At 41.5% G+C, this 576716-nt stretch overlaps 3 protein-coding genes, 2 long non-coding RNA genes and 2 pseudogenes across 6 annotated transcripts in view; 4 read left to right on the top strand and 3 right to left on the bottom strand.

The window, feature by feature from the left end:
* The first annotated feature begins 5310 nt into the window (after window positions 1-5310).
* Window positions 5311-22871, top strand: LOC138925431 (uncharacterized). Its single transcript, XR_011441591.1, has 3 exons — window positions 5311-5409; window positions 8486-8590; window positions 22548-22871. It is a non-coding gene; the product is annotated as an uncharacterized lncRNA (long non-coding RNA).
* A 6892-nt stretch (window positions 22872-29763) lies between these two features.
* Window positions 29764-249277, top strand: PHLPP1 (PH domain and leucine rich repeat protein phosphatase 1). Its single transcript, XM_014727844.3, has 17 exons — window positions 29764-31423; window positions 137457-137653; window positions 144471-144596; window positions 162834-163000; window positions 188484-188630; window positions 189238-189468; window positions 195917-196119; window positions 198173-198233; window positions 201071-201166; window positions 205234-205389; window positions 215459-215659; window positions 218730-218892; window positions 229454-229584; window positions 233934-234038; window positions 241197-241391; window positions 244005-244233; window positions 247123-249277. Exons 1-17 carry the CDS (start codon window positions 29911-29913, stop codon window positions 248278-248280), a joined length of 5079 nt encoding a protein of 1692 aa, XP_014583330.3. The 5' UTR covers window positions 29764-29910; the 3' UTR covers window positions 248281-249277.
* A 242-nt stretch (window positions 249278-249519) lies between these two features.
* On the top strand, window positions 249520-251875 carry LOC138925430 (uncharacterized). The gene is made up of 2 exons (XR_011441589.1): window positions 249520-249635; window positions 249752-251875. It is a non-coding gene; the product is annotated as an uncharacterized lncRNA (long non-coding RNA).
* Window positions 251876-361192: 109317 nt separating this feature from the next.
* LOC111774759 (glutamine synthetase pseudogene) lies at window positions 361193-363168 on the top strand (annotated as a pseudogene).
* A 2710-nt stretch (window positions 363169-365878) lies between these two features.
* On the bottom strand, window positions 365879-539548 carry BCL2 (BCL2 apoptosis regulator). Of its 2 annotated transcripts, none has more exons than XM_001490436.5 (3): window positions 538714-539548; window positions 537654-538500; window positions 365879-371576 (listed from the first exon to the last, which is right to left on the bottom strand). In XM_001490436.5, the coding sequence occupies exons 2-3, from the start codon at window positions 538215-538217 to the stop codon at window positions 371442-371444; spliced, it is 699 nt and encodes a 232-aa protein (XP_001490486.1). In that variant the 5' UTR covers window positions 538218-538500; window positions 538714-539548; the 3' UTR covers window positions 365879-371441. The 2 variants fall into 2 exon arrangements, with proteins under 2 accessions (XP_001490486.1, XP_023503707.1); XM_023647939.2 differs by lacking the exon at window positions 365879-371576 and adding an exon at window positions 418306-418512 and having other exon boundaries at window positions 538714-539540.
* On the bottom strand, window positions 459491-484480 carry LOC102148652 (proteasome activator complex subunit 1 pseudogene; annotated as a pseudogene).
* A 6102-nt stretch (window positions 539549-545650) lies between the features above and the next one.
* KDSR (3-ketodihydrosphingosine reductase) overlaps window positions 545651-576716 on the bottom strand; it is a 44903-nt gene continuing 13837 nt past the window's right edge. The window contains exons 6-10 of the mRNA XM_023647941.2: window positions 566073-566264; window positions 560129-560212; window positions 556446-556529; window positions 553448-553549; window positions 545651-549530 (exon numbers count right to left, since the gene is read on the bottom strand). Coding sequence (XP_023503709.1) covers window positions 549411-549530; window positions 553448-553549; window positions 556446-556529; window positions 560129-560212; window positions 566073-566264 — 582 coding nt within the window. The 3' untranslated portion in view covers window positions 545651-549410. The remainder of the gene's footprint in view (window positions 549531-553447; window positions 553550-556445; window positions 556530-560128; window positions 560213-566072; window positions 566265-576716) is intronic.

Raw genomic sequence — 576716 nt, forward strand, 5'->3', positions numbered from 1 at the left:
CTGTGGGAGCTGAGAGCTGAACCAGCTGTCTTGACCACCTGGCCCTGATGACTGGTGTGCCCCTTCTTGCCAGCCTTGCTCACTCTGGATATTATTATTTTGCAAATCTTTACCAACCTGTGGTGTGAGATGGCAAGAGTGGTGCAAAATGAGTTTTAAAAGCATTTTGTCTATGTTTTACTTCCAGGGGAACACACTAACTGGTAGCTGGTGACTAGGGAAGCTCTATGTCCCCAGATGTGATAAGAATGATAAGGGCTTCCTGTGGCTTTCCATTGGGAATAGAGTTATAAGAAACAAACAAGCAAAAAATCGAGGGATAGAGGTCCTTGTCAAAAGGTGAAAATGAGAAATAATCTCCTAGTCTTGATGCCCTCTTAGAAATGGATCATTAAAAAAATTTTTTTTGCCATATTTGGTCAACACATTTTCTGCTTTGTGTATTCGAGTAAGACCTCAAGATCCTTACAGATTGCAGTTTGGAGAAAGCCTGCCTATACTCTTATCTTTGAATTGAAGAAGACAGAGAAATCTACTGTTAAGAAGACAAGGAGAAATATACTTACCTCAATGACGTATGGTAAAATTCTATGTACAAAATGAGTACTTACTCAGGATTAATTAAAAAGAAAGTTATTCCACAGAGCAGCTGTACACAAATTAACGAAAGGTATTTACACAAAAGGACTTCTGAATTTGTGTGTTCGATAGAATGCTATTGGTTGTGGAAAAGTTAATCTTCTAATAAAAGTTCATATGCTTTCAGTGGGGGCAGGCATGGCCACTATAACCAACATAAAAACACTTGAGTTTGGTGTCTGTCAAAGCTAGGAGATGATAACAAGTACCCAGAGAATCAACTTCCATATGTATTCCAGTTGTTCACTCAAACACAGACTCCATAATAGTTGAAAGGATGCCCGTGTTACCCAGTAGATTTTAAAAGAGAAAAGTTGGCAATGTAATAAAAGCCTACACAGTGTGGTAAAAAGTTTATGGTTTTTAGAGTCAGACAGGCCTAAAATCCCAATCCTCCTACTTATTAGCTAGGTGAACCTGGACTCAGTGGGATCTTTCTGAGCCTGTTTGGTCTTCCGTAAAATGGAAATATTCATTCCTCACTCACTTAGTCATTCAACAAATACTTATTTTGTGCTACTAATATGCCAGGCACTGTTCTAGGCACTAGAAACCCAGCAACGAACAACAACAATAACCCATGTCCCGTCATAAGGAACATATGTCCCAGGAGGAAAAGAGAAAGACAACAAACCAGCCAATAAATAAATATACATCAGGTGGAGACAATGCCGTATTAGTTTCCTTGGGTTTCTGTAACAAAGTACCCCAACTGGTTGGCTTAAAAAGACAGAAATTTATTCTCTCACAGTCCTGGAGGCTAGAAGCCTGAAATCAATGCGTCCTCTGGGCCGTGCTCCCTCTGAAGGCGCTGAGGGAGAATCCTTCCTCGCCTCTTCCAGCTGCTGGTGGTTGCAGCTGCATCGCTCTGATCTTTGCTTTGTAGTCACACGACACTCTCCCTGTGTGTCCTTTCCTCCTCTTAGAAGGACATCAGTCTTAGTGGATTTAGGGCCTACCCGAATCCAGTATAACTTCATCTTGGCTAATTACATCTGTGAAGACCGTATTTCCAAATAAGGTCACATTCTGGGTAGACATAAATCTTTGGGGACATTATTCAACCCACTACAAATACATGAAGGAAAATAAAGCAGGGTGAGGGAAGAAAGCATGGGGGAGGTGCTGTTTAAATAGGGAGGGGTCACGTGCTTGAAGTGAGGGAGGGAGCCCTGTTGCTCACTTAAGGAAGAGCGCCCAGACAGTGGGACAGCGCGGCTGTGCAGAGTTCCAGAGGTGGAACCTGTTTGGTAGCTTCAAGGGACAGTCAAGAGGGCTGCATGGCTGGGGCAGAACTAGCCAGCAAGGGGGGGAGAATGGTGGAGTGGAGCCAGAGAGGCCGCCAGGAGCAGGACAACTTATCACCTGGTAGACAGAGACCAGGATTTTGGAATGAGCCCACCCCCCGGGGGTTTTGCCAGAGCGAAGTGAGATGCAATTTGTTAAGCACTTAAGAGGACCCTGCTAGGGGCCAGCCTGGTGGTGCAGCGGTTATGTGGGCATGTTCGCTTCAGCAGCCAGGGGTTCACCGGTTTGGATCCCGGGTGTGGACATGGCACCGCTTGGCAAGCCATGCTGTGGTAGGCGTCCCAAATATAACATAGAGGAAGATGGGCATGGACGTTAGCTCAGGGCCAGTCTTCCTCAGCAAAAAGAGGAGGATTGGCGGCAGATGTTAGCTCAGGGCTAAAATTCCTCAAAAAAATAAAAATGAAAAATAAAATTAAAAAAGAGGACTCTGCTAAAAGCAGCCACGCGGAAATGTCAGTTCTCTTCTTCGTTGCTCACCTCACTGTCCCAGCTCTAAGACAGCACATTAAGAAATGCTTCTCTCTGGATTTGGTGTAACTGACTTCTCCAACTGAGAAGTTCTTTTCTACTTAAGTGGTCACCCGATTAGGAATCTTATTCTGATAAGTAATGAGGACATTTTCCATTGCTGAAGGGACTGCGTTTCAGGGCTCGCATCAGATAAACTCCAAGTAACCTCTAATAAGGAAAGTACCTGCTAAATCGGGATACCTGCAGAGCAAGGATTTCTTGCAGTACCTGCAGAGCAAGCAGAGCCACTTAGGTGGGAAAGAAACGTCTGGTCCTACCCTCCATCCTCACCCTAGTCATCCCTGAAGACCCCCCAACCCCCCTGCCTTGACACTGCAGAGGAGCAGGGCTAGATTCTAGAAAAGCCTCTTATGTCTTTTATTTCCCAAGTGGCCCTATGACTGCTCTAAGTCAACAGACTCGGAATGTTCATGTATCATTTAAAACTGATCTCATCATTGTACTTTTTGTTTGAAAAACATTTTAAAGAGTGAAAGAAGTGTAAGATGATATGATGTATGAATATATTGCCCACCAATGAATCTTCATTCATTCTATCCCCATTCAATTCTCATTCTATCCCCAGGTCTCAAGCATCATATATATTTGCACATTTCTAATTTATCTGTGTCAATTTCATCACTCCCTCATTTGTGTTCAAAATATGCAGTTTAGAAAGATGTTTCAGCTAGTCACAGCTTTACAGACATTCCTATGATTTGTCTGGGAAAACAGACACCTAACAGTGGTATTGTGGGGCATTCTGATGCTCCCCTCCAGAAACTCTGACCTTGGGGAAATATTGCTTTGACCCCTGAAGAGTATTCATTTGGTTGACATTTAGGGAGAAACTGCTAAGTATACTGGCACAAAAAATGTTTGCTCACCATGCTGTTTTGGGTGTCCTTAGTGGACTTGTGTAAGCTTTTTGAATTCCAAATTAATACCATTCTTCTAACCATTTGTCCCTCTGATACGTGAGATGGAATCTTCTGGAAGGCAGCAATAACCAACATAAGCAAATGGGAAAATTCAGCAGTAAAGTGTCTTGGTGGGCTTTTGAAAAATACAAAACTAGGCTTTTCTGGTCGTCTTGCATCTGTTTGGAGGGTGTGTAGCGCAATCTACACTAGAAAGAGAAAATCACTTGTGGTGAGATTAGGGAACATTTGCTACCAATTATGCTTTTAGTCCTGAAGCCAAGCCCTGAATTCGACTCAGCAAAATGTAATAGTGAAATCTTTCCCCAAGTCTGCTTTCGTCTTAAGATGAGACTTAATATAACATTTGGTATTTTGAATGTAGCCTTTGACATGCTTGCAAGGAAAAGCAGCCTCATTTTGTTTGTTTTCTTGTGCTTCTATCTTGTTTGGGGTGTCAGTAACACCACAGCCTATGACAGGCAGCTGATCAGAGGGGAAATGCAGCCAAAAGGAAGATCCTAGGCAAGCCATGAACTTTAGCTCAAACGCTCATCACTGACACAGACAATGCCATCCCTTGTGTGGAAAAAGAAACAGGGACAGAGCTTTGTATGGGAATGGCAATGACAATATGCCCTAAGATTCACTTTCTTATTAATGCAGGGTTTGTGCAACTGCACCATGAAAGACAACTGTGTATTTATTGAAAACAGGGTCACTGTCATTGTGTGGTGACCTGGAAAAATACAAGATCATTCCAAAACCCAAAACCTATTTTTAATTTAAGGCTCATTACAGGGTGTGAACTTAATCCTTAGATGAGAATACCCTCCTTAGAAATTTCATGGTTTATTCTAATGGTCTGGGCCTCTTTGACCCCCTGCGCACTTGACCTTGTTCACCCTCCCTTCCCCCAGCATTGAAACTCCTCTTTTCCTTGGTTTTCTTGGCAGCTCTCTTAAGGGAGTCTCTTTCTCTCCTGACACTCTAAACGGCACTTACAAAATGTTTGTGTTCAAGCCCTCTTCTCTTTCTTCTCAATATCATTTTTCCTATAGAGCTAATTCTCTTCCATGTAAATAAGTACAAAATCTCTACTCCAAACCTCGACTTGCCTCCTGAGCTCTAGTCTCATATCTCAGATTGCCTGAATATCTTGCTGCTACTGCAACCTAAGCTTGATTTTAAACTCAGTTTATTTCCCTTCTTCCCTCTTTCCAACAAAAGTATGGGTGGGCCTTGTGATTTTTAAAATTTAATCTTGGTTTCCATCAGTGTTGTCCATAATGAGTCAAGTCGTTTTATTTCATAAGCTGGCAGCTCCCTGCTCCCCTTTCCTTCTCCCTAAAGGCAAAGGTTTTCAATCCTTTTAGCTATTTCTTTTGGTATTTCCTCCTTATCACAAAATAGCCTGTCTATGTTGCTGCTTCTTGCATTTTTTCCATTTTTGGCATTCTCTCTCTTACCACCACCACCACACACTTGCATTCTCTGTCCATGCACCCTCCCCAAATAGTTAAATCACAATTTGGGTTAGATTAATTGCAACAATTCTTGTGACTATGTAACTCTGCTGAGCTATGTAATACTGCTGAGGAACATAGTTTAAGACTACTTTTCCTTTCTTCTAAGACTTTGTTTTCCCTGAAGTTAATAATTTGCATTTTGTTCACACAGTTGTCTTATCACGAATTAAGCCCCAGACTCTTTACTGGGAGAGCACATATGTTCTCACTGTGTTGGAAGCCACCAGGCATTTTATCAATTTTATCTTGTGGAAGCATCTCCAGAGGAGTCTATCCCAGACAGGCCACCCTCCAGGCCTGCCGCATGTACAGCTCCCGTATTGAATCTCCCGTCACCATGGAGTCTCCCGTCACCACGGAGTCTCCCCTCACCACGAAATCTCCCCTCACCACGGAGTCTACCCTCACCATGGAGTCTCCCCTCACCATGGAGTCTCCCCTCACCATGGAGTCTCCCATCATCATCAACCCAGGATCTTCTTCTGCTCTCTTGAATTGGGGTGTGTGTTTTCTGGATCCCCTAACTTCCTATTTCTTGGCACGTTCCTTCATTTATCTGTAGCGTATTCTTTAGTAGGTTCCTAAGAAAGAGAAAGTGATAGGTAAAGTTTGTGGGATTTTGCAAACCTAAAAAAGTATCTTTATTCTACCCTAACTCTTTTTTGTTCCTGTTTGTTCATTCATTAGTTCATTTCTACTGACCCTAACTTATAATTAGTTGTTTTATCAAGTACCAAATTGTAAGTTGGGAGTTCTGTCCCTTCAGAAATGTGAAGGCATTACTCCATAGTCTGTTGCTTTGCTCCTGAGCTGTCTGAAGCAATTCTGATTGCTCAGACTTTTTTTTTTTTTTTTGAGGAAGATTAGCCCTGAGCTAACATCCACCACCTATCTTCCTTTTTGCTGAGGAAGATTGTCCCTGAGCTAGCATCTGTGTCCATGTTCCTCTGTTTTATATGTGGGATGCCTACCACAGCATGGCTTCATGAGCGGTGCATAAGTCCAGCCTGGGATCTGAACTCCTGAACCCCGGGCTGCTGAAGTGGAGCACGCAAACTTCACCACCACGCCACCCGGGGGCCCCCTGATTCCTCAGATTTTGAATGGAACTTGTCCCCCCTTGCCCACCCAAGAAATCTTTAAAGTTTTTTTTCTTTGTCCTTAATATTTTGACATTTCATGATGATATGCCTTGATCTGGATCTGTTTTTTCAATCTAGTGTGCTGGGTACTGGATGGGCCCTGGCAATCTAGAAACTTATGTCCTTTAATTCTAGAAATTATCTTTTATAATTTTTGTTTCCTAGTATTTGACTATTAACCCTTCCCTAATTTTCTTTTCTGTTTTTCTCCTATTTCCTCAACTTTTCTCCCAAACTTTCTATTGAAAATTTCTCTTCCTCTATCCTATTTTAATTTCAAAAAGCTCTTTCTTGTTCTTTGTTTCTTTTTCTACCCTCTAGTTCTTGTTTCACGCAGGCAATGTTCTCTCTTCTCTGAATCAGCAATGAGTAGCTTTTAAAAGTCTGTTTCCTTCAAGTTGCCTTTTTCAGCTTGCTTCCGTTGTTGTGAAAGGTTTTCCTTGGGTCGCATTCCAGGCCGGCTGCTCCTTGGGAGGGGTGAAGCTGTGTGCACGCAGCTCCTCCATCTTGGGCTTTGCTGCAGAGTCCCATGGCAGAGGCCCCAGGTGGGTGCTTTGGGGGAGGTTGGTCAGACACCCCTGAGAAGGATCTTTCATGAAGATTGTAAGTTTGACTGCCAGAGCCCTGGGCAGGGTCACCTCAAGACCATGCTAGGCTTTGTAAGAAGTAGGCAAAGATGCTTTCTCTGGGAGGTGGCTCTGCAGGAGCAGGGTTTGGTGATCAGATGGTACCTTCTGGAGAACGAGGAAAAGGTGCAACTGGGCAAAGCCTGCACCAGGGCATGTGGCTGGTGAGCAGAGCAGGAGCTGGAGTTCAGGCCCACTCACTCCTTCAGCCAGGTGCCCTGTGTTCAACCGCATGTGATGGTTTTGGGTCTGGAGGCTGGGTAGAGCAAAAGGACTGGGTGTGCCAAATTCCACTTTAATCCCAACTTCAATTATATTTAGTGTCCCCCATCCCAGAACTCCCTATTTTATCTACTTTTTCCAGAGAATAAACTGGGAAGGGCAATCAGTTTTACCAAAGGTGAAGGGCACAGATCTACTGATATCATTGCTTTCTAAATAGATTAGCAGCTTTCTCTTAAGTCCCACCTTTACTCCCTCTGAGAGCCTGTTGTCACCAGTTCCTGTGTTTTTAGAAGGTTCTGCATTGCAAAGTACATTCCTTCTCAGCTTTCCCCACTGCTGCCTTAGAATTCAGTTTCTTAGTTCTGCTAACTTGATTACCACTCATCTCTCAGATTTTCAGCTTCAAAATTTTATTGCCATGCTTCTTCCTCTCTATCTACCTACCCATCTATCTATCATCATTTTTTAAAGTCCACTTCCATTTCTGTGGGATTTCTTGAGAGATCAGAGTTAAATGAATATTGCAGTCTGCTTTCTTTAGCCAAAAATTGGTCTAGTTTTTAATAGAAGTATATAAGATGATTTTATGACTTTTTTTTTTTCTCAGTAGTTTCTTCCTTGTTTGTATCCTTTTCCACTTCTCCTTGGTCTTTACCCAGATTTAGCATGGTGATAACTGGTTTCTGGGATGAATGTGCATGTGGACAGTTGTCCTGTTAGCTGTACTGTACTGTTAAATCAGGCTGCACACATTCAGTGTAGATGACATATTTTTCTTGCACATCTGGACTACCTGGCCACTTTGCTGACTTTCGTACTTTCCTTGAATGACTTGGACTTCATCATTCTTTGAGATGGGTGTAGAGAAAACATTGTACTTCAGTATTAGCACATTGGCAAGGGAAGACATAATCTTCCTACTAATAGGTAAAAGTGCATTGAAATGCTTTTTATGGTTTTGCTAGGTGAGAAGCCACAAAGGGACTGAACTTTATGTTGGCCACTAGAGGAAGATTTCTGATTTTTTATTGGTGCACTTGGTCACCCAGCATAAAAAGCAGAGTCAAGGAGTCACAGGCTTTTATAGACAGGAAAGTGAAATCCAGAGAGATAACCATCACACAGTAAGTCAGCCATATGCTCTGGTGGGACCCCCTCTCCTTGCCATGACTAACTTCTCCTTGTCCCTCAGGACTCAGCTCAGATGCATCTCTTCTGGGAAGCTTTCCTTCACTACCAGCCTTCCCTTCTAGGTTGATTCAGGGAGCTTTACACAGATGCTCCCAAAACAACTTATGCTTACCTCTATTATGGAGGAGAACATCTTTTTCCTAGACGATGTGAGTCAATTCTTATTCTTTGGCTCCCTTCAGATTATAACAGTCCTTCTCCTAAAACATCCTTCTTGCAGACAGTTATACGACTACACAGTTGGCAAGGTTGCAGTACATTCTAGTCCTGAGCACACACTGTAATCACTTTGATTTAACTTGGTTAGTTTTCAGGTCTCTGTAGCAATATATTTACATCTTAGTATGGGCTATTTCTATAAATGTCTACTTTCAATATTTCTTTATTTTCAGAGACTTTGTCCTCGAATTCCATGAGTGGGAGCACCCAATCAGAATTGCCTGTATCTGGATGATGTCTGTCATTTATCTACCTCCCAGACTTGTTGGGATCATCAGGTGAGGTGACGGACATGAAAATGCTTTGTCAACAGGAATGTGCCATAAAGATACAAGGTATTATTTTTGCAACACATGTTATTCTTGGTTTATCATCCAGCCTGAAAAAAGTTGGATGGATTACAAAATAATCTTTAATCTAAAAAAACCATTCTACAATTTAATTGATCTTTAGATGTAAATTTAATGCAAGCTATCTTACTGTTTATGTAAAACAACAACAGCTAGAATTTGTTAGCTTTTCTTTCTTTTTTCCATTTTTTGCAGTGGGCTTAAGATTTTTTGTTTGAAAGTGCCTTTTCCCCCTTAATTTTAATATATAAATCAAGCTTGTTTGTGCTCAGTCCTATATAGACATTATGTCCATTTTCCAACCATGATTAGTTTAAGATAGAACTGAGGTAGACTGCAGATACCATAAAATACTATAAATTGATATGTATTTTAGAAATTCTATGTGGTTCTCTCTCCCTGAGTCTTGTAATCTTGGATTATGAATCTCCAACCTTTCAAAAATTTTTAAACACATTACCTAAAACTTGTTTCTCCCTGTGTTTTGATATCACTATTAAGTATAAATCTTATCAATCAACTTTGACTAATACTGTTTATGTACTTACATTTGAGTAGGGAAAATATAAATACGACCTTTCCCACATCGTTATCTTTCATGCCCTTTGCCTGATTTAAATGTAAACGCATTAATCTCACAGTTAGGTTTTTATAATTTTAAGCACCAGTGGTAAAGTAGGTCATAATTCTAGAAAGTTATGTTAATAGTCGTGTCAACCTTTAGAATACAGAAAAGGTATAATTACAAAACGTTTGTTCGTTCTTTGCAATATTCAGGGGCAAAAAACCTCTTCTATTGTCAGATTTTGAGTTTTTCCTATTTTTTAATTTTAAGAACTGCATACATAGCATTCTAACCCAATGGAATAGTCACCTCCTTCCTCCCTTACTTCCTCCTTCCCTCTTGCCTTTGCTGCCTCCATCCTTCTTTCTGATCTCAGATTATGTGATTCTAAAGGACAGAACTGAATCCCAGTTTGAGAAGTTGATTCCTGATGGACAGTTGAGGGCATCTGTTTTTATAGGAGCAATGCTGGTTGGCAGAGTTTCCCCTTGTAAAGCTACTAGATCCAAGAAGCGAGAGTCTATGGATGATGTGGTCATCAGTGGATTCTTTGTACTTACCAAAGTGCCTGGCAGACAGCTAAGGCTCAATCAGAATTTCTTTAATGAGTTAATCTGCATAACTAGACCATCACAACTTATTTTATTTTATTTTGTTTTACTTTACTTTATGCTGAGGAAGATTCGCCCTGAGCTAACAACTGCTGCCAATCTTTCTCTTTTTCTCTGCGACCCGCTGCTACAGCATGGCCACTGACAGATGACTGGAATATGGACCATCACAATTTCTATCATAATATTGTATTGCCCAAAGCCAATAAATACAACTCATTTTAAATCCAATCTGTAGGTTCATTTGTAGTTCAAATAAAGGGAAACAGGTCCTGGTCCATGTGCTTTAGCACAGAACATTTAGCTTATAGGAAAAATGTAGAAGTTATGACTCATGGACAAAGTTGCAAGGTGAATGCCATTCTACCCCCTCTTCCAGATTTTGCTGCCTATTTTGGCATTTTCTCCATATATTCACCCCAACTTTGTCCTTCCCTGGGCCTGCCTATCCTACCCAACACACCACCTGTCACCTATCTCACACGCTCAAAACCCAGAGTTTTATGTAATGAATGTGTTAAACAAATCCAATGTTCCGTGTCTTAAATAACAACAACAAAAGACCAACCTTTTATTAAAGGATTATGCATAAAGAACTCATATCACACAGATCTATGAACTTTCACACCTATAAGCCACAATCCAGGTAAAGAAATAGAACACTTACCAGCAGCCCAGAAGCCCCCTCCAGTCACTGCCCCAGATCAAGGTTAACTTCTATTTTAGATTAGTTTTGTCTATTATTTTTTTTAATTGTGTTAAAATAGACACAACATAAAACTTACCATCCTTATCATTTTTCATTGTTAAGTACATTCACACTGGGCAACCAATCTCTAGAACTCTTTTCATCTTGCAAAACTCAAAACTCTACACCCATTAAACAATAACTCCCCCCTGACAACCACCATTTTACTTTCTGTCTCTATAAATTTGACTATTCTAGCTACCTCATATAAGTGGAATCAAAGTATTTGCCTTTTTATGACTGGCTTATTTCACAGTTTTGCCTATTCTTAAACTTGATTCATATACGTGGAGTCATATAATCTGTGCTCTTTTCTGTCTTTTTCTGCTCAACATAATGTCTTTAAGATTCATCCAGGGGCTGGCCTGGTAGCGCAGCAGTTAAGTGCGCATGTTCCGCTTCTGGATGGCCAGGGGTTCACCGGTTCGGATCCTGGGTGCGGACATGGTACTGCTTGGCAAAAGCTATGTTGTGGTAGGCGTCCCACATATAAAGTAGAAGAAGATGGGCACAGATGTTAGCTCAGGGCCAGTCTTCCTCAGCAAAAAGAGGAGGATTGGCGTAGTTAGTTCAGGGATAATCTTCCTCAAAAAAAATAAGATTCATCCATGTTACCACATGTTTCAGTAGGGTGTTCTTTTTCATTGCTATGTAATATTTCATTGCATAATTATATGCCACAGTTTATTTATCGATTCTCCTATTGATGGATATTTGGGGTGTTTTCTACTTTTGGCTATTTATGAATGAAGATGCTGTGAGTATTCATATTTTTGTACTTACTATTTGGTGAAAATATTCACTCATTTCTCTTGGCGATCATATCTGGGAGTGGAATATGGCATATGTGTAGCCATAGTAGCTACCTTGAACAGTTTTCCAGGGTGGAATGCAGGAGAGTTCTAGTTGCTCTACCATCTAGCCATTACTTTGTATTGTCACTCTTAATTTTAGCCATTCTAAGGTGTGTAGTGGTACGTTAGGTAGTTTGAATTTGCATTTTCCTGATAAGCAATGATGGTGAGCACCTTTTCACATGCTAGTTGGCTTCTTGATATCTTCTTTTGTGTAGTGCCTGTCTAAGTGTTTGTATTCCCTGTTATCTTTGAAAATTATTTTTCTTATTAATTTGCAGGAGTTCTTTAAACATTCCGAACATAAAGCGTTTGTCTCTCCATGGTCTGTGGCTTGCATCCTTACTCTCTTGGTGATATCTTTGGATGAGCAGAAGTTCTTTTGTGTCTTAAGACATTTGCCTATCCCAAGGTCACCTTCAGTAGTTCTGTTATTTTTCTTTCACATTTAGGTCTAAGATCCACTCAAATTAATTTTTTGGTACGGTGCCCCATAGCATCTTAATTGTAGCCTAAGAGTGGTGAGATCTCTCTCTCCCTCAAGGACCTTGTCCTCATGTCTTTTACTTTATCTGATTGTGGTCATTTCAAGTCAAGCTAGGCTACTGGAGAAAGTGTAGAGATGTTCTGGGGAAGGAAAGCCTTTCTTCTCAAGTCACATCTCTTAAGTGTCCACTTTTGCAGCTTTAAATCTATGTCAAATTCTGTTCCAGGGCAATTCTAATTTACCAGCATGATGCCAATGTGCAAAAATTATAACTTGTTTAAAAGCTGGGGTAAAAATCAGAAACTAGATTCTCCCTTCCGAAGCTAAAATTGCACCAAAGTTAGGCAGGCAAGGAAGACTTTGTTTAAGGCTATAGCAATAAGGGGGAGAGACCAGAACTCAGTCTGCGCTCCACTCCACTAAAGCAGGGGTGGCCGGGTTTTTAAGGGCTGGGGGTGGGAAAGTGGAAAAGTGCTGGAGTATGTTAGGCCATCTCTTAGCTAACTGACTTAATCCAGGGGAGAAATAAACTTCTCCTATTTTTATGACAGGAGGTAGTTTTGCAACTTGGAGCAAGACAGCCACTGAAGTTAGGCTCCTATCCTCCCACGGGAAGTGGGAGATAGGACCCCTGTCTCCTTTGATGATGACATTTCAAAGAGGTACCTCCCATGTCTTTGAGCAAAACATGTCTAGGTTGTAAAACTGGCAAGAGGCTTTATAAAACATTTACATATACCTCAGAGGAGTAGAGAATCGACAGTGACAAGTTTTCTAAAGAAAACACTCTAATTAAAGGAGGTTGGGGCCTGCAGTCGGAAGAAGCCTGTCTGAAGTTTAGTCCAGCAGACAGGAACATTAAGGTTGTCTTTGTCACCTTTTCTCCAAGACATAGTGAAGATGGAATTAATAAACTCACGCTGGAGTTGCTACCTGCTGCCTGGACCGACTACCTTATCTGCCCACAAGTTGGTTGAGCTTTCCAAGAGTGCCAGCTTCGCTGGGGTTCTGGGACTCTGAGCTGCTTTGGGGGTTGATGGCTATCGGGACTTCAGGAGGGCGACTGCAATCGCTGGCTGCTCCCCCTGCCCCGTGCGGAAGAGAGAGCCTCTGATCCTGTGGTCAGAGCTGTCTGCCATTGGCCAGATATGTTTGCCTGGAGTGAGGACTGGCAGCCTCAGTGGGAGGCACGTTGACGTCTGTGTGCTTCTCCAAAACTCTACCACATACCTCACCTGGCTCTGTCACCAGAGCCACACCCAGGGTATCTCAGGAGCATAGCGGGGGGTTGTGGACTTGGTCATTTTATCCTATTTCAGCTCCACTCTGTCTCCTGCAACCACTCCCCTCCAAGCACCTCCTCACTTCACCCAGGGAGGTTTCACCTCTGCCTGAGAGCAGTAGAGAATCTGGGGGACTGGCCAAATGGCTTGTCTGGAAGGAATCTGTGTGCGGAAGGAAAGCAGTAAGGCTAAAAGGGATCAATGAGGAGGAGCAAGAGAGACAATCCTGGTTGTTCTGCTAGCTTGGCCAGTGGTCCTGCCTGGACTGGAGAAGATGAAGATAACTTACACCCTGGTCATGCTTCCTTCCAGACTCCAGAGGAACCACTTCTGGAAGGTTCACCCTTTGCGTTATTTATGTAAAACCGAAAAAAAAAGCCCATCAAAAAACAAATACGCAAACACTCCCGGGGTTTCTAGGAGCAACTGAAATAAAAGTGTTCCAAGTGGTTGTCATCAGAAAGTATGATGGTGGGTGAAGGGGTCGGGGGTGGGGGGTCAGATCCCTCTTGCTGCTCTGTGTCAATGAAAAGCCTCTTTTCCTGGGCCTCATTGTCGAATCACGTTCAGTAGCTTGACCCTGTCACCTGGGTCCAGTACTTTTTTTTCTTTTGGTACTCGTTTTTAACATAACATTACAAAGGAGTGATGAGCACTTTTAAAAAAAGGAACAACGGCAACAAGTGAGAACGAAAAACACCCTCCCTCAGTGAGGGAGAGTTGGGTCCATATTACCCAAGCACTAGTGGGTGGACTGCCAAACATGGAGCCCTAATCCTGGTGTCAGAAAGCTTGGGTTTCTATCCTTGCTTTGCCTCTTTCTAGCTGTGTGACCTTAGAAAAGTTACTGAACCTTTCTGAGTTCTTGACAATGGCAATCATATACAACTCTCAAAGGGGACAAAGAAATTAAATTAGAAAATATATGCAACAGGCATGCCAGTGGCCCTGGCATAGCGCTGCAAGAAAAAATATGGGATGCTCGGTTAAATTCAAATCTCAGACAAACAATGAATAATTTTTTCATATAAGTATGTCTAAATATTGCAATTACTGGATGTCCTGTATTTTTATTTGCTAAATCTGGCCACCCTACCGTGGCATGTTACAATCTAAGTAAATGTTTCCTCAATTCCACTTCCCCATAAGCTCACCTACAAAGCACTTCAGACTCTGCCTGATTTAAATATTGCTAAATTGCGGTTGAAGGGTGGGAAGATAAGGAAAGATGACTGTAGCAAAAGTGGTTCTAATCGTATTCATATTTCCACAAGTAGAAGACTACAAAAAATAGCATAAAAATACTGAGGGCCAGCATAGTGTCATACCTGATCATTAATTCACTCTTTATGGAGGTGCTTAATTGAATTATGGATCTCCAACATAATGCTTTTTTTTTTTTGCTGAGGAAGTCTGGCCCTGAGCTAACAACTGTTGCCAATCTTCCTCTTTGTATGTGAGCCACTGCCACAGCATGGCCACTGACAAATGATGTAAGTTTGTGCCTGGGAACCAAACCTGGGCTGCCAAAGTGGAGTGCACCCAACTTAACCACTAGGCCACCAAGTGTGGACATAATGCATTTTTTTTTTTTTATTAATGTTATGATAGATTACAACCTTGTGAGATTTCAGTTGTACATTTTTGTTAGTCATGTTGTGGGTACACCACTTCCCCCTCCGTACCCTCCCCCCACCCCCCCTTTTCCCTGGTAACCACCGATCAGATCTCCTTCTCAATATACTAAATTCCACCTATGAGTGGAGTCATATAGAGTTCGTCTTTCTCTGACTGACTTATTTCGCTTAACATAATGCCCTCGAGGTCCATCCACGTTGTTGTGAATGGGCCAATTTCGTCTTTTTTTATGGCTGAGTAGTATTCCATTGTGTATATATACCACATCTTCTTTATCCAATCATCAGTTTCTGGGCATGTAGGCTGGTTCCACGTCTTGGCTATTGTAAATAATGCTGCGATGAACATAGGGGTGCAACGGACTCTTGAGATATCTGATATCAGGTTCTTAGGATAGATACCCAGTAATGGGATGGCTGGGTCATAGGGTATTTCTATTTTTAACTTTTTGAGAAATCTCCATACTGTTTTCCATAGTGGCTGTACCAGTTTGCATTCCCACCAACAGTGTATGAGGGTTCCTCTTTCTCCACAACCTCTCCAACATTTGTCGTTCTTGGTTTTGGATGTTTTTGCCAATCTAACGGGGGTAAGGTGATATCTTAGTGTAGTTTTGATTTGCATTTCCCTGATGATTAGCGATGATGAACATCTTTTCATGTGTCTATTGGCCATATTCATATCTTCTTTTGAGAAATGTCTGTTCATGTCCTCTGCCCATTTTTTGATCGGGTTGTTTGTTTTTTTGTTGTTAAGCAGTGTGAGTTCTTTGTATATTATGGAGATTAACCCTTTGTCGGATAAGTGGCTTGTAAATATTTTTTCCCAATTAGTGAGCTGTTTTTTTGTTTCAATCCTGTTTTCCCTTGCCTTGAAGAAGCTCTTTAGTCTGATGAAGTCCCATTTGTTTATTCTTTCTATTGTTTCCCTCAACTGAGGAGTTACAGTGTCCGAAAAGATTCTTTTGAAACTGATGTCAAAGAGTGTACTGCCTATATTCTCTTCCAAAAGACTTATTGTCTCAGACCTAATCTTTAGGTCTTTGATCCATTTTGAGTTTATTTTGGTGTGTGGTGAAAAAGAATGGTCAATTTTCAATCTTTTGCATGTGGCTGTCCAGTTTTCCCAGCACCATTTGTTGAAGAGACTTTCTTTTCTCCATTGTAGGCCCTCTGCTCCTTTGTCGAAGATTAGCTGTCCATAGATGTGTGGTTTAATCTCTGGGCTTTCAATTCTGTTCCATTGATCTGTGGACCTGTTTTTGTACCAGTACCATGCTGTTTTGATCACTGTAGCTTTGTAGTATGTTTTGAAATCGGGGATTGTGATTCCGCCGGCTTTGTTTTTCTTGCTCAGGATTGCTTTAGCAATTCGCGGTCTTTTGTTCCCCCATATGAATTTTAGGATTGTTTGTTCAATTTCTGTGAAGAATGTTCTTGGGATTCTGATTGGGATAGCATTGAATCTGTATATTGCTTTAGGTAGTATGGACATTTTAACTATGTTTATTCTTCCGATCCATGTGCAAGGAATGTTTTTCCATCTCTTTATGTCATCGCCTATTTCTTTCAAGAAAGTCTTGTAGTTTTCATTGTATAGATCCTTCACTTCCTTGGTTAAGTTTATCCCAAGGTATTTTATTCTTTTCGTTGCTATTGTGAATGGGATAGAGTTCTTGAGTTCTTTTTCTGTTAGTTTATTGTTAGTGTATAGAAATGCTATTGATTTATGCACGTTAATTTTATACCCTGCTACTTTGCTGTAGTTGTTGATTATTTCTAATAGTTTTTCTGTGGATTCTTTGGGGTTTTCTATGTATAAGATCATGTCGTCTGCAAACAACGAGAGTTTTACTTCTTCGTTACCTATTTGGATTCCTTTTATTTCTTTTTCCTGCCGAATTGCTCTGGCCAGCACCATGTTGAATAGGAGTGGTGAAAGTGGGCACCCTTGTCTTGTTCCTGTCCTCAGAGGGATGGCTTTCAGCTTTTGTCCATTGAGTATGATGTTGGCTGTGGGTCTATCATATATGGCCTTTATTATGTTGAGGTACTTTCCTTCTATACCCATTTTACTGAGGGTTTTTATCATAAATGGGTGTTGGATCTTGTCAAATGCTTTCTCTGCATCTATTGAGATGATCATGTGGTTTTTGTTTTTCATTTTGTTGATGTAGTGTATCACGTTGATTGACTTGCGGATGTTGAACCATCCCTGTGTCCCTGGTATAAATCCCACTTGATCATGGTGTATAATCTTTTTGATATATTGCTGTAATCGGTTTGCCAAAATTTTGTTGAGGATTTTTGCATCTATGTTCATCAGTGATATCAGCCTGTAGTTCTCCTTCTTTGTGTTGTCCTTGTCAGGTTTGGGGATCAGAGTGATGTTGGCTTCATAGAATGTGTTAGGGAGTTCTCCATCTTTCTCAATTTTCTGGAACAGTTTGAGGAGAATAGGTATTAAGTCTTCTTTGAATGTTTGGTAGAATTCTCCAGAGAAGCCGTCTGGTCCTGGACTCTTGTTTTTGGGGAGGTTTTTGATTACCGTTTCTATTTCCTTACTTGTGATTGGTCTATTCAGATTCTCCATTTCTTCCTGATTCAGTTTGGGGAGATTGTAGGAGTCTAGGAATTTGTCCATTTCTTCCAGGTTGTTCAATTTGTTGGCATATAGTTTTTCATAGTATTCTCTTATGATCTCTTGTATTTCATTGGTATCTGTTGTGATTTCTCCTCTGTCATTCCTGATTTTATTATTTTGCGATTTCTCTCTTCTTTTCTTGGTGAGTCTGGCTAGGGGTTTGTCAATTTTGTTAATTCTTTCGAAGAACCAACTCTTTGTTTCATTGATCCTTTCTATTGTCTTTTTTGTATCAATATCGTTTATTTCTGCTCTTATTTTTATTATTTCCCTCCTTCTACTGACTCTGGGCTTTGTTTGTTCTTCTTTTTCTAGTTCTGTTAGGTGTCGTTTGAGGTTGCTTACGTGAGCTTTTTCTTGTTTAGTGAGGTGAGCCTGTATTGCGATGAATTTCCCTCTTAGGACTGCTTTTGCTGCATCCCAAATGATTTGGTATGTCGTGTTCTCATTTTCATTTGTCTCCAGATAATATTTGATTTCTTCTTTAATTTCTTCAATGATCCATTGTTTGTTGAGAAGCGTGTTGTTTAGTCTCCACATTTTTGCACCTTTCTCTGCTTTTTTCTTGTAGTTGATTTCTAGTTTAATAGCGTTATGATCAGAAAAGATGCTTGATATTATTTCAACTCTCTTGTATTTATTGATGTTTGCTTTGGTTCCCAAAATATGGTCAATCCTTGAGAATGTTCCATGTGCACTTGAGAAGAATGTGTAACCTGCTGTTTTTGGATGAAGTGTTCTATATATATCTATTAAGTCCATCTGGTCTAATTTTTCATTTAATTCTATTATTTCCTTGTTGATTTTCTGTCTGGATGATCTGTCCATTGGTGTTAATGGTGTGTTGCGGTCCCCTACTATTTATTGTATTGTTGTTGATGTCTTCTTTTAGTTCTATTAAGAGTTGCTTTATAAATTTTGGTGCTCCTGTGTTGGGTGCGTATATATTTATAAGTGTTATGTCTTCTTGGTGGAGAGTCCCTTTTATCATTATATACTGTCCCTCTTTATCTTTCTTTATCTGTTTTGCTTTGAAATCTACCTTGTCTGATATTAGTATAGCGACACCTGCTTTCTTTTGTTCATTATTAGCTTGGAGTATTGTTCTCCATCCCTTCACTCTGAGTCTGTGTTTGTCTTTGGGGCTGAGGTGTGTTTCCTGGAGGCAGCATATTGTTGGATCTTGTTCTTTGATCCATCCTGCCACTCTGTGTCTTTTGATTGGGGAGTTCAATCCATTTACATTTAGAGTGATTATTGAGACGTGGGGGCCTACCACTACCATTTTGTGTCTTGTTTTCCGGTTTTCTTCAGTTTCCTTTGTTTCTCGTCCCATGGTTTAATCTGTTCTGATGTAGAGCTGCTACTCTCTGTTGTTGTCCTTCTACTTATCTCCTCTGCTCTTGGTTTTGTAGCCCCTTTCCTTTTTTGGATTTTTCAGGAATGAGGGTTTTCCTGAGGATTTCCTGAAGAGGAGGTTTTGTGGCAATGAACTCCCTTAATTTTTGTTTATCTGGGAAAGTTTTTATTTCTCCATCGTATTTGAAGGATCTTTTCGCTGGGTAGAGAATTCTCGGCTGTAGATTTTTGTCCTTCAGATTTTTGAATATATCATTCCACTCTCTTCTAGCCTGTAAAGTTTCTGCTGAGAAATCTGCTGATAGCCTGATGGGGGTTCCTTTGTAGGTTAGTTTCTTTTGCCTGGCTGTCCTTAATATTTTCTCCTTGTCGTTGACTTTTGCTAGCTTCACTACTATATGCCGTGGAGTTGGTCTTCTTGCATTGATAAAGTTTGGAGATCTATTGGCTTCTGTCACCTGAAGATCCATCTCCCTCACCAGATTTGGAAAGTTCTCAGCCATTATTTCTTTGAATAGGCTTTCTGCCCCTTCCTCCTTCTCTTCTCCCTCTGGTATACCTATAATCCTTACGTTGCATCTCCTAATTGTGTCTGATAATTCTCGGAGAGTTTCTTCATTTCTTTTAAGTCTTGCTTCTCTCTCCTCCTCTGCCTGCAACAATTCTATATTGCCATCTTCCAAATTGCTAATTCTTTCCTCCATATTATCGGCCCTACTGTTCAGAGCATCTAGATTTTTCTTAATCTCCTCTATTGTGTTCTTCATTTCCAATATTTCTGTTTGGTTCTTCTTTATCGTATCAAACTCTTTTGTGACATAGCTCCTGAACTCGTTGAGTTGTCGGTCAGAATTCTCTCTTAACTCATTGAGAATCTTAATGATGGCTGTTTTGAAGTCATCATCATTTAGGTTATATATCTCATTTTCTTTGGGATTGTTTTCTGTGTATTTGTTACTTTCTTTCTGTTCTGGAGATTTAATGTATTTTTTCACATTGCTTGATGTTGTTGATTTGTGCCTCCGCATGGAGATAGAGTTTAGTTGCTCCTTTCACTTGTTTCAGCTGCTGCGGTGGGGGGAGCAGCTGTTTATACTTCCCCAACCAGGAACCCTGTCCGTAGTTGCTAACTGGGCCTGGGCCCCTCTTCGTAGCCACAGTGGCCCTTTGGATTCCCTCCTCTCCCGTGGGGGCCGTCACAGGGGGGCTTCAGGCTGCAGGTGCCTACTGTTGCAGCCCACCTAGATGTGCTCTCTCCTTGGGGTCTGCAACGGTGTTATGGGCTTTTCCAGCGGCCAGGGGTGGGATCACTTATATTTGTCGCTCCGTTGCTGTCGGCACCCACCAAATCTCACTTGTCCTCTATGGGTCACAGGAGAGCTATTGGCATCTTCTATAGTCTGTGGTTAGTACACCTAGCTATGCTGCTTTTGCCCTGGGGTCTTCCAGCCTTGTGGCTGGTGGCTGGGTGCCTTCTACTGATGCTGTGCAGAGGCTTTCCCTAAGGCTGCTGTGAGCCTGTAGGGTTTCCCCCTAGGCTACTAAGCTGGGTCTCTGGAACTCTCTCCAGCCCCAGTCCTCTCCGAGATCTCCGGCAATCCCTAGTCTCACGGGGCGGGCAACGGCAGCTGGGGGTCACCCCGCCCTCTGGGCTTCTCTCCGGGCCTCTCCCGGGAGCCCTGAATGCTGGGCGTGGCCCCTCTGCTAATGGCAGACAGAGAGTTTTGTCTGCTGCCTGGCGGAACTCCGGCGCTTCCCCTCCGGGTCGCAGAACCGGCCTTTGAAAGTTCCCCCCGCCCCGGTTCTCTCCGAGATCTCTGGCAATCCCTAGCCCCACGGGGCAGGCAATGGCAGCTGGGGGTCGCCCCGCCCTCTGGGATTCTCTCCGGGCCTCTCCCGGAGCCGTGAATGCTCGGCGTGGCCCCTCTGCTAACGGCAGACAGAGAGTTTTGTCTGCTGCCCGGGCGGAGCTCCGGCGCTTCCCCTCCGGGTTGCAGAACCGGCCTTTGAAAGTTCCCCCAGCCCCAGTCCTCTCCGAGATCTCCGGCAATCCCTAGTCCCACGGGGCGGGCAACGGCAGCTGGGAGACCTCCGTACCCTCCGTGACTCTCTCTGGGACCCTCCGGGCGCCTCGAGCACCAGGCTGGGTCTCCCCGCCAATGGCGGGGAGAGACTCTTCCCGCGGGCTCAGGTGTGCAACTCCAAAGTTTCCCTCTGCGTTTAGGAGTAATTGCGGGGGGTTTAGGTAGGGTTCTGGTCACCTGTTTCCACCGTCGCTCCTCTGTTGTGTTCTCGCTCCTGCCCTAGATGTGTGTGGATCCTCTGGGGGCGTCCATTGGAAGAAAGCCGCTTGCGGGTACTAGGCTGCCCGTCGGGGTCAGAGAGTTTTCACCTATTTCCACATCCTCCCGGAGGAAAGTCCGTCCGCCTTCCGATGTATAGTCGTGTGGGTGTCTCAGACGTCCTGAGATGCTGTCTGGATATCCTTTGTCAAGCGATAAGTGTCCAAATAATTGTAGACTCGAAGGGCGAGAGACAAAGAGGACTACTCACGGCACCATCTTGGATCTTCTCTCCTCTAGTCCTTTCTTATCATGATTTATTTTGAGCTTAAAATAGCAAACCTTACATTCTTGATCTTGTCCTCCTTGCTCCCTTCTCCCACCAAATCCCTTTCTTTAATTGTATAAAAAGATTTTGAAATTCTTCCTTGATTCTTTCCTGCCTCGAGGGAAAGGGGTGAATTGGCAGGGCTTTATTGCTACAGCCGCGATGTTGATCTCTCGGACATAATGCATTTTTATCTAGAAATTTAAAATGATGTTTATGATGAGTTTCGAATGACATGGAAAAGTATTTAAGGCACAGTTTTGAGTGAGAAAAGCAGGATAGAAAATTGTAGCTACATTGTGATCTCTATTACATTAAAATGCATAGAAAATATCTGGGAGGAAATATGTGAAAATAACTCTGGGTCCCTGGATTTTTTTGTTCATCCTTTCATCTTTATAGTTGTCAATATTGTCTAAACTTTCTATAATGAACTTATTACTCTTAGAATTGTAATGTTTGAAGTTCTCTCCTAAATTATATTAGGTTTATAATTTATCAAATTTTTAAAATTATAAATGAATTAAACAAGTGGTGGGAAATAGCATAATTTTAAACTCTTAATTATGGACAAAATGTAGAAATTCTGATTACCACAAAACCATATGGTTGATCTTTAAAAAAAAAACCCTTTGTTACAAAGTATAACACAAACAGGAAGGGGTATAGAACACAAATGTACAGAGGAAGACATTTTTTTAAGCAGAGACCCAGGTAACTACCTACGTCAAGACACAGACACTGTCAGTGTACCAGAAGCCACCCATATGCCCTTTCCCAGTCACAACCCACTTGCTTCCACCTAGTTGATTTGTGTGATTTACTTCCTTTTCCTTTCATTTCAGTTTTACCTCCTAAATTCCATCCCTAAGAAAATATAGATTAGTTTGGTTTGCTCTTGAACTTGATATAAATGGAATTACCTATGGTAAGTATTCTATTGTGTCTGGCTTCCTCTACTCAACATGCTTTGAAGATTCATTCATATTGCCTTTATTCATTTTTGCTGCTGTCTTGGTATTTCAGTGTAGGACTATGCTAGTACTTTTTTATCCATTCTATTGATGGACATTCGGCTTGGTTCCAGGTTTTGGCATTGTGACCTGCAGCTGCTATCCACATCCTTGTCCATGTCTCCTGGTGAATATGTGCTCCCTGGGGCTGACGTTCTAGCCCTGGGAGCTGACCTTACTTTGTGCTAATGAGATTTCTACCCATCTGTGACCATAAAGGGAAAGCTGATAAAGACCCTGGAGTTTGGGAATCTGAAGCGGTGGATCTTATTGTCATGGATTGGTTCCTATTCATGACAAATTCATATTGCAAAGGACCGAAAACCCAGCAGTTTTCTTAAACGTCAGAATAAACCTGCTGTTATTTTAAAAGCATTAAAAATTCTTTTAAACGGCAAGAATCACTCTTAAAAGTCTTTTTATTTCAAATTAATAGCTTCTAAATGTGAAGGTCTCTGCTTTGTGACTAACAAAAATGTTTGCCAATATTCCAAATTAGATTATTTTGTTTTTAGCAAGAATCAGACTTTTTTTTTGAGCCAGAGGAGACTTTAGAGACACTATCTATCTAGTTCAACCCCTTCATTTCATATTATCAGTAACAGAAGCCTCCTTGAGGTCAAATGTCTTCCCAAGGTCATACTTAACTAGTTAGGATAGAACGAGGACTAGAATGAGGACTTCTGACTTCCAGCCTTGTGTATTATTAAACTCCCGCAAAATACTACACAGAGCCACCTTTCAAATTATGGAATGTGTAGAAGACTGAGAATGTTATTCTGCCGTTGTCACCATCATTATACCTGACTTATTAGTACACCCACTTGAGCATGAGCCCATCTGCTTGACTGTCCTGGCACCCCGTTTTTCCCACAGAGGAATGGTAAGCTCACACATATTCCATGGCACTGGTGCAGTGGTCATTTTTTGTAATATTTTGATCCATATGGCAACAGATGGCTGTAAATTTTTTTTTTTTTTTGAGGAAGATTAGCTCTGAGCTAACACCTGCTGCCAATCCTCCTCTTTTCACTGACCAAGATTGGCCCTGAGCTAACATCTGTGCCCATCTTCTTCTACTTTATATGTGGGATGCCTGCATGGCTTGATAAGGGGTGCATAGGTCTGGCGCGGGATCCAAACCTGCAAACCCTGGGCTGCTGAAGTGGAGTGTGTGAACTTAACCACTATGCCACCAGGATGGCCCTGTAAATTGTTAAATTCTTGCTCTGTATTTACTGTAACCATCTATTACTGGCTATAGAATGGAAGAGCACTAGAGACAGCAGCTCTTTGCAAGCTCCAGTGCTGAGATTCTCAAATGCCACTTTGAGATGGGGTACTGGTTTGGGATGGTATTTTTCCTGATCTATGGTAACACGAGAAAAAAAAAGGGCAAGGTAATGAGTTTTTCATAAAGTTAACTTTCTTCCATTTAAAGGAACTACCTTTTATGCTGAGATTTGTCTTCCCACTTTTTTGTGTGGGTTAAAATGTTCTTTCTTGGGGCCAGCCCCATGGCCTAGTAGTTAAGTTTGGTGGGCTCCGCTTCAGTGGCCTGGGTTCAGTTCTGAGTGTGGCTCTATACCACTCATCAGCAGCCATTCTGTGGTGGTGACCCACATACAAAACAGAGGGAGACTGGCACAAACATTAGCTCAGGGCAAATTTTCCTCAGCAGAAAAACAAAAGAGTACTTTCTTTAATAGTATTTTAATAATATTTATAATTTAAAAATGTTTTTGAGGGCAATGTGTATGACTTTTACTCACTATTATATACTCAGCTCCTAGCACAGTACCTGACATATAACAGAGACTCAATAAATATATAAATGAATGAGCAAAAAGTTAAAAGCCCTAGTCTGGTCACCAACTTTTTTTGAGGGGGGAGGATTTTACTAATCCTTGAAATCCAGAAGTCTGGTAAATTTCACATTGTCACTCTTGAGGAGTGATATAAAGCACTTAGAGTGCTGAAGTGTCCCCCCCGCCCCAAATGTACATCTACCTGGAACCGCAGAATGTGACCTTATTGGGAAATACAGTCTTCGAAGATGCAATCAAGTTAAGACGAGATCCTAAGGGATTAGAGTGGGCCCTGATCCAATGACTGGTGTCCTTGTAAGAAGAGGGATATTTGGACACAGACACACAGGGAGAAGGCCATGAGATGACAGATACCAGAAGGCAGAGGCTGGAGTGATGCCACTCCAAGCCAAAGAATGCAAGCAACTGGATGAGGCAAGAAAGGATCTCCCCGCTGGAGCCTCCAGAGGAAGCCCGATCCTGTGGACACCTTGATTTTGGACTTGCAGCCTCCAGAAGTGTGAGAGGATAAATTTCTGCTGTTTCGAGCCACCCAATTCATGGTACTTTGTTGCAGCAGCCCTAAGAAACAATGTGTCTAGGAGTCCAGACCAGTGGATGTGGTGGGAAACAGAGGGGAAAGGCAAGATTTCTAGGGACTGATTGTGTCTCATAATCTTTCTATTTTGGGGCAAAAAGGAGAATAACCATGCTGCCTCTTCAGAGTATAACTAATGACTCTAAGTATAGAGAAATCATTATTGGATACTTTTCTAATTTAGTCATGGAAGATTCAGGGGACATGCTTTGGATGACGTAAGAATGATTTTTGTTAGATATGAATCTTGATGGAAGCAGTGTTAGGCACCTGTTAGAACCCAAAATGGGTTTCTAAAAAAGTGGATATAAATCAACTTTTAAAATTAACATACTTTAAATGCATTAATATTACAGGAGCCCAGTAGTTAAAACAATTGTATGATGAATTCACATATGTATAAGAGGAAGAGTAAAGAATACTTTGGGAAGAAATATTTATACTGTATGTTATAGATGTAGATTTTCATTTATTCCATTTACTTAAAATAAGAACCATCTATACAAAAGAAGAAGATAGGTCAATTTTAACTAAAGATTAAAAAAATGACAATGCCTATACATAAACTTCCTTAGAAGAGGTATTTTCGTCTATACTATTTACTGGAAGTGGTGCCTACACATAAAAGGTCAATAAATACTTATTGAATGAACGTCCCAGATGATTTACATTGTTACCAGAAGTGGTGGGATTACATGATCTCTATTTCTTGGTCTAATAGTTAGTTGTTGTGACACAGATATACATATCTGTTTATTTCCATAAGGCTGGATGTGCGAAATAAGATAAAGAATTATGGGACTAAAAAGGGCACACTAAAATCTGAAAAGCTATCAAGCTGTATCTATAAAGTGGACTACCTAAGATGATATTGGCAATCTAAGTTCTTGATAGAGTTGAAAGGATAAGTTTTGTGAGGGAGGGGTAAGGCTTTAGAGAGCCCAGACCATCTCATCCTGCAGTGAGCAGGGAACATGTGAATTCAGTTTGGCCACCTGGGCCCCACTTAGTGCAGTAGAGCAGTAATTGGCTAAATGGGTCCCTCCTAGTAAAAAAGAATGAGTAAACAGTGAGCAATTTGGGCATGGTAAACCACTAGTAGCTCAAGGGATACAAAAATGTGAAACTATAATTAGATTCCTTGCTCATAATGTACTAACTAAATGTATTACATTGTATATTGCATCTTTCTGAGTTTATTTCTGGACACAGCTGAGCCCTTAACAGTTCAGACTGAAACCATCCCAGCTATCAATTCATGCCTCTATTAAAATTCCAACTGCTATTATTAAGAAAAAAATTTCCAGAGATGGTTTCTTTTATCTTGGATCTAAGGATGCAAACAGGATTAACCTAGATGCAAAACACAGCAAGTCAGTTATAAATCGCACAGCATAAAATAAACTGTGGCAGTAAATTGAAAATTATGTTCCCTTTTTCTATACTTAGCTGTGAAAATATTTTAACAAGTTGGCATCAGGGTTTGCAACTTTTACATCTGTTGTTTCTTTTCAGGATTATCTTTTAACATTTTAAGATGTGATTCTTTGAAAAGTGTGGCTAGTCAGAAATGTCGTATTAGATTGAACATTTGGAACACTTTAACGGGTGGGAGACATTCATGAGTTAGTTACGTGGTTTCAGGATACGGGCCTATTCCCCACTCTTCTTTTAAGTAGGAGAAGCTGCTATTTCATGAGGGTCTGGAAAACATTTGTCCTTGACCAAAATCCTTTCTTATTCAGAGAAGTTATACAGTATGGGTTGGCAGATGGTCTGGATGAAGTTCCACGATACCAGCAAGCTCTTAGTACAAGTTTCATTGTCCTCATCAATGTCTGTTATTTCAACTACGAGGTTCCAGTTGATCTAGACTGTCCTATTCTTTATGAACTCTCATCTTCTTTCTCTCTCTCCTCTCATGCCCAAGTTTAGTAACTTTATTAAAGATTTGGAAGTGGAACAAGGGATGGAACACACCATAGACCCTTGCTTTTCTACTCTCCTCTCAACTCTGAGTTTTATTATTCTGCGTACAATGGAATATGGCATCTTTCAGATTAAGGACACTATGCATGAAATAGTTTCTCTATGTAGAAATTATATTCTACGTTCTGCCCTCTTCCCCACCCCCCAACAATGTTTTTTTGAGTCTGGAATGTACTTCATTTTTCTTGATGTTGAGATACTTTACCAGTATTCATTATTCCTCTCCTCCTCCCAATTTAGAAATCTCTTGTACCAAGTCTGGCAGGTGTGTATGTTGACTCCCCAACCCCTCCCCCCTCCAATACTTCGGATACTAAATTCTCTGAGTAATTCAGAGAATTGCTTTTTCTTTAATTTTTTTCCCTTTTGGAGGAGGTGTTTTGGTTACAGATGCCTTCAAAGAGTAAATAAAATTCCTAGAGGATAAAAAGGCAGAGTCGTGGTGACTGTAAAGCTAAATGACATAAACCAGAGATAGATTAAGTACACTATTATAGTTTCTTGGAGAGGATGCACATGGACATTGGCCAAATGGTGACAGTATTTATGATTAAGAAAAAACTTTCCTTGAGTTTGTTACATTAGCTAAAGAAATATAACTCTAGAAAGCAGATATTTGGGAGTTAATATATATTTCTTAATATAGCAAACATTAAAGAGGTTTGTAGGAAATCAATTAAGGAACCAACAAATATAAAGGGATACAAACAGTCCACGTTTTAGTACTGAACTTTAACATGCTCTGTTTTTTAATCTTATTAAAGGAAGGCTAAATTAAAATACCATTCTTTTCATTTCTAAAACTAATTGTTTAGGGGCTACTGAAGGCAACATATGGAATAGTATAGTTGAAATTTACCTTTAATATCTTACCTCTTTCTCTGCCTCTTTGCTTTCTCTCAGAGACTAATTCTTCATCAACTGCTCCATTTCATTCATTCCGGAAAATATCATCCAAAGTTAGGTCTCTATTGTCTGACTTCCTACACTAGGTCAGTTCCCCTTGTTTTATTTTTGTCTCTTCCCATGGCATCTTCTATTTTCCCCTACCCTACACCCTTCTCACTTGTTGAATGCCTTTTTCTCTAATCTATAAACTCTATGAAAGCAAGGACAGTGTCTGATTTATTCGATTGTTGTAACACAGCAACTGGTATATAAAATGTTATATAATTATTTGTTAAATTAATTGACTTGACTATCTTATCTCTCTTGGGAGAATTTGCATTCTCCCTAATTTCAAAACATGGAACTCTGTGCTGTTGATTGAATTGAAATGCAATAAAAATTAGTTTCATGAGGCCAAGGGGTAAGACTTCAAAGGAAAAATACAGAAAATAATTTTCATAAATTTTAAGAATCAAGAGAAATATTTTTTGCCCTACTAGCTACCCACATTCCTCTTCAATGAAACTATGTAGATAACCTAAGCACGACTTTCCTTGCCTGTATCAATTTCTATTTCAGCTATAAGTTCCAGTTGATCTCTCTCTGTCTCTCTCTTCCCCCGTCGCTCGCAAGTTTAGAAACTTTAAGTTAAGGCAAGCCCTGGATAGTACGCAGCTGAGTCTCATATGTGAAAATCCAGATTTATAAAACAATCTGAATGGTAATTCAATTAAAAAGGTTTACTAAATTCTTTTTAATAGTAAGCTACCCTAGTCTAGTTCACAATAGTTTTAACTAATAAGAAAGAGCAACTTTTCAGACCACAACTAAACACCGCAGCAGTAGAAAATAAAATTTTCTGAATATTGAAAAAAAAACCCAAACAAGGGAAGACGTAAGAGAGAACACACAAGACCAGCCCATCTCATATCCCACCGTCTCCATTCTAACGTTTCTTCCACTTTCCACTGCTTTCTGTGTCGTTAAGTTACTTCAAACTTTAAGATCAATGGGCAAAAATGCGATCTCAGCCCTTTGCCCTTTTCCTTCTCAGATATAGGAGAGGGAGAGGATTGGTTCGGGATTGCACGATTTCCACCAAACACATTCAACAATCGTCCAAGTTAGAAGTTCCGGACACTGCCTGTCTTACCCGGCCTTGCAAAAGTGGGGAAAAAGTGAGGTTGGCCCACTTTGACGGCCAGTTATCCTGCCGTGAGCTGATATAAATAGTATCTCATATAACGGGTGGAGATAAGGACCAAGGACTGGGGACCTTCGTACCGTTTACAGTCCCTCAAAGCCCTCACTTTCAATTAGCAGAAAAAAATGAAAGTCTTCTGGGGAGCGGGAGTGGCCAGGTCGGGTACAAGTTAATGAACAAGAACATTCCTGGCCACAGAGTTCAACAGCAGGGGGCACAATACACGCTGTCCACCGCCAGCTGCCGGCTGCAAGGCGGGGGGGGGGGGGGGGCGTAACCTAAGGATCTCTGGGGCTTGTAGTTCTCCATGTTTCCCTCAGGTCCGCCCCTACCGGCAATAGAACTACAACTCCCAAGGTGCACAGCGCGCCTCTCCATTCTCGGCGGACCCTCTCTGAGGTCCACGCAGGAACCTCCCGGGAAACTGCCCCATCGCCCCTCCCTCGTACGCACGCGTAACGTTTGTTTACCCTGAAGCCCCGCCTCCCCGCCGTCCTCCGGCTGTTCCCACTCCTCCCTGGAAGGCCGTCATGCTAATGATGCATATTCATGAGGCCTGCGTGGAGCTCCGCCCCGCCCGCCTCCCGCTTTCCCGCTCCCGGCACGTGATTAATATTCAATAAGCCCAGCTTCGCGGCTGGTTCGCCCGGGTAAGGTGGGGGGAGCGGGCGGGGCCTGCGCTCGGGAGCCCGCGACCCGGGCGGGGAGGGCGTGTGTGGGGGGGCGGTGGCGGCGAGGCCGGCGGGCGGGCGCGCGGGATGGAACACCGAGACATCGACGGAATGCTCCGAATTGCCACATAATCCCCTGGAACGGCCGCGCCGAACGCCATTGGCTTCTCCCTTCTACCCGCTCCGCCGCCGCCGCCGCCGTCTCCCACCTTCGCCTCTCCGCCTCCCTCTCCGCCCGCTGCCTCCGGAGCTGGGGGGGAAACGCGAAGCCCCACTGCAATGGAGCCCGCCGCCGCGGCGACGGCGCAGCGACTCCCGGAGCCCAGCGGGGAGGACCGAGCTCCTGCTCCGGCGGCGGCTCTGGCGGCGGCGGCTCTGGCGGCGGCGGCTGGGGGCGGCCGGAGCCCGGAGCCCGCGCTGACCCCGGCGGCCCCGAGCGGCAGGGCGCGGGAAGAGGCCCCCGGCGAGGCGCAGCCGGGGCCGCTGCCGGGCAGGGCGGGAGGCGCGGGGCGCAGGCGGCGGCGCGGCGCGCCCCAGCCCCCCGCCGGCGGGGCTGTCCCGGGGCCGGGGGCCGGCGGCGGCGCCAACTCCCTTCTGCTGCGGAGAGGGCGGCTGAAGCGGAATCTGTCCGTGGCCGCCGCCGCCTCGTCGTCGTCGTCGTCGTCGTCCTCGTCCTCGTCGTCGTGCTCGGCCGCCGCCGCCTCGCACTCCGCGGGCGCCGCCGGCCTGTCCGCCTCCTGCTCGGCCTCGGCATCGCTGTGCACCCGGAGCCTGGACAGGAAGACGCTGCTCCTGAAGCACCGGCAGATGCTGCAGCTGCAGCCGTCGGACCGGGACTGGGTGAGGCACCAGCTCCGGCGGGGCTGCGTGCACGTCTTCGACCGCCACATGGCCTCGACCTACCTGCGCCCGGTGCTCTGCACGCTGGACACCACGGCCGGCGAGGTGGCCGCCCGCCTGCTCCAGCTGGGCCACAAGGGCGGCGGCGTGGTGAAGGTGCTGGGCGCCGAGCCGCCCCCCGACGCTGGCCCGCGGCTGGCGCCCGCCGAGCCACGGGACCCCGGGCCTCCTGCCGTCGGGGGCCCGCCGCGCGCGCCTCCCGTCGACCTGCCGCTGCCCGGCGGCCCCCCGGCCGGGTGGGCGCGCCGAGCCTCCCGCGCCAGCCCCGCGCCCTCGGACTCCAGCCCCGGCGAGCCGGGCGCCCCGCGGCCCCTGGACGGCGCGGCCGCGGGCCCGGCCTCGGACACCGAGAGCTTCAGCCTGAGCCCCAGCGCCGAGAGCGTGTCCGACCAGCTCGACCCCTACAGCAGCGGCGGCGGCTCCGCCTCGTCGTCCGAGGAGCTCGAGGCCGACCCCGCCCCGGCCCCGACGGGGGCTCCGGTCCAGCCCCGCCTGCCCGGCCGCTCCGCGCAGCCCCGGCCCGGAGCGGGCGCCCGGCCGCCTTCCCCGACGGCCTCCCCGCCGCCGCCGCAGCCGAAAGCGCCGAGGGGCGTCGACGGCCCGGCCGGGGCCGCCCGTGATCGACTTCGGGAGGAGAAGGCGACAGCAGCCGTGGCCCCTGGCCGCCCCCTGTCGACTCCGGGTGGGCCCGGGGCCACCCCGGAGAAGGCGCTGCCGCCGCCCACCCTGTACGTGCAGCTCCACGGAGAGACCACCCGGCGCTTGGAGGCGGACGAGAAGCCATTGCAGATCCAAAATGACTACCTCTTCCAGCTGGGGTTTGGGGAGTTGTGGAGGGTGCAGGAGGAGGGCATGGACTCGGAGATCGGCTGCCTCATCCGCTTCTATGCAGGTAAGGAGCTCCCCTGCGCTGTGACGGGCGCCTGTCAGCACTTCCAGGCACCGAGAAATGAGTCGAATGGCCGTCCGGTGGCCCAACCCGAGAGGAAGCGCAGGTCCTCGGGAGTCTTTGTTGCTTCTTTATAGCTTTCCCGTGCCATCTGTGTAATACTAAATTGAGCAATTTTAGAGTCCGCGAGTTGTGTCAATCTTGAGGGTTCAGAGGTTGGGAAGCGAGGTGGAGGAGGGGGCCGAACCACCGGGAAGTCGGGGAAGCAGAGACTGGAAGAGGCAGTGGTACGTTCAACAATGAAGGTGCTGCCTTCGGGCCTCTCCTCATGGCACGTTGGCTTTGAGGCAGTTTGGGATTTTCAGGTAAACTATCGCGTGCAGTTAGTACCAACAGAGGAAAATGACCACAGAAGCGCCCTACAACACTCTCCCTACGTTGGACTATCCTTAGTTGCCATTCTAGCTGTGATATACCCCGGCAGCTCGTTCCTTGCCACCCAGTGCACTCGGGCGGCCCTCTGTCAGGCTTAATTGCCCATTTAGTCCTCGTTAGAAACTTAACAGATATGATCCTTTTTAGTGATACTTTTCCCCAGCGCTTTTTTGCTGTATTTCAATCTCCTCTGCAAGTTTGATTCTTGCATCGAAAGTGATTTTGCCTATTTCTTTCTCTCATTTCTGATTTCCACCCTTTATAGCCAGAACTGACCATTGCAAGGTGGCTTGGAAAAGGGATCACAATAAGACTTTAAGTGGTCAGCCTCTTTTGAGATGTGATCTAAAATCCTCCTCATTCTTTTTTTCAGTTCTAGATTAAAATCCGTTTTTATTTTTCTATTATTTGTTCATTCCAGCGTTATTGAGATATAATTGACATTAGATCAAATTCTTGACTAGGGGTAACTAATGTTTCTCTTTTGCTTGAAGGCTTGGTGGATACTAAATTAGGGATCTATAGATCCTGGTTGTTCTATTGGAGGTTTGTAAGTTGTTTGCATCCTTTTCTTCCTCTGGTTTGAAGCATTATGTTCTTAATGATAAGCACTTTTATTTAAAATAAAGTTAGCATAGCAAAATTAAATCGGAAGAGTTGTATCTTCTCCAGCTTTACTATTCTAGATTGTAGGTGATGGTGGAAAAATAATCGTACTTGTAACTTCATTAAGCTGTAGCCATTCTTTCTAATTTAATATGTTTTTGGTCCAAGTTGTGTCTTAGTGGCAGTTTAGTCAGTTTGAATGAAGAAATCTTTACTCTCACGTTGAAATATGCAAGACCAGTAGAATTCCTGGTGAGGTGTTCCTCTAAGTTTCATTAAGTTTTTCTGTAATTCAGGTGGATATCTGATGGATTTTTGCCTTATAAAGAAAATCATATCATAATACAATAGCATTTGCAGTGTCTGAAGATAATGTCCCAACTGAATGACATGCCTTTAAAAGTTTATGGCTTAGAAAATAGGTGTGTATTCTTTTTTTTTTTTTAACATAAGAGCTACATCTATGTCATTTTCTCCGGTAGCTCATGTAATTTGTAAAATAGTTATTTTACAAAAGCATTATATGGTAATCGTACTTGGAATGAGAATATTTTGTTAACATGAGAATGTTAAATGCCCTTATAACCAAACTAATTACATTGAAGGAAATATATATAAAGCAGGGATATGTTAAATAAACAGTATTGAACATATTTTATATGGAAAGAGCTCTGCATCCCTTGTTTTCCTCATGATTGGATATGTTGATTACAGTAAATGTCCATGGGATAGGTTTTGGGTGTCATAGTCATGAAATTTATCTTTGAATCTCGTCGATTGTCTCTTCAAGTGTGTCTAAAATATTCTAGGTGGATGATACACAGTTTTTTTTTTTAAACTTATCTCAACAAAAAAGGGACAAATTATCTTTGGTTAAATCTTAAATTTCTGGTGTGGTCATTTAAATCTTGTTGGATTTTTGTTTATGAAAAGCATTAATTGTTACTTCATTCTGAATTTATTTGCTTTATTTCTGTATGCACAGCATAAATACATAGATGCCTCTGTGTATACGCTCGTAAAAATGACTAGTAAAATGGGAAAGCCACACACTGACCTCTTCTTGAATGTGAAGCCGGTGTACAGGTGTCCTAGAAGGAAGATGCTTGATTGTTATAAAGATGTCTAGTTGCTTATTTTGGTTTTTATACCAAGTTGAAGTTATTTTAAGTCTAAATTAGTGTATCAAATGTCTGTGTTGATATTCATTTGCCATTGAACAAAATTTAGCATATAGTGAGTCCACTTGAACTTTTGCAAGGAAGTTTAGTTATTAATGAACAAAAGGGCCTTGTTATAAGGTGGTCTCGCTAATTATGGGGACGTTGTCAAGACTTCACATGTAACGAAGATTTGCACCAAGCTGGAGGAGATTCCTAGAAATTACCCCTATGCTGCAATGGAATGCAGCACACCCAACAGGGAACTGTTACATTTTGATGGTAATTCTTTTCCTTAGGAAGAAGAGAATTAGTGTTTGTTTTAGAGGACACCCTTTAAGGAGGTGTTGTTTACCACATTTGTTTTTATAATTTTACATATAACGTACTCTTAAATTTATTGCTGCGTATCTTTTTGTTTATATGTGTAGTTGAAGTTAAGGATAGAGTAGGAAGTTGCCTTTGAGTCCTTTTGAATCTTTTCCTATATTTAAATTGAGCTCATTACTTGCTGTCCATCTCATTTGTCTAGGCAGCTGTTTTTTTGAGAGGTTCTTGTCCAGTAGAGAACTTTCATTCTCATGAGGGTGACCTTTCAATTAAATTTTAGTATTTATAACCTGATTCAAGTTATTCTTAAAAGGCTTTGAAAGCCATTTGTGGTTGCTTTGAATTTTTAAATACTTATTTGGGTAAAGTAAAATGAAAGTAATGAAGTAGAAGGCTTTGGACAAAAGGTACTATCTTATTACCAGAGTTGTTAATGAAAACTTAGTTTCAGAATTGTTATTGCACCTATCAAGCAACCAGATTCTTAGCTGATTTAAAATATGAAAAAATTTAAGTGGCTTTATCTGAAGTTAACTATCTTAAGTATGTTAAGTACATTAAAATTTAATTTCCTTTTAAAATCAGTCATAAATTTTCCCTGAAAGAGAGTAATTTTAGGTTAAAAAGATTTAAGAGTTTAGATTGCTTGATGTAAGTTATGGACTTCAAAACATTAATGAGCTTGTGTTTTGGACTCCCTGGGGAGTCTGAGTCATTGATCAAGGGCAGTATGAAACTATATTTTTTGACTCTTTTCTATTACCCTTTAGATTTAGTAGTCTAGCTATTTCAGTTCAAATTGTCATAGAGGGGAAGGATGTTGACAGAATGGGGAGCACACCCCCTGTGCCTAGTGAATCTGGACAAGGTATTTTTATGTGTGACTTCTTGGGATTGCTCAGGAGAACAATCTCCTTACCCCTCTCATATTCTCTTTTTCTCTTCTGGAAATGATCAGACCTTACATGGTTTCCTACGGGGAAACCAAGAAGGGGTGGTTCAGCATTAAGCTGTAATATTGACGAGCAGGCTCTTATTACTATAATTACAGCAGTATTGGGTATCGTGGTATGAACATGTGACACTAGTGTGTGCTTGAACACTCCTTTTGGTTTTAAGAACAAAGGGTTTAACTTTATTTTTTTATATTTAAATTTTATATTTGTTGTTTTTGATGGAAAGTGCATTCTGTCATTTCCTTCATAACTGTGGTGTGATGACGTCTATTAATATGATGGGTTTATCTTCAGAAATCTTAAAGGGCTTTCACAGAAATCATCTCATTTGTCCTTTCAGAAGCATTCTTAGGGAGGAGTTGGTGTCAATCCTCCTTTCACATAGAGAAACTGGTGCACAGAGAGGTTTGACGCTCACTTGTGGTTTTTCAGTCCTTGGCAGAGCTGAGAAGAGAGAGCTTGGATATTCTGTTTTGCAATTCATATCACTTTCCATGAAACAATGCTGAATTTCATTTACACTTGAATTTTTCACTTGGTTAAAAGCATTCAGAAAATAGGCTATTTTTGTTGATAATGAGGTGATATTATCCTCTAGTCCAAAGTGATATTCCTCGTGAAATGTGGATGGTTCTATTTTTATCATGCTGCCTTTAAAAATGTAAAGAACCAAAACTGGCAAATCAGTAGGCAATACAGAAAATATATTAAAGTGTTCTAAATATTCTGGTTGCAAATAGTCATACTTGCATTTAAGTTGATATGAAATTAAGTTTACCTAATGATTCTTTATTCTCTTATTCAAGCATATCTCATTTGTGAAACCTTAAATCTTCATTGGGTTTAGAGAATTAATACTTCATCTGAAAAGTGGATAAGCTTTGAGGGTGAAGGTGTGACAATTCCGTTCCTTTAAAACATAGCCTTGCTTGTAAGGCTTGAATTGTATTGAAAATACTGATTGTGAAAGAAAGGTTTGTTTAAACCTTTCATTTTAAAATAGAATTATTTCTCCTTTTGTGATCATTAGTGCTTTATTGGTGTTACTATGCTATTTTACAGTTTTTGTAATTCATATGTTATATAGAGCTAGAGAGTAAGCTATTCTCCCTGAATTTCATAGTTATTCCTAAAGTGGTGTGTCTTTTGTGCTCATTGAAATAATTATAGGGAGTTTGTAAAGTTTCTGTGTTGACAGTTGTATCTTTTTGTTAAATCAACCACCTTAAAATGATTGGTTATCCAAAGATTATTAGTATTTTTTGAAGTGTAAGGTGTTTTTGTTGTGACTTATTCTCTTTCGTTTTGAAACTCTGAATTTGATTTATTGGTAACATAACATTCCTTGACATTGTATGTGATCCAAGCCTTGAATAATATTTGGCATTTTAAACATTTGTTGAATTCAATTTGTGGAATTTTGTGAAGCAGCTGGTGGTGTATGCCCTGATTCTTCAGCCTTCCATCCTATTTGGGTCCCCAGGGATGTGTTAAACACACAGACAGCACAGAGGCATTTCTCCCGTGGCAGGAGACTCTGGATGTGCCACATACTGTCAATATCTTCTGTTTCACGTGAGTGAAGCTCTCTGTGGGTTTTGAGAGATCAGTTCTCTCTCAAAGTTTTCTTAAGTTAACAGGTGTCCCCGCACCCCCGCATTCAAAGGTATCTCTTACCTCAGCTCCGAGATGAATTTAATGAGACATCTGTCAAATGAGGCATCTTAGATTTAATGATTTTGTTTTGTGCCAGGGTTGAACACAGTTCAGACTATCTGGACAGGAGAAGAGTTTAATTGTTGTACTGTGAAAGTGGAGCGACCCTGAAGCCACTCAGTAGAAAAGCATTTCCTTTAAAAACGCTTGACATTTTGAAAAAGAGAAAGAGATGTTATCAAAATGTCCAAAACAGTCTGGGAAAATGAAGCCTTTTTTAAAAAAATCCCGCCTTTTAAAACCCACTCCACCCCTTTAATCCCAGGCATCTGGTACAACACTGGTAATGAGGGGTTTTGAATCTGGCCTCATGTCTTTGTGCTTCTAAGGAAAACCATTTTTTTTATACTTACCTTTGGTTTTCTAAAGATGGTATGATTAAAACAAAACAAAACAATAGACCATGTGGATTCTTTAGACATATTAGGTATTTATGACATAAGTCTGTGTCACTGGTTGTGTTTGGATTTGTATGAAACTTCAGCTCTAGGCTTTGGAAAATTTTGATAAGTTGAAACTCAAGGATCTGGAAAGAATAGACTTTAACGATACTTTGATTAAAGAACATTAGAATATTTAGTTAACTGAAATAGCTCTTTCAAGTTGTGTGATATGATATTGTGCTTTAGAATTGAGCATGATAACAGTTACTAGTTTGCTGAAGTCTTGTTATGTTATTACACTTTGATTTACAGCTGATTTTGTTGTATGTTATGTATATAATATATATATCCCTGGTGTACCTTTTAGTATGTTAAATGAAACAAAGCAGACCATCTCATAATGCCACATTCATGCTGAGATAATTGTTTCCCTGTTGTATTTTTACATTTGAGACTGCTTTAATATATTGTAAAATGTATTTAATGGTAAAGTGTCTGGTTGAGGTACAAGTCCAGTGGCCTCTGAGTTTGGAACCTAAAAGTTCTATAGGAAACGGAGAGAAATACTCTATTTGTGGGTTGTGTGTATTTTATGAGTTTGTAAATGTCAATACTTTAGCAAAAAACAAACAGAAAAATCCAGAATTTTTGGTATATACTTTCCCAAATGAAGCTTGCTAAAAGTAAAGTAGTTTCATTTCTAGTTATGTGAAAGCATTCAGTTGAAGACTGATTAAAATTTGAAATAATTTTATTTTGGACCATTTCAATAATGAGTGAAAAATCTAATTAGAAATTTGAAGTTCGAGGTAATTTGAATTGGTTGATTTTTATTTTTAGGTTTTTTTCCTGCATTCTTTTCAAGTGGGAAGAGTGTTGTATTTGTTGCTGTCTCTTTTTTCTCACTTATACATCTGAGGAAGAGCTGTTGGAGAATGAGTCTTTTCATATACTTGCCTCCATTCACAATATGTTAGAATGTTTGGGCTTTCTTTTCACATATGAAGCATGTTTTTAAATACAACAAAAGGAAATATGATCTATACTTGTGTTCATTGCCTATTTAATAATTATCTGGAGTTTACAATCAGTTCACTCCTGACATATGGTCCAAAGTGTGACGTTTCAGACACAGACCAGTTTTTTACCTTTATTGCTAATTATGAGAAATATATTCCAAATATTCCTAAGGAATTCTTTCTTTGTTCCCATCCATCCATTTTGAGAGCTCGTCGGGCTGTACCTTAGTGCTTGAATGGGTGCTACATTATGGTTCTTGAGTTTGGCTGATGTGTCCTGGGGTTGAGTGAAAGTAACCTTGTTCTTTTCAAAAACAGCTTTGGGAAATAATTTGTATTGTCTTATCTCACACTTTGGGAGAAAATGGTCTGTACTTTGAAGAAACTAGTCTGAGAGTTGGGAAACTTGGTATGACTTTGGGCATTCATTTCAGCCTGTCCTGGGCTTTGCTTTCCTCATCAGTAAAACAGTGAGCTTGGAGTAGAATAAATCTAAGATCTCTTCCAACTCTTAACATTCTGGTGCTCCATTAGAGAGCCTGTTCTTCAAATTAGAAGGACTAAGAGTTGTAGTTGTTTTAAGTTCTGTAAGACCTGTCCATGGGTTTAAAACAGTCAAATCCCCTGCCTTTTCCCAGGGAGAAAGGAATGGATTTGGACCTAATATACACAAGCCAGCTGAGGTTGCCAACCAAAGCAGACCACCTTTTTGGTGTAAGTTAGGACTAATGACAGAATAGATAATGTTTGATTTACCCTCTCCCTGCCAGCCCTGCTCCACAAAGCAGACTTCAGCATGCTAGAGATGAATTTAAAGAAATACATCCTTTTTAAAGTTAACGTAAGATTCTTTTCTTAAGTTGACTTATAAAGCAAGATACTTTCGTCAACCAATTTATAAAGTTTACTATACTGATGACTCTGTATCCAAATGTACAAAACTTGCTGGTTTGTTAACTTTAATCACAGTGAGCTGTGAGCCTGTCTACTTCTGCCTAGAGTGAGTAGAAGAAAAAACCCTTAAAGAAAATGAAATTTTCATATGGTTATTTTGATTAGATTTAGAATTTAGGATCCTGTAGAGATTCTAACCTCTGTATTTTTATAGATGGGGAAAGCAAGTCCATAAGGGTGAAGTGGTCCAAGATCATTGATCAAGTCAGTCTCAGAATTAGGAATAGCACTCAGGATTTGGATTATCTGTCCATTCTTCTTTTTCCCCCACGCTATGAATTTGTATACTTAATGTCTTTGGAGCATCCTTATATTTACTATTCAAAATGAAAGTTTAAAAAAATGGAGTGTCTTACACATTTGGTGGTTTCTCTATTACTTCAAGGTGTTTCTAGTTTCTTTTCATTCTAATCAGTGCTTTTGGGAGGTTGCATATCCCTTTGACAGATTATATGGAGCGAGCTTCTAATGGAATAGTTGGGTGTTTTAAATGCATAGAGGGAAATTAGACTTTGTCAGTGATCTTCTTACCCTTTGGGGGATTTATACTAGAACTTTAAAGTTGACTGAGAAGAGTTACAGTGATAGGAAATCAGAAAGTCAGTGGTGATTTGTCTAGTACTTTGAAATTGAAATTATTAGAAGAATGGAAATACTGAAAAAATAAATCACTGAATTTTTTTTAATATTTGGGAGAAAAATTTAAGAATAGATTTTGAATGAAAAAAATTCCCATACAGACATATGTTTATTAAAAGGATACAGTCAGTATTCATTATATTCTTTATTTCAGCAATTTTTTTGAAAGAAAAAAACATGTCTTCTCACAATTAAATGCACATAGCTTATTCAGGTACACCTACAGTTCTACTTTTGTGTGATTTAAAAAATTGAAAGAACTTAATACAGTAATCTTTGGGCTTTTGCTGTTTGCTGGTTTTGGAAGTCTCTATTATGAAATCTGCTACTGCTTTGAATATCTCCTCTCCCTCTAAAAAAAAAAAAGAGAGACAGAGAAAGATATATCCTAATCCTATTAGCAAAAAGACAGTTTGTGAATCTTTTTAGGGGTGAGAGAGGGAGATTCCCTTTTATATTAGGTTTCATTTTAATCATTTATCTTAGCAAAAGTTTTCGCTTCCCTTATATGGAAGTTAATCTCCTGAGTCAATTAATTCCTCAGAGATGACTGAGGAAGGAGATTTTTAAAGTGCAGAAGCACAAAGGGGTAAAAATACATTGCATCTGACATATAGAATATGTACTCCAGATGCTGAAGCAGAGGAGAAATTTCTCTTGATGGTCTCTTAGAGAGGGGGTATGGCTAGGGGCGGCTGACAGTCAGTTTTATGTAATAAGGATCTCTCCTTATGGGAAGATGTAAACACTACTGTAATTCGAGGAGACCTGTTCTCTTTCTTACACCTCCCCACCACATATGTGATACGTGCACACACACATGTTCTCCTTTGAATGTTGAGGTAGGATGTGATGGGAGGTGGTAGTCATATTTATGGATGGGAGGGGGTGGTTGGAGTAAATAGTCTTGGGGGGGAAATCTCGATTTAAAAAAATTGGCAGTTCTTAATTATGTACAACTTTTTTTTCACATATTGGTAACATATTTCTTTTGTAAATAGCTTGTTCATATCCCTTGCCTCTTTTTTTTGGATATTTGCCTTTATCCTACTAGCTTATAGATTTGTTTCAGGGGGTATATTTAGGGAAACTAGATTGTTTTTTTGTTTGTTTGTTTTTATTTTTGGTGAGGAAGATTGGCCCTGAGCTAACATCTTTTGCCAATCTTCCTCTTTTTTTCCATCCCCAGAGCCCCAATACGTAGTTGTATATCCTAGTTGTAGGTCATCCTAGTTCTTCCTAGGTCATCCTGTGGACGCCCCCACAGCATGGCTTGATAAGCGGTACTTAGGTCTGCGCCCAGGATCCAAACTGGTGAACCCCGGGCCACTGAAGTGGAGTGTGCTAACTTAACCACTTGGCCACGGGGTCAGCCCTGAAACTAGATTTGTTTTATAAGTCACTAATATTTTCTTTATCTGTTAACACTTTTATGTTCGTCTTTTCCTCTAGATAGTCAAGGTTCTGGGTCATGCTTAGGAAAGCCTCCCCATCCCAAGATTTAAAAAGTTTTTTCCATGTTTTCCTGTAGTATGTTATAGTTTTATTTTCTATGCCGAAAATTTTAACCTATCTGTTGTTTAAGATAGGAACAAGGAAAGAACAAATTGTCCCCACGCTTTTTATTGGATAATTGAGTTGTCCAATTGAGTGAGTTTTTTCACTGATTTAAAATGCCACTTTTCCTGAGAGCTTACACCTTTTTTTTTTAAACTAACAGGCAGGGGTTAAAACTTATGATATAGAGCAGTGTAGGTTTCGTAGCTGTTTTGCATTTGTTGAGGAAAAATAGGGAGAAAGGGAAAGATCTTTATCTGACTTCATTTCTTTTCTTTACTCCCTAATAGCTGTCTGTCACTGTTGCTTTCAGGATGACAACTCTTGTCTTCTGGAACGTGGATGTATCAGGATACTTCTTTCCTGTGGATACTTTGTCATCCCTAACTGGCTGGGGTGGGAGTGGGGTTTGCTAGAGTATAAAATGCTGCTTGGATGTGGTTTCTTCCTTTACGTATTGGAAATTATATACATTGGAAATTTTTTAGCAGAGACATAAAGCAGTGATTCCCATTCTCCAAATTTTGAACTCTGAATAATTTAACTTGGATTAGGCAGCAATCTGAGCTGCTTATTTATGCTGAAGAAATTCCTTTTTTCCCCTCCTGGGGAAATTCTGGGGACTACTCTGAAGGTCACTGAAGCACACGTGATGTATCTTTTAAATATAGAAAAATGAAGACTAACATACCCATTGAAATCAGTAGTGATCCTGCCAGTGGTACCTTGAGCTTTTCTGTAGTTGACCTGAGAAGGGATTTGCATGCATAGTCTTGAACTGAGATGACAAGAATATAATGCAGAATAACTCCGTGATGAGATAGCAGGAAATTGTGATATGGGACCAGTGTTCTAATGGTACCTGTCATACTTTTGTGCTATGAGTAAGTGAACTCCCAGAAAAGATGAAGTAGTTTTAGTGGGGAGGGAAAAGTAATGGATGGCAAACATTGAAAAATCAAATTAGAACATCTACCACCTTTGGTAAGCAGGCTTTCATGGTCTGGTGACCAATTCTTAGTTATTAAGTGACCACAAGACAAAAATACTACTGCTGGATTTGATGGCCTTATACGAGTCCGTCTGGTGGAGAACTAGGTTTCTCTTCTGCAGGCCTTTAGTTGTGTTGTCAAAGTTCCAAATCATCTTAGCTGGAGAAGACTTGAATGCTTAAGGGACAGCTAAGGGGACAATCTCCAGGCCCACTGCCTGAAACAGTGAATGAAGTAAAGCTTCAGTTGTCAAACTTATTTAGGTGTTTGCGAGTAACATTTCTTTCTTCCACAATGACAGTCCAATAATTTGAAGAAACAATTGCAAAAGAATTCAACTGCCTCAGCATCATTGTATCCTGCTGAATAATGTTCGAGAAATTGAGTCGCATTTTGTTATTTAGCAAACATTTATATCATCCTTACTATGTGCTAGACACTGTTTTAAATGCTTTATAAATGTTAACTAATTTAATCCTTGTAACAACCCTATGAGGTAATGTTATCACCCCAGTATTGCGATAGAGAAACTGAGTATAGAGTTACTTAGTAACTTTTGTCTGGATTTATACAGCAAGCAAGGCACAGGCAGAATTCAAGTCCAGGCTTCTGACACTAGAGTTAACTAGTTAACTATGTAGTATGTAACACCTCGATTTACTGAATGTGGAAAATGTCTCTAAGAACCTTCTGGGGCGTTTGGGCATAGCAGCATTTGGAAAGCTTAGACTTGAAGGAGTTAAGGCCTGGACTTGAGTTCTGGCTCTGCCACTGACCCCAGAGCTCTACTTCCTTCTTTCCTTCTCTATAGAAAGAGATCATCCCTTTGTGCTTCCTGAGGTTGTTGAGAAGATCAAGTGAAATGAATGGAAATGCCTAGGGCAACAGTGCTAGTTGTTATAAACCGAGCCCTGGTCTTAGGGTGGAAAGAGCGCTGATGGAAGAACTAGAGACCTAGATTTGATTGTGAACTGCTTCTTTGCTTGATGGGAGATCTATAATGAACCCCTTAACCTCCTTAAGCCCCATTTATTAGAGAGAGAGGGAGAGAAAAGGTGGTAAAAAAAAAATCTGTCTCAGAGAACTTTGTGAGGTTCAAGATTTGGTGATATATGTGGAAGTGCTTTGTAAACTGTGAGATGTTATACAAATGTAGTGTGGTTTTATTATTTTTAGCAATAGTAATTGCCACAAATGTTAATTAGAGTTAATTGGGGCTCATTAGGGAAGATGGGATATACTTTTGCTCAGTGACACTGGCAGACTGTACATTTTCACTTGTTCATTGATCTAGTAATTACTGTATCTACTATGTCAGAGGTGCTTTTGATTCAAAGGTGACTAATTTGAATTTTCTAGGATCCCTTGAAATACTTATAGATTGGAAGGCATGTTTGTGGAAATAAAGAAGCAAGCCAATGTTTACAATACAAAGGTGAAAAGTGTTCTGACAGAGGCCCAGTGTTCACAGATTACTGTAGTAGCAGTAAAGGAGAGAGGCTCCTAAATCCACTGTGTAACTTCTAAATCCCCAAAAGATTCTAGAGGCAAATCTTGAAGGACCAGAAGGAGTAGACTGTTGCCGTAATTCTGAGATGCTGACTTGTTTTAGGAGCACCCATAAATTACTAGTTCAGAGTCCAGTCAGACTGAATTTAGGATTAATAAACTCATCCAGCTTAATCCTTTAAGATTTACCAGGTACCCTTCTCTAGGCATCTAGGCCTTTTTATCCATGTGAATCATTTGGGCTCCACTTGATGTCATAGTCTGTGAAAATCTAAGTTCTGGGTTTTGCTTTTTTGAAAAGAGAATGCAATTGTGCACATGATCAAGGTTGCCCTGAAGCCTGGCAGGGGGCCTACATACACTTGAAAGACATTCTCTTCTTTCTTTTTTTAAGGGCTGGGAAGGTTTTGCTTTCCTTGGGTTTAAGGGAAATGCTGTGTTTGTCTTCTGGAGGCAGGTGTTTTCTTTTAGTGTAGTGCACATTAGTGTAAAATTTGGAAAGTGAGGGATTGGTCACAACCTGGGTTAGGTTTGACTTTGCCCATCTGCTGTCTGGATCTTCACTGATGAAGGAATTTTTAAAGAAATTCTTTCTTGTGAGGAAACACAGCTCTTAAATGTTCATATGAGCAAAAGTAACTTTTCTGTGCATGGCTGTAAAATCTGTACTACCTATGGCAAGTTGTCTTTACTGATGGTCTGTTGTAAATCTTTTTGAAGTGAAAGGCAAATGTCTCTGTGAAATATTGTCTCATGTAGTAATGTTGAATGACAACAATGGGGAAAAAAATCTTCATTTTACTTTTTATGTTAGTTTTAAAATTATGAAAAACACCATGGTAGAAAAAGGTTATTCAAATCCTGTCTGACTAAAAAATAAGTCACGCTTCTAATTCAAATGAAAATACTTCCAATTCAGATCAATCAACATTCAGGTTAATTACCTGCCAATGTGTATTTTCCACTGTGATTAGCACCTTTCTGTGCCCTGTGACAGATTTTTACAGAGACCTCAGTTAACTCATTAGAGCATTATCAACACCCGACAAGCTGATTTTCATGGGGAATATTGACAGAAATGTTAGCATCCATGTAGTCATAAGGAGAACAGTTACCTGTCCTTGTGATTACAAAGTGGACACTCAAAATCCCTTGCTCTATATCCAAGTCATGGGAGGGACTTGGTGTTTTTAACAAAAACTGAATGGTATTGTCTCGTTGATAAATAAGTACATGATGACAGAAGTTGTATAAACAGATATCTTGGAATTGCTTAAGATAATGTCATTCTGAAGATACCACACAAAAATCCATTTCTGAGAGTAGGGATCCTCTTGTAGTTAGTACCTTTGGAATGTTTACTTTTATCATGAATCGGCTTGCAGCTGCTAATACAGAATTGGGAGCAGTCATTGCTTCCTGCTTCTGTAGATGTGCACTTGATCCCGCCCCCACACCCCCATACCAAACACCAAAACAATACAGTTGACAACCCTCTTGGTTCTAAGAAACTGATAGATTGACCCGAGTGGCATCAACCTCCAGATAATACTGATGGATAAAGGGAAGTAGTGGTGTTCATTTATCTTTAAGGTACTATCATAAGCACAACTACACTTACCCCCTGCACAATATCTTCTTTATCTTTTAAAAACATTTGTAATATGGGAGTAGACTAAAGCAGAGTTGTCTGTGGATAGTTAGTAATTCAGAACCTGGTGAATGTGATAGTTGAAGTAATACCTGCTATGGTATAGCTTTACCAGGCTTCTTGGGTGAGAAATGGATGACAGTGTCACGGATATCCCAGGAACGGCATAGAATCTGAGCGCTGGAAGGCACTGGGGGCATCTAGTCCGGTTTATTACCTAGCATAGAAATCTGTGCTTATACATTCCTGATTGAGAGTCAAGCATCTGCTTGTTGACTACTTGCTAGGCACTTTATTCCAGGACAGCATTGAATGGAGTCTTGCTCTTTGAAGTGTGTTTGTGGATCAGCATCATCAGCATCTCCTGAGAATGTATTAGAAATGCAGAATCTCAGGTGCCACCTCAGATTTAACTGAATAATCGGCTTTTTAACAAGATCCCCAGGTGATTTGTCTGTACAATACAGTTTAAGAAGTACCAGCATTGGGTGAGATTAGAATTGGAGGAGAGAAATTATTAGGAGCTTGGTGTGGTTCAGTGAGATGCTGAGGGCCTGAACTAGAGCAGTAGCAGGAGGAAAGGAGATAGCTGCAGACCTTATGCTAGAACTCAGTAGCTAATTGGCTCTTTTGGTGATAGAAACTCAAAGATGACAAGTTTGCAGTTTGAGTGATGGGAGAATTGTGGGTCAGTTCATGAAAGTAGGAAGCAAGAGGTTGTGCAGGAAAAGTCACTAATTAATTCAGTAAAGCTTGAGGAGCAGGCCTGATAGCTAGGAGTTGGTGAAATGAGAATGAATGAAGGTGTATCTCCTGCTCTTGGTATTTACAAATATTTAGCAGTTGAGGACAGATTTTGCTGAGGATGAGTTTGAAATGGTAATGCACATTAAGCTGATTATAATCATCCGTTTAGCTGGTAAATGGACCTGGCTCACCACCCAGCTTCCGGATCTCAGTGGGCCTTCTTGCTTTCTACTGCTTACCATATGTGCGGTAACTCTCAGGAAGGTAATATAAACATTTATGTACCTGGTTTCCTAGTAAGAGGCATTTTTTTCACACTCTGAATAAATGCTGGTGCTGGCCATGGCCATGGACAGAAGTGAAGAGGTCTGAAAAGAGTGTTTGTATTAAACTTATGAGGCTCTCAGGATGAATGCCTTTTGAATGTTGAGGCTTCCCTATCTGGTGTGTGTGTGTGTAGGGGGGCATTTACATAAACAATTATAATAAAATTTGAAATGCCTAAGTGAAGGCATTTACACAGTACCAAAGGAACCCAGAAGCCTGACAAACCAACTCTTCCTGGAAGTGGAATGATCTGGAAAGGCTTCCTGGGAAGGATTCCCCATGTAAACGGGGGACTAGCATTGCATGAAAAGAGCATGTCAAAAACTAAAGCATGAAGGAAAGGGCACGATGTGTGTACGGAGTGGTGAGATGCTCGAGTGGTGGTGTTAGGTGATGAGATAAAAAGTGGGAGATGAGACTAAAAAGCGGGTTGGGGCCAGATGACGAAAGGCCTTCCATGCTAAGGACTTGATTTGATAAGCAGTGGGAGCTACTGCGCATTTTAAAGTGGGTAGTGACATGATTATATTTGTTAACTGGCAGCCAGCTCGGGGATGGAGTGGAAAGGGAGCTGCTCGAGACTTGGAGACTGCCCTCTCCTGGCCTTTAATAAACATTTAGAGCACTCTTTTAGGAGCTGGAAATCCAAAGAAAGAATGTCCTTGCTTCAAGGAGTTCAGCCTAGTAGGTGAGAAAGAAATCATTGCAATCCAGAGTGTGCTGCTTTTGAGGTTTGTATAATGTGGTTGTTGTACCAAATAGGGAATCAGTCAACTCTGTTGCAGTTGGGGTAGGTGGCAGATGGTTTTGACTATTAGGAGGAGTAGACCAGGAGTAGGAGTACTGGATGGGTTAGGGCATTCCTGGCTTGGGGAGCAGGGAGCTGCTGAGGAAGATCTGGACTAGATGAGCGCAGATGAAGAGCGGCGGACATAGGAGAGTTGTTTAGAATGTAGAACTCTTGGGTCTTATTGGATGATTTTATGTTGGGGAGAAGGAACAGTCTGGGATTTATTATTCATTCCTGAACTAATGTGAGTATGTCTTCCATGTCAGGAAGTTTGTCACTATATTCTATGCCAGGGATATAGTGTGAACAAGACCCACAGGGTTTTGTATGTTATGATGACTTGGAGGTTTCTAGTTTGGTTGACTGTAGTCTCATTAACTAACAGGCAGAATGTAAGAGCAGGAATTGACTTTAGGGTAAGGAGGAGAGATGGTGAAGTAGATTTTGGATTTGTTAACTTAAGGTGCCTGAAGGACATCCAGGTATGTCTAAAGAGCTCAGGGATCACCTATATTTAGGTAGTAGTTGAAGTTTTTGGATTGAATGAAATTGCTAGATGGAGTGGGCAGAATGAGGAAAGGGTTGAGGGAGCAACTCTGAGAAATGACTGTATTTAAAAAGTGCTAGTGGATTATGTTGAGTGAAAGAATTCGGATATAAAAGAGACATACTGTACGACTATGTGAAGGCCAGTTAACAGGCAAAACTAGTTTTTGGTGACAGATCCTAACAGTTGTTACCTTTCAGAGGGATGTTGATGAGAAGGGGCTTGAGCCATCTGCTATTGATAATGTTTTTTGTATTTTTCCAGGTTTTAGTTTCCTGGGTATAAACATATATGACAATTTGTTGAATGTATATGTAGGGTTTGTGTGCTTTACCAGATGTAAGTTATACCTCGATAGAAGAAGGGAAAAGGTCCTGAAGGAAGAAACTCGAACACTGTTTCTATCCTGAAGGAAGAGAGAGGGAGAGGCTAAGGATGAAGGACGAATGGAGAGGGAAAAATAATCAGGAAAGTCCTGGAAGAAGTAAGAAGGGGTGGAATCATGAACACCCATGAAGGAGTTAACCGTGGGTGGAAGGAGGGCTGCCTATTTCTTTGAGGCTGCTAGGAAGGATGGGTAAAGATAAAGATTCATTTAAGTGACAGTTCAGGAAGTTGGGCCTCAATTTTCTTAGTGAGTTAGAAGGTAAGGAAAAACCACGTGTCAATATTTATTGTAATATGCTTTTTCTTGAGCAATCAACCAACTAATCATAGTTTATAACCTCTTTTGGGAGTTCATTACTTTGATTTCAACCTATGCTGAATTTTATGTGGGGTGATCCTTTCTTGGACTAGTGTAAAGCACCTTACTGCACTGGAGGCGAGGGTGGGTAGTAAACTGAAGGTGGAGGAAATGATTGCCACACTCGGTTTTACAGGTTTGGCAGTGCTTGCATTGGGCAGGTTTGTTTTGGACGGTTTTGATACCATGGTTTTGGTTCCCTACTCCCACTCTCTATGACTGTGGGTGGGGTAGATATGGAGACATGATGCTCAAAAACCAGTAGAAAATTTGCAACTAGTAAATGACAGAGCTTGAATTGTCTCTTCCATTATATCCCATTTCCCTTCTGTTTGTAAAATCATTTATGGAATAATAGAACTTCTGAGATAGTTTGATTTTTTTTTTCCCATGACCTATTGCTTATATATTAATTCAGAGATAAGAGCTGGTTCTGAAGAATGCGTTTTCCATTTCTAGATTGTTAAAGTGACTTGTGGCTTAAATCTGTTTATGAAGTGAGCATGAAGATGTGATAAATTGTAAGTTTAGATAGATATAAACCAAATTGTATAGGGGACAATCATTGTTAAATAATAAATACTATTTGAAACCATGTTAGGGGCTGGCTGAGTGGAGCAGTGGTTAAGTTCACATGTTTTGCTTTGGCAGCCCGTGGTTTGTCAGCTCGGATCTCAGGCATGGACCAATGCGTCGCCCATCAAGCCATGCTGTGGCAGCGTCCCATATATAAAGTAGAGGAGGATGGGCACGGATCTTAGCTCAGGGCCAGTCTTCCTCAGCAAAAAGAGGAAGATTGGTGGCAGATGTTAGCTCAGGGCTAATCTTCCTAAAAAAAAAAAAAAAGACAGAAAGAAACCATGTTAAACCTATTGTTTTTCCTCTTGTTGATTGTAGTAAGCATTGAATTTCTGTTTTGTGCTAAGTACTGGGCTAGATGCTGAGATTTCAAATTGTCGTTACTGAAGCAAATGAAAAACTAGCAGTTAGGTCTTTCTTAAGAATATAATTGCCTGAATATTTACTGAAGTATTATATTCAGTTGAAAAGTTAGTTTCTGTAAATTTCTAATAAAGATGTTTCAGGGCATAGGATAGAAACTCTTGAGAAAGAACCGTAATTGTTAACTCTTCATATCAAACATGGTAAATTGCCAAACTCGTAATATTGGAGGGAAAAAAAAGAGCTTTGCTTTTGATTTGGAGAGCCTAGTAGAATGGGAGTAGAGTTGTTTTTATGTATTTTTTTCTTGTTTTATTCCCTTAGGAACTTTATATTTATTGGGCTGGCAGTTGTTGGCACAAAATTTTGTTTATGTTCAAAAGTCACTGATCAGTATAACAGAAACTGTCTTTATATGGGATACTGTCTTTTTTTCTCATCTACTTAGTCAATTCACACAGTTGTAGAGTGCTTGCTTCCAAAAACACAAGGTGCTTTGAAGGTTGGGGGAAGATGAGTCAGACGGATCCTCTGCCTTTTCAGAAGCTTAAGCCAAATTGCACAAGGACACATAATCATTAAACGGCAGAGTAAGACTGTACAGGGAGAGCTCTCCCGTCTCCCTTTCTTACAAATAGTTCTTGAACCTTATGCCTACTACATGCCAGTCTGTAACAAGACAAACACGGTCCCTGTCCTTGTGACTTCACAGCAAGGAGGAGACTTGTCAAACACATACTTGTATAGTAATTGTGATGTGTGCCACTGAGGAAAAATATGTATTTCTATAGCAGTGAATCCTTGTCGTTTAAGCTGAGACCTGAGCATAAATAGTGGTTTAGGGGCTTGGGGTCTAGGGCGTGTGGAAGAGTGTTCCACGTGGGGGAATGGTATGTGTGAAGGCCCTGAGGTGGGGAGCCCAGCATGTTTAAGGACCTCGGGGAAGGCCCACTGTGAGTGTGGTGAAGTGAGAGTGTTACAAGGCGAGGCTGGAGGAATAGTCAGGGCTGGACGGTGGGTGTGTGTCATCTGGGGCCAAGTTCTGCCGACATCAGAGTGATTTGCTCATTAAAGGTTTTTTCCCCCCTTTAAGTTAAATACAAAATAGGTAGATATGCCCTCCAGGTTATGTCTGGCTGTGAGGGCCTTATAGGCCACAGTTAGTGTTTGGAATTAATTTTAAGAATAATAGGAAATCATTCCATTGGGTTGTCAAACATTATTTAGATTTGTCTTTTGCAAGGACAGGTGCCATAACTATCATTTTATAGCTTCATCTTATCAATAGGAGGGATAGAGGGAGGATAAAAGTAACTCTGTCTTTTCTGTATTCGCTTGAGCCTTCTGTTCTGGACACACTCAGAACAGCTCCTTTTCTCCCCTTCCTATATACACTCTCTACATGTACCTTCTTCATCTATCTAGCTCTCCCAAGCCACCTAGTTCTTTACCCAGCCACACTGACTGTGCACTGAGAACCGAGATGCTCCCAAATTAGTGGGCCATGGTCTGATAACAAAGGCATAACCTTTTACCGGCCTCACATTCGTTTTTACAGAAAGCTTTGTTTTACCCTCTTTTTGCCCCACCCACACATTTTGCCTTTCTTAGAAAAGAAAAATTAGTACTTCTCGTTGAATGAGTATATAAACATTCCCTGTTGTATACTCCGTCTTCCCCTAACTCACCCCCGGCAATGATGAGCCATGCTGAACATCAAGCATGTTTGACTGAGGAAATTAAAAAACACCAACTCAGTTTGTTCTCTTGGCACTTTAGCAGCCGACTTCCATTTTAATGAAGTTGGAATACAGCATTACAATTTTTATGTCCTGTTAGGGGGACATTCAATGAGATTATGCTGGCATAGGATTTCTTTTTTGTACATTTTTATCCATAAATGAGAGAGGTCCTGGGGTCATTTGTGCACAAAGTCAATTATTTTTCAATTAAGGGCAGGTTAATTAGTTTCTTTATAGTTAGTACTGAAGTGATTACTCTCTGTTCTCCTTTTCCCCTCTCTTGGTCTTTATCTTTTGAATTGTTTTCCTACTTTTGATAAAATCAAGTGATAGTAAACAGGAAAGAGGTAAAAATTTTTTTATTTTAGGATTTTTTTACTTATGGAAAATTTAAAAACGTTTTAAAAGGTAGGCAAAATAGTGTCACAAACTCCTGGGTAGTCGTTTCCCAGCATCAGCAATTACTTCCTCCTGGCCAGTCTTGCTTCATCTTGAGCCCCTTCTACCTGATTATTTTGTAGCAAATCCTAGACATCATATCATTTTACCTATAAATTTCTTTGTACTTAAGTATCTCTAAAACATAAGCACTCTTTTTGAAAACAACCGTAACTCTGTTGCTGTAAAGAAATTAACCCTATTCCTAATTTTCAACAAATATTTAGTCACTGTTCATATTTCCAATTGTCTTAAATTTTTAGTTTGAATTATGACCCAAATGTGTTCCCTATCTTGTGATTGGTTTTATGTTTTTTAAATTTCTTTTAATTTTAGGTTATCCTTCTCTCTCTCCCACCCTTGCCCTCTTCCTCTCTTTCTCTTGCAATATAGTTGTTGAAAAAACCAGGTTATCCGTTCTGTAGAGTCTCCCACAGTCTGGATTTTTGTGACTACAGACATCCTGTGGTGTTAACAGGAGTACATTTAAAGTTTGGGTATATACTTTTGGTATTTTTTTTTCTTTTGAATTTTGCTTGACTTTTACTATCTTGATCGGGAGACTTAAGTTGGATCATCTTTTGGAGGACTTGGAGCTCCAAACTGGTGCCCATGTGCTGCACGTGGCTCACAGACCTGTTTTATTTGGTGGACACAGTTTGAAATATTTTTAAATGAATTGCTATCAGTTAAGCATTGTAAAGTTTCCTATTAAAATCAAAATTTCTTTTTTTTCTTTCTCTTTTTAATCAGAACATCTGAGCATACTGGGCTTCTGTGGCAATGCCTGCAGGTACAGCTGATGAGTGCTGGCAGCTCTCTTCAGAGGGTACCTGTCCTCTTCACGTCCCCCTGAGCTCTTCTCTCATGCAGGTTTCCTGCCTGGTCCCAAAGGGCTGGGGGGCTTCTGAACCCTGACTTAGAGCAACAGGAGTTACTTTTATCTGTGTGGGGTTGCTTAAATTCTATGCATGATAGTTAACTTCTAATTTTTTGCTACATGTTTACTCTGAGCTGGTGTTAGAGCTGTTTTTCTTTCTAACAATTGATGTTTATTCAGACAGGAGTCAGAGTGCCAGCTGATTGTACTTTGTGTATCTGTGGTAAGACTTATTTAGTGCATTGTATGAGTTTATTCTCATACCCGTTTGGAAATTGATGTTTATAGTTTTAGAACCTAACAGAATGCTTGACACTTAGTAGATACTCAATAAATTCTTATAGAGTGAGTGAAGGAGGAAAGGAAGCAGTAAACAAGCTACCAGATAAAACATAGGAGGAGGAAAAAATCATGTAATGCATATCCATGTTTGAGCTTCAGTGCTGTTTATCTCTGCTTCTTCCATTGGCATGTATTATCACAAAGTGACTGTAATTACGGTATGTTATACTACACTATACAATATTAGAAATAACTACTGTATGGATTTGCAAATATTTATCACATACATTAATAACATGTAAGTCAGGGATAGATTTCTTAATGAGAGATTTCAATTGACATGTGGTTTGTAACACATACTAGCTAGGCTTTCCTATTTTGCCCCCCTAAGAATTTGGATTTTAATTCCTCCTTTGGTTTATGTCCTCTGTTAACAAGGACTTGCGGCAAGTGTGAAAAAGGAAAAGGGTACAGCGTGGACAGAGCTCACAGACTTGAGGAAAGTTTAGGAAGTATCTGCTATAATTTAGTAAGGTTTGTAAACCTGGCATGTGGATATTACTGAAAACATTTAAAAATTCTGTTATGTTTTAGAGTTTAATAATCTTATTTGTGTTATACTAATACGTACTTAAAAAAATTATAATCGAGAGGTTGGGTTTTTTTTTTTTTGGTTTGTGTTAAGCCTACCTGAACTTTTCCTTGCTTACTGACAGACAGCCTTTCATAAAAAGTGTGGGTGAGGTTGAGTTCTGTACACTTTGACTCCAGAAGACTATTTAATTTATCATAAGTAAAAGAAGAGGAGAAACAAATACATGTTACCTGTAGCATGTTCTAGCACAGTCTGAATTCTTATAAGCTAGTGATAATGTATGAAAATGTAGTTTGGATAACCCTGAACCATCAACAAACTCACATGTCATTAAGAATCCAGCTCATTTTACATTTTTTATTGTGAACTGAAAGGAACAAGTTGCATTATTAAATGTAAGGGGTGTCAGTTTCAGAGTCCTTCAGTGGCATATTTGTGGGGGGTGAAGTGATAAACTCTTATTGAAAGTATGTGGTATTTTCACATGAGGTTGTGAGTATTACAGAGAAGTGCTGTAATGTTGACAGATATTAGGGGATTTTTTTTGAGCCGATGATTTTAACAAGAGCAACAATGATAATAGTAATATCACCATTCTGTATTTACAGAATGCTTTACATTTTCAAAGCACTTTCAATATTGAAATGATAATCACTGGACCAAATCTGTGAGAAATTCCTGATAAAAAGAAAAATTCTTAATGTTACTGTTGCCCCTTTTAGTTACTGTGTTTTTAAAAAATTAGTTACTGGTAGTAAATGTTAGCCAATATTTCTTTACTACATAAATATAAAAGGAAAATTATGATAAGAGTCTTTACAATTTGGAGGAAAACTATGATTTAAAGATTTGAAACTGAAGTACTGTACTAATTTCAAATGAACCGTGTCAGAGACAGGCTGTGTCAGAGGTGTTAAATCTATATAGCTGACTGCCGGATTTATTTCTGGGCCCCCAAGGGGAAGACTATAAGCCACGCTTAATGGATTGCTTTAATATTAATAGGTGGAGGAAGATAGTTGGAAGAAAAACTAATTTTTTGTATAGTGAAGTTTCCTCAGGTATTAACACTTGCCTGCTGTTGTTACCTTTTGTTTATGCAATTTGATTTTCTTCTTCGTTTTCTACATATTGCCTATACATCCTTTGAAAATTGTAAGATGAACACTATTTGAATGATGTGCTTAAACAGCAATTAATTTATTTTGATTTTGCCCAAATGATTTTAGCTTTGCAGTATTTCTTTCTTTTAAAAAATTTTGTCGTGAGCCATTTCAAGCCTGAAGGTAAGTTGAGAGAGTGATGTAAAGAACTCCTGGGTCACCACCGCCCAGCTTTACTGGGTTGACTCTTAACATTTTGCTGGCTTTGCTTCACATGTGTTTTTTCTCTTGTTTAAAGAAATAAACCTGTGTACACATCATGATCTCAGTAACCTGCCACATGCTTTGTGAGATTCATTCCTATACAGCTTATGGTTATTTTTTTTATTAAGTGGTGGACTCAAGTCTTAAATTGTTTGCTGGTGCATAGCAGTGTAATTTATTTTTGCATTTTAATCTTAGATTTATCAGCTTTGCTGAGCTTTTGTTCGTTTTAGTAGTTTGTATATCTGAATTATTTTGTGCAGTCAGCCATATCCCTTGTGAATGGTGGTGGTGTTATTTCTTTCGGGTCTTAGACATGTAATTTCTTTTGCTTGTCATGCTGGCTAGGACTTCCAGTACAGAGTTGAAAGAAAGTGGAGATAGGAGACTTCTCTGAATTTTGTTTCTTTCTTTAAAGGGAATTCATTTTGCCATTTAATTTGATTGAAGTTTCTCGTTGATAAACTTTATAAGGTTAGGAATGTTATGAGAAGTTTGTTTTTAAAATCATGAAAGGAGTATTGATTTTATTGATTATTTTTCTGTACCTAGAGATCTTATGGTGGTGTTTATATTCTGTGGAATGTGATAAATTTACGTATTTAGATTTTCTAATGTTAAATGATCCATGTGTTCTTGAGATTTTAAAAAATTATCTTGCTGAATTTAATTAGCTAATATTTTATTTAGTCATGTTTTGTTATACAAGTAGAATTGGCTCAAACTTCCTTTCTTGAACTGTTCTTCCCCTATTTTAGTTGCAGAGTTGTACTGGCCCCAGAAGGTGAATTGGGGAGTGTTCCCTCTTTTTGTTTTTTCTGGAACCATTTGTATAAGATGGGAGTTATGTGTTTGTTCCCTGAATGTTTGGTAGAACTTGCTTAAACTTTCTGGGTCTGGTGGCTTTTAAATTTGTGTTTCAATTTATCTAATGGTTATAGCTATATTCAGGTTTTCTAATTCTTCTAGAGTCAGCTTTGGGAAGCTGTGTTTTTCTAGAAAATATTCCAGGTTTGTTTTTCAACATTATTGAAATCTCTACTACCTTTGCAATGTCTTCTTTATATGTGCCTTCTCTTTCTTGTTGGTCTGACTATGGATTTGTAAGTATTATTGGTGTTTTGAAGGAATCAACGTTAGATTTTATTGAAATCCATTGTTCCGCTCCCCCCATAGCTAATTAATGTATGCTCTTATTTTTAATCTCATTAATCAATTTTTAGGCATTCTCTTTCATTTTATTCCTAACTAAAGTTGGATGCTTAGCTTATTAATCTTCAGCCCTTCTTTTCTAAGATCGTATTTTAGTCCGTTCCCGGCTGCTATAACAAAGTACCATAGACTGGTGGCTTATAAGTAGCAAAAATTTATTTCTCATGGTTCTGGAGGCTAGAAGTCTGAGATCAGGGTGCCAGCATGTTTGGGTTCTGGTGAGAACCCTCTTCCAGGTTACAGACTGCTGACTTCTTGTATCCTTATATATCTGAAGAGAGAGGGAACTCTCTGAGGTCTCTTTTATAAGGGCACTAATACCATTCATGAGAGCTCCACCCTCAAGACCTAATCATCTCCCAAAGGCCTCACCTTCTAATACGACACACTGGGGATTAGTTTTCAACAGATGAATTTTAGGGGGAAACATGCATTCTGTCTACAGCAGACCATAAATATCTCTCTAATACCACTTTACTGGCATCCCACAAATTTTAATATGAGGTGCTTTAGTTTTCATTTGATAGGCAGTTCATTTCTAAATATTTTTATAATTTTACTGTGATTTTTTTTATTTTGTGAATTAGTTTGAAGGGCTTTTTTTTGTTTCTTTTTTTTTTTAATATTTTGTTTTTCCTTCTTCTCTCCAAAGCCCCCCAATACTTAGTTGTATATGTCTTTTTAGTTGTGGGTCCTTCTAGTTGTGGCATGTTGGGACACCGCCTCAGCATGGCTTGATGAGCAGTGCTATCTAGGTCCACGCCCAGGATCAGAACCCTGAGCCGCCAAAGCAGAGCGCACGAACTTAACCACTCAGCCATGGGGCTGGCCCCTGAACGGCATTTGTAAAACTAATTTTTTGTCAAGGTAACATTGGTTTATAACATTGTCTAAACTTTGGTACATCATTATATTTTGACTTCTGTGTAGGCTAACGTGTTCAACATCCAAAGCCTAGTTGCCATCTGTCACGGTATAAATCTGCCCTTTTACCCACTTTGGAGGGCATTTTAGTGTTTCCAAATATATATATATTAGAATATTTAAAATCTAAAATGCGTTATTTCTAATTTTACGGCATAATTGTTAGACACGGTGCCTGTGTGATACTGATTTTTTGGTATTTGTTGAGGTTGATTTTGTGGGCTGGTATGTTTTTATAATTGTTCCATGTTTGCTTGAAAAGCACATATATTCTAATTGTTGGGTTGTTTGGCTATTATATATGTTTGTTAGATCATGCTTGTTATATCATTCAGATTTTCTGTAGTCTTACTAATTTTTGACTGTTCAGTTTATTGAGAATATGTTAAAATCTTTCTCACTGATTGTGAATTTATTAAATTCCTCCTTTAATTCAGTTGATATTTGCTTTATATATTTTGAGGTTATTTTGATAAATTGCAGGTAAATTCAGAATTTTAATCTTGTTGGCTGAATCTTATTATTAGATAATGACTTTTTATTTCTAAAGTGACTTTTGCCTTAATGAGTATTTTGTTTGATTTTAATGTGATTATTTGAGCTTTCTTTGGTTAATACTTGATATACGTTCTTTCCTTTCTTTAACATTCTTTCTGTGTTGTTTTTGTTGCCCATCTTCTAAACCGCATACAGCAGGCTTAAAATTTAATCTGAGAATCTGTAAATTCAGTCTGTTGATTTACATTTTGGTGTATTTATTAACTGTTAATTTTTTGCTCCTCCCACCTTTTTAGGTTTTGATTTTCTCTTGATAAGGTTTTCTTTAATTCTCATTTTACTTTCTGTTCATCTGGAAGTTTTGTAATTTGTTTTATTATTTTATTGGTTACTTTAAAATATTTAACTTGAATATGTGACCTAAAAAGCCTGTAGTTAATCACCATTTCTTCAGCACCCTCTCCTTAAAAACCAAAAAACAAAGACTTTAGAATACTTTATCTCTGACACTTTCTGTTGTAGGTCTTATTTTTGGCTGATGGCTTTTGTTCTTTCTTGCTTATTACCCTTGAAGTTAGACATTATTCCTTTTATTTAGTTAGCACATGTTTAGATTAACTCAGGCGTATAGGTACTCTAAATATATAAGTGTATAGGGGATTCTTTTTTTTAAGGAATTTAAGTTTTTATAGCCTCATATTATCAAGCTCCAAAGCTCTTGGAATTTGGAAAAAAAGAACAGATTCTCCTCCCCGACCCCTAGTCCCACCACTGTTATAAAGAAAGGTACATACTTCTTGTCAAAAAATATTTGTTACAGTGTGGAAAAGTATATGGCAGAGAGCGTAAATTTCTGGAAATTTAGAGCTGACACCTGGTTAACTACTTAACATCTTCCTTTCCGTTTCTCTGTCCTTCCCTGTTTCCCTCTTTCCCGTTGTATTAGTCTCCTAGGGCTGCCATAACGCAATACCACAGGCTGAGAGGCTTAAATTACAGAATTTGTTTCCTCGCACTTCTGGGCATTGGAAGTCCAAGATCAAGGGGTTGGCAGGTTTGGTTTCCTCTGAGGGCTGTCTCCTTAGCTGCAGATGGCTTTCTTCTCGCTGTGTCCTCGCGTGGTCTTTCCTTTGTGCACTTGCGACGCTGGTGTTCGTTTGTGTGTCCAAATTTCCTCTCCTTATAAGGACACCAGTCAGATTGGATTAGGGCCACCTTAATGGCCTGCTTTTACCCTAATACCTCTTTAAAGGCCCTGTCTCCTAATACAGTCACATTCTGAGGTACATATGAATTATAGAGGAACTAGTTCAGCCCATAATACCCATCTTCCAGCTTCTTTCTTTTGGCTAATTGTTGATTGCCACTGTGTGCAGATGTGTGTTCACTGGGGATTTAGTAGTGAATGAGGCAGTAGTTCATGTCCTCAGGAGGCTTCCAATCTTAGCCTAGTCTAGTGACAATGTCTCTACCTCCCTCCCTCTCATCCATTCTTTGCCTCTCTCCCTCCACCTTTCCTCACACACACACACCTACTTGTTTTGTGTTCATTTAATGTAACCGCTCTGTTTTACGTAGAGGAAAAAGCCTTTACAGTCTTGAAAAACTGCCACTTATATCTTGATAGTTTTTCTCAGAGCTCTGCTCAGATTCAAATTGGCTCTTAGATTTCTGACTACTGAATTTTTGTCTTTTGCATTTTTTGCTCTTCTCTTCTTTTTCCTATGTTTGTAGCTTCTTGTGTGACTTGCTGCTGTCATGTAAAGTCTGTATTCTACAGTTTTAATGGTAGGGAGGGTGAATTTCTTAGGTTTTTGTAAGCTATTGGGATCTCTACTTTCTTCTGCTATTCATTAATACATTTCTTTTTTTGCTGCATCTCAAAAAACTGTCTCCTCCTCCTCTCCTTTTTAAGTTTTAGCTGTCAAGTCACTGCATTTTAGGGGGAGGGCCTGGGCAGAAGAATGAAAAGAAAGAGAAAATGAAAGGGTTCAAGTACAATAGAGGGGGGAAAAAAGGTCATTTTGTGGGCTTGATTGTCTGTGTGTCTGTTCACTTTAAATCCTGTTTCTCGGGTTCCCCTGATTGCTCAGGTGCCCAGAGTGAGAGCTGTGTGTAAAAAGAAGATACAGTGTTAACTGCCTTTGGGTTTTCGAGTCCTGCGGCTTACGTGTAGGTGACCCAGAGTGGATCTTGGGTTGGTTCTTCACACAACAGCGCATTAGAGATGTGTGCTAAGTTTTTCCCACTACTTATTCGTCATCCTGATAAGCAGAATTGGTCTGGAAACATTTTCTAGTATTATTATTCTGGTTAAAAAATAAGTGTGAAGCATGTAGAGTGTTTGTGGGGGGAAGGAGGCAGTCGTTCCCTATCTGAACACTTCTCTCAAATAATGCATTTGTATGGGAATCTATAAAGGAGTGAAACTTGAAGGTACCTCAGAATTTGACCTCTAGGTAAGAGATAATTTGTACTTCTTGAGAAGGGTGGGCTGAATTATTATATCTAGCCAAGTTCCTCCTGAAATGTTTGTCTAAGACTAAGAAAAGCATCAACTCAAGGGGAGAAATGGGGAGTATGGAGGGGGGAGTCATCTGGCCTTGTTAGTGCAGGCCAGCTCCTTGGGAAAGGCTTTCATTTGTATGCTGCCTAATTATACGTAAAATAAAAGACTGAATCCATTAAATCGCCAGGCCCTTTGTGCAGCTCCTGAATTCCTTTAATTTAGTGGCTGCATAGAAGCTTTATTCAGAGCATTCATAGTCCTGTACTATCTTTCCTGTCTGGATGCCAGGTCCTATTCATGGTGTTCTCACTGCAGGAAGTTCTCACATTCATTTAGGGGTGGGGGAGGGGGGAGGGGAAAGGGGGGGGCAGGCACAGGACTGTGAGGATCTCTTTTTCCCCTCCATTTCCTGCTCTACTCCTTAAAAACAAAACAAAACAAAACCCTAAACAAAAAGCAAACTCAAGAGGATAGCTATGAAGGAAATTCTCAAGTGACTCAATGGATTGATAACTCCCAGTAAATCACAGAAAAGTTGTGTCTGCGTCTGGCATCTATTTACAAATAGTACTAAAACACCAAGAAAAAGCATTTCAGGTCGGATGAGGGTAGGAGGCATCGGAAGAATAGATGGCAGTGTGCTCCAAGGGATTTATTTCCTTCAACTGAATGTATTTTAAAGGATTTTCTCTCTTTTTTTTGGGTGAAGAGTAGCTCTTAAGGTGGTATTAGCAGTCAAGTTGGGAGTTGACACAGACAGGAGAGAAGTTCAAGTGAACATCTTAAAATCTAAAGGGGGAGTATAAAGAGGCCAAGGAGTGCTTTTTATCCCCTCCTTCTGCAGAGTTTTAAAGAAGAAAGAATTATTTTAGGTTTGGTTTTGGATATATGACCTTTTACCAATAGATGCTGAATTGTTGCTTATATTTCCAGTTTTTTAAAATAGATATGCACATAAGGAAGGGAACCTGAATGATCTGAGTTTTGTTTTGTTTTTTGTTTTGACAGGCTGGTGGTGGTGGAAAATAAATGAAGGAATGATGAGCACAGATGGTTTCTTGAGAGGAAATCAATAGTGCGTCAGTTTTGAACTGCCAGGTTGTTATATCTTGGTTAATGGTGGTTCTGTAACCCAAGGGAAATTCCATCTTTTTGAGTTTTGTTTGCCTAGATCTTGAAAAGTGGAATGGAGAAGTTATTAGGTAGGGGTGGTCAAGGTTAGATTCTAGTTACATATGTAGTGTCTTTTTCAGGACTTTTGGGTATGTGGTATCATTTCAAGTTTCTGATCCCTAGTAGTCTCAGTAGACTCTTATTGAAATGGGCCATGCAATTGAAAAACAAAAAATCAAACAGCCCCACATCTCTGTAACATCTTCAGTAGAAGACAGGGCTGCATAACTGGATGAAAACTAAAGGGAAGTGAAGAATGTAGCTGCATGTTGTACCATGTTTTGTACTGTGAAATAAATTCTTTTTTTTTAAGATTTGCCCTGAGCTAACATCTGTTGCCAATATTCCTCTTTTATTTTCTCCTCCCCAAAGCCCCAGTACATAGTTGTATATTACAGTTGTAAGTCCTTCTAGTTCTTCTGTGTAAGCTGCTACCACTACATGCCTACTGACAGACGAGTGGTGTAGTTCCATGCCTGGGAACCAAACCTGGGCCACTGAGGTGGAGAGGGCCAAACTTTAACCACTAGGCCATCAGGGCTGGCTCATGAAATAAGTTTTTAAAAATGATAAATACATAAACAAACAGGTGTTTAAGGGATATGGTAGGAAGAGTTCCTGACATGTGGAGTCCTTGACTGGATACAGAGGAAACCAAGTAATAGAATGGAGTAAAGGCAAAGAACCGAATATTCAATAGTTTTCATTGAGAGAAATAATGCAGAACTTTTGTTTTTGTTTTTTGGTGAGGTAGGAATGATAATGTGTTGCAACGTTTTATAACATTTAAGTATATAATTAGGTAAAGTTGTCTTTTCTACTATGGGAAGATATCAAAAATGTTTCTAGTTAAATTTGAAATAAGTCTTGCACCAGAGATTGTCCAGCATGCTAGTGAGTAGGTTATTAAAATAATGTACGAAAGAGAAACCGGTCATATTTTCATGTAATATTCCCAAGCATTTTTGTTACCATACCTTGTGAAAATAATTTCTGAGATAAAACTGTAATGTGTAAATTAGTTTTCCCCCATTTTTGCATTACCTTTTTTTTTTTATCATTGCTGATGTTTGCTAATAAATTTTATGACTAATGAGAAACTAGATCTCAGCTAGTACATGCTTTAAAGCTATTCGTGGTATGATGTTTTTCTTCTAGGGTATGTGCTTATATGAGCCTTAGATGGCAGCCTTACACAGTATGTGCTAATCTAGAGTGGGCACTGTACTACTAACACTTTCTGTTGGCTTTCCAGTCTGATGATGGGGATGGAAGTACCATGGGACCAGAAGCTCTGCCTGTTTTATTTACTGCTCTGTCCCCAATGCTTGGAGTAGGCACTTCATACACAGGAATGTGATTTTGTTCATATAATTATTTTCACTCACCCTTTGTTTTAAATTTAGTGAAATTAAACTGACTTGATTAAAAAAAGGTTTATTTCTCTTTAATCTGCAGTTGTCTTGTTAAAAGACTTTTCATTGGACAGTTGCTTTTAAAGATGTCTGTAATTCACTTCAAATTGTTGAGCCAGGCACTTGGGAAATAGAAATGGAAAAGAAAATGGTTTCTACCATTTTGAATATTCTGAACGTTTTTATATTAATGCCAGGATTTTTCTTTGTTTCACTAAAGTTATGATCTTCATCACATTGAAATAAAGTTTTCAATTTCAAATGGAGAATGGGAATATTTCTTCATTTTTAGGAATATTGTCTAGAGTAGTGGTTCTCAACCAGGGGCCATTTTGTCCCCCAGGGGACATTTGGCTGTGTCTGGAGACATATCGGTTGCTACTGCTTAGGGAGAGGGAGGAGTTAACTACTGGCCTCTTGTGAGTAGAGGCCAAGGATGCTGCTAAACATCCCATAGTGCACAGGACAGCCGCCTACAACAAAGAATTATGTGGCTGTAAATGTTAGTAGTGCTGAGGTTGAGGAACCTGATCTAGAAAATGCCTAAATAGAGAAAATAAAGGTCTTTGATTTAATCCCGCAGAATATGCCTGCCTATCTAGAACTTTAAGAGAAGAAGTTCTTATGGGAAGAACACTGAGATTCCCAAGGCTGAAAAAAAAATTGGAAAAATAGTGCTATGTGAGGTACTTACATTAAACTGAAATGACCTGCAAGAGTTGCAGCCTGTTTTTATTTGTTTCTCATGCATGTATCTTGTACTGTGTTCCAGGCAGTGTTAGGCACTGGGGAGAGGATACAAACATGTAAAAGACTGGGCCCCTGCAGCTCAGAAACCGACACTGGCATCCTACAGATGCTCTAACAGAGGTATGTACCAGATGCTATGGGAGCACAGAGAAGGAATAAAGAACTCAATCTGGGGAGGCAGAGAACCCGTCTTCATAGAAGACATGAAATTAAACTAAGTGAAAGGTGTGAAATTAAACTCACAGGAGGATGTCTAGAAGATAATGGGATTTTGCCAGATGAAGAATGTAGGGATACTAGCATCATTTATGTGGAAGAGGAAACGTGTACAAAGGCCCTGACGCATTGAGAGAGTGTATAGAGTTTGGGAAAAGTGGTTTAGTTTTGTGTGACTGGAATGTAAACTGCATTGGAGGGGATGAATGAGGAGGGGAAAGATAAGGTTGGAAGAAGCAATATGTGAAGGACCCTGTTTGCTGTGTTCTGTAGAATGTGGACTTTATTTGGTAGGCATGGGGAACCTTATAGGTGAGTGATGTGGGGTATTCATTTCAGAAAGGTGAATGGGACCAGTAGGAGTCTGGCTGGATCAGAAGTAAGGGGATCAGTGGAAGTCTAGCTGTTTAAGTTCATTTGAGAGAGAATGAGGCAGTGGGAATAGAAAAAGGGGATAGAGTCCATCAAGGTAAGAGCTGTTTAGACAAAACATCTACAGGTTTTGTTGAAGGTAGGATGAGGACTTTGGAGAAAGGGAAAAAATTGAGACTGGCTTCTAGCTCCTATGGAAATGAAGAATATGAAAGAAGCAACTTTGGGCACGGTGACAAGGGAGTGCCTGGTGTTGAGGTACTCTGCTACCTGTTTCTCCTTACAGCTGAGGCCCAGGAAGGTCAAGAATCTTATTTAAGTCCATACAGGTAGGTTTGTGGCAAGGTTGGAATTCAACTCTTGCACGTCCCCAGAGTAGACCGCTGACTACAGCTGTAGGGGCTGTGCACTGCACAGCAGTAGGGGTGCCGGGCATGCACGAGAGGCTGTAGAGCCGCACCACAGTACTGCTTCCTTCTGCCTAAAACAGAAGAGCCATAGCTACTTTCCATAGAATTTTAGTAACATGCACTTTTATTTAATCCTTAAAATAACATGTTCAGATGGGTATAATTATTTTTAAAAAACTGAGATGTTAGGAGGTTAATGAGTTGGATTGTGGATATGTTGAGCTGGTTGACCACAATAGTGAATTTGGAGTTGATCTCTTACTGAAGAAGAGAAAATACATTGTTAGGGACTAGACTATAAATTTTATTATTTTAACTGGTCCATATAGATATTGTTTTAGGATTAAAGAGTAACAACTTAACCAAATTTATTCTCAGATGAAGCACAGTTTGTTTTAAGGTAGAAGCTCTCTTAATTGACCTCACTCTCCACTCTTTGTAACATTAACTGTTTCTCCCAAGTGTTGGAGGCTGGGAGGCCGTTTTCTGGTCTGTCTGTATAGTTCTCTCCTCCTGGTTGAGTTGAATATTACACTGGCTCCATCTTTAAAATATGTCCAGGATTTGACTTACCTCTACTGCCGCCTCCTTAGTTCAAGTCCCGTCATCTGTCTCCTGGATTTATCATAATAGCCGCTTACTGTCCTGTCTCCCTGCTTCCACCCTCCCAAGCAAAATGATCCTGATAAAGTTAAAGTCAGGTCATGTCACTCTTCTCAAAATCCTCCAACGGTTGCTGTCTCAGAGTAAAAGCCAGAGGCCTTACTAAATCTTAGGACAGGGCTTGGCTTGTAGTGGGCACTCAGCATTTGTTGAATAAATGAATAATCCTGCTTTAAAGGAACAGAAACTGAATGTTTTAGAGAATGCATTGCAAGTGTGGTTTATGTAAGAACCATGAGTTTATACTTGGCTCTACATCAAAAATTGATAGAATGCACGTTTATGTTTTATATTAAAATGCAATGGTTTAAGGTAGTTATGTTTATATTATTCTAAATGTTTAATCATTTTAATAAGCTCTTTTTCGATTATTAATCAGCTGAGTCTATATAAGTCATATAAGAAGACTTTTTCAATGTGGTATATCTGGAGAGTTTGAAAATAAGTGAGGGCTTATTCTATAATAGTATTTATAGTGACTATCGCTTACCAAACCCATCCAATGTCACATAGACTGCACAGGCATTTTGCATGCCTTATTGGTATCTGGTGCTGTTCCCTGACAGATATGTGAGTCCTCTATTCACTGCCACTAAGAATTTGATCAGTTCTGTGTCAGGAAATGTGTGTAGCTGCAGTCGGCTGCCCTGCAGGGAGTGGGACTTTTGAAGTTCATTAGTTACTGCTTGCAGCACAAACTTTGAAATAGGACATGCCATACCCACGTTACCGACTCTCTTGATGGACTTCACCTTACTCAGGATGTGACATGGGCTAACTGTTGTTTATGTACCTTCCAAACAATTATATTAACAAAAAGAGTAGATTCCTCAAGATAATGACGTTAAAAGTTTGGCAGTTTTTTCTCTGCAACTTTGCTCAGAGAAATGGACTGTTTTGTAAAGTTCCTACCTTGGGCCAAGGGAAAAGACACCGCAGTGATTTCTGATCCTGTGGGTTTGAGGGTTTTGCTTTTTCTTGAAGTCAGCTCTTTTGGAGTTGGATTGATTTCCGTCATTTGTCACCTATTCTTGATTCCCAGTGAGGGCTGTGTGGTAAAAGCATCTTGTTTCAGTCATGAAACTAGCCCTTCTGCCTGCCTATCCCACCCATCCTGTCCTAACGCTGCAGCTGTTCTTCTGAACTGCTTTCCGATCTTACCTTCTCTGGGGGGGTGTGCCCATTATGCTCTGACTTAGATATGGGGCTCTCACTTGTGCCCGAGTTGCTTGCTCAGCTGTTCCTGTTCTGCTGTGGAATTCCTTTCATCCCTGTGCAGCAGGCATTCCCCATCACCTGTTTTGTCACTCTGGCAGACTGCTTGGGACCAGGGCCAGGCAGTTGTTGGGTACAAACATTGGGATAGCAATAGGGTGTGCCTGTGTGCGCACAAGAATGTGTGCGGGGGGTCCTGTCTACCTCTAGGTCTTGTACTAGAGCTAGAGGCTGCTGCCTCCATACTTTACTTTTCTGAGCTCTTCTGCCAGGGTGTCTGTGTAGTAAAGTGTATTTGGCTGTCAGAGAAGGCTTTCTGGTAAGAGGGATGAGTAGATTTGAGCTTTGCAGTTTTGCAGAGAGAGGGGAATGGTCCTTTGGGGAGTATGATGGAACAGACTAAAAGGTGTCTGAGAAACCTTCGCCTACTTTGGATCGACAGTATCAAAGGTGGGATCTCTTGACAAAGTTCAGAAGGCAGACTGCTCAGCTATTGTATTAAAGGGTAATAGAAGCTGTTGTTTCCCCTCTAATTTGCTGTAAGGGTAACTTAATGACATATGCAATGTACATAACAGCATTTAGAAATAACTGATGTAGTCAAATGAGCTAATAATTATTTTTTTGTAGGCTATAAAGATTAGACATTTTATATTCCTTTCTTTGTTGTCCTCTGGATAGATGATCATTATAATCCTTTAATTCTGCGTGGATATGGAAAAGTTGAAAAGCACTTTGCTTCTGTAACTAGCCAGAATGTCCAAAATCTGATACTATTATGCTCTGTTAGCCTGTTGGCCTCATTCTTTTCCTTTCTTCAGGTTCTTACTCTTCTTCTTCATAAATAACTCCTTTCCCTCTAATGACTCCCGTGGGGAATGAAGAGGGAAAAGTTTAGATAGAAAATTCCTTCATATTGTGCTGGTAAGATAGTTTGTAACTACTTTTGTTTGAGTGAACTGGGCATTTACTGTGGGAGTTTCTTAGAAGATATTATTCTCTCTTTGGGTGCAATTCTCTCTTGTTTTCCCTTAGCAAACTTTCTGCCATTTCTTTAGTGTTGGTAGGGCAAACAGAAACACGATTGGTGAGAACATAGTTTTTTCCTTCTACTTGTGCTAACTGGGAACTCAGATAAATGTTTGTTTATTTCATTCATTTTTTTAAAATAAAATGTACTAGACAGACTAGCTTATTTTACACTAACAAATAACTCTCAGATGATTTTAGTGGCTTAAAATAATAAAGATTTAATTCTTACTCATGTTATGTGTATTCATTATGGATTAGCAATGGGTAGGGAGAGGGGGGATCTGTACATCATTATTACTTAGGTATCCAGGTCAACGGAGCAAACACTGTCTGGAACATTGCTAGTTGCTGTGCCAAAGGGAAAAGAGAGCCATCTAGAGGACTCCAGTTCACATGGATGATGTGACATGGCCCCACCTAACCACGGGGGGCCAAGAGGGGTAATCCTACCATGTGCTCAGAAGAGGAGGCCTACACCATGGTATGGGTCATCTGGGATGCCTTTGGCTGCAAGTGCTGGACAGCCTGAATCAAGTATACCTAAATCATAAGGGAATTTAGTATTTCACAACACTGAGAATCCAGAAGTTGGTGGGATCCAGACAACAGGTCGTGTGATCCAGGACTCAATGATGTCATCAAGGACTTGAGCCCTTTCTGTCTCTCAGTTCTGCCATCCTTGACCTGGTCTTTGTTCTCAGGCAGCCTTCCCTCTTGGTCATAAGCTACTTCAGCAGTTCCAGATGGCACTTCCGGAAATGATAATGTCTAAAGAAGAAAAGGGTGCAGGAAGAATCGAAACATTTTCTTTCTTTTTTTTTTTTTAAGAGATTGGCACCTGAGCTAACAGCTGTTGCCAGTCTTCTTCTTTTTTTCTTTTTTTCTGCTTCTTCTCCCCACATCCCCCCAGTACATGATTATATATTTTAGTTGTGGGTCCCTCTAGTTGTGGTTGAAACATTTTCTTAGGGAATATTTCCCAGAAGCCCCCAGTTAGATTTCTTATGTTTCATTGGAAAGAATTGTCACTTGTCTATTCTAAACCAGTTACCATGATAGGTTTAGAAATCACAGTCTACTTGTTGGAGCTAGGAGTAGGGTTGACTTTCTGCTGAAGAACATGGCCATAGACAGGAGAGGTGAGTACTTAAAAAAAAAAAGTGGGGTTCAATCAAGAAGAGGAATGTAGGGGCCGGCCCCATGGCCGAGTGGTTAAGTTCGCACACTCTGCTTTGGTGGCCTGGGATTTCACCCGTTCGGATCCTGGGCACGGAAATGGCACGACTCATTAAGCCATGCTAAGGCAGTGTCCCACATAGCAGAGCCAGAAGGACCTACAATTAGAATATACAACTATGTACTGGGGGGCTTTGGGGAGAAGAAGAAGAGAAAAGAGATTGGCAACAGATATTAGCTCAGGTGCCAATCTTCAAAAAAGAAGCGGAATGTAGAATGAGCCACCAACAATGTCTGCCACGCTTTTTGCAGCATGGATGCATACGGTGGAGGCTTTCCTCTCTAGAGGTGATGATGCTCATTTCTTATGGGTGTAAGATGGTACGTAAAAGGAGACTTGAGTGGAAAAGGGGTAACCTTAACTTTAAAACCTTTTTTTTCAGATAGTTCAGCAGACACAGGATATGATTGTTTTTACCTAAGTCAACATGATGTGCATAGCACTGCAGTAGGTGCCAGATAATGCATTTTAGGAAAGAGAATGCCTTCAATGCATCATCCGTCATCAGTTTATAGAACTCCTCCCTAAAAGCAGAAACCGACATGAAGCAAACCAGAAATTGGCCATTGCATGTACTCTGTCTCTCTGAAAGAGTTCAGTTTTTACTTGGATGAGATAACACTCTAGTGTGAATTTAATTAGTTTTTTATGTCATTGCTTGCTCTCTATTAGAGATGTGTTAGTAATGTTGTAGTGATTTGTCATACTGTGTTTCAACGGAGGCTTGGTGTTTTTCTGGGGTTTTGAAAAAGCCATGTTCCACCTTCTCCTTATCTCTCTAGCATGGCCTAGGCTGGTGATACTTAACCCATTTGTATGGGGCACGGGGTAGGGTGGGGTTGGGGGGCATTTTAACTTCTGAAATCCTTGTTTCTTCTCTCAGAATTAAGCTTCACTGTCTATCCACCATCTGAGGGAACTGGAAAGAGTGCTGATCGCTAAACTGGCAATGTGCTGGTGGAGGTGTGCTCCCTCTCTTTATAGTTTTATATTTATTTCTTTTCTTTCAATTCTTCAGCAGGACTCCTGGTATAACATACCCTGGGCATCCAGTAATTAATAACATAGATTTTTTTTAAAAAAGAGAGACAAAGTGGAACACCTCATTCAGGACCAGTGAACTGACGTTTCAAAGATGAGGAAATAGGCACAGGGAAGCGAAGTAGCTTGATCATGATAAAGCAGTTAGTAAGTGGGCCGCCTTCTGTCCTTAGCCGTGCTGTTACAGCATCAGTCTCTCCTTGTCTTTTCTTTTAGCTTTGCTTTTTCTTTCTTTTGTTTTTCGTTTGATATAGTTCATATCTTGTGTAGAAAAGTGAGAGGAAGGTCAGAACTCTGTTTCTTGCACATTTTTATTCTTGTAGGCTGGTGACAGTTAGAACTTAAGAAAAAAAAGATAAAGCAAAACCTTTATTCCTCAGTGCATTTTTAGGTATTTACAGAAACCCATAATTACCGAACCAAGAAAAAAATCTAGTTTCTTTTTGCTGAGGTAAAGAACCTCTGGCTTATTAACTTTCTGGGTATTATTTAGTGAACTGGTCTGAGGCGGAGATGAAACATCTTATTGTTAAGTTTATTACTTTCCTCAGTAAGCCCGTTGCGGAAAAGAAAATTTCAGTTAATGACCACACTTGCGTTTTGCATGTGGAAAATGGAAAACCCTTGCCACCGGAATGAACTATTTTCTTAAGAGTTAAAAAAATAAAAATAAACTGTCTTCTCTGTTTCTGAAAATTCTTCCCTTTTAAGGATCATGACACCTTACTAGTTTTACACGAAAATGAAATGCAAATTCATGTCTTATCACATGGTGATTTCAGTGATGGGAGGGTTGTAAGGTTAAATCCCTGTGTAGATTAGAGGCTCTTGTTGAATCCAAGAAAAAAGGAAATTTTGTGTGTACCTATGTAGTGTTTATAGAACTGACTGTGATGTTTATGAGTCAAAAACAGGATTTATATGGAAATATTTATTGGTTGAATTTGTGAGTCTACTTGTTGGAAAGTATAGAGGATAGAGAGAAGCATCCTTAAAATAACTTAACAGCTACTTTCTTTTTTAATCACGTATATATAGTGACAGAAAGTGTTTCAGTAGTTGTGGTGGGATTTACAGCAAGGGTCTGAGTGCATATAATGATGTGGAGTCTATCAAATGGCCATGCCATTTAGTGAGCAGATTGCTGTAGGAAAAAAAATATAGGTGAAAAGAATTGTCTTGGGGCTTCAAGTAAAAAGTTTGGAAAATGTTTTCTTTAAAAGCTCAAAAAATTGCCATTCACCTGTAAAATAAAAATACTTTTTTATTCTTAGTCCACTTTCTACTTTCTGAGATTCTGTTGTGTTTATAGCTAAAATGTTTTGAATTTATTCACAAATGTATTTCTTTGAAAATCCAACAGATTGAGAATGTGTAGGGAGAAGAGAAGAGGTGGTATACTGATGATATTCTCATTTGTATCTTTGGCTTAAATAATATTTGTCAAAATCTTTATGAAATATTTCTGTTTAAATTTCAAGATCTTTCTTGCACTGTAACATACTAATGTGCTTACTTTCCCTTGGTTATGCTTTGTTGGCTAAGAAATGACTAATTCTATACTTTGTTGGTAAACCCACAATGTAGTATACTGGTTTTGGAGATCAGTTTCTTCCACACTTATGTATGGACCTCATTGATGTTTGTTGGTTACTGACTATTTTATGGCTTACCCCATTTATTTGTTTCCAACCCCAGACTGCTTTCCTTTTGGAGTCTGCAGGAAGGATGAGTTGAACTAGTGAGATTTTCCCATTTTGGTTTTAAAAAAATGAACCACTTCAAGTACATATGTCCAAAGTGAACAGCCTTCAAAATAGTGAAATAATTGGGAAATATATAAATATAATTGTTCAAAAATTTTTCCACCCTTTCTGATGTTTTTACCCTGCCCGGTAATTAGCTTTTTAGGCTATTGACGTTCTAGCCTCCTAAATATCTAAATCTAAATTACAACATAAAATTATTTTTCCTATATTGGAAATTTCAACTATATCTTCTGTTTGATTACATTTTTGATGTTGTTTCAGACCTATTACATATATACTTGTATGTGTCTTTTCAGGAATGTCAGTATTATTCTGAAACATATTAGAAACTTATTGAGAAGGTGATATGACACTGGGATTGCCCACCGCTACCGAAATTAATCCTAACTGGTTCAGAATTAATGGTATTACAGTTTCTATAACTGGTGGCTTGACTCACTTAAGAGTAGATTTTTCCTGGATGTTAAAATCATTACCATATAGCGCATCCATCCTCCCTCACTCTTTCTCTTTTATCTTTCTTTCTTCAACTTTGGGATGTTGAAAACCAAAAAATTGAGAATGAAACATACTGCTGATAACTAATTTCATCTTAGATTAAACAGATACAGTCATTCATCTAACTTTATAGTTTTCCAGATGTTCCCAGACCTGGCCTCTTTGCCCCTTGGGTTCTATACTTGTCTGTTTCTACTTCCGTTAGAAACTGTAGTACAGCCTCCAGACAGAACTTCAGTCTGGCAGTTCCAGGGGCTGGATGCTGGTGGTCACAGATGTATCTTGTTTGAACAGTATAGTGTTTAGTTTTAAAAAATTAATTGTATTGTTTTAAAAATGAGATTATTTCTAGGTCTCTTGAGAAAAAGCAGGAATTCTGGCAACGCCAGGCGCCCATTCCCATATCAAGTGAGACATAGCTGCCTTCTTTAGATGGTACACATAGTCTCCTGTTCCCCAGCTCCATTGAATTCCCTTTATTTTATATTGCTTGCCTGGCCCTTGGAGGCATTTTCAACTTGCAGTCCCACTCTAGAAGAATTCCTGCTACAGGTGCTTCCCCATTTTTATAGCATTAATTTTCTTCCTTTATTGTGGCTGATTCTGTGCTTACTATGGCTTGCGAACTGGTGGGAAAAAAAGTATGATTTTTGGGAGCCGGATATAATTGGTTTTGAATCCTCCTTTTACCATTGCTTAGCTGGGTGTCTTTGGACAAGTTTTCTCTCACCTCCCTAAGCCTCAGATGCCTTGTGTGTGTCGTGAGTGTAACCCCCCTCATGGAGTGGTCGTGGCCCTCTGTGCGAGGTTCTTTCTAGTACCCTCCTCTATTTTTCTTTCTCCACTTCCTCTCTCCTGCAACAGTATGTTTTGTATTATTTTAATTATTTACATTGTAAACTAGGTAGCACAATTTAATTTTGTAGGAAATCCAGGGTTTTGGGAAGGGAAGGGTGAATATAAAATAAGATTTACACATAGGTGGGATTTTTGTTGTTATTGTTAGTGGTCTGCTTAGCAAAACTTGATGAAATTTGCACAGTGAGGCCCCTTGGAAATGGGTGTCCTGGCGTTTTTAATAAGAGCAGACCTGCATATGTGCAGGTTCTCTGGAGATGATTAAATCTTAAAACTTAAAAGCAATACATCACTTTTAATATTCTAAGCAGTATAGTGACTGTTAAATAGCACAGTTTTCTAAGCAAGGTGCTAAAAGAATATGGTTTATTGAGAATGTAAGGTTATCAACATCGTAAAGAAAAAACTCAGGTGTTTTACAAGTTTGAGCAGGGATACTGAGTACTTGTTTCCGTAAGCATTTTTTAAAGATTGAGAAAATGCTAACAGAAAAACATCCTAGACTGTATTCTCATTTATAATCAGATGATCTAAGACCTGATGAAGAGCTACTAGTTTTTACTTAGTAATTACTTAAGTGATAGCATTTATTATCTTTAATAACAATTAATATTGATTGTTAATTAATAAATTATAGGTGCTGTGAGAATATTCCTGACTGTCTAACTAAATAGAAGCCTGTTTTTGTGCTAGAAAATTAATTATCTGTGTTTATAAAGCTGCGGTTTTGATGTACTATGAATCTAGTCCAAATCACTCATTGACAGTGAAGAGACTGGCGCTTAAAGAGAGCTCTGGATTGTTTAGGTCCCACAAGTAATTATCGACTGAGCCTGAACTATGACTCAGGTCTTCTCCGTTCAGTTTATATTCTTTCTGTAACTCTTCACTAACTTAAAAAAGAACAAATGTTTTTCTAGAAATCATTTCTGTTCTCTTGACGTTAACATGATTTTCATGTAGATTTATGCTTTGAAATTAAATTTAAAACATTAGAACTGTTCTTTAATTTTTTGAATGGGTTTTACGATTGATCCAAGTAGGGTACAAATTGCTCAAGGGAAATACCTATATTATGTATGTATAATCTGCTTAAAAATATTGACTCCTTTTCTGATTTTGCCATCATGGTTGTGTAGAGGTGTCTGTGGGAAAGAGTTCTTAAGTGTTTTTACCTTGGAGATATAAATTGTAAAATAAGGTATCTAAAACACAGCTGTTACCTTTTAACACCCTTTAATACCACTTTGCAGCTAAATCCACAAAATCTATCCGTCCAGGGTTCCACCTAGCCAATTAAAATTTCCATCCAGAAATTTTCCCAGTGTGACTAGCTTACTCATTTTTTTGTTCTCTAACAATTGGTTCTGCCTCCAGGGTATTCATGAGCTCCCAGCTACTTAAGAAAGCCGGGCCTGTGAGCCAAACTGTTGCACCAAAGTGGTTGCAGTAACTTGTCTGCCACCCTTCTCCACTGCTCTCTGAGCATTCTTCTCTCTCTGTAACTCTGTGTGCTTCTGAATTAATTATAGTGTAATGACCTGTGACCATGCTATCTGACCTCCTTTGGAATTCAGAAGGAAGCAGGGTGCTCCCAAAGAGAGGAAGATCGCAAGTGATTTCCATATAGGGTGTAAGTGGGGCACTGGGCACCTACTCTCCTCAGCCACGGCTTCCGTCCTTTGGTCAGGTACATGCATCTTGCCTGCAGGAATCATGGGCATGCCTCTTGCAGTCTATACTGAACCAGTGCTGCTCACCCCACCCAAGGGCTGGGCCAGAAGGAAGACAGAGACTGTTACACAACTGCCATTTCTGTCCCATCCGCTCTCAGATTTTACTATTTCTCAGTCCCTTCTTTTTCATTTCTCTCTTTGCAGAGTCAGCCAGTCTGTGGCACTGTGACATTGTTGTTTGGTGGTGCTGTGCCAGTCTCTCCTGTGTGTCCTTCCTTACCTGCTCCCTGGACTCTTGGTAGCATGCCCCCGTCCTCTCTAAATGTGACTTTCCCAGTGACACTAGGATATTTTTCCTATTGAGCAGCCCTAGATTTTATTGCTTCAGTTGATAAATGCTTAAACCTTCAAATAGCCTCAAAAGACCCAAAACAAAACCACTTTCACCTCCAGCTACTGTTCTGTCTGCTGTCCTTTTGTTTTATAAGCAAATCTTTTATAACTCGTCTTTCTCAACTCTCATTTCTTCACAACCCTATCCAATCTGGGTTCTACCTCTGCTTTATTATGGAGGCAATTTTTTTGATGATCACCAAAATGAGGATGGTAATATTTACCTCATAGGGTTCTTGGGAGGGTTAAATGAGTTAGTACTTGTAAAACATTAGGACAGTATGCCCGGTGGGTGGTAAGCACTCAGTAGGTGTTAGCTTTTATTATTAGTTATTTACCACATCTACTAATGTCTTTGTCCCTTGTCTCCTTTAATTATTGACAGTGTTTGACATAGAAGATCATCTCATCCTTTTATAATGCTTTCCCCTTCCCTTGGCTACTATGACTCTTTACTGTCCTTGTTCTTTTCCAGTGTCATTGATCATTTTTAGCTCCTTCATTAGATTCTGTTCCACTTTTCCTTTAAACGTAAATATTTCTCAAGTATCTCTCCGTGTCCTTCCCTCAAATTGCTGTTTGTGCATTTTGATTAATGCTATTACATTCTCCCAGTCATTCAGGATTGTTACCTTGAAATCATCCAAAATTCTTTCTTCTCCCTCACTTCCTTTCTCCAAACCACCCCCAAATCTAACCTTTTGCCAAATCCTGTTGATTGCACCCCTGTCATCGAGTGCATAGCTTTGTCATGTTCATTGCCACTATTTTATTTTAGGTCTCAGGTCTTTTAACTGTTACCTCTCCACTTTGCTACCAGAGTTATCTTTCTTAAAGCTCAGCTCTGATGTCACTCCCCATTTCTTCAAGTGGTGGTCTCCCAAGAGGGGTGCTCACATCATTGGGAGTATGCAGATAGATACATTTGCATGTAGGAAGAAAATATGAAAACTTGTCTTTATATTTAAATTAAGCTTTAGCAATATTTGATGTGTGCGTTGACTTTGGTACCTTCATTGGATCTGTAAGTCATTTATTTGATCATATGTCATAAAAAGGGAAGAATGCAAGATGAGTTAACAGTGTCCATTGTTTCTTTTCAGCGTATTGCAGTCTATTACAGTTTACATGTGCCTGCTTAAGTGGATTTATAGAGTATACCACTTAGTTTTTAATAAGCAAATGCTCTCAAAATGGATAAATACTTATAAGGATTCCTACAAAAAAGAAGACTGAAGACAGTTTTTTGTGTGTGTGTGAGGAAGATTGTCCCTGAGCTAATATCTGTTGCCAAACTTCCTCTTTTTGCTTGAGGAAGATTGTGCCTGAGCTAACATCAGTACCAGTCTTCCTCTATCTTGTATGTGGGACACGGCCACAGCATGGCTTGATGGGCGGTATGTAGGTCTGTGTCCAGGATCTGAACCGCCAACCCTGGGCCGCTGAAGTGGAGCACACAAATGTAACCACTCCACCACTGGGCCAGCCCTGAAGATAAGATTAATAATGCAAGATGAATAGGTTTTAGATAGAAGGAGAGGAAAAGCGTTTCAGTCGGAGAGAACAAGGTGTGGGAACTTGGGAATGTCCTGCTGGATTTGGGGACAGCTTGAGGTCCCTTCGATGCTACATGTTGGGTGAGAACCTCCTTTACTCTGGTTTCGTGTTTGCTTGTATGGAATGATCATTCTTTATGGTAAAACTCCTGGCCTCTCTAGGAACCGTCACTTACTCTTCTAGGGGAGGAGAAGTGACTTATCTTTCTGGAGTTTGGAAAATGGCACTGGGCATATTTAGTGCAGCTCATCATTTCCTGCAGAGAGCCTGCATTCTGCCCTGCCCGTTCATGCTGTAAGTTTTACAGGGGCGGGCCTGTGCAGGAAGACCTGTGGTGTTGAGCTGTACCTTGACTGGCTAGGTAAATTGGCTTAATTCTGGGCTGAAATATTAGCAAGATCACTTGGCTAACTGACCTGAGCTACCTTTTCCCACCTAGGCTTTGTTAGTAATAAAGCTGATATTTTACCTCTATCTGTCTGGCATCCTGTTTGTTTCTCACCGGTTCTAATCTTGGGGAGGTAGGGGGAGTAGGGGTGGTAAGTACTGAATCTCTTTCACCTCGACGCCAAAGCCTCCATCTCTAAAATAAGTTACTGATTAGTTACTAACTGAGAGTTGTTTTATGAGAGTAAAAGATACAGAATGAAGTTTTTGAGAAATAGACTGTCTACAAACGTATAGATATTATTAATATTCTTGGGAGAGGAAAGTAGAAACAAGTTGGGACCTGTTACTTTTGTAATTAACTGCCATCCACAGATTAAATCCTGGCTCCTGCCAACCAGCCCCGCCAAATCCTGGGTTATGGGAAGTGGTAGTGGGGGGGGGGGGTAAGTGGAAATAACAAATGAAAAACATCTCACGTCGAATATAATCTGAGTATCAGTCTCTAAATTATAGTATTATGATATCACAGAATATGGAAATGAACAAATATCAGATCAAGAAAATTAATTTTCCAACAGGAAATGGGGAAAGGTAAAATTAAAATAATAATTTCAAAGGCGACCAGAGATTGCCTCATCTTTTCAAAAGTGCCACAGTGTTATTTGGCCCTCTTGCAGTTAATGAAATTTAGGACATGTGCTTGCGTTGGATTATGGGAGCAAAACTGCAATTCCTACTCCCACTTGAGAAAGTCCTAGAGTTTGTTAGAATACACCCATTACTATATAAGACTAGAAAATCATTTCGAGTTTTCTGTTGGATTTTATCCTTTCCTCCATACATGAAAAGATACAGCACATACATGGCAAAAACGAATTCAGTTTTTGAGAGTTTAAGCGGTTTAGGTTTGGAGCATGACTCCCTGGTGGCATAGGCATAAAATCTTAAGTCATGACTCATGAGAATTGCTACTGCCACAGAGTTTTAGAACACAGGGACTGAACTCTCTCTGAAAATATTTATATTTATTTGCATTTCCAAGTAGGTAAGTAGGTAACAGCTGTTTGAATCTGGTGGTAGCATGTGTTTGGGGGCGTGGAGGAAAAGACAGAGTATACTGCTTTTATGTTAGATTGTGCTCCCCACGTCATCTGTCTGGTTTCATAGAGGACAGTAGCAAAAAACTAGTCAGTTCAGGGAGCAGCCCATTTAAATCTGGCCCTCTTTATCCACAAAGTGTTTTGGAACAAGGATGCTAAGATGCAGTATTTGGCTGGCACTAGTTAACCACATTAGAATGTAGAAAAGAGAGTGGATCTGAGGCTCAAGTCATCTTAGGGCTTCAAGAGAGGGATGAGAACCCATTAGCACCTCTGTATCTGGGAAAAGGAGTGTTGCCAAGAAGCCCTGTTTTGTAAGTTTATTTAATTTCTCTTTTAGAAAGAAACTATCCAGAGAAGTCTAAAGTTAGAAATTTGAGAACTGCAGTGTAGTGGTCAAAGAAGCCACAGCTTGGATGAAAAATTTCAGCTGCTATGATTAAAGAAAAGCAAAAATGAAAAGAAATTACGAAAACAACATTCTCTCCCATTCCTCAAGTCTCAAATCAGTGAGTAGGCACCTTGAGAATGGAAGAGATTGAATACAGTGGAGAAGATCCCAAAACGGAACCAGATATAACCTGTATGGCAGGAAGTACAGCTTGAGCCTCTATTGAAAACAACTCAACAATGATATCATTGGCTGGGGATGGAGGAGGCTATTTTATAAGTCTCTGGGATATGAGTTTAATAATTACATTACTCTGTAAGCAACAGAAACAGCACAACAACAAAAGGCTGTGTAACAATCTTACCTCTCTGGAATATAGGCAAAAGTAGGAAAATAGGCAGAAAATGTCTCTGAATGGTCTAAATTGATGTCGCTAAACCTTACCTAGCTCAGATTTCATTATCTTTAAATATGATTCTGCTAAGCTTGGTTCTGTGGTTATATTAGAAATATGCAATTGGGAAAGAAGCTGCTGTACGCGTTCACAGTGACAGTATCAGGCAAGTATGTGGGTGGGGATGAAAAATTATATGATTACCTAACAATGAAAAAGGAGATGAAAAAAACTATAGAAAACAAATACAAGTATTTAAAATCTCAGAAGCTGCAGTCTAATTAGGATAAAAGCGAAAAATTTATATCTTAGTAAACCTTTAGGTGTCAGAATTACAATTGAGTTATTTTATAGATATCAAGACAATGGTTTATATGTTGTGTTCTTTAGGTGGGTGGTGGTGGTGAGGATGGCAATCTATCAGTGGTGTTTGCTGCACTCATTGATCTTCATAGCTGAATAGAGGATAAACTTTTGAAAGTTTAATGCATCATGTATAAAATGATTACTAACAATAAGGATAATCATAAAGATTGAGTCCTTAAAATAACTCTGATGTCTAGAAAACTATTAAGAACTGTTCATTCACTCAGTATTTTATATGCAGAGTTTCAGAGATAATTATTTAGTTGAAGGAAAAAGAAAGTAGTCAAGTATGATTTGAAGTTGTAAATTAGAAACACCTTTGAATTTTAATGGACTGTTGGATGTAAACCTTGACTAAAATTTTTGGTATTATGGCATCAGAAGTCTAGAGATAGAAAGGAGTTAAAGAAGATTTCTTATAATCCCTGTTTTCTGCCAGGATGTTTTATAGAGTTTTGAAGCCTATCATGTTAGAGGTAAAAATTATTGACCAATTGAAAAAAAAGGTTTCTGATTTTCAAGTGAGTAGAATAATTAGCCGTGATTGCTGTGGGGAGGGACGATAACCATAATTTTAAACAAACTCTTGTTTAATCACGCTCAGATTCAAAAATGTATATTCTGTCTTTCCAAAAACATCTTTTAAACTTTCACAGAAATGTCCCAGAGCTGCTTTATCTTCCATATGCCAGGAAGAATAGTCTGTTACCATTCACTATCTGAATTCAGTGGCTCCTTAAAATTTTTTGTGTGTTTTTAAGTTTGTTTACAAATAATTCACAGAACAATAAAGGGATAATGAGAAACAGATTTATTGAGACTTTTAAACAAGAATTTAAGCATAGCAAATCCAAATTCTTATTCCATGTTTTCCAGGTTTTGAAGGTATGTACCTCCAAAATGGGTAACATTCTCTGAATGCAACTAACTGCTCATCAGCTGTTATGCCTGAATCTATAAATATCCATCTTGTAAATACTGATTCCAGATTTCATATATACCTATAACACCTTATCATTACTTCTTGTTTTTCTTGCACTTGCATCATCAAATGCCATGCTTAAAGAATTTCTTTGCAATCTTGGACAACTCATAGTTCTGTTGAAGGAAGAAGGCCATCATTATCTTTGCTCCTTAATTGCAAAATATTTTTATTCCTAGGTTTGTAAATGCCAATTAACATGGTCAATCTAATGAATATTTTTGATTTTCATATCATGTATTTCCTTTCAGTCCCGTCTTCAGCATTTCAACCTGCAATCTACTAACGAACCATATGAAGTAAGTTTTGGCATACAAACATCATAATAGAAGAACAAATACTGTCACAGGCCCTTTTAGCAAAATGGTATGGTCCATGTTCTTGTTGCAAAATAGTGCATGACTTACTGGGTGAGAATACCGTACTTTCTTTTTGTACTTCAAAATATATTGTTCATGCATCAGTTCTTGAATTTGAGAAAAATCCATCTAGGCTGTCTTCATTTGAAGACTTATAGTCAGAGATTTTGCTTATATAATTAATTTCATCATCATCATCATTAGAGTCGGGAGTGCTGTCATCTGTCTCTTTGCATTCATCATTAGATTTGTCTAATTGTGACGTCTTCCTTTGTCAGTTTTCTTCTCTTTGCCATTATGGGCAGAAAGCGAAAAATTCTGGATTCTCCACTGTGTTCAATGAATGCTAAAAGCAGATGACAAAGTCAATGTCTTCAGTCTAAAACTTTCTTGAAAGATCATGTAATGCTTTGGGCAATGCAGTAAAACAAGTGAAGGATGATACAATAGTAACAGTTTATTTCATTATTATATCATCCTTCTCTAGATGATTCCACCATTCTTCTGTTTTCTTATTTTAGTCCTTTTTAAAAAGTGTATTTGGAAATAATTGCTTATTAATAATGAAGTAATCTTAGGGTGATTTGCAGGCATGAAACACCTTGCAGATAGCAAAGTGTTTCAAGATACATGAAAAATAAGATTACTAGATACAATATCCATTTATGATAAAAACTCTAAATAAAATAGGTATAGAAGGAGAGTACCTCAACATAATGAAGGCCATATATGACAAACCCACAGCCACCATCATACTCAATGGGGAAAAACTGAAAGCCATCCCTCTAAGAAAAGGAACAAGACAAGGATGCCCACTTTCACCACTCTTATTCAACATAGTACTGGAGGTTTTGACCAGAGCAATTAGGCAGGAAAAAGAAATAAAAAGGAATCCAAATGGGCAATGAAGAAGTGAAACTCTCACTGTTTGCAGACGATATGATCTTATATATAGAAAACCCTAAAAAATCCATCAGATTTAGAAGTAATCAACAATTACAGCGAAGTTGCAGGGTACAAAATCAACTTACATAAATCAGTAGCATTTCTATACTCCAATAACAAACTAACAGAACTCAAGAACACAATCCCATTCACAGTTGCAGCAAAAAGAATAAAATATCTTGGAATAAATTTAACCAAGGAAGTGAAAGACCTGTACAATGAAAACTACAAGACTTTCATGAAAGAAATTGATGACAATGTAAAGAGATGGAAAGACATTCCATGCACATGGATTGGAAGAATAAACATAGTTAAAATGTCCATACTACCTAAAGCAATCTACAGATTCAGTGCAACCCCAATGAGAATCCCAGTGACATTCTTCACAGAAATAGAACAGAGAATCCTAAAATTCATACGGGGCACAAAAGATCCCGAATTGCTAAAGCAATCCTGAGAAAAAAAGAACAAAGCTGTAGGCATCACAATCCCTGACTTCAAAATATACTACAAAGCTATAGTAATCAAAACAGCATGGTGCTGTTACAAAAACAGGCACACAGATCAGTTGAACTGAATTGAAAGCCCAGAAATAAAACCACACATCTATGGGCAGCTAATCTTTGACAAAGGAGCTGAGAACATACAGTGGAGAAAAGAAAGTGTCTTCAACATATGCTCTTGGGAAAACTGGACAGCCACATGCAGAAGAATGAAAATAGACCATTCTTTTATGCCATTCACAAAAGTAAACTCAAAATGGATCAAAGACTTAAAGGTAAGACCTGAAACCATAAGACTTCTAGAAGAAAATGTAGGCAGTACCCTCTTTGACATCAGTCTTAAAAGGATCTTTTTGGACACCATGTCTTCTCAGACAAGGGAAACAATAGAAAGGATAAACAAATGGGACTTCATCAGACTAAAGAGCTTCTACAAGGCAAGGGAAAACAGGATTGAAACAAAAACACAACCCACCAACTGGGAAAAAATATTTGCAAATCATATATCCGACAAAGGGTTAATCTCCATAATATATAAAGAACTCACACAGCTCAACAACAAAAAATCAAACAACCCGAACAAAAAATGGGCAGGAGACATGAACAGGCATTTCTCCAAAAAAGATATACAGATGGCCAATAGGCACATGAAAAGATGCTCATCATCACTGATCATCAGGGAAATGCAAATCAAAACTACACTAAGATATCACCTTACAAAAAAAAAAAAAAAGATATCACCTTACACCTGTTAAAATGGCTAAAATAACCAACACAAAAAATAACAAATGTTGGAGAGGTTTTGGAGAAAAAGGAAGCCTTATACACTGCTGGTAGGAATGCAAACTGTTGCAGCTGCTATGGAAAACAGCATGGAGATTTCTCAAAAAATTAAAAATAGAAATACCATGTGACCCAGCCATCCCGTTACTGGATATCTATGCAAAGAACTTGAAGTCAGCAATTCAGAGAGACCCACACACCCCTATGTTCATTGCAGCATTATTCACAATAGCCTAGACATGGAAGCAACCTAAGTGTCCATTGACTGATGACTGGGTAAAGAAGATATGGTATATGTATACAATGGAATACTACTCAGCCATAAAAAAGGATAAAATCGTCCCATTCAGAACAACATGGATGGACCTTGAGGGTGTTATGTTAAGTGAAATAAGCCAGATAGAGAAAGACAAACTCTGTATAACTCCATTCCTGTGTGGAAGGTAAAGAAACACATGGACAAAGAGAACAGATTAGTGGTTACCAGGGGGAAGTGAGGTGGGGGTTGGGCACAAAGGGTGAAGTGGTGCACATATAATATGACTGGCAGATGATAATGTACAACTGAAATTTCACAAGGTTGTAAACTGTCATAAGCTCAATTAAAAAAAAAAAAGATCGCTAAGATCCCATAGTGTATCTTAGTTTCATAAAATGGTCCATTGGACCTGTCTAGTAATTCTAAGAGTGAATTTTATTCTGCTTTTAAAAATAATTAGATTTTTCTCTTTGTTCTTTGAAAGACCTCTAAGAAAGAGTAACTCACGAAATACAATCCTTACAATAGTTAGAACTGCTCAAAAAAGAAACTCAACTAAAACTGGGTACAGTGGACCCTGCTGGTATGACAAGGGTCAATCAAGATGGCAGGCAGTATGTGATGGTTTATGGAAGCAAAAGAGAAAGGATGGGTGCCAGAAACACCATGAGCAAGAAAGGTCTGGATATGGTCACTCTGGGAACCTTATGCTGCTTGCGTTTTGAGAGTATCTTTTCAGCTTCAGTTTTGTGGTACTGCTGAATTGAATCTACTCTGCGGTGCCCCCCCCCCTTTTTTTTTTTAATGTTTCATAGGTTTTAGCTGCTGGAAAACTTCAAGAAATGCAATGGGACATTTGCGTTAGCTAGTCAAAATCTCAGAGTTACGTAGAAGGTGGGACCTTGTCATAGCCCTTCAAGACTGTTAATGCAGTCTGGAGCTTTGTGCATGAGTGAATTCTTTTTTTGGTGCTATCTGCCTTGATTGAGTATGTGTTTATTGTCTCTCTCTGGAAGTGTAGTAAGTTTCAGAGACCGGTGTTGGTAAGAACTTTGGCTATATGTCAAGTTCCTCTTTATTTATACTTCTTTGTCACCACACGGTGCCAGATTTGGGGAAGGACTATTAAAAACAATTTTTTAGGGGGAGGTAGGTATTGTATTTCTTTGTTCTTCGCCAAAATTGAAGAGTATTTTAACGCTGAGGAAGCTCAAAGAAATGAAAAGCCATTCCTGATGCTGCTGTGAATTTGGTAGAAAATGTCACAAACTTTTTGTGATGTGTGTGTTAATTTATTGGTTCATTCTGCCTGTTGTCCAAAATCTGATTAGCTGGGCTAGATTCAAGGCTGTGTAAGATGTGGCTGTAGGCAGTCTTTTTCCTCTTCCCACATATTATTCACTACAGCGGAATCAAAGCAGTGTTGTTTTCCTATGATACTTCCACACTCTTAGGCGCATAGCATGGCATGGGGAAGTACAAGGGGATTGGAGTCAGACCAGCTTCCTTTTGAGCCTTACTCTGCTGCCAACTGGATTTTTGACCTTGGGAAAGTCACTTCTCTGACCCTCTCATTCTTCATCTACAAATGGATTGCGAAGTTGTGGTGTTTAAATGTGATAATAAATGTGAAAGCCTTTGACATAGAGGGCACTTAGGAAGTCGTCTCTTCCCTTACCCTTGACTGAGCTAATATCATAATGATCCCTACCCCTTCTTTTAAAAGAGGCAACGCACACACACTTAAAATTTCAGTAAATGTGAAAGTTGTCCTGAGAATTTGTAGTACCCGTTGAGAGGATTATTTAAGGTAACACTTCCACCTGTGTTCTTGATCTCCCATTTAGAAACCTTGCCCTTCTCTTTTGTATCACCAGTTTATGTACATTGTGGGCTAGTTCTCTCAGGCTATAAAAGCACTCACATTTTTTTAGGTGTATAAGCAAAACAAAATAATATGTCAAATCAAATGAATAGCAAAAGCAAAATCCAAGCAAACAAAAATACCTCCTCAAAAAACCAAAATCCTTCTTGGTTCTCATTCCCATTTATCAACCTCTTTTTCTTTTGCTGTGATAGGTAGATTTTTAAAAAATAACCCATAACATTACTGTCACTTTTAAAAATTTTCCTTTTCTTTCTAAGACTGCCTTTGGTGCAACTTTCAGCCCTACTACTCTATTGAAACTGCTCTCCCTGAGGTCGCAGAAGACCCAATAGCATAATCCATGGGACACCAAGGCATTCTTTTTCTTGCTATCTTGTTCTCATCCAATCTATCCCTAGTCATTCTTATCACTTTTGTATAGACAACTCCCAAAGCAGCTCAGATTTCTCTTTGAAAGCCTGGACTCATATTCATAGGTTTTCTTGCATTGAAGGAAATGCGTTGACATTTCAAACGTAGGACATCCCAGCAGGACCATAACTTACCGGGGTTAAAGCTTAATCCATTTCAGCGTGGACCTCTTCTCGTATTCTTGATCTCAGCCAATGGTACAATCATTCACCCAGTTGCCCAGTTTAGGTATAATTTATTGAGGTGTGATTTATGGACATTTAAAGTATACCCACCTAAAGTATATAATTCGATTAGTTGTGACATATATACCCCTGTGAAACCATCACCACAGTCAAGATATGAATTGGGGCCTGCCCCGTGGCCGAGTGGTTAAGTTCATGCGCTCCGCTGTGGCGGCCCAGGGTTTCGCTAGTTCGGATCCTGGTCTTGGACATGGTACCACTCGTCAGGCTACGCTGAAGCAGCGTCTCACATGCCACAACTAGAAGGACACACAATAAGATATACAACTATGTACTGGGGGGATTTGGGGAGAAAAAAGCAGGAAAAAAAAAAGATTGGAAACAGTTGTTAGCTCAGGTGCCAATCTTTAGGAAAAAAAAGATGAAATATTTCTATCACCCTGAAAAATTTGCTCATGTCACTTTGCAGTCAGTTTATCCTTCCCTTCCTTGGCCCTAGGGAACCAATGATCTACTTTCAGTCACTCCATATTAGTTTCTGTTTTCTGTAATTTTATATAAATCGACTTGTATCTGTATTGGGGTTCTCCAGAGAAAGTGAACTAACAGGATGGGTATAGGTATAGATATATGTGCTCTCTATCTCTCTCTCTATATAGATATATAAAAAGATTTCTTTTAAGGAATTGGCTTACCTGATTGTAGGGGCTGGCAGGTCCGAGATGTTTAGGGCAGGCCTGCAGGCTGGAAGCTCAAGGAAGAGTCCATGTTGAAGTCTTGAGTTTGAAGTTTGTAGGGTAGGCCAGTAGGCTATAAACTCAGATCGGAGTTGATATTATAGTCTTGAGTCTAAAACCTGCAGGACAGTCTTGAAATTCAGACGGAATTTCTCTATTACTGTCTTGAGGCAGAATTCCTTTTTCTCTGGGAAACCTCAGTTTTTGTTCTTATGGCCTTAGATCCCCCCCATAATCGAATGTCATGTGTTGTAAATTTCTTCTTTTTTTTCTTCTCCTGGAATAAGGACTCTCTCCTTTAAACTCTTTTTTCTGTGTTCAAGTGTTCCTTGTCTTTAACCTTCACATTAAAATATCCTTCCCATTGATGTCCTGTGTATGGTATCTTCCTTCTCCGATCTGTTTCTATAATGCCACAAGTTATTATTCTCAACCTCAATCTGTTTGTATTACTCCCTGCTGAAAAATCCTCAGTAACTATCCATTTCCCAAAAATTGCCTAAGTCTAGGTGATGTCTCCTGACAGAATTTCCATTTTACAGAATATGATGTGGAGAGAGACTGAATCAGCCAGTTTTCTATATGAAAGAATAATCCCAAACTTGGAGGACTTGGGCATGATCTCTGTTATTGTATTTACCACATTCTGTTGTCATTATTTCTTTTATTAGCCTGAACTCTCTTTACATTGCCTTTGGTATTCCCGCTGGCTCCTAACACAGGCCACACATTGTGATATAGGAGACTTTCATACCTGTTTTTTTGAGGGAATAATTAGAGAAACTTTGGAAATTAAAAAACCAGTGGTAGAAATCATCGACTTGAAGAGAAGACTAGGCAGCCTATAATTTTTGGGTGTTATATTATTTTTTTTTAATTTTGTGGTTTTATATTTAGAGGCCCTAATTTAAAGGGAATAATCTGGAAGACTAAATGTAACCTTCAGTTTAATTAGGAGGTAATTTTTGTTGAACTGGCCATGGAGGATGTGTTGAAGAGAATTATGAGTATCATTGGTTCATTATTCTGAATTTTCTTTGACACGTGTATACTGTGGCTATTATATCAAGTCCTTGCTATGTTTTGGTTTGAGACATAGATTTCTAAGCAGGAAGATTACATATTTTTAGAAATGTAGAAAGAAGCATGTGTTCAGAGTAAGTTCTTCGGAGGTTTGTTTTTTGTGGAGGTAGCCTTAGAATTCTAATAGGCATCTCATGAAACTATTTTATGACTGCTTTCTAGGTTGTACACAGGCTAAGCGTCCAGTAGATACAGTAATTTAGCTTGTAGAGTAACTGCGTGTTAATGTGTTGATTTAATGTTTATAGCTTGATGATATGGTGTCATGCCTTGCGTGTTTGCTCAAACTGTGCTTTGGAAATATTTTAAATTAAACTTTCTGACTCCTGTGTTCCCATGAGCTTAGCTGTGGGCTTGTGCATCTTTAGTTCAGGGAATGAGAGTTGCTGGGGTGATAAACTCAAAGGCGTGTTTAGAATTTGTAATGATTCTGTTGTATTCGTAAGTAATCAGATCCTGTTGTGCTCCTATTAAAAACCTTCGAGGGGTTTCCCATTGCAGTTAGAATGAAATCCAAACACCCTGCCAGGCCTGCAACCTCCTGCCTGCCTCTCAGCCCTATCTGCTATCCGTCTTCCCTCATTAGCCTGGCTTCAGCTGCCATGCCCTCTGAGCAGGTGAGGTCATTCCCTCCTTCGGCCTTTGTACTTGCGGTCACCTCTGGCTGTAATCCTCTTCCTTCAGACCTTCAAATGCCTTTTTCAGGTTTCAGATCAAATGTCACCTTGTCAGAGAGGTCTTTACCAGTATCTCCTTCTCCCCAGTCACCCTATCTGATTACACTATTTTTATTGTCTTGGTAGTATTCATCACCATCCCTCTCATCATTGGTCAGTAATCCTCAGGAGAGCCTGCGCCTTGCTGTTTGGTTTACTCGCTGCTGTATCCCTGTGCATGGAGACACATAGTGGGTGCTCTGTTAAGTGTTAAGAGGGATGAATGTAATCCTTATCATTATCCTCACTGAAATAAAGTGATGAGTTAAAAACAACATATGACTAAACAGGTACTAATTCATACGACTGTCTATTTAAATTACTCGATAATTGATTCATCTTTTCATTACATAGTAGAGAATTCAATTATGGTAGAAACAGATACTGTCTCTTGTGGCTGGATCTGTATGCAGATACAAGATCCTATCTTTTATTCAATTTGTCAGGTCATGATTACTATCAATTCTTTAAGAGAGGTAGCTGAATAATAATTGCCTGTTTTTTTAGACTTTAAGTTTATATTAATTCTAGAGGCTTTTTGGAAATTGCTGAAATGTCATTAGATCATGCAGTCTGTTTTTTATTAAGTTAGATTATGGCTGAGGCAGGGTAGTGGATTGAGAGCATTCTGGACTGGAGGTCAGGAGGCCCAGGCTCTGGTTTTAGTTCTGCCAGTAGCCAACTCTCCACATGAGTCTTTTGGCCCTCAGTTCCCTAATTTATAGAATAATAGGGTTGAATAAAATGGTCTTAAATGTCTGTCCTCTTTTAACAGTACGTAGTAATTCCAGACACAAACCAGTCATTTTTTCACTTTGGGGAATTTTTATAGGTTGCATGCATATGTGATACCTATGATAGTTGTCCAGATATCATTAAGCTTTTGCTAGAATGGAAAGGCATATTTGTTTAATTTATCAGAACATTAAAACACCTAAAAGATTCAGAAGTGGTCTGGTTTATTTCACTTGCTTTTTTTTTTTTTTAAGTAACAGCTGTGGTAAGAAATCCTGTGCATGATTTTTTGGAGGTATTGATTTTAAAATTGATACTATTATTTATGTAGGTAATAAAGGTTTGTCTTTAGCCAGTACTAATTAGCCAACACTAATTTTGGCCTTATCACCCTTCAAGGATCCCAAACTTTTTCTTCTTTGGAAATCACTTAAGAATTGTATAAGTGACTTGGCCTAATGTGTCCCACTTTAGCACATCTCTTTTACTTAAAGTTAATATAATTCTTCATTGATCTTAGATACATGTCAGTTTTAAGAAAGACTGTAGAATACTGTATGTTCCAGTGTATATTCTGTAGTTCACTGGTCCTCAAACTTTGTTTGAGCATCAAAATTGCCTCTAGGATTTGTTCAAACACAGGTTGCTGCTGCCCTATCCTGAGTATGTGATTCAGTAGGTCTGGGATGGGGCCTGAGAACTTGCATTTCTAACAAGTTTCCAGGTGATGCTGATGCTGCTGGTCCGAGACCCACACTTTGAGGACTGCTGGAGTTTGTCAAGTTCTTTCTTTGTACTTGTTGGCATCCTCTTGATCCAGAAGAGTCTAGGTCCTTCCATGTTGTGTCAAGATGCATCTTGACAGCACTGTTCTCCTTCCCCTCTTTACCTTGTGGTCATTGGATTCCCTGGGATTATATGGTATCTCAGATCCTTTCCAGCCTCCTGGTAAATAGGATACATAACAAATGGTTAAATGCAGCTGGAACCCTCAACAACAGCATGCTGTCAGTAGCTTAACCTTTTGGATTGTGTGCTTAAATGGGAAAAACATGCATTTAGAGGTGATGGGCAGTTTATTCTTGTCAGTTTGACAACATTGGCTTTAGAATCAGAAATACTGTGGCTTGGAAGTTAGCTCTATCACTTATTGGTTATTTGAGTTAGGGAAAATAATGTAACTTTTTTTTTTTTTTGAGGAAGATTAGCCCTGAGCTAACATCTGCTGCCAATCCTCCTCTTTTCGCTGAGGAAGACTGGCCCTGAGCTAACATCCATGCCCACCTTCCTCCACTTTATATGTGGGATGCCTACTACAGCATGGCTTGCCAAGCGGTGCCATGTCTGCACCCGGGATCCGAACCTGTGAACCCTGGGCTGCCGAAGCAGAACGTGTGAACTTAACCACTGTGCTTACTGGACTGGCCCCAATGTAACTTTTTTGATTCTTAGTGTCGGTATTTCTAAAATGGGTTTGATAATGCCTGCCTCATAGGATTGCTGTGACGACTGAAGTTAGATAAGGTATATAGAGTACTTCATAGGTACTCAATAATTGGTGGTTTTATAAGAAGTCATATGTCAGCTGAGGTGGTCATAGCTTGCATCTAGTTTTGGATAGTTTGTTACTCTCACAGCACTATTCATGTCTTCTTTAATATGAGGGTTGCTCACCCAACCTGTTTGTGGGAGCCTAGCCATGGGCAGTAGACGTTTGCTGTCTACCATGTTTGCACAGATCCCACTTCTCTTACTTGTTTGGAAACGCCGTCTTGTTTCTGTCTGACCTGGCTCGATATCCCTGAGCACTTAGCTCTGGCTTCTGGTGCCCGTATCAGGCCCTTCCTGCTCTGAGGACCTGTCGCAGCCTGTTTCTCTGATTCTGATCTTCACTGTCTTCCGGCATGATTTTATGCTCCCCTTTCTGGCTCCACATGAAAACCAGTGTATTAAGAGGCATGTAGCTCCACCCCCAACCTGGGATGGGATGATTTTTTTTGTCACAAAATGAATTATTCTAATCTTAAAATGTCTTTCAAAATGTGAGTTATTTTAATTTTATTAGAATTAAAGAACAACCTTTTCTTGTGCATTTAAGCTCCAGTTTTCATACTGGATGTTCGTTAGGCAGATAGCCCAATGAAGAGAACCCTGATTTGCTGTGTGTCTTCTTAAAAAGTACCTATATTCACCAGATTTTAGGTAGCTTGGAATATATTGGGGAAATTTTCAACCGTGAATTCTGTTGATTGAGATGGAGATCCCCTAAGAAACGGTTTTGGCTACTAACAAATGTTTTGTGAGCAAGTGCCAGTTGCTCCCGTCACAGATTATGCTTGGTGGCAGTGATGAGGTTTCAATGACTCTTCATTGTTGTTTTACATTCTTTTTTTGGATATGACTGTGAATTCTCTATTGTCCTAAGGCCTATTGTAATGATGGATTTTCAGCCATATTGATGATTTCATGCTTTTCAGAAACAGAAGAGGTTTGTCTTGTTACATGTTTACACAAACACTTTGCTTCCCATTTCCTTTTCCATGTACCGGTACTCATCTGGCTCAACTGAGGGCGGGGGGGGGGGCCTGTCTTAGCAAATATCTATGAGTCTGACTGAGCAGCTGTCTCCTGAACATGATTTTTGCTTTGCATTTGCGAGCATGTGGCAAGTCTCATGCACTCAACCAAGTGAGATTCATGGAGAGAGGGCAGAAGCACCAGATATAGACTACCATTTATTTACAAAATTAGGAAAAATGTATAATAGATGTAAGGAACAAGAAGTAGTAGTTTTACTTGATTGAATTATGATATTTGAATATTGGCAGAATAATTCAGGACTGGCACACAATATTGTCATCTAAAGAGATATAACTTAGTCTGAAGGGTTGACTAGTACATAGTGGAGCTCTCCCTGCCATTCGTATATTCTTGCTTAAAATAGTTTTATTATAGTGCAGACATATCATATATAAATTTAATTTACATATGAATTCAGCTATATGTACCCCATCTTTTGTATAAACTATAAATGTTGTTTACGTCAAAGAATTTACAAATGGAAGGAATTTACAAGGATAATTTCAATAATGTGATTTTTATTGTATTCTTCACTGACTTTAATAATTATCCTTGAGTAAGGTGCAACTGATAGTAGAAGTAACAAGGATAATGACTTTAGTGTTGTTAAAGATGGTATAGCAAAGAGCAATGTAGTGGTGTTTTTGACAGATTAAGATCAAATGTTTTTGGAGCAAAATGGTATTTGTTTTTTGACTTTCTGTAGTCTGCTTTTCTTTTTTGTGAGGAAGATTGGCCCTAAGTGAACATCTGTTGCTAATCTTCCTCTTTTTGCCTGAGGAAAATTGTCTCTGAGCTAACATCTGTGCCAATCTTTTTTTTTTTTTTTTTTTTTTGTGGAAGATTAGCCCTGAGCTAACTACTGCCAATCCTCCTCTTTTTGCTGAGGAAGACTGGCCCTGAGCTAACATCCATGCCCATCTTCCTGTATTTTATACATGGGATGCCTACCACAGCATGGCTTTTGCCAAGCAGTGCCATGTCCACACCCGGGATCTGAACCAGTGAACCCTGGGCCGCCGAGAAGCGGAACGTGTGAACTTAACTGCTGCGCCACCAGGCTGGCCCCCAGTCTTCCTCTATTTTATGTGGGATGCCGCCACAGCGTGGCTTGACAAGTGGTGCTAGGTCTGTGCCTGGGATCCAAACCTGTGAAACCCGGGCTGCCAAAGCAGAGCATGTGAACTTAACCACTATGCCACCAGGCTGGCCCCACACTAGTCTGCTTTTTGGCATTTGTTTGTGCTGTAGTAAAATAAATTTATTTGTTTTTGTAGTGTTTTGAATACTTACCATGGTTTGGGTTGATTTCAGCTTTCATAAGTAAATAGCTTGGGTGAAAGTTTATGAGAATCTCTTAAGTAGTTTAGGGACCAATGAAACATCATTCTTGCCAGAAGATGGAAATGGTATGGAAATGATACCCATCCATGGTACTTGTGCTAAAACTTGATGAGTTAGACTATTTGTTTTCAGAGTTTAAAAAGATCAAGGTCAGGTGAGTCGCCTGCAGTTACTGGATTTCGACAGTACTCCCTGCATGCCTTTCGATAAATGCTGTATTGTAATGCTTGTTGCATCAAGAAGCTATTGGGCTGCACTCATGAAATATCTTTTCTGATCCGTGAATACTACCATTATAGAGGGGACACTTGAAGCCTTGAAGAAAAGCTTTTCTTTTGCCCTTTCTTTTTGATGCAATTTTTTCTCTTAGAGCCGCTGCTGGTTCATGTTTTGCAATACAGCCTATAACTTGTGTCTTAACCTAATTAAATCATCTTTCATACATGGTGAAATGAGTGACTATAAGCATGACAGTCCCCATACTGGAAAGAAAGAGGGAACATTTATACTTGTATTTTAAAAAGCTCATACTTCTCGAAACTTAGGTCTGATCTCTCACTCAGGGGCTTCAGTGAGGAGGGGCCTCTTGTCTGCCATCTAGTCAGAGACTAAGCAGCTGGTACACTATTAACTCCAGAGCCAGGCTCACAGTCTTCAAGGATTTTTATCTTTAAAATGCGAGACAGTGCGAAGAGTCTTGCAGTTATTCTCATCCTTTGATTACACTTTCCTCAGCCTAGACTTTTTACAGAAGGAGACAGTAGAATACCTCTAAAGCAGTGGTTCTCATTTGGGCCAGTTTTGCCTCCCAGGGGACATTTGGCAACATCTGGAGACATTTTTGGTTGTCACACTAGGGGGATTGCTCCTGGCATCTATTGTCATTGGACAGCTAACCATCCTGTAATACACAACAGCCTCTCAGGAAAGAATTATATAGTCCAGAATGTCAGTAGTTCCATGGTTGAGAAACCTACCACTAAAGCGTCATCTCAAAGAAGGAAACAAAAGTTTCTAGTGGAATATTCTCACCCTGAAGGGTAGTTCAAGCAGGAAAGCAGGATCAGAATTCTAATTTTAGTTTCTGCCTTAAAATGAGGTAATAGAAATTGGTATACTAGGATGCCATGATATAGGTTTTGTGGTCTCATCCACCAGTCCTCATTTTTAGAAGAAAGAGAAGTTTACAGGCTGAGTTAGTTCCAGTGCAGGTCATCTTGCATTTAAGTGAGTAGTGCAAATTCAGAGAGTACTGAAGCCACAAATTTGTCTGTGTGCTGAAGAAATGAGGGAATCAGCACCAAAAACCTCATTTGGTTTGCAAAATGGTATATAGCCAGCTTCAGTATGTGGTACATTGTTGGATCCACACTTTCCTCTTATTTTATTCAGTCTTAATTTGATTTTTTCAGAATGAATTGAAACAGAGCACAAATCTACTTTCACTGACACTTCAATCGACAGAAGATTATAGGGATCTTTTTTTGGAATTTAGTAATTGTGGTTTCTTTTTTGATGTAGTTGCCATAATCAAGAAATTGAAGCATGGCCTGCTTAAGGCAAAATGAGTCACGAAGTCAGAAAATATATAGATATTTGTGGAAAAAGATTAATATGACAAGTGCTAGAGGAGGGGAGAGTAATTTGAATACTCATTATTTATAACTTGAGGCAAATAAATCATAGTTCCAAAATTACGTTGTTCTAAAACATGGAAAACCAGATAATTGGTATGTTTTTCTGTTTGACTCTCAATTTTAAAGGACTCTAATTGATGTATTGTTTATATTGTTCACTAAATACAGTGTTTGGATGATAGGGAGGGAGCAGAGAATGCATGTGATAGCAGCTCAGAGATGTAGTGCTTTTCCCCAAAACAATTATAGTGCAGCGGCTGCCAATGGTGATGTCACAGCTGTAGATAAAGAGCCAGTTAAGACTCTTTAAAACTATCATTAGAAGGACAGAGAGAATTTGTGCAAAATCCAAAGCAGTGTTAAGATTCCTACTGTATTCCTCTGTTTTGTTGCCTTAACTATTAATGTTATCAACAGTTAATTACTTACATAATTTACAAATTATATTTAACACCATCCAGGAAAAGAGGGAGTGCTGTTTATAGGGGGCAAAGCAGTTGCTCTGTTTGTTGAAGCAGCAGAATAAATTCAAAGCAGTACTTTGGGACTGAGAGAGAAAAAAGAATGCTCGTTTCTAACTTAGTAATGTGGCTATTGGATGTGGTATTGGGCTAGACTGATCTGCCTAGATTGTAAGTTTTGATACTGTTTATAGATAAGTAACATCCCTTTGGGGAGAGAAAAATGGCATTGATATAGACTTAAATGGTGTGTGGGGGAAAAAACCATCTTCCTTAGAAGTAGAAAGAGCCTAACTTAAAACTAATTTGCTGAATGCCAAAGGCCTTCTCCATCAGCTGTCCCTCTACCCTGTGCTATTTCGCCAAGATTTGGGCATGTCTTTTTCCTGGATCATTACCCTTCATGCTTGATGTGCAGCTTAAGTTGGAAAGGAGTATGTTGTCTATCATTTATATTTTAGAGATGAGGAAAACCATGCCATCATTTGTATGGCAGGAGCAGACAGTGCAGGGGGAAGAGTGGTGAGCGATGAGTCTGGAGAACCAGGTGAGTTAGTCCTTGAATTTTACCTCAATATTTTCTTTTCTTTTTCTCTTATTAAACCTTGGCATCTGAGCTAACAACTGTTGCCAAGCTTTTTTTTTTTCCCTTTTTCTCCCCAAATCCCCCTAGTAAGTATATAGTTGTATATGTTTTAGTTGTGGGTCCTTCTAGTTGTGGCATGTGGGATGCTGCCTCAGCATGGCCTGATGAGTGGTGCCATGTCTGCACCCAAGATCCGAACTGGTAAAACCCTGGGCCGCCAAAGTGGAGCACGTGAACTTAACCACTCAGCCACGGGGCCGGCCCCTATCTCAATATTTTTAGTCCATAGCTTAGTGCCTGACCCATAATAATTGCTTTGTCAGTAACTATAATAATTTATAGGTAATAATAGGTAAATACTTCTAGAGAGATTACTACTTCCTAAATAAATCTTTTTATCACCTTCTTTTCTCTTTCTGACCCTGTCTTAAATCAGGCTATCAATTAGAGAGAGAGAGAGACAGAGAAAGAGAAAGACAGTGAATACCAGTACAGCAGAAAGAAAACTAAAGCACATTGGGCCAGGCTTCATGTACTGTGTTTCAGTTAATCCTCACAGCCACCTTGTGATGTAAATAGTAGTATTCATGTTTTATGGATAAGAAAACTAAGGTTCAGAGATGTTACCCAAGTTATAGTAAATAGCAGAGCTGGGGTTTGATCCCAAGTCTGAAGAATTCCAAATCAAGCCACTCTTTTTTTCTTTTTTAACAGAATTCTGTATCTTGTGGTAGTTTGGAATTCTCCTAAGGACAGGGTGTGTTATTCATCTGTGTTTCTCCATAACTTAGCAGGTTTAGTTATAGAGAAATGCCAAAAAAGTGTTTGTTAAAGGATCTGTTTCAATCTAGAAACTTGAATTTTCTTTGGAGGAACGTATGAAAAAAGGGAAGAGTTAGGGCCAGTCTTAGAGATAAGATGAAAGGAGAGAGAAGTAAGCATGTGCAGTACATACAATGAGTGCCTGGCAGTGGCGGGCCCCTGCTAGGAGGGAAATGTGAGTGGTGAAAGCAGGGCCACTGCACAACCCCTTGGGATGCCTTTCACGGTGCAGTGTGTGGTAGGGCCTCCTGGAGTTGTGCAGTGTGTGGCTGGGTGTGATGGCTTGCCTGGTGAACATCTAGGTGTGTGCTTTGAGGGGAGGAGTCAGCACCTGCTGCAGGCGTGCGTATCGCTCCCATTCTGGAAAAAGAGAGAAATGCCTGGAAGCTTAGAAGTTAGAGTTACTAAACAAAACAAAACAAAAAACAACTTGATTAAAAATGAGCACAGGACTTGAATAGATGTTTCTCCAAAGAAGATACACAAATGGCCAATAAACACATTTAAAAAATGCTCAACATCACTAGTCATTAGGGAAATGCAAATCAAAACACAGTGAGATACCACTTTATGGTCATTAGGATAGCTACTGAAAAAAAGTGTTGACGACGATGTGGGGAAATTGGAACCCATGTGCACTGCTGATGGGAATGTAAAATGGTGCAGCTGCTATAGAAAACAATGTGGCAGTTGCTCAAAAAATTAAAAATAAAATTACCATATGATCCAGCAATTCCACTTCTGGATATATACCCAAAAGAACTTCAGGCAGAGTCTCAAAGAGCTATTGTGCACCCAGGTTCACAGCAGGATTATTCACAATAGCCAAAAGGTGGAAGCAACCTAGATGTCCATTAATGAATGAATGGATAAACGAAATGTGGTATATACATACAATGGAATATTATTCAACGTTAAAAAGGGGGGAAATTCCGACACATGCTACAATATGGATGAACCTTGAGGACATACTAAGTGAAATAAGCCAGTTACAAAAAGGACAAATACTGTATGATTCGGTTTGTGTGAGGTGCCTAGAGTCATCAAATTCATAGAGACAGAAAGTAGATGGTGATTCCCAGGGGCAGGAGAGATGGGAAGTTAGTGTTTAACGGATACCAAGTTTTAGTTTGAGATGAAAAAGTTCTGCAGATGAATGGTGCTGATGGTTGCACAACAGTGTGAATGTACTCAGTGCCACAAAACTGTACACTTAAAAATGATTAAGATGGTGAATTTTATGTTGTGTGTTTTACCGCAATTAAAAAAAATGGGTAGCTGTTCCCATAAGCTTTACTATTGTCTTCTCTTTTTGCCACAAACTTTTCATTTAAACATATAATTTTCTTGGTCAATATTAAGAAGAAAAACGTCATCTATAATTTGAGTGCTATTTACAAAGGAGAGGAATAACATGTTGACTTTTCCCACATCCACACTTAAGGAATGTCTGAAGCTGTTGCCCTTAATAGTAGCTGCCTTTGGTAGAATTAATTTGGAAAAATGGTGCTGGTGTCCTTTCCCTTCACAGTCTCCTGACTTTTCCCTGGTGAACGACCTTCTCAGCAAGTTACACAGCTGCCACTTGTGTCAAACAAGTAATGACATTTGTCGTTGTGCCTTTGGATGGTTTGTGTTAAGTTTATTTAATATAAAGCCTCTCACGTCATAAGATTGGAACTAGTATTTAGTCAGTTAATTGAAAAAGTTGGTTAAAGCAGAACATAAAATGTTTTAAGGTAATTTTTTGTCCTTTCCTCTGCTATAGAGGCCAGGAGGGAGGATACCTCTGAAGAATCATTTTGAAGAGAGGATCTGAGAGGAGCAAAGAGCAGCAATTTCTAGTGGAACATTCCTAGGCTAACAGGTAGTTCCAGGAACTAAAAACTAAATCAGGAACAGACTTATTTTAGTTCCTGCCTCAGAACCAGGTGACTAGATTTTTATCAGCACCCCCCACCCCGACTATTTGCAGTTTCTCCACAAACCTACTTTAATATTATTTTTATTAATTGATTCACTTTATTTTCTCCAAAGCATTCAATTTAGTTTTCATAGAAATCATTTTTCCTTTGCATTCATATTTCCCTGTCTATACGAAAGTTAATATAATTACAACGAGTACCGGTGGCGTTACAGGTTTGGTTCCAACCTACCACTCAGCAGGTGGGGGCAGAAATGTGCCGTGATGCTGTGGGAGCCTCAGAGCGCTGTGGGCTTCACTGGTATATTTTACCAAAGGGATCGAGACCAGCTTAAGGTGGCTTGGAAGAGGAGATTTGTTAAGAGAGCGTTTTCTCTGTTCAGAATCTTTACTAAGTCTCCTCCCTTTGGGAGAATATTTCTAGTTTCATCAGACCTCAGTAGTGCAGTATTCATTCAGTACCCTCCTGTCATAAACATTTCATGTCTGTTTTATTTGATATTTCCAATAATTTGTCAATGAAGAAGTTATGCCAATAGCATTTTCTCTGTTTAAGGCTGTGGTCTCCTGAGCTCAGCTGAAAGGCTCTTTTATGTTTGTTTTCTTTAAATTCCTTCCTTTGAATTGACTGTTAAGAGAACCCTGGGCCATATCTCTGGGAGATGGATCGTCTTTCACTGCCCCAATGTTGTATGCTTTGGCACGCTTGTGTTTTTTCTGTATGAGCTGGATACTGGGAGTGCAGAGCAGGATCTGAAATAGTGGGAAGAGGCAGGAGGACTGTTGTCAGAGACAGCCAGGACTAGACAGGCCCCGCAGTGGATGTGTGATCCTACCGTAATTACCACGGGCGAGCCTAACGTGAAATCAGTCCCTTCTCTTCTCACTTTATATTAGAATTGTGCCTTCTGGCAAAAGGTAAAAGCTTTTTCCTTTTTTATGCTATTTATAACATCATCATTTTATGCAATTTAAGTGAACCTTCTAAAATAGATAGATAGTGAGAGGTGGGTTGGTTTGTTTTTTAACTAGGGGCTGTTCTGGTTCAATCGACTGTAGTGTGTCATCATAAATTGTAATTAAAACTTGTTATATCTTATGTGTTTAAAAACACCAATCTTGAGTTTAAAATAACCATACCAAGCCGTTGATAAGGCACAGCTTCTGTTTTTGATACTGGATAGATAAACCTAAAACAGACAGATTTATGTGAGAAGATAATTCTGGATTCCAGGGAAAAGATGGTTTACTTAGGATGCCTTTTTCTTTTTCTTTTTTTTCGCTTAGCAAATGCTCTCAATTTTTGAAATATAGTTAACCCCAATTATCTTTATATGGAATGCAGGCAAGTAGAAACTTCCAGAAGATCTTGGCTACTCCCACCCACTCCTTGCTGTCTTTCCTCTTGCAGTCATTGGTTATTATATATGTGCATGGGGTGCAAACTAATATTAATTTTGGCCTAAGCTTCAGAAAAATCACAGTGCATTAAAGAATGATTTTTTTGGAGTATTCAAAATTTTACATACCATTTTTCCTTCTGTTAGCATGTTTAATTGACTGTATGCAGAAACTTCTTATATTCCTTTTTTCTATTTGCATTCTTATGTCTATTTCTGTATTGTGCAAAGGGAACCAGTTCTTCCAGACCCTTCCATCTAGGTGCTAGCAAATAAGGAGAGAGTGAAAAACCAGCTTTAACCTGCTATTGAGGTGGCTGGCTTTATTTCCCATCGCTGGAGATGTTGATGTTGTGGCAAGGAAGCCCATAAAGCTAAATTAAACAAAGCCACATCAAGGCTTGCGTCAAGGCAATAAACCAGGCAGGGAGGGCTACTCTGATACCACGTCAGATGAACACACGGGGCACGTGGGAGAGGAAGGTTAACTAAAAATACTTTAGGAGTCTGAACTGTGCTGTGTAATTTCTTTCCTTAAGTTAGTGAATATATGTAAAACTTTTTGTTTTCCCAGAAACAAATGTTAGCAGTGAACATTTTCATGTTAGTAGGTGGCATTGCTGTCCTGAGAGAATCATTGCTTGAAAAATCTGAGATGGCTCTGTGTGTGTGTGGCTATATATTGATCAAATAATAAATTTAGTTGTTTGAGTGAAAGCAAAACAGTGCCTTTGTTTTTGAAGAAGCTAACACACAAGTACATGTCAGATTTCATAAAATACTGAAGGTTTACCAAAATTTTCTAGGCTATTTTAAAAAAAGTTTTATGCAGAGGTGAAATACTGATTCTGCTGCCTGCCATGAAGGGTGGAGGTGCAGTAGGAAAGCCCAGCAGCAGGAGGGGGCCCACATCCTCCTCTTCATCACTGTCTCCTTACTCAGCATCAGACCTTCTGCACCTCTGATGTCTAGTCTCTAGGCACCACGATCCTGCTGTCTGGCTTGTGTTTCTTCATGTTGCAAATCCCTGATGCCCATTTAAAGTGTAGCCTTCTTCTCCTGTGGTGCAGAAGTTCTGACTGACAAAGGTAAATAGTGGTAAATAGTTCCAGGCTGTACTTGAGGCCAATTATATGTATATATAATGTGTATGTGCATACATGTATATAAATGTAAAATCTAAACATGCAAACCTTTAATGCTTTTCATAGCAACAAGTTCAATTCTCTGGCTTTTTCTCTTCTTTAGCACTCTCCATATGTCATTTATTGTGGTTGTAGTCCTATGTGTAAGTACACTTATTTTCCAGCTAATTTTTTTTTTTTGGTGAGAAAGATTGGCTGTGAGCTAACAACTGTTGCCAATCTTCCTCCTTTTGGTTGAGGAAAAGTGGCCCTGAGCTAACATCTGTGCCCATCTTCCTCCATTTTGTATGTGAGACACCTCCATAGCATGTCTTAATGAGCGGTGTAGGTCCGTGCCCAGGATCTGAACCTGCAAACCTGGGCTGCCTAAGTGGATTGCGCTAAACTCAACCACTATGCCACCATGCCAGCCCCTGACTTAATTTTTTAATAAATTCTACGTGAGGCTAGGAAACATAGATTGCATAATATGGGGTCATTGCCTTCACAGTTTTTCAAAGAATTTGGAGAAGGAAGACTTTATAAATAAGAAAGTTAAATAATAGGTACACCTTGCTTGTTTGGTTATCAGGTAGCATTGTCAATTGCAAACACAACTTTAAGCCAGGAGGCTAGCAAAAATGGCCTCTAAGCAACCCAAAGAGACACTTCAGAATTTCAGTGTAAGCACTTGATATACTTGGGGTATATCAGAGGTAGCAATCATAAAGTGGGAGCCAGGCAGCCTGAGACCTCAGTAGTCCCTGAGGACGTTTTTATGAATATCATTTATTGTACTCTTACATATCCTTTAATAATGATGATGCAAGGCCATCAAGAAAAAGTATTCATTGTTTATTTGATTTTTGACAAGGCAGGACAAGTTATGGTATATTCAGAAGTATTGAAATAAAGCTTATTGCCAAAAGAAGAATGTCTTGGACATATATAAAGCTCAGTAATCTAGAACAGGACGTGATCCCCAGGTTTAAGAAAGCCAAGATATTATTGTTAACAACTACAAAGATTTAAAATGTTCCAGAAAAAGTCACAGGCTTTAAGTGGGACAGGAGAAGGTACCCTCCTGGTGGTGGTGCGTATACTGGTGGTGTGTGGTGGGGAGAAACTGGAGGCAGGAAAAGTAGTTAGGTGGCCGTAGATAAGAGGAAAGTGGAGAGTTCAGGTCAAGAACCTTAACCTGGGTAGTGACATGGGGAAGGGATAGACGCAGGAGGTACTGTGAAGGCTGCAGGGTGAAGTGATTAACTGGATATGGAGCAAGAGGGAGGGGAAATTTAAAAGTGACCCTTCTTTTGCAGCTCTTGAGTCTGGGCAAATGTTGTTCAACTGCAGAGATGTGACAGGCAGCCGATTTTGCAGTGAGGGAGACTGGCTTTGTTTTCGGGGTGCTGAGCTGGGGAGCTGGCCTGAGAGCAGGCCAGCCTTTGGACTTGAGAGCCTGGTGCTCTAAGAGGCTTTTTTCAGCTGTTCCCAAGACAAGTGAAGACAGGCATGCTTTCAGTGTTGCCCTGGTAAGTGCTTAATAATTACTGGCTGGTTTGTAGTTCTTTTGAATTTTGTGGGATGATTGGATTTGCTTGAAAACAAACTTTGTTCAGATACATAGTTTTTAGTTACAAGTAAGAAGTCAGTAATTAGACCTGCTCATGCATTTGGAGAGAGGGAATAGAAGCCAACGCAGGCATGCTAGCCTGCCATCACTGTAAAGTCTCAAGTTTTCTCTGGAGATGTTTTGTAAAAATCTCCATTCTACTCCATGATGTTTATTTAAATGTAGTTTTTAAGATATGAAAGTATTAGTAATTGCCATCAATCCAAAATGAGGAGTGTCCTACCATGTTTCTCTTGAGGTGTTGCCTGGCTCTTCTTGGTTCTACATGGGTATGCTTTGCTGCTGACTGTTTGAACTGCAAAGGGAAATGCAGTTTCCTGCCAGCAATATGACAGCCCTTTTGGTTCATCATTGAATGTTCTTGCTTTGTTATTTCCATCATCTTTACACATAATTTTAAATTAGTCGAGCATTATGGAATTCTCACCAAAAGATAGTACAGCTCACGTTATTGGGACTTTTTTGTGGCTGGATTTACAATAGGGTAATAGGGAATGCCAGAAGGGACTAGGTAAGACTTTTGTCTTTATGGAAGATGGTGCTTAGTTTTGTTGAAAGGGCTAATTAACAATTTAAGAGACTGCCATTTAAGGGCTGAGAGTCCAAGTGGTTAAATAGGTAGACTTGAGGGAAATCAAACCTTAGGTGACTTGGATAACTGCCTTTTAAAAATTACTACCCGTCAAACACTACTTTTTCCTGGAGTGAGATATTTTCTCTCTTTCTGAATAAAAAAATTGTACAGATAACTTCTTTTTCTTAGTCTGAATATAATCAGCTTGGATTCCTATAGCCAAGGAGAAGAATTTTGTTCTTCTAATGTGTTTTTCTAATCAGAGTGATTAAATTAGGCCCTTCTTTCCATGCTACGACTGTATTTTAAGTGAATGCTACACAAATAGGAAACTAAACTCAAGGGGAGTGTACAATATCGGCTAAGCTTTACTTCTAGACTTGGAGAGTTTCCCATCTTTCAGAGTGCTGGAGCCTGAAGGCAGTTTAGAAAAGAAGTGTTTTCCCAGGCATAGCTTATTGAATCTCTAGTGATTATTTTTCAGTATCAGGAGTGAAGCTGTAATTTGCTATCACATTTGTGATCCGTGGACACTGATGTGAACAGTTGATTTTATTGCTGATGTCTTTTTAGGATAATTGATTTTTCATAATTTTTTCAAATGGCATCGCTTTTCCTTGGGAAAATAAATTCTGATTTTGCTACCCATTTCTCTCTAAATGACCGCTTTTGCTCTCTTCTCACTTTCTTCTAACATACCTCTCACCTTTTTATCCTGATGACTCTTCTAAATATTGGCTTCCCCAAACCTAATGCAAAGGAGCACCTGTTGATAAACAAGTTTAAAAAGATGTCTTCCCTTTTACTGTCAGGCTCTGAGTTTGAATTGTTCTTATAATTCAACAATCCCAACGAGGGTTTTCTTTTTAAATTTCCCTTTTTTTCTTAGCTCTCTTTTGAAAGTGTTGGTTTTCGCCTATATTTGATGCTTTGTAAGTGTCACACAAAGAAATTCCCTGGCAATTAAAAATAAAATTTACCCTTTGGAATAGAGATGAGAGCATAGTCCCATTAGAAATCTGTATAAGATTTTACAGTGAATGTTGATTGCAAGGGGGTTCTTGTCATGGTCTGCAAGTTACCTAGATATTTGCATAGAAAAATCAGTTCTGAAAAATTAATAAGAAATTAATTGGATGGGATTCTGTGTACTAAGAAATACGGCTTTCAGGTACCTTGAAGGGCCTTTCTAACAGTAATCAGTACATATAAGGAGCCAGATGCACTTTAAAGTTTTTCCTCTGTAACATGGAGATACTAGGGTCTGCCTGCTGTATAGTGTTGACAGCAAAGCACGTTCATTCACTAAGTTCTGTGGATGCCGAGATGAGCGAGACAACCCTTGTCCTGGAGAGCGTTCTCAAGCAGATATCTTGGCCGAGTTTTGTAAGGTGAGAGGGGTAGCTAACCTGGTGAAGGAAGTAAAGAAGAGCATTCCAAGCAGGGGGACATAGTGAGACATGAGAGCATGTTGGTGCATTTAGGGTTCTGCAAGTGGGTCTAGTGTGACTAGAGGGATGGAATGTTAAAATAAAACATGCAGAAAGATGACAATGCAGACGTCACCAGGGATAGGGTCCTGAAGAATTTCCTTTGCCATGCTAGGAGTTTGAGTGAGGTAGTATGGTCCAGTGGTTAAGAGCGGGGCTCTGGGTGGGATTCTGGCTTTGCCTACTGCTAACCTGCTTTGTGATGTGGGACAACTCCTTTGGTCTCTGTTGTCTCATCAGTAAATTGGAGCTAATAATTGTACCTACCTCACAGGAATGTTGTGATGATCAAATTAGGCCAACATCTGAGAGTGAGCACTCAATAATTGTTACTTCCTATTATTGTTGTTGATGATGTAATTATTGTTACTGTCATCTAAAGGCTGTGGGGGAATCATTAAAGGATATCATTAAAGGATATTAGACAGAGAAATTGATGACATTAGCATTTTAGAAAAACATTGCTGGCAAGCAGTGTGGAAAGATGAGGTATATCGGATTAAGTAAGATGGATAAGGCCCATTGTTACAGTAGTCATCCAGGTAAGACAAAATGAGGGCCTGAACTGAAGCAGTTGCACGGGGACTGGAGGGAGGAAAGGATGGGCTCGAGAGACTGAGGATGGAGATTTGATTGATGGTAAATTTGATACGGAGGAAAAAACTCCAGTGTGTCTAGGGTAACTAGAGGCTTTACATTTGAGTAACAAATGAGGAAGCCAGAGAGAAAATATATGAGGAGGGGAGAAGATGGTGAGTTTAATTTGCATTTGGATTTCATGTGCTTGTGGGTCTTCCTCGTAGAGAGATCCAGCAGCCAGTTAGGTACCAGTATATAGTTCAGGGGAGAGATCCAGGCTGACCTTGAGATATGGGAGTTAATAGTAAAGTCATGGAAGTGAGTAGAAGTGAGGAGCCTGAGAAGCTAGGGCTGGAAACCACCCACGTTTATGGAAACCCCCCATATTTCAAGAACTTGACGATGGGGCCTTCCACAAGAGGGATCCCATAAAGAAGATTAAAAAGAATCTGGAGAAATAGGAAAAAACTGGAGAAGAGGCATGTTACACAAGTTGGGATTGGCTGGGGGTGGGGCTGGGAGAGAGAGGTTCAAGAGGAGCTTGTTATGGAATAGTTGGGGCCAGTAGGTCGGCGTTGAAGGGTGGCGCTAAGTGCCCTTCGAAGACTTGGGTCTGAAGGGAAGGAGAGACTCTTAATTTATCAACATGGTTCCCTGCTAATCTGGGGCTGAGGCTCCTGAACAGTCCCTCTCTCCTCCACAGTCTCCCAGTAGTTTCAGCTCCATTCGGTATTTTGAGACCAAGCCTGCCCAAGATTGAGCCAACATGCCCACAAGAGTGCTCTTTGAGCCTCCTTTCCTCCCCGTCAAACTCTCCACCAACTCCTGTGCACTATCCCCCCACCCCCGCCCCGGCCCCCCGGTTGAAGTCCTTTCTCTGCTTTCCAGCCTAGTACTTCAGTTGCTTGGAGACAGAGGTTCCACCTTTTCCACTCAGTTTTTTCTCTTATGAATAAATCTTCAGAGCTGGGTCTTTACCACCTACAGCTGATTCACCTTCATGTCAGCTTGCCTGTTTGAACTATCTCATCTCATCTCATCCTAACTGCCAGATTCACCTGGTGATGGAGCTTGATCTACCAATTGTTTAGCCTCAACCATTTCTGACACTGTCTGTTGTCCACAGTCTCCTAGAGCCTGCTACTCAGCTTTCTCCTGACAACAGCCATGACCTGTGTTTATTGAGCACGGAGCTTTATATACATTAGAACAGTAATTTGGTTAACAGTGATTGAGTGCTTGCTATTTATTAGGCACTATGCCAAATACTACAAGTATATGATTTAGATGGCAGTTGTATGTGTTTTACAGATGAATAGATGGAGGCTTGGTTTAGTAACTTGCACAAATTCACACAGTTAGGAAGAGGTGAGCCAGCCCTCAAGCATAGGTCTTTCTGATTCCAAAGCAGGTACTACTCTAATTGTCATACCATGTTGGCAGTTCCCTGCTCTACCGCTCTGGTTCGGAGTAGTTGAATGTTTCTCAAACTGGGGTCCAGTGGCCTACTATTTGGGTCTTAATTTCCATTGTGTCCAGTCCTGCATCAAAGTTAAGTTTTACAAGTTTGGTTTTCTGATATGGATGGTTCTCTATTGTTGTTATCCACATGTTTAATGACCTTTGCCATAGTTAACCAGTTTGCTTTCCCGAAAGGTAAGTATTGTTAAAGAAATTTTGAATCAGCATTTTTATTCTGGGGGTAAGTGGCTCTCTGCAAGCTTGTGATAAGCCTTCTTTAAAAACTTCAGGAGAAATGTCATAAATATACACATACACACATAATGTGATATATTTGATATATGTTTGAAGTGCTTGGGTTTTTTGTTTAGTTTTGAGATGTTGGGGGGGAAGTCCTAAGTCCTTGTCTAGAACTTTTAACAAATCAGCATACTAGTTTGTGATTTTGGAGATGGGCAAGAATGACTTTTCATTCCACAAGCATATGTTTTTGTGGATAATTAATTAGTCCTGTTTTAATCTACAATTAACAATTTAAAGTACTAGTTTTTCCCACAAATTGCTGAGATTTTATTTGTAGATTTATTGTTGATAACAAAAAAGGATTAAGGACTCAAAACTGGCTGATGTTATTTAAATATTCAAAGTGGGCTCTGTAGGCCTGGAGTTTGCAATGCTGAGGAGGGGGAGGATTCTTTTTTTTTTGAGGAAGATTAACCCTGAGCTAGCATCCACCACCAATCCTCCTCTTTTTTGCTGAGGAAGACTGGCCCTGAGCTAACATCCATGCCCATCTTCCTTTACTTTATCTGTGGGACACCTGCCACAGCATAGCTTGACAAACGGTGCATAGGTCTGCACCTGGGATCCGAACCGGGGAACCCCGGGCCGCCGATGCGGAATGTGCGAACTTAAGAGCTGTGCCACCGGGCTAGCCCCAAGGATTCATTTTTAATGAATATCAGTACTTTTTACTAATATAACCATGTCAAGGATTAAGTGGATGGAGTAGAAAACAAAACTCTTCTATTGAGGCAACAGAGTAAAGAGTAGAGAAAATGGAAATCATGGACCCTACACTACTCTTCATTATCTATCAATTCCAGCTTATTTTGGAATCTACCGTAATATTACGTTAGGGCATGAGTTGGCAAACTTTTTGTGTAAAGGGCTAGATAGGAAATTCTTTAGGCTTTGAGGGTCACATAGGTCTTTGTTGGATATTCTTATTCTTATTTGTTTTTGTTTTTTTTTACAACCTTTTAAAATTTTATTTTAAAAATCTAAGAACCATGCTTAGTTCACTGACCATACAAAAACAAACCACAGTCTGGACTTGGCCCCTGGATGATAGTTTTCTGACCTCTGCTCTAAAGGAAGCTTTTCAGCTGAGCCCCATGATCACCTGAAATAAATGTAAGCTCATCTTCCATCCCATCCTCCAGAAAGTATAGACTTCCCTTCCACCCCTAGTGTCCTGTTGCTCCTCCTCACTCTCAGACTTCTGCTATGGCCTATCTACCCTTCCTTTCCAAGTTTACCCTCTAATCTAAACCCTGATTGCCCTGTTGCCTGAATTATTGCAGCAGTTGCCTGCTGTGCAGGTTTCTCTGCTTCTACAGAAGTTTAGTTTAGGCTGGTCTAAACTGTCTTACACACAGCAATGAATGTTCTGGAGATACGGTTATACTGTGTCATCTTTTTACTCAAGGTATGTTAATTTCTTGTTGTATGACATTGAAACTCATCATTCTTATCTTTGAGAGGTTACTGGGCTTCCCATGCATGGAACATTTTTCTTATTCCTTTCCTATGTGAGCTCACAGTTCACAAAGCAGGTTATATTTTGTGATGACTTTCTGGACAAACCTAAAATTATTGGTCATAATGGACTTTGTTGAAGTACGTTGTTAAAAGTCACCTCCAAGTTTGTAAGATTTAGAGGTAACATTCAGAGGCTCTAATAGTGATGGTAAGTGTGAAGTGTCAGTCACTGTGCTTTACAGATATATTGGCCTCTGTGCCCTCACAACCAACTAATGAGGAAGGTGCTGTTGCGTTCACCATTTTACAGGGAGGATGCTAAGACAGAGAGGTCAGTAAAGGAAGTGAGTGGCAGAGTTAGGATCTAAACTAGGCTAACTGGCGCCAGAATCCATATTTTTGAACGACTGTGCTGTATTGCTTCCACAATGAATTAACAGTGAAAAAAAGACTTTGAACCTAGTACAGGAAAGGAAGGAATCGTTCAAACATGGCTTTAACCTTCATTCCTTTCCCTGCCAAGGTCCCAGGTCTCTTTGTATTTGTTGTTTTGCCAGATAGTTTGTGAACTTGGCTGAACTTTATAAATGGAAGTATTTGAATGTTTGAAGTCGGGAAGAGTTGAAGGTTATCAGAAAGAAAAAGTACAGCTCTTTTCCCTCAACACAGTTAGGTGCCTTTAGATAGAGTGTGTTGGGGACTCTATCCATAGTCAAAGAGAAGAGAAGGCATTTGAGTATGATTATTCATTGTGAAAATTTGTTAAAAACATCAACAAAGCACTGTTTTGGTCAGCCATCTGCTGGAAGATAGAAGTGAACTTGTTAAGAATTTGCGGTTGTTTCAGAAAACTGTTGATTGCTGTTTTGTTTATGGATTACATATTGTCATCTGGATTGTTAATTGCTTGTGAAGAGAAATTCTATTTTCTGTTTCTTTTGCAATCCAAGCCCCAGTTGCTCGCTCTTAGAATTCTGAATATAGGTGGGTGATCTGTGAATGTTGACAAAGTGAGGTACAGATGTCTGATCCTAATAAACAGTAGTTAACTTTGATCTTCACCTGTTTGTTTGAGTTAAATCCTCAGATACTTAAGGTAAAGAAAACTGATAAATAAAATTCTTACTTTCCAACATATTTGGTTAAGAATAGATTATTCTTTTGTACCTAAAACACTTTTATAATAATAAAACAAATAGTACCAAGCCATTCTTTGTACAGCTTTTTATTGAGGCTACTATGTGTCAGGCATTGGATGACTTCTCTGCTGCAGGCACTGTTGTAGGCACTCAGGATACAGCTAAGGATAAAACAAAGATCTGTGTTCCCACCATAAAGCTTAAATTCTAGTGGAGAGAAGAGATGATAAGCTAAAACAGAAGGAAATTATGTACTATATTAAGTGATAGGTGCCATGGAAAAAAAGAGTGGGGCAGGGTAAGGGGGTGCCAGCACCCTGGGAGGAGGCAGGGTGTTATAAATAGGGTCGTCGGGATAGGCCTCGTTGCGATTTGAGCAAAGGCTTGAAGGAATAAGCCAAGTGGCTAATTAACTGTAATGCTTGTCACTTCCTCTTCTTTTATTACCACTCTTCAGCTTATTGTAGATAGACCATGATTAATTTGAGTCCCTGTTTTATTCCACTGGTTATAATCTGTGATGGCTTATTTAGTGTACATCGTGGAATTTTGAAGTATCCTCCTCTACCCTCTGCTACTATAATCAGAGCAAATAAATTAAGGCTTTAGGATTTTTCTCGTATAAATGTAATTTATTTGGGCCAAATCTATAGTTTTTGTGGTTTGATTATTTTTAGCAAGTGCAGTCTTCATGTTTTTTAAAAACTTACTCTAAAGTTATTAATATTAGATAACTGTACAGTGGTAGGCAACTTTTTTTTTTTTTGCTTTTAGATTGATCGTATGTAGTACATACAAACTCTCACCTGTAACGTCTTTCAGTTATGCAGTTAAAATTATTCTCACTGGAGGAGGTGAAGTGAGGATGGCTGAAGAATGGGGCTTTCCTCCAGGGGAGCACATGAAAAAGAAGGAAGTGTCTCTGTTGTAAAAGAGAGAAATTCAGCTGAAATTGATTTTATGAAGTCCTTTTATTATCTACTTTCACTCCATGGGAAATTTCTCTTCTTAGTATTTGTGCAAATTGAGAGTTGAATTAAAGCTAATTTCTAATGTAATTATCCAGAGTAGTTAATTCTTAACTGTAGGTTTGCCAAAGTGACATGTTTTACATGATAGTTTTGGTTTGGAGCTAAAGAGATGCATTGTGCAGAAATTGTTTTTATATAATTTCACCACCAAAATTATTCAGCAGGACAACTGAGACAAATGTGTTAAAAAGTAGTTATAAAGTACTTGGATAGTTTAGTATTTGGGATTAACTACTCTGATAGTGTGCCAATGTTTATCTTGAAAATGGGACCGCAGGTCTCTGGAGTTAGTTGACTTTTGCACTCTGTTGTAAAACTTCTGAATGAGCCTGCAGGATTGTGTTTTAGTTCTTGTTTTTCTAAAACAATTAGTAAGATAAAGTACTACCATTTGTATCATTGGTGGTCATCTTTACTAAGCCTAAGAGCTATTTCAAAATATTTATGTAAGTTTTTTATCCAGATTTTAAAGATTGTCATCACCATACCTTGTAAAATAAATTATTTGAAAATTATGTTGTTGATAATTTTTTCTTCTCCAGGGGTGTGCTCTAATTTCTTTAGTTGTTATAGCTTGATGTCTAATCAAAAGCTCACTTTATTGAATTTCTGTGATGCCTGACATTGTTCTAAATGCTTTACATGTGTTCATCTTCACAACAATCTGGTTTGATGTAATCTTCATTTTATAGCTAAGGAAATTGAATCACAGAGAGGCTAAGGGTATTCCTTCATTTATTCAGTAGCTATGTTTTGAGTTTATATGATGTGCCAGGCATTGTTCTGGGTGCTGTGGATACAGCACTGACAAAAACATTAAAACAGAGAGGAACAAAAACATTCCATTTAGGGAGCTGTTAAGGAACTTGCCCAGAGTTGCACAGCTGCTAAGGACAGAGCTGGAATTCGGACACACGCTCTTCACACCAAGCTGTGGGCATGTCCCATTTGTTTTTATGTCCAGAGTTTCCCTTCTTTCTCACCAGGTCTTAGGGAGTTACCCTCTGTCTCTTCAGCAATTTAACATGTTTTCTTACCAATTTCTTGTCTTTCCCATATTCCCTATTTTATTTTACCTTTTATGTCATATTCATATTTGTGCGTGCTGAGGCTACCATTGCTAGTCTCCAGGAACACTGTTCTCTTTGTGTCGTTTTCCTGTGTATCTGTACTATTTATATTTTTATGTCCTCTCTCTCCCTCCTCCTCATCTTCTTGTACCTCTTTTCCTTTTTGTCTTCCTTTTTCATTTCCCTGACTACCTTCCTTCCTTGCCAGAATGCATGCTAGCACCCAGAGGCGAAGAAGGCCTGGGGGAATGAGCAGAGGGGAATGTGAACATACCCCTTCTTCCAGTTGTTGATGGGAAGAGAGGCCAGAAGAAAGAACAGCAGCAAACTCCCCAGTGGTTAGGGAAAGGATGGACTGTGTGCCCGGGGAGAGAGGGAGAGGTGGGTCTGCTGAAACTGAAGAGCTGAAGTGGAACAGCAAGAGAGCAGCAGGGCCAACCCAGGAAGCAAATGAGAGCAGACCCCAAGTCTCCTTGGAGAGCGCACACTGGGGAAAAGGGCAGATTAAATTCCATGGAAGGAAAGAGCAAAATGGAGCCTGAGCAAATGGGGATTAACCCTCTCCCAAATAGAATATGACTTGACTAAGGTTGAGGATTCAAATTGTTCTAAGCATTTCAGTCGTAGTATTTGTGGCTCTAGAACATCATACAGATAACTAAAATAAGTAGACAGAGGTAGCAAGATATGGACTACAAAATGCAGCTGAGTTAAAGATTGTTTCTAATCTCCTAATTAGGGCTAAATATCTTAGGTGAAATAAGCGCTTAAATACTGGTTGAATTGAAAGTAATTTGGTCTCATTCTGTAACTTTTTTTTTTTTTATCATGCACATGTGAATGTTTTCATCCATCTTTCTGCTGTGTGCCAGGCACTGAGAATATATAAACAATGAGACAATGCGTTCTGTAGGTGCTTGGAACTTAGTTGGGCAGACAGACGACAACTTTTAAAGTTGTCCAAGGAGTATAAATTAAGTAGAAGCCTACAAATTATGCCTTTTGGGTGGGAAAGTCTAGTTTGGTAGAATCCAAATTAAAAATTGGATTGGGATAGGAGTTCAGAAAAGCCATTTCAGGCAGAGAGAATAGCAGGATTGAAGGCAGGGCAAGTGTGGAAAGAAAGGTGTGGAGAAGCCCAGTTAGGGTTGGATACATGGTGAGCCGCAGAAGATGAATTGGCAGAGTAGGCTGGAGAATGGAGAATGCATATTGCATGTTCCTTAATCACTTCTATTTTTGTTTTTTTAAAGATTTTATTTTTCCTTTTTCTCTCAAAGCCCCCCTGTCCATAGTTGTGTATTTTTAGTTGTGGGTCCTTCTAGTTGTGGCATGTGGGATGCCGCCTCAGCATGGCTTGACCAGCCGTGCCATGTCCTCACCCAGGATTCAAACCTGCGAAACCCTGGGCTGCCAAGCAGAGTGCACGAACTTAACCACTCGGCCACAGGGCTGGCCCCTCTATTTTTGTTTTTATTTATTTTATGCCGTAAAAGTCTCTCTTAAAGTCAGATTTAAAAATAATCTCAAAATATTTAGTTCTTAAAGAGTGTGCCCTCTGGATATATGAAGGCTTCATATCGGTGTTAACACTTTACGTACTAGAAATTTTAATTATCTTTAATTTAAAAATTTGGTTAGTTTTCTAAATCAAATTACTTTTTTGAAAAAAATCAAGTCTTTTATTAAAATATATATCCAGAAAGACGCACAAGTCTTAATCACCAATTGACTACCTCTGAGCTCAAGAAGTAGAATATTAGCAGCATCCCAAATCCTCTTATGCCCCTCCTAGTTACTACCTTCACCCTCCTCCTCTAACATAACCACTATCCTGATTTCTAACACTATTGATTAGTTCTGCCTGTTTGAACTTTATATAAATAGAACTATATCATATGTACTCTTTTGTGTTTAGTTTCTGCTTGAGGTTGTTTGTGAAATTCATCTATGCTTTTGCATGTAGGAGTAATTCATTCATTTTCATTATGTGGTATTACACTGTATAATTACACCACAGTTTATTCCTTCCACTGTATACGCAAAGTTGTATTGTTTCCTTTTTTTTTCTAATTACAGTTATTGCTGCCATGAACATTCTTATGTGTCTTTTAGTGTACTTCCATATATGTTTCTGTTGGGTAAAGCTCTAGGAATGGAATGGATGAGTCCTAGGATATTCATGTTTTAACTTTAGTAGATCCTGCCAATAGTTCCAGAAGGTTGTACTAGTTTATGTTTCTATCAGCAATGTATAAGACTTCATATTGCTCCACTTCCTTGCCAGCACTAGGTATTGTTGGCCTTAAATTCAGCCATTCAGGTTGGTGTATAGTGTGATCTCATGGTGTGCCTTTTCTAGTAACTAAGGTTGGACACTTTTCTTATGTTTATTGGCTCTGTAGATATATATGTGTGTGAGAGAGAAAGGTGTGGGGGGATTCAGTTTTTTACTGGATTGTTCTTTTAAAAACTTATTAGTAATTTGTTAGAGGTTCTTTTTATATATTCTGAACATGAGCCCTTAACTAGTTAAATGTTGCAGATGTCTTTTTTCCATTCAGTAGCTTGCTTTTTTCACTCGCTTAATGGTGTGTTTTGCTGGCAGACATTTAGTTTTAATGTTTTCTAATATGTCCATCTTTTCCTTCTGATGATTCCTTTTTGTGTCCTATTTGAGAAATCTTTGCCTGTGTTAAGGTCATGGAGATATTCTCCTATGGTAATGTCTATGTCTACTTATGGTTCAAGGTAGAGGTCAAGATTCTTTTTTTTTTTTTCTTCTTCTTCATCCATATAGCTAGCCAGAATTACCTTTTTTGTTTGTTTCCATCATAGGAAATAAAACATTTCAAATTGTTTTATCTAATTCAGTGTCCTCTGCAAATAATTTTAAATAATTTAAAACGCTGTCTTAATAGAAATAATGATTGTTCTGTTTCTGCTAGTTTATAGTATCCTAACTTGCAAGTACACTGGTTTTTCTGCCTGCTCATCCACTTCTCCTCATCTGTCTATAGAGAAAACAAAAGTTCAATCTCAAGAGTTTTATCTAGTGTCTTTACCGTCAGAAGTCATGTCTTTTTGTTGAACACAAGAAAAATCCTCTCCCTTTGAGGTCATCATTGGGTGTGTTTATGCATAAATAGAAGATGGAGAATTGGTAGATAAAATTTAGGTAAGACTATCCGGAAAACCAGTAATTTCTCTTACCTGGCTCCTTTCTATTTCTTCTTTCTAGACTGATTTCTTACAGTGATTCCAAAAAGGACTTACTGATAGATTCAGAAGGAAAGGAAACCTTCTATGTTATTCCTTCCTAGTATTTATTATGTATACTTTATCTTTTCTCCTGCTTTCCCCATTTTTTAGGCATAAGGTATAAAAATGGTTATAGCAGTGGGGCTGACGAGCAAGTATATTATACTTTCAGAATAGCTTGTTGTTTGATTCTTTTTTTTGGTTAGTATTTGTATTGGTCCTAAGATTTTGAGAAAACTCTTTTCTTCCAAAAGATAGATAATACTCACTTCCAAACATTTTTTAGGGAAATAAAAAGATTTTAAATAAGAATTTTGTAGTGTGTTGTGTGTACACTACTTCTCTCTGTAGTTGAACTATCTAAATGTTGTTTGCAATGTTGAAATCTTTGAGGATTAGCTTAACATCTGTTTTGAAATCCATAATTTCCTATTTATCTAAACAGAACTTTGCCTTCAGATCTTAGCATGAGATTATATTCTTTAACTCTAAAGCTCTTAAGTAGAGTTTTATTTTCCCTGTAAATTTGTTTGGGATTACATGAGCTGAAGTGTTGTCTCAGGGAAGGAGGTAAGATAAAGACAGTCAAAAGCTGTGTGAGGAAACTCTAAGAAATAAAAACCTTGAGGTAAAAACTCTCGGTTCATCAGGAGTTAGTTTAAGTCAGTATGTTATTTACCCAAAAGTTGTCACCTTTTAGGTTAAAATACCTTATATGAGTAAAGTTACCCTCACTCCCTTTCATCATGAAATTTTCTGGTTTAATATAAGTTGAATATATTAATTAGGTTTTCTTTTTTCAAGTTAATAATCTTTAGGAATTATTGTAGAATGCAACCACCAAATAATTTTCTCCTTTATCATTTGAGAAGAAAATTCTCACATCTTTTTAACATAGTTATTGGCAAAGTATAATGGTGAAGGAGAGTCCTTATTAATCATAATCAATCTGGGTTTGTCTGGAAAGTTATATTTTCCACTAATTATATTTACTCTAAAACTCAAGGACATAAAATTTAGTTACTAGGCTAAAATTTTAAGGACATTTCTGTTGTGTGTCTTAAGCATTCATTCTAAGGCTTAGGATTTCTGGGGTAGAAGCATAAACAAGATGATACCATTGTTGTACTCGCGTAGTTGATAAACTAAAATAGAACTAAGACATTTGTATATGTGGGTTATTCTGAGGTGAGCAATTAGGAATAATTGCTTCAGTGATATATTCCGGAATTCTTCTACTCCTTGGGATGTAGGGAGTGGGCGGGTCCAGTGTGGTGCACGAAGACTCACTAGGACGACTCCAGCATGCGTTCAGTCTCAGAGGGGAGCAACATCTGGCCTCCTGTCAGGAACAGAGAAGTTTCCTCTCCACTGTAGCCTGCAAGCTCAATGACTCAAGCAGAACTGACTAGGAAGATAAGGCTGATAAACAAGAGATAAGTGAATGAACAACTAAACTTGGGGTAAAAAAGCTAGTCATATGACTAAAAAGCTAATTATGCTGCCCTGAAGGAGTTTGTCACCAGTAACAATGATAAATGTAGAAAATGAAAGATATTTTTGGATATAGAGTAAGAAATGGATGGATTTGTCACATTCATAGTCTCTTAGGGAAGAAAGTTTTATGCTTGATTGTCTTTGATCACTGCAGTCTAGAATTTTGTATCCATAACTAGTAATTAGTTTTTCTTTGCTCCTAAAAATGTAAAAAGTTTTAAATTTAGTATTTTGTGTGTATGAGGGACAAGTTATGTAATAGATTTGATTGGTTGTAACTCCACGCTTCTTTCTGAATAGTCTATTAGCTAAACAGTTCTTCCTGTTCTTCAGCTTATGTTGCCTTTATATTTCAGGTAACTGAGGCAGTTTCTTTTATATCCAGTTTATTATCAGAAAATACCATATATAAATTGAATTTTTCTCCTCATTAGAAGTGGTTTCTTATTTTCTTATCTCCAGTATTTCAGTTAATTTGTTTAGACTTTTATTGAATGCCTACTGTATGTTTGTCATTGGTTTAGGTCCTTTGAGACTACAAAGAGGAATGGCATGATTCTTGCTCCTGAACTAACAGAAGATAGAAAGGTTAATACTTTTGCCATTATATGAATCATGTTTTAAGTAGGAAGTATATGTAAAGTATTATTGGAGGATAGATGAGGGAGAAATTAATTTGGTAGGCAAAGAAAGGTGCTGATATGAGATATTTAAGCAGGGACTTGCAGGATGGGTAAGAATTGGGTTTGTGATTTAAATACAGACCTTAAGAGAAAATATGCTTTACTGGAATTATATAGGCTGAATTCCATTGCAAAAAATATAACAAATCTGAAAAATTCTCCCCTCAAAATTCTAAATTACCGTTAGTAGTCTTCTTAGATTAAAAAAATATTCTGTTAAACAAAAAAGTGTGAATAATTCTCAGTGAGGTTTCCATAGAACGGATTTGACCAGACTTGAGACAGTTTTAAAAATATTTAGTTATAGTTGTAATCCATACTTTTGGTGTAATTTTAAGAAATCCATGCTTTTTCTGAAAATAAGTTAATTCGTTTTCAGATCTGTGTTTGTTTTGTGTGTGTGTGTATGTGTATGTGTGTTCCCTTGCTGTTCTGTTGACTCAGGACTTTTTTGTCTTATTTAATAGCCATCAGATTTTATCTAAGCTGATGAAACAAAATGTGTAGATTCATTCTGCTGCATGATGTAATTTTTAATTTTTACTCCTTGGTAATTAGTGAATTAATTCTGTTAGTGTTAAGTACCAATGGCTAAGAATAAATGCCACTTAAAACTGCTTGTAATTGTTGATATGGAAGGCTCCAAATTCCAAATGTGAAAACCCAGAATTAATGTAGAAGTTTTTAGGTGATTAGCCTGAGAAGTTAATGATTTAGAGTAGAGGGGGCAAGGTTGACCAAATAATCAGGTATAGTATTTGGGGGCAAGAATGGGTACAACTAGTTCAAATGCCTTGAGACAAGGAGGGCTGTCTGACTGGGAGGACGTGGGCCAGGGTGAGTGTAGTAGGATATTAGATTGAAGAGTTAGTAGAAGGCCAGGTCAATAAGAACATGCCAGGCTATCACAGACTTTGGCTTTTACTCCGAGTTGGTAAGGTTGGTAAGTCATTGACGTCTTTTGAGCAGAGGAGTGAACGTGATCTGATCTCTTTAAAAGTATTATTTTGGGTGCTGTGCTGAGAGTAGACTAGTATGAGGCAAGGGCAGAAGCAGGAAGACCAGCTAGCAGGCTATGGCAGAAATCTTTAGAGGGATGATGGTAATACATCTGGTGTAGATGGTAGTAAGGTTGGTAAATGGTTGAATTCTCGATGTATTTTAAAGCTAGGGCAGAGGTGGAGTTTGGATTGGATCTGGAGTGTGTGAGGGAGAGGAGTTGAGGAAGACACCCTGGGTTTTGACCAAGACACTCGATGGAATTGCCTTTTCTGCAGATGGGTTAATCTTAGGAAAGTAGGAGGAGACATTCAAGTGGAGATGTGGTTTAGACAGTTGAATGGAAGCTGGTGTTCAAGGGAAGAAGATTGGGCTGGAGATACAGATTTGGGAAGTTAAAAGTCTGATGTAATGAATCCATACTTTGGATTCCATTCATGCATGTAATCGTGTAATTATCATACTAATTATATGCAAATAGATACTTGTTAATAGTTGTCTTATGCTAAATATCTGTCTAAAATAATTGTTTTTGTTTGGAATCAGTTTCTCATGTGATTCCCCAGCACGCCGTACTTTTTCTATCATGATTTCTACCAAATTATACTGTAGTTCCCTTGTTATCTTACCTAGACTGTAAGGCTTTGAGGGCTGGAACCCGCCTTCTTTTATAGTGGCTGCTGGATACAGAGGTGCTCACACAGAGCATATAAAACTGCATTCACTATGAATTGAAATTTAATGGTGAGGACTGGAAGACCAAGTGTTACTAAATTTGAATTTTTAAGACTATATCTTACATGAAAGCTAGAGATTACCATCTTTCCATTTTTACACTTTGTAGCTGCAAACAAAAAATAATTGAATTTTCTTTTCTCCCTGAGGAGCTTACCTTTGGGGAGACAAAACCCAAGTGGTATCACAGTGGAAATTAAGTCGTAACCATGTAGCTTTTTAAAGGACTCTAAATCATTAATTTGAGAGAAGCTCAAAATAGCTCCACTATGACTATCTTATTCTATCCAAAGTTGACTATTTCTGAAGGCATACACAGTGTAAGTATTGGAAAGGTTGTAAAAATGAAAATGTTGTGTTTTTCCTTTTGCTGTTGAGTTTGACTCCTCACCGTATCCTTAATTATAATGCCACAGTTGGAGAGTTGGAAAGAACATTCTTCTGATCTTTAAAAACTTGCTTGATTTTAGCAGATTGCACACAGGAATGATTAACACGTTAAACACCTCAGCTATTGCAGTCCTCTGACCTCTTACAGAAGAAAATAGCACCAGTAAAAGGTATAATAACAGTGAAGGAACTGTCACTCTTATTTACAAAAATAAGGAACACTAAGGAGCCACCCTAAATATAGATGGGGAATAAAAATATCTGAGGAATGGTTAATATGTAAATCATAGAAAACTAGGACTTTATACCAAGAAGGAACCTTAATCAGGTAATCCAGTGTGTGTGTGTGTGTGTGTGTGTGTGTGTGTGTGTTTCCCCTCAGAGCAAGCCAAGTCTAGAATTCTAATTCTCTGACTTTCAATTCAATCCTGCCATCTTAATTCTCATTTTAGACTTAAATATTAATATTTATTTAAAGTAATAATAATGTATTTATTATTAGCCTCTATTTAAAACTGTGGGAAATATATTCTATATATTAAGTTAAAAACTTTTTTCCTTTCTAAATCCATGAGAGGAACCAAAAATCACTACCTAAGATGTGAACAAAAACACACAGTTTGTTTTTGGTTGCGTTTTACTTGTATACTTGACTGTGGATTCAGAGGCTATATATTGTTTTGTAGGTGAAAGACTGGACAGAACCAGCACAGATATAGTAGCAGTTGTTCAGTCAATAGCACAAAACCCTGGGATGTTCTGGTGTGGATGGAGTGTCTAGCTTACCGAGCCTGTTCTCATGCCATTGGACCAGGTCGTGGTGAAAGCATGACCTTGTCTCTCGCTCTTAAAAGAGCTGCATGATGTGCTGATGTTGCAGATTTATCTTGTGAAGGCATATGGTAGTGATGGGAACTCAAGGAACTTCCATAATTTACAGAAACCAACTAGAATCCTTTTTTGCCTTTTCTCAACTGTAATGGTGAAATTAACAGAAATCTCCACTATTTTCACTGGTAGTTTTTGAAAGTTTTATTCTCTTTTATTAAGTAAGGTAACTTTTATGAAACAATAACTAAATAAATTTTAGCCTTATTTCTACTTCCTACTTTTTCTCACCTACTGTGCCAATTTCTGAAACATGAAAGATGAGTAAGAGATGGCTGCTGCCTTCAGAGAGTTTGTATATAGTCACAGAAATTGGGGGTGGAGGGGTAAAGGAAGATAAGGATAAAGATATGAATATAGTGGTGGGACATGGGAGCACTTCTGCCCTTAGGAGGTGGGAGTTGGGTAGGGCTTTCCAGAGGCGTCATCATTTGAATTGGGCCTTGAAAGATGGGTAGGATCTTTCCTGGTCGAAATGATAATGCCACTGGAGAAATGGTTCATAACCCTTGTTCTCTCTTCTTCTCACCTTGCCTCATTTCTTCAGCCCTCTTTCCTCTCTCTTTTCCCCCTTCCTTCTCTTTAGCAAAGATGTATTCATTTGCTTGACACACTCATGAGATTCCTAGGACTATATGCCTGTGATGGTAGGGTGATAATAGTTCCCAAAGATGTGTCCACGTCCTAATCCCTGGAACTTGTGAATGTCACCTTGTTTGGAAAAAGGGTCTTTGCTGATGTAATTAAGGTCAGGATCTTGAGATGGAATAATTATTGGATTATCCAGGAGGACCCTAAATTCAGTCATAAGTGTTCTTATGAGAGAGAGCAGAAGGAGAGTTGAGGCACTCACAGAGAATATGTGAAGATGGAGACAGAGATTGGAGTGATGTGGCTACAAGCCAAGGAATGTTGACAGCCTCCAGAAGCTAGAAGAGGCAAGGAACAAATTCTCCCCTGGAAACTCTAGAGGGAGCACAGCCTTGTTGACACCTGTTTCCTGGAGCTACCATAACAGATTACCACAAACTGGGTGACTTAAAACAACAAAAATTTATTCTTTCACAGTTCCAGAGGCTAGAAGTGCTTCCTCTGAAGCCTCTGGGGGAGGATTCTTCCTTGTCTTTCCTAGCCTCTGGCGGTTGCTAAACCTTGGTGTTCCTTGGCTCTGCAACTGCATCATTCCAATCTACCTCTCTTGTCACATGGCCATTTTCCCTCTTTGTGACTGTGTCCAAATTTTTCTCTTCTTATAGGAACACTAGTCATTGGATTAGGACCTACCCTAATCCAGTATGACCTCATCTTAAACTGATTGGGTCTGCAAAGTCCCTATTTCCGTATAAGGTTTTGTTCATAGATACCGGGGGTTGGAACTTGAACATATCTTTTTGGCAAATGCAGTTCAACCTACAACAAGGGGTGTAGATGGCTTCCACAACAAGCAAGGGAACTAATTGGGAGTTTGTTGCTCTGTTGGCAAAAGATGATGGCTGTTACATTTGGAATATATTTGGGAGATGGAGCTGGTAAGATTTGCTGAAGGTAATGAGGGAGAGAGAGAAATTGATGATGACTTTTCTACTGTTATGTTTATACAGTTGTTAATCCAAGGTAGTGAGAATGATAGGTTTATAGTGATGACCTTGAATACATTTAAGTGATTAAAAATTTTATTGGCATTTCTCAGCACACCTTACAACTAACTGAATGTCAGGTACTATTTTTTGATAATTTTTTTTTTACTCTGGATGTTAGTTAAATGAATGTGTATGCTAAGTAAGTATGTTCTGTTTAGTGTTTTACAACTAATGTGCAAATCATTTGTTTATGTGTGGGCATTTTAATTCATCATCCAGTTGGTTTATTTAGCTGATGGATGCTACCTTTATTTGGAGTTCTGAGTATGTAGCAAAAATATGTAAAATTGTTGAAAAAATATGGAAGACCGTTCCAGTCTGCAGGGTTAATCTTTGTGGTTTTTAAGTACTCTTCAAGTGCTAAGAGTTTCTCTTGAAGACAGTTAAATAAACAGTGAGGTTTGTTGAGCTGAGGGAGGAGAAGTGCTACACTGGCACAGTCTACTAATGTACCGATTACTGGACTTTGGCTAGCCATTGCTACGCCAGACAGAAATCACAGAATGCTTCATGTAGCGTTAGTTCGAATTTCCGGATACAGTGCTCAGAGACATGATACTTTTGTCTGCCGAGGCATTTGCCTTTAATATTTAAAAGTCAAAATGCCATCTTGTACCTAGCAATCTTTTTAGAGCTCTGCAAACAAGAATTGCTTGATTCTAAGTGATACTTCCTGATTAAGTTTTATTGTAAGCTTAATATGCTCGCTGCGTTGTATTGAAAATACACTGTGACAATACTGAACAAAGATAGTGTTATAAATATTAGCAAATTAAAAAAACTGTAAAACCAAAGAAAATTGGACTTGTTTAGATCAAAGATCAACAGTGTAGTAGGTGTCCTTAGAAAATTTGTGTCTACCCAAAACCTCAGAATGTGACCTTAGGGTCTACGCAGATGTAATTAGTTAAGATGAGGTCATACTGGAATAAAGTGGGCCCTAAATTCAATGACTGGTGTCCTTATAAGAAGAGAAGAGGATACATAGAGATACACAGAGAAGAAGGTGATATGAAGACAGAGGCCAAGATTGGAATTACGCTGCCACAGCCAGGGAATGTCAAGGATTGCCTACAACCACCAGGAGCTAGGAGAGAGGCATGGGACAGCTTCTCTCCCAGAGCCTCCAGAGGGAACCAACCCCACTGTCACCTTGATTTCAAACTTCAGACTCCACAACTGTGAGAAAATAAATTTCTATCGTTTTAAGTGCCCAATTTGTGGTAGTTTGTTATGGCAGACCTAGGCAACTAATACAGATAGTTTATGATTCCAAGACAGATTTTCAATGAAAGATGGATCATTTGCTGCTCTCAGAGCCATTCTACTCTCTTCTCAAGCTACTGCTCAGTCACTCTTCTTTAGAATTGGCTGCCCCCATTTCCCTCATGTGTCAGAAGAAGGATGGGAAACTTGGTACCGACTGCTTAGGAATATTGGTGTTCCCAGTTCCAGATGTTTGCTCGTGTGATATGACAGAGTTTATTTCACTTCCAGATAGAGTGAAATTTTGACTTGAATATAACTGTTAGGGAAGTTTTAGCTACGGCAACAACTAACCATACCAATCTTATACTTTACCATAATACAGGTTTCTTTTGTTCTCATGATCAAGTCCATTGCTGTTGTTTCTGGTCAGGCAACTCCATTCCAAGTGACTCTGAAACCTGGGCTCCTTCATCTTGTGGCTCACCATCCCTTTGAGGCTCCTCAGAGAGTTCTTCTGGACTATCTTTATCCAGCTGGCCAGTGGATATAGTGGAAGAGCGTGTGTAGTATAGGCAGATCTAGAAGTGGCATATATATTTCTGCCCGCATTTCCTTGGCCAGAACCTCTTGCATGGCTCTAGCCGAATTCCTAGAAAGGCTGAGAAATGTAGTTATTGTGTGTGTCCAGGAAGATGAAATGGGATTGCTGAATATCTAGGTAGTCTCTACCAAAATAGCATATGTAATATATGCTATTATAAGCGAAATAGCATTTTGGTCCATTCCTATTAAAAAGGTCAGTTTAATATATTTTGTAACCATGAAGGTTTTATTTGATTATTTTGAATGTGGGATTTAGGTTTTCCAGTGTGTTCTAAGTCATTCCTCTGAAATTCCCCTGTGTTGTTTTGAGTAATTACATTTTATAATTTGTTGCCCTACTGAAATTAAAACTTCTCTTTGGTAGTTTAGGATTGAAAAGTATGACCTAGAATCATGGTCTAGTACAATACGATATATTACTTCTATAAATCACAATGAAAATGAAGAGCAGGCTTTTAAATTTCTGATATGAGGTTTCATGGTACCTGGGAATGCATGTTTCTCAAAAGTTTTTGTTCTTCTGGTCACTTTATTTGTAGTCTGAAAAATGAGCTAGGAAATACTCCTTTCATATAGTCAGTAAGTTTTGGAGACAGATTTTTCTTTCTCATTTCCAGGGACACTAAAAATGACAAATGGACATTATTCCTGTTGTGAACACATGCCTCTCATTTATCCATCTTTCTGATTCTTCCTGGTGTGATCTCTGTTACTCATTCTTTTGTCCCATCTACTTCACTTGAGTGTTTATATATGTATCTATTTTCTACTCCCAATACGCTTTATGATGAAAATAAGGACAGCTTATTTTTTCAAAAATGTATACACATTGTAATCAATTCAGCCGAATGACTTTTATTTGTCCATTGAAAATATCCGTTTTCCTTAAAAAAAAATTCTCTTATGTTTCTAGAAAAGAAGCTTGAAATATTTGGCTGATAATTCTAGGCAAATGTTTTCCTCAGTAATATAAACTAAAGATTGTTAGAGGCTGTAAGTTTGTTTTGAGCCATCCATTTTCTCTCCTATCTTTCTTCCAAACACATAGCTGTAGATTGTATAGTTTTAGTAATTTGCTGTATGTGTTGAGAAGTGGCTGTTTTCTTTGGTCCAGACATAGGAGTGTTTTTGTTCATTTAACAGACGCTTTTTGAGCACTCAGTCTATTCCAGATATTGTGAAGGCTTTGGACTTGTGCATCGTAGGAAAGAGCCTTACCTGGTAGATATGTGTTTGGCTCACCCTGGAATCTACAAACCAAGGGGTGGGGTCAGTTGGAGGAACTCAAATGCCCAGGAAGACTGGAGTTCTGGGGTTCTAGAATCCTCTGAAGATCAAAAGACTTACTTGTGAATAAGTGATTTGGTCACCAAGGTCTTAAATCATTACCGCAGATCTGAAAGACTTACGAAATATGCTTTTAGGGTAGCAAGCACTATAAAAATCCATGACAGTCATTTACAGCTATTTTCTTTTTGTTACACTTGTTTGGAAATGTTTTTTATCATTGCTAAGTGTTTTGCCGCTCCGTCTAATCGCAGTTAGTGACTTACAGCAGAGTAACCCTCTCCTTCTTCCTTTCCCCATTTGGTAAAAAGCTGTTCCTTTTTGGAGTTTGGGAACAGAGAGGAAAAACAGTAGAGAGTGCTAGATAAAATTAGAATGCTATTTGTCTATGTACAAATACAAAAAGTTTTCACCAGAAAAATTATAGGGCTTCTTCCTTTCACTTTTTTAGTCTGTTTTCTTTTAATCATTCTTTAAAAAGTAGTGACTTCGTATGTCTTATTCAAACACAACTACTGGTATCAACAATGTGAAACCTGTTTCCATTATGGGTAGTGCTTGTGGATTCATTTTTATTAATAATATGGTTTATTGTGCAGTCTTTTTCTTGCATATGTTCCTATGATACCTGGAAAGGTTAGTCATTCCTTTAGGAAAAATAGTCAGTAGTGGAGGCATGCTTATTTTTGCTCATTTTGATTTATAGCTGATTTTGAGCTACTGGCTAGAAAGAACTGGTAATAATAAAGAGGGATCAAGAGTCGTAAAAAAGTCTTGCACTTTGATTTAGCAATTTATAGAATGAAAATTCAGAAACAGCCATCAGTAATGAGGAAATGGGTAAACAAATGATAGCTCATGCAGTATTTTGCAAGTCTTTGAGATATCAAGAGTGACAACTTGGAAAAATATGTATGATACAATTTGAAGATGCTGAAGCATGATATAAAATGCATATTATGATTACAATTAGGTAAATAATTTGTAAATTACAACTGAAAAAATTCACTAAAATGTTCATAATACTATGAAGATTGTTTATTTTGTTGTTTTTTTACTCCCTTTTACTCTTTTGGTGATAGAGCTGTATTTAAAATAGTAATTGGAAATAATTTGTGGGAAGTTTGTGGGTTTTTTGTGCAGTTCTGAGAAAGTTTAAAATGAGGAAGGACCCACAGGAAGATCCTGAAGTTTCCTATAGGTAAACCATAGGACTGAGCTAATAATGGGAGGTTTTGTAAATTTATTTTTTTGAATAGAAATTCCTAATAAGTTGAGGGATGTCGTCTGTTTGGAATGGATGAGTTTTAGACATCTCTGAGGTGACATTTGTATAAGATAGTTTCTTAAGGTCAGTTTTAGAACTTTTGCATCTAGATTCAACATCTTTAGTCTAACCAACCTGATAAGGGGAAGGGCAGTCAACTGAATATTATCTAATGCAGTAGAGAGGAGTGGAAAATAATGTTTTTAGGAAATTGTTTTGCCCTTGAAATCTTTGTTTCTGTTTATAAAAGTCAAATTTAAACATTGTCAGTATGTATTATAAAGAGGAAAGTAAACTTTAATCCCATCTCCGAGAGAGAACCACCATGAAATAGAATTTTGAATCATATTGTGTCTTATGTGACTATGTAGGCATTGTTCTTTGTAACCTTCTCACGTCATCTCCACTGAAGTCTGTTCTTTGCCGCAAAGGAAACTGAAATGTAGTTGGTTTTTTTCTTTGTCTCAGGAGGGAGGAATAGTGGTAAGGATTATCTAAAAACCATTAGTGCTTGACTATAGAATTTTCATTTTGGTACTTACTTATGAATGTGTGTATGCCTGGCTGGAACGTCACCACTCTCCTAATAAAAGTGTCTCACAGTGAAAACTTGACTCAGCTGGAGCTGTGGAGCTGTCTAGTTTCATCATCCTGATTTCCACACCCATAGCAGTATGCATCCCTTCGGAAACAAGTCACAATTTTTATCTAAAGGAGGTGGTGAGTATACTGGCTGTTGTTTTGAGAGCAGTTAGAGTAAGTAGGGGTATCCTGGACCTTAGCATTCTCAGATTTAAGGTTTAGTCATTCCTCAGGCTTGCTGCCCAGCTTCATCATTTCAGCAAAGTTCAGCTGTTTCTCTTCACTCATGGTGTTTTATGCTTTAATGTTTGTGCCTTGTGACATTGTTCTTTGTGGAGAAGTACCACGAAATAAAGCCAGCTGGAAAAGCAGGTGATGAAAATTCTGAAGTCTACCAAAGTGATGATTTTTAGCCAGAAAATAGAAATTGTAGGTAATTTACAAATGTTGAGTATGGCAGAAGCTTAAGAAACCTATGAACCTGAACAAGTCTACCATCCATTATAATGGAAATGACAACAAAAAGTTAGTAAACCTATTTCAGTGATAGTTCTGGCCAAGGAAAAAATTATTCATAAAATGAGAAAGAATACTCGAGAATGTTGAAAAGGCTCTTAAGGTATGGTCTGAAGTTACGCACAGGAAAAATGAGACTACCATTCTGGGATGTAACAGATGGTGAAGACGTTGAACTGACAGGTGAAGGTTGCTTTGATGAAATTTTTAAAATGTGTTTTCTTTGCCAATTGTGAGATTAATAAGGGGAGGCCACACCAGCTAACCATATATTGCTCCTGGAATAAGCTGGAGAAGTTCATAAAGCAGGGAAGGGTTATGGTCTCTATGAATGCGAAATTGTAATGAAACCCACATTTGAAGAAAATATTTTTTCTAAATATACATCCCAAGAAGAGATGTGAGCATCAGATATTCAGACAACTAAGAAGTAATTTTGATGATGGAATGGAGGGAACTTTAAAGATGCTGAGAAATGAATCTAGTTCCTTGTGAGGACAGGTGACGAGAGCAGCAGGAGGGAAGGAGGGGAGTGTCAAAGGCAGCACCTGCTCTCTAGTTCATTCCCAGTTGCTTCTCTCATCTTCTCCCCAACTCCATTGGTTTGGTTTTTTGGTCAAGGTTAGTCAAAATGCTTACGATCCACCAGGTCAATAAGAGATTGTTAACCTGATCCTGTAACTCAGTGGGTCTCAAATTGTGATCCCGAGACTTAGAGCATCAGCACAATCTTGGGCCTCACCCAGAATGACTGAATCAGAAACCCTGGGTGGCGGTGCCCTGCAGTCTGTTTTTAGCAAGCCTTCCAGATGATTCTGTTGCTTGCTAACGTTTGAGGCCCTCTGCTGTACCTCATCTTCATTCAGCATTTCCTTTCAGCGTTTAAATTTAGTGTAGTTTGCTACACCATGTTGTCATGATAATCATCTTCACTACTTTGATTTTTCTGGTTTTTGAAGTTCGTGGCTAATTTTACGATAGTTTATATTAGAATATGCTTTGGTGGATTTTTTTTTTCCTTTTAAATTACTTTGGCCCTGTGTTTACAGAATCTTTGAGTATGAAGGGGTAGGTCACATTTTCCAGGTATTGTTTAATAAATATTATAAGGGAAATTATAAGCTCTAGTGGTATTCAAGAATTTAGAGATTAGAGAAAGGTTAGGGGCATGACATTTCTCAGGGATAAGGGTCTACAGTAATTTGGGAGATATAAATAAACTTAATCAAATTGAGTGGCTGTCAGTAAGAAGCAAGATTTAATGGGCAATTGACTTTATATATTTTGATCTAATGCATAAATTAACCCTCCCCAAATCTGTGTAGCAGCTGGTTGTCACTTCCATTAGCTAAAAGCAACTAGTCCTAAATCTGTTTCAGAGCTCCTGCCAGCACGCCTTGCTGAGCTTGTTTAGCCTTTCAGCTCTGAGACAGAATTCCCAGGTGCCGGTTCAGTGCTCAGGTCTCTAGACCTTGTTTTGGGGTCATTTAAATCCTCCTGCTAGCTCTTGAAATGACCCTGGGCAAGTAATTTAACTCAGTCTTTCTGTCACTGGAGGTAGTCAAGAAGGATTTAAGGATTTATATGCAATAAGAAACATGCTGTAGAGTTTTATCAGTCTAAGCTCTAAAGGTAGAGGAGGTAAGGTAAGAGTTGAGAATTTTCGCTCACTTCTGACTATTTTCAGCTCCAGGGACATGATAAATTCTTCCATTAACTTTTATGTAGTGTTCAAACTTTCTTAGTTTTTGGTGCCGTATCATCACGAATACTTTCATTTTCTAAAGTTTTGGAATTTGTGTTTGCTTAATGTGCTGTTCTAGTCTTGCTTTTGACTATTTCAGGTGATGGTAGACCTTCACTAGTTTAGACAAAGTCCTGTAAATACTTTTGTAGATTACTTCAGGGAAATGTAAGTTATTAACATTTTACTATGTTGAGATAAATAGAACTAAGTGAAACCAACATAGTAAAGTGGTATTAGTTATTGCCCCAAAACTTAGTGACTGAAAACACCACACGTTTATAATCTCCTAGTTTCTCTGAGTCAGGAATTCAAGAGTGGCTTAGCTGGGTAGTTCTGGCTGGGGGCACAGTTCTTTGGTCTTGACAGGGACTGGAGGATCTACTTTCCAATATGGCTTGCTCACATGTCTGCTGAAAAGAGGCCTCAGTTCCTTGCTGGCTGTTGGCAGGAAGTTTCAGTTCCCCACCTTGTTGGTCTTTTCATTGGGTTCGCAGAATGTCCTCAGGACTTGACAGCTGGCTCCCCCAGAGGGAGTGATCCTACAGAGAGCAGAAAGGAAACTATATGCCTTTTGCCACTCCGTTTCAGAAGTCCCAGGCAGCCATCAAGTCGGCCACGTTCTACTTGCTAAAAGCAAGTAACTAAGTCCAAGTATACTCCACATGCACGGGGAGTGGAATTAGGCTCTGCATTTTGAAGGGAAGAGTTTAAAAGAATTTGCAGACATTTTTAAGCTACCACGGTGATAGATACTAGGATATATTTAGCAACGAGGTGTAATTGGCAACAACCAAATTTGTGCTTATTTCTATGTTTTAGTGGTCTTCTAAGTTCAAACAGGTGCTTCTGCTATTTATATATATGTTCCTGAAAATTCTCATGTTCTCCAAAATTGTAAATTAAAAATAAAAGGGTCTGTGAGAAAATAGAGTTGGGGAATGGCAGGACTGTAAGTCCATGCATCTTTGTAACCGAAATACCAACCAAAATTACATTGGGCACCTCAGGAGATAACCTGGACAGCCTAGGCAGGCAGCTTGGTGTGTCTGGAAGTTGATCTGCTTTAGGGAATATGTATGAAAATGCACAATAACAGAAGAGTGGAAATGCTGGCTTGCAGACATTGCGACAGTGCATTTACTGTGGGCTTTTTTCTCTGCTTTTCTGGCTCTCTTTGCCTGGAGTAAACCTTTCAAAACCAACATAATATGCTTATTATACTGACATCATTCCCCTCTTTACAATCATATATGAGGTAATTAGTATTAACGAAACACATATTGTAGCAGAACAGGTTGTAGTTTCCCTTAAATTAATAAACACTTCTAATCATGTTTATTAATTTATTTAGTAAAATTCCCTGCTGAAGAGACGTAAGTAGACTTAATTTCAAAAGCTCCTGGTCAAAATTCTAAGTTAGTGAAGTCCAAATTAGTGATGTTTTATCATGTTCTTTTTCCCCCTCAAAGTTAAAATCCTGTCATCTTGTGGAATGACATGTAAGTGTAGACTTTCACCTATAGAATGAAAGAAAGAAGGGGCCGACCTGGTGGTGTAGCGATTAAGTTTGACCGCTCTGCTTCGGCAGCCAGGGGGTTTGCTGGTTCAGATCCTGACTGTGGACCAACACACCGCTCATCAAACCATGCTGTGGTGGCATCTCACATAGAAAGACTTACAACTATGATATACAACTATGTACTGGGGCTTTGAGGAGGAACAAAAAAAAGGAAGCCTTAATTTCAGAAGAAAGGAGAAGAGAAAAAAAAAGGAAAGAAACAAGCAAAATCCCACTCTTGTTTTTAAAAGATGGAGGGGTTTGTCTAATCATTAAAATGATCTTGCTGTTCTTTGAATCAGACAGTTATATAGGGCTTGTTAAAACACAGATCGCTGGGCTGCACCCCTGGAGATGCCTCTTCAGTAGTTCTGGGGTGGGGCCTGAGAATTTGCATTTCTAGTAAGTTTCCAGGTGTTTCTAGTACTACTGGTCCTGGTACCACACTTTAAGAGACACTGTGTCTAAAGCAGTTGTTATAATAATATGCCCTACTCCCACTTGAGTCAGTAAAGAAGGCTATTTTAGAATTCTCAGTCAAGAGTTTTTCCACCAGAGTAGTTCTGTCCAGTTATCTTGGTTTTTGTCTGTTAAGGTTGGAATTCTAATATTTGTGGCAGGGAAGAGAGATTAATGAACTATGCATTATTGTTTTATTTACCTTTGGTTTCAAAAGGTAGTATAGTGACACCCATCTTAACCAAAAAAGTGAATTATGCACATGCCTGAACTATTTAGATAAATACTTACAAATATGGATGTCTAGAAGGACCTCTGAGTAGAGCAAAAGACTTAGCACAAAGTTCACTCCTTTACTATGGAAAAGGGTAGAGAGCTAGCTTTTTAGGATTGAATGTAAGTAAGGCAGCAAATTAGAAGTTGCTTATATATTCATTACAGTCAATAATTGGAGGAGAAGAACTATGTAAATACTGAAGTTTGGAGCCATTTTTTGACAAGGGCAGATAACTCTTCCAGTCCACTGGTCTGACAGGGCTTCTCTGAATATAGTAATAAATGTATTGATAATCAGCACCTTTGAAGAAAATCTTTAATTATGTTAAACATACTTTTATAATCTATAAAAGTGAACAATAGGTATTAGAAAGAGTTAAATTAAGAAATATGGCACTTTGTTCCAGCCAAGATGAAGTAACAGGAACCACCTTTACTCTTTCACCCAAAACAACTAAAAATCAGATGAAATACGTGAAACAGCTTTCAGACATTGGGCATCAGGCAGCACAGGACACAAAACCCTAAAACAGATGCCCCCTTTGAGAGAGAGGAAACAAATTAGAAGAACCCTACAAATGTACCAACGTACCAATGGGAGAGAGGTCCAGGCCTCACTTGCAGACAGGAGGAACCCAGACAGAGCCTGGTATTCACCCTGTTCAAGAGACAGAGCTGGGAGTCCATTGAGGCTAAGCAGCTTGAGTTTACAAAGCAGAGTGCTGGAGAGAAAAGAGCTTCTAAGAGAGACGGAGTCCTGGAGATGTACAAGGCGTCCTTGAGCCTTCAGCTGTGTACTGATCAGTGTGGGCATGTGAGGAATCTCTCCAAGGCTGGGGGGAAAAACCACTGAAAAGGAGCAGAGCGAACAAGCTTGAAGCTCACACAGGGCTAAGAATAGTTCATGTTCCTACCAGCCAGAGTGGAAAATCTTGTTATTTACAGGGTATCAGAGTACTCAGCAGGGTATTGCTTGCTAATATTACTGTTAGCTCTAGACTTAAGACTGCTCTGGTCTTATATGACAAATCTTAGAAAGCAAGCCTCGTCAGAACCAAACTTTTTTCCAACTAACTTAACTGTGTCTTAGAACAACACTCCATAATGTTTACAGAAATACAAAAATATTCAGCACTCAACAAGATAAAATTCATGACTGGCATTCAAACAGAAATTGCCAGATGTGAAACAAGCAGTCAAATATGACCCATAATGAGGAGAAAACTCAATGAAACGAAACTGACATGGAAATGGTACAGATGATGGAATTAGTTGACAAGGACATTTAAGCAGCTATTTTAATTATGTTCCATGTATTCATGAAGGTAAAAGAAAGCATCACATGTTAAGGAAAGACATGGAAGATATATACATATGATATGTGTGTGTGCCATGTGTGTATATACATACACACACAAACACATATACCCAAATTGAACTTCTGGAGATGAAAAGTACACTAGGTGGAATTAACAGTAGATTAAATACTACAAAAGAAAAGATTAGTGAACCTAAAACCACAGTATCCCAGAATTCATGGAATACAGCTAAAGCAGTGCTTAGAAGGAAATTCATATAACACTTAAATGCCTATATTAGGAAAAAAGCCTCAAATCAGCCACCTGAAATCAGTTTCTACTTTAAGAAACTACAAAAAAGAAATGTAAATTAATCCCAAAATTAGTAAAAGAACCAATAATGATAAAAAGAAGAAAAGACACCATAAACAGAAAAACAGGGGTTGGTCTGGTGGTGCAGTGGTTAAGTGCTCACGTTCCGCTTCAGTGGCCTGGGGTTCACCGGTTCGGATCCCAGGTGCCGACACTGCACGACTTGGCAAGCCATGCTGTGGTAGGCGTCCCACTATAAAGTAGAGGAAGATGGGCATGGATGTTAGCTCAGGACCAGTCTTCCTCAGCAAAAAGAGGAGGATTGGCAGCAGATGTTAGCTCAGGGCTAATCTTCCTCAAGAAAAGAAAACAAAAAAAACCCCAGAAAAACAATACAGAGTGAAACCAAAAACTGGTTCTTTGAGAAGCTTAATAACATGGGTAATCCTCTAACCAGACTGATCAAGAAAAGACGAGAGAATCAAGTTACCAATATCAGGAATGAGAGAAGTAACATCACTACAGATTCTATTAAAAAGATAATAAGGGAATATTGTGAACTTTATGCCAACTATATGACAACTTAAATGAAGTGGACAAACTTTCTGAAAGTCAAACCACCAAAGCTTACTCAAGAAGAAATAGATACTGGAATAGCCCTAACAAGAAATTGAAATTATTGTGTTATTAAATTGCTAAGTTAAAAACCTTCTCTCTCTCTCTCTCTCTCACACACACACAGGCACACACAGGCACACACAGGCACACACACACACCAGAAAAAACAAGCCTCCAAGTCTGGATGGCTTCACTGGTGAATTCTACCAAAGGTTTAAGGAAGAAATAATACTAATTCCAGCCAAACTCTTCCAGAAAAGTAAAGAGGAAAGAATACTTTTCAACTTAGTCTCTGAGGCCAGCATTACCCTGACACCAAAGCCAGAAAAAGACAAGTATAATTATGAAAAAAGAGAAGTATAATCTGAAATCCCTCATGAACATAAATGGAATAATTATTGACCAAGTTTTAGCAAATTGAATCCAACAGTATGTGAAAATAATATGTCATGACCAAGTGCAGTTTATCCTGGAAATGCAAGACTAATTCAACATTTAAGAAGTGATTGAATTTATCATGTTCCTCTCCATAGATGGTAGAAGCAGTATTTGAATAATTCCAACATCCCTTTCTGATTAAAAAAGAAAACAACTTAGCAAGTTAGGAATAGAAGGGAACTTACTCAGCTTGATAAAAGGCATCTATGAAAAACATACAGTTAATAGTGTTTTTACTGGTAAAAAAACTGAAGATTGGGAAAAAGGAAAGGATGTTTGTTTTCACTACTGCTGTTCAATATTGTATCTAAGGTTCTAGCTAGTGTGTCAAGGCAAGAAAAAGAAATAAAAGGCACCCAGGTTTCAAGGGAAGAAGTAGAACTGTCGTTCTTTACAGAGAAGGAATCATGCTACCTGATTTCAAGACTAATTATAAAGATTCAGCAAATCAAGAAATGTGATACTGGTTGAAGATAGACAAGTAGATGAGTGGAACAGGAATAATCAAGAAATTGACTCACTCAACTATGGTCACTAGTTTTGTTTTGATACAGGTGCCAGAGCACTTAAATAGGAATGGGTAATCTTTTCAACAAATGGTCCTAGAATAATCTAGATAGTCATTTGTTGAAAACAACAAAAAAAACCCTGAACCTCTGCTTATTTCTTGCTATGTACAGCAGTCAACTTGAAATTAATCATAGACCTAAATGTAAGAATTAAAACTATAAAGCTTCTAGAAGAAACCATAGGGGAAAATCTTAGTGATCTTGAGTTTTTCAGAATTCTTAAATACAACACAAAAAGTGCTAATTATAAAAGATAAATCAAATAATCGGACTTTATTAAAATTGAAACTTTTGCTTTCCTAAAGTACTGTCAAGAAAATGAAAAAGCAAGCCAGACCTAGGAAAAATAATTTCAAGTCATATATCTGACAAAGGACTTGTGTTCAGAATATATGAAGAACTCAATCCAAGTAAAATTGGACAAAAGGCTTGAATTAGTTACCTCAGCAAAGAAGGTGTGTGGATTGCAAATAAGCTCTGAAACATGATCAGCATCATTAGTAATTAATGGAAGGCAAATTAAATCTATAACAAGATACCACTGCATGTGTACTAGAACAGCTGAAAGTATTGACCAGGAGGTAGAACAACTGAAACTCTCTTGTGCTGGTGATGGGGATGTAGAATGGTACAACCCAGCCATACCAGTCCTGCGTGTTTACACAAGAGAAATAAAAGCATATGTCCACACAAGAACTTAACAGTACACCAGTGTTCTCAGTTAAAATAGGCAAAAATTGGAAACAATCCAAATGTCCATCAGCAGATGAATGGTTAAACTGTGGCATATTCATACAATGGAATACTTAGCAATAAAAAAAAATGAACTGTTGGCACAGTAAACAATATGGACAAAAAGTGATAAAAAGCAGATTAACAGTTGCTTGAGCATGGGAGGCACTGGCTGCGGGTGAGAGAGAGAGGGAGAGATCACAATGGGGACAAGGATGATATTGGCAGTGATCAGTGTGCTCATTTTCCACTGGTGGTTTAATGGATGTATGTCACATCTTATCAAATTGCCATGTGCCAAGTGAGTAAGAGAAAGTTTATGTTTTAGATCATCCTCTGTTGTAGTCAGGTCTCTATCTCGGTTTGAAATACTTACTTACTCTTGCTATCTTTGCCTCCTGTATCATGTAAGAAATGCCTTAAACCTGTAGGGCATTAAAGTAACATTTCTAAAGTAAAAGTTATAACAACTGATCCAACTTCAAACTGGCCAGCGTTTGTTACTTTGGTCTTGTCAATATTCATTAGAGCATAGGACAATTGGAATTCCTCTGAATTGAGAAGTTTGAGACTTGGCAGGGAGAACTAAAACAATTCCTTCTGCCATAAAATAAGAAAGTCTGACACAAGGAGGCTGTGCCTGGGTGATTGCCCAGGTTTATGTTGCTCATTCATCTCCATTTTCTCCAGAGCCCAGTTGGTACACAGCCGAGTACTGAGGGTGTGTCTGATCTGGAACACCCAGGGAGGAAGCGGACAACAAGGACATTGAAATTCACTCAGAACAAGACAAGAGGGATTTGATTCAGATTGGGATGTTCAGGGCTTTCCATTAGGCTCTAGCACTATTAAGGCCCCTTGGGAATTTTTCTAACTAGGGAATAAAAAGCCTGTCTCTGATGTCTTCATACTTTTATGTATCCCTTCCAGCCTTAATCCACTCTATCATGATTTGCTCTGGGGCTTTCTCTAGGATTTTTGTGGAGTTGGACAATTTGAAGGGCTGTTCCTTATGTACCTCTGTGGTCTTTTTCTTCAGTCTCTAATTACTCACTGATCTACATTAATGTGACAGGTTAACAAGTGTCCTTGAAGCCACTCTCTGATGTGGCTAAATAAGATGCCTTATTCTTTACATTCATTAGCCTGTGTGTGTGTGTGTGTGTGCGCACTCATGCGTGTGTGCATGTGTGTTTACATATGTATTTGGATCAGATCTCTTGTTAGAGAATGTTAATTTATTACAGTCATGGAAATTGGATTTTAGAAACCTAATTGCTGTTGTCTATTGTTTTTAGCCTTGCAGTTACCTTTTATTTTTCCTCTGAGTCTTCTCTCTCGTTTCTTCTCTATAGGAAGAGTCTGTCATGTAGACAGGAACTCTTAGACTGGGAGCCTAGGCGTCTTTCTCTGTGAGTGTAAATGAACTTGTACATAATGGGACAATTGAATCACTGCGATCTGACCCATCACTGGCAGCCTTTGCAAATCACATGTATTTTGAAGTCTCCTGCGCATCCTACCCCTTTGTGGGAGCGTTAGCATTTTGTGGACAGACAACTCAGTGGAGCACTGTCTGTGTGGCTGTTTGCTGGGTGCCAAGTGCGAATAGCTAAACCACGGTTCCACTTCATTCTGGCCCAGCCCAGCAAAATGATGTAGTTAGTGTGCAATATTTTATAAAACATTCTAATATACTAGGAGAAGAAGGAAGTGAAATTCAAACCTGCTGGTTTTGTTAGTTACTAACATTTCTGCCCAAAGGTATGTATTAGGAGGATTCAAACACTCTTTGGATCTTCTTGAGGTCTGTTTTTGGTGTTGCTCTTCCTGTCTCGTTCTCCAGTAGGTATGAGACATATATCCAAACTACTTGATATTTATATTAATTTTTAATATTCACAAGAACATAATTTGTCTTGAATCTGTTTTTTTTTGCTAGCCCTTGGCATCTAGGCAAATAAATGTTACACTTCTGGCTTGGGCCCTATTCAAGGACGCGTCTCCCTCATTCATTTATTTCTGAGCATGGGCTTCAGTACCCTCTGATATTATACATTCAGTGTCTACGACTGGGAGATATTTTATTCCTTGTTTATACAACTCCATCATGTAAATCACAGTAGTTCTCCCATTCAGTTGATAGGACTTGTCTGAATGTCATTCTGCCAAATTCATTTTCATCTAGGAAAGAAGACTCTTCAGATCCTTCTGAACTCTCTCTTTGTCTCTGAGTCTCAGTGCGTCTCTCTGTGTCTCTGTTCCCTCCACGAGTCACAAGCACCACAGCACACCATGCTTCATAGATGAATGTTAAGTTTATCTTTGAGGACTTAGCCTATGGTTATTGGGTAATATTTTCTTATTAGGAAAGTCATTCATTTTTTGATTGTCTCCTTAAAAGTAAATATATATTGACTATCTGTAGGAGGAAGAATATCAGCAGTTAATTCCATTAAAACTGATTAGTTTCATTAAATGCATCATCTTGAATGTTATTTTCTTCTGTCTTCAATTACAGTACTTAAATTAACTCCAGCCATTCATAAAAATCTTGAAGTCATCTCTCTTTTAAATGTAAAATTAAATTGTGAAGAATATAGAAGAAAATAAAACGGGTTACAATGGAGGAGTTAAAACGGTCTTTTCCTGGGGTTTAGAGGGAAAGTGTAATATTAAAACCTAATATTCTTCACCTAATATTAAATTGTATATGTGGAGTAGATGTGGTCGTTCTTACCATAATTGTATTACTGCAGGCTTCAGATTCCCTCAGTTATAAATTAGATTGTTTCCTTATAAGTAATCTCTGTTGACCAAGTAATCTGTCCATTATACCAACGAATAGAAAAAAACCTCATTTCTTACAGACTAAAATATTTGCGTGTGTTTGTTTCAGGAAAACCTCACAGCACCAGTAACTCTGAACGGATTCAGCTCTCAGGAATGTATAATGTCCGTAAAGGCAAAATGCAGTTGCCAGTGAACCGATGGACCAGACGCCAAGTCATCCTGTGTGGGACCTGCCTAATAGTATCATCTGTGAAAGACAGCTTGACCGGAAAGATGCATGTTCTGCCGCTAATTGGTGGAAAAGTAAGTTTAAAACAAACAAAATACCATCAGGTTTCCCAGTGTCATTGAGGAGCTTATCTTGAGCCATTTCTGTAATAAAGGGTAGGTGGTTTTCGATTTATCTAAGGTCTTATTCAGTTCCAGTTGTCTTCCTCCAGTGGGCATTGCTGGTTGGTGAAGTTGTGGAAAATGACAATGCCATTGGCTCACATAAGAACCTGGTGATCTTTGCTTCCTTAGTACATGAATCTTACCTACAGAACTGAAAATAGAACAGCTAGAATTTCAGTGTAATATTTTAGGCTGTAGATGATAAAATATTCTTTATGAGTAGATGTCTTTTGATATCTTGAGCATGTATTTTGTAGTTTAGTGTAATGACCCTTAAGTCCACGACATTAGGGTCATTCAAGCCTGCTTATCAAAGGTTAGACTTTCTGGCGTGAATCTTTGATCCCACTTTGCCATACCTCTTTGTTTGTGTTTAGTGAACAGTGGGGTTAGCATTTTTAGTTTATCTCTATAGCTAGTCATAATTTTTAAACCTGAAATGTTACTTATTTCAGGGAAGACCTGTGATACAGCTGATAGATCTTTCTGATATTACTGGCTGCCTTTCCTTGGGAGTGTTAACTGTTTTATTCTTATCATTTATAAAATAGAAAGAGCCAGCTTGCTTGAGAAAATATTACATTCTTTTTTTTGGGCCAGATTTATTTATAAACTCCAAGCATTGGTAGGGTATAATTACCATAATTATATGTCAGTATTTCCTCATTTTTATATGATATGGTAATCTGTTAATAAGCGGGAAGGCATATTTAGATGAAGAAATGAGTTTTTGGAAATCAGGGGCATATTAAACAAATATTTTCTTTACCATTTTTTCCCCCTGTGTGGGCATGGGAAAGAAGGTAGGATGTGGAGAATATAGAGAGGAAAAATAAAGAACCAACTTTTGTTAAAGTGAACTTTTTAAAGTGGCAGATGTTTGATCTGCTGGTTTCAAGGATTAGAAATGACGAAGGTGAGACCAGATGTGTGCAATAAGAAGTTGTTTTGTTGTTCACCTGCTATGTAGCAAGTTCATTCTTCATTCATAAGTTTAAATTAGTCTTTCCTAATGAGTACATAGCCCATGTCAGGTTTTTCCTTCTACTATTATACATTTTGGTCCTAAGAAGACTAATACTTGATCATTTTTAAAAATAGATTTTAGCCAGGCTGCAAGGTATATTTAGATCTATTTCAGTCATCCATTTCAAACTCATTGCTTCTTAACTTTTGTCTGAACGTTGAAGAGTTAGTGATATTTTATTACTGAAGATTTTGTCCTTTGGTCAGATTGCTGAAAAATTAGTCAGCATTATTACTCCCATAGGTCATCATTAAAAATGCGTATTTAATGTTTGATGCCCTGTTAGGTCAACAATCTGTTTCTTTCTTTTCTCTATTGTTAGACATTTGCATAGGTATATTTAATATAACTATTTATTAAATGTCCTCTGTGGGGAAGCCACTTTGCTTGGCATCCCAGAAATCCAAGATGGGTAAGTCACCATCCCTGCCTTTGAGTAGCTTATAATTTACTATCTAGAGATGAAGGATGAACAACAATATCTGCTCTAAGAGAGGTGCAAAAAAGTAGTGTGGGAGATCAGTGGAAGGAGAGATTACGTTTTGTGGGGGGAATCAGGGAATTTTGTAATGAAGGAGGTAACAATCATGGTAGAACTTGACGGGTGAAAAATCTCTTGACATATGAAGGACATGGGCAGAAAGAGTATTGTGCTCAGAGAAGCCAAAGCAGGAAAGCAATGGTATGTTCAGATAAGGTCAGAAGATCCAGTTATAATTAGCATTTTCATTCAGAGCGAGGGGCTTGTCCTGTTTCCCAGGCCTGTTATTGGATGGATTTCTACCATTGAGTGAATTGAAAGTTATTAACTTCCTTTTCTCACAGACAAACCTTGTAAAATCTGTTTTGCATTATGCCTTTAAAAATAGAGTTTGTTGAAAAATTGGGTCTTTTAAAACCTGTTGACCGAGTTAGGACAAAATAATTCACTCCTTGCGCTTTGAGTTTTCATTAATGTTTGTCTGTTCCCTTTTTCATTCTGTTCTGTTGTTAAAAGAAAAACAGAGTAAATGGAAGGTTTTAGTTTTTTAAAAATTTATGTAAAGAAGAGCTAGAACTGAAATGTGAGATAGATTGGTCATAACCTAGCCATAATTGCTGTGATAATCAAATTTGACACACCACTTGAGTATGAGTTTACATTTTCAAATGTAGATTTCCAAATGTGAAGTTAAATAAAACTCTCTTAAAAATGTAATTGTTGAAAAAAATTTGTTTAAATGATAAGTTTTTATTCCTTGTATAATCATTGTTATATTTAAATCATCCTTGAGAAATTAACACAGATTTTTAGGGGGCCAGCCCCGTGATGTAGTGGTTAATTTTGGCTTGCTCTGCTTCAGTGACCTGGGTTCATGAGTTCAGATCCCAGACACAGACCTGTACCACTCATTAGCCATGCTGTGGCAGCAAGCCACATATGAAGTGGAGGAAGATTGACACAGTTGTTGGCTTAGGGCTAATCTTAGTCAAGCAAAAAAAAAGAGGAAGATTGGCAACAGATGTTAGTTCAGGGCTAGTCTTCCTCAGGGAAAAAAAAAAGTTAACAGATTTTTAGATAATTTGCTTTATTTGATATTTGTTAAATTATGATGCATGATAACTTGAATAGCTGTTAACCTACTCCTCAACTTAGGAACTGTAGCAGGGTTTCTGCCTGTGTTCTCTTTACATCTGTCCCATTGCCTCTCTCAACCCCAGAGGTATCTACTGTCCTGGAATATGTATTCATCACTTTCTTACTTTTTGGAGATAAGTTTTATCATGTAACTCTGTTTTGCTTCTTTTTGATCTGAATAAAACTGGTATCATACTGTGTATGGTCTTCTGTGATTAAATTTTTTCATTCAGTCTTGTGTTTCATAATAACATTCTGTGTTGCTTGTTATGTGGTTTTGATTTCTGTATAATGTTCCACTCTGTAAATGTTCTAAATTCCCATGATTTCTTAAGTAGTTTTCCTGTTGATGGACATTTGAGCTGATTCTAGTTTTTTGTTGTTATGAATAATGCTGCTGAATGTCTTATGTTGGTATGCAAGTAGCTTTCTAGGGCAGTAGTTCTCAAGTAGAGTTACTATGCCCGAAGGGACTATTTGGTATAATGTGTATGTTTTGACTGTTGTATGATTGAACAGTCAACTATCAGTTCACGTAAGCTAGGTTATGCTGTAGTAACAAAACCCTGCAGATCTCAGTGACTTATAACAACTGTTTCTCACTCATACTGTGTCCCCACTGTGGGTCAGTGGAGTTTTCTTTTTTCACATAGTTTTACAGGGGGCCCAGCCTGATGGAGGCTCTGCTCTTTTATAACATTTGGAACATGTGGCCTTCCTTTGTTGCTTAAGCAGGAGAAGAGGTAACTGGAGGTTCATTAACTGGCTTTTGTATATTTGAATGCAGAAGTGAGCGTGCCACTTCTGCTCATGGATCATTGGCCAGAACTAGTCACATGACTTCACCTTCATTGCAAGAGGTCTAAGAAATGTGGAGAAGTAGATAGTGATTGGTTAATACCAATGTCTTTGTTGCAAGCGTACACTATTAGCATTTACAGGGCCAGGGACTCAGAGAGTAAAATGTCATCCAAAGTATTAGACAGTCCTGCACAATGCGCAATGAAGAACCATTCAATCCAAATTCCTACAATGACCTCCTTGAGAAATGTTGCTCTTGGATGCACACTTAGGAGTGCAGTTAGTGGGCTGTTGGGTATATGCACATTTACTTTTACAAGATAATGTCAAATTGTTTTCTAAAGTGGTTGTACCATTTTACACTCACATCAGTGTAGAAGTGTTCCTCTTTCTCTACATCTTCACCAAACTTTATTGAGATATAATTGACGTGCAATAAAGTGCACATTTTGATAATTTGATAACTATATCACCCCGTGAGTACAATAGCTATATACACCCATTAAACCATCACCACGATCAAGATAGTGATCATATCACCCCCAAAAGTTTCCTTGTGCTCTTTTGTATGCCTTCCCTCTCACCTTTTCCTCTCACTTCTCCCTAGCCCCAAGAAACCACTGGCCTGATCTCTGTCAATATAGATTAGATTAAATGGCATCTTAAAAAATTTATGCTTTCTCTTTAGTGTATAGATATGTAGTTGATTTTTGAGTATTGATCTTATATGCAGCCATTTTGCTAAATTTTATTCTAATATAATGTCTGTAGATTCTTTGGAGTTTACTATGTAGCTAATCATGTCATATTCAAATAATGACAATTTTCTTTCTTCCTTAATACAAATCTTTGTCTTATTGTAATGGCCAGGACTCCAGTACAGTATTGAATAGGAACAGTAGATACTTGTCTTATCAGTGGTCTTGAAGAGAGTGATATTTCATCATTAACACTGAAGTTTTCTTTAGATGTTTGATAAATACCCTCTGTCAGCTTAAGTGAGTTATTTGTGTTTTTGGTTAGTTAAGAGTTTTTATCATGAAGGATGAATGGGTGGTTCATTGATAATATGCTTTTTCTGCAACTCTGGGTATGATCTTATGGTTTTCTTTGTAATCTGTTAATGTGATTAATTTTATAGTTCCAAAGATGTTACACCATCTTTCTTTTCATGAGGTGAATCCAACTTGTCCTTGATATATTTTTTTCTGTATTATTGCCTTCTGATGCAACATTTTATTCAAGATAAGTGTTCATGACTGAGATTGGCCTGTAATTTTCCTTTCTTTTTCTTTCTTTTTTTTTTTTTGAGGAAGATTAGCTCTGAGCTAACTACTGCCAATTCTCTTTTTGCTGAGGAAGACTGGCCCTGAGCTAACATTCATGCCCATCTTCCTCTACTTTATATGTGGGACGCCTACCACAGCATGGCTTGCCAAGCAGTGCCATGTCCGCACCCGGGATCCAATCCAGTGAACCCCAGGCCACCAAGAAGTGGAACGTGCGCACTTAACTGCTGTGCCACTGGGCCGGCCCCAAATTTTCCTTTCTTTTATTCCTGTGATCTGTTTTTGATTAGACCAGCCTTATAGAATAGATTGGGGCGTTTTTGTTTATTTTTTGTTTGGTGCATGAGTTTACACAAGTTTGAAATGATCCATTTCTTAGAACTTTTGTAAAACTTACCTGTAAAACAACATAGGCCTGATATTTTCTTGAGAATTTTTTAAAATATTCATTCAATTTCTTAAATGGTTTTAGGACTATTTAGACTTTGTTTTTTTCTTGATTTAGTGTTGGTAGAATACTTTTCTAAAAATTTACCACAAAATTATTTGTAGTATCCTCCTTTTAATCTGCTTAATCTGTAGTCATGTCTTCCTTTTTGTTGTTAATATTACTTATATCTTCAATTGATGTCATTCATCAATATGAATTGCTATTCAATTTTGTTAGCTTTTTCAAAGCACTAGTGGTTTGCTTTGTTAATGTCATTGTTCTTTGTTGTATGTTTGCTTTTCATTTCATTAATTTCTGCTTTTTATTGTCGCTTTTATTCTACTTTGAGTTTATTCAGTTTTTGGTTTGGTACTTTTTCCCTTAAGTTCTTGAGATCCATGCCGACTAAATTAATTTTCTGCCTCATTTTCTCATTTGAGCATTTAAAATTATAAACTTCCATCTATGTACCACTTTCATTGCCTTCCATAAATTTCAATATGTAGTATTTTTCATGGTTTAGTTCTAAGAATTTCTAAATTTCGATTATGATTTTTTTTTACCTGTGAATTGTTTAGATGTGTATTATTAATTTCCAAGTGTACTTGGATTTTTTTTTTTTTTTTGGTGAGGAAGATTCGCCCTGAACTAACATCTGTGCTAGTCTACCTCTATTTTGTGTGTGGGTCACCCCCACAGCATGGCTGACGAGTGGTGTAGGTCCACGCCTGGGATCTGAACCCACAAACCCGGGCTGCTGAGATGGAGTGTGCTGAACTTAACCACTATGCCATGGGACCAGCCTCAGTGTTCTTTGATTTTGAATTGATTTTTTTTTTATTATTGACTTCTAACTTAATTACATTTTGGTCCAAGAATATAGTCTGCATGATATAGACTTCTTTGAAATTTTTTTAGTTTCTTTGTAACTTGATTTGTGGTCATTTTTGTAATTTAAACATACGAGTTTGTTTAATATCATGTTAGTTTATTGTTTGGACTTTTATTCCAAAATGAAGAATTTACTGGGAGTGGAAATTTGATTTGACTCTAATACTGCATTATTAGGACTTGAAAGTTCTCATGGTAGGGTTTTATTTCGGCTTAATCTCAATTTCACATTAAATTTTAAAACTTGTTTAATATGCTTGAAAACCTCTTTAATAAAGGTTGTAATTCAGAGTAATACAAAAGTCGCTTAAGTAAAAATCCACCTGAAGTAAAAATCCTTAGGTGGAATCCTCCCAAGAGAAAGTATGAGCCCTGGCACCCTATTGTGAGGATGAAGAAAGAGAGGAAAGGGAGTCGGTGTCCATTTTAAAGAGGAAGAAGAGAATTTCACTGGGGAAATCTGATGAAGATAAAACTCCCCTTTTTTGGTTTCCTTGTAATTCAGATTGTTGGTCAGCCTCCAGAACTTACATATTTTAAGTAATAAGAGGACCATATATAGGGAAGGATGCAAATCTCTGCAGCCTCGCTGATGGAAGGTGTAGTTAGTGAACTGTGTAAATGGTTCTGCTTTCTGACTTGTTTTTGTGTCTCCTTGTTTGTTGTTATAGGTAGAAGAAGTGAAAAAGCACCAGCACTGTTTAGCATTTAGCTCCTCTGGACCCCAAAGCCAGACTTACTACATTTGTTTTGATACATTCACGGAGTATTTAAGGTGGCTTCGACAAGTCTCCAAGGTAAGCACTCACCCAAGAATTCTGTTCAGCTTCTAGCTGCCTCAGGAGTTGCTTTCTGCTTTACCCAGTTCCAAAATATAGTCATGAATTCAAACTTATTTTCAGATACTGCCAGTAGTTGGCAATTTTTATTTATTTAAAAGTTCATTTTTCCTGAAAAGTAGCTTTTTAAAAATTGTGTTTTGTTTGCCAGGTTTTGTTTATATTTAAAAAAAGAGAATTGAGTTGGTAGGCTGGCATCACTTACTCAATGTTATAGATATGCAACATGAGATTGAGACTATTTCAGGGACTGGCCCAGGGTAGGCCAACTACAAAACCACAAAATACCCAGAAATGGTTATAAATTTCCCCTCTTCCTCTGAATATTTTTTCTTAAAGCAGTCTAATCTTGTGCCATCTCTTTTTCACCTTTTCAGCTTCTTCCTTTTGAATCATTTAATTTCTTTTCTCATCTTAATTATTTTGACCATTTTATAGTCCCTTGATTAAATAAGATCACCATGACCTGTGAAACAATATACCTTTGTGTGCACGTGTGTGTGTGTGTTTGTGTGTGTATAATGGAAACCAGAATAACATGACAAATATGCTGGTATTTCAGGTGCACACGTGAGGATGTTTTTATATTACTTTTATAGAATTATGTGCAAATGGGTGGATTGCAGTACTTTGTGCCTTGGTTTTGGGTGTGTTTGTGAAATGATGAAACCTCCAGGGTGCAGAAGCATGACAATGGAATTTGCTTTCGTATTTTTAAATTTGTAATCCAATTTGTTATGCAAGTTCCCTGTGATTCAGACTGCTGTCTGATGTAATTATTTGTCAAGTGAATGAATTGCAAATAACTTTGTAAAACAGTTAATAGAAAATTAGGGAATAAAGTCTAGAAAGTCTTTCTGCAATATCGGCCACCTTTGATTTGTCGGGTAAAAACTCTTCTCTGAGGATGCAATATAGTTAGGAACATTAGTTTCTCCTCCTTTTAGAGAAGAAGCAATGGGCAGAGTTTAGGTTGACAGGATTTATAAGATGCTGTCAACCTAGTAGGCAAATGGAGATTCTAAATGTACAGGGCAGCACCCTACTAGAGAAAATGGGCAAGATGACGCTTCTCCTTCAGATTTGCATGGAGAATTAATGTGATATTGGAGGTAATAAGTAAATCTGCCTAGATGTTTTAACATTACTCTTATGGTTGCAAATGTGAGGAGACAAGTATTAAGTAATATTGTGCTTTTATATATAAGTGGTTGTATGTGTTCAAAGCAAAAAGTCAGTGGCCTACACTCTGCTTTATTCAGAATAAAATGCCAAACTATGATCAAAGTGCAGTAAATTTCTTTTTATATGGAGATGTTGATTTTTTTTAATAACGTTTTTATTTTGGAATAATTTTCTATTTACAGAAAAGTTGCAAAGATAGTACAGAGAATTTCCATATGTCCCTCACCCAGTTTCCTGAATACCATATAATACCATGATACATTTGTCAAACTAAGAAACCAACGTTAGTATATTACTCTGAATTAAACTCCAGAATTTATTTGGATTTCACTAGTTTTTCCATTAATGTCTTCTTTCTGTTCGCTGATCTAATCCAGGATACTACATTGCATTTGGTTGTCATGTCTCCTTTGTCTGCTCTGGTCTGTGACAGGTTTACATGACCTTGACAGGTTTGAGGAGTACTGGTCAGGTACTTTATGGAATGTCCTATATGGAGATGTTTTGATCTTTTACACCAAATGCACAGTGTAATAGTCTGCTGCTTTACATTCTTTTTGGAACAAGTCAGAGGTATAAATTCTTAAACAAACGTGAATAAGGATGTAAATAAAAGTATATGTAAACTATCAAGCTTATCAATGACAGATTGTTCTTATTGAAACAATAATAAAAAAAATTAATAGGTATTGAGTTTAATAGTTTTGTAATTAAACATCCACACAATTGATGTCACTGTTCTAACACCAGCAAGCATTTATTAAGCACCTGCTATATGTCAGGTATTTGTTTTATGCACTGGGATACAGCAAAGAACAGGTCCAACTCCCCTCTCTGGGTAGGGCTTACGCTGGGGAGACAGATGATAAATTAAAAAAAAAAGACAAGAGGGGCCGGCCCCGTGGCTGAGTGGTTAAGTTCACATGCTCTGCTGCGGTGGCCCAGGGGTTCGTATCCTGGGCACAGACCTGGCACCACTCGTTAGGCCATGTTGAGGTGGCGTCCCACATGCCACACCTAGAAGGACCTACAACTAAAATATACAACTATGTACTGGGGGGATTTGGGGAGAAAAAAGCAGGAAAAGAAAAAGAAGATTGGCAACAGTTGTTAGCTCAGGTGCCAATCTTTAAAAAAAAAATTTTTTAAAAAAGACAAAATATCAAATAATCATGGTGCTGTGATACAAGGTAATAATGACAGAGAATAATGGGGGAGGAATAACTTTCTGAGAGGGGACGTTTAAACTGAAAACTTCAATGAAAGAAGTATTGGATTATTTGAAGATCTGGTGGGAGGAGCTTTCCAGGCAACGGGAGAAGATGGTGTGAAACCCTAAGCCTGGAACATGGGACCTGAAGTCGGGGAAGGCAGGCGTATTATATTATAGAACAGAGTAAAGAATCTGGATGTTATTATTGGCATAATGGCAAGCCATTAAAGAGTCTTCTTCCAGAAAGTTACATGATCTAACGTTGCTGTTGTTTAGAGAACGGATTGTGGATGGCAGGGAAGTCTAACTGGCAAGAGGCTCTTGTGGTGTTTTCTATGCAAGAGGTGAGGGTAGAAGTGGAGAGAAGTAGACAGATGTGTTTTGGGGCATGTTTGGAGATTGAGTGACAGGATTACTGATAAACTACATAAAGCCTGAGGAACGGAAAAAATAAAGAATGGTTTCTTGGTTCTCACTTTGAATTACTGAGTGAATTGTAGCCTCAGTCAGAAACCATAGCACTAATTAGACTCTATATGTTTGCACCTTTATAACTATGGCAAAATACAGTTCTTGACTTCAAAGAGCTTCTGTTCCTGGAGAGACAGCAGAGACGTGAAGTACCAGAGGCAGATTATGAAATCTCTCTTAAATAGGCTGTGGAAAATGTTAATTTCTAACTTGTTGCTGGTGATTGGAAATGTCGAATGTTAGCTTGGTTAGTACTCTTTCCTGTTGCTGATTGGCTAATATGCCATCTCCATGGTCTAATAGGATGGTGTATCTATAACGAGACTCACTTTGATTATCCAAACCATGAACAGATGTCAGACATCAGACCTCTCAAGAGCGGGAGGTAGGGGATGAGGGGAGAATTGTGACACAGGACATGATGGTAACAGGATTGGGGAGAGGAATGTTGGTGTGAGTTTCCCATTCCGCTGATTATTGTATTGCCGTTAGAAAGCATTTGATCTGTATGTGCTAAATGTAATGTAGCTATATTCAGAAGATAGTTCACATACATGTACATATAAAACACGCCTGCTGCTTACATTTGACACGTAAGAGTGTGGGTGAGTGCTTCCAGGAGGGAGGAGGGACTTTGAGTTAATTACCTTGGATTGCTAGTATTAACAAGTAGTTAACTGGTATTGATTAGAATGAATTCCAATTAGAACCCGAACCTCTTTTTCCTTCAGAAAGGCTCTAAGTCTTTGGAGAAGCCGAATGGTGTGGGGGTAAAGAGTTTGAATTTCAAAGTAAAGCAGACATGGATTCTACCATTCAGTGGCCATGTGACTGATCCAAGTTTCTAAATTTTAAGCTTTTTCATTCGTTAAAGGGAATAATAATATTACCTACCTCTTAGGGCTTGTGTGAAATATACATGTAATGATTGGACTTATACTAGCACATAGTAAGTAAGAGGGTGTGAGTGTGTTGGTGTGAATGAATGACTAAATAAATACATAAACAAATAAAATAATTTTATGACCGCCATTCCTTCCATCGCCACTGATTCGCTCATCTCTTATAAGTATTATCTGTTTTTATTTTCATTTTAGACAGATAAAGACACACATATCCTTAGTCTGTCTGAGCAAGGGATCTTTTGCTGCTCTTAACAACCACAGCAGGCTTTTGGGGTAAAGTAATTAAGGATGGCAGAAACTGGAGAGAAAGATTTCTTCTTGAAAAGTCAGAGGTAGGGGACAGAAGGCAAAACATTTTAGTAAATGCAGATTTTAGATACATTGTCTTCCCTTTCTCTAATCTTAAAAATCGGATACACATTTCAAAATCTTTTAGGAGTTGTTAGTGAATTAAAGAGAAAATGAGTTGTAAGGGGCTGATTAAAAAGGTTGGATGTTATAGAATAAGTGGGAGAACTCCCTATTTCATTATGAATCCTATGTAAAATATGGCCACACTCTTCTCTAAACTTTGTGTGTTGAGGATAATCCTATGACAGTATCTTTTTCTTTAATCCAGCATCCTGGGAGAGTAGGTTGGGGCCTCTGGAAAGAGGATGAGAACCTCAGCCCATTTGGGACTATGTGCTTATGGGACATTTGGAGTGGCAAAGGCTGACTATTACAAGCTACTTCTATTTCTAGCTTCCCCTTTCCGTTGTCATCTCTTCTTCCTCATATGTAGGTATTAGGAAGTTACACAGTTTAGTCACACTCAGGGAAGCTATGGGAACAGTTTCTTTTTCTTTTTAATGAGAAACAAAACTTCACAGAATGGGTTGTCTTTACATCCTGATATTTAAATGGGGATTCATTTTGATAGGGATCTGAAAGAAAAACCAACAACAGAAAGAAATATCTGAGTTTCTGATTTTTAATGACCATCCCCACCCCAGTCAGAGGGAGGACAAAAAGAACCAAATTCCAGTGATTTTTAAATTAAAATGAGTTGGATAATTAATTTAAAGGAATTCTTTATTTTCTGTTTATGCTTCTTGATCTTAGCTACAAGAGAAGTGTTAATCTTTGTTCTAATTTGTTTCATTTGATTTTGGGAAAATTTTTAAAAGGTTATTAATTAGACATGTTCTATCAAGATAGGCTCTTATTTACTTACTATTTTTTAAACGTAATCTTAGCACTTAGTATTGCTTGCCAAAATAATACCCAAGGCAGTCCGTTAGAATTTTAATTTGGGGCGGTGTTAGCGGTAGATACTGTGGAAGAAATAGCTCCTTTGGGAGGATTACGATATTGATTGTAAAGTCATCCCTAAAATATTAATGCTTGACATGCTTTAAAAATTCAGTAAACAGCCTATTGAATGCAGTGTAGAAAAGGGCTGTGTTTGCTCAACACGAGTGCATGTATCCAGCATGTTTTCAAAGTGGTTGGAGGGGCAGTGATCTAAGAAGGCCGAGGGTGGTAGCTGAGGGAAGAACAGGAATTGCAGAAGAGCGCCTGTCAGATATACAAGTGACATTATAGAAATGCTGATATCACTGTCCGTCTTTGTGACCCACTTTTTGGAGTACTTTAGTTTTAGACATGTTGATTGATCCTGTGAATTCTTTTCAAAGTTAGTCTTTCAAGTGAGTCTCTAGCCAAAGTCGTACTTGTTTTTAATTTAAAAGCCTTAGTCACTTCTTCAACACTGTATTGTCCCACTTTAAAATCTGTTTATTTCAAGGAAGATTAAAGGGAGATTTAGATCACTGATTTGATGTTGTGCATGAGTGTATTTTCAATTTTTGTTATGGAAAATGTCAAATATTCAGAACTATAGATAATGTTATAGTAACACCCACGTATCTATGACCCAGCTCCCACAATTGTCAACTCGTAGCCAGTTGTGTCCTGTGTATATGTTGTATGGCCCAGCATTATAAATTCACGCCTCCTAAGACCACTTAGCTTGTCTACATGTCTTTCTCCTTGTTGATCAGTGGCTGACATGCTGGTAGTTGCCAGTGACTGTGGCTATCACAGTGGTTCTCACTCTTGCTGTCTTTCTTTCACTATTAACCCTAGTATTTTAATTCTAGCCTATCCTTTTTTTTTAAGTCACTGTAGTGAACTTTTGGTTGCCATAAGATGTTAGGTTCACTCTTAACATGCAGAGTGTAGGCAAGAAAAAGATAGACAGTGAAACACAGTTGAACTTTTGCTTTTGTGTCCTTAAAAAGAGTGTTTTATTGTCCAGATTTTACTCAAAGAATGCTTCACTAACCACCTGAGTCAAATCATTCTAGTGTAATTGGATTGAGTAATCTATTTTCAACACATAGATTTGTGTCATTAGACATAGTTGCAAGGAACCCTTTAAGATTACTTAGTCATCTTTATACATATTTTTGTTCTTAATTTGAAATGTGTTTTAGGGAGTAGGCTACTTTCTGTCAGCCTGGTTTGTCACCTGTCTTTTAGGGACTGTGCTGTAGTTGTTTACATTGGCATTGTAGTGGTAAGAAGCTTTACTCTCAGTACCATTCTACTAAGGAGTCCAGGGCTTAACAGGGCTTCTGGAAATCCTTCACATTTTATACCTGTTCTTTAGATAAGAATTAAGGACCATTTGATCAAGGACAGCCTAACAAGTCTATGGTAGAATCTGAAGTAGAACTGAGGGTCGGAGTGTCATGGATTTTAGCTTATAAAATGTCACCCCTACCCCAAGATTACTCTCATACCAATTCTTTGTAAAGATATGAGAAAAGTTTGGAATTCAGTTTATGAGATATTTGGGTACAGGAAGATTTCAAGGAGGTGATGGGCAAGCTGAACCTTGATGGATGAATAGGAGTTCACCACAAAGACAAGATGGGAAAGGGTATTTCAAGGAGAGGTAAAATATGGACAAAGGCACAACTGTGTAAAATGTAGAAACGTAGTCATATCACAGATGTCTGAGCAGTGTGAAAAAGAGAAAACAATGGAAGCTAGATAAAGGAAAAAAGTGCTGGCCAGTCTAGATGGTTCTCTGCTAGTTCCGTTTCATTTTCTTGGGGAAATTTGATTATGTTACCAAATATTATAACTAACTTTCCAATATAGTAATGGATTTATTACATAAAAATTCACTTTATGGAGTCTTTCCATATTACAGATATGAACAGCAGTTTATGAAATTAGGGAACTTAGAAATTCTACTGTGAATTTAAGCCAAAGATGAAATATTTTAGATTGCATTACATTTTGTTTTTGTATTGCATAAAACTGTGATTAAGTTAGTTAGTAAAAATAATCTCTTTGTAGTTATAATTATGCTTCGTCTTTCTTCCACATTGCTAATTCCTTCCATTCTTTTTTTCTTGTGGTAACTATTGGTTCTGAAATCCTAGTTAATATATTCCTAAAGAAGGGATTTTCCCTTGAGTTCTGTTATTTCAGTTTAAAACTATTTAATTTTATTTTCTTCAAAGTTTTGTAATCCAATTTTATACAAATAAAAGAGATACCTAGCTTGCTTAATATCTCCTAACAAAAGAAGCACGCTTTTGTGAAACAGTGCCGACTTGTATACGTACCATTTTAAACTCATCCCATGTATCTCCATCTTCCCTCCCCGTCTCCTCACTCCGTCTCCCTTTCTTTCTCCAGCTCTGTTGGAATTACTGAGTTTTTGCTCCCCCTGCCCAGCAGGGAAAGCCGGGAGAGTGAGGGAGGAACAAGAGGACACTTAGTCTTACCTTGTGCCCGGGCTCGTCCAGGCTCAACTTTGAGTGCCAGGACCTCAGCAAATGGAAGAAATGTGTTCTTCAGGTGGATTTTATCTGTATATTGTTATTATCTTTAATAAAATACATTCTAGATTTCAACGAGGAACTTACAGCTATGTTTTAAAGTTCCAATGTTATTTTAAGATTGGGAAAGACCCTTGTAAAGTACTCACCAAAAAGACAATCTTAATTGTTATGGTTTTCTAGAATAATTGGCCTAACAGTTATTTGGCATTTTCTTTCAAAGTCTTCTTTAGCTTAACCTCAAATTCTAGTCATCATCAAGTGGCTCTTAGTTCAGAGATTTAGAATTTAAGATTTCAAAAAGACCTTGTGGATTCCCAGACTTACTTCCTTCTCTCCTAAAAAACCTCTGTAGCATTTCAGACACCTGTATTGTCTCACAAGACGGTTCTTCCTTATAAGGGAGCTGACGTCTTTATCCTCATAGCTTTGACTCATTGATCCCAGTTTTGCTGTCTGGCATAACACAAGATAACTCTACCCCTCTCTTATTTGATAGCCTCTAAATATTGAAGAGTGAGCGTGATTTCTGTGCCCTCCCCCACCCCTTAGCAGTCTGGTTTCGGGAGAAGCATCCCTGGTGATTCCAACAGTTCCCTCCGTCATTTGGTTCTCGAGTCTGTTCTCTAGCCTCCCTTCTGGGTGCTCTCCAGTTTGTTGATAAATTTGCAGATACCGTCTGATGAGCACAGAGTAGTAACCATTGTTTTCCTTGCTTTAGACAGTATGTCCAAAGTGAATTAATTATTCATTCCTGAGGTCAACACCAAAACAAAAAGACTTTTTGTTTTGTTTTTCCGTCAACTTGTTGATAGATATGTTTTGTTAATAATAAAATTGTTTAGCTTACTGAATTGATCTGACAGTCACAGCGGTAACACAAATAGTAATAACTAACATTTTGGTGACTTTTTCTTTGTACCAAGCACTGTTCTAGGTGCTTTATAGTAGCCCTGTGAGGTAGGTACTTGTAACAACTCTACGAAGTTGGGCTTTACAACAAAAGATAATGACTCTTGAGGAGGTATCCTCATCTCCGTTTTGCAGATGAGGGGACTGGAATATAGTGTCCACTACTGCTTTGTGCAGCAAGTTCTGCTGCCTTGCTCTTCTTCCTTAATTGTACTTCCAGTGTTTTACACTGGCCTGAAGGGACACAACCAAGATTCAAGTAACGACTGAGATTTGCTGAAAATATCAGAAGGAAGTACTTCATATACACAGTTGTCAGCAAAATCCAGGCAGCTCAGTAGTAGAATAAAAGGTGGTTTACCAAGCAGTATGTTAAATGGGGTTTGCTGCTAAGGACACTTGATCATAGCCACCGTACCTTGATTGGTGATCTTTCTAAATGATGGCCAAGAGGTATTTAAGAAATCTGAGAAGCCTTCTGAGTCATCTAAGGCAGATTAAATTGGTTTTAATGTTGAGGGGACTACTCTTGTCTATTCTTCAAAAACTAGTCAAGTATTGCTGTACTGGGAACTTAGCATATATGATTAACCACATCTGCATCTGGTCATGTTCTATTTTGAAGTTAAATCATTCTAATCTGAGAGTTTAGACCAATATAAAAATATATGTCCTTAAGAGTTTAGTTTCCATGATATATTTACTTATCTTGGAAGACCCCAATATTTGTAACCCAGAGTATTGAATTTTCTACAACTACTCTGAAGAGTTAAATTCTTCTACCCACTGGTCTGATTTATAATTTTATAAAGTAAAAAATAGTGGTAATTGAAAAAATGTCAATGAACTCTCTCTGTTAGACATACTTTGTAGGTTAGACTTGGAACTTAAACATTGAGGTTTTTGTATTTTAAATACAAAAGAAGTAGCTTATTTCTAATAGTAGAATCATTTAAGTATGTACTTATATTATTTCTTTTAATAGAAAGTTAAAATTTAAGCTTTTTGTGGTTAGCTGTCTTTTCCCTTCTCCTCTGTCAAGGAGATGCGGCATTTGGGAAATGCTGCTACAATGGACCTCAGAGACATTCTCAGGTAGTCACATTCTAAAGAGATTGTTTACACATATTTTGCCAATAAGGAAATGAGGAAGGAACTCTGAGTTCAGATTTGGTCTCCACCCAGGCTGAGCTCTATTTTTCTGTTGTTACTGAGAAACACAATGGAGTTTATGTGTGTGGAGGGGTGATAACTATTGGAGTGACATGGTTAGTGATTCTAGAAGCTGTTGGTGCCATCTCCTCTGCGCCTTTTACAAAAGTTGCTTTTCACTCGGAGAGAGTGAGGCACCAGGTCTCCATTTCCAGTGTCGGCTGTGCAGTGAGCTCACTGGACAGACACCCAGCTCTGCCTGCTCTTTGTGGCCCTGTGCAAGGCTCCACACAAGGGCCTGGGAACACCCGCCCATTGTGTCAGTGAGGGGGCTGTCGGTCCTGGGAATGTCACGGGAGTTCTGAGGCTGTGCTCTGGGTGCTCTCATCACACCGTTGCACGTGCGTTCTTTTGCTTTTTTAAAGATTTTATTTTTCCTTTTTCTCCCCAAAGCCCCCAGGTACATAGTTGTATATTTTTAGTTGTGGATCCTTCTAGTTGTGGCATGTGGGATGCTGCCTCAGCATGGCTTGATGAGCGGTGCCATGTCTGCGCCCAGGATCCAAACCGGCAAAACCCTGGGCCGCCGAAGCAGAGTGTGTGAACTTAACCACTCGGCCACGGGGCTGGCCCCCTGCACGTATGTTCTTGAATTACAGTTGTTTAAGTGTCTGTGTCCTCAAGAGACTAAGCTTTTGAAGACAAAGAGTACATCTCTCCAGTACCAAGTACAGTGCCTGGTTCATAAAGGCAGATGGTAAATACATGTTGAGATTCATTCACTCCCATCCCTTCCACTCCCCAGCAGAGAGAGGTCAGGATGTGCAGGAGGATCTCTTAGTCTAAATTTCTCAGTATTGTTTTTTCTATATTGTCATAGCCTGGTGCTTTCACACTGAGCCAGGTGTTTTATCTGTTTATTATTTTTTCTTCTTTTTTAGCCTGCATCTCTCTCTATGCTCTTTTATTCTTTGGTATCTTAACTGTATTTTAACTGGTACCGTTTAGTTTGAATAAGCCTAATCTTAAATTGTAGTCCAAAATGCTTTTGCCCTCATAGAATTCCATCTCTCATTTTTGCATATTAATGATAGCGTCTCTAGAACTTCCTGTTGTTTGTCTTCATTAAGTTGCCATTTCATTACCTCTAGTGATTTAGAATGGTGTGTAAATTTATGTATTTTATTTCTTGGGTTTTTTTTCATATCATTTAATAATTTATGGCAAAGAAATGATAAGATATTAGAATTCTAGGTAGAATTTACCCATGTCCAATAATCGCAGCTTTATGTGCTCCTATTAAGACATTATTAATGTACATATTGTAATTAATTTTATAGTAAAGTTTTCTGCATCTGTGGTTAAACAGATTTTATAAAATGGTAATTAGTACAGGATCAAGAAATGAGATGTCATCATGAAAGGTCTTGGGTCAAGTTAAGGCATTTCTATAAGAATTTTTTTGAAGAAATGATTGCATGTTTTAAAGCAGTAAGAATTTAAATTTTGTTAATATTGGAAATTTTTGTTTGATTTAAAGTATTGTAAAACTTTATTGATGAGGATGAAATTGAACATAAATTATTAGAATGGTCTGAATTTATGTTCTTCTACCACATGCCTTCCCAAAGCATTTTTAGGGGGATGAGAATTAAAACTAGGTCAGTTGAGGTTAAGAATTTTTTACAGAAGTCTGGTAAACTCCCTGGAGACTGTCCCTGTAGCCAGGGCATAATTTCCCAAGCCACTAGAAGGCTAGGCCAGAGCAATTAATGACTCATAATGCCAGTTTACAGCCGTCTTTTACTTTACACAAGCAGAATTATTTGTGCTATTTCAGCTGCTTTGACCAAGCCTTTCAGAGTCATTTTGCTTAATTTGAGCTCGCCATGCACATAATAAGGATAAATACTACTTCACTAGAGTGGGGATAGAAAAATCACATGACTGTTATTCTGAACTTTCCCTTGCCCGTGAAAAATTATTGTCCACTAAGTGAACATCGAGAGTAATGAGAGCAATGAAGAGTACAGTCCTGTTGCAAGGGAAGATGCTATTTTGAAAGCATGGTGGGATAGGTCATGTTTAGGACAGACGTATTGGTTTAGAAATGCAACTCAGCTAGACTCAGAGCAGATACATTTTCTGACATGTGTCCTCAAGGTTGGCAAAGAAACGATGGAGGAAAGTGCCAAGTTGAGTAGCATGTTAGAAATGTGTGGAAGCCCAATAGCTAATCTGAAAAGTTCGTTGTTTATATTATTATTTTTGTTTTTACCCTGCAATGTTCTTTGGAGGAGATACTTTTTTAGGGCCAAGTAACCTTTTATATACATGTTTACAAGTCATTTGGTAAGGAAGACAACCCGGGCAGGTGGTTGGGATTCATGTTCATTTTAATGTATCCCCCAGAGTATGTAGGTTCATGGGGGGAAAGCATCCCATTTAATTCACTAACTCTAATTGTCAGCCTTAATAAAATTGTTGTTGTTGTTAATACAGGCTATCACTGATTTCCTAAACCACAGTTACCTCGAACTTTTCTTCTAGAACGTGAGTCCCTTCACGTGTAGCTCATTCATAGCCAGTGAACTGCATGAGTAGTGTAATGTTCTGCTTTTGTCTGATTGGGCTTTATCTGTGTAACTGCTCAGCATGGCAAGAGCAGTGTCCTGCACCGTAGTTCTTTTTCTTATAGATTTCTATTGCTGTAGCTGTCTAGGGATACTTAGAGCCTCTTTCAGAGCCTCTCCTGATGTTTTTAAAATGAGGAACTTTTCTTTACAGCAGCGTGTTAAGTTGATAGGGCAGGTACTGTTTATTCCACTTTTGAGATGAGGAAACTGAAGGACAGGTAGGTAAAGAGATTTATCCAGGGCCACATGGCTAGGCAGTGGTAGCACTGTTGCTGTATGCCCTCCATATTGTTAAGCCTGTGCCCTTTCTCCTGTGTGTCGAGTTGCTTGGGCCTCGACTTTGTCTCTTCCACTCTCTTGATGTTTGCTGATAGGAGCACAGTAGCTTTTGCCAAGAGGATCTTATATTCTAATTGTGAGGTCCTTTAGAAGTCCCTTTCTGTAACAAAGATTTGAGACAATTTCTACATGTGCCTGTTTCTTTCATTTTCTTTCCGAATTTCTCTAGCCTTTTAAACTTTTCCTGTAACCTTTTAAAATTCGAATAGGTGCTTGCCAGGGGGCATCACTGCTGCCCAGGTGGGCAAGCTGTGTGAGACAGGAGTGGGCAGAGCCCTTGAATGTAAGGACTGGTGCCCCCATGGGGCTTCACCCCTTCCCTTCTGTCTGTGTGTGGTCAGCAGATGGTCTTCTCGGCTTCTCTCCAGGAGGACTCCCATCTGTCACTGCCCTGTCTTCATTCCTGAGGCTTAAGCTTATCCTAGGGGTGACATCGAGTTGTCTTTGCTCTAGTCTGAGAGGTTATGTTGCTATTTTATCATGGGAGTTAGAGGACCCTCCCTTCGGGCAAGATCTGAACTATGTCTAGGCTCTGGTTTGATGGTGTTGCATTAATAGTGCAAGCTCGGGTTCTGCCATTGCTTTGGCACCTTGGGCACACTCTGTGACTCAGTTTAACCTTCATCTTTGAAATAAGGATAAACCCTTACCACACTGAGCTGTTGTGAAGATTAAATTAAATATTATGTCTAAGGCGCTTAGAAGCATGCCTATCCCAAGTGAAGCACCCCCTAAATGTTAGCTGCTATTGTTGTTTCACTGCTACTTGGGGGAAAAAAGCTAGAATAATAAAAGGCTGCTTGTTCTGACGTGTATACAGTGGCTTTCTGGTTTATTTTTATTACTTATTTAGGTCTTTCTTATTTTGAGAAGGATCTTAGTTTTAATAGGTGCTCTGTTGGTAGCCCAGCTGATAGTTTTTTCGTTTGAGAGTCAAGCAAAACCTCTTTGTGGCGGAGTCCTTATGTGCCCAGGCTGGTCTGGGTGGAAGCACTTACATCTCCCCTTTGTGCAGGGCATAGGGCTGGGCAGAGGTGTGGCTCGTGGTAGCCTTTGTGGTCACCTTGGCAGCTCACTGCCCCGCTGCCATCATGACACGTTTAACTTCTCTTCTGCTGTAGATATTCCCAGTTCTGCCTTGACTCCCACAGACTGCTCTTGTTTGTTGTAGCTTTGTTAATGTGGTTTCCTCCCCCTTGTTTCCAGCAGGAACAGCTTGCGGTCCAGAATGAGGAAAGGAATCGAATTTAGCTTGACATTTAATCATTATCTCTTAGTTGTCCAAAGAGAGTATTTAGTGTGATGCTTCAGTTGAAATAGAATTTCTCCTCTTCAGAGCAGTCTCCACGTGAAGGAATACCCTAGATGGGTCAGATGCAAACTGGTGAGAAAGGACGGCTGGTAAAGTATTCCAGTTGCCATTCTTCCAGCAAATACTTTCTTGTCTGTTTTTTCTTTTTTGCTGAGGAAGATTTGCCCTGAGCTAATGTCTGTTGCCAGTCTTCCTCTTTTGGTATGTGAGCTGCTGCCACAGCATGGCCACTGAAGAGTGGTGTAGGTCCACACCCAGGAACCGAACCTGTGCGGCCGAAGCGGAACACACTGAACTTTAACCACTAGACCACCAGGGCTGGCCTAGCAAATACTTTTTGAGATCAGTGAACAAAATAAGACAAAAATCCTACCCTTATGGAACTTACAGTCTAGAGATGGGCTCTTCTCAGCACTTTTCTACGCTTCTTATTTTGCTCACATTAAAAACCAGAGTCTGTATGATGACCTAAAAGGCCCTGCGGGATCTGCTGCCCAGCCCCACCCACTTACCTCTTTGACCTCATTACAGGTCGCTCTCCCCTCACCTTACTGATCTCGGTGCTGCTCCTCAAACGTGACAGGCACTCCTTTTTAGGGCCTTTACGCTGGTTACTTCCTCTGCCTGTTGAGTTCATCTTCTAGATAAATCATTTCAGCTAACTTCCTCATGTCCTTCGTGCCTAAATGTCAGCTTTTCAATGAGGCCCACCCTACCAACCTATTTAAGTTACAACCGCCCCACCCTCCCAACAATCCTGACCCCCTTTTCCTTGCTCTGTCTTTTTCCATACTACTTACCAATTTTTAACATATAATTTACTTATTTGTGAAGTAAGTTTAAAGAGGGCAGGGATTTCATTTTGTTTGCTGAGGCATACTAAGTGCCTACCCAGATCAGTAGTCGGCACATAGTAGGTATTCAATAAACGCGTTGAAAGAATGATTGAAAATGAAAAGTACTGCAGAAAACTTTAAGAAGGTGGTAGTAGTTTCTCATGGCTGTTGTAACATATTAACAAAACCTTGGTGACTTAAAACAACAGAAATTTATTCTCTCAGAGTTCTGGAGGCAGAAGTCCAAAATCAACGTGTTGCCAGGACTGTGTTTTTTGAAGGCCCCAGTGAGGATCTGTTGCTTGCCTCTTCTGGCTTTTGGTGGCTCTAAGCGTTCTTTACCTTGTGGCCCACATCACTCCAGTCTCTGCCTCTGTGGTCACATCACCTTCTCTCTCAAAACTCCTTCTGCCTCTCTCTCATAAAGATACATGTTAACTGATTTTAGGGCCCACTGAATAGTCCAGCATCAGTGCCTCCTCTCAGGATCCTTAACTTAATAATGTCTTTCATCATAAAAGGTAATATGCACCCTTTGCCATATAAAATAATCTTTACAGATTCTGGTGGTTAGGATGTGGACATACCTTTTTAGGGGCCACCCTTCAGCCCACTGAAAAGGGTGAAGGGGATCCTTTGGTTAAGGAGGAAGAATCTTCCCTGTGTACCACCTAGTGGAATGCTGAATACAGGGAAGGCCAGGAGACTGCTTTCATCCATTTCCCCCATTTTTACTGAAATTTTTATTAAGATTACATTATTTTTTTTCAAACTAAACACATACACACACAGAAGAGCACAAAGGATAATATTACAATTTCCATGTACTGGCCTCCCCATTGTTAACATGTTAACATAGTTTCTTCATACCCTCTCTTCTTCTTGTTAGGAAATAGACATTATAAATAAACTCCAGATCTCCTATGTTCCCATTCCTATTTCTGTTCCTTTCTCTGCCTTTCTAGAGGCAGTCACTATCATTAATTTGGTATAGGACCAATATATGGTTGATAGCTTTATTGCACGTGCAACTATTCATACATAGTTTGGGCAGTTCTGTAAGTTTGTGTTAAAATATTTTCCATTAATGGCATTGTACTGTTTGTGACATTCTGCAGCTTGCTTTTTTATCAATACAAGTTGATACATATGAATCTAGTTCATTCATTTTAGCTGCAGCTCTAAAGGACAGGTTCTTTCTCTCTCGGCTTCAGTATATGTAAATCCCGGAGAAGGCCTCTGATTAGCCTAGCTTGATCTTGTGGGTTCATTGGAAGGCGGACTCTGATTGTTCAAGCTTGGCGTACACGCCTCCCCCTGTAGCCAGAGGGTCGGCTTGTTGTGTGTGCAGCTCCCATCAGGATCACGTGCGTTTGAAGGATTGTTGCAGGAAGAAGTGGAAAAAGGATTTGGGGCAGACAAAAACACAGATTTGCACTTGAGTTTCAACCTTGAGCTTGGACGTCAGGTCCTCCAGGAAGCCTTCCCTGCCTCCTTAGAGCATGCTCTGAGCCCTTGCACTTACAATCATTGTAACCATTATCATGTAGTATCTTAACTGCCCTCTTCTTCTCTTGAGGTGTACTCATTCAGGCCAGAGACTGACTGTGTTGTTCTACTGCTATATCTCAGGAAATATAAGGTCCAGCACACCATTACATGTTCGGCATATGTTTCTGAATGACTGATTCCAGGTACAACTTTCAACCTCACTCCCTGTGAACAGGTTCCTGCCAGGGAATCCTGAGTGGCTGTGGATGTTTGCATCTGCCTTTCAGGTCCGTTAGACTCTGGCTCTTTTCACATCTTTTGGTTTACATGGGTCATTTGGCCCTGTTTGGGATTTTCTTTTTCTTATTTAATAGTGAGAATTCAAGGAAAGATGAAATTGCTAAAATGCAAACTCAGACTTCCTTTGTAAACTCTTTTGAGTTGAGCCCTGCCAGGCCTTTTTCATCCCACTATCCCTTTAGCTTTCATGTGTGTGCAGTAATTTCTTTCTAACCTCAAATATGCTATCAGCAGAATATGTTTTATTCAGATTTACTTCTGAACATCTTTTTAGCATCAGGAGACTTCGGATTCCATTGGCTGTAGGATGTGAATCATTCTGTTTGGAAGGAGGGGAGGAGGAACAGCAGCAGCAGTGGTGGCAGTAGTAGTAATGATAGTAGCAGCCACCGTTTGTTGCATGCTTTTTCTGTACCAGGCATGTAGAGGTAGGTGTCATCTCTATGCCTGTCATACAGATGAGGAAACTGGAGCTTGAAGAGCTCAATGAGCCACTCAAGTTCTCTCAGCTCCTGAGTGGTGGGGCTGGGATGTGAATCCGCACACTGATACCAGAGCCACACTCCTAAGGACCCTGTTCTGTTGCTTCTGTAATTAAGAAAGAGAAAGCTGGGGTTTGGTAACAGAAAAGGATATCAAACTGATCATGGATAATGAGTGGGGTTTCTTTAATAAAGCGTTGAAAAAGATAAAGAGCATGAGGGAGGATCCCAGATGCTAGAACATTATTCCCACGGCCTATGTGAGGAGAGAAGGAGCCAAGGTGTGTGTAAGTGGGGCTGAAGCCACGCACTGTGGCACAAACAGGCACCACGTTACCCAGAATATTGGAGAGACCGTTTGAGAAATACAGGTTGCCCAGCGCTCTTTCTGTCTCCAGCGTGCTAGTTGGTCTGTAGCCCTGGGACTCTTGCCGTGCTAGGAGTCATTTAACCAGAAAGATTTTGAATATGTGGATAAATATTTAGACATAAAACAAGCTTTACTTAGAATACCTACATACAGCAAAGCACAGTCAATTTATAAGCATCTCACTGAAACTTTATGGGAGAGGCAACCCCAGAAGTTTACAGCAGGCAGGCAGTGGAATCTGACTATATGCTACCATTATTATTAAAGATACGTACAAGGCCACTGATGCCACTTTTCTTTATTTGTGTTGTTTTAAATCAATAGATACAAGGGCTGTCATAGGTTCAGTCTAGATCTTGGTATCTGTCCCCTAACCCTGTATTTACTCTAATCTTGTGTTATCTTAGCTCTGAATTCTCTTGCCCTGGATGTTTTCAGGAACATAACTCCTACAGTTGGAGATGACTCATATCACTAAACTTGATAGGATAATCTGTGCCCTTTGTAACCTGTCTCCTATACTAGGTTATTGTAAGTACCTTCCAGGCAGGGACGCTGTTTTCTGCTTTTGTAGTACTTGACTCAGTTCTCTACCGAGTAAATACTCTACTGGTTTATATTTGGACTAATAGTGCTACTTGCATAGTGTGTCTGTATTCCCAAATGGGGTTGTCTTACTTCTATCCATAGAAAGCAAGTGTAGCTTAATGGATGGTATTAAATGGAATCGTGTTTTTATCTCCCTCTAGGTTGCATCACAGCGTATTAGCTCAGTGGACCTCTCGTGTTGTAGCCTGGAGCATCTGCCTGCCAACCTCTTCTACAGCCAAGACCTCACTCATCTCAATTTAAAACAAAACTTCCTAAGGCAAAATCCTAGCCTACCAACTGCCAGGGGCCTCAATGAGCTACAAAGGTGAGCGTGCAGAGACGGGTGGATGATTAGAAAGGGGAGTGGGTGTCAGCTTCTAATTTTTTCTTGAATATTCTGACCTAAAAATCTATAGTGTATAACCTTTCTCTTTCAGAGGGCAGGATAATAGGACTTTATGAGTGAGGACATTATCAATTCTCATTCTGAAATTTTTTCAAAGTTTCTGCCTTTGAAATGAATGATTTATGGTATTCATCAACTGGATAGATTTGTATAAGGAGAACATTTCTCTTTAAATCACTCTGTCTACAAATCTTAACCATCTACAAATGGGTCTGTGAAAAGTTAATGATGTTTGGTATGTTACTTACGAATGACAGGGGTTTGGTCAGATTAAATTATTCCTTTTGAAATTTATAAAAGATCAACTTTTTCCATGAAAAGACATTTCCTTAGAAATTTAAGAACTAAAATTTAAACCCATGAGTACTGTGTCATCTGGGTGGTTAGTGTGGAGGGTTCAGGAGGGACATGTTAAATGGGAAGGGCTTGCTCCTTTAGAACCGGAGGGAAGGCACTTTATTTGCATCTATCTAAAACAGATTTAAGAATTTACCATATTCCTTTCCTTTTCTTTTCTGGAGCAGTGATCAATCTCGATTCTGTGGTAAATAAAGCCTCTGATATTTATACATTTGTTGCAAATATATGAGACTATAACTGCATAAGAATATTACTTTAAATAAATAATGAATTGTTCATTTGTTCTTAAATGACCAATAATGACCAGAGATTAAACTTTGGTAATTAACCATTGTGGTTATGTGTTTATGGTTTTTTAACATCCAGGAAGAATAATGCAATAAGTGCTTGTTATAAAGTTTGTGTACATTTGTAGAAAAAGGGAAGAGTATTTTAACTGTCTTTTCAGATAATTGTGAATATTCTTCTTTGATACTATACTCAAACTTGACAAGTGGGTCCTTTCTTAAATGTTGGTTCCAACGTGGAATCAAACACCCTGTCAGTGGACTTTTTAAACTCCTTTATGTTAGGATCCATTGGTCTTTCTTGCACTTTGAGTGGACCTTTGCCTATGCATCATTTTACTGCTTTAGGTATTGGTCATTTGGAAAATTCTGTTTTGTCGGGTAATACAGATATTACAAACGTTAACGTTTTTTATTATGCAATTTTAAGAAATCACAGTTGTTAATATCACCACTGATCTCATCAGAAAAATCTTTTAAGTATTGGGAAGTTGTCAAGCTCACTGTGAAAACAAGTTTTCCAAAATTTTAATTTTCAATTGAAAGCTTAAAGGCTATCCTTGGCAAGAAATACTGTCAGTTGTTTTTCCTGAATTGACCTTCTCACTTCATTGTAGAGAAAACGTCTGCCAAATACCCAAGTCTGAATAACGGGTTTGTCAGTTGTTCTGTCAAGTAAAAGTAGTATTCCATGAACATAGTGACTCGTTTGGCTCACAACTCAAATAATTGTGCAAGTGTTTTCTGTGAGATAACCATCCAACTTTAGTATACAGCAGGCGTGCTTTATGTGTCCTTCCCATTTTATCACCCAGAAAATAACAAAGATATGTACTCCAAAGGTCAAGATGTAGTAGAAATAACTTTCTTGCATCATCATGGACATTTTTAAGTAAAACTGGCATTACAAATTTTTTTAAAGAATATTTTTGCTGTGATTACCTTGCAGAGAATAATACAATGACAACTGGGGTAGTTTGGTGCTACACTGAATTAGTTACACAGGCAGGAAGAACTCCACTAAGGGTACTGTGCTCCAGCACTTCCTTCTTGTTCCCAGAGCTGGTGGGGATGATAAAAGGAAACCACAGCGAAATTCTTAAACTTAGGTTTTTGTATGCCCTATGTACTGATAATGTTTTTACTGACACTACTATAATAAAGTTACTATGATTTTTTTGCCAAAGGGTTACATAATGATTGTCTGTTCTTGAAGTTGTTTTGAAATATTTTTGTGTATTTCACAGCAGTGTAGGCTTCTGCACTTCCGTTACAGAACATCAAGAACTTTATATCATACTCTCGAATCCTGGTGTCTTAGAACAGAAAGGGGCATTAGAAATTAGAGGCAAATTTGAAAGAGCTGAGTAGTGGATACTTGGATGATCATTATTTTCTGTATTTTTCTTTTTGTATATTTCTTAGTAACCTGAAAATTAAATGCTTCTAATTACATAGGGGAATATGACGTTCCCAAAGAGGCAGCATTTGTGGACTTAATAAATAAATACCAGATGGAAGGATATTTGGGGCATTGCCTTGCCTGTTAGTTCTTTCAGAGTCCCCTCATTGGTCCTCCATGTCTATTGATTCTGCATCTATAAATAGCTTTTCAGCCCCTCGTCCTTTCTCCTTTGATCCCCATCCTTCACACATACCCAGCTCTCCACCTGGCTGTCGGAGGAAGCATTTCTCTTCTCTCACCTGGACTGTTGCAGGTGATTTGGAGAACTGGTTGTCTCACTGTTGTTTTCCCACTGCAATTCACCCTCTCTAGTTTTCTTGCCTGCTGCTTTGTACATTTCTTGGTTTTGTTTTGTATTTTAAAAAAATTAAACTCTTTTTTCCCATCAAAGCAATATCCTATATTGATTAAAAAAACAATCTTAATAGGGAACAAGACTTATAATAAGGAATAGGCGCCTGGAACTCCAGCCCATCCTAACACCCAAGTCCTGCCCCCTAGGCAGCCACTTTTGAGTCTTTTGGCCCTTTTTTCTGTTTTCCTTCATCTTTCAAAATATTATGTCTATACTGCTATTTTTAAATCTTTTGTTATTGGACATTATATGTTGACTTATTACTATGGAAGATGAGGGTTTAACTCTTTTTTACACTGTCTCACACCCCCTCTGCTCCACACCACATGCAGAACCTGTTGTTTCCCCCATGCTCTCAATATATAGGTATCAATTTTTGGTTAAGCCAGTGTTGAGGGTTGACATTCTTAGGAGCATGGAACTGTGGTTCACGGCTAAGGCACTTAACTGCCGTGATTACATTTCCTTTCTTGTGCTGTCTGGATGCAATCTCTCTTTTTCACTTGTGTAATTTTCTTTTTCTCCAGTATTCCTAAGCTTTCTAACAGAACACCCTCTTCTTAACACCTTTTTCCTGGACGCATCTTCTCTCCTGTAGCTGGTGTAGGTGCTTGCCTTGTGGGCCTGTGACAGCTGTTGTCCTGGGGTTACCCTTTGTCGTGTTCCTGGTAATTCCCTTTCTGTCTCTCCTGTGTTGGACCCCTAGTTTTCCTATGCCTACTGACTTCTTTCTTGGTTTACTCTCTCTTTTTAATAGAATATCTTATCTTCTAGGATCTTCCTGAGAAAGAGGACATGGGAGACAAACTTATTAGACGCTTTGCATACCTGAAAATATTTTTATCTCACAGTTGATTGATAACTTAGTTGGCTTCTAGATAGGAAAACATGTTTCCTCAGAATTTTAAAGCCAGTGCACCATTGTTTTCTGTCTTTTACAGTTGCTATTAAGAAGTGTTATACTATTCTGATTCCTCTCTTGGTAGGTGACCTTTTTTCCTCTTTTTTTTTTTCTTAACAACCCTCCCCCCCCCCCCCCCCCCCCGCCACAGATTTTAGGATCTTCTTTTTATGGCACTCTGTTCATTTCAGCCACTGGAGTGAACACTTGATTTGAAACAATTATGTCCTTCAGTTCTGAAAAACTTTCTCATGTCTTTGGATCCTTCCCTCCCATTTGGTTTTCTCTTTTCTTCCTCTGAATTCCAGCAGTTAGGCGAGACCTCCTTTTTTATCCTCTCACTCTCTTATCCCTTTGTCTTAATGCCCTGCTTCTTTACAGGTTTCCTCTACTTTATCTTAACCTTTCTGAATTTCTGTCCTCCTTATTTTTCAAGAGCTCTTTGTTTGTTTTAATTTGTGTGCATTTTAATACCATTCTGTTCTTTTTTCATGGGTGCAATTCTTCTCTTTCTGAGGACATTCAATTTGTATATGTATCTATATATTTCTTTATATTGTCTTGATTTCTTTTTTTCCTGTTTGTATAGGTGTCTGACCTTTATGTTAGAAACGTAACTATTTGGTGATCCTTTGGTCTCTGTTCCTATTTAATGATGAGTCACTGGAAAACAAATGGGTCGCCGTGGTTTGTGGGCAGGGCTTCTCCGTCATAGCCTTCATTGCCAGGGCTATCAGGGGTGAGCCTTGTGGTTTCATTGGGGAACTTCCAAAGACAGTATCTGTGGATCATTTCCCTAGGGCGTGTAGGTTTTACTTGAGAGGAATCCTTCGGTCTTCTGCCTGGGCAGTGCATGCTGAGGTTCAGGGAGCTGAGTGGGGAGGAGAGCTGGAATCTCAAGGTTTAGTGTGTGGATTTTTATTCGATCCCTGTGTTTTCTACTCTGCGTGATGTCTTTGAGCCAGGGCCTCTCTGGCTCAGTTTCTTCCAGAGAATAAACGGTCTCTTGGTGGAAGGGGAGAGGATCTGGTGGTCTGTCTCCTTCTTACATAACCTTTGGAAAGTCTTTTTGTAGAAGTATAACAAAAACATAGAAAAGGCACAAATGTGAGTGTACAATTTGATGGGTTTCCACAAAGTGAACACATCCATGTAACCAGTGCCCGTATTGAGAAGTAGAATATTACTAGCACCCCAGAAGCCCTCCTTGTGCCCCTCCTCTCTGTACCCTAAAGATAGTCACTATCCTGACTTCCAACACCATCAATTAGTTTTGCCTGTTTTTGTACTTGATATAATGTACTTGTGTCTAACTTCTTTGATTTACATTTCCTTTTAAAAAGCGAAACAAAGCACATCAAGTTACATATTATCTGCTTGTACTTTATCGTGTATAGTATAAAGCCATGACTTTGATTTGTTTAAGGTGGAAGATTTTTCAGTTTTACACGGCAACAAAGATTTCTGTTTTGTTTCTTTTGCTTTAAGTGTGAGGGAGATAGGCCAAGGGGATTTGGTATGTGGGGTCTGAGCAACTGGTGAAGCTGCTGTTGTGTTGCCCTTTGAAAAAACTAAACTTTATGGGCCGGCCCGGTGGCGCAGCGGTTAAGTTTGCACGTTCCGCTTCTCGGAGGCCTGGGGTTCACCGGTTCGGGTCCCAGGTGCAGACATGGCACCGCTTGACAAACCATGCTGTGGTAGGCATCCCACATATAAAGTAGAGGAAGATGGGCATGGATGTTAGCTCAGGGCCAGTCTTCCTCAACAAAAAGAGGAAGATTAGCAGTAGTTAGCTCAGGGCTGATCTTCATCAAAACTTTAAACCAATTTCTTTTTCACCACTACTACTGTGAGATTTTTATTGCCCACTCCCATTATCCAAGAAAGATTTTATTGCTAAGTTTTCAAAGTAATAAGTTCGTAAGTGTACGTGCATGCACACATATACATAAACACACATTTAATGCTAGGAATTGAAATTATACATTTTAAAAACTCATATTTGTACTTTAAAAGGTGTTAATTAGTGGTTTTTTTCTTTTGAGGAAGATTAGCCCTGAGCTAACACCTGTGCCCATCTTCCTCTACTTTATATGTGAGACGCCTGCCTCAGTGTGGCTTGATAAGTGGTATGTAGGTCCACACCCGGGATCCAAACCCACGAACCCCAGGCTGCCACAGCAGAGCACGTGAACCTGACCACTACACCACTGGGCTGGCCTCAGTGTAGTTTTTTTAATGTTGTGCAGTTAGTATGATAGTTTTGAGATATGTCATATATTTAATTGCTTATTTTTATTTGTGTGTTTAAGGAATTTTTGCTAATCTCCAGTGTATGTTTCACAGGGTACGTGTTAGAGAGGTACCAAAGGGTAACTCATTTTTATGTTTTTACCTAAGTTTCAATGAATGAATTTTTAGTTTACAATATTAGGACAAATATCCAGGGAGAAACTTTAAGTGCAATGCATGTGTAACAGGTAAGAGTTCTGAGATTTTTTCTATTACCCACATGTCCCCTTAATTTTTCTTCCTGTTGCAAATTCTCGCCTTAAATAAATGAGCTGTTTTCACAGAACATTTAAATTGGTAATTGCAGCATTCTAAATATGGAAGATGGCATGCTGATGCACACACACAGGCCAGCAGTTTCAGAGGGAAAACATTGTTCTTGGAATGATCACTGTTTGTTTTTCCTTTATTGGCATTGGAACTCATCGAGTTAGTTTTCAAAATATAGAGGAGAGGCAAAATCAGAGTAATTTTTCGTAGTTTTAATGGTTTCTTTCCTGATTATGTATGTCACTAATAATTATAATGCATTATTTACCTCTGTCTATGTTATTAATAGACAGTACTTCACTTAGATTAACCCTATCTCCATTTAGATGACCCAGGTGGTATTAGTACTAAGATTGTTATTATTTGCAATGTAAAATTATTTTTAATAGAATATAATAGGTTTCTTCTTAAAGTCAGTGAAGAGGACATAACTCTTGGCTGATTTAAATTCAAGGAATATAACCTTCCTTCCCTTGTCTTAATTTTATTGTTTTTAACGCTGTATCAAAGCAGTGTGAACTTATTTCTACCAAATTATATTGGTGTTCAAACATTTTACTGTATGATCGAGTTAGCTCTTTTAAACATTGTTTATTAAATAAGTTTCATGGGTAGTAATATTGAATTGAAGGAGCTAGAATTTGTAAGGGATGATAGATCAGTTCTTTCATGGTGACATCCAGTGCAGTGTTTACAAAGAGCGATGTAGAGAGCAAACTCAAAAGCAAAGTTTGATGGAAATAATTTGTGTGTGTATGTTTCTGATAGCTTTGTCCATAGTACTTGGAAAGTTTGCCACTTAAGTTGAACTTGAATCTCTTTATCTTAGATCATTTAATTTACTAATCGCTTCTACCTACCACTTTTAGGGATAAGCCTATGTTTTAGTAATTATTTGACAAATTGATGATAACTGAATACACACACTTAAATTACTTAATTCTATATGTTGGCAATTAGACAAATTATAAAATAATTACTATCATAAATAGAAATTGGTTATAATGTTTCAATTGTGTTTGGTGGCTGGTGGTTATCTATCACTTCCACCCGTTAATAAGAGAAGTGAATCTGCTTTCCAGCTCTGGCTATTTGTAGGTGAACTGGTATAAAGAAATGAAGCTAGCACAGCTAGTTTTTTTTTTTTTTATAGGAGGATTACTAACTTTGATTTCAGTAGAAGTTGATACTTCAAATTACTTGACAAATTTTGTATGTCTGTAGAATTGTTAATGTGGTTTTTACCATACGTGATACTGAAATTGAAAAAAAAGTTAGATGTACCACTATCAGCTTTTCTTTTTTTTTAACATACTCCTTTAGAGCCTGAATTTCATTGTTGTTGTTTTGTTACTGTTGTCCCCTCACACTTGCACAATATTTTATGCAATAGTTAAAAAAGAGCCTGTTGGGGCTGGCCCCATGACATAGAGGTTAAGTTCACTCTCTCAGCTTCAATGGCCTGGGGTTTGTGGGTTTGGATCCTGGATACGGACCTACACACCACTCATCAAGCCAGGCTATTGTGGCGTCCCACATACACAATAGAGGAAGATTGGCACAGATGTTAGCTCAACGACATTCTTCTTCAAAAAAAAGAGCCTGTTTTCATAAAGCCATAATGCCTAGGATAGCAATATTGCCTCAACTTGTAAACATTTGATGTTACATTTAATTTTTGCCTGAGTGACTTACAGTGTAGTTACCACAAGGAAAGAGTTGACTTCGGCCTATCACGTTTATTATTTAACTTATTTGTATTTATTTTGTTTGCTCTGCCTGGCTTTGAATTCCTAGAGGGCAGGAATCAGCTCTTCCTCGGAGGCAGGCCCTATTGCCAGGTGGACTGTTAAACACATACTTGATAAATGAATGAATATGTGAGTGAATGGTAGTGGGAATTGTCTTTATTCATTCAACTCTGTGTTAAGTATACCCTCCTTCTTTGCAAAAGGTATTTGTAGCAACTTGTAGGAGGAAGTGTCACTGGTAATTTATCATTGTATTTCTCTTTGGTTGAAAGTAAGATGAGAAGACAGCCTGCATAGTGATATGATTCAGAAAACATTACATAGAAAAAGATTCGTAAGAAAGGATTTGAAGTTGGAAAAGGAGACATTAGGTTTAAAATAGGCAGTATGATACTGGACTTTCTAAAAAATCCGTGGGTCTATTCACCATTCTCTAAACATACCTCACATTCACCTTGCAAGGAATGTGCCACTCCTTTTACTTTTTACCTGCCAAACCCAGGCTGCACCTAGTGAATCCTACCCACCCTTCAAAGCATATTTGTAATGACTTTTATTTCTTGAAGCTTCTGATTATTTCCCAATTTCTTGTGACCTTTTCCTCTTCTGAATTGTTAGCTTTCTTTGTACTTAATGCACTTTTCAATTATACCTTTTATAATAAAACATTTGAAAACTTGTAAAATTGCCATCTATATAAAGTCCTCAAGGGTAGAAGTGGGTTTTCCTTATCTTTTATTCTCTCCCTGCCCCCAAAATTTAGCCAGGGAGATTATATATATATATGGCAAGCCGCTTAATAAATATTCATTGAATTGAAGTGTTGGTTTTCCCACCACCAAAGATAATCAAAAGAATGTGATCCTAAAACTTTCAGAAGAGAGCATCCAAAAATGCTTTGGACGGTGGGACCACTTCATGTATTTAGTACTCAAGGTGACTATTTTAAGGGGACAGTAGTCATTTAGAATGATTATAGATCAATCACATTACATTATATGTCTCCTGGAGATCGATTTCATGGAACTTAGGAGTAAGTGCGTGATTGTGTCTTAGAGGCTATGGTATAAAATTAGTATAATATAGCCTAAAATAAAGTAAAGATTACCTTTGAGTCAAGGAGAGTAAATTAAAGACTTAGAGGAAAGAAGTGATTTGAGCTCTGATTAGATGTGAAATTTGTTTTAGCTGAAAAGAATAAGAGAGGTCAGGGCGGGGGGTTGGGGAGGGATTTTTCAAGTGGGAGAGAAGGAATGAAGTTGAGTTGGGTGTGCAAGTATGTGGGTGTAATAGAATGAAAGTTATGAAGAAATGAGCATTGAGAATCTCATAATTATGCCTGGCATTTATCAAGTACCTTTCTTCTTAGAAAGCTCAATTTTCTACATTTTTAATCCCCATGGAGTGGAAAACAAATGACCTTCTTTCCTACTCTGTCCTTTTGGGGATCTTGGCACTCCAGAGCTACAAAATTATGCATGTTAGTTACTTATCCTTACCAAAAGTTCACATTCCCAGGTTTTTATAGAAAGAGATTTTAATTTTTGTTTTTATCAGTAGTTCCTGACAAGTCACTTTTAATGAAAATACTGATGATTCATTAACATAGTAGAATCAGGAGTGGCATGCTAAAATGTTTTTGCAGCTTATTTACCAGACTTAGACTGCAGTACTTAGAACAATTTCAGTTTCTTTGAAGATGCTCTGCCATATAAAAAATATTACAAGCAAACAAGACTGCTGACACCTAGAGAAAGGGTATGGCCGATGTAGTAAAGAAAAAACACTTAGTATAAGTGCTGCCCAGGGATAGAGATAACCTTGGGAAGGAATTTCCACTACTGGGCTTTGGTGAGGCTTGCCACATGTTTGAGGGATTTCAGAATGCCCTTCTTTCAATTAACTCTTCCAAGTGCTGGAAGTTCCTTTCTTATACAGCTTTGCTTTTCAGATGGCATTTTGATCCTTTTGAGAAGCTTTCCATTTCACAGGATTCTCATTTTCCTTCCCTGAGTGTTCGATCAAAGGAAAGCCCGTACTTGGTGCTTGGGATGCTGAGATTGTGTAGCTTTTGGTTCTCTCCTTGACATCAGTCCCCAACCTCGTTTCTGGTAATAATAGCCTATTTTCTTCTTCCCTCCTACAGTGCATTTAGAGGAAGGAGCATGGACAGAAACAAAAGATTTATCAGCCAGACTGTATAAAATTACGGTTTGCTCCATTGACTTGTTGGGAGCCTTTGCGATGTTCTTTAGCTTTTTGCTCATTTAAATAGAAAGGGGGGAGGGATCGTCAGAAGTCTTGGCTCGATTCCAGTGAGACTATTTATTGTATTCTGGCCAATTCCATTCTTCTGTTTGTTTTAGTGGAGTTCTTCGCTGTACTTCCTAAGCTTTAACTTAACTGCAAGAGTTCAGTGTTAAACATAGTGTTTGTAGGTATTTGTTGTTCTGAGTGGTAACCAACTTTTCCCTCTGCCTAGCTCTTAGGGGACAAAAAGCATGCAGTGAGAGGGCCAACAGGTGCTTATTTTGTGATTGTTGATAGTGACTTGTCGTCATAACTTGGGACTTGGGAACATGATTAACATCATTGCTAATGACTTCTGAAATAACTCTTTGGTTGCCTGTGTGAGAATACTGCTGGAAACCAGCAATGCTCCTCATTCTCCTTCTGTCCTCTGCCTCATGTCAGTCAGGCGCAGCTAACTCTGGAACACCTTCTGACAATATACATGTGTAGCTTTTGAAAATTAAAGACCCATGAGAGTTTCTATTTTTCCTGAGTACCTGTAATTTTGAAGTCACCCACCATGCTCTCTGTAGTAATAGAGCTTTGAATGGGAGGAGTCATATGCCTGTTGTCATTTCCCACTGGTGGGCTAGGATGATGACATTAGAGCTGGCAGGATATTTGACAGTGGCTTCTCTAAAGTAGGGTATACCCATCCCTCCCTGATGATGTCTTTGGGACTTATGATTAACAAGAGAAACTTAGGGCAAGTCTAAGTTTCCAAATAGTTGTTCTTCCCTACAATTTTAAAATTTCTGTCAAAATGCACACTTTCACCCTATGTAGACGTGTGTGTGTGTGTGTGTGTGTGTGTATGTAGGTATGTAGAGGAAGTGCAAAAAGGTAAGAGGAGATGTTATCTGATTTATGTGATATACAAATCCATGTGTCCCAGGATAGATTATTTCACTACTCATTCAAAATTGTTCAGAAGTAAAAAGCAGTGTCTTCATCTGGAATTCGAGGCACTCTCGGACTAGTCTTTAAGCATCCTTTACAACCACAGGTGTTCTTTCTGCTTAACTGTATAGTTTGTTTACTGTTGCCAAGTACATCCTGGAGTTTCTGCCCTCAATATCAGTGCTTCTGAAAATATGATTCATGAAATGCCTGTATCAGAATCACTGGGATGTTTACTAGAAATGGAGGTACCTAGTTTTCATCCCAGGCCTGCTGAATCAGCACCTCTGGTGACAGGGTGTAGGAATCTGCATTTTATTATTATTATTATATTTTCATTAGTGCCCCTTTTTTTTAAAAGATTTTATTTTTTTTTTCCTTTTTCTCCATTTTTTTTCATTTTTTTCCTTTTTCTTCCCAAAGCCCTCCGGTACATAGTTGTATATTCTTAGTTGTGGGTCCTTCTAGTTGTAGCATGTGGGACACCACCTCAGTGTGGCTCGATGAGTGGTACCATGTCCGTGCCCAGGATTCAAACCTACGAAACCCTGGGCCACCTGCAGCCAAGCTGCGAACTTAACCACTCGGCCACGGGGCTGGCCCCGGAATCTGCATTTTAACTGTGCATGCTAGAGTTGAGAAACAGTCACACCACCCTGTTCTCTCTGAATGTTCTCGTTTCCAATCCCCATCTGCCTGTTGAACTCTTGCTCATATCCCTTAGATAAAATTGAGTTTTCTCTTCTGTAAGCACTTTCATGGTATTTTTTTTTTCCAGTTAAGTTTTCATCTTTTGCTTTATATTATAGCAAGTTTGCTCCCAAACTGTTTCAAGTTCCTGGAGGGTAAAAATCATGCCTAATTCACATTTGTGTGCTTCACACACCTTTGTGTATAATAAGAACTCAGAAAATGTTTGGTGAATGAGTGATTCAGTCCTAAGATCAGGCTTGCATTATATCTAGTAGACTTTGCAGTGTTGGATTTTTTTCTGTTTAACTACCAGATATGCCTCGTCTATTTGTGATGTGAGCTTACGCTCCTCATGGCTAAGCACATTTTCCTGATAGAATTATTCTCTCTGGCTTTAGTTTATGCTCATTTTCTCCTTTGGTAATGCGATATCCTGGATAGAGATGTTATCAGGTTTTTGTTTTTATACATCCTTATATGACTCGGCTGGGATTCCATCCAGGTATACTGTGTGGATGTACTCTCCTTTGCTTTGAAAAGTGGAGTGGAAATAGTGATCTGTCTTCTGACTTATGCAGAAATCTTTTTACATTTTTGTTATTTGTCCTGCTAGTGTGGTGGTTAATATTAAATATCTCTTGAATAGTATTGCAATTAAATTGGCTAACTATGGGCAGATCTGATGGTGAGAAAATGAAAAAAATGTACTCATAGATAAATTGAGCAAAGAAACCATTTCGTAAGAGAGATATGTTTAACTGTGACATTCTAATGTATTTCTTGGTTTTTTTTTGATCATTATATTGCCAATTTATAAAAGAATCAGTGGGGCCAGCCTGTGGCACAGAGGTTAAGTTCCCATGTTCTGCTTCGGCAGCACAGGTGCAGACATGGCACCGCTTGTTGGGCCATGCTGTGGCAGGCGTCCCACATGTAAAGTAGAGGAAGGTGGGCACAGTCTTCCTCAGCAAAAAGAGGAGGATTGGTGGCAGATGTTAGCTCAGAGCTAATATTCCTCAAAAAAAAAAAAATAAATAAAAATGTAAAAGAATCAGAAAATGACAGATTTATGCTGGTTGTGACTCATTGTTTTCATGAATTTAATTAGTGCAGGGTTACTGTAAATCTAGTGACTGCTGTTTCCACATGATTACTGTCTTATGCTTTGGAGTGGTTTTCTATATAATCTACTTACTTGATTCATGGGAGCCCACCCTGTATGTCCCCTCCTCGTGCCTGTGGGCAGGAGCTCCATCTTGCTGGCAGTTGTATCCACAGGGTTAATTTAGCCTAGAGTCTAGCACAAAGTAAGGAATCAATAAATGCCTCCTGTTGGAATTATTTTAAAAGAGGGTGAAAATAAGATTTTCGCTCTTTAGGGAATGCTTTAATTTGCTGTTACAGCAATCTATCCGTTGTAATTATTGCCAACACTGAGTGTTCTTTATTCCCTTGATTATTAGTTTGAAAAAATTACATCCATGGCTTGTAGCTTTGGTATACTTATTCTGTTTTTTAACATCTGCAGTAGTCTTCAGAAAGTTTTGCTCAAATCCTTTTGTGGCAGTGAATTTTCATTTTTATCCAAGTAAAATATGCATGTGTTTATTTTTGTTTTCTAGTCACATGAGAAAGTGATATGTTTATTGTGCTTGTACCGAGCGTCATTTATGGCCATTAGGATTAAGATGGGATGGTTTCTGTTTATTTTGGCTCAAGTGTTGAGAAGCTGGTCATGTGCCACGTTAGCATTTGTGCACACTGAACGTCCTAGAAGTCTCTGGCAGGTGCTCACTGGGAACAAGGCTGGTGGACTGCTCGGGCCTTGGAACAGAATGGCATGCAGTACATAAGTTCATGTGGATTCATTTCAGAAGTTGTAAAGGGACAACAGGAACAAAGCGCTGCACCGACAAACGGAGACGTGACCAATGCAAGTCAAATCCAGGACAGCACAGTTTGAGGGTATGGGGAGCAGTGTGAGTGCTAAAAGGTTCTGAGTCATGCCTTCTGAAGGGCAAGTGTTCCCAGCAATTCTGAAGCAGGCCCAACGATTCAAATGTCTCTCATGCCACCACAACCACAGGCAAGTCCAAGAGGAAGATAGGGCAAAGGGTATTTCTTTCCTTCTGCGTCTGGGAGAGAGAGCCTCTTAAGTCTTTTTCACATTGTTTTGCTTTCTTACATAGCTCTTATAGCACAGATAGGTTGCCCTATGTCATACCTGGATTGGGGCAAAAATATTAAAACTTTGCTGTAGGACTAAGTTCACAAGCCAGTGAAGTTCCACACTAAAGGAATCAGAGTTTCAGCAGTGCATGGAAGGTAAATCAAGGAAGTTGCTGACTGATGTTTCTTTCATTCATTGACTTAACTGTTTCTTTTCTTTTTTAAGATTTTATTTTTCCTTTTTCTCCCCAAAGCCCCCGGTACATAGTTGTATATATTTTTAGTGTGGGTCCTTCTAGTTGTGGCATGTGGGACTCCTGCCTCAACATGGCCTGATGAGTGGTGCCATGTCCGTGCCCAGGACCCAAACCGGCGAAACCCTGGGCCGCCGAAGTGGAGCGTGCAACCTTAACCACTCAGCCATGGGACTGGCCCCTAACTAATGTTTCTTGAGAGAAGGTGCATTCAATACAATTTTTTTAAAAGTACTTTGATACCCTTCCCAAGATTTGTTCTTCTACAGATAAAAGAGGAAAGTTACTCTGTCAAACTAATCATTTTATTAAAGCATTTTACCAGCTCAAAACCAAAAGTTAGGGTCTTAGGAGGAACAAAAATGCAGTCACTTGATCTTATAAATTCTCTTGGAAAAAAAGGAAAGAGAAACAAAAAGTAAGTTTAACTTGTTTTTGCCCAAATGTAACTTGTTTTTTCTCTGTGTCTATTTTATTTGAACAGCACTAAGCTTTCTCTTTTTGTTCTCTCTTCCCCTAGTGTATGAAATTTAAATTGAATGGATATTGAAAAGGATGATTTATTTAATAAATAGTGTTGATATAATTAGCTACCAGGAAAAAAAAATAGTTAGACCTCCACCTAACATTACATGTAAAAATAAATGTCAGGTGAAATAAAGATCTAAATGTAAAAAATAAAATTAGAAGGAAATATGGGAGAACATTTATACCACATTGGAGTAGAGTAAGAGGACTTTCTTAAGCAAGGAAAAAAACATAGACTCCATAAAAAAAAGATTGCCAGATTTGAGTAGATGAAAATTAAAAATTAGGGCCAGCCCTGGTGTCCTAGTGGTTAAGTTCAGCATGCTCCGCTTCGGCGGCCCAGGTTTGGTTCTTGGGCATGGACCTATACCACTCATCTATTGGTATCCATACTGTGGCAGTGGCTCACATACAAAACAGAGGAAGAATGGCAACAGATATTAGCTCAGGGCGAAACTTCCTCAGCAAAATAAATAAATAAATAAAATTAGTATGTGGCAAAAGTCACCATTAACAGGTGGGAAAAACAAATCAGTAGGTGAAAGTGTCATGTGACACATATGCAGCATATGACACTTTGTGTGGCGCATAGTGTTCAGGGAGCTCATACAAATTGAAAAGTAAAAGACAAACGACTCAGTAGACAAATGGGCAAAGGATATGAATGTGTGTTTCAAAAGAGAAGATGACCTTAACAGAGAGATGAACTTCACTGAGAAATATAAATTGAGGGCCTGGCCCGGTGGTGCAGCAGTTAAGTTTGCACATTCTGCTTTGGTGGCCCGGGGTTTGCCGGTTCAGGTCCTGGGTGCGGACCTAAGCACTGCTCATCAAGCCATGCTGTGGCAGGCGTCTTGCATATAAAGTAGAGGAAGATGGGCACAAATGTTAGCTCAGGGCCAGTCTTTCTCAGCAAAAAGAGGAGGATTGGCGGTGGATGTTAGCTCAGGGCTATTCTTCCAAAAAGAAAAAAAGAAATATAAATTCAAATGACCTAATACCACTTTTTGCCCATCAGATTAGGAACAATTGAAAGGATGCTAACATTAAATGCTAGTGAAGGTAGCATGGAAAGAAAGAAGCCTCCTTCATGGCTGATTGGGAGTATGAATTTCTACAACTTTTTGGTAATTTTTGCAGTGTGTATTAAAATTAAATTGTATATACTCTTGCACGCAACTTTTAGAAATACAGGTTCACAATCCCCTATCCAAAACCCTTGAGGCCATTTGTGTTTCAGATTTCAGAGATTTTCAGATTACTAAAGGTAGTACAGTGTATAACACCTCCAGCAAGGTTTGGGACAGCACTTCATAAGCAGAAACATTCATATTCTAAAGAGAATGAATGAATATTCACATCAGTTCACATCAGCTTTTCCTACCACATGAATCAATAAAAAAATCTTTGAATTTTTAGATCCCGTTGGATTTCAGAATTATAGATAGGCATTGGGGCACTCATAAATGCTACAAAATAAAATCATTGATGCACAAACAGATATGCCAGATTACTTCTAACAGCAAAAAAACTGGGAGTACTCCTAATGTCAGTCAGTGGAGGGTTGGAATAAATTGTGGTACATTTGTACTCTGTATTATGCAGCTGTCAAAAGAGTGAGTTAGATTTTTATGTACTGACTTAGAAGGATGATTTGTTTGTATTTGACGGGAAAACAAGTTGTAGCAGAAATCTGTGTGGTATAATCCCACTCAAAAAATAGGGAGGGAGGTTATCTCCCCTTTATGCTTGTATGTGTTTTATAAGGAAGAAAAGCTTTGGAAGGATGTATATCAAAGTCTTGACACTGGTTATCTCGGGAGGATGGGATTTTGAAGGAAGTAGGAGACACTGTTAACATTTTCTTTAAATACTGCTATACTTTGACTTGTTAAAATGAGCATGTATTATTTTGATAATCAAATAAAAGCAGTCTTTCTCTTAAAAGCTGATTTAGTGAGTATTACAGAGCTCTGACAGCCCGACAACTCTCCACTAAGGTGCAACCACTCTGAACCATTAGGGAGCCTGCTTTTCGTAATTGCTGGAACACAGGGGACTAAGCCCAGAGCTGGGCTTTACAGCTCCAGCCCTCCAGTAGGCCCTTCATTACCTAATACTGAAGCCTAATAATTTCCAAAGTGTATTAGCATGTCCCCCCACAGGGAAAAAATAAAGTTAAACATGGACTGTTACTATGAAACGGAAACCCAGTCACCCAGGGAATCTTTTTTTAATTGACCCACTTGTAGTGAATAATAACTCCAGAAAATAATATTGATTTTTCTCCGTTAGGCTCATTGAGTAAAACATATTCGGTTTTCTCTTCATGAGTGTAATGTGTGACACTCATTTTAAGCACTTTTGGGATGTGTTTAAAAATAGAAGTACTTCCACCATACTGTTACTTTATTTTTACAGTCAAGTTTTCCTAGTATACCCTTAGTTCCTGGAAGGAAAATTACTAAAGATTTACATGGATCTAAAGCTAATTCATGTTATGTCTCCAAATAGTCGTCATGCTATTTATTTGGTTTTGTTTCCTAAATATATAGAGATATATATAGCCATCCCCCTTACTCAGATGCAGAAAGAACCTTGTACGTAAATTTTTGAGTGTAGATTGACTGAGTGGATAAATGCTGAGAAAGAAGAAAAGATTAAGTACGTCTATGATCATGACACAACAAGCCCAGGAGGGGAAGGTATATGAGAAGCGGCATTTGTGTGTTTATTTTTCTCAGTTTTGGTATTGTAGAATGTTTGCTTTTTCTTTCCTGCCCTTGGAAAACATGGCTCCTCTTCATTTTCTAAGGAGCACTTGCTCCCAAGTAGTTTTTTTAGAGGCCAGAATAAAATAAGCTTGTAGAGCTGTAGTTGATCTATTTTAAAAACCTATATATCTACCTAATAAAGGTAGGGGAATCAGATGCATGAATGAGATGCATTTTAACCTTTGCTTTAATGTAAGAAACTAAGCACTGTTCCCTTTTGTAGAGTTAAATAATTTGTTCCAGGGAGTGGCTTCGAAGATTACACCTGGAAATTTAGTGACTGAGGAAAACAATCCATTTAAAGCTACCTGTAGACTATGACAGCATGTATGCTGCTGTCTAGATTAAAAGGGAATTGAGACAGGTGCAGGGACAAAGCTAATGGTTGCTTTGTTCCCTCAATAGCAGTTTTAGGATGTGTGCTATTCCTGCTTTACTCTTAATTAGTTATGGCTGTGAAGTTGGAGAAAGAAAGGAACAGTAAGAACATTAATAGATGAAACCACTGGATAGGTTAGCACGTTTTGTGACTAGATACAGTATCATTGTCACTATGCTTTTATTTTGCAACATAAATGTGATAGAAGATGCAAATGAAAGAAATTTGGCACTAATTTGGCAGAGCAGTGATGTTATCAGCTCTATTCTACCATCTTTCTCTAGGTCTTCTTTTGACCTTCTGTCATCTCAAGGCCCCATCCCATCCTTTGCAAACAATCATACACTTTGTTATCTGGCCCTTAGGACAGCTTTGTTTGAAAGGCACTTCAGTGTTTCTTTGTAAAAACACACATTTAGAGTTTTCTGTCTCTGTAGATTACCAAGGAGCCAGCACTGGTGGTCTAGTGGTTAAGATTCAGTGCTCTCACCAATATGGCCCAAGTTCCTTTCCTGTCAGGGATCCACAGCACCCATCTGTTGGTTGTCATACTGTGGCAGCTGCGTGTTGCTGTGATGCTGAAAGCTATGCCCCCAGTATTTCAAATACCAGCAGGGTCACCCATGGTGGACAGGTTTTAGCAGAGCTTCCAGACAAGGAAGAAGGACCTCGCCACTCACTTCTGAAAAATGGGCCATGAAAGCCCTGTGAATAGCAGCACAACACCATCTGATACAGCGCCAGAAGGTGAGAGGATGGCACAAAAAGATGGGGCAGGGTTCTGCCCAGCTGTACACAGTGTTCCTCAGAGTCGGAATCCACTCGACGGCACTAACAACAAAGATTCTCAGGTGTGTTTGATTGTACTCTTCTGTGACAGTATTAAAAACAGAAGTGTGCCTTGGAAGCTTGGATTAAGTCAGACCTGAGTTCTAAATGCCCACAGTTCCCATTGCCATTTGCTAAATGTACTACTAGTACCAGACTGTGTGACTTTATTTTAAGAAGATTACTCTTCGGTAGACTCGGGATAAATGTTAACTTGATTTCTTTTCTCTGCTCTGAGCTCTATCATAGAACAAATGGATACAAGTTACATCTGTCCTTAAAGCATATTGCCGGCTCTGGAAAGTGAAGTCAGACCTTTCAGATTGTTGGGTATATTGGGAGCACTGGACTGTGCCTGAACTGGTTTGAATGTAAATGTTCAGCTAACATCCATTCCCATCTTTCTCTGCTTTACATGTGGGACGCCTACCACAGCATGGCTTGCCAAGTGGTGCCATGTCCACACCCAGGATCCGAACCGGTGAACCCTGCACTGCCGAAGCAGAACGTGCCAACTTAACCGTTGCACCATCAGGCCGGCCCCAACAAAAATTATTTTAATGATGATTGTAATAACTACAGTGATCAGTTTAGCAATAATAAGGAATGATTTTTTTTTTGATGCTTTAGAAACTACAAAAACAAGAAACTGGCTTGTTTTTTAAAAACATGTCATATGTGCATATACACACACAGCACCAAGGCTAAATAAAGTTACTGAAGTGGATATATCTTCCTTATTTCCGAGGGTTATCAAAAATAAGAATAAAAGAAGCATTTGAGGTCATTTTCTTTCATTTCCCAAGCCCAGAGGTGAAGAATCCAGGCTCAGAGAAATTGTATGACTATTGCATACAACTTGAATCTACTGCCTTTCAACATCACTACTTCTCATCTCTCCTGTTCTTCTATTACAGCTTATTAAAGTATTAAATATAAGTAGATATCAATTATTAATAATTCTAAGTCACAGGTCAAAGAATGGCCTCAGAGTAGTGTATGGAAAGCACTCCTTTTTCACCCTCATTCCCCACTACAGAGGGCAGCATTACCGGCCATGGAGGACAGTGAGTATTTTGAACTTACATATGTTGAACAGCTATGAGGAAAAATTGTTACCACACCTCCTAATCTCAATTTCCTGTGCCTGATGTGCAATAAAACCAAACACTGAGACATGGGTGCTTGGAGATGGAGAAAAGTTTGTTTGAATTGGCCAAGATGAGAAGGCGAGAGCATGGGTTCTCTCAAATAAGCCTTAACAAGAGAAGAAGGCAGGGAGTTTTATAGAGCTAAGGGGTGGGTGTGGCAGGAGGAGTTTCAGAGAAACAAAGGGTAATCCATGTTTCTTTCACTCCACATAAGCCCCTGGGCAGTCTGACTTCTGGGCATCGGAGGCAGCTGAGAGCTGATTATGTGCTGATCCTTGAAGACATTCTCTTTGTTCTGTAAAAACAAACTCATAAATCCTTGTGAGTCTTGAGTTTACTCCTCGGGTTAACAAGAAAACAGCAAAGTGACAACATTAACTTCTTTTCATTAACAAGGTCAAAAGGTAATCTTAGAATATTTACAGTAGCCCTCAGGTACCCAGCTTCAATATCTGTAGCCTGAGTGAATATAATGTAACTTCATTTTAAGTATTTTAAGATTTAAGAACTTAATATTAGTTTAAAATAAAATTATTTAGGGGCCAGCCTGATGGCGTAGTGGGTAAGTTTGTGTGCTCTGCTCCGGCAGCCCAGGGTTTGCAGGGATGGATCCCAGGCATGGACCTACATACCATTCATCAAGTCATGCTGTGGTGGCGTCCTGCATACAATACAAAATAGAGGAAGATTGGCCACAGATGTTAGCTCAGGGCCAATCTTCCTCACCAAACATAAAATATATATATATATAAAACATTTAACCAAATATGTGTTTTTCCAAAGCCAACCAGTTTTATTTTAGAATTTGGGTCTGGGTCTATTTGGCTCACCTAGTTAGCATGACCAAGTTGAAAGTCTTTTATTTTGTAGGAGACATGTCTTGTCTTCTGTTACAGTGTGCCTGTGCTGTCACCTTGCTCCCTCCTCTGCATTCTTTTCGAATGAAGGTAAAGGGAGGAAAGGTCACTCACTCCCCGTTTTGGTCTCTTATTTCTCTCTTCAACATTGCCTTCTGGTATCTGTTTCACACAGTGTAAGACCAGAGGGAAGTGGATACTAGGTGGACTTGCCCTGTCTTTCTCTGAGGGATTTCTGAATTGGCAGGTGCCTTTAATCTGACTGCTTTCCACATCTGTAAAGAAAAAGTGGAACTCTAAGAAGGCTAAGGGTTTGAGTTTCCAAAACAGATGAGTTTTAATGTGTTCTGATCCAGAGCTTGAGTTCTCAGAAACAATCCATGCTTTGTTTGCTAAACAAGACTACTGAACACTGTGTTCTTTTCTGGGAAGAATTTGGGGGATGGGCTGCACGGGGAGGAGCATGAGGCAGGGGGAGAATGTAGTGAGAAGGAGTGGGAGAAATTTAAGGTTCTTACAAATCAGAATCAGCCCTTAAATGTACAGGTCTGGGGCAAGAGTATAAATGGAGGCCCCATACTCTATATCTAAATATTTAAGTATAATCAAGCTAACAAATACATTCTCTCCCACGCCCTTGACATGTGCTTGTATAATGACCTGCAAGCATAGATTCAAATTTAGAATCCTCAGACTCCTTGGGATTCTGCACTGGATATGGCAGCAAGGGGAGAGCTAGCCCAGTGGCCCGAATCTCTTCTCATCCCATCTCCAGCTCCATCCCTCACCCAGCAAGGATGTGGACAGCAGCCCACGTGTCCAAGCTCTGTTCACCCCTAGGGCCCGTGAGGCACATACTTATGGAGGATGGGCCCAGGGAAGAGGCCCACACAAGCCCTGAAAACAGATTTGGTGTCATTTGAGCAGGGAATTTCAGCGTCCTACTTGTTCGTAGTATGCAGAGATTGCTTCTCTGATGGAAATACAGTGCGAGCCACATATGTAATTTTAAGTTTTCTGGTAGCCATATTAGAAAAAGAAGAAACAAGTGAAATTCATTTTAATAATATCTTATTTTACGCAATATATCAAAATTATCAGTTCTAAAAAACTGTTAATGAGTTTGCATTCTTTTTTGTACTAAGTCTTTGAAATCCAGTGTGTTTTTTATGCTTAGAGAACATCTCAGTTTGAACTAGCCCATTGCGGGTGCTCGGCAGCCCCTGGGCTCGGGGTGTGGTGTGGACAGTGCGGCTCTGTACGAGGGAGCCCAGACTCCTTGTTCTGTGGGGCGCAGCCCCTGGGACTGAGAGCAGTTCTGGTTACCATAAGGTCTCGTAGTGTTTCTATCATTGAATTGATGCAGAAAATAATTGCATTTCTTTATATTTAGAGCTGATGACCATTTTAAAACTTGAAAGATATGTAAATGAAATTAATGGAGGGTACTTGTTAAGAGGGTTTGTTTTCTGGGGGTGGTGCCTGGTGGTGCAGTGGTTAAGTGCGCATGTTCCGCTTCTGGGCATCCAGGGGTTCACTGGTTTGGATCCCGGCTGTGGACATGGCACCGCTTGGCAAAAGCCATGCTGTGGTAGGCGTCCCACATATAAAGTAGAGGAAGATGGGCACGAATGTTAGCTCAGGGCCAGTCTTCCTCAGCAAAAAGAGGAGGATTGGCAGTAGTTAGCTCAGGGCTGATCTTCCTCAAAAAAAGAAAGAGGGTTTTTTTTTCCCCTCTCTTCCATTTAAGCTTATCAACTGCCTTTTACTCATTCAACTCACTACTGCTTTCCTTTGTTCTCAGGAGTGGTGTGGTCCTAGTAAATTTGTTTGCATACATGAATATACCTTTTTTTCCCCTCCTATTATTGACAGATACTTTTCCAAAAGCCAGTGCTTCCATTTTCCATCTCGAGTAAATATTGAAATTGTAATCCTTCCATTCTCCGCTTTCTGAAAAGTCTTTGTACTGCGTTGTGTAGGAGAATGTCTAGTGGATCTTTTTCCTTCCTGGAGGAACTTTTTTTAAAAAGTTCATTTTAATTGCATACGTATTTTAAAACTGTGGCCAGTTCTACCAAATGAAGAAACATATCTAGAAAGTAGGATACTGTTTTTGTTTGGACTAGAACAGCAGTTTCATCTATTTCAGGAGGGAGTTGCCAGATTTAGAAGAAAAAAAACAACACCCAGTTAAATTTGAATTTCAGAAAAACAACAATTTTTTGTTTTTAGTATAAGTAGGTCCCATGCAATATTTGGGACCTACTTATACTAAAAAATTAATTTGTTGTTTATCTGAAAGTCACATTTAACTAAATGCCCTGTATTTTATCTGGAAACCCTATTTCAAGACTCCTTTACCCTCTCAAAAATTGAGGACCCTAAGCGGCTTTTATTTATGGGGATTAAATTTATTGATATTTACTTTATTAGAAATTTAAACTGAAAAATGTTTTAATATATATTAATTCATCTAGAAAAATAATAAAACCATTCTTGTTAATGTACATATTTTTTATGAAAAATAACTTTTCTAAAACAAAATAAAAATAGGGAGAAGAGTATCATTGTTTTATATTTTTGTAAATCTTTTAATGTCTGGCTTAATAGAAGCTAGTTGGATTTTCACGTCTGTTTCTGCATCCAATCAGGTATGCTATCACAAGGACGAGTACTATCTGGAAGTCTCCACTGGACACATGGCAGAAAATGAGAGTGGCAAAAGGCAGATGGCATCTTAGTCTTGTTATAAAAATAGTTTTGGCCTTGGGAATCTCCTGAAAGGGTCTCAGGTGTCTCTTCAGGGATCCCCCAACCATACTTTGAGAACCCCTGGACTAAGAATAATAGACCCCATAATTCTAGCTTGTGTTGTGTAAATCATAGTTAATCTGAAAAGAGGATAAGCATTCTTTGTTTTAAGAAGGCTTAATGAGTCAAATTGTAAAACATAAAACAAATTCAAAAATGATTATTCAGGAGGCTGGCCCAGTGGCATAGTGGTTAACTTCACGTGCTCCGCTTCAGCAGCCCGGGGGTTCCTGGGTTCAGATCCTGGGTGCGGACCTATATACTGCTCATCAAGCCATGCTGTGACAGCATCCCACATATAAAATAGAGAAAGTTTGGCAGAGGTGTTAGCCCAGGGACAATCTTCCTCAAGCAAAAAGAGGAAGATTTGCAACCAATGTTAGCTCAGGGCCAGTCTTCCTCACCAAAAAAATTTTTAAAAATTTTAAAAACCAAAAATGATTGTTCAAGTTTAGCAGTAATTCTTTCTTAAGTGTTTTTTTAAATTTAAAATAATATTACATCTACCCAAGAAAACAGCTATTATAAAAAATCAAGGTAACATTTCCAACCTGTCAGATAGGTACATTACCAGCTTTCTGTTGAGAATAGACTTTATCTAGATATTTAGAACAAAGCTTAACATTTTTTATTACAGAATTCAACAAATAGGTCACATGACAGTTTCTTTAATTTGCTGATTGAATTGAATTGGATTTATTTTTTAAGATGTGAGTGTCTTGTAGGCATGGTACATACTGCCTAGTATTTAGCCTTGTGTGTATGGTTTTAAAATAATTACCGTAACATAGTAACTAATCTGATTCTCATCTCAAATAGAACAAGTGTAGTTGTTGGCAATGGGCCAAATATAAGATCTTGTGCACAGAAAAGTAAAATTTAAAGATGACTTCTTTAATTGCTGTAATTGTTTGGACAACTGAGAAAATGAAAGAGCCTTTAATAAAAATAGAACAGGAGGAAGTGCTGGTCTGGGATAAAGATGATAAGTTCCATTTTGGACTGGAAATATTGTAGGGTAACTCAGGGCAAAAGCGATGGCGTGTGATAGGTTAGAGAGAGCTGTTCACAGAGCAGTAAAGGGGCTCCAAGGAAGGCAATGTAGAAAGAGAAAAGAAGCTGACAAGGAACAGATTGTTGAGGAACACTTAACTGTGGGACAGGAAGAATCAAGAAGGAAAAATAGGAGAAAAAGTTTGGAGAGAGCTGGGAAGAAGCTAGGTGAGGAAAATGTTGATAAAGTAAGATGAGAAGAACTTCAAGTGAGGTGTGTGGTTAGCAGTATTGAGTGTTGGACAGAGACTGAGGAATGATAATTGGTTCTTTGTTCCTTTTTTTTTTTTTGAGGAAGATTAGCGCCGAGCTAACACCTGCCACCAATCCTCCTCTTTTTGCTGAGGAAGACTGGCCCTGAGCTAACATCTGTGCCCATCTTCCTCTACTTTATGTGTGGGACCCCTACCACAGCATGACTTGCCAAGCGGTGCGATGGGATCCGAACCAGCAACGGTGGGCGGCTGAAGCAGAACATGCGAATTTAACCACTGCACCACTGGGCCAGTCCCTGATAATTGATTCTTAAATTTGGGACTACAAAACTTGGTTACCTTAGAGAAAGTGTAGCTTTGATAAATTGTTAAGTTTTTATTATTTCAGGTTTGAATTTGAGAGAAGTGAGGCAGAAAAATTTTTTACTTGACCGGGGTAACACAGAAATTCAGAAGAACTGGATCTACCTGTTCTTTTCCTTTCTCTCCATTATCATTTCATATGTGTTAATTAAGCTGGCTGAGGTAAAGCTGAAAAACTTACTCCAGCAGAACTCACCTCCTCAAATAGTCAGCCTTATTTTAGAGTGACAAGTTTGTTTTTAAAAATAATGTTTGTATTTTAGGTAAAACACTGGCCTTGAGTCTGAAGATGTGCACTCCAGCTCTGCTGCTCACTTAGCCTCCGAGGGCCCCATTTCCTCCTCAGCTGAATTAGAGTTGCGCTAGGTTATCTCTAAGGCTCTGCTAAAATTATGTGATGTTATGCATCTGTGACATTTGTCTTTTCTTCTGTTTTGTTTTATCGTAATAGGTTCACCAAATTGAAGAGTCTTAACCTTTCCAATAATCATTTAGGGGACTTCCCATTAGCAGTCTGCAATATTCCGACCCTGACTGAGCTGAATGTGTCCTGCAACGCCCTTCGTGCAGTCCCGGCGGCCGTCGGAGTCATGCACAAGTGCGTACTTTAAACCCTCCTGCGGAGTGTCCCTCAGAAACCCCTGGGAACCTGCAGCCAGGTCACAGCACATGAGATTAGTTAACTTGTTATGTTGGTCATGTAAGTCTTGGCCCCAAACCAAGAGATTAAGCTCGTGTCAAGTTCATTTTTTAGTTTTTTTACTCTTAATAGAATCTTGTAAAAACTTAAAATAACCTTGTTAAACTGAAGATCTCTACAAATGACTGTGCCTAAACATGGGAGGAGTTACTTTCTCGTTTTCTGAATTATGTCGAATTCTAAGACTTAAAAGTCAATTTTTAAAATAATAAAAGATGAGTGTTTCGGCTGATTCATACTGCAGTTAGCTCATGTTCCCATTTATGCCTATCTAAGTTGGGAAAATTGGTCATAATTTTGATTTTCAACAAAAGATTAAGATGCTTATCTCTGATCTTTGCTCTCTGGTGTATTATTGCCTCAGGCCCTGCCCTAATGCATTTTGCAAAGGATAGTACATTTTCTTTTTCTGGTAATATGATCTATACTTATGGAACTCATGTGTTGATAATAAAGATGTAAAATTTACACATTCTCTTTATAATTCTTATGTTTTCTTTAATAGCTTGCAGACATTTTTGTTGGATGGAAACTTTCTCCAGGCCCTTCCTGCTGAGTTGGAGAACATGCATCAGCTTAGTTATCTCGGTCTTTCTTTCAATGAATTCACTGACATTCCAGAGGTATTGGAGAAATTAACTGCTGTGGATAAACTTTGTATGTCTGGAAACTGTATGGAGACCCTTAGGCTACAGGCTTTGCGAAAAATGCCTCACATTAAACACGTGGATCTAAGGTAACCATTTTTAAGAAATATATCCCATTGGAGTGGTTGGCTTATATTTAGGGGGTTAGGGTATAGCCCTTTGGATGACATTCTCCTGCCAAGGCAGGCAGCCTGGCTAGTTGCAATTAGGGCCCATTTTTCTACTTCTGCTCTGAGGGAAGAGTAATGATTAACAGTAGGAGACTTGTTAAAAAAATTTCTCATCGGTGAATGACCATGTGTCTTGAAGGTCTTATCTTGTTTTTCAAATTTGAACCCAGTTTTAATTTACGTGGATAGGGCCATCGAATCAGAGAGAGCTGTTTATGGTGAATAAAAACCGTATCGTTGAGAGTAGAGTGAATATTTTTCTCTCTTAGTCCTCCTCTTCTGTGGCTTGAGGCAGTTGACATCATTGAGCATCTCTCCTTCAATTTTTTTCTTTCCTTGGCTTCTCTAACTTAATATAATGTAATATATTGTAGTCAGTAAATATAATGCAGTCAGTAAATTAAATTATTTATTTAACTTATTTTTCCCTTTTCTCTGTTTAGGTGGCTCTGACTTTCATTTACAACAACACAAAACTTCACAAAATATAAAACTCATAATCTCTTGTTAGGCCTAAGTTTGACTAGAACCTCCACTCTCACCCCTTGCAAGAGCAAGGAGCCTGTATTTTGAATCCTGGTCACACTAAAGTCCAACTGAAAACCACTAGCATAATCCTTGCCACATCAAAGAGGCTCGATAATCATCTCTTAGTACGTAAGGTTCAGTTTTAGTTTCCAATGCACAAAGAACTTGTACATGAGGAGGAAGCTATTCTAAATTTCTCTTTCCTAAGGAAAGACAAGAGCCCGTCATGAGCTTGAGTTCCTGCAAAGCAACATATTGGGCTTAGGCCTTAATACTGACTTGCCCAATTTGATACTTTTTCAACCAAACTAGCCAGGGGTTGATGATCACATACTAGCCACGTTAAATCTTGGGTGAGATACTTAAATGTCTCTGTGCAACTGTGTTCTTGTCTCTAAATTACGGTTAATAACAGAACCTAATTCATAGAGTTTTGGAAGGAATTGAGTTAAACGCCTCACCCTCCCAGCGAGTGGTATGCGTTGTTATCGTCACCTGGTTGAGGACTTTCGTACTCACGGAATCTGCTCAGCTGTTGTTCTTGGCATCTTTATACCTCACCATTTGTCAAACGTGGTTCTTTCCTTGTTTACTACCCACTCTCCTCCCTGTTGGTAACCCCAGGCCTTCACTCATACCTGTTGAGTTTCATAGTGTAAACCAGCATCATCTTTTGCCCCCCTTTCTTCTCCATTTATGTAGTTTGGCCTAGGAAGCCCATTCATTCCAGTCCCACAGAGAATTGCTTGGCTTTACCTTTCCTCAGACTGATGGTATCAAGCTGTCATACCTAGAGAAGTGTTAGCAGTAGGCAGACTTAGAATTCTTTTTTTTTTTTTTTTTTTTTTGCAGGAAAAGAGTCTCCCTGAGTAACATCTGTTGCCAATCTTCCTCTTTTTTTCCTCCTTCCCAAAGCCCCACTGCATAGTTATATATCCTAGTGGTAAATTGTTCTGGTTCTTCTATGTGAACCACCGCTACAGCATGGCAACTGACAGACAGGTGGTGTGGTTCCGTGACCCGGAAGTGAACCCAGGGCGCTGAAGCCATGAGCGCCAAACTTTAACCACTAGGCCACCAGGGCTGGCTCTAGACCTAGAATTCTTAATTCAGGGAGTACAAATGGTAATAACTGATCTGACTTTGAGAACTTTTTGGAATGTGACAAAAAGTTTTGTCTTGTTAACTTTCTTTCTAAATTGTTAACATTATTTGCCTCTGAGTCCCTTGGATTTAGAAAACCTTCATATTCAAGAATTTAAGCCCTTTTTTATTTAGCCAGCCAGCAGTATAATGATGGTTGTATTGACCTCAGGTAACAAACATGAGAGGATTTCTGCATTACCTGGTACTTATAAGACGACATCATTTCTCTTGATCCGAATTAGTTTACAAATAAGATCAATCTCTTATGTCTAGAAGTAACTTTTCTTATTAGGACCTTTATAAATTCTTCAGATTTCCAGTTCTAATTGGGTCTTCTTAGATGAGATCAGTTGCAGGGTATTTAAATACCAGAGTAGACTTTGGACACTGTAAATGTTGAATGATCGGGAGTAGATAACTGCTTCCCTCCAGGCCACTGAGCTGGGGAGGGGGACGTCTGGTCAGATTTGTTTATTCTGCCTTAATATTTTAAATTGAAGCTAGTGGAAGGGGTGTTTCAGTTAGTTTGTATAAGCGGAAAGCTAGTTTTATTGATTTTTTTATTCCTTCAGATAGAAATGTTACATCAGATTAAAAGTGATCATTTTTCTTTTAATCTTTTTCTTTTATTGATGTTCTTTGAATCTGATATTATTTCTTCTATGGCATCATTAATAATTCCTCCTTCTCTTCTCTGTCCAAAATGTTGATGTTACTCATATCTCTCCTCGGGCACTTCTCCTTCTATTTTCTGCCTTGGCGGTTGCCTGTGCTCTCAGGGCGTCGTCATTCACCTTTCATCTCCATGTTAATTATTCCCCAATCTTTCTCTGATCCTTATTTCTCTTTTTGGAACTGATTCCACTTCAGCTGCCAGGTGGATAATTTCACCTTGGTTTCCCCTGTTGACACACTTAACCAAATACCTGTGAAACAGAGTTCAATTTCTTTCTTTATTCAACCAGTTCTTTCCCCTGGATTTCTGTTTTTGCTGATGGCCGCACCACTTCATTGGTTATCTAGACACAAAATTTGTGACTCTATTTTTAGTCTGCCACCAGATTCTATCAGTTCTTCTTTCATACTAGGTTCTCTCTTTGTCCCTTCCTTTTCCTTCTTATTGCTATTGTTGTCTCCTAGGTGAGCCATCTGCTTCCGTTGTGCCACCTCTCAAGCAAGCACGGTCTTGCTCAGAGCCTTCAATTCTCTAGTTCATGGTATTCAGGCTCTCCTATCTGGTTTCAGCCAACTAGCCTGTGAGTCCCTTGAGGATGACGCTCTAACTCAGAGCTACTCAAAGTATAGTCCCCTGACCTGTGTTGGCAAGCCAACTATTTGCTCCTTTTCCACAATGAGATATCTATAGAAATTGTGACAATATTTTAGAAACATAGAGCTATTCGACATTGCCACAATATCCAAATAGACTCCTACAAGTAGACTCATCTCATTGTACAGGAAATAGACTAGTTTAGGTAAACTCGCACAGTGAGCCACATGTGGTGTGAGCTGTGTCCTGGTTGTGTGCACTATGACTGCACATCAGTCTTTGATGCAGTAAAAGTTTAGAGCATAGGTCCTTCACCCTAGATAACTTGAGTGGCGCTGCTCTTTATTCATCCTGGAGCCCCCAAATTTAGCACTTAGTAGGTATAATACTCAACAAATATTAATTAACTAATCCACCTCTATAGCCATGTTCTCACATTTCTCACATACCCTGCACTCCTGAGAGCTCCTACATTCGCGCCTGAAATTCTCCCTGTGCTCTTCCTTTCAGTCCAAAGGCCATTCTGCTCTTCCTCGTGGACTGTTTTCTTCTCCCATTTGCATCTGTTAAATTCTGCCTACCCTTGGGATTCAGATAAGATGCTTCCTCTTCTGTAGCTTCTTTTTTGACCATACTCCTTTTTTTATACGTCATTTATGGCACTTACCACATACTAGTATTGTTTATCCTTCATATTTTAAAGCGTATGTGATTTTCCTCACTAAATTACTTAATCTGCTGACAAACACCTTGCTTTATACATCTCTTGTTGACACAAGGTCATTGTCATCATCATCAACATAACCTTTCATGGTTTGCAAAGTACTGGCTCATATATTCATTTCATTTTCTCACCCGCTTTGTAGGACAAGGAAGGTATAATTCCTCGTTTTACAGATTAGAGTTAGAATTAACAGAAATGTTAGATGACTTACTCAAGGTCATATATGCAAAGTGTTGAGCAGCAAACTGGAAGTAGAACATATAATCCTCTCTGACGCTGCCGGTCTACACATGGTAAATGTTCAGTGAATATTTATGAAATAAATAAAATGGTTGTGTTAACCAAGGGGATTATTGGAAGGAAATTTTAACCACATTTTGCCTTTTTAAAAGTTTATCCTATGGGCCTGGCCTGGTGGTGCAGTGGTTAAGTGCACACATTCCGCTTTGGTGGCCCAGGGTTCGCCAGTTCAGATGCCGGGTAAGGACATGGCACCACTTGGCACGCCATGCTGTGGTAGGCATCCCACATATAAAGTAGAGGAAGACGGGCACGGATGTTAGCTCAGGGCCAGTCTTCCTCAGCGAAAAGAGGAGAATTGGCAGCAGAGAATTGGCAGCTCAGGGCTAATCTTCCTCAAGCAAAAAAAAGAGAAGGATTGGCAACAGATGTTAGCTGAGGGTGAATCTTCCTCTCACACTCAAAAAACTTTATCCTAAATCGTTGTATTATTATGTGAACCTGAAAGCTTTTGATATTTGAATCCTGATAAGACTTGGCAATTTAAACTGAATAGTTGGAATATCTTCCCTCTCATTACAGATTTTCTTTTGTCTCCTTATTAAACCAACCCTTTAATTATTTTAATGTTAATACAGTAATATTGTGGGGGGGAGCTATTTCAAATGAAGATGATGATGCCACATGAAGGTAATTTAAAGTATAGATTAGGGAGAACATGGGGCATTTTGTTAATTCCTGCAGTCTGCTGTATCCAAAATGAGATTTGTTTTTTCTTTTTATTCCGTATTCATATTCTAGTAATCTAGTGAGCATTTGGAAATAGGAGAATTGCTGGGTAGAGGCCAGTTTTTAAATCTTAAAACCTGGAATAAAAAAGAAGCAAAAAAAAAAAAAACACTGTTGGGGACATTGGAAGAGGTCTTATGCTATGTTTGCAGGTTGACAAATCCTGGCCCTTTGCTATCTGTTATCTGTCACTCATCCTTCTGTTTCAGTGGCTTTATGATATTGCTTTTAATAACTCGGTTACCATCATTTTATTTTTTCTAAGAGCAGAAAGTCACTACTGAGAACCTTTGGCTTTTTTCTAAGCTGCAGCCTTTATGTTAGTGCTCTTCTAACCAAGTGCATGATCTCCACACTTTGTTGGCTTTGTCATGAGAAGTAGAGGGTTCTTGTTTGTTTGCTTGTAAAGGAGTTGGGCGTAGCCAGCAAACCAGGAATTGAGATTTTGATTTCATTTATTTTTCCCCCCTATGAAGCTAAATGTGTCTTTGTTATGTTGAATTATATATATATTGAATAGTAAGTCTCTCTTACTATTTACTTAAATCTTGGCAGCTTATCCTCTGCACCTTCAGTCTGTTCGCTCGCTAGTCCTCATGACTGAGCTTCTGCAGGTTTTCCCTGTGCCTTGCTGTATCCTAGACTTGTTGATCCCATCATTGTCTCTTGTTTTATGATTTCTCAGTGAATCCTAGATGCCAAATTTCAGTATTTTCTGCACTTTGCTCTTTCAAGCAATATTATTATAATTTTTTTTTTGGTGAGGACAATATGCCCTGAGCTAACATCTGTTGCCAATCTTCCTTTTTTTTTTTTAGATGTATGTATATATATATATATTTTTTTTTTTTTTTGAGGAAGATTAGCCCTGAGCTAACACCTGCCACCAATCCTCCTCTTTTTGCTGAGGAAGAGTGGCCCTGAGCTAACATCCACACCCATCTTTCTCTACTTTATATGTGGGACGCCTACCACAGCATAGCATGCCAAGTGCTGCCATGTCCGCACCTAAGGAACCCCGGGCCACCGAAGCAGAATGTGCGCACTTAACCGCTGCGCCACCGGGCCGGCCCCTCAAGCAATATTTTAAAGATGGAGATAGTTTTGGTAATTAATCCTTGGTCCTGAACCAGTTGAAAATCCAGATATTTGCCTTCCTATCTCTGGTGCATATGTGGCTCCCATTCATTTTTTTCCCACAGTTCACCCTTTAATTCTGTCCTATGTCGCTGCTCATCTACCTGCTCACTCATCTTCTCTCCTTCCTTAAATATTCAGTGTAGTCGTAATGTGCTTAATGGGTTGTTCTGGGTTTTGTTTCTTGTGTTCTTTCAACCAAATTCTTTGGAAATAAATGTTTAAATGGATTTTTTTTCCTCTTGAAATGAATTAAAATGAAATCAATGTGCATGCTTCTCTTCCAGCCTTAGTGGTCTAAATTGTATTTCCGAATATATTGTCAAGGTTATGACCTTATGGAGTTATAGCTAAAAATAGCCAGAGAATCTGGCCAGTTAAGGAAGGCCTGATGATGAGATTAAAGAAATCATGGAGGACTATGAGATAGTGAGACTTGAGTCCCTTCTCATTACCTTACCATGTTAGGATGTGGCCATTTATTTATAGCATTGCAGTTAATTATGGTCTATTTGCATCCTTTTCCTCTCAAGACTGAACATACTTAGGAAGCTAATAGCAGATGAAGTGGACTTTCTCCAGCATGTCACTCAGCTTGATCTGCGCGACAATAAGCTTGGTGATCTAGATGCTATGATTTTCAACAACATTGAAGTTTTACACTGTGAAAGGAATCAACTGGTGATGTTAAACATCTGTGGCTACTTCCTGAAAGCGCTCTATGCCTCTTCTAACGGTATGTAACATAGACCACATCAAAGTTTCTCTTTTGGTTCCACGAATCTATCCATGCCATCCTGTCTGCCTCGCTTTGATTTTTCCTTCCTCATTTAGTCAAATAAGTGTCAAATTTTGCTAAGATAAAAATCATCAAAGAATAATGCTGGTTTGATATTTAAAGGAATCAAAAAAGAAAATTTTATGGTTCCTAACTTGTTCTTCTCATATTGTGATATTTAGACAAGTTACTCCCACTTTTGATTTGGTTCCTCTGTTTGAAGGTGGGGGGTGAGCTGTTTCTTAGGCTGCCTTATTAAGACAGTAAATTTGGAATCTTGATTTAATACTGGAGAGTGAAAGTGAAGGGAAGGTCCCTTTTGGACTCCCTCAGGGTCTCAGATTTCATGTTCCACTAACAAAGGAACTCACCTTAAAAGAAAACTAAATTCTCTACCCTCAGGGGCACCACAAAGCAAGAGGCTTACTCATTTAATAAAATCTCTTCCTTAGAATTTGGAAATCATAGCAGTTCTAAAAAAGAAAAGGTCATATGGTCATGTTTGCTAAAGTGAAGATTCAATTCCCTACCATCAGACAACTGAATGAAAACAAATATTTACCCCTACAGGTTGAACAAATGCTCATGAAGCACTTGTTTTATGCATAGTGTACTGCATGAGCTCTAAAGGATGAGGGATTTTTTTTAATGAGTTTACTGTCATCTCACTGGAATCAAGCCAAACCTGAAATAGCTACAGGTCACTGAAGGGTTATAGGATTTGGTTTTGGTTTTTTTTTCTTTCTGCTTTTTCTCCCCAAATTCCCCCAGTACATGGTTGTATATTTTAGTTGTGGGTCCTCCTAGTTGTGACACATGGGACGCCGCCTCAACGTGGCCTGATGAGTGGTGCCATGTCCACACCCAGGATCTGAGCCAGCGAAACCCTGAGCCACCGTAGTGGAGCGGGCGAACTTAACCACTCGGCCATGGGGCTTGCCCTGGGTTATAGGATTTGGATTGCCAGGAGCCACAGAGCCTGTTGAAGGGGGAAGAATCTGAATGTGGTTTCTTTGGCAGATGAGAGAAGACAGGGGATTCTGAACTCATAGGTGACTGCTGGAGAGTGTTAAGTAATTATGGGATGCATGGCTTAGAGTCAGATGGTGAATCTTTAAGTCAATACAGTAAGCTGTAGAGAACCAGTGGAGACTCCTAAGCAAAGGAGGCATGTGATGGAAGTGATGCTCTATGAAAGTGGTGCGCAGAGTGCTTTTATGGGAGAAGAGTGGAGTAATCCACTCCCCTGCTAATCCAGGTTATTGTAATGGTCTTCATGTGAGCTAACACGAATTTGCAGTCAGGACTACAGATGTTGATTGAGACTTATCTGCTCAGAGTTGGTACCTGAAACCATGGAAATAAGGTAACTGGAAAAGGGAAGAGAGCTGGTACCAAAAGTGGACTTACAAAACCCTCAGTTAGCCAGGGCCAGAGTGGGCAGTCAGATAGGAGCTGAACCTGTGAGTTACTTGGTAAGTGTTTAGAGAGGCAGCAGAACATCTAGAAACTACCCTCTCCGAGAAGCAAAGCCCTAGGTGGACGGTGGTGTCACATTTCATACAGTTTTGAGAAGGGGTTTTCAGATTTGAGTAGAGGAAGTCAGTTGTGACCCTCAGGAGAGCTGTTTCCGTAGAGTGAAAAAGGTAAAAGCCAGGATGTGTTTGGATTTATGGAAGGAACCGTGAATGTTCAAAAAAACAGTATTCATACAGTTAATCTTCCAGATAAAATGTAACATGTAAAATAAGAGGAGAGCCACAGTAAGTGGTTGAGAGAGAGGTCGGAAGGCAGAATGAGTGATTGATTTCAGTCTCTGAATAAGATCTTGTGATTAAATTAGAAGTTCTCTGTACTTTCCTGTAGTTTCAAAGTTGAACAAACGGATGTATTGTACTTCCTAATCTAAACAAACAATGGAGAATAAAGCACAGTAATGATATTCTACATACAAAAAGAGTCTCTGTGTCACTTGAATGGTAATGTTTTTGTGTTTTTTTCCACCTCCTAGAACTTGTTCAACTTGATGTTTACCCAGTTCCGAATTATCTGTCCTACATGGACGTTTCAAGGTAAGAAGCCAAGTGCTAGAGTGCCCTTCAGTCTGCCTGAAAGTTATTAGTTAATTCTGTCTGAGCTTATGCATAAGAACTTTTTATATATTTTGAAGGTAAGTAATAAAAAATTCAGTCATTTTTACTTACCCTCTAAAAATGTCTGTAAATATCTGTTAGTTAAAATACTACATTTTGTATACTGTAGTTCAAACCAGAAGAATCAAGGTGTCTGTGTGAACACCAATTTGAATGCCAGGTTTGTGTTTGAAAGATTAATGAGTTGAGGGTCATATGGCTGGAAGGTCCAGTAGTTCTTTAATTATGCTAACCAAATCTTCATGTCTTTCCCTCAAATGATATTAATTTCATTTTAAAAAATATTGTTCTGTATCTATTTGATTTTTTTCCCTTCTTTTACATACATCTCCTTGCTCAGTAGACCTTAGAAAGTCGTGACTAAGCCCACCAAAGTAGGATTTCTGTACAGCCTGCTCACTTTCCTCAGCTCATTTGCTGGTAGGCTGACCATCTCACCTTTTACACAAATTCACTGCTGTAGTGTGTCATATTTATTCCAGTTCCCACAAATATCATAGAGACTTTTTCCTGAAGGCACAAAGCATGTGTTTACACAAATTAGACTTTAATCATCTTAACGCACTGAAATTGGGGAAACTCACTTTTAGCATAATTCCAAAGGAAATACACCAAATTTTCTGAACAATCACAGTGCCTAGGAGTATGCAGCCCTCTCAACGTGACAACTGTTAACTCGGTTCAGTGTGTAAAATCTGATACAACTGCTATGTAATATGTCAAGTGCATAATTTGCCTTTAGTCATGAAAGTGCACAAACCTAGTTATTTTACTAATATTCTCAATCATAACTGTGTGAGAATTTGTCAGAATCTAGCTACTGTGAGAATTATTAAAATTACAATTTTATTAGAAATTTATAATTATAAAATCATTTATGAGTAGTGCTTTATGCATTTCCTACTAAATTCATGTTGGATAGTTTTGTTTGATGAACTTGAAGTCAGACATTACCTGATTAAGTTCTTTTTTTTTCTGTCAGCATCGAATGTTATCCATAGCCTTTAAATTAAAGACCAGTGCAGGAGTGGTGTTTGCATACATGGGTGCATATAATTATCTTGAACAGATTTCTTCTCGCCAGGTGGCCATAGAGTGAATCTATTTCCCTTTCAATTATAGGATGTAATTGCAAATGGTACCCCTTGAAGCCCCTAAGTGAGACTGGATTGGAAACTATTGTGTCTTGCTTGTCCCTGAATTCTGCCACTTAAATGCTGTTCATCTTTCTTTTGTAACTCTCATGTCCCCAGAATCCTCACTGTAACATGCTCTGCCTCATCCACCTCCCTCTATGTAGGACTTTTTCTTAGAAAATCTCTGCTTCCCCTCACATAGCTCTCAGGATTTCACCCTCCTCCTTTTGTGTGAGTATTTGTGTTAGCTAAAGGAACTGGGCTGTCACTCATCATAGTGTTTCCTAGGTCCTTAGAGTTCCTCAGGTTCAAAGTTCCAGGCTATTTTATCACTTATAGTAGTTTTGTTACTATATATTAAGATTGCTTATACTCAAGGATGCTTTCACTCTCCTATCTTATTGAGATGTTAACTCAATAAGAATAGGTTGGTTAACTACTAGAAAATAAAATAATTATGTGTGTCGATCTTTAGGACTTCAAAGCCAGAACTGTGTGCGCCTATGTAGACACTAAGCAGAAAGTAATGCCTTCTTTTCTGTAGTTTAATTAAAAAGTTGATTTAATAGTAAAAACTTTTACTCTCATATTGTCCTTGTTCCAAGCATCATATTTTCACAGAATTGTTCATCTGTTTTTAAAGAATTGTGATCATACATACCCTTTTAGATTCTTTGTTCCTGGTCATTTCACATATTTAAAAAAGAAGGTAAGGGACTGGCCCAGTGGCATAGTGGTCAAGTTCACGTGCTCTGCCTCTGCAGCCTGGGGTTTCTGGGTTTGGGTCCTGGATGCAGACCTATGCACCGCTTGTCAAGCCAAGGTGTGGTGGCGTCCTGTATACAAAAAGAGAAGATTGGCACAGATGTTAGCTCAGGGCCAATCATCCTCACCAAAAAAAAAGAGAAGAAGGTAAAAGGCTAATAGCTGTTTATGACTAGGGAGACATTCAAATATAGTAGATTTGTATAAGAAGTGGTCAATTCATTTAATAATTAAAATCATCATTAGTTTAGTTCACTTGTTTCTGGTAATTGAAATTACCATCTAATGCCTAAGTAGATGTTTTCAAATAAGTAATTCTGAGTCTTGAAGGTCAGTGTACCTTTTCACCGCTGCCATTTCTTTCCATTTATCTATGGCTATGCTTTTGTGTTAGCTACTGGATTTGAGAAGTATTTTAATGTTAAGGGCAAAAATGTAAATTGGAAAATAAAACTTTTATGTCATTTGACTGTTTGACTTGACTGGAACTGTGTGTGTGTGTGTGTGTGTGTGTGTGTGTCTGTTTTCCAGTGTAAGATATCCTCTCCCTAAATTGGAATGTGTTTGTCGACTTTTTAGGATAGCAGTTCTGAGGATTAGACTTTTTTTGGGGACTTTAGAGATGATGCAAATGCTATAACTATGTCCTTTCCTACTTTTTCTTTATTTCTTATTCCCTATCATAGTTCATTTTGCTTCTAGATTAAAGAGAATACACATCCTTTTGATTTATACTCACTACACTTTGGTATTTCATTTGAAGTTTTATTTATTCTATGTAATTATTTTGAGTTTCAAACCATATTTTAGGCCAAATTCCAATCAAAGAAAAAAAATTGTTTATTTTATATTTAGGAACCGCTTAGAAAACGTGCCTGAGTGGATATGTGAAAGTCGAAAGCTGGAAGTTTTGGATATTGGCCATAATCAAATATGTGAACTTCCTGCACGGTGAGTATTACAGATCAAATTAGAGAATCCCCAATTAGATAAAGCAATTAAAAATTTGCTGATTCAATGTTTAACTTGTTATTATGAACCTGTAAAGAGTTTGTTTGAAAACCTTTTAGCATCTTTTAAAGCCTCATGTGGTATCTTCACATTATGGAATTTCTTCATGCAGCTAAGAGTAGAGTGAGGCTTTGACTCTCAGCCCGACCTTTCAAAGCCATGCAGGAGGCGTGGCTGGTGAAAATGTATAAATAAGCCAAAAGAAATGTTAAAGAACTCAACAAACAGTATAATTGGTTCACCTCCGTAATCTTAATTTTTTCATAATCTACCCCTTCTGTTTGTTAACTGAACATGTCTACCTTATCCACAAATAATTTTTGGTTTTCCTTAAACATAACTTTGATAAAAAAAGATTATTGGGTTATTAATTAGAAAGAGCAAACTAGATTCTGTTTTTCTTAAAGTGAAATTTGGAGTAGAAGGTCCAAGAACATGTCTTTGCTTGTCTTCTCTCTTTTAACATGTGTTACTGTTTTTATTTCATAATTTTCACTTTAATAGCAAGATTTGTAAAATAGCCATGTGATGATGTCTTGTGTCCATAGATACAAATATCTTCACGTTGACTGATTGTGGCACAAAACATTATTGGACTGGTAGTGACTAGCCATACAATTAATAACCAAAAGAGTACTCTCTGCCAGTGCTGTCCTGTAGAACTTTCTGTGATGATTGAAATGGTCTATATCTGTGCTGGCCAGTACAATATCCACTAGCCACATGTGACTACCAAGCACTTGAAATGTGACCAGTGTGACTGAGGAATGGAATTTTAAGTTTTATTTAATTTTAATTACTTTAAATTTGAATAGCCGTTTGTGGCTAGTGACTGCTACGCCGCCGGTCTAGCTATTTCTTCCATTCTCAGCCAATCACTGAACAGAGGAAGTCAGTTGTTTTTAACTGTATATAGTCAAATATATCCATGAAAATATTGTAAAAATCTATCACTAATTTGGAGTAAACTTTTACTTTGGGTGAACGCTCTTTAAAGGTATACGATCAGTATGCCTCTATTCGTTTGTAAAGAACAAAGATTATGAAATATACGTGCTTAGTAAGTCTAGCAATTGTGTTAGAGTTCAGCTGTCCAATATGGTAGCCACTAGCCATTAGCCAAGGGGCTATTGAGCACTTGAAATGTGACTAGTCCTAACTGAGAAGTGCTGAATTGTAAAGTATATTCTGGATGCAAAATATCTCAATAACATTGTATATTAATTACATGTTAAAATAATACTTTGGATATATTGGGTCAAATAAAAAGTACTATGAGAATTCATTTACCTGTTGCTTTTCACTTTTTTTAATGTGGCTACCAGAAAATTTAAAATTAAATGTGTGGCTTATATTATATTTCTGTTGGATAACATTGTGTTACACTATAGCTCTCATAAAAGAAATCTGAATTACATTTTCAATCCCTGGACAGCTGATTAATTTTACTTTGTTCCTCAGCCATGCGTTATATCTATAAATTCAATCCATTTGAAAATGCTTTCCGCTTTAGAGTTTTATGTTGACTGAGCATTTAGGTGACCCAGTGCAGCCCATCACCATTATCAAGAGAAGGACTTTGGTGATGTGCCCTGTGGACAACATTGCATGTGTGTGTATGTGAGAGAGAGAGAGACCCTTTTAGGAGACAAACAGCAAAAAATGAAAACAGGCTATCACTAATGGGAAAAAACAATTTGTTGAAAAAATCTTTTACTGTTATCTTTCCTTCCATTATCTCTCTTCTCTTCCCTACTTTGACCTCCCCAATCCAACAGATACAGCACATTGGAGTCTAAAGCCTCAGTTTCACTGTAGGCTGCAACAAAGATACTGTATATACAAACCAACAATTGAATAAATACAAGATAACTGATATTTTATCCAGTTTTTCCCAAAGTTAATTAATCTTTGATTTGCTCTGCATTAGTACAGGCTTTTTTAGGATCTAAACAAATGCTTATTCAAAGCAAATTCCAAATGCTCTATTGTGAAGGAATTTAAACAATGTTTGTTTGTGTGTGTGTGTTTTTAACACGTGGAACAAAAACAATATGTATTGTTTTCTCATTTGTGGTGGTGTTTAGTTCCACACTTTGTATCAGCCCTGTCATTGATCTAGTTCTCAGGCAAGACAGTGAGTCATTAGAATTTGATTTAATATTCAAGCTTTGTTTATCTAAGTGAACTGTGAAGGGTTTGCCCAAACAAATTAGTATTTAGAAGTGGAGATGTATTCAAATGAAAAGAAACTATTTTAATGCTTACACAGTATCCAAAAGAATTGAACTATCCAATAATTAGCACTTAATACTCATCCTGTAGTTATCAAGTCTAGATTTTTATTTGGAAAAATCAAAATAAAGATTTTTTCACATCTTTCAGTTATCCATCTATTTAAGGTGAAGTGTGTGTGTTTTTGTGTGTGTGAATAATAAATAACCCCATTCTACCCTCTAAGAATTCTAAATTGTACCCTAGGCCCAGCAAGACAGTAAAATTGGTGAACCAAATCCTGAATTATTGGGTTGAGGTGACCGTTACAGAGACTGCCCCCTGTGATAACTGTGACTGAATAGCAGTCCTGGATAGTCTGTCTTGTCACACTGATGCTTAAACCTGTGAAGTCAGGCATGTCAAATATCGTTAATGGTAACCCGTGGTGTGACAGCATGGAGACAGGTTGCTAGGGTCTTTAAAAGCAAAGAGTCTAGTTTTGATATTGAAAGTGAGTAAAGTTATAGCTGTAATGGAGAGTGATTTTAACAACTTTGGATGTCATTGAGTGAGGTCAGAATGGTCGAAAGCAGGAGGTAGATGAGGAAGACTCGTTCTTTGACAGCAGTGGAGAAGAAATCTTATTACAAAGTGGTCCCGATGCAAAAAACAACCACACTTTTCCATTGCCCAGATTTCTGTGTTTAAACACAGGGCCTGTTTTATTCCGTACAACTTTTGAAGTCTCCACTAGTCATAGAGCAGATTTACATTAGATTAACAAGAATTTATCATATGTTGCAGTTTTGATGACCCATGAGAGAAAACAGCCAAGCTCCCAAACAGCTCCTTGAGGCTCAAAAGAAAATAGCGGATTAAGTGCCTTGTATTGTCTTTAGAAGGGAGTCTCCACTTGGGTCTGGGATTAAACCAACCAGAAAACAAAAATATACAGATTTAGGGAAGTGATGAAAGGGAGAAATAATTATGATTATGAAATGCAACTGAGGAAAAATGTAACATTTTATCAGTTGGCATTTGTAAAAGTTTAATTGGATAAAAGAATTCTTATTTAATGTTGATCCTGTAGGTAAAAAACTTGATTCAGAATCTATTGTGGGTAAAATACCCCTGTTCCAGGCTGCCACAAGACAGACACATCCCTACCTCGAGAAGCCTACAGCCTCATACAGCTTGCCTGGAAGTCTAACAAGATTAGACTGCTCTCCTCGGCATCTGCTCCTATGAAACTGGTTTTTTTCTTTCACTAAATGAAGCTTCTTTGTTAAATATCCCTTTTTATTGTTCTTCCTGCCCTTTTTTTAAAGTATGGAAAGTATTGAAATGTGAACAGCTCCAAGTTTGAGTTATGTTAAAATGAGTTTTCAGTTGCTCTGAATGGATTTGTTTGGTTTTTTTTTTTTTAAAGATTGGCACTTGAGCTAACAACTGTTACCAATCTTTTTTTTTTTTCTTTCTGCTTTTTCTCCCCAAATCCCCCCAGTACATAATTGTATATTTTAGTTGTGGGTCCTTCTGGTTGTGGCATGTGGGACACCGCCTCAGCATGGCCTGATGAGCGGTGCCACGTCTGCACCCAGGATCCGAACCAGCGAAACCCTGGGCCGCTGAAGCGGTAGACGCAAACTTAATCCCTCGGCCACAGGGCCGGCCCCTGACTTTATGTTTTTTGGAGAGAGAATTTTAAGTGCTTTCCTACTGCTATTAGTTTTTTAATCTTTATCCCAAATTAGCTGTAAGTCATTTTGTCTTTGTCTTTTTTTGCACAGCTTATTTTGTAATAGTAGTCTCCGGAAACTACTGGCAGGACACAACCAGCTGACGAGGCTTCCTGAAAGGCTAGAAAGAACCTCAGTGGAGGTCTTGGATGTGCAACACAACCAGCTCCTGGAGCTACCACCGAACCTTCTGATGAAGGCGGACAGGTAAAGCGGCTTGTTTGTTTTGGTTATTCATCTGAGTTGTACAATGCTCCCTCGTTAGCATTCTTGTCTTATATGATAGAGACCATTTCTGATTATCTGTTGATCCTGGATTTAAGAAGAAAATGGTTTTGCCGGCCACTTCTCTTACCATTTTGTAGGGGATGGAGGCGGAGGTTATCCTATAGAGTGTTCATTAATTTCACTCCTTTCTGGTGAGAAGTGGGTTGAGTTGCTCATAAGCGTGTGTTGTGAGGGTGTAGGAATAAAACAGGGGTGAGAAGTGTGCTCCTGTATTGCTGCCTGGTCAGAACGGATGCAGGCTGCGCCAGGCTCAGCTGAATTATCTTACGATTCTCTGTCCTTGCTTTCACATATTTTGTGACTTTGGGTGACAGAGATAGATTTTCCTAGAGTTTGCTTAGTTACCTTGTTTTTTTGTTTGTTAAACCAGTTGTTCTTATCTTTACCACAGTTTTTCCCTTGCATTTAAATAAGTTATTTTCTTTTGAACAAACAGTATTTTCCTAAATAAATGGTTTCACTAAGTATTTAAAGAAATTGTTTTGATTTGAAGGAGAGGTTAGTTTAATCATTAAGTGAAATCTATTTTTTGTGAAAATTTGCCACATGCAGAACTATTTTTAAAGAAAGCTTTAAGTAAGTGTAACTGTTAACTGACTTTGGAACGTCTTGTTTGCTTCAGGTCCCTTGTGCGTTATACTAAAATGCTTATATCATGGTGGCCTGAATCCTTTTAGTTTCACCCTCAGCATCTTGCACTGTGTCTGGAATAAAGCAAAGTGCTCAACAAATATTTGTTTAAAGAACAATAGAATATTTAAGGAATCTTAAATACTACCTTCATTCTTGGATTTGCATTGCTTTTCTTCTTCTCCTTTTCCTTTTTTAAAAAATCTTTTTATCAAGATATAACTTATAGTCAAAAAAAGTACACAGCTCTTGGGGCCGGCCTGGTGGCATAGTGGTTAACTTGACGCGCTCCACTTTGGCAGCCCAGGGTTCATGGGTTTGGATCCCAGTCGTGGACCTACACACTGTTCATCAAGCCACGGTGAGATAGTGCCCCACATGCAAAATAGAGGAAGATTAGGACAGATGTTAGCTCAGGGACAATCTTCCTCTCCAAAAAAAAAGGATACACAGCTCTTAAGCCTACTCCTCAGTGAACTTTTACATATGTATATAACACTGTAGCCATCACCTGGATCAGGGCAGAGAACATTCTAGCACCTCTTTCCTTTTCCTTTGGTTTTGTTTTCCTCATTTTCAAAAAACATTTATTCTCTGTACTTAACATAAGTTACAATGAATTCCTACTGGAATAATTATAGAGAAATAATGGAATTGTGAGAAAATTGTATTGTTACGTTGTAATTGACCAGTGCTATATCATTCCTGTGGAAAAAAGAGCAATGCGTCAAGGTCATTTAAAGAGTTGTTCTTACTTTCGCATTCATATCAAAGTACAGTGCACAGCTTATGGGTAACTCTAGACATGTGTTTTTTGTTGCTATGAACATTATAGGATTCGATTTCTTCCCCTGTGGAGAATTCCAAGTTATGTTGTAACCTTGTGTTTTCTTTCGTAAGGCTAACTAAGCAAAATTTGGGTGCAGTTTTACAATGAGAATCCACTTGTTTTCCTACAGAGAGTCTACACTGAATCTACAGAAACAAATAGATGGATTCAGGTTTTAGGAGTCTTTGAGTGAGATAAAACCGTTTCTGAATCTGGTCAAGTCTGATAAGTTCATGGCTAATAAAGTAGGCAAATAATGCTGGAACTCTGCAATAGATAATAATCATTATTTCTGAGGATTTGACTGTAAAAGGACAATTCTCTGCATTTGTCATTCTCTAAAGGCAATCAGGAAGCGGCGATTGAATCTTCTTGGTGCCTGAAAACCAGGGTAGATCTGAAAACATGTCCCTGAGGGATTATAGTCGAGGAGACTGTGTTTTAACAAGGATTTGAGCTGGGCAACTATAATTTAGATTGTTCCCAAGAGATTCTGCTGACTCCCAGGGTGTAGAACCACTGCGTGAACTGTTGACTTTGTGACCGTGGGCAGGGCACTCTAAATCTCGGTTTTCCCATGTTACATGTTTTGTACTGTTCCCAGATGGAATCTCTAAGTTGGAAAAGGAAGGATTGTATGAACTGGAATATTTCTAGTAATGCAACGTGGAAAAATTAGCACCTGAGTTGAGCCAGTGAAAGAGGACAAGTGCTGTCATAGAGAACAGTAAAAGCTGAGCAAAAGTGTAAGCTAAAGGCATTTAGGCAGAAATTCCTATAGTCTGAATAGATGGGCCTATCCAGAACCAACTGCACTTTGGAAAATAGGGGCGGTTGTCGGAGGAGTTAGCCAGCCTCTGTAGATCTTGGGAGGAGGGCAGACCAGCTAAAGGTATTTCTGGCACAGGAAAGTTGGGTGGGGCTGGGTGAATTAAAAAGAGTAAGAATCTGGCTTTTTCTTAATGAGAGAAAAGCAAATGAACAAGAAGGCTGAAATAAACTTTTTCAAGAAGGCATATTCCAGTGCCTTTGTTTTCCAACCACTGTAATAGCCACATCTCCAACATAGTGTAGCAACTGATCTTAATAGCCACGACTCTGAATCAGAAGGAAAAGTGGAGAGGTTTGGTTCTCCCAGGCAGATCGGATTATGAAGAGGGTGGGGTAAAGTTGATTAGCTCTTTTTTGAACGACTTTCTTGTAGTATTTCACTTGTTGGAAGACACAAAACACAGAAGATTTTATAATGATTCTCACAAAACTATTTACTACTTGTTAAAGAGTTAATACTTCTTTCCAAAACCTAAATAATGGAGGTTTTATGTACCTAAATTAAAAGCAAAAACAGCTTTTTATTGAGAGATAATTTACCTTCAGGAAAATGTAGAGAGATTGTCTGTTTGGTTGGATGAGTTTTGGGGGAAGAAATAAACTAGTACTGACAGTTGTGAGAGCAGGTTAACCCAGAAAACACGAAGTTTAAAATATTAAAGAGGATTTCTGAGGAAGGAGTCTTTGTGACGAGCTTCTTGCAGGTGGGCCAGTTGTGATTTGTTCTGGTGTACTCAGTTCAGGACAGCCGACATCTTCCGGGCTGAATAAGTTGAAGTCCCGGTGTCGGGTGCTGCAGGGGGTTGAAAATGACTGACAGGTGTTACTCTCAGGGAGTTTACACTCTAATGCTGAGTCTAAAATAACTACACAATAAGCCGTAATAAAAGGGGTGTTTGAGAGGGTGAAAAAGCAGGAAACTGAAATGTGTGGTTTTGATTTAGGCTCCTGGTGTGAAGAAGAGCACTTTGTTCTGTGATACAGAGCTGTGTGTTTGGCAGATAGCTTCGGGCAGCCGTGACACTTTGCTTCAGTCCTCCTTCCATTCAGTCTGCTCCATAATACAAATCTTAAGAATATCTAGATGCTTCCTTTTTCATATCTTTTATGGTAATAAGTTATTATTACCAGTTTTTGTTTGGTTATATAACTGAGGAAAGGGTCTGAATACAAGTCTTCATAAGTTAAAAATAGTGCTGAGGCCGGCCCCGTGGCGAGTGGTTGAGTTCACGTGCTCTGCTTCGGCAGCCCAGGGTTTTGCCGGTTCGGATCCTGGGTGCAGACATGGCACCTCTCATCAAGCCATGCTGAGGCAGCGTCCCACACAGCACAACCAGAAGGACCTATGCCTAGAATATACAACTACGTACTGGGGGGCTTCGAAGAGGAGAAGAAAAAAAAGAAAAAGATTGGCAAAAGATGTTAGCTCAGGTGGCAATCTTAAAAAAGTAAAAATTAAAAAAATAAATTAAAAAATGGTGTGGTTCATGCTCCAAGTAGAACTTGTGCTTGGAAACGAGAACTGTCAGGAAAACACATGTTATTGGACAAAGAGCTAAAGAATGAACTTAGACTCTCTTTCTTGGGAGTTTTTCTTGATTCTGAATCTTGCCTGCTAAAACCAGTGTCATGGTTTTAATTACATGATCTTGTCTATTAAGTTTTACAGGTTTAGAATGCTGTGTATTAATCTGCATCACCTGGTAGCAGGAAGGCATTTGGTAACCAAACAGGGGAATCTGCTTCAAGTTATATGACTTTTAGAAGTACCTTTATCTTCCTCTGAAAACTTAGGCTAATTTTATTAAAATTCTTGTGACTTGAATCAGCAATTTCAGTTTATGAGTTTACTTTCCACATTCATCTTTGAGTTTTGTTTATTTTGACTTGCTTTTCACTGGCAGCTCAAAAACTGTAGACAGATGTGAAATATGATGGACCATACGTTGCTGAGAAGTTGACTGTGATTTTACATCTTATGTTCAGAGCGGGATTGGTTCTGTGGGGTGAACTGGAGGATATTCTAACCTGGATCTTACTGGCCTTGATCTCTCATCCAACCTCTTTTTGCTTAGAGTTAAGGATTTTCTTGATGGAAACCCCCCCAAAGAGTTTCACATAATCAGTTTTCATCAACAGATGGGCAGGGGTGGTAGGAGATATTCCCTGTGGGTCACCAGAGTGGATGGATGAGGTAGTGCCATCCTTCTGTTCTTCCTGAAACCTTGGTGATGGCTGACTCCCTCTCCATCTTGCATCTGCACTCTCATTTGATGGCCAGGGGACTGCTCCTGATGAGGTCAGCTAATTAACAAAGCCATACCAGACCCTTTAAAGGTGAGTTGTAGATTCCTGTTGTGGGTGGACGTTAGGGTCTGTTTTTATCCCCGGTTGGAGCAGGTATTTTCAGGGGTGGGAGTAGGGGGAGTGTATGTGCAAATGAAGTACATGGTAATTATTAAATAGCTCCAGAGCATTAGTCATGTTACAGACCATAAGTTTTAATGACTCAGACAGAACATGTGTAAATATCAAGGGGACTAAAAGGGAACAGAAAATTGGGGGAGAGTGTGATCGATTGACCATGACAACTGGTGCCTCTTGGCAAAGATAGATATTTCTGGCATTTTGAAGAGCCAAGTTGCCTACACTATTTTTTTTAAGTGAAGAGAGCTATCTTGTGAAGTTCTGATGTTTTTGAGAGCCATAGTGGAATAAAACTGTATTTCTCAAAATGTGTCTTCAGAATCGGCTACATTACTTATTAAATAAACATGCAGATTCCTGGCCCTTGTCTCAGTTCTACTGACTCTACTTGGCCAATCATCAGAATTCTTAATTCTGTGGATTTTTGAAGCCTTACGCTGACCTACTTAATAAGAATCTCTGGGAGTTGAAGTTGAGAATCACGTACCTTCTGATAGGAGGACACAACTTCACTTCTGTGTTTTTTTGCTAAAAATGCATCACCTTATTCTACTGATGATAAAATATCAAACAAACTTAAATCGGGAGACATTCTACAAAATAATTGTCTAATGCTTTTCTAAAGTGTCAAGGTCATTTGAGACAAATAAGACAGATTAGAGAAGACTATGGAGGTATGATAATGAAATGCAATGTGGGATCCGGGAATGGATCCTGGACCAGATAGGAGACATCAGTAGGGAAACTGATGGAATTTGAATAAGGTCTGTAGGTCAATTTATAGTATTGCTTCAATGTTAATTAATTAATTTTTAAAATTAATTCTTTTCAAGTTCTTGTTCAATAATTCCTTTTATTTTTTTGAGGAAGATTAGCCCTGAGTTAACATCTGCTGCCAATCCTGCTCTTTTTGCTGAGGAAGACTGGCCCTGAGCTAACATCTGTGCCCATCTTCCTCTACTTTATATGTGGGATGCCTGCCACAGCATGGCTTGCCAAGCAGTGCCATGTCCGCACCCGGGATCCGAACTAGGAAAACCTGGGCCACCAAAGTGGAACATGCAAACTTAACCACTGCGCCCCTGGGTCGGCCCTCAACAATTCTTACATCTGTATAACTTTTGTTTCTTTACTCTGTAAGCTTATGATCTTTATTGCCTAAGCGAGGCAGATTTTCAGACCTTCCAGAATAATAATGTGTGAGTTCTGTGCATTTTTTCTTCACTTGGAATCCCCACTGTTAGGTGGTGTTGCTAGACAATCAATAATTGTGGTTCTTTTTTTGAATGGATTAGTCGGGGTATGACATTAATTTAGTGGGTTTCTACCAGCACTTAAAAAATTAGATAGGGTAGGAAATATCAGTGTAAGATAGAGTAAGGTTAAGGACGGTTTCATGAAACTTTTGTTTTCAATTATACATGTGCATGTTGCATCTGTACCAGGTGGTCATGTAAAATATATTTTGGTTACTCTTGGTTACTGTCATAAAAAGTTTGAAAGCCCTGCTTTAAGAGCTATCAGCCTTGTGAAGACAGATGAAATTGTCAAAAGTGTTGTGTTATACAGACAAATGATAAGGAATTGAGAGCATTTTGTTTGACACTTCTGGAACATTTTGGGGCCAGGAGGGTTGTCTAAAAGTAGAAGAGTTTTGCTGGGCTTATTCTTAACCTTTTGCATTTTTAATAGAATACAAATCCCAGTAGTGATCTCCAGAAAAATTATTTAGATGCAGAATGCCTGCTGTGCCTACAAACAGAGAAATCTGTTGTGGCACCAAATCCTGTGCTTTGTTTCAAGAACAGAAGTTGGCTGTAAAATTTAAGGGTGTGCTGGAAATTACTAAAAAGCAAGCAAAGTAAAGCTAAGCAGAAACCTAGATGTGCCAGAGCAGATGGACAGAATGTACCAAAGAAGAACAGAGCAGTTGCTCAAGAAGCAGGAAGTGGATTTGTCTCGCTGCTGTTGTTGCCACTTCCCAAACGCTTTAGGGCAGGAGTCATATGGGAGTATCTTTTTCTCTACGACTTTTGCACTTCCCACTAAGAAAAGTTTTTGAGTATTAGGCTATTTATTAAGTTATTTTAAGAATGGAGCTTGAAGTTCTGTGCATATGTGGTCCTCACGCTGCCCAGCAGGTGCCCTGTTTGACCTCCAGCTTTTTGGAGAGAAGGGCCTAGGAAAATGTTTTCTGATTACTATTTTTTAACATCTGAATTTTGGAGAGATGTGTTAGGGAATAATGGACTCTTAAGATTGACAAGATCTAGGCTTTATTTCTGGCTCTGCCACTGATAATTGTTTAACCATTGCCAAGTAATTTGACTTTTCTCAGCTTCAGTTTCTGTCTTCTGTGAAATATAAGGGGGAGCTGTCTGAGATGATGGGAGAATCAAATGAGATAGGAATTGGGGAAGAGCTGTGGTCTCTACAAAGCAGCTGACAAATGGACAGAAAGTGGTAATCTGTTACTGCTTTTTCTCTAATTAGTAGAAGAGGGTTGCGTAGTGAAGAGGGTTATATGGACAAAACATTTCTTGGCACATTTAACAGTCTTTTATAAGTTTTATAAGTTATTACAAAAATCTACAAGGGAGAAGCTTAAGGAGGTTATCACATCATATTGAGTTGAGACCAAACAGTGCTTTAGAAATTTAGCTTTTTTGGAGGTTTTGAAAGCAGAAGGTGGGGTTATACACCCTGCGTATTGAGTAAGACTGTTATCCATACCAGAGAAATATCACAAAATTAAAGTATTTGCTTGTCCTGGTGGAAGTGCAACACCCATACCGTTAAACGAATTTAATTGTCTCGTGCTGAAACGTTGTGAGATTGTGGGACAAATGTTTTATTTTTAAGAGGATGGGTATTGAATTTAATTTTCCTGAGACCATCATAATCAAAAATCTTTTTAGCCCAATTGTTTGCTCTCTATTAACTAACAAGATGATTCAGTCAGGCTTTATTCAGTTCACATTAAATCTTTTGGAACCAGCTCATGTAGTTTCAACTTAGTTTCATTTTCCGGAGGGGTAGGATGTGGGAATTTTTTCCCCTTAACTTCCTATAAAGGGTGTATAGCTCCTCCAGTGCAGGCAAATTTCAACAAGATGAGAGGACAAGTCTTTTTGGAAATCACTTTCTTCCCTTCATTCAGATGTGGGGGGTTTTTAAAGTCCTTTTTGCGGCTTTCTAGATGAGCATTCACTAGTCCATCTTTTTTCCTTTCAAAACAGCATTCTCTCTTACTGGCCTAAAAATATGCAGATATTCAAGAATTAATTTCTCTCTCTTTTCATGTGTCTATAACTATATCTTTCCTAGAGAATTGTATTTTAATGAGATTGTCAGATAGTGTCCCAGCCCCAGTCCATGGTATTTTAGGGCAATACATTTTAATTTCTTCTGATTCTACACTGAAGAAATTCTTACCAGGGTATTTAAGTCAGATGATATAAATGGGACCTAAAGAAACAGACATGTAAAAATACTTTAAAGAACTATGGACTGAAACTGGTTTCCTTCCTAGTTCAAAACCATTTCAGAAACTGCATGAATGACCTTTATTTTCTTCTCTGTAGCACACACGACTATAATTTCCCATGACTATTTATGGTCTGTACAGCCCTTTTCTAACTTCCTTTTTCTTTTTCTTTTTTTTTTTAAATGTCAGCGGAATACGTGTTTCTTTAATGGAAAATGTTCTATTTTGGGGAAGCTGCTTTTCCTTAGATAAGTAGTGGAGTTGGGTGTGTGTGTGTGTGTGTGTAAGTAAGTGTGGGGGGATTGCAAGGTTGGGGAGTATTAAATTAGTGGGTTGAAAGCTTGGAATGACAGTCCTGGTGATGACTCCTGAATTCAGAGCCTTCTTTTTATCCAAAATTAACAATAACTGTACTTGGTATTCCATATTCTTCCTTTTTAAGGAAGATTTTATTCTTTTTTTCCTAACATATGGCAGAATAGTCCTGAATTGAATGCTGAAAGTTTCAAACTCACGTGGTTTGAAATGCGAGAGAGGCGTTTCATTAACAGGCTAGGTCCAGGTGGGGAGGCAAGGCAGCTCTGGCCGTGGTAACAATAGCAGGTGAGTCCTCCGGGCTGAACACTCTCTGTGTCCTGGTTGCTGCAGCTTCACAATGCAGCACACGCAGTGGCGATCCATTGTGAAGCAGGGGGTCGTCTGTCTGCCGCGTGAACCATGCACAGTGCCCTGTCCTTCCCTTTCCTTTGGAATGATTTGGAACTTGATCACAGCAAGGATTCTGTTTCACTTCTCCAGCTTTGCATTTTGCGTTTATCTATGTTTCACAATAACTGTTGGAGGATTACCCTGTTTTGACAATTTTAATTGCCTTAGGTGAAGAACGTTCATGTTTTAGCCATTATTCACTCTATCGTTTGGATAACTGATAGCATATACATCTTATTTGTTTGTTTTAATGTAAATTTTATTGAACTATAATATAAATACAGAAAAGGGGCCAAATCATAAGTATAGTACTTGATAAATTTTCTCAAAGTGAACACACTTGTGTAGACAGCACTCAAATAAAAAACCAGGATATTATCATATTAGAAAAATCAGAAGCCCTCCTAGACACTGCTTCTCTTCTCTGATTTCTAATGTCATAGATTAGTTTTGCCTGATTTTCAACTCTGTATTAATGGAATCACGCAGTGTGTCCTCTGGTATCTGGACTTCTTTCTCTTGGTATTGTATTTGTGAGATTCATCCTGTTCACGCATATAGTTGTTCTTCATTTTCACCTCTATATACTGTTCTGTTATTTGAATACAGAGAAAATTATCTCTTGCATTATGAATGAATGTGTGTCAGTAAAATGTGGTTTGAACATTATACTGAAAAGGATTTAGTCACTATGTGATTTAGTTGTACTGTGATCTAATGCCTAATTGTTTTATAAGAGCTCTTTTATTTAAAAGTAGGCAGTTGTTTTTCTCTTAAGACAGAATGTTAACTTTACCTTATCACTCCCTTCCATTCCCTAGAAGCTATAAAATTAATCACTTCCTCTCACCTTTGTGCTTCCATAAAAATTTCTATCACTGGTATTTAACACACATGAATAGTTATTGTGTTCGTCATAGATAGTGGGGTTGCATATCCGTATGCCTGCTAAAGCCAGGGCCTATCTTTAAATTCATGTTTCTAATCCCAGTTCCCTATATGCCAGATTTCGATCAGGATGCTTGACTAGAGCTCTGGCTTATCAATGAGATTCTGTTGCATTTTTGTCATTGTAGCCTGAGATTTCTGAATGCATCTGCGAACAAACTGGAAACCCTTCCTCCAGCCACACTTTCTGAAGAGACGAACAGCATCTTACAGGAGTTGTATTTGACAAATAACAACCTCACGGATAAATGTGTGCCCTTGTTAACAGGACACCCCCATCTGAAGATCCTTCACATGGCCTATAACCGACTTCAAAGCTTTCCAGCAAGGTAAAAGAAGATCGCAAAGTGATGTTCATTGCATTTCTGAAAATGAATTCATAGATGGCAAGGCGAAAGCTAAAATGTTTATTCCCCAGATAATGTAAAGCTTGTTCCCCTGGTTCTGGTTCACAGTTGTCTTTTATATAGGTCATGATCAACATTCCCCTAAAGAGAAATGTGTTAGTTTTTCCAATATGAATGTATCCAAAGACTCAATCACTGGAATATTCTTATGATTTTGAAATAAAGTATATTATCTAGTAGGTATATTTTTTCTTTTGCTTCTTTTTAACCAAATTAGTTTTTAAAAATTAACCTAATATAGGGCGTGAGAATTAGAACATAAACTGGAAACCTAAAGTTTCTTAATTAGCTGCCGGCTTTTATATTTGGACTTAACGGTATAAAAAGCAGTGGTGGCCTCTGCAACCATAGAAACTGTGTGACATTACAGATAATTTATGGTTCTCTGAAGATTCCATTTTTAATTCTGTTTTAATTTTAATTTCTAGTTTTTGAGAGCAGTAGCATTGTGTCTAGCTTTGGGTGAATCTACACACTGAGCCTGCCATGACGCATTTACTCCACTTCCAGGTCACTGGCATTTATCCATCTAGCAAGTAAGGACTTGGAACACACACCCACACGGAGAAGCAAGCACTAACCTCTCTAGTATTCTACTGCTGACTGCAACTCAGCGTTGGGCCAAAGCAGAATATTGGCACAGCCTCCCTCTGCTGCCATCAAGGCTACCAGTCTGTTAAAACCTTTACTAAAGGAGGAATTTGGGCCCAAATATGCATTGACTTAAAATACTACTTTGTGTTTTATAGTATATATTTATCTTTTAATTTTTCTTCTCATTTGATGTTAATGATTAAACTTTTTTTTTTTTACTTCAATATACTTTTACTATAGAATGAAGTGATGGTATTTTTGGAAGAAAAAATGGTAATCACATAACAATAATATTTCTGAAAGGGCTCATTGTCCTATTTGAGATGGTGAATAACTGAGCCCTGCAGGAGAAATGATCATCAGTCTGAATTCTGACGCTATCCCCTAGTGATCCATGCCAGTTATAATTACCCTAAGTACAGAGACTTTTTTCATGCTCCTCATAACAATCTATCTTGTTATATTTCCGTCTCTCTGGAGATTGTGCTGTGGCACAGGAGCTCCCCTACAAGACCCCGAGCTCCTTAAGAGTCAGGGCTGTGATGTGTCTCCACCAGCCTCATGTCTCACCTGAGGTCTGGCCTGGGCTAGACTCTCAGCCCACACTTGCTGAAACGGTTGCATGACGAACACGCTCCAGCAATCAAGTCCTTCTTCAACCACCTTCTTTCTGTGTTGAGGGACAGAAACTTAAGTTTTCCTTTCTTGGGCCTGATCTCAATACTTTCAATCATTTTTCATGCCCTGTTACCCATTGATTTCTCCATATTTCTTTTCAAAATATGATGACAACATATTCAAATAATAGTCTTATAAATTCAGGCTATCATAGCTGGATTACTTCACAATCTGTGTGTATAATGTTGTTTATAGCATATCCTGAAACCATGTTGGATGTTTATGATATTAAAAGATCCAATCTCATAAGATAAAAACTTCTTTCTTGTTGCCTCTTTGGCATATATTTATTTTCAAGATAAGCAAATAAGATAACCTTTATTTTTGAGAGATGATAGGAAAAAAGTAATAAAGAGTTTCTTCCTTAATTTTTTAAAGGTTTATTGTTACAAACGAAAGCACAGCAAGCAGAGAAGATATCAATAAATGTAAACTAAATAATTCAGATTATAAGTTTCAGTTACACTCACTGGGAATCCTGTGCTTCTTGAGTCCAGCATCACCAGTGGTAGAAAAAGGATCAGAGAAATGGTAGATGCTATAATAGGATTGTAGAAGCTAGGAATTTTTCCCTCTAAATTTATAGAGGGAATACAAGAAACCCTTATTCTGGAGTTTTTCTTTATTTGGTTACTGTAATTATTGGTTAATATTATTAAGATTAATTGTAGATTAAGATTGAATAATAAAAGACATTCTTAAAAGCGTTAAATAATTTTAGGACGTTATTAAGGTGATGTCAGAGAGATTCCTTCTGTGTAGATGTTTAGCAGGAGTTGAGATAAATTTCTTTTGGGTACGGTTTGGTTTGGGCATTGCCAGAAGGTTGCGAGAGGATCCAGATGCCATTGCCGCATACCTTCCCCTCACCACCACCTTGTCATCACGAATGATGTCAGAGGAATTTGGGGAGTGGGGTTTTAGAAGAAAGTATATGGTCGTGTGAGCTCTAGCCCTACTCCCTTCTGTGTCCCTTTAGTTTTCAGTGCCAATACAAAGAAATCCTGCTCTAAACTATGCTCTTTTACAGCGCTTATACTGGATCAATGCTGACTTGTGACCCATTGGAGTAGGATTTTCACTAGAGTTCAGACTACGCTACACTGCAAAGTGATTGTTGCCAGGATAACTAAATTCACACACAGAGTTTTAAGAGGAAAAGGATATCCCTTTTTCTTTTTGCTAGCAATTTGAAGAGTTGAAGTTAATGGTTTTGGGGAAGGAGGTGTTAAAATACTTCGATACTCAGGGGCTGGCCCGGTGGTGCAGCGGTTAGGTTCGCATGTTCCGCTTCTCGGCGGCCCGGGGTTCACTAGTTGGGGTTTTGGGTGTGGACATGGCACCGCTTGGCACACCATGCTGTGGTAGGCATCCCAGGTATAAGGTAGACGAAGATGGGCACGGATGCTAACTCAGGGCCAGGCTTAGGGCCAGGCTTCCTCAGCAAAAAGGGGAGGACTGGCAGTAGTTAGCTCAGGGCTAATCTTCCTAAAAAATAATTAATTAATTAATTTAATTAAATAATAAAATACTTTGATACTCAAAAATAATAGTGAAAAAATTGTCATGTTTGTTAAAATGGATATTACAAGTGAATCTTTAAAGAATCTTTAGAGTCATAGTAAATTCCCCTTTTGATTCTCATTGTATATTATTTTCTTTTTAAATTGCCTTGTAATTATTTTATGAACCCCTCTCTCTTGGATTTTCTCTTTTTTAGTAAAATGGCAAAACTGGAGGAACTGGAAGAAATTGATATCAGTGGGAATAAACTGAAAGCCATCCCAACAACTATCATGAATTGCAGGCGCATGCACACCGTGATCGCTCACTCCAACTGCATTGAGGTCTTTCCTGAAGTTATGCAGCTCCCGGAGATCAAGGTATGTGGTTTGAGTCCATAAACTCCAAGCTTCAAGTCAGCAGAGAGAATTGTTTTCTCTAATTCGTCAATTCAGGATGTTTGCAACTTTGTTGGGTTTCCTCAGAAGGTAGACTCTTCATCCTTCCTAACCACTGGCCACACTGTTGAGTCCGGAGAGGAAAAAAAAGCAATAAACAAAAAGTGCTGGACTAGGAGTTGGGCTCTGTCCCTAACTAGCTGTATGACTTGAAGCTGGACATATAGCCACCTGACTGTTTCCCATCTCACAATACTTGTCCTTCTTACTTCCAGGGTGGTTATGAGGCTCAAAGACTGAATCAGGTGTGACAGCAGTTTGAAAAAGTTAACAGTACCACTGCCCACCCCTCCCCGCCAATTCCCCTGATTAAATAGCATCTTACCACCACAGGACCCAATTATCAGTCGTAAATGCTTATGGAGATATAGCATCATTACTGTCACCAGATATTCATTTCAATTGAATGAAACTGGCAGAACAGATATTAGTCCCGTTTGATAGGTGAGGAAACTGAGGTGCTAAAAAATGAAGGGATTTGTGTAAATGAAGCCCATAAATTGGTGGCAGAGACAGTCTGCAATTCCTGACTCCTGACTCACGGTGAACTCATGGGATGAAACCAGCTCACTACAATGAAAACCATCTAGCAACTTTTTAGTCATGGTGGTTTTTTTGGTGCAAAAGGAAGAAGTTCTTGGGGCCTGCCCAGAGGCATAGCAGTTAAGTTCACGCACTCTGCTTCAGCAGCCCAAGGTTTACCAGTTCAGATCCCGGGCACAGACCTGTGCACTACTTATCAAGCCATGCTGTGGCAGTTGTCCCACATATAAATAGTGGGAGATGGGCATGGATGCTAGCTCAGGGCCAATCTTCCTCAGCAAAAAAGAGGAGGATTGGCAGCAGATGTTTAACTCAGGGCTAATCTTCCTTAAAAAAAAGAAAGTTCTTTATATATAATGTAGTTTTTCATTTGCATCTTAGCATTTCTGATTATCAGTTTTTAATGAAAAATAACTTAGTGGTTATAGATTTGGAGCATATTCTAATATCCTAAAAAGGAACAAGTCATCCTACTTGGTCATTTTTCACTTTTCAGGTACTTTCTGGTATAAACTTTATGTATCAGATTAAAAAATTATATAAACACTTGAAGACCCTTTAAATAGCATGCATAATTTTTCATCACAGCAGTTTTTATTAATTCATATGGTTGATGCGTGTACAAGCCATTTATAAGTGTGTTTGTGTGTGTGTGTGCGCCTTAAGCCATGAAATACTTTACTTTGAGTGCATTACCGTCTGATACATCACCGTGGCGTTTTAGAACATTTACTTTAAATTAGCAGAAACATTTTGCTTTTACTTTCTACGTAGTACCTTCCACAGAGGTCAAGAGGCAGGACTCTGAAGGGAGACAGACCTAGAGGTGGATCCTGGCTAAAATTGCTGAATTGCCCAGTTTCCTCATATGTAAAAGGAGAGAAAGGATGAAGAGCGCTTCCTTTACAGTCCTGCAGTGAGGCTGAAATGAAATAATACATCTAAAGCTTTTGAAATCGGAGAACTCCATAAGTGTTAGCTATAATTAATACAAGTCCTAGATATGGTTCAGCTGTGATGTCGATTATATGGAGCAACTGTTTTGGCTGGTGATCAACAAAATCCAGGCAGTCTATTTCTTAAGCAAATCTTTGCCTCCAGCACAGGAATGATGTTGGCAGCTAAGCTTTCCAGGGGGCTCCTCCTCTGCCCATGACCGGACAAGGGGGCTGTGCCGTGGGATCTTTCACAGGAGTTTGTTAAGCTGGTCTCTGTGCACCATGCACAATGCTACACCAGCACAGGGAGAGAGGAGTCTCAACGTTAACCTCCCATTTGCTCATTTTGCTTTCTGTACCTGTCTTTTAATGGTATATAACTCTTAGTTGTAGATTGGTGTGTTGGGTTTTTTTTTAAGTCTCTAATTTAAAACGCAGCTACAGATAGATGTTTAAACTTTTCAGGTTTTGACTAGATTTTGGAAAGTACGAATCTTACTCTATGAAAACAAATCTTCTCCTAGACCCTTGCTTGGATTCCTGGATTCTAAAATTGGTGCCTTCTATTGTTGTTTAATTCCTTCCTGTCTTGTCTTCTCTCTGTACCCGGCTTTACAGCTCCATTTCAAATTTTACTTCTGGAATTGCTTTTTAAATTGTTTATCCTTCTTTTGTTCTTTGATTTTTTTTTTTTTATCCCAGCTGATATGTCATAGCTTTTTCCTTACGTTAACAAATGTCCAGTCTTTCCGATCCAGCTCTTCCATTACCAAATAGATAGAGATTTTGTTGTTGGGGGTTTTTTTTGGAGGAGGTGAGCAATATCAAGTATCTTTATGTACAAAAGTATAAATTTTGCAGCCCTAGGCAGATAGTGTTATTGAAAAAGTAGCAGTTATATCATTTTAGAACTCTAAATTGATATTTTAGTGTTCTTTCTTATGAGACTATTTTAAGTTGCAGTATAAGTACTTATGCACATTTAAACCATCCAGAAGAAAATTCCTATTAAAAATAGTTGCTGCATCTCAAATAATAAAATACCCATGAGAGTCTTCACTGAAAACTGAGCCCTACGGCATGTTTTTAATGTAAAAGAAATAATATTTTTCCTAAGTTGAAATACTTCAGCCTATATTAAAATTTTATTATTGAGCTAATAACACTAGATTATATTCATATTGCTTCTTGAAAATAATTGTAATTGTAAAGTATTTCATAAAGGTATTAAGGTCATTGCAATTATAAAAACCTAGCAGATAACATAATTTAAAGAGAGTTAAGATCCTGGTGTATTTTAACTAGCCAGTTCTCTCCATGCAGTCTCATCTTCTAAGACATTAAAGGAAAGTGCTTATTCACCATTTGTTACCAAAGCTTTAAAACCAGTTATTTAAAAGAGTAAACAGGGCCAGCCCGGTGGCGCAGCGGTTAAGTTCACATGCTCCGCTTCTCGGGGGCTCGGGGTTCGCTGGTTCCGATACCAAGTGCAGACATGGCACCGCTTGGCAAGCTATGCTGTGGCAGGCGTCCCACCTGTAAAGTAGAGGAAGATGGGCATGGATGTTAGCTCAGGGCCAATCTTCCTCAGCAAAAAGAGGAAGATTGGCAGTAGTTAGCTCAGGGCTAATCTTCTTCAAAAAAAGAAAAAAGAGTAAACAAGTCCCCTTACTAAGTTATATATGCTTAAGTGTATTTTTTTTAAAAAACTTGAAAAATTAAGCCATTATTCACATACTTCTAAAACAAACTATAGGCACCCTCTAATCATGGATAAAATTTAGATCTGGCCTCTTTTCATTTTGGTACGTTCAATGAGGTCTGTTAAAGTGATCATTGGGCATCAACTTCTGTACTTGGGCAGGAAGGTCATATAAGTTGTTAGTAGGAAAAAATTATATCTTTCAGAGTTTTCTGGTGAGCCCAAGAGGACCCAAAGTCATAGTACTTTTGTTCCTTGGTATTATTGTCTTCACCTTTGTTTAGCACTTTCAAATTAATCCAGACCCCTACCACCAGTCCAGTATTCCTGGAGCAGGTCATATTTTGTTCTGGTTGTAAGATAGACAGTCTTCCTTGTGGATGTCGATCAGCTCTCACCTAGAAAGGAAGACATGATCCCAGAGTCACCACATAAGCCAGACTGGGCTTGCTGGTCCTGGGCCAAAGTCTGCACTTAGGCTACTAGTGGCTGATGAACCCAAAAAGTAAAGGTGGCCATGGATATGGCACTCAGTTCCCCTTACTCAGAGAACCTTCTAAGGAACCACACAATAGTCATATCGATAATGTAGGAGTTTTGCAACAAAACCCAAGCTTTTAGTTGAGTAACTTCTAATTGACTTATTCTAACCTTTTCTGAAGTATGGTTTAGGCAGGTGAAATAAATGTTTGACAAATATGGTGAATGAAGTCAGTAATTTAAACACCCTGTCAGCAACTTTTTTGTCAAATTTTTTGTGTTCTGTGGTGTCTTGATTCTAACTACTGGGTGAACAGCATCTTTTAAAGTATTTAACTTCTCTTCAGAAGATTATTTTCACATTTGTCCTATCCAGTAATAAACTATGTGGATAAGTTGAGTGAACTCATCTCTAGGATCTGTGTTATTTTCACTGGGAAATGGTGTATGAAGTATTTTTAATATGCCACACTTTCGAGAACAATGGCTACAGGAAGTTGAATATCCTTTGGAATCAAGCCCTGTTTCTAAAGTGAGATGAGAGAGAGAGAGAACAGCTCAGTCATAAAGACACACAGAAATGGGGAAATCTCGGGGTCAGAATGGATGAAAGAAAAGAGATTAATTCTTTGGAAAGTAGGATAAAGGAAGTGAAAACAGAGCAGAGACCAGTTAGGTGTCATTTGGGTGGAGTAGTTGACCTAGTAGACTTAGAAGGTCATCTAGGCGTCAGTACCGCATATCCAAAACCAGAAACCAGGAGCAGTCATTGTTATGATTCTGGAATCTAAGTAAAAGTTCCTGGGGAAGTTTTCTGATAGTTTAGGAATCTGGTGTCCACTCCTCTTTGGGACAGGGTTCCATACAAGGGCTAAGGAAAGAAGAATGAGGCAGTGTCTACCAGGAGGTGGCCATTAAAGCCACTTTTCTCCCTGCCTCTCTAGCAACGGACTAGTAGGAAGCTAGGACTTCATGCTCTCTCTCTTTCAAAATTGATATACTGAATTAACTCAGAATACTTTGGTTTTTTAACTCTAGTTTAAAAAATTATTTCAGCAGATCTTTTTAGCTTCGGAGCCATATCCTCGCCAACAAAATTATGCATGCGTTTTATGAAGTGGGTTATGTATCCATACAGGTAAATGACTGGTCCTCTGGGAGCTCATGCATATTTAAAGTCTGTTTAGAGATGCTCCTGGAGAAAGGAGTACTTGTGACCATGAGCCCACAAAGGACTAGGCTGTGAAGTGGTCACAAGTGGTCATGCTCTTCAAACTCTTCTGTCCCTAAGGGTAAAGAGAAGTGAGCTCATACTCCCCAACATCTGGGATACCACCTGGAATCACCGGCAAACTTCTTTGAAGCTCCTTTTCAACTAAAATTATGTGCTAATTTTGTGTTCTACTTTTTACCATTTTTGTTAGTTTTAAGGTAAAAATAAAAACTCGTCCTCTCAATAATCTTTGAGTAAAACTGAAGCCCCCGGAAGCGTGGGCCAGGTGCGCTGTGACTTTGTCCCCCCCAGTGGTACACATAACCCGTTTTAGGAAGTGATGATGTAAAGGAATTGCTCAGTTTATATAGGGTACATTTTCTTAAAGTCAAATTTTTCAAATAATGTAGTTTTAGTGTTTAAGAGAATTCACTGTTTGGAGGAATAGAATACAATTTGGTGAAATGAGGATTTTTTAGAAGAAATTTTTACCCTGATTGTCATTTTTATCAAATTGTTTTATCAAAGCCAATAAGGTTTCCTAAATGTGAAATCCAGTTGAGAAAAATCACAGATAGTGTATGTAAATTTAAAAGGAAGGCTTTATACAAGATTAAAGGTCTCCTTTTACAACTGCCTGAAAGGTGGAGAGGTTTAAACAGTATACGTTTCTAAATAATTATAGACAAATATGATTTTATATAAAAAATAGAACTTTGGCTTTGAGGTCTGTGTTTGAGGTAGAAGGTTCAGACTAGCTCACTTAGTTAATAAATTTACTTAGATGTATGAACCTCCTACAATAATGATCACAGCCTTTTACAACATTAGGATTATATAGTAGTTTAAGTGTTATAAGAGAATTTGACTAGAAGTTAGATAATGAGAAATAATACATATGTGTATATTTATTTTACTAAGAAATTAAAATATTCTGGTTCCTATATAACTATAAGAGAGGGAAGAGGTAGTACAGATTACTTCCACATGACACATAATCTTTAGTTCTCCATTTAGTCTCTACCTGCCTCTCTACCCCCATCTTCTGCTCTCAGGCCCATCCGTCTCCAGCCACACCAACCACTCATGGTTTGTGTCCTGATGCGCCATGCATTGTTCTCATCTCCTGCCTGGTGCACATGCTGTTAGCTCTCCCTAGGTGGCCTCCTGTTCTCATCTGCCTTGTTATCTTTAACTTTGATTCTTTACAAAAATCCCCTCCTGGAAAGCCTTCTCTGAGGTCTTAGTAGGTGCCCCTTTGCCGGCACAACTGTGCACACTTGGATGTGTTGTTGATCACAGCAGCTGGAGTTAGTATTGTTTATTTCCCCTTCTAGTCTGGGAGTTCTTCCTGGTGAGGACTGTGTCTGCCATCTCTGTAGATCCCTAATATCTGGCTTACTATCTGCCACTTTATAGGTATTAAATAAGTGTTCTTTTGAATGAATACTTGGATTTATTTGCTTCTTATGGATTCAAAATTAAAATGAGTGACTCTATTCAGTGGGGGAAGCATGTTAGACCTCACCAGCTTTTACCTTGTGAGGGCAAGGAAATGTGAAAGGTGATTGGGAGCCCCGTTTTTGGAACTGTCAGAGCTGTTGGGAGCACAATTGAGATGGTGGACTAGCTGTGGTCAGGAGAAGGATGGAGCACAGGGTTGCGGGATCTCAGAGCTAGCAGGTTGGGTTGCTATTTCAGGGCAGTACAGGCAAGTATTTGGCAGATAATATATAACACACTGCTATGAAAGTTGATATGCCCATTAGTAATGTTTTCTGAGGAAAACATCATAATAAAGATATTGGAGCTTTACTTAAACTATATATGTGATTGAATTTCTTTTTCTTTAAGATACACTGACTATTTTTCTATGCTCTTATCTAAATTTATTGACAGTGTTTCCCTCTAAATCATGAGTTCCTTCTCAACTATGAATTATCTCACTTTTTCTGAGGTTTGGATAATTCTGTTTTGAGTATTCTTACCAGAATTGTGAATATAGCAAAGTAATTTTTCTTTGCTATATCCTAGAATGGGCCTGAAAGAGGGAAAGGTAACTTTTCTGTTAGTCATGTTATAGCCAGATTTGACATTCTATTTAACAATGTATTTTCAACAGAATTTTAATGCATTAAAACAGAGATACATATCTGAAACAATATAGAGAGAATATGTTGGTACTGTTTTTTTCTCCAGTCTCACCCCAAAATTTTCTGTTTTCTTAGTGGTGGATATTACAATTTTTCAGCCAACAAGTGTTGAGGACTATTAAAAGGGTAGGAAATAATACTTACAAGTAGAGCAAATCTATGTTAACGCCAGTAACTTGGCACCAAGTACCAACATCCTATAATTTTTATGAACAAACCTCCTTTGATGTGCAGATCTATAAAAGCGTGTTTCTGTGCTTATCTACCATTAAAGAAAATAGTTGCCTTCTCATGCAGAAATAAACAATCACATTTAAGACGTATCAGAATTAGATTGCAATGCTACTTACTCTAGACTGGATTTAACCTACGCATATGTATCTCAGTTCTCATCCTAGCAGATTTAATTACTGAAAGACCTTCTTGTAAGATGCCTTCATTTATTCATTCAACAAATAATTGTCTACCAAGTGCTAGGCAATTGGTTTGTTGTTTGTTCATACTTTCAATGAAAACGTTTGTTGAGCATCTACTCCTTGCAATGCACTGCACTTAGGATATAGGACGAGAAGAAGCAATCCCTGTTCTCCAGGAGGCCATAATCGAGTGGAAGAAATAAATAAGCAGGTATTTATAACAAGGGATATCTAATTGAAACAGGAGTTGGCATTGAATTGAGTCTTAAAAGAATAAGGCAGATTTTACCAGGTAAAAGGCAAGGATAGCTTGAAGAGTGCCAGTCACAGAGAATAATATGTGCAAAGGCACAGACAAATGAGAACATGACACATGCAGGAACTAGAATTAACTTTGACATAGCTGAATACAGAGTGTGAGGAAGCAGGTGGTGAAAGGTGGGGACGAAGGGCCTTATTTGACCTATCAAGGAGTTTGGTGGCAGATTGAAGGGCAGTGGGGAGCTACTGAAAGACTGAAGCTGGAGTTTGACCGGATGAAATAAACCACAGCAGAAAATCACCCTGTGACAGCATTGTGGGGAGTAGATCAGAGGGAAGAGAGACTGAAAGCAAAGTTAAGATGCAGTGTAGTCCTCCAGGGGAAATATGATGTTGTTCGGAACAGGATAACGAAACTAGATGGAAGGGAAGTGGCTGCTGCAGCGAATTAAAGACATGGTGACTAAATGGGCCTGGGTGGGCCTAGTGCATAAGCACCACCTCTAAGAAGATCTGCGTGGCGTAACATCACCAGCATTATCTTTCTAAGTAGCTACCCTACCGAACTCATTTTATAATTTGGTAATTTAAGGAATAAAGAATATTACATCTGCGGAACTCTGAAAGTTTAAATCTTTAGGTAGCATTAAAAAACATTACTAGCCAGTTTCATAAAATTCGGTAGTGTTCTAAAATGTCTTTAATCTTTCCCTATAATGCATGCTGTGACCTCTGAATTTGTTTCTGTCAACTACTTATGCTCTAAGTTAGCCACACTGTCAGTCCTTAAGCTCATAGTTTCATCATTACCTAGTAGATGGTTTTTAGTCCAGTTGTTGTCTTATCCGTGCTGATGTATGTGACAGAGTAGCCCAGTATTCAACTATGTTATCACTTTTTCATTAAAGTCCAGTTGACTATTCATGCAACCATTATTTATAGTTGGAAAAACAAAACAAAAGGAAGATGACCATTTCACAATTATTACTGTTTAGGTTAAGTGAATTATTGCACTTCTACTCAAAGTATTAAGGTTATTAAAGATGATGAAAGTGAAGATATAGAATAAGTAAAATGTAATGAAATTGTACCTACATTTATGATTTAAAAATTATTTTTTTAATAATAATAAGGCTACAAGAAAAAAATAGAATGCTAACTGGTTGTGTTAGGGTGTTAAATTTAAGGGTAAGTTTCCTAAGCCTTTTTTGTCCAACTTTTTGTAATGTGGTTTTGTAATGAAGTGAGGGACCGAACCTGTGCACACCTGGAGAACAGCTGTTTCAGCGAGAGGGGACAGTAAGTATACGTGCTCTGAGGCAGGAGCACGTTTGGTGCATTCAGGGGAAGGTGAGAAGCCAGTTGTGAACTGAGAGAGAGAAAGAGGGTAGGAAATGAAGTGGGAGAGGCAGTCAGGGGCCAGTAACCACTGCAGAAGATGGTGCAATAAGTCCATGTTTTCAGAGTGAAAGGATCTGCCGAGACACAGAGTGCCTGAGCACCGCCTGTGCCTGGCCAGCTCAAAAGGAGGAAATGAGCAGGAAGGCAAAATGAGCAGGTCAAGCCTTCTGGAGTGCGGAAGTGGCATTTGGAAAAGACGGGGAGCTAACGAAGCAATTGAGAAGAGAACAATACAAAATTATAATAAGTAATTATTTAAAATTGCAATATGATTTTATATCATTGCTACTGTTTGGGAACAAAGGAATGAAACAGTTTGTGTGGAAAGATTGTATTATTTGAAGTCAGTTGAGAATATATTTCTCCAAAAATAATAGGTTTTCGTTTTACCCAATCTCTACCCCTCCCCAATCCATAAGAGATTTAAATTCTTTCAGAATTTTTCCAAATAAAGATGATTTTATCCACTTTTAAGATTCTGAAATTTTTGGGTACAATTTGCCTTTCAAACCATCTTAGGACTTTTAATAGACTGTTTAGGCATCCTTTAAAAATTACAGCCAGGTCCAGCTCAAGCCAGATAATTGAATGCTTTCCACCCCATTCTGCTGACTTGTGTGTTACACATTCTTTTATCCAGAAAAATCGCCAGTTTCTCTTGTTCTCTCTCGCACGGGGTGAGCCTCCTTCTACCCTGGTTCCCTGCTCCCATAGCAGAAGTGCAGCCCCACATTTTAGGATTTATCTTGTTTAAGCCTTACATTGGTTTTGTGAGAAAGGAGGTATTATTCCCATTCGCAGATAACACAGAATTTTTGTTCTAATTAATATGCTGACCCTTTTTGTGTGGGTTTCCCAGGTGAGACTAGGCAGGAGCTATTGCAGAGGCCAGGTATTGGAGCCTGGAGGGCAGGATCCGTGTTCGACTCATGCCTTTTTCTTTTGGATATAATAGGCACGCTCCCCGCTAGTCTTTTACCAATTTCTTATTTAGCTTCTTTTGAATTATCTTCTGATTTTGAATGTTTGTTCCATTTTGACGTTGTGATTATGACCTCATGGCCACAACAGATGCTTATCCTTAAGATTTTTCAGTTAATTTTTAAATGCAGAGATAAACAAAAGGATAAAGATATAAATAAAGACAGTAAGGAGCATGTATTTCTGTGTTATTCAAAGAAAGTAAAAATTTTAACTGCGTTTAGCAAAATCTGTTTTAAATGTTTATGGCAGAGTAGCAGACAAACTTATTTTTCTGCATTTGGCCGGCATAGTATAGTGAATGGTCAGATTGATTCTCTGCAACGAGCAGGGGCATAGAACCACCTGAACAACTTCTCCAGGCCGTCTCTTCTTGTTTCCACTTGCTCCTTTAGTGCGTGGACCTGAGCTGTAATGAACTAAGCGAAGTCACTTTACCAGAAAACTTGCCCTCAAAACTGCAAGAACTAGACCTCACTGGAAACCCCCGACTTACCCTCGATCACAAAACCCTGGAACTGCTGAAGTAAGTATTTTGTGAAGCACTGCAGCCCCATCAGTGTTCACCGACAGTGGGATTTATAATCTAGTAAATCCTTACACCAAATACGAAGCATCCATTGACTCAGTAGCTTTATCTACACACATTTGAAGTGAGTGATTTGTGAGTCTGTAGTTCACCAAAACGGAGGGCCAGAAAATTTAATAGTTGGATACTCACATGTCCTTTCAGAAAGTTTCTGAAAAAATATCCAGAAAAAATGAGAATAATAAATACAAAGAGGAAAACGGGATATAAAGACACAGGGAGAGCAACGAACAACCAAGACACAAGCTTACATCTCATTACTAATAACATGGTGTGATGCTTAATGCAAATGTACGAAAGGATTTTGAAAGAGATGCACAGTGTGGAGAAATTAACAGTTTGGGACTAAAATTCAGATTATGTAAACAAAACTCGTATTGTGTAGTAGTTAGAACCTGCCAAGTTCTCTTCCTGTTTCCGGAAGGAGTTCACCAAGGCCGTCTCAGTCTTGGTGTTTGGAGAATTACAGGTTGAAGTTCACTGTGTAAAACATTAAAGGTAGACATTTTTCATTAGCAAACATGTCTTATAAGAATGTTCATCACAGAACTCTAAATGTGTATCAATAGAACTAAGTAAATTTTGCTCCACAGTTGAATATTATACAGACATTAAAAACAATGATGTAGTTATATTACTAACGTGAAAGCTCTCTACATATGACGTTAAGTGAAAAGAAAGTCTACAAGGAACTTGCATAGTATAATCCCACTTCTTGCAAAATAAGTTTGTGTGCATGTGCACACCTAGAAAATGTCAGAAAGGTTATAAAACAAAATGTTAAAATACTGCTATTCTCTGGATAATAGCATTATTGATGGGCTTTATTTTCTTCTTTAAACTTTTCTGAATTTTCAGAATTTTTTGCAGTATCTCTTAAAGACAGTCTTGGACATTGACACACATTCATCATTGCGTATGCCATCTACACTTAAATCCTGTTGTAATATCTGTTGCTGAAAGTTGCCTTCCATTATCTTAGAAAAAACTAAAAAGGAGTAGAATTTTGAAAAGAAGAGGGGTATTAATGGTCTGTTGATACTATCCTAGGCTTTAGTGCAAACCAAAATTTGAAAATCACTTAAGGTGATTCCCGGATGGAATTGGCCTGATTAGTGCCTGTTTGTTGACATTTTAAGTACTTAATGAGAATATTGATTTTGATATATAACTGAAGAATACTGCCTAGTCGAGTGTCCTAGGAGGCCACAGGGGACCTAGGCGCTCTCCAGTCTGTCAGCACGTGAAGCCTTGGCCCCGTCCCTCGGTCACCCCGGATTCGGTTTTCTCTCTGAGATGAGGAGGACGGTCCACGTACCCTCTCAGGGACTTTGCAGAACTAAGAGTACGTGGATTTGCAAAATGTGTTTCATCTTTATACAGGGAACTTTTGAGTATTTTTACAAATATGATATGAAATTTTGTATTAAAAATTATATCAAAACTTGTTAATAAATGGAAGTAACTGTTTGGAGAAAAATAAAAGTTGAATTCTTGTTGCACAACAAAATAAATTCCAGCTAAATTAAAGAGTTAAATCTATAAGATGAAATAATTTTTTAAAGTAAAAAGAAATCATGTGAATATATTTACAAGCCAGAAAGGACTTTTTAGGCCAAAAAAGGGGAGAAAAAATCACAAGAAGAGAAATCAATATATATAGATGGGTTTTGATATTTGTTATGTCTGTTTGTATATAAAAATACTTTTTATACATAAAAGTTTTAAATGCCTATTTTAAAAGCTATCAGGAGTAAATCTAAAAGGCAAATGACAAACTAAGAAGAAACATTAGCAAAAAATATGAAAAATAAAAGCATTAATGCTCTTAATAAAAAATGTTTTTATAAAGGCGGTAGGAAAAGTACTCACTCAGCCAGGAAATAAGCGAAGGACATTAACATTTAACAAAAGAAGTATAAATAGTTACCTGAAAAGATCTGTTCAACCTTATTAGTATATCAAGGAAATATCAAATAAGATATTTAAATGAAAACATTTTCTTCCTCAAATTTGATGCTGCTGGAGGACCGTGAACGGATGTAGCTTTTCTTAAGAGCTAGCGGACCTACGTATCAAGCTTTTAAAAGATGCACATACTTAGACCAATGTTTTCTGTGGCAAAAGTTTATTCTAAAAAACAGTCAGAAATATGGTGTTCATTTTAGGCACAGAGATAGTCATCAAGATATTTCTAATTATATTTACGATGAATATAAAATGACACAGGAGAATGTTCATGATGTAATTAGAAAAAAGGTGCAAAACCACATATGTAGAATGGCCCCGGAATTACATATACATAAGAGAAAATCTGTTTCTTCAAGCTCTACAGTGGGCATGTGTTGCTGGAGTGGCCTGAGCTGCTACAGTGAAGGACGTGTGTGCTCCCAGATTTAAAAAAAAGTTAGTGACAGACGATGAAATTGTAATGCTCTTATGTCAAAATGTTATCTTCTGTTTAGTTTCCACAAGGTTGTAGCGTCTTAGTAACTGGGAGGAGTTCCCATAGCTAATGTGTTACTTGCGCTCCTGGAGGGCTGGCCTCTTTGTTCTACGGGAGCCAGGATAAGTGCGTATGGTGACTCTTCTGTGTGACTGAGCTCCAGCTCCCAGTCTCTCAGACACGTTTAAAGATGTACAAGAGTCAGCATTCAGGCCACTTCAGACAGCTGCTCAGCCACACTGTATTCAGCTAGGCAGAGAGGGGGAAACTGCTTCTTCACCAGGAAGGATTATGAAAGAGTTTAAGGATTATGTTTTTCTTTAATAGTCAGGCTAGAAAGTGGAGTTATTTCGTTGAAGGCTCTGTGTTCTGTAAAAAGCATAAATGTCTTTAGAAGTGGGCCTTCAGTTTTTCTCTAGAATTCAGAAAGCCTGCCAAGATGTAGTGAGAGCCTTAAGGTATGCCTTAAGAAACCTGTTGCATTGTTTACCATTGTACATGGATAAAATTTGGTACCAGGTCATATGGAAAGCAAATAATGGTGGACTTTCTTTTTTAATGCCCCTCTTTTATTGGTAGGATTGAAAACTTTGAAAAGAGGATACATAGCCCTGCTGTAAAATGAGGTATTAATTTGATTTGGGGGTTTTCTATTGGTACCATCTATGATTTTTATATTTTTCCAGTTTTTAGGGTAAAGAGAAAAGTGAGTGTTTGCTGATAACTGAGAGTAGAAACTGCTTTAACAAAATATTCTTAAATTTCACAGAAATTGCCACCAGCTATTTCTAGAATCAAAGTGTATAATATGAGGTATTGATTTACTTCTTACAGTCAAATGGTTCTTAGGAAGGGCATTTAGTATTTGTTATATTTTGGAATTAATGAATGCCGACAGATAATTTAAATTCTTAGATCCATGACAATAGTGTTTAGGTGTTGTTTTAAGTTAAGAGATTACGCATATGCTCTTTCTCTTATTTTAGTAATAGGGGAAAAACTAGTGGCAATTTACAAGTAAGCAGGATTTATTTCACCATGTGGTAGCCAGCCTTTTTAAAAACCTGCTTCACATCTGTGTGACTTCCTGTTTGGGGGTATTGAGTGCTTTCTAGTAGGCTGGTTTATAATAATTGGAAATTATTATAAATTGGAAAGTTTACCATTTTCATGTTCTGTTTTGGGTCCTGTTGGATCAATTATGGTATTTGGGGGCCGAGGTGAGATAAGGACTTGTCTCCCAGTTAAATATACATAGTTAACGTGCAACTTATTGAAATGCCCGTCACTTACTTTGTAACTTTATGTCGTTTGTCTTAGCGTGGAGAGTTGTGTGAGGAAAGAATTGGAAGCTTCGGGATGGCAAGTCCTCAGTAATATCTGTGAAATGTTTGAGGGGGTGAGGTGGGCAGAAATTGGATTTGAGGATGAATGTTGCAGAATTCTCTCACATCTCCCAAATATAATATAATTGTGGCTTAAGTTTCGTTCTTTTCAAATCTGGGTTTTCATGTTCTAAGAATACCTCTAACTTAACAGTTAAGTTTTCTTTTCTCGTGCCAAGGAGAGAGCAGCCATCTAATGCAATGTGTGTGAAAGGCTCTAATAATCACCATTCGATGCTGATAAAAACTAATTTTCATGCGCTATGCATGTACCCCTTTGTTTTCATTATGATGAGTAGCTAGTTCTTGTTGCTGATAAATATTTCAGACACATTAAACACAGTAAGAAATGGTAAGTATAGAATGCTTAGCAGGTGTTTTTCATTTCTCAGATAAAAGTAGCAATTCCCACGTTTGGTTTTAATGAGTCCTGTCCCCTCTATTTCTCTCATTAGTAATATCCGCTGTTTCAAGATTGATCAGCCTTCAGCAGGAGATGCATCTGGAGCCCCAGCTGTATGGAGCCATGGTTACACTGAAGCTTCAGGAGTGAAAAACAAGTAAGTGGGTGAAACTTGGGAGTGAGAACCGCCTCCTGCCCGCCTCCCTTCTTTAGTAGGGCCGACAGAAACCCAGTGCTGGCACGCTCTTTCCTCATGCAACCTTTATTTGAGCATGTTTCCCCAATGTGAGGCCACCTCATGACTTACATTTGGACATTAAGCTGAGCTCTGCTTGGCATCACATACTCTCTCTTTGTGAGAGATGTTGCTAGGATACCGTGTAACTGACACATTACATCTATGTGAGACTCCAGTGTGTGGAGAAGGCCTAAGTATTGAAATGCATCCCTGCTCTTTGAAAAGCCCCTTTATCTTTCTCTGAAGCCTGTTTACCAAGCAAAACGGGGATAGTATTAAGGGAGAAGTAGCCTTGATTGTCCATATTCGAGATCACTTATGTTAACCAGTCCCTGGTTCCATGGAGCTGTTTTTTACAATCCGAATTAGCTTCACAGGAGTTTGATGTCCCTTCCCTGTAATGTCAACTGCTTGTCTTGCCACCAGCACTTGTCCATCTTAATTTTTTTCTTCCCTATTTTCACCAACCTTCCCTGTCTTAGATGCAAATGTTAGTTTTCCTGAGAATTGTGAGGCTTGCTTGCTTTTTATGAAGAGATGCTAATAATTAGTACCAGAACAGTAAAGAACCCTATAAATTAGAATAGTCATAATTTAATTAGCTAAGGTTTAGGAACACAAACATTGAGAGTAAGGGAAGGACGGAAAGTGGAGGATGGTCCAATAATAGCTAACATTAGTATTCAACCCTGGGCGCACATTAGAATCAGTCAGGCGAGGAACTTAAAAATTCTCCAACCTAGACTCTAAATCAGAATGGTTTAAAATCACCCCCAGGTGATTCTAATGTGCATCCAGGATTAAGAATCACTTGACTGACTAGCTGAATACCCTTCGTGGAAAATGAAAGGTGGAATTGTGGTTACCACGCTGACTGCTTTTCTTTGGGACAGAAAACAAAATCAACTCAAGTTCAGGATCTGACACACTGATCCTTTCCTCTTTGCTAAGAGTGCAATTTGGCGTTGTGCTGTCTAGAGAAGAGGCAGCCCCCCTTTCAACACTTCTGTTCCATTTTCCCTGTAAAGGCCAAATAACTGCTTGTGCCTGGGCTCTGGTTGTTGCATTATTTCTATGTACTTTGCACTGTATATCATTGTCTTTGGGGGAAAGAGGAAGAAATTATACATTCTTCGGAGCACTCAGAGTTCCTTCCTAGAGATCTTTCTTTTTAGGGTAAAACACCTTATGTCTTACTTTAGAACACCAGTATGTGAAACTGCTTTCTAATTCCAGAACATTGGTGTGAAATCCAAGACTGGTTTTTAAACATCTGTGGATATTAAAATTTATAATCTAGTCTTGTATATTAGTGAAGCCATAGGCCAATTAGATCTGTTTTTTCTTCATAATTCCCCCTTGTACAATTAATTTTTTTAAATTTTTGTTATATTGAAGTATAGGTATAGAAAAGTACATAAATGAGCATACAACTCTATGACTCACCCTAAAGTGAGCACGCCTGCACGCCATCACCTCCACCAGCACCTCAGGAGGCCCATGCCACCCAGCCCTCACTCTGTTTCCCCTTTTTCATCCTTTGGTTTTGCCAGAAGTTTCTCAAGTGTTTTCTTTTTGAATTGTAGATAATATGGTTATATAAACAAGGAACTTGCCACTTGCCGTCTTGAAGGAAGGAGAGAACTGTGGTGGTCCCACCTCCAAATCCCCATGGGTGTCGGTTCTCTTCTCCCCCTCCCTCCTGCCCCAGGGGTGCCGTGTTGTCTCCCTGTCAGGTCCTTTCAGGTCCTTTGGGGAAACCTGAGCAGGGAGCTGCAGCTGGATAATGTAGGTTCTTCCTCAGACGGAAAGACAAACAGGAAGCTTCAGCAGAAAGAGGAGCTTACAGAAGGGAGACAGAATTAGAAGATTTAATATTATATTATTAAATTTTATTTTGCCACTACTGGCCTTATAACTTGGGGTGACTTATTTTTCTTAATAAGTGGAGGCAGGAATTTCAAAGTACTGAGATGAGAGCCAGACTGCCTGGCTTTGCATCTGGGCTCTCTACTTGCTTGCTGTGTGACCTTGAGCAGTCACTCAACCTCTCTTTGGCTTAATTTCTGTAAAATGGCACTAAAAATACTCCCTGTCCCTCATAGGGTGATAAGGATCCCCTGAGTTACATATGTGAAGTACTTAGAACAATGTGTGCTGTGTAGTAATCCTTTCTAGTGTTAGCTACTATTAATGATAATGCTTATTGCTGTTATTATTTATCCCCACACTCCTTAAGGGCAGGGACTATATTTTCAGGTTCATCGCTCTGTTTTCTGGCCATGATACATATCAGGTGCTTAATTTTTGTTTTCTTTTGATTAATTTATATACAGTAAGAAGGTAGAATTTATATTCAGTAAAATTCACCCTTTTTAGTGTACAGCTCTGCAAGTTTTGATGAAAGATTATCATTGTGTAACCATGAGCAGCTCCACCACCCTCTAGAATTCCCCCACGCCCCTCTGTTGTCACTTCCTCTCCCCACCCCAGCCCCTGGCAACTCCCGATCTTTTTGTTCCCTTAGTTTTGCCTTTTCTAGAATGTCATATAAATGGAATTAGACAGTGTATAGCCTTCTCCATCCAGCTTCTTTCACTTAGCATACTGCATTTGAGATTCATTTGTGATGTTACATGTGTTCCTTTTTTATTGCAGAGTATTATTCCATTGCATGGACACATTATGGTTTGTTTATCCATTCACCATTTGAAGGATAAATTATTTAGATTGTTTGAAGTTTTTAGCAAATACAAATAATGCTATAAACAGTTTCACAGAGGTTTTTGTATGAACATATGTTTCATTTCTCTTGGGTAAATACCTACGAGTAGGATTTCTGAGTCATATGATAAGTATATAATTTTAGAAGACTGCCAAACAGTTTCCTAAAGTGTCTACCATTTTGCATTCCCACTGGCAACGTATGAGAATTCTAGTTTCTCCACATCCTAACCATACTTGTTAGTTATTATCAGGTTGTGGTGGTGGTGGTTTTGGCCATTCTAATAGTGATATCTCTTGATTTTAATGTGCGTTTCCCTAATGATTAATGATTGTTGATCATCCTTTCACATGCTTATTTATCATTGGTCCATATATCTCCGGTCAGAATGTAGTCTTTCACAGCTAAGTATGATGTTAGCTGACGGTATTTTTGTAGACACCCTTTATCAAATTAAGAAAATTCCCTTTAATTCCTAGTTTGCTAAGAGTTTTTATAGTGGGTGTCAAATTTTGTCACAGGCTTTTTCTGCATCAATTGAAATGATCGTATTTTTTTCTTCTTTAGTCTGTTGATGTGGTAAATTACGTTGATTTAAAAATGTTGAATCAGCTTTGCATTTCCAGAATAAATTCCACTTGGTCATGATGTATTATCCTTTTTATGTGCTGCTGGATTCAATTTGCTGGTAATTTGTTGAGCATGTCTCTATTCATAGTTGATATTAGCTTTTAGTTTTCTTTTCTTATGATGTCTTTGTCTAGTTTTGGTATCAGGGTAATTCTTGCCTCATAGAATGATTTGAGAAGTGTTTCTTCAGCTTAAGTTTTCTGGAAGAGTTTGTACAGAATTGATATTATTTATTCCTTAAATGCTTGGTAGAATTTACCAATAAAACTATCTGGGCCTGAAATTTTCTTTGGTTTTTAATTTAGCATACAATTTCATTAATACAGGATTATCTCTTTCTTCTTGAATGAACTTTAGTAATTTGTGTCTTTCAAGGAATTTATCCATTTCATCTAGTTTTCAGATTTGTTGGGATAAACTTGTTGATAATATTATTATCCTTTTAATATATGTAGGATGTGCAGTGATGCCTCTCCCCTCACTCATTCCTAACATTGGTAATTTGTGTCTTGTCTTTTTACCCTGATCAATTTGGTTTGAGGTTTATCAATTTTATTGATATTCTCAAAGAACCATCTTTTGGTTTCATTGATTTTTCTATATTTTTCTGTTTTCTAAGAATTTCAGTGACTTCTGCTCTTATTTTTATTTTTTCCTTTCTGCTTGCTTTGGGATTTCTCTGTTCTTACTTTTCTAGTTTCTTAAGGTGGAAGCTTATGTCATTGATTTGAACTTAGGACATTAATTTTCTAAGCACTTAGACCTGTAAATTTCCTTCTAAGCCATTTCTTCAATATGGTTAGAGAACATGCTTTGAATGACTTGAATCTTGAAATTTTAGACGTTTTTTTAGCCCAGAATATGGCCTATCTTGGTAAGTATTCTGTGTGCTTTTGGGGAAAAAAAATGTGTTCTGTTGTTTTGGGGTAGAGTGTCAATTAGATCAAATTGGTTGATGCCGTTGTTCAAGTCTTAAATCTCCTTACTGGTTTTCTGTCTACTTGTGCTGTTGATGACGGAGAGACTATAGTTATGCATTTGTCTGTTTCTCCTTGTAGTTGTCTCAGTTTTTGCTTAGTGTATTTAAGCATTGTTATTAAGAGCGTAAACATTTAGAATGTTAAAGCTTTGTGATGTACTGACCATTTTATCATTATAAATGAATTCATTTATGTAATATTCTTTGTTCTGAAATGTTCTTTGTCTGATATTAATGTAGCTGCTCCAGCTTTCTTTTGATTAGTTTATTAGCATGGTGTATCATTTTTTATCCTTTTACTTTTAATCTACTTGTCTCTTTATATTTAAAATGTATTTCTTATAGGTTATAAACTATATATGCTATAGTTAGGTCTTTCTTTTTTTTATCCAATCTGACTTGCTGTCTTTTTGGGGGGTGTTTAGACCTTTCTTTTTCTTTTCTTTTTTTTTTGTTTTTTTGTTTTTTGTTTTTTTGTTTTGTTTTTTTGGTGAGGCAGATTGTCCCTGAGCTAACATCTGCTGCCAATCTTCCTCTTTTTGCTTCAGGAAGATTGTCCCTGAGCTAACATCTGTCCCAATCTTCCTCTATTTTGTATGTGGGATGCCACCCCAGCATGGCTTGATGAGTGGTGTGTAGGTCTGCACCCAGGATCTGAACCTGCAAATCCCAGGCTGCCGAAGTGCAGTGCCTGAACTTAACCACTATGCCACCAGGCCTGCTCCAGACCATTTTTATTTTTAATGAAACCATTGATATGATTAGGTTTAAATCAGCCAACTTATTATTTGTTTTCTTTGTCTCATCTGTTCTTGATTCCCTTTTTCTCTCTTTTTTTTTGTTCTTTTGGGTTGAGTAATTCTTAGAATTCCGTTTTATCTCCTTTATTTGTTGTTACTAGTCCTCCCTTCTGTGTGTGTGTGTGGTTTCTTCAGGGTTTATAGTATAATCTGTATCTTATTAATTAGTTGACCTTTAAGTAATATTATATCACTTCACCTATGTTATGAGAACCTTAGCATGTGTACTTCCATTTCCCCTCTCCTACTTTTCTTGTTATTGTTGTTGTATGTTTTACTTCTACCTTTATTATAATCCCCAAAATACATTGTTATAATTTTTACTTTAAACAGTCAGTTATTTTCCAAAGCAGGATTTCTCAACTTCAGTACTATTGACATTTTCAGCCAGATAATTATTTGTGTTGTCGGGGGGCGCGGGTGTTGTGTGCACTGTAGGATGTTTAGCAGCTTCCTTCTACCTACTAGAGGTGATACACCCATGCCCCCAGTCGTGACCATCAGAAGTGTCTCCTAGGGACAGCATTGCCCCCATTGAGAACCACTGTTGTAAAGTGACTTTAAAAATAAGAAAAATAAAATTTTGTATTTATTCACCTATTTGTCATTTCTGGTACACTTCATTCTTTTATGTAGATCCAGATTTCTATCTGGTAGCATTTTCTTCTGCCTCACGTATTTCCATTTACGTTTCTTATAGTGCCAGTCTTTTGGTGGTAAATTCTTTTATTTTGTGCATCTGAAAATATCTTTATTTCACATCAACTTTTGAAAGCTGTTTTCGCTGGGTTAGAAATCCAGGTTGACAGTTTTGCCTATCATACTTTAAAGATGTTGCTCCACTGTCTTCTGCATTTTCTAATGAGAAGTCAGCTGTCATTCGTGTCTTTGTTCCTCCCCCCTCCCCCGCCTTTATTCCTGGCTTTCGGCCATTTGATTTTGATGTGCCTCAGTCAAGTTTTTTCATTTCCTTTTGCTTACTGTTTGTTGAGCTTCTTGTATCTGTAGGTTCATAGACGTCATCAGATTTGAAGTATTTTCAGCCATTAATTCTTCAAAAGTTTTTTCTGTCTCTTCTCCTTTGAAGACTCCAATTCCCTATAAATTAGGCTGCTTGAAGTTATGCCGCTGCTCACTAATGCCCTGGCTTCTTGTTTTTCCCGGAGTCTTTTTTTCTCTGTGTTTCACTTTGGATAGTTTCTGGGACACAGCGAAGTTCCTGGGAAACAGTTTGGTTCCTTGGAGGCATGGAGTGGAGACTCTGCAGGCCGCCAGAGCCCTTTCCCCTCCGCACAGCTCTCCTCCCACCAGTCCTCCGCCTCTGAACTCTCCCGCCCGTCCTCCTTCCACCTGGGGAGGCCGCCAGGCTCCACTTGGGTTTCTCCTCCCTGTGCTGCAGCCCAGAAATTGTTTCCAAGCAGTAAGCTGGGCAGGCACCAGTCTCGCTCTCTGATCTGCACTTCTTATTGTCCAGTCTCTGAACACTGGTTTTTTGTGGGGTTTTTTTGCCTTTTTTAAAGTTGTTTGAGACTTTTCATATGTTTTTCATATATTTTTGCAATGTTTTAGTTGTTACTCCATTTTTGCCTGATATGAAAGTTCTCCTTAATAAATGTTTTGTGAATGAATGTGGACATGTGGCTTCATATTCTTGTATTATTTCCCATGCCTCTATGCCCTTTCTTTCACTGCCATTTAAAAATAAAATCGTCAGAAGATAAGGGTGGGGGAAACCATGTGTGAAGCACAAATATGTGCTAATCATTCTTCTTTGCCCACAGAGATTAGTTGATATAAGTGAGCTGGGGTTAGTCTATTCTTAGTCTGTAGTCATGAAGAAAGAGACAAGACTGGGATAGGCAAATCTGAAAAAAGAGTGAGTCAGGTGGGCGTGGAGAGGGAGAGGTGAGTAGACTTAGCACGAAAGCATTCTTGCTTTGCAGGTTGTGTGTTGCAGCCCTGTCGGTGAATAACTTCTGTGACAACCGGGAGGCCCTGTATGGTGTATTTGACGGAGACCGTAACGTGGAGGTACCCTACCTTCTCCAGTGTACTATGAGTGACATTTTGGCAGAAGAGCTGCAGAAAACAAAAAATGAAGAAGAATACATGGTCAATACGTTCATCGTTATGCAAAGGTAAAGCTGAGAGTCCCTGCTGTGTGTTTTCTTGCTCTCGTTTGAGTGTTTGCCCTCGGATTAGAAAACTAGGTGCCAGCGATCTCAAAGCACTGTTGTGGAACAGGGTATGCAAGATGCATTCAGGCCGCTTGGTTTTGCCCAAACGTCAGGATGGACTGTGTTCTGTTTGAGACATGCTGATGTCCAGACAACTTTGTAGGAAGTCGAGTCAGTGACAGGAACTTGGTTTCTCTTAGAACTGGACCTCACAGGCTTGTCGTGATTCCAGATTTTCACCAGATTGTTTGCAATGCACTTCACCCTCCCCGTAAAATCACCTGGGCTCCAGAGGCTCTTTAGACCCTCTGGTGTGTGAGCTGCTCTTTCAAATGGACTGTTTTGATCTTGTTATGTTCACTCGTATGAAATACTGTCGCTGGTTTGAGATCATGCAAACCTTTGTGAACTTGAGATGGTCAGATTTTAGGCCAGGCGTTAAATCATTCTTCATATGTTGTTACTGAATGTTCAAGACAGTGTTTCTAGCAGAATCATAGGCCATTGCCTAGAGGTTTTGGTCACCATAGGAATTGTGGAATGTTGTTTGTAACTCTTAGGGCTGAATGTTACAAGCATTCCCTCCTTCAAAGAATTGCTCGTTCTTTTGTCACTTTAACGGCTTTGTAGGTTGTAAAGGAATTGCCTGTCTATTAATATTGTGCTGCAAACACTTGCTGATGTGGGACCAAGAAGTGGAGAGTGCTCTAAAGGTCGTGGGAACAATGACGATCTTTTCTCTTTCTCTCCTTTTTCTCTCTTGATAATCTGCCAGAGGAAGTATCTTTGTAACAGGGATAGAAAAGTATCTGCTAAGGAATGCTGCTTCAGAGGAGCCTTTACAGATACCCTGAGTCGTGGGTGTAGTCACGAGGAAGAGGTCCTCCTGAAGCGCTCAGTGAGGGCAGGCCCAGTGAGGTTCTTTGCTGCCAGACACACCTGTCTTTCAGAGTCTCGGTGGGCAGGTACAATTAACCATTGGATACTGGTGGTAGCTCTTATTTAGTGAGCCCTTAATATGTACCTGTCCTTGTTCTAAATACCTTAATACCATAAATTTTACACGGTGAGATAGATAATGTTACTGTTCTTGTTTTACTGATGAGTAACTGAGGTACAGAGAGGTGAAGCAAATTGCTCTAAGAACTAACAGATGGTACAGCTGGAATTTGACCTCAGGCAGTAAGACTCCAGAGGACGTTCTGCCTGCCAGGCACATCCATCTCCTTTTCTGTGTTTACCACCATCCCATCATAAGAAAAAAACAAGTAAGTATCATACACACAGACACAAACGTGCACACACACAACCCCATCACCCGCCCCTCCAAGAGATCTGCTTTTTATAGACTCTCAAACATTGGAAAGAATTAAGAACTTAAGAACCTCAAACTCTGATTACCAGCTGTACTTTTTACAAATTCCGTCTATTTCTGGCTTTGCTGAGAGGAGTCATTATGCCTTTGAAAGGAAGAAAGTGGTGCTGCCTTGGCAGGGCCTAAAGCCAAATCCAGTCATGAGTGTCCTGAAGTTGGAGTGTAGAGACCCAAATTGTCGGCCCATCTCCAGGGTCATTTGTGTGCCTCCTCTTTTCCCTCTTTGTTAATAAGTTATGGGATGTGTGGTGATCTTTTCGGTCCTTAGGAGAACTGTATGTTCTTTGTGCGTGACATCCTAATGCATGTGAGTAGGCAGCCCTGGTTTCCATTGCTATTACTGCCACTTACCTAACGTAGACCGGTGATGTGAGCTGACAGCACCTGAGGGTCTGCCCTTGTCATTGGAGGAGTCTGTCTGTCTTCACCTTCTTGCTCCTGTGCCACTCAGGATCAGCGGGGACCTGGGAGGCACTGCTGTCTGTGGGGCTTGTCATGGGGAGTTCTTGGCTCCTTTTGATTGTTGAAACTTGCAGATGCTGTGTGTATTCAGTAAGTCTCTGGATTAATGGTCATGAATAAAAGCACTTTGGAGCTTGATTACTAGAATGTCCTTTCTGTAAATGTTCTAGGATAGACACTGGTCCAGGAAGCCTTCACCATATAGGGCAAGAACATGAATGGTCCAATACTTAAAAGCTCATACCAGCAAACATCCTTATAAAGGCAGAGAATGTGGTCAGGTAGTTTTGGAGTGTATGTGTCAATGGGTCTCGTATGTCTGCACCTGCTCCTGTTTGAGTGGTCCCTTCAATTTCCTCTCCCTGGAGCAGAGGGCATTTAGAGAGGTGAATGGGGCAAGCAGTGGTCATTTTCCTCTGTCTTTGGAGTGTGCTGAGATGGCGGTAGCAGGCTGGATGCACAGGACAGGGGCTCCTTTCCTCCACATCAGCTCCTGGGGCTTTAGTGGTAAAGTGACACTTCGCCTCAGTTGTGAGCAGACACCTCTCTGTGTGTATCAGATTCCGGGGGCTCTTTTCCTCTGAGAAGCTGAGCAGAGCCTGCTTGGGTGAAAGAGGCTGAAGTGAACCCCTAGGTTCTGGTTTTCCCCAAGCGCTGTCCAGTGGCCCAGTCAGAAAGTTGAATTAGCAAAACTGACACATGACAGGTTGTGTTTACCTTCGCCCTTCCGATTCCAGGAAACTCGGAACTGCTGGGCAGAAACTTGGAGGTGCTGCTGTCCTCTGTCATATCAGGCATGACCCTGTGGACCCAGGAGGATCCTTCACCTTGACCTCTGCTAATGTGGGCAAGTGCCAAACGGTTCTCTGTCGGAATGGGCAGCCGTTGCCTCTGTCCAGATCGTATGTCATGAGCTGTGAAGAAGAACTGAAGAGAATTAAACGGCACAAGGCCATTATCACTGAGGTGAGGGGAGAGCCCTTCTCTTCAGGGTGGTGGGGAGGATGGGGCCAGGGTCATGGCAGAAACCAGCCAGGGAGCATTTCCCTTCAAAGAACGTTCTTTGAAGTTGGTTTAAAATTAAAATTACAAATCCATGTGTCACAAAGCAAATTCTTTGTGTGATATGTCTGAAGACATTATGATGTACAGAATAATAAACCATTGATTGATGGCCTCTCTGTGTCAGGAGCTGTGCCAGGTGCTTCAGGGCATTATCACATCTGATCTTCACAGCCATTCTGCCAGGGGCTGGTTCGGGGGTTGAGGGCTCTGCCCCTGAAATTACACAGCTGGTCCTCATAGCCTAGTTCTGCCACCTGCAGGCTGTGACTGTTAAACCACTAAGCCTCAGTTTCCTCATCTGTAAAGTGGGAATAATCACTTATCTGTCCTGTCTTGCAAGGCTAGTGTGAGCATCAGTGTAAACGTAACTCGTTGGTATTTCGGTTCGTGTCTAGTGTTCCATTTGAGTAAGGCCGTGAATGGTTTTCATTCAACCAGGGGCGATTTTGTCCCCCACAGGACATTTGGCAAGGTCTGGAGACATTTTTGTTGTCACAACTGGGGTGGAGAGTGCTTTTGACATGTAGTAGACAGAGGCAGGGGGCTGCTAAACATCTACAACGTGCAGGGCAGCCCCCACAACAAAGAATTATTGGACCAAAATGTCAATAGTGGCACTCTTGAGAAACTCTGGGGTAAGTCTACGATATAACAAGATTCATTACAGCGCAGCTTCCCAAACGGGCTCTAGGAGTTCTGCTCCATTCACTAATTCAGCCTACGATGTTGGTTGTCTGCTGTGTGCCTGAAGAATGGTGTGGGGATACAGAAGTGACCCCCGCAGACACCCACCTGCCCACAGGAGGTGTCCAGTCTTGTGTTGGTGATAAAACCCAAAGAACCATGTGTAGCCTGGGTGAAGAGAGGTGGAAGTTTACAGACCAGTAGAAAAATAGCTGTGATTCTGGATAGGCTTTGATAAATCAGGGCCATAAGAAAGACACAGAGGGACTCCAGAAGCCACCATGAGGGTCTGTGGAAGTGAGTCTGTGTGTCGGTTTTAGTTCCCTGCCTATTCTGGGAGCAGAGAGGACTGAAATGGACAGTAGACACGATGCTAGGGAGAAAAGACAGTCTAAGATGGGACAGAATGTATTGAATTAAATGCTCAGTATTGCACAATGCAAAGGTTAATTATTTCTACTGCATAAATGCATCACAGTCTGTGCTTCAGACTTTTTCTCCTGTTTTCTCTGCCTCTCCTCTTCCTCACTTTGTCTGCATTGCTAAATACTCTACTCCATTCGGAATTTTTACTTCTCTACTTTGAGGCACGCCCCCAAGCATGCACGCATGCACACGCACACACACCATTGGTTCTGATGGGGAGAGATCTCAAGGGTTGGGCAGAACAACAACAGTAATTTTTGCCAAATTCCGTACTTTGGGGAAGAACAAATTATGTGATTTGTTCTTCAAATCGGGAAGAAAAATTGTGATTGAAACCCTGTTGTAGTAATTTTACTTCTAAGAATGCTGTCTGCTTATAAGCGTGGCATGGCAGGATGCATGCAGGGTTGGGGAAGGCACCCTCAAATGTAGGCAGGTGGTAGGGTTGGAAAGGAAATGGATATTCTCTGGAAGTAACACTTCCTTTGAGGGAGTTGGTGAGACCATCTCCATTGCCTCATCCTAGACACACACTGAAAGTTACCTTTGTCGTAATGGAGCCTGCCCTGGAAGGGGTCTTAAAAATAGGGGCATGTAGAGGCATGTTATGGACCTGAGAACCTCAAACTTGACAAGTAAAGAACCGAGCAGGTACATGGGGTCATCTCCCCCCTCCCCTCTAGCTTCAGAGTAGAGGTCCTTTTACTGGCAAATGGTCTGAAGTTTAGTAATTAATTAGATTCGTGATTTAAATGGCGTGAACCCGACTGAACGAAAGCTGGAAGACTGTCTTCTCCATTTGCCACCAGGAGAGCAAGTTCAAGGAAATGAAAGAACCTGGCACTTCTCCTCTAGCCTCTACCTCTCAACACGGACATTCTTACCCTGCTTTCTCTCCACCATTTTTTTTTTTTTAAAGATTGGCACCTGGGCTAACAACTGTTGCCAATCTTTTTTTTTATTCCTGTTTTATCACCCCAACCCCCCCCCGTACCCAGTTGTATATCTTAGTTGCAGGTCCTTCCAGTTGTGGGATGTGGGACGCTCCCTCAACATGGCCTGACGAGCGATGCCATGTCCTCGCCCAGGATCCGAACCCTGGGCCGCCGCAGCAGAGCGCGCGAACTTAACCACTCGGCCACGGAGCCGGCCCCTCTCCACCATTTTTTTTTCAGCTTTCTTAAGTTTAAAACAGTGTCTCTCTTCCCGCTTCTGCACCTTCAGACACTCCCACCCCTCGTGGTTGATGTGCTGTTGGAGAGTAACCTAAGATTTGGGGGCATTATCTTGAACGGTCCCCGCCTCCTGTCTGCTCAGGACGGCTCGTGTCAGAAGGGCTCTTCCTCTCCTGTGGGTTTCAGGAGAAGCTGATCGGTCATGATGCTGTGTCAGGCTAGCTGATGGTTTGCTTTACAGATTGGCATGTCTCTCTACCCAATGTACACACGGTCCCAATAAAGGGAACAGCTGAAATACTGTCCTCTTGTCCCTCCTGCTCCTGGCCTGCCCAGGCTCCTGCCGCAGGTTTCTGCTGACAGATGGACGTTAACCACTCACCAGAGGGTGAGCAGTCCTTCCCTTTGTGGACCACACAGCACTCTTCTTGGGGCCCCAGGGAAGCTGCACAGTTGCGACGTGCACTCTGTGTTAACGTCTATTTGGAAACCCCTCTTCTTCCAGGACGGCAAGGTGAATGGAGTGACGGAGTCCACGCGCATCCTGGGCTACACCTTCCTCCACCCCAGCGTGGTGCCTCGCCCCCACGTACAGTCTGTGCCCCTGACCCCTCAGGACGAGTTCTTCATCCTAGGAAGTAAGGGCTTGTGGGACAGCCTGTCCATCGAGGAGGCTGTGGGGGCTGTGCGGAATGTGCCTGATGCCCTGGCTGCTGCCAAGAAGCTGTGCACGCTGGCCCAGAGCTATGGCTGCCACGACAGCATCAGCGCCGTGGTGGTGCAGCTCAGCGTCACTGAGGACAGCTTCTGCTGCTGCGAGCTCAGCGCAGGTGGGGCTGTCCCGCCACCCAGCCCAGGCATCTTCCCTCCCTCCGTCAGCATGGTCATCAAGGACCGGCCCACCGACGGGCTGGGCGTGCCATCCTCCAGCAGCGGCATGGCCTCTGAGATCAGCAGTGAGCTGTCCACCTCCGAGATGAGCAGTGAGGTGGGGTCTACAGCTTCTGATGAGCCCCCATCTGGAGCCCTGAATGAGAACAGCCCTGCCTACCCCAGCGAGCAGCGCTGCATGCTCCACCCGGTCTGCCTGTCCAACTCCTTCCAGCGCCAGCTGTCCAGCGCCACTTTCTCCAGCGCGTTCTCTGACAATGGCCTTGACAGCGATGATGAAGAGCCAATTGAGGGTGTCTTTACCAATGGCAGCCGAGTAGAGGTAGAAGTCGACATCCACTGCAGCAGGGCCAAGGAGAAGGAGAAACAGCAGCACCTGCTCCAGGTGCCAGCGGAGGCCAGCGATGAGGGGATTGTCATCAGCGCCAACGAGGATGAGCCAGGTCTGCCCAGGAAAGTAGACTTTGCCACTGTGGGGACCATTGGCCGCCGGAGGGCCAACGGCTCTGTGGCGCCCCAGGAAAGGAGCCACAACATGATAGAGGTAGCTACAGACGCGCCTCTCCGAAAGCCTGGAGGCTATTTTGCGGCCCCGGCTCAGCCAGACCCTGATGATCAGTTTATCATACCCCCAGAGCTGGAGGAGGAGGTCAAGGAGATCATGAAACACCACCAGCAGCAGCAGCAGCCTCCAGCACAGCTCCCCCTGCAGCAGCCACAGCGGCAGTGCCCGGCAGACCCGCTGCCAGACTACTGTGACACACCACTATGACCCGCCCGAGCACTATTTAAGAAATAAACGAACCAGGAAAGACTGAGTTGCAAGAGTCTCCCAGGCTCACGTTAAACCAGGGGTACCCACGCCCTTCTCCCAGACACTTCCCCAACTGTCTCTGCAGCTAGGCTCCAGGGTCTCCTCCTGTTGGTCCTTTTTTTTAATAATTACCACTTTTCTTCTAGTGATGCTTTACCAATATGATTGAAATCTGTTAACTTCTTCCCCTAACATATCAGATGTGTAAAGACAAAGAGCAAAAGGTTTAATATATTAAGAGAAACAGTTAATGATAATGTAATATTTTTTAAAATGGCTTTTTGTTGTTTTGTTTGTTGGGAAGGCAGGGCAGGTTGCCAGTGCTAAGTGATATAATAATATTGTAATTCTGTATTTCTTCGGGGGGAAAAGCTTTTTTTTTTGTCTTGAAAATGATAGACATTTGTAGAATATGGAGACTAACTCCTAGGAGTTGCTTTACTCTGTCAGGTGACTTAAGTCACTGGGATTCACTAATTTTCTCTGAGAGAACAGTTGATTGAGAAATTTCTATTGTAAATAGCTCAGTGTTGTATAGTGATGCTTCAAATGTTTTGTAGTTTGGCACAAGGACACAGCCTAAACAACTGACTTTCCTCTCCCTTCCCCTCTGAGGAGCCTGCCTGCCCACGCCCGCCCCATAACCCACATTTAGTTCATTAAATGGTGAGGCTGGGCAGCTGAGAGCATTTCTGTTCAGATAAGGTGGATCTTAGGCCACTGGCAACGAACCTGCACCCAGGGGGCCTCTGAACCTTTTCTCCTCCTCTCCTGTCCCCACCCAGCCTCTTGACTTTTGCAGACACTTTTTAATTGTGTTCCTTGCTGCTGCCACAATCAGCATGATTGTATAGAGTTCAATTAGATCATTTACATACCAAGAGTTATATTAAAGCAGAATGCACAAATGAACATGTCATAATTTTTGTTATAATAAATATAAAATTTACAAGTATTGCACCCATCTGCTTTTGTCTCAGGAGCCAGATGTGTCTTGCAGATGATCACACCCACCTTGGGTTTGGAATGAATGGATATAACTTTGGTGTTATGAGCTATTTCTGACGTTGGTGTTTTTTTAAGGGGAAACACTCAACAGGTTAGCCTCCATTGAATGAGGCAGTGAAATCAACCCTATGGTTAACAATGCAAGTAGCTGATCTTACAGCCTTTCTATTTCTTGTTATTATTATGTAGGGGAGCCATTAAAAGGGGACTAGGTGGAGGTTGCACAGAGGAGATCCCTAGAAGACTTCTCCCCCACAAGCCCGTTTGTCTCCAGTTCTCTCAGGGCCCCTCCATCACATGAACAGGTTAGTAGACCGTTATTTGAACAGTCCCCATTTACAGACTGTAGTGCCCACCTCACCCCACCCTGCATCTTGTGAACCGTGTGTTGAAGATGCTGTTGGTCTTCTCTATCCCACAGGAACCAACTTCCCGGTAGAGCTGTCTTCTTTCTTCAGGTCTGCCCTCAAGTAGTACCTGCCTAGTTCAATGACAGGACAGAGCAATTAGTATTTCTTGTAGACTTGGCGACGGGCTATCTGTCCCTTCACTGAGTGGCCAGATCAGTAGACTGAGCTTGCCTTGGTTATGTCCATACTTCATTCTGTGTCAGGCTACTTAAACACCGTGCTCTTTGAAAACCACTAAGGCCATGAAAGAAGATTGAGCTCATCTCAGCCCAGGAAGAGACCCAGAGACCAAAGGACTAGACTGCCCAAGCCCAGCGTTCTCTGCTCTAGACCAGAAACAGAACCATCTCAGGATCCTTGCGCCCATCCGCACTCACCAGCACCTTGCCTTCCTCAGTCTTTGCCCTGCTCGGTTGGATTGGAGCAGACTTGGAAAGCTCTGGGTTTTTACAACAGTAGTGCTTTATTCACTGCAGAAGATCTGGGCTGGTTCTCTGACTTCCTCAGTTCTTAAATCTCCTGGGAGATGGGTTCACCTGTTGCCTGAGTGGGGCATACCCAGACTATCAGGGTGGGTCCCTCTTCCACCGCAGCTCCCTTCCGGAGGGGTCAACACTTGCTGCCCTGAGTGTGGTCAACTGAGGCAGCAGCCATTTGAGAATTCCATGACGGGTCCCACGGCAGCTCCTTATGCCAGGGGCAGCCGCTGGGACCAGCAAGTCTCATGTGGAGGTTTATCTCATTTACTAACTGTTGTGGCTGATGTGGGAGAACAGGCACAGGCTTGGTGTTGGTGTTTCCTCAGTCCACGGTTCAGTCAGTGTTTGCTTCTGTTTACTGTATCATTGAGTCACATTGAGCACATACTGCTTAAAGATACTGTGGAGATACAGGATAAAACTTTGCCTTTGGGAGCTTGAACTAATAGGCATGTGGATGGAAAGATAACAGATGAGCCCATGTTAGGTGGCCACAGAGGCAGAGACATACTAACAGGTCTCCTGGCTCTTGCTTGGGAGCCTCCCAGTTATTTCCTGAGGAGTCATTTCCTTTCACTTCTACTCATCAAGGTAGCATCTAATACTATATTTAGAACTGCTCACAGACTAAATGACAGTGCTTCGTATTTGAAGATCCCCAAAGCCATGGGATCTCTAGGGTGGGTATGAGGGAAAAGGGCATTCCCGCTTGCTACATTCCCTTTTTCCTGCTGGAAAGCCTGGTAATCGGGAGAGGGTTGGGGAAGAAGGAGGAAGCGGTTGGAGCAGAAGGTGGGAAGCTCTGAGGAGGCCCACAGCTTTGCTACTAGACTCAAAGCTCCTGATTGAGAACCCTAGAGGGTTTTTGGTGTTGGACCAGCCACGTGTGTGTCCATGGAATACTGGCTTTGAAGAGGACACCAGGGCCAGTCTCTGGAGCCCAGACACCCAACCTGTCTGACTTGGTTTCTCTTGATTGCTTTTGTCACAGCACCACCTGCTGGTAAGATTAGACTTTGGGAAGAAGTGGTCTTAACTCGCGTTCTTTCTTTATCTTTATCCTTCCTCCACTCTTCCAGAACAAGCAAAGTTTAAGTTACTCATTCTTTTCCTAGACACGTGACAGCAATCCCAAGCACTGTTAAATAGGCAGAGAAACAACATTAAACCATGTTGTTATTGCACCTGTGGAGGTCTGCTTTGTAGGGTGGTTCAGTTGATGACAACTGGCGCCTGTGATGGACACTGTTTTTCCATGGGAAATTGACATGCGGACATATCAAGAGATGTCACCAGAGTCATAGCATTGACCTGGGAGAGAGGAAGTCAGTCTCCAACATCCATCCAATTCCCATTGCCCATGGTGAAAGATAAATAAAAGTACATAATGTGCTTTAGGTCTTATGGGATAACATCTGAGGGTCAGCTCATTGCTGGCGTGCTCGGTGGGGAGAATAAGATAACTCCCATTTGATCGTGCTAATGCCCATGTGCACACCCGTCAGAAGGCATTCTGAATTAACCCTGACACATCAGGAGATAGACTTTCTGTAAAGTATGGGCGCTGTGGAATCTGCTGTACCTACCTCCCCAATGATCAAACCAGGTGATGTATTTGAAGTAATCTGTAGACAGTAAAGCCTTATGTAAGTGCAAGTATTGTTGTCATTGTTGTAATCGAAGAACTAAGGGTGGTCAGAAAGAAAATAATTGGGAACACAGCAAAAGTACCTTTTTAAATTACAAACTCTGAGAGAAACATCTGTTGGATTGTTCCAGGAGGGAGAGGATGAGGTAATGATAGAGAAAATAGGCTTTTCTCATTGCCGTTGAATTTCATTTTTCTTTCACTTCATCCCCCAACCTATGTTTGATGCAAATGAATCTATGCAAACTTTTTTATTCCACGGTTGTCATTCATCTGTCATGAGCAGATTCCTATTGCTGCGGATGTGAGAGATGGCTCTAAGGGCTCTTCCTCCCAGGCCCAAAATTGCAACCAAGTTCAGACTTAGTTTGGCAGACCCGTTGCCCTGATCCGTAATGAAAGCAGCAACTCCAGCTAGCAGACAAACTTCAGGCTAATGATAGGAAACAGGCTCCACCACCACCATACCCACCGGTTCACCACGTCCGTTTGCTCAGCACGTCTAGGAAACGCCACCCTAGCGTCACCACTGTGTTGGGCTCTGGGTCACCACCTGGGACCTCGAATGCAGTGGGGCGTGGGTGCAGTGGTGGCTGTGCCGACCTCGAGAGGTCAGGGCCTGAGCCAGCATCAGGGTGGACTGTGGCCCACATATTGTCCCCTCCCTTCTAGAAGACTAAGGTTGAACACTTGACAGGAGGAAATGGGCAAGGGAGTCCCTGAGGCCACCTTCCGTTTTCTGGGCTGTGTGGTCAAGTGGCAGGCCATGCTGTCCCCTGCCCTAAATTTAAGTGCCCTGGACAAGCACTGTTTTTGTTGGGCTCCAGTTCAGTAGTCCCTTCATTTTATTCTAAATCAGAAACACAGTGTCCTATCCTGTTCAAAGGGGGAACAGCAGAATACTTGGAGAATTTTCTTCCATCTGCTTATGACTAGAACTGTTCCCAATGTCATTCCTCTCTTTTTTCTAAAGACGTGGAACGAAAACCGACTTCAAACGGAAATTTCAAGTACTTTCTCGCCGTTACTATTTTTTAGGTCTTATGCCAATAAACTGTGCCTTCCCCTAATTACTAACCTTATCTATTGAAAGAAAGTTGAAATGGCAACTGAGATGAATCTCCCAAATGTTGCGCCTCCAGATGTTGGCTTTTCTCGAACTGATTTATAGGTCATTTGCTTTGCTCAGTCTTTAAGAAAAATGCTCCACAGTTAACATTTGGAGGTTCTTAAACCAGTTTTCCACTTAATAGAAATTGCCCTGTAAGCCAGGAATAAGTCATGCACACAAAATAGAGTCTTTTATTTATTTATGATCTATAATACATTTTGAGAACTACTCGAATATTCCTTTTCCTAGAGTATTTCGGTAGGTTAAAAATAGCTTGTTGAAAGGTGTGTCACATCCCTGCTACCCTAAGCACAATCAGCTGGACTTTTTCCTCAGGAGCTGAAACCACCATCTCTCACAGGCAAAACCCGTTAGGATTTTTTTCCTAGAAACTTCATTCAGCATGTATTACAATGCTGTCTGCATATAATTTGCACATCAATTTCATGTAAACATTTTTATGAGTCCTTCACTTTTCAAATTTAAATCTCATCGTGATATTCTTTGGATGACAGTGGGGTTGGGTTTTGTCCTTGTTCCTTCTCTATTACCAGGAAAGCACACCAGTGTGACTGGAGAGCACGGCCTTTCCTCTCCATCTCAATCTAGTCTGAGCATCTTAGGGCGGAAATGATCTCGAGAGTTCACCAAGTGCCCACTTGTAGGCAGAATCAAACTATGTCCCTCTGCTGAGTGGCTTTTTGTTTCTTCCTGCTGGAGCTCCAAGGATAGAGGCTCCTCGACCCCCTCCATAAGTTGTTGAGCACCTACAGGAGTAAGTTGAGCACCGACTCTCTGCAGAAGTGCTGGGATGGGTGGAGTGCAATGAGAGGACCACAGAGATGAATAACAAACCACGTTTTAAAAGAGGGTTAGAGTCACACAACAAATGCACCGTAAATGTCTGCCCAGTAATGAATGAAAACACCAGTCTAGCCCAGATTCGAAATATTCGGAAACACTGTAAGTCCTCTCACACTGTCAGACTTGGTGTCCAGCTTTCTGGTTCAAAATTTATGGCTGGGACTGAGGAGTGAGGAGCCCAGTGCTGTCTACACCTGAGTTGGGACTGGCTTAGGTGGCTTTTGAGCAGCATAGAGACTCATCCTTAATGTACAGGTAGTCACTCTTCCACAAGCCCCAGAGACTGAGGTGTGTTGGCAGGGGTGGAAGGAGGAAAATCATCAAAAGTCTAGGACTGTCATTGTCACTACCCAAGAGACTACCCACAGATTGGCTGTATTGTCAGCCACCGTCAGCTCAGCCAAAGGGGTGTGTGCGTCGCCCGCTTCCTGCCCTGGAGCCGGGATTTGAGAGGATGAGGAAAAAGCTTCCTAACACGGGACTGGAATCCAGTCTTGTTCAGGGTATCTTTGACACCTGAATTCATTTATTTCCCTTTTGTTTTGCAGTGGTTTTACCGCAGGGTCATGACACATGAAGAAATTGAAGTCAGCCAGCTGATGTGGAGATCTCTCTCTCTCTCTGACAGAGTAATAAGCACAACTAAGGATAAGGTGCAGACTGCCAGCAAAATATTAATTTCCTCCTTGGGTTGATTAATATCCCTTGTTTTAATTCGGTTATTGGCGTAGCTGAGAGACAGCGTGGGGAGCTACAGTCTCACATGGCCGCAGAGGATACCTCCCTTTCTGAATGAGTGACCTTAGCTGCTGGAACTTGACCCAGCCTTGGTCCAGGTATGAGACGGAACCGTTTTCAGTTGTTGTTGTGGCAGACTAAAAATTGGTTGCATAGCCACAGTTTCTTATGCTTCAACTTAATAAATACAGTTCTTTGGAGCTGTGGAAAATGTCCTGTTAAGCTAGGCCCCCCACCCACACACTCTTGGCTTCACCTGGTGCTCCAGGGTCTGTTTATGAATTGCCTGTGAATGGTTTTGACCGTGGTTAGGCATTTCACTGCGTGTCTCTTTTAAATTGCCTCTTGGGCCCAGCACAGGCCATTTCACATACTCCATGATCAATAAATATCAAGTAAATTATCCAAAAACAAATGGAAACTGCAGTCTGGATGATTAGCTGACTTACACCTTTAATGAATCTCTGCCACCGTCACCACAGAGGGTGGGCAGCAGGGAGCTCACTACTTTGCTGTCCTTCACTGAGCCAAAGACAAATTGGAACAGGCACCCTTTGGGTGATTTCTCAGTGAGTAGGACTCTTCTCAGCAAATGAAATAGATGTGGCCTGATTGAGTAAGCTTCCACTAAGACCTGTGGCCAGACCCCTCGGGGGAAGGTACATGGAGAAAGCTAGCATGAGAAGGACAACAGTGCCACCAGCACAAAGCCTCGTGAAGAGGTCCCTGTCTGTCCTCTGCCGGCTGAGGAGGAGGGGTGGGGAACGCTGCAGTCTCCACAGGTGCAGGTGTTCAGCCTATAGGACGGACCGGAGGAACACAGGGTTGGGGAAAAAAGAGCGGAACTTCCCTTTACGTTTGTCTGCATCCTGAACATTGCAAGAGTTAACATTCACACCCTGCTTTACCTATAGTGATTGGCTTAATCTTGACAGCAGCACGGGAGCTGAAGACTATTCTAAACCTCATTTATACCAGAAGAAGCTGAGGCTTAGAGGGTTCCAGAATCAGCCCAAGGCCACCGCTGGGAAGTATCAAAGCTGGGCTTTGTACCCAGGCTGGCTGGCTCCAAAATTGTCTCATCATCATTTTTTAACCATTTCTTGGTTTTGACAATCTTCACCATGTGGTACATGTATGAGATGTATTAACACACCTCCACACACCCCACACTGTAGACTCCAGCTCTGTTTCCACTGAGAGGGGAGGGTTCACAACCCCTGGGACAGAGCTGTCCATGAGAATAGGTGCCCGGGTTCCTGCCGGCTCTGACGCAACTGTGGGAATCTGGGCAAGTCCCCTGGGCCCTGTGGACCTCGGTTTGTAACGGAAGGCTGTGGACACTGCAACCTTGGGTTGTGTCCAGCTCGGTGGTTCACTTCTCCCAGGACAGCACTATGGTAGTAGATTAATCCCCCTGATTAATCCTTAATGAAACAGGAGCTTGAGTTTAGGGCGAGTTGCACAGTTTTCCATGCATTTAACTGCGTGTTTCACGGGGAGCGCTTCAAGGACTAAGTCAGCACTTTGAGTAGTTTAAGATGTTTTCATTCTAGATGGATGTGATTTTGCAAAATTTAACTTAAAAAGAAAAGGAAGAGGGCCTTGGGTTTTTGGTGTCGGTGGATCTGTCGCTAATGACGGAATTGTGACCTCGCCGCCCCAGTGAAGTCCAGGGAAAGGGAGACTCCCCAGGATGGCAAATGTGTGGGGGGATTGGTCTGTACTTGGGGAGGATCCAGGATGTTGCAAAACAGATTACAGAGCGTTGGAGACGTCTCATGACTGCAGAAGGAAAGATCTGTTGAGTACAGTGCAATTTAGGGATAAGAGAGCTGCTTTTTTGTAGAAGGAGGAAATATAACTCTGAGGTCAAGCTTGAGCACAACCCATATTCGGGAAAGTTCTGGTGTGTTCCATGACCTTCTTGTGGAGTGTATTGCAGAGGGGTGGGGGGTGTTACAGCCAGACCTTCAGAAGGTAGGGGACAGGTGTGCAAAAAATATTTGGGACCCCATTTGGGTTATCATTCTTTCATATTTGGTTGGTTGATTGTTTAAATCCCTAGAAGGGTTTAAAAATGGTGACAAAAGGAAAGTATTCATCTTCAAAGATTTGGGTCCACCCTTGTTTACACATTCTTTTCTCATCCCAAGATTTTAAGTGGGTACCTCTCATCTTGTAAGCTCCTTGAAGGAGAGACCTTGCCTTACTAATATCTGAATCTCAGGGGCTTGCCCTGAGCCTGGCACATTATAAGTTTCCAACATATTTTTGTGTATAAAAAAATGCACCAACTTCGCAAACACCAAGACCTTGTTGGCTTTTTAATTGGTACTCTTACTATTTAGCACTACATGTGACTAACCATCTTTACAAAGGTGCTGGAAATGGATCAAAGTCTTCTCTCACCCCAGAAGCCATGGGCACATTTTAAAATATTACCGATAATGCTTTTTTCTGACTATAAAATAATGCACATATAAAGTTGGAAAATATAGGAAAGTTAATGAGGAGAAAGATGACCCATGATCTCATTAACACATTAACACTTTTATTTCCTTCCAATCTTTTTCCAAGCACTGTTTTTTAGTACATAATTGTGATTATGCTATATTCAATATCCTTTTATTTCCATTATGTTTTGAGCATCTTCTCTTGTTAGTAAAAATTCTTAGTAAACATTTTTAAAAGCTGGTAATATTTTGTCAGGTGAATGTACCATAATTTGATCAAATGTGTCAGTAACGGTGGTCATTTGGATGGTTTCTAGCTTTTTGTTATTGTAAATAACACTGCAGCAAACATCTTTGCTATTATCTTATTAAAAGTTATGAACAGTTGGCGCAAGAGGTGGGGAACTAATCTGTAACTCTCTGTGGTGTAGAAGAATGTGGCCAAAACACCTGACACAAAAGGCAAAAGTAATGTAAGTATATTTTTCTTTATGGAAGAAGAAAGGAAGTTCAGTAAATAGAATATTCTGATAAAGCTTTGGGCTGATTTTTAAAGAGTTCAACATCTCAGCTTTGAGAAGGAAAATCAAGATTATATTTTTTCCTCTCTCCAAAATGTTCCTTTCCTTGCTGGAGGCTGATAGCAGATTTCCATGGCCCGGGTTGTAAATCCTAAAGACTGAAATTTGTACTTGTGTTTTCATGGTTGGATTTTAAATGTTACCACCACTTCCAGATTTGTGGTACTTTGCAAACCTAGGACACCTGACGTTCACCGTGAACCCAGCTTGGCATATTTTGTCCCTCAAGGACTTCACAGTCCGGTGGAAGAGAAAGTCATTGAAAAAAATAATAGGAGCAGGAGTTCTGGAGCAGACAGCCCTGAGTTCAAATGCTGGTTCTGCCTCTGATTAGCTGGGTGACCTTGGCAATGTAACCTCCCAGTGCTTTAGTTGCGTGGTCTGCAAAATGGAGTTCATAGTACACAGTCATAGGATTCAATGAGAGGATGTATATGACCTTAGTCACTAGCACAGGCCTGGCTCACGGGAAGGGCTTAATTTCAAGTGTCTCAAATGCACAGAAAAGAGCAGCCAGCCAAGTCAAGAAGAGAGACAGCTTCACAGAGGGGCACTTTCTACCGTGGTCCTTAGAGGATGTTTGGGAGGTGGCCTATGGAGAAGTGGGGTAACAGCATCCTCACCAGAGGAACAAGTGTTTCACATGAAGCTGGGATGCCAACAAGAAGTTCAAATTCTCTGAGCCCTAATTCTTAAATGCTTCTGCTGGATCTTCTGGATTTATCAACATCTTCTTAGATCACATTGTCCTGCCTCTTTAAGAAAAATTATTCTTCTAAAAACCATATATTATTAGGGCTTAACCAACTTTTTCTATGCAAACAGCAAGAGGGAAAATTTTTCCTTTGATGCTGCATTTAGTATTGTTGTTGAAGTCATCTAATATAAATGACACACGCTGGTGGATTTTAATGTATTTTGCTGCTTTAAATACCTTCCATATGGTGATAGGCCGTTGTCTGCTGGATGGATATTGTCTGCCTGTGGATATTTAATAAGTGTCAGAAACTCATCCTGTCCAGAAAAACTTCTGGTTTTCCACCCCAAACAAATCCTCTCTTAGTCTTTCTCATTGCAAAAACGTTACAAGTAACCATCCAGTTGCTTCAGCCAAAATCCCAGGAATCATCCTTGATTCCTCTCTTCCTCACCACTCCACACAGCCAATTCATCAGTTCTGTTTCATTTTGAAAACATATCCCAAACCATCCACTCTATCAATCTCCCCTGCTTGTCTAAGCTGCCATCATCTCTCATCTGAGCTTCTTCACAAGGTTCCATTGTGTTGTCACCCCCATCAATTTTGAATTAGAACCGTCATTTAAAATGTAGAAGACCGTGCCAGTCTCCTGAGAAGAAGTCTCCAGTAGCCTTCCATCACTCTAGAATGAAACCCAAGCTCCTGCTGAGGGCCTACACATCCTCCCCGCCAACCTCCCCATCCTCATTCACACCCTCTACCTCAGCACCAGTGACATTTTGGTCCAGATAATTCTTCATTTTCTGTGGCTGTTCTGTGCATCGTGGGATGTTTAGAGGCATCTCTGGCCGCCCCCACCAGCTGCTAGGAGCATCCTTCACACCTGTGGCAACAAAAATGTCTCCAGACATTGCCAAATATTCCCCTGGGGGCAAAAATCACCCCTGTTGAGAGTCACTAGTGATGTCACACTGGCTTCCTTCCCGCTGAACAAGCAGGCATATCCCCATTTAGATCCAGTGTAGTAGTTCTGCCCCCGCCTAACGCTCTTCCTTAGATGTTCTCATGTCTGCCTGCTTGTATGTTCTAATTTTGGCTCAGATGTCACATCCTCAGAAAGGTCTTCCTAACCACCCAAACTAAAGTGGCCCCTTCAAAATCACCCTGTAGTCCATCACTGCTTTTTAATTTTTTCACATCCTCTGTCAATATCTGAAATGATCTTATTTCTTTGTTCACCATTCCTTCTTTAGGTTGTAAGTTCATGAGAGTAGAAACTTGTCTGTCTTCATTAAGTGTCCCAGATACGACCAATAGTACAGCCTATAGCAGGCATGTGACAAATAACAAAGGTCAAATGGATACATAAATGACTTCCTTCTTTTTTTGTTTTTGAGGAAGATTAGCCCTGAGTTAACTACTGCCAGTCCTCTTTTTTGCTGAGGAAGTCTGGCCCTGAGCTAACATCCGTGCCCATCTTCCTCTACTTTATATGTAGGACGCCTACCACAGCATGGCTTGCCAAGGGGTGCCATGTCTGCACCCGGGATTCGAACCAGCTGATGCCGGGCCACTGCAAAGTGGAATGTATGAACTTAACCGCTGCGCCACCGGGCCGGCCCCACTTCCTTCTTCTTTACTGAGATTTTCTTGGAAGTCGAGAAGTGGTGGCACAAAGGGATTACAAAATACTTGGCATAATTCCAGGGCATGATTGTTTGAGAAAGTCTAAGGAGATTTTGTTGTAATAGCATCTTCTGGCCTCAGCTTTCTTAGTCTGACGAACTAAGTGCCCAGGGTCCCAGGTGAGTGACCCCACAGGTCCACTCTTCTTTCTGAGGAGGTTCCACACAGTTTTCCTGACTCTGAAAGAAAGGTCACTTCTGGGACAACCCAAGCAGAAGTGTAGCAGGTCAAGAATAGTCAGGTCTTGGAGAGGTTGTTGACTTAAAGGGAACATTGACTGTTATGTCTTGGGTAAGAACTAATCCAGGAAAGGGAAGGCGCCCTGCTGGGAGCCAAAGTGTGGGAGGGTGGGGATCATGTCATAGGAGGTTGGGAGGGCCCCTCCCTAAGCAGCATGGCGCCCAACCCCATCCTCCTGACCACCCCACACTCCTCTTTCTGAGTCTCACAGGATGCGTTTCTGGAGGCCTCCAGAGAACCTCTTGACTCTCTTCTCTTTGCCAAATCCAAGAGCCAGTTCTGTCTCCTTCTGACCTCTCTGAAGCCGCTGACTCAGTGAATCACTTTCCATCCTCATTGTCTTCTCCGCTCTTGGCAGGCTTCCTTACAGAAAAAAATCCTTTGCAAGATTAATATTGACCACAAAGAATATGTTTTTCCTTTTTCTTGTTTTACATCTCATTTTTCAGTCTCAATTGATTCGACTTGTTGCAACTACAATACATTACAATTAAACATTAGAGGCAAGAGCTGGGGGGAAAGGGCAATATTGATAGAATGTATGTTAAATATTGAAGTTTTCAACATAAAAATGAATCACTTTATTATTTCCTATAGATGTGCAACTGCTCAAAACAGCACACTCCTGGTTGGCAAAAGCATCGATTAGCATGTAACACATGCCCACAGGAGCTAAGCGTCCAAGACTCTGTGGCTTTTGTTCCCGGGTGGAAAAGCTCAAGCCAACGTCTGTGGTTCTCCCTCCAACAGCACCAGTGTGTGCAGGCTGGGATATCCGGTGTCTGCACTCATGAGAATTTGTCATTTTTATGGCTCTGCGGTGAGCTCATGTTGAGCAACGCTCTGACTCCAGCTGCTTTTCCACCTGCACAGATCTCGGTGACAATGCTCAAGAAATAAATCGGAAAAGGAATTGGAAAATTACTGTTTGAGGGCAAAATTCCAGGCTATTCTACTAAAGGCTTATTAAACTGTCACACACACACATACACACACACACACGCACACGCACCGGATGCCCTAGCTGTAACTCAGCTCTAAGAGTTTTGAAGTCTTGGTAGGACATACTGGATTCTAAAGCCTGCTGGGAGACCTTTTGTCTCAAGAGGCTAAACCCAGTATGTTGTTTTTGAGGCTGACTCCAATACAAAATCCACTTCCAATACACAAACGTAAAGAACTGTTTTGTTCTAGGAAAACCGTGAAGTAAGCTGAATGCACACGTTTAGAGGAAAGGCAGAGTCTTCTGAGACTATAAAGCTGCCCCCCGCCCAGTTAACACATGTACCCTGTATAATTCTCTGGGCTCATATACCCATCTGATGAGTACTGTCTGAGTGTGGATCTATTTTTATCAAGCAACGTGAGACATAGAATAAATCCCCTTTGTTGCTCAAACCCATTAGACTGGGTTTAGGTTGTTAACATGTGAAAGCGTTCTAACCCCTAGAAATTCACTCGGAGGAGAGGCTGTGAAAGGGCCTGGGTTACCTCTTGTCGGTTCCGGGAGCTGCCTTCGCAGAGTACCACAAACCAGCTGGCTTAGAAGAACCGAAATGCATTCCCTCACAGTTCTGGAGTCCAGAAATCTGAAATCAGATGCCGGAGTCTCGCTCCCTCTGAAACCCGTAGGGGAGGATCCATCCTAACCTCTTCTAGCTTCTGGCGGCTCCCAGCAATCCTTGGCGTTCCTTGTCTGGCAGCTGCCTCACTCCAGTCTCTACCTTTATTGTCTCTTTGCGAGTCTGTGTCTCCGTGTACAAGTTTCCCTCTTCTTATGAGGACACTAGCTGTGTTAGATTTAGGGCCCACCCTAATGCAGTGTGACCTCATCTTCACTAATTACATCTGTAATGACCCTATTTCCACGGAAGGTCACGCTCTGAAGTACTGAGGGTTAGGACTTGGACATAGGAATTTTGTGGTGGACACAATTCAGCTCATAACAGAGTCTTTGCAAGGGACTCCTGTGACAATACCCTGATAACTCTCAGAACAGCTGCAGGGAACGCTGTGGGGAGCTAGGCGGTCCAGCCATTGCAGTGCCCTTGTTGCGTTCTTGGATGGGTGATTCCTAAATTGATCACTTACGTGTCAGGGCTCATCTGCAATGAGTCTGCACCATGAACTGGCTATTGCTCCCAGAACTTGTACTGGTTCATGCAGGCGTCACCAGCAGTGATGCACAAAGCCATGGAACCCAGGGATGAACTATACTGGCAGGCAATGCCAGGGGTCTGGAGGCTGTCAGCAGGAGGCTGGAAACAAGCACCCTAGCGACAACTCTCATCCCCTCGGACAGCTACAATGTGCACACGCCCACACCTGAGATGGAGAAAGAGCAGTGGGTACCAGTGGCAAAAGGGAGTGAGGCCAACGCCCATCCCTGGAGGTTCTTTGTGTTCTTCAAGTAAACACAGCTTCAGCATTCCTGCAGACAGTGAGGTGATGACAACCCTGGGGCCAGGCATGTGGCAATGTTCACACTGTCAGAGAATGAGGGGAAAGGTGTGTGTCTGTTTAGGCTGGAGACCTCATCCCGGAAGGATGAAGTGGAGGGACGGGCGTTATGAGGAGCATGCAGGGTTGGCCTTGACTTGAGCCCTGAGTAGGTCTCTGTGATGCTCCAGAAACCAAAGCACAGCATTGGGGCAGCTGGCAGGGGCCGGGTGATGTGGATGTCTGGATGGCACTCAGTGGCCTAGGGCTGGGAGGGTCAGAGGTCAAGGCGGATTAGGAGGCATGAGGAAGTGACAGCAGCTTAGAATAGCCACTCTGGGAAATGAAGGGTAATTGCAACAAGGCCTAAAGAGTTCTGTGGGACAGCTGGGATTGGAACAGCAGCTGTGAGGGGCTCCGCGTTATCAGGGCTGTGGGCGTGTTTCCCCGGCGGCACAGGGAGTATTAAAACAGCTGATGCCAGGGGCTCACCCGAGAGAGTCTGATTTAATGGGCCTGGGGGTGGAACCTACATTTGTACTTTTTAAAGCACCCTGGGTGATTCTCTGGTGCAGCCAGAGTGGAAAATCACAGTGGCTGAAGGACAAGAGGAGAAAATGGAGAGTTCTTTCTCCAACTCTGGGGGAGGGAAGGACTCAAGTACCCCATTTACCACTAACCTGAAAACCAGAGCACTAATTACTCACAGACAAACACGTTCTGACAGATTCGCTCACCTCTGGAGCCTCCTTCCGAGGGAGAGGACCATCCTGGCACGGTCGCCATGTCACTGAGCCAGCTGGCCTGGAGGACGAGGCCACATCTCTGGTATATAGCCACATCCTCTCAAAATTTCTGTGTCTATGAGGGAGGGTGACAACCCCGACAAGACCACAGCCAGCCCCAGAGGGGCACCAAGTGAAGTCAGCAGCAACAGGACAGATGGGCCCCGGGGGCAGGGCCCAGAAGGTACACCTGGCAGAACGCCACAGAGGCTCCCTTGGGTGGCCCTTGGGGGTGGCCTGGGGGACAAAGCGGGGAAGCTGTGGAATGGGAGCCTCTCTGAGCTCTGCTCCTGCAGGCAGGTGACCCCCTTGAAGCCGGCGCCCGCCCATCCGACGCCTGCTCAGGCAGTGGGAGCTTGGGGCGTCTGGCCAGCGTGTCTCCGTTTTAGGCCTGGTTCTCACACATGGGGCAAACTAATTAACCTTTCAGCCTCGGCAGGGTAGGAAAATACCAAGTCGCCTCGCAGGCTTTCCAAAGGTTAATTATTTCACCTTTCAGTGCCTCGGAGAAGCGCGGAGATGCCTCATCAGGTCTCCTAGCCCGCCCTGCTTCCTCTCGCTCTGCGCTCTTGTTCCTTCAGGCATGATTTCGTATTCACTTAAATTAAATTTCTTCTATCTAAAATAGCATAGCTGGCTTGAATTTAGAGATTGACATGTAGCAAAGCACCAGGGTTCTTATTCACACTAGTTTCTTTCCCCGGGTGAAAAGTGGAAGGCGCCAAGAGGCACTTGTCCAGTGCCCTTAGTTGTTGAAGTGTGTACATATTTACCATGTCACCAAATCACTAAATGCTGAAGACAGGCCTAAACACATCCGGACTGTCTCTGGATGGATATACGCGGCGTCTCCTTTCTGCACCACCTCACAATGAGAGGTTTTTGGTGCTTGAGGAACCAACTCCTCTTGACGGAATTCGAGTCAGAGCCACCATATTGTGGACCTAGACTCTGAAGCCTGGCAGTGGAGCAGGACTTCCCTGCAATAGCCCAGCTTTGGGGTCTCGCTCCTTTAGTCGCCGTCAGCATCACCTGGGAGCAGCGCCGGCCTTGTGGGTGTGTGACCTGACAGTCCCACAGGGCCCCCACTCAGAAGGACTCTGCGCTTAGAAGGGTCGCCCACAGGTTTAATGCTCTGCTTTCATCAACTCAAAATTCTTAATAATTTTTAAACAAAGGGCCTTGCCTTTTCATTTTGCGTGGGGCCCTGCAAATTCTTTAGTGGTTCTACCTGGGAATTTGTTTAAAATGCAGCCTCTCAGGCCCTACCCTGCACCTCCTGAATCAGAATCTGCATTTTAACAAGATCTCCGAGCGACTCATATACACTTGAAAGTTTGAGAAACACTGCTTTATACCTCTCTGGAGTTGTTTTCCTAGAAGTTAGTACAAAAGGATGTTATTAAGAGGAGAGAAAAAATTTTGAAAAATGCATGTAGGACAAATGGAAATTTTCACAACCTACGGCTTTTTTTTTTTTTTAATAGTCTTAAGCTTAATATCTTGGAATGTGCAGTAATCTCAAGTCGTTTCAGAAGACTCCCACCAAACAGAGGGCTTGTCAGGGAAGAGGGACCAAGCGCTGCTGTAGCCCATTTTCCTCATGGGCAAGTATTCCACATCCCATTTCCTGGCCAGGACAACAGGGGGATCTTTGAGAGAGATGGGAGTGTGTCCTTGGGATCAATATCAGTAGCTGGCACAGGTAGGTTTACTGGCCTTCTAATTCTCCTAGAGCCTTGGGAAGCCACGTGTCTAGAGGTTTTAAAGTCAACTGCCAGCGCTCATGTGCTGGTTCTCAATTACCTTGCTGCCCCAGTGCACCTGACGGGTGTGGCTCTCCCCTCAGGCACCTTGAGGCTCTATGAAAAAACATGATCCTCAATGGCTGCTCATGGATCTTGGGAGGAAAAAGGGCACACATACAGTCAGAAAAAGCTCCAACCAGCACTCACCCAGCTGAGAATCACTGATGGGAACATCTGTGGTCAGTATTTTCTCAGCTTGAGACCTTTGTGTGGAGCCATCTCTTGGTGCAACAGACCCGGGCAGTGAAGGGTCACATTAAGGCAATGCCTGGCACCACCTGCAGGACACAAGTGTGCCCCCTGCCACTGGCCTTTCATCAACTCAGGAGGACTCTCACCAGCTCATCTCAGATCTCTGTAGTCTGCTGGGTGGCACACAGTGCCTTGGACAGCTCTCCCTGAACACTGTCTTGCCTGTCCATGAACACAAGGGAGCGGCACCACCCATTCAGGATGGGTGCCCTCTCCACCCATGCACAGAGAGACACACTGCAGATTTATTCCTCTGAGGAATTCCCATTTAAAATGATAAAATTCCTGCAATACAAAGGAACCCTAGTTCATAAGAATAGGTGCCAAAAAAGTTAATTCACTGGTATTTACTTTGTTTTAAATCTTAAAGTGAAATCTTAAATAGAATGGTGTCGCCAGGGACCGGGGGGAGGAGGATGGGGAGTTAGTCCTTAACGGGCACAGAGTTTCCGTCGGAGAAGATGGAAAAAGTTCTGGAGACGGATGGTGGTGATGGTTACACAACAGTGTAAATGCACTTAATGCCACCGAACTGTACCCATAGCAATGGTTAAAATGGTAAGTTTTATGTGATTTATGTTTGAACACAATAAAAAATTAAATCTTAAAATTTCTTTTTACTTTAAAAATTCTTACTACTCCTTCTGATCATTTTTCAGGAGAGCTTTCACATACTTTACTGTCCTTCATTTTCCCTGTGTGTGTACTTTTTTTTAAGGTTCACACGACAAGTTAGCTACAGGAACTCAACATTTACCTCAGCCCGTATCTGCTTTTGCCGCATTGAACCAAAGTGTATGAATGTTACATTAAAACCTAATTTTGGCTCACAATTCCCAAGTCATCGTCCTGAGACGGCACGTGCTAGCTGTCCCCTCCTCTGTTTTCTCTGTGATGGGCCGGCACACCCACGCGATGGAAGGCATACACTGCTGTCTATAAAATGGTGGCTCACCCAAAGTGTTCCTTTGGCCTTTTCCCCGTTTCTGAAGCAGCTCCTCATCCCACTTACCACCCCTCCCTCTGACGTTTTTCTCAGATTCAGAGTCACTCATCTTCGAGGGCCCACCACGAGCCAGACACAGTGCTCGGTGGAGCAGCCCCACCCAGCTCCCCTTCTGCTCGCTCTTCTCCAGCCTGCACACTCACCCACTGGGGACATGTGTGGTAAGAATTCACCCTTACATCACGGTTTACTGGACACTTGGATAATCCCCAAGAGGCGCTGAAGAGGCATTTGAAGTTGACCCAGTTGGCATCCCATCCCAGTGTCCCCATCTGGCCTTCTCTGGGTTGATCTGCTGGAATTTTCCTCTCCTTGGGGCCTGTGTGTGGCGCCAGGTCCTGGCGAACCAGACTTTGCAGTAAAGTCCTGCCAAAACGTGTCTACACCGAGCATTAACCATTTGTATCAGCGTCCTGTCCTCCTATTGTGACCCCTCGTGATCGCATGTGGTCTGTACAGCCGGGGCGCCAGGGGTGAAGCTGTGCTGGGGAGCATGGGAGGCTTCTCGGGGGGAGCTTTATGAGCCGAGGCCACCATGAGTGCTTTGGTGACCCTCCTTTCGTGCCTCACTTCATGCACACAGAGACACAAGGAGCTTTGTGCATTGGGACTGCCCCATCCAAACTCCCCACCCAGGTAAGCTGCTAACCTGAGGTTGTCCTTTCCCACACTTATCTATGTGCATATACTCCCTAGGCCCGTGTGTTCATATAGACATAATCCACATATGCAGATCTGGGGGGCTGCTAATCTTGACCAGTGGGTTCAGAGCGTGTCAGTCTGATCACTCCATGATAGGTTTTCCTACCAACCTTTCACCGAATGGTTTGAACATCGACTGATGGTGCAGCCTAGAGCCGTTATTCCGTTAGATGTTACAAATGATGGTTTTCTAGTTCTGTCATTCCTTCCGAAATGATTCGCTGGAACTCCTCTACACAAACAAACTTTCCCTCCTGAACTTTTTGGTTGCCCTGAATGCAGTTTGCACAGGAAAGACAGGATAAACAATGCCCTCATTCTCTTCAATGGTGACCAATTTTTTTAACTATAATTATTAATTCATGGTTTTTCTACATTTTGTGGATTTCAACCCATTGCATTCATTATTCTTTCAAATGCTCACATTGTTCCAACTTGGATCAGTGGGCACGCTTTCAAGTTTCAGCTCCTGTAACCAGTTTTCAATTATTTTGTTGTTCTTTCTAGTCTTCAGAGCATATTCCGTCAGGTGTGGTACAGTCAAAATCCTGCATTGAAAAGCCACCAAAAGTCGTTCTTTCTCTGTGAGGTTCTGCCAGTTGTTTGATATACATTAGATTTATGGTGCTTCTCTTTCCATTTCTGTAGCTTGACCGTGCCATAATGTAATGCTAAAAACACCGACCTCTTCAGTGTTTCCTCTCTTAGGAATCAATCCCGTGGAAGTGAAAGGCCTAACGTGTAAGGCCGTATGTGTAAGGATGTTTATCACAGCACTGTGCTTGGTGACTGGAACCAGGAAAAAAGGGATGCCTGTTAATAATTTTGTTTTTTTAGTTATGTAAACACTTACATGGCCCCAAAGTTAAAACTATAAAACAATGCCCATCTCAAGAAGTCTAATTTCTGTTCTTGTTTCCTTCACCCATTCACTCCTTTGTCCACAGGTAGCAATTTGTATTAGTTTTCTTTATCCTTCCATTGTTTCTTTTTGAAAAGATAAGCCCCAAAGGTAGTATACTGTAAACATTGTTCTGCCCCATGATTTTTTTCCCACCTAACAATGTGCTGAGAGATCTTACAATGTACTTAGAGACTTTCCTTGTGGCTTCTGAAGCAGCATGCGTAGTACTTACAAAGTGTGCATATCTAATTTTCTTCAGCCTGTTGATAGACATTTGGGTTGTTTCCAATGTTTTGCTGTCACACATAATGCCACTATGCCTGATACAAACACCAGTTTGCTTTTTTTCAATGTCTCTTTGGGATAGATTTCTAGACATGGGATTACTGAGTCAAGGGTAAATGCATATGTGATTTCATATGATTTCATATTGCAAATTCTCCTTCCTAGAGGTCATGCTGGTTTGCATTCTTTTTTTTTTCTTGCTGAGGAAGATTCGCCCTGAATTAACATCTGTCACCAATCTTCCTCTATTTCATATTCGGGCTGCCTGCCACAGTGCAGCCACGGACAAGTGGTGTAGGTCAGCGCCTGGGAACCAAACCGGGGCCACCCAAGCAGAGTGTGCTGTACTTAACCACTAGGCCACCAGGGCGGCCCCTGTTTTACATTCTTAACAGCAACATATGAAAGTACCTGTTCCATATGACCTCAACCTCATCATGGTGCTTGTCGTATTTACAAATATTTGCCAATCTGGTAGATGAGAAATGAAATAGCATTGCAGGATAGTTTTAACTTGCATTTCTCTTATTATGAGTGGAATTTAGTATCCTTTCATGTGGTTAAGGGCCATCTGCATTTATTTTTTTGTGAATGATCTGTTGTATCATTTGCCAATTTTTTTGTTCAAATTGTTAGTCCTCTTCTTCTCACTTTTCTTTTTATTATTTTATTGAGGTCATAATAGTTTATAACATTGTTAAATTTCAAGTGTACATTATTATTTGTCAGTCACCATATATATGTGCCCCTTTACTCCTTTTGCCCACCCCCCAACCTCCTTCACCCTGGTAACCACTAATCTGTTCTCTTTGTCTGTGTTTGTTTATCTTCCACATATGAGTGAAATCATGCAGTGTTTGCCTTTCTCTGTCTGGCTTATTTCACTTAACATAATACCCTGAAGATCCATCCATGTTGTTGCAGATGGGGCTATTTTGTCTCTTTTTATGGTTGAGTAATGTTCCATTGTGTATATATGCAACATCTTCTTTATCCAATCACCAGTCGATTCTGCACTTGGGCTGCTTCCACATCTTGGCTATTGTAAATAATGCTGCAGTGAACATAGGGCTGCATAAGTCTCTTTGAATTGTTGATTTCAAGTTCTTTGGATAAATAGCCAGTAATGGGGTAGCTGGGTCATATGATATTTCTATTTTTAATTTTTTGAGAAATCTCCCTACTGTTTTCCATAGTGGCTGCACCAGTTTGCATTCCCACCAGCAGTGTATGAGGCTTGCTTTTCTCCACATCCTCTCCAACATTTGTTATTTTTTGTTTTGGTGATTATAGCCCTTCTAACAGCTGTGAGGTGATACCTGATTGTAGTTTTGATTTGCATTTCCCTAATGATCAGTGATGTTGAACATCTTTTCATGGGCCTCTTGGCCATCTGTATATCTTCTTTGGAAAAATGTCTATTCGTATCCTCTGCCCATTTTTTGATTGGGTTGTTTTTGTTGTTGTTGAGTTATATGAGTTCTTCACGTATTTTGGAGATTAACTCCTTCTGGATATATGATTTGTAAATATTTTTTCCCAGCTGGTGGGTTGTCTTTTCATTTTGTTCATGGTTTCCTTTGTCTTGCAGAAGCTCCTTAGCCTGTTGTAGTCCCATTTGTTTATTTTTTGTTTCCCTTGCTTGAGTAGACATGGTATTTAAAAAGATGCTGCTAAGACTGATGTCAAGAGTGTACTGCCTGTATTTTCTTCTATGAGTTTTATGATTTCTCATCTTACCTTCAAGGCTTTAATCCATTTTGAGCTAATTTCTGTTTATGGCATAAGATAGTGGCCTACTTTCATTCTTTTGCATGTGGCTGTCCAGTTTCCCCAACACTGTTTGTTGAAGAGAATTTCCTTTCCCCACTTATGTTCTTGGCTCCTTTGTCGAAGATTAGCTGTCCATAGATGTGTGGTTTTATTTCTGGACTTTCAATTCTGTTCCATTGATCTCTGTGTCTGTTTTTGTACCAGTTTCATGCTGTTTTGATGACTATAGCTTTGTAGCATATTTTGAAGTCAGGGATTGTGATGCCTCCAGCTTTGTTCTTTTTTCTCAGGATTGCTTTAGATATTCAGAGTCTTTTGTTACACCATATGAATTTTAGGATTCTTTGTTCTATTTCCATGAAGGCTGTCATTGGGATTCTCATTGGGATTACATTGAATCTGTAGATTGCTTTAAGTATGATGGACAATTTAAACTTGTTTATTCTTCCAATCCATGTGCATGGAATCTCTTTCCATTTATTTATGTCATCATCGATTTCTTTCAATAGTGTCTTATAGTTTTCATTGTATAGGTCTTTCACGTCCTTAGTTAAATTTATTCCTAGATATTTTATTCTTTTTGTTACAATTGTAAATGAGATTGTGTTCTTGAGTTCTCTGTCTGTTAGTTCATTATTAGAGTGTAGAAATGCAACGGATTTTTGTAAGTTGATTTTGTCCCCTGCAACTTTGCTGTAGTTCTGGATTATTTCTAATAGTTTTCCAATGGATTCTTTAGGGTTTTCTATATATAAGATCATGTCGTCTGCAAACAGTGAGAGCTTCACTTCTTGCATACCAATTTGGACACCTTTTATTTCTTTTTCTTGCCTAATTGTTCTGGCCAAAACCTCCAGTACTGTGTTGAATAAGAGTGGTGAGAGTGGGCAACCTTGTCTTATTCTTGTTCTCAGAAGGATGGCTTTCAGTTTTTTCCCATTGAGTAAGATGTTGTCTGTGGGTTTGTCATATGTGACCTTTATTATGTTGGGGTATGTTCCTTCTATACCCATTTTATTGAGAATTTTTATCATAAATAGATGTTGGATCTTATCAAATGCTTCTCTGCATTTATTGACATGATCATGTGGTTTTTATTCCTCATTTTGTTAATGTGGTGTATCACATTGATTGCTTTGTGGATGTTGAACCATCCCTGCATCCCTGGTATAAATCCCTCTTGATCATGTTGTATGATCCTTTTAATGCATTGCTATATTTGGTTTGCCAATATTTTGTTGAGGATTTTTGCATCTACATTCACTGCCAATATTGGCCTGTGATTTTGCTTCTTTGTGTTGTCTTTGTCTGGCTTTGGGATCAGGGTGATGTTGGCCTCATAGAATGAGTTAGGAAATGTTCCACCGTCTTCAATTCTTTGGAATAGTTTGAGAAGGATATGTATTAAATCTTCTTTGAATGTTTGGTAGAATACTCCAGAGAAGCCATCTGGTCCTGAACTTTTATTTTTTGGGAGGTTTTTGATTACTGTTTCAATCTCTTTACTTATGATTGGTCTATTCAGATTCTCTATTTCTTCTTGATTCAATTTTGGGAGGTTGTATCAGTCTAAGAATTCATTTCTTCTAGATTGTCCAGTTCAATGGCATATAGTTTTTCATGGTTTTCTCTTATATTCCTTTGTATTTCTGTGGTATCCATTGTAATTTCTCCTCTTTCATTTCTAATTTTATTTATTTGAGCCTTTTCTCTTTTTTTCTTGGTGAGTGTGGCTAAGGGTTTGTCAATTTTGTTTATCTTCTCAAAGAACGACCTCTTAGTTTCATTGATCCTTTCTACTGTCTTTTGGTTTCTATTTCATGTATTTCTGCTCCAATTTTCATTATTTCCATGCTTCTGCTGGCTTTGGGCTTTGTTTGTTCTTCTTTTTCTAGTTCTGTTAGGTGTAGTTTAAGATTACTTATTTGAGATTTTTCTTGTTTGTTAAGGTGGGCCTGCATTGCTATGAATTTCCCTCTTAGGACTGGTTTCCTGCATCCCATATGAGTTGGTATGGTGCATTTTCGTTTTCATTCGTCTCCAGATATTTTTTGATTTCTCCTTTAATTTCTTCAATGATCAATTGATTGTTCAGTAGCATGTTGTTTAGTCTCCACATATTTGTCACTTTCCCAGCTTTTTTCTTGTAGTTGATTTCTAGTTTCATGGCATTATTGTTGGAAAAGATGTTCGATAAGATTTCAATCTTCTTAAATTTATTGAGGCTTTCCTTGTTTCCCAACATGTGGTCTATCTTTGAGAATGTTCTATGTGCACTTGAGAAGAATGTGTATTCTGCTGTTTTTGGATGGAGCATTTCATATATATCTATTAAGTCCATCTGGTCTACTTTTTCATTTAATTGCACTGTTTCCTTGTTGACTTTCTGTCTGGATGATCTATCCATTGGTGTAAGTGGGCTGTTAATGTCCCCTACTATTATTGTGTTGTTGATGTCTCCTCTTACGTCTGTTAATAGTTGTTTTATGTACTTTGATGCTCCTGTGTTAGGTGCATATATGTTTATGTGTTATGTCTTCTTGGTAGAGTGTCCCGTTTATCATTGTATACTTCCCCTCTTTGTCTCTCATTGCCTGTTTTATCTTGAAGTCTACTTTGTCTGATATCAGTATGGCAACACCTGCTTTCTTTTGTTTGCCATTAGTTTGCAGTATCATCTTCCATCCCTTCCCTCTGAGCCTGTGTTTGTCTTTAGAGCTGAGATGTGTTTCCTGGAGGCAGCATATTGTTGGATCTTGGTTTGTAATCCATCCAGCCATTCTGTGTCTTTTGATTGGAGAGTTCAATCCATTTACATTTAGAGTGATTATTGAGATATGAGGGCTTAGTGCTGCCATTTTATCTCTTGTTTTCTGGTTGTTCTGGTTTCTTGTCCTGTGTAGTTCTGACTGCCATTTCAGTTTGTTGACTTTCTATAATGGTTTTCTCTGTATTTATCATTTGTGTCTCTGTTCTGATTGTTTGTTTAGTGGTTACTGTGAGGTTTGTATGAAAGATCTCCTAGATGAGATAGTCCATTTCCTGATAGCCTCTTATCTCCTTAGCCTAAGCAGGTTCCAACCCTTTCCTCTTTCCTGTCTAAGTTATTTTTGCCACAAATTCAATTGTGTCATGAGTTTCTGACTAAAATGAAATGATTATAGTTATTTTTGATGCTTTCCTTCCTTTTTTCTTTAATGTTATAATTAAATGTTTACTAACCTGGTCTGATAGAGAGAGCTGCAATTTTTAAATTTTGTCTGTCTGTTTATCTCCTTTCTCAAGGCTTTGTAAACCTTTTGATTTTTTTTTCAGGTATGAGGGCCTTCTTGATCATTTCTTGTGGTGGTGGGGGTGTGGGTCTTCTGGCAATGAATTCCATCAGCTTTTGTTTATCTGGGAAAATTTTTATTTCTCCATCGTATCTAAAGGATAGTTTCACTGGATAGAGTATTCTTGGCTGAAAGTTTTTGTGTTTCAGTATTTTGACTATATCGTTCCACTTTCTCCTAGCCTGTAAAGTTTCTACTGAGACATCTGCTGAAAGCCTGATAGGGGTTCCTTTGTAAGTTATTTTCTTCTGCCTTGCTGCCCTTAATATTTTTTCTTTGTCATTGACATTTGCTGGTTTTACTAATATATGCCTTGGAGAAGGTCTTTTTACATTGATGTAATTAGGAGTTATATTGGTTTCATTTACATCTAGTCCCAGCTCCTTTCGCAGGTTTTGGAAGTTTTCAGCTATTATTTCTTTGAACAAACTCTCTCCTCCTTTCTCCCTCTTGAATACCTGTATTCCTTATGTTGCATTTCCTAATTGAGTCAGATATTTCTCAGAGAATTTCTTCATTTCTTTTTAGTCTTAGTTCTCTTCCCTCCTCCACCTGAAGTATTTCTATGTTTCTGTCCTCTAAATTACTAGTTCTGTACTCCATAACATCAGCTCTGTTTTTTAAGGATTCTAGATTGTTTTTTATCTGATTAATTGTGTTCTTCATCTCCAGCATTTCTGTTTGGTTTTTTTGGGTTTTTTTTTTTTTTTTTTTTTTTGAGTTTCAATCTCTTTTGTGAAGAATTTCTTCTGCTCATTGATTTTATTCCTGAGTTCATTGAACTGCCTTTCTGAGTTTTCTTGTAACTCGTTGAGTTTCTTTATGATAACTATTTTGAATTCTCTGTCATCTATATTGTAAATTTCTGTGTCTTCAAGATTGGTTTCTGGACACTTCTCATTTTCCTTCTGGTCTCAAGTGTTAATGTATTTCTTTGTGCTGTTTGATGGGGTGGACCTTTGCTGGCATATAGTTGGAGTATCTGGTTTCAGATTCCACCTGACACCACTGAGAGGTGGGCAGGAGCTGTGTTTTCTGAGCCCACCACATCATCTGGCAATTGTGCTTGTCTGTTGTAAGCCATGCCAACAGGGTCTACCTGTGTTTTCCTGCTGCCCACTGCTGTTTCATACATGCTGGTACAGATCCCCTGCCCTGGCTGACTAGTGCACCACATGGAATGGGAGGGGTGGGGCAATTTCTTTCCTGCCCAAGCTCCTGCTCTGCACCCGCTGGCAGCCTACCTGAGCTACTCAGCTTGGTGGAGGCACCTCCATGGTGACTGAGCCACCTCAGTGTGGAGCATTCCTTCTGGCTGGGAAGCAGCTCCAAGACCAAAAGCATTTCTGTGGAGAGCTGCCTTTTCCTCTTTCTCCTCTCAGAGTCATGTGCCAGCTGCTGCCTGAGGTCCCATGCCCCAGATTATTGCAGCTGGGGAGGGGGAGGAGGTCCACTTACCTCCTTCCACTGCTTCCTGGGGGACCCAGTACCCCCACTTTGAGACATATGGCCATGTGGATCTCTCTGATGTCTCTATTGTACTGTATGGATGTCCTCTGCTAGCCAATGAATATCCTTTTCATTGTATCTTAGGGGGGAGAGGCAATGAGAACAGCTCACTCTGCCATGATACTGATGTCACTCCCTTCTCGATTTTTTGACTCTTTAACATTCAGGATATTAGTCCTTTCTGATAAAAGTTGCAAACATTTTTTCACTCCTTTGCCTTTCCTTATGTTGTTTTTTAAAAAAATTAATAGACTTTATTTTCAAGCGCAGTTTTAGCTTTACGGAGAAACTGTGCAGAAAGTACAGAGTTCCATATAATTTCTTTGCCTCGTACGGTTTCCCCTATTATTAACATCTTTTATTAGTGTGATACATTTGTTACAATTGATGAGCCAATATTGATACATTGTTATTACTCACTAAAGTCCATAGTTTACATTAGGGTCCACTCTTGGTGGTGTACAGTCTATGGGTTTTGATAATGCGTATCACATATCCACCATTACAGTATCATACAAAATTGTTTCACTGCCCTAAAAATCCCCTGTGCTTAACCTATTCCTCCCTCCTTCACCCCAAACCCCTGGCAATCACTGATCTTTTTACTGTCTCTATAATTTTCTCTTTTCCAGAATGTCATATAGATGACGTTTTTGTGTAGCCTTTTCAGACTGACTTCCTTCTCTTAGGAATATGCATTTAGGATTCTTCCATATCTTTTAATGGCTTGATACTTCATTTATTTTTATTGCTGAATAATATTCCATTGTCAGGATGTACCACATTTTTTTATCTACTCACTCACTGAAGAACATCTTGGTTGCATTCACAGTCTGGCAATTATGAATAAAGCTGCTATAAACATCCATGGGCAAGTTTTTGTGTGGACATATGTTTTTAACTCATTTGGGTAAATACCAAGGAGCACAATTCATGGGTCATATGACAAGAGTATGATTAGCTTTGTAGGAAACTGCCAAACTATTTTCCAAAATGGCTGTACCATTTTTTATTCCCGTCAACAATGGATGACAGTTGCTGTTACTCCACATCCTCACCAGCATTTGTTGCTGTCAGTGTGTTGGCTTTTAATCATTCTAATAGACATATAGTGGTATCTCATTGCTTTAAGTTGTAACTTTGCCCAATTATATGTGATGCTATGCATCTTTTCATATGTTTAATTGACATCTGCATATCTTCTTTGGTGAGGTGTCTGTTCAGATCTTTTGCCTAGTCTTTTGTTAGCTCATTTATTTTTGTCAAGTTTTAAATGATTTTTTTTTTGTATATTTTGGATAGAAGTCCTTTATTACATTTGTGTTTTGCAAATATTTTCTCCCAGTCTGTGGCTTGTCTTCTCATTCTCTTGATAGTGTCTTTTGCAGAGCAGAAGTTGTAATTTTAATGAAGTCCCGCTCATCAATTTTTTTTCTTTCATGGATTGTGTTTTTGGTGTTGAGTCTAAAAATCATCACTAAGGCCAAGGTCATCTAGATGTTCTCCTATGTTATCTTAGAGAAGTTTTATAGTATTGTCTTTTACATTTACGTCTATGATCCATTTTGAATTAATTTTTGTGAAATCCATAATGTCAGTGTATAGATTCCTTTTTTTTTTTAATATGGATGCCCAATTTTGCTAGCATCATTTTTTGAAAAGACTATTTGTCCTCCATTGAATTACTTTTGCTCCTTTGTCAAAGATTAGTTGACTATATTTGTATGGATCTATTTCTAGGTTCTCTACTCTGTTTTATTGATCTGTCTATTCTTTCACCAATACCTCATTGTATTGATTACTGTAGCTGTATAGTAAATTTTGAAGTCGAGTAGTGTCAGTTTTCTGACTTTGTTCTTGTTCAGTATCTTGTTGGTTATTCTGGGTCTTTTGCCTTTCCGCATTTAGTTTTGTAGTTTTCTTCTAACAGGTTTTGTACATATTTTGTCAGATTTATACCTAAGTATTTCATTTTGCAGGGGAGATGCTAATGTAAATGGTATTGTGTTTTTAATTTCAAATTCCAATTGTTGATTGCTGGTATATAGGAAAACAATTGACTTTTGTATACTAACCTTGTATCCTGCAAACAAGTGATTATACACTTCTTAGTTCCAGAAGTTTTATTGTCAGTTCTTTCAGCTTTTCTGCATAGACAATCATGTCATCTGCAAACAAAGACAGTTTTATTTTTTCTTCCCAATCTGTTCACCTTTGATTTCCTTTTCTTGTCTTATTGTTTGATTTTTCTTCCATATGATCTTTCAAATCAACTTGGCTAATTCAAGGAAAAAAAAAATCTTTCTGAATTTATACATAACTTAGGGAGATCCACATTTGTATGACCTTGACTTTCTGTTCAAAAACATATGTCTTTGCATCAAGTCTAATTTTGTGTCTTTCAGGAGTAGGTTATAGTTTTCTCATATAGATTTTCCACATTTCATGTTAGGTTTATGTGTAGCTATTTTATTTAAAATGTTTTGATATTGTAAATCTCTCCCATTAGATCTTCTAATTGGTCATTGTTTAGATATATAAAAGCTATTGTTTTCTACATGCTAAGTTTATGTTATTTTTATAAAATTCTCTTATTGTTTGTAGCAATTTTTCCATTAATTATTTTGTTTTCCAGCTATATATTCATAACATTACAGAAATCGTTTTAGCTTCTTGTTTCCAACTCTTATGCCTCAAATTGCTTTCTCGTGTTTGATTTATTGGCTGATATCTCCAATACCAATTTGAATACAGACATAATGGGCACCTTTGTCTTTTTTCTAATATTAGTGTCCATTAAGTAAAATGCTAGCTTTGGGCTGAATTATACAGAATTTGTACTTTTTAAAATTTAAACTTCTGGTGCTGGTCCTGTGGCCAAGTGGTTAAGTTCGTGTGCTCTGCTTCGGTGGCCTAGGGTTTCACCAGTTTGGATCCTGGGAACAGACATGGCACTGCTCATCAGGCCATGCTGAAGCAGTGTCCCACATAGCACAACCAGAGGCACTCACAACTGGAATATACAGCTATGTACTGGGGGGCTTTGGGAAGAAAAAAAAACGATTGGCAACAGTTGTTAGCTCAGGTGTCAATCTTTAGAAAAAAATTTTTTTTTAACTTTATTGAAGAGTAATACAGGTAAAGGAAAATGCACAAATGATTAGTTTACAGATAAAGGAATTTTCACAAAGTGAACACACTTGTATAGCCAGCACCCTGGTGAAGAAGTAGAAAGTTACTATTTCCCCAGAAGTCTCTCTTCATGCGCCTGCTAGTCATCACTCTTACTAAAGGACCACTGTTCTTTTGACTACCAGCACGATACACTACTTTTGCCTATTTGGGGACTATATATAAATAGAGTCATATTCTTTTGCATCTCCCTTCTTTTATTTAACATTGTGTTTGCGAGATTCACCCATTATTTCTGTGAGATTCACCCATTATGTCATGTGAACAATAGTTTGTTCTTTTTCATTGTTACATAGTATTCCATTTCATGTATTATGCCACAATTTGTTTATCCATTCTGCTCTTAATGGACTTTTGGATTGTTTCCAATTTGAACTTGTTATGAATAGTATTGCTATTAACATTATTGCTGAATTTCTGTGGAATATATACTTAGAAGTAGAATTTCTGAGTCAAAAGATATGCATGTTCTGAGTTTATAGATATAGATAAATGATTTTCTGGAGTATTTGTACCAAGATATGCTCCCATTAACAGAACATGAGAGTTTTAGTTGTTTTGAAATCTCATCAACCCTTGGTATTGTCTGTCTTTTTCTTTCATTTTGCTTTATTTAATTTTTTTGTGGTCATGTCTTATTATAGTTTTATTTGATGTTGAGCACCTTTTGATGTGGTTGTTGGTCATTTGGTTATATTTTTTTGTGAAGTACTCATTCAAGTCTTTTGTCCATTTTTCTCTTGGGTTGTCTGTCTTTTTCTTATTGATTTCTAGGACTTTTAACATATTCTGGAGATGAATTATTTCTTGGGGATATGTAATACATATATCTTTTCTCATGCTGAAGCTTGCCCTTTCACCTTCCTAGTGTTATCTTTTGATAAACAGAAGTTCTTAATTTCAATTAAATCTAGTTTACTCGTCTCTTCTTTCAGGGTTTATGAGTTTTAGATATTCTCCTATGTTTTCTTCTCAATGATTTAGTATTTCATCTTTTATATTTGGAGCTACAATCCATCTGGAATTGATTTCTGTGTACAGTGTGAATTAGATGTCAAGGCTCATTTTTTCCCCCCATATGGTTATCCAATAGATCCAACAATATTTATTGAAAGGATTGGTCTTTCCTTATTGTACTGCATTGTCAGCACTGTCATCAATCAGGTGACCATATATGTATGAGTCTGTGTCTGGACTTTCTATGCTGTTTCACTGGTCTATTTGTCTGTTCTTATGCCTTCATCACACTGTCTTAGCGGCTGTAGCTTTATAACAAGTCTTTTTTTCATTGTGGTAAAATGTACCTAACATGAAATGCTACCATTTTAACCATTTTTTCTAGTGCACAGTTCAGTGGCATTAAGCACATTCACAGTGTTGTACAACTATCACCAGCATCCATACTCAGAATGTTTTTTATTTAAAACATTTTTAAATTGTGGTAAAACACAGACCATAAAATGTGCCATCTTAACCATTTCTAAGTGTACAGTGTGGTACTGCTGTGTATGTTCACATTGCTGTGCAGCAGATCTCCGGACCGATTTTTTTAATCTTCCTACACTGACACTTGATACAATAACTCCCAATTACCCCCTCTCTCCAGTCTCTGGAAACTTCTGTTCTACTTTCTGACTCTAAGAATTTGACGATTCTATGTACCTCATATAAGTGGAGTCATACAACATTGGTCCTTTCATGACTGGCTACTTTCACTTAGCAGAATGTCCTCAAGGTTCATCCATGTTGCAGCGTGTGTCAGAATTTCCTTCCTTTTTGAGACTGAGTGATGTTCCATTGTATGTATAGACCGCATTTTGCTTAACAATTTATCCATTGGTCGACACTTGCGTTGCCCCCACCTTTTGGCTATTGTGACTAATGCTGCTATGAACATGAGTGTACAAGTGTCTGCTTGCATCCCTACTTTCAATCCTTTCGGGTGAAGACATGAAGTGAGGCTGTATAACAAGCCTTGATATCTGATAATGTAGCTCCTTTAGCCCTGTTCTTTTCCTTAAAGAACATTTTGGCTATTCTTGAGCCTTTTCACTTCCCAGTGAATATTTAGAATCAGCTTAGCAAGTAAAACAATATCCTGGCATTTTGATTGGGATTACTTTAAATCTACAAACCAATTTTGGATAATTGACATTTTTACTGTATTGAAGTTTCCTTTCCATGAGCTCTGCATATCTGTCTGTTCATTTACGTCTCCTTTAATTTTTTTCCATCATGTTTTGTAGTTTTCAGTATAGAGATCTTAAACACCCTTGGTTAGATTTATTCCCAGGTATTTGATGTTTTCTTGATGCAGTTGTAAAAGGTGTCATTTAAAAAATTCACTTTCTCGTTAGTCTTGCTGGTACAGAGAAGTACAATAGATTTTGTGTATTTTCAATTCAGCAACTTAGTTAAGGAGACAGTTCTGATACCTAATCTTCCAGGGCACTAAATCAAATCTCACAATGATCACAATCTCTTTTAACTCATCTACTGTATTTTTTAAATTTTGAGAAGCATGTTAGTTAAGCTCCATGGAGTTAGTGTGGGTGCATATGTGTGTGTGTGCATGCGTGTGGTGCATGTCTGTCCGGTATGTGCACGCCCTCAGGAGCACTTATTAGTTTCTTACTTGGTGCTCCTCAGTCTCCTTGAGCAGCCAGTTCCCTGCGCACATGTTCCAATGGTTCTGCCTTCTCCTTCCCTGTCAGGTTGCTGGGTCGCCTACATGCAGCTACTGTTCCCTGTGGTCTTAGCTCTCAGGTCTCATGGGAGATCTTCCTAGTGACAGGAACCTCGCAGGTTGTAAAAGGCAAAGGAATCTCTGGCCTTGTGGACCTCAGTAACAGGGGCCGTCAGACACTTAGGGGCCTCTGAGGGACCCTCTGTGCCCTCAGGTCTTCCATCATGATTCTATCTCAAGTTTAGGGAAGCCCCTATCCACCAGGTCAACTCCTCTTGGCCTTTTGGGGTCAGGGTGGCTCTGGACTATTTTTACTCAGAACACTCTGATAACAAATGTTTAGGCTTTTTCCACACTAACAACCATTTCTCCAACTCTCTGGACACCAACTGTGCCCTTCAGTTGAATTCAAGTCTGACACTAACTACCCAGAAGCTTTGTTATTTATCTTATATTCTTCCCTCCCTCCATTTCATGCAAGTAAGCAGGCTCTGAGTGGCCTCTCCTCAGGGATGGTTAAAGACAAACCTGGTTAATGTCAGTGGCTCTTTCTATTCCTTGAAATTGCCTGAGGAGTTGCCTTTACGGGCTTTAAGAGGGAAAAGGAAAGAGGTCAGTAGGGTCAAGACTACAAGACCACAGGGGCTGGCCCCGTGGCCGAGTGGTTAAGTTCGCGTGCTCTGCTGCAGGCGGCCCAGTGTTTCGTTGGTTCGAATCCTGGGCGTGGACATGGCACTTGCTCGTCAGACCATGCTGAGGCAGTGTCCCACATGCCACAACTAGAAGGACCCGCAACGAAGAATATACAACTATGTACCGGGGGGCTTTGGGGAGAAAAAGGGAAAAAATAAAATCTTTAAAAAAAAAAAAAGACTACAAGACCACAGATCCCTGGTAAAGTTGCAACACTCAGAAAGGGTGCCTGTGTAGGGTGCTATATTGCCTGGGTCCTGGACACTGAAATTGCCAACAATGACAAGAGTTTTGGGCTCTCAAGCAAAGCGTGGATGGCTGACCAGAGTTGGAGAAACCATGCAAGCCTGGGACTCAGCAGCAACCCAAAAGACAAAAGCACACAGGGGTGCCCCAGATGCTTTGGGTTGGCCAAAAACATCAGAAGCTCAATCCTGGGCTGGGAGATATGTGGGTGTGAGGGAGAGGGGAGCTAAGGGAGGTCAAGGTTGGGCTTCCTGCTAACTCGGCAGGATGGAGATTGTTCTGGGTTGAATTGTGTCCTCCAAAATGATTTGTTGAAATCCTAACCTCTAGTACCTCAGAAAGTGACCTTATTTGGAAATAGGGTCTTTACTAACGTAATCAAGTTAAAATGAGGTCACTAGAGTGGACCCTAATCCAATGTGACGGGTATCCTTATAAGAAGGGAAATTTGGACACAGACACACACACAGGGAGGACGCCATGACCTCTGGAACCATGAGACAATACCTTCCTATTGTTTAAGCCAGTCAGCTTGTGGTACCTTGTTATGGCGGCCCTCGCAAACTAACACACACACTCAGAACTGGATTTAAGGAAAGTAAAAACGCAATATTTCTTACACACTAGTCTCACTAGCCAGCGACTGGAGAGCTAATTTTCTGAAAGTCAATGTGGTTTTCTGCAAAGTTTCTAAAATTGCATAGTATCCTTCGGCTGTCCATCCCAGGTTATAATATCTCCTCCCTGGAAAGCCCTTTCCCCTCCTTTTACCCTCACAGGAGTGTGGTGAGATAAATTCCACATCACCGATGAGGAGCCTGGCAGCCAGAGAGGATCAAGGCCAAGAACACGACTTCTGATTCTTGGCCCCAGGGACGTCCCATCACCATGCTGTCAGGGACTTCTCTCCTCTGTGGTCAAAGTCCTTCAGGTTGGAACTTCTCTTTATGGTCAGATTGTGATCCAGTCTCCCAGCAAACAACAAGAATGAAAATAACGTTCCCATGATTATATTGAAAAAAGAAGAAATAAACCACATGTTAGGGGGACAGAAGGAAAGGGGCCTGGCTCGGCAGGGGGAGATATGAAGATGATTGGGATATTGGGAGGCAGCAAACTCAATAGGTGCCAATAGGTGTCTGTGTTCAATAAAGGAGCTAGCACAGACTGAAGTGGCATAAAGACATAGATTCCGTGGTCTGTACATCACCAGAAATAACTGTGGCTGGCATTGGTCAGACCACACTGTGGACGCCATGTTCAAGTCTAGGATCCAGTTCTCTTGGGGCTCCACCACACTAGTGTCATGTCGAGAGCACAGGAAGGAGAGGGGAGCTAGGAGCCAAGGCATATGAGGGAAGGGCTGTTGGTGGTCTGGACAGGAGATAGGGGTGGGAACCGGATAACCATGGCATGTGGACGCAGGCTTAGGTTCCAGGTCTAGACTGGCTGGGGAAGAAGTGAACATTGCCTCTTGGATCAGATGGAACTGTCGAGCGAGGGGTTCCCAGAGTGGCGGACAACTGTCCCAGAAAATATTTACACCACAGGTCGAGGGCCACGGATGGGACTGTAGGAGAATGAGAGGGAAGTACTTCCTAAATCCTAGGTTCTCTGTCTAGGACGATGCCTCTGACTTCTGTCTTTCTTTTCACGAACAATAATAAAAACAATTAGAATAAGAGCAACGAGGAAAATTGTCTTTGAGAGGAAACAACTTGAAAATTCTTACACTTTGTCAAGAGGCCACTAGGGGGCAGGGGAAGATAGCTATTTGAAGCCACTGAAAAACCACTGCAATCCCGATTCTTTTCTCCCCACCACAAAATGCTTGAGTGAAAAAGGAGCATAGCACAAACCAAAAATGGCTTTACCATTATCGAGAATTTCTAGTATTCCGAGGTAGCTTATATTTTATGGAGAGAGCGTTGAGTATCAAATGCAACTCTACCTTTAATGGCAATTCAAGAGTCAAAATTGAGTCATACCTACCAGTCAGCACTGTGCTTCCAGCTTGGCCATAGGAATAGAGAAGCACAAATGCGTTGTGGTCACTGACTTCAAAGAGTGTTTGGTTGAGTTGGGAAAATGAGGAACAGACAGCGGACATTTAGAGTCGACACAGCTGATTTCTTCACTGCTGCTGCCATTTGATTTTGAAGGACCATAAGTCAAAGATACGCCCAAGGAAATCAGCCTCAGCTACAGCCTTGTTCTGGTCTCAGAAAAGTTTGAAATTGTTACTACGCGATGGATGTTTTCCATTGGAACTATTCCTGGCTCACAAAGCACAAAGAAAGTACATCATGACGTATGCCAAACTAGTTGCCAGGCATACTGGAAAAGCACAGTGATAAACTTCTGTTGGTGCTTCACGGCTTATGAGGGCCTTTTAGTTAACTATCTTATGCAAGGAATTAAGCAGTTGATGGAATGATCTTATGGATTGAATTAAAACACCTTTCTACCCTGAGGATCTATGATCTCTGAAAAATTCTATGAGGTAAGGAAGAAAGACAACATCCCGTTCAAGGAAGCTGGGGCTCTGAGGACTTATTTCTCCAAGTCCTTTCATTCAACAAACATTTATGAGCTCTGTGCTAGGCCTGAGGAGTGTTGAGGGGCTCATAGATTGAGACATCACCTCAGAACAGTGTTGTCTGAGGTGACTTAGAGATGTGTACAAGGAGCTATGTGAGCAGAGAGGTGATGTTCTGAGGCTCAGCTGAAGAAAAGGGACCAAAGAAGGCCGTATAGAGGTTAGAGGTGGTGGTTTTTTAGTTACCTTGACAATACTCAAGGCGCTTGGCAACAGCAAAAACCAAACCACCATGGAGGGAGACTTCTGTGTTCCAAGTTGCACAGGATTCCCACAAAAACAAAACAAAACAAGATCAGCCCTGTGGGAGATGAGCTTACAAAAAAACCCCAAACAAACAAACTACAAAACACTAAAGGACACATTCGCCATGAGTAAAATCAAACATCCACACCAAACCTTGTAACTTTCAGATAATAGAATGCTCATATAGAGACTATAAAGTAATATGTTTAAAATAAAAACCATTGAAGAGAGATTCATGAGGATAAATATGACCAGATGGCTTTGAAGAAGACCAAATAGAACTTCTAGAAATGAAAAGTAGAATCTTTTAAATGAAACACTCAGTGGGTGCGATTAAGCAGCAGCTTAGAGGCAGCTAAAGAAAGAGTTTATACATTGGAAGATGGTGCCAAGGGGAGATAGAGAATATTAAAGAAAGCTTAAGAGATGTGGAGGGTAGACTAGCAAGAGCTGCCATAGTCTTAATAGGAATTTCAGGTGAGGATAGAAAGAATGAGAGGGTGACAATCCTCCAAGAGATACTGGCTGAGATTTTTTTAGAATTAATAGAAGACAAAATTCTTTAAATTCCCATGGTAGAGAACCCTGAGCAATATAAATAAAAATAAAGGCACACTTAGACAGATGAAAATGAAACTGAAGAACACCAGAGAGGGAAAAAGCTATTAAAGCTCTCTGAATTAAGAAGCCAGAGATTAACAAACAAACAAACAAGCTTACCTGAAAAACAACAACAGTTCAACTGACAGTAGCCTTCTCAGTATTAACGAGAAAAGTCAGAAGACAGTGCACCTGCTGACAGAAAATAACTACAAAAGTAGATGCCAAAATCTAGCTAAACTGTTGTTCAAGAGTGAGGGCAAAATAAAGACATCTTCAATCAAACAAAATTGGAAAGTTACCCATAGCAGACCCTCCCTGAAAGAAACACTAAAAAATATGCTTCGGAGAAAGAAAAATAAATTTACTCTAAAGGGAATGAGTAGAAAGCTGGAAGCCTCTGCTTTCCCCTGTCATTCTTCTTCCTGCATTCAAATTCCTCTCTATTTCCCTCCATCTCCTACCTCACAGTTAGGAGGGACTGACAAAGAGGATGCTCACCCAATGGTGATGGCAGGAGAACTTAATGGGTCCCTCTATTATACCACTGTCCCAACAGGGAACTAATCTCTGCCCACTTACATATGTGTTCTGGATGCCTCTGGTTGGGGTTACCTATCAGCTCATCACTCTTGGGACAAGGGATGGCAGCCAGAGGGATGCCAAAGTGCATCAGAGGGCCCCCCCAACTGTATACAATTGCTCAGGCTATAGAAGTGGCCAGACTTTCTGATTTTGTGAGGGAATCTCCCAGATGTACAGTAATTGTCACAATGATATCGCATTGGTAGAAGTAGGCACCTGTCTTTGGGTTCTCTCTGAATCTGACGCTAAGACAAAGATGTCTAGATGGAGTAGTTTATTTGGGAGATGATCCTAGGAGATGCTGGCAGGGGCATGCAGAAGTGAGACAGGGAAGAGAAGGCAGCCAAGAAAGCATGTGGTATCAAGTCAGCTCCCACTGTGGGTGACTGAAGCCTAACTCCACACCAAAAGCCCTGGAAGCCAACGTAGAACACACACCGCAGTGTCATTCCGCCTGAGGGGTGAGGGAGCTGGGGAATTTATACACCAACTCCTGTTGACCATTGTTGGGGGGCTGCTCCCGGGAGCTTTAATTTCCTGGCTCTTTGGCCTGCTGCACAGGTGGCAAGGGGGCTCCAAGTCTAGAGAAAGTCCTCAGGACAGGAAATGAGGGGCTGGCAGTTGGAATTCTGGCCTGTCGGTGCTGCAGGGGAAGGACGCATCTGCTAGAGCACCTTAATTCAATGCCTTTAGGAGAGTGTGGTTTTTTTATGGGTGAAAATAAAAAAGACCCCAGTGAACTCTGGACCATGAGTAACTGTCTTCCTCAGAGGTAAAAGGTACCTTAGAACTTCCTGTTGCTCACTGGCATTTTCTAAGTGAACCCCTGCCTCAGGCTCCCAGTTCTCTTGCAAACATCGGGAGGGGCTGTGGGCAGCCTAGAACTTTTCATCATCATTAAAATGACAGAATCTAAAAACACCCAAGTGTGATCTGTCTACTGGCTTTGCTAACGGCCCAGCAGGCAGTCTGGCAGGTGGATGTGTGCTTGCAAAACCATGCAGTGCAGCTGGCCCTGCAGACAGCAGGCGATGGATTCCAAAGGGGCAGGATGTTCAGGATACTTAAACTTCTGGCTGACTTAAAATACAAAAAAGAGGACACACTTTTATATTACTGATATTTGCCCAGACTTTAGTACTATAAAAAGAACTAGAAGGGAATAGAATTAGAAACACACCTTTTGGCAATCCTAAAATAAACTGGAATGAAGAGCTTTCAGGAGAGACAGGAAGAACACCGGGGCAGATGGCATTACATACTGCAATTTGGCCTTGGCGGCGACCACAGTGGGGCGACCCGTCCTGTCCCACTGCATGGCTTTAATGACCCTGTTCTTTCTCTTCTTTTGTTCGTTTCTATGGTCTACAATTTTATTTTAAGTGCCTGGTATTTTATCAGGTCCCTAATAGCTCGGGCATTCATTATTTGCAAGGAAGGGGGTTCAGCTAGTTACCTCATCTGTAAAATAAAGATGCTAACTCTTGCACCTCCTCATTTCAGCCTCTTCTCACTCTCTCTGCTATTCTGTTGATGTGAAGAGGAAGGATGGTAGTTGAGAGCCCTGCATCCATCTTGGCAGCTGTTAATGAGACTAGTATAAAAAGCTGTGATATTTCCATTCTTACCAGAAGAGAAGGGAATTCTGTCACTAACTCCTCTGTCCCTAAGCTGAAACAGGCCACAGAACTTGAATGAGGGTCTTGTTATACTTTAATATCAACTTCAGCTTTTTTCTTCTTTTGCTGAAGAAGACTCTCCCTGAGCTAACATCTATTGCCAATCTCCCTCTTTTTTTGCTTGAGGAAAATTCGCCCTGAGCTAACATCTGTGCCGGTCTTCCTCTATTTGTATGTGGGTCGCCACCACAGCATGGCTGACCAGTGGTGTAAGTCTGTGTCCAGGATCTGAACCCGTGAACCCAGGCCGCCAAAGTGGAGTGCACCAAACTTAACCACTATGCCATGGGGCTGGCCCCTCAAATTCAGCTTTATGCATCCATTCCATCCATCTATCAATCCATCCTTTTATCCACCCACCCATTATTCCATCACATTCAGCCAGCCAGCCATCCTTTCTTCCATCCCAACCATCTTTCCATTCATCTATCCAACCAACCCAAGCAGCCTCCCTTTCCTCCCTTCCTTCCTTCCTCCCTCCCTCCCACCCTTCCTTCCTTCCCCCCTTTCTTCCCTCTTTCAATTAATGCATCTCAAACTTTCTTCCTTCCATCCATCCATCCATTTATCATTGCCATCCAAGGTTTATTGATTACCTCTGGGCTAACGAAGCATTGAAATACAGAGGCAAAAATAGTTTTACCCTCAACAAGTTTACCTTGAATAACATTGTAAAAAATCTATAAATGGGGATAATCTTTTTTTCTTTTTATTTTAAGGGAAATAATTTTCTCTAGTAATATTTGTGAATCTTCCCACATTCAGAGGTAAGCATATTTATGAAAAGTGGAGAGAGAATATTTGAGAATTTCATTGCAATTCAATATGGGACCCTCAAGCAAATGTCTTCCAAGGATGCTTCCTCTTATTGGTTAGCCCCTTCTTTTGTGGATTTTTCTTCGGCATTGTAGATGACCTCATCCACTTTTCTAGTGCAGTAGAAAAGAGACCAAACCTTCCAGATGAACAGGAGGATTCTCGGAATGTGCACAGCAGACAGAATGAGCATCCCTGGGCCACGTCTTAGAAAATGTGGTCCGTTGCAGCCTCACTTTATTGGTTTGGTAACTCCCAGCAAACCTCATAACCTCCCAAGTCTCGATTTTGCCAGAGTTATTGTGGCCCTGCCTGCTTTTGCATAAACAGTGTGCAAATAGTCTCTAAAAAGAGCTTTGAAAAACCACTAACTATTAGACAAATGTGTTTCTTTTGAAATTGTTTATTATTTCTTAATTACACAAGTGCTAAATGTTGATAGTAGAAAAACCAGAAGATTCAAATGAGAAAGGATTAAAACAAACAAACATCAAAAGCGTTTAGTCTCCCCACTCAGAGTTTCCCTGAGATGTGTTTATTGACAAGGAAAGACACTGATGACGGATGCCCAAGAAGAAAAAAGCAGGTTCTAGAACAGGATACATGTAATGATGCCATCACTAAAAAATGTTTGCATGTATACATGTATATCTGGAAGATTATTTTTAATTAACTTTAATTATAATATTAATACATAATCTCAGAAAAGTCAGATAAGTAAAAGATAAAAATTTAAATTGATCATGACCTACTATCCAGCTATAGCCACTGATGACATTTTGGTATATTATCCTCAGAGAGTTTATTTAAATCCATATCGATATATTTTACAAATATTGTACCAGGTCATACATACAGATTTGTAACCTACTTTTTCTATGATATAACATGGCCAACTTTCCATATCAATACATAGACTTCATGATATTTTAATTAGCCTTTAGTATTCTGCCCTATGAACGGATCACAGTATACTCAATACACCCCGATGTTGGACGTTTAACATGTCCATCTTCCAAAAATTTAAAATTTTCTCCTTTAAAACATGTGCAATCAGGATCCATGCAGTTAAACTTTTGTGCACGTACATATTGCTGAATTGCATTGCAGAAATGTTGGACCATTTATTTTCTCGAGGTAGTATATGAGAGTCCTCCCACCCCCGGAGGATTGAATGTATTTATTTAACTGCGAACTGGCAATGCCTTCTTCCTGTTCTAACAGAAAGAGGAGAGCGAAACGTCGGCCTCCAAGCCTAATCCCCTTGGGGCCAGGTGCTCCTGACAGGTAGCCTCTTTAAGCAGTTTTTTCTATATCCGTTCACTTGGGTTTTGCAAAACCAAGAAATATACAAATATGAATTCTCTTCCACCTCTTTTTTTACAAAGGGTAGCAAATTACATACACCATCCTGAACCTTGCCTATTTTTCTTAACAAGACTCGTAGAGGTCTTCCCTCAATACAGGCACATCCTCCCCTTCCTTCAGCAGCCAGTGTTTCAGCCCAGGGAGGCATCAAATTTGGTTAAGAGCCACCTGTGGTTCCACTGTTTTCTCTCACAAACAATGTTGCAAAGAAGAATCTCATACACATGTCCTCTTCTATGCATCCTGTAGCTATCACATAGATTCTCAGCAGCAGAATTATGTTTGTAATTTTTAATAGATATGGTCACATTTCCCTCCATAATGAATATACCAATTTACATGCCCACGAGCAATGTTCCAGGATGCCTGTCTTTCCACAGACCGGCCATCAGAGTGTAGTATTAAACATCAGGACTTTTGCCAATTGGGTGGGTGAAAATGGTAGTCAGCGCTGCTTTCTGTGAACGTGGCCCACATTTTCTAGTGTTTTTTTCTTTTTCTTTCTCTTTCTTTCTTTCTACCAATTCCTAGGAGCTCTTTTTTTTTTTTTTTTTTTCCTCCGCCAAGCCCCAGTACATAGTTGTACATCCTAGTTGTAGGTCATTCTAGGTCTTCTGTGTGGGATGCCACCACAGCACGGCTTCATGAGCAGTGGGTAGGTCCCGCCCAGGTTGGGAAGTGGCAGACCCGGGAGCCAAAGTGGGGCACACAAACTTAACCAGTTGGCCATGGGGCCTGCCCCCAGGAGCTCTTTATATATTAGGAAGATTTAGCCTTTTTGTAGATGAATTGCAAAAATATTTTTTTCCCTTAGTTTTTCAAAATTTAGCATATGGTGGTTTTTTCCTTTCCATGCAATAGGTTTAAAAAATATAGTAGAACATGTTAGTCTCATCTTTTATGCCTCTGGATTTTGAGGCATAGGTTGGAAAGTGTAGAATTAGGCTGTTCCTCAAGAGAGGGCACACCCGAGCCTCCGGGAGCCGGTTTGCCAGGTGGGACCCCACCGCCTGCCCCCCAGTTCCCAGATGGGCGCTGCGGCTCCTTGGGTCGTGGGAGGCTGACTGCCTTTTTCTTTTCTTTTTAAGCCTCATTTCATGGGAACAGGAGCGCTGTAAGTATCTCACACATCCATTTAGAGAGAACAGGGGGAACCGAATCAGGAGCGGGCTTATGTCAGGGGAAACACAATACCGGCTGGCCTCTCCATGCCCCCCTCCCCCAGCCAGCCCGCCTGCGGGCCCCGGGCTGCGGCGCGCGGCCTGCCCAGAGAGGGCAGCACCGCTAAAGGAAAGGAGACGCGCTCAGATGATGTGCGCGGGTGCTTTGAGCGCGTTTTCAGACTGCACTCTTCACAGCCCAGTACTTTATAAACCATGTCCTACAGAAACGGAGAGATCGTTGGACATTGCCGAGGAAGCAAGGATGTGCCTGGGCAACATGTTTCATGTGTGTCTTTGCCATTTTTCCTGGCTCTGATGCAACATTCTAGAAGAGTCCTAGGGCTTTACGAATCATGCAAAAGGATTCTAAGAGTTCAACCAGCTTGACTGCTAGCCTAGAGCCTCTCTCCAAGGCAGCTGTCTCAGCCGGGTGGCTGAGAGTTAAAGAAGAAAACACCCACCTGGCGCTTAGGGGGCGGGGCCCTGCGCCAAGCGCTTGACGTGCGTCACGTCACTTTATCGCCACAGCCACCCCATGAGGCGGACACTACTTTTACCCCCTTCTTACAGGTAGGAAAAAGGAAGGACAGAGAGTGGAAGACAGTGTTCAGAACTACCCACCTAGGAAGCGGCAGAGCTGGGATTTGAACCCAGGGCACACGCTCCCATCCGGGACACAGAGTGACCTCAGTTAGTTACGACTCAACCCCAAAAAGGAGAAAATATGATTTAAAGAGAAGACAGGAAAGACGGTTAAAAAGAAATAGAAGTGGAGGAAACCTGTATGAGCAGCAGAAGATTAACCTGAAGATGAGTGACGTTGCTGCGTTCCGCTGCTCCTGTGGGCACTGTCACTACCCGGCCACTGCTGTGAGGAGCCCGATTCCTACTGCAGGGAGCAGGGCACAGGCATGGGCCCCAGGGCTCCAGGCTCAGCCCTTCAGATCCCCCAGCTCTATGACGTGGGGCAAATCACTTTATTTCTATTTTTTTTTAATTGTGGTAAAATATACATAACATAAAATATACCATTTAAAAAAAATTTTCCTGGTGTACAATTCAGCAGTACTCAGTGCATTCACAGCGTTGTGCAACTGTCACCATTATCCATTTCCAGAGCTTTCTCCTCATCCCAAACAGAAGCTCCGTACCCACTCAGCAGTAGCTCCCATTCCTCCCGCCCCAGACCCTGGTAACCACTGTTCTACTTGGTCTCTATGACCGTGATGACTCAGTGTACCTCATATAAGTGGATCACGCAATGTTTGTCTTTTGTGTCTGGCTTATTTCACTTAGTATACTGTTTGCAAGGTTCATCCCTGTTTAGTATGTATCAGAATTTCATTCCTTTGGGAGGTTCAATAATGTCCCATTGTATGCGTGTACCACATTTTGTTTATCCATCCATCTGTTGATGGACATTTGGGCTGTTTCCACCTTTTGGCTCTTGTGAATAGTGCTGCTGTGAACGTTGGCGCACAAAGATCTGCTGGAGACCCAGCTTTCAATTCTTCGGAGTCTATACATCAGAGTGGAATTGCTGGGTCATGTGGCAATTCTATGTTTAACATTTCCAGGAGCTGCCAAAATCGTTTTATTTTTAAACAGGAGATTTTTTTTTCCTCACTCAGGATCCTGGACATAAAATAAGGTTCCTAGTCATTTCCCTGGGCCAACAAGCAGAATTTTTCCAGCCCCTTCTCCCTGAGACATCAGCCCTTCCAGAGTCGAGCTGTGTCCAGCTCACGCTCACCCTGGGAATGAAACACACAGAGCCTTTCCTGTCCTTACCTTGACTTTGCAACAGTCTTTGACCCAGTGGAGCTGCTCTTTCTTCTAGAGTCACCTTCCACGTTTGTTTCCTTCATAGTTTCTCCCTCTGTACAATATAAGTTCTGTGGGGCAGGCACATTTTTTCTCTCGTTTTCTATTATAACCTCAAAGCATAAGACGGTACCTGGTACATAGTCGGTACGCAAGAAATATTTGACGAATAAGAGAACTCCTAAGCCTTTCTGTACATCGTCTCATTTAATCCTCACAACCATTCTATGAAGGGCCACCATCCCTGCTCCACAGCCAAAAAACCGGACCAGAGCATTTCAGTAGCTTCGCTAAGGTAACATGGCTAGTCAAACTTTGATTCTACCTGGAAGCCAAAAGACAATGGCATGAGTGGGCACCAGCATCACTGAGGGAAACTAGTTCTCGCAAACCACCCACGAGCTATTCTTGAGGCCCCAAGAGGGCTGCCTCTTCCAGTGGGCACGCTCCTGCCCCTTCCTGGGTCTGGACTGGAAGATCTCTGTCCCGTGTGCTCCAAGGAAGGGGCCCCCTGACTACTCCATCCTCAGCAGGGACCCTCTCCTTAGAGTCTCACACAGAGCAGAGCGAGGCAGTGACATTAAATAGAACTTTACTGACAGGGCAAGGATAATGAAAGCACCAACCGGGAAATAAATTACAACACCCTCCGGCTCGGACCCATCCCCAAGGCTCCTCCTTGGGCCACCTGTCTTCACCACCAGCCCAGCCCCAGGTCCCCTACCAAGCCAGGCAGCTCACTGCCACCAGCGCAGTCCAGGCGTGCCCCCGTCTTAGTCTGCTTGGGCTGCCACCACAAAGGGCCACAGACTGGGTGGCTTAAAAAACCGAAATGTATTCTCTCACATACATGGAGGCTGGAAGTCTGAGATCAAGGTGTCGGCAGCCTTGGTCCCTTCTGAGGCCTCCCTCCTTGGCTTGCAGAGGGCCGTCTTCTCTCTGTGTCCCCTCATAGCCTTCCCTCTGTGCGCGTCTGGGTCCTAATCTCTTCTTATGAGGACATCAGTTAGACTGGATTAGGGCTCGTTCTAGTGACCTCATTTTAACTTAATTACCTCTTTCGAGCCCTTATCTCTAAGTCCAGTCACATTCTGAAGTACTAGGGGTTAGTACTTCAACGTAGGAATTATGGGAAGACACAATTCAGCCCATAACCACTCAGCCAGAGGAGCACATTTCTCCTCCTTCCTAGGAGCGCAAGATTCTGCTGCAGGTCGCAGGCTTGTCGACCTCTTGCGAAGATGACTGCTAGTGGGTCTCTTCATTTCAGTGTCTCCTGTCAAGTGGGGGAAATTCTCAAGTCATGTGGTTATGTATAAGAGATAGCATGTGTCTGGTGGGGACAATGGGCTAAAAGGGCCCCCCGAGTATGAAATTGTAAAATCCTCCAATTCTAAAATATTTCCAGAAAATGCCAGTTATGAGATGATATGGAAAGGAGGGTAGGGTTGAGAGATGAGATGCTGAAAATGGAAGTCCACCCTCAGTGCAGAATTCTGCTCATCCTAACGTCGAAGGCCCTCACTTTAATCCTGTGAACAGAGCCGTCGCCTGCACTGGAAGAGCAGAATCCCTCACTTCACACGTGTCAGCGCAGGCCCACAAAGCACAGCTTTCTTCCTCTCCTGGAACCATAAATCAAGGTCTGTTCTGCACTCATCTGCTCGCCGGCTCTTGGCAGCCTTCTCTGGACCTTGGGGCTCTTTGAGTACTTACAGTCTTTGTTCAAATAAGCAGCCTCCCGATGGCTGGCCCAGATGTGAGGCCCACATCTGGAAACTATCCCTGGGCTTGGCCCAGGCGTTCAGGCTCAGGAGATGCATCTGTGTGTCAGGTACAGGCGCACCCTGCCCGGTGATCCGCACACAAGGCCCCGTGCAGGACAGAGGTCTTGGGGGCTGGGGGCTTGGTTTGGAGACAATGTGTTGAGTTAAATGCTAACGGGCCACCTGCCAACAGCACCACATTGCTTTCCCATCCCATTATCCTTCCCTGATTTTCTTGGCAGGGCCCAAGGTGCCAGTCCTGCCGTAAGCCTCCAGCATACAACCCACCTATCTCGCTGCACCTCGCTGATGCTCCCACCCTGGCTTGGCCCAAGGGTGGGAATGGTGGTCCCAGCCTGGGCCTGGGTCTCCCAGTCTGGGGACTTACACCAGAGATTTATGGTGTGGCATAAGGGTGAATTGTTTCCACGTCACAAGTGGTTAGCTAAGAGGTGGCTCCTATTCTTAAAGAAAACGCTGTGCTATGAAGCCAAAAATACAGCATGACCCACTTCAGACCAGTGCCATCTGTCCAAGGAAGGAAATGCCCTGCTCGCCATCCCTAAGGAACAGCACGTGAGAGCGGTTCATGTGGAGGAAGGAAGGGAACATTTCTGGTAGAACCAGAGTTGGTCTGAGCAAATGCTTGTATCAGGTGCTGTGTCAAGCGGTCGGCCCCTAGTGACAGATCGGAGATCTGACTGATCCTGTGAGCCAAGAAGGCTCCTCACCGATGTCCCTGCCTGGCCTGACCTATTGTGTGTTGTGTGTTTTTTCTTCCTTGAATACATTTTAAAACTTCTTGAGTAGAACATTTTAAAAGTACAGGTAAAACAAAAGAGAAAAAATTCTTCCTCAAATCTCAATATCAGAGCTAACCACTGTTAACACTTTGATTTATAGACTGCCAAAACTTGCCTCAGATTTATAAATGCTTTCTAAAGTAATGAGAGAGAATCATTCTATAATACCAATCTATACCTTGCTTTTCATTCACTATCTCGTAATACTTCCATGTCAAAAATATACAGCTCCATCAGTGGTCTTAACAGGAGTGGGACTGCCACTCAGGAGAGGACTGAAACTCTGTGGAGGCATTTCTAGTTGTCACATAATGAGGGGGGAGGAGAGAGTGGGTGGGAGATGTCGGAGATGTGCAACTGGCACTTAAAAGCAAGAAACCAGGAAATCAGGTGTTCTACAATGCTTAGTCCAGCTCAGATTTTGAATGTCCTGATGGGTATTCACAAAGGTGAAAAAAAACTGTTTATAACGATTTCAGCCCAAGACCTAACTCCATTTTACATATAAACACAAAGCTTTCTGGCATGGTTTTAGTATACATTGAATTTTATAACAATGCAGCCAATGAGTTTTGTTTTGTTTACACTTTTTACTATGAATTGTCAACTCAGCCATTTGGAAAGTCTCATCAGCAACAACAAAGCCATTCACAGCATCTGAGTCAACGTTACAGCCACCTGGGTCTGTCTGCACTGTTCTAGTCACTGCATTCATAGTGACTATACATCCATGGGAATGCACTTATTTAGCCTTTTGTTTCCAGACATCAGATACAGAAAGTGTCCATAACATTTAGTGGAACGTTGTCTTACTTCTATTAAATTCCAGCTTATTTGAAAGCAGACTCAAGCATCTGAATTCTTCATTATGTCTTCAAATGCAGTTATGCCTAAAAATTTGCAAATTGAAACTGTTATCTGTCAGCTCTGCGCACCCCTTCTAAGTCCTGCTCTCCACCGCTGGGGCTGGAAAGCTCCGAGTTACAGCTTCCAGATTCCCTCCCATCTGGCTTCTTTGAACGGGTGCCAGTGGGAGGCACCACGGGAGGTTGGAAGAGGAAATCATGGAGATGCGTTTGCCTTGGCTTCTGGGTTGTGTGGTGTGCACCGTGGGGTGTGCAGGGTGTGCACAGTGTGTGGTGTGCACGGTGGCAGCCACAGCAGCCTGGCCATCGGAAGCTCTGGGTAACACCATTTTCCCTGTTGCTTCTCCAGTTGTAGGAGCCAGTGAGTCCTGCAGTTATTAATCCTGGACAACCCTACCCTCCTCTACAGGCTCTTCAGCCCTTCCCAAACCTTTATAAGCAATTCCGTACATGAGTTTACCTCTGACTGAAATACCTAGAGTGATTTGTTTTCCTGTCTGGACATGAATGGATAAAAAATGGTTAGAATTTTATTCTATTAGATGTGTTTATATTGTAGCAAGGCCATTATATACATTTTTTTTTAAAAAAAAAATTAGGCACTTGGGGGTCAAAAGGTACAAACTTCTAACTATAAGATAAATAAGTCTTGAGGATGTAATGTACAGCATGGTGACTACAGTTAATAATACTGTATTGCATATTTGAAAGTTGCTAAGAGAGCTGATCTTAAAGGTTCTCATCACAGGAAAAAAAAATTTTGTAACTATGTATGGTGACAGATGTTAACTAGACTTATTGTGGTGATCAATTTGCAATATATACAAATACTAAATCAGTATGTTGTATACCTGAAACTAATACAATATGTCAATTATATCACAATGAAAAATGATGCAGTTGGGTATATATATTACCTATGAATTTAAATTTTGGAGTAATAAAGGGGAGTGTTACAAAATATTTATTACTGTATAAAAGGGGTGTTGAGCCTGATAGAGTTGAAAACACCTCATCAATGTCATCATTTGTAAGTGATCTCCTTCATTTTTTCTACATTCCCTTATTGTCTGACACTGAGAATTATTTCAGCCTTTTCACCATGACAATGTGGCTTCAATGAATTCCTGCTACTGAGTTTCCAGTGCATTTCAAAACCTCTAAGGGCGACTGTTTCTAATAGAACTCAGTCCTGCTGCAGTCTCATCTCCTTGCTGGAGGTGAATTTTCGTAAAGACCAAAGGAAATTGCACTTGCAGAATACGCCCTGGCGCGGGCAAGGGTACGGCGCAGAGCAGCGGCTCCCCGGGCTGAGGACGCGCAGCATCGGGCGTGCCCGGAGCGCGTGCCCAGGCGCAGGTCCCCCCTCCAGGCGCGTCCACGGCCCGCTCAGCCTGCCCTCCTTGGCTTGGGAGCCCCGCCCAGCGGTCTGGGCAGACGCAGCTCTTGGCAGCACCAGTAGGATGAGGCACAGCCCTGCCAGCTGCGTTAGACCTCCCTGGAGAAACCCATGGCCACAGCAAAAGGTGCGGTGGTCGGAATGTGCAGCAACGGAGGCCGGAGGCAAACACAGAAACCAGACTCCAACCCCGCTTGATCTCCGCTTTGGAGCCAAGGATGCCCCTGAGCAAGGACCCACAGTTTTGCTCTCACCCCTAGGATTCTGAACAAACGGGTCTAATGAAGGAAGCTACTGTTTTTGAAAGGGCTTCATACAAGTTTCTACATAAAAACATACATTTTCTGGCTTTTATAAACAAGCCTAAGGACATACGTATCTCAGTCCATTCTTCTTCTTCCCACCATATGTCATGATTTCTCCCTGAAGAAGAAATCTCGGGTGATCATTGGTTTCTCCTTCCCCACCAGATCCAGCCATTCATCAAATCCAATCGATTTGACAGCCAGGGGTTTCTGGAAGCTGTCACTTCTCTCCATCCTGATGCCACCATACTACCTTTAGCTTGTCCCGGGGATTCCTACAACAGCACCCACTGGGTTTCTTCCTTCAGGTCTTCATTTGCCATTCTGCATATTGCAGCCAGAGTAAGCTTTCTCAAAGTCAAATGTGGCCATATGGAGGATGACGAACCTTCAGGGCTTCCTGGTTTAAGGTAAAGTCACAGTCGAAAGTAGAAAATATTCAGAACCAAACAGCGACTAAAAATTATGTCTCAAAAGTTGTCAGCTGCAGCTAAAGTGGTAGTTAGAGAATAATTTATAGCTTTAGATATTTATATGAGAAAAGAAGAAAACCTAAAACTTAATAAGCCAAAGAGCCAACTCAAGAATTAGAAAAAAAAAATAGCAGCATAAAGCCAAAAAAAGAAAGGTAATAAAGGCAAATGCAGAAACAATGAAATAGAAAATATATATTAGAGAGGATCAACAAAGACAAAAGTCAGTTTGGGGAGGAAAAATGAAATAAATATCTAGCAATATTAATCAAGAAAAAAGAAAACAAACATGAATAAACAGCATAGGAATTTAAAGGAAGGCTATAACTACAGGTGCTGAGGTGAAACAGATAATTGGAGGATACCATAAGCAACAGTGAGTAGTCATGTTACCTGTCAGCGACCTGGGACAAGGCCATTCCCTCTTTTATAAATGTTTGAATTAGCTGATCTCAAATATCCCATAAAGCAGTGCTTCCCACAAGTTAACGGGGATTTTGACAAAATGGGGATTCTAACTCAATAGGTCTGAGTGGCACCTGAGAGTCTGCGTTTCTAACAAGACCCGACTCCCCCCGCAAGTGATGTACATGTGCTGGTCCATATTTGAGTAGCAAGGCCTTAGGCATTATCAGTCTATGCCCTAGTGCTAGACAGATTCTGTCCTCCAGTCTGTGCTGCCTTTTCTCAGCACTCGCTTTCGATGGGTCAATTAAAAACTGCTATACAGACACAAAGCACGCCAATCATTTACTTATAATGACATACGATTGTATAATGTATCCATTGACAATAAACACTATGAAAATTTCTCTTTCAACGACATAAGTGGAATTTCTGTTTATCTTCATACAGTGTTTCAGAGGCTTATCTTAATTATCCCAAAATCATTCACGGTTGAATAAAAAGTCAGTGGATGTGCAACGTGGGAGAAAAAAAGTTTCCTACATAATACCTTCTACAGCGTGAACTTCAACTTCGAATTCCCTTTGTGTAAGTCAAGGAGAAATTGATGAAGTCATTTTGCTTGAGTGCACAAAATGAGAATTTTCTTTTACTTACAGTTTCTAACAATAATAAGGTTGTCATCTCTAATATTGAAGCTCAAGGCTGGAGGGGAAAAGGTATTTATGCAAATATACATACAACCTGGCAAATATGACTCACCTGTCCCCAAATACCTGAACCAAGCAGAGAAATAAAACAGGTTGCTCTAGCTAGTCCAGAAAATGCGTAGCGTTTTTAATAAAGTGTGACATAGTCACTGATGTGGCTGCCACCCTGAGCATCTCTCTTCCTGTTGCTGCTGGCACAGTCTCCTCACTCCAGCCTCAGGCCACTCATTAGTGGGAGGGGATATTTATAGAGTCAGGACTATCATTGGAACATTACAAGCAACAGGCCTGCCGGAGTGGCCAGTTATTCATGCCGTCTTCAGCTCAGTTCTACTTACCTGCACCTCAACATAAAACTTGACCTAGAACCAAGTAGACGATTTACATATTCCAAAATGCAAGCACCCAAGGTAAGCAAGTTATACATGATTCTAAGACACCAAGCACCAGATAGTCTGAGTGAAAGACCCGGGGCATGGACCACAAACCTGCTAGCCACTGAGAGCACAGTTTTGTGGTGGCCTTCACCTTGGTCATGGAACTCAGCAGAGACATTTGTGATGAAGGCCTAGTTAGACATGGGGTTAAGTGGGGCCTCTTCCCATGGAAACAGGGAGACAGACGAATCATTTCTCAAGACTGTGTTTTCAAAAACCCAGCACAGTTTTCAGACTCTCATAAAGTTTTCCCGAGGCAATCTAATCTAATATCTACTAGCAGAGACTTTTTCCATGTCTGGTTTAAGAACTGTGGCCCAGAAAAATGGCCAAGCAAAAGCATTGCCTCCTTAGACTCTCCTCACTGTCCAGGAGGTAGGATTGCTCCCACCTTTTCACAGGTGAGTGCCCTGAGGCCCAGACAAGTCAGGTGACAGACCAAGGCCCAGGAATTGGGTCAGCTCCCCCATTTGTCCAAAGTTTATGACCTTCCTGCTCCACAATGCTGTCCATCTTGCAGTAATGTAACACAGAAACTCAGAGATGGATTTGTCCCTTACAAGTGCCAGGAAGCTCTGAATAAAAGTCACAAAGTCAGGGGCCAACCTGGTTGTGTAGTGGTTAAGTTCTCATGCTCTGCTTCAGCAGCCCAGGGTTCACAGGTTCAGATCCTGGGCATGGACCTCATCAAGCTATGCTGTGGCAGCATCCCACATAAAATAAAGGAAGATTGACAACAGATGTTAGTTTAGGGCCAACCTTTCTCACACACATACAAAAAGTCACAAAGTCATACTTTGAATGAACTTCTCTAGTCGATCACACCTAGGGAATAAGTGTGTTCTTCCCCAGGGATATGGTCTTTATGTGTTAAATAATGCAGTCACTGAAGGCCTTTAAACATGCTCATTCATTACTCTTTTCAAGGTCCATTAGAGGGGACAACCTGTCTCTCTTGTTCACAGCCAAATCCCACGACCGGACAATTCCTGGCACATAGTTTATGCTCAGCCAATATCTGTGACTGATTGATGAAGAACTGCCCGTCGAAAGAATTCAGTACTGAGCGAGGAAACCAGCCTTCAGGGAAGGAGAGCGAGGCCAGCTGGGAGGCGAGCCAAGAGATCTGGATTATGACACAAGCCTGGTTCTTGGACTGGCCATTTTGGGAGAGAAGGGATAGCCTAGTCAATATGGTAAGTCCTTGGGCAAGAGGTTGCTCACTAGTGCATTAGATTAGAAAACAAAGTTATGAAAATATGTATCAGAGCCAATTGTTTAGTGGGGTTTTTAAAATCTCTTTCTAGAAGCCTTCCTTGAATAATCATACATCATATTGGTCAGTCCCTCACTTTCTTAGCCTCTTAAGGCATTTATTCACAAAACATTTATTGAGTATCTTCTAGGGACCAGGAACTGTGCTTACAAATGGGAATTACACAAAACTACTGGGCTCAAAGTGTGCATAATTAGTGCAGAGACAAGTAAAGCAAGTAATGTGACAGACTCTGGCCAAGGTGGTAGAATGAGTACATGTGAAACTTTCCCCTTTAATGCTAAAATATCTATTTTAATGTATCTATTTAACAATAATATAGACATGAAAGAATATATATATATTTAAAATTATAATGTACAGTCATTGTATTAGTTTCCTAGGAATGTTGTAACAATCTGTGTGGCATAAACAATAGAAATTTATTGTCTCAAAGTTCCTGAGCCTAGAAATTCAAGATCAAGATGTGAGCAGGATTAGTTCCTTCTGAGGAACCATCAGCAAATCCCGTCCTTGCACACAGAGCTTCCGATCAGTCTCGTAGGCCTTTAATACTGGACGACCAAGGATCCTCAAACACGCGAGGAGAAGCTCTAACATGAAGATGCCCCACGTCAACACCTGCAAAAAGCAAACCAGAGGGAATGGGACTAATCAGGGAGGAGAGAACAGTTAACAAAACCCCAGATATCCTTAGAAACAAGAAAATATTGCACCTTTAAAGAAGGGCACAGTGCTATGAAATGCTAACAATTAGGGATTAAGAATAAGCTCTTGGAAATTTAAAACATATACAACAACCAAAATAAAAATATTCAGTATGGGGGCTGGTAGGTGAAGGAGAACAAATTAATACAAATGACAAAAAGATGGAAAATATGAGAGAAAAGATAAGAGATATGGAAGGTTCTTCCTGAAGGCCCAACATCTGGAGTTTCAGAATAAAAGAACAGAGAAAATGGACAGGAAAAAAATTATTGAGCATTTTCTGGAACTGGGACACAAGTCTCCAGATTGAAAGAGGATAACCAGCAGAACAAAGGGAAAAGATCCACACCAAGGCACATTGCTGTGGACAACAGAGATAAAAGAATGCTCTTAAAAGATTTCCAAGAAGAAAAAAAAACACCTCTGCATCAGGCTTCTCAGCATTGGATGCAGAAGAGGGGGAGCAGTGCTCTCTAAATTCTGAGAAAAATGAATTCAATCTAGAACTTGGTGCTAACCTCACTCGAATGTGAGGCAAAATAGACTTTCAGACATGCTGGAGGACTCAGAACCTCTACCTTCCCTCTATTCTGTCATAGGAAGTCAGTGGAGTTTACGCTCTAGAAAGATGAAGGAGTAAACCAAGGAAGATGCAGAACTGGGATCCAGGAAAGAGTGGGTATAACCCAGGAAAAGGGTGAAGAGAAGTTTGAGACAGACAGAAGAGCAGCCGGCTGACCTGGAGCGGGAGGACAAAGCTTTGGGAGAGAAGACTGGAAAAAAGGGGCCCCCCCTAGAATATCTGAAAGAGTAGATGACTAGGGTAACATAAAAGACAGACAGATGCAGGACAGATCAAGTGCTTAAAACAAAATAAGTAGTATTCACATAGTCATAATAATATGATTTAATTTAAAATAGTAATCCATCATAACTGATATTAGATACCATGTAAAATGGATAAATGAAGAACTAGCCATCTAAGCATATTATAGAGCAAGGGGAAGGCAATGGTCAGAAGCAACAACTAAGAGTTCAAAGTGCTTGCCTCCAGGTGTTAGAACCAGAGTGTGCGGGGAGGGGGCGAGGAGGGGTAAGGATTGCTGTGATTTGGGGACAGCCTTTGGACGCTGTTTGATTTTTAATTCTATGTATAGGTGACTCTGATGAAAAAATTTAAAACCAAAGGAAAACAACCACAATGCGGTTAGTGCTACAGAGGTGGGAGTGGAGAGGAAGAAGCTCTGAGTCTTGAGTGGTGCATTGAAGGGGAGAACTTCCTAGAAAAGGTTGGTCACAATTATGTGATGGCAGAATTGAACCTGCCTGTTTCATTCATTCATTCATTCATTCATTCATTCATCTACCATGCTCCAGACACTGTTCTAAATTCTGAGACTACAGCAGTAAGTAGAGAGACCCGCCTAGTGTCTGCCGTTTTCCCCAGCTGCCAGTGAACAACCGATGCTCAAGTGTTTCTTACACCCCCACACAGCACTTTGAATAATGCTGTACTGACATGGCTAATAAATTCTGGTTGAGTTAATGAAAGAATAAGAGATGTAACCTGTAGAATCCACAGCTATGTGAATAGGCAAGTAGCTGTGAGGATAAAGAGCATTTTCTGGATTTGAAGTATAAAGTAATTTCTCCTTTAATCAAATGGGAACAAGTTTAGAGAAAATTTAGAAAGCCAACATCCCAGACAGAGAGGCCGCGGATCTCCTCTTAGCTCAGTCACTTGGCTGCCACGTCGTTTCTCAGTATTACAGAAGTCTCATCCATAAAATGGGAATAATGGTAATATCTCATACCATTGCTGTAGTAACCAATCGAGATAGTGCTCTGTTAACTGTACAGCCTTCTAAATGTCGTAATTAGTTTTTCCTTGGGATTATAAGCAGACTTTGCCTATTACTTAAAGAATGATGGGAGCTTAGAACCTTGGAGTTGATGAAATCCATCCTCTCATTTGTTAGAGGAGGAAACTGAGGCCCAGAGTGGGGTAGTGGGTTACCCAAGATCACACAGCCAGGCTGTTCAATGTTGAGGCTGGGACCCATGTCTCCTTAGTTCAGTGTTCCTTCCTGTTCAACCCAATTTGTCCCCTTTGGGTTCAGAGATTTCAATTCAGAATCTTTTGGAATTTCTGTAATTTAAAAGTGAAATCCTGTCATTTAAAAAAGAAAAAAGAGGGCTGGCCACAGGGCTTAATGGTTAAGTTCAGCACTCCACTTTGGTGGCCCAGCTTTGTGGGTTTGGATCCCTGGTGCAGACCTACACCACTCATCAGCCATGCTGTGGTGGCAACCCACATATAAAGTAGAGGAAGATTGGCATAGATATTAGCTCAGTGCTAGTCTTCCTCAGCAAAAAAAAAAGAAAAAGAATTAGTCAAGCATGAAAGAATTCAAAATTTTGCATATCAGAAAGTCCTAAGGCCCAAATGAGCAAATTTAGCTCTTGAGTCCAACAGAATCTTCTTATTTCAAGTGGTGTGTCCATCCCTTATTTCATAAGCACAGAGCTGACACCAAAACTGTGACTGCTTTATGAATTAATGTAACCTTGCTGCTCTGCTTCAGGAGACCATGCGTGGATGTGCATACAGTCATGCATCACCTAACAACAGGGATACTCTCTGAGAAGTGCTTCGTTAGCTGATTTTGTCGTTGTTCAAACATCACAGAGTGTACTTACACAAACCCAGATGGTATAGCACACTACTCACCAGGCTATATGGTGCTAATCCTGTGGGACAACCGTCGTTCGTGTGGTGGGTCGTTGACTGAAACATCGTCATTTGGTCCATGACTGTATTGCCTGCGTGTTTAGTCCTTAGACCATGTGGCACAAAAAAAAGCTTGTTGCTGATATATGTGACTTAGACCTTGATAATGTAGCTGGAAGAAAACTAAGGGTGTCAGGATATTAAAGGCTCAAAATACACAAAAAGTACTGAAAAATTCTAGGGCAGACATGACTTGAGCTTTCAAGAGGAGTTTACCAGAGCCCCACCCCACCCCAATGTCTCTCTATATCTTTATTTGTATTGCTACATTTATATTATAATTTGTATATATTACATAACATGTAACATGTGTTATATATAACTCATATATACTATTTCTATTATTTTATATTTATATATAGGAGACACTTAGGAACCACAGCCATCTGGCTGTAGAGGGTCCAGAGCATCAATAGAGACCATAAGCCCAGGTGACCTATTCCTGGGTTATGTAGGAACCAAGCCAACCATCAGAGGCCCTTCCTGGGTGACTTAATAACTTGGATTCTTTATTCAAGTCACTTTAACAAACAAATGGTCCAGTGCTTACCATAATTGCTGGGCACTTTGCCAGGTACCGTGAGCAGTTCGGAGATGCTTTTGCTCTGCGTTGCTTATAGTACGTTAGATGGAAAGAACTTTCCATGACCTCTCTTTCCTACATGTCTTCTGGGACCTGCCTATATTGGCAAGATTTGCACCCATTCTGGTTGTAGGTAGTAACTGAGATTGTTTTTGTGTCTCAAACTGGGATCTGTGGAACTCGATGGGCCAAGGACGTGATGGGGGCCCATAAGTTCTCTACAATAGGTTTCTTTTTTTTAATTTTCATATTTTCATTTTGTTGCTAACTTTAAAAAAATCTTAATGGAAGTGAATTCAGGGTCATCTGATGACCATTTTGAACCTCACTCCAGGAGAGATGCACTTGCATGTGTCTTTACAATCTCTGTCACCGAGGAGCATATCATTGTCCTGGGCTACTGAGATAAGGACAGTGGGATCTGATAAAAGACGGTCCTCACCAGGTGCAGCCCAGTGACACCACCTAGTGACATCACAGTGACATCACCTGTGCTGACTGTCCACAAAGGTTTCACAGTAGTGGCACAGAGAAAAGGGGAGGCAATCAGTGAATCATTCTGTCGCCCCCAGGAATGCTGGTGTGTCAATGAAAGCAAAAGAACAAACAAAACCACTGCCACAGCAATTGGTGCTGTATTTCCACGGAGAGCGGCAATCAGCTTCTGCGAACAGAATCAATGGTTATATTAACTAAAATTTTAATTTTGTTAGTTTTGTGGTTTATTTTTGATTGGTAAGTTTGATTTTATAAATCGGTGTATAAGGGCCATGAGTATAAAAGGTTAAAGATGGAGTTTTGTATTTGTAAATAACATTACCAGAGACAACATTTAAGCCAACAGTGGGGCTCCACATATTTTCCCTTTAAAAGCGATCCAAGTGTTGCTCAAGCTTAAAAGTACTCAGGTAGCAGGAAAGGGAGCCTTTAGCCGCACTGGTCCCCAGGGGCAGGTGACTTGTTAACAGAAGCACAGGAAGAAGAGAGGGAAAAACTTCTGTCTTCTATCAAGTAACCTGAGTCTCCTGGAGCAGTGGATTTCAGAATGTCCTCTAGTAGCTTATGTAATAACCAGGACAAAAGAAAACTAGACACCCCCTCACACATTTTTCATTGACATGTAAAATTTTCATCATAAGCCACAACGGTCACAAAAGATGTACTTTCCAGTGTGTTGTAAATACTGGCATTTGAAAAACAAACTAGTACAGAACTCTTTGAAGTGTACATAATGATGGCTAAATGCGATAAGAGTTGAAAACCTCCATCATTCATTTAAGAAGGATGCTCTTTTTTAGCCACTCTCGTTTAACTCTTGGACGGTCTGTATCATTCCTCTTCGTTCTTGCACCCACATTTCCATTCTACTTCTCCCACAGGATTTCATCCCAATGTGATCTCTATAGTCTTCAAAGTAGTAATTGATCATCCTATTTTGCTTCTTTGCCACAGATTTATGCATAAGAATTGGAATTTTAAACTGTTTAAATTTCTAATGACCATAAGGCACTAAGCATTCATTTTTTTCTGGATTGAATTATTGCTATAATTATTATTAGTTTGCAATTGATCAAAACAACATAAATATATTTCAAATGTTGATATATAAGTATTACATATAAAAGTAAAATATTATTGGGAACACCTCTCTTAAAGAGACAGATTCATCCATAGGTGAATATTAATTATTGTTGGAGTAAGACAAGGTTCGGCTTCACTTCTCTTCCTCGTTTTCATTTTACATATGTAAGTTCTACGACTCTCTGTTCTCATAAATAAATAGCAGGGGTTTTGTTACAGCAATAGCACTCAATTCTTTGAACTCCTTCCAAAGGGTATTTCAAAAATCACACACTAATCCATCTTCAAAAATTATTTTTATTAATCTATCAGCTGACAACTCCATTAGGTTCTCCTTCAATTTTTTAAAAGCTAAGAAAAAAACCCAGAAACCATCTGATTTACAAAAAGATTTGTTATTCAGTCATTGGAGTCATTTCGTTTCCCAATTTTGGGAAAACATAACCAAAAGGGCTCTACTAAGACTTAGTATGTGATGATTAATTATACCTATTATCCTTTCACCTAGGCATTTTATTTCACCCAATATGACCAGAAAGATTTAAGAAAATCTAAATACTGTTAAATCTCAGTACGCCTTTACCAATAGAAGATTTTTGATAAAATGCTTTGACCTTATCAGGGGCTTTAAATCTGTTTTAGTCAAGACATCAGAGCAACCATTTAGCTGACTTAATTTATGAGAAATGGCTGTCATATAAATGAATTGACAGTCCTCATTGTCCAATTAATCAGCCAAATTAGACTTAAGCTTTCTGTTGGAAAGAGTCTGCCATCTTTTCTCATTTCAAAAGGGGTAACATCTCGCTTCCCAGAGAGCAATGGAGAGAGAGCCCAGAGCCGCGGCCCCACCACCCAAATTTCTCTCCTGCTCCTGTCGCTCCAAAGGGAGGACCTCTGTCAGGAGGCAGGGGACACAAGAGCGGACAGCTTGAAACACCTAACTTGGCCTAAAACCCCGGCTCTGAAGCTATGCTTTCCCTTAACAGAGATATGTGTAGACAGCAAGTTTATGACGCCTGGCCAAACCCTAAGACGTCGAATCGCCCTTGGCTTGGCATGCTAGTTTTTGCAATTTGGGGCATCCATGAGAAGCACAGTTTTCTTCTGTATCGGTTAGAGAGGCTGGCAGAGGAGACCTGGTCCGCTCTCGGGTAGATCAGTGCCAGGCAGACTGCCAAGGAAGTTAGGGATCTGGAAATCTATTCGCATTAATTCCAGTAGCTCTGGAAAGTCTGCTGCTGCGGCCGGAAGACTTGCAGGGTGACGTATCAAGAGCTGGGTTCACGGAAATACATCCGCAGATCCCCGACTTCCTTGAGAATCTTCCTGATACTGACCTGCCCGACAGAGTTCCTAACAGCACCCAGAATGTTTGAAAGCGGCCCTTTCTGTTCATCCTATTGAGTTTATGGACGAGGCCCAGGCTTCCAGACCCTCCCTGCATGCCCACGCCGGCCCTGCAGCCTCGCGGACCACGTGCGGGGTCAGGAACAGGCAGCTCCACGGTGCCTTTGAAGATGCCACTTAGAATGCATTGATGGGTGCAAGTTGGGGCCAAAATGCTTTAAAACATGCTTCGGATTCTAGTAGTCTACTGAAATAAGACTGCAAATTTTGTTCAGCCTTAAAAAAGTTTAAAATAATTATTGCTCAAGATTCTAATTCAAATTGTGGAGAAAGACTCTTTGCTGGATTCACACATCAGTGGTTGTAAGTAGGCATGAAAACCCAGTAATCAAGAAAAGTGAACCCCAATAAAGTCACGCTGGGAGGTCTTTGCTCACCTCACCTCCAGTAGTCTTTCAAAGCGAAACAAGGAAGCAACAACTCACGAAATAGCCCTCTCCCGGAGCAAAGCGCAGAGCGCTTCTCCCAGAAGGGATGTGCTTGAGGTGTGTTTCCAAGGGGTAAAAAGGCCCGGGAATCGCTACAGGCGCCCTTGACCCCGACAGTGAAGGGAGATCAGGACGGGCTTGGAGGATGTGGGTGCGGGAATCTGCAGGAAGCAAAAGAAAAGAATGCGCTTGTCAAGTTTCCCCGTCTCAGTGCTGCTGAAATGGGGGAAATTATAGCTCAAGTCCTCTCACCATGGGAACATCTGGAATATAAGCACTCTGTGCATATTAAGAGGTTTATTTATAGTTTTCTACGAATGTTAGGGAAGGCTATTATGTAAAGTACTACTGTATTATTCGGTATTTGAAAAATACCAGGCTTGCAATAACAGCAAAGATCTAAAAGCACTTCAGACTGCCACAGATCCGTCTACTCCAAGTCAGAATGGACTAGTTTACTTTCCCGATGCGGCAACACCACACACTCAAGGGAAAGCCTCTGCTGACACTGACGAAGTGATGTCACCAGATGTGTCCACCCTGCCGAAGTCATATTGGTGCTGGTTCTAAACTTACACCAAGCCAGAGGGAAATACGAGCCTGAGTCACTTCTGCGACGGTTCCGAAAACTCCCCAGCATGTAAGTGTGGCTGCTCAGGCTGAGACCACCGGGATGCGCGCTCCGGGAAAGAACTGGAACAAAGGGGCTTGCTCTTCGCGTGACGCCTTGATGCTGAAGACCTTCTGAGGGTTGTGGGCAACTTTCTGACTCTTAAATATCTGTCTCGTAAACCCTGGCAACACCACAATTACGTGAGATCATCATCTTGGGCTTCAAAGCACATTTTTGTGGTTGTTACAGCCTGTGAACCTGGGGCAACAATATTAAAGACACTGACACTTGGAAAAGCCACCAAGGTTTGGCTCTTTCATTGCTTCACTGGCTTTTGGTCAAACTTATGTTGCAGCGTCTTCTCATATCCCCCAAGAACTGACGAGAGTGCAGGAGGAAAGTCAGAGGGGAGGTCTGAGCCTGGGCTCCAGCCCGACCACACTGCTTTTAAGGCTCAGTGGCTCTTTGCATGCACCACAGCTTGAGACCCAGGGTTCTGGGAGCTGACAGGCACTTTCCTGCCTGCACGCTGTCCCGTCTGGAAATCTTTCAGGGACATGAATGATAAGCCTAGAATTATTTCATGCTCTAATATTGTAGTGAGATCTAAGTTCTTTTAAGTAACAATGTAATTGTAAATTACATTTAGTTTTTCTTAAATTGTAATATACGTGCTTTGCTTTTGCATGATTCTCAAAGTTTTCATTTTCAGGGCACTTTGGGGGACCATCCACTAGGATGAAAAGAGCACTGAATGGGGATTCTGGCATCCTGGGTTCCAGTCTGTGTTTTGAACTCATTAGCTATGACACTTTTTACAAATTTCTTGGCTTCTCTAGGCCTTAATTTCATCTGTACAATCTGTGATCTTGGTGCTTGGGGATTCCTGGGCTCACGTCTAAGCCTGAGTCATTTATTGGTGAGATAAACCAAACATGGGCTTGTCCAAGCAGCATCCCAGCTTCAGCCCACACCATGCAGAAAGTAAGAAAGCCAGGAAGTGTGAGAAAAAAGATGGACGTAAGGACATACATCACGGTATTGTTTAACATAGGAAAAACAGAAAACACTGATATGGTTAAATAAACGATGGACCGCCCATAAGATGAAATTATACGTAACCATGAAAAGGTGTTATGAAGCACTTAATTATATGGAAAAACATTCATAATCATAATTCATAATATACTGTTAAGTGAAAAGAAGTGGCAAATAGTACACACAGCATATTCCCAGTTTTGAAAAATAAAATGTATATATAATCACATATATACATATGTTTGTATTTTAAAAAGATGAAGAAAATACATTAAAATGTTGACAGTGATATTTCTGGGTTATGAGTGACTTTAAAAGTTATTTTCCTGGGGGGACCAGCCCAGGGGCATATCGGTTAAGTTTGCGCACTCCACTCGGTGGCTGGGGATTCACCGGTTGGGATCCTGGGTGTGGACCTACACACTGCTTATCAAGCTATGCTGTGGCAGGTGTCCCACATATAAAGTGGAGGAAGATGGGCACAGATGTTAGTTCAGGGCCAATCTTCTTCAGCAAGAAGAGGAGGATTGGCTGCGGATGTTAGCTCAGGGCTAATCTTCCTTGGGGAAAAAAAAAGTTATTTTCCTGGGGCTGGCCCGGTTGCATAGTGGTTAAGTTCGTTCTCTCCACTTCGGCGGCCCGGGGTTTGCCAGTTCAGATCTTGGCCGCAGACCTACACACCACTCATCAAGCCATGCCGTGGTGGCATCCCACATAGAAGAACTAGAAGGACTCACAACTAGGATATACAACTATGTGCTGTGGCTTTGGGGAGGAAAATAAAAAAGAGGAAGATTGGCAACAGATGTTAGCTCAGGGCCAATCTTCCTCACTATAAAATAGCATAAAAAAATTATTTTCCTTGCTCTTATTTCTACTTCCCATATTTTCTACCATAAACATGCAGAATTTTTCAAATCAGAAAAATATCCTTTGAATTAAAAAGTCAAGAAAGTAGGGCTGAAGAATTGCTGAAATCACACTGCCAGGGCTGAAGTGACACAGAGACCACTCTCCAAGCTCGTAAGCTTTCTGGGAGCGTTGAGAGAGGGCACACCACATAAAGGAGCTGCCCAACCACCCAGGTGAAGAGTCTCACCTCAAGGACCTGTTACAGGTGCATAGATCCCACCCCAGCACAGCCCCGAGCACCAGCCCGCAGGGAGGCTGGCCCTGGCAGGCCCGCACCTGTAACTACGAAGCCCTCAAAAGTTCTTTACATCCGGGAGATTGAGACACACTGACCTGGACATTTTCAGAACCAAATGACTTAAAAAAAACTCTTATGATATTACTTAGCTATTTCTCTTTACTACTTAGTTTACATTTATATATTTAAAATACATGCATTGGGTATGTGACATTTACACTGTGATAATTTATTTTAAAATTATGATTTTCTTCTGAAGAATTGCCAAACCATCACAAATCTTAAGGACATTTTGTTTATAACTGGCAAAAGTTTTAGAACTTTTCACAAGTTTGTCCTAGAGTTTTGGTCATTTAATAACACATGTTTAGTTAAATGTCCATGTTCTATTGCCTTTCAACTAAGAATGATGTAGGAAAAAATCGTGGGTCACAGAGTCTCTCTACTCTATAGGGAAGACACCCACATAAACTTCTATGGTTAACAACTGACAAAGGCTAAGAGGGAAATGTAATAATAACTAATTAATAATAACTGGCAACTTTTTGAGTGTTTCCTAGGGTTCAAGGCACAGTGCTAAGTCTACTACTGCCTCTCATTTGGTGAGGCTGCTAATAGTGTAGCTTACCCAGTATAACTCACGTTATACCCACACTGCCGATGAGGAAACTGAGGCCAGCAAGCCATGGAGCAGAAATTCAGAGTGTAACTTGAGAACTTGCAGAAGTAGTCTGTGGCCAGCGGGTTCACCATTCCCAAAGATAAGACACTGGACATATAGGGAGAAGCTGGGGGGACACATTTGGGGGCCACTTGCCAAGAGCCTTCAATGTGAGAAACGAGTTCTATGTTTCGGGTTGAAGGCCTTACTGCCAAAGATGGTGATTACATTTTCTATCTGATAATAACAATAAATTGTGTGCCTCCCCCCTTCACCTTGTAAACCTAAAAGTGACATTTCTAAATCCCTCCTTCCCTTGGGTGGGTCTGGTTTCCTGGATTTCTAATTGTCTTTGTAGGTGTGTGGCTGATACAGCTCCTGTTTTCTGTTTGTCTCTTTAGAGAATGTTCTCAGGGAATGGCACCTCTTTGCTCACCTGAGCCGCTCACAGAGTCAGCCAACCGCAAGAGGAGGAGGGGGAGGGGAAGGGGGAGGGGAGGAGAGCTCCACTCAGGTGTGTCCCGGTTTGCACAGCCCCTGCTGGGGGTCGGGACGGGGCAGGGCTTCCAGGGTCTCACTGGGCAGAGGGATGATTTTGAAAAATTTACAAATGAGAGCTTGATTTACATATGGTGTTTTTCTTTTTTCTAAAGATTGGCACCTGAGCTAACATCTATTGCCAATCTTCTTTTTCTTTTTTCTTCTTCTTCTTCTCCCTCAAACCCCCCATAATTGTATATTCTAGCTGTAGGTCTTTCTGGTTGTGCTATGTGGGATGCCACCTCAGCATGGCTTGATGAGCAGTGCCATGTCTGCACCCAGGATCAGAACCAGTGAAACCCTGGGCCGCCAAAGCGGAGTGCGCGAACTTAACCACTCGACCACAGGGCCAGCGCCCTACACGTGGCTTTGTCATCATTTTCTGGACCTTATGCTACTTCTTAAATACCTCCATTGTAATCAACACCAATTTTCTAAACAACTCAAGACAACTTGTAACCCTTACTAACTTAATTCTCTTCTGTTTTTCAAGGAAGTATTCTCCAGGCCTTTTAAATAAGCATGGGAACCTTGATCTCACAGGGAATATGAGGCTGCCATCCTGAGTAGTCTTTTTTTCTTGCCCCTTAGTCTTTGAATTCATAACGAGAAACTACTAGAAAGAAGAAACTAAATTCAAAAGTAAAACAATAGAGCCATGAGAAGAGAAAGAGAGACACAGGAGAAAGGTTGTGTAAATCCTGTTGACTTAATAATGACATAGAAAAATGTAGGTATGAAAGAAGGAGTACCGAGCGGTTAGGAGATTGGTCACCAGAGTGACAATTAAACCACTGCTACCAGTGGAGATGAGGGACACGCTCCTGCAGAGGGAAACGAGAAACTAGCATGGAGAATGAAGCTTGGCGTTGCTTAGAGGGCAGCCCGCCCAAGCATGTGATTTAATTTCATCTTGAACTCCCCCAGATCCTCTCTTGAATATTAGGTTCCACTGACTGGCATTGTGTGTGGGATTCTTGTCCTCCTCCATGAAAGAGGAACAAAATTACAAAGGCCAAAAGTAATTACATTTTAAATAAACTTAAGCAGCCAATTCTTAAGTGGGTCTTCTTAATTTCAATGCACAATTTTATAAGTACTTCACTATTATCCCCCAATTCTACTTCTTCATTTTAGCAGTTGAGATTAAGCGACCAGTGATTATTATTTTTGCAAATCAGAAATATGATTTAAAATACGGCCTCGTCCTAAATCAAACAAAACTGCAAGTTAGATGTCTTAAAGAGACAATGTTTGATATCCATAACTTCATAAGGAACCTGAGTGCCAGGGTCCCTAGGCTGGCCTTTCCTCAAACTGCCAGAAAGAGCCCAGATGATTGCAGGGGCGAATCCTGCCGGATCCAGTGCAGAGACAGATGGCCTCCTGCACGTGATGTCTCCTCGTCATTCCCGGGAACAGACAACGCCTCCTTGTGCCAGAAACACAAGACCTGACTTTCAGCCTTCCAAATGTGGAGCCTGAACATTCCCCTTTTGGACATCTAAAGAAAGCATGACAAGAACAGACAGAAAATAGGGAGACTTCTTTACTGCAGCCTAATGAATGAGTCTCCCAACGAGAAAACGATTCCCCAGGAAAAAGTCACCCCAAGGGTCCCACTTAGTAGTAAATTATGGCTTTAGTGTATGAAACTGTACCCTAGGGGCCTACAGGAATTATGGAAAACTGCCTGATTTACTTTTACACAGTGCTTTACACACAGGAGTGTAATCTGTCTCAATAAATCTGAAGCCTCTACAAAACAAGCGACTCCTAAAGTAATACAGGCAAGGCGATTGCAATTATATAGTTATTTACCACCACTTCATTCAACTTCCCTCACAGTCCGTGCCGAAGAGGATAAACACAGCCCTCTTTAATTCATTCTGTCACATGAAGACCATTTTCTTGTGGTATAAGAAAACAAGGGAAATGCAGAAAAGAAGTATCTTTCTCTCTCTCTCTCTCTCTGTCTCTCCCACCCTCCCTCTCTCTCTCCCCTCCTTCTCTCTTCCTAGGCACAAGCCCGAGATGCTTTGAGACTTGTATGTTCTCAGACACAGCCACGGGGATTTACAAAGGGCGTGAAGCTCTTGTGCCCACAAAGGACGGAACAAAGTATGTCATTGCTGCTTTCGACATGACTGCTCATCATTTCACCTTTACCTGACTGTCCTTTGGTTCTGTCTGCAATTTGCTTCATAATTGAAAGGTGAATCTCAAGTTCAATTAGTAGGACAGTTCATTACATTGAAAACAGAAATGGCAGGCAGCTGAAAACAGGTTTTAAATAAGGTCTGTTTTCTGTGACTTCAGGCAGTGAGTTCAAGTCCACAAAACTCATTTCAAATTTAATATTTATTGAGGGTATTTCCCCAAAGAGCATTTGCTAAACTTGCTGCTGCCAGAAGCTGAAAGTACGGTTCACTTAAAAGCAGTTTTATTTATACAACCTGAGAATATTTATGTAACTATTATTGATGGCATGTTCAGTCCATCTCCTTATCAGAAGTGCATCTCTCCAGAAAGAGACATGGTGATAAGAAGCTGCGTGGACTGAAATATCCACCAAGTGTGACAGAACCAGGGCTGCATTTAGGAAAAGATGCTGGAAGCCTGGAAATGGCTGCCCACACAGAAAACATCCCCTCTACATAGGTGATCGTAATAAAGCTCTGATCACATTCAAAATCATAAGACACACACTCAGACTTGTTCAGACAAATTACTTCTCTTCTCGAAAACCATTTTTTAAGTCTGAAATTTCAGCAAGGAAAGGATTCTAGTCATTTCAAAGTATATTAAAAATATCTCCTTTGCATCCTCCACCTCTTAATTCTTCCTAATACAGAGATGAATACCCTAGCACGATTGAGATGGGGAAGTAGGAGACCCCAGCCTCAGTACGCCCACAAAGACAGCTATCTGTGGACAAAACCAGCCCAGTGGCCCACTTAAGAAACTTCAGCAACACAGTGGAACAAAAGCCCTGAGAATAACCGTACAAAATGGGAAGGAAGAACGGCTTCATTTCGCCTGCGTCATCCTAGCCCCTGAGCCTGCATTGCTCAGTGCCAAGAGGGAAGCCCCCAGCCAGGAAGGGTTCCCCTCACCCAGAAGAGGTGAGCGACCAGATTCCCTAGGCTTCAGGGCACATGGGAAGATTCTGTTTCGGTTTCACCCCACCCAGAAACCAATGAGAAGACGCTCAGCTGAGATGGGTAGAGACAGGGAGATGGCCAGGAACAGGAAGAAGAGCGGGGCCTAGCAGCAGCATCCACGCAGCGGGCGCGGCCGTGGTTCCCAGGGCCCTGCTCTGCAGAGGACCTCAGCAGCTTTTGCCACTGAAGAAACCAACAGCCAGCACAGCCATGGAGGACCTGCTGCAGATTTCCCCCATTTTCATCACACAGGTATTCATGTTTGCAGACGCCAGATGCCTGAATCCCTCCCTGTTCCCTCCGCAGCCCGCCCCTGCCTGAGCTCCGGGTCTGCACCAGCAGCCAGTCCAGGCCTCTGCGCCTGCCTGAGTGCAGGATGCCAGCCTAGACCCCCATGGCTTATCCCTACCACAGTGGCCATGCTTGGGGCTAGCCCTTCCAGCTGTACACCTGCACCCCGCTGGCCTGACCCTTGTCACTGGCCTCCACTGCCCTCCACACACCTGTGGGGAGACCCCGTAGCCAGAGGAGGGCAGGCTGACAGAGTCCTCAAAACTGCTTGGGGGCCCAGATCTGTCCCTGTCTCCTGTCACTGGCCTGCGCCACTGGGCTCACCAGCAGCTAGCCCCTCCAGATGTGCACCTGCACCCTGTGGCCCTGACTCTTGTCACTGGCCTCCAATGCCGTGCCCATGTCTGCGCTCATACTGACAGCTGTCAATGTGCCTGCAGTTGGCCCTGGCCTTGCTGCTGTCCCTGGCCCTCACTATTACATGTGTGTCTGCAACCAGGCCCTGCCACTACACAGGCCCCTGTAGCTGGCCCCTGCAGCTGAGTGTATGCATACCTCTGATGCTGGCCTCTGCAGCTGCCAGCCCTAGTCCCTAGCCGCTGGACCTGGAGGCACCACTGAGAACGCCAACAGCCCTTGCAGCCACTGTGGACCCCCCGCAGTGCTTGCCAAGGACCACACAGTTGTCAATGCTGTGGGCCCTGGTGACCTGAGCCAATAAGACATCATGCTCCCTGGACCTGGAGCCACCTCACACCCCTGCACATGGTGTCCTGCACTACCAAACTCAGGGTCACAGCACACTCCAATGTGCCTCCACCTGCAGGTGAAGATCTTTCCTTACCAAAGTTAGTCCATAAAGTCTGTAAGAGGTGACTGCTTCTTCAGATGAGTGGACATCTACACAAGGCTACAAAGATGATGAACGATCAAGGAAGCATGACATCACAAAAGAAACACAGTGAATTTCTAGTAATTGACCCCAAAGAAATGGACATCCAGGAATTACTCAAGAAAGAAATCAGAATAATTGTTCTAAAGATGCTCAGAGAGCTATAAGACAACACAGATAAACAATTTAATGAAATCAGGAAAACAATACAAGAACCACATGAGAAATCCAACAAAGAGATAGGAAACACAAAAAAGAACGAAACAGAAATTTTGGAACTGAAGAATACAGTCACTGAACTGAAGAATTCAATAGAGAGCTTCAGCAGCAGACTGAACCAAGCAGCAGAAAGAATCAGGGGCTGGCCCAGTGGCACAGCGATTAAGTTTGCACGTTTTGCTTTGGCGGCCCGGGGTTCATCAGTTCGGATCCCAGCTGTGGACATGGCACTGCTTGGCACGCCATGCTGTGGTAGGTGTCCCACATATAAAGTAGAGGAAGATGGGCATGGATGTGAGCTTAGGGCCAGTCTTCCTCAGCAAAAAGAGGAGGATTGGCGGCAGATGTTAGCTCAAGGCTAATCTTCCTCAAAAAAAAAGAAGAAGACGAAGAAGAAGAAGAAAGAATCAGTGAGCTCTAAGACAAATCATTTGAAATTATCCTGTCAGAGGAGCAAATAGACAAAAGAATGAAAATAAATGAGGAAAGCCTCCTGGATTTATGCGACACCATTAAAAGAAATATTCTGCACATCTTGGAGTCCAGAATGAGAGGAGAGGGAGAAAGGAGCAGAAAGCTTATTTAAAGAAATAATGGCTAAGAACTTCCCAAACCTGGGGAGAGATTTGGACACCCAAGTTCATGAAGCTAGTAGGTCACCCCCTAATTTCAATCCAAAATGATCTTCTCCAGATACATTATAAATAAAACTGTCTAAAATCAAAGACAAAGAGAATTTTAAAAGAGGTAAGAGAAAAAAAATTCTCTGATACAAAGGAACTTCCATAAGGCAATCAGTGGATTTCGCAGCAGAAACCTTGCAGGCCAGGAGAGTGTGGGATGATATATATTCAAAATACTGACAGAAAAAACTGCCAACCGAGAATACTTTACCCAACAAAGTCATCCTTCAGAACTGAAGGTGACATACAAACTTGCCCAAACAGACAAAAGCTGAGGGAGTTCATCACCACTAAACCTGCCTTACAGGAAATGCTGAAAAGAATTCTTCAAGCTAAAATGAAAGGATGCTAATTAGTAACATGAAAATATACGAGATACTGGTAAAGGTAAGCATATATATAGACAGATTCAGAATACTCCAATACTATGATATGGTAAGGTGTTAACCACTTAATTTTGGTATAAAGGTTAAAGGACAAACGTATTAAAAACAGCTTTAGCTGCAGTAATTTGTTAGTGGATACACAATATAAAAAGATGAAATTGTATGGAACAAGAAAAGACCCCGAATAGCCAAAAGAATCCTGAGAAAAAGAACAAAGCTGGAGGCATCACACTCCCTGATTTTGAAATATGTTACAAAGATATAGGAACCAAACAGCATGGTACTGGCACAAAAACAGACACACAGATCAATGGAACAGAATTGAGGGCCCAGAAATAAACCCAGACATCTATGGATAGCTACTTTTCAACAAGGGAGCCAAGAACATACAAGAGAGAAAGGAAAGCCTCTTCAATAAATGGGATTGGGAAAACTGGATAGCCATATGCAAAAGAATGAAAGTAGACAATTATCTTGCACCATACACAAAAATAAACTCAAAGTAGATTAAAGACTTGAATGTAAGACCTGAAACCAGAAAACTTCTAGAAGAAAATATAGGCAGTACGCTCTTCACCATTGGTCTTAGCAGCATCTTTTCAAACACGGTGTCTCACTAAGCAAAGGAAACAAAAGAAAAAATAAACAGGAATATATCAAACTAAAAAGGTTCTGCACAGCAAAGGAAACCATCAACAAAATGAAAAGACAACCTAACAACTGGGAGAAGATATTTGCAAACCATATGTCTGATAAGGGGTTAATATGCAAAATATACAAAGAACTCATATAACTCAACAACAGAGAAACAAACTACCCAATTTAAAAAGGGGCAAAGGATCAGAGGTTAGGACTTACGTCTTCTGTTCTCTAACCTCTCAGAGATGAGGGCCTCAGTCTGCTCAGACCTGGGACCTTGGTCGTGGTCTTCTATTTCCCTTTGATACGAACTTGCTGATAATATCTCCATGCTGAATTCTGTTTGTTAGCCAACATTAAGGGTGCTAGTGCCCTGTTGTAAAACGGTAAGAGCTCTATTTGATAAGACCAGCCATAATTTATTGCTGCTTTAACCTCTCTGTTGCTCAGGCAACCAATATCCTGAATTGAGACTCAGGCTATTTTAAAGTTTAAAAATTTATTACCTTACAACCACTCAGCCCATCGTTTTGCTCATGTGCCACTCTATGAGTCACACTGACCCCCTAAGAGTCACCTCTGCCTCTAACTCTAAATTAACTCAGACCTGTGGCTCGTGTGCATGTGGAGAGCTGGGAAAAATGCATTGTGACTCATATGGCGAGTACACCAGACAGAATGGACCAAGGGGCAGTCCACACTGATCTTTCGAGGAGCCTACCCTGTATTGCGGGATCACAGTTTACTGCAGAATAGGCAAATTTATTTCACAGTAACTAGGCTGGCACATGGCTAATTGTGTAACATAAAAAGGTTGCCAGTGCCAAGGGTTAGTGAAGAAAACAAGCACCATCCACCACTTATAGCCATCCTCAGAGTTGGCTTTGGCTTCGTCCTCTGCTGCTTGTGGGGAACGTCACGTCCTTTCACTCTTCTGTCTTCTTAGTTAACTGTCCCTGCTCTCTCATCACCTCTTCCATCACTCTAGCCCAAGCTCCTAGTACCTCTCGGCTGGACAACTGTGCCAACTTCTGATCTTCCTGCCTCTACTCCATCCTAACGTGTCCTTCTTTTAACCAACATTTATTTGAAATCTGCTTGGTCCTCCATGCTGGGGACATGGCATAGCTCATAGTCCCACAGATGCGAGAGACAAGTGTGCAAATAATTGAAGGTATTTATTAGACCATAAGTTCTGGGACAGGGAGCATGTTGGTCATATTCTTTGTGCCTAGTATTTGTTGAATAAATAAATGAACAATTTTTGAGAGTTATAACTATACATATGTTCAAAGAGCTATGAAAATCTTCAGAAGACGGGGACTGACAGAGTCAGTAGAGGAAAGAGACTAGCTTGGCTGGGCCAAGTGGAGGATGAGTGAAACTCTGCAAGGAGGTGACATCGAGCCTGCAGGCCTGCCACAAGTTCTTCCTTCTCCAAAGCCTTTCCTGGTCACTCCAGTCCTCGGGAACTCTCCTCCTCCAAACTGAGTACTTGTGAGATATTTTGGCACTGCATATTCCTAATGGCATTGTTTGCTTTTTCAATGTATGTGGCATGTGTCCCTAATTAGACTAACGTCTCTTTGAGGGACTACAATTTATCTCCTGTATGCATAGACCAGATATTCTTAACTATAGTCACTTTCTAATAGGATATATTCTATTTTGGCAATGCCTTCCTATACATTTTATTTACTCATAAGACAAAATGAATGCTCCCTTTAAATATCAGTTTTTCTGGGACCCGCAATTGTTAATTTTTAAACCTTTAATTACCTGCTAGAGTCTGGGATGGAGTTGGAAAGAAATTTTAAAGTTTAAATTATAACTATCAGTTGTGGTTCCATCAGAAATGCAAATAAAGTATTTTGGGGTAAGTCAAAGGAAAACCACGATTTGATTTACCCAACACTTTGACCTCAAAAAACATTGGCCCCATTAAAAAGCAAACAATTTTAGATAGGTTTAAATACTAGCGAATATATTGTTCATCAGTTTTCACAAGTAATATATCACAGAGATCTCATGGGACTCTAACACAGCAATCGATTTCTCGTAACCAGCACAGAAACCACTTTTGAGAATAATTCTCAGAGGGCTTGTTCTAAGCATTTGTGGGTGCTCACATTTTTAACTGCTCCAAAATAATTTGTTTTGGTTTGATTCTGGAATGTAATTAATAAAAGACTCGCACAATTTCAATATGTGATGGTCAAAGTCCAACTGAAAGGGATTTAAAAAATTAGTCATAACTCACAAGATAAGGTTTGAATCTTAAATAATTGTTATACGTCTGTTTATAAAAAAGAGATTTTCTATTTGTTTCTCTCTTCATTCACCTCAGCTTAGGTAAAAGTCTATAATAGCACAAATGCAACAGTGGCATCCTGTGGCTTGGCCTGTGAATGACAAGCGAGTGTCACCATTGTGGCCTTGGGAGGCCTGGCTTCATGGCTGCACAGAGGGAGAGAAGCATTGCAAAGAATGGCTATGCCAGGAGAAAAAAACCCGTAAGTTATTTTTTTTAAGACCTAAAATCATTATAATTGAATCTTCATGGTCTTTTATCTTTATTTCATGAGAATGAAGTGCATTCATAATTTAAAATTGAAAATAAAGCTGCAGAAATTTACTTTTTTTTTAAGGCTTATTTTGGGGGGACTCCAACATGGGGTTTCCCTCTGTTATTTTTATACAGAGAATATGCCATTATGTCTTTCATGATGTTATCACAACATCCTCTAATGTAGAGACTAAACGAAGAGTTTTTCTTTCTCACATTTTATAAAAGAGAAAAAGAGAAAGAGAGTTAAGAGGGGAACATTATAAAAATTGTAATTCTTACGTAAGTGTTGGAAATGGAGTAGAAGAATCCATACTAGACCACCAACAACTCTTTATCTTTTTCCCCCAGAAATAAAACACAACTAAATCTTTGGTGCTCTTTATTGGCACCCTCAGTGGCCTTTCTCTCTACCCTAGAAGGACATGGCTATCATAGCTTACTGTGCAAGCTTCCAGTTTCTCAGTTTTTTCATTTTTATTAATGTTATGATAGATTACAACCTTGTGAGATTTCAGTTGTACATTTTTGTTAGTCATGTTGTGGGTACAACACTTCCCCCTTTGTGCCCTTCCCCCACCCCCCCTTTTCCCTGGTAACCACCGATCAGATCTCCTTGTCAATATACTAACTTCCACCTATGAGTGGAGTCATATAGAGTTCATCTTTCTCTGACTGGCTTATTTCACTTAACACAATACTCTAGAGGTCCATCCACATTGCTGTGAATGGGCCAATTTTGTCTTTTTTTATGGCTGAGTAGTATTCCATTGTGTATATATACCACATCTTCTTTATCCAATCATCAGTTTCTGGGCATGTAGGTTGGTTCCACGTCTTGGCTATTGTAAATAATGCTGCGATGAACAAAGGGGTGCAAGGGACTCTTGGGATTTCTGATTTCAGGTTCTTAGGACAGATACCCAGTAATGGGATGGCTGGGTCATAGGGTATTTCAATTTTTAACTTTTTGAGAAATCTCCATACTGTTTTCCATAGTGGTTGTACCAGTTTGCATTCCCACCAACAGTGTATGAGGGTTCCTTTTTCTCCACAACCTCTCCAACATTTGTCGCTCTTGGTTTTGGATGTTTTTGCCAATCTAACAGGTGTGAGGTGATATCTTAGTGTAGTTTTGATTTGCATTTCCCTGATGATTAGCGATGATGAACATCTTTTTTTTTGTGTCTATTGGCCATATTTATATCTTCTTTTGAGAAATGTCTGTTCATGTCCTCTGCCCATTTTTTGATCGGGTTGTTTGTTTTTTTATTGTTGAGCCGTGTGAGTTCTTTGTATATTATGGAGATTAACCCTTTGTCGGATAAGTGGCTTGTGAATATTTTTTCCCAATTAGTGGGCTGTTTTCTTGTTTCAATCCTGTTTTCCCTTGCCTTGAAGAAGCTCTTTAGTCTGATGAAGTCCCATTTGTTTATTCTTTCTATTGTTTCCCTCAACTGAGGAGTTATAGTGTCTGAAAAGATTCTTTTGAAACTGATGTCAAAGAGTGTACTGCCTATAGTCTCTTCCAGAAGACTTATTGTTTCAGGCCTAATCTTTAGGTCTTTGATCCATTTTGAGTTTATTTTGGTGTGTGGTGAAAAAGAATGGTCAATTTTCAATCTTTTACATGTGGCTGTCCAGTTTTCCTCAGTTTTTTCATTTTTAATAGCTTCATAAATAACATACAGTGTTGCTTTATCTTATTTAAAATTTTTGTACAAATAGAATTACGGTGTTCATATTCTACAAATTTTTGCACTCAAGATGCAGTTGAACTCATAAATGCTCACCTTGGGTGAAAAAAATTATAGAATATGAATAGCAGAATTCTACTTATATAATTTTTTAAATAAGAAAAGAATATATATATAATAAAGGCATGGATTTCCACTTTTCAAAATTACCTCTTCTCATTTTTTCCCTGCTCTTCTATTGGGGTGCTTCCATTCTCTTATTTATTCATGTATTTAGGTTCTTTGTCCATTAAATGTAAATTCTCTGATAAAATAAATATATATTTATCAAATCCTTTGTTATAGACCCTGCAAATACTTCTCCAAGCCTATTTTTTCTTTCAAATCTCTAACTTGGATTATGGTATAGTTTGTGATAAGGATGTTTTCAGTTCTGAGCGGCTTGTATGTCAGTTGTTACTCACAAGCACTAGAACCCAGCCTGACTTGTCTAAGCAGAAAAGAAATTTAAGAGGGATAGCAGGGAGCTCACACACGTTTGAGAGTGATGGGAAGAGAGGCCTGAGACACGGAAAGGAACACTCCTGGAACCAACGAGCTGTTTGAGGAATCCGCCACCAATTCTAGAACCACACCGCCTCTGCCGCTCCTGCTCCAGACAAACAACGATCCACGATCCACGGAGGTCCCCCAGCCAGCGCGCTTCCCCTCTTCGGCCTGCGGCCTCCTCGTGCATCTGATTGGCCGGCCTCGGTCACGGGCTGCCTCTTGGCTGCGAAGCAGCCTGGGAGAGCTTAGACTTCTCCCTGGAGAGAGCAGGACTCGGAGTGTGGGGAGCTGGCTCGAGGTAGCCAGGGAGACCAGAGGTTGGCAAATTCATGAATGGCTTATTCTCTCCAGGTCATAAAGATGTTCTCCTACACATTCCAGTAGCTTTTATGTTGCAGGTTTTCATGTTGAGGTCTTTAATTCTTCCAGAATTTATTTTTGTATAATTAGCATAGGAATCTAATGGTATTTTTTCATATGAAAAGCCAATGTTTCCATCCTTTCCTCCCTCATCTGTACTCCCCTCTCTGTCATATTCCACTTGCCTGTGTGTACACAGATTTATGTTGGGCTCTCTATTCTCTTCCAGTGCCCATTCCTCATCTGCCAAGACCATTGTATTTTTTTTAAGCTTTTTTTTGGTGAGGAAGATTGGCCCTGAGCTAACATCTGTTGCCAAACTTCCTCTCTTTTTTTTTTTTTTCCTCCCCAAAGCCCCAGTATATAGTTGTGTATCCTAGTTGCAGGTCATTCTAGTTCTTCTGTGTGGGATGCTGCCACAGCATGGCTTGATGAGTGGTGTGTAGGTCTGCACCCAGGATCCAAACCTGTGAACACTGTTCCACTGAGGCAGAGTGCACAAACTCAACCACTCGGCCACAGGGCCGGCCCCAGACCATTGTAGTTTAACTTCTGTAACTATCTTGAATGTTTTGATATCTGCAGAGCAACTGCTCTATCCACCTCATTGTTCTTCTTTTCTTAAAATGATAATTTTCTTCATAGTGTAAATTTCCATATGAATTTTAGTATCAACTTAACAACCCAAAGAATTCTGCAGGGATTTTGTTTGGTATTTAGTTAAATTTATAGATAATTTATGCGTATGCTTTTTATGCTTTTGAGCCTTCTTACTTCTTTTATGTCCTTTAATAAAGTTTTATAATTTTTCCCATAAAGCCCTTAAACATTTTATGTGATGTGTATTTAGGTTCTTTTACAGCTTTTGCTGCTATTGTGAATTGGTTGATTTTTTTTCAGTTTTATTTTCTAATTTTTGTTGCTGACATATCAGCAAATAAACAGTGAATTTTCTGTGTTGGTCGTGTAATCAGCAACCTTGATGAATTTTTTGAAGAAGAAGAAGATTAGCCCTGAGCTAACATCCACTGCCAATCTTCCTCTTTTTGCTGAGGAAGACTGGCCCTGAGCTAACATCTGTGCCCATCTTCCTCTACTTTGTAGGTGGGACAACTGCCACAGCATGGCTTGACAAGCGGTGCCATGTCCACACCCAGGATCCGAACTGGCGAACCCCGGGCCGCCAAAGCAGACTGTGCGAACTTAACCGCTGCACCACCAGGCCAGGCCCACCTTGATGAATTCTTTTTATCAGTTCCAGTAAACTTTTTGTTGATGTCTGTGCATTTTCTATACCTAAAAATATTTTTTTATTTCCTTTCCAAACCTCACACATTTTCTTTCTTTTTCCTCTTTTCTTCTTAATGCCATTCCCTAGTCTTTCCTGTATAATCAACATTAATTGTGACATTGGTAGCTGCCCTCCTTGCCTTGTTCTTCCCTTTAATGGGAATATTCCAGAAGGATGTGATATAACTGTTCTAGGTTTTTGGTTAAGACTTTTCATCAGGGGCCGGCTCTGTGGCCGAGTAGTTAAGTTCTTGTGCTCCGCTTCAGCGGCCCAGGGTTTCACTGGTTTGGATGCTGGGCACGGACGTGGCACCACTCATCAGGCCATGCTGAGGTGGCGTCCCACATAGCAGAGATGGAAGGACCCACAACTAGAATATACAACTACGTACTGGGGGGCTTTGGGGAGAAGAAGAGGAGAAGAAAAAAAAGATTGTCAACAGATGTTAGCTCCGGTGCCAATCTTTTAAAAGAAAAAACAACTTTTCATCCGATTAAGGAAGTTCTCTGCTTTCCTTAAGAGTTTTCCTTTTAGATAAGAGTGGGTGTTGAATTTATAGAGTAAGATATGTTATTTTACTTCTTTTTAATCTGTACACATGGTAAACTTCCATGGTGGATTTTTCTGATGTTCTCATATTCCTGCAATAAACCAAAATTAGTGATGATCATTTTGAGAAATACACTGGTTGGATTGAATTTGCTACTATTTATTTAGGACTTTTAATTTACATTTGTAAGAGCGATTACCCTATAGTCTTCTTCTCTTGTGCTGTCCTTGTTTCATTTTGGTGTCAACCCTCTACCAGCTTTACAAATTAAGTGCCCTGCCATCCTTTGCTATCGTCTGTGAAAGCTTACATAAGATAGAGATGATCTTTTCTCTGAAGGTTTGGTAAAATCATCTGAGACTGGGCTCTTTTTTGGGAGGTGGTTGGGAGGTGGGGACGTTTGATTGTCAAATCAATTTTTCTCATGCTAAAATTGTTTTATTCAGTTTTCCTAGTTCTTCTTCAGTCAGTTTCAGAAAGTTATACTTTTTCTAGAAATTTAGCAATTTAATCTATATTTCCAAATTTATTGACATAAAATTGTGCAGCAGATTCCCTTGTGATTTTTTTTTTTTTCATTTCGGTTGCATCTGGGATACACTGAATTTTTCTATTCCTAAGGTACTTCATTCATTTTGGTTCTTCAATAATATTCTATTGTATGGATATCCACAATTTATTTATTCAATTATCAGTTGATGGATATTTGAGTTGTTTCCATTTTTGGCTGTTATAAATAATGCTGCTATGAATATAAGTTTTTGTAGACATGTTTTTATTTGGGGAGCATATACTGAGGGGCATAACTTCTATTTAAACACAAAAAGGGAGGAAAGTGTTACACGCCAGCAGCATGCAGGGAAATACTGTGAGGATGTCAGCCTGCTTTTCTGCAGCTGGCATAAGAATAAGGTTGGTTGAACAACCACGCATTCTGCTCCACATTTCCTTTGCCTTTTACCACAACCTCAGTTGGTTGAGATTCTTTGCTTGATCAGATGACTCAAACTGTTAGTCTTGAGGAGTGTGAGTCCTTAGGAATTCTGCCCGTATGGAGTTGATGTAGTCCTTTGTTAACCTTGACCTTGGGGCAGGCTGTGCAAATGGACACCCTAAGGGGTAAGCCCACAGCTTCCATGAGCACTGTTGGGACTACCTCTGTGTATGGGTCTCCCAGCTCCCCTGGATAGTCGGCACCAACTCTCTAGCAATCACCGGGACCTCCCTTTTTTCTTATTCCTTTCATGGCCTCAGGACGTTGAAATGACAGGTAGCAGTTTTCGTTCCAATTCAGGGGACTGATCATGGGTCCACTGATGGAAGATCAAGAGAATCTACACTTGTGGGGATTGTTACCCATGTGCGTTATGGTGTTGGGAAAACAGACATGCAGAGTATGGCTACCACTCTTTCTAACATCAAATGGTCTTCTAACAATTCCACTCCTAGGTATGTACCCAAAAGAACTGAAAACAGGTGTTCAACTAAATACATGTACACACACATATACACATGTTTGTAGCAGCACTATTCACAATAGCCAAAAGGTGGAAACAGCCCAAATGGTCATCAGTGGGTGAATGGATAAACAAATGTGGTATGTACCTATAATGGAATATTACTCAGCCATAAAAAGGAATGAAGTATTGATACATGTTACAATGTGGATGAAACTCAAAAGTGTTATGCTAAGTGAAGGAAGCCATACACAAAAGGTCACTTCTTGCATGATTCCACTGATACGGCACATCCAGAATCCACAGCAACAGAAAGCAGATTGGTGCTTGCCAGGAGCTGGGAGGATTGGGGAGCAAGTGCTGAATGGGTATGGGGTTTCCTTTAGGGGTAATGAAAATGTTTTGCAAATACACAGAGGTGGTGGTTGCACAACATTGTGAAGGTACTAAATGCTACTGAATTGTTCACTTTAAAATGGTTCATTTTACATTATGTGAATTTCACCTCAATAAAAACAAACACACACAACTGTCTATGGTCTTACATTCATTGTACGTTTAAGAGACAGATCGGGGGCCGTTCTCAAAGCCTAGTGCTTAAGTTCAGTGTGCTCCACTTCAGCAGCCTGGGTTTGGTTGCCAGGCACAGACCTACACCACTTGTTGGGAGCCATGTGGTGGCCGTGACCTACCTACAAAAAAGAGGAAGATGAGCACAGGTGTTAGCTCAGGGCAAATCTTCTCCAGCAAAAAAAAGTAAGACAGATTACTTGCTAGCTGTATTTCTTCTCATAGATGTTCGTTTCTCTCCCACTCCCCTTTCTATCTTTTATGGATATTCTTTTGACTAAATGTGGGCTTAGATTTGCTAATAATTTCAGGATAAATGTTTAGATCAAATACAGAGCTGTTTGAAAACAAAACAAAAGAAAACAGACAGGTTAAATTAGCACTCCTTTTTGATGTTATATATGTTACAGAAACCCCTTTGAGAGAGCTGTGTTTTTAGCGAGAAATTAACACATAAAAAAATCACCTTTCTTATAAGCTTGGAGCCCTACGAGACATCTATAACTGTGCAGAATCACTTCATGTAATGAGTGATTTAAAGCAAAAGTAACAACCTAAATTTTGGATGGTTACAATTGGTCCATTGGAGGAGATTAAACCCTGTAGGTGGGAGCAGCCTCCCAGGAGAACACAGGTGCCCTTTCCATTACGAGACCCCCTGAAGGACCATAACACAGACCAATTAGGTAGCAGCAAACTCAGACATGCCTCAATTTGTCAGAAGCCTTGCTCTGTTTCCTGCACATGGTTGGGGTCTGATAAAATCCCATACACCGTTTGGCCCAGCACATTCCTCTCAGTATTTACATCCCAAAGGGAATTTTAAGGGACATTTAATCCACATGTTTCTGGTTCATTTTCCCTTAACTCATCAAAACGAGGTTATGAAAGATGGCTTTGATCTCTAACAGGACTTGTTCACGAGAGACATGAGGCCATTACTTCCAAAACAGAAAGCTCTGTTCTGCCAAGGCTTCGAGGAGTTAACAGCATGACGTTTGAGCTTCATTCGAAGCCCCCGACCTTTGAGACTCAACTGGGTCCTAAACTTGGCTCCGGGAGGCCTCCTACCCTCCAGCCTAATAAAGCCCATTAATTAACTGTCAGACCAGCTGTGTAACAAGTGAACTTTTAGTGGCTGTGCCATTTTCTTGGTTCCAGGCCAGAAATGATAGGTATAAAACTTACACCATTAGTGAGACATTTCAGAGAGAAATTGGTATTTGCATAATGAAAGGCTGCCTTCCAAATAAAATGTGCATTGCAGGACCTGTATTTTTAAAAAATTCAAATGTAAATAAATCTGTTCACAGCAACCGTCTGTGGGTCCTTCCAGATACCATCTACACTTGAGGGTGAATTACTGCGAGATGAACGTCGATTCCCTGTCTGACTGCTCTAACGTTTGTGGAGTTCAATGCTCAAGGTATGAGGATGGGAAATACGTGTATTATAAAATTATGACAAAAATTCCTGCTTGAATAAATGTGAACTGTCTTCTGGTGAGATAATATTGTAAAAGGCGCTAGACTGGGGTCACAGTTAAAGTGCTTTAATTTGTCAGGAGTAGAAACCAAGTCATGACATTCTGAACAAAAAGGGGAATTTGTTGGAAAGCTATGGAGGTATCTTGCAGCATTAACGACCAAGCTGGACACAGTCCTTGGGAGGGGCAGGAGGTGGCCCCAGGACAGCTCAGGGCCTTCGTGGCTGCAGCTCCTGGTGCTTCTGTTTGCAGACTGAATTGAGGATTAAAAGCAGAAACTTCAGGCCGGCCCAGTGGCACGGCAGTTCAGTGTATATTTTCCACTTCTCGGTGGCCCAGGGTTCACCGGTTCAGATCCCGGGTTTGGACATGGCACCGCTTGGCACACCATGCTGTGGTAGGCATCCCACGTATAAAGTAGAGGAAGATAGGCATGGATGTTAGCTCAGGGCCAGTCTTCCTCAGCAAAAAGAGGAGGATTGGCAGCAGTTAGCTCAGGGCTAATCTTCCTCAAAAAAAAAAGCAGAAACTTCATGGAGAATTAAGCATGGGATAAGATTCTGTGAAATGTGGAGAGGACAGGCTAGGTCATCCCAGCTGTCATCCCCCCAAATGAGGTGGCTACATGGTAGCTAAATATTTAAACAATCAGAAAAGAATCTTAGAATCTCAAACAAAAGTGTCCTTTGACGTCATCCTTTCTTTAGCCCCAACACTGGGGCATTCAGCATCTGTTTAAACACTTCCCATGATGGGACACTTACTACTTGTGAGGACAACCTCTTCCATACTGGACCATCTGAAATATAAAAAGTTCTCATATTGGGGCCAGCCTGGAGGCACAGTGGTTAGGTGCGCATGTTCCACCCCGGTGGCCCGGGGTTCCCCAGTTCAGATCCTGGGTGCGGACATGGCACTGCTTGGCAAGCCATGCTGTGGTAGGCGTCCCACATATGAAGTAGAGGAAGATGGGCACAGATGTTAGCTCAGGGCTAGTCTTCCTCAGCAAAAAGAGGAGAATTGGCAGCAGTTAGCTCAGGGCTAATCTTCCTCAAAAAAAAAAAAAATGGTCTCATATTGAAGTGAAATTTGACTTCTCCCCTTTGGTTCACTGTTTAGAGTTTGAGCACCCAGTTCAAGTCTTACACAAGGTACACATGATGATCCTTTATATATTGAAGACAAATCAATCCTCTGTCCTCCTAGAGTTTTCTCTTATTCTAGCTAAGCATATTTAATGGCTTCAAACAGTTTTCATATAATGGAATTTTTCACCCTGGCCAACCTCTTCTACACATAATTTAGCCTCAAGTGGCCCTCTTCAAATGTAGTATCCAAGATGGACTATATACTCCGGACATGGTCAGGACAATAAACTTCTATTAATGTGGTCTTGGATGGCATTAGTGTTGCCGTGCTGACTCAGATTGTGCTTGTAGGCCGTGCATGAACTGCTGCTCCATCACTGCTCCCCGTTAGACTCTTGTGCAATTCACTCTTTAAACATAAATGCAGAGGGTACAGGATTCAATTCAAGAAGGAATAATGAGGAGTGATTGTTCAGATGATTTTGACTTTTGACCCTGTCTTCCATTATATTAACTGTCTTCCCACCACCAATTGATAGGCATGGATTTTATCCCTTACTCAGTCGTTGATTTAAAAACAGAGCTTTCAATTGACCAGGGCCAAGTACAGAGCCTTGTGATCGAGACTAGAAATGTCTCTGCAAATTGACCTTGAACAGTAGTCTTTGAGTACAGTTATTCAACCAACTGCAAATGAGACCAAATGCAAGGTTTCTCAGAATGTATCTGATACAGGAACTGTTGCTCTAAATATTGGTAAGATTTACTTAAAAAAAAAGTTCTCGAAGGTTTCATTTTTGTGCCCAGTGAATCATTAAGAACATGGAATACTCTGTTATGTGTCTCTGGGTGTGAGGGTGTCATCCTGTGGAATCCCATAAAACACTCAGGAAACACCGCTGAACTAATTCTATTATCATGCAGCCCGCAAGTTTCCAATCTCTTCCACTCAGGTTTCAATGACAGGCTTGCTCAAGCGCTCTGCTGCAATCAAGAAACACTGCCTACAGCATGCCTCTGTTCCTCCAATCTATTAGCTCTGTCAGGGGAGGAAATAAGGAGAGAGAGTCAAGAACTGAGCCAAAGGGTTGAAGAGTAATAAAGGTGCATGCTGGCTGGGAGACTTCAGAGACGTGAGATCCCAGGTCTTGAGGTGACCAAAACATTAGCTTAAAGAATGAGAAACAATGGTTGAGTCACAGGTTGAGCCAGTTTACCAGCTAAGATCCAGAAGGGGAGCCCAACCCTGGAGGACAGGACAGTTAGCTGGTATAGTCATGAGCGGTGGCAGCTGAATTTTAAGCCAAAGTCCTGTGGCATCTGGCTCTACCCTTCAGGGTCAAAATCCTGCCCAAGTGGACACTGGAGGTGTTCCTGACCGTTGGAGAGTTAAGAAACTCCTTTGTTTCTGCTAGTGCTAGTGTTCTGCTGTCTGCCCCTGCAGGGTCTGACCTTCCTTTGTTCTAAGCTAGAGATGAAATCATGATCTCCTTTTACTGTCTTTAGGATATTTCAAAGCCTTGATTCCTTTTGGGTTTTAGCCTTCTGACATTCTTCTTCCTCTTCCTACCTTCCTTTCCTAGTCATCTTTGGTCCTTTGTCCCATCTTTCGTCTTTAACACATTTCTATATTTTAGTCTCTGACGAGTTCTATATACTCACTGTTAGCACCTGCAATTGCTCTTGGACCCTTTCTACTTAGTTAAACAGCAATATCCTGTTGCTGGATTTATTTGTACAATGGATGTATTCCTGAAAAAAAATGAATTTTAGTTCATTGGAGTATATTTTTAATACTCATGGGGAGTTTGAAGTTTACACATCTTTTTCTGTAAAGTTGAAGAATGGATCTTTTTCTTTAAAGATGGATCTGAAAAAATGGATCTTTTTATGTAAAGTTGAGGAATGCTTTTGTAAGTCAACCTCTAATGTGCCAATTTTGTAAGTCTGTAAATTTAGTTTTCTTAAGTCATGGTTAATCTAAATGAATAAATGCTGCATTTTAAAGTTTATCAAGTAGAAAAGTATCTGGTCAGTTGACCAGAATTAATTGATGTGATTTCATGCCTGTGTTCAGCTCTACAGTATGATTTAAGGTTCACACTTAGTAAATTAAATGAGATCATTTTATAACTACTCATAGTACCGGCTGACTCAGTATGCGACGTGCACAATGGAATGATCGATCTACACTAGCCCAGATGGAACCTTCTACCGTTGCCCTTCACATCACTTATTCATTCACCAAACATTATTGAGTGCCTAGAAGATTCTGGAAACTGGAAGTACAAATGCCTCTGGTTTAATTCTCATCAGAAAGAGCAATTCACTGCCAGGCACCCAATCCTAAATCTGTGCAAATATGTTGATTACTAATTAGATGGGGAGTGACACAATCCAAGGTAACAAGTGGGCCTACAAACATTCTGGAATCCAACTGGAAAAAAGTACAAATGGGAACTTCACAGATGTTGGAACACAACCAAGGACTCCTTCCTTGGGCATGGAAGGGCCAAGAGTCAATGGTGAGTCCATGGAAAAGTGACAAATTTAAGTCCACTTCCAGCAATGTCTCAGCAGCCAGGGGGATAAGAAGAAGAAGAATAGGTATCATTCTATTAGAATCTGCTCCCTGTTTTCCAGGCACTATTCTAAGCACTTGGCACGTATTGATTCATTCAGTCTTTACAACACCCCCATGAGGCAGATTCTGTTACAATTTATATTTTGCAAATGAGAAAACTGAAGCACAGTATCTTGCAGGACGTTGCACAGCATGTAAATGTCAGGGCTGGGGTCCATCTGGGCAGTCTGACCCTAGAGGCCACACCTTAGTGGTCACAGGGCTCTAGTGAGGGAGGAGTTGGTGGAAGCCTTTGGCTCTGTGATGCTGCACAAGTGAAGATAGCATTATTAGTGCTGCAAATCACCGGCCTCGGACATCAGACCCTCTCACCCACAGAGATGCTCTTGACTTACCCAGTAATAACTTAATCAGATGATTTACACACATCCTCTCCTGTTGGAATAAGTATACAGCAACCTAGTTCTGGCATGTTATGAAAGAGAGAGATTTAAAAAAATCCAAATGACTTACGGAGAAATTAAACTTTACCCTGGACATGGGGTGATAGACTATCTCAGGTCAGAGGGACCTCGAAGGCTCCCCGTTCAGAATTCTCCCCCACAACGTGCACTTGACTATCTCCCACATCCCCATAAATCTGAGTGCCCTAGGTGTCTGGATAATGAATTAGAGATGGGTATTGATGGATGAGTACGTACGAGACAAGACCTGTAAAAAGTGATTCATTAACCTCGGCAACCCTTTATAGCTAAAAATATCAAAGCTGAGGGTTATCTTTCCAAACACAGACCTAACCGTGTGTCTCCTCTGCTGAAAACTCACTATGGCTCTCCTTTACCACAGGGTAAATTCTCAATGCTCGAGGCCCTCCTACAGTTGACTCCTTCCCACGGCTCCCCCAGGAGGCCCTGCGTGCCAAGCATTCCAGAAAACTCCTGGTACCCCCTTGCCTGGCCTTCTTTAACTGCCTTGGGCTCCTGCTCTTCAGGCCCAGCTCAGGTCTGCCTGCCCCGGAAGCTCCTTTCTCAGACGGAGCCCAGACTGCGAGAGCAAGGGAGGAAATTCCTGTGATCCAGAAGATTAGAAACAGGGTAGGGAGAGCCCCAAGGAGAGGGGTTTGGCTCGGCTGAGCCCCTGAACTGTTACTCTCTGTGCTCTGTGGAGCCACAGCCATCACATCACAGGGCTTGTCTCCCAACCCTGTTGAGGAGGGGAGGAAACCCTATATCGTGCTGAATAGAGAGCTCACTCGTTCTGGAGCAAAATCTGCAAGAGAAACTGGGATGGAGCTGGAAGAGACAGGGGCCCGACAAACCCAATTGAGGCAGGAAACCTCAGGGCACCTCAGAGGAACAGGGCAGGGATGGCTGCCCAGTTGACATGTCTCTGACTCCTTCAGTGGTGGCCACTCTCAAGGAGAGTCCACTGAACCGTTCTTAAGAAGACAAGGAGATGATGGTGAATGCAGAAGATGGGCAGGTGGATGTCCGCCCAGGAGCTCACTGTCCGTTCATGTCATTCTCCTTCACTTGCGCAGGCATCCAGCAATTCAGGTCCTTGGGCTGGTGTCCCAGGCACTGAGCTCCAGGCTGGGCACAAAAGGGAAGACAGCCCCTGCCCTCCAGGGTCTCGGGGACCCCGGGGAGACACTGGACTAATCGCAGGAGAACAAGGCACAAGGAGGCACAGAGGAAATGGTGGCTGAAGCTGGGAAGTGTTTAAAGGAGGCCTAGGTGAGGGTGGATGTTCATCAGGCTGCCGTCCAGTAGTCCAGGGCAAATGGGGAGGGCAGAGGGCCGCTCCAGGCCAGGGTGGAGGGCGGCTCCTCCCACACGAGGCCACGTGGGGACCTCACTGTCTTCCCTCTCCTGGATCATTTCTTCTTCTCCCCATTCCTTCTGTTCACATTTCACTTGACTCTCGGGGTCTACCTCAGGTTCCCTCTCCTCCATGATGCGTTTCTTCCTCCAGCATTCAGCAGTGCCCCCCTCCCGTGAACTTCTACAGCTCTTTCACCTGTGGCAGAGCATTCAGTGCTTGAAGAAATTGTTGTGTCTGTCTTTTTGTTTTTCTTTTCTGACTTGATTGGAAACTACTTGAGCGTAATGGTTACATCTCATACTTTGTTTTATCTACAACAGTGCCCAGCACATAGTCAGTGCCCAGCACATATTGGTGATTGGTAAAAATAATACAAATAAATTATCTCCCTCTCCTTCTCTCTCTTTCTCTCTCTCTCTCCTTCCCTTGCTCCCCTCTGTCTCCCTTCCACTCTCTCTGCCTCCTTCTCTCTCTCTTTCTTCCTCTCTCGTCTTCCCTCGCTCCCTCCCTTCCTTCTCTCCAAGGTCACAGCAGGAGGAGCACAGAGACAGCTGACCTACATGAGCCCCCTCTGTGGCTCATCCAGGAGAACCTCGTTGAGGAGACGCTTTGCAGGATGGAAGCCTTTTGCAGATGGAGAGCAAAATCAGGCTGTGGGCTTTTGCAGGAGGCAAAATTATAATTTGCATTTCTCTGCGGAGTGAGAACTCTGTAATTTAGGATTTTGTCTAATTGCTGTTTAGAGTTCCAGGGACTCTTTCTCTTCAGGCAGCCATGTACTGGTTGGAGAGAGGCACTCTGAATGGCCCTGAAGCTCCGTCCAGCCATGGGAGCAGACAGGGAGCTGGTCAGTGCTGGAGTTCTGCATTTTTTTCTGGAGTCCTGATTTGTCCAGCAGTTGGAGGACAGGGACAGCACTGGCGCTGTGGGGGTTACAAGCACATATCTGCAGACAGCATCTTTGGTCTGTGGCTGCTCCAATTTCAGCTCCGAGCAGCTGCTAGCCAGAAACGAGGGGACCCCAGAGGCAGGCACATCCATGTTCTTCTGCAGCTGGGCTCTCCTTGCACACGTGTGTGAGGCTGCAGCCTCTCTGTTTCTCATTTGCACTGTGGACATTTGGAAAGTTACCTACGTCCGTTGAAAAATTATTTTTGAGCTTTCCTAAGTGGTGGTAAGAATGACAAGCAGATCCCTTGAGTACCTGGGGAGGAATCAGGCACTACAGGCCCCACTCTCCCTACGAGCCCCACACAGGTTCAAACCCAACCCAATCCAACCTGCGCTGTCTCCTTCTGTCTGAGTTTGGAGTGTCACCAGCAATCAATTTGTTTTTAAAGAAGGGCACATCAAAAGACAGACATTATGGCCATTTTTATGGATCTTGGGCAAACACCTTGGCAGATGTAAAGCAAGCGTACTTTTCACTCAACTTTTTATAACTGGCAACTCCTTGTGGTGATAAGTTAAGGCCTCAGTTGTTAAAGCCACGGGGAGTACTGTTTCCAGGTGGGGCAGTGGCCAAGCTAAGAACAGGACGTTCTCCAACTGTCCTATCTCCAGGGTCATGGCCGGATTCGGATCCCTTCGCACCTGGCCACACCTTTTATAAAGGTCAAGCCTGGCCGAAATGAACATCCTGGAAGTTTTGAAAGGGACGAAAGCACTTTAGACTTTACTACAACATAGCACAGGGCTACATATAGAACAGAGCGTGTGTATGTGTGTGTGTGTGCACGCGCACGTGTGTGTAGCGGGGAAGGCACTGTTGACAGGAAAGTAGTCGTGTTGAGAGCCAGCTGTCTCAACATTGCAAAATAATGATGAGTTACTGTGTCTTGTTTGCTTTCTACATTATCTTATCTTAATCTTCAAAACAACTCTAAAATATTACTATTCCACTTTCCTAAACGAGGAAACTGAGACTCAGATAACGTATTAGTTTGCCAGGGCTGCTGTAACAAAGCACCACAAACTGTGTGGCTTAAACAACTGAAGCTCCTTCTCTCACAGCACTGGAGGCCGGAAGTCTGAATGCAAGGTGGCAGCAGGGCCGTGCTCCCTCTGAGATTCTGGATAGAGTCCGTCCTTGCCTCCTCCTAGCTCCTCATGGTGTCGGTCGATCCTTGAGGTTCTTTGACTTGCAGCCACCTCACTCCAACCTCTGCCTCTGTCCCCAAGTGACGCTCTCCCCTCTGTGTGTCTTGGTGTCTGTGTTGTCTTCTCTTCTTATAAGAACACCAGGCACGTTGGATGAAGAACAAACCTTCCTCCAGGAAGAGTTTATCTCAACTTAACTAATCACATCTCTATTTCCAAATAAGGTCACATTCCGAGGTACTGGGAGTTAGATCTTCCACATACGTTTTTGAGGGATACAATTCAACCCATAATACATATGGAAGTATCTTGCTTAAGGTAACACTGCCTGCAAATGCAGAGAACATTTGAACTCAGAACTGGCTCCCAAACTCTTTTTCTTTCCCATACACTAATTTATGCAATTGCACTAATTAAGGTGTGAGAGTCCCTCACATTTATTTTAGCTTTGTATTTTCTTATCTACAACCCCCTTTGCAGCCCAGTTACTGTCCCTGCAGCGGGAGGATGAGAAGGAAGATGAAGGTCAGTGCTGGGAGCTGAGTGAAACTCAAGGACTGTGTCTGTATCAGAGGTCCATCAGGAAAACAGAAATCACGCCAGATATTTCAAATAGAGAGAATTTAATATAGGAATTTGGTTATAGATGTGTCAGAAGGACCGAAGGGAAAAAAAAAGAGAGAGAGACTATAGTAGGAACAAAAACAGAGACTACAGAGGCCAGCCTGCTGGCATAGTGGTTAACTTTGTGCGCTCCACTTTGGCAGCCCAGGGTCTATGGGTTTGGATCCCAGACACAGACCTACACCACTTACAAAGCCATGCTGTGGTGGCATCCCACATACAAAATAGAGGAAGATTGGCACAGATGTTAGCTCAGGGCCAATCTTCCTCACACACACACACAAAAGAGACTACAGTAGGATATCATATGTGGGCAATGTGGCAGCCTAGGTGTCAGGAGAAACGTCCCTATATAACTTTACAAACGTTCAGCAGAGGTAAAGGGAAAGAAAGGGAGATTGTTAAAGACCTGAAATGATGTAAGAGAAAGCCAAAGCATCTATTCACCGCACAGGCGTTCTCCATTCATGGTCTTCCAGACCTTGGGTTTTAAGAGGCTACGGCCCTGGTGGCAGTGAGTAAAGTTTGGACCACACAAGATGGAATGTCAGACAAGACATACTTATGAGTGCCTCTCTTGAACTAGAAAAGACCACTGGACAGAGAAACAATAAGAACACTTGCTTATCTAAACCTTGGCTCTGAGGGAAGCAAAAAACAAAACCAGAAGTCTCCCATGAAAAGACTCCTAAAAGAGTCTCCCATGAAACTTCCTAACCACAAGCCTACACTCATGTGGTCTGCGGCCAGAATTCATGGTTCTCATGGGGCCCCAAATCCTAAGCCCCAAATTTTGTTTCAGAGAGTTCCAGGCTGGTGGCATCCCAGGTGGCAGGCAGAAGCGCACAGGAAACCTCTCTGGAGGAACACAGTTCAAACCCAGATTCCCCACAGGTACAGTTCCAGGGAAGATGAGCTCACACAGAAATCAGCAAACGCACGAGGAAACAAGTCACTGTAAGTGAGGGGCAACAGAAACCACAGCAGCAGAATAAGAGTCACAAAGACAGCAGGTGTTGGAATGACTAGAGACCAAATATGAAAGCAATGTGTTTAATATATTTAAATAAATAAATGTGCATTAAAATATAATGAAGAAACAAAGATGATCAACAATGACCAGGCCTTATCTAGGAGGTTTTGATTACAATGGGTAAGTGGAATTTGCCTGTAGACAGCCACTTTGTGTCAGAGAAGCCAGAGTTTCTGGAGGGGGTTGAGCTGAGGACCACTGTAGGGGGCGGGGTGGCCCCTTTGAGTGCTTAGGCAGGTAACATTACTCTACACAAGGTATTCCCAATTGGAACATGATTGGAGAGATGTTGAAAAGATAGAATATTTTTGGGGGGTGGGAGGTGCTTCATTGTAAATGGAGAGAGACAGACAGAGCTCCCAGACAGGAAAGGAGGCATAATGTGTCACATGCAGGCAATATGGCAGCCTCTCCCCAAAGAGAAGCAGAGCCCAATCCTTGCTCCTGGCAGTGCTTGGTGATGGGACAGAACTTCTGAGAAGATGACTTGTGGGGTATCTGATGAAGCTCAGTCTTGGACCCCGGGGCACCCAGACTTGGCAGAGATTCCTGGCCCAGAAGCAGTAAGGTTACTTAGGGTTATTTTAAGACATCACCTTGGCTCTGGGAAATTATATCAGTGTCCACCATGATGAATTGGAGCTGTTGGCTCATCCTCCATTTCTTGGCCAGAACCTCCTGCATTCTTCTGTCCTAGGGAAAGAGAGAACTCCCTCTGCCAATCAAGAATGAGATCAAATTTTCTGACAGCCCAGTGGAAAGGAGGTTTAGAGTCTCATTTAATTTGATTTGCATAAACTAAAGATAAGTCCTATTTCCTGCATATCTGAGTTTGTGGAATCAGATTCGTACATACTACACATGCAATTTCTACACCACAGGGGAATTTACAGAAGATTTTCCCCGTTTATGCCTGGGGAGATTGCCTGAGGGACGATCCAGTATGTCCTGGCATGTCCCATGCAGAAATAGGGCAGGCTTGCCTCACAGGAGGGAAGTTCTAGGTCTTCTTCAGGTTGGTTAAAGGGAGCCAAGCCTTTCCTTTGTCTCTGGGAATTGTGAAGTGAATGGGAAGCCAAGGAATAGGAAGGCAAATAATAAGATGATAAAAAGATCAAAATACCAACTCATGTACAAATTATAGGCTCTCAGGGAGCATCACTTCCAAGCACTGGCCTAGGAGTAACTTTATTTCACAAGAAGATTGAAGAGAGAGTCTGAATTGTTTTAGAAACAAAAGTAGATTTGTGACAACATGGATGGACCTTGAGGGTATTGTGCTAAGCAAAATAAGTCAGACAGAGAAAGTCAAATACCAATTGATTTCACTCATATGTGGAAGATAAACAAGCAAACAAACACATAGATAAGGAAAACAGATTGGTGGAAACCAGAGGGGAAGGGGGTGGTGAGAGGGTGAAAGGGATAAAGGAGCACATGTGTATGGTGACAGATAAAAATTAGACTTTTTTTGGTGAACACGATGCAGTCTATACAAAAGTTGAAATATAATGATGTACACTTGAAGTTTACACACTGTTATAAACCAATGTGACCTTAACAAAATATTTTTAAAAAAAGAGAAACAAACAAAAGTATAAATCAAGTAGCCAGGCCTCGTTTCTTTAATGTCCAGTTAATTTAAGATGCTTGAGATATTTGATCCAAAGTCAATGGCTTTGACTTTACCATTGTTAAAGAATCATTGGCAGAAGTAATTTTATCCCAAAGCAGCTCTGTTTTGGCAGAATCTGTGGTTATACCTATTTATTTTCGTTCTGACTCTTCCTGGATGAGAGAGCTCTTTAGTTATACTTGGTAGGAGGAAACTTCCTTCCCAGAAGAAAATCAGTTACTTGCTTGGGAAAAAGAAAGTTCCAGAAAATCAAATTTTTTTGTTTTTTTTGTTTTCTTTTCTTTTTTTTTTTTTCCTTCAGCATTCCTAAGCAAGATTTACACACTTCTATTATAAGCTTGTTTTTCTGGATGGAAAGAATATTAGGAGCTAACAACAAAAAAAGGGGGAAACGTAGCGATTTAAAAGGGAGTATGCTGTCCATATATCTCTACTTTTGATAGTCGAAGAGTGGAAAAGTTGGTAAATAAGCCCCACATTCCACGCAGCTTCTTCAACTAGTCGCCCTCTTCTGAACAGACAACTGAGAGATAATGAAAAGCTCTTGACTTACCTTCAATGCCAGTGATTTACACTAAGATCTTCCTTTAGGCATTTCAGTGATGTCTTGTGGAGCCTGAACTGGACCATCAAAAATAAATGTTTACCAGTATTTTCCCACAAGGGGCACTGATGTACTTAAAACAAGGCATCCTTGGCCGGCCGTGTGAAGTCAGTCAGAGCTTCTGCCTCAGTCCACAGTTCATTTAATAAACCTCCAAGAGCATCTTAGCTACAACCTTGGTGATCTCCATCTCCCACCTAGACTAATAAATTGATCTCTTGGAATTGAGCTGTGAACACAATTTTAAATTTAAATATTGTGCCGCCTCTATCGAACATGCTTTCAGTCACGACAGAAGCTCAAATGAAGGACATACTGAATTGAAGATCTGGCTATGTTGGCTGAGGCCTTTAGCCTAATCAAGAAATTTATGGGCAGACAAATTTGCTAGGGAGCCAGACATCTTCTCTAAATCGAGACATCACAAGTCATTTAGCAGCTGATCTGCAGTGTCCCTGAGCTTCCTTGAGGTCAATTAGAGGACCTTATCCATTTAGTTCAGCTTCATGACTTTAACAAATGACTTGCTGGGTTTTTTTTCTTTCTTTCTTTCTTGGTTACCAGAGCTAATAAAAACTTCATGGAGATTTAGAGACACCTAACGAAATTAGGAGCACTGGATTCCATGCCTACCTGTTCTAGTTCTTATTTGGAAATTCTGCATGCCCAGCTTTGAAAAAACAGAGCAGAAACCAGTCAAGGAATTGGGTATATTGATATCTAGCCTTTCTACACAGATGGGGGAGACCTTGAAAGGTATGAAGAATAACATCACAGAATGTTCAGTGCTTGCCATTCAACGTGGATCCAGTCACTCATGGATGCAATGACTTTTCTGGTTTCTGCTTCTAGAAACATTCAGTGAAAGTTGGTGACTTGGTTGGTATTTCAGACAAAGAAATGAGGGCATTAATTGAAAATAGACAGGGCATATGGCTTTAAGAATGGCAGCTTTATGTCAAAATTCCAACAAAAATAGTTATCAGCCATCTCCTCTCCCTTTTTTCAAGGCATCAGGAGAGTCTAGATCCAAAATTCTGTGTAATCCCTCTCAACTAAAACTCTAAGAACAACAAACAGTACTTTGGCACCATTTATGTTATTCTTGGCAAGGCTCATATCTCAGGTGACATCAAAGGTGACTATATAGATATACATATACAATGAAGTCAGCTTATAATTAATTTCTGTTAGATTTACAAATTTAACTGCATAGGGGCTGAAAGTTTCTGTGAGACACAGGGAATATCACAAATAAGTAGATAATGGCATCCTGATTTCTTTAATATACCAAAAGCTCTTAAAAGTGAATAAAAAGGTAAGTAACCCAATGGAGCAGTGAACTTTCACATATGTTACAAATATTTTAATCCAGCATGACATTTATTCTTTGATCTCATTATTTGTGTGATTTTTCACGGGCTTGTATTTTATGTGGTCAAATTTGTATGTCTTTCTTCTACTACTTTTGTGCTCAGAAAGGCATTCCTCGTTCTGAAATGTATCTATTTGATTTTGGATTGGGGGGGGCATTAATTTCTGATCCATCTGTAAAATTTTGGGTGAGTGCTTAAAGATGAAAATAGACTCACATTTTCCTAAATAATTAGCCAGTTGTTCCGACTTCATTTACTGAGAGGTCCTTTCTCTCCCCACTGATGTGTAGCGTAACCTTTATCATATATTAAATACTTATGTGTGCTAAAAATAAAAAGTAATTTCAGTTGAGTGCGGTGAATTAATGGGAGGCGTTTGCAGAGGTGCCATTTGCAACATGTGGATGTCCCTCCTTTTCCCTCTGCCCTACCCCCTTCCTCCCCAGAGATTGAAAACAGAGGGAAGGAAGCCAGGAAAACATTAAACAAGGTCTGCTGCTCTGGAGAATGTCTATGAAGAAAGAAAGCAGTTGAGGTTTTATGATTTAAAAATGATCACAGTGCTTCCAGAACCCTGCAAGTCGGACAATAGCTGCTATGTATTGGGCGTCCACTCCATGCCAGGTGCTGTTCTGAGCACTTACACAGACAACATCACTCCATCCTCATGACCACCCACGATGTGAGTGCTACTATCATCACCCAGAGTTCAGAGATGAGGAAACTGAGGCCCAGAGATGGCACGTCACTTCCTCCAAAGTGATTCAGAAGGACAACCACCTAAACTGCAGCTAAACCAGCCAATCAACACAGGTGCTGGGATTGTGACCTTCTTCGAAACAGTTCCTCTCAGCAAAGACATCAGGTGTCAACAATCACACGGTGGAAGGTCCCTGCGGATGGGATCTGCGGAAGCACTGCAATCTCGTGGAAGTGGTCCTGGGATGTAAAGTGATCGAGCCAGGTGAGCTGTACATTCTGAGAAATGTGCACCGCCGTGGACTTCTAGGTACTCATTTAACTCCTGTTTTTTTCATGTCTATACTCCTCCTTTCCAGGAAAGCTAAGAAAAACACTTTTCATCTTTCTAACTGGCTTAGGAGGGCAGGGGAAAACCTGATTATCGTGAGATCCTATAGTAGCTCAGAGAATTCTGTATCTAAATATTTGGAGATTAGTGGCCTCTGGGTGTTTTCATATTTACAATCAATTTTTGAGTTAGCAGACTTTTACTGAGTGTCTCAATGGGCCAGTAAGGTGACAGCCACTGGGGTCCATGGCAAAGCAGAGATGTCGCCCGCAGACCAAGGCAGTGCAACGTGGTCTGTGCTATGATGATAGGGGAAGCTGCTGCCTTGGGGTCTGTTTTTTTCTCTGAAAGGGCCTCTATTTCCATGAGTCCAGAAGAACCAGACGCTAGATTTGGATCAGGCGTCAGGAGTCCTGGATTCCAGGGCCAGCTTTGTAACTTGATATCTTCATAACTATACCCTATGTCAGTGTTCTTATCCAGAAAATAGTAATATCACCCAATCTGTTGCTTGGTAGGCTATTGCAAGCATCAGGTGTATGTGAACATTTCTTGAAGTGTGTGAGTTGCTATATAGATGCAAAATCTTTCTACTGAAAACAAGAAATATTGTTGGTTGATTTGATTTTGGTTTTTGGTGGTGGTTGCGTGTGTCTGTGTTTCGTTGTTTCGTTGTTGGTTTTTTTTTACTATCTTGGTACTAAGCAACTAGTTTGGCTGATCCAGACTTGACTGGCCAGTTGGCTCCAAGTCAGGGAGACATGGTCTCTCGTTCTCACCCCTCACCATCACTTCAAACTCCCTGCTGAGGAATGGGCTGCCTCATTTTTTTGTCAGTTCAAACCACATCCTGCCCATTTCCACTTTCCAGAAGACAGCTCGTGACACCGGTGGTTTTCAGATGGGGCGGGCTTCTTGGGGAAGTGATGGCAAAGGCCTTTTTCACAGAAGTGAAAATAATTCATCCAGTGGTTAACATGTCAGGTCTAGGCATCAAGGTTACCCCCCACCCCCAACTTGATCCGAACCGCTGATGTGGGGAGTGAATTGCTACTCAGGCTTCTCTCACTATCTTAACTCTTATAGTCTTTTCTTGGATAAAAACTAAGCAGGAAGCAGGAATGACAGAGGCGCCACAGTGAAAGGGCTGCATGCTTTCCAGGCACGGTCCTGAATCCAGTTGATGGCAAAGGCATAGACTGCAGTAGTTGGAAAGGACCTCAGCGATCTTCTAGTCACTTTACAGATGAGGAAACGTCCTCATTTTACCACTGGGGAAACTGAGTCCAGGGAGGGTCAGCGCCTTGACCAAGGAGACGGAGCCTGTCAAAAGCAGAGCTTGGGCTGGTACCTGGGTCTCTGGGCTCCTGGCTCAAATGCATTCTAAGGAGACCAGTTACACCCATGTCTGTAATTTAATGACTTACCGACATCACTGAACTTGGAGAATTAGTCCTGCAGAATGGGTTGTGTCCTGGTGACCGAAGGGCCCTCCTTACAGCCGGAAGATGTTTGCCCCCAGCGAGGGCAGGCCAGCACTGTTAGGGCCAGTACGGAACAGCAGATTGAGCCCATGCTCGGGGTACCAGGGAAGCAAGGACACCAAATGAAATAAATGTTTTGAAAGAATATGGCACTTGAAGAAAAAGAAAAAAGGAGGAGGAGGAGAAGCGGCATTATTCTTAATCATTACGAGAAAATCAGAACTCTTTGGAATTCTCAAACTGACGGTTTGGAATCATTTTTATTCTGAAGTGCATGATGGCAGGTGCCACAATCTTTTGAAGGGCCATGGGGAACTGGGGAAAGGGATGGGACAGGAGGGCCATGGCCTGAAGGCTACAGAAGGAACCAGACCTGGGCTGCCAGAGCCCAGGAGAAGGATTCAGGGCAGCCGGAGTGGCGAGTGTGTCCTGAGTGTCCACCTGCAGCCTCACGATGTCCAGGGGGTGCACGGGACCTGTCTTCGTGCTTCCTTCTGGGGAGCTTGGAAGCCGAGGCAGCCCTGATGGTAGGAAACAGTGTTTTTCAAAGACAATCTCCCCCAGAGGCTCTGACCTTGGACGGTGTTTATTGCCAGGTCAAGGGCTCCCCTTATCTTTCAAGGGGGCGAGGTGGCCTGTAAACGGTTAACTTATTAACTCGGCTTTGATTCTCACTGGAAAGCCAAGGACTGAATGACACTCAAACGGGTGTGTGTGTAAGGACGGCAGCTCGCAGTGCCCCTCAGCTCCTCGCTGGTGGCTCCAGTTGCACAGCTTGTGCTGTGGCCTCTTGGGGACAGCGTATGTCCTTAGCCTGGATGGGGAAGGAGCACGAAGAGGACAGGGCTACTGCTGCAATGGGTCCCTTTAGAGCAAATAGCCAGCACCTGGAAGGGTTCCATCCCAGACCCGTCCCCGCTGAGTCTGAGCTAATTTCAGCTCGCTTGCGGGGAGAGTCCCCCTCTGTCAGTTTAACCGACAGCCCAGATAAGAGGTGCCAGGCTGAGTCTCACAGGTTGCACAATCAACCACTTTGCCAACTGAGGGAGGAGACGAGCCTTTTCTAAGCCCTATGGTCAAAACCGAGTTTCCTTTAGGGCTGTCCTCTCCGCCGTCTCCTCTCCAGCCCCTATTTTTAGTTTTCAGCTTGGTCTTAATTAAGTGTTTTTGTGTGTGTGTTTGGGGGTGGGGGGACGGAGGGTGACTTTCCTTTCTTGCACTCAAGCACCAGCCTGGTATCTGGCCTCTGGCCTCCTGCTTCCTTTCCTGGTTTAAGATGGGCCCGGGGCTGTGGTTCACCGTTGACCAGGGTTGGGCGCCCATAAGGCCCGGGCCACAGGTCCCATTTGGGATGAACAGGTGAGCTTGGCCATGTGGCCAACAGTGAATTCAGTGCTGCGGCCTGTTCAGCGGGTTCACGAAGCCTTCTGCTTGCTCAAGAAGGAATATTCTCTCTGACAGCTGCGTCCCCAAACTCACATGCAACAACTCGCCAATCAGGTCCTCACCCTGCCATGAAGTTCTCCCCATAGTGCCATTGGCCTTTCCCTCAGATGGACGCCCCCGGCGGCCCTCGCTCCGACACCATCCGCACACTCCCTCCTGTGCAATGGCTGCTCATTTATTTCATCTCCATCATCGCTGTCTGCCTAGCAGCAAGGGTAAGACTTCACAGAAGCAGTGAAGATATAAAACGTGTGTTTCTCCCTGATTATAAGCTAATTCAGCCATGCGATCTTGAGCGGAGTGGGTGCCTCTGCTGCTTTGGTCTCACCCAGGGAAGAACTGTACATCCCAAGGACCAACCAGGGCAGGTTCTTTTTATTTATTTTTATTTTTTATTTTATTTTTTTTGAGAAAGTTTAGCCCTGAGCTAACATCTGCTGCCAATCCTCCTCTTTTTGCTGAGGAAGCCTGGCCCTGAGCTAACATCCGTGTCCATCTTCCTCTACTTTATATGTGGGACGCCTGCCACAGCATGGTTTGCCAAGCTGTGCCACGTCTGCACCCGGATCCGAACGGGTGAACCCCGGCTGCCGAAGCGGAATGTGCGCACTTAATCACTATGCCACCGGCTGACCCCAGGGCAGGGTCTTTTTAAATTCCGAGGTAGGACAAGCCAAAGCTATGAGTGCACTGGCAGACCCTAAGGCTCAAGAAAAAGAAAAAGACGAGAGGCAAACAACTCCTCAAATGACAGAGAAAGCAGCAGAGGGAAGATGGAGTGAGGGGAGGACGGGAGGTGCCACCCACAGTTTGCACAGGTGCCACCCCCAGCACTGGCTTGCCCTGCCTGATGCTGTGGCCCATGGGGCAACGCAGCCCAACCCTGAGACCAGGAGAGCCAGCAGATGGCCAGCAGGGTGTGAACCCCGGGGGACCGTTCCTCCCCCAGGCATTGCCCCCCGACCCCAGACTGCGTGGAGGGGAGTCACCAGCTCCGAGGGCTTGCGGTTCCCTGCTCCCCTGGGCTCGGCTGTGAGGGATCAATGGCCAGGCTCCCTGCCAGTAGGGCAAGGGGGCACCCTGGGGCCTGAGCCCGTGGTCATCTCATCTGTACTGTCTCAGACATCGAGGGAGGCTCAGTGAAGCTCGAACTCCCTAACGAGACAGGCTTTGATGGATTCTGTGGCACATTCAAGGATGCCGCAGCTCTAACTCAAATAAAGGCTGTGAGGACCACACAATGCTTTCAAAGAAGCCTCCGCAGGGGTGTAGGCTCGTGCAAACCAAACATTGCACTCACCCTGCACCCACATCTCACTTGGAGGGCCATAGGTGAGCTAACTAGCATCCTTGACTGCCTGGTTCTGGGTCTACCACCTCGGCTACAGCCTCTCTACACAGATAGCTTCTGACTCCTATTCTATGCTGGGCCTGGAGCCCTGGGAAGGGCTCACCCTCTTCCTGGTGCAGTACACAGTGTGGACAGCCTTCCTGTGCGCTGACGTTTTACCGTTGCTGAATTTAAAGAGATGTAGTCAAGGACAGTGATCCCCAGTCTGACCTCCCTGGCTCTGCTATGCATATCTAATCCCCAGCCCCCCACAATCGATCATTCTCCTGTCTCACTACCTATCCCCCTCTTCCCCCTCCTGTGCGACCACCAGTTGCTCACCAATAATTCGAAACTGTCTTTTGTGACAGAGACAATAAGTGCCGGCAGTTTATCTGCTGTGCTTGATTCTAAGAATTAAAAAGAAGAAAAGAAAAAGTCCAGGGAGAGAGTGTTGATAATGATAGAATTCACTGATAACCTGTAAAAGGGTTCCTGGAAACTTACTCTTCACCCTGGGACTGCTTAAGAAGAACAAACACTTCTTGATACTTCTTCGTTCCCTTTATCATCCTGGCATCTTTTGTGGTTCAGCGTTTCTGGCTCCTCTTCGGGCATGATGCCTCCTCTGCTTCTCCACTCCTCATCATCACTCCTGATGCTCGCAGGGCACTGACAGGAACTTTCTCACCTGTGCCCACCTGGGAAGCCACAGCCTCTTGTCACCACGCTGTGGGCAAGTGGATGAACATCTGCCGTGTAAAAAGCTCGTCCTGGGGTACAGCGGTGGGAGGCAAAGAGTTTCCTCGTTTCAAATTAACTCAGCTGGAATGAAGAGGCGCTGACAGATAGATAAAGAAATCCCCACCGTTTTCATTCTGCATTCCAGTTTATACTGTACAAAGTTGTCTGCATCTAGCATAAAAGGTTGGAAGGAGGACGATGTCATAGATTGGAATGGGGACTTGGAGGAAGACTCTGTGTGTGTGTGTGTGCGCATGTGTGTGAATATTCAAGGAAGAAGGGTGAGGTAGAACATCGCTGGGGAGGGCTGGAGTAAATTATTTCAAAAGACCTTGGCTAGTGATCAGGAGGAGACAGGAGAGAAGGGAAAAGAACAAGGATCTGTTGAGCAGGAGCAAAAACTGAGAACAAGAAAGAAACCAGAAATCCTCTTTGCCTTGACTAGATCCTGGTTCAGCAATGCTCCTTTGGATTCCTTGGGATCCCAATTGTGTTAGAAAAGCCCTGGTTCTTTAAAACAGAAGTTGGAGAAAAGCTTTTATTGAGTGATAAGGGTCAGAAGAATCAGGTAGTTCTCTGAGAGGGGAGAAACTCAGGCTCACATCAGCAGAAACACCACGGCAGCTCAGGGGACCCCGGCCAGGGAAGATCAGAGTCTCTCCACTTCCCTCAGGGCAGGGCTGGTGGCAAGGACATCCAGGGGGAAACCTGAAATGATGAAAATCTTCCATTGGGTCACTCCCCTTTGATATCAGCTGGAAAGCATTTTCTAATGGGAACAACACAGGATAAAGACAGAAGATTCCTGAAGTCAAGACCCAAAGCCAAGGAGAGTGCCTGGAGAGGTAATACCTAGAGCAGAGATGAAGCTTTCAGGAGAGAGAGCACTGGGAGATGAGAAATGTCTTCAGGCTAGGACACCACGGCCATGTCTCCCGAAGTGTGTTCGTTAGTCAGCGTTCCATACAAAGGAGGGTCTACCGCTGGGTGAATTCCAGGAGCACTGGGTTGAACAAAGTAAGGGTTCTTCATTGTGGAACATCTCATAGCCTTCGATATGCCAATGGGATTGATATGCCAATGTGACTTGACGAAAGGGAAAGTAGTACATGAAATTTCTCAAACTTATTTGACAATGAGACCCTGATTCTGCAAAGCACCTCCTGGAGCTGGAGTTCCACAAAACACTCTTGGGGACACACTGTGGTAGGCAGTCATGGGAAATGTGGGTAATATGCTAACTTGGAAACTTGGGTGCAGAGCTGAGCTTTCGTTTCATGGACCTGTTGAGTTTTCTTTTCTTAATTTTGCTTTGTCCCCTTCTAGAAGCCGGGAGCTCTTCCCCAGAGTGTGCTGCAGAGGGGAGCCTGGGGACCGCACATTTGCTCTCCTTGTGATTAGCCTGCAGGCAGGAGTGGGCTCACCATGACACTGGCCCTTCTCTAGCTTTCCTGAGGGCAGGGATGAGCTTACTCTGCTTGGCAATCCTGTGCCAAGCTTGGGAAGCGCTCTCCCCACCCCTCTGCTTCACCTGTGTGCAGACAGATGTAGAAGAGCCACGCTCTGTCTGAATAACATTCTCTCTTGGGGAGGACCAACAGGGACTTTAGAGCAGCCCGGGGGTCATGGCCAGATCATAGTAAAAAATAGTAATATGACTTATTTGCTATAGACGAGAGTTCTGGATAAGGAGGATCTTCGATTCCACACAGGTTGTGTTAGTTACAAAGGAACCAAAAGAAGCTTCTGAGAGCGTCTCACTGCTGAGGCAGTTCGGAGCCCTCAGGGGCTGTGGGATGGTGAAACTGGGGAGTATTTAGGGAGAAGGACGTGTCTGTCGGCATAGTTACTGGTTGCACAGTGCCTCACAACTTGTCCCTACTGGGGACAGAAGGGTTGGGCTCCAGGGACAATTCAGCAAGTTGGGAGTCTAGAGACCAGAACTTCTAACCCCAGTCCAGCCACCGATGGACTGGCTGACCCTAGGGCAAATCATTTTGTGTGGTTTCCTCGTTTGGAAAGAAGAAAAAAAAGAGAGATAAAATCTGATCTACCTCTCAGAGATTTGAGGTGGTTTCTGTTTTGCTTTTTGTGAAGAGCAGCTAATAAAAATGATACCAAACCCCTCTGAAAATAAATACAGGCTCTATGCATTTCTAGCAATAATAGCACGTAGTCTCATTGGGATCATGGCTCAATTTACCATGATAAAATCACTGGTAAATTTCTAAAAAGTTACTCCTTTGTGCACATGCCTTCTCCATAGAAAATGGTTTTCTGTTAGGGAAAGTTAAAGGACACCCCAGGCCATTCATTTGGGAGTTTATGTATTTCTTTTCCCCACTTGAATAGCTCTCTCTCTCCCAGGTTTCCATTTTGGTCATATTTCAGAAACAGCTGAACTTCAAATTCTGAACTCTTGCTTACCGAGAGCAAATTTAGAAAAAATAATGAGATTAGCAGATAAGTAAACAAACATTTTAATTGAGGCTCAAACTGTAGAAGTACTTTGGGCAGTATGGAATTACATGTTTCCATATTCTTTGTTGGACTGCAAGAAACCAAAACCCAGAAGGTTATATTAAACGTAATCACCTAACTCCACAGGGCCCTGGAAAGAGTTTTTAATGTGGCAATTTGAAGGTGAGTGATTGTGCAAAACACAATGGCACAAATGAGTGTTTCTGTTGCTTTTGTTTCTTTCAGAAAGGAAATTAGCTCCGGGGGAGGTAGAAATGTACCACATTTCAGATCCCCCTCCCCCATGAGAAGGGGAATACCTTGACGGACCTTGTTGATCCCTTAGGAAACGTAGATTTGAGTCCAAAGTGGAATGAGGCTTAATGCAGATTTTATGTTGTGAGAACCTGGACTCTGGCCCTCAGGAGTGCTTCTAAGCTGAAAACTTCACTGCATTCAATCTTTTTTTGTGTGTTTAATACATATTGCATAGACTCCCATCTTAAAAGCTTTCTGATTGATTGGCGGCAGCGAGCCAGCTCTTTTATCTAATTGGACTGATTTCCCGCTTTCTCTCCAAAAACCCAGAACCTCCAGGAAGGCCAAGCGGATCATGGAAGAGTTAGCTCTGTTCTTTTGCATCTGATGTCATGCTGCTATTGAGTCGTAATTGAAAAGTGTTCACCAGGTCCCTCTCCCCTTTGAATTCTAAGTGGTCTTGCTAATCATAAAGCAGGTGTGTGCTTACTGGGCCCTGCAGCCTCCCTTTCCTTGCCCAGCTGAAAGTGACTGAGTGCATAATTTCAGCAGAGGAGTAGCTCTCTGTAGTAGCCAGTCCTAGTGGTCTAGTGGTTAAGATTCTGCGTTCTCACCGCTGCACCCTTGGTTCATTCCCCTGGTCAGGGAACTGCACACACTACCCAACTGTCAGTTGTCATACTGTGATGGTTGCTGTGAGCTGAAAGCTATGCCAGTGGTATTTCAAATACCAGCAGGGTCACCCATGGTGGACACGTTTTCCTTTCAGGAAGAAGGACCTGGCCACCCACTTCTGAAAAAACTGGCCATGACAACCCTATGAATAAAAGCACACTAAGTGTAGACCCAAGTTCCACTCTGGTCCTGGAACATCAGCCTCCACCTCCAAGAAGGGACCCCTTAGAGCTGCCATGTCCAATACATAGCCACTAGCCACATGTGGCCATTTAAATTTTAATTCAATGAAATTTAAATTGAGTTCCTCAGTCATACTAGTTACCTTTCAAATGTTCAAGGTGGTTATTGTAACAGACAGAGCAGAAAGAGAACATTTCTGTCATCACAGAAAGTTTCGTTGAACTGTGCTGCCTCAGAGATTACCCAGCCAAGGCCTTTAATTTTACTGAATTTTAAGAAACTGAGACCCATAAAGGCTAAATGACTTTTCCAATGACATCTAGGGATTTATAAAAATATATTTCTTGGCTGTTTTGGAATGCTGAGGAATGTTCTTTATTTTAATCTTGATTTTTGAAAGAAATTTTCTATATCAAATGTACATTTGATTTTTTCAAGGAAAATAATCTAATATAGTGATGCTCTTGAAGTATAAAAACACTGATTCTTTTTGGAGATGCTCAACATGGTACAGTCAATTATGTCTAAATTATTTTCCTATTTTTAATGACTTGTGAATTTCACAAGAAAGAGGAAGTCTGGTTTAATTTTTGGAAAAACATTGCTATATTTATTCCCTATCCTGAATTGTGCTAGTAATATTGTTATGCTCCCAAAGACACTTGGAACACTGGAATTCACTAGATGAGAATGCCAGCAGGTCAGCTGTGCCCTGGAGTCACAGGACCCGTCATTATAATATCCACAGTCAGTCAAGATCATTGGTCAGACTCAGTGTGGGAGGACAATGGGACAGGCTTATCGAACATGTGTGTCCCAAATATTCTTCATAAACACTTAGCTTCCCTTAGAGCCAGGACAGATGATAAATGTCTCCCTCAGTCAACCATGTCCAGGATTTATGCAGTGCCTCATGCAAGATCTCAGTGGGGCCAGAATTCACGGTGGTTGGGAGGGCTGAAGTCTTGCTCAGTTGCAGAAATCAAATACAAGGAGCCATAGAGTGTTAAAGACGGGGAATTCAGGACTTGGAGACTCTTGAAACGTCCCCACCTCTGCCAAAGGAGGGGCCCAGGAATGTCCTCTAAGAGTCACCTTTCCTACCAGGCTTCCTTGTATACAATATATCCCTGTGGAGATCAAAGGGGATTCTGGGCAATTGTTTTAAGTTATTAATTAAATGAAATTGATCTGCTATTATTCTAACAGTTAACCGAACCATGGTATACAGAAAAGATAAAAGAAAGAATCTGGACTCACCCTGGCCTTTATTAATTTCCTCTTTATAATGAATGCCTCTCCTTATGTTCCTCCAAGCCCTTGTCCACCCATGTGCAATAAGGAAATCCAAAAGAAAGCAGCAGAGCATATCCTCTTGGCACAGTGGGTTGTGTTTCTCTACCTCTGGGGCCTTGACTTGTTGGCGAAGACACCATCAAAGGCCGATGTCCCCCACAGCTGTGATCTTATTGAATAGACACTGAGTACTGGGAAAGTGGAAGAAGTTCTGGCCAGTGTTTCAAGTGAGTTGCATGATAAGAAGGTGCATCACAGAGTAGCAAACCAACTTGTAAGGACCCAGAAGAGAGGAGACCAAGTTGAGGAAGGCCAGATGAGGCATGAAGCATCCATCAAATACCACAGGTTGGGAAAGTAAGGACCAGAGCCCAGATGGTCGGAGAATTAGCAAATCCAACAGTAGTATTCTTCTCTCTTTTGTAATTCTGCCCTGTATGGTAGAGCAAGGGCTCCCTGAGTTTTCTTACAGTCAAGGGGGGAGGGTTAGGGTGGGGCAGGAGGTGAGGCCTTCGTGGCAATGCCAAGAGTATCTTCCTTCTCTCAAGGTGATCCCTTCTTCCGCCTTGACTCAGCCTGGGGATGTGCTGTGCTGTGCAGGTTCCCAGAATGAGTCCTCTGGTCCACAGCACTCTGACCATTCAGTTGCTGGTGTAATCCTGTTTATTGGAAATAATTATTTGTTAAATCAGATATTTTTCCTAAGCCTTGACTTATTATAAGGAGAAAATGGAGAGAGGAAGAACTGAAGGGAAGGCATTATCCCTGTGGGCTTTGAAGACAGAGCTAGGAAAGACTTTTAAGGGGTCCAAAGTGGGAGTGAAGTGTGCACAGAAGATGCACAGGAAACAAGATCAAATGAAACCAGAGAGAACTGCTGGGCTGTGGCTGTGGAAGTGAAAGCTGAGCTTTAAACAGAGGCATCTCTGGCCACCAGATTTTGACCCCAACAGATGATAGTATCCTTGAACGCTGGAGCTTCTGGATCAAGATATGTGAATGGCCAGAAGCTGACTATGCTGGCTGGTGGGGATGGGGACCAGCATGCCTGCAGAAGTGCAGGAGTGAAGGTTCTACTCTGCACACATGACACAGTGCTGTCTGTGCTGTGAGTTTGGTCTCAAGGGCATTGCCGGTGAACTCAGAAAGGGAAGTCTGATGAAGTTGGAAAATCCAAACCTCAGCCCCACTACTATGAGCTATGAGGCTTTGTGAAAATAAATCAACCTCTCTGAACCTCAGTTTCTTTATCTATTGTGGTAGGCTGAATAATGGTCCCCAAAGACATCCGCATCCTAATCTTTGGAACCTGTGAATATGTCACCTTACATGGGAAAGTTTCCTTTGCAGATGTGACTAAGTTAAGGATTTTGAGATGGGGAGACTATCCTGGGTTGTCTGGGTGGGCCCTACATCTTCATAGGGTTCTTATGAGAGGGATGCTGGAGAATCAGTGTGGGAGTGGGATGGGGGATATGATGATGGAAGCAGATGTTGGAGTGATGCGGGGAAGGGGCCACGAGCCAAGCAATGTGGGCAGCCTCTAGAAGCTGGAAGAGGAAAGGAAATATGCTCCCCTGGAGCCTCCAGAAAGAACACAGCTCTGATGACGCCTTGATTTTAGCGGAGTGGAACCTATAAAATTCAACAATAATGGTACTCACCTATTAGGGCTGATGTGATGGGTTAAAGGAAACAAAGTATCTAAATCACTTAACAAAGTGTTGGCTAAGTAAACGGTAGATGGTTTTATCATGTGTTTTTTAAAATTATATTATTAGAGCCAGTGTTGGATCCCAAGTCTGACTTAAAGCCCACCCACTACACTGTACTAAAGACAATCTGGGGTTGTTGGAAGTGGATGTAGCTCTTCCAAAGAAACTATGGTAAACATTTTAGGATTGCTGGAACCCAAGGAGATGCTTCCAAGTCCTTCATCTCAGAAAGCTTTGGGGACCCCAGGGTCCTCCTTGGATAACCTGTTGCATCATCAGTCCCACAGATGTGTGACTGAATTCCTGCATTCTAGCTCCACACAGCCATGTCCTTGGTGGCAATCAAAGGACTGCAGGTGCACTTGAGGCACCTTCTCAGATAATGCGGCAGTTGAGACCGAAAAATGTCACCGAGCTGTGTGGCTGTGAAGTGTGTGAGAAGGACTCAGAGGATGTCATTAACAAATGGCTGGGCGGCTGCCAAGGTTGCACAGCTCTGGTGACTTCATTCCTGATCACTCACGTTGATCCCTTCTAGGTTCCTGCCATTTTCACAGGCTTTGTTTTGCACCTAAGAGATTGAATATACATGTGGGCAAGGGCCAGACCATATATAAAGATAGAACTCTGATCCGAAATCCACAGCAATCAGCTCAGGAAACCAATCCATTAACTACAGTAACCAGCCCAGGAAGTCAGTCTGCTCTCTATAAATCAGCCTGTGGGAAGTCAGACCTCTATCTCTAGTATCAATCCAACAATAACCTCTGAAAGCTAAGCAATAACATCTGAAACAGTCAGCCCCGAATGGCCAGGATTTGATTAGTAACTGACAGCTTCCCTAACTGTTGTCCCCACTTCCAACTTGAGGCCAACCAGAGAAGCCAACTATACACCCCTATCAAATCACATAGGATGACCACTCCAATTGGCCCACCTACAGCTTCCCCAGGCCAACAGCTCCCCAATCGGGACACACACAAAGCCTTCCTTTTTTCCACTATAAAGCTTTCCCACTCCTCAGCCTGCCTTTGAGTCTCTGCCAAACGCAAGTGATGGTGACTGACTCCCTTGCTATATATAGCAAGCTCTGAATAAATAGCCTTTGCTTGTTCTCATTTGGTTGGTCTTGTTTATTTCCACACACCAAACAACTGGCAAGTGTGGATTTTGAGGTGAGAACGTGCTCTATGCTCCTCGACATGGACAAATTTGGTCACATGTGATCAGATCAGAGTGACAACAACTGTAGCCTCATGAAGCCCAAGACCCCTCTTGGTTTCTGTCTTTGTGGGGCGTACACGGCTTCCCCAGGGGTAGGAGATGAGTGTGATGAAATAGTGACTAAGTTTTGTTTGAACTTGAATTAGTTGTGGTACCACTGGGTGGAAGCTAAAGGAAGTAATTAGTGAAGGCAAATGGGAAAAGCCCAAAATTGGAATTTTGTTTTTAAGTAACACTTGGGAGAGAACAATTTAGGAATGCAGACAGCCTATTTCCCTAGTCCCCCTGTGCACAAATCTCATTTTAAAGAAAACAATGAGAAGGTAAGTTTTAAGTGGTGTCATAGGGAATGTTAGAAGCTAATGTTACTAATCTAAAAGATATCAGGGCAAGGAAATATCCAGGTGGTTATGGGAGAGAGATATTGCAGGAATTCTCTATAGACACCTCAAATTGTTGGTCTTTGAAAATAAGGTGCACGTGCACTGTTCTCTGCTGTGTCATTGTCAAGATCGTTACTAAGTTTATAGCTAGGCATCATCAAGATGGATTCTCATCATGTGTACCTGGCTCCAAGGACTACAGTTGATTATTATCCTGGCGGTCATTTATCATTCTCTCTCTCTCTCTGTTTCTCTCAGTAAATAAAAATGAAAAGTCAAGGTTTGGTAATGATTAAGAAAATTGTTGACATTGTGGGTAATTATAGGAATTTGCTTCTTTGATTCAGTTTCTTAATTTAAATCTTTACTCTGTGTATAGTGTGAGTTTATTATTTTCTGGAGCTGCACAGCTTGTAATGGTTTGAAATAATAAATAATGTTATTTTCCATTTTATGTGGCATCACAACCCCTTCGCATTCACCGTTTCCCTCTCCTTCACACCACTGTACAATGAGGCTGGTAGGACGTGGTAGGTCAATGGTACACTCCCCTTGAATGGATGAGAAACCTAAGACTCAAAGAGGCAGAATGCTTTACCCAAGCTCACACATTATTTTTTTTTTTTTTTTTTGAGGAAGGTTAGCCCTGAGCTAACTACTGCCAATCCTCCTCTTTTTGCTGAGGAAGACTGGCCCTGAACTAACACCCGTGCCCATCTTCCTCTACTTTATATGTGGGACGCCTACCACAGCATGGTGTGCCAAGCAGTGCCATGTCTGTACCCGGGATCCCCCCGGGCCGCCGAGAAGCGGAACGTGCGAACTTAACCACCAGGCCGGCCCCCTAAGCTCACACTTTTAGCAAGCCAGAATTCAAACCCAGATCTTCTGATGTCAAGCATTTGATGCTCGTCAATAGGGCTTGCAATACTTTAATTGAACACAAAGCAATCTAATTTCCCCTTTCAGCTGACAGCAAATGTTTCAAGAGTAAGAACTTTTTGAGGTAAATCTGGAAAGGAAGAGTTGAGAGAGTTGGAGAGAAAGACGCTTTCCAGCCTTAGCAATTTAATTAGCAAGTATAGGGTGGGTGGAGTGGGGACAGGCAGAGGAAGGCATTTAACAGACATATTGTTTGTGTGTGAGCTATAAAACATCTGTACACAAGTCTAGAGCTGTGATGTCCAACATGGTAGTCACCAGGCTCATGTGGCTATTGGGCGCTTGAAATGTGGCTTATTCAAATTAAGATGTGCTACAACTAACAATTCCACACTGATTTCAAAGACTTCACATAACAAAAGAATGGAAACGTTCTCAAAAATTTTTATATTGATTATATGTGGACATGATATATTGAGTTAAATAAAATAGACATTAAAATTAATTTCATGTATTATTTTTTAATGAAAATTAGAAAATGAAAAATCACGTATGTGGCTCACATCTGTGGTTCACATTTTCTTTCTGTTGGACAGTGTTGGTCCAGAGGTTTTCCCTTGTGAATAAGACAGTCACTTGGTAGGTGAGGCTAAGTAAGGCCAGGGGTCCAGCTGTGTGTCAAATAGGACAGAGACTCTTGCTGCAGAGGACCAAAAAAATGCTGGTCCATCCTGCCCTTGGGAATGGGGCCCTTCTTATGCAAGACATTAAAGAAGCAGCTCGAGTTCCATATGGCAATTTCAACGGAAACATTTTCACTTCTGAAACCTAGTTTCTTTCTTAAATTCCACCCAAGGCAAAATGGATTATTGCTTCCTGGAAATCAAACCAGAGGACTTGAAAGTGTTTCATATTAAAAACAGAAAAGCCCAAGAAGGAGAAAAATAATTACATTTCTAAAAGCTTTTAGAACAAATGCTTGCTTGTGAGAAATAATTTTCCCATAAATATTTTATTTCTCCTTTTCTTTCTTTTGTTCCCCAGCTGCGGAGTTCCACATGAATACAGGAGATGACGTTTCCCTTGGGAGAGAAGATCAAAGCCACCTTGGGTCCTCTTGCTGCTGAGTTTTACTCAGAGTCTTTGCAACTTCTACTCCCGCCTGCCTCTGGGGCTCTGAGACGATGTGGGCTCAAAACTTTGGAAAAACAGAGAAAGAATGCAGAGAAAAATTCATAGCTACATAGCATCTAAGCTTGTTGTTTCAGACGGAAAGGTCTAAGGCTTGGTTAGAGAGAGAAATGTTTATGGTTTGTCTGTGGGAACCTACCTCTAAACAATCCATTTTGAAAGACATCATATAGTAATGTAAACAGCAAATTACTCCTGATTAATGCTAAAGATGACTCCAGAAAACAAGGAGCCCATTAAATGGGACTTGGTAAAGATTCTAAAAAAGAAAAAACCAAACAGGCAAGATACTAGAAAGAGTTCTTAAGGGTAAGGATTGTGTCTTAATAATTCCTAAAGCCTAGAGCCCTGTCCTCAGATTGGAGCTCAACAAATGTTTGTTGGATGACTGGATCCATTAATCAATCCGTCTAAAGAGCATTGAGTGGGAATGGTGTGCCCAAGGTGTTTAACCTGGAAAATTGGAGAAATGATAATACCATTGATAGAAAAGGGGAAGCTAGAGAAAGACCTAGTCTTGGGAGTAATTATAAATTAGATTTGGCCAATGTGTTGAGATGATAGTAAAGATCCAGTTGCCCAGGGACAACAGGTAGCTGAAAAGAGAGGACTCAAGGTTGTCTTTGATGTTCAGCAGCATTGAGTCAGCTCTTAACTAAGGAACCATGATTTTATTTGGCATAATCCTTTTAAAGAGATCTTGACACATGATGTGGGGCCAAATGGAGGAACTAAGGTTGTGTAGGGCTGAGAATTGTGGCCAGAACATTCAGCTTCAAGGAGAATAGCCTACAGGGATATATTTTGCTGTCTTTGTGCTGGAGGGTCTGACCTGCAGCAGAGGTAGACTTGCTCTGTGTCACCAACGGGAGACGATTTGCAGTGGGTCTCTCACGTTTCTGCTCTTGTTGCAAGCAAGGCACTGACTGATGTTTGCTCTAGACTCTTTCCAAGGATGTTTGCTATACAAACATCCTTGGAAGGCAGAGATAAGGTCTCCCTCCAGAGCAAAGGGCAGTTTTGCTTACAGCCTTGGAAGACTAACATGGTGTCCTGGTCCAGAGCAAAGGGCAGACACGCTTACTGCTCATTATAAAAGATTCAAGTTTCCTAAACTCAGGGTTCCTCTCCTCTATCACAACCCACTGTGTGCAGATGTTGTCTGGTCCTCTTCATGTTGTCTTGTGGAAATTGGGGCTTGGAGACCAGGCTCAAAAATGCTGATACTCTGGCTACTGCAATTGCAATGAGTCCTTTGTCTTTTGTCTCTGATCCAGAAATCTCATGTTTTCAACCAGCATCCATAAAATGGTGGCAGGCTGACTTGTTCGCTTGCAAGCAGGGAAAAATCTCAGGCCATTCAAAGTTTTTGATGGTCACTTTCAGAGATTTCTATACTGGGGTCCATGGGGGAACTGTAGGAGATCCTGAAAGGAGTCTATGATTAAAGTCAAGTCAAAGAGAGTTCTTCTCTAGGGGATGAGAACAGAGAGAAGAAAAGGGCCTGATTGCTTTGGGACACTCCCTTCATTATGATGTGGGCTCACATATTTCAGCAGCATGTATTAAGGAGCGTACAGGAGCATGCAACCAAGAACACATGGACAGACAGACAACGACAGGTAGGATAAGGTGGGCAATGAGCTGCTTTGTTTTTGATTTTAATGCAAAACAAAAAAGGGAATTTTTAACATAAATTTGCCACAAAAAGAATACATTTAAAGTTGCTTAGCCTCTCAGACTTTCCTATAACAAAAGTAAGTCTATGCATTTTAATGAATTTTTGTGACCCTAAGGCTTTATTTATTTATTTTTGTTCCTGGAATGAGTGATTATTATAATTATTATTACCAAATTACTTGCTTCCTTGGTTCTGACAGAAAGATTCATTTCAATACGAAAGACCTACTGTGTCCTGGGGAAGGAGGGTGTATATCTGCCACAACCCCTCATCCACCTTGGAGCTTCCAGTGAAGCCCAGGGGAGTGCTCAGAGGGGCACACAGGGCAGGGGTGTTCCAACAAGTTGCTGCTGTGCCACTAGAAGAAGTTTGAAAGGCATGTAGCACCCTTGCATATGTTTAAATTGACATTTAATTTTTAAAATTTGAATGTAAATAGTTGCAAAGGATTTAATTTCTAATGCATTGTTAATAGTATGAGAAAGAAAGTTGTTCCAAAACTGTGGCAGGACTTTTTTGTGTGATGTAACTTACAGCCCCTTCCATGAAGTCATTATGATTCCTGATAAAATGCTTGAGTAATTTCCGGATACAGTTTAATGGGATTAAGAAATCTTGAGAAGTTAGGGTTCCCCACTTGGCTAACTTAAGACACGTCAATCAGACTTTGGTCACTCTTCGGGTGTGGCACCATTTCTTTTTTCTCTAGATGTTTCTTCGAGAGAATCTCTGAATTGAGGCCAGTTTGAAATAGAATTTTCACATATACTAATAAAAAGTTTGAGAACATATTTTAGCAATTGACATTTTAAAATAAACTTGTTACATCACTTTTTAATTACAGCCAATGGACTCTAAATACCCTATGAGGCAGAGCTGAGAACGGGAGGAGAGCGGAGCCTTTGAGCAGCACCTGCGGGCTCCTCTCCTCTCCTCTCCGCACCTCACTCTCGTGGCCTGCCCGTCCTGCTGCCTGGTCGCCACCCAGAACTCCTTCCACCATGGCCACCTCAGCAAGTTCCCACTTGAACAAAGGCATCAAGCAGGTGTACATGTCCCTGCCTCAGGATGAGAAAGTCCAAAGTATGTCTATCTGGATTGGCGGTACTGGGGAAGGATTGCGCTGCAATGCCTGGGCCGGACAGGGAGCCCAAGTGTGTAGAAGAGCTGCCTGAGTGGAATTTTGATGGCTCTAGGACTTTTCAGTCTGAAGGCTCCAATAGTGACATGTATCTCGTCCCTGCTGCTGTGTTTTGGGACCCTTTCCACAAGGACCCCAACAAGCTGTTGTTCTGTGAAGTCTTCAAGTACAACTGAAAGTCTACAGAGACCAACTTAAGGCACACCTGTAAACGGATAATGGACATGGAGAGCCACCCGTCCCCCCCGGTTTGGAACGGAGCAGGAATAAATGCTCATGGGCATAGATGGGCAACCTTCTGGTTGGGCTTCCAATGGCTTCCCTGGGTCCCAATGTCCATACTACTGTGGTGTGGGAGCAGACAAAGCTTATGGCAGGGATAGTGTGGAGGTTTACTACCGGGCCTGCTTGTACGCCAGCGTCAAGATTGCAGGGAGAAATGCCGAGGTCATGCCTGCCCAGTGGGAATTCCAGATAGGACCCTGTGAAGGAATCGACATGGGAGATCATCTCTAGGTGGCCCATTTCATCTTGCATTGTGTGTGTCAAGACTTTGGAGTGATAGTAACCTTTGATCCTAAGCCCATTCCTGGGAAGTAGAAGGGTGCAGGCTGCCACACCAACTTCAGCACCAAGGCCACGCGAGAGGAGAATGGTCTGAAGTACACTGGGGAGGCCACTGAGAAACTGAGCAAGAAGCATCAGTACCACATCCGAGCCTACGATCCCAAGGGGGGCTTGGACAATGCCCGGTGCCTGACTGGATTCCACGAAACCTCCAACATCAATGACATTTCTGCTGGCGTGGCCAACCATAGTGCTAGCATCCACACTCCCCAGGCCGTCAGCCAGGAAAAGATGGGTTACTTTGAAGACTGTTGCCCCTCTGCCAACTGTGACCCCTTTTTGGTGACAGAAGCCCTCATCCACATGTGTTTTCTCAACGAAACTGGTGATGAGCCCTTCCAATACAAAAACTAAGTGGACTAGACTTGCAGCCATCAAACCTCTCCTGATTCTACATTCCACTGTCGCCCCTCTCTCAATTGTTCTAATAGCTGTAAATCAAAGGGCAGAATAGCAAGTTCTTTTTTTTTTTTTTTATTCTTCGTGCCCAGTTAACCTCTTGCTTTTTTTGGCCAGGATAGATGGGTCAAGTTCTTAATCTCTTCACACACCCCCCACCCCCTTTTTTCCTATCACTGAAGCTTTCTAGTGTGTTAGTGGGGAGGGCGGTGGGGAAACATAACCACTGCTTCCCTTCAGTCAGGTGTGTTCGTCCAATAGGCGTGTCCATCCGAACAGAGAGCACAGCATTTGTGATGGAGGGCGAGGTCTTTTCTTCAAGGTAGCTGAGTGGGGAGAGGACTGACTTACACTGTGGTTAGGTTAGGATTTCCTCTCTCAGTGGGAAGTTCCATTTCTCATAAAGTTATAATCAACTTTGTGTTAAAAGCGAAGATTGGGAGAGAAGGAAGACTGGGGATCAGGTCGGAAAACACTCTGTGCTCCTAGTGTGGTGCCTCCCTTGCCTGCAGCTAAATGCCCTCACCTGAAGACGACCCAGGCTGAATGGATGGACAGCCCTACCTTAGCAGAAAAGCTCTTATTGCTTGGTCCTCCATTTATAACACAAAGCAGAGTATTTTTATATTTAAGTGTAAAAACAAGAAAATTATATAAACGGGTATGCAGAAATGTGTGGGTTTTTTTCCTAAAAGAAAAACCATTCTCATCACTGGGAGCCAAATCTGCGGCAAGTAGTCTGGTTAGGCACGGGGACGTCCTTTTCAGTGGGGTGAGGGAGGCGGTGCTTGAAAAGTTGGCTGTTGGGGGCTGTTAGTCCCTTGCTACCACTTAAGGGTTTCCCTGCCCTGCCCACCCTTCTGGAGGGGTGGACACTTTTCCAGTAACAAGTGGCAGCAGTCACCAGAGCCCCGGGGCTTTGGTTTAAAGGACGCACATGTACTTGTACACACAGGGGTTAGAAACATGAGTTGCCTGGTCAATTTGAGCATGTTCCTGACAAGGGGTTTGGGGATTACTTTCTTGTGGGACTAGCATGTCACTAAAGCAGACCTTTTGATATATTAAAATTTTTTTTAAAAAAAGCAAAACAAGTTTAGATTTTAATCATATTTGTAGGGTTTTTAAGTCATTGTTTTACAGAATTGCTTGTTTGCTCCAACTGTCTCCTTCCCATCTCTGCTCTCTGAGGTGACGGGGACAAGACTGAGTCAAACACTTGTAATTTTGTATCCTGGTGTCTAGTCTGAGTGTGAAATATTCCTTTCCTTTGTTAAGATTCCTGAGGAGTTATTTTTTTCTTTTATAATAAAAAGCAAACCCCACTTTCAGCCATAAAATAAATACATACATACATACATACATACATACATACCATAATGATATGATACTCAGCATCATCTACATGAAAGATACAGGAATAAGTTATTTTTTGACAGCTGGAAATTTTACCTTGTTCCTTTTCTCCCCTCAAATTCATATTTCTACCCTCCACTTTATCCTAATATGATATTTCTTAACTGAAATTTTAAAATTAACTTCTCATAATTTTCTACAACAAAAGTAAGTCTATGAATTTTTGTGACGGTAGAGTTTACATTTTTGTTCCTGGATTGAGTAGTTGTTACAATTATTATTATTACCCAATTGATAAAAATGTACAAATGTATTACACATTTTGATAAATAATTATTACATATAAAATTTAAAGTTTATTGGAAATATATGTCTTAATGAGATGAATGGGGCTGGTTTATTCACTGCCCCTGCCACTCCAAGAAGGACATCTATCCATAAATAGAAATTACCTATTACTAGAAAGAGCTAGAGTTCACCATCAAGTCTATTCTTGTTCTTTCTTTTTATGGATGCAAGCTCTGAGGAGTGTTGTTTACAAAACAAGTACTTGGGAGTGGCAGGAGTTTGTTATAGTAACGTTACTCAACCCTGGATTTTTGAGTTATATTCTGAAATCACATTAAAAAAAACATATCTGCCAGCTGTCTTGACTAGGTACACTTTCAACTTTGTTGAAAGCAAAGAACTGGAAAAATGATTTGCAAAAGGATTAGCTCCTCAGTCATTAGAGTCCGATATAATATAGCCCAAGGATCTCAAGTTAGACCTTTTGGTAACCTGAGGGTTTTAACATCCCAAGACAATGCCCAGGGGTATGCAGGTAATTTGGGTCTCTGGAAAAAAAAAGAAAGAAAGAAGGGGGAAAAGCTCTGCTTTGTAGCTTTTTCTCATTTCCATGGTTTAAATACTTCCACCATGGCCAATTTCAAGCTACCAATTTGACTTCACTGACGTGGAGTTTGGAAGAGAGGCACACAATTGGCCTCCCTGCGAGCATGAGGCAGCCTCAACATGCTAGTCAATGCCTCACAGAAGGATTCTGAAAGGGCGAGCAGTGGGCCTGTTTCGTGAAATGTGACCAATGAGTGTGAAAGGGAAGGTGGGAGGTGAGAACTGGCTTGACCTCATGGGTGTTCTCAAGGACATCAATTTATGACAGAATACCCATGGATGCTGAGAACGCTGATTCCTTTGAACGCCCCATGTCTGCCTACCCCTTGGAAAGGCTGTGTCCCCAAGGCGCCATGTCCAGCCACTTGAAGACGACTGATTGAGAGGAGGAGCACAGGCCTGGGAGTCAGCCAGACCACAGCTCAAATCCTGCCTCTGTAACTTATGATGTTTGAGGGCTTGGACATATTGTTTAACTTCTATGAGTCTCATGTTTCTCCTATAAAATAGGAGAAGCCAATACCTATCTTCCAAGTTAGTAAGAGCCAGTGGTGTTACATGCACAGTGCTGGCATCCAGCAGATGCTCAACAGATGGATGTTACTATCAAAGTCCTTTTAATCGAGTCGAAGGGAAGAGACTTGGAGGACTGATGTTTAGGGTTTTGGTGTAAGCAGGAAACCCAGGTGCCTTGCTACTTAGGATTTTTATCCTCCGAAGCAAGTGACTGCTTTGGTTATCTTAAAATGCTAACTTCAAAACAGACTTTCAGCTTGTTTCTCCCCTTTTAATTCAATCTTTCCTTTTATGGAATGCAGAGGCCGGGATCTCCACTGGGTGTGGGAAAACAAGCCCAAGAGCAACCACGGCTCTCTCAGGGAGGAGAGATCAAGGCTGGTCATCTTGGACCAAGCCAGGAGGGTTAGTAACTCAGAAACAAAAGGGCCTCTTGCTCAGGTGGTCTCACCTGTAAGCCAGTCCTGTAGCCTGGTCCCCCGGGGCTTCGTTAGAGTGAGGCTCCTGGGGGCTCTACTTGCTTACTAAGCAGGCTTTTTAAAGTCTTGTTTAATGACGATGAATGGCAGGGCAAAGTCATGTCACCACATTATGAACAACTCCAGGGCACAACCAATATCTCACGTTGTACTTTATTTTTCTTCACAATATTAACTGGACAGACAAGGAAAGTTTAATGGCAATGTGACTTTCCCCTACAACACAAAGAAAGTGCCATTATATTTAATGCCGGCCAACCAGAGACTTACTTTATCTTAACTATCTAAAGTATGCTTACCATATATATTTTTGTGTGTGTACAGTGTTGCAGGATATCAGCCACCTCTAAAAAGTATCATTCTTAAAAACAGCCCATACAGGGTAAAAGCATGAAATCTTGATAACAAAAGCTTTCAATACAAAAACACTTTTTATACACTTATTCTATTGAAAACAAAAATAATCCCAGTAACTCAAAACAAAAGCAAAACTTGGTTGGAAATTTAAGAAGAAAATATAATAAACACAACCACCAATCCTTCCCCAAAAGAAATCTGATTGACTATCACTCCTTCAAATGCTACCCCGCAGGGAAAAACCTAATGAAATGAGCAGGCTGGAAGGCCCAGTGCAGATTTCCCGAAAGGTTTAGGTATATGGCATTACTAAGTATCTACACCACAATCATATTGAGTAACAGTCCCAGGATCTTTTGATTAAGCCTTTCTATCATCCACAAGTGTTTTTGTCTGCTGGGCTTACCTTGGTATAAAAAACAACCTGTCATCAACAGGATTTGGCTTTAAGTTATTTTTCTGGGGTAGTCATGATGAATTGGTGCAATACCATTCATACTCCATCTGGTTTTCTTTGTGCCCGGTGGGATGTGTATTTCATGGTTGGCCAAGGTCTGTCCCATAAGCACAGACATGTAACAGAATGATTCTTTGGCTAAGAATAAGGGACTTGTGGGGGCCGGCCCCGTGGCCGAGGGGTTAAGTTTGTGCGCTCCGCTGCGGCAGCCCAGGGTCTCGCCCGTTCGGATCCTGGGCACGGACGTGGCACCGCTCATTAGGCCACGTTGAGGCGGCGTCCCACATGCCACAACTAGAAGGACTTGCAACTAAGATATACAACTATGTACCAGGGGAATTTGGGGAGATAAAACAGAAAAAAAGAAAAAGAAAAAAAGATTGGCAACAGTTGTTAGCTCAGGTGCCAATCTTGGAAAAAAAAAAAAAAGAAAAGAATAAGGGACTTGTAATATGACTTGCCCAATTCAGTTTCACATTAGTTTTTTTCCCCCGTACTGTGCATAATAAATATTTATAAACAGATGTCCCTACCAACGAGAAGGTTTTCATTAAATATTGTGTTAGTTAAATCTGCAAACTTATTGTTTAAATGGCCCCTGGACATATTCAGGCTTGAAATTAATACCATTGATGGCAAATGTTTAAAAGAGTTTGGGTCCATCTGCATTGCCACAGAGAGCTGCACTCTGAGTTGTGCTGATGTCTCTAGAATCTAAACACACCACAGAACTTAAAAATGCTTCTTGTTTGTCTCACAAGGTCCTTCACAGAGGCATCACATCGACCCCAGGAAAGGTCCCATTTGTTTCCATTTCATACCCCACGGTCCTGGCTATTCTGAAAACCTCCACACCCTCATCCAGTCTTGGGAATGTTTTGCTCATTTGAGAATTCTTCCTCCTCCCACCCCCGCAACAAATGTCCTTTGTCCCATAATAATTTTAAAAAAAAAAATCCCTGAAAGATCCAAATTGAATAACAATAAAGATCTGATTGGAACCTTCATAAGCCTGACAATGTAGAATTGTATTTCTTAAAAAGTGTGTAACCACATTTGTTTGGGCTGCAAAAGACACCACGGAATAGATCAGACTAGAATTTCAACTGACTCCCTTATTTCCTTAGAATGGCTTATATTTCAAGACCTTCCTGTTTTCTTCTGATAGAGTAGGTGTCCATTACTAACTATAAGTGATAAGAAAGTATAAAAACAGCCACTGTCTTAAAAGTAGAATTGAAATTAGAATTTAAGTTCACAATTATAAATCAGTCATTTCAGCATAAATTTAGTTACAATATAGACTATTTGCAATTCTGTTCGTTTAGTAGATCCTTAGGAGAAAGCCAGACATGTCTTGGGACTGCCCTACTTTTTTACATTTAATCCTGATTATTATAACTCCTCTTGATTTATAATCACTTCCTAATTTCCTAAATTGGGTCAGGACAGGGTCTTCAGATGATAAGCAATAAACATTTACTAAGGAACGAAAAGTCACATCTAAAAGGAAGACCGTCTCTGAATATGCAGAGATAAGGGGGCTGGGGCAGAGGGTGCTGGTTTTTTTTGCTTGAACGATAGCAAGGTGCTTCCTTAATTCAAACATGATTTTTGTCCAAATCTGAAACCTACAAGAATTTTCAGCCACTGTCAAATCTGAGATGAATTGTTCGCCGTAGAACTCGTCAGCTGTTTCGATCTCTCTTTCAGAGCGCCTGTGCAGTGAGGGCTGCGGAGGACCAAAGAGGTTCTGGGGTCCTTTTCTCTTTGTGGCTCTTTTCAGAGCCCTGAACCCCAATCTGGAAAATGCGTGTGTTATACTTAACCCTGACCTTGGCCAACACACGAACCATGCTGTGGGTTAATTCCGGTATGAATCCCTTCTCAACACAAAGTAAGCAGGACTGGTTCTCTGTTGTCCAGATCACAGAATAATTGAGACAATGAAAAAATGACTAGTTGAGGCTTTTATATACATCATTGCTTCTAACATGTTTTTAACAACAAGAAAAATGCAATATCCACTACTCTTAGAGCAAGTGCAGCCACAATACTGTACAGTTCTGGGGTCAGGCGGCTGGGTACATTTACCATTAAAACCAGATAACAAAATCCTACAGCCAAAGGAAACCAGCCAGAAGTCAGCCCCCATGACCTTTTTTATATACACATTTTTAAGAATACTCTGCAAATCCCAGTTTGAACAATAAGAACAACAACAAAAGACAAATAGGCTTTATATTAAAAACGTCCATGTTCTTCACTGGTACTTCTAAAGCAGCTTGGAGGGTCTCGCCACTTGGAGTGTACTGCAAACTGACTCCATTAAGATGATCTTGGCAGGATAGCAGCACAGGATTTGATATTCCATATTCATCACTTTTGACAATGTAAACCTTTCATAAAATAATATTTTGCTTAAAAATTAGAATCATTCAAAGGTCTGATCGTCCTGTTCCCTGAGGCCTGCCAGGGAGGTCTGGCTTCATACCATGGATTTCCTGCTTTCTCGGTGTGGGGCGTCAGTGCCTCTGCATTTCAGGAAGAACCTGAAGGATAACCACGGAAAAGGGCCCTGTGGAAAGAGGCCAGGAGGGCCCTAGATGGGTCTATGTGGAAATAGGCCACGTAAAGCAACTCTCTAAAGGTCAAACCATCACAGCCAGAATTTAATCCCCTGGTCATTTCCCATGTAGATTTTGAACCGAATGAACCTCATGGGTTTAACCAAACATGTATGTAATCTTAAATAATGTGAGTTAAATTCTGATTTGCCCAGGGACAAGTAAACCTTCCAGGAACAAGGTCAAAGGGACAACAGATACATCCCTCACAATAAACAATTGTGTAGACATGGAAGTGCACATCACTTGGTTGAAGCAACGCGCCTCCACGGCCAGCACGTGCCAGGGTTTCTCAGGTAGCTGAGACCCAGGGCTTATCTCACCTTTTCATAAATGCTTTTAAAGAATTAAGAGACAAAAATATCTCAAATGGAAAAATGATCATTTTTGCTAACAAATAGTGTAGAGGCCATAACTAAATACGATTTTAAAAAAAAATGCTGAGATGCATGTATTTTTTTTAAAAGCAGCTTTCGAAATATCAACCACAGCATTAAACATTGAACATAGTACATTCCAAAGTTAATACAGATAAATGGTATATAATGCGATAATGCCACAGTTATTCCACGTATGTCTCAAGGCTGATTCTAAACTTGAAAAAATATTTTCTAGTTTATGAGCTGGAGATGCCACTTCTTTTGCTACTTGTCTAGAGTTTTCCATCACTGATTTTTTTTTTTTCTTTTTCACTGCCCCAGGATGTACAGATAACCTCCACATTCCACACCTGGAACTTTCTTTTTTGTCAGGTTTTCAAATAAAACCAAACTACAATGACAAGATAATGTTTTACATCGTAATTCCATAGCCATAGGTGAATTAATCCATGACACCCTATTTCAACGCTTCCTTTAGGATTTATGACCCTCTCCCAAGTCTTTAATTTAAAGCCTTGCTTTAAACTGCACAGACAGGTGGGCGGCCGCACAGCCAACACGCATGCGCCACAGCCACATGGCACACAGGCCGCATGTGTCACCTCTGCTCACGTGTCCTTTCGGTGGCGGCCTTCCCAGACTTCACCACCTCCCTCTGCGGGGAAAGGCGCAGCGCCTCCGTTTCCTTCCCTCCACCGTGATATAACCGTCTTAAGAACCTTGGCTCCCAGCTTCCACGTCTACATGGAAACGGGCCTAATGGGAGGCCCCCAGGGTCACAGGCCCAGCCTGCTGCTGCTCCTTCTGGACAGTGGAATTCTGAGCTCTGTCAGCTTCCAGACATTCGGAGACCACGCTGCGCTGTTGAAAACACGCGGAACAGGCCAGCGAGTGCCCAGCCTCAGTTCCAGGATGAGGCCTCCAAGCTGGGGCAAGGCAGGACGTCAGACTGCGGCCTCTTGCGGAGATGCAGGCACTTGTGGCGGCCTGATGCTTCTGGGTAACTCTAGCCTTCTTGGTGCGGAAGAAAGTCACCGAAATGTTCACTTCCTCGCATTCCAGAGAATTCTGTTTCATACACAGACAGAGCCAGTATTTGGAGGGGGAGCGTATCCAAAATATATGAATATACACATCAGGGCTTAAGGTACTGGATGGTATTGTATAAATTGCTAAAATTGCTTCTCGGCACAATTGGTAGCTTAAAAAAATACTTTCCTATGGTTTAACGGCATTTTCCCCATCATGTCCTTCGGTGTGGAACTCTTGGCAGATACCAAGTCCATCTGAAGTTCCCGATTTTCTTCTTCCAATCAGGTATGTACCATGCGAGCCATATGCAAAGTGTCTGCTCCTCAGGTCAGGGAAGATGGACTTCCCTCCAAGCACCTTCTCTCTTTTAACGTCCCAGCCCCCAGGGCAAATAAATGCAGAGAAAATGAACACCTTCTTCCTAACCTCCAGCAGCCAGAAACCTGGCTTCTGAAACAGTCAAGTCCTTTGTCAGTTTGTTCGCTCTTCAGATGGTGAGTCAGTCCAGCCAACAACATGGAAAACAAATCCGTGTTTATAGGCACAGGAGATCCAGGTGGAGCCGCTCAGGTGGGGCCTGGCAATTAGTGGTAGGCTTTCCAAAGACAGGAGGTTGGATGGGACTGTCTTAAATAAATAAATCTTTCTTTTCTTAATAATGTAAAAAATAAATGGTATTTCCCTTTGGCAGTAAAGAGCTGATTCGACGTTGAGCCTGAAAGCTGTTTTCGTTTTTTTTGTTTTAAAGAGACCACAGCTTCGTTTCATGGTACATCACTGGCAATGCATATATTTCTACTGCTTTAGTGAACCTTTTGCATATTTGTTTGTGGCAGGCCTGTTGACTTCACTTGTGGCCCAGATAGGCACCCAGGGTGATGCAAGCTCCCACCAGGGCCAGACTGAGCAGCGCCTTCAGAGACAGCCAGGAGAAATCAAACAGCGGCCGCATGCTGGGGCCGTACAGTTCCACAAAGGCGTCCTGCGGGGGGAGAGGAGGGAAGAAAAGAAAGTGTATTAGAGAAAGAGCACAGAATGCCGGCCCACAGGGAGAGAGGCACGGTGCCAGGGGGCCTGGGCACTTCTCTCCTGAAGTGACAGGCAAAACGTTCTTTGGGGGCAGTGATTTCAGACCCATTCTTTTCAATATTTACTGAGACCCTATTTGTGTGCCAGGCACCAGAGAGTCACGGCCATGAATGAACTAGACGAGCAGTTCCTGCCTCGTGAAGCTTTTATCTAGTTGAAGGGAATAGAGGGAAAACAAAATCACTGTATCATAGTGTGTGTTAGAGTGGTTAGTGCTAAGGGGAAACCTAAAACAGCAAAGGCTTCGAGAAATACTGGAGGCTGCAATTTTAGCTAGCCATGGCCATTCACTGAAGAAATACAAAAACAATGACTACGGCTACACGCCTTTATTGAGTGCTCACTTGACGCCAGGCCCTTGTCACCGATGCCTCACTTGCATTTTTCTGTTTGTTCTTCATATCCATCTTACGGAGTCATTTCCTTTGTTCCTGTTCTGTAGAGGACAAAACCCTGAGACTCACAGAGGTTAAGGATTTGTCTAATCAATGGCAGGGCTAGGATTTGAACCCAGATCCAAACCAGTGCCCTTCAGTCTGCTGATGCCCTCACACGACAGAGAGCAGCTCTGTGGGGAGCTTGGTCCCTGGGAGGCTGATGTGGTGGGCACAAGCAGGGTGGCCTCCACTGGTGGCATGCTGGCCTCTGAGGTCAAGGACAGTGTTCTCCCTGGGAAACGGAGCTGTTGCAGGGTTTCTCCCAGGGGGTGGCTAGACTGGATGACCACAACTCTGTGTTTAACTCAAGTTGTGTACTTCACAAAGCGCACATGGTCAGTTATGTGTCATGGGTTACCCAGGTCCCTGAGGAAAGAAGATGGCTCCTGTCTTCCCTTCCTATCGCTGCACTGAAGTCCGGCCTGCAGTGTGTTATAGCAAAGTCCTCTGGATTGTCTTAGATTGAACCAATCATTGAACGCTCATTTCTTAGATTTGTTGGGGGGGAGGATCAGGTTCCACCTTTGGACCCAATGAGAATTTGGACAACTCTCTAAATATATGAATCAGTAAATGGAATGCTTTTCACTTGGTGTGATTTATTCAGGGATGAAGAGGAAAACAAGACATAGTTCTGTTTTACTCCCAACCACCTGACATTGGAGCACACGATTTTTTTACAGGAGACAGTAACATACTGAGGCTTCCGGCTGCTGTGCGGGGGAGCGTATGACAGCGTTCACAGTATTTTTGTCTGTTTGGGGCAAGTGTTGCCATAGAGGGACCAGGTATCATCTTTGTCTCCCCAGTGCTGTGTGTGGTCTTGGTACATGTCAGTGCTTAATAAATGACTGTTCAATTAATGATTAAAGTTTCCTGAACTCAATAATTGGCTTGAATTCTGTGTTTGGCCCAATACTTCACCCAGTGCTTACTCTGCCTGTTTGAAATGATTCCTTCTATATACAACAGCCACTGGGAATCCTGGAGTAGTCTTGAAGGTGACAGTTTAAGGCATCATTAGGGGAACGCACACATTATTATATACAGATTTCCACAATTATTTTCCTGATTACATAGTATTCCATCTGTACTTTATTTAACCAATTCTTTATTTGGGTTGTTTAAACTTTTGCTAATATAAACAATATTATGATACATCTTTATACATAAATTCTTGTCTACTTGTTCAGATGCTTTTTTCAGACAAATTCCTAGAGCTGAACTGCGTTGACCAGTCATCAAAATTGCTTCCAGCCTTCCTGCAGTCATGAAGGGTTTGTGCTGAGCCATCTGCACTCTCTCACTGGTCACCCTGTGTCTTGTCTGGTTGGAGACAAGGGTTTAAGGTAGTGGTTCTCCCTGAGGGTGATCTTGCCCCCCAGGGGACATTTGGCAATGTCTGGAAACATTTTTGGTAGTGATGATTTGGGGTGGGGGTGCTGCTGGCATCTAGTGGGCAGAGGCCAGGGATGCTGTTCAACATCCTATAACTCACAAGACAGCCCTCACCACAAAGAATTCTCCAGCCCAAAGTGCCAACAGTTCTGAGGCTGAGAAACCCTGTGAAGAAGAGTTGAGAAGAAACTCCATGATCATGGACTCTAGAAGACCCAACAGGCCATCTAATGTGTCAACAGCTTTGGTCAAATTAGCACAAGATTAGTTAGTTAGCCTAGACAGGTAACTGCTCCCCAACAAGTGGGTGAGCTGTACCTTCGTATGTACTGGATTAACTTTTACCAGGAGAGGGCGCAAGGGTTTTCTTCTTTTTTAATCTATTGTTAACTTTCTCTAAATTTGAGCCTCAGCAAAGCAAGGCAATGGACGTAAATAAATGCATGCTTAGCGCTCTTAGTACAAAGATGAGGCGACAATCATGACTGTTTGTCCAGATACACACTTTCCTTATTTATGATCAGGGACAAACAGGGCAGGAAGGGGTCAGGATGTATTTACGAGCAGGAGAAACTTTGCCTCTTGCAAAGTTCATCCCAGGGTCCCACAGACAGAGCTGCAAAAGTCTAACAGCCCCCCGCCATGCTCCTCTCTCTGAGGGATGGTCGGGCTGGAACCCCTAACAGTCTAGCTAAAGGATGCCCCGAATTCCTCCGGGCACTGGCTCCGGGCTGTACGCAATTCGGCTTCACGTTGAGGGGGTGGTCAATGGTGGAGCCTTGTGTCCCCTTAGTTACCAGTGGAGTTTTCCATGGCAGACTATGGAACTGACTAAGCCCCTGTCCATCTGACCTTTCTGGACATGGAGCCATCATGGGAAAGTGGAGGAAGCAAGCACAAACTTGGGCTGGCATATTCTCCCAGTTTGCCTGGTGCACAGTACCAGGCAGAAGGCCTGCACAGAGGGCAGAAGAAATGCCTCTGAAAATATCCCTTCCTCTCTGGGGCTGCACTAATGCCGTCTCCCGACTCCTATCCCCTCACGTGAAGAACTGTGCTTCTGATGGGCCTCAGGAGCCATGTCTGATGTACTGTATGTATATAAAAAACAAAAACGAATAAAACATTTCTAGAGTGGGATGAGCCAGAGTAGCATCTCTTGACCCAAAGAAGGATCACAGAGGTGCTGACGCAGCCCCGGGGCTCTGGGACTCGGGAGAGAAGGCCTGGGTGAAATCTCGGCTTTGACATTTTAGTGCTCAGGACCGTGAGCAAACTACCCAACCCTGAGCCTTATTTATTTCACCCATAAAATTGGTTTTTGTGAAGATTAACTCAAAGCCATTTGTGAATGTGGTCCAGAATGTGAATTAGTGGAAGTATTAACAACTTGCTCTCTAGTCTGCCCTCTCCCAAACCTGCCACCTTCCTCCTAAGCCTGCCCTTCCCTCCAGATGGTCAACTGAGCCTGCTATTTTACAGAAGCAATTTACTAGTTCCCTCTAAAGAGTCAGCTTTGGGTTCTGAAGATGCTTGGTGATTTCTACAGAAATTGTGAATTAAAATATACACATGATGTATTCTGGTGGAAAATGGGAAGTGATAATACAATGCCCATCTATACTTCCTCATAAATTATTGTCAGGTTGTAGGGCTGAGGGGCGTCATCTAAGACTGAATCTGGCCCCTGAGCGTTGGTTTCAGGACTGGAAGGTCTTAAAAGCTACTTTCATAGAGAGTCTTCTTGCTTTTTCAAACATCCTGATTAGGGCGATTTCCGAAGTCTGTTTGAACAGTCTGTCATTATTTGTTTAAGTTTGAAAGCTGTTTTAAATAAACACATGCTCATTTTATGTATTAAAAGCAACAAAGAGGGAAAAAGAAAACCTGGGCCATCGTCATGTGATTCGGGCAAAATCCCAGTCCATATATTTAGGAGGCACCACACCCCTTGCTCATGTCAGGCCTGACAAGGGCTCTGCCCCGTCTCAGGGATGTGCACAGCACCTTCCGGGGGAGGGTCCGTTCTCCTTTCGCTGGCCCCTCACGCCAGAGAGGAGGCAGGCAGTGCCCCAGCTCTCACAGCTCTTTCTCAGACAGCTTCTCTACAAACTGCAAGTTCAAAGCCCACAGGTGGTCTGAGTCTGAGCTGCACCCAGGGTGGCATCAATGGGCAGGAGGGCCAAACTCCGATCCCAATAGTCTTGCTGCAGGGTTGGACATAAGCCAGGGAGGTGTGGACCGCAAGAGACCAGACTCAAGATTCCTAAGCTGGGGGGTGGGCAGCCAAAGTGTCCCCTCCCTCCTGCACTGGGACTGGTTGTGAGACCTCTTCCACCTCTCTCTTCCTCTCTCCCCCCATCCTCTCTCTTTCTCTTTCTGTCTCTCTCCTTCTTTCCCTCTCTATCTCTCCGTCACGCACACACACACACACTCTCCCTTGAGGCAGCCCACCCTCCAAAATTTTCCTTTCTCTTTCAAAACCCTTCTAGAAGTTTTGTTTAAACCTGATTCCAAATAAAATGAGACTGAAAAATAAACAAGTCGGACTGGCAAAAATTTAAAAGAATACTGAGTTCTGCTGAAAAGGATGGGGTGGGTTTGGGGTGGGAGCCCCAGAGACTCTTATACAATTGATGGACTCCCGGGTAAAGGGAAGTGCAGAGACCTTTCGTATTTGGCAATGTGTATCAAAAGCTTTACAAATATCCTTTTATTGGTAATTCCACTTCTGGTTATTTATTTTGAAAAAATAACGTGCACAGGTTGTTTATAGTGGTTAAAACAACTTAAATGTCTGAAAATATAATCGGTGAAATAACTTTTACCACATCCATACAATGGAATACTGTTCAACCATTAAAAGTTGTACCCTACATTTACTGGCAAGGAATGATGTTCCCAACATAACACTGAATGAAACAGGTAACAGGTAAACGAATGTCTGCACGTTCAGGCCCGTGGCTCAGCAGTGGTTCTCAGCTCTCCTTATATTATGGGGAAATTTAACATGGCTTGGTTGGCTATACACAAATTAGAAATTCGGCTACATTCCACAATCTTTGAGCTGAGTGTAGACGCAGGCATTCTATGATCAATGGGAGATCCTAAGGGAGGGAAGCCATCCTGCCCTCAAAGAGGTTACAATCTAGAGAGAGATGATGCCTCTGTGTGTCCGAAATCAAGGTGTGCCGCCATTTTGTATCCTGCACAGAGCAGAGGATCCTGTCAGCAGGAAGAAGAAAGTAAAACGAAAATCAGGTGGTGCCAACAGGAAGTCAAACGCTGCTATCAAATGCCTTTGATGTTTTCTATTTTTCATGGCTTTATAATTTTGTCTCCATGGGGATCACCTCCCTCGTGATAACCTGAGGGTTAGTGAAGGAAAAGAAAAAGGAAAAGGCGAACCACAGTAACACAAAACTGAGCTGGAAGGAACCTCCAAGTGAGTTCAGATCTCCTGCACTGGCGTAATATTGCCTAATAAAGATATTAGCCCTTTTTTAATAGTGAGGAAACTGACATCTAGACAAGAAGAGTAAATGACTTACAGTATGTCCCAATAAGCAGACAGAAGACGGAGGAGAGTAGGGGCTGGGTTTACATCCTCTGCCTCCGGTGCTTAATGAGTTAGGACACTGGCAAGCAGCTGGGTCTTCTATCTCCCTGGGCGCCTCCTTCCTGCCTCCCTCAGCTTGCTTCCTCCCATCCCGGACCTTCCTTTGTGCCCTGTCCCTGACCCCATCCCACGGCAGCCTCGTCTGGCCTTCCAAGTGTTGCTGAAGCAAGTTGCCCAACCATGCAGTCCGGTGCTGCTCTAAATTCACGGTCTCCCAACTCAGTGACTTCTTGAAACCACTTAGCGCTCCCTTCCCTTGGTCTGATCTTTTCTGTTCCTATCCACGGCTATTCCAAACAGCCACCACTTTTCTCCTGTGTTCGCCTCTCTGTTTAACAGCTGATGTCACCTCTTTCTTCTCTGAGAAAATTGAGGCCATGGAGGGAGAATTACCCCAGCTTCCTATCCTGGCACATCCACTGACTTACATCTCGATCCGTCCTTCCCATCCTGCGCCCTTATCCCACTGTCTCCCATTGCTCCTGGAACCTTTCTCCATCAGCTGGTCCTACTCTCAACTATGATTTCAACCTCATCCTTCCTTCTGTCTCTTTTTCCTTGGCATACAAACATTCAGATTTCCTGAAAATGCTCATGCTGATGCTATATTCCACCCTAATCATTATCTTCTCTCCTTGCCCTCTCAGACAAGCAGCTAACCCACCCTCACTGGTTGTCTTCCCACCCTCATTTTAATCCACTCAGCATGGTTTCTTCCTCCATTGTGCCTCTGAAACTACCCCCCACCCCCAGAAACCACCAACACCCTCCCCGTCCCGTGGCTAAAGCTAAATCCACTGGATGCTTTTCAGATTGCATCATTTTTTCTTTTTTTTAGAAGGTTTTATTTTTTCATTTTTGAGGAAGATTAGCCCTGAGCTAACTACTGCCAATCCTCCTCTTTTTGCTGAGGAAGACTGGCCCTGAGCTAACATCCATGCCCATCTTCCTCTACTTTATACGTGGGATGCCTACCACAGCATGGCTTTTGCCAAGTGGTGACATGTCCACACCTGGGATCCGAACCGGCGAACCCTGGGCCGCCGAGAAGTAGAATGTGTGAACTTAACCACTGCGCCACCAGGCCGGCCCCTTTTCAGATCGTACCTTAATGGGTGCTTTGACACTTTGGACACTGAGATCACTGAAAGTCTTTGCCTCCTGGAGAATTTCTTCTCTGCCTCCTTCATGGGCACCTCCTCTTCTGCCTGCCCTGATGGGGACTCGATGCTCCCTGGGCTTCTGTCTGGACTTGTCTACTCTCTTTTTGGCTCATCTCCTTCACTCTCATGGTCTTAAATACCATCTTTATGATGATGTCTCTGAAATCTTTATATCCAGCCCCACCTGCTCCTTTTACTGCCAGATTCTCATTCCAATCACTTGCTACGATGTCCCACTGGAAGTGACAACGCAATCTGTCCCAAACCGGAGTTAGGATAGCCCTCTCCAGCAAGCCTGCCTCTCTTCTTGCTTTCTTCTTGCTTTCACCATGCCCATGCTGTCAAGTAAACCCACAGCCCGAGAGTCCCCTAGATGCTTTCCTCTTCCTCATCCCTCATCCATTCATTGATAAATCCCACAGTCTTAGGTTGGGTTTTTCCATAAGCAGAAACAAAGACAAAGATTTGAGTCTAAGTGGTTTATTTGGGAGATGATCCTAGGATCTGCTGCTGGCAACTGGAGCTCAATCCTGCTGGGAAATCTGCAGCCAGTGCAGAACATTCAGATTTGTTATTCCACTGAGGGGCTAGAGAGCTGGGGTATTTATACAGCAACTCCTTACATTCATTGGCTAAGGGTTGCTCCTCTGGAGGCGTCAACACCCCAGCACTTCTGGCCAGTCATACACACAGGCAAAGTGGGCTCTAGAGGCCAGAGAAAGCCCTCAGGGAAAGAGATGCAGTTGCTGCATCTCTTGTAGCTGGAGGTCAAGATAGTGAGCGCTGAAGTGGCAAGGGGACATGACAGGGCAATAAATAACCACTAATTTGACCACCTAGCTATTTCTCTAACCCTATTGCCTTCTCTCCCCGGGATTACTGCTATGATTGCCCATCTGATCTCTCTGCCTCCAGTCTTGTGCCCTGCTGTTCAGCTGCCTCTCCATATTGCAGTCAGAGTGATATATTCAGAATCAAATCGGTCATTTGCATGCTTAAGTCCAAATTGGTTAACATGGCATCCTAGGCTCCCAATGCTCTGGGCCCAAACTAGCTCTCCTGCTCAGCTTCTGTCACTTGTAAGTTAACTCTGGCTCATTCAGAGATTCAGTGCCATCATTTTCTGCAGGCAATTTTCTCCCAGCCCCTAGGTTGAGCTAAATAATCCTCGGCTATTCCCTGTTCACTGTATCATCTGAAGATCATCTGTTTACACGTCTGTCTTCCCCGATTCAATCAGTAGCACCTGGAGGTGCAGGGACCACGTTTTATTTATCTCTGGATCCCTGGAGCATATGTCTGTCACATATCAGGCACTCAGCAAATGTTTGTGGAGCTGAAATAAACTGCTTTCTTTTACTATAGAACAGATTTTCCAAACATATCTTAATAGGTGATTTTTTTAAAGGGGAAATGTTCAAAGGACAAATAAATGATGGGCTTAAATAAAATTCAGTGCTTTTTCTGCAGCAGCCTCTAGTGTTTTCCTACAAGGGGCTGATGTTTAGCCAGGTGATAATGGTCAGCGTCGGATCTGGTGGGTCAGCGTCTGTGCCATGCTGCTTGTGAAACATTTTGAGTAACATCCTTACCTGTATGCCTTGGGAGTCTCCAAGAGAGGCATACGCTGTGCAACATTTTCCAAACTTGTTTGACCACTGACCCCTCTGTCAGGGAGATTCCTGCTGTGTTATGAAGACACACTTTGAAAATGCTGCCTGGAGGTAAAAAAAACCATAATCCTGGGCATTGGCGAGAGAGGCAGCATTGGTGCCCATTGAACACGACAGAGGAGATGATCACAGGCCTCAAGCTGTTTCTGAACATCCATGGGAACATAAAGCCGCTGATGGTAACCAGTCCCGGATTCTACTGTGGGTGTGAGACTCATTCTCGGCACTCTCGGTGACTGCTTCAATGCACAGAGCACACAGACACGCAATCGCCAGGCAAGAGAGGATGCTGGGAGAAGGAGAAAGAAGGAAGCGAAGGAGGGAGGGAGGGAGACACGCACGCAGAGATGAGAGTTGTCCCTGAAGCTAAGACAGCAGTAATTCACCTGTCCCCCACAGGGTGGTAACTGAGATCAAAACGGGAAGCAAGCAGCCCGGGCCGCTCTGAGGGGTGGCCAGCAGAGCGCACGCGAGGAAGTGAGGACTTTTTCTACCTGAATAAAGCAGCTGGTGAGGAAGTGACTCCATTTCCCCCCTTATCATTGGCTCGGCAGGATTTCCTCTGCAGCCACTTTGTGCTGAATGAGTCTTGAGGGTTCCGTCTGCAGATCAGAGCCGCTTTGGCAGTTGCAAGCTGCTGTCCCCTGCGGCTCTTCCTCCCTCACCCTCCCGTTACTCCCAAAATATTGATTCCGGGTTTGGAGGAAAAGGAAAGAGAAAAAAAAAACCCCAACTCTCGAGCGTTTAACTGAAGGACACACAGCTGCCTGGCCTGCAGATTGTGAGAAGAACCCCAGCAAGAGAAGTGGGATGACTCCTTCCACCAGGCTTGCTGGGCTCCCCGAAAGCCATCTCCAGTGAATGGGGCTTGATCCTGGAGGAACTCTGTGCCCAGGAGGAGGGGCTAGTTGAATCATGGGCCAACAACATGAAATGAAACTTAATCTAAGTGTCATCTGGATGTAACTAGAAACCTGCTAGAGAAATGGCAGGAGATGAAAAACCCAAACAAAACAAAACTTGCCTGCCCACCGCCTACCACAGTTGGTCTAGTGAAGTTTTGGTGTATTTTGTTATGCAAATTGAGTTCAGGATGCAAATCAGGCAGGGGCCCTCAGGAGCTAGGGAGGGTGAAAAATGAGAAGCCCAAAGAGTTCCTTCCTTTCCTGAGCAGGGCACAGCTAGAAAATAATTTGCAGAGGAGTCTGATGCTCCCGGGATCCTGCAGCCACGGAGCCAGGTTAAAGGCTGCTTGCCACATCCACCTGCTGGACGAGACTTGAGCCAGAGCAGGATTCCAGGGTGCGATCTCGATCTCAGAGGTTCTGGTTGTCTAAGTGCCCTCGAGGCTGGTGTAGGAGGTGCTATCTGGAGGTTAGCACAGAGACAAATTCCCCAGCACCAGCTATGCAAATGCTGCAGGGAGAGGGTGCTTAGACACCTGTGGGGTTAAGTCCCTCCTGCCAGGAGGTTCGAACAGTCCAGTGCTTCAGAAGACCAAAGGTGGAAACAGGCAAGCAAGGCATCTATAGCAAAATGTGCTAGAACTATGTGAAGAATCGTGCTATTTGGTTTATCATGTTCGTATAATAAACCCAAACAGGAGAGACTAAAGGTCATATCTATGCTAGACCTTGAGATCTCCTCATCTTTGGGTCGCTTATTCATTCAAGAACCAACATTTTTATAAGGTGCTGAGGAGTCTTAAAGCTAAACAAGACCCAGGTCCTGCCCTGTAAGAACTGCTCTTAATATTCTCATGCGTTCACAGGGGCTTTAATGGGCATGAGAATCTCCTCGGTATGTTCAAAGCACTTGGTGTGTGTGTAGGTGCATTCATCCTGCAGGGTTCTGGGGAGGGGAGAAGTGACCCATGCTGCTGTGCTCATTTTACAGCCATCCCTCTCAAGGCCCTAAGAAGGGTGCCTTCCGCAGGATCTCACGGGCACAAAGGCCGCAGTAACCTGCCTCGCAGTGTTTTGGCTTTAAAACAAAGTTTCTTCATTTTTTTCCCTTACCTTCCTCATTCCACTACCTTCTTTTGGCTAGAAGCGTTCGGTGCCCTGCATTTTCTGGCACTTGGCTCTTTCTTGCTTTGGGCTTATGCTATTTTCACTTTTGGGGGGAAATAATCACTTTATGATAATTGTGTTGAGCATGAAAGTGTGTCAAGCAAAAAAAGGGTAATTACTACCATCCAACAATAAAATGACAAATAGCCCAATTAAAAAATGGGCAAAGATTTGAATAGATATTTCACCAAGAAGATATACAAATGGCCAAGAAGCTCAAGAAAAGATGCTCAGCATCACTAGACATTAGAGAAATGCAAATCAAAACCACAATGAGATATCACTTCACACCCACTAGCATGGCTATAATGTAAAAAATGGACAATAACAAGTGTTGGCAAGGAGGAAGAGAAACTGGAGGCCTCGCACATTGCCAGTGGGAATGGAAAATGGTACAGCAGCTGTGGAAAACAGTGGTGGTTCCTCAAAAAGTCGAACAGTTACCACGTGATCCAGCAATTCCACTCCTAGATATATACCCAAAATGACCAAAAATATATGTTCACACACAAACTTGTACACAAATATTCACATTAGCATTATTCATAATAGCTAAAAGTGGAAATGACCCAAATGTCCATCAATGAATGAATAGGTAAACAAAAGCTGGTACATCCATATGATGGAAAATTATTCAGCCATAAATAGGAATGAGGCATTGATACAAGCTACAGCATGGACAAACTTTGAAAACATTATGCTCAGTGAAAGAAGCCAGGCATAAATGGTCACACAACATATGATGTCATTTATATGAAATGTCCAAAAGAGGCAAATCCATAGGGACAGAAGTAGATTAGTGGTTGCCAGGGTCTGGGGAGAGAGGAGCACGGAGAGTGACTACTAACGGGTAGAGGGCTTTTTCTGTTAGGAGTGATGAAAAAGTTCTGGAATTAGATAATGCTGATGATCGCGCAACCTTGTGAATATACTAAAAACCAATGAATAAGTCACTTTGAATTGAATTTTATGGTATGTCAATCATAAAAAAGACTTAATTACATTTCTAAGACTACATGAAGAAGGAGACTAAACGATTTTTACACCACATGGAATTTGACAGAAGGACTCGCTTGTTCTGTACCTCTTGCTTAGAGGTGTGTGGGAGATTGGGCTCCTTAGGAAACTACACAATTGCTATCTTCCTTTTAATAAATTTTTTAAAACGTAGGAGGTGGCATGGTGGGTGAAAACTGTTCCGGATGAGAAGTTAGGATGGCTGAGTGCCTATCTGGGTGAGCGGCTCACTTCACCTCCTGGGCCTTAGGTTTACTTTATCCGAAAACTTTATCAGTCGCTGATCTCCAAGGACTCTTTCTGCCGTCTACCATCACGGGCTTACACAGTTAACGATCTTATTCTCCATCTTTTCCCATGCATCTCTCAGGACGTGTTACTGTGTTACCACGACAACTGTAAATGACTCTTCTCAGTGTGGACAGTCTCTGCCATGCTCTGGCCTCTACACCCCTCCTTCGCCCCAAATACACACGTGGCCTCAGCGCCTCCTCCTGTGAGCTTCATCCTCTGGGCCTCCTAGAGCCCCTCTTCTCTCCAGCATGGGAGCCAAGCTTCCGTGGCCTCCGACACATCTGTGTGCTTCCCATCTCTTTGTTTTCAGGATCATGATCCAGGCATTTGTCCCTCAGAGCCCTGTGCCTCTCACGCCAATTTTAATTAGAACCGGTAACGTCACGGTGTGGGAGGTTCCACTTCCCCTTAGAATCAGACAGGACTCTCCATCGCCCGCAGTGGGCTGGGGACTCCTTGGGCAGACTGGCATTTGGAATGTATCCACCAACTGTTCTTTCTTGGGTTCTGGAGCGGGTGTGGCTACCCTCCCAGCCTCCTCGTCAGTGTCCAGACCTGCCTCGGCCTACGTGAGCATGACCACCGTGCACGTGGTGGCAGGGGAGGGTGAGCTCTCTGCCGGTCGTTGTCTGTGCCAAGCATGCCGCGTCCACCGTGCCTGGCACAAGACTCGTGGATGCGTGGCATGGCCAAGGCACCTACCCCTCTCCCTGCCACTGCAAGAGTTAATTCATGAAAATATGCCAAAAATGGGAACCAGAAGCAGATGCTCGTTGAGTTCTGCAGCCTGGCCTAATCGCTGTCATCAGGACACCGCTGCTGGGGGGCAGGCAGGGAGGGGGCCCGTCATTTATTAAACATGGAGGGCCAGAGTTGAGGGCTGAATGTCTGATTCTCACTTGTTTAAATCAGCAAGTGTTGACTGAGGCCGCTGGGTGGGGGGAGTACAAAGAACCCTCATTTCCTAATAGGAACTTGCTGAAAGTGGTCTCAGACCTGGAGGGGGGATGTCAGCATGAAAAGAGCCAAGCAGAGGGAGTGTGCGTGTGCGCCACCCTCAGCGGGGCACTGCCAGCCTCCAGCCAGGCCTGGCCTGACACTTGCTTTCAGGAAGTTAAGAAATCAGCACGGGTATCTTTTCAGGAAACTCCACACCACACTGGCTTCTGGGCCTTTGCCTCAGTGACAGTCTCTGACATTTGTCCAGGGCCAGATTTGCTCACACCCCCGATGGTGCTGACCCTGCTGTTCTCAGTGTGCGGCAAATAAGTCACAAACTCTGCTTAAACTTCCCAGGCTGCTAACACCGCGCTCGAAAGCACCCTGAGACATAACAAAGCTTACCCTGTTCCCAGCTCCCCATTCTGCACCCCCGTGTGTCACTGTGTGACGGTCAAAATGACCAAGGTGATCTTCTGAGCAGCCTGTGGGAGCAGACTCTCCCCGACGCCGTGGATCCCCCCTCAGTCAGAGCTCCAGCTTGGGGGGCAGAGGAGCTGGAGTGTGGTGCTGAACTCGCTCAGTGGACTCCATGTGGGCGCGCTGAGAACAATCTGCTTTCATTTTGTAGTTTATGATTTACTTCAGTTCACCTGGAAAGACTCAACGTGAATAAAAACAGATGCATTTCAAGGCATGCTGCCCAGCTCTTTGACAATCCTCTTCCTTCCGCATCCGACAGTCGTCCTGTGTCCAGGAAGACAGCAGACCTCGCCATCACAAGGAAAACACGGTCTCTGTCAATGACAACAACTGTGAGTGCTGGGACGGACAGACCCAGGCAAGGTCAGCGCTGTGGCTCTGGATTCAGGCTCATTAGTGCATGGATGCAGATACGCTGGCATGGGCTCTCGTCTGAGTAGATGTTTACTATGAAGGACTTCTGACTGTGTGCTCTCTGTTGCCAGAACAATACAGGGCCGTATACACAAACAGAGAGAGAGATGGACACAGAGAGAGACAGAGAGATAAAGATCCTGAAATCAATCATGGATCAGCTTCAAGTGAGAGGAGGGGCTGACAATCGTCCATCGGCAGAGCCTCCAGGGGGACAGTTGACGGCTGGTTGACCCGACAAAAGGACACCGTCTTGCAGTGAACTGAGCCTGCTGTGGACATCAACAAGGTCAGAATACAACGTGTGTGCACCAAACAAGGCCTGTCAATGTTGCTGGCAGTGGGTACTTTCAAGGAGAGAAGCCATGCCCCTGGGAGCTCGACTTCCAAGGCAACTGTCACTTCCTGTCACATATGCTCAGAAACACTTGCAGCTGGCGGTGTGGAGCCTGTGGGACCTGTCAGCAGAAGGTGCTGGGCCCCGAATGGGATCAGAACTACACGCCTGGGCCTTACTATACGAACTACTCCTCAGGCAAGAGGCAGGGCCGGAGCTTCACAGGTCGACCTGGCAGGTCAGTGGTCAGCGCTCTCGTCTACATGCATGGCCTTGCAGCTCCTGCCATCACTGAGACTTTGGAGTGGGTCAGCTTGAGCTGAATTTCAGGATGCAAACATCCACTGAGCACCTTCTCTCTGCACTGCACTGTGCTCAGTGCTGCAGGGAAACGCAGGTGACCACACCACCTGTGTGACAACGAGCTCCTTGGACCCATTACAGCACCTTACCCAATCAAGGACTCAAAAATTGCTCTCCAGTGAGATGACTCAGAGACAGCAGCATCCCACTGGAAATATTGTTCACCCCTAAGGTCAAGTTTGAGTTGGTAAAGCCTTCAATTTGGGGTCTAGCAAATTATGTCCACCAAGGGAACCCTTTGGCCAAGTGCATGAAATCTTGGATCCACATGCAACATGCTTTTCATAATAAAATTGGTGCAAACTCTGGATGGCTCTGGCAGCACTGCTGGGTCTTCTTGCACGAGGGGCCCTAGTTCCTCTTGCTTTGATCTCTCCTTCGGACACATCTGAATCAAGCAGTCCAACCACAGTCAAATCACTCATCAAAGTACTTATTTAGTGGCTACTTCTGGGATGAAGAGAGAAAACTAACTGTTGTGCCAAACTTCATGAGGTGGCTCTTATAAATGACCTTATACTGAAGAGACTAGGCTCAGAGAGGTTACACAACTTGCTCAAGGTCACAAAGCTCACAGTAGCCAAGCTGCAGGGTTTTTTCTTTTGTTTTCGTTTTGAGGAAGATTGGCCTTGAGCTAACATCTGTACCCATCTTCCTATATTTGATATGTGGGATGCCTGCCACAGCATGGCTTGATAAGTGGTGCGTAGGTCCGTGCCCGGGATCTGAACTGGTGAACCCCGGGCCGCCGAAGCAGAGTGCAAACTTAACTGCTGTGCCACTGGGCCAGCCCCAAACTGCAGTTTGAATCTGGGACTGTGCAACTCCTTGGCGTGTGCTTTTTCAACCACACTTAGCTTCTCCTATTGGAGACAGAAAAGAAGTACGAGATTCAGGACTTGGGGAGACAAGCAATAAATATGAGAGGTTAAATAGACAGTCCTGAGGAGTGACAGGGAAGGCTCGATAAATGCATCAAGAGTCTTTACGATGGGCTGGAGGGGACGAGGTTAGAGAGGAGCTGAGCCTGAAGGGCTTTGCCTAAGAGAAGAAAAGCGGGGGTGGCATTTCAGGGCACAGAATCGGGTGGGGTTGGTGGCCCTACGGCAGCAGGTCCCCAAGTGGGCTTGTGTGTGAAGGCAGGGGGGAGTCAGAGCGGGCAGGGCTGCATTAACAGGAAGAAGACCCTGTGACCGCGGAGAAAGCACAAGTCACAAGGATTCCCCCTCCACCCGCCCCCAGCGTTCGCAGCACGACTCGATCCCATGGGAACGTGTGTGGCACTCTGGAATCCCTCCGTCTGTGGTTTGGCCCTGATGGCTGATACTGCACGCGCCACCTCAAGAGTATTTACAAACGCCATGTAGACAGAGACATGAATCCCTAAGGAGAAATTCCTTCCAGAGTACTCAGGAAAAGCCCTCCTGTTTACGGGGCTGCTTCACAGGGAATTCTGGAACGTGAAGGAAAGCAAAATTTCCTTGAGTCACAGAAACAAGCCTACTTGACGTCTATCCCGAATATTAAAACAGGTGGTTCAATAACCTCCACAGTGGGCACTGGATTTCAATCCTTCCAAGGGCCCTGCTCGACAGCTCCTGCTGAATCAAAAGTAGTCGTGTCCATGGCAGGGAGGACCACGAGCGGCTCCCTCCCCATGGGCGGAGCAAGGGTGGGGAGGCACACAGCGCCCCTCCACGCCACCGCACCGTCCTGAGCCCGCTCAACAGCCCGCGTCCAGCCAGCAACAGCGCCGGCATGCTCCTGCATGCACCGCCGGCTCCGTCTCATGACCAGTAACATTCTGTCTGCTGACTTAAATTTGGAAATTTTCCATAATTTAACACAGCGAGAGACTTTCAAATTCCTCGGAAGCTGCCCACAGAGCACAAGAACCTATTGCTCACTGGGTGTTTAATCCTTTAAGGTTTGGTGTGTTTCTGGAATGCCGGAAGGGTGAAATTTGTGATGGCTGCAGGCAGGCCAAACAAGTCAGAAACACTTTCTCTAAACAGTTCGGGAGTCATAACTGAGGGAGAATATGTTCCAGAAAATGCCCCTCGTACACCAAATCAAAGAGGGACAAGTGAAGGCAGAATCCCCGCCTCCGCCAAGCGCTTTTGTATGACCTGTGATCCTGCCAGGTGGGTGCACGGAGCAGCGAGTGCAGGTGGGGACAGAGGAGGCTGGGCCTGCGCTGGGCCTCGGAGACCTCACAGCCTGGCCTCCTGACTCCACCGTGGCGCAGACAGGATGCCTCTCAGACATCCCAAGGCCCTCTCCCGCTGAGCCCCTGATTTTCTCCATTGCCTTGGTCTTTTGCTTTGCCTTCCTGTTCTCTCCATGTCTTGCATTTTATTGCTCAAGTTCATTCCTGGGCTCTGATTTTTGTTCCTGGTCTCCCTCTGTCTGCCCTTTCTAGGACAGGCCTGCTCTGAGTGTTCTGGAAGGCGGTGATTCCCCACCCTCAGAGGTGCAGAGGACGGCATGTTGGCTGAGGGGAACAAGCGAGGCCTCTGCAGCCACAGGAAGGGCTGGGCCAGAGCTGTGTGGGGACTTCCAGCCCTTGTCCTGGTGGAAGGACCCTGGTTGTTTGTAGGTGCTGATGGGAGAATCTGGGCTAGACCTGAAACCTGCAGGAGATGGTGCAATGTCATGGGAGACGTCCTTGTTGCCATCTGACATAGCAGCCTGACAGGACGCCAGGCCTGCGATCTTGGCAGACTCTGAGCCAGATGCTTGCTCTAGAAGCCTCCATTAACCCTTGCAGGGTTAATACCAGTGATGTAGCGATGGGACAGCTGGAGAGGGATGTGTGTCGGATAAATGAGCGGAATGAAAACGTCTAAACGTCATGTTTTCTTTGTGAGTTTTCATCTTTGACAAATTCTTGAAATTCTTAAGTCTTACAACTTTATGTTCTTTTCATTTCCATTTCAACCTGAAACATCATTTAAATGTCTTTTGAGGTAATCCTAACCTTCTAAAACAACCTGAAAAACTGTGAAAAAAATATTAGGGTAATTCCACTCACACCTGGAGGGTTTTTGAGAGATGTCTGGCCCAGGCATAAGCTCATGGTTGATGGATTACAGATTTGAATAGGTAAGTTTTACTAACTTGGTACATCAGTGGAAAAGGTAATTTTATTAAGGGTAATTTTATATGTTAAAAAATTATAATTTTACTGCCATCATGTCACCGAGACCTTTTGTACAAACTTCCAGATATAAGTAGACGAGTCCAGGGGATGTAATGTACAGCATGGTGACTACAGTTAACAATACTGCATTGTATACTTGAAAGTTGCTACAAGAGTAGATCTTAAAAGTTCTTATCATAAGAAAAAGAAATTGTAACAATGTGTAGTGATGGATGGTAATAGACTTATTGTAGTGATCATTTTGCAATATACACATCTATCAAATCGTTGCGGTACACCTGAAACTAATATAATGTTATATGTCAATTATATCTCAATAAAAAAAATAAAATTTCACTCCATCAAGTCTACAAGACCTTTTGATAAGAAAGTAAGAATTCCAAGTTTTAATGTTTCTTAATGGGACACATCATTTCAAAGGCAAAAGTCTGAGCAGAGCTGTGCCCTGGCTCAGAAGCTCCTCACGCCACCCTTGGTCACATCACAAGCCATGCCGTGGGCAAGCTGTGGGGGCTGAGGGTTGACTCCTCCCGGCCCAGGCCCTTTCCTCGTCGTCAAGGTTTCAAGAGCCTCATTTGTGATGAGAAGAGGAAGGCCCCAGGTGTCCTCTGAAGGCCCTTTCCAGTTCTAAGGTTACAGAACTGATAGATTCTGGTACTCTGTTTTGTGTTTGTGCATCAAAAGCAGGGAAGCTTAAAAGGGTAAGCTATCGGGAGACTAGGAGAAACAGGCTACTTGGGCCTCTTTGGTTCTCAATGAAAGTCCCAGAGTCGCCATTCCATCTGTTCTGGGTGCGAATGGAGGCCTGGATCTTAGAGCTGGTTTTATGAGAGCAAACCTGAAGTATCTGCCTAACAGAGAAGCCAGAAATGTGCTCGAGATTCCAGACATCAAAAGAAACAAGTGCCCGAACCTTTAAGACACTAGAAACGAGAATCCCAGGCAGCGTTCCTAAAGTCCCAGTTTAGGAAGCCACGGAACAGCTATTGAGGACTACGGTTCAAATGGAATGAAAGCCATATTTCAATAACGCAGAGATGATTTTATGAAAAATTAAGAGACGCCTTCCCTGGATTTGTCCTACTTACCACTTATAAGGAATATTCATTAATGGTAACTTTCAATGATAAGCTAATCTATCAACCAAAGGAATTTTATGGTTTTCATCTCTGTTCCTCAGATAATAGAACCATTTGTTACTCAGGATTACCACATTATTCCTTTTCGGCCCCTCCAGCATTTCTTGGATCTTCTAGAGCTCCCACTGAACTGAAACTTTCTATCCTTCAGTGTTTTCCCACAGCGTTTCCGTCTCCCCACAACACCCCCTCTGGAAATTACAGAGAAAATCCCTTCAGTCATTGTTGGGTTATCAGACTGGGGAAAATTTGTTTTTCAAGCTTCAGAAGATTGTTGAACTGCCTTTTTTTTTTTTTCATTTCAGATAACTCAAAACTGGTTTAGATCTATGATGTCAACCTTGGCATGTACGAAGAACGAGGCATGAGGACTTTGCCTTGTTTGGAACCAAAAGAGAGGAATATCCACTTTCTCCCTCTCTCTTTTCCATTTTTATGAAGACAGTATTTTTTCCTTTTAGCTGGATGATGTATACTTTTAACATTCCAGGAAAAAAGTGTCAGTGATATGCAAGTCATAATAAAAGAAAATCAGAAGAAATGCAATTATAAGGGACAGGGAACTTCATCATTTTTAATATGAAACGCCTAGAGGAAAATGTAATTTTAAAAATTACCAGCACCATATAAATGAGAAGAGCATATACAAAAAGATTGGTTATTTTAAAAATTAACTTAATCCTCAATCTTTCTGGTGCTTGGACTTTTATCCTTATTTTTAAAACCCAAAAATTATCGTTTGGTGCTGGATAAGCAGTAAACCTCACACTAACGCAATGTAATACCAGGAGGTGGCAATGGACCCTCCTGATTTCTGGTCTGCCAGCTGGAGCAGATTACAACACAAAAAGTGTTTGCTGAGTAAAAATGGACATATATTGAGGATGAAGCATATATTGAGGATGTAGCTTTCTCTTTCTCATTATTATAAAGGTACCTATTGTAAATGAACACAAATATTCACAGGGCATACGATAGTTGATAAAGTATTTCCATGGCTATCAGCTGGTTTGATTCTCACAACAACCCATAGATAAGTTTGACTGTTGTCACCCCCTCTTTACGGATAGCCAGGAATATATAATTTTTCCAACGACACAGAGTTCATCAATGGTGGAACCACATCTCAAACCCAGAATTCTGACATAAACTATCTTACCCTTCCACTCTGTCACATGGCCTCCCTAAACTGAATTAGGATTCCCAGGTAATGGGCTTGCGCAGAGCCAAGATGTGGTAAGCTTGAAGACAGTGGTGGCTTGCTTATTTATAACAGCTCCGTCTCTTCGAAAAAGTTTAGGGGCTGGCCCAGTGGCCGAGTGATTAAGTTCGTGTGCTCTGCTTCGATGGCCCAGGGTTTCCCCGGTTCGGATCCTGGGCGTGGAGCTAGCACCGCTCATCAAGCCATACTGAGGAGCCGGCTCCATGGCCGAGTAGTTAAGTTCGCACGCTCCGCTGCGGTGGCCCAGGGTTCAGATCCTGGGCACGGACATGGCACTGCTCGTCAGGCCACGTTGAGGTGGTGTCCCGCATCCCACAACTAGAAGGACGTGCAACTAAGACATACAACCGTGTACAGGGGTGGTTTGGGGAGTAAAGCAGAAAAAAAAAAAAAAAGATTGCCAACAGTTGTTAGCCCAGGTGCCAATCTTTGGGGAAAAAAAAAAAAGTGAAGTTATTTATTAAAGCCATGCTGAGGCGGTGTCCCACACAGCAGAGCTACAAGGACCTACAACCAGAAGATACAACGATGTACTAGGGACTTGGGGAGAAGAAAAAAACAAAGGAAGATTGGCAACAGATGTTAGCTCAGGGCCAATCTTAAAAAAAAAAAAGAAAAAAAAGAAAAAGTTTAAATTATGAGAAAAAAGTCAAGCTCATTTATATCATGTTGACTGACAATAGAGGGCTTTGACTTGTATCTGCCTAAGTCTCTATTCTAGCCCAGCAAGATTTAATTCCACCACCGTCAACCCATATTAAAAGAAACTGGAATCATTCATATATTTAGAGTGAGAGTACAAATAATAATGCAATAACACAACCTTCCTTTAAAAGCCTTTTCTTGATGGAATCTCCAAGTGTCCTTTGAGGCATGAAAAACAACACTGTTATTGCAGTGGCCTGGCTGAGGGTTAGCCATGAGGAAGGAAGGAGATGCCACTAATAATATTGATTTCTAACCCTTTATCTAGTTTTTGGTTGGAATCAAGTACAATGCTTAACTATGTGGCTCTCTACAGGAAGGGCCCTCTTGACGTAAGGCTTTTAGATTTGGGGAGAGAAGTTTCCTTTGTCCAGATTCTTCCCCGCTTTGCCGGAGTCAGCCTGAAAATAAAAGAAATGGAGATCTGGCAGGAAGATTGCTAAGGCTTCTCTCCTCTTCCTTCAAGAAGACCACTCCAAGAGTGCCCTGTACAGAATGCACTCTGCTCTCACCTTCTAGCAATGGTGGTGGGCCCAGGAGGGCCCAAAGAAAAATCACTTTTCTGTCCATTGGGCATTGTAATGAGTTTTCTTCTCGTACTGTTATGCAATCTACTCATTTCTTTCTTCCCTTATCCGTCTTAATCTGCCATCCTCTCACTTTCTCTCAGCGTTTGTCTTTGCTCCCATCAGTCTTCTTTCAAGTTACACTCTCCCTATGCTGTGAAACTATCATTACCAACCCTTCTCTGTACCCCACAGCCCGGCACAAATTCTAGAACCAGACTCTGCTCAGCCTTCTAGTGAGCTCTTTTAGTCTGATCCACCAGCAGTCTCCATGTAGGGATAAAGAAGTAGATTTAGATGGGGATTCCTAAAAATGCTGAAGCTTAGCTGACACATTTTGGAGAACTTTTGGCAGTAAAAGGTCTAGGAATGTTGGACTGCAACATAAAATGTGATGCTTTGGAAGGAGTTATCCGGGTCCGGAGAGTGGGGACCGACTTTCCAACCTCCACTGGGCCACTCCTGTCATATTCTTCTAGGTGGCCGGGCAGCACTCCTCAAAGAGTACGAAGCTGTGTCCCCACGGAGAAGGCAGATGGGCCTCTTCATCCTGACTCCACTGAGCTCTCACTGTAGCTTCAACAAATGATTTCATAAGTCATCTTGATTTCCTCTTTGGTAATGCAATCAGGGGCATTCCCTGCTTCTCTTTCATCTCTCTAATTGCTCAAAGGGAACTTTCCCCTTCTTGTACTTTTTCTATAAATTAGCCTTATAGACTGGTCAAATTAATCTGTTCAGATTTTCCCCCAAAATTCCCTTCCCCACACTGACAGTGTGCGTCAAGAGCCTAAGCTACTTTCCCCTATGGCTCATCGACCTCCCACCACACCAGTCCACCGCCTGACAGACTAATCATTCATTCCGCATTATTTACTGGGCATCAGTTACGTAACGAGCATAACCTAAAGTCTGGGCTGGGCTCAGGAGAAAATTACAATCATTCCTCTTCCTCTAGTTGGAGACAAGGATGTGAGGAGCCAGGAGGGAACAATACAGGAAGGAATAGCCTAAGTGGCAGAACGTGTGGCACAGACACGTGGGCCACGAGGGTCCAAGATGGACTAGACCCAGCAGCCAGTTCATCCAGGCAAGGTGGTCATGGTGGGCAAGTGGCCGGGGTCGGGGTGACAGCACAAGGTGGATGTGGAGGCGGGGAAATGTGTACACAGGGAAGGCTTGACTGCATGGGCTTCGAAACAAAATCTCATGCAAAAGATAATTGAAGTGAAAGTCGGAGCTTATTAAATTTCTGTAGGCCCAACCCAATTTCTCATCATTCCCAGTCATGTGGATACATGCTAATTTCCTTGGCAGCCTTAGATAAAGCTCTTAATGTGATTTGAGTCCCTTAGAGATTAGCACTATTATAAATATAAATGTTCAAACACAAGCAAGTTGAAACCAAATGCCCCCCAAACACTGGCTTTCTGTTAAATGAAGGTTTTCAATGGTGCATTGAGCCCTGGGATAAACGACCTAGAAAACAGAGTTAAATGGGCCCGTTGGCTAATTCTTAAGGCCAGGCTCCTTCATGGGAAGTAGCAAACTGAGTAGCTGCTCTCTACGTATGGAATCTACAGCCGCTGGCAGGACAGCCCTGGATGGCAATCTGAGAAATACTAATTCAGAACTTCAAGTAGGGACTTGGGGAGGAGGTACTGAGACCCTGATCAAAACAGACAGTCTTTGCTCAACAGCCAACCTGCAAAACATCTTTGTGTTCTAACCGCTTTTTCTAGCTTAGGAGAGACTCACTAACAAATAGTTATAAATAGACATCAAGGAGTTTGTTTATCTAACTAAGAGAAAACAGTGTTCAAGTTCTTTAAAAACACGCATTTGACACCAAACCGATGTAACTGCTATAGGAGCAGAAATGGTGCACACTCTACTGAGGCTGGTGTTTTGATGTGGTCATCATTCGCTAAGCAGAGCCACCACTTGGCAACACTTTGTGTGCCCAATTCTAGGTACTTGAAATTTTAAAAACGTATCTCTTTGACGAAAATTCTAAAATTGAAGATTTTTTCATTAATCTGTAAAAACCTTCCCTGAAGTTAGTCCAGATGCCTGAGATTTGACTGTCAAGTCAAGTGAGGGCAGAAGGGATTGTGATGACCGAATCTATTCTTTCAACTTCTAGCATTTCTGCACAGCGCTTTTGTCAAACTAACCAGCCAACCTATCTGCAGAACGAAACTCCTAAATGTTCTTGTTATGAGATAATAAAGTGCCAAGTCTTCCCAGTAGGCAAAAAAACAATAACTCATGTGCCTGTCCTCAGCATCCACCAGAGGTTCCTTTCTTACTGGAAGTTGTAATTACTTGCATTTGGTGAGATTGCAGGATGCCCAATCTAACTGGAGGGTGGATTGGTCAGGTCCTAATGCCTCCTCATGTCTTCAGTTTAGTATTCTCTACCTATTTGACCATGGCTCCTTCAGCAGAGAATACAAGAGGCTAGCATACCCATACGACTTCAGCTCAGATTTCAGATGGCATCCAATTCGCCTGCATGAAGATCCACTGCCTGCCTGCTCGGTCTCATCTCAGAAACGACCTCACTTGGCCTCTGATTCTGCTCCTCCACCTTCCACCCCTCCAGGAGGCAGCTTGATGGAAAGGAAAGAGCACAAACCTTAGAATGAGGCAGATCTGGGCTTGAACTTCATCTGCAAATTACTAGCTGTGTCAATGAGTTGGATGAGTTACCTGTTCTTCTCTCTTTTCCTGGAATGCTTAAATCTTACTCACGTTAGACGAGTTCTCTAACCTCTCTGAGCCTCAGTTTCTTAATTCATAAAACATGGAAAATAAGACCCTAGCTCTAGAGTTGTCATGAGAATAAATGACTTCTGTGAAGCACTTAGGACAGGGACTGGCATTCAGGAACTGTGATTCCCTTCATTCCTCTCTTATCTTTCCATCTAACTGTCAGGGGTCTCAATTTCCCTTTCCTGGACTTCTTTATTTGCAAAGAGGTGATAGGAAATGCACATATGAAAATAGCAATGTGAAAAGTTTGAAGCTGGTAAAGTTATTTTTGCAGGGTTTGTAGTTTTTGATTTTAGGATCTTATTTCTTTTTTTTTCTTTCTTCTAAAGATTGGCACCTGAGCTAACAACTGTTGCCAATCTTCTTTTTTTTTTTTCTTTCTGCTTTTTCTCCCCAAATCCCCCCAGAACGTAGTTGTGTATTTTAGTCGTGGGTCCTAATTGTAGTATGTGGGACGCCACCTCAACGTGGCCTGATGAGTGGTGCCATGTCCGCGCCCAGGATCTGAACCAGAGAAACCCTGGGCCGCCACAGCGGAGCCCGCGAACTTAACCACTCGGCCTCAGGGCTGGCCCTAGGATCTTATTTCTTAACATCATCAGTCAAGGTAAGATCTTTGTCTTTTTTTTCCCCAAAACCCCCTAGTGGATAGTTGTATATCCCAGTTGTAAGTCCTTCTAGTTCTCCTATGTGAGCCGCCACCCCAGCATGGAAATTGACAGAGGGATAGTGTGGTTCCACTACCGGGAAGTGAACCTGGGCCACCAAAGTGGTGAGAATGCCGAACTTTAACCACTAGGCCATCAGGAGTGGCCCTCAAGGTAAGTTCTTAAAAAAGCAATTCAAACTAGACTCGACACCTCTGAGCTATCAGCTATGAGCCAAGAAGAAGCGTTCTAGAGTCAGTGGAAGCTATTTCTTCAAGACCAGTAGAAGCTATTTCCTCAGTGCAGAAAGGCCAGCCTGGTCCTTAACAGGGAGGGATTTCCAACCAATAGGAAGAACATCTGACTTGTACTAAGCCATGAGGTCCCCATCTGGAATGCTCTATGCAGAGCTGGCTACTTCAAAAAGCCAATGGTAGGTCCAGAAGAAGACAGACAGTTGACATAGTGAAGGGGAGAGGACCCTTCCATAAGACAATAATATTTAAAAATCAAGTGTGGCCCTGAAAAGGGGAAGCCTGAATGTGAATGCTGGGAATATTCATGAACTCTTAATGGCACAGAAAGGATGACAATCACTTACTCATCATGTACTGGACTTTCCAACTCTGGGTCATCCCTGTCAACTTGGACTAGGTAGTTTAGGGACAAAGATAATGCAATACTATTCCACAGAGAGGGACAGATTTAGGGAAATGGGCACCCTCCAAGCAGTAGAGACCTCACACCCTTCCTTGAGTTCAGCTACAACCTTGCTAAGGGGCCTCTGGGTTGATGGCTCCCAAATCTCTCATGAGCCTCAAACCCTAATTTGGAACCAAATGTTTCTGCATATATATCAGGTACTTCAAATGCAGCACACCCCAAGGGAATTCACTAAGTTTTCCCCAAATCTGCCTCTAAAGCCCAATCAGCCACCATGACGGCCTACAACCTAGCTGGAAACCCGGGAGCGATCCCCAACCCCTTCCCTCCCCAACCCCATGGATGCACTATCACTGTCATCTTCCCTGTCTGGATGTCTCCTCTTTCCAGTCCCACTGATGCCAGATCCCTTAACCCCACTCCTGATTTTCCTGCCTCACCTTGCTCCCTCCAGCCTGCCCTTGGCACTGCTGCCCGGGGGCTCCTCTTAAAACACAAAGCAGTTGTGTCCCTCTCCCTGATTCAAACATGCTGACTGGCTGCCCATTATCTGCAAGGTGAACTGACCCACGCTTCCAGCCTCACTCTCCCCACACCCACCTCATGCCTTAAACTCCATGTAACTTCTGGCAGCATCAGCCCCAAACCTCATACCTCCAGCTGACCCTGGCTCACACCACTTCTTCGTGCCTCTCCAGACTCTGCGCAAACACCTCCTCCTCTGTGAAGCCTTTCTTGACCAAGCCCCATCACTTCCCCGCCACACCCATTTCTTTTTCTGCCCCATCTTTGCTCACTACTGAGCTCACTGAGATGTGTCTTCCCAGGTTCTAACAGTGCCTGGCACCTGGTAAAAGCCACGTGTTTGTGGAATGAATAAATAAATGAATCAAAATTAAAACTATTTACACAGCACACTTCATAAAGATTGTGTATGCTCAAGGAGATGAACTTATAACACTTTGATGAAGGAGTCTCAGGACTGCCTGCAATTGGGACAGCAACATGGTGTGTGGTAGATTCTAGAATACTGAGTTCAATTTCCAAGTCTACTAACTCACAGCTTTAAGACCTTGGCCAAGAGACCTAATGCCTCTGAGTCTCAGTTTATCCATCTATAAAGATGAGGGGACGACAGCATCAGCTGCAAAGGCTGGGGTGAGAACGCCACGAGACAGTGTATACTGAGTGTCCTCTGGAGGGCACAGTGGGCTGGCAGCAGATGGCAGTGCCCCCTCCATCAATCAACAGAACTGAACATAGACTCTGCGAAAGGTGCTGGACGTGGGACTGGGGAAAATGGCAGAGGCAGAGCACAGCGCTTGCCTCAAAGGATGGACAGTCAACTTGAAGAAGCAAAATATCCTCTTTGAAAGGCTGAGAAACCATACAGCAAGTCAACAAGATCAGATGAGTCTTGAGGCCACAGCCAGGTTGGTGTGGGATGTAGAATGCTTTGAGCGGAAAGAGCTCTCTTGGGGGTGAGGGTGATGAGAGAGGAAGAGGATGGTCTCAGAGAGGCCACCTGCCTGGGTGGAAGCCACAGAGCACCCTGGAGCCTAGGTGAGGGCAGGGTTCAGAGATTGGCTTTGTTGCTTTTAGGCTCCTTCTGCCACTCTCTGCTGCCCCCTGTTGGTGTGGAGAGGGAAGAGAAGGCTGAGATGGAGAGCGGGAAGGGGTAGCTGGTGAGGAAAAGGAAGAGAAAGGCAGCAATGGGGCAGGTCGTAGAGGTGGGCATGAGAGGGGGGCTGCTCCACCAGATGCCAGGCCCGTTGCCAACTGCAGGCCCTGCCTATCAGGGTCACCTTGAGCCCTCTCCTCCTTTTTTCCCTGCAGCGCCTGCCTTACCCCACCCTGTCCCCCATTTTCTCTTTGCAGGTCAGAGGCTCATCCTCCCTCCCCCAGGACCTGGTGTGCACTACTGGTGTGACCAAGGTGGGGTGCACTTAGCATTCTTGGGCGTCCTCTGCTCACCAGTTGTCCTGCCTGAGGGCATTTCCCAAGTAAGGCCTGAAACCATTTTAGCCTGAATAATGCCACCATTAATATTCATGAGGTTCGTGGAGAAGCAAAAAAAAAAAAAAAAAAAAAAAAAAAAAAAGACCCAGGGGGCATAACACAGGGAGGGGCGAAGAGGTGAAGGGAGCAAGAGTTAACACAGCTTTATCCTGCAGCAGAGAGGCAGTGGATGTCCCTTGGGGGGAAAATTGCAAATAACTTTTCCCCTTCGTGTCAGCCCAGTGTTTTCAACTTACAAATTATGACTAGGCTTTAGGACTTAGCTCCGTTGGCATCTGGGTCGGATAATTCTTTGGGGAGGGCATCGCAGGATGTTTAGCAGCATTCCTGGCCTCTACCCACTAAATCCCAGCAGAAATGCCTGCCTAGTTGGGACAAACTCACCCTTTCTGAGAAGCCCTGCCTTAGAGCATCATTGGGTGCCCAAAGGCCCGCACCATGCTTGCCCTCCTGTCTCGCCCTTTCCTTAGCAACACAAGGATGCCCTGGGTCCACCTGCCCGTCCACTAGACAGTCACAGAAACAGAGGCTTCCTTCAGAGGCCGGAAATTGCTTTCCAAGTCCTGATTTGGGGGGTCCCTCTCTTGCTCTGCTGAGTAAGTGCAACGCCAGGGGACTTCACAACCCCCAGGGGGCTCTGCGCCCAGAGCCCTGATTTCCCAGGTTCCAAGTGACTAGAGACTCAGAGAGAACAGCTCTGGGGCAGAGGTGTAAACCCTGGAGACTTTGCCCTCCATTTTCTCTCTCCTGAGCTGGTACTCAGTAAGAAAAAGCCACCGCGGCTACTCATGTGAACATGAATCTGCCGCCACCGTCCTTCAAGCGCAGACAGCGAGTCCTGGAGCTAAATCAGAAAGCCTCTGCCCAAGTAAACAATTAAGTTAATTGTGGGTCTGACAAAATTCTTTTGTCCTTGAGGAATTAAGTACCCAACTGGGGTTAGGATTCCAGGCTGAGCCTCGATCTGGAAAAACCAGAATGCAAGAAGCTGAAGAAACAGGACCCATGTCTCTTTATATTTTAAGTGAGGAAACTGAGTCCTGGAGAATTGACATGCCAGCCAGTAGGGAAGCCAGGAGCAGATACATCATGATGCCTCATTCTCACAAAGCTCCCCTCCATCCAGAGGAGCATCAGAAACATGCCACCGGGAGGGTAGCCGGGAGGGTGTCCTCAGAGTGTGTGTCACTAAGTGTGTCTGACCTCAAGAGATGGCTTATTTCATGGAAACCCTTCACTGGGGGCTGTTCATAAAGTCATGCAAGAGGCACCGGAACAGAGTCCCCTAGAGGGGCACCTATGCCTGGCTCTGTGACATTGTTTTCAGTGAAAATTAGTATTAGCTGTTTTCGGCTTTAACCTTAAACTCCAGCTGGCTTTATCTTCTCTCACTTATTATAATTGTAACGATGTGCACGGTGTAAAGGTCACACCTGTGTTTATATGCCTTATGCCATCAAAATACCGTGAAGAGAACGCTGTGGTCTCTACGAGAAGATCAAAAGAGAAGAGGAGAGGCAGGCTTTACTCCTCATGTAGGGCCGTTCAGTCCTTCTCGAACATTCAGACAGGCCCATGTCCACTGTGGCTACCAGCAGTTTACTTCCAGGTCAAGCACGCACTGTTGATTGACAGAGAAACAAATAGGCACCTGTCCGGTTTCAGGGTGACTGGGGAGTTTCCAGTCTGGATATGAGAAAGCTTTTACACTGTACCCAAACATTCTTTTTCTTTTTTTTTTAAAGCCAAAATTAGAAAGAAAACAAACATATACTGGGCTCAATGTAGCAGGAAAAAGAAACTCAAAAGTCAAGACGTTTCATAAGAAAAGCTCCGACTGGGTCTAGATTCACCTGGCCTAGAATCTAGGGTTCCTTAGATGGAGGAGGGAACAGGCTGTGTACCCCAGGGGCCTGGGAGGCTGGCTGTCCTCAGAGGTCCCTCCTGTTTCCCACGCTGGAGGAGTGGATTGCAAGGACGTTAGGGGAGTGAGGAAGTCAGAGAGAGAGCTGCTGGAGGAGAATTTTTCTCGTCTAACCTAGCGGTGCCTTGAGGTGCAATTAATGAATAACTGCCAGGAGCAACTCCGCAGTGAAGGCATTTCACCCACCGCCTCCCTCTGCCAACGCAGAAATAACCTGATACTGTTTACCTGGCCGCCAAGTGACCCGACAGGAGCAGGGACTTCACTAATTAGCAGAGTCCCCCATAGCCCAGCCCTGGGCCTGGCTGTCACACAGTCTCCTACATTCCAGGCATCCGTCTGCGCTGGGCCCTCCAAGCCCCCCAGGCAGCCTGCCAGGCAGACCCAAGAGCAGCAAGCTCTGCCTTCTCCAGGCCCCCTTCGACGTGCTGGCCCTGAGCTGGCCCTGTCCACCTGCCAGCACATTGCTCACAAGCCTGTCCCAGCACCACAATGCAAGGCCTACATCCATCCTCAGTAAGGCATCTTCGGAAGCTGTGCGGGGTAAAAAAGCTTTTTGCTTGAAAACAACCTTGCACTGTACTCACTTGAAAACAGGCCGGTCAGCTTCCATGAAGCCAGGTTGTAACTGGGACTGATCATGGACATTAACACACAAAATGCCAACAGTCATTTATAGAGCGGACTGTCTGTGCACCATCATTCAGGTAGCGGTGAGTCGTTATTAGTTCATGTTACATTCATCAGTGTATAAAAGATACTGGATAAGTTGATTATTTAAAATCAAGTGAATATAGATTTATGCTCAGATTATCTACTTTAAAAAGCAAGTGTCTATATTGTCTTTTCTCCCAAGCAGTGCAAATCAAGGTGCCCTCCCCCTCCCACCATGTCCAGCCCCTGCTCTAAAGAGAGCTGGGATCACGTGTAAGTAAAGCAGAGGTAGGGCTGGGCAGAGTGATTTTCACCAAAATCACAAAAACACAACTGAAAGAGAACTATTCTTAAGAAAGACTCATGTACCATAAAAGGGGAATTTCCAGAAGCCTCTGATATTAGCAATTCGCCCTTCCATTCCCTTCCTCTCTAGTTTCAAGATGAGATGATGACAAAAAGACTGACTTGTCAGAAAAAACATGAAACTCCGTATACAAACGTGTAAACTGACACAGTATAACTTGCGGGAATTTCCACACCTGTTCTTCCGACTTGCCACGAAGTGGAGGAGAGAGAGAGAGAGAGAAAGCAAGGGTACCTTTGCCCCCGCTTGCCCACATTCAGACATAATCACCAACTCTGTCTTCTCACTTTAAAATAATATCACTACTTATTGGACACAAGTTTTATTTTTCTTGTTGGGTAAAAATAGTTTTTCCAAAGTAAAAGTTCTGAAATGGGTGTTTTAGATGCAGAGAAAGCTGGGAATTTTCTCAAAACTAGTGCAAGTATGGATGTTTCTCCTTTCACTTTCCATTTTTACATATGCATTTATGGCTAACATGCACTGGCTAATTCAATAGAATGTTCCAGAGCCAGGGGAAGCACTCCATCTCAAGGGGTGAGTGGACACTTACTGGGATTTCACTTTTTACAGGCCTGGGATGTTAGGCACTGAGGGGGAGTTGTATTCAGGAAATAGAAGACAAAATCCGATTGAATAGGGAAATGAGCCAAACAGAAATGGATATAAAGATTTAAAAAAACACAAGAGACAAAAACAGAGACGCACGCACACAACCAGCTGTAGTTTCTATAAACCGGGCTGAATCTAATCACCTTGCAAAGATTTCCCATACGGTGGGGACTGCCCGCATATATGCATTTTGTAGTTTCTGCTGGCCAACTCTTATGTTCCTAAATCCCTTTAAACGGGGTCATCTACATCATGCCCACTTTTCATTTTTTCCAAACTCCAGCGACTTTATTCCTCAAAAAATTCTCATTGAGGTATAATTTACACACAGCAAAATGAACACGTTTTCTTTGTACAGTTTGATGAATTTTGACAAAAGCATGCACCCCTGGAACCCACTCTCCTACCAAGAAATGGAGCATTTCCATCTTCCCAGAAAGATCCCTCGAAGCCACTTTGTTTTTAAATTATTTGCATCTGAATGTTTTTTCGTGGAGATTATCAAAGCCAAATGTGTGGGAAGAGAGGCTAGTCATCAATCATCTACGACAAACCCAGGTAGTGAAGGGTCTAAAGATGTGCAGGAGCCTGCACAGACATGTCTGCAGGGATGGGCGCTCATTAAATGCCAAGGGGCTTTTCCGGGACGGGCACATGGGTCCCTCTCAGCAGCCCTGCTGGCACTTGACCATGTAACTGAGATTGCACGGGTTTCTTTTCTGGTCTTGTTCTTTGGCATCAGAGTTTACATGTTTAGAAAGAGGGAAGTTGAGGCTGGATAGTCAAATCTACCATATTCTCAAAGGAGCAAACGCTCTCTGATGAGGAGGGCTCAAGCATGGCTCAGAGCACTCCTTTCCAAAATTTGGTTGCAACATCGAAAGAGGAGCTCACGTGACCAGGCAAATTAGAAATTTTCTTAACATTTCCTGTTTCCCAAATTTCAGAGGAGCCCTTCAGGGAATGTCTGGCCCAGAGCTGCACATTCAGGGCGAGGCAGATGGTCTCCACTTTGGCATGATGTTGCCTTATGGGCCTGTCAAAGCGGGGAGGGGTAGGGTGGCAGTACGCCGGCTCCAGTGAACCAAAATGCTGGCAGAGGGACCAGGAGTGGGAGACCAGATGCAGCAGGAGCCAGGCACCTCTAGACTTCTGGGCGTTAGTTTCTCGTGAAAGCTTGGGCTACTTCATGGACATTTGAATTGTGTGTCTTCAAAGCAAAAACAGAATGACAAAACGTCCCAAAATATTATGCAGGAAGCAGTTTTTAAAAAAGTCTATTTTCCAAAATGGTACCCCGAGGTAATCCTTTCTTAAATCTCCCAGCAATCAAAACAATGTGGTTGCAAAAGTTTACAACTTTAAAACCTTTCAAAGGTCACCTCCCTGCCTCACACCCTCTCGCATAACGGATATTTTGAGTCACATGTATTGTTCTTGTTCATTTGCATTTGGTGAAATCCCTCCTTCGGACCAATTTAGTAAGCAGTGCCTTGGGCTCCCTTGGTGATTGCTCTCCTGTCTTCTCTCTCTATTTTTTCTGTCAAAAAAATTTAGACTTACAATGGATAAAAAGAAGGTGCAGGTTTTGCCATTTATACTTTCTTTTGGCTCAGATGGTTTTTCCATCTTGCTTAGGATGGAATTCCTTCTCCTTCACAATGAACTAAGCCCTCCACGGCTCAGCTGAAGTTCACATACTCCATGACGCTCTTAGACTTCTCTCTCTCTGGCCCTTCCCTACCTGACCTTTTGTTGAACTGACATACTTCTCCACAGTTCAGGCTCAGATGGTTTGGTCTCCACCACTAGACTGTGTTACGGAAGGCCTTAATCAAGAGTTCTAGTGCCAATTAGAAAATGAGACATTCAGAGAAAAATTGGCTAAATCGACAATGTACCCCAAGGACCCACTTTCCCCAGTGCAGGGGTTTCCACTGAGGGAGATTCCCACCTCCAAATAAAATGCACAACAAAGAGCTGTCAGGCCAGGGACCCCTTCTTCCCACCAGATGCACTGTGCACGCCAGCTGTCATGGGAGGCCGGAGTGCTTTATGAGGCTGCCTGCTTACTCCCCCGGCTCCAAGTGTAAGCCAACGGTGCTGGCTTTCAGAAACATATTTCTTTCTCTATGACTAACCTAAAAATGACTCATGCTCAGCTTCACCAGCCGGTACATGTGACCCACAGTGTTGGTTGAGTGTATCTATATATGTGTAAACCAAAGCAGTTCTTAGAACACAGATTTCCCCCCTCCCACGTGCTGTTTATTTCCCTTCACTTCACAGGGACCGAGCGATGATACAGATGAGCTGCTGGGGACTGCCTACTCCTTACTCCAACCTGGAACGGGTCCACTAGAGGAAACAGAGCCCATCATCCCGCAGGAGAAAATATAAGAGACCCGAGGAGGAAGGAGACAGGCGAACGACCTAATAAACTTATTTTGGATTAGTAGATTATCAAGAAGCTCTGAGAAAAACCCATAAAAATCTAATGTGATGAGGATCCGTATAAACAAAAACTACTCTAAGTTCTGTCTCTTTCTGTCCCAGTAGAAATTTAGACCTAAAGAAGTAAAGATCTCACACACACACACACACACACACACACACAAATAACACACCATTTCTTCATTTCTAAAACAGAAAAACATTCCTGAGATCTGCTCTGGTTTGACTAGATAACTCACATATATTAAAATGTTTTTATTTCTCTAACTTGTCTTTATTCCTCCATCACTGGAGAAGGGTACAAGGCCCAGTTCGGGGACACTGCTGCTGCAGGAAGGACGTCGGGTGACACAGCTGCCAAGCACTCTAGACAGTGTTTCCTACCTTCTTCTCACTTCCTTTTTTCTATTAAACCAAATCTAAAAACTCATTTGCCTGCTTTGTGAAGACCTCCATAATCTGGCCTCTCTCACTTGATTTTCTAGCACAGTCTGTGTTAACTGTGCAGTTCTCCTTGGCTACGGCCGACGTGGTGTCTTAACGGCCCCTCCAATGAGCTCAACCATTCCCACCCCAGAGCTTCCCCCACTCCCTCCGAACGCCCTCCTCCGGTGTCACCACTCTCCACCGCTTCAACCTCATGGTGTCTTCTCACCTTCATCACCCAAATCTCACCCAGTCCTCAAACTCAGCTCATCCGACCTGAACGCCTTCCGTGAAGCCTTACCTGACCATTCAGACTGTCTTATCATCTATGTCTCCTCAACTTCTCTGATCCTCCATGACATCTGCTCTCCAGTTTTACTTTGCTATGTGATAGATGAAAGTCATATTTCTCCAGTTCGAAGGCAGGTTCTTTGAGGAGGGGAATCGCATATTTTGCTCCCATAGAGCACCACAGTACCAAGCCCACAGCATTGGGCATATCGAGCTTCCAAATTAAAAGAAATAAGATTTCATTTTTGCCAAAAAAGGGTCATATGCAAGGTCATATCTAACTTTTAGCCCTCTGTTAAATTTGACTGCATGTCCCCTGAAACATAAACTTTGCTATTTGTCCTAGTTGGAGGCTATGTGGAGAGGGATAAATGCATTGGATATTCAACAAAATGGCAAGCCCAAGCAATAACAGGCATTCACACAGCACTATGTACAAGCATTGACCTAAGCATAGCCAATGTCCATTCATCTGAACTTCATACTGACCCAAAGAAGTAGGTACTACAAAATCCCCACTTCACACGTGAGGAGACTGAGGCAGAGTAGGTAACTTGCCCAGAGCCACATAGCTAGAAAGTGGCTGAGCTGGATTCAAACTCAGGCCATGTGGCTCCAGTCTGTGCTCTTGGGCGCCCTATGCTATCTTCCTGTCAACAGGTGTGTGTTTTCAGGAGCCTGTGTTCTACACAGATACCTTGTTGCAGATATCATCACTCAAGTCCGATGTAAAGAGAACTGATGATGAGATGTCATTTTCCAGGGAAACTTCAAAAAGAAGTACACCTGTATGGGAGCTAAATAAATAGCATCTTCTTTGAAGTGTAGGGAGTAAAATCTACCAGTATGTCCTGGAGACCCTGCCAAATGGCACTGCCCATGCTCTGCAGAACTATCAGGTTTGAACCTCTGGGCAACCTTGAGGTAGGATCCCTTCCAACCAATGTTACTGTACACCCAATAGAATCTTCCCCAATCCTTAATTTCTCAACATAAAGAAACTCAGGACAACTGAAATCATAGCTGCAGTTAGATTTGTTTACTATATTTTAAATATGATCTTGCAGGCCCACACATGGCATGTCTGAGAACTCCAGATTATGTTCAAGAAGAAAAACCTCATCCTGGTGGTCAAATCATGGCAGGAAATGATGCCACCAGCAATTATTCATGTATTAGCAGTTGCTTAAGTACCATAAGGCTTTTAGGGGAAAAGACTGGGAGGCAGTGGTTAGAAATGAAGCCCCATTATTAATGTAGTCAAGCTATTCAGCTGGATTCAATAAAATAAAAAGCCCTGCCCAGACCAGTGTCTGTAGTAGAAGATGCTAAGAGCTGTTTTTTAAAAATCTGGTTTTATTGAATCCAGGCTTTATACACAGCATTCCTTCTTCCCAAATGGCTGAAAAATCATCCCATGCATTTTAAGCCATTTGAGAGGAAATGGACTTAAGCTGTGTCAAGAAAGCACAGTTAGATTTAAGGAGAGAACTTCATAATGTTCAAGGTAACTGAAACCTTGGTAGCCCTTTGGAGATATCGTCAAGACAGGCTGCGAAATCCTCTTTTATCAATTTAGTTCAGGTTAACAACCATTCCTGGGAGCCCACTATGTGCCAGGCCCCACGCAGGCCCTGTGAGGCCCTGAGCATACCAACATGAACAAACGCAACCCCTGCTCACGAGGAATTTACAACCTAGCGGAGGAAACAGGAGTTTGGCGCTGTAGTAGCACTGGGAGAAGTATTCTGGTTTGGATGGACATCATTTGGTGTAACTCTGTCCCTCTCCCGGGGCTTGCCGCTATCACTTGTCATGTCTCTGGCTCTGTCTTCATTGTTTTGGGACTGTTTTGTCCCCATCTCCCAGGCCCCAAGCCTCAGACTTCTCTGGCCTGGGTGGCCTGCATCTTCTGTGTTTATCCCTCCAACCACATCCTTGGTCAACTGCTGTTCCTGCCTCCACTACCCTGCTCAGTGGTCCAGTCCATGCGGGTCAGTAAAGCTGGGAGACCTTTCTGATCCCAAACCTCTCTGGCTCGAGTTGGCTGCACAACCTGAAAAGAAGTCACGGGAGGAACTTATTCCTCAGGTGAAGGCATCAGGCCTTGGTGTTTCACATTTACCTGTTCAACAAACATTTACCGAATGCCAGAGCCCACGTACAGTGAAGGAGAAAAGAAAGATTAGGGAAGACTCTGTCCTCAAGGACCCAGAGAAGGAATAAAAAAGACCTCAGCCGAAGGGAAAGTGCAAATAACAAAGAAACTATATGACAATGTTGAAAACACAGATGACTCTGAGGGAGGGTCTAATTGAACCAGACAGTTGTCATTGAAAACCAATGCCCCAAATAGGCAGAGTCCTTGTGCCAGATCACCTTAAAAGCTGTGCTGTCTACCTTAGAGCAAGTCCATGGCCTTTTTGTTAAACCATGGGCCTTAACCCAGTATTGGTTATGGTCAGCCTTGCAGGACCACAAGACACAAAGCCTGGCCTCTTGGGATGAGGAGGTGCTCCTGGCCACCCTCTGCAGCAGGGGACTGCAGGTGTGGCAGGCACTCAGTGCTTTATAGATTGACCAGTACAATGCTCCAGAGAGAGGGAGTTAACTAGGAAAAGAGGGATGCCAGGAGGTGCTAAAGAGGAGAGAGACAGCTCCAATGGAAGGAGGAGGATATTCTGTGGAGGAAGAGAAACTTGGCCAAACCTTGGATTCAGCCTTGAAAGATGAGAGGATGTGGATTTGGGAGGGGAATAACTCCAGACAGATTAGCTGCCAGGAGCCCTGGAGAGGCAGGGATAGGCAAGCACATCCTGATTGGCTCAGGGACACGATCCTGGGCATACAGGGTCACTGTGGAGTGGTGTCCCTAGCATCACACCCTGTCACTTCCCATTCTCCTAAATCCCCTCAAAGTTGTGACACGTCTCCAGCCCCAATCCCTTCCAGTTCTCTTCACAGTCACTCCTTCCAGGCTACAATGATATTGACAACGCCCTTCACCACGTCACAGGACTTCCCGACAAATCTGAATCGCAGGCTGATCTTTGCTCCATTTCCCCTAATTTCTCATGATGGCATTTGGAGTTAGTCCTTTCACTCCCACACCTTCTGTCAGCCAATGGCAGAAAGAGAGCCAGAGGAAACAGAACATACTCACCGATGGAAAACGCAAAGAGAAAGCACGGGCTGAGCACATTGCATAAGGTCCACTACCCATCATTGGCCAAGAGGATCCCCCACAGCTTGTCATACCAGCTTTCACTGGCAGAGACCACACAACACTGCTCAGATCATGGAAAATGCATATATACAAACAAGGAACTCTAATGAAATATATTTTTGGGGAAATTATTTCAGAGACACATAGTATTATAATGAATTGGTGTTTGTAAAATGGGGGTATTAACAAACTCTTCCAACACTGGGCAAATTGTACAATCATGTTGACTTTGAGAGTGATAGCTAACTGAGGAGAAATGGGACATCAGATAGGTTAAGCTTAGGCAGGAAAACGTTAAAGATTACAGCATTAAGAATGATGCATTCCTTAAAGGGGGCGTTATTATCTCATATGAGTGTATTTGTCCTATTGGTTGACCTACTACCTCCCTCTCTTCTTTCCTTCTTTCCACAGAACTAGGCACTGGGCTAGATGCTGAGACTACACAGAAGAATAAGATACGATCCCTGCCTTGTGGAGCTCACACTGCAGACAAGGAGACCAACAGCTAACAAATTCTACTGTTGCAACATGATAAGGTGCTATAATGGAGGTATGTGGAAAATGGTATGGGAGCACGATGGAAGGCAGCATCTGTTTTGAATGGGTTTTAGAAGACTCCACTGGCATACAATTCTACAGCAAATATTTCTCATATGTCTCATCGCTAGGGGTTTAGCTGTCTCTCACAGTCACCTATTTCTCTCTCTCTCTCTCTCCTTCCATCATCTATTCACCTATCTACCTCTCTCTCTCTCCATTTATCATCTATCTATCTAGAACATTTTAAATCACATTACTTTCTAAAGCAGAATCCTTTTCTTGCTGTAGGAACAGCCTAGCTACTAAAGATCATTCTGCCAAAGTGAAAGTTGACAAAGGGGTTTGGAGTTTCTTCTCCTGAGGTTATTAAAAACAGGATTGTTCTCATCTGGCTGGGATGGTTGGATGGTCCTGCCTGAAGGCAGCAGGGCCCACTAGAGGACTTTTTGAGGGCTCCTATACATCCTTATTTCCTTCGTTGCCAAGAACCTGCAAGTCCCCTTGGCCATGAGCAGCTGCTATCTTTTCAATACCGAGACTGGCTGCCCAGGCCAAAAGCTGAGGTGAGGAATGGCAGCCCTGTAGGGCACATTTCCAAATCTTGGAGGTCACCGTTGCAGTTGGCTGCAGTTCTAATAGAGACTGCCAACTCTGCACTGAGAATCACACTAGGGTTATAATCATCCATAACTGACATCAAGAGCCAAAAATCCAGGAGATGCTTGAACTCAGAATTTTGTTACATAGCTTGCATTTTCTAACGCCCTAAAACTTCTGATCTATTTCCAATTGGAAGGAAACGTAGATTGCTCTGTTCACTGGTAAATTTGGCCTCGGTAGCACAAACTTCCAAAGCTTCCCTGATCTTCTATTAAGTATAAAGTCCTCCTGGAATGTCAGGGCTTTTTAGGTGATCTGCATATCCGTGGGAAGAGGAAAGGTAATCCAATGGTGGTATCTAGAAATACTGCTGACCAACGGTTCTTACACTTTCTCTCCTGATAGCCAAACCAAAGGGACGAGCCACCCTCAACAGCTGAATGTAAACACCACCGTGTCCTACATAGGGAGCAGCCTCAGCCGTCATGAGTTTTTGTCTTGGTGCCTTAATATCTTTGATAAGAGCTGCTTATTGGCCTAACAGCATTGAACCAATAGGCCTGATTCTGCGGCTCTGGTTTACTCTCTTGGAGAAGCTCTGGCCCCTGATTCTTCAAGTCTGACAAGGGCTTCTCAGGTCTACAGGCATAGGTAGACACCAAGCAATGTCTGGTGACTGTCATTCCCTAACTGACTCCATGGAGGGCTTCTCAGGGGCTGCCAGAAGCAAACAGGCCTTGTTTTCTAAATTAAATGCAGAAAAAAGAGATGCATTTTCTTTTAGGGGTACATACCAACAGCCATCATCAAGGTAATTCTAATTCTATTTTAAATTTTATCTTTTGGGGAGAACAGAGGTGATTTGTGTATTTTCTTTTACATTTTTCAATGTTTTCTTTGCAATTATAACAACCAAACACCATCTAATCAATAGCAATATTAGGATTATAATATAGCTCTATAGGATTATCATCCTCTATGATAGGAAGAGAGGAAGGCTGATGTGGGTGGTTAAGAGCACAAACATGGGTTTAACCCTGGCTCAGCCACTTACTACGGCATGATCTTGGACAAGGTGCTAAATGTGTCTGTGCCTCAGTTTCTTCACCTGTAGAGTGAGGATAATGACAGTACCTACCTCATTAGGTTCTTAAAGGGTTGAATGAGTTACTACACGTAACATGCTTAAAGCAGTGCCTGGCACATGGTAAGTACTCTATGTTAGCTATTATTATTATTAGGAATTAATAAATCATAGAACTAATCAACACCAAGCAGACAAGACAGTATCTCGGAACCTGGGTTTTAAATAGGATACAATAATACAGCAAAGAGCGTGGAGTGGTGCCTGGTACATAGGACATGCTCCATGTTAGCAATTGAGACCTTGCGTACCTGGGCCCCACTTTTATTTTGAACTGTTGTTTATGACCCTGACTTATCCTTGCAGAGCTCTATGGTACCACACTACATTTTGCTTCCTCTCTGCCACCTTTGGCATTCAGGGAGAAAAGCCCAGACCCTAGCCCCCTCAGAAGAAATCCTCCACAAACACGGTGAGATGCAGAGCCATATTCCCATTTTGGAGTTCTTTTCCCCTGTCTCATTGTCCTTCTACAAGTTTTCCCTCACATCTTCTTTTTATACTTGAGTCTTCAAATCTTGGTGCCACCGGCACCCTTTAAAATCTTTGTTCATTCATATTTCTATTTTGCACATGAGGAAACATAGGTACAAATGGTAATGTGAAAAAGGGGCATGCGACCCATCAGGCTGGTCATGGAAGGTCACTGTGTTGCTGTTGGTGTTGGCTGGGCGGTGGTACAAAGGGAATTATACCGATCAGGTGACTTCTTCCAAAAACTTAGAATCAGACAGAAGACAACCCCTTCATTAGGTATTCTTGGTAAACAGACTTTTTTTGAGAAGATTGGAAAAGGATTAACTTACCTTTGAGTTAATGTTGATAAAATATTATAAACTGAGTTTCTGTGGGATTTTCTTGCTGTTATAACTGATGTTTTCTTCTATCTGAATTCAAAGTGAACTTTTTTTGTATAAGCCTAAAAACCATGTTTGCCTGCATATTCATAGCCATGTGTGATATGAGTCCACCATCCTGCCAATGGTTAGCGTTTACTGTATACTTTTCAAGTTCCAGTCCCTGCGTCAGCCTAATGGGTTAGAGAAAAAGAACCTTAACGTCAAAGATCTTGCCTTTTAACCTTTTAGGAAATGAAAGGATTTAAATAGCCTGCTGATACATTTCATAGTGTCCACCCTGCAATTCTCCTAGTATGGCATGAATGAGCCTGATTCACTGCTGGGGTTAGGGAGGTTAGCAGATCCTGATAAATTCAGATCAAGTGTAATGAAAATGCTTAGCAACTGGGGGCCCAGCAGGGTTCAGAAGGCTTGCAAGAGAAAAGCACTTATAATCATGAGATGGGAAGGGATGTTACTGACAACAACCAAGAGATTGATAACGTCTTTTATTCTTGTATGAGTCTAGTTAAGTGCACTCACAAAAGAGCTACACAGTGCAACAGGTGGAATGAAACTGGAAAACTTTAGGACGAAAGCTAATCAAATACATATGGTAAACATGCTTCAAGTTATAGGAGAGAAAGAGAGTAAATACAATTAATAGAATGGAGACTTCAACTCTGACCTATAGTTGGGGTAACACATACAAGGCACAGATTATTCCAGTTGACCCCCATAATGCAGAGCGCTGGGTTTATTCATGTTCAATGCAGTCAGAAACCCAGTGAATGAATGCAATCCCAACGAACAACTTCTGAAGGTGGATGGAGCATCTCATCGGGCAACTACTTTATTCATTCTTTCATTCATTTACTCACTCAGTGAATATTCACTCATTCATAAGTATCATTTCATACTCATCTGTTTATTGAATAGGAACAACACAGCCATTAAAGCTGCCAGGACCGCTTGGCCCTGAAGAACTGGTGAGATGGATTCTTCTTTTTAATCAAAATATATTTATTTTTCCACCTTGGATCTTCAGGGAGTCAAGGATCACGTCCTTTAGAGGAGGTATCATAATGGGAAGTGAAGAGTTTGAAACCATCAATGCTACTGAAAATTTAAAAAGCCTCCCATGAGGTCATGAAGGCAGAGAAGTCTATTTTTATGGTGGAGGCACGGGGCTCAACTCAGCATTCATTCATCTTCTAGCCATCTTTTTCTTCATTTGCACCATTATCTGCACTTCCACTGGTTCTGCATAGGATGTCTATAAATAGCGATCGAAAACTGAGGGGAAAAAAGGCAGCATATTGTCTAGCTTGAAATCATCTTTCAAAATAACAAAAAGTTTAATTCCAATATAAAAGCGGAGATCAATTGTTCTCTTTATTTTATTTCAGAAAGAAATCGGCATGTTTAAGATGAAGAAAAATTTCATTTCAGCGTCTATCTTATGGGCTCACTGCTAAAATACACAAATGCCAAAAACACCAACTCTACCTGAACGTTGTGGGTGTTATTTGTTTAAACATGTTTGTTTTCTTAGTTAAGCTAAAAATATTTTCCCCTGGTGTTTCTGAAGGGATATTTAGACTAAAATAAAAATAAAAATAAATGACATGTTTAAAAAGTTATATTCATCAGACCTGGAACAGAGTACAGACAACGGATGGAGGAAGTGAATTTTAGGACCAGTGTGGTAGTTTTCCTATTTGGGTTGCTCTAAATAGACGTGGAAAAACAAATTGAGAGAAGAAAGTACATCTCCACCCTGTACAAGTGAGGAATGAAAAACTATTCCTCATACTGAGTTAAGCTTAGAAATAAATTAATATATGTCCATATAGTAATTTACCCTGTTATTAAATATCAAACTCTGTTACTAGGAACTATAATAATTGTAGAAAACCTCTTTTTTACACCAGGTTTTTAATCATTTGGTATACTCTTGACTTAATTGAGCTTAGAAATCTTAAGGGGTGGTGATCATAAATATTTACTGTAGAATATTAGCTATAATTAAATTTGACTTGCCGTTTCCTTTTAAGTGAGAAACACACAAGAATTTTAGCATGGAAAGAGACATCAGACCCATGGTTTCCTCCCTTGGATAACAGAACTCTTTATTAGAATGCTTATAGCTTCGGCAAATCCATAGATTCCCCGAAAATATCAGGCTGTTTCCTGTGTTTGTGAATTTTTCCGGGGAGAAGGCACAGAGCTTTAATTTAATTCTCAAAGGAGATTTATGTATATATAATATACATTATATATACACAAGTATTTATTATCGGATATACATATATCCAGGTATACACAGACACATATATATATACACACTCATTAGTCTTTATAAAAACCTTATGAAATAAGTACTATTTTGTTTCTCATTTTACAGATGATAAATTGAGACCTAGAAAAGGTAAATGATTTATCCTGAGTCATATGTCAGTTTGTAGCATAGTCCATTCCAGAACCCAGATTACCTGTTTTCTAGGTTAGCAGTTGTTTTGCTGAATGCCAAGGAACCCAAACAAGACTATGAACCTGGAACATTACTCACTGAGAAACAGAACTGGAACCTGGATTTCCAGCAGGTGCAGCAGCATGCACGGAGGTCTGCACTGGCTTTGTATTTCTGCCTCTCTACTCTTCCTTCCCTGATACATGCGGATGGGTGTCCTGTCGATTACATCCTTGTCTGAAGTTAAACACCAAGTCATATTTTTCTTCTCTGAAAACCAACTGAAGAACGGAAAGTCCATTTTCCATTATAATCACATCTCTCTGTCATCTCCACCAAAATGCTGAATTTTGTAGAATTCCATTAAGAAGCACACAGCAAACTCCCTTTGAAAAATGTTTAGTGTCTGCCATTTCATCTAAGCTGCCACACTGAACCACCAATCACAGCCAAGGGGTATCCTGACATTCTATAGAAGTCTACTGTATTTTGTCAACAGTCACCTTCCTCAAATATAATCTTCATTCAAAAAAGGCCAACAGGAGTGGTCCTGCAGTCACTTTCCAAGACTCAGACATGGCTCATCCCCTGGCAGCTCAGGGAGCCAATGAGTTGGCACTCATGAAAAAATACTGGATAAGAATGTTCGGATCTAAACGTTGCAGTACTTCTCTTTTGTTGAGCCTAAAAGGATATAGGCCAATCTGAAGATTATTAATTTGTCAGCTGATGAAATAAAGGTAGATAGGGAATACATATTTTAAGTTACACTTGCAAGTGGCAACTACCCACATGCCATAGTCAACCTAGCTAACGGTGTGCTGTACTATCTACAAGCTCTTTCACATAAATTATTTCCAGGAGTCATATTCAAAATATTTAACAACCAGCATGGTGTGCACCCATGCCAATGAGAATGAACTTCAGCCGGCTGTAAACAACTGACACAGCTGTACTGGGGCATCCCAGGTGAATTCCAGCCCTGGTTAGTTCATTTGAGGTCCCTATTGGTGCTAAACCTGTTTCACTAACAGGTTTAAGAAGAAACTCAAGGTGAGGAAACCGGAGCTCAGAGAAGTTAAGAGGTGGCCTGGACCAGACAGCCATTCAATGATAGAGATGGGATTCAAATTCAGATTTTCTGACCCCGTTCTATCCTCTTCCCACTACACAGGTGACCAAAAGTGTTCTCAGGGAGACTAGGCTGCCTGGAGCCCCATGCCATATGGGATAGCGAAGTTATTGGGACCATTCAGGAGATCATCTATTTAGACACATGTTTAGAGACTGCAGGACAGGTGACCTCTGCTCTCAAGCTTTCTGTGGAGCTTGCACCTCTCAGAACAGGGTGATGGGGGCTGGAGCAGTAGCACCAGCTTCACTGGAATCCACTGGAGGCACTCACACCAGAGAGCTGACTTGGGATGATGGAAAGGTAAAAATTTCACATCCACATGAAAATTGTGGATGGCATTTTCAAGCAAAGGTAAATCTAAGAACTGATCTCAGCTACAACTACTGCCGTTGTCATTTAGTTGCGTACGCTCCCAGACGAGCCATTCAGTTTGCTCCAGTCAGCGTTCTGCACGGTCCACTGACAGGATATTACTTTATTAGGACAGGGAGCAGTGGCAGGAATGGAAATGAGTGTTTTGAGAACCCTTGTGATGAAATTACCTGCAGACTAATCAGTATTTTCCATAATGATGAGATTCAGCCTGAGAAACTGGTCTGTCTCTCGTCCTCTCTCCACATCTTTCTAACACTGGAGACCCAGTGGGCATGAGGGAGGCCTCGGAGGCTGATGTGGGTGGTCAGGCACGTGGGGACCAGGATTCTAAAACCTTCCTGCTGTTGGTTCACGGTAAGATGCTTGTCTGTCTAGCACAGTGTCCAGTGCATAGTAAGTGCTTGCTCAGAAAATGTTTGTTGATTGAATGAACAAGTAAATGAAATAATGAATGAATGAGTTAGTGGATAAAATTGCGAGTGAATGAGTGAGTGAGCGGCAGGTGTGTGGGTAAGTGGCTAAGGGCAAGGAATACTCAGTCTTAGTCGATTCCTGGGACCCCTCAAGTAGAATGTACCAAACATGCCTTTCCTAAGGGCAGGTGAAGGGTAAACTATTCAGCCATATCTTTTCGGGTATCTCATCTAATTCGCCTTTATCACCATGCCTCTCCACAAAATGAGGAATAGCACAAAGAACACCTTAAAAAACCCTAACCCGGGGCCTCTGAGTCCAGGAAAGGTCCCCTCCATGACAACATGCCAGAAGTTCTCTGAATACCCACCCTGAGCCTCCCGTGTTACGCTGCCCGCTCAGCCTGGAAAGGCTTCTTCTCCCTCTCTGCGTTTCTAAACGGCGCACCTTTGGAGGCCCTGGACGAGTTCCCCATCGCCCAGGAGGCCCTCCTCACTGCCCATCTCACCGTCCACCTCCCCTGGCTGCAGACGGCCTTGGACTGGAGTGTTTGCTCGGGTTTTAAACTGGATCGCGACTTCTCCACGTTGGGGAACCCGGCACCAGGCCCAACCGCTTGATATTGGTTGATGAATAACAAAAACATTATGGCAAGTCAGACTTTTCCATTCCGGTATTTTGGCTTTTAAGTTTTTAGTGACCCTCAGGAAAGGGAGCCCCGAACTCTGGGCTAAGAGGTGCTGGTGGGCTCTCGGAGGGGCTGGAGGAGCAGGGCGCCAGGATGTGGAGGAGAAGTTGGGCTTCCAAAACTGCGTGCAGACTGACAATTCACAAGGCAGGGCTGGGACGCACTTCCTGCAACACACCCTCCTCACCTCTAGGAGGAGACACCGTGGAGAATGAACCTCCTCCAAAGATCAGCACCACCAAGCCCGCCTGCAGGCTGGTAGGATGTGCACACCTCTCAATATTTGGCCATCAGTCACTTCCCTAAGCTCACAGGCCCGATGCCCTGTAGAGGCTTCTGAGGTCTTAGTTTTGAGTTGTGTCCCCCAGGTGAGGGGCCTCAGGATAAATCAACAGGAGAGCAGGGGCCGCAAAGGCACTTGGTTGTGGGTTGTGGCGTAAACTACCAGCTAGTCACAGTTTATGCTACTTGGCCGAAAAATGGCACCGAGTAACGGGTGTTGCCAACTCTCATCCTCAGGAGATCATCTGCCACCTGGACAGGGCCAGCGGCTTGACAGGGAAGTGCTCTAAGATTCCAAGAGGCTAAGAGGCTCTTAACTGTTGTTTAGAAATGTAAATGGCCCTAAATTATAACCAGAGATGGAAATGCATCTAGGGGGCGGGAGGGACATTCTGTAATCAAGTCTCAAGGTTGCTTGGCCTCTCTAACGTGCAAGGCGAACACAAACGGTTTATAGCCGTGGGCGAAGGTTCTCCGAGCAGAGAAGGTCCATTTCCATCAGAGATTAAAACACAGTTTGGGAAAACAATTACCTGCCTGGGATCCTGGGAAAGTAAAACTTCCTGGTTTCTCTGCCAGGAACAGCGATTGTAAAACAAGGGCTGAGAATCTCACAAACAAGATTTTAGAATTTTATCCAAACAGCTGCAGTTCACCTTCGAGGAGCCCAGGCTGACTTGGGTCTGATGGATGTTGCAACACCAAGTTTGAGGTCTCCCCGGTCTGGTGCCAAGAGCTGGCCCCACGGGACAAAGAGAGAACAGTTGCTCTCTTAATGGGAGCAGAAAACAAAACTCCCTCCCCCCATCCAACCTCCTCGCTTTGTTGTGAAATTGTCACTGTGCCTTTGAGGAGAGATTAAAATCCGAGCCATGTCAAATTTAAAGGGCACGTTCCCAGGCGAGGAAAGGAGAGGGGTTCAAGGGGAAAAAAACAGTCAGTTGCAGCAAATTTATGGAGGATTTGGGGATCACAAAAGTCATGGGGCTTGACTCAATTAAAATTAATGGAAAAGCACAAGCCCGCAATTTAAAAATAATAGTAAAATAAAGTGACAAGGACATTATGGCCTGTTCTCTGCTTCCCTTCTCGAGCCTGCTTGGGAATCTCGGAGCAGGTTTCCTGATGCACAGCATGGGTGCTGAGCAAATGGCTGTTTTTACCTACTTTCCTGCCCTTGACACACAAAGATTCTGCAATGGAGAGCCAGAATGAATGGTCCACCCACCGCTGAACATTTCCTGAGAGCCGGTTGGTGCTTGGCAAAGTTGCTGGAATGGGAGGAAAAGAAAAAGTTTATAAGTTCTCAAGACATGAGGAGAAAAGACCAGAGAGTTAGAAACAGACTGTAAGAAAGCTGCCTGGTTTGGCAGCCTTGCCAGATTCTCAGGACACCCAGCTTTCAAGAAGGCAGCTCTGGACCCCTCCAGAGCCCCCAAGTCTCTCATCTGGTTTCAAACCTTTGGAAGTGCCGATGCCTATTCTATGCAGGACCCCTCCACATGTTCTCTCCCGGTGCCATTTGTAAAGATGAAGCAAGATGGGTGATACCAACGGAGTTCTAATCCCATGGCTTTGGTTCCCAGAGAGCCACAGATTGGTGTGTGGGAGGGAGGGTCCCCAACTCCATCCTAGGGAAGGAGCACATCCTAGCAAGGGGCCTGACCGTTACATGGTCTGAATATTACCATTGGTCTTTGGATGGACACCAACATTGAAGAGACATTCCTGGATTGTTCGAGTCAAGGATTTTCATCAAGTTAGCTCATCCTCCTTTCTAAGATGAGGATAATAATGGTACCTAACTCACAGGTTAGGTCTCTTGGGAAGATGAAATGAGCTGACATGTGCAGTGCTTCAGACAGAACCTGGCCCACAGTAGGTGCCCAATAGATAGGAAATGTCATTACTGGTGTGAGTGCCATGATTCTGACTCTTCATTCATTTAGCTTTCTGTTTTCTCATTCAACAAGAATTCTGTATTTTGACACATGTCAAACAGGTATTTTGACGAATGTTTCATATCCCCATTCCTTCAAGAAAGAACTCCAGGGTCCCAGCTAAATAAGCATATGGCAATCTATGCTAGTTATCTATCAGGTAGTTAAGCACAATTTTTGACATGATTTAAAAACCTTACATTTCTGCAACATTCCTTGCTTCCTTTCCCTTTTCTCCCTTCCAAATACTCTAAAGGTTCCTAGCAGATATTTTATTAATCCCTGACAGGTTGTGGAAAATGAGTTTTAGCAATATGAAGATAAACGTCATTTATCAAGTTGCTTTTCTCAATCAAATGAGCACCCTCGCCAAATCGTGAAGAACAGGGGAGAGAAATTAAAATCCTGCCATGAAGCAGAAGCCTTCAGTGTTGCTAGGAATTCTTGTCCTTAAGCAAAAACTGCAGCAGGAATCCCCTCTCCCCCTTCACGAAGCGGGAAATGAACCCCGCCTGCTCCCTTGCTCTGCAGGGGCTCCCGGGCACCATGTGCTCCCCTGGAGAGAAGGGGTGGAGGTGGGCTGCCTGCCCATCCCGTAGTCCAGGCTTAGTCTCCATGGCGTTTTCCACTTTCCCAGGCCAACCAGGGCAACGGGAAGATTTGCTGCCAGCCAGCTGAGCGGCTAGGCTGCTCTCGGTGACAACTCTGCCTCAGAGAACCTGGGGGACTGACGCTACACTGCAGAGTAGGAGGGTCTCCCCTCAATGCTCCCTGGACCCCTTCTAATGACGGGGCTCCATCATCACAGCTCCATGTCTCTCAGCTCCCAGGTCTTTCCAGCAGGGCCCCTGCAGTAGCTGCTCCCATGGGCAGACACATCCTTTTTCCTACTATAGTTACAACAAAAACAATAAGCAGTAAATCCACTGAGGGTCCTTTGGGTTCCCACAGACCAATGTTCTCACAATACCCAAGGAAACCCGTCAATGCACAGACTCTTTGATTCATTGTGGTCCAAGGGGCTTCTTATGCCTTTAAAAATAAATACGAACGCTGAGAGGGGGCTTTGTCTCACTTTGCACTCCCAGAGCTGATGATCGAAGGCTTCAGATGAGAGGGCGATCGAGTACAAAAAGCGAGAGAGACAACTCATTTTTTGCCTCTGCAGTCAGAAAGGAAAAAGTTTTCGGCTTGTTTGGCTAAGGGTTACTAATTCAGAGGATGCCAGTTTTAGAGTTCTTCTCAGTTTGACTTGTAAATGAAAGGTGGAACCTAGCCAAAATTACCCTGCTGTGTGGCTGCCGGCCCCAACGAGCCTCACAGACCCCTCTTTTCTATGTTGGGGTGGGGCAGAAGTTCACTGAAATCATTAGAAACTTCAGGAAACTAGGAGGTGAGAAGCAAGAAGTGGAAGTTGGTGAGACTCAGCTGCAGAGCATCCCCCATGCCTCTTTGACCTTCCATGTCCTCACCTACAGATGGTGAGGATTCTGTGTTATCTGACAGCAAGGCTCCAGCTTTGGCTGCATCGGAATCACCTTGGAGCGTGGTGACAATGCAGCAGCCTGGGCCCTTCCATGCTTTGTATCAGCTCTCCTAAACCAACGTTCCAGAACCTCTGCCTTTCAGGAGAGTGGAGGGAAATAATTGTGAGAAGAGTTGGTGAAATTTTATTGAAATAGAAATGGAAATTTCTCCTAATGCTTATTATTAAGTCACCACTTGCGGAACGCCTGGTATGTGCCCAACTTCACCATCATTCCATCAAATCCATACCATGACCCTGAAGTAGGAGTGAACATCTATCTCTCTTTCGTTGCTGAGGGTGCAGAAGCTCAGAGAGTTTCAAGTGAACTGTTGTTTAGGGAGACATAGCTAGTAAGTAGTTTATCTGATGGAAAGACCAGATGCATTCACTGCACCTGAATCCCAGTGCTGCCGCAATTCCTCACATTCCCATCCCGGGCTGGGGCCAGGGGGCCAGGCGCTCAGCTGGCCTTGACCCTTTCGCAGGTGAGCACTGGGCACCTGCTGGCTGGACCACCCCTCTCCCCCACACCTGGGCAGCCCTTAGTCTCTTCTCTCCTTCCTGATCATTCTTCCCTCTTATCTTGCTTTGTCTTCACCTTTTCTCCTTTCCCTGAGAGCAGTCAGTCTCATTAACACAGTGACATCACTCAGGGAGTTCCGGGTCCCACCCGTAGAGAGTTTGGCGGAATTAGTCTGGGATGTGGCCTGGGCTTCAGGATTTTTAAATACTCTTGGGTGATTCTAATGTGCAGCTAAGATTGAGGAGACCTGCCTTCCTTAGGCCTGCAGAATCAGGAAATCCGCCTAGCCACGCTCGGGCTGAAAAGGTGGCTGACCACCGGCCCCCTGTTTTAAATAGAGCATGATGAAGAAGCATGAAGTGGCCTCCAGCAACACTGTGGCCACGTCAGCTGAGAGAACACCTGGCTGTACCTGCTGACCACACAGAGCGAGCATCCCATCACCTGGATGGGCAAAGCATGCCTCGGCAGGTCTCTGCCGAGGGACTATGGGAAATCACACACTGCTCCCTCAGGACCAGGAGATGTCCACGGGGTGGCCAACAGGAATGGGAGCAGTTATCACAGCCTCCGTGCGTCTTAAACTGCCTGAAACAAGGAGTGGCTGTGCAAACTCGGCTCTCCCAGTGAGATCCACACCATAAAGTAGACCATAAACTTGTATCATCGGCCCCTTCTGCAAACCGGCTCCCCAGTTTTATTACACACACAAACACACACACCCCATGGAGCACAGAAAATTTTAGGTACAACTCTGCTTTGCACCAGTCTTCTTAAGGATGTCTTTCAGACTGTAACAAAACCTCATGTTCCTACCTTGGGCATTTGCCTGAGGACAAAAAAATCTTATTGCAAAGGACTCCATGTGTAACACGGACTGCAGCCCATCAGGGATGAGCAGGCTGGAAACAGCATTACGAAAACATCTGCAGGCCTCTGCAACACACTGAAGTCATGGTACTGCTGTGGAAAGCACTTGTTGTATCTCCAGCACTTGGAACAAAGCCTGGTGCACGTAGGTCACCAACGAATGTGCAAATGCATGTCATACTGAAGGTGGGGCTTAAACCCACTACTTGCCACGGACAAGGAAACGCTGGAGAAGGATAACAAACATGAAGCTTTCCACACGGAGTAAGACCAGCTGGCAGAGCAGAATGCAGAGGGGCAAGGGCACTCCCCAAGTGCAAGCCACCAGGGAGGGCAGGAAAAGACCCCTCTGGACATCCCTCTCATCGGCTGTGGTCCAGGAACACAGAAGAGAAGAAGAGGTGAGGTGGTGTGTCTGCTCCCCCAGCTCCCCAGGTGAGGAAAACCAGCCTCCCATAGGAGCTGGTGTCGTGGGACATGCCCCAGACCCCACGAGGCTCCACGTTAGCTGAGCCATTCCATAAGGGGGGTGCACAGAGATGGTTAGGGAGAGGGATCACTCACTTGGCTCGGGACAGCTGTTCCTCATGAAAGACAGCTGCAGATGGGGGCCCCACGCTTGGGTGCCAACTCAGCTGTGCCCACGGGTACCTCAGAGAGCTGAAGTAGCTTCTAAATGAGAGGAGTTTCAAAGACATCAAGAATTAAACCAACTCTGAAAAAGGTGACTGAAGGCAAGGGTGGCATTTGAATGGTTCCATGTGCGGCAGGGGTTCAGAGGAAGGGGAAATCGTGACATCGTCTCCGTATGGGTGTGGGGAGCTTGAAAATATGTGTCTGAGAACTCTATATGGACATCTGTAATCATGCAGTTGGAACAGTAAACATTTGCCTGGAGAGAATTCCTTTGCTCTCTTCTCTTTCCTATCTCTTGTGTACATTAAGCGGTGTGATTTATTTTAGCAAGAATAACTGTACTCCTCTCTTATTGCCTGACTTTGAGCTTCTTTTGAAGGGAGCTTGTCGTGGAGCACCAACACCCCATTCCACTGCGTAGAAAAGCCTCCATTGAGGCTCTGCCCCTCAAACACGCCCTGACCCCAGGACTATACAGGCGCAGATAAACGGTGGCCAGAGCAGAAAAGAAGGTTCCTTAAAGAAACAGAATGGATCCGATCCTGAAATGTCTGACTGCAACCCAATGGACATTTTGAGGGGATGACTATGCCAATCAGAACAGAGACTTGTGAGCTGTTGATCAGGGAGCTGGAGAGGCCAACGTTGGCAATGTCCATGTCAACCTTGGCCAACTAGCCGAGGCAATCTTAGGAGTAAACGTGTGACATCATCTTGGTGTGGTTAGCTTGATACCAGCTCAGTCTCCTAATTTCCTTTGTTCACATTCAGTGCTCAACCAGCTACCTCTGAAGCTCAAGCAAGATCTGGGCTTCCCAAGAAAATCTGCCCACAGGGAGAGCATGGGCTGGGGCAGGTAAGCATTCATGTCGCATCACAAGGAATACACTGGCATTCTGGTTTGAACACCTGTCCAGTGGGCTGTTAAGAGGAGTCAGCCTCTGAGAGATAGATCTATCCTTGGGGAATGAACAAATCAGGTCTTTGAGCCACTGGGATGAGGTTCAGACCCTGGACTGTGGTGAATTTACTAAGTAATGCCACCCTCGGAGGTCTCTTAGAGGTCACACTCTTAGTCTTCCTGTGGTGACAGCCCAACAAATTGTTTAAAGTTTTCCATGACTACTTCTTGAATTTCTAGACTTTTTCTTGAGTGAAGACTGTAGATTCAGAAATGACCCGCGTTTTACAGGGCCTGGATGCTGTGCGTGATTTCCATGGCGCCAGGAGCGGCGAGCATCTGTTCCACTCCTTAGCGATACGGAAAACTTCACAGCTGATATAAATTCTGATCTGTTTTCCTTCAGCCACGCCTGATACAGATATAATCAGACTTAAAGTCAGTCAAAAGGGGGCCCAGAAGGAGTTATGAGAGACACCTGCTTTCAAAGAATACAGGATTTAGTTGGGGAGATATATACATGAAATGATCAAACATATTCAATGTCACCCATAAGAATATAGCCCAAACTGATAAAGGAGTGAGCCAGAATTAGGTGTAGTTAATCTCGAAAGGCTTTCTGAAAGAAGTATTTCTAAGGAAAAGCAGCTTGGCGTTGTGATAAAAAGGATGGGTCTTGAAGTCAAATTGACTCGAGTTGAACGGCTTGGCTGTGATTTCAGAAGGTAGGGGTAAGGTTAAGCGGCGTGGGAACAAAGTGCCTGACACATGAGAGGTGCTCAAGAAATGGTCATTAAAAGAGATCCATGCAGAAGGGAAAAGGATGAGGAAAGACATGAAGACATTTACGCTTGCTCTGCGACAGGCACTATCTAAATCCTTTATTGTATTAACTCATTTCACTTCCACAACAACCCCGTGAGGTCAGCACTATTGTTAACCCCATTTATTGATGAGGAAAACACCGCACAGAGAGGTTAAGTAACTTGCCTAAGGTCAACACAGCTGGTAAGTGACAGAGCTGGGATTTGAATCCAATCAATCCAAACCCTGAGTTTGGAATGTTAACCACTTTACTATCTTTTTCCATTACATATGCCACACTGCCTCTGTTGGAGCCATATTTATTACTAGACAAGATTGTCAAAACAGCTTGGATTTCTAGGATGAATATTTAAAATATTATAAATCCCTCGCGTGTAGGGGAGCGGTCGTTTGGTACACTTTCTGCTGATCACTCAGTAATCTATCCAAGACAGTGATGCGCACGGACTATTTTTGTCTCAGTTAATGTACAGCGCCATATAAACATTGACTCAACTGGAGAGGCGGAACAATAAATTATCACTCGCCCAAGTGCTAAAATAGCACTCGATTTTCTCTCCGCCTGAGCATGCTATCTATTTATACTTTGCTTACTTCTGTGGAGTTCAGAGTGCTTTATACACATCTCATCATAGCAATACTTAGGCCCATTTATTGTCTTTATTATACACATGTGACTAATGGGCCCTGCAATGCTTAATATTTACTACAGGATTCTCAGTTTTCAACTAGCTTTTTAATCTAAGGGATGGATTGACTGCCTTTAATTTATAATTAGTGGAAATCTGCCGACAATCAAAAGAACGGCATTTTACTATTTCTCTTTTAGCTAAATTCATTTTGTATATGATATGACCATTCTTGTCCCTAAATATTAACCATATATTATTTGGTATCCTTTCTTTACAATTCCATTTATGGCTGACCTAGAACCAGAACAGATCTGTTATTTTAAAACTATAAGTACAATTGCCTTTTTTACTCAGTTGACTTTCTGAAGTCCAATACATACTTTTTTCTTATTTTTCTCAGGTTGATTAGTGCATTTGCACACATGAACTTCCAAATTTGGTCTTCACCTTTTCAGTTTTCATATTTATGAGCCAACAATGAATCTAGATGAGAAAATAGTCAGAGTAAGGAAAACAACTCCAAAGAAAGGTTTCCTCAGCTAGCTGGAGGATAGAGAGCCCCAAACTATGGTGTTTATAAACTGGGAAACTAGCTTTATGCATTGCCAGGAGTTAACAGAACTTAAGATTTAGTAGCAGGCCTTAGTGCTGGATGCATAAAGAGAAATGGAGGGAGAGTTGGATTTGATGTTTCTGTCAGTGACAAATAAAAATAGCTCAAATGCTTAGCCTAAGGCTGGAGCATTCTGTTTTCTTTTATCCTGCCCTCATGTGAATATCTATCTTTGTTATTAAAAACAGAAACTCCAGCCTTGAGCATTTCCCTGTTATTGTAAAAAGGATATTATGCCAACAGCGCCTTTTCAAGAATCAGTAGTTATCGCTTCCTTCTACACGCATCCCTAAAGATTTCGCCGTGCCCAGGTGTGTCATCTGCCAGTATGAATTTAGGAAGATGGAACAGGTATGACCAGATACGTGAGACAAAAGAGTCCTCAATACCCACAGTATCAATAATAGTGTTGGAGGCGTGTTTAGAAACAAAGCTGTTTATTCTAGGAATGTTGCTGTACCCTAGGATTACTTAAATGATGAGCCTTTAACAAGGTCAAGGAACTCATCTTAGTCAATGTCCTCATTCAAAAGAGAAGAGCAGACACCTGGAGACTCATGATTGTGCAGATGCACCGAGTTCTCTTTTACCTCTGGGCTTCTGCACATTCTGTTCTCTCTTCCTAGATAACTGGGCGCTTCCATTATTTCTCTTCCAGGACTCAATTTAGCTATCATTTCCTCTGAAAGGTCTTTCCTAAAACTGGGTCGGATGCCTATTATTTGGTGGGCATGGCCCCCTATGCCCACCCCACTTATCTTACTGGGTTGAAAATGCCAGGATCACCTTCAGATACAGACCAAGTCTTGAAAAAGAGTTGAATGAAAGAAGGGATGAAGAATGTGAGAAAAGCAAGAAGGGCTGATGAGGGCTTGAAACGGCCTTCCTATGATTGTTATTGTTACTTCTATATGGCCACCCCGGGTGTACCCTATGGAACTGTGGAAATCTCTTAAATCAAAACCAGGCCAAGCCAAAAATTAGTTTAACTAATAAAAATTACATTACTTGAATGTTTTCAAAAGCAGATTTTGCTCTTTTATTTTTCTTTGTTCTTTATCTCAAGAAAATAAACAATGGTATGGCATTCTCATCTGACTCAGGTCCAACCCTGAAGGCTAGAACAGTTTTCAGATGGCATGCTCCACTTGGCCCTGCTAACATAGGGTTGGCGTTCACATTATGGAAATATCAGCAAATCAAATGAGCTTGGGAAGTTTCCATTAGCTTTGTAAGTATACGTTCAAAATTCAGAGAAACGTGAAGCACAGAATAAATAACATGGTGAGTAGAATGTGCTAGAAAGCAAGAATAAGAGCAGACAAAGCATGTTTTCTACTATATCTTTTTTCAAAACGATCTGTTTCAACAGCAAAACAGACTCGCTGAGAAATTAATTCCCCCGCGCCATATCTCAGGCTGAACGGCATATGGAGATAGCATGGTCTCTGGAGCTAGACCAAGCTCGAGTGCTAACTCCCAAACTTCCTGGCTGTACAACTTTGGCAAGTTACTTAAATTGGTAGAGCCCCCATTTCCTCATCATCTTTCAGGATTTTGTGAGGGTTAGGGAAACTATAAGTACAAGTGTTTAGGACATACTGAGGGTTCAATAATTAAAGCTATTGTGGTCTCCACCGTCTTTAACACTGTTAGAGAAACGGTAAAAGCATCAATCTGGAAGTTGTGAATGACCATAAGCTGGACTGAAGTTTAATTGTATATATGACATGCATAAAGGTCTGAATAAGCAAGTAACAATGCAAACTAGAAAATACTTAAACATGAGAGCAAACTTTTAAGTAATTTAATAAACCCGTTTTACTATAAACAATACATTTATGTCAACTAATCTTAATTTGTCATAAGTATTAATTTTAACTTATAATACTCATAATTATTACACTGTATTATATTAATGGAACAGTATATTGTGTATCCTTCCAGAAAATGCTACACATAAACATGCGTATCTACGTGTGTGTAATTTTTTTTCTCATCTATGAGATCATACTCTCCACACAGATGTCAAAATTTTCACTCTACAATAATCTCGGGCATCTTTCTATGTGATTTCATATATACCTATCACGTTTTTTAACATCTGTACTGTACCTCATAATATCAATTTACCATCATTTAGTCAGTCTCCTACACAGATATTTCTTTTTCTTGCCCAGTTTGTTTTTTCACTTTTGTAGCAGAAACAAAATAAATAATGCTACAACGGATGTCCTTACACGTATGCAGGAAAAACTCTTATAAGTGAAATTGCTGAGTTAAAGGGTACATAACTTAGTACAAAATTAAGGTCAAATTGTCTTCTAAAAAATTTACAAGAATATACCATTCCTTTAATAGTGTTTGAAAAGAAACCCGAGACTTTCTTACACTTGCTTCTCCTAATTCTCTCTCCTTCTAGACTTGTCCCAGAGAAGAAGGGTACAATCTGAAGTCATACTATTAACTGATTGAAATTTATCTACCCTTCAATATTTACCCTTATTTCATGATAGTTCCATGCAGTTCTCATCTGTAGATGCTTCATTTAAAAATGCAAACAACGCTGGAGGTCAAAGAGTTCCTGCTTGTCCTAGCTTAGGTATAGAAAGCTCCTCCAGCCAAGATGGAGGCGTAGGGAAAGCTCCCGACCCCCCAAAGAAAAAAGCAACAATAAAGCAAAGCAATCACAGATAAGCACATTCAAGTTACCTTGCCTTAACTCAAGGCTTCTCCATGTGTGAAGCTCAGCACTGGGTACCTCACATACATTATCTCATTTTAGGGTCTGTGTATTCGTATTTATAAGCCCAATAAAAGCCTCACAGATTGCCTGATGAGACCTGGGAAAATAAGAACTGTCCTTCACCTTCTAGCGAACAAAGTCCCCTCCCCTCTCTCCCTCCCAACCCCCTTCCCCCTCCCTTGCTTCTCCTTCAAGGAGATGCAAGGCCAGCCTTCCAACAGCCCCAAGACAACTGGGGGTTCTTGATGACCCCGAAGCTTGGCAAGATCCTTAAATACCTTCTGAATCACTAAAAGAGGTACACGTGTCTGCTGTAGTCTTGGTGTTATGTATATTTTGTTGTATTTGCATTCTATAAAAATTAGTCACAGACCAGTGGTCTATTGGGTACCTCTAAGTTAAACAGGGTGTTAAGTTAACCAGAATACCTCACTCTTTTTCTAGCTAACTGGAGAATTTACTGTATTTAAGATAAACTGGGATTTACCATATTACTCATCCCTGACCTCACCATCAAAGTTCTTATTCTTCATTTCACTCCTACTGTCAAACTGGGCAAAAGAAAAGATGCCCCCCTCCCAGGCTAAAAAATCTGAAAAAGAGCTATTTCTCATTATTCCCCTCATCAGAAACCAGCGTAACTCTCTTAAGTCCATCCCTATTAATGATCTCCCAGTGAACAGCTACCCCATCGAGATTAGACCAAATAAGTAATTGGTTTGTAACGCAAAGCTTGACTAAATGATTTTATGCCACAATATATTCCCTGTGATTTGCTAACACAAAGGTAGCCTCTAATTTATTTAAAAACATTTTTTTCTAAAAGTTTTCCAAAAGTCAGATTTTTGAAACTCAATCTACATTTTCTTCCAATATTAATAAAGTTAGATCCCCAAGTACAAAGATATCTTCCAGAAAGTACCAGAAGCTGGACACCAACAGTACTGTGGGACTTACGTCTCCACCTACCAAAATCCACATCTCACTTTCAGATAGCAGGACCACAACCCCACAGCCACCGCCCTGCCCCACCCCACCCCCCTGCAAAGGAAGAAGGGATTCTCCCCGCTCCCTTTCTGAAGGCCAACCCCCTGGAGATGGTTTCCGAGCCCAGAACCCACAGGGCCACCCCAGCAAATGAAACCACTTTTCAGAATCTTTATTTTAGTAACTATAAATCCCCTTGGTCTGTCTATGACAGGTCTATCTTCTACTGAATTCTACTTTCTAGCCAGAAAAATTTTAGAGAGGTTCCAGTACATTCAGGAACAGGTCATTTGTATTCAACAGCGTCACTAACCGACTCAAATGAAAAAGTGCTTTTTGTGTGTGTGTGAAATACATCAAACTCAATTTAAGTATCTGAGGCGGGTTTCTGTGAAATCGCTCATGGAGGGTACTCGTGCAGAGCAGCTGCTGACTGAAGGAGGGAAGCCAGCCTTGAAGTTCAGGATAAGCCCTAAGGTTTTCTGATGCATTAAGTGGAGATTCTGAAATCAGTGCCAGAGAGTAAGGTTTTAGGACAGTGGGTTTGCAAAGCTTAAAAAAGCAGTGCATTCGGATCCCCTTCGGACAGGCTGCTGTCTGTGATTAATTAATCTCTGACTAATCAGAAGTGGCTAAATGTTGAGGTGAAATGTGAAATTTTTTTTGAAAAAGGATGTGGTTTTTATTTCTTTTGCATTATCAAAAAATAACCTAAAAAACATAGTTTGCGACATTTAAATCAACTACAATTTGAGTGCCTTCTTCCAGCATTTGACAACTGTTCATTCAACCACTAGTGCTCGGTGCTCTAGGTGCTGCGTTGTTGTGGGAATCAGACAGGCCCAGTCCCTGCTGCCACAGAGCTGAAAGAATAAATACGCAAAGCATTGACTGTCTAATAAGAAAATATCCAGAGGCTCAAAGTATGGTGATAGAGAGGGAAGGAGTGGGAGGTCAGGGGGAGCTTCTCTGAGAAAGTAGCACTTAAACAGATGTGCAAGGCAAGAAGGAGTGACTCTGGAACAATTAGGAGCAGTGCAATCCAGGTAGAGGTCACAGGCAGTTGAGGGCCCCAAGAAAGGCTAAGCTTGCTGCGTTAGAGGATCCAGAATTCAGCCCATGTAGCCTGTGAGCAATGGGTAAGTGGTAAGAGATGAGCCTTGAGAGCTGTGAAAGACTCTGTAAATCAGACCCAGGGATTTGGATATTATCCTGAGGGTGATGGGAAGTATTCAGGGTGATAAGATGAACTGAAACATAACTCTTTTGCAAAGACCCCAAACTAGAGAGATGACCAAAGAGAGTGGAGGGAAGGGGTGGCTCAAGCGCACGCGTCTCCTGAGACCCCTCACCCAATCAGTGAGGCTCTGGGAAGCGCTAATGCATCTGGGTTTGTGGAATGACATGAGCGTGTGACACCACGGCCACTGCACATGCCATCACATCAGCACTGGTTTGGTGGAGACCAAAGTCAACAAGAGACCTTCTCCCTTGACCCTGCCCCAGCTCCCAGACTCAATATAGTGTGTCACTCCTTCCCAGAAATATGGCTACAGTCTACTCTGTGTTTAGATACACTGAAGGGTTTGGGTCCCCAAGCACTGGCAAATTCCATACTTCTCCTGTTAACTACTTTTGGGGACAAAAATACAGGGAACTATCTCTGAAATTCTTAATGCGTTTCATCAAAGAAACGAGGTTAACCAATTCTGCAGCCACATATGGGCATGTTTCATGATATGATGAGAAAAACTCTCAAATATCAGCACCCCGTGATGAATGTCACACTCCACCATTGAGGACCTATTTTTAGCCAAGTCAACCACTAAGTTCTGAGCCAAATGAGAGGTCATGTGTTATCTGAGAAGCACATGTTATTGTGGTCATCAAATAGCTAATCTGGGGTGAGGTGTTCCATAGAAGATGCTTGCTATGAAACTAGAGTGTACTAGAGTGATTCCTGCTACTCAGAAATTTAAATAAATTGACATAAATGGTAAAGGGAACACAGACTTCAAATTACATTTCAAATGAATCCCCCAAAATTACATTTCTTGATATTTATTAGTAATGTTGGCAAAAATGTGCCCTAAGGTTTTTCAACTTATTTTTCCGTGATAGTGTGATGGCCACACATCAAATACGTGGCTCTAAAAGGATATAATCATATCTAGCATGGTATTGAAAAGACCGACGCAGATTTAGTTCCTTACTAGCAAGGCCCTGAGCAAGACAGATTACATTCCTAGACCTTGGTTCCTAAGCTGTACAAAATAAAGATCATCATATTCATCTTTCATAGGGACGTTGGGCTAATTGCATGAGATAACGCACCCAAGGCAGCACATGAAAAGTTTCAGACAGCCAATAAATGTCAGTTCACTTTTCCTTTAGCTTTCGGCTTCTATGGTAATCCAAATTTTTAAAAAGCTAAGAGTTTAATTTTGGGGGCACATTTATTAACACCATCCAACGGCATACAAGCCTCAAAAGAGGTGGAATTTTTATCTGTTCAGCTGTATCTTCAGCACCCAGAAAAGTGCGTGTCCTATGGCAGGTGCTCAATGGTCACTGAGTGGGTGAATGAATGGGAGGTTATAGTGATATAAGGTGGAATTTGAAGGTCAATTATCCTGGATCAGCAGGAGGTCAATGATTCCCAAGAAAGTGGGAACCATTATATATAAGACTTGCCTTGAACTCAACTTCAGGCTAGCTGAGGGTCAGCCTGAGGAGGTCCTGGTGCCTTCAAGGCCACCTCTCCAGTCATCACCTCTTCTGGGCTGGGGCTGCCCCAACATCAGAGTCATTGGGAATTGACCAGAATGACCCCAGAACAGAAGAAACCTAGCTTGGTCCGAAAGCTGGAGATCAGGAGCTGGTTCTGCCACCAACGCACTCTGTGGTTTTGGGTAAGTCATTTAATATTTGGTCAAGAAGGCCTTGGTTTCACCATGTTTAAATGATCAACACTGGCATGTTTTATCTCTAAAAGTTCAAAAGTCCCATGCCTGGACTATGGCAGTCCAGGCCGGTATCCATCCACATGGTCTTGCTGTTGTGAAAAATTACCTATGTAGAAACCACAGATGATAATACGGGGAGAAAATAAGGAAGAAAAAGTCACTCCTTCACCCTCTTTTCAAGAACTACTGCTCACAATTGCTCACATCTGGCACGCCTCAATGGTAATCATTTGCAAGGTTCAAAAACATTGAACCTTGAAAGTGAAATAAGGAGCTTTATCTTCAAAAGGAAAATTAAAGTCCTGGAGTAGACCACTGGGACCTTTTTATTACACCTGGATAATGGCAGGTATTATTACTCTCTCCAGCAGCATGTTTTTATGACTAGGCTAACACATACCCTTAGGCTGTAAAACTGTGCTTTCGGATAGAACACGTTGATTCAGATATAAAATAAAATACTGTTTGTACGGTACGTTTTTAATGAAAAGTCTAAAAACACATCTATTTAACAAACCTCTATTTTTATAGAGCCTGCCTGAAAAAGCCTGCTTTTACAAAAAATCTAACTATGGGTGGTCTCACGCCCAGAAGTGGCACAAGAATCCTTTGTCAAACCATGTCAAGAAACATGTCTTAATTTTTGGTATGGAAAATGTGGTCACCATAATTATAAGCCAGAGAAAGTAAAGAGTTTTTAAAATCCTGTGCAAGAGAGGAGTAATAATTCATGAGCATTCGATAAATCTGTAATTTAACCAGCTTTTAGGTATGTAGTAATCAACATTAAAATTACAGCGCTTGACAATTTTCTATTTTACCTTACGGCTATCTGTCGAAGTGTCTTATTTCCTCGTTGAGACTTAAGCTCCTTGAGAATCAATGCCGTGTTTCCCACGTCCCTATAACTCTATGGAACCTGCGACATGGTTTGTGTTTTGTCTTCAATGAACCACAAAGAATGTCTCAGGAACAACCTCAGGAAAATCAGGCGAGAAATAATTCAGGCTAAGAGGAAATCAATGTGTAACTTGTTTAAGAACTATTCTCTTAGGCTTCAAGACATTTCAAATATACACTTTAAAAGGTTCAGTGATGGAAAAAGTTCATTTGTGCAGGTTTTGAAACGGGATTTGGCCAAGTCAGCACTAATTAAGTGGAGATAAAGGGGGAGGGGGAGGGTTTCGTTGTGTGACTTAGTCACTTGGTTACTAAAACCTTTCTCCCGATTGAAAGGCATCATCCGGGGTTGAAATAGGCATATTGGAGGAGATACAGCATGATTGCTTCTCCCTCTATATGGCCTTTTCAGGCCTTGAAATGAAAAGATCAAAGCCAAAAGGGCCTATGGAAAATTAATGAGAGCTGAGCACCACATGCAGTTAATATGCTTAGTTAACTCAGGCAGCAAGAGGCAGGCCTTTCTCACACAGAGGAAAACACAAACACCTTTCCGGAAGGCCAGGGCCGAGGCGGACTTGACCTTTCCTACACCTGGAAGCATTAGGGCCACGGTTCCCTCTCAGCTTGGATTTCCGACATTTCTCAAATGTCTTAATTCCATATTGCAACCTACTTTTCCTCTAATTCTTAGCATATATGTCAGAAATCCCAATATGTTAGCATCTAAACTCCATCTCCCAGGCTGGACCTCACAATCAGAAGCGGCAAAAACCAATTCTTCAAAATCTATCTTCTTCACTTGTGAGTTCTTGGAACAGAAAATAGGATGATTATGAACACAGGTGAGAAAAAGCAATGTTTTCCTGCAAGGGTAACAAAGTCATGGCTAAGCGACATGCGGCTGCCAAGTTCCTTGGGTTGCAATAGATTTGAACGTGTCCCCAAGGGGTTGGCTGCTTCTAAGGACGCTACAGTAACCAAGAGCATGACCTTCACAGTCCAAGTTGGGCTCAACCCCAGCCTGTCCCTTCAGACCTGTGCCATCACTGACAGAGCATTCTCTGAGCTCCGGCTGCCTCGTCTGAAAACGAGGAAGATGCTCATATCTGCTAGTGGTTTTCAGGACTCAGACAGTGCAAGTCAGGCACTTAGCACTGTGTCTGTCATGTGGTGAGAACTCACTACCTGGTGGCTATTTCTGTTATCATCTTCTGCAGCAATCTGTCCTGCTCGAAACGTGCAGGATGCAATTGCATGCCGAACTCTTCCTGCATTTTCTGTGAAGTTCCTCCAGGAGCAGCTGCCGCAGAGCAATAGTGCTGGGAGGCGGCAAATCACCTCTAGAGTTGGCCTTTTGCACGCTCACATCTGGTAAATCAGGGGAACCAACACCAAGAGCGACAGAGAGAAAGGAGAGGAGGAGGGAGGGAAAGAGCGGGGAGAGAGGAGGGGGGAGGGAGGAAAGTTTTCATGAGATACTGTAACAGTCAACCTCTCATCCTCATCCTTCTCCAGTCATCATCAAACATTTTAAATTCAAATGAAAACCATCATCAGGCAGATAGGGAGAAAGGCGGAGTTGGTAAGACTGCATTCTTTCGTTGGCAAGTGAGAGTAGACAAGAAGTACAAACAGGAAAGACTCAAGTTCAATTGGTCTGTCTTCCTCAGTCTGGTGTGGGATTTTATCCATGGAAAATCTCTGCGTTTTTTTAATACTGGGTCATAAGGTGGATTTTACTTGAGCTTTTCGGGTTATTTGGTCTCTATTTTGTAAGAAAGTAGTTATGTTTCCTTTAACAACAAAGCAAAGTAGTTTCAGGTTGAGAAAGGAGAATTGTGACACCGAAGGAAGAAGGTTTAGCATGACAATGCCGTGTACCTGCATATATGCCAACCATACACAGACACACACACACAGAGACACATAGAGGTACACACACAGACACACACAGAGACACATGGACACACACAGACACACAGAGGCACCCACATAGACACACACACAGAAACATACAGGTACACACACAGAGACACACACAAACACACACAGAGACACACATAGGTACATACACAGACATACACAAACACACAGAGACACATATAGGTACACACACAGACACACACATAGACACACAGAGGCACCCACATTGACACACACAGAGAAACATACAGGTACACACACACACAGAAACACACACAGAGACACACATAGGCACACACACAGATGCACACAGAGACACACACACACATACTGATAGATACACACATGCACGCCTCCTAGCTAGGCCCGTCCCACCTCCCATGTGGTGTGGGTAACAGAATCTCTTATCTCCCCTCCCCTTTTTATAAGAAAATCCTGACATTTCCAACCACTTACAGGGTAAATACGGTAGTAAGTACCAAAATCAAAACAATAACAACAAAGCAACAACACCCAAAAAAGCACCATTTCAAGCAAGTAGGTCTCCAGTGAAATTTTCAGGGATCAATTGAAAATCCTTACTGTTGGAGAAGTACGTCTCTGTTTTCAAACATGTTCCCATTTTGTTTGTTTGGGTTTATTTTTGCCTTCGTTCTACAGGAAGCCTCACAGATGACAGGGTGATTTAATTCTGCACAAACCTTGCCTCCCTAAATTCTTAGAATGTAGATAGATACCACTACCGGTATTCTTAGAGTCAGAGCTACACAGCCTCCCACACCAGCTATAGTGAAATAGAACCCACATTTCATTGGGATCCCTCCTTCTAGTTATTCGCAGGTTTTTCTTTACAACACAGGAAACCAAATATGAGGGCAGTGCTACAGATATTTATAAATGGTCTTCTAAAGTGGTCTCAGCGGCCGGCAGAACAATAACTGATTTATATCCCAAAACAGGAGATAATGACTTTCCCCTTACACTTTGTAGAGGAAAGCAAGATTCTAGACACTCTTTTGTCAGGTGTCAAAATTTCTTCATGACAACAGATCCTGTTGCATCTGTGAAAGGACTTACAAAATCTTTTCCTACCATCCCAGGTGGCAAGACAGTCAAGAGCCAAAGATGATAGAGAATTGACAGTGGACCACGTAATGAAAGAAAAATTAAGCTTTGAACGAAGACATGGCATTCACATGAAGCTGCTACTGAGCTTGAAGCACCAAGAGGGGTGTCTGGACAAGTCAGGCACCTCTGCGGGACGTGGGCAGCAGGCAAGCAGCCCTGCAGAGGAATCAAGGGAAAGACTGGGGTCTCTTCCTTAATGACTTCAGCTCCTGCTGCGACCCTGACATCCACTTCACCAACGTGCACAGAAGGACCACTCTCAGCCTCAGGCCAAATGTTCCCGCCCAGGCTCTCTACCCCTTGAGCATATAACAAACCACTGCAAGAAAAGTCCAAGGTTTTCATCTAACGCTGACATTCAAGACTTTTTGTAAGATGTCTTGAAACCCAGATTCCTGAAAGTCTTTCAAAAGACGCTAACCAATTCATCCTCATAAACCCCTCTTTTCCCACTGCCCCCAACACGGTATACCTGGGGTGACTGTGTAAGATTAAGATGTAAGTAGATTAGGGGCTGGCCTGGTGGTGCAGCAGTTAAATTCACACTTGCTCCTTCTCGGCGGCCCAGGGTTCACCAGTTCTGATCCCGGGTGCGGACATGGCACCGCTTGGCACGCCATGCTGTGGTAGGCGTCCCACATATAAAGTAGAGGAAGATGGGCATGGTTGTTAGCTCTGGGCCAGTCTTCCTCAGCAAAAAAAGGAGGATTGGCAGCAGTTAGCTCAGGGCTAATCTTACTCAAAAAAAAAAAGATAGAAGTAAATTAAGTGGATGATTCTATGTGACCTCACTGAATGAGTGGTTTTTGAGTCAGTTTCCTTAAAAAGGAAATTCACTCATTCATTCACTTAACATTCATTGGAATATTGGCAGCACAATTTTATGACAACTAACTTTACTAAGATTTAGAAGACCTGGCTCTGCCACTAACCAGGAAAACAACTTAAGGCATTTACGTAAACTTATCGTACCTCAGTTTACTTATCTCTAAAACGGGGAGGCCTGGACAAGATGGTTTCTAAGGTTGGTTCAGCCTTAGCATTTGGGGACTACATACTTATGTGGAGTCTACTCTATAAGACACCCTGCTGGTGCCACAGGGAGGCAAGAAGGCAAAGACATGGGCTTGACCTCATCCTGTTTACAGTGCATCGCTCGGCTTTCCAAACTTCCATCCTAGGTTACTTTGACTAGGCATCAAATTTCCATCTTTCTTTAAATGTATGCCTCTCTTCGATGTTTAGAGATTTTTAGCCAAACAGGGCCCACTCCTATTTGCACCCCTCATTCAGGGGCCTCAGCCTCCCTCCGTTCACCTGCACTTCCCATTTCTTCTGCAGCCTGGTTTTTGTGGCACCAGCACCATCAGGAGGTCTCTCAACAAAGACTGCGTGGGCCTGAGCTGCCCTGCTTTGGGAATTCTACAAAGTATGGTGATTCCTGATCCATGCAGCCTGCCTCGTTCCCCAAAGTGGATCCTTTCTCCTCTCTCCTGCCTCAAGAACAAGCATCCTGGCCTGCAGCCTGGGAAGAGACCTGTTTTAAAATCTGTGCATGTAGGACCTGTCAACATCCAGGCTCAGGCAAACAGGCTGCCCTCGGGCAGAACAGCTTTGCTAATCAATCACGCTTCAGGGAAGAGGGTGGTTTGTACGCGCGCCCACTTTGCCGTGACCAAGCCCCTATGAAAATATCTGAGTGTGAATGAAAAAAAGAAAACAGTTTACTTTCCATGTCCACTGCAGGAAGGCCAAGACAAAGGTTTATTTAAAAATATCTCCTCTTTTCTGAAGGCTGAAAGCAAGCCTGTGGGCTTAAAGAGAATTCCACTTTCAAGATTTGCTACTGACTAAGATCAGGAAACAGCGTGCTCAGCTTGGACAGCGATGTCACATGCAAAACAAGAGAAAGCTTTAGGGATGTTCCCAAGTTTCAAAAATTAAAAACAAACTATTTCTAATTTTTTTTTGCTGAGGAAGATTCGATCTGAGCTAATATCCATGCTAATCTTCCTCTATTTCTTAGTATGTGGGCTGCCAGCATAGCATGGCCGCTAACACAGAGGTGTTGGTCTGCGCCTGCGAAGCAAATGCAGGCCGCCAAAGCGCAGTGTGCCAAACTTAACCACTAGGCCACTTGGGCTGGCCCTATTTCTAATTCTTTATAAAGATCCCCCTGAGAAGATATCACTTGTGATTGTGATGTATTAGCGTGGCAATTAGCAAGTAGAGAAAATTAACGTCATTTGAAGCTAAGCTAAGATACAAGACACGGTCTATACTAATGAGACGCAGTTAACGAGAAGAGGTCAAGTTTGTTGTCACAAGGCTGGGTATGTATCCTGGCTATAACCTGCAAATTGGGGCAAGTTATTTAACTTCTTTAAGTCTCAAAAAAACCCCACACGCACACACATACATACACACACACACACACACAGACGTAATGGGGCCAATTATACCTTCAACTCATAGTCTTGTGAGAATTAAGTGAGATACTATAAGCAAACCGCTTCTATACTGTAAACAATAGAAATGTAAAGCATTGTTATAATAACAGATATAGTCATTCAAATACATCTTACTCTAGTAAACGTTATTTTATTTCTAGTATAGCTTTTGTCTTTTTTGTTATTTCAGGAATGAGTTTCTAATTCCTTCAACTTATGTGCATTTCCTATGTAAATTCTTTTCACATTTTCAAAGCTCGTGCACAAGTGACAGAAGAACATAAGCTTAAAATAACCAGAGAAATAGCACCACAGAAATAGAATAGATAGATAATGTAAAAAGCATTTACCCTTTGCCCCAGCAACCCGCTTCTGGTAATTTATCCTGCCCACATATGAACTGACTAATGAACAAGGTTATCTAATAGAGCATTATTTGTAATACCAAGAGATTGGAAATAACCGGGTGTCCATCAATAGGGGTAGGTAATTAAGCATGTGTAGTTGATAGTTACATAACGACCTCCAATGAATCATCCGGCCCGGTGTTCACTCCATTATGTAGGTCCTTCCCACATAGCCGCTGGGCTTGGTCCTATGACCTGTTGTGGTAATGGAACATTAGCAAACGTGATGTAAGCAGAGGCTTAATAAGCCCTTTTGCACTGGGGCATACTCCCTCTCTGCTTTTGGAGTCCAGTCACCATATGAAGAACCCTGGGCTAGCCTCCTGGAGACACATATTCCAGCTCCTGGCCAGAATCCACCACTGATCTGTGAGTGAAGGCTTCTTGGACCATCTAGCCCCAGCCAAGCTGCCAGTGACCTCACCCATAGGAGTAAATCCATGTGAAAGCGGAAGAAAACCACCCAGTTGACCCAGATCCACATAGCTCACCCATAGAATTGTGAATAATAAAACTGTTGTGCTAAGCCACTAAGTTATGGAGCAGCAATAGATAACTGATATACCCCGATATCTCCAAAACAATGAATGAGCAGGAAGGTAGCTTGCTACCTACAAAGAAAGAAAAAGGATGCACTCGGTGTACTGACACGCTAAGGTCTCCAAGACACACCATTAAATTAAGAGGCCAAGTGAAGAACAAGGCAAATATTATGCTGCCTTTTGCGTAAAAAAGGGGAACATTTAAAAATATATATATTTATTTTGCATGAAGAAACACTGGATATATACTCAAGAAATTAACATACATAGTTACCTGTTTCAATGGAGTAAGGGAGGAATGAATTGGGTAGATGTGGACAGGGTGGAATACCTTGCTAAACTGTCTCAGTATATGAACCATATGAATATATTACCTATTCAAAAATAGTACTTTTAAAAAGTGAAAAACCAGAGTAATACAAGATGGAAATGACGAAGACTGAAAAAAGTTGAATTTCAAACTGATTATTATAATTCTACCAAGACACTATCCTTGATAACGGCCTTCCTTTGAACTGGAAGAATCTTCTCTTTGTAACAATATAGTTATTTGCATATACGTGTTTATATTCCCTGCTAGACTGTAAGAGCCTTCAGAGCAGCGACCACGTCTCATGCATTTTTGTTTCTTCTGCAGCCGACAAGCAGAGTGCAGAGCAGAGTAAGCGCGTAATAAACAGCTGAGTCAAAGTAAAAGTCTCCATTGCTAATGCTGGTGAGTTCTGCAAAGTCTTCAACAGCCTAACTTCTTCCATCTGTACACACACTCCACACACCAGCTTTGAGGAAAATGGTGAGAACTCACTATGATCTGGGCCTTGCTTCTCTCAGAAATGTACTCAACTCCTGGGCACTGTATATACAAAAGCTAAATTTGAATGCCACGAAAGGAAAAAAAGCAAAACAAACTCCCCCATTTAGAAAGAAAACAACAACACCCATTTGACTAGAGGAAGTCTAGAAAAAGAAAGATCTTTTATTATTTCTCATAACTAGCAAATTTCACTTCTGTGGTTGACTAAGCAGCAGCCTGCAACAAACTAACTCTGCAAAGCAAAGTGAGCGATCCAGAGAGGTGGCTGCGGGAGTGGAGGGCCAGAGGCTCTCTCCCAGCCTCCAGCCTCTGGAGAAGTCGGCGCTCAGGCCACTGAGGAGAGTTTGTCTGCTACGACTCTAGCATTTCTAGGAAAGAGGAGGCCACAGCTTTCTTCATAACCCACTTTGGGGCTTGACAATTCTCACCAGAAATCCTCCCTCACTTTGAACCTGTACCTTTCCGATTGTGCCTTACCCTCTTCCTCTCTATTACAGTTTGCTGTCTCCATGTCTGACCCCTATGAAAGCTTAACCTCTTTGAGGAGGAAGTCTGGGTCACCTCCACGGCTGTGTCCACAGCTCTCCCCCCTGGACGTGCTTGGCCAGCAAGCAGAGCCTCCCACCCCTGTGCATCCTGGACTGCGCTACCCAAAAACATTATGTGGCCTTGGCACTGTCTGCGCTCCATTAACACACACAACACAAGAGCCGTGGGCAATAACGAGGTAGACAGTAAGCCCTCACCATCTTGGTCTCTCCCACATCAAATAATACCAATTCCTGAATTTCCCTCCTTGATGTCATTTCCCAATTTTGTGGTCAGTTTCACTGTTCTCTGCAGGGCTGCACTTCTTCCTTCACAGCTACGACAGTGGGACTGTCATTGCTGGGATCACCGTTTGGAAGTTCTGCAAGGTGAAGACAGTAGGAAAGCTGAGGTTGACAAGCTAAAATCCAGGTATGCTTTTGCAACAACAGATCAATGAGCATTGATTATGTGCCTACTGTGTGCAGGGAGCTGGGTTAGATGCTGTCAGAGATATGAAAAAGTAAGCATCACTCTGCCACTTAATAAGAGGGACATTGATAAGACAGGATTTAAAGAGCACGATGTTGACTTGGATATGCAGAGCTCATTGGAAGGGCTAAGGCAGGTGGGTGGCCATCAGTACCAGGTAGGACAGAGACAGTGGGAATGGTGAAGAAGGAAAGAATCGAAGAGCAGGAGACCGGAAGCCTGAACGCGCTTCCTGGACACAGAGAAAGAAGGGGAGGATGACCTAGGAAGGTTTCCAGATTCGGAGTCTAGAAAAAAAGCAAACTTGAGCCATTCCTGACAGAGGTAGAGAGCGCTCATGGGGAGCTGGTTGGCCTGAGGACACACGGAATTTGGGAGAAAACAAGAGGAAATTCAGCACTAAACTTCAGATGAGAAATAGGACTGGGAATATACTTTTATGACTGATATCATGAGGAAAAAAGCCTTTCTGAAGAAGCAAGTCCACAGAGGAGAAGAGAAGAAGGGAATGGCCTGGGGACCACTCCGAGTGCTCAGAGTTATGGTGGAGAACGAGGGAGAAGTGCAGAGAGGCAGTGTGACGAGCATGTGGGTGCCGGGAGTCCCTACAGGGCAGGGGCTCACCCGACTCATCTTTGCATAGATGCATGCAACTGAGCGCAGCTCAGGCCTCCAGCAGGTGCTACCTAAATGTCTGGTAAATGTTTATAGAGGGAAATGGAAATGCGGTAGTCAGAGAAGCAGGAAGAAAACCAGAAATAAAGCCATGTTGCATAATTCAAAGGAGAAGAATAACTCTAAGGCGGTCAAGGGCTAATGCTACATGGAAAATTACAAGATTTCCTGAAGACCAAAGGAAATACCGAGGGTTCCAGGCTGCGGGTCCACCAGAGTGGTGGGGTGGGTGAACAGTGGTCATGGCAAATTCTGCTGCCATGGTAGAGTCTGCACAGACCCCTAGGGTGGCACTGCCTTATTTGGTATGAAAAAAGTCCTCAGGATTTATCATATTTTCAATTTAATTTCTGCCCTGTTTTAATTTTGACTGTGAGATCTGGAAACTTCAAATAAAAGTCTGAAAGGAAACTTGGGATATTCAAGCTTACACAGACTCCATTGACACTGTCTGGTTATTCTACCCTTGATTTTGGGAAAAGGAGAAACTGGCATGGAAATTACCTTTTTTTTTTTAAGATTAGCACCTGAGCTAACAACTGTTTTCAATCTTTTTTTTTTTTTTCCTGCTTTATCTTCCCAAAACCCCCGTTCATGGTTGTATATCTTATTTGCAGGTCCTTCTAGTTGTGGAATGTGGGACGCCGCCTCAACGTGGCCTGACGAGCGGTGCCATGTCCGTGCCCAGGATCTGAACCCTGGGCTGCCACAGCGGAGCGTGCGAACTTAACCACTCGGCCACAGAGCCAGCCCCCCCCCCAACTTTTATTTTTTAAAGATTGGCCCTGAGCTAACATCTGTTGCCGATCTCTTTTTTCTTCTCTCAGAGCCCCCTGACATAGTTGTGGGTCCTTCTAGTTCTGTTATGTGGGACACCGCCTCAGCATGGCTTGATGAGCAGCGCTAGGTCTGCACCCAGGATCCAAATCGAATCGGCGAAACCCTGGGCCGCCGAAGTGGAGCGCACGAACTTGACCACTTGGCCATGGGGCCAGCCCTCAGGAATTACCTTTTTTAAAAAAAGACTATTCAAAGACACTGGAAGTTTATTTCACATCTGACGAAGGTACTTGATTAGAGGGACTCCTAACAAGAAGAATTGAAGATCTAAGTAAATACTCCCCATCTGCTCCTGGTCCCACCACCTGGTCATTATTCCTTCTGCTCCACTGGTAGGTTTCAGCCAACCAATTCTGTTTTATTTGTGCAAGTTGAGAGGCCACCTGTCGTGGAATACTCACACATTAAACAAAGTGAACATTTTTTATTTCTGTGCTTCCCATATGATTTTTTAAACACAAAGCACCCACTTTCACCTTAAGCAGATTTGAGAAATGCTGACTCTGAAGAACAGGTATAAACAAGGCAATCTTTTGTTTATGAAGATTGTTAACGACCCACTCCTGGAAGGACCCCTCCTTTCTCCCAACACTGGTGACTTAATCCATCCACAGTGTTTTGCTCATTTCCCTGGCTGTTATGGGCCAAAGTGGAGAAAAAAGGTTTTACAAGGGGACATGGTATATTTGTGCTAAAAACAGGCAGCACACAAATGAAGAGAAGGGAGCCCCAAAGAAACACCAGGTGCAGGGAACAGCGTGAGTCAAGGCAAAAGCGAGAGGAAGGAAAGTGTGCCATGTTTGGGGGACCGCGTATCTGGGGTGGGGTGCAGGGCAGAGTATGGGCCTGAGGACTACAGCCAAGAAGGCTGGAAGAGCGGGGAAGGAGTCTTTGCGGAGGGCTTGAACCATCAGGCTAAGGAAGGCTGGCCTCTCCCGGAGAACTGGGCACCAGTGGAAGTTTGGAGCCAGGGAATAATATAAAGGTCACAGAGGCGCTCTGGCAGCACAGAGGAGAAGGAGCAAGCCCGCAGGCAGCCCTGTCAGCTGCACAGAGTGCTGTGGGAATGGACGCACGATGGGGTGACCTGACCTCCCCTGCTGACCCCGCTCCGACTGGTGCCCCACAGTAATGTTCTGGGTCTCCTGGAATTGGCATCAGTTCAGAGCCAGTGTCCGGTAATCCTCGAAAGGTCTAATTATTGCCTTCTCCTAGAGGCACAGTTACCCTGGTCACTGGCTGTAGGTCCCTCTGGGAAAGGCTGGGTGAGAGATTAACAGCATAAATCTTTGGCAGTGAGGCAGGGTCCTTCCTCAAGGGGACCCAGCCTCTCCTTCACTCAAGGGGTTCTGGGTCTGTAAACTGGCTCAAGTCTGGAAATTCACTGAGGGGCCATGACTCTCTGGTTTTATGATTCAAGTTAGACTTATGTTCACTTGACCTGGAACCCTTCTGCTTACACAGATCAAGTAAGAATTCAGTAGACTGTCCATCATTTCATTTCTGGGAACACCAAGAGGACAGAGTTTGAAATGAACGAACTGAGATGTTAGTGAGTGGATACAGAAGAAAGTGAGAAGATGGAACCAAACATTGACTGAGATGTGGGGACCAGGACGAGGTACCCCCAATACCAGACACTGGCAACATCGGGGGAGGGCTTGGTTTGGGGGAGGAAGAGGTGGGGCTGGGTTCAAACTGGTGGTGGATTGCCCAAGAGGATGTGACCAGCAGAGAGTTGGAAATTTGGGATGGAAACAAGAAAACTGTCAGGTCCTGAGATAGGGGTTTTGGAACAACCTGCATACAAGTTGTAAGGTTTAGAGGGAGCAGATGAGATCTCCAAGAGAGAGAAAAGAGAGAGAAGAGCTTAAGGCCTGTAGCGGGACCAATGTCTGGATTTACCCTAGTGGGAAAGGAAAGAAAAGCTGATGGGTTGGACAGAGATGGGCGGGTGAGCAAGGTCGGAGGAAGAATTAGGCTGTGTAATAGAAGCAAGAAGGTCCAGTGTTTAAAGAGAGATGTTTCCCTGGGTTCCAACTGTTATAGAAAAGTAAAACAGCATGGCTCTGGATGTCCTCAGAAATTGGTGTGTAATCCCCTTATAAGACAGCTGTTTTATTAGAGCGATAGAAACAGAAGACTCACAGGAGGGGTGGTGGGAAGGGGGAAGGGAGGTGAAGACGCGAGTTAAAGAGAGACGATCCAGGTTTTAAGAAGAAGTTTAAAAACATGGGGAGGAGAGATGATGGCAGTCCAAAGAGGAGCAGAATTAAAGGCAGTTTCTTCCAGGATTTGGGAGCCCTAGGTACACTTGTCGGTCGTGAAGGGGAGACAGTAAAGGTTCTGGAAGGCGAGAGATGGCTGGGCACCCCTGGAAGGGCCTGGGCTATTCGAATGGAGGACGAGAGGTAGAGAGGACAACATGAATGTACAGGAGATGACTCACAGAGGCCTCAGTGGGGAGGCCTCGGGGCTCACCCTGTGGTTATAATCTCAGTGGTGGGGGCGGGGGGGCGGAGTGTGGACTTCAGGCCCAAGGAAGAATAATCTTCTATTTTTTACACAACAGTGAATGTAAGATTAGAGTTGAGTCTTTATTATCTTATCATTGGCTTAAAATTTCATTCTCATGTTATACTTTCCAAGAACGTCTCGTTAAAACTTCCTTAATTCATAATGTTTCTCATCAGCAGTGAGTTCCTAGTCACAATTCTAGGAGCAAATATATTAATTTAAATGCTTATTGCTCTTTTGTGAATGAAATACAAAGAAACTGAACTTCTAACTAATGAAAGACACTGGATTAAAAGATAATATTTTATCTGGGTTTCAGTTCAGTCATATGTCTCAGAAGGAGCTTATCTTGCCCATAAGCCTCCTACTCTCCTTTCAGTTCATTTTCCCCCTTGCCACTCATGCCGTGATGGAGTTTTTTATTTTCTTGCCATTCACTTCTGCAGGACTCTGCTAAATAAATCCAGTTGCTTCGAGCTTCATCCGACTTTGAAGATTTGGCTCCTCCTGTTGTCCTTGTAACCCACACACTGGATCCTCACTCGTGATTTGATTGTTCTCTGACCCAGTTCCGAATCTCCAGCCCTTCTCTTTACTTCAGTCCAGCTCATCCCAAGTAACAAGCTTTACCCTCACACGCTGCTGTTCTCCCTGTGTCCACTTGTCATCTTGTGGCCTATATTTCTTCACATCTTTCCACAGCCTTCAGGAAACTGCCTCTTGAGAGTGCCGGTCTTGTTCGCTCTTCGGAGCCCACAGAAGTCTCTGTGTGGCATCCTTCATTCCCAGTTTTAAGCCATCTACTTTTTTAAAGTGGTCCCTTTTAATTCTTAATTAAAATTCCCTTTGGTGGAGCACGGCAGCTTGGTAACCCCTGACTTTCTACATTTTCTTTTAGGGGCGTCTGGCTTCATTTTAGTCCCTCAGACACGTACCATGAAATAGGTACTTGACAACGATATATGTTGCTGATATATAGCTCTCTTTCTCTGGAATGTAAAATATCATGGCATTTGGCACTATTCTAACTTGGCCGCAGTCTCTGTCTCTACATAGCTAATGATGCATTTGCCCACAAGGCAGAGCCACACTATGTGAAGGCCCTTCTACAGACGCAGCAGGGTGAAGCTCTTAACTCATGAAAATCAGGAGACACCTCATCTATGATCATCCTAGTCCCTGCACAGGTTGTATCAGAACGCAATCAGGTTTTATCAGAAATGTAATCCTTTTGTTGTATGGGGTGGGGGTGGATTGTAATGAATATGATAGTAGAATATGGCATTTCTAGTTACCCTATATTGTTAGGGGTAACTGGTTAGTGCCCCTAAAAATACTGCATTTAATAGTTTTGAAATTCTGAGCTTCTCCAAAAGAAAAGAGGAAAGGGAGGAAGTTATGATGCTGTTAACAGCCACATGAAGTAAGGTGTCCCATTTTAGAGATTAGAAAACCAAGACTAGAGAGTGTCTCTCATGGTAATAAGTGGCCACAAGCCACAACTGAGACCCAGGCATCTTAGGTCTGAATTCCGAGCTTTATCAAATATAGGTCCCCACTTTTCCATGAAGCATGAAAAAGTGGGAAAGGAGTTGCAGGAAGGAGGTGTGAGAGAGAAAGAATATATAGAAATTTCAAATTTGTTAAGATACATGTCCCCTAATTCATAGATTGCTCTTGATTGGGACTATGTCACCTGAATTCTTACAGGCAGTGAAAGGGAAAAGCAGGTAAACAGATTCAGGCAGACTGTATATGTTAATTTCCCTCTCCAAACGACAATGGTTGGTTTCAGATGCTCAAATAAAAATGAATGTAAAAACAGTAAAAGAGCCAAATCTCTTACTCTTGCAGCCAGTTGAAGCCACTTGGGTGCTTTTCTTGGCAAACATTCAAATGTCACACGCCAGCATCACATGCTTAATACTATTTTAGTCAATATGATTTGTGTTAAAGTCACCTGAACTGGGTGATTGTTTGATCTGATTATCACTGACAGGTCCTTGTATAACACCCCTCGCTGCTGACAAACTCACAAGAAAGACTTTAGTTAGGAAACTAGCATTTTCTTAGAAAAGGAAAAAAAAGCAGTTCTCAGTAAAAGAAAAACCACAGAGCTACCGCATTCAGACAAGTTGTACATATTAAACCACACGCGCGCACACACACACACACACACCTCATCATACAATGTTTAGGTTTTATCTAATCCACAAATGTGAGTAAATTCAGAATTAAGGTGTTGTCGACCAGAATCCTACTCCTGACTTTCCCTGACACTGAGAATATATTGAAGAATGATGAAACTATACTCTAAATTACCTCATTTGTTCTCCATACAGCTCTAACAACCCCCAAGAATCCACAGGTTCTTTACTTAATAGGACACCGACAGCCAACATTCTTTCGCAGAACTGGTCAGAGTTGTCCCAGAGATCAAATCTATTTCTACTTCAAAGTACAGGGAAGCTCGGGCCCTCAGGGACTCAAGGTCCCAAAATGATGTCAGTTAAAAACATTAAAGGGAAGCGGGAAGAAGCTTTTCTGTCAGGTGGAGCCTCTCAACAGAAAAATCAGGGATGAAACAGCTAAGACAGGCCAATGACCTTGAGGTTGTACCCCAAGCGATGTGGGAGGGCAGGCTTGCAGGCCAAAAAATACAATCTCAATGGCAGGCAGTGGCTGCAAAAGCCAAGCCTCTTGGTGGGAAAGCTGAGCAACATAGAAGAAATTGAAGGGAGAGAGGCAAAAGGGATAAAGAAGAAAACTGAGAAGGACAACAGAAGTGGTGGCAGATATCGGCAGCCAGGATGAAGGCAGAAAGCACAGACAGTCCATGACTTAGAGGAAGACAGGCAGTGAGTACGGAAAGAGAACGGGACCCCGCTGCCACCTCAAAGGAGAAAAGCTAGGACAAACCTACTCGCACACTCAGGAGACGACCAACCCTTCCACCTGCTTCCCAACTTCTAACACCACACACAGTTAATCTGAAAGTGTTTAAAACAAAAACCATGTTCATGGGAACCCTCAGACAGATCTCACCTTGACATCCATCCACCTGCGTATATTCTCAAGGTTGACGCAAATGTTCAAAAGTTATGTGTGATGTGTGCTACCTTTCGAGTTCTGACAAAAGCTGTACAGAAGCAAATGAAAGCCGAGAGAGAAATTTCTAGCTGCCATGCTAACCAAATAACGTCAAGTAAAAAAAAAAATCATCCTAAAAATACAATAACACTTTAGGCCATAGGGTTCATCTCTATAAATATGACTTCCCCAGAACCCAACTCCAGTGAATCGTGATCTCCTCTCAATGAATTCTCTTACATATATTACCATGATGGTCTTATTTTGGCCTCATATTTGTCTTGAAATTTTGGATTTCAAAGGGACCCTGCCCCCCCCCCCAGCCTCGCCTGCACTTTAGAAGCACTGCTCTTTGGAGGTGACAATGTCACAGCCACATGGCAGGATGCAGAGAAAGGTACTTTCATACACTGGTGGTGGAAATAGAAATTGCTGCACCATTTAGAAAGCAATTTGGAAATGTCTATCCAAATCTAAAAGTGCTGTCCACAATCAAGCCATCTCATGCCCATATCAGCACAGGGATGTTCATTACAGCATTGTTTACAGGAGAATCAGTCAACAAGCCATGCTCTAGTCAACCAAGGATTAGTACGCAGTCATGGAGAAGAAAGAATGGAGGAATTTCAATAATGTGTCACTGTCAAGTGAGTAAAAAGTAAGACGCAGAGAAGGACACATGATCTGAATTTTATAAAACAATGACAAAAATCACAACATATATGTGTGAATATTTATATCTATCTATCTATCTAAATGTTTGATATAATTGTATGAGCATGGAGTAAAGCATAGAAGGATATACACAAGGTTAATAACACTGGCAATCCGGGGGAGAGCGATTAGGGTGGAGGGAAAGAGAGGAGTGGGAGGAAAGAAACAAGTGAAAATGAAAGAAGATGTCAACCATAAAAACCACATGGATGCTATGATCTCATTTATAGGAAATCACGTTCTGTACTTAGGCACATGTATATAAACAGATTATGACAAACGGTCTACAAAATGCCAATGGTTTTTATTTCAGGATGTAGAGATGTTTTTGAAGATCATTTTTATTTTATTCCTTATATGTATTATTAAAAATATTTACAATCACATGTATTATTTATATAATCAGAAAAAATTCATTGTGGGTGAAATATGAGAAGTCCTATACAAGGCAATATAGGTCCCCAGAGCAGAAACAAGTAGAGAGATAAGGTTGTAAAGTCGGGCTGGGACCAGACTGAGAAGGTTCTCAGTGCTAGGCAAAGATGAGAGAAGAACAACTTATAGGATGTGTACCAACATCTTAACAATATGCTGGGTTTTCGTGGTAGATTATGAGTCATTTTTTTCTTTTGCGCTTTTCTCTATTTTCCAGATTTTCTGCAAAAACTATATCTTGCTTCTGTAATCAAAACAAAAACATTGTTTAAAAAATTATGCCATGAAGGTTTTTAAGTGGGAGAGGGTAATCATCAAAGTCACATTTTAGGATACTGTGTGGGGGCCTCCACAGGCCACATGACATTAAAACCCATTTATGAAGCAGTAGTGTCAGCGTTGAGAAGAAAAGGCACCAAATAAAGAGGAAATGGTGGAAATAGGAAGGAACATAGTGGGCCTCAGGCGTTCTCTAAATAAAGGGATGAATAAGTGAAACATTGCTGAAGAAGAACTGCTGAGTCTCAGCGGCATTCGCATAGTTTATATAGATGTCTGCAAAAACACAGCCAAACATCAAAATCAGTTGCTTTGATCCCAAAATTACAGAGAACTGTAATTGTTTTAGAGACCGGCCCATTTTTAATAACAAGTCGCTAAATGCAGCCACATCTTGGAACCCATATCAAGGAAAGGTGCAACACCCAAGGGAAAAGACAAAATAAGTGGGAGAAACCAAAGAAGATGAAGAGAAATGATGTGATAAGACGCTGTAAAAGCTTTCCTCCACCCAGAAAAGCCATGCCCCATTGACAAGCACTGCATCAAACAAACACTGGGATTTTGTAGATCAAATAAAGCTATTCCCAGGTAACTTCTGGCTTGCATTTATTTTATACTGTAGCCAGCCTACCAAGTTTATGATCACTGCTAGGAGAAAATACAGTTTTTATTCAATTGTGGTTTGCCTTTTTCTAAAAGTTGTCACATTCTGAGAACTCCCTTTCATTAGAAGTATTCAGGAAAAGGATGGGTGGCACCGTGCTGAAGAAAGTGGCCATAGCAGGCTTCCAAGAACTTCCCAGCTTTAAGATTCTGATTCAAGATGAGACATCACACCAACTGCCAGATTTTACACCTTCTGTCTCAGATGCTCCAGCTGAGTAGTTTACTAAATAAACTGTGTTTATGTTTTCTGGCATTCCTGAAGCAGATGTAATACAACCGAAGGGAAACAATTTTAGTAATGTAATTCATGCATTGCCATCTAAACACCACGTAATCACGAAACTAAAATGTTTACCCAATAATCAAAGACTGAGGCAAAGAAACCAAAAGGCGTTTTGTAAGACAAAGTACTGGCCAGTACTTCCAATAAAAGGATTTATTGAGTTATCCTGAAATGGCCCTTCAGAAAAAGTCAATGCGGCTTGGTTTCTAATCACACAAAGGATTGCTCTGCTATTATTCCAATGGTCAGAAAAAAATGTAGGAGGAATTAGGTTAGTTTTCATAGAGAAACAGGGTTCTCTTGATGGAGTTTCAGGATAGGCTTGTCAGAAAGTGAGCAAACAACCTCCTCCAGATGAACATCTCCCCCGACCGACCCCGCTCACTCACAACCTTTCTCCACATGTGGAAACTACCTCCAGTGTCAATCAGTGTCTTTCTCATTGTCTATACGCATGGTGTGTTCGCTTCTGCCTTCTTGCCTTCTCCCCTGCTACTCCCTCTGTCTGGCCTCTTCATCAGCCCAATTCTCTCTCTTCCTCCAAATCTGGCTCAAAGCTCACCTCTCCTCTGTCTGCCATCAACAGATTCTGATCTTCCATTCTTTCTGAGTTCTCTCCTGCTTTGTACACTCAACACGAAATAATTAGCAAGTTTGTTGACAAGAACAGTTTCAATGAATGATTCCTACCAGATCTTCTAAAACCCGTGTTATCGCACAGTGGGGAGAAAGGGAAAGCTCCTTCCTCCCTTTCTTTTTTTTTCTTCCTTCCTTTCTAGTGTTTGCTGAATGCCTCCTTTATGCAAAGCACTGTCCAAGGGTTTTTCATCTCCTCACAAACCTCCCTAGAAATCAAGAGCTCTCTACTAGTCGAATTGTGCTCCTCCCCAGCCTTCCAGGGTCTTTTCATGGTGTCACCGTCTGCTCAGTCCCTCGGTGCTGTCTTTGGTTCTTCTCTCCTCCTCAGCCTTACTTCCAGCCAACTGCCAATTCTGGATCTCCTATCTGCCTCCTCCTTTTTATTTTTCTGCCTTTATATCTCCCCTAAACACCAAAGCCTCTTCATAACTGGTCTCCTTCCTTCTCGTCTCCCTGCCACCAGGTTATCATTGTAGCACATGAGTTGGTTGCTATCACTGCATGCATCCAAAACTTGATGTGATTCCTGTTGTCTACATAATATAACTCAGTTCCCTAGTTTGACATTAAAGGGCATTTGCCTTTCCCATCCCACCACGTATTGAAGCTTATCTTCCAAGCAGACAGGACTTCATCTCATTCCCCCACATACCACAATTGTACTCTTACAGGTTTTTGTTTGTCCTGTTTTCACTGTGTGAAATGGGCTTCTCCCACCTCTGTCCTACAGTAAAATCCTACTTTTCAAGTCCAGCTCAAATGCCCACCTAACTTCCCCAGGTCAAAATTGATTGTTTTTTCTTCTGAACTTTCTTAGACTTAGTTGTTTACAGCTCTGATACTGCCTCTAGAGCATAAAATCCTGGAGAGTAGAGATAATATCTGTTTTACTTTGCATTCCGACACCATGCCACAACCATGGTAGTGTTCCTGAAGCATAAGCAGAAATGAAGTTACTAGCACTGGTAAGTGAATTTACTAGCTACCATTGCCTTCCAAGTGTTCCTCAGAATTTGAAGGTAACAAACGTTTATGAAGTACCTACTATGTAAAGGGAATTCTAGCAGGAGCTGTAGAAGCAAGCAAGCTAGTGAGCTGTGATGCTTATAAAGTGTCTTTTGAAAGATCTACCTCACTTTACTATGCTAAGCCACCAAATACACAATTATATCAAGACATATCCAGCCTGGTGAATCAGCATTCATTCAGAGACCTTTCCTCCATTGCTGGATATCCTAGGGGGAAGATCCCTATGTTTCAAAAGCACTCAAGAAAAGGAGGCTCAGAACTCTGGAAATCAGGGCTGCTCTTTCCTTTCAGGACAGAAGTGGCTTCATAGGAAAAATACAGACATTCCTCTCTTAGCAGTATGAATTCTCAAACCCAAAAGTTACCTTAACTTCAGTTATAAAGAACATATAAAGCCATGAAAGTAGCTGAGAAAACATGAATGGCTGGGAAAACTAAAAATTTTATTACCTGTGAAGTTGTGCTGCTGGATGAAAACTTTTGTAAGGGATGATAATTTTTTGTTGGAAGACTGGTATTTTGATAGCAGCTGTGCAAATTTTTCTGAAGCGTCAAGGTGGTCTATGACATAAGGTAACCATATGTCCAAACTTGTCAGAGAGAGTCCTGGTTTACACCTGTTGTCCCTGCAAAATTATTAATAGTGCCCCTCCTTTTACTCTCCTAACTGTCCCAGTTTGAATGATAAACTATATGGCCATTCTATCTATGAGCATATTATCGGACGTCATGGCCTGTCCATATAAGGCAAGATGGTTTGCTCAAATACACCGGGGAGCTGATGCCGAGAAAAGGTGGGGAATCCAGGCTTCCTGACACAAAGCCCACGCTCTATCTCACAGAACATATTTCCTCTAAGTTGCTTCCTCATCAATTAATCAAGAAAAACACTTTGGGAAATGTTAAAGATGCCTAAGCATGGTTTCTGCAAACTAGCACTTACAATTTATTTGGGGAGATAAAGCACATCCACATTCACTAATTAAACAGGGTCAGATATAGTCATAATATGGGGCCAACCATGTGGTTCAAAGGACAATTTCAAAAGGAGTTAGCGAAGGAAAAAATTGCTCTACGGGCTTCAGGCTTCAGGGAAGGTTTCTGGGAAACCAGGGAACCTGAACCTGGCCTTAAAGGAAGGAAGAGGGAGAAAGGAGAGGAAAAGCTGTTCTTCTTTGAAAAAATAAAAGTAGAAAACAAACAAAACTGGGACAAGAATAAACCACTAAGTGATTCTACAAGCACTATTATTTTATATTTTAGAAGATAAAAAACAAGATAAAACAAACACAATGGTCTATATAGCTTTCCCAAAATCTCACAGTGATTTAAGGCAGAGCAATCATCAGATCGAGGTGTGTTTCAACCAGACAAGTGCTGGCTGCTAGATGACAGTGCTCCTCCCTGTGATGTGGTGAGAAAAAAGCGGCCACCTTTTGAGTTCTATCCCCAGCTTTTTCACTAACTGGCCATGTGTCTGTGGGCAAGTGGTTTCATCAGTTTTGAGCCTCAGTTTCCTTAAGTAAAATGCTAGGGTTGGATGAGGTGATCTCTAAGAACCTTCCAATCTCTGGCAACCCATACCCCTTTTACAGTCAATTCCTGGTTTTGTTTAGTATGTTCTAGGTTTACCTCAATAGTTGACGTGAGTGTTCATTTCCAGCAAAATGGCAAACATGGGGTAGACCCTATTGGTCCCTTCTCACTCCAAAGATGTGAAATTCTCAAGAAAACATCACAGATTGAGCTAGGAAGGAAGAGAGAGAGAAGCATAGGCTCCAGGAATGAAAATAAAAATTGAAGCCAGAGCTTTAACAAAAAGTTGACTCCATGGTGCCCAAGAGAGTTTCAGACCTACACAAATTCCCCTAGGGATCTGGGGATAGTGATTAGATTCTAATGCCTATGAGGAAACATGGCCTTGGTCCTATGTGAGGTAGGGGGAAGCCAGAGCTTTAAATCTCAAAATCTCAAAAGCTTTAAAAAGTCACCCTATCCATGAAAAGGGGAATAAAAATACTCTGCCCACTGGTCCAAAGACGAAGAGCATAAAATTGCCTTATATTCAGAGTTCAGGATACCTTTCATAAATCAAAACCCTAAACATGAACTACATTCAGTTGTAGGATCAGAATTTATACTATCTGTATGTCTGTGTGTGGGAGCCCCATGACAAAAAATGAACATAAACACAATCCCAGGACCACTGAAACTCCTTAGATCTTCATAAAAAACAATATGTGTCCAATATGTGAGGACAATTTAACAACTAAGGACTCACAAGATTCCCATAGAAAAGAAATCTCTGTGAAGACGAACTTGCCAAAACACACACACAAGGAAACAAACTACCATGAGGGACATTCATAAAAGGAAATTTTTAAAAACTAAAATCCTAAGAATTGGAAAAATACTACAATCTGAAACGGACTACAAAATAAGATTGTTTAAAATTATTAAAGTGATAAAAGAAAGACAAAACCATAATGAAATAATAGGAGTAAATGAAAAAGCAAAAGTAAATAAGCAGACTTGAACAAGAACAAAATAGAACTCCTAAAAATAACTCAATGGAAAAGTTAGACAATAGAGTAACACAAATATAGAATTAGTGAACTGGAAAAACAGATTTGAGGAAATCAACCAAAATGCAACATAGAACTTCCAAGTAATGGAGAATTGAACACGCCGTATCTAATATTGGTCTCACCTGAAACTTCACTAAAACTAAGGAAACTGACCATTGAAAGACATAAAGCCACAAGGACAGTGAGAACAGGCAAACGGAAAACAGTAATAAGATTTTGGAAGATGGAAAACAAATGGACAAGTAGTGATAGAACTAGCAGACCAAAGGAAGCTGACACCTAAATTAGGAGTAAGAAAAGTTAGGAACCAACCAGCAGATGCTCAAAGGTCCAGGAACAGATAGCGCTAGTTACCTCCAGAACTGGGGAGGGGGGAGAAGGGAAGAGTGACTAAACTAAGAGAATGGGATGGAAGCTATTTAAGAACCAGTTATATCTCTAGATACCCAGATCCCCACTTCGAGTCCGCCCTCTTGGGCAGCAGCCTCTATCTCAACTGGTAAAACTGGAGGTTTGGTCTCTAGAGACAGGGTTCCTGGATTGGGAGATGCCACACATCAAACAAAATAGAAAACGGCATATCGAATGCTGACCCCTCCAGTCTTATTCCTCACCTGAGCTCTCAGCACTGGGAGAGGCAGATCTTCACCCTGGAGGTGAGAGTTTGGAAGCGGGTTCTCTGGAGAATCTGACCATCCCCTTGGTTCTCCAGTAGGAGACTTTGGGGGTTGACATTAGGAGTTCCCCAACACATAGCATAGACATATTATTCTACAGTACGCTCAAAGTTGACAAGCCCCTCACGCATCTTCAGAGCTTCCAATAAGTTGACTAGTTCTTCCTTCTTAAATATGAGCAGACAGTCAAGGATTACCAGACAGGCAAGGAACACCTGCACATGGAAGAGAGTTCAAAACAACAGACAGAAAAGGCAGCAAGGAGGAAACAGAGACTACGAAGGGAGAAGAAAATTTCAAAAGAGACTAAAATGTTTTTTTTTTTCAGATAGCTAAGAGAATGTCACACACATGAAAACAGAACAGAATGCTTAAAAAAAAAAACCCAACTATTTATAGATGAAAAGAGGAAATTTAAAACAATAACAGAAATGAAAACCCAATAGACAGGTTGGAAATTAAAGTTGAAGAAACGGCCCAAAAAGAGAGCAAAAAGATGGAAAACAGAAGAGAAAACATAAGAAAAATAGAGGACTGGACTAGAAAGTACAACACCCAAATAATAGGCATTCTGGAAAGAAAGACTGGAGCTAACAGAGAAGCCAAGAACAACAGATTGAAAGAACACACTGGTTACTCGGTACAAGAGAGGAAAACAGACTCGCTCATAAGACAATTATTGCAAAATTTAGAATACTGGGGAAAAGCAAGGATTCTACAAGTTCTAGGGGAAAGAAAAAAAATCAGGTGCAAAGCATCAAGAATCAGAACGGTTTTAGCCTTCTAACAGCAACACTGGGAGACAGCATACAGTAGAGCAATGTCTTCAAATTTCTGAAGAAAATTTATTTTTGACCTAATTTCCTTCTGCAAGACAAACAAGCCATCAAGTGAGAAGGCAGAATAAAGACCTTTTCAGACATTCAGAGTATGACCGTATCTCTTGTGGATTCATTTTTGATAGGTGACTACAAGCTGGGAGCCACAAAAATGAGTGAGTGAAAAAAGAGGGAATTTCATGCTATCCATCATAGGACTAAAGAAGAGGGGTGATGGGATGAGGTGAGCTGACAACTGGTCTGCAGGCACAGAGACCAGTCCATCCAGACTGGACCAGTAGATCAAGAGAAAGACATATTGAGGGCTGTCACCACTGCACTAGGTTTTAATTCTGATAGCCTGCAGGAGAGTGTGCTCCCCTAAACAATAGAGTAAATCAAGAAAGGGAATCCAACTCAACCAGAACAGCAAAAGAAAGTTCTAGAATAACAAAGAAGAGAAATCCCAGCATGACAGCTGTACAGCAGACCTAGAGAAAAGTCCTGATAAAAGGAAAATGGAAGTCTTCAGGAGGAACGTCATCAAGAAAAGAAGTACTAGAACTAACCGATTACCGATGTGATCAGCCCTGTGGAAAAGCGTACTGGATAGAGGGGAACTCTGCCATAAGTATGAAGAACACTAAGGAAAAAAACAAGACAGATATTAACTTCATAAAAATAAAATATTCAGCTGTTAATGCTATTTACACAGGCAAACTAGTGAAATCACTAACAACTGATTTAACCAAAAATTGCAAAATAGTTATAGTGGGAGAAAGCGGGAGGGAAAGCAGTGAATACGGCAATGTAAGAGAGCTAAATCTTTATTTACCATAACAGGAAGACATCATGAATAAAATTGATAAAACAAGGATAACAGGACACACGTTATTCAGACATGTGGAAATGGATACATGCCAGAAGAAAAACTAAAATATGGAGTGATGTTCTGGGGAGAGGAGGGTGGGGTAGAATTTGTTCCCATAGAAATTAAGGAAGCAGCACGTAAGTAAATACTATGTACAAGGATGTTTTTGTCTACAACGCTTGTGGAGACGTAAAACTGAAAATAACCCAAATGTTCACCAACAGCGGAGCAGCTGAAGAAACTGTAGTACAGTCATACCGTAGAATTTTCTTAGCTATTTTTTTTAAATGAGTTAAATCTGTATCCATTATCTGGAAGGATATCCTTAATGTACTGTTAAGAGAGAGAGACAAGTTATAAAGTAACGTATATAGCATGATTGGATTTTTTTTCAAACAACAACAAAACACATTTAATTTACATGAATATATATGTGCATGTGTTTATATGACTTGGAGAAACATGTAGAAGAATGCACACCAGAGGTTAATCTGGTCACCTTAGGAAGCTAAGAATGGAAAGAGTAGGGAGAGAATAAGAAAAAAATAAGACCACAGAAAAACAGAGAAATGGGAAATATGAAAAACAGGTTAAGAGACATGAAGAAGAGAATAACAAGGTCTAATATACATATAATGGAACACTGAGAAAGATATAATAAACAGAACTAGGGAGAGACAATATTCAGAGATTATGACTATTTTCCAGAATCTACGAATATTAGGAATCTTTAGATTAAAGAGGCATAGTGAATCTCAAACAGGACCGTGGTGAACCCGCAGATCATCAAAGACAAGAACAAAAGGAAAGACAAAAAAAAATCTTTATAGCAATTAGAAAGAAAAAAATATGTACCTCTAAACGAATGACATACTGTTATGGACTACACCTCAACAATAATAGATATTGGAAGGAAACGAAATAATACTTTCAAATGCTGAGGAAAAATATCTATGTAGAAAAATATCTATGTGGAATAAAAAATTATTACTCAAGACTGAAGGTGAGCTAAAGACATTTTAAGATAGAGACTGAGAGAGAGAGTTTAATATTCCCAGATCCTTGATGAAATAACTACTCAAGAATGTACTTCAGTAAGAAGAAATTTAAACTGAGAAAGGAGGAAACAGAGTCCAAGAAGCAACAACAACATTTATTGAGGGCTTACTCTGTACCTTGCTGCACACCAAGCACCTTTCAAAGTGATTTACAAATAAATTAGGATTCAAATTAAGGCAGTCTGGTTCTGGATTTCATAGTCTTAACCACTATGTAAATAAAATGGCACCTATTTTGATAAATTTTTAAAAATAATTTGTAGAAAAAATTGGATGGGGACAAAAGAGATAGAAACAAAATGACATGATAATAAAATATTCAATAGTGTCAGAATATGAGAAAGAGAAAAGCTGAGTTAAAGTGTTCTAAGAAGTTGGCATTATATTGTTTGGAAAACAGATAGAGATACAGATAAACTTTAATTTTAGACTTTGCTAATAAGTATAATTAAGGTTTAAGGGTAACAGATAAAATAACATAAAATACATACGTTACAAATCAAGAGGAAAACAATAATCTTTTTCTTTTTTTTTTTTAACAGTGTGACTATATTCATTGACCTAGGAGGCAAGGTGTAGGAGAAACCTCAACAAGAGAAAAGTGGGGGAAAGTCTGGAGTTCCCAGTAAAAGGCAGGAATACATCACAGAATGAGAGAGGAGGCTCTCATACATCATTCCCTTTGTTTCTCCTCAGGGATTCCTGCAGGATGATGTCACATAACACAGCACAAGCACTGCAGATCTACATGACCATCGGCCATGGTCCTGGTACTCTGTGTCATCCAGCTCACGCACCAGCTATGGATAATCGTGCACATGGAACTGCTAGGCACAGAGGAATCCTTGGAGATTGAAGCCTATCAGCTTGGTGTGCAGGGTGGTCATCAGCTCAAACACCGTCTCCTGCACAGCCATTCCAAAACTGTTCCCATCCTCAAGCCAAGGTATCTGCAGCGGCAACCAGATAGTGACCAGACTGACTGCTCAATGACAGGTCTAGTTCCAGGCTTGAGACGCTGCAGGACGACCACCATCTTCTTGCCATTCATTGGGTCTGGGACCAGGAGGACCTTTGTCTTCATCTTCCCCTTTTGTCTTTTCACCATTATCTTCCTTCTCCGGCTGTTTCTTCTGCTCCTCCTTCTCTTTCCCATTGATTTGATCAGGCATCAGGATGTCCAACAGGGCCTTCAGATTGCTCAGGTTGGCATCATTGAGAGCCGTCTCCTTTAAAAATGCATCCAGCTCACAAATCTTCTTGAGGAAATAGCTCCTGAGCAGGCACTCTGTCTTTTACACAACTCTTCACAGAACACATCTACCTGGGTATAGGCTTCAGGCTGGAAGGCCCACGGTCGGGGGGCCTAGCGACATGAGGAGCAAGGAGTGGGCACAGGGAAAGGAAAGTGAAATCAATAGGAAAACTCAAGTAATTTAATAGAAGACAGAATGGGAAGGAAAAAATAAGAAAAGAAGAGGCATGGCATATAGAAAACATCTGGATTCCTGGTGAATTTCAAATATATGACACATAATAAATGTAAATGGCTTAAACTAATCTGTTGAAAGGCAGAAGACCTCAGATTGAATTTTGCAAAACTCTAGCTGTTTACAAGAGAGAAGACTAACACATAATGTCCCACCAAAGATAAACATAAAATAATGTGTACACATAAAATAAAGTGTCCCTACAAATAATAAATGTTCAATAAATATTTGCTTTAATTGAATGAATGAATGAATCTGATAAAACAGACTTTACAATAAAAAGCATTTAGGGGGATAAAGAGGATCATTGCATAATGATAAAAAGATACATTCACCAGAGATCCTTCTGTATACCTAACAGTACAGTGTCAAATATATATATACATATAGCAAAAATTGATTTAATTATATGAAGGTAACAAATTCAAAATTACAATGGGAGACTTTAGTACACTTATCTATGAAATCAATAGACCAAGCTAAAAAAATAGAAAAAAATACAGAAGATTTAAATAATGCATATTGCAAATTTCATCTAATGGGTATGGAACGAGAACCCTCCACCCAAAAAAATAAAGAATACACATGAAATGTTTATAAAAATTGACCAGGTTCTAGGCCACAGAGCAATTCTCAACAAATTTCAAAGAAGTGCTAACATTCAGACCACATTTATCAACCAAAATACAATAAAAGTTGAAATCAATAACAAAACCACAACCCCCAAACCCCAGTACATTTTGAAATTTCAAAAACACACTGCTAAATTATTAATACGAAATCAAAATGAAAGTAACAAAACATTTAGAACTGAACAATAATTAAAACCCTAGATTTCAGAAGGAATGTTTAGCATTAAATGCAGTATCAGAAAACAAGAAAGATTTAAAATTAAGAAGATAGAGAAAGAATAATAAACTCAAAGACAATAGAGAAATTTCTTTTTACACAAATGGATAAAGATAAAGCAGTAGGAAGGCAATACTAACGACTAACAAATCAATAAAATAAAAACAAAGAAACAATATAGAGAGTAGGAACAAAACAAAGGTTGACTCTTTAAAAAGACTAATGAAATAGGTAGATATTAAACAAGAATGAGCAAGAGAAATGAAAGAAAGCACAAATAAACACTATTAGGCATGAAAAGAAGCCACAACTATAAATACAGTTAAGATTTTTTAAGTATGAGAATTCTATTCTCTACTTTAAAGCAACATATCTAAAAACAGATGAAATGGAAAATCTCCTAGAAAAATAAGTTACCAAAATTGACACACAAAAAACAGAAAAAGAACAAAAGTTCCTGAATGTATTTTTGTAAGTTCAGTCTAAAGCTAGATTTTAGAAATAGGTTGGACAGTACAAAAAAGGAAAGCAATAGATCAATCTTGTTAAAAATATTAATGCAAAAATCCTAAATAAAATATTAGCAAACATATCCAGCAGTGTAGTGTGTGTATAAATATACAATATTTCTTTTAAAATGTATGGGTTTTGATATGATACGTGATATATATGATATATATCACGTATCATACATCATGTATGACATAGATCATATTGATCACATGATAAATACACGGTGTGTGTGCATGCGTGTGTGTGTCTGTGATGATCCAGTGTGGTTTATCCCAGAAGCTCAAGGAAAGTTTAACATTAGAAAATCTTAATGTAATTCACCACATCGACAGATTAAGAAGGAAAAACTATATACTCTTCTCAATAGATGCGGAAAAAACATTTAATAAAATTTAACACTCAGTCACAATTTAGAAATACAATAAAATACCTAGCCAACCAAGAACGGAAGCCAGTTTTTCCAAAGAAGTAGTTTCCACTGAGAACCTACAATAAACTTTAGGAACATACTTCCTTTAAAGTCAGGAACTAGGTAAATAGGCTTTTTCTATCACCCCTCCATTCATCATTGTGTGAGATATCTAGCTGATGCAATAAAACAAGAAAAGGAGTAAGAGAATGCGGATTAGAAATGGAGATACAAAAGAAGCACTATCTGCAGATAAGATTGTCTACAAAGAGAATCCATGAGAAACTACAAACAATTACAAGTAATATGAGAATTTGGCAAGAATGCTGGAGACAAGATTAATGTACAAACATCTGTGGCATCCTTATCAGCAACAACCAATGAGAAAATGTAATTTGTAAAAAGATCCCATTAGCGATAGCAATAAACTATGACAAACCTAGGAATAAATCTAAGGAAAGAGGTGCAAGAGTTATATGAAGCAAATTATAGAACTTTACTGAAAGTCCTAAGACCTAAATAAACATATATCATGTTCAGAGATGAGAAGATTCAACATTAACATCGATTCCTCCTAGTTAACAAATAAATTGAATGCAATTCATATTAAAATCTCACACAGGTTTTTCATGAACATTTTTATCTGGTTTTAAAATTCATAGAGAAGAATTAAGGTCAAAAATCAGCCAAGATAATATTGGACAAGTATAAGATGGGGACTTACCCTACCAGAACCAAGACACTTATGAAAGCCTTACAATTAAGACACAGTAGGATTGGAGCAGATACAGATAATAGGCCACTGCAACAGAGAGAGCCCACCACGTATAGGAATTAGCGATGTGACAGAGGTAGCATTATAAAACTGTGGGAAACGACTGAACTATTTAATAGATGGTTCTGGGACAACTGATTATTCATACGGGAAAAAAAAATAGATCTCTAACTCACACTGTACCCAAAAATGAATCCCAAGAGAATTACAGTTAACTTTAAAATATTTAGAAAAAAAAATAGGCACTATTTTTATAATCTTGAGCGAGGGAATGACACTATAACACAAACCATAAAGCAAAAAAAAAGAAAAAAATCTGGGTAAATTTGATTTGACAATTTTTTATGTGACAAAAGACACCAAAAAACAAAGTTTAAAGGCAACAAATAGACTGAGAGAGAGGAGATAAGAAACAAAAAGTATCCAGGATACATAGTGAACACTTAGTAATCTATAAGGGAAAAAAAACCCCAAATAACCCACTACAAAAAATAAGCAAAGTCTATAAAATGGTAATACAAAGAAAAAGAAACCCAAATGACCAAGAATCATGAGAAAGAAAAGCATAGCTTCACCAGAAATCAGAGAAATGTAAGTCAATACGACAATGAGATACCTTTTCAATCTATCAGATTAGCAAAATGTAAAAACCTGATAATGCCAAGAGTTGGAGAAGATGCAAAGCAACAAGACGTCTCATACACCGTTGCTGGAAATGTAAACTGAGAGCAATCTGGCAATATCCACCAAAGGTGATGGCGTTTGTACCCTAAGACCCAGAAAGTTCAGATCTACATCTACACCTTTGAGAAGCTCAACATGCCCACATGGAAACACGCCCAAAGAAGTCCACAACAGCACTGTGTGTAAAATGAAAACAGCCAGTCTCAACTGCCATCAGTTAGGGAATGGATATATTACGATATATTCATAGAAAGGAAGCTTTATAGCAGTTAAGGAAACTAGCTCTACATAAATTAACTAAGATAAATCTCAAAAACATAATTTTGAGTGATAAAGCAAGTTGCAGAAAGATGGATTACTGAATGAGACATTACTGTAGATGTTTTAAACTCACAAATAATACTAGTTATTGTTTATGACACAGAACTATGGAGCCAAATGCAACATGTGTGTAATAACACAACTTTGGAAGAGTACTTACTTCTAGGAAAGCTCTAGGGGGAATGGGATCAGGGTGGGGTGGAAAAGAGGCTTTAACTGTAACATTTTCTGTAAAAAAGCTTTTCAAAATGTGGCTAAATGTCAACATTTATTAAATCTGAGTTGTGGGTGCCTATTGTTTACTGTATTATTCTCTGTGGGTTTTTTTCTTGTATTTCAAATAGTTCAAAATTTTTTAAAGTTACATTTTAAAAGGATGTGCGTATGTGACATTTATTTGCCCGTCTCCCCCATCTTTCTACCTAGGTATATGGTTGTGTTAGCAGGTTCTGGAAACCTGAAGAATAGCCCAGGTTCTAACACTACCACATGGTGTGACCCTGAGCAAATCACCGAACCTCTCTGGGCCTCAGTGAACTCATCTGTAAAATGGGAATAGTCGTTGTGCTTATGTCTTAAAGAGCACTCTGGAATTAGACAGATCCGAATTTGATCCCCAGCCTCACTACTTACCATCTGTGAGACCTTAGTCAATTAACTGGAACTTTCTAAGACGTATTATTGTCATCTATAAAATGGAAATAGAGCTAGTATTTGGCTCACAAACTTGTTATAAGAATAAAACAAAATAAAAAATGAAAAACTCTTAGCACAACACCATCAATAAAATAAAGTTACAAAACTGAGAAGACATTTGCCATGTATATAAAAGACAGGGGTTGGTATCAAGAATATATTACATACTCCAATAAATCAACAGGGAAACAAACACACCAACAGAAAAACGGGCAAAGGATAAAAAGAGAATTCATAAAGGAGGAAACTTGACTTCAGTAAGCAAATGAAAAGATGCCCAACTTCACTGGTAATCAGGAAATCACAATTGAAACCCTAAATAACTATCAAATTGGCAAAAGAAATTTTTAAAATATTATGATGACACATATTGGAGAAAATATGGAGCAACAGAAATTCTCAAATCATGCTGGTGGGAAGGGAAATTGGTACCATCACTTTGGAAAGCAATTTGGTGACATCCAGGAAGGCTGAAGATGTATTAACTTCACCACTTTGCGACTGGGTGTATATATACCCAAAGGAAACTCTCCTGCATGTGTGCAAAAAACATGTGCATGCTGTAGCATTGTCTACAATGTCAAAAAGTTAGAAACAACTATAATACTCTTCAAATGGACATTTTAAAAATTAGAAACAGCCTTAATGTCCTTGCTTTGATAGAATACTACACAGCACATACCATGGATGAAGTAGAGATCCACGTTTTACAACAGATAAATCTTACAAATGTAATGTGGAATACAAACCAGATGATATCATTTAGATAAAGGTGAAAAACTTAAAAATATACATATTGTCTATGGATACACACGTGTAAAAGATGCAATCATGCACGTTAATAATAAGCATCAACTTTAAATTGATGCTGTGCAGCTCAGGGAAGGGAGAAGGGGAATGGGGTGGGGAAGTGGTTTATTTCCCTTTGATTCTTAAAAAAATTAAAAAGATAGCTGGGAAAATCTTAAGCAAATATGACGTAAAGATATGACAAAATGATAGTAGATACCCCTGCATTTGCTATCTTGTTGTCTATATTTCCTTCTTGCTTGAAATATTTCATAATTTAAAAACACCATGTTCCACAGATTTTTAAGATATCAATAGACACTATCATTTGTTCCTAGGAGCCCCCTAAGGGAGGTAGGGCAAGTGTTATTATCATCACTTGACAGACAATGAAGGTGAGGGAGGAACGGGCACTGTGGGCACATGGTGGAATGCCCGAGGACTCAAAGCTCTCATCATCGAATGGTGATGCTCCCTTCACTCATTCAGCAATTTATGTAACACAGGGAAGTGGAACTTGACGTAACTTAGGGTGGGCGGGTAAAGGAGAAGACAACCTCTTCCCTTCTGGAACAAACCACAGCCTGAGGAAGGGCAATGACATAACTCGATAAAAAGGGAAGAAGCCAGCTGCCCGGGTCATCTGACAGCTTCTCAATGAATCTGTAACTCACTGGTGGAGAAGCTGACCATTCAGTGTGCACCTGCTGTGGAGGAGGAAGGGGCCGGAGGAAGTGAGACAAATGACCTCAGTCCCAGCATCACTTCGCCTTCAGAGCTCACCATCCTACAACGGACAGCACAGCACGCTGCATCCAGGGCATGAGACCTAAGATCCACTCCAGGATTCGTCCCTTACACGCTCTGGCTTTTAGCTCTTCTTATTTAAAACTGAGGAGATGGCCTACCTTCTCCAGGCCAGTGAAACTCTAGAATCTATCTCCCTTCTGTTTTTTGGGACTTTTTTCTTTTCTTTTAAAAGAGGAGCTTCCACATTTTAACGTTTGCACGTGGTTTTGAGGCTCAGTCCTGGACATGCCACAGCCATGTTCCTTCCCTCTGGTGACATACCCAAAATGCAAGTAATAGTACCTGGTATCTAGAAATCTGAATCAATGATCCTCCTCTGCCGCACCATTCCCACTCAGGGGGCCTGCGGACTCTTAGGGACGGAGGTCAAAGTGACTGCAGCTTTAAGCCGCAACTAACATGCTCCATCCCACCGTTGGAGTTAACACATGCTTTGGGGAGGTGGGGTGGTCCCGATCAATAAGTTATCCCCTGACGCAGCACTACATGCACATTTTAGGCTGGAAATAAGAAAGAATTTCCCGGCCGTAGGAATTGCCAAAGAGCAGGGTGGGTAACTGAGGGAGGTTGCAGAGTCTGCTCGGAGATCTTTTAAAACTCGATACAATTCACATGTCTGAGAGGGTTTTTTGCAATCCTGACTAGAGACAGATGGACTGGTGCCTGCCCTCCCAGGCACACGGCCCTGCCTCCTGCTTTCTCTTACTCTCCTCTCTTACATCTGCCTCCTGGATATCTTCTTCCCCCTAGTGAAGCCCACTGACTGCCGTCCTGAGGCTTGTTTTCCTTCACTTCCTTGCCCCCTCACACCTTTCCTTGTTATGTTATGGAAAGCTGGTCAAGGGTCAGAGTTGCCCAACTACCCACACATAGTTTGCTGGTAGCATCAGATACACAGGCAAAACAATTCCAGCCTCAACTCCAAAGCTGGATGGAAACAGAGAAAATTAGCTGTTGCTAACAATCCGTTGTAAATGAAAATATGATCCCAGTAATTGATTTTAAATAGATTTTTAAAAGAATCCTTGGCTGCATTTCATCAAGAATACAGAGTTTCAAAAGCGTTCATTCCAGGGTTGGATTTTTTTCCCCTTTCTTCTGGCTTAAACCCCAAATGGCCAAGATCCGAGTCTGAATAAACAGTGTGGGTGGTGACTGTTCTGTGAGGCCCAGTAGAGGATGCAATCACTTTCTTACTCGGTTCAGCATTAAATCATGTGAAACTCGCCTGATTACTCCACAGAACTTTTACTCAGTAATGGAGGGCTACAGAACATGTACCCTTCTCCACTTCTCTGGGAGAAAAAAAATTAATTCTCCCAACTGCGAATGTTTAATTATGTATAAAGTTCATTGACCTCACAGGCGGCTGTCAGATGATCTTGCGAAGGCCTGTGAAAGGCATCCCAGGAATGCAGTGATGTGGGCAGAAACCGAGTGGATTCATGCCACCGAATGCTTCAAATGGGACGGAATCAGCAGCCGTCCAGAAAGACTCCAGTGAAAACAGAACTTTAGGATAATCATAATTTAATCTCACCTAAGCATTTCTAGGCCTTCAAAAGTGATCATTATAAATCAGAAACTAGGAAAAATCCCATAGGAACGGGACCCATGACGACGCGGTGAAGTAATTCTGTTTGCTGGTTACTGCCGCAGCTGGCTGGAAATGTATCTACTTGCAAGGTTCTTTCCCCGTTTTTAGAGGTAATGCTTTCTGACTTCTCTGCTACTGACATGAAAAGAAAATGATGAAGCAATCCCATTCATAAATACACGGTGGGGCCTGAAGGAGACAGCGGAGTCTATGTTTATTTAGACAGTTCTGATAGAATACAGCACCCGCATGTGTAAGCAGGGGCTCCATCCATTTGTCAGGAAATGCCCTAAAGTGTGTTCTTCACACACAAGGTTTGGATTTTCCTCTTCAGGCTGAGGGAGCTGAAGGAGACAAGCAAAATGACCTTCCAGAATGTCTCTCTCTTCTAGTCTCTACCTGGGGCATACCCCTGTCTACTGGCACCCAGGCTGTTGTGAAAGCTGGCTGTGGGAAACATTTGAAGACAGGCTGGTTTGGGCTTCTTGGTCATGGGATGTGGGAGCCCCAGGGGACGCTCTTGGGGGGCTAACTTGACGGGCTCTCCTACTGAGGGGGAGGAACTGTGAACTATTGGGGCTCGGTGCTTCCTAAGACATTAAAATTACCTGTTGGGGTCCAATATTATTTTCTTTCAGTAGCTTTCTCACCAAACATATTCACTTTATTTGTCAAAATATTCTGCTCTCCATGGGTGAACATCACAGAGTTGTATTCTAAAACAAAACTAAGCTGCATTCGCTCTGGGATCCTTATCATCATGAATATAGAGAACGGGTGGCCAGAATTTAGCCAACAATTTTGATACTCTGAGGGAAGCAGAATGGAAGGAGTCTCACTTGTTCTATTTTGAGAGTCATCTGAAATCCTTTACTCAAATCAGCTACCTAGATTTTGAACGTCTGCATTCAATTCACGTTAATTCAATAGATATTTGGAAAACACAAATAATGAAATAGGTGCTACTGGTGATATACAAATCAAAAAAGCATGAACCTTGCCCTCAAGCAGATCACAGATACAGAGGAAGACATTATTCTCTACTGGAGGATTCGAGAATGCTTCCTGCGTGGAATCTTCCCAAGGTGAGGTGGCATTTGACCTTCATGAACCTTTACCAAAAGCTCCGTTGACACTTGTGAACTGTGGTATTCTTGAGGGAAAGAGATATAACTGTCACTGAGTCATGCTAATTCATGGCTGGGGTTCTATAATTTTACCTTGTTTTTGATCCATCTGAGGGGTTTCCTGTCAAGATCCCTTCTTGAAGATTCATACTATTTAATATTACTTTGTTCAGTGAACAGTCAGTAAAAAAGAAAAGGAATTCCCTCTGTCTTCCCACCCTGAAGAAGAAAGGCTTCCTTCAAATCTTTAAAAATTTTCTAGAAATACGATTATCCCCATAGTTACAGGGGAAATACACTTCCAGATAAAGAAATGTGGATGCTAAGTAATATCCTAAATCATTTCCACCCTTTGGATACCACACTTTATAAAATTCCATGAAGGAAATGACTCTTACTTCTCATGAAGTTCCCACTGGGAAATCAGTGCAAGTCACAGTTATGAAAGCAATATCCTTCTGCTCACCCCAATTCCTTCCCTTGTCAAGGGCCTTTGCCACCTCCAAACTACACAGAAATTTAGGTATTTCTTGTCTATGGTCTGTGTTGTAGTCCACCTGGTCAGGTGGCAATTTGAGTACATGACTCGTCTCTGTTACATTATAAGTTCTTGGCCATTAGGGACTGCTTTATTCATCTTGATACTCCCCAGAGAGTCACTAAAAGGATGAATAAATGAATGAGTGAGTAAACAAATATGACAGAGATATCTATCACAGAGGTTGGAAACTCTTCAGTAAAGGACTAGATAGTAAATATTTTAAGGCATATGGTCTCTGTCATAACCAGTCTGCAGTTATAAGGGGAAAACAACCACAGACAATTCATAAACAAATGGGCATGGCTGTATTCCAAAAAAACTTGTATTAACAAAAAAAGTGGCAAGGCAGATTTGGCCCACAGGTCATAGTTTCCCGACCCCTGGTCTATGGTCTTTATCTCTGCCATAAACCTCGTATATTCTTTAAATTTTCATATGGCACCTGTGCTTTTCAGTAATTAGATAAAGTGCAGAAAATGTAAACATTCATTTAAGAGTGGTTTTGGAACTCCACATTAATGAATTTACTAAAGAAAACCCCCAAAACCCCAATAAACAGTAAAGCACACACAGAAATTAACTGGTATTCCAAGTGCATTTCATGGTTTTGTATATTGCATGCCTTTAAAAGGAACAGTTCTTATCTCAAAAAAAGAGGGTAGTAGTTTTGCCATTTATATCATCATTATTGAGTAAACTTGATATAAGATCTCAGAGTTATTGGGTGAAGAGTCTGGTGCTGGGGCATGGTGAACTTGACATTTTCCTGGAAAGGGGGAATAAATGCCCCCGAACCCCATTCCTGCTCTCTACCAGATTATTTGGTCTCTGATTTTACTGCTAAAAATCCTTCCAAAGGTTATTAATGCAGAGGATACTCCTTTTTCTTAATGACCCTCTGGAAAACATCCAACTACAAAGAGCAAGCAGAATCTCAAAAGCCCAGAAAACACAGAGAAGAAAAGGGTAGCTACAAGAATTTGATGAAAACAAGATGTCCCAGCCTGTCACCCTGGCCTGGTTTGAGAGTGCCCCGCCCATCATGACTCTTCGCCTCACTATCAGGCCACCTTTGAGGTAAAACACAATGTTAAAAAAAGGAGTTGGATTTGAATTGTGGTGGAAACTCAAAGGACACAAAGTCATGCGGTCAATTGCTTGGTCTGGAAAAATTCAACTAGTCTTTTTCAAGGTATCAGGAAATACACAGAAAACAACATAAAAATGAGCACCCAAGCTGACATTGTTTGAGACGGGCTACTCTAAGGTGGGGATCTTCAAACTGTATCAGTCACCCCCAGGGTGTCATGAAAGAGTTCTAGAGATTTCTTGTAAGACAGAAAAAATGAAGTTTGAGCCTTTCCTTCATGCCAAGCTTCTCCTCAACAACCAGACCAGGTTCAAAAAATGAGGATTCTGTACCTTTAGAAGGTAAAAAAACCACTGATTTGCAAATGGAAGATGCCACTGGTAGGGAGGTGGGGGAGGGTTACAAAAGACCCGAGTTCAAATCTACCAGTCAACCTACGCAACTTGAGGCAGATTAACTGACTTTAATGTAATTTGTCCTAACTTTTAACGCAGGGCTAGGATATAAATATTACTGAGGAGAATCTGGAGAATAGAGGACACACTGTATATGGCCCAATTTATTTTAACAAACATTGACGACCTATTACGTGCCTGCGTTGGAGAGTGAAAAGTGAATACGCCACAGATGCTGAGCACGAAGAGCAGGTGATCATCATTTACTACTTTTTTTGCAACACTCTAGTGCCCGACCATCCTCAGTTCCTCCCTTCTGTTTACTGAATTTCCTACCCTTCTAGTCTTGCCACATCCCTTATTACCAGTCACTCCTCATTGCAACATCCCCTCCCCCCTGCCACAAAACACAGAGGCCACGCTCCTCATTATTCAGTGCAGAGCCCCAGCAAACAACATCATGTACCTGAGGTGACATTATTTACACAAACAATTCATATTTGATAAAATTTCAAGTTGCTGAAAACATATATGGCAGTGACACATAGGAATCTTATTGCAATCTTGCTTTAGGGTCAGATATATAAAAATAAAGACAAGAGTCAAAGAGAGGGATCATGTGGCATAGACAATGAGAGGGAAGTAAAAAGCAAGGGAGTACTGTGAAATTTCCAAAAAGGCTGTTTACAATAATTGAGGACTTCCTCCATCTCAGTTACGGCTGTCTTCAGGGAACATGGACTGGGTCGTCTATGTCCTTTGAGGGAAAAATCACTGAAGATGAAGTATAAATGTGTCAACAGCCCACTGTGCAGCCTGTGAGGAGGAAGGATGATGTCCAAGAGCGAAGACTCAAACTCTTCACTCAGAATCCTCTTTTGCTTCCATTCAGACCAACTGAGACCTGGCACATCTATGGAGATCCCTTATCTCTATTTCCTTTAAATTAACCTCTTGGGCTAGGCCTACAGGATACAAACAAATACCTCCAGAGAAAAAATAATGCATAAGTCAAGGGACTTATCTGACAAATTTTAAGTTCAATCTAGCATCGAGAGAAATGCTCTTAATGTCTTCTGAGGTTTCATGAGAACACTATCCGCTCCTTTCTTCTGGTTTCCAACTTCTTTAACAACCAAAACGTCTACTTGAGATATGAAATCTTTGAATAGCCCATCTCGAGATATCCAGAGGTTTTGTTTAACAAAAAGTAAATGGGCTCCTCTAGTGTGTCTAGAACAATACAGGTAAAATGTCTTTTTAAATCAATCATTCTAAAGATAGCTTCCAAGGAATGCTACTCCAGCCTCAAGAAACAGGACCACATGAGTTTATTTCATCAGTCTCTGGCAGCATTCTGGGCAAAGCAAACAGAAAATCTCGAGGAAAAAAAGAAACTTTCAGAGCCTGCTTTGGGCCCCTTCGCATTCCTTTTTTAAGCATCACAAGACTGGTCCTAGGCCACAGATGCAGCTTTTGGATGTCAGATGCAGCAGACAGATGTTTTCCCTTAAATCCGTTGTCTCTCTCTCAATCTGTTTATAGCTCTTTCCCTTTCAGCCCCCACCTCAAGTTCTTACTGCTAACTGCACGTCCTACAGGTTTCTTCCCTCCACACACTAAGGGGCGTTTCTCTATAACTTGTTCTCTTTTCTATAAGGAATGCACCCACTCATCAGGTAACCTGTTAACCCATTACTGGTGTGTTTGCTTCCTCGGCCATCTTCAAGAAATATTCTAGTAAAAGCCCCATAAAGTTTAGGTCCCTAAAGTTATGTGGCATCAGAAAGGGTTTTGTTCTTAGAAGTAAACTACTGAGGTCACATGACTGTGTTAGCCTCTTAAATCCATCAGGTATCTACTGATGGGCTCCCATGACGAGGTCAGGGCTAGTTATCCAAACCTATGATTTTTTGTTCTGGGCTTGTAGATGCTCTTCAGACAAGTCAGACCAAGGATCTCCATTTCCAAGTTAATTATGCAGATTCCATGGCAGCCAAACCAAGCAACAGATTTCAGAGACTTATCCAACCTTAGTACAGATTCATACAGAATAGGATCCAGACAAGAAACAGGATAGCATCTGCTGCTATTTCTCAAGCACGAAAGTGCCAAGAGACAAGGGGGTTTCTTGGTGATGATGGAATAGTTCTGTATCCTGATGGCGGTGGTGGTTACAGGAATCTAGACATGGGGTAAAGTACACGCACACGCACACACACAAATGAGTGTTTGTAAAAACTGATGAAATTTGAGTCAGGACTGGAGATAATGCTAACGTCAATTTCCTGCTGTTGATAATGTATATACCATACACATTATACTATACACTATAGTTATGTAAGATGCTACCATTAGGGGAAGCTAGATGAAGGGTACATGGGACCTCTCTGTTCTATTTTTGCAGCTTCCTGTGAGTTCATATTTATTGCAAAATAAAAATTTAAGAAGTGCCATGAGAAAGTTAGTGCTTGCCTGGCAGCAGCGTGCCCAACTTCGCCTAAGTGTATGTGAAGCTTTATGCTACTGCTTTTTCTACTTACAGTATTGTAAAGTATTTCCTATGACCTTTCTCTAAGAAATGAAGTCAACTTATCTTCTGATTTGTACAGTGTGGCCTCTCTGAACAAGAGAGCTATGGAGAGGGTTGTGGAGGGATAAATGGTTTCTGAAAGGTTCACACTGGACTCACCCCTGTCCTGCATTACAGCCAGCATTCTAGTCAGACAGCATCTTTTTGTTGTTTCATGGGTGTTCCCAATGATGCAGAGGTTTAAAGAGGGATCAGGTCATAGCCCCAAGTGGCAAACATATACATGAGGTCATTAGAAGAGGAACGGCGAGGAGAGGGGACTCTAACTCAGTCCTAGATTTTGCTTTTCCTTCTGACTCCAAAAGTTTCCCTAGGACTTCTTATGGCTCCTCCTCACCCTGGGGCCAAAGCACCATCTCCTCTGACACTCCGATGCAAACTCGTCTGCCCCCTCCCCAGTTATTCGGCACTATCCTGTTTGTGGCCTACCACCACCTTACTCTTTGGTTTCCCTGTTTATCATCCATATCTCTGCATTCACATATGAGCTCCATGAGCAGCTTGATCCTTCTGCTCACCAGTGTCTCCCCAACACTGAGGACAGTGCGGTATTTGTTGACTGAATGACTAAAGAAATGAATGAAACATCTCCAAAGCAATGGCCTGTTATTAGACTAAGGCAATTTTCAAACATACAGATCATTATGAAATGACACAGAACCTTCATTAACAATCATTCAGGCTGGTTTCTGTACGTCAAGGTTATTTTATGTTTGGCTAAGAGAGTAAATATGACAAATTTGAGTGGCGTCTTTAACACAAGCAGCTGAGTTCAAGAGCTACAGGGATCCCGACGAAAAGACATGACTCTTGGTGCATTTTCTTTCTGAGGTAAAGAGAGACCAGTAGTAGGTAAGTAGACAGATGGGGACAGAGGAACAAATGTGTATCTAAATACTCATTTTCTCATCTCCAAAGACATAATGGGATCTCGATACTTCCTTTACCCTTGTAAATCAGCCTGCAATGAATGGGGGTCCTCCACCAGGGCCAGAGGCAGACGAGCACCAGGTGGCCACAGGTGGGCAGAGAGAAGGGAGACTCTGTGAGCATCCTGAATGATGTCATCACGTACCGTGTGTAGACTCACAAGGGTCATGGGAGGTCAGGCGTGAGGGCTGCCTGGTCATCAAGTCACTAGTCTAGAACTGTCTTCCCCTGGAACACGTCACATCACTGTTCAAAACAGGAGAGGCTTCAAACAACCCTCCATGCTCAACATGTCAGAAGAAAACTCTTAGCGGGTTGTGTTTTTAGATGTGGTGAGTGTTTCAAATAAATGACTAACCTTACACGTATCTGCTTTAGTGAGAAGAAAAAAAAAACTCCCCCAAAAGACCCCTTAAAATCGTGAGAATAAGAAAGAAGGAGGCAATGACCCCTTAACTTTAAAAGTATACGTGGAGCCAAGCAGCGTGGGTCTTCTGATACCGAAGTCAGCCTGTGCTGACGGACTCCCCTTCATTTCACGCTTCTCTTAAAAGAAAACAGGCCGGACTGTTTCAGTAAATAACTAAAGGTCAGAGAAATGCTACTCACAACACGAGCAAAATAACAGCGCAACCTGCCAAAATGTTTCCTAAGGCCTAACAGGCAGAAAACTCCAGTGGCGAAATAGTCCACAGATCTGACTGGTGAGAAGAAAAGGTTTGTGCCAGTAAAATCTGCCATGAGGCCTCTAGCTCAAATTTCATCAATAAGAAATAAAAACACAGATTATGCCATCAGCTTCAACCGGCATTTAAAGACCACGTCCCGCATAAAGAAGCAGGTGGTTTATGTGTGTAGTTTGTTTTTTCGGGCTCCTCTCCTTAGGTTGTATTTTGACTTTAGAGCCGAGTGCCAAAGTGGTGGTGAAATGACTGTACATTTGTCCCTCCGTATCCACGGGATTGACTCCACGAATGTCTGTGGACACCTAAATCCAGGGATGCTCAAGTCCCTCATATGAAATGGCATGGTCCAATGAATATGGTCAGTCCTCCGTATCCGCGGGTTCGGATCTGCAGACGCAGAGGGCCAACTGTACTCAAAAGCAAAGCTCAGAATCAATTTTGTAAAATCACCTCCTAAATCAAACTTCCAACTGGTTTAATTCCAACCACCTGAGGTTGGGCACCGCACGTTCATTTGATCTTCAGAATTTCTCTGAAGTGAACAGGATGCAAATACCATCATAAGAGCTTTAGAGACTAGAGACAGAGAAAAACACACCCAAGGCAGACACCAGGACTCTTCATTCACAGAGTACTGTCTCAAGTGATTCTGCACTAATAAGCTGCTGGGATATCGTCTTCCCAGGGCACCCCTGCTCTCAGCCTTATAGATAATGCCACACCTGAAGCCATGCCACCAGACTTGTTGCAAAGATTGGATGTCATTCAGCTCTGGCTTCCACGGGACCTTCTAAGTGTCAACACTCAGCATACTGAGTGGGCTGAGTCAATAGCATCCATATCCTATCCATACTCTCCACGGTTCAAAATCATAGAGCAGCGCTTTGCAAAATACCTCCCACGAAATACTAGTCCTGAAAGATGCTACTTGGGTGCAAAGTAATTCTCATTCCATGATGAAATTCGTTTTGGAAATGCTTCAGGCTATTACTACAGTCCCCATTTCAGAATCATAATGCATAGGAGTGTATTAAAGATTCTGAGAAGTCCTGCAGGAAAGAAATCTGTTCAAGTCAGCATTTCCTAAACGATTTTCAGAAACCTTTTCTCAATTAATCCCTATTATCATCCTGAGAAACTGCTGTTTTGTAGAGGACACAGCGAGGATCGCCACCCTAGAGGAATTTCTGATTCATGTCTAATCCTATCTCATCTGTCGTTAAGTCCAATTGATTCTTCCTTCCTGATACATGATTGTGGTGGATCTGCCCATTTAACACCCTGTTGTTAGTCTCCTATTCTTTAACCTATTGCTTCATAATATCATAGACTCACAGAAGGTCAGATCTGGAAGTGCTCTAAGAAATAATCATAAACTAAATGTCAACCCCCAAATTTAACAGAGTTGTTAACCAAGGCCCCCAAAGTGAAGGGAGGGGCCTAAGTTGTCACAGAACAATATGTTTGGTTCCCTAAAGGCAAGGGTGGTTTCAAGCACTTATGCTCTGTTCCCACATCCACACTGTGGCAGGGATTACAACAGGGGGCCCCCGGTGGGGAAGAGAAGGGAAGGAAGGAGAAGGGAAGCCACCAGAGCACCCACTGAACGCCACACACTTGCACCTACATCCTCCCCCTGAACTCAGACAGCTCTGCAGGTCGGCATTTGAAAGACAAGGAAGCTCAAGGCCACACAGCAAGCAAGTAGCTGTGCCAGGATTTGAGCCAAGAACAGTCTGACTCCAAAACACATACTCCTGCAGTGTATTCTACTCCCTCAACAAAGAGGCCTTCAACGGACGCATGTCGAATTACATATTAAACCAGGAATTTGCATATCTGAAATTAGTGGCAGAGACGATTGCCACTGCCGTAAGGAAGGACACAAAGTGAGCCTTTGTTTTCCATCAAAAATTCTATCATTTGTGAATGTGAACAAGATAGTGAATGTTTTAATTCACTAGTAATGAAATTAAAATTTTTAACTGAAAAACTGAAATTGAAGTTTGAAATCAGTTTTTGATTCAACCAAAAATTGAATCAAGTTAATCAAGTAATGAGAACTGAATTCTGGTGTTATTGAATATCACATATAGTATATTTGCAAAGTTTTGCCTGATCATATTTTTTTTAACAGAAGAACTTTTTTTTAAAGATTGGCACCTGAGCTAACATCTGTTGCCAATCTTCTTTTCTTCTTCTTCCTCTCCTCCTCCCCAAAGCCCCCCAGCACATAGCTGTATACTCTAGTTGTGAGCGCCTCTGGTTGTGCTATGTGGGACGCTGCCTCAGCATGGCCTGATGAGCGGTGCCATGTCCACGCCCAGGATCCGAACTGGTGAAACCCTGGGCTGTGGAAGCAGAGCGTGGCAACTTAACCACTCGGCCATGGGGCCGGCCCGCTGCATGACCATTTAATGTTAGAATTTATTGGTTTCTCTGGTCAAGTGTTGATTCACGTCGGTTATGTTTTGTGAAATCTCTCATGGGCACAAGTCCAGTTAGTATGATGATGATGACGGTATGGTGGTAGTATATTTTCATTTTATATACAAAAACATATACTATTCAAAACTGCTATAGTCTTAATGGGGAAAGGAAACTTTCCCCAGATAATCAATTGATAAACTATAAGAGCATTCTTTTTCATATTCATCTCTCAGTAATCCAAATTTAAAAATCCAAACTTCTTTATTTGCATTTTTGAGACATTTTGAACACTAGTAAGTGATTTTTTTCCCACTTACTAGTTGAATTAGTCTTTTTTTATTTCGAGGAGGATCAGCCCTGAGCTAACATCCGCTGCCAATCCTCCTCTTTTTGCTGAGGAAGATGGGCCCTGAGCTAACCTCTGTGCCCATCTTCCTCTGCTTTATATGTGGACCGCTCAGGGCTAATCTTCCTCAAATAAATAAATAAATAAATAACCAAAAAAAAAAAAGGAAACAAAAGTAAATTATGAGGGTGAATTTATGTCTCTACCAATCTTTTAGTCCTCAAATATGAGTAATGATAATTTTCCTAATACCTCAAAAAAGACATCAATGAGATCTTCCCTCACTATTAGATATAATGAAGAAGGGAACATTTACAAGGAAACAGAACTTGCTAAACCTTGATCAATTGTGTCATGGTTCATCAAAAGAAAATTTACTTTCAAGTGAATTGACAACACCTACTTGACTTTATCACTTGCTTCATTAACATCCCAAACTCCCCTTATTTATTCACTTTCTGCATATGTCCTCCTCTTAGTGGGAGAGCTCCTATAAAAAGTAGTATTTTACTTCCTCCCACATCCAAGTAAACCGGATAGCGTCAGTTCCGCATAGGTTCTGCATAGAGAAATCTGCATAGGGAAATCTGTCAGATCTTGGTCTAGAATAGAATAGGTAGCAGGCAGAAATTAAGGAGAAAAAAGAAGAGGTAAAACAAGTAGCTTCCTAGCATCTGCTATTTCAGATCTGATTTTTTTTTAAGTGATTGCACAGACAACACATACCAACTCTATAAACAAAAACATATTTTAATGGTAAACAGAATTACCCCTGGGAAGAACACAGTTTGGATTTGTCCCTTGTTTCCCTCATTGTGAAAAATAATAATAGCTGATGCTTACATAGTGTTTACTGCTTGCCAGGCACTGCTCTCAGAACCTGACTGCTATTAACTCATGACAACACTGTAAGGAAGATGCTATGACAACTGGCACTTTGCAGATGAGGAAAAGGAAGCATCGAGAACCAGGGGGAAAAGGGCAGAGTTGGCTCAGGTCCATGCTGCTAAGACCTGAGATACTGACCAATAACGAAGGTGGCCGGGTTTGCTGTTCTGACGTGCTTGGATGAGAGGTATAGTCCAAGTAGTTAATAGTCATTTCCCATATAAGAATGCATTTCAATATTCAGGAAAGGGTTAAAATATCCTGTGGTCCCACTGCCATATCGCCTAAGTGGGGCTGCCCAAGCCCTGGAGGACCTCATGGAGGAGGCACCTGGGGCTATCTCAAAACATCAGAGAGAGCGCAAACCCCTCCCTAAGAACATCAGCCATTCACAGTCTAATTTTGGAGAGAAAACTATTTGAGGTGGATATAGAGACCTCTATTATGACAATTTGATTATTTCTTTTACATTCTGGATATGAATAATTGAATAATTTAATTGCTAGAGTTAAAGACTTGTCTGTTTTCAGGAAAATGAGATTTTTATTTGGGATTCCCCAGTATATTAGAAAGATGATTCTTAGTATAATTGTGGGCAAGAAGGAAATAATATACATATTTGTGGCTATGAGCAGCTAACCAGAAAAAAAAAAAAAGGAAAGAAAGAAACTGTCTGGACTTGCACAGTTCCAAAATCTGCTGACTGTTTTCTTCTTTTTCCACCCTGCTAAGCATTTCTTTCTTATCGAGGAGGATTCATTTCCCACCTGTGTCTTTTACGTTCTTGAAATATATATAAAGTTAGTGTTTATCTTCCACCCACTGAAAGCATGTTTAAGTTGTCCTTTCTTTGGATTTTCCTTTTAGGAGTCATGATTTGTTTGGCAAGCTTCGGCACGAGAGAAAGCTTCCTTTTATGTACAGCAAACTCCCGACTATTTAGAATGTTTGCTTGGGAGATAAAGGGATGCCTGGTGGTTTTTCTGCTTTACAACAATTACCATGTACAACACGACTGGACAAAAACTAAAATGTGCTCACACTGAATCTGATCTTCTTTCGATGACTACTCCTCATAATTGGGATCACGATTATCGATGCCGATTTTTTCATAGTCCAATGTTACTTGAAACTTCAAAATGTTTGTACATCAATACATAGATTCCAAACATGGGTTGTGCAAAAGATGCAATATGTAGTGGTCCAAACCTTTGAGTTGACTGTCCCCATTCTTCATACGGAGTATTAGATTGTAATTCAAATGAAGATCGTATCTGCAGGTGGATTGCCACAAGGCATCATCCTGACAGCACACAGGTAATGAGTTTGCTGCACCTCAGCAAAAACCATTGGATGGGAACAAAAAGACAGTGAGGCATGAGGTCTTCCAAAGGTCATGTGGAACACGGGCAGAGAAGAAATGTAGAGGAGCAGAATGCAAAGCTATAGGTGTGGGAAGTGCCTGTACCTGGATCTGGTCCTCGGGTTGGGGACCTCAGCTGTTGAGTGTGTAGACCTAAAGAGCATATTGATTGCAAGTCCGATTCCTCTTAAGGGTGTTTAGAAGAATCAAAGTACATACCCTGGGAAGGTCTGGTCTGATCTCCTGCCTTCAGGCAGTTAACAGCATTTTTCCATTTTACTGATGGCACAGCTGAGGTCCAAAAGAGCTGAGTGACACAGAGCTACAGCAGTGTAAGGCCAGTACTGGTCACCTTTTCCAGCTCCATAAATTACAGCTAGATCTTTTCTGTAGTATGGTACCGGTCACCAATGAAACGGGACAGCAGTGTGGACAGCTCAGTCCAGACCATTACATCTAATAAACAGACCAAACTCGGTGATGTTGCGGGTTGAGAGACCCCTTTCTCCTCTCTGGGGACTAGACTGTGCCCCAGGAGCACAACAGCCATCTCTACCTGCATTTCCCAGAGCACCGAAACCTCGAGGGACACAACTCTCTGTGCTTCTAATTGGAAAGCCGCATTTGATTCATTCAACTCTTCAGTTCTTCAAACAATGAAATGGTCTAGTGTGAATCCCGGAAGTCCAGAATAGGGACTCAGGGAGATGCCATTTACTAGCCAGGATAGACAATGTGGTTTTCAGAAACTGGACTTCCTTTTCTCACCTTGCAGCTGACTTGCTGAGTAAACTTGGGCTACTTGCTTCTTAACTTTGGTCTACTTGCATTTCCCCCGTGTAAAAATGTGGGAAGACAATGTCTAACTGCCTCTCAGGCATGTTGTGAAGATCACCTAATTAAGGCCTTAACCTGCGTGGTCCTAGGAGAGCGCCATGTGCCCTACGTTCCCACCATTACAATTGTCTGCGGGTGGTTACAGGCACACACACCAACATTTCTTACCAGAAAGAAGGCAAGGAATTCATTCTGTTCTTATTTGGAGGGATTTCACAAAACATCATATTAAAAATATTAACATTCTGAAAACTAAATTAAATTCAACGTGGCAAAGGAAGGTACTAAAACTCAGTAATGGTGATATCCCGATACACAAGGGCTTTAAGGAGAGAACGATCTTAACCAGATGGTTAATTAATCAAGGATATTTGATGGGACAAATATAGTCAGTGATCTCATTCTGTTTTAGATTTAGTTGATTTTGAGAATACTATAAAAACGCTGTCATCGTGCATCTGTTGAATGCTTCAGTTTGTCAGGTATATCGCCTCAGTTACAAAATGACCCTGGTAGAATATATATGGGCAGATACTGTTTTGTGACCACTTTACAGAAAAAGAAACTAAGACAGGGTGAAGGCGTGACTGACTCCAGGGCTACATATGCAAAGGTGATGGATCTTAAATTCCTCTCATGCCCAACACCCAAATATATGAGCTGACTCACTTGGCCTGAGCTAGGGGTATATAGTTGGGGATAGGAGTCTCTTTATAGCTAGAGGTCACAAAATAGGGTGACCAATCCCACTCAGAGCCTGCCCCCTGGTCTTGAGCATCTCCATACTGGACTCTAATGAAGCACCTTAACCAGCCAGAGAATAAGTGGAGGGATTAACAGTTATGCTCAACATCCATTTAACCAAATACATGTCCAGTAAACAAGGTTGGTCCAGGACACCCTCCATCCAGACTGTTTTCACTAGCCTACACGAAATGGGAAAAGATAGTGAAGAGAACAAGTTTTTCTCTTTAAGTTAAATTCATTCCATTTTAAAATAGTGTAATTTATTCTAAGATTAAGGTCCTTCCTACTTTCTTAGTGTTAAATGTTCTTTATTTTACCAGTAAGAGTAAATAGTAACTGATTTCTTAATATCTCAACTTGGCAAAATAAGAAGTTAGCACCTCCATATTGGTCCTTAAATTAAAAAAAAAGGAAAAAAAAATAGAGTTTTTGAAATCCAGAAGTTACCTGCTGTTAAAAACTCATAAGGAGTAAAGACCGACATGGGTATTATTTCATGTGATCAAATGTTTCCTAAAAAGACACAACGCCTCATTTTAATACGTGATGCAAAAGGATTTCAAGCTGTACAAACACAGTTTCCAACTCAACTCGAAAAGCCTGCTGCCATCTAAAATCAAATGCAATGTAGATTCTAAAGTTCTATGCAAACATACATTATATTGTCATTCTTCAAATGGTAAAAAGCATTTTAATTAAAATCCAGAGGGCATACAAAGGCAATATAATCCAGCAGACATTGTCATAATAATAAAGAATGAAAACACTGTTTACTGATTTTCCACACGTAGATCCCATCTATAGGAGTTATAGACAAATATCGATTCTGAGTCAGAGGACAGATGGCAGAGGACTCAACCATTCAGTTAACCAAAAAGAACCCAGGTGTTACTGACTTTAGCACTACTCGACAGAGGCTGGGAGGTAGGAGAGGGAGGGGAGCCAGAAGATGCAATGTTCTCGTATTTTTAACGGGCAGTTAGGTGAAGCTCTCTATGGTTAATAGGATAAGAAAAGACTTTGTTTGAAATGTAAGCAATGTCCTTCAGGGGAAGGGACCGAGAAGAGTGACAGAACCATGGAGGGAAGATGCTCAGGGAGAGATGCGGTTGAATACGGGAAAGAAACCTCTTTTATCCTAGAACGAAGTCAATGAAGCCAAAGGTTTATAAACTGAGAAAGGGTGGTGTTAGGGGTTAAATTGTGTCCCCCTAAAAGATATGTTCAAGTCCCAACTCTGGTACCTGTGAATGTGACTTTTTTGGAAATAGAGACTTTGCAGAGTAATCTAGTTAAGATGAGGTCATTGGGGTGGGCCCTAATCCAATGACTGATGCCCTCATAAAAAGAGGGAAACACCAGGTGAAGACAGAACACACAGGGAGAGCGGCATGTGGCGACAGAAGCAGAGACTGGAGAGATGCTGCTGCAAGCCCAGGCCAGGGATGGACCCCACCCCCAGAAGTTGGAAGAGGCAAGGAGACCTTCTTCCCTGGAGCCTTCAGAGGGAGGATGGCCCTGCCAGCACCTTGATTTTGGACTTCCAGTCTCCAGAACTGTGAGACAATACGTTGCTATTGCTTTAAGCACCCAGTTTGTGGGCCTTTGTTAAAGCTGCCCTAGGACACCAGCAAATGGTACACAAATATTATTTAAAGATACGAAGGTAATTACCAAAAGAACGTCATAAAGGGTGGGAGGTTAAAAGGTGTTGTCTCTGGGAAGTGGGCGTAAGGCAGGAGAGGAGCAGCAGAGGGGCCATTATTTTTTATTAAATGCCTTCTATACTATTTGGCTTTTTAACCACACACATGTGTTACTTTGATCTTAAAAAAGGATAAATAAAATATCCACAGGATGTCATCAGAGCCAAACCTGGTCAGCTTTCTCCACAGGCGATGCTATCCTCTGAGGACTGATGACCACCTTCTCCGCCGGTCCCCCCCGCCTCAGCTCCTCCCTTCCCGTGGACGCTCCTTGGACACTGTCCCGTCTGTTTTCAGGGAGAGCTGGAGCCAAGCAGTGAGGGAGTTAAGCCAGGACACACAGTGGCTGAATGGCTGGGCACATGGGTGCCCACATGCCTGCTGTCCACATCTCAAAATCAAACACAAAGTATTTTTGGACTTTTTGTGGGTTTGTATCATTGATGATGGTAATTTTCCCTACCGACTTGGATGATTACAAATCAACTACAGTGAAAACAAGAGAACATCACAGAGCTTGTCACCGGCTTCCTTTGCAGATTAACATGCAAAACAATGCCTGACCAAGATTTCAGAGATTAGGTTATACATTATCAGAAAACCTCACAATAGAGTTTAATCACACATGTTTGCTCATCAAATTTTATTTAACCCACAAAAAGAGATGCTAAGTGCTCCCCCGTGGCCTGGATCAAGTGTCTTCGATCTGTGGTGTGGGCTGTGACTTTCCCGGCCATAAGAAGTCCCATGCCCTTGGCTCATTCTGAGAAGAATGCTCACATTGAGCCCAGCAGCCTGTAATGTTGTGGCAAAATGTGCTGTCACCTCCCACATGAACAGGCCTATTGATGACTGTGGAACCTAGTGCAAGGGCACCAGCCCCCATCAGAGAAAGAGCAGGGCAGCATGTTAGTGTTCCTAGCACACCCAGGAGAGAGAAAAAGAATGCAGAAGATGAATACGGTGTGTGCACTAAGGAGCCTACGCTCTGGTCTGTCTGTATGCGGCTCCCCGGGCAGCTGGGGAGCACCTTGCCATTTGTTGGCGCTGAAGCCACGCCAGGCGGATGAAAACTGAAAGAAACGTGTCATAGTGATCACAGGAGGAGCACACAGGAAGCAGAACAAAGGGGCAGCGTGTTATCAGGAGGAGAATCCTGACTGGAGTCAAGGCATCGCCCAAGGGGAACAGATTGCTTTTCTTTTCACCCCAGCTTTCAGTTTCCATGGCTAACACCTCAGAGCCACCCAGGGGTCACCCTCCCTACCCACTTGGCTATCAGACGTCCAGACTCAGCAAGTGTCTTCCCTTCCGTGTTGCAGGTGGCAAGGTCACCTGGAATAGACTTTCAAAGATAAGTGTGAATTGTGCCCAGGAGAAATCAAGTCACAATCCACAAAGCCACTGCACGTGTGAATCTATAGTGAACAGGAAGAACAGAATGGCACAATTTTTGTTACGTGACCTTTCAAGGAACTCTCCCTCTGGCCCCGAAGACAGAAGAGTGTGGATCCATTTAGAACTGATTACATTCTAGCGCACACATCTGCTTTCTAACTGTCTCAGTTATCGTCCTCCACAGCTGGCCTTTTCTCCTTTCTTGCTTGTCTCAACATATCATGATGAAGACCAAACCCTGAGATTCAAATGTTCCAGAAACCTGATATATTAGATGTGCTTTGATCATGCCTGGCTACTTCTTGGTCACGTTAATACTGCTGTAAACAAATTCTGTCTTTTTAGTTACAGTGTAAGCCTAACAAGTCCTTCTCTATAGTATGTAACAATGGACTACCTCATTTTTCTCATTCCATACATACACACACATGCACGCACACGCACACGCACACACACAGAGCAAGGGATCATATGAGGACACAGGCAGGGTTCTGTAGCAACATCAGTGAAAACGTGCCAATACCTTTGGAGCTCCAAGTTCTCGATTTATTATGTAAATTGTTTAAGAGGCACATGACTGCGGGCTTCACAACCTCTTATTACCAAAAGGGACTTCAGTAGCTATCATTGTACAGAACTTTCTTACACAACAGTACCTCTGCCACCAGCTGCCCTGTTCACGAGCTAAGCTCTCCTTGATCAGCAGAGGTGGACGACGGCACAGATTCCAAAGAGACAACCAGGGCAGGACAGTTCCTTAATCCTTAGGAAGGAACATAACCCAGAGGGTCAAGCTAGGGGTCAGATCTATAATGAATAAGGCTCCACATTATGTAATCCACTCACTAGGGAAAACGTGAGTATTTCTGAAGATGCCCAGCCAACTGATTTTAAAAAAAAGAAAAAAAAAAAAAAAAAAACAAGAATGGACCAAGCACCCCTCTCTCCTCCCATTCCCCTGGCAGATGATACGGGTTGATGAAGTGGGAGGAATAAGAGGAACAATAACGGTGTAAACAAGAAGAAATAAAATGAAAAAGAAAAATAAACATGAGCTGGATCAGAAAACAAAAAGACAAAACAAGTAGAAATGATCTTGCGATAAGAGCCGTATTATACAATACAGTGCCTCTAGCATGTAAAGCCAGTCTGCACTACAAATCACTTTTCCAGAAAGAATTAAAAGAAGCAGAACGAACACAAAAATCAATTAAGGTCCGGAGAAGGGCTTCATTCCGCCTCAAGGGGCTTGTTCTTATCCAAACACTGACTGACTAATGCAGGTACTGTCAGGCGGCCTTGTAGAGGGTATTTTTTATTATCACTTGAGCTTGTCTGTTCAGAGAGTGGTTTTCCCATTTTAGTTTGCAAGGAAAGGTTAAATGGAAGCAGTAGAATGTTCTTCCACTTTGAAAGAATCCAGTCCATCCCAGTGCTTAAGGCTCCTAGAGCTTCCCGTTGGTGCACCAACTTCCAAGGTGCTCTCCTGGCCACACCAAGGACCAGCACTGGGGTGTGCATGAGACCAAACATCGCCCCTCCTTCCTCCAGGGAGATAACACCACCACCATCCCCACCGTTCCTGTCAGGAACAAGGCCGTCACGGAGAAAACCAGCACTGTGCTTGGCCCACAAGAAGCACAAAATAAATATCCACTTAAGGAATGAGCAGCAAGAAACGTAACTCTGACCCAAAATGATAAAACACCAGAGCCAACGTGCTCCTTGAAGTAACTACAAGGGAGCCATGCAGGCCAGCCTCGCCTCACATAGGACAACTCCCGTGTATGTGTCAAATGAATACTAAAAAGGGATAGCTTTGAAACTTACACAGAAATATAAACATTCTTGGGCACCCTCATGCCAGAGTCACCACTCAACCTCCTGTTCTGAGTAAGTGCTGGTTTTTTGACCAAATTAGGCCTCCTTAGACCTCGAGAGCAGCCCTGGTGCATTTCTAGGAAGGAGAGGAGAAGCGGCTATTTCGGTCTGTCTGCCCATCTGGTCTCTTTGTAGCTGGCTAGCTCAGCGTCTCAGATCACTGTCAGGCCAGTGGATTAGGTGCCTTTGGGCTGATCAGCCGGCCATCCCACCATGACATGGGCCACTCACTGGAGACAGGAGAGACCCAACAAGAAATTCCCAGGGGGCAGGCACCACCCATCACCATCACACAAGTGCAATTCCAGGCTGTGGGTCCGGAGCATCCTTGTCACTGAAGACGGGGAAAGTACATCAGAACTTGACAGAGGAACAAGCCCCAAACTGTTGTCCCAAAATAAAGAGCTCATATCAACAGAGAATATAAAAATGTTATTTAGAACTTCTGTTCTCAGATGTTTAATACAAAGGAGAGATTGTTGTGCCAGGGAACGAAGTGATCCAATATTCACAAAGCAGGAATTCTCTCACTCCACATTTTGTTTTCGAAACACTTAGGAATACAGCAAGATTTCAAGTTGGGGTAAAGAAGCTACTGCTGGAAGCAAGAGAGCAGATAACTGAAATCTTTCTCAGAAGGACTGAATTCCTTCCAAGAAAACTCTGTGCTCACAGTGAATGTCAACATTTAGCGCATCCAGTGTGGATGGTGAGCCGACCCATCCCCAAATATGTGGAATAGGTAGGGGGTGGGGAGAAATGAGGGCTAAGAGTTTTTAAAGCTCCAGAACATTCTAGTAGCATGGCATGGGAACTCAGGAACCTCAAGTATTTTTTTAAATTAACCCCTTGGGCCCAGGGCTCCAGGCAATGCTAGATTTACTTCCACCGGGATTGCTGCCAGAAAGGAACAAGCAGTGCTCCTTTATTACATATTTTGAAACCTGTTTTGTTACCTGCAGGTGAGTCAGGTGGTCAGAAGGCTTCTTTTATCAAGGTTGGGGCTGGGGGAGCAGGATGGTTGATGACTGACCTTTCTCTCTTGACTGTTCACCAGAGTGAACTTAGAAACAAAACCCCAACCAGAAAGAAAACTCAAGGCTATCAGTATGTTTCTCTTATTTTTATGTCATTGTTTTTACTTTTTCACTGAAAACAGTCACAGCGCTGCTCATCACCCTCTCCTCTTTCCTGGACTGTCAGCTCCTGGAACGCAATGCAATATGGCCACACACCCTGGGCTCTGACACGAGGTTCACCATCTTCATCCTACCTCCACAATCACTATGGCATCAGCGTCAACTTCTCCTCAACTCAACTTCCTCCCCCACGAAACTGGAATAAAGATGCCCATTTTTTACAACGGTTGCAAACGTCAAATGTAAAAAATACAAGAAAAGTGCTCAACGTACAGCAGGTCCTGCCTTTGAGCTCGGGAGTTGTGACTTACTCATCTTTGTATCCCCTACAGCACTTCGCCCACAGTAGGGGCTCATGTTAAATTTAACAAAATAGTAAGATGTCTTATTTCCTCTGTTGTTTTCTCCCTCATAATGTGTCCCGCGCCTCTGCCCTTAAACTCCCTCCCTGGCACTGTACTGGCAGGCTTCGGGTTACTCATGATTCACATCGGATACACCCCACTCTAAAACTCAACACTTATGCTCCAAGCATTTTTTTATTAACGGTAAGGACAGTGGCGAATTTAAACATGAGATGAGCTTACTGCTTCACTGCATCTCCTACCACTGGAATGTCAAGGAGCTACTGTTAAAATTTAGCGTAGAAAGGAAATATTTAAGGAGGCAAAGGAGAATTAAAGGGTGCGGCAGAGATGAGTCAGGAAATTAAGGCCTAATTCTCAGCTGTTCCTCTAAAGCGCTGCTATCTTACATAACACTAAACATTCTGGAGTTAACATTTATGATAACTAACTAAAATTTTAGTAAATATTAACAGAAGCTGACAATGGAAATTTTTAGGGTGATCATCCACTAAAAACTTACTACTTTGGATTAGCCCTTCCCATTTGGTTGAAAGGAAAGGCGACCAAGTCAAGTGATTTACGTCTCTTACAATCAGTATCTACACCCCAAACCTCTTACTTCTCCCTACTCATTTGGTCACAGTTTTTACTGGGCACCTACTGTGTGGAGTACACTGTTTCAAGTCCCCTCAGAATGTGAACAAGGAAAGGCACCAGCCCGCAGAGATACAGCAATGGGAGATGAGGAGACTGTTGACATGACCACAGGAAGACGTCCGCAGAGCGGAAGGCACAGATGCGAGGGGACCTACAGAGCAGGGGGCTGCAGAGTGGTTCAAAGGCAAGAGCACGGACTCTCGCTGATGACCCATGGAAAGAAACAAAGCTTCAAGATCCGGCAAGGCGCCATGGTCCTCGAGGGGCTGGAAGAACAGATGCCTGGCAAGTGAGGACTCCATGGAGAAGCACCTGTGGCACTCCAGGTGGCTCCAGCCAGAACTCCAGGCCTTTCCCTCTCAAGTCAAAACAAACAGTGAAGCAATCAAAATGAGCACTCATGCGTTTCCAGCAGAGCACTGTCCTAAGGTTGGGGGTGGGGGGGGCGGGGATGATGGCAAGAGGGATGCAAAAGGAAGAGAAGAAAGGGCTTCTGTCCTCCGGCAACTGTTATTGAACTTGGAGAGAAATAATAACACAATAAAGGCAGCTATCAGTAATTAAACAGAAGACATTTTCCTCTGTTCTCGTATTTGATCTTCACAGTAAACCTAGGATGTAGATATTAATAACCCACTTAAACATCCAAGGTTATAGAAATAGAGATGAAACCAGGGCTAAAAGCTAGGTCGGTCCAACTCCAGAATCTGTTTTCCGAGCTATTATACTTGATTGATTCTCCCCCTGAAACAACTTTACCCATACATGCATGCACATGGAGGAGCATTTTATAATCTAGGCGTGGGGCAGGCCAGTCTCACCATGACTCAAACCCCAGAGGCTATAAAAGAAAAAAATGATAAATCTGATTACATGAAAATAAAAATTCTCTGCCTGGGAAAAATACACCATAAACGAAGACAAAAGACAAATGACAAACCAGAGAACTATTTGGAGCATAAATCATAGACAAAGGCTAATTTCATTAATACATAGGGAATGCTTATAAATCAATAAGAGTCAACAAAGCCAAATGAAGAGTCAGCTAATATCAAAGAAAATCAAAAGAGTTCGCAAACACATTAAAAGGTACTAAACTTTACTCATAAGAGAAATGCAGACTAAAAGGATTAAGATTGGTGAACATCAAAATGTTTTATTACACACGCGATGGTGAGCGGATGAGGAGAGAGGCACTCTCATAAATTACTAATGAGAGAATAAATGGATACATCCACTAGGAAGACAATCTGGCACTATCCATCAAAATTATAAATGTTCTTCCCCTCTGACCCAAAATTCCAAATCCAGGATTTTATCCTGCAGATAAACACATATGTGTGCAAAATGATGCCTATGGAAAGCCAATCTTTGCAGCAATGTTTGTACCAGCAAAGTTTGAGAGCAATCTAAATATTCAACAAAAGGAGACCGATTAAATAAATTATGGTATATCCCCACGATGGCCTATTATTTAACCATAAAAGAGAAGAGGAAGCTCTTAATCTGTTGATATGGAACAAGCCCCAAGGAATATTACAAAGCAAACAAAGCAAATTAAAAATGGCAAGCAGAACATGCTATCACAAATGTAAAAACAAAATTATATTGTGTATACATATCTACCTGTATGCTCCTCGTGGAAAGATCCATAAGAGACTGGTAGCAGTAGTTGCTTCCAGGGAGAAGTGAGTGGGATACAAGGGTAGGAGGAAGACTTCCTTGTCATTGTATACTTTGTATCTTTCATATTTAATAATATGTGCTTATATTATTTACTCAAAAAGTTAATTTTATACACACCCACACGCATATGTGAATGGATACATACATATATCTGTACAGACACACACCACATACGAATCCAAATCAAGAGCCAAATAGTGGCGAGAGCTGGCTTCTTGCCCAGCCTTGCAGCCAGCGGGTTAGTGAGAGAAACTACTTCACCAGTCACTCAACCAGGTCTCAGTTTCCTCCTCCAAGAAATGGGGATAATAATCCTTCCTTCCTCCTGAGGTTTTGGGGAGTAAATGAATGAATATATGTAAAGCCCTCAGACCAGCGCCTGGCACACAGTAAATGTACACAGGCTTTTGTTAAATAAATGCCATCTAAGCTGAGATCAGAAAGATCATAGGAATTAGACAAGAAAGAGGGAAGGAGAGGAAAACAGGACCAACTGCTCAGAAGGAAAAGCAAGTGTAAAGGTCAGAGTGTAGGGAAATGCGCTGGTCCACCTGAAGGCAGCCGGCAGTGGCTGGAGGGTAGTCTGTGGGGATGGGGAATGGCAAGAGGTGTGGCTAAAGGAGGGAGCCTGGACCAGTCAAGACGGTTTGTCTGTGGGAGACAGGCAGCAAATGGTGCATTGCAGGCAGGGGAATTCCATGATTGGACAGGCTTTCCTAGAAAGAGTTCTCTGGCAACAGTCTGGAAGACAAGTTGGAGAAAGGCAAAAACTGGGTGGCAGAGAGGCCACTTGGAGGCTTTTGCAGCAACTCAAGGAAGAAAGGATGAGGTTGTGAACTACAACAGTGGCTGAGGGCACGTGGGGGAGGAAGGATTTGGGAGACACAAAGGAGGTGCAATCAACTGGGCTTGTGAGCTGGAGGGGGTTGGGCTGGGAGAGAAGATGGAACCAGGGACACTTCCAGAATTCTGACTTGACGAATTTGGAAGACTACGATGCAACTCACTGAGATAAGGAGTTCAGAAAAAGGAGCCGGTTGGGGTGGAGGGGAGTGATAGGTTAAGTCCCAGATTGGTTGAGGTTCAAAATGTCCCATAGTTAGCTGTAGGTGTCTGACCTTCAGATGAAGGGCTCGGGCTGGAAATACAGCTTTGGGAGCGACTAAACAGATTTTTAATAATTAAATACTCTGAACTACAGTTAAGGCAGCTGCCACCAAATGGCAATGGTCCCTTTGGTTCATTAAGAGACTACTGAGAAGGTATGTTACCTGTGATGCAGGTAAGACTCATGCTCTCTCCCTCCTTCCCTCTCTCCTTCTCTCTCTGTCTCTCTCTTTCCCTTTCTCATTCTTACTTCCTTTTCTCTCTTCCCCCTCTCTTCCTTCCTTCCTAAAAATAGAATAAAAGTCCTCACAAGAGGTTTCCTTAAATGCTTCCCATGAAGCGATCCATTTCTGACCAGTCCCAGCTAACTGGTGGCCATGTCTTTATTTTTTCCAACATTCCTGCCCTCCTTCTGCATCTCTCTTCACAGACAGCAGAAGCCGCTAGAAAGGAGTCACTGCCCTGCAGGTGCATCTCCATGGGAAGTATCCTTGAAGACATTTTTCCATGTGCCTGTCTCAACAGGTGCACTGTCTAGGTGTTTCTCAGAAAGGGCATTCTGTGGTTTTCTCCAGCTGAGGGTTTTCAGCAAAAACAACTCCATTTAAGTCCACCTACCAAAGAGTTTTACTAAGAGACTTTAACCCTGACGTCTAAAAGAGCATACATTTTTCTAGTAAAAGTAAAATCATATTTAAACAAGATTTCTGGAACAATGTAGCCAGGTGAAGTCTGGGGCCAGGATTCAAGAGTTCCAGTTTCATTCTTCACTCACTCACTAAAATGATCCTAAACTTCTCTCAGCTTCTGCTTCCTCACTTGTGAAGTTGGGATTACTGATGGACCATCGCCAAATCTCCTTCTGGCTCTGATTTTGTGAGTCTAGATCTGAGGGAGCATTGAAATCGGCTTCATGACAGTGTAGCATATTTCAACAATTCAAAACTGCCATTAAACATTCAAGGCAACTTCATTTTTGGAGACTGGTTGATTTCCTGACCGGACAGTAGAAATATTCCCATTATACTATTCACAACATTTGTTGCAAGGGTGAGTATATTTATCCCAAAGGGAAATCCCTACGTTCTAATGCAGCAGGTGCTCACTTTTCAGATTTCATACTTGCCAAAGGAGCGACTTCTTTTCCTGAAGAAACCACAGCTAGGGACTCTCAGGGGAGAGAAAATGGCATGCAAGCCCTGGATTACTATTCGGTCTTTAACTCTGTAAATTATAGGCTTGCCTTTTTGAACTGTAAGATAGAAAGTTCAGTCTACCAAGAAATGGACAATGCATTTTCCCACTTGTAGAGATTTTATGTGACTTGTGAGAGCAAGCAAGGAATATGGACTGGGAGACCTAACCCAAACAACAGACCCCCTGCCCACACTCTCTGATAGGGGTCCTTTGATCATCTCGATGAATTCAGTTATTACAGCAAGGCCACAGGCATTATAAATAGCCACAAGCGATTTTCATCTAAAAGTCAACATAAAGAAAAATATCAAGAAGAAGGTGGCCATTTTTATCCAAAAGAACATTTTTTTCATTATGTCTGTCAAAACGTGATTTCTCTAGAATAGAGTACTTTTATTCAAAAGCGACATGTGTCAGAGTTTGATTTAAAATATTGTATCTTAAAAGATATCAGGTAATGTACCTTTAAAAATCAAAGCCTGATGAGATTTGTTCGAAATGCGTTATTTGGAAAAATAATTCCAGTTGAAATCTGATCTCAGCAATATGCCTATGGTAATCATATAAAGGAGAACATTAGGTATCTTCCAACATTTACAGCATATTTACTGTTAGTAACGCAGCAATATATAAATTAGCTGTCTAATTTACTACAAATCAGATACAATTTACTAATGTTTTGAAGAGATAGAGGGGAAAATGCACAAATAAGTTTCCATCTTTGAAATTTATGTGTGTACATCTAAGTACAAGTATTTACCTTTTACTTTAAATTGTTCATTACAACCAACAGCAATCAAAACAAGATAAAAGACTAAACTAATAGTATGGCTATTCATACTGCTGGTGGAGCTGTAAACCGCCAACTTCTGTTGGGGACAATTTGACAGAATCAATCAAATGACAAATGCATTCTCTTTTGGTGGCAGCAATTCCATTTCTAAGATTTCTTTCCTATAGATCTGCAAAATAATGTAGTACAAAGCTATTCACTGCATCATTGTCTGTCCCAGAAAAAAGTGGAAATAGCCTAAATTTCTATCAGTAAGGGACTAGTTAATAAGTCGTAGTACATTAACACAATGTAGCTTTAACGAAGAAAAAGGAAGCTCGCTCTTAACTTCCTGATATGCACTGAATTCCAAAATATATTTAAATGAAAAAGCACATATGCAGAACATCAGGTACGTTTGCTACCCTGTGTACCAAAAAGGAGAAGATAAGTATATACACGTACATACGCATACACGTACATATATATATATATATATATATATATATATACACCCATATATAGACATACGTGCATGCATACGTATAAATATATACACACCCACAAGACCCTGATAACACAGATTCTGAGGAAGGAAACCTGTGTCTGGGCACAGTAAGAGGGTAGAGACTCTCCCCTGCACATCTTTTGGAACTTCCTGAATTTTGAACCATGTGAACATGTTACCCTATTTAAAAATAAATTAACATAAATTCACAAATGTGAATAATAAATTGCTCATTGGTAAGCAGCAAATACACACCCATGTGTATCACGACAATAAGAACTTGAAAGGCCATATTTTTTAAATACCAAATATTTAGGCCAAGATTGTCGTTTTTAAAAAAGCCACATGATTAAAACTATGGAGAATAAAAAGGAGGTGCTCTTCCTCTTTCCGTTCTCTGGAAGTTCTTATAAAATAATAAATGACATATAACAGTTTGGAGGAAAACCAATTAAAAGGACATAAATCATCATTAACCCCTTCCCCACATGAATAACAGAGAGACACATGTTCTAATTAACACCGAGCAACATTGTGTAAAGAGCAGTTTGCAATGGAAATGAACAGATGGCAAACAAGCATGTGAGGTATGGGGGTGCAAGAAAGAAAACTTGATCTGACATTGAAAACTTCAAGCAACTGAAAGAATTTGTATGTGAATGAAAATTGCTCTAAAAACGCGGGCGAGCTCCTCTCTCCAACTTTCTCTAGTTTTCAGGTGCATCGGGGCTTGCTGTTTTCTGTGTTCAGTCCCCACAAGGCAAGTGTGATTCGAAGGCCCATCCCACTTTCTACATATACAAACACACCCACACACCAACCAACCAGCCACTTCTTTACAACAGAAAGATTTCCTATCCCCAGGCAATGAATGGCTCAGTTATATCAAACCAAGCCAGCGTTTCTGTTCAAAAAAAGGTTTTGGATAGCATCTTGAAGTCTGATGTAACAAGAACTGACCTGGAAGTTTATGCTGTAACAACCATCTATTTTTTTTTCCTTTGAAACAGATTTATGACAGGAAGCAGAGAAAGAGACAAAGATCGCAGGGTTGATGAAATCCTCCTGTGATCCACAAGCAGGTACCAAGGGGTTCATGCTTCTGACTTCTCTTTACTTAAAGGCAGACTAGAGAGAACCAGGCGAGAAGGAAGGCATGGTTTCCTCTTGTTTACAAGTTCATCCCATTCTTAGCCTCTTCTCTGTGGAAACAAGGATGCCACAACCAGTGGCAGTTTCATCTGCTGAACCCTCAGCAAAGACCCAGTGACTGACTCCACATGTGGGAGACTTCAGCATAGCTGACAGATTCTATTTTCCTCTGTCCCCATTGAGCCATCCTGGGGAGACAGCCCATTTCAGAAGGATGCCCTCCCAAAGTCATGATGCAACCCTGAAAAAAAAAATCTGTTCAAAATCCAAAACCAGGATCTGATTTCTGCCAATTCAGAATGACAGAGACTAGTAGCTAAGACATTGTCATTACAGAAGGTAAGTTGAAGTTACACATATTTAACATCAGCAGACACTTCACATTCTCAGGTCTTTTACTGTTTTACCTACGTAACGGTGTTTTAAACGTACATTCTGTAGTGAACAACATTTGGATAAAAAACATAAAACTTCAAAACATCAGATACGGTTCTTGCTCTCCATGCAAAAAAGCAGAAAAGTTCTTTGTTTGATTTTGACACTCCAAATAACTATTCAAAGAGAAAAGGCAGATAGTGGGCTAATCAGATTATCTTTAGCTGCATCAGCAACACTGAAGGCTAAGAATTATAAGTATAAACAATTTGTGCAATCTGAACTTTTAGACTTTAACACTTTAATTCATGTGTTTGAGAAGTATACATATATTACACACATATATACACAGATACACAGCAGATTTATGCATATATTTTATACAAAGCAGACAATTTCCACCACATTGTTATTTGAGGTATTGGGATTCAAACTCAATTCCATTCTCTATCTGAGACAACAGACTCCTCTGGTTTGAAGATATTTTTAAATATAAAAACTAATTATCCTATCTCACTGCCTATAAATTCAATTTCCATTTCTGAGTCTGCTCCTGTTGTATGTCTCTTGGTAGTCCCTTTGCATTATGGCTTGTTTACAACCTAGTCTAAAATCATGGGAAAGACAGGGATCGAATAAAAATAAGCTTCCCAACCTTTTAGGAGGGTTTGGGTACGCAGCAACATTTCCATAATGCAAGCCCATTTTCTATGAAAGGATAGTTCTTTTTAAGTGACAAATTTTATTGATAAAATGTAGAGTCTAAATTGCATGCATGAGACTAATGCCGGTGTCAGAATGCTTTCTCTCTGTTAGATTTTCCTGCAAAATCAATCAGCCAATGCACGTGGAGAATGCATCATGCAGACTTTTGCAGACCAGAGCCCAGGGTCCACACTGTGTCAGCCCACTAAGAATTTCCAAGGCCATTCTGGATTAAATCGCAGAATAGCGGTGTGCAATGTCCAATAAACACTCTCCCTTCTAAACCCTACTAACTCCTTAAAGAGAGACACAAACATGTCAAGGAAAGTGAATTAACAACTACAATTTATACTCACTAGCGGGGGTCATGAAGGTCAAAGGCAAACCAAAGTAAATTGATAATGATAAAGAATTAGAACAGCCTATTAAGAAAAAAACAAAAAAAACCCTTCCAGGCCTTTCTATTCTCTCAGTGTCAGTTATGTGACACTATCTGAAGAACTTCAGAAAGCTCCTCATCAAAAATCTGCCCTTAGATTGCTAGCTCAGCCACCAATTAGCCTTTCAACCTCTGGCGGTCTCTTCAACTCTGTAGACCTTATTTTGCTTATCTATGAAATGAGGGAGTTGAACAAGGTGGCTCTGAGGTTCCTTCCAGCTCTAACCGTCCATGGTTTATGATCAAAGGCTGTGGCCACCCCCTAACTCTGACGCCCCCAAACCTTTTGCTTGACTCATCTCTTCCAAGGCTCTGTCTACACTGTGTTTTCTGGACCCCGCAGCAATGGTAGCAGACGGTATTTTTCAGACCTTCCTGATCAAGATGCTTTCTGTTTCTTGGTTTTATAAGCATGTCAGATCAAATGAGTAGTAAGGAGAGGATAAAAGGAAGAACTAAGATTACTGAGATGATATTTCTTCCTCAAGAAGGAAGAAAAACACATTTGAGAGGAGGAAAAAGCCACTTTCGGGAATTCTCTGGACTTCTTTTTTAAGAAGTGATCTGAGAAGCCATTTTCATACTCTACATCCTCAGTCCCCATTCTTGAAACTCTCATTGTTCTTATTTCCCATCTCCCTCAAGACCAGGAAAGAAACGTATTTTTTCTCTCCATCTTCCGATTTGGACAGATTTGAACCATTCCTTCATGCCTATCATTTCATGCCCTGATTTCTGAACTTCCCGGTAAACTTTGATTACGCTCATCTACCATGGCAGTTAACCTTTGGTAAAGGTATTTTAAATAACGCTTTTCCCACACTGGATATCCACAAAGGTCAATATTTGAATTCTTCCCACCTTTATTTTTGAAGCAACAAAGTTTTCTTCAACCTGCCACATCTGAGTGACTGCACCATGTGGAGCCCCCAGGGATTTCTGCCACCGGCCCCACCTTCCCCTAGACAATGAAATTTTTAGGCGCTTGGCTGAATCCAGGTATTTGTCAGCCTAATTGGTAAATCTAAATAAAGCTTAAACTTTTAAACAGAAAATTCGAAGTCCAGCTATGCCCAAGTTGGAAAGAGCATAGTCTTGCTATTACTACATTTTAGGACTCAAACGTTCGTTCACCAGCACACTTAAGAACAGAAACAGATTCTGCCTTCCTAAGTCTGTGTGTGGTCCCGGAGGAAGAATTGATTCAGCAACTATGGTCTACACATTCACTCTTCTGCTCCAATATCTTTTTTCTCAAAAAACCTGGAAATAATCTTTGACGGCCAAAGATTCAGTGACCTGAAGACCAGTGAGATACTGAGGCCACGTTAAATAACATTAGATTTCACTAAAACACACACACACCAACAATAATAACGAACTTAACTCCTGCCACACCTTCACCTAAGTAGGGCAAGTTACAAGGGAACTACCCTTACTGTCCTTCTCCTCGACATCCCTAAACCCATCAGGAGCCACAGGATGGAAGAGAACTTGGAGTCTGCCTTTCTATTCTGGTGCTGAATATGATATAGCCCTGACTCTTTTCTTAAACACACTTTGAGGGTAACCTCTGAGTTTCATAACTAAAGGAGTTTCATTGTTGTTGAAAAATAAAGGATTTGCTTAAGTAGTTTCATATGTAAACAGCCTCACTCGGAGCAGTGTGCGTACTACATCATGTGCAGTTTTCTCTTATTGTTCGCAGTTTCCAGTTTAGGATTTATCCAATTATCTATCTATTGTCTGGCAGGCCTGGCACGGGGGATTCCAGTTACAGGAAATGCTTCTGTGATCGCAGGCCCAAAGCAAACCCTAGAGCAGATGGCAGCATATCCAAGAGGGATGCGGATGCGCTGGAGGGGGTGAGGCCTGGAGGGAGAGGCCGCTTGGCAAGACAACCCAAGTGTGAAGTTCAACTACAAAGCTACTTCTAACTACTTTGCGTAGATCTGTAAAAACAGCTTAGGGGTGTGTATGGTGGGGGGCAGTGACGCTGTTGAAATCTGCTTGAGGTGACAGCCAACACCTGTACTTGTAAACAGCCTGGGGCACAGTCAGAGGACAGCAGGGGGATGTCACAGTTGCAGTGGAGAGCAAAGTGCTGCTGAGATGCTTACAGAGGCCCTCCGATGGTGATTTAGATAGCTCTGAGGCAGACAGACAGACTTCTAGGCAGGGAAGACAGGGCTCAGCTCAGCACCCCTGCAGCCCACTCTTGCAGGAGCAAGTTCTTGGTGAGAGACACTGAAACATCAGTCTCCACTTTATTCATTTACGGTAAGATTTACGGTAAGAGATTTCTTTAAAACATAACTCAGGTCACATCCCTTCCCAACTCAAAACTGGCCACTGGCTTCCCATCACACACAAAATAAAATCCAAAATCCTTGCACGGCTCTACTAGGCCCTACGGTGGTTCCGATGGGAGCAGAACCGTCCCCAGGGGCATTCGATAAACCCATGGGGACTGTTTGTGTGGTCACACGACAATTAAGGGTCATTCATGGTGTTTCAGGGGTGGGATCCAGACAGGCTGGACAACCTGAAATGCATGGGATGGTCCAACACAACCAAGAAATGTCCTACGTCCCCTGTGAATGTCCAGTGTCCGCTGGACATTCCTTCAGGTAAAAACCTATGGTCATTTTACATGTCAACATAAAGGGTTTTCTCCATGATTTTCATAAACACTGAATTTCTAGGAATGCACTAGGGGATGATGTACTTTGTTCTGTTTAGAACTTTCTTAAGAAGTATTTGCCACTTCAGAAATACCACATCACTAAAGGCAACACTGGTTGCCATTGAGTTGACAATGTGACATCTGCAGCCGTTGGCCTTGATTGCTGCCACATTCCCAGCTTCCCAGTGATCCTACCTAGGGGGCAAAACATATGACCACACCATGAAGACTTCCAATGTAGCCATGCACACACAGACATGCTGAAATACTCATTTTATTATAATTGACTCTTTTTTTGTATATATTACGGTTAAGGCATTGTATTGATGGTCTGTAATTATGTGGGTAGATAGGTTGTATTTTCTACAAATTTCATGGCAGGAGAGTAACAGGAGTGTGACTAAATATCTGTTATGAAAAGCGAGGTCTGGGTCTGGCAAGAGCTGCTCCCCCCAGCCTGCTCCCCACCCCTCTCCTGCCCACTCTCAGCCTCCTCTTCGCTCCTCTTTGAAGGGGCCCAGCTCCTGCCCTGGGCCTTCCACCTGGCCTCTCTCTGGAAGACAAGTCTCTCAGACATGCACAAGGTCACCAACCTCTTTCCACCCTCCCCTTACCCTCCTTTTTCTTTCTTTAGAATTTACTACTACTCGATGTTAAATTTTTTATTTACTTGTTTATTGACTTTCTCTGCTACTAGAATTAAGCTCTATGAGACCAAGGACTTGTCTCTCTTGTTCCCTAGCACCAGGAACAGTGCCTGACACATAAAAGGTGCTTATTAACATGTGTTGATAAATAGAGGAACAAACAGACAAACAGACAAACTCAAGTTTGGTCTGATAAAAGGGCTCAGCTGCCCTGGGAACCAGCAAGCTCTCCCATAACCACAGCTGCAAAATGTGCTCTTTCTTCCACTGCTGTTTCTCAGGCCGTATCCTTTGCCCAGGAAAGAGCAATAAAGGGGAAAGATGCCAGGGAGGAGGAGGAAGGGAAATTTTTAAATAACCATCTTTTCAGGGCGAGCTGTGTGGACTCTAACACCGGTGTCCCCCTCATCTGGGGACATCTGTCCTTCTTCTCTACTCACTGTACAGAAACACACCGTGGAGGCAAATATTCGATTCTCAAAGGCAAATTCCCTCAGAAAATAATAAAAAGTTGTTTCTTCTACAACTCCATACCCAACAAATGCCACTCAAAAAACAAAACAGATATTTTAGAATCGCTAAATCCTGGCTGGTGATGGCCAAAAGGTGTCCTCTCTTATTCTTTTCTTGGTTTTTGGTTTTATCATGCTGCTGTTCCCACCCTGACCACCCCTCTTCCTTGAAAGGAATTTTATTCAGAAATTATCAGGAAGAAATGCTATTCAAATCAAAATCCCAATAGGTATTTTTGTGGAACTTGATAAAGTGACTCTAAAAGGGAAGGCCAAACGGCCAGATAGAGCCAGGATACACTTGAGGAAAAGAAAACAAGGCAAAGAACTTATTCTACTGGATGTCAAGACTTAGAAAGCGGTAATAAGTAAGACAGTGTGGCCTTGGTACAGGTGTAGGCAAACAGACCAATGGTATAGAATGGGGAGCGCGTAATCAGACCCCCACATATACAGACACATAATTTTTGAAAATTCTAATTGCAGAGCTCTAGAAAAAAGATATTTTCCCCCAGTAAATGGGGCTGAGTTGATTGGATATGCATGTGGGAAAAAAGAAAACTTTGCCCTCCCAGCTCAAAACATTCCCATAACTCAATTCCAGGTGCCTTATATAAATGTAAATGTGAATGGCAAAACAATACAACTTTTAGAAGTTAATATGAGAGAAAAATCTTCACGACCTTGGGATAGGAGAGATTTTCAAGAAGATACAATAAGCAGTAACCATAAAGGAAAAGGATGATAAGTAACGCTACATCAAAATTAACAACTTTGTTTCATCAAAAGATTCTGCTAAGAGAGTAAAACGGCAATCTAGAGTGGGAGAAGATACGTGCAACACATATGACTAATGAAGGGTGCAGTCCAGAAGAGAAAGAACTCCTACAAATCCCTGAGAAAAGGGCAGGCAACAGAGGCAAAAAAATGAGCAAGAGACATAAATGGGCATGTCATAAAAGATGATGACCAATAAATATATGAAAAGCAATCAGTGATCAATAATTAGTAATCAGAGGAATGCAAATGCCCCACCCACAATATGATACCATTATGAACACACCAGAAGGGCTAAAATAAAGAGACTTGACCATTCTAAATTTGGAGTGTATGCAAAATATCAGGAACTCTCATACACAGTTGATGGGAGTGTAAATTGATACAACCATTTTGGAAAACCATTTGGCATGACATCTACAACAATTCCACTACTCGGTATGTTCCCAACAGAACTGTGGTCTACACAGACAATGGAATATTACTCAGCCTTAAAAAGGAAGGAAGTTCTGACACATGCTACATCATGGACGCACCTTGAAGATATTATGCTAAGTGAAATAAAGCCAGACACAAATATGATTCCACTTACATGAGGTACCTAGAGTAGTCAAATTCACAGAGAGAGAAAGTAGAATGGCCGTTGCCAGGGGCTGAGGAGGAGGGGAGAACGTGGAGATGGTGTTTAATGGGTACAGAGTTTCTGTTTGGGAGAATGAAAAAAGTTCTAGAGATGGATGGCAGTGATGACTGCACAAGAGTGTGAAGGTACTTAATGCAGCTGAACTGCACATTGAAAAATAGTTAAAATAGTAAATTTTATGTTATACATATTTTACCACAATTTTTAAAACTACTTTAAAATTTTTTAAAAAAATAAATGGCAGCAATTATTTTTAAGGTACATCTGCAAACCAGAAAAGTTCATTTTACCATGTTCACAATTGAGAAAAGACAGCACGTCTACACACGCTTATGATTGAAGACAGCACATCTACACACACTCATGATTGTTTGTCTGGTTGTTGGTAGTTGTTGCTTTTTGATTAACCCATCCAATTGTCAATTAACAATTTCCCTAAGTTATTTCATTTTTCAATGTAATTTCTAACGTTAAAGAGTTTCTAAAGGTAAAGAGCGAACTAAAATTAGTCCACAGCCATAGCAATACTATCAGATTTACTAAGTATTCCATTTGTGGTTTGAGTAGCCCATAGCTCTAATTAGCTAAGGTAAGCTTAATGTTGATCACGTGAAGTAAAGATTACAATTGATTAAAAGGGCATTAATATTACCTGACTTAATAACTTATTTCAGTTAGGGCTGTTATCCCAAGTTCTCAAAACCTAAGTAATTAAGACAGTCAAGCTACACGTCACCCTTTGATGATGTTTAAATTGCAATCCTGATTATCTTTAAGCTGCCCTTCCAATACATGAGACGCAATTAGTAGGTATTTCTCTTAGGTACTGAAGGAACAGAACTTACCTTAGAAGTTTATCAGAATTGCTTCCAATCTTCAAAAACCCAGTTATGCATGCACGAGCCTATAGTGACCTTGAAAATGATGTGCCCAAACACCCAGTTTAGCCCATGGTTTAAGCAATACAGAAAGTTGACTTCATTTATTTTTCTTTTTCCCTCCTGAACGGAGGTCTGATTTGTAAAGCATGTCGGTGGAATGGAAATCTTATTTTCAAGGTTAGCTTTAACATAAGTCTAAATAACACTGCAAATGTCATTGCAGATTTTACTTACTCGAAACACCAACGAGTTAGCATTATGACCCTTCTATAATCTACTAATGACTTCTGTGAAAGGCACTGAATCTTTGTAACCATCAAAAGTAAGATAATGAATGTCAAAACACAGGCCCTGGCTCATAGAAAAATGATTAATAAATGGCAGTAAAAAATATAATAATAGCAAGAGGGGAATGTGCATGGTGCATGTAAGCTAAATGTATTACCCCATTTCAGCTGAACAGATTTCAGAACAGTCAGTGACTCCGCTCCATTTTGTAAATGACCGAGCTGCACCAATTCAAAAATTCTTCTGAAACTCAGTTCCCAGGCATTTGGCTTTTGTTCCCGGGATTTCCACTGCTTCAGAGGATCCAGCTCTAATGGGCTCTTTCTGAGAAACCCTCCATCGGTTCTGAGAAGCACTTTTATTGAACGCTCCATTTAACTTCATTTTGCAATTAATGAAACTTTCAAGGCATAGCTCCCCTCTTCTTTTTTTTTTTTAATTGTGGTTATTTTTTTTTTCTTGCCTTTGGGTAATTAGTAGCAGAAAACTACTCCCACTAGGAAGTAAAGGCAGTAAATACGGCAACAAAAACACCAAATGCCAAAACAAAGGACATTTGCGGAATTCTCAAAAGCCCATCTCTCAGAATTAAAACATTCCATGTTTGCGCTAAAGGTCTTGGGTGGCTAGCTATCAAATGGATCACTTTCTGATTTCAGTGAAATTCAACCAATAGTAAAGCCTTTCAAGGTTTTAGTCTTCCTTACAAGAATACTTAACCTTTTCCAGTCTAAGAGCCGGACTCTTTCCCGTCTGTGCAGCTCGACCAGTTTGGTAATAAAACAAACCACCAATTTAGTTGTTTATTTTCTTAGCCTACAAATGTTTGCGTGGTTAACTGAGTGCAAATGTACTGTATCTGCTCTTCTTCTTTTAAAGTTTTAAACAAATAATCACTTGGACATAATCAGCCAGGGACTATTCTCAGCTTGGGAGATCCGTATCCCAATCTAGAAACACAACAGAAAAGAGTGCGATTTATAGGGACCTGTAGTCTCTCCAAACGACTTCTCACTGTCTGGTGAAAAACTGTTTCGATCACTTTCCGAGTCACCCAACGCACAACCCCAAAAGCCTCAGTTCAATTACGTTCCTAGTAAGTAATAGAGCCCCTCTGGTGACGGATAAAACCACAAGGCCTGGTTCAGGGGAAGCAAAGACTCATTCAAATGTGAGAGAAAACTGCTCCCACAGGATTCTTCACACTTCCTCATTTTAGGTAGATCGAGAGCACTTTTAAAATAAACTCGGCGTTTGTTTCCTATTCCAATGGAAAATCTGACTTCAGACTCTGCAGCGACAGAAAAGCAGCTTGACTCTTCTGGGCAACCGGAATCCAGCCTTTGTCACCCTAACAGCAGCAGGTCAACAAAAGGGGTGCCGATGTGCCTGCCATTGAGTACTCAGGAATGTGACGTGGGCAGCCTTGGCCTAAAGGAACAACTGGGAAGCTTTAAAAAATATTTATTCCTGGGTCCCGCTCTCCACCCCTCAGATATTCCGATTCAATGAGTCTGAGATGTGGCCTGGGCGTCGAAATTTTTAAATGTTCCCTGGGTGACTTCAACGTGCGGCTAGGGTTGAGCACCCCTGGGTCTTCGTCTGTTCGGGCTCCTATAACACAATATCATAGACTGGATGGCTTATAAACAGGAGAAATTTATTTCTCATAGTTCTAGAGGCTGGGAAGTCTAAGATTAAGGAGCAGCAGATTCAACGTCTGGTGAGAGGTCGCTTCCTAGTTCATAGAAAGCTATCTTCTCACTGACTCCTATGAGCTCTCTGGGGTCTCTTTATAAGAACACTAATCCCACTGATGAGGGCTGCACCTTCACGACCACATCCCAAAGGCCCCATATCCTAATACCATCACACAGGGTGTTAGGTTTCAACCTATGAATTTTGGGGTGACACATTCAGTCTATAGCAACCAAAAATTTGGTCAAGATGCCCCACGCCATTTTAAAATAAGATGCAGTGTGGGCCAGTGGGGGCTCCCTCTGGGTGTGGAACTCACTGAAGCCCTAAGAGGCAGAGGAATGAAGCCAGGGCTGAGCTGAGGGTACTGGCGCTGCTAGAAAGGGAAGAGCCTCTCAATCAGTCACAGCGTCCTCCCCACTAAGAAGCCTGAGAACCCCCAAAGCCAGGGCTGGGGTGGAGGGGACCGTCATAAATGGTTCTGCAGAGCTCTCATGCAAGGACCCAAATGTTGTGCTAAGCAGTCTCCCCTATTTGGGGGCCCCAGAAGTAGATATGCCCAGGATCTGAGCTGTACTAAGGGCGTTTGACTCACAAGGGTCATTCACAACCGGGGGAGGGGAGGGGGGGGTGGTTGGCGAGGGTGTACCCTGAGCCCACTGCTTCAATGCGAGAACCATATGCTGGTACCATATGCAGCCTCTGCAGTACTTATGCGGCAGGGCTCCCAACACTCAACAGGGAACTTTAAACGAGTTCATCATTTTGAAGTTCTAAATCCAAAAAAAGGTAGCTTCAAATCCGTGACTCAAGAGCATAAAATCTCAGAGCAGAGAACTCTGTGCTCCCCTAGTAGTTTGAGCATCTTAGGGCTTGGGGGCATCTTGACTAAATTTTTGGTTGCAGTGTAGTCTCAGTTGAGGGAAGAAGAAATGAGGATTTTTATTAAAACCATCCTCCCCTCGGGCCCAGGTCAGGCTTATGCAGCTCTGGCTCCAGACTCGGAGAATCCTGGAAGGCCAAAGGGGCTGGCTCCCATCAGGCTCCACTCCAGCGAGTGTAGACGCCAAGAAAAGAGGGAAAAGTGTTGTTGGCAACAGGTTTTGGAGCATCCCCAAGAGGCAGAGGTCTCCGCACCTTGCTCTGCCTTTCAGGGCCTACCACAGCCTCCTCACCAGCAGCTATACCACCCAAGGGACCGAAAAGGGCATAAATGCAGCAACTGGAGAGAAGAAGACTGAACAAGGATTCTTTTTAGATGGAAAAATAAAGATCATTGGGCGAACTTCTCACTCATCCAAGAGCCGTGTGTACTCAGCTCTCCTGGCAAGGAAAGAGGGGTTATCGTTCCTTGCTGAATACCACTGCCTGGAGATGGGCTGGTGGGAAGAGAAATGGTGTTGGGGGCTCTGTCCTTGCTGCATTCTCTCTCTGGCTGACCTCTGGAACTGTGCTCCAGTGGGAGGAAAGGACCCTTGTGATTGTCCTGACATCTCTCCAAGGATGCACGGCCTTAATTGGTGCTGTTTCTGGGCAGGGAGGCAGATGCAGACTTCATCCTCCCCACATTCTTGTGAAAGGGGAACATATGCAAATACAAGATGGGGAATTGCTGGTGGGGTACTGGATGGGAGAAACGTCTAGAGGCTTGTGTGGGCCACAAATTGAACATATGTCAGCCATGTGCTATGGCTCTTACACAGGAACGGAATCCCGAGCTTGAGATTCACAAACAGGCTCATCGTATATGGGGGGAGACAGTGATGTGAAGTGGTGCCAGCTTACACGGAGGGTAACTGTGTATGTGTGTGTGTGACTGTGTGTGTGTGGCGGGGCGGGGTTGGGGGTGGGGCGCTCTGCATCTCAGCATGGGTCTGGGTGATGCTGGAAGCACACTCACTCAACTTTATTTAGCAAGCACAGTCACCCACTAAGTGCCCTAGGAACTCAAGGGCGGGTTTGGAAGCATTTAACTGTTTTCCCAAATTGTTTTTTTTCCCTTTTGTTATGTTAAGGAGATGCAATCACCAACCACCCTGAGCCAGACCAAGCCTCCACAAGAGCCATGCCTATGACCTTTGCCCTAGTTTTAATGCTAAGATCTCTCCAGGACGAGCTCAGGCCTTATTACCCTAACTTGCAGTGTATGTGGAAGCATGTTTTCCAACTGAGCCGGCGCAAGCAAATACCCACCTCTCCCTTTTGAATACTCATCCCTTATCCAAAACAAACATCCCTGCTTCCCTTTGTTCCGGGATGCCATGACTTTGGAAATGATTCTTCATGGCCTCCTACCTCCTATTTGCAGAAAATATACCTTACTTTGTGAGCCAACTACTTCTGGTGGAGAGTCTGATTTAACTTGCCGGGGTGGGGGAGGAGGGAGGCAGAGCCCACTTTGGTTTCCGTAACAGCACGACTTTGTGTTCCCTGCCATCTGTCAGCTACTTAAATTTGACAAACTGATGGGGATGGGGTGAGGGTGGGAGGTGCAGTGGCAGCAGGTTCCCACCACCAAAAGGACACTCTCCCTCCACTTTCTGCAACAGCAGCCTGACAAGCCTTGTTGGTGTGAGGATGCCCATACTTCTCTGTCTATCTGGACTGTGTCCTAATCTTGTGTGCATAAAAAGGTCACCTGAGGAGCTCTGACCAAATGACAGCTGTTTGAAAGCAGACCAGCTGATGTATTCCCAACCACAAGAAGTCTCTAAGAGCAAACCCTGCCCGGTAATACGCATGCTACTTGTATTCAAAATGGGAGCACGATGGAAAAGACATGCCTTACTCTTCCTTTTACTATTCTCAAAGTTGCTGTGATTATTTAGGAATTAATTTCATTTCATCAGATATGAATTTAGAACCTTTTACACAGCCCAAGGGAGGGAATAGAGACATAGATGAATAATTATGATACAAAACCTATTGTACCTTACATAAACACAAAGAAGACACAGACAAAAGAGAGGTGAATTCTGATGGAAGGCGAGAGGGGAGGATTCAACAAAGAGCATGAGATCGAGGCTGAGGGGGTGGGGAGGAGGAGCAGGAAGTAGAGAAGAGAGAGAGGGTCAATGAGAGGCAAGCTAGAACGAGGACTGGTATATCTGTCTACCAAGCTAAAGAGCTAGGATTTGGGGAATTTTGAGGTGAGGGATGGAACATAAAAGGAGAGGTTGGAGATGGCATAGAATCTTGGGAAGAGAGTCAACAGTTCCTTGGTACCCAAACTCTGCCAGGCACAGCGCCAGCTTGTTATTCATGATACTCTTGTGGTAATGCCATGGAGTAGGTGTTATTATCCCTATTGTAGATCTGGGTCTCCTGTCTCCCTTCTCAACATGAAGACCTGTTCAACAGGCACCCACATAGCTCTGAGGGACTTGAAGGAAGATGGGTTTCTAATGCAGGGATCCTAAGGGCACTAAGGAAATGATGGCACATTCACAGCAACTCTCATCCCAAACCTCCTCTGTGGACACCTCTCCTCCCAACTTTTTGCTCCTTGTAGTAGTTGTTCTCATCTCTCTCTCTCTTTCTTCTTTCTTTCCAACACCAATAGCTCCAGGGCACCATTTCTTACTCAGAGAAACTGACTGCTTTTCTGGTCTTCCCATCAGTCACCTGAATTAGGAAAACAAAGGGTCTTCTTCAGGAGCCAACCTTCTTGGAAAGTGTTAGAATTCTTTAGGCTAATAATTTTATACTCTTGCCCAGTCACATACTAACAAGGAAACAGAAGCTCAGAGAAATTAAGCATTTCTCAAGGTCTAGAACAGGTTAAATTAGGATGATATTATGGCACGGACAAAGAGAATGGATGGGCTAGGAACAGGTGCTCAAAGGGAGGGAGACCAGTTTACATGACATTTTGGAAAAGCAAAACTCCAGGGATGGAAAAGAGTCAGCCAGTTGCCAGGGGCTGAGGGTGGAGAAGGGTTTGTCTACAAAGGGACAACATCAGGGAACTTTTTTAGGGGTGAGGGATCTGTTCCGTGACCTGATTATGGGGATGGTTATGTCTCTACACATCTGTCAAAACTCAAAACTGTAAATACAAACAGTGAACTTTACTATATGTCAATTTAAAAATAAATTTTTTAAATGACAGGGAGAGCAGCTGAGAGACTACAGAATTGTCAAGAAGTAATGAGAAGTTGAGTTACAGAAGTAGCAGGATAAAAAAAAAATGGAGGGGGATTTAGGGGAGCGAGATTTCAAGAGAAGGGGATTCAGGTGAGTGGGGAATCCACATGAAGAAGGAATCATAGAGCTGTGGACTATGGATTTTTAGAGTCGGAAAGGATCTTAAGTGATCACCCGGGAAAGCTCTGTCTCACAGAAAACTGAGTTGAAAATGGCTTCAGGGTTGGGGCTTTGTTTGGGTGGATGGTGATCTCATTAACCAGACAGAACAGACATGGAACAGCGGGCTCAAGGAGGAAGTTGATGAGTTCACATTTGGATATTTTGAATTTGGAACATTTACGTCACCAAGATTTCTTTTTTTAGTTTTCAGGAATTTGAAAACAAAATTGTTGGGTTTTGGCATTGAAAGCAATCTCTACCCACCAATACTGTTACACTGCAGCTATAATAAAAAAGGACTTGTGGCTCTACGGTCCTACGTAGAGATGGCACACTAGATTATTCTGAGTTGTGTGTGTATGTGACCAACAGTCACTCAAAATCACAAATAGAGAACAATACTGATCCAATAAAGATTTTAGACACATTCCCCATTAACACGTTTGCCATCAACACTACCATATTTACATGTATCTATAGACCAAAGTTTTTTCTTCCTTATCCGTAACATACAGATCAAACTGAAAAACATTTTTTTCCATTCTTATTGATGCCAGGATGCAATTTGCTGCTGTTTTGTTTTATAACATGTAGCAAACAACCAAAGGAAGATGAGCACCGACTTGCTCCTCGTCAACTGGCAGCAGCCCAGCAAAAGTTTCAGTGCTCCAGACAGGACTGAACTCAAGGAGATCTCTGTCACTATTTCAGAGCAATTTACAAAATGACTTGATTTAATAATAGTCAGGGAGGGAAAAGAAGTAGTTTTCAACACTGGCATAGCCACTGGGATATGTAACCAATTTTAAGAACCAGAATCTCAAAGTTGCAAACTACCAACAAGGCATAATGTTATTAGCAGCACAGTTTAATCACAGAATAACAAAATATAAAGTTAATAACATTTAAAATAACTGCTTCCTGTTTCTCCCAGAGCTGAATAGGGTGAATGCAAAGAAGGCGAGTCTTAGGGAGAAGGTACAATGTAAGCGCCTTCAGGGCAGGAAACTTTGTTTTGTTCACTGATGTCTCCATATGCTTTAGCACTGGAGTAGGCACTCAACAGGTAATTGTTGATTGAATGAATGAAGCAAGGAGAGAAGTCAACAAGTCGTAAGTAAGAGATGGCAAATAGACTATATTCCATTAGCTTATTCATTCATTCAGTAAATGTCATTGAGCAATCACAAGGGCAAGACCATTTTCAGGTATGGTGGTGGATATACAAACGCAGAAGACAGAGCCTGGAGCCTCAACACTTTTATAACCTAGGACAGGAAGAAAGAAAAGGACAGCAAACATACGTATATCAAGCCCTATCGGAGAGCATGTGGCGAATCCGGGAAAGGAGGAACAACAGAAGTTGGAAGATGCGGTAGAGATTCAGAAGTCAGCAGGGTCATTCTTACAGGGATACCCTGCTCCAGGAGGTCTGAGGCTTAAGGGATGGCGAAGTTTGGACAACTTGGATGAAAGCAGAGTACTCTGGGATGTAAAAATAGCAGGAAAAAAACTCCCCAGAGCAGAGAAGAAAGGATGGGTTTAAGGAGTAGCAGGGAATGCTGAATGCTGAAAATTCATGATTAGAGAGGAACCTGAACAGCAAGCAGGCTCCTTTATCTCGTAGGAGAGGAGGAGCCTTTTTTTTTTTTCCAATCAGGGAAGAATTTGAATCAAATCTGTTACAAAGCATAAGACAAAGTGGAGTGAGGAGAATCTGGAGCACCTTAATGGAATTGCCTAGGCGAAAGTTAATAAAGGTGGTGGCAGCAAGATTAGTGAGGAATGGAGGAATCGAGGAATGACAGGGCCTTGTGACTCCCTCCAAAGGAAGCTGGGCAGAAGCAGTAAAAATGCATCCCATGTTTTGAGGCTGGGCGATCAGGAGAATGGTGGTGATGTGAAGAGAAACTGTTGAGTCCACGAAAGGTTCTGGAGGGATAATGATGAGTTTAGTCCTGAATTTAAAAATTAAACAGTTTTTGAATGTTAAATCTGAGCTGACAATAGGAAATCCAAGTAGAAAGGTTAATCAGGAAATAGTATATAAGCAGAACTGGAGTCTGCAGAAATACCCATCTGAGAATCAGCTGCCATATAGGTGACACTGATGCTATGGGAAGTTCACTCATAAGAGAGTCAGAAAAAAAGAGAGAGAGAGGAGTCATGGCAAACAGTATTAAAGAACCTTCCAAACCGATTACTCAACATATCCCTCAGAACACATTTTTCAAAGCAAAAGAGAATCCCTAAAATTGGTTTTTCACTTGAAATAAAGAAAACAACCTCAACACCTCATTCATAATAAGGGCAATAGCAGTAATCCTTTTCGACAAAACTGAAGCTAAACTCCACTGTTGGAATTCCACTTGAGATAGACAGCATGATGAAGGAGAGAAATATAACCCATGGCTTTGGACGGCTCTCCTTTCACAGACTTAATTCATGCTTCACTCAGCAGGAAAAAATAACGATAGGCTTATATAAGTACTTCTCTTCAGTAGAAGTCAATGGAAACGAATAACCTAATTCATTTAATCTGCAGTCACCACAGATAGAAAAACAAGAGAAGATATGAGCACTGTGTAGGATGAATGTTTCCTTCCTACTCCCACCCTCATCCCACCCAGGTCTCTTTCCCAGGTCATTATCAACACATTTCAAACGCCTCAAAGATGTTGATAAAACAGCTCAACATCTGCGAACTCCTCCACTGACGAGCGATATGTTCTCAAGACCGAACCTTCCCACCTTTGCGTGGAACAAAACCTTAACTTCCACCCTCAGCACCCACAGCTGTTTTCCATGAATAGAAAGAACCCAGCCAACCCAACTGGCTCTTTGAAGGTACACCATCCTTTTCCTGTAGCCTAATTTAGCTGCAGATTGAAAAAATGCGAAAAAGCAAAAAATGGATAAGGTTTTTCACAGGAGTTATTTAGTAAGATGAAGCTGATTGTCTCCCAATATCGAATCGTTGAGGCACATATGCTCGGTTCTCATTCTTCCTTATTTGTTGAAAGGATCTCTAAATTGTTCTGAAAATGGATTATTATTTTGACTGGGAGTTTATGGTTATGAAAAAAATTCTACATTTTTCAAAAAGTCATCATCCTTCTTAGCAGAGACTCACAAGATGGTGTGGATGGGAACATCACCTCCTTGGACAGCTACTGTCACATCTGGCCCGAGGCTCTTCAACAGATCATCGTTAGCACTGCAAAACAATACTCAACAAGTGTTGATGGGGCCACAGGCCTGTGCTGGGCATCTTTCAGAGAAAGTTACACAAACAGAGCTTCTCACTTCTTGGAGTTTGCAATTTAAACCAGAGAGTCCTATCTCAACCTGTAAAAGCACATGCAAGAGCATGTTGGAGAGCACAAAGGTGAGCAAATAGCTTTTGAACTACTGAATTCACTTGGAACTCTTTTTGTCACACTAACAAACAAGGCCCTGGCATACACAGGGGTATTCTTTATTTATTTCTCAATAAAATAGAAAAAAACTGCTAAAAGGACTTTTAGATGCATTCCTTTCCCACATGGGAAAGGTGGAAGACAATCTTACTGAAACAGACACAGAATCTAGCTTATGTCTCCTCTTCCTATTCTTAAACTCCTAAACAAAGAAATGATTTCTAAAAGGGTGGCTTAGGGAAATAGAAGAATCTCAAGGGAAGGAAGTTCAGTTAGAGTCCACGGAGGCTAGAAGCCACTTTAAAGCAGCGCGGAGCTCACAGGAGAGCCAGGCAACGGGAAGAGGTGATGCGGCTGCATCACGAGGGTGGAAACGAAGAGTCCAGATAAGATCTAGAGAGAGACTTAAGAGATCAACCAGAGTGGTTCTAGTGGATACACTTAGAGTGGTTTACAGTGACAGAGAAACTTACACAATAGTTTATCTGGTTTTCAAAAAAATATTGGAAGGACTCAGCATAAAACCAAAAGGAAAAAATTATGCCCAATCCTTAAAAAGATGGATGTGTTCAGGGTTATCATTATAGGTGCCAATTTGTCCAGGGCCATCCTAGTTTACCCTGGTGTCCCAGTGTAATAATTAATGACACTTCTTTTCACTTTTACAAGTATGAAAGAATGGCAATCTAATAGATTAGGGTGAACATCGAAACAAAATACAAAATTTTAGAAAGACTTTCCTTCTGAATTATGCACTATATTTAATAAGTAATCCAGATTTCGGAGCTGGCCCTGTGGCATAGTGGTTAAGTTTGTGTGCTCCACTTTGGCGGCCCAGGGTTCACAGGCTCGGATCCCGGGCACAGATCTACACACCACTCATCAAACCATGCTGTGGTGGCGTCCCACATACAAAATAAAGGAAGATGGGCACAGACGTTAGCTCAGGGCCACTCTTCCTCAAGCCAAAAAAGAGGAATATTGGCAACAGATGTTAGCTCAGGGCCATTCTTCCTCAAGCCAAAAAAAAAAGAAGAAGATTGCAACAGATGTTAGCTCAGGGCCAGTCTTCCTCACCAAAAAAAAAAAAAAAAATCCAGATTTTATATATTGTATTTACACAAACAATTCTAGGTTGGGAGTTGCATTCCGATAATAAAGAGTGCACACAGAAGGATTAATGCATGATACCAAGCAGGTGCACTGAAAATGGGCAGCAGATGAAATGGTCCTTGAAAGAAGGCAATGACAGAACTGTTTTCACCAATGTCTTGAATGAATGATATTCAGTCACAAGATATGACACTGAGGAATAGCTTAACCGTTCTCCTTGATTCTTGGGTGAAACAGGTGTGTGCCTAGATGGGGGGAGGGATTGTCAAAAAAGGTTTCTGCTGCAGACAGTTCCACTGAGTGAAGGACTCTTTGACACCATGTACTGGGCAAGAAAAGCAAGCTCTCTGCTGCATGCAGCAGGCAAAGAGGCCATGGACAGAAGATTTTCATGGTCTGGGCATCTTCGCCCTGTTGCAGGTGATAAGCAGTGTCAGAGATGTCTCTTGTACCACAGCCTGGTGGCTGCTGGAGCCTTCCTTTGGTTGGAGGTATGCTCTGGCAGGCGAAGTTCAAAAGAGTGAGGCTGAGCTCTAAGCCCCCTGTGAACATGCGACACACACATGGAGATGACCCCAGCCCCTGGAAGGACCCGGCCCTCCTCCGATCAGGGCCAAGCCAGGCTCTCAGTGGCTGTTCCCCCTTCGCTCTTGCCCCACAGGACAGTACACAAGCAGCAGGGATGGGAAGACAAGGCTTAATCACATGAAATCAAAATACTTCTCCGGACTGCGCTGCCCAGATGAAAGGCTCTCTGATCCACTGAACATTTCAAATCAAAACATACTCAAACCCTGAGTATCAGCAACGCTTGTACTTCTCTTTTTTGTGAAGGGAGGGTGGGGTGCAGCACAGAATAACAATTTTCAGCATAGGAAAATCCCCAATACACAGGCTGACACCTGCTTTACCTCTTTTCCTCCCAACCCAGTTCAATCACCACAAACAGTTCTTGACAAAATATCCTCCCGCAGGTTCAGAGATGCGAGTGAGCAGGAAGAAGCTGGGTGGTGCACGTGTGAGTGTGGGCTGTGGAGGGGGTCATTCCTGGCAGAGGGACTAACACACAGCACGTGAGAGTATGGAGCATCTGGAAGACTCTGGATATTGAGAATATTCACAAGTGTGTTTGTTCAAGGCCTGGGGAAAATGAAGTACATACAGAAATGACCATGACCACTTTTTCTCCAGTCCACACACAAACACAAAGGAAAATGGGATCAAACTGTAGTAGGCAAGTTGAAAAGTCCCATGTCAAAACTTAAAGTGAAATTTCAGGATGGAAAAGTGCTTTAACAGATCACGTCAATTTATGGAAACACTTCCTCCCCGTGCTCCTCATCTGCTACGGGCACCAGGTAGGAAAGAGTTCATCTTTAGACATTTTTTAAGAACTAGCTGTCTACCAAGGATCTTCACCTCTATGCCTCTTTTTTTTTTTTTCTTTCTTAAATCTAGCATCTCCTTGCCATGTGATACCACTATGCTTACAGCTGGCAGAGCAAAAGCCTGTCATTCTTAAAACATGAAGAGAATAATTCAGCACCTTTTTTGTGATCACAGAGAATGCAATTAATACTCCGGCTGCCTTGGTATGTAGACCAAACCTTCTGCCACAGTGTTTTGCGGGGCTGTTGTCTGGGGCAGCTCTGCCAATCTTTTCATTCCAACAGAAACGATGCCAGCCTTCTCAGTGCTAAGCAAAGTATAATGAGGTGGAAACGGTGGCTGGAACCCTCCGTGGGGGAATGTGCTCCTGGGGTGGTTCTCTATAAAATACAGAGCTATCGCAAGATCCAAGGGCTTTCGTCTCCCCTCATCTACTAAAAGCAATTAGACTGTAGTCTTTAAAAAGAAAAAGTAGTTAAATTCTTATGTTGTTCATCTATGGCCCAGAAGCTTTTTAATTCATAGGAAGTACAGGGTAGAGAACACAGCTGTAGACAGGGAACATTAGTGATTTACTAAAGCAGATGATCCATGTGGGGAATTACTACTAGTGTTATGCTAGACTCTCGAGATATAAGATAGGAAATAACTGGAACTCACAGAAAGTATAGGGATGAGAACAGAGAGAGCCAAGAAAGACAAATAAGTATAAATGTTTTTAGTTCTTACAGGATAATACGTGTGTACTGGCTCAGCTGTAAGACAATCCTAGACCCAATCTCTGTCTCATTCAGGGCCAACTGAATGGTCGAGGCCAATGACCATATTTACCATGGATCTCAGGGCCCCCAAGTATATTGGATAGAAGCAAGGACAGCAGTAAGAACCAAACCCCTATGCTATCATTGACAGCTTATTAATACTATTCTTGCTGATTCTCTGGCCTTTAAAACTCATAGAATCACAAAGTTTCAGTGGGAGACTCTCTAACTCAACTCCTTCATTTACAGACGAACAAACTGAAGCTCAGAAAAGTGTGTTACATGCCCACAGGGAAAGTTCCTGAGAGGGCCCGGAGGATGCAACCCAAGGCCCTTGGCATTAAGTGCCCACCCTACTGTGCTGATCTCACTCACCATACCCACCTCCTATTCTTTGCCTTGATAGCTTCTCTCTCTCCTTCCCTGGAAGTGTACCTCCTCACCCTTTGTCCGTATTGGGTGTGTGATACTGTGATATACTAAGAAATACATATTTGGCCTTGTCTTGGGTTCTTGGCACACAGCTTCTAAGACCCTTGAATCTCTAGAGTGATGATATGCTAATAAGATGGCTGGTGGCTGGGGGCTCCTAGATCACTTCAGGATAAAAGGGTGGTCACCAGAAAGGCCAAGGCACGCTTACATGGGGATGGAGCTTTCAGCCCCACCCCTGACCTTCTGGGGAGGGAAGAGAGGCTGGAGATTGAGTTATTTATTCATCATTGGCCAATGATTTAATCAATCATGGCCACATAATGAAACTCCATTAAGACCCCCAAACTATGGGGCCCTGAGAGCTTCCAGGCTGGTGAACAGACTGAGGTACTGGAAGGGTGGCACTACCAGAGAGCGCAGGGAAGCTCCATGCCATTTCCCCATACCTCGCTCTATGCATCTCTTCCATTTGGCTGTTCCTGAGTTGTATCCTTTATGACAAACTAGTCATCTTAAGTAAAGTATATTGCTGAGTCCTGTGAACCATTCTAACAATTATCAAACGTGACGGAACCCGTGGGTGGCCCAGACTTTCGACTGGTGTCTAAAGTGGGGGCAGTCTTGTGGACTGAGCCCTTAACTTGTGGGTAACGCCGGGTAGTATCAAAATTGAATTAACTTGTAGAACACCTAGCTGATGTCCAGAGTTTGGAGAACTGGTTGTTGGTGTGAGGAAAACCCCCATAAGTTTGGTGTTAGAAGTGTTGGGAGTAAAATAACTCAGGAGTGACTTCCTGGATCTGATCCTTTGCCTCTCTGGTCCAGGGTACCTGCTTTGTCCTTCCATCCCATGGATGACTGAACTCAATCTCCAGGCTGACAGGTGAGACCTACCAACCTTGCTTCATGCTGCCAGAAATATGACATAACAATAGCTGACTTCCAACAGAAAAAAAAAATGCCCTTGTCATGACAACATGCCCTAACCCTCCCCTGCCCCTGACCTGATGGGTCCAAAAACTCAACCTTTAGTTGAATTCAACCAATAAGTCAAATCTTTCCACTGAACATTCTTTACAACCTTTGATTAATGTGTCATATTAGCAAGCTGCAGGACAAGCTTGTGTAGATTTACGTACACAAACATACATACATATTTACTTCTAAACATGACCCTGTTCTATAATCTTTGGTATAGAAACACAAGTAAATATTTCCATGGGTAATTTGTAGTTTATTTCTAACAGGCATCGGACTAGAAGTCGAAAGTCTGAAGTTCTACTGCCCCGCTCTCATTCTTCAACATACTCACCTATGAAAGTGTGGCCAAGGCCTTCCCTGCCCACCTCAGTGGACCAACAATGGAATCAACAAGAACCTTGATACGAACACCCTTTACAAAGAGTTAGGCAATGTGCCACGAAACTGTCAAAACTGTATTCCATCTGTGGAAAAAGAAAAGGTCTTTCTACCCTCCTATATAATAATATCCAAATACTGGAATAAAAAGGTGACCACCTTGTGCAACAAATGGTTAGCACTCTAGACCAGTGCTGGCCAATAAAAATATAATGTGAGCCACGCCTCTAACTTTAAATTTTCTAGTAGCCACATTTCATATATTTTATTTACACCAATATATCTAAAATATTATCATTTCAACATGCAGTTAACATAAAACTTACTAGCAAAATAGTTTGATTCATCTTTTCATACTAAGTCTTTGAAATCTGGTGTATATTTTACACTCCGATCACATCTCAATTTGGACTAGCCGTATTTCATGTGCCCAGTAGCCACACATGGCTCATGGCTGCCACACTGGACAGTGCAGGAGTAGATCTTAGACACAGCATTATGGTTCCACATTTTGCTGGTACTTATGAGCCTTTTTTTCAGTGCCTAGAACACTGCCCTGTGGCCAGCAAATGCCAATCTATATGTGTGGGATGCATAAATGTTAGGATGTATACTGTGATCATGGAACGTCTTTGGGATAAGAGGAGGAATAAAGGACTTTAGAAAGCATTAGTCTGTGTTGACCTTTTCATGTTCTCAAAACACTGAAGTCTTGGCTTGCAGGCTGCCAAAGGGAAAGTTGCTGCTCATGATGAAATTCCAGGCGAGGTCTCTCTGGATGGTGTGAGCCATTCCTTCCCAAACCGCCTGTAACCTGCCTCACTGCAGACTTGTCTTTGCCTCTAAAGTGGCTGCTGCTAAAAGCCCAGGGAGACCACTAAGAACAGATAAGCACTTGTCCCTGGGTCCCATATTATTGCAAAATCATTTGCATTCTGTAAAGCAAATTTGCATAAAACTGGAGCCAAGACAGCTTGGCTGGGTTTTCCAGGCCACACTCTCTCCATGCTGCTATGGCCACCGCTATTTATCACCATTTAGGAGGCTGGTAGAGTAAGACAGACCTCCCAATTAGAATCAGCATAAAAAAGGAATCCCTTCCCAACACTGACATGAAAATCAGTGTCCTCCAGGGTAAAGGAGTGAAGGAACTCTGAGATGTAATCTGGCTGCTGCATCTTTTGTTATGACAAGAGTTTATTTTATATGACTCTGACCTATGGCATGAAAACATAGCTTCAGTTGGGGCAGTGATGATCCGTGACGGCACACACACCTGAAAGCCAGAGCTCGGATTCCCGCCCGTGGGCCACCTGGGAAACCAAACTCCCCACCCTTCATTCCAGAAAGCCACAGGCTTCCATCCCAAAAGCAACGTTTACCCTAAAGGACCCTTCTCCTTTTAGCCAGGTATGTCAAGGGCAAACTCAAGGGCACCCACCTCTACATGCATACACTCCCCTCTCTTCCTTTGGGACCCAGGGGCCCAGCCTACAGACGGCAAGTGGACAAAGTAAATGACGCAACAGAGAAGGCAAAAGTGGACGGGAAAACACACAGAAAACAATGTGAAACTCTTACATTTTATTATTTTATCTCAATTGCCTATTTCTTTCTAGGACTAATTCCCAGAGAAATTCCATTTTCATTAAAAACTGGTTTCAAATGCCAGGGGAAGACTGGGGTGCTGTTATTACTGCCATTGTTCTTTCTACTAGGGTCATCTCAGATGGGATGTCTACACGAGATAAATGGTTTCCTAAACAGCCTTCTCCGCGTCCTGCCGCTAGTTACGTTTGCCCCCAGGCCTCCTTCCGGGACCTGGACAGAAGTGGCTTCCTGGAAATTCCAGAAGAGACGCCACAGAGCGTTGCGATTAAGAGCACCAAGTACACCTCGGACACCTGGTTTCAAATCCCAGCTCAACCACCGGAGCAGCTGTAATTAGTCACCTCTTCAACCCTCCACGTCCTGGCGTGCAAAACAAGGATAAAAACATACCAACCTCCAGGGACTGTCACAAGAAATAAATGTGCTAATATAGACAGAACGTTTAGAAAGTGTCTGGCATGGAGTACACACCCTATGAACTTCGGCTTTATCATGAGTATAGCTGGAGTGTCCCTTTAACACTGCTATACTGCTTGTAACGTCTGCACAGCCAGCTGTCTGTGTATTCAGTCGGTCAGTCGATATTTATTGGACACCTCCCACGTGCTTGCCCTTTGCCAAGCACTGAGCATCACTGACCATCAGTGATGGTCAAATCACATCCACATTCCTCAACTCCTATGCACATCCTTGCTGATTCTACCTCTGAAATGTCTTTCACAGCCACCCCATCCCTGTGGGACGATGGAGCGGGCATCCAGATGCAGGTGCTCAGAGCCATCCCAGGAAGGACAGTGCCCATCTTCCCAACCAGCCTCCCTGCTGCCCCTCCACCACTGAAATACTGCTGCCAGCAGTATTCTCAACAAAAATCTGGTCAGGTCACTCACCATTCTCTGGAAACCTTCACTGCCTCTCCACCACAGGAAAGATCAAACCTCAATTCCTTGGGGAGACACTCAGGGCCTTGGTGAGTCAGCTCCAAGGATTCCTGCAGCTTCATCTCCTTTCATTCCACCCCACAACACCTGTATTCTTGTCACACTGACCTTTTTACTATTCCCAAATTCGTCAGACCCTCTATTACTCTGTTTATTTGCACATGGTACTGTTTCTCATTCTCCTCAGGGCAACTTCTTATCTTTGAAGACTCAGGCCAAATGGTACCTCTTCTGCAAAGCCATCCTTAACTTTCCCAGGAAAAACTCATTGGATTGTAATATTTCTGTTTGTGTGTGTGTTTCCCCAGGAGACTGCCCTCTACAAGGCCAGAGATCACATCCAGAAACCTAGTAGGCACAGAAAATGCTGAATGAATAAATGACCACGTTTTACTGTACAGTGATTTCAAGCTGCAGCCATGAGGCAGATGCTCGGGGTTAGGGCATCGCAAGGCAGCTCCACACACCAGCCGCTCTATACGTCAGGCAGTAGGCTAGGCAGCTATTCTAAATATGCAAACAATGTAACCGATGCACAGAGAGGATACTTCAGATACACCAAGACAGCAAACCCCCCAGAAATAACAATATCCACATCCACTTGAGTCAAGTTCCTTTTAATTCTCTACTCTAAAAAGAGGGGAAGAAAAAGACAAGGAATGTAACAGGTAAGCGAATGCCATTTAAGGTTTTTTAGCCTATTTTCCTTTTTCTTACATTGCTATTGCTTTGCTTCTTGTCTTCCACCACATGCTGGACTGAATCATTTCATGTAAGTGGATTTTTCAGATGACTGAAGCATAAACTTTTAAAAAATTTTAACCATTTGGAATGCAGATATTTCTGAAACTTATTACCCACTTTCCCCGAACTCTTCCCTTCGTCCTATGGAAAATAACCCTGCCGTGATGACTCAGCAGCACCATTAGGAATAACGAAGACTGTCGGTGCTACAGTCCGTGATAATCTCGAATACCGCTACGATCTTCATTATTGCCTGCTCCACACAGAGAAGCCTCAGACGGCTGTGTTTTTTAGTTCCTGAGCTGGTTTTAGTAGCATTTTATCATCTTCCTTACAGTCAGACTCTTAAAATAATTTTTCTAACAATTTGCACACCTCTGCTGCCAGCTCAGGACTAATTTACCATATTTGCTGCTGCTACTGGCTGGGGAAAAAAAACAATCTTGTGAGAAAGTGTATTAAAAAAACTGGGTGGAAAATTATTCAGCCTTAAAAAGGAATGAAATTCTGGCACATGCTACAACATGGATGAACTGTGAAAACATTACGTTAAGTAAAATAAGCCACACACAAGAGGACAAATATTGTTTGATTCTACTTAAATGAGGTACTTAGAACAGTCAAATTCACAGAGACAGAAAGGAGAATAGTAGTGACTAGAGGCTGGGGTGGCAGGGGGAAGGGGGAGTTGCTACTTAATGGGCACAGAATTTCAGTTTTAGGTGATGAGAAAGTTCTGGACATGCATAGTGGTCATGGTGGCACAACCTTGTGACTGTGCTTAATGCCACTGAACGGTGCACTTAAGAATAATTTAAATGGTAAATTTTATGGTGTGTATATTTTACCACTATATATATTTTAAAAAAGCAAACTTGTTAAGAATGACGGCTAAGCTCTTATGAGTAATGAGTGTGAACTTCAGCACGTGAACTTTGTGACATCTTCTGCAGAGCAGGGGCTGAAATTACTTCCTAGTTCCTAGTTGTGTTTAGGATCATCATAACTGCTCAACAGAGATCTCTGAAGGTGTTAATGGACTCTGCAGTCATAAAGGCCTTTTATTCACAAACTACAATACTGGTGACGAACGGGTGCTCTTCGTTTCCATGTAGATGTTATGAATAATCTCAGGGAGAATTGAGGCAGAGAAACGGCAGAGCTTCACATTGGAAACCGGGAGCTCATCCTGGGTACAGAAATTATCCTTCCCTGGTCCTGAGATCAATCCCTATAACTAAGAGATCACATATAAAACCATTAAAGAACAAAGATCCTAATTATCTGAAGTCATTAGGATGTTAAGGATTTGTGAAAATTCATGAAGCAAACTTTTAAGTATTATACTGTTGGGTTATAGTTTATGAATTAAACATTTTAGGTTATACTGGATCAATATTGTTCAAGCAGCCGGGATCATAAGGGAGAGAGGAAATAGCTGGTGGCACGTTCAGTTCAACTAACACGGGGCCCAGGATTTGGGGAGCCCGGGGGTGAACTCTGTCTCACATAATGAAAGGTTACTATTGTCCCTCTGCCTGAATAATAATTTCCTTTCCTTTTTTGCTTCCTTATGAAATACCATGAAGTTCTACTCTAAAAGTTATAACATGTCGTGCCTGGGAAAAATGTTTAATTTTTTATTTATTATGCTTTATTAAGTAAACTCCTTAAAAGAGTTTTTTCTTTTGAATTTGAGTTACTTATTCTGCACACGGACTTACACTTAGTGAAGTATTTAATCTATATGGGTGTAACAACACAAAGAGATAAATAAATTAATGAGAAATTAGAAAAAAGAGATGGGTTTAATAAGGAACCCAGTAAGAGTTTCCTATCTTGTCAGAATTTTGTGTTTAAAGTTTCTTTTAAGAAAGTAGTTTCCTGGCCCATGCCGAAACTCCCTGAGCCCTGCAAATCAACACAGCAGCATCCTGTTCAAATGTTATTATGGAAACACTGTGCTGTTCTAAGCCAAATGTATCCAAATTCAACCGAGGGGGATGGAAAGAACTCTCCCTTGATACACCGTGGGTGCTGAAGGTGGGTTTGTTTATGAGCAGAATAAAATTTACAGTTAAATATAAAAACAGATACATCGTCATCTTGTAAACTTGAGTAACATGTCATTCCACCTCTGGACTCCGGAGAAAAAACACTAAGGTCATGCCTAAAATAAGAACAGAGAAGGGCCTGAGGATCGCACCAGAGCTGAAACCGCAGACGTTTCCCACCTTTCGATTAAGGCATTAGGTAGGTTACAATTGGACAGTGAGATCATTTCTCTCGAACCCAGAAAGCGCTGTGGATTTGTCACTCCAGCACACACGCGGACCCCTGGGAAAGCTTCTGAATCAGGTGTCTGGTTTGGGTATGAAGCAGGGATTACTATTTATTTTTCAAAGGCTATATATACAGACTATTAGAGCCAAAGAGGGAGGAAGAAACAAGATGTTCCTTTCTTTCCTTTTTTTTTAACTGTGAAAGAACATTTAAAAATCGATGTTCTGAAAGATTTTACCGCCTAGCTACCAAAATAAAGACAACTAATTGGCTTCCTAAAGAAACCAGAAAGTCACACACAATAAATGTGGTTTTTTCCCCAAATTGCTGTTTTTTAATAGGTTTCTGTTTCACATTTTCAAAATTTTCTTTAAGTTTCAGAAGACATCAATTACCACTCGGGTTGCCTTAAAAAACGATCTGGTTTTGCCTCTTTCTTGGCACAGTTACTTGATTTTGCAGAACCTCTGTTTCCTCATCTGTAATCCCACTTCCTACCCTCAAGAGAGAGTTTACTAGGCTTACATAATCTTTTATCCCTAAAAGTGTTAAACCCAGAGTGTGGAACATATTGGGGTTCAAGAAATGCTAGTTGCCTTCCTTCCTGACCTTCAGTGACTGAGGCCATTGACTAATGTCGTGATAAACAGAAATGGGGGAAATGGAAGGATCAGTAGGGGTAAGCAAAAATCGTTCCAGACATTTTAGCCAAAAATAGTACAAATCTTCTTTAATTCCATATTGTGATGATAACCCATTTTATACTGATGTATCATACTCATAATAATACAGGCTGTATTATACTAATACATGTATTAATTTTAAGGTAGAACACTATGTTTTCAGCTGTTAATTTTATTTTAAGATTGGCACCTAAGCTAACAACTGTTGCCAATCTCCCTTTTTTTCCCTCTGCTTTTTCTCCCCAAATCCTCCCAGTACATCGTTGTATATATTTTAGTTGTGGGTCCTTCTAGTTGTGGCACATGAGACACTGCCTCAGCGTGGCCTGACAAGCGTGCCATGTCTGCGCCCAGGATCTGAACCAGTGAAACCCTGGGCCACCGAAGCACAGCATGTGAACTTAACCACTTGGCCACAGGGCCGGCCCCCTCAGCTGTTAATTTTAAGAAGCCATTTAGGGGCCAGCCCAACAGCATAGTGGTTAAGTTTGCACACTCTGTTTCAGCAGCCTGGGGTTTGTGGGTTTGGATCCTGGGCGTAGACCTATGCACTGCTCATCAAGCCATGCTGTGGTGGCGTCCCACATAAAAAGTAGAGGTAGATTGGCAGGCTCAGGGCCACTCTTCCTCAAGCAAAAAGAGGAAGATTGGCTACAGATGTTAGCTTTGGGTCAATCTCCCTTACCAAAAAAGGAAAAAAAAAAAAGAGCCATTTAATCTCTTCTGTGTATATTGCACTATTACTAACAAAACCTCAAAAACTAATACAAGAAGTTAATATCGCCCCATCAGCACTCCTGTATCAATTTGTCCGTTTTTGTTACACTGTAGTCCCTATATTATACTGTTAGTTATTTGCCTATTTACTGTTCTGGCTTCCCCACAATGTTGGATTCATGAGACTTATGAGAGAAAGTCCTGGGCTATCACGTTTTCTGTGATAGCTCCAGCGCTCATACCCAAATATTTGCTGAATGAATGAAACTGAACTAACATAGCCACATGCTCTTCAGACACTATAGAGATCCTACTGATGAAGACTCCACCATTTTGTAAATACATAAGCACTTCACTTGCCAAATTTATGTTGGTTACCTAAAGAGAGGAGCCCAATTTTAAAAATAAGTAAAAATATGGATTGCTAGTTAGACACCAGCAATCAAAAATGATTGTCTATGTTCATATAATTCCACCCGCCCTCTGTTGAAAGGAGCTGTTTCCCAGAACCCCTCACACGGAGTTTAGAGAACTGTCACATCCAGCACACACTGTCCCCTGAGGAGGAGTTACATGGTCAAGCCCGGCCAGCTCACAAGCACACCCACCAGCTCTTCCTCGAATGTGTGGGCATCAAATGGCAGAGGAAAGATGTCTCTCTGCTGTAAACACGAAACACTCTTCAAGAGCTGACTCAAAGGAGGGAAAACAACCTGAAACCAAAGACTACATTTTAATTTTCCTAGAAATTTTTCAGACAAAAAGCAGTAGAGGGGCCGGCCCCATGGCCAAGTGGTTAAGTTCTGGTGCTCTGCTGCGGTGGCCCTGGGTTTCACTGGTTTGATCCTGGGCGCAGACATGGCACCACTCATCAAGCCTTGCTGAGGCAGCGTCCCACATGCCACAACCAGAAGGACCCACAACTAAGAATATATAACTATGGGGCTGGCCCCGTGGCCGAGTGGTTAGGTTCGTGCGCTCCGCTGCAGGCGGCCCGGTGTTTCGTCAGTTCGAATCCTGGGTGCGGACATGGCACTGCTCGTCAGGCCACGCTGGGACAGCGTCCCACATACCACAACTAGAAGGACCCACAATGAAGAATATACAACTATGTACCGAGGGGCTTTGGGGAGAAAAAGGAAAAAAATAAATCTTAAAAAAAAAAAAAGAATATACAACTATGTACTGGGGGGTTTTGGGGAGAAAAAGGAAAACAATAAAATCCTTAAAAAAAAAAAAGCAGTAAAGGATACTATTTTTCAAAATTAGATATACTTGATTAAGTTTCTGTTGAGGAATCTGGTGTCCTTGTGAAAACAGCGAGAGGAGCAGCCCAGGCTAAAGAAACACCTACGGGACTCGGAGTCTGGGAATGAAGACCAGCTCCTCTGGACTGACTGACTGTCACGCACCTTTGTTAGGCAAAGTTTTCTCTTCACTTGGGAACAAACGAATAACAGAAAGGGTGTGGGGAGAGGAAGGCAGAGAGAAGTGGAAAGATAACACCTGCCTTGCCTAGGGTTGTCATGAAGACCCAATGGGCCAACAGATAAGCAATTCCTTTGGAAACATAAAAATCCTCCATCGAGGCAAGATACCATTATTGTAATTTTTTCACCTGGAGGGAAATTCTATGAAAACTGCCTTTCATAATTGAATTCTTTCTTCAAATACACTTTTGTGAACTGGTTGTTAATGAAGATTTATTACAATGTGAATTCTAACAAAATAAAGTTTTCAACCAGGCAGTGTTGATTTAAGAGAATGGGAAATAAGAAAAAAATACTCAATATATAACCAGAGCAATGACCATATTCTTTTCAAAACGATTACAGAAAAAGACCACTGTAATTGAAGAAGAAATGAGCAATGTTCTGAAGCATTCAGTCAATGACTGCATCTTCCTAAAAATCTCTCCATTTTAGTCCTAATCATTGCTCAAAGCTATCAATTTCTTACCAACCTCACTACTATTCCTCTAGATCAGGACACAGTCTCTTTCTCCTACATGTCACTAATTTCTCCCCAGTCTCATTAATTGAATGAAGTGGAGCCACAGTGACCTTTCGCGAATAAACCCTTCCATGGTGGTACATCTCCAGCATCAGCTTTCTGGTCCACTCACTTGCACTCCTCACTCCAGCCAGGCTGGACTCACTTCCTGCAGCTCACCATGTGCACTCTCGCCTCTGGCCTTTGTTCTCCACATTCTGTGTGCTGGCCACACCTTGCTCCTCCTTCACTAGGTTCATTCCAACTCATCCTTCAGGCTTGACTTCCTTGACTCTAATAAATGCCCCTACTGTTGACAGATTTCTTCTCTTCCAGTTGCTGTTTTATGATCTCCGCCCAGCTCACTGGAAGCCATGTCTATCTGGTTCCCATTGCCCACTTCCCCAGGGCCCGGCCTACAGCATGTGCTCAATAGAAAAAAATGTGTGGGATAAATGAATAACCATCTCCTGTTCTGTCTGCTTTAATTGTATGATCCAGCGCAGAAAAGCAATTATTCTCTAGAAAACAGAGACGCAAGTGGGTCCTTAATAAGAACGAGGACATCCTTTTCAATATTGTGCTGAGCCAAACAGGTAGGGAGGTTTGAAGGAAGAGTCAAGTGTCTCAAATCATATTAAATTTCCCCAAAGTCTCCACATTTTAAAACCACTAATCTACTCATTGGTCATGCTCTTTCAATATTCCTTACAAAAGGTATGTTCAAATTCCATGTGACATGTACTTTCATCAGTTAATTTTTAATTGAGCCAAATATTAAATGCTCACATTAACCAGACAAAGTGTGTTAGCTGCTGATTTGCAGTGACAGCTTGTGTTATTCTCACACACAGGCCAAGCATGAAATAGAAAACTAATAACCCCTTAAGTGTATTCTCAAAGTATCATTTATGGGAAAGAAGACTACATTCAAAGGAAGCTTGTGCAATGGCTGTCATTTTTTTCCCTGAGCCGCAAGCTGTTACAAAGCAGGGAAGCTCATTTTCTCACGGATACGGACAAGCTCAAGGATCCCACTGTCACTGGATGTATTCATTAAGAAGGAATCTGGCAGCAGCACAGGGGACAGATACTTTGGAGAACAGGCCAATTATCTGGGTGTCCTTTATAATTTGAAGATTCTGAATTCACTCATAGATAAGCCACTTGAAGAGAGTCTGGCAATGGGAATATAATGCACAGATGGCCACTGAAGAAACCAGAGGGAGGAAGGGAGGATGGGGGAGAGAAGAGAATTTGCTTGTGGTTTCATTCATGGGGACAAATCTGTAAGCTGACACATCCCTCCTTTTAAAAAGCCCCTAGAGAAGTATGGTCAAGCTTCATTACAAGTAAACAAATCATACTATCGTTCTCAAACAGATGACAAATGATGAGCAATAATGCTTTGAGTTTGCTTCATGCCAAGGGATGAGGATTCTCAAAATGCAAATTCCACCAGTTCTTAAAACCACAGAAAGGCTGTAATGCTTGCTTCAACCAGAACAGAGAACTTAGCCCAAGGCAGCCAGGCCAGTGGTTTTATCCACGACACCCTTGGTGGTCTTCTTGTTGGTCAATGTCTGGAGAAACCATATCTTAGGTTTTCTGGGAACGTGGAGCTGTACTGACTTCCACCTTCAATTGGCTGCTTGCTTTTCTGGGACAAGAACGAGGGGGACAATTTATCCTTGTGACTTGTATGCTGTAGCTCTTTTATATCTGAGCTACAACACTTATCAGAAGGAAAAAACCACCTGTTCCATTGTGATGACCACAGACAAGCTCTGGTTTCTTTAATTATAAGGTGATGAATAATCTCAGACGTCAAGACTTTTACAGGCTGGACTGGGCTTGAGATATGAAACATGAGGACTGAGAGTAACTATGCATACACATGTAGATTGCGTGTATGCATTCTTCGTATAAACAGATACAATGTGACAATAGATAGAAGCGTCTACTATTACCAGTAAGGACTAAAAAAGTTGAGTATTTAATATAAAGCAAAATCTAGATTTCTCTTCAGGTATGAATGACAAACTTTTTCAATTCAATGATGAAGGATGAAATCAGAACACTTAATAGGTATTTTTCTTTTCTCATTCTATTAAATATGAATAGATCCGTGGGATGGAACATTTGGAACACACACACACTCTATAATAAGAGCAGTGGAAGAACATTAGTTGGTTAGGATGAGTTGGTTTCCAAAAGTGCCTCTAAAACCCTCATTTTATTAATTCATTCATTCATAAACAATCACTGTGTGCAACTACTACCTACTATGCTAGGTGCAGGTTGAATTTAAGAGAAGAAATATTTTATTAAATGAGGAAGTCCCAGTGAAGGAGAACAGTTTGACTGTCTAAGACCTAGAGCCACAAATGGGGGATACTATGAGGATACTGGAACAACACTAGTTTGACTCAAGTTGAATTATTTTTTAAACAGGCAAACTGGTAGTGAGGAGCCAAGCTTAGAATAGGAAAACTCCAAGTTAATCAATCACCTTCACCCAATCCATAGAAGTCTACAAAGGACTTTGGGGAAAGGCAGTGTAGAAACAGCAGTAATAAAAATAGAATCAGTAGTGACAGTAAGGATCACTTCTAGAAATGAAATAAGAAAATGGGAAATCTACACGGTTTTGGGGAAAAGGCATATTGCATTTTAGCCCAGGTTCTCTTGAGCTCCAGATCCTTAAGGCCAACTGCTTACTGGGATTTTCCATTTGGATATCCTATTGGAAGCTCAAGTTGAAAATGTCCAAAATTAATTTCATCACATTCCTACAAAATAGTTACTGTTCTTATCTTTCCTTTCTGTCTTAAGGACAGTATCAGTTTTTGAACCAGCTGGGTTTCGAACCTGAGTTGTCTGCTTCTTTTCCTCCCCCATTCCTCACATTCGATCTGTTGTCAGTCCTTTGCTTGCACTTCTGCACTGTCCCACACATCTGTCCTGTCTTTGCCATTCCCCACTCCACCTCTACGGTTCAAACTTCCTGGCTGGTCTCCCACTGTCCAGCCTCAGTCATTGTTGCTCTTCCTCAAGTCCACACATCCCGCTTTGTCTCAGGACCCTTTCAGTATCCTTTTAACCTCTACCAAGTTGAATACAAATCTCTCAAATTAGGACCCAGTCTTATCTCGTGGGAGATCTCTATGCCTCAGTCAAGTCAGACTCTTTACAATTCCCCAATTACGCCTCATACATCCTTGCCTGCTTTGGCTCAGCCAGTCCAGTTGCCTGAAATGCCCTTCTTCCTATCTCCCACCTATTCTTTCCTGCATGAAAGTCCTCCAGAACCCCTTCTACCTGGACGGGATCTCCCCATCCACTAAAGTGTCTCAAGGATTAAAGCAATTTACATACTTATCTTAGTTTCACCACAGCTTGTAAATTCCTTGAAGGCAAAAGTTATCTTACATACTTTTTACTCACACACTTGGCTAGAGCTTTGCACATAGCAGGCGCTTAAAAAACTGTTTTTTCAATGAAAACAGTTCCTGCACATGCTATGGGAAATTAACAAGCACTTTATAACTCTTTCCATTTCCATCACTGACCTGGTTACTAGGAACTCAGGGTCAAGTTTTGTGAACAATTGCTGATTTTCCTTTATTAAGATTTCTTCAAATCGTTTTCTTCTTATACTGTCACTTTAATATTTAGTAAGTGGTTCTGCCCTCACTATATTTATAATGTTGTTATCAAATAGCTCAAAACCACCTCTAAAAGTTTTTAGTGTCAAAAAAAAAAAGAGAGAGGGACAGATTCTGGCAGGAATTTATAAAGGAAACGGCCAGGAGATAGTCCTGAAACTTTCAACTCAGAAGTGCCAACTGGCATCCTTTATGGATTTGCTTTTTTTCCCCCCAAAGAGATAAGAAATCAATATCTAAAGCTGTTGATACAATTTGTCACTAATTTTTCTCCTATGCTAATTGTAAGAAGGTAATATATATATAGCAAATGGGCACTGAATTAACAGGACTAAGCATTTGTCCCATATTCTCAGAAAATTCTAATGCAGCTGAGTGGAATATTTGACTGCAATTCAGTGTCAGAGTTAATATATAGATATAACATTCTTCGCGTTGTAAAGCAGAAAAAAATCTTAGGATTGGTTGAGAAGAGTTGGGAAAATCAAGAAAAGACAACCAGTAACAGTGATCCCTTGTTTGGTGCTCCAAGTATTAAAATTCGTAAACTCTCCATACTCCTCCGTAGCTTAAGAAAAGACAGTTAAAAACAGAGAAATACAGTAATTGGAACTGTCATAAGAAAGATGTATTGGTCTCAATGGAAAAATCTCCCTTGAAATATTAAAGCTTCACTTGACACAGTGGGTCCTCAGACTGTTTTCAGGAGACATAGTTAAGAGGAGAGTGGAGTCGGTCATAAGCTCCTGACTCATTATGTTGAAGCCCCAGAGAGCTGAGGAGCTGATTATTAACTAAAAATGGAATATGGCTCTATCTCTGAAATTCTGAAGGCAAAACAAGGAGCAGAACGGAAACACAAATTTTCCAAATAAAGAGTTTCCCAGGGAAGTACATGCTCCGTGTGCAATGTGGAAGACAGGGACAATCCCCAGTGAACTTTCTCGTAGGATCCTGTCAATCACCCAAGAAAATTACCCAAGTAGCTCTCAGTACGTTGCCACAAATAGCCACACCAGCATGTCAGGGAGATTCCCTTTCTAACACGTTGAAGAAGGCGTTTGGGGAAGTAGTCTCTAGTATAAGCTATTTTAGTTAAATTTAGTTCATCAAAACTTATGTAAGGCTAGAGCATGACCCCCACTAATCTCACTCCGTAGAGATCAGAGCAAGTAAAAATTCTGCCAGCAGATTCCATCTTTTCCCTGCACAGAGTTGGAATTTATGATCTCTGGAGAGAAAGCATCAGATCTGTTGACAGAATTTTTCCTTGCCCTGCTGCCTCTAGCAAAATTAGAGCAGGGGGTAGACTCTAGCTTTGATCAGATCCCATTTCCGCTCCCTCTTGTTGGTATCTAGTGCTCATTCCTTCAGGTGAATCCTACCCTTCACGTGTTGGAAGGTAAGAAGAAGCTACAACTAGGAGGTCTCCCTGTGGTAGGATGATGGGCAGGTAGGGGACAGTCATGGCGGCTGGGGTGGGGTCCCGATGAGAAAGCCCAAATGGCTTGGGAGAGACAGGAACAATCCTTCCGTCCCCATTCTCAGGAAGGACAGCTGGCTTTATCTTTTGTCTGGCAAGTAAAGAGCAGAGAAATAGTGTTGGCACTATGGAACTGAGCATATATCAGACCCAGGGCAACCTATAAAGATACTTTTAAAAATGAAAACAGCTTTGCTGTAATTTCAAAAGTTTTACAGTCTCCATTTAAAGAAAGAGGACCCGGCATGCGGGAAGTTAGTGGTAAACACCTGCTCTGCAGGAACACAAATGTTACAGCGGACTAGGAATTTCTGTAAATAGCATTTTGGAAGAGAAGCCGCTTAATAAATAGAACAGTACTATAACCTAAAACCAAAACAAAACAAAAGCCTTTTTTAAAATCTCTCCCAAAGGAAGAGCCCCTGTTCTGGTTCAAAATCGACTTGTACTTTTCTGCATATAAAAATGATTTAAGAAAGTTCTTCAAATTAAGCTATTCTAATCAACCTAATCAGAGCCTTGATTGTCTTTGACTTAAAAAGAATTAATGAAATACTTTAAAAACTGAAGACTAGTGTTTATTAAGTCTTCTTAATGTTATAAAGAGTGCTTAATGGGTAAATATTTAACAAGGGAACTCCCCCTGCCTTTCGGTTCTCTTCAGCATTATATCTGTGTTATGGAGCATTTTAAAAATTCTCTACATTTCTTCTCCTATTTAAATCAGGCCTAATGCACACATGAACAGGCATAACAAAAAGAAATAACTTTTTTAGACAAAGATTGTCTAAAGTACATGCAAAATAACACCTTCTTTGTTTTTTTTCTTTTTCCCTCTAAATCTGAGAGTCTGGGATCACGCTTATGAGGCTGTGTGGTGACTATGAGTTTACTCAGACACCTACAGCATCAGCCTGTGAGGTCATCCCGGGCATGGGTAAAGCTTTCTTTCCTGTGCCCCTAACCTAACCCAGGGCCGGGCACACGTAAGACTTGTGATCCTGTCTGTGGAATAACTGTCTCAGTCATTGCAGGATTTTCCTTGGTAATCCCATTTAGATGTCAAACACTAATTTTGTTTGAATCAAACCGAAAGGAATGAAAGAGAAGCTTCAGAGGGAAGTAAATTCACTGAGTGGTCTCCTGTATGTAGCTGGGGGGAAAGGTGACCAGCTTCGAGGTTACTGCTATACCTGAATAAGGTGATATTAGATTACCTTAAAAAGGTTTAACAGAACCTTTGAACCTCAAATACAATATATCTCTGGGGGGAAAAAAACCTTTCTACTTGTACTACAAAGACAGTGTTGTTTTTCTAGCACAAATGCACGTCTGCTGAAATACTACTTTGCTAAACTATTGCTAAGACACGATGAGTGACCTCAGAAATGGGTGTGGGGGTGTGCTGAGTGGGAGAGGCCACTATTAATACACACAGCCTCCACACACCTGCTTTGTGAGTGGATTTCTCATTCCTCCAAAAAGCTGACTAGGACTGGGAGTAGAGATAAGGAAAAACCGTAACACTTTGGCTCTAAAAAAAAAAGTGTGTGGCTTTCTGTTACCTGATGTGTTATGTGGCCTAATGACATTTAAGAAATCTGAAATGTACCAGTCAATCAAAGATTGCCAGAAAGATCAATCAGTTCTCACTAGAAAGCACAGCTAAATGTAACAGGATGTACAAAAGAAAGCCATGTTTTCAACGGACATTAAATAGCAACAAAAGCCCTGAAACAGAAAAGAGGTCTGAATCAACTATAAAACTCTACAAAGGTCCAGAAATATAATCACTCTACAGCACATGACTGCAAACTCTGGGAGCAATAAAGTCTTTTTTTCCTACAAAATAAATTATTGAAAGGGTCATGTGATTCTTAGCCAGCAGAAAGAAGCCCTTTCCCAAGGAAAGTTCATTATTAAATATATTATTTAAGACTGGATCATCTTCAGGCTATTTTTAATGCTATCATTTTGCTGCCAAAATTGGCCATTAGCATGGGATGCTCAGCCACTAGAAAAATGATGCTTTTTCACGTATTTTGTACACTGGCAAGAGAATGGTATTGCTTTCCAGTTAATCAAATGTTCTGGTGGAGGTGAACTACATACAGAAAAGAGAAACTGTCTGCTGACCAACTAATAACAAAGAAGCTAACCTCTACTGGATGTGGAGAAGTAAGTTCCTGTCTTCCTAAACCACAAAGACCAAAGGACACACACACACAAAAGTTGCACCACCATCTCCTCAACAGAAGGAAGCCAATCTCCTGTTTAAGCCATCTCATTCTTTTAGTAGTCCACATCTCACTCTCTTCTAGGACATGAAGCTGAATGCTGTCACATTTCTCGGTTTGGAGAGTGCTATTAATTTTCACTCACCAGCAACTTGCCCGTCTCTCAACCCTTTACTTCTAAGAGCCCCTTCATCTTGAAGCAGTCTCAGGGCCAGTAAACTTGTTTACAAAATTTAAACTGTGTTACAAAGGGGTGATATAATAACTAATGGAGCTCTTACAGGAGCTAAATCTCCTGCTTTTAATTGGAGTAGAAAAGAGATCTTACTTTAATGAAGTCAGTGATGCCAATACAAATTGTATAGCATGGAAAACATTCTTGAGAAGACTGAACTTATGATAATTTACCTCCTCTCTCTCTTTCATTCTAATCTGTTTCTTCCAAGGGTCAGATCACTCTGGTGGACATCTGGGAAATAGTCAATATTCTAGGTAAACTATGCACCTGTGAGGCCACTGAAAAGGGACACTGTAGGATCCATCCCAGATCGTCATTCTTCCTAAAAGATGTCCCCAGGAATCCACAATGATGGTAGCCAGCATCTCTAACTTTAATGTGCACATGAACACCTGCAGACTCTGTGAACCAGAGATTCTGACTCAGTAGCTCTGGGGTGTGCCCTGAGATTCTGCATCTCTAAGAAGCTCCCAGGTGATGCCCATGCTGCTGGTCTATAACCCACACTTCAAGTAGCAGGGTCTTAGATATTTCCTAGAACTGCTGTTATCCTACTGCTATCCCTGGATGCCACACAATGCCTTATTCAGACTTAGGAATAGAAGCACACTCCACCCTACACACAATTGCTTCTTTAGTCTTTATTTAATTTGTATGTTTCTGGGACCACCTCTCAGATGCCTGTCATTCCACAGCCCTGCTTTCTCCATGTTATGGAACATGGAATGCAAAGTTTTCCTCAGCCTCAGAAGGTTCTGATTTTGCACCAGCAGCAGCAAAGAAAAAAAAGCGACTTCAAGTCTAAAGCCCCCATTAGTATACATTCAGTAAATGAGCTGATCCCCTGAGTCCTGGAAACACTGCAAGTCATTGTCAAATGTCAAAAGAATGTGCAAGCTCTCTTCTGAAACTTTACTATCGTTATCAAGAGTACTTTACACTGTAAGAAGCAACACGTTATTAGAGATGCAGCCCTGACTGATACAAATTTGGAGGAAAATCTGTCTGTATGCCAAATGCCTAAAATAAAACTTTAGATTAATAATGCACATTTGAAATGATAAGTAAATCACTTATAACTCTCAAATATTACCACTTTTATCCCAAAGTGTCCATTTATGATTGCATTTCCTGATATAAACCTTTTTTTGGCCAAATTCCTTTGTTTTCCTGTATAGTCATCAATCTATCTGTTGTTCTGAAAACTACACATTTTACCATCAGCCATTTGTGCTTCTATATGATTTATTTTTTACAATAAGAGGTTTTGTCAAAAAAATGTTATCATGTTCTACAGTATGTCATTGTGGTTTGGCATCATAAAATGCAGCCTCTACATTTATCAACCTCAGATACCTGTTGACCACAAAGATAGGCTCCATTATGAAAACTCTATTTTGAAAGGGGGAAAACGTGAGCCTTCACTTGAAAAGAAAACTCCACCGTATGAGATGTTAACATACCACAACTCAACAACAAAGATCAAGGCTGTATCTTAATTTCTATCATAAACATATGTCTCTGTTTCCCATCTTTTTACTGAATTACTTGATAGACGGCAGTTACCACCTTGGGGTTCTTACAACAAGAAAATTTTAAAATATGTTTTTCATAAAAATATGAAAGAGTGAAACTGTTAAATCAGCTTTACTTTGGTCTTTAAATGATCCTTTTGGAGTCTGGAAGTCCCTACCTCTTTGGTAAAAGAAAATAAATTTCTTTTTATTAAGTAGGTGGTAAAAATAAAACCATCTACTTATCCAAACATTTAACAAAAATATTCTTTTCACCCTTTAGTGACTTATTCCAGAATTACTAAGGATCTGATAATATGGATCTCAAAAAGCAAACAACTTATAAAGAGTATTTAAATTTTAGAGATTTAAATGGGGGATATTTTAGTTAATTTTACTTTTAAGCATGAACAGTGGCATCAATATTTTGTCATCTTTGGTCAAGTAGAATCAACTGTTCACGTCAGTCATCTACTTTTCTTGGCTTTTTCTCTCTTTGGTCCCTTAACATTAGCACACTTTGTAAACTGTGGTAATGTGCTTCTCGAGATTGAATCCACTTGCAGTCATTTCTAGGTTTTTTGCTTCTATTAGGTCCTATAAAACAATAACATTAGTAATTTCCTATAAGACAATAACATTAGTAATTCTCCCTAGAGACTACAAAAAAAGCACTGAGGTGCATCCTTTTTCAAAGATAATTCTTCAGGTTAAAACAAAAAGTCTGAAAAACCTTCAGACAAGCATTCCTCTTTTACTTTTTCGTAAGTCAATAACTTTTGATGTAAGGTGGAGCTATCAATGACAATTCTTCAGTCTTAGGATCTGCACCCCTCCCCCAAAGAAGCACACACGGAAAAGAACTTTACGGAAACGTGATGTTAGCTCTATCCAGCACAGCACAAGAAAAAAAATCCTCTCTCAGATGTTCTTCAAAACTCCAGGCACCAATCAATTCACTTGAAGTCAGGGCAATAGAGAATCCACAGCTAAGAATCAATTCTTCTACCCTTTATATAGATACTGTAGATGCAATACTTTTCAGCAAAGGAGACCACCAAATGATGTGGATTCTAGGTGGTGAAAAGTAAAAGATACTAAAGTTCCAGTAAACTTTAAGATCATACACCAGTTACAGAAATAGAACACAAAGTACACATCCAATGCAAATTCTCCCACTGATGAGATCAAGGAAACATCCATAGCCAAATTCTTCAAGACACTCTGTCATGCCCACTGGGAATGTGGCACACACTGTAGGATGGAGCCCGCAGACTTTCAGAAAGTCAACTTACCTCTTCACAAACACACCTAAGTTTTCCAGGGAAAAAGACGCCACTGGGGTCTCCCTCTATGGGTAGATTTTACCAAGTGAGTCAGAAAAGTCATGCCCTTGGTCCTTGGGTAGAGTCTGTTCTTCTAATTGGATGGTTCTCAAATTTTAGGACCGAGAAGAAATCCCCAGGGGAGCTTGTTTAAGATGTGGCTTGCCAGGACCCAACCTGGGGTCTAGTTCATGAGGAGTCCCTGAAGTCCCCGCAAGCAACTGAGGCCAGGTAAGTGATGCTGGGCATCCTTGGACCTCCAGTTTGAGAAACTCCGAAGGGATACCATTTACCTCAAAATCCTACTGGATAGCAAATGCAGGATCTTTGGACCTCAAAGGCCGGCAAGTAAGAAAAACACTTTGGGCGGGAAGAAATGATCACAGGGTTGGCAGGGGAGAGCTTTGTATAGGGGAAGCAACAAACCTGATTTTATTTCATCGGCTCATCAGCGCGCCCTTAGCCCAGGGGCCCACCCACACTCCAACCACCGCATCTCAGACCTGAGATGTCCAGCCCAGACTAACATTCAACCAGACATGCACCTACCCAGCCTCCGTTATCCTGGATCCAGGTGTGCAGGTGCCGGTTCAGGTATTCAGTCATCCACAGGGCGATGTTGTCCACCAGGGGCGACATCTCCCGGTTGACGCTCTCCACACACATGACCCCACCGAACTCAAAGAAGGCCACAATCCTCCCCCAGTTCACCCCATCCCTGAAGAGCTCCTCCACTACCGTGGCAAAGCGTCCCCTTGCGGTGAAAGGCGTCAGGTGCAGCTGGCTGGACATCTCGGCAAAGTCGCGGCGGTAGCGACGGGAGAAGTCATCGCCGGCCTGGCGCAGGGTCAGGTGGACCACAGGTGGCACAGGGCTGAGGGCAGGTCCCGCGGCGCCGGCGGGGGCGGCCGGGGGTAGCAGCGGGGAGGTCCTGGCGGGCGCGGGGGTGCGCCCGGGCTGGGAGGAGAAGATGCCCGGCACGGGGGTGGCCCCCAGGGGCGCGGCGCCCGCGTCTCCGGCATCCCACTCGTAGCCCCTCTGCGACAGCTTATAGTGGATGTACTTCATCACTATCTCCCGGTTATCATACCCTGTTCTCCCAGCGTGCGCCATCCTTGCCCCCGAGGAAAATCAGCCGGGTACCAACAGCACCTCTCGCCCCTGCTCCCGCCCCACAGCCCCGAAAGAAAGAATAGTTATAATCCAGCTATTTTATTGGATGTGCTTTGCATTCTTGGATGAGAGGGTGTCTTCAGTCACGCGGAACACTTGATTCTGGTGTTTCCCTCTTGGCATGAGATGCAGGAAATTTTTATTTAAATTCCTTTCGGATCTTTATTTCATGAGGCACATTATTATTAATTATTGTTAATATCAGTCTACTTCCTCTGTGATGCTGAAAGGTTAAAAAAACACTAAAGTCAAAATCAGGTGCATTTTTCTTTATACACTGGGTGAAAGCAGAACATACACATTGCAAGTTACACAGCTAAAGAGAATGTATTAAACTGCTTGGAAATTACACTTACTCGAATGCACTTAAAGTTAAAAATCTCAAATGTTTCTATTGAAAGTTACATTAAACCAATTTCCTGTGCAAAGAACTTACTTGTATTCTTTAAGGACAGCATGATCCTCTGTCAAGTTTCCTTTTTTGTGAAAACAAAACAAATGCATAAGGCAAAGATTCCACCAATCCTTAGAACTCTCCGGTTATAGCTGCTTTGAAACTTCCAAATGAATCAGGAGTTGAGGAGGGCGTGGGGGGAGCGGTAAAAATTAGGAGAATTTCCAGATTGATTCCCAGACTTCTCCGTCACAGAAATGTCAATCCGTAGGAATCCGAACCGGAGATCTCAAGAGCACGAGAAAAAAAAGGCAGCGGCGGCAGCAGATGAATTACAATTTTCAGTCCAGTATTTGCAGAAGTCCTGTGATTTTCCCCCTCTCGGCCATTTACACGCGCACACACACGCGCGGGCACAGACATGGATCTCTATCCGCGGGACCGTTTCACGCCTCCACCGGAGACAGACAGGGACGGGGGGCCGGTGGCCGAGCCGGGCACGGGGGCGGGAATCCTCTTCCGATTAAACTCCGAACAGCAAATGCATTTTCCGAAAAGCTGCTTGATAAATGAAGGCAGGACGCGCCCGGCCCGCCGGTGCCGAGCGCGAGAAGCCCGCGCTGTGTGTGGTGCGGCGAGGGGTGGGGAGAAGGAGGTGGTGGGGGAGGGCTTTATTTTTTCCCTCTTCCTAAAAAGGATGACTCCTACGAAGTTCTCCCCCCTGGACCCCCTCTTCCGCTGCACCCCACCGGCGCACCCCGCCTCCGGGCTGCGCACCCTTTCTCCTCCTCTAGCTCCTGCGCCGCGGCGCTGGCGGCGGCCGCCTCCCCCGCGCTCCCGCCGCGCACCCGCTCCGGGCGATGACGGCCGCGCCGGCGGGGAGGGCCCGGCGCCCGGCACCTTCGCTGGCAGCGGCGGCGGCGGCTCGGCGGGGAAACCGAGAGCCGCGGGCGCGAGCGCGAGCGCGGCGGGCGGGGAGGGGGGCGGGGAGGAAGGGGGCGGGCGCGGGCGGGGGCGGGGGCGGGGGCGGGCGGGGGCGGGGGCGGGGGCGGGGGGGGCCTGGCCTCTTACTTCATTCTCCGCTCGAACCGACTGGTTTCCTGTACGTACGTCACTCTGTTCATTCAAAAAAAGAAGAAAGAAAGAGCCCTCCTCGGAGCCGCCCCGCCGCCCCCTCCGCCGCTCCCCTTCCCCGGTTAAAGGAGCCGCGGCCGGGCCGGGAGCGGCGCGCCCCGCCGGGGACACATGGCGCGCAGGGCCCCGGCCCGGGACGGCCCCCTCCCGCGCGCAGGGCCCGGCCGGTGGGTGGCGCGGGCGGCGCAGGCCTCCCGCGCGGCCGCGGCGCGGTGGGTGTGCGAGGGGCCTCCTCGGGCCTGCGGCCGGCCCGGCGCGCGCGCAGGGGCCAGCGAGGGGCCGGGGGCGCCCGGGGACCCCCACGCGGGCGGCCGGCGGCTGCTGACTAGGTGCGCGGAGAAAACGCGCTGGAAAAGGGAATCGCTTTGCCCCTTTCTAACCGGGTGGGGGGGGGTAGGGGGGGTGTACACATCGTGTTACAGGCGCTCGGCCCCCGGGAGAAGACCCAGGCCGGTGCTGACCCCGAGCAGAGGGACCTCAGCGACGCCCTCGCGTGAAGAGGGGCGACTCCGCGCATTCACTCGCGAGGGAAGCCCCCAGCGTCCTGTTCACTTTCAAGTTGCTTCCTAGGTGTGCATGCAGAACACGCACTCTGGAAACACCATCGGTGACCAAGGCCAGACATAGCTCTGAGCGGGCCGGGGAGGGGCGAGTGGGCAGATCACAGGCTTTAAAATGGTTAAGTTAATGCTTTTCCTCTGCTCCTGACAATTTCGGCCCTAGGTTGGGGCTGGACGCTGCGGAGGTGTGCAGGGCAACTTTCTGGCCCACAGGGCTAACAGCGGGGTGGGTGGGTTTCTAAAGGCCTCCACCGTCGCCTAGCCACCAATCCTAGATGGCCTCACCTTCTCAAGTTATCTGTACAGACACACACATATGTGTACACACAAGCACCCGCATTTTTTAATTCATCAGCATGAATAGGCCCTAGGAGAAAAGCGCAAGAGGGCAATCAAGTTGCACGTGTTTAACTATTTTTTATCTCTAAGAGTCTTGAGAAATAGAGCCCCAGAAAGTGTTTACTGAAAGCACAGCAGCTTACTTAATAGGGCTCAAGTACAAATATACGGGGACACTGGATTATTGTGGTCATAGAAACATGGCAAAGGAGCACAGCAATGTGTACAACTACGTCGTGACACTGTCTCTGCTTTGTCTCATTCCTGGTCTAAAATCAAGCGTTTATTGTTAAGCAAAATAAACGCAGCAAATTATTTTCATTTCTTCATTTATCATACCCAATCAGCCAACATGCTAACCTCTTGCATGCAGGAATGAGTGCCTGGTACAAACTTCTTATTCCGGCAAGAGAGGATGAAGGAAAATGCTCTTAGATCTTCTGATGGCTGTGACAGGGTCTCCTTTTTTCCACGTCAGTGGCAGGGAGGTGTTCTGGCCTGGAGATAGACATGGAGTATAGACTGACCCCAAATATATGTTCTCACGGAAATAATAGAACTCATACTAATGCCAGAACGTTACTGTTTCAGGATCTTCTCAGAACCTTGTCTTAAACTCCCAAAATTACTTAAGAGGAATTGAAAGCCTTAGTGCTTCTGAGACCCAGCATGTGAGTGAGGAAATGAGAGGGCAGAGCTGGAAAAGAGATTGTACTTCTGCAAAGGGGGCAGCCAGAAGGAAATGGATACCCCCATTCCCAGAGAAAGAAACGCTTCCTTATTTTTTCCCCCTCCTTTGCTTCATAGAGCCTTACGTTACAGGTGTTCCTTATGTAGCATCTTGATCATAACCACACATTCTCAGGACAGGTCCGTGTTATAACCCTTGACTAAGAGTATATATCCTGGGAATGTTCTGGATCTCTTTCAATCAAAAGAGTGAAACCATTCCTCCATTCAGATTCCATGTTTATTGGATTCCACTTTAAAGTATGAGGTTAAGAATTCCTCGGAAGTGTGTGAATTAACTGTTTGTCTCCAGGTATTAGTGAGAGAGTGGAGGGATCACTGGCCTGAGTCAGGAGTCCTGGGTCTGAATCCCAGAGACCTTCTAACAACCTTCCAAATGTGTGCGCTGTGGCCTTTTCACTTCCCAAGATGTCTTCCACTTTTGGGAGCCAATGGACGGCCCTCTCACCAGCTTTGTCTGGCTGGTTTCTAGCAGGAGGGTGGCACCAGGAAGAGAAAGAACAAGATGCAGGGAGTGGAGCTTGTATCCAGAGTCTGAAAGGCCTGTGTTTTCCTTCTTTATTCTCCAATCTGCCAAACAAAAAGCTTTCTATTGCCAGTTTTCGCCACCTACTGGTTGATGTTTAACAGCATGATTCAGAAAGTTCTCTTCATCCATCACCAACATAAATGTCCTCAAAGTTTAGGAAATTCAAAAAGGACATTATTCGAATCTGGATATACTAATGCTTAATATAGATATGTATTAAATCTTCTCAACTATTAAACTTTTTATTTAAAATGAGGATAGAGGGGCTGGCAATGGGGCCGAGTGGTTAAGTTCACGTGCTCCACTGCAGTGGGCCAGGGTTTCGCCAGTTCGGATTCTGGGTGCGGACATGGCACCACTCGTCAGGCCACGTTGAGGCAGCGTCCCACATAGCACAACCAGAAGGACCTGCAACTAAAATATACAACTATGTACGGGGCGATTGGGGGAGATAAAGCAGGAAAAAAAAAACAGGATTGGCAACAGTTGTTAGGTCAGGTGCCGATCTTTAAAAAAGAAAAAAAAAGAAGAAAGACACCATTAACTGAGAGAGAACTGGCAACTAATAGGTAGGATGAAAGAGTTAAAAATATAAAACATGACCCCAAACCATTTAGGCAAACTGAAGTGGAAATAAATCCATAAACAAAACGAAATGACTAGAGAGAGTAAAAACAAGGAGTCTATGTAGGCTGCATAAGAAAAATGAACTGCTTAAAAAATAACATCTCACAGGCCTAGATAACCAAGTCAAAGACACTGATTGCCAATTTCAAGTGTCTTCTACATTGTTTCCAGCTTTATTGAGATATAATTGACATAAGTATCTTATACATTATAAACTCTTATGCTAGTGTCACGTTCTTTCCGATGGCTTGCATGTTTTGTTGGCAAACATTATATAACATTATTATTATAATACTAACTCCTAATTCGTAATAGTTAAGAATACTAACAGTAATACTGTTCCCGATTCATTTATGCTCCGAGCCTGTCTTCTTTTCTAAGAGTGATCACATCCAAATCATCTGCTTTGTGCTCTCAAACCATCCTTGTCATCACCATGAAACTCTTTTGCCAAATCTAAACCAACAAGGCTTGGTTTAACTGAGAAACCCACCTGACTAATTTATGGCGGATCCTAAACCTCAAAAAATGTTTAGAATAATTAAGCAACGACCTTTGAAACTAGGCAACGAACTGCAGATAAATCATTCTGTTGTGCCAACTTAATAGTGTGCAAGTAATGTTTACTTTGGTTTACAAAGGAAAGCGCAGGAAATTCACTTGTGGCAATTTTTTCCTTTCAAATTAATGACTTGGCATTTAAAGTGAAATAAACCAAAAGTAGGAACTTGTCATACTTTTCAAATGCCTATTGCTCTTGTTGGGTTGAAACTACAGTAATAGAACCAAACAACGTGAAAAACACCACAGTGTTGGGGAATAGGCAAAGAATTTACATTCTTATGTGCAATAACTAACTTTTATTCTCTTATGCTCTTTAGCACAGAGCACAGTATCTCCCGGATATTAATTGCTGATGAACACATTTAGGAAGATCAAGGTTAATATGTTTGTTTTCTAGGGCTGCAGTAACAAAGTACCACAAACTGCGTGGCTTAAAACAGAAATGTATTCTCCTACAATTCTGGGGGCTGGAAGTCCAAAATCAAGATGTCAGCAGCACATGCACCCTCTGAGGGGTCAAGGGAAGAATCTGCCTTGCCTCTTCCTAGCTTCTGGTGGTGGCTGGAAATCCTTGGCATTCATTGGCTTGCAACTGCTTTACTCTGATCTCTGCCTCTGTTGTCACATGGCATTCTCCTTGTGTGTGTCTGTTTTCTCCTATTCTTATAAGATCACCAGTCATATTGAATAAGGACCCTAATAACCTCACCTTAACTTGATTATATCTATGAAGACCCCATTTCCAAATAAAGTCACATTCATAGGTTCTGGGGTTTAGGACAGCAACATCTTTTGCGGGTACACAACAAAAAACAAAACAAAACATATCTAATAGGGCATCTTTCAAATTCGTGGGGTTTATGCCAAGGCCCAAGTGCTCAGCACCCCCTACATTTCAAGGGGAAGCATGATCTTTCTAAAGCTAACATCTGGGCATTTCATATTTCTGCTCAAAGTTCTTCAGAGGCTATAATCTCAACTCCTCTGCATGGCATGATGTGGGCCAAGCCTACCACCTGGGCGCCCACTCTTTCCTTCTGCTTTCCCTTCTTGCAGCTATATTAACTTTGTGTGCTTTTATGGAATACACCAAGATCTCTCATGTGTTTTGCTTTTGTGCATCTGCTCATCTCCCTGAAATGCACCCACGCTTTTCATGGCAAATTCATACTCATACCTCATTTCATCTCAAGAACTTCCCCCCATGAGAGCATATTTGAATTTCCTGGGCAGTCTGAGGATTCCCTTTGTGCCACTGGAAAAGGCTTTGTACAGAATTGGAGCTTCAAAGTCAGAAAACAGGGGTTTGAATCCTGGCTCCACTTCTTAGTAGCTGAGACCTTGTGCTAGTTACTTAACCTCTCTATATGCCTGTGCCTTCAGTTATAGCCTGGGGATGTAGATGGTACTATTCATAGGACTAGTGTATGATTTAAATGAGTTACATGTAAAATGCTCACAACAGTGACTAGAAGGGGTGATGTTTCTAAGGTCAGTTGTGCTATCTTAATCATAGCTCTTGTTGGATCACAGTGTAATTTCCAGCATCTGTGTTTCTCACTAGATTATAAACTATGTGAGGGCAGGGACCATATTTTCCTCTGTCCATTCCCAGCCTAGAATAGTGCCTGGCATTTAAATATTTGTGGCATAAAATTCGGAGGCCCGAGCTGAAGAAAGGAATGGGGAGTGGTTCCTCCTTCTCCAGGAAGACTTGTAAGAGCCTTCAGAGGGATGAGGGAGTGGGGAGGGAAAGAAACAAGAAATGCCATCGCCACAAGGGAGGGACAAATTCTTTATGCAGAGTTGTGTCCCCAGTGCCTGGATACCAAGCTCATCATAAGCACTCAATAAATATATGTTGAATGAGGGAAATGGAAGGTATAGAATCAGCAGTGGAACAGAAGTCAAGAAATATTTTTCTTTTTAAACATCCAAACATAAAAATTGTAGAAGTGATATCATATGCCATTTATGCATATAAATTGCTCGAATTTAAAGAAAGGTTAAGTTTGCAAACCAAGATGTCCAAGAATCTTTTCTTGACATGACCAAAATTTTTCTATTTAAGGACCAAGAAATATTAAGGCATGTTCTTTAACATACAGGTCTCCTATGCCCTTCAGAGTCTAGGAGATATTTTATTGTTAGACTATGAAGGTTTAAAGTATGGGAAATCAATTTATTTGTATATGAAACATAATTACTTAAGACATTTTACTAAATTCCGCATTTCTTACTCTCTTACTCATATATTCCACAAGAGAGTCACACAAACACAGGACATATTTAAAACAAGAGCTCAGAATACCAAGTACTTACTCTAAAAATATTACTTCCTGAAAAATGATAAAAATCAAGCCTTGGCAAGTGTTTAAGATGCAAGTTTAGGATAACACTATGGAAGAGGTTTGTGTTTTGCTTCAAGTGTCTGTCAAAAAACACAGATTTCTAGAAAAATAAGTTTTCAAATCTGTAAAGCTTGTTCCCCATTTATTTTTTTCTTGTGATTCAGAAATACAAGATATGAAAATTAGGTTACAATTCTGGCACAAAAGCTTCTAAAGTAGCAAACACAAGTTCTAATATATATCAAAATAGCCATGTGCACTCTTCTCAGTTTAAAAATGTCTTTAGAGTTTTCACACCAAGCAAGTGTAAAATATAATAGCTATTGCCTGCTCTTCAAAATATCAAGTCTGCCGTCACTGCCCTGAACTAAATGAGATTTAGTCCAGCATACGGAAGATCATGGTTAGCAGGTACTTTGTAGGGCTGAGTTACTAAGAACTAAAGGAAATGAGAAAGACACAAAGCATCTTACATCAAAAAGTATGAATATTTCAGTGTCCTCGAGTAGGACATGTTTAAATTAGAACATGATGTAATAAAATTAAATCACCTGATGATATAATTCAGTAAAAGGAAAAATTATTATGTATTGCCTGCTTCTAGAAAGACAAAGACATACAATTCTTTGAATCGAGGCAACTACTACCAAAATGCTTTTGTCATCTAAATATTGGTCTCTCAACATTTCACTTCCATGAATTAACAATATATGGTTTAACAGATCCCAATAAAGCCTTATAACTAAATATATACAAGTATCAATGTAAAGAGGCCATCATTAACAGCATTTTTAATTTCTTCTCTTTTCAGCTGTGAAAATTAAATTTAAAAAATATAGAAAAGAACAATTCCCTTGACTTTGTTTTTGTAAAAAGAAATGAGGATTATTTTTTATACCTTTTTCAATTATCCTTGAAGATACTGTGAGATTTCTAGGGCTGAATGACACTAAACATTTTAAAATAAATAGACTCACAAATACACAATAATAAAACAGTACAACCGAACCTAGCAGAGGGAGGCACTTCAGAACTGAAACTGGCATAAAACCCTGTGGTCAGTCACATACGGAGAGCCCACATTTCAGCGGAATTATGATAAACTTCTGCCAGAGATGAGAGTCAACAACTTCTGGGTATAACATAAAGTGACGAGTCAATGCAATCCTTAAAAAAAAGCCAACAGTTTCCCTAACAAACAGTCTGACTCAGAGCTTTTTTTCTTCCCTCGAGCAAAAAAACAAGTCAATGTAAAAAAAGTGGTACAAGAATTGAGCCAAAAAAAGTAAAAAGTAGAATTTGCCTTGTAATAGTTACATGTTTTGGATGAAGTCAGGTCATTGGGTGACGCGGCTTAAATGTCCACAATCCCTTGTCCAAAACCCTCTGGGCCAGATGTGTTTCAGAATTCATCAGATTTTGGATTTTGAAAAGGTAATATGGGGCATATACTGGATATGACAAAACACCACAGAGTCTGGGGCAATACCTATAATCAAACCCACTGGTATTTTTTCAGGTGAAATTAATAAACAGTCCAGGAAGTGGCATAAATAAGAACTATCATAATCTCATGTCAGTTCATGTCAGGTTTTGCTATCAAATGAATTATGGCACCAAATTTAGAAAGAAAAAAAAAAACCACCTTTCCAAAGTTTTTTGAATACAGGACTGTGGACCTTTGACATCTCTGACAAAGAAGCCCATTCTCTGAAATTATCATCTCCACAAATCTCCTGCTATGTCTGAGCTTCAATTGGGTTGGGGGTAATATCTCTCACCAGAGAACGGGAGCTCTTAAATTTGTGCAGGCAGATTACCTGAGGTGACAGTACTGTCTATAAGGACACCTTAAGAAACGTATATTGAAAAAACTATTGTTAAATAGTTAATTTTATTAAATGAGATGCCATCTTGGACTAAATTTTAATATACACCAGCAGGAGAAGGTGCCAACATTCAAGGAACATTTATGAGAAAAGAATAAAATTGAGAAACATCCTGATATTAATGTAACTGTTTTCTGCAAATTAGGAAAATACAGCCAATACTCCATTTTCGAGGCTGCACAATATGACTCAACGGAGTTTGCAAACGATGGCTACACAAGACTGAAAGATTCATGAAACCATTTATGGCATCAACCCACCCCTATGAACTGCAATGAAGTCATCCAAGCAACTTAGATATTAAGTAATCATTTCTTCTGTCTTTATCAGTGTTTAAAATATGCCAGTCTCAGATCTTAATTTAAAAAACACCATGGATTAAAGCTATTAAACATTTTACTTTTTAAATATTAAGTCATTTTAAAGTCAAGAGGTTCAAAAACTCAAGAGCAAAAAAGGTTTGCTATAATTTTTAGGTCTTTAATCTTTTGTAGAATTGTGGGGGTTTTAATAATAAAAAAGTTTCTTCTTCAAAAGCGGTGGTCTTTTCTCACCAAAGTGAACTGGAATGTGCTACTGTATATGCATACTGTGTATGCAAGAAGGAGGGGATACAGCATTACAAGGAAGGTAACTGTCCTCAAGTAGGAGGACCACATACAATGACAGGATGGAGCGGTAACATTGGCTAAAACTCATCATAGGCACTTATTGTGGAAATCCACTAATGAACAACAGAGCCTGTAATCTGGAAACAACATTCACGAGGCCAAGAGGATTTCCAGGGTTATATTGCGAGAGCGACAACTGGGCTTCCTTACCATGTGGTTTGAAGAGAATGTTCTCAAAGTCAGTGGGAGAGTCACAGAAAGAATGGGGTGATCATTTTATTTCAAAAGCGAGTATCTTCAAAATGGGCCTTGTCGTCCTACTTTCTGTTCTGAATGAGTAAAATTTAAATATCCTATCGCCAGCCTTTCCTAAAAGCTACATTTATGCTACAAGGAGAAGAATGTCACACTTCTTAAGTTTTTTCATTTGTTTTAATTAATTCATGAATTAATTTAAAAATTCAAGCCAAAAATTTTTAACTGGTCTTCTTTTTTCTTTTTTTTTTTTTTTTTACAAAAATATTATAGCAGTATCAGCAAAATAGGAAAGGAAGAGATGGGTAGAATGAAAAGACACTATAATGGAATGGAACTTCAGGTCATCATGGCTATTGAAGAAATTGTAAACTTTTAAGCTTCTACGATTTTACTTCTTTCAGAAAACGTTTTAGGAGGCTGCTTTTCCCCATGAGTGAAAAATGAAAAGGGCCCTTGGCATTCAAGTCTAACGAAGACAAGACAGCATTATTTTTCCTACTGGAAAATATTTATCTCCTTCTCCTCCACTGCATTGCCCTCTCCCATCCCCCTTGTAGTGTTATGGGATCAAAGAGAGAGAGAAGCCACAAGGGTCCACCAGTAGCAAAGTGAGTCAGGGACATTATTATGCATTGGGACTCACTGGCAATGTGTAAAACTCATCTTGAATAAAATATACCAAGCTAAAAAGAAAAAAAAAGGCTTTAGAAACCCATAAACTGCCTTTCATGGAAGGTTTAAAAAGTCCTTAAGACTTCTTACGTGTCACAAAGTACATTTCTGGACTTGATTTCTATGGGGAAAAACAGAATAAATAGAAAAAATTTCAATGATCACTCTGAAATCCTGTTCTTTACCCTGCTCACACGCTATTAGTTCCCATACCATCAGCACCTCTCCACTTCAGAGAATCCAGTGGTCTCCTATTCCACATTTGCATAGTATTAATAATATTGTCTGGAGTTGAACTTCTATCCCCTCGCTTGCAGCCAGGTTTCTGAAGAGCAGTGGTCCAATCTCACATATTCAAAAGCAATACATAAGTGTCTGTAGGCCAAAATCTGGGTCCCATTTAGCAGCAAGCTGTTCAGATTATTTAGAAACAGTCTTTTTCCGACGGGTAAGAATTAGGCAGTTTTGTCTGCAATTTCAGATTTTGCTCTCTGCATCATACAGCGACGAACTATGCTGTCGAAACTTCCAATGTAAAACAAAGCGATAGTGCGGAAAAGGCCCATGGTGACCACCTGTGTGAGAGAGAGAGAGAGACGTCTGAGCTCATCCCTACAGTACAATACAACCGTTCATTTCAAGGGATTTTAGGATATGTCTTTAACAAAACCGTTTCTAAGACACATCTTCTAATCTGCTCCAAGAATAAGTATAATGGAAACTCTATGACTGTCAAAAGAACGGTGAGAACGGAAGCTGTCTGCTCTCCACCACTGTCCACACAGTGCCTGCCGGTCTGTAACAGCAAAATATTTGTCCAATTAATAAATTCAAATTATACCAAGAATAAAACAGGTATTCTCAGTAGTCTTAGGGTTCTAATAACGAGGGAAGATCCACTCCAGCATTGCAAGGCTTTTTGGTTTAAGATTTATGTTCCCATCACAAAATTCAGACCCTATGCTAGGCGCTGAGACTCAGTGGTGAGAGAAAAACAGTCCTGCCCTCCACTGGCTTATTCCATACTTGGAAAGACAGTCAACTAGAGAAAGGCCATTCCTGTTTCAGGGTTAAACCAGCAATTAACCATATCCATTAACTGTCACTCTTTCCACTAAGACTCTCACTACAACAGCTCTAAATGGAATTTTTTAAGAGGCAGAAAACTACAAAGAGAAACATGTTCAAATATGCAAAGTCTCAAAAAATTTGCCCCCCATGCACCCTTTCTTCAGAAAGCTACTAGAAGAGGTAAATGGCCAATGTGAGAGAGTCAACAAAGAAAGGCAATGTCAAGTGATACAAGAAGCGGGAAAAGAAGGCAAAGAGGTGCCCAGAACGATCATGTTGGGGAGGCCCGGGGTCAGCTACGCACTAGACATGGGGGCAGCTAGTCCTGACCGGCAGGTCAGAAGGCTCCAGGAGGAATTCCTTCTAGAAGGTGAAACTGATGGGGTATCCAGTATTTCTGAGAGGAGGTGAAGACAGTCATTATTAATAATACAAAGAAATAATACATAGAAAAAGGCCAATAATAGTTTCAGGGAAAACAAAAGGTTGTACAAAAAAGGAAAATTAATTATGCATATTACATAGCTCAGCTGTGAATAGCATTTAAATAGCCATAATGATTATCTCAAATACAGAACCAAAATCCTAATATCACAAAAAGGGAGGGTGCGGAGGAGGAGAGGCGGGTGTAAGTGGGAGGAGGAGGGGATGAGGAGAGCTGAAACCTGACCTTTCACAGCAGAGGTCAATACCTGATCCCAAACTGGGAAAGAGTGGGAGTGATCACAGAAGTACAGAATCTAGAGACATGGAGGGAGATGTGAGAAGGCCCAGCTACAAGGACAGTGCAGCTGCTCCTGAGAAGGGTGAAATGGAGCAGGTGGAGGAAGAGACCACTGGTTTTCATAACGAGCCTTGAAAACGACTTGATTCTCTGGAGTGTGTGCCAGGATAACTTTGCAAAATGTAAAAACCACAGGGAAGTTGGAAAAAGGCAAAACTATGGAGACAGCAGAAAGATCAGTGGCTGCCAGAGGTCTAGAAGGAAGAAAGGAGGACTGACTAGGTGGAGCACAGGTGAATTTTAGGGCAGTGAATATTCTGTATGACACTGTAGTGGTGGATACGTGTCATTATACATTTGTCAAAACCCATAGGATGGACGTGCAACACCAAGAGTAAATCCTAATGTAACCGAGGACTTCAGTTAATGATAATGTATCAATACTGGCTCATCAACCGTAACAACGTACCACACTAATGCCAGGCGTTAAAAACAGGGGAAACTGGGGCGAGGCAGGGGTGGGGGATGGTATATGGGAACTCTGTAATTTCCACTCAAATTTTCTACAAATCTACAGACAGCTCTAAAAAAAATGCCTATTATTAAAAAAAAATAAATAAAGGAAAGAAAAAACCTCAAGAAAAAGCAATTATAATACAGCATAATAAAGTGCTAAAATGGGGCTAAGTCCAAGGCATTTAACCCAGTCTTGGAGTTTTCTGGAAATAGCAGTGTTTAAGATGAGACCTGAAGGAAGACTGGAAGTTGGTTGCACAAAGGAAAGCTGGGGATGGAGGGACACAGACAAAAGTTGCAGAAAGAGAAGGCGAGGCAGGGAAGAAAGTTGCATGGCTGGGAGGGTAAGCGGGGTCAGAAGTCAGAGGGCTGTGCCGCGCGATGGAATGGAAGCTTTATCCTGATGGTACTGGGGAGTCACTGAAGGTTGTTACCCAAGGTAGATTTGCAGCTTAGAAAAACCAGCATGGAAAATGTAATGGCACACTCAAACGTACCCGAGGCTTGGGGCAGGTGCTGCAAGACCACACGGATTGGAAGACCGTGTCCTGGTAATGGGAGCAGCTGCCACCCTGAGCAGCTCATTACTGCCAGAAGAGAATACAGACCCTGTGCTGCCAGGCCTTCTGAACTTCCAAGACAAGTCCAAAATCTGGACTTTTTATGTAAAATTTAATTTTAAAACTATTTTATTTGACTAAGCACACTCATACCAGATGGGCCAAACAAAATATTTTCCAGGCCTGTGGGCCCCCAGTTGATGACCTCTGGCTCACAGAGCATGACACTCAGGCAAGGAGCTGATGGCAGCAACCTAGGCCCGAACTGTGGGAGCAGCAGCAAGGCCGGTGAAAGTGAGCGGCCCCAAGACTAGGGACCAGAGATGGATCTGATCCCTGATGTGAGGGGCAGAGGAGGGGAGTCAGGGATGACATCCCGGTTTCTGGCTGGCCTCTTGAGTGAACATGAACACCCACCACAGAGACAGAAGACAGAGTCGATGACGGGAAGTGGGGGCAGGATGCTGGGGAAACAGAAGTTTTATAGTGGACATGTTGAATTGGAGATGTAGAGTTATAGCCCAGGGAAAATGTCTAAAGAAATTTCCACAGAACTGGAGTTCTGGAAGTAGGTATGGGGTGAAGTTTTAGATTTGGCATCAGTTGTATAGAAGTGGGAGAATGGACAAGATCGCCCACAGGGATCGTGCAGAATTCACCCGGTCATCCTGCTCATGCATTCTTAGTCCCTACTAGGTGCCAGGCATGGGCTGCAAGGGGTACAACGTACACACGAGAGTGTGGACCTGTCCTCAAAGAGGGCATCTAATCCAGTGTCTGCCTCTAAGAGAGAAGCACAAACTTGGGAGTATATTCTAAAGTGAGGGAAACTCACGCCTAAGCCATTTGGGTTTTTAGTCTGGACAAGGTCTACTACGCAGAATTTTAGTCCTTTGTCATCAACTACCCATCAGTACAGGCAGCTTTCCCACCCTCTACCCTCCATCATCCATGGCTTTGTCCTTCAAGAGCAACCCCTCGACTATACCTCTCATATTACCTTGTGTTAGTGTCCCCTTTTGTATCAGTCTCTCCCAGAGACTGTAAGCCCCCTGAGGTCAGGGCGGAGGGCCTGATGTCTGAGTCTCCAGTAGCAAACATGGCAGCGAGCACACCAATGAGCAGTTAATTAACCTCTGTGCGTCCTGGACGAACTGTAATTCCCATAATGGCAGGGACTGTGTTGAATCCTTCCATCGTATCTCCCTCAGCTTAGTTAACTGTGGACTGACTCTCCTGGAAAAGGTCCTCTAGTCGAATAGCTCAGTAATTTTAGGCAAGACCACCCCTAAACTACTCTAGAAAGAGAAGATTTTCATTTTTCAAACACTTCAGATCAGTGGTTCTCAGATGAGAACCCAACAGCAGAGACAGCGTTTTTCCTCTCTATCCACAGTGCCCAGCACAGAACACTTCTACTCATCTAAGCTCCTCAAGTTGTATCTTTACCCTATTTCCTATTGACTTATCCCTCGGAGAGGAAGGAAAAAAGTTGACGCTGTCAATAAAAATTCTTCACATCCTCAGATAAAGCTACTAAGTCTTCCTGTAGCCTTTTCTCATTGAGGTTAAATGAGAGGCACTGTCTGTCTGTCCATCTGACGGCCTATGCATAGCTCACCTGCTGGAGCCCTTCAGTGATAGAAGTTACCGGAGCCATTCCACAGGTCAGGGACGAGAGCATGTACCCATCTGAGCCAATGGAACTGTTAAAATTCCCTTGCTAAAACAGAAGGAAGAGAAAAGAGAGAGGCAATGTAGTAACACGTAAAGGGATCAACTCAACACGTCAGAAACAATGAAGTGTGTCCGTTCACGTGAGTTGGGATAAGAGGTTGACAAAGCACATACCGCAGCTCATAAATGACCGTGGCCTTGACAGATGGGCTACACCGGCTAGACGGGTGGTTCTCAAAATGTGGCTCCACGGACCCTGGGGGTCCTGAGGCTCTTTCGGGGAGTCCATGAGGACAAAACAATTGTCATAATAATATTAACACATTAATTGCCTCTTACACCGAGTGACATTTGCACCGATGGGCAAAACTGCTGGCTCATTAGCATGAACCACAAGTGGTCGTCTCTCCTCTGCCATACACACTTGCAGTAATAAATACACAAAGAAAACAGAAATTTAAAAAAGTCTTTAAAACATTTAAAAATGTCAGTTTTGCTTTTAAAACACCCTTGATAAAGCAGTAAAATTAATCATTTTATTAAATCTCAGCTCTTAAGGGCATTCTTCTTATAAATAAAAATTTTTGTGTGTGTGTGATTTTTTTGTGATAAAAAGAGGAGAACGCACCCAGTGCTTCTTTCTGCCGTGCAAAAAGGGGGACGGCTGCCCGGAAGAAGGGCCCCCGTGACACTGCCGCTTTTTTCACAGAACACCATTTTTACGTGAAAGAACCAGGGACAGACAATCTACGGTCTTTCAGACTTGGGTATTTGGAAGACATTTTGTGGAAAATGAATAAAATGAGCCTGTCGTTTCAAGGAAAATTGGCAGCTTTTGGGGTCAATGTTAAAATCTGAGATTTTAAGGCAAAATTAAGATTTGTGAAAACTTGTATCTGCCATCATGAGGCTGTCAGCTTCCCAAAATGTAAAGACTTTTACGATAAGATCAGCAGTGATAGAATGAATGTAACTTTTTTGATAACTCAGTGAACCCATATTTTCCAAATGACTAATGCATAATGTTACAAAATCATGAATGGGTACAAACATTCAAAGTGCAAAGACCAATGGATTTTAATGTAACAGAAAACAAAAAGTTCATTGATGTCATTTCCAATTCCACATCGCAACTAACCTTTCAAAAAGTACTATTCATTGACTTTGGGTTTCATATCAAAAAAGAATGTTCACCGTTCTCTGAAAATTGTATGAAATAGAATTTCATAGGAAATTTCTATGAAATATTCCTCCCTTTTCTAATACATATCTGTGTAAGGCCAGATGCTCTTCATATCCTTCATTCAAAACAACATATTACAACAGACTGAACGCAGAAGCACCTGGAGGAACCCAGTCATCTTCTACGAACACAGACAGCAGAGAGACAGCTGAGATGGAAAACAGCGCCACTCTTCTCACGCAAGTTCAGTTTTGAAAAATAATTTTCGTTGGAAAAACGCTACGTAAAAATGTAATGGGTTTATTATTGTTATTTTTAATGAATTAATAAGTATTTTTTAATTACACAGTTTCAATTTCTAACATGGCAAAATATCAATAAATATATAGTCAATGTAAAGAAAAGTTCTCCGGGGTTGTCATCAATTTAGAGTCTAAAGGGTCAAGAGACAAACAAGTTTGAAAACCACCAGAGTGGGGCCAACCCGGTGGCACACCGGCTAAGTTCGCACATTCCACTTTGGCGGCCTGGGTTCTGCTGGTTCAGATCCCAGGCATGGACATGGCACCACTTGGCAAGCCATGCTGTGGTAGGCGTCCCACGTATAAAGTAGAGGAAGATGGGCATGGATGTTAGCTCAGGGCCAGTCTTCCTCAGCAAAAAGAGGAGGATTGGCAGCAGATGTTAGCTCAGGGCTAATCTTCCTCAAAAAAAAAAAAAAAGAAAAGAAAAAAGAAAACCACCAGACTACATGAATCATGCCAAAATATGGACAGCTACTTCAGATGATTAAAAACACAGACCGCGTTTGCTTTGATTTGTTATAGGCAGGAAAAACAAAGTTGGCCCAATCACGTGGTGGCATCTTTCTGTGCCTTTGAACACAATCAGGGTAAAGTTCTTCCCGTGTCTGTATATATTTGAATAGAGTTCGACATTTCTTGTATTCTGCTCAGTTCGGCCTCATGCAACCATCTGCACGTTCCTTTGAGGCTGCTGCACAGCATGCTGACACTTCTCATTCTGATGGTCCCCCAAATTTCCTAAATTCAATGTGGGCCTAAGGTCTACAGACATCCCTCATAAATGTGTATCTTTCTGCATGGGGGTTAATGAGAATGTTGTCAAAAAGCTTGTGGCACATATGTTGTTCTACAAAATAGCACACGGTTTCTAAAGATTCTATTTTTGACTCCAAATAAACTCCGCAGCCTGGAAGCACAGGAGGCTAGGCTGATGGATGATGGCCTAGTCTAGTTGCACTTTCTTATTAGTGAACATCTGGGAAAATGATACTGGGAAGCAGGGAAGAGAAAGAAAAAATTCCTTAATCAACGAGTCTGGCAATAAGGTACCAAAAATAATCTAAAACTGAAAATACTGTGGGAAAGAAGAGGCAAGATGCCACATACAGCAGACAGTGTCTACCGTTCACACATCATAGAGAAGTCTCATTTTCTTTTAAAGAACCGAAGTTCCCAGACATCCTTGCTAATCAATCTGTTCCTAAGGTTAAGGTGCTAATTAGTTTCCAGGAGCCTACTAATTAACATGGAATCAATAAAGTATCTAAGGGAAGAGAAGTAGAGTCCAATATTAGATATGATGAATCTAGCTGACGAAAAAATACAATCATTTATATTTTGAAATAAGCCCTGGGACAAATAAATATCTTTTCAGAAGTAACTATAAGTACTACAACTATTAAATAATTATCAATACTACAACTATTAATAAAGAAAAGGAAGATTGCACTTACTATGGCATCTTTAACAATTTGTTTGGCCACTTGCTCTGGTTTGCAAACAGATGTGGTCTCTGAAATGAGCCGAGTCTCCAAAGGCTGAAGGTGGGAGAAATGGACATAGCAACATCATGACTGCCCATCAAACTGACAAATACTCCTTACAGCCCCTCTCCTCCAATTTATAAATAATTCCAGTTTTCTACTTTTGGGCAGATTTCTACTTTTAGAATTAGACCCACCTGGATTCTATATCAGTTCTACCCAGATACTGTATAAAATTCAGCCCAGTAGCCAGAGCAAGACAAGGAGGCCCTCACTGCTCTCTGCAGGATACGTGTGGTCTGGGCTCCAGTGAGGACCAGCAAAGCTAGAATGAGAACACATCACTGGGACAAGACCAGAAACACCCCCTTTGCATTCTCACTGCTGGCCAGACACTTGACCGATGGCGTTTACACAAAGCCTAGACTGTGTGTTCTGAGCAAGTTTGCTCCTAGGACCAGCATCTCCATTCTCATCATACTCCCAGGCCAGCAGAGGACTTAATCCCCAACCCAGCCCCTGTTCAACAACGGCAGCTGTTTCTTAAGGATCTCCAGAGGAGGCAACAAGGAGACTGAAAGAGAAAACACCGAGTGGCCCCTGGCGTGGCTGTGTGCTCGTCACTGGGCTGGCGCCTCAGAGCCCCAAATCTCAGCCTTGTGTTCTTCAAAGGTCATTAAAGGTCCATCTCAATTGTCACTTAGCTTAAAAGGCCTCTCCTGATTTCTTCACTGGCAGTAATTTCTCTCTTACCTTTCAATGTTTCTGCTTTAATATATCTATACCTACTTGCATATTTGCATTTTACCTCCTAAGTTTCTTGTGGGCAGGGTCTTTTTTCATTTATTTGTGAATCTTCTTTGTGGTGACGTGCACATACGTGCTCAAAAATTCTTTAAAAGGGAATTTCAATTAGAAGTTTGAAAACTAAAGTCTTAAACTGCGTGAAACTAAATTTTATTTACCACGTAGGCTTGAAAAAATTAAATAAAAACCAGAAGAGCATTTTCTTAAAATAGAAAAGCACATCACTTCATAAAAGTCAAGTATTTCTTGATGAACCTGAATTAAGAGAAAGGCCCTTTTAAAGGTGCCACCATTCATTCTCCCAGACCACCAGCCAACGCAACCAGATGTGGTCAGACAGGCATTAGATTTAAAAGCACTATGGCGCCCTCTAAAGGGCTCAAAGACCAAGGTAGAATTTTATTTACCCAGAGAAGTCTGCCCAACACTTTAGGGGAGGAAAAACAACCCAACTTAACGTCAAAATCAAATCTTCACAGGGAAATCACCACCCTTTGTCAGCTCTGGCTTCAAACTAAAGGACTGCTTACCAAACGTTGCAAATCTGCTTAGCAGATCCGTGCTTATTCTAAGACAGGGCATTTGGCTTAAATTTACTTCTTTGAAATAGCAGTAATTTTAAGAGACAGAGCCAAAGAAAAATGAATAGGGAAAAAAGCTTCTAAATCATAAACATCTTTTTGCAAATATACTGGCTATGGAGCCTAAGTGCCAATTTTTATGCTGGGGGGATTCACACCTACCAAGCATCACCATGAAAGAGAAGAAACCCAATCAATGCCAGTTCAAGGGGATACGTTCTGATTGATGCCTTTCTTCTCCACTTTATTCCTGTGCAGAGAGAGGGCCTACTATGCATCAAGGATAAGAGGAGGTTCTTTTGAACCAAGTGCAAAGCTTGCATTCAGCTCAGGATGACTGACAGTCACTGTACGTAATGTAGATATCCAGTAATGATAAGCACTATGGAGAAAAACAAAACCAGGGGAGAGGATGGTGATGTCCCAGGAGTGACATTTGAGATACAGAGGGGCCGGGACATCCTCTCCGAGGTGATGTCTGTACAGAGATGGAAAGAATCAAAGAAGGAAGCCATTCAAACATCCGGAGAGAGAGGACAGTGAGAGCAAAGCCCGCAGGTGGGAACAGGCCAGGCGAGCTCAAGGAACAGACAGGGCTCTGGAGTCACTGAGGCCAAGAAGGGAAGGAAGAGCTGTGGGCAGGTGGCTGAGGTCTAAGCAGTGTGGAACCTAATAAGCCTTAAGCCTTTGGGTTCTATTCAAGGCATGATGGGAGCCCCTAGAGCCACACTCCCCAATACATAAGCCAATACCAACACGCGCTATTTAATTCTAACTTCAAATTAGTTAAAATTAGATAAAACTCAAAATTCAGTGTATCAGTTGCACCAGCCACATTTCAGGTGTTCAACAACAACGTGTGACTACCATATTGGAGAGTGCAGACAGAGAATATTTCCATCATTCTAGAACATTCTATTGGACTGTGCTGCACAAGAGGTTTTTGGTCTTTCGGGGTTGTTTTGTTTTTGTTTTTTGGCTTTTTTTGCACAAGAGGGGTTTGAACAGGTGGGTGACAAGACCTGACTAACGCTTTAAAAGAATCAACTAGCAACTCTACGAAGAACAGACCCAAGGGAGGTAAGAACAGAAGCAGGCAGACCAGTTCCAAGACTATTAGAGCAGTTCAGGCAAAATATCAGTAGCTATCACTACTAGGATGGTAGCGATTTTGCAGGTAAAAAAAAAGGTCCAGTTCAGGATATATTCTAAGAGTGAAGCCAAAAGGATGTGCAGATCAACTGGACGAGTGGTTTGAGAAGACGAATCATGGCCGGCTTCGCAGTTTGCAGCCTGAGCAGCCGGGTCAGTGGTGGGCACCAAGTAATGAGACGAAAAATAATGAGGGGGAATAAGAGGGAATCAAAAGTCCTGTTTGCGAGGGGCTGGCCCCGTGGCCGAGTGGTTAAGTTCGCGCGCTCCGCTGCAGGCGGCCAGTGTTTCGTTGGTTCGAATCCTGGGCGCGGACATGGCACTGCTCATCAAACCACGCTGAGGCAGCGTCCCACATGCCACAACTAGAAGGATCCACAACTAAAATATACAACTATGTACCGGGGGGCTTTGCGGGAAAAAAAAGAAAAAATAAAATCTTTAAAAAAAAAAAAAGTCCTGTTTGCGAAATGTTCAGTCTGAGGTACCCATTAGACTTCCACGTGGAGACAAAGGATTCGGCAACCAGGTCTTTAAGTTTAGGGGACAGACTATTATTTTTAAAAATATCATCTCGTTACTTAAAAATACAGGTCAGGGGCCGGTCCAGGGGCACAGTGGTTGTGTTCACGCGCTCTGCTTTGGCAGCCTGGTGTTCACAGGTTCGGATCCCGAGTCCAGACCTACATACCACTCATCAAGTCATGCTGTGACATCATCCCACATACAAAATAGAGGAAGACTGGCACAGCTGTGAGCTCAAGCAAAAACAGGAAGATTGGCAACAGATATTAGCTCAGGGCCAGTCTTTCTCACACACACACAAAAGTACAGGCTGTACCCTCCATCATAAAGAAAACATCTTATTAACTAAATAAGGTTTTGAAGATTATTAGCAAAAATCGTGGCCTTTGAAAATACGGCTGCATTCTCCAAAATTCCAAATGAAAGTTCCAGAAAGTTCAGAGGCCTCTAGCTAGCACATAAATTGAAAGGTGCTCAATTTTCTGATGGATGAAAACACCTGCGGGCTGAAGGGTGGAAAGACAGAGAATCAGAAGAGGGGTTTGCAACGTTAAATTCTCGACATGGGACTCAGAGAGGAGTACTTACCTTTGTTTTGTTTTCTTCGGCGAACCCAGGGGTGTCTGTGTCTGGCGGGTAGGCAACTGTGACGTAGACGTTATACGGCTTCACCTACATTTTAGAAACAACAGTTGCCCCTTCAGTAAACAACATGCAATTCCGCATCCTCTCTCACCAGCCCACACTGGCTGCCAGACAAACGTCGTAAACACCGTCCTGATTTTCTCCAAAGGTGCCAACACCAACACGGAGATTCTGCAAGAGGAGAACTACCAAGAACTGAGTCAGGAAACTCAGTTCCTGCATGCAGATCACTTAGAAACAAAGCCAAAAAGCTCACCCCAACCTCTCCTCCAGAAAACAGCTGGCCCTAAGGTATGGAGAGCTACCTCCTGAGCTTCTCCCACTCCCCTGACCAGGCAGAGGCCCTGGGGCTGCCCACGAGGAAAGCTTCAGTGCTAAAAGGAGTCTACTTGTTCTCCCCGCCCATAGACACTACGTTCAAGGCAATGGGATAGCTCTGCTCGTCCACCAGTGGACCGCAAATCTGTTCTTTACGGTTACTGCTGAAACTCTCGTACATTGATTTCACCCACAAAACATGTTGAGTACGTTGATTTCACCCACAAAACATGTTGAGATCCTTCAAATCCCTTCCCCTATGTACCTTCTTGTGCCACCTCAGACCCAGGTCTGGAACTGCCCAACCCTTGAGAAGTTTGCTTGCTCAGGAACTCTGTGCAACCAGCCCCTGCCCGTTAGGGAGTCCCTTCCTCCTCCACAGAACCAGCCAAGAGGATTCCGGGGTGGAACCCCCAAGTCAGAGCAGCCAAGCACCTCCCCTGCACAACCTCAATCCTTACTTATAGACAGAAACTCTTTCCCAGCTTCTCTCTACGGCTCCCTCACCCTATCTGGAACTCCAGCGGGCTCCTCTGATGTGTAAAAACTGGTTCTTCGGCTTGTTTACCTCACCTCCAGGCCTCCACACTTAACTTCTCCACTCATAAACACACCCCCAACAATTCCAGAAGATTCCCTTGCTAGTCAGCCAGGACACACCCTTCCCAAAGAGCCTGCCCTGAAGCAGCCCTGCTCCACACTCGTCTTGCTCTGACTCTCAGTGACTCTAACAGTCGTGGTTCACACCATCAAAACCTCTTTGCCATGACCTTTTTTGGCTCTTGGCTCACTGTTTAGCCCCATGAAAACACCTAGGGGAGCTGGAAGTGGACAGGCAGCCGGTGCTAACACAGGCCACTGTGTCTCTTAAGGAGGCTGAAAAGCAACAATACTACTTCCTCATGCAACAGCCTCTGACAGTCTCCCAGCGTCCCTTCTTATCCTGCTGCCCTTTTCCTCCCTGGTTCCCTCTGTGAAGCACAGTTCTGAAGGCTGTGGGAGGAGCTGTAAGGGTCGGGAGAAGCATGCGGGCAGAGGATGCTGCTCCACCAGCCTGGAGAGTGCAACAGCAAAGGGCAACGTCTCTGTTGGTTCGGTTCCAGTGCGTGAGAGAGCTCATTCACTCAGCACTGACAGGGCGTGCAGCTTCAAGGCCCAGCTATGCTCGGAAATAGCTCTGGATTTGAGCCAGGCAGTGAGGTCGATGAGCAAGCAATTTCTCTTCCACTTGTTTTTGAGATAGTGACTTTAAAAGCTGTCTCCCACGGCCTAGCCCTCTGTTGTGCACAGACAGGAGAAAAACATCACCCAAAAAGCCAGTCGGTGGTAATTAGACAGCCCATCAAAAGCCTGAAGCTGACTGCTCAGACGTGCTTGCTTCTGTGCTGCTCCTCTGGCCCTCTCCCCCGCAGTAAGGAAGGACTGTGGTATGTAAGTTAATGTAAGTCAGTATTTCAAAGGAGTGTTCCGCAAACTCAAGGTTGTGGATGAGCTTCCAAATGGTTAAACAGCTTCAGAACAGCTTTCTCCTGGGGTGGAAGCACAGACTGTTGGGAGAAACCAGTCCAATCCTGTTCTGGGTGCTGGTATCCTCTCTACAATCATGGAGCCAAATGATTCTCTCAACCTGTGCTTGTATACCTCCAGTGGTTAGAAACCTAACCATTTTATTTATTCATCCAACGAATACTTAGTGAATTACTACCATGTGCCAGTATTGTTCTAAGAATGAAGCATATAGATGTGAACAAAACAGAATCCCTGCCCTCATGGAGCTTACAGCCTCCTGAAACTCTTGGTCAAAGGATTTGCTAAAATCTAAATACACTAAACTATAACTATGCCTTCCTTCAATCCCATAACCCCAGCAGAAATGGAATGAAGTTATTTTGGCCTCACTTGTTCTTGCTAAGACAGTGCTGATGCCCAGAGATCACCACTTTTTCTATGGATTTATAAGCCAGGACTTCACTGACTGATTCCCCTGCTTCCCTAACCACGGTCTGCTTCTCTTCGTCCCTGTTGATTGACCACTCTCTGTCCTCCGGCTCTGCCCCACCCCCATCCTATTTTCATTTTCTCCCTTCTGCCTGGACTCAGTCTCAATCAGAAAGACAACCACTTGATCAAGAACTGATTTACAGTCATGTGTCGCTTAACAACCAGGATACACTCTGAGAAATGCGTTGTTAGCTGATTTCATCATTGTACAAACTTCATGGAGTGTACTTAAGGGGAACAAAATATGCCACCCCAAAATGTATCTCTTTAACATAAAGATTATCTTAGGCTGATTAAAGACACAAAAGACTCAGAAAGTTTTCTTTTACCTGCCCCTTAAGTGCCTAAAAGAACTCAGATAAAAAAAACCTGTCTCAGGAAGCAAGCTATCACCTTAGGATAAGATGAACTATGTGGGAGGGAGAAACTAGAAAACCCTGTTCGTTGGCTCCCCTCTGTGTTCTTCTGTTTCTGTGTGTCCAAACAAACACTTGTTTTCCAAACTTTTGCTCCTTGTCACCTACCTGTGAATTACCTGCCTTCCCTTTGAAGTCCCTAACTCTCCCCACCCCCAATATTTTCTTTTGTCTTCAGCTGAGGATGGTATTTAAGGTGGTGGCTTTGGCCATTTTGGAGAGTAACCTGGTCTTCCTGGGTTTCTCCCACGTATACATGTTACTAAACTTTTGCTTGTTTTTTCTCCTGTTAATCTGTCTCATGTCAATTTAATTTTTAGACCAGCCAGAAGAACTTAGAAGAGTAGAAGAAAATTTCTTCCTCCCCTACAGTATTTACACAAACCTACTATACACCTAGGCTCTATGGTACTATCTTATGGCACCACTGTCATGTACTCGGGCTGTTGTCGTCTGAAATGTCATTATGCATTGCATGACTGTGTTATCAAAATAATTCCACCTAAAATGTGTTGTTCCTAATTCTATCCAAACAAAGATGCGGGGGCTGGAGAGAGGATCAGAGTTGTTGAGATGAAGCTCCAGAATTTCAGATTCAGCTTACTTTTAGACCATGGTGGGAAAAGACGGAGTTAGAGGGTGGAGCGTGATCAGGACAAGAGAAGTAGAAAGGGAGACACCTAGCTCTCTTTTACTTGGTCTCTGTTACCACATCTTTGGCTGTAACCGACCTCAGAAGTCTGCTTGCCAAAAAGATTTACTTTTAAAATCTTTAAATGATGTATTTGTGCCTAAAGAACTGAGCAAAAAAAAAAAAAAAAGGAAAAAAAATGCAACAAAGCATTCTTTCAAAATTATTCACTGTACATAAAACGCCTCTAGGGTCCTACTTTAGTTTGGGGATGAAGCGGGGTGGACAGGAAGACTTAAGAGTTAATTAGATCAAAAAGGATTATCAAAAGCGCTTAGAGCCTGAGCAATTCTATAAGGTCTGTTGCATTCACAGAAAACACAACCACCTTGGCAAAACAGACTGAATTAATTATCCAGTTTCAAAAACACACCACAAGTTTGTAGTGAAATGATTGTTTTGATGCAAGTTCTACTAAGAACAAACTAGATTTTGATTATTGAATTTATTTCCTCCAAAACCTATTTTTCATGGTAGATGTTCACTTTATTTTTTGTTTACATGAGGACATTTTCAATGAAGTCCAAATGTGGATAGAAGTCACGCAGACTGGCAAGTCCAGGCCAGCTTCTTGCAGTGTGAGAATCACACTTGTCACAAGGATGCTTCAGGGACTCTGTCTGTACCAGCAAGTCATGTTCTTTTCCTTCTTCTTTATTAACATCTCTGTTCTACCTGAAGTGAAACCAGGCCACCCAGCGTGTACACTTTGCCCTAAATTAGTGAATCCTGAAGTAGCTCTGAAAGACGAGACTTAGCAAAAAAAAAACCCTAATGAGCAGATTTTTCATTACATAAAAACACCCCTTCACCTACTAAGGCCAAAGCGAAGAGCTGAGGCAACTAGCCGGGCAAATCAGGCAGCTTCTGACCGGAATTACAGATGCACCTTGTGCTGCAGAAGAGAGGCCGACAGGGAGCCAAAAGGCCTGGGCTTGGTTACAATTTCTGTCCCAAAGTAATAACGTGGCTTTCAGGAACTCAGTGAACTTACTGAACATTCAGTTTTCTTATCTACAAAATGGCATAACAACATCTGCCTCACATATTTCAAAAAACTGTTATAAAAATAAAATGGTTATTCACAAAGGGATTTTCCAAAGTAAAAATTGCAAAAGAAATACCGATATTCTGGTTTGAAATTTCACAGCCGTATGTGCCCTACTAGCTAAATATATTATAACGACCTATTATTGATTAAGAGTATGAAACAAGTTGATGAAAATGAAATTTGCGGCTGGTTCCTTCGGGTTGAGAATGGCACAGTCTATCAGTCCCTAAGTGGCCCGTTGGGATTGTGTCACTAACCAGGTAACTCACCTGTACTGCAATGCTCGACCAAGATCTAGGCAGCATGGCACTGTCACACACCATGGAGGGCTCTTCTGGGGATTTTCTAAAGCAGGGGTCAGCAAACTATGGCCTGTAGCACAAATCTGGCCCTCCACTTGTTTTTACAAATAAAGTTTTATTGGAACACAACCATACCCATTCCTTTATGTATCGCACATGGCTGCCTTCCTGCTATTACAGGAGACTTGAGGAGTTACGACAGACACCATCTAGTCCTCAAAGGATAAAATATTTACTATCTGGCCCTTTACAGAAAAAATTCTGCCAATCTCTGATGTAAATAATTAAATAGGATCCCCAAATCACACTTTTACTATAAGCAGGTTGGCCACAATGAATTCTCTTCTAGGTTTTTAACATCATGATGTAGTGTTGTATTTCAGTATATATTACAACAGAAAGAATTTTACCTTGCCTTTTTCAGTATGTGATTTTGGGTAGATATGCGTGATGCTAAGCATCCCCATGTGACAACAATGCAGAAGTCTACTTCACAAGGCTGAGTAAGGTTGTCACATCAGGACAAGCACGTATTGTGATGCTCATCCTAACCACACCCTTCTTCCACAAAATGTTCTATTAACTGTGAAAATAAAAAGCATTCACTTTCATCAATACTTCTTTAAGATATTAAAAAATATGTATTAGGAGAGCCAATTTTTTTAGTCAAACCCTCTCAGCGCACAGATAAGGAAACTGAGACCAAGTTAAACGATTTGGCTAAAAACTGAGAGCTAGACAGTCGCTATTTAAGTTTTTCCCTCAAACACATGCTAATTTTATTATTCAGTCATAAAGGCCAGATTTTTTTGTTAAACAAATATCTCTACAAAATAAAATATCTGGTTAACCTCACACAGCATTAGACCAACAATACTATGAAGATAGTAGTAGTACTTTGTGTGTTAAATTAAGCAAGCAAAAACCTCACAACCATTTTGCCTCTAAAGGTAAACTGCAAATTTCAGGGGTTGAGCCAATTCTCTTTCACTGACGTCAGATCTCTAAATCTAATTTAATACCAGAACACATGTAAAGAAGCTATAACCTAAAGAGGAACATGCACTGCTGAACTGAGAGGAAGAAATAAAAACAATACAGCATTCACCTCCATCTGCAAAGCTTCAGCCAGTCCCCTGATGGCGAACTTGGACGAAGAGTAGGCCGTGAAACCGAACAACCCCAGCTGGCCCGCCTGGGAGGACACAAAGACAATCCTGCCCACACGGCGCTCCTTCATGGTGGTGATCACCGCTCGGCTGGGGTACACGCTGCCCAGGTAGTTGACGCTCATGAGTCTCTGCAGGGAACAAAGAGGCCGCGAGGGGTGAGCAAGGTCAAAGCCCCAAAGCTATGCTCCACGGGAATCCTGTCTGCTCCCCAGACCTGAGTTCTTCAATGGATGCCCAGTGACTAGGAGTCACTGGATCTGTTGAATGAATGAATGATTCAATGATCTTGAAAATGAGCCACGATGCTCAGGATCTACCCTTTGAAGCCTGTTTCAATCTAGTCTCGCATTCTCACAATGACAGCAGTTGTGTCTTTGCTGAAAACTTGTCAAAGTTAGTTTTTTCCTTATAAAAAGTACACTTCATATTGTGGGTAATACTTTCTGAGAGGCAGCGTTAGGAAAGAGTTTCCAAATATTTCCAGTCCTTTTGGTCTCAGCTACAGACAGATTTACACGGAGACTAGGGCAGTGGTTAACAGCACGGATGGTGGTTTGAAGCCTTGGCTCTACCATTTACTACCTATTTGATGATGAACAAGAAAGTCAGACGCTCTGCCCATTCCCTCAGAGAAAACAGGGCTAATATTGTACTGTCTCATCGGGCTGCTGCAGGCACTGGGGAGGGCACACAGATAAGTGCCAGGGCAGCCCCAACCCACAGTAAGGACTCAATAAATGTTATGACTTATTACATTATGACGGGTAAGAGCTTACAAAGGTACCAGTATATTTTCCCCTCATCCTGGGAACTCAAAAACCTTACATTTTAACTTGAAAATCTAAGAAAACTTGCATTAAAATATTTCTATATTAAAAGTCTTATAAAAATATTAGCTCTATTACCATGTAAAACCAAACACTTCACTGGGGAACTCTGAGTCAGTCATGAAATGGTAACTCAATAGAATGTTACATAACTTTTAGAAATGAAGACCAGAAACATCAGAAGCTACAGGGGGAAATAGTTATGCTACAAATTTAAAAAAAGCAGAGAGCAAACTATATTTGCACTGTGACTGTAACTATTTCAAACGTTAAATAAAAGTACACGTGCACAAAAACAAAGGAAATAGAGAAAATTGTGACTGTGTTATGATTCCATTTTTCCCCAAAATGCCTTTTAACATCATTATATTATTTTGATGATAAAAATGCTCTAAAAAAAGTATTTGAAAAAAGATATCATACTGAACCCATATGTTTACCTCAGCTTCCTTCAGAGACCCCACTGAATCTCAGCAAAGAGATTTCCTCTGGCAACAATCCACAAGGACAAAGAAAATAGGAAAGAAAATAACAGCAAAAACATTTTGGAAGTTGAAGAACAGAATGATAAGTGATAACTAACATAGCTGAAAGCTGAATGCTAAGCAAGGAGCAGAGAGGCTAAAAAGCAGAATTGCACCACAGAACCCCCCAAAAACTCAAGCAGCACCAAGCACTGCCGGGGGCAGGAGGGTGGGAATAGGGCTGAAAGAGAGGAGTATTGACCAAGAGTCTATTTAAAAACAGTCAGACAAATCTACAATTATAATCAGAGATTACAGTCCCCTTCTTTCAATAGTTGATAGAACAAGTGGACACAAAATCAGTAAGGATAAAGAAGACTTGAACAATGTTATCAGCCAACGGACCTAATCAACACTGAAAAAACACTCCACTCCAAAGAGAAGAATGCACCTTCTTCTCAAGTGCACATAGAACAGCGACAAGACAGACCATAAACTGGGCCACAAAACAAGTCTCAATAAATTTAAAAGGATTCGAGTCACATAAAGTATGTTGGCTGACAACAATGGAATTAAATTGGAAATCAATGAGAGAAAGATTTCTGGAAAATCCCCCAAATATTTGGAAACTAAATAATACACTATCTATTCTAAATAACCCAAGGGTCAAAGCAGACATGAAAAGGGAAATGATAAGATATTTTTAACTGAATGAATGTAAAAACACAACATATCAAAATTAGTGGAATGCTGTTAAAGCAGTACTAAGGTGGAAATCTGTAGCACTAACATCTGTATTAGAAAAGGAAAAAGGCCTCAAATTGATGACCTTAGCTTTGACCCAAACAAACTATAAAAAGAAGAGCAAAATACCAGAAAAGTAAGCAGAAGAAAGGAAACAATAAAAATAAGAGAAGAAATAAACGAAATAGAAAACAGAAAAACAATAGAAAAATCATGAAACCAAAAGCTGGTTATTGAGAAGATCAATAAAACTGATAAGCTTCTAGTTATACTGATCAGGAAAGAAAGAGGATGCAAATTATCAATATCAAGAACAAGCGAGGTGACATCACTACAGACTCTATGAATATTAAAATGAGAAAAAGGGAATATGATGAATAACTTTGTGCCAATAAATTCAATGACTGAGATAAAATAGAGAAATTCCTTGAAAGACACAAGCTACCAAAGGTCACTCAAATAGAAACAGATGAGAGGATATGGATGTAGCCCTAGTTCTATTACAGAAATTAAATTAAGGTTAGGAACTGTCCCATAAAGAAAATCTCAGGCTTCACTAGTGAATTCTACAAAAGATGGAAGAATAATACTAACTCTACACAAATTCTTCCAGAAAACTGAAGAGGGAATACTCCCCTACTCATGCTATGAAGCCAGCATTACCCTTAGATGAAAACCAGAAAATAACATTAAAAGAAAAGAAAATGACAACTAATATGCCTCAAGAACACAGAGAGGATAACAGATCATAACCAAGTAGAGTTAATCCCAGGAATGCAAGGTTGGTTTAACGTTTGGAAATCAATCAATATAATTCACATATTAACGAAATAAAAAAGAACTCTATGATCATCCCAGTAGACGCAGAAAAAGCATCTGACAAAATTCACATTCATTCCTTATAAAAACTCTCGACAAACTGGGAATAGCAGGGAACTTTCTCAACTTGATAAAGGGCATCTACCAAAAAGACAAAAAAGCAAAACTACAGCTAACATCACACTTTATGGTAAAAGACTGAATGCTTTCTCCTAAAGATCAGGAACAAGACAAGAATGTCTGCTCTCACTCGTTCTATTCAACACTGTCCTGGAAGTTCCAGTCAGCAAAATAAGGGAATCCAGATGGGAATGAAAGAAGTAAAACTGTTGCAGATGACATGATCTTGGCTGTAGAAAATCCACTGAGCACTAGAATTAATAATTGAGTTTAGCCACATTGCAAGATCAATACACAAAAATCAATTGTATTTCTCTGTATTATCAGTGAACACTCAGAAATTGAAATGAAAAAATACCATTACACTAGCATCAAAAACATGAAATACTGGAGTGAGGTCAGCATCATGGCAGAGTGAACTTGCCTGGGACTCTCTCCCCTCCAACAACCAACCAAAAGGGACATCTATACTCCAACAGAGGACATCCTAACACAACACAAAAATGTTGGAGAGACACATAGCCACATGACGGAGGGCAGGGAGGCTGGAGCCCCTCCCCCAACCCAGGAGCTGGAACATGGTAAGAGAGAACTTCACACTCTCCCAGAAAGACTGTGATGTGCAGCTGCAGAAGGATCCATGAGGGAAGGAATGGGGGAGGAGACGTGTGTTCAGGAAAACATTAAGGACCACCAAGGACCCTTGCAGCCTAGAGGTAAGCCCTCTAATGGAGGGAAAGCTTTCCTGGGGGTGACCTCATCAAGCCAACACCCCAGGAGACCAGAGAGTGACAGCGAGAAAGCCCGGAGAGCACGCAGGAGAAAGCGCCCCTCCCCTCACCCGCCTCAAGCTGCTCCAGCACCTGGGATCTGGGCTGAAGGCGGAGGGCTCAGACTATGCGGCTCTCGAACACCACCCAGTGGTTACAGGTGGTAACTGCAACCAAATAATAGAATGCAAAAAACCTGACCCACCTCCTCTAACAACGTGAGACACTAGATCAAATCTCCAGACCAGAGAGAAAACAACAAGTGCCCAGAATTCAGTCTAACCACAAACTCACAACACAAGATGGAATAAGATATGAGAAAAACAACTTAGGAGGGGAGGAGAAAAGGGACTGAATTGGTTTAGACTAAGGAAATAAGACGCCATCAGAAAATGAACTATCTTATACACAAGATTCTGAATACAAACCTCATGATAACCACTACACAAAAAAGCAGAACAGAGACATAAAGAATAAATAAGGAGAAAACAGAGAAACATATCATAAAAACTACATAATTCAAGGGGTAGACCAAAACACACAAGACGAGAAACAAAGGAAATGCAGGAAAACCAGAAAATGAGTGATATAATGACAGCATTAAGCTCTCACACATCAATAATCACCATAAATGTAAATGGATTGAATTCTCCAATAAAAAGACACAGAATGGCGAGATGGATTACAGAATAAGACCCAATAATATGCTGCCTCCAGGAAACACATCTCAGCTCCAATGTCAAACACAGGCTCAGAGTGAAGGGGTGGAAGACAATACTCCAAGCTAATGGCAAACAAAAGAAAGCAGGTGTTGCAATACTTATATCAGACAAACTAGATTTCAAGATAAGACAGGTAAAAAGAGACAAAGAGGGGCAGTGTATAATGCTCAAAGGGACATTGCATCAAGAAGAAATAACACTTATAAACATCTATGCACCCAACACAGGAGCACCAAAGTTCATAAAGCAACTATTAACAAACCTAAAGGAAGATATCAATAATAACACAATAATAGTAGGGGAACTCAACACTCCACTCACATCAATGGAGAGATCATCCAGACAGAAAATCAACAAGGAAATCTTGGAATTAAATGAAAAGCTAGACCAGTTGGACTCAATAGACATATATAGAACACTCCATCCAAAAACAGCAGAATACACATTCTTCTCAAGTGCACATGGAACATTCTCAAGGATAGACCATATGTTGGGAAACAAGGCAAGCCTCTATAAATTGAAGAAAATAGAAATAATAACAATCATCTTTTCCAATCATAATGCTATAAAGCTAGAAATTAATTACAAGTAAAAAGCTCAGAAAGGGACAAAGATGTGGAAACTAAACAACATGCTATTGAACAAGCAATGGATCATTAAAGAAATTAAAGGAGAAATCAAAAAATATCTGGAGACAAATGAAAATGATAACATACCATATCGACTCATATGGGATGCAGCAAAAGCCATATTAAGAGGGAAATTCATCACAATACAGGCACAGCTTAACAAACAAGAAAAATCCCAAATAAGCAATCTCAAATTACACCTTACTGAATTAGAAAAAGAATAAACAAAGCCCAAAGTCAGCAGAAGGAGAGAAATAATAAAAATCAGAGCAGAAATAAATGCTATTGAAACAAAAAAAGGCAGTAGAAAGGACCAATGAAACAAAGAACTGGTTCTTTGAGAAGATAAATAAAATTGACAAATTCCTAGCCAGACTTACAAAGAAAAGAAGAGAGAAAGCTCAGATAATCAAAATTAGAAATGAAAGAGGAGAAATAGTAACAGACACCACAGAAATAAACAGATTATAAGAGAATAGTACAAAAAACTACATGAAAACAAAATGAATAATCTAGAGGAAATGGATAAATTCTTAGACTCTTACAACCTCCCAAAGCTGAATCAAGAAGAAACAGACAATCTGAACAGACATATCACAAGGAAAGAGATTGAAACAGCAATCAAAAGCATCCCAAAGAATAAAAGCCTAGGACCAGATGGCTTCCCTGGGGAATTCTACCAAACTTTCAGAGAGGATTTAATACCTATCCTTCTCAAGCTATTCCAAAAAATTAGGGAAGATGGAACACTTCCTAACACATTCTACAAGGCCAACATCACTCTGATACCAAAGCCTGACGAAAACAACACAAAAAAGGAAAACTATAGGCCAATATCGCTGATGAACACAGATGCAAAAATCCTCAACAAAATTTTGGCAACCCGAATTCAGCAATACATCAAAAGGATCATACATCATGATCAGGTGGGATTCATACCAGGGACACAGGGATGGTTCAACATCCGTAAATCAATCAACGTGATTCACCACATTAACAAATTGAGGAATAAAAACCACATGATCATCTCAATAGATTCACAGAAAGCATTTGACAAGATCCAACAGCATTTATGATAAAAACTCTTAACAACATGGGGATAGAAGGAAACTACCTCAACATAATAAAGGCCATATACGACAAACCCATAGCGAACATCATACTCAATGGACAAAAACTGAACACCATCCCCCTGAGAACAGGAACAAGACAAGGATGCCCTCTATCACTACCCCTATTCAACATGGTACTGGAGGTTTTGGCCAGAGCAATTAGGCAAGAGAAAGGAATAAAAGGAATCCAAATAGGGAGTAAAGAAGTGAAATTCTTGCTGTTTGCAGATGACATGATCTTATATAGAGAAAACCCCAAAGAAGCCATCAGAAAACTAATAGAAATAATTAACAACTACAGTAAAGTTGCAGGGTACAAAATCAACTTACAAAAATCAGTTGCTTTTCTATACTCCAATAATGAAATTACAGAAAGAGAACTCAAGAATACAATTCCATTTATAATCGCAACTAAAAGAATAAAGTACCTAGGAACAAATTTAACTAAGGAGGTGAAGGATTTATACAATGAAAACTATACGACATTCCTAAAGAAATTGATAATGACATAAAGAGATGGAACGAGATTCCACGCACATGGACTGGAAGAATAAACACAGTTAAAATGTCCACACTACCCAAAGCAATCTACAGATTCAGTGTAATCCCAATCAGAATCCCAATGACATTCTTCATGGAAATAGAACAAAGAATCCCAAAAGTCACTTGGGGCAACCAAAGACCCTGAATTGCTAAGGCAATCCTGAGAAAAAAGAACAAAGCTGGAGGTATCACAGTCCCTGACTTTAGAATGTACTACAAAGCCATAGTGATCAAAATGGCATGGTACTGGTACAGAAACAGGCACACAGATCAATGGGACAGAACTGAAAGCCTAGAAATAAAACCACACATCTACAGACAGAGGTGTAGACAAAGGTGCCAAGAACATACAACGGAGAAAAAATAGTCTCTTCAATAAATAGTGTTGGGAAAACTGGACAGCCACACACAAAAGAATGATGGTAGATCATTATCTCACGCCATAGACAAAAATAAACTCAAAATGGATCAAAGACTTGAAGATAAGTACTGAAAGCATAAAACTCCTTGAAGATAATACAGGTAGTACACTCTGTGACATCAAACTAAAAAGAATCCTTTCAAATTTACCATGTCTTCTTAGACAAGGGAAACAAAAGAAAAAATAAACACGTGGGACTTCATCAGACTAAAGAGCCTCTGCAAGGCAAAAGAAACTAGAATCAAAACAAAGAGACAACCCACCAATTTGGAGAAAATACTTGCAAATCATATAGCTGACAAGGGGTTAATCTCCATAATAAATAAGGAACTCACACAACTGAACAACAAAAAAACAAACAACTCAATCAAAATATGGGCAGAGGATATGAACATTTCTCCAAAGAAGATATACAGATGGCCAATAAACACATGAAAAGATGCTCATCATCACTGATCATCAGGGAAATGCAAATCAAAACTACACTGAGATACCACCTCACACCTGTTAAAATGGCTATAATCACTAAGACAAGAAATAACAAATGCTGGAGAGGATGTGGAGAAAAGGGAACCCTCACACACTGCTGGTGGGAATGCAAACTGGTGCAGCCACTATGGAAAACAGTATGGAGATTCCTCAAAAAACTAAAAATAGAACTACCATATGACCCAGTTATCCCACTACTGGGTATCTGCCCAAACAACTTGAAATCAACAATCCAAAGTAACATATGTACCCCTATGTTCATAGCAGCACTATTCACAATAGCCAAGACATGGAAACAATGCAAGTGCCCACCGACTGATGACTGGATAAAGAAGATGTGGTATATATATACAATGGAATACTACTCAGCCATAAAAAAAAGACAAATTCATCCCATTTGCAACAACACGGAAGGACCTGGAGGGTATTATGCTAAGCGAAATAAGCCAGACTGAGAAAGACAAACACCAGATGATTTCACTCATATGTGGAATATAAACAAACACATGGACAAAGAAAACAGTTCAGGGGCCGGCCGGTGGCACAGCAGTTAAGTGTGCACATTCTGCTTTGGTGGCCAGGGGTTCGCCGGTTTGGATTTCAGGTGTGGACATGGCACTGCTTGGCAAGCCATGCTGTGGTAGGGATCCCACATATAAGATAGAGGAAGATGGGCACAGATGTTAGCTCAGGGCCAGTCTTCCTCAGCAAAAAGAGGAGGATTGGCAGCAGATGTCAGCTCAGGCCTAATCTTCCTCAAAAAAAAAAGAAAAGAAAACAGTTCAGTGGTTACTAGAGGAAGAGGGTGGGGGGTTGGGCACAGGGCGTGAAGGGGAGCACTTACATGGTGACAGTTAAGAAATATGTACAACTGAAATCTCACATTGACGTAAACTATTATGAACTCAGTTAAAGTAAAAAAAAATAAAATATAAAAAAAATTGATGAAAAAAATATATATGAAACACTGAAAACCACTGTGCAAGACCCACAGACTGCAAAGTACAAAACGTTGCTCAGAGAAATGAAAGAAAACCTAAATAAACGGAGATAGATACTATGTTCACGGGTTAGAAGACAATATTGTTACGATGTCAGTTCTCCCCAAAGCCGTCTAGAGTCAATGTGATCCCAATCAAACATTAAAAATAACTCTCACTAATATCCACAAGCAGATAAAACAAGATACAGCTCCAAGAAGCCAGAAAGAAACCCATTAAAAAGGAAAATGAAGAGAAGGATGTTGGAGCTCCCCGGGACCACCTGCAGTTTCGGTGGTTCACCAGGAGCCCTCCCATGAGTCCGCACATAGTTGTATCATGACAAAGATTTATGACAGTGAAAGGACACAAAGAAAATCAGCAAGAGCAAAAGATACCCAGGTCAACGTCCAGAGGAAACGGGGTAGAAGTTTCCATGAGTCCTCTCCCCGTGATGTCACAGAGGACGTGCTTAAACTCCCCAGCAATGAGTTGTGATAACACACACAAAGTATTGTGTTCAGGCAAGGTATGTGCATGCGAACCTCAATAAAATTAAAACTAAAAACACCCAATCAAACACAAAAAGTAACTGAGATTGAATTCATTTTAAATAAAAAGCAACCCGTCTTCAGAAAATGCATCAAATGTGGTAACATGTGTCCTAACAGGGCTCATCAACAATAAGCCCATTCCTGGACTTGACTAGAACAATGCAAGTGACCGACACTGAGAAGAGAGAGAGCAAAGAGGCAAATAATGGCCTTGGAAGGTGATCCTCCCCAGAGTCTGGTGGCCTCCTCCCTCCATCCAGGGCAGCCAGGGGAAGAGGGGCCCTTCCATAGAGGGTCACAAACAGATAGTGTGAGCCCACAACAAATAATTCCTGGAATGAGGCCTTGTCACTGGAATAGAGGCAGCAGGTTTGGGGTTAACGGTTCTGTTTTTAGAAGGCCAGTTCTCACTGGGACTGTGATTAGGCCGCTTCCAAAATCTCCTATCCCCTCCCTCCCCTGTTCCCATTTCTGCCCCCTGCCCCACGGTTACCCATGACTGCACCTCCCCCTCACTTCCCAACATCACCATCTCTTGCCTTGACTATCCCAACAGCTCCTAACAGTCTCCCTGACCCAGCAGGCAGAAAGAGCCTTTAAAAATAGAACTGCAGAGCATGTTACTCCCTAGCCTAGCTTAAACCCCTTCAAAGCTTTTGGACTAAAATCTAAACTGCTCATGGTGACCTTCAAGGCCCCAGCAGATCTGGCCGATGCCCCACTCTGCCATCGCTCGGGAAGCTCCCACCACACAGGCCTCCGAGTCTGTTCCTTGAGTTTGCCAAGCTCTTCCCACCTCGGGGCCCTTGCACTACTGGCTCTTCCACCTGGGGTCTCTTCCTTGGTGTCCTTGCACCCATCCTTCAGGTCTCAGACCCCTGAGGCTGCACCTCCTTCCACACTACCTCACAGAGTCCCCCTGCCCCACTTCCCCTCTGTCACAGCTCCCTGTGTTTCTACCCGACAGCACTTCATCCAGTCTGAAATCACACTGCCAATCGGCCTGCTCCTGCATGGAGCAAGACTTTATTTTCTTGCTCATCATGGCACCCCCAGGACCCAGAACAACACTCGTCTCACTAGAAGCTTTCTCGAGTATTTGTGGGTTGAATGAATAAATGAGGAAAGACATTAGCATTTACTATGCAGCTACCATGGGCTGAGCATTATGCATACATCATGATGCTGAACCCTCATAGCTCCGGGAGCTGCATATCAGTTTACAGAGATTGAAGCTGCGGTCGGAAGAAAAGCTGAGGCCAGAAGCAGAAAGAGTTAGCCTGAGATCACATAGCTGGTAAACGGTTAGACTTGAAACCTTCAGAGCTAAGATTTAAAACTGGTTTAGTCTGATGCCAAAGTCCACCTTTTTCTCTACTGTACCCT

Source organism: Equus caballus, chromosome 8 (genome assembly GCF_041296265.1).
Source record: "Equus caballus isolate H_3958 breed thoroughbred chromosome 8, TB-T2T, whole genome shotgun sequence".
Lineage (NCBI taxonomy): Eukaryota > Metazoa > Chordata > Mammalia > Perissodactyla > Equidae > Equus > Equus caballus.

What these genes read in the sequence shown, in the direction of transcription:
- PHLPP1 (XM_014727844.3), top strand. Translation starts at nt 29,911, where the DNA reads ATGGAGCCCGCCGCCGCGGCGACGGCGCAGCGACTCCCGGAGCCCAGC. An exon ending in GCCGTCGGAGTCATGCACAA is followed by an intron (nt 188,631 to 189,237) that starts GTGCGTACTTTA and finishes TTTCTTTAATAG; the next exon opens with CTTGCAGACATTTTTGTTGG. An exon ending in TGCAGCTCCCGGAGATCAAG is followed by an intron (nt 218,893 to 229,453) that starts GTATGTGGTTTG and finishes TTGCTCCTTTAG; the next exon opens with TGCGTGGACCTGAGCTGTAA.
- BCL2 (XM_001490436.5), bottom strand. Translation starts at nt 538,217, where the DNA reads ATGGCGCACGCTGGGAGAACAGGGTATGATAACCGGGAGATAGTGATG. An exon ending in TCCAGGATAACGGAGGCTGG is followed by an intron (nt 371,577 to 537,653) that starts GTAGGTGCATGT and finishes CTCCCCCCGCAG; the next exon opens with GACGCCTTTGTGGAACTGTA.